This window comes from Carettochelys insculpta, chromosome 16 (genome assembly GCF_033958435.1).
Source record: "Carettochelys insculpta isolate YL-2023 chromosome 16, ASM3395843v1, whole genome shotgun sequence".
Classification (NCBI taxonomy): Eukaryota; Metazoa; Chordata; order Testudines; family Carettochelyidae; genus Carettochelys; species Carettochelys insculpta.
In genome coordinates this window covers 1604423-2099816 of record NC_134152.1, presented here as the reverse complement: position 1 = coordinate 2099816, position 495394 = coordinate 1604423, and the positions used below count along the sequence as shown (strand labels likewise).

The window sequence follows — 495394 nt, the reverse complement described above, 5'->3', positions numbered from 1 at the left end:
GCTCCCTGCGGCCGGGGCACGTGCTCCGGGAGGCCGAAACCTTTTTCACTCCGCGGGGATGGGGGCGGTGCCAGCCCGCAGGGGTCTCTCGCGCCTCCCCTCAGCCGGGCTTCGCCGAGCAGCCCCCCCAGCTCCGGGGTCCCCTGCGCCCCCTCGCTCCCTCAGCCCCGGACTCACCCGCCCGGCCCCCCTCGCCCCTCATGGGCCTCGGACCGCTGTCGCCTCTACCGCGGGGGTCCCAGCCTGGTCCGTGCCCCTCGGGGACCCCGCGGAGGTGCCGGGGGCGGGGCCCAGGTTAACTGCGGGCCACAGCGCAGCACAGTCAGTGGGCCCCTGTCCCCCCTCCCTCAGACAGCAGCGAACCCTGTGCTGCCCCCTCAGCCAGACCCCCCCCGTGCACCTCAACCCGCCCCCCGCCTGCCCCCCACCATCCCCATCAACCCTGCCAAGCTCAGCTCCGTCTCCCCACTGCCACCCCAGCAACTCCCTGCGCAGGTCTGTCCCCCAGCAACCTTGTGCCCAGCTCAGCCCCTTCCCCTCACTGCCCCCCAACCCGCCCAGCTCTGCCTGGCAGGGGGCCTGTGCCCAGTGTGGCCCCTTCCCCTCCTTTGCCTTTTGTGTGTAAAAAAACGCGTCACCAGTTGTATCTGACAAAGTGTTTTTTGCCTAAGGAAGTTTATAAATGGCCCGTACGGCCCCTCGTGGTCTCCAGAGATGGTTACCAGCGGCAGTAAGGCTCTCTGGGCAGTGTCTGGGTCTGCGGCTTTTCTCACGGCATACCTGCTCCACGTTGCATTTGTGTGGTCAACTGCACTAACCGCATGTCAGTCTATTTCTGACTTCTTGGCCATTTCTACACATGGTAATACATGGCTGGAAATATGCTAATGAGGCACGGATGCAAATTCCCCATGCCTCGTTAGCGTACGGTCACATGATTTGGAGTCCGGAAGACCATTCTTCCGGACTCCAAAATGCCGTGTAGAAGCGTGGCCCCCCGGGGGGGTCTTCCAGAAGGAAGTCCTTCTTCCGGAGGCCCCCTCTTCCCAAAAATTTTTGGGAAGAAGGGGTCTCCGGAAGGAGGACTTCCTTCCAGAAGCTCCCCTGGGGCCGCACTTCTACATGGCGCTTTGGAGTCTGGAAGAACGGTCTTCTGGACTCCAAATCACGTGACTGTATGCTAATGATGCATGGGAAATTTGCATCTGTGCCTCATTAGCATATTTTGGGCCCTGTGTTACCATGCCACTTTTGAAGAAAGTGGCCTGTGTAGAAACAGCCCTTGAGTCTGAGAGCTTTTCCTTCTAAGATGAAGTTCTTTTGCATGGCTTGCACATATACTATCAAAGGATGATGTGCCCTGCGTAGCAGAAAGTTTATGACCAAACTAAACTAAGAAAGTGTATGACTAAATAAATCTATATGTCTTTACGGTGCCACAGGTCATCTATATTAGAGACTTGTAAACTGACCAGGTTGCTAAAGAGCCATCAAATAATAACTGCTCAGCTCTTTTATATCACTCTTGTACAAATCTCTGATGGCCAGATCAATACCGCTCTACTCGACACAATTGCATCTGCTCTGATCCTACTAACAGAGATCAAAAGCTTCAAGATCTGTACGAAGCATCATAAAACTTAATTACCCACTGGGAGAAGTAAAAAAACATTGACAGGGCCAGATGAATACCCAGAAACAAACTACTTCAAGATATGCCCTAGAAGATCAATAACAGAATGCCACTTGTCATTACTACAGCCCCCCGCTCAAACCTGTTATCAAACATCGAAATCCCCTTATTCCTACCAGCTGATAGGAACAAGGGGATTTTGAAGTCTGTGGGGTCCTTTTGAAAAGGACGCCCATGTACACAAGCCGTGCGCATGAGCGAAATGCAGCACTTTTGAAGTGCCGCGGCTGGCAGCATGCTAATGAGGTGCCGAATATTCATTTCAGCACTTCATTAGTATCCAATTTGGCCATGAGGATGGTCATTTCGAAGTTTTGGCCAAGTGTAGCCACAGCTTAGGAGTTTGCGCACCCCTGATTTAGAGGCACCATCACTAGAAAAAGAAGGGAGGCAATTATGTACTGCAACTGGAGGTTCTTTGAGATGTGTGGTCCGTCTCTGGATTCCAGTCCTGCCCTCCTTCCCTTCTGTCCTGGGCTCCACTACTACCTTGTAATCAGGGACTGGTGCCGCGCTGATTTGCATAGTCTCCTAGTGCTTCGGACACGCCTCACGGCTGACCCACGGTGCCAACGGACACTCCTATAACAGTTCTGGCTCTGGTGTATGGTGAACATGCACACCCACGTTTGGAACCCAGACAGGGACCACACATCTTGAAGAACCTCCAGTTACAGGAAGTAACCTTCTCTTAGCAGTTAGATGACCTTACATAATTCCCAGGCACTGCCTCCCTAAGTTCAGTATAATACCAGACCACAGTGTTATTGGCTGTGATTTGCAGTGTCTGCTTAGATATATCCTTGCAGGTAATCAATATTTCAGGTGTGGACTGAGGTTTGTTAATGACACTATCAGAGAATGCTGTGTTACAGCTGATGGCAAGGCATGGCTGTATCTGCAGGAGTGAAATGTGCATGTGCCCTTCCGGGGGTTCTCCCAGGCGTTACTATGAAGCCAGTGCATGACATGACCACTTGGTGGCATCAGACCCACAGGCGATTGCAGGATTCTGTTTCCTCCCCCGGCATTTAGAAAGGATTTAGTGCCAATCGTGACCAGGAGCAAGGGGCACTCGTGTTTTCGGACAAAAGCCCCTGACTCACTGGTTTTAAGGCAAGTTGGGAGTACAAATGATTTGAGGAGCTAGGCCAAGGGGCCCGATTCTGCACTGTTGCTCCTGTTTCATATGGATGTAAGTGATCTCACTGACTTTAGTGAGAACATTTAATATGAATAGGTACTGTTTAGGGTGAGTAAGGGACACTGAATCAGGCTTTTATCACGAAGCAGATTACTGCAGAGCTTCCCAAAGCATGGAGTGTGCCCCCCTGTGGGGAGCACAAGCCTCGTGCCCAAGCTTTTTTACTATGACCCCTTTAGAAAGTATTTCAGGTTGCTACGATTCCCCCCCAGCCATACCAGGACACCCTTACTTCTGTGCTGCTGCCAATGACCATGCTACCTTCAGAGCATCGCTGTTCTTTGCGTTGGCTTCAGAGCTGGGTGGCCACAGAGTGCAAGCTGTTGGCCAGGCAATCACCTCTGAAGGCAGCAGAAGTAAGAGTGTCAGCATATGGAATATCCACCCTTCCTTCTGTGCTGCTGCTAGTTTGCACTGCCTTTGGAGCTGTGAGCCTGGCCAGCAGCTACTTAACTGCTCTCCAGCCACTCAGCTCGGAAGACAGCCCAGAACTAGTAGTACCAATACCATCCTCTGTCCCCGCAAAAGGCTTGCAATCCATTTCTGGGTTTGAGGAATATTGGACTATCCTACAAAGGGATGAACAGTGGGATGGGTTAACCTTTAACAACACCTGGCGTATGTGTGCGCTCGATGTAAGGAGCTCCTGGCCCTCAGAGACCGAGTGCGTGCTTTGGAGGCCAGGGTGGCTGAACTGGAGGAGCTAAGGAAGGCAGAGGTGTTTGTGGATGAGACTTTCCGGGACATAGTAGGGCTGTCCCACCTCCAATCTGACAGTCCTGATGCTGTTACGGAGGATGAAAGGCTCAGGGAAGGAGAGCAGTCAAGGGGAGCAGAGGGAAACCATCCCATAGTTGGGACCCTCCTTCCAGAGGGGGGTGATGTATCCTCTCGTGCCGAGGATAATTCTCCGGGGGAGGGAGCGCCAGCTGTTAGGAAGAAGCAGGTTTTAGTAGTGGGGGATTCGATCATTAGAAATATAGATAGTTGGGTTTGTGATGACCGGGAGAACCGTATGGTGACTTGCCTGCCTGGTGCGAAGGTTGCGGATCTCTCGAGGCATCTAGACAGACTTATGGGCAGTGCTGGGGAGGAGCCGGTCGTCGTGGTACATGTTGGTACCAATGACATAGGGAAGGGTAGAAGAGATGTTCTGGAGGCCAAATTTAGGTTACTAGGAAAGAGACTGAAATCCAGAACATCTTTGGTGGCATTCTCTGAAATGCTTCCAGTTCCACGCGCAGGGCCAGATAGACAGGCAGAACTTCAGAGTCTCAATGCGTGGATGAGACGATGGTGTAGGGAAGAGGGGTTTAGATTTATAAGGAACTGGGGACACTTTTGGGGTAGGGGGAGCCTATACAGGAATGATGGGCTCCACCTAAATCAAGGTGGATCCAGACTGCTGGCATTAAACATTAAAAAGGTCATAGAGCAGTTTTTAAATTAAGAGGTGGGGGAAAGCCGATTGGTGCGGGGGAGCACCTGGATCGGACGGAGACTTCTCTTACACGAGGCTCCATAGACAGGGATTCCCTAGAAGTTAGTCAGATAGGGAACGTGGGAAATAATATATGGGCAAGATCAGATGTGAAACAATCGTGCATAAAAAAATCCAACGCGTCTGTGAAAGGCGGACATATAAATAGTGGTAGTTTTCTAACATGCTTTTACACTAATGCTAGGAGTCTGTCTAATAAGATGGGTGAACTGGAGTACCTCATATCAAAGGAGGAAGTTGACATAATAGGCATCTCAGAAACATGGTGGAATGAGGAAAATCAGTGGGACACTATCATACCGGGATATAAATTATATCGGAAAGACAGAACAGGTCGTGCGGGTGGCGGAGTGGTACTATATGTGAAGGATAATATAGAATCAAATGAAGTAAAAATCCTAAAGGAATCAAAATGTTCCATAGAATCATTATGGATAACAATTCGTTCCTCTAATATGAATATGGCATTAGGAATATATTACCGACCACCTAACCAGGACAGTGATAGTGATGCTGAAATGATGAGGGAGATTAGAGAGGCTATCAAAATAAAAAACACAGTAATAATAGGAGATTTCAATTATCCCCATATTGACTGGGTGCATGTCACCTCAGGACGGGATTCAGAGATTAAATTTCTTGATGCCTTAAATGACTGCTTCTTGGAGCAGCTAGTACAGGAACCCACAAGGGGAGAGTCGATTCTCGATCTAGTCTTGACTGGAACGCAGGATCTGGTCCAAGAGGTAACTGTTACTGGACCGCTTGGAAATAGTGACCACAATATAATAACTTTTAATATTCCTGTGTTGGGAAGAACACCACAGCGGTCAAACACTCTGGCATTTAATTTCAAAAAGGGGAATTACACTAAAATGAGGAAGCTAGTTAAACAGAAACTAAAAGGTAGAGTAATTAAACTAAAATCCCTGGAAGCTGCATGGAAACTGTTTAGAGACACCATACTAGAGGCCCAACTTAAATGTATACCCCAAATAAAAAAACACAGTAAGAAACCTAACAAAGAACCACCATGGCTAAACAGCCATGTTAAAAAGGCAGTGAGAGAGAAAAGGGCAGCTTTTAAAAAGTGGAAGTCAAATCCTAGTGAGGAAAATAGAAAGGAACATAAACACTCCCAAATTAACTGTCATAATGTAGTAAGAAAAGCCAAAAAAGAGTTTGAGGAACAGCTAGCCAAAAATTCAAAAAACAATAGTAAAATGTTTTTTAAATACATTAGAAGCAGGAAGCCTGCTAAAAAAGCAGTGGGGCCCTTGGACGATAAAGATATAAAAGGAGCGATCAAGGAAGACAGTGCCATTGCGGAGCGATTAAATGATTTCTTTGCTTCAGTCTTCACGGCTGAAGATGTTACCGAGGTTCCTAAATCTGAGCCAGCCTTTTTAGGCAACAAATCTGAGGAACTCACTCAGATTGAAGTGACATTAGAGGAGGTTTTGGAATTAATTGATAAGCTGAATAGTAACAAGTTGCCAGGACCAGACGGCATTCACCCAAGGGTTGTGAAAGAACTCAAATGTGAAATTGCGGAGTTATTAACAGTGGTTTGTAACCTATCCTTTAAATCCACTTTGGTACCAAATGACTGGAAGACGGCCAATATAACACCAATATTTAAAAAAGGCTCTAGAGGAGATCCTGGCAATTATAGACCGATAAGTTTAACATCAGTACCAGGCAAATTAGTAGAAACACTAGTAAAGAGTAAAATTGCAAGGCACGTAGAAGAGCACGAATTGTTGGGCAAAAGTCAGCATGGTTTCTGCAGAGGGAAGTCGTGTCTGTCTAATCTATTAGAATTCTTTGAAGGGGTTAATAAACATGCGGACAAGGGGCACCCAGTGGACATAATATACCTAGATTTCCAGAAAGCCTTTGACACGGTCCCACACCAAAGGCTTTTATGTAAATTAGGTGGTCATGGGATAGGAGGAAAGGTCCTTTCATGGATCGGGAATTGGTTAAAAGACAGAAAACAAAGGGTGGGAATAAATGGTAAATTTTCACAATGGAGGGGGGTAACTAGTGGTGTTCCCCAGGGCTCAGTCCTGGGACCGATCCTGTTCAACTTGTTCATCAATGATCTAGAAAATGAGGTAAGCAGTGAGGTGGCAAAGTTTGCAGATGACACCAAGTTGTTCAGGACAGTCAAAAGCAAAAGGGATTGTGAAGAACTACAAAAAGATCTCAGCAAACTGAGTGATTGGGCAGCAAAATGGCAAATGAAATTTAATGTGGGTAAGTGTAAGGTAATGCATGTTGGAAAAAATAACCCAAATTACACGTACTACATGATGGGGTCAAATTTAGCTACGACAGATCAGGAAAGGGATCTTGGAGTTATAGTGGATAGTTCTCTGAAGACATCCACGCAGTGTGCAGCGGCAGTTAGTAAGGCAAATAGGATGTTAGGAATTATTAAAAAAGGGATCGATAATAAGACAAAAGAGATCATACTTCCCCTATATAAAACTATGGTACGCCCACATCTCGAGTACTGCGTGCAGATGTGGTCTCCTCACCTCAAAAAAGATATATTGGCATTAGAAAAGGTTCAGAAAAGGGCGACTAAGATGATTAGGGGCTTGGAAAGGGTCCCATATGGGGAGAGGCTAGAGAGACTGGGACTTTTCAGTTTGGAAAAAAGGCGATTGAGGGGCGATATGATAGAGGTATATAAAATCATAAATGGTGTGGAGAAAGTGAATATAGAAAAATTATTTACCTTTTCCCATAATACAAGAACTAGGGGACACCAAATGAAATTGATGGGTAGTAGGTTCAAAACTAATAAAAGGAAATTTTTCTTCACACAGCGCACAGTCAACCTGTGGAACTCCTTGCCCGAGGAGGCTGTGAAGGCCAGGACTCTATTAGGGTTTAAAAAAGAGCTTGATAAATTTTTGCAGGTTAGGTCCATAAATGGCTATTAGCCAGGGATAAAGTATGGTGCCCCAGCCTTCATAACAAGGGCAGGAGATGGATGGCAGGAGATAAATCACTTGATCATTGTCTTCTGTTCTCCTTCTCTGGGGCACCTGGCATTGGCCACCGTCGGCAGATGGGATGCTGGGCTTGATGGACCTTTGGTCTGACCCAGTATGGCCATTCTTATGTTCTTATGTTCTTATGTTCACCTGGGGTTAAAGGGCGCTGCAGGTGATTCGTTTTCCTGAAGTTGGAGGTGTGGGAGCGGGGACCTTCAGCTTTCAGAAACAATGGTAGGTTACTGATTTAAATCCATACTTGGTTGCTTAGAGTATCTAGTGACTTTTGGTGATCTGTGTAAAACCAGTTTGTAGTATCAGTCCTGTCTCTTTGTGGACATATAGCAATTGAACCATCATCCCACTCCATCCAAGGAGGTAATGAGTAAAAGAGATGGACTCCTCTGGACCCCCTTGAGAGGGTCCCTCCAGGTCAGAGTTAGCATGCTGAAAAAGCTGGCAATATCTGTGACGCTCATGTCCTGTGGGTGGATGCACCAGTCCACTAGCAAGGTACTTCCAATAGCATTAAATCCACTTGTAACAAAGGCCACCTAGGTTACCACCTGCTGAGGAAAACAGGAAATGTCATAATTCTCCTCCTTCACATCAAACTGCTGCTAAAATAAGCACAATGTAAATAAGCAATTAAAGAGCAGCAATCCATAACCAAAAAAAGAAAAGAAGTACACTTGCATGGGTGGAAAAAGCCTGGAATAGAACCAACCAAGTCCTAATTGGAGAAATAATTACGCAGTGCAGACAGAGCTGTCCATTATCTCTCAGAGAAGCAAGAGATGCCATAGTGGAGAGCCAAAGGTTCTTAGCAAAGCAAGGCTTTATGCATAACCGTGGAGTCACACACACTGGCAAAACCTTTCATTTATGTATCAGGACTAGACCTTTTCTAAAAAGTGTGTTCCAAGCTGCTTTGCTCAGTTAGGTGGCGTGTCCTTGAGGCACGTCTACTGGAAAAGGAGCATTGCAATGGGGTTGTATTAATAGGAAACTGACAGCCCTGCGTGGCCCAGTGATTCCCTGTGTCTGAACAAAGTGAACCATGAAGTTGTGCTTGCTCTTGTTAGCTGCCACTTGTCTATGGAACACCAATGATCAGTGCTCCCATCAGGACAGCGTGTCCTCACTCAAGTCATTTTTTTCTGACTTCCAAGCTATGAACTCCAGGGGGACATGGAAAGCCTTGCTGTCACTTGGATGCTTTCATCTCCTGAAGGGAGAACAGTGCTGGATAGAGAGTGATCCTTACCTGTGTGCAGCATGCCCTGTGGTGTCTGAAAGGCAGGGCCCCAGCTGTGGATGGATCCTTCACCAGAGGTGTCTCTTCTTCACTCCAGAGCAACACCCAGCGCCTTCATTTCCTCCCCTTGATCACAAGAGCAGTAGCTTCACTAATTTGTCCCTCCAAAGGGCTGTGGTAGTCCTCTTATTCTTCACTTTCCTAAGTTGCATAGCCAATGGCTCTGCCTGCTAGTGACGTGGGAAGAAATAGCCCACAGTGAAAGTACTTGTGCTCTGTCCACAGATCAGCACCCAGCAGCTCCAAGTCCTTTGAACTCAGAGTGGCCCTGGAGCCCCATGATGGTGGCTTATAGGAATAAAGGCATCAACAGTCCACTTGAGGTTAAAGCACAATTTGGAATGAGTAATTCATCACATTTACATTTATTCTCTCTTTTGCTCTTTACACAAAAAGATGAAGAAAAATAACCCATGTGATCCTAGTCATTTTTCCTAACTCTAAATCTGAGCACCATTAGAGGGTTCCCAACTATGTCAATGGATACATCTCTATTTCTAAATGCTCCAAGATTGATTAAATATACCCACTCAGTCATTTTACACTGCATGTAGGACTGTTTTCATGTCCTGCAATTGAGGCTCATGCTATGCTGTCTGAGGAGGGAGGGAAGACAGAATGACAAGTGTGTACACATTTCAAATTTCCAACATAATTCCACTATTATTTTTTCCTCCAAATAAGAGCAGTGCTGTTACTAATAGTTGCCTTGCCAAGCTGTGAATGGTGGATATTTTGATAGGAGATGCCCATCTAATTTAAGAGCTGTACTTAGGTGAGGGAGAAAAATGTGTTTTCAATAGAATGTGAATGGAGGGGGAGCTACTGATGGGGAAAGACAGAGCAAGGCACACCATGGAGGGCAGGAGCTGAGGAGAAGACACTTAACTAATCTTCCTCAACCTGTTCTAGAATGAAGAAGACACAGAGTCCCAGCTTAGTGCTGGGAGTTGAAAGCAGAAGCAGGAGAGAGAGAGAGGGTGATGAGAGCCAAGCCATGGGCTAAGCTCAGGTATGTACGGTGGGTAATTTTGACCTGGGTCTGGAAGCGAATGGGAGCCAGCTGACCTGTTTGACTCACGATGATGCTTCATGTGGGAGGAGATGGGCAATGGAATTCTGCACATGCTGCAGCATGGAAGGGAGCTAGTCCAGTCGAGGCAAGAGGCCAGTACAGAGAGACAGGAGGGTACAGGAGAGCTGAGGGACTGCCGTACACATACATTTATGCCTGACATTATTCATACTCTCTAAAGCAGTGGCCACCAACTGGCATTGCCCAGGAGCCTGTGACAGGTGATCGCAACTGATCTGGCTGGGAGGCTATCAGAGGCTGACACTTCAGCTGCTCCCCCTGCCGTGCCCTCTGCCTTGGAGGCACCCGCCCAGGGGGGCCTCTGCCTACTGTGCAGGGTGAGGGTGGCAAAGAATGGGGCTCTGATGTCCGGGTTTCCCCTCCCCTATCCTTGTACCCCATCTCCTCAGAGCATGGGGACATGACCAGGCTTGGGATGGAGGGAGCTTGGTGGCAGCTCTCCTCTGTCTAAACATGCTCAGTATATTTAAAAGGTCAGTGAGAATCTCTGTCATTCTCACACACTGGGTGTGTCTCTGTGACTCACGGGCACACACCATCTTTCACACTCACCTCTTGACCTAACACAAACTTGTGTTGTTACTACTTGTACTGCTTTCAAAGTTTTTTATTTTAGGGTTTGACTGGTCATTTTATTTCTCTCCTCTGCTTATATTTAATTGTAACAGAGATAGCCGTGCTAGTCTATATACTATCAAAACAAAAAAGCAGTCAAGTAGCACTTTAAAGACTAACAAATAATCTATTAGGTGATGAGCTTTCATGGGACAGCCCCACTTCTTCAGATCATAGCCACACCAGAACAGACTCAATATTTAAGGCACAGAGAACCAAAACCAGTAATCCAGGTCGACAAACCAGACAAAGATTATCAAAGTGCACAGAGAACCAAAAACAGTAATCAAGGTTTTTCTGATTTGACAACCTGGATTACTATTTTTGGCTCTCTGTGCCTTAAATAACAAGTCTGGTCTGGTACGGCTGTGGTCTGAAGAAGTGGGTCTGTCCCACGAAAGCTCAGCACCTAATAAATTATTTTGTTAGTCTTTAAAGTGCTACTGGACCGCTTTTTTGTTTTTACATTTAATTGTTTGGGTAGTGAGCTCTAGAGTACCTAATCTGTTGTGGCTGGAGTAAGGACCCCTATGGCAATTTAAGAAATGAAGCGATTAGGTTTTGGATTGTTCTGGTGTTGCACAGCTGCAGGTTATCCCAGTATTGGTATGCATAACAAAATTCATTCCCTCTCATTTTTCCATCCACGTTCTGAACGCTGGCTAGGAGTCTGCTGGATTTGAGCACGATGTCCTGAAGCCAGTTGGGAGATGAGAGGAGAGCAGTCTGGCAGGGCAGTAGGGCAAAGGCAAGACTCCCTCCTGCCCTGGCCCTGTGCTGCTCCGGGAAGCAGCTGGGGTATCTCTGTGGCCGCTGGGGGTGTTAGGGCAGGGGATCTCCACACACTGCCCTCACCTGCAAGCACTACACCCACAGCTCTCATTGTCTGGGAATGAGGAAATACGGCCAATGGGAGGGGTGAGGGTGTTGCTTGCGGATGGGGGTGGAGGGGTAGTGCACAGAGCCACCTGCCCCTTCCCCCAGGAGCTGTTGCTGAACATGCGGGCTGCTTTGGGAGAGAGGCAAGGCCAATGCGGAGGTGAGCTTACCTTAGGCCCACGGTGCCAGCACTCAGGGTGCAGGGGCTGCAGAAGGGGCTCATGGCTGGGGCGGTTGTCCAGGATGCAAGTGATGGCTGGGTTACATAGCCCACATGGTGAACCCCTGCCCCAGCCCTGAGCCCTTCCTGAAACAAGACTCCCTCCCAGAGCCTGTGCCCTGAACGCCTTGCAGCACCTCAGCCTCCTGCCCCAGTCACTCCATACTCTGAACCTCACAGCCCAAGACCAGAGCCTGCAATCCCTGTGCCATAACTCTCTGCCTCAGCCTGCTGACAGTGAGGACGCGGGAGGGAGGTGGATGAAGTGAGCAGGGTGGAGCCTTGCAGGAGGTCTGGGTCAGAAGCAGGGCCTCAGAGAAGGGGCGGGGAATGAGGTGGAACAAGGGTGTTTGGGTTTGAGGTAGGACCTGGATTGCCCTTAATTCAAAAAGTGATCTTGTGCTTCAAAGGGTTGGAGCCCACTGCTCTAAACAACGCTAACGTGTGCATGGCACAATTCCTGCCTGGTACAGTGGCAAACATCACTAATGGAGTCCCTAAAATGTGCAAGGTGCTTCAGCAGGCAAGGAAAAGACTAAAGGCCTTGGAGGAGGAGCATGCGCTCTAAATATCATAGGGACAAGAGGCACGAGTGGATTGTGCCAATTCTTGGCAGCTCTAGAGGAACACCGCTTCTCTGAGGAGCTCAGCAGCTCTTACAGAAGTTATTTTCCCATTTCAAGAACAAAAGGATGAAATCTCCGGCCTGTCTGATGGCACCAAGCTTCTGATCATAGTTCAGTACAGGGCTGTCTCACGGAGCCTGCAGCCAGATAGCCTGAAACGATGGCTCTCAAACAGAGATGTGAACTGCCTCTATTAATCTCTGCAGGTGTTCACTCTGAAGCCAAGTGACCATGCTCAACATGTAGACTTTCTTCAATATCGTCTTGCTGAACGTGTAAGCTGAATTGTCTCTGGGTGCAATACAAGGCACACACATCAAACAGCGCCATGTGAGGCCTCATTTGAGTATCGCTATTGCTGTTTGTATTGCTTTACAGCTTTTTTCTGGCCACTGGCCTGGTGGAGGCTGGGAATGGGAACAGCGACTTCATTAACCAGTTTAGCTTTACCAAGCAGCTCCTCCAATTGCAGCTGGTATATACCGTGTTCAGAAGAGTGTGTTAAAGCCATTAGCTGATGGCTGGCTTAGGAAATTATGCATTCCCCAGTGATTAACCAGCCATTTCCCATCCATCAAGGCTCTGTGCTGTACTCCATTCACCTTTATGAGCTGTGCAAGGTGTGTACACACAGAGAGCACAGTAATTGCTTTAATTTCACTTTGGATGATTAGTAATTTTCATTCACTAGTGTGTTGAGAACGCTGCTGCCCCTCTGCTCAGGAGAGTGCTGCTTGGTGCCTCCCTTGCCTCTCAGCATCCTTCCAAGGTGCTCATTTGGTGTGCAGCGTTAACCCACTGCTTCCCAGAGCCTGGTCACGTTGTCCTGAGGACTTTGATGTGATGGGAGTGGGCAGGGGTGTCAAAGATCTCTGTCATGTTCCACTTTCCAGTGACATGCCTGCAGCACTCTGTGTCTTCATACTGCTAATAGAGCCTGATTGTCTAGAGCAGCCAGGCATGTCTCTCCTTCCTCTGTCAGCCGTTCTCAGGCAAATTTATTCGTGTTGCTAGGTTTGCATTTCTGTGCTTTATTACTCAGTTCAGACTTGTCCCTGAGGACACCTGTTTGAACTGGAAGCAGTACTGTGCAGTCACAGATCGCCTTGGAAAGAAAGGGGCAACCAGTTCTGCAGCCTGAAGCAGAGCCAAGGACAAGACTGGGACCAGCAGTGCTGTAAGACAGAGCAATACCCAGGAGGAAGGATGGGCTAAGCCACAGACTGGAACTTGGGAGACCTGGATGCTGTTCCTGGGCTCTTTCCTACTGAGTGACTTTGGGCAAAAGAAGCAGAAGGTGCTAAAAGTAGAAGTGTGACTGGAGCAGCCCAAGCGCTTAGCTGCCCAGCGTATGCCCCCTCAGTTACACTCGTACGTTTAACGTGGGCACTCAATCAGAACTGGGGGCAGTTATGTCTTCCTGAACAGGAGTTTACACTTTCTCTAGGCAGGAGATGTAGCCTTAGCTTATTAAGGGGAATTGCCATGATGAATCAGAGCAGTCAGATGCCCTGTCTCAGGTGGTGGCCAGTGCTGGCTATTTATGAAAGTCAAAAAACCCAACTAGCAAAAAACAAACAAACTAGTGCCCTCCCCGCCCCTCTGCCACCCCCCAGACAACAATCAACCAAAACTGTTTAGTAGACGATCCTGGAATAACCTGCACAGAGGGGAATCTGCTTCTTAATCCCTGTTAGTCTGAAACAGGAGAGTTTACACTCCTTCCCTCATTGCTAACGTAACTGTAGATGTTCTCATCTGCACATATGTTTAGTCCTTTAAAAAGACCATCAATTTCTTGGACTTGCTATCTGGTGGCAGTGAGCTCCAGGATCGATTGTGTATCAGGTAAACAAAAGGGTTGTAGCACTGCGAGATCCTTGGATGGAAGATGTTAGAGGACTACAAAGTATGTAGATTATCTGCCTCTTCCAGTGACATCATGGCCGAGAGGAAGAAGTGCTTCTCATGCAGTCATTTTCTGCTCGCTCTGCGCCCCAGTGTCTGTATAGACAATGAAGAGAGCTGTGCATGTGTACAGAATGGGAACACTCTGTATGTGCACTTGTCCACAAGAAGAGAGTTTAGTTTGGGAATGCTTAATCACCACCCTCTGGTTCAACACCAATTCCTTCTCGCCATCTCTTCCACTGTGTAAGTGGGATATCTGTGCTCTCACCAGCCAGAGCTGTCTTCGTTGCAGAGCTAGCTTGAATTCTCTACCATTGAATTCTCTACTCTTGAGCGGGACAGGCACTAAATTTTGCCAAGGCACCATTCCACAAATTTGGGAAAGGTGTCAGGGGCTGCACATTTCTTATTAATGAAATTACTCACCATGTATTGCAAGGGGTGGTAACATTGAGCCCAGGGGCTGCTTCTGGCCCACATGCTATTGATATCCTGCTGCCAGGATAGTCGTTAGGGCAGGGAGCCTCAGGCTTTTTAAATAGCTGCAGGAACCCCATGTGGCAGCAAGGCAGTGCAGAAGCAGCAGGGGCATGTGGCATGGGGTGCTGGGAACCCTCTAAATTGCTGCTATTTGAAAGGCTCCAGGCTTGAGTTCCCAACCCCTGCTGCTAATGCACTGCCTGGTCACTGCCGGTGGCTCCTGTGGCTATTTCAAAAGCCTGCAGCTCTCAGCCTCTACCACTACCCCAGCAGCAGGACATAAGTAGTATGTGGGCCAGATGCAGCCTGTGGGTCAGATCCAAGTGTTAGGCAGGCCAGATCTGGCCTGTGGGCCATATCTTGTTCACCCCTGCTCTTGGGCTAGCCGCTCTCACGTGAGAGCAGCCAATTCCAAAATGACACTCGCTTGTGTGCCTCGCAGGGGTGACTTGGGGTCCCAGCCCATGGCTCCTAGAGCTGCTTGAAGTTGAGTCGCCCTGTCACCTCTTTCCAAGTAAATTGTGGGAGAACCTACCTGTTATTTTCGGACATTATTGGGGCAGGGGGCGGGAGGGGGAGTGAAACTGTGGCAAGGCTTCAGACAGAAGAGTAGTAGCACTTGTGTGGGGTGAGCCTGCTTCCACGTTACAGAGCTGTGCTGCTAGCTGGAGGTGCACCCACTTGGGGCAGCCAGTGTCACTGAGAAGCAACCCCCCCCCACTAGGTAAGGGAGCTGTGTATGGACAAGACTTGAGCGAGGGGAACACTTAAATTATCTTCGTGGTGAAGACAAGTGCTCAGAAGACGACCACAGGCTTCTCCCTGCCCAGGACCCTGACCACAGTTAATTCTGTCTGACCCTGTCTTGGAGTATGTCTCCACTTAGTGGGAGATCGACTCAGTCAGAGTCGATCTCCCAGAGTTTGATTTCATGTGTTGTAAAGACACGCAAAATCAATCTCTCTGGGACCACAGTTCAGCCCTGTTCTCTTGAACCCGCGAGGAGTAAGGGAGGTCAACGGGAGAAACGCTCCCATCAACCTCCCGTCAACCTCCCTCGGTGAGGACAGACCTTGCAATCAACTACAGATACATTGATTCTAGCTACACAGTTGCCATCACTAGAATTGCATATCAGCAGTCAACTGTAAGGTCTAGTGTAGATCAAGCCCTTAGAGACCACATAGCTTCAGTCTCAGCAAACTCCATCTACCATAATCAGTTGGTTGAAAGGTGAACTACAAGGCAAAAAACTCCGAGTTGGTGCCCTTAGGGTTCTATGTGTAGCAGAACTAAGGCCTGAAAATGTGTTCTGGTTTTTCTTTTTTTTACCAAAGGCTCTTTTTGGTTGATGTCTATTTTAGCATAGATCAGGGCTTAACCCAGGCGATTTCATGACATTCAGTGTGTACAGGAGGTCTTCCCCGGGGAGATGCTGGCTCATTAACAGAGTGAAAGAAGAAATCTAATTAGCACCACATCAGGAAAGCAACCCCACTTTGAATTATAATGGAGCACCAGCTATGCGAGTCAAGGTTGAGAATTCCTTTCTGCTCACACAGGGTGAAAGTAACTTAAATTTCTTACAGGTACTTTCGTACTCTCCCTCCACTCAGGAGGGGGGCTCAGAACAGGGGGTCTGTGGAGGTTATGATATGACGGTATCTGTAAGAAACGTAAGCGTGGGATGGAGTGGAGGGGGCTACGGGTAGGAGTGGAGGTTTGGGGGTGGGGATGCAGGGGTGCAGGAATCAGGGCTGATGATGTGAAGAGGGGCTATGGGCAGGGGCTTGGGGTGTGTGGAGGGGTGCAGGAATCAGGGCTAGAGGCTTGGGCAAGGCTCAGGGCGAATGGTAGGGATGTGGTGGGGTGCAATAATCAGGGTTGGGAGATGCGGGGTTCAGGGCAAGGTGTTTGATAGATGCTGCTTGTTCTTCCCCTTCCGTCACTGTCAGGGAGCGAGAGGAAAGCACTCAGTAGTGTGGTCCTGCACTGCTCTCCCCTGCCCTGCCCCAAACAAGAGGGAGAGGGATGCAGGGAGCCCATGTACTTTCACCACGCTCCCTAACAGTGACGGAAGGGGAAGAGCAAGCAACAAGCAGCATCAGGAGGAACTGGGGAGAGGGGTTCTCAGCACCTCTCTGCCCCTGCTAAAAAGTGCCCTGCGGGAAGCTTGGGGGTCCATCTGCTCTCAGTCGCGTGACATTTACCCAGCTAGTGCAGAACACCCACTGACACCTTGAGGGAGCTAAATTAACAATGGGTTTCAGAAAGGCGTTTGGCTTGCTAACGAGGTGCATTCTCACTGTGCACAGCCCCATGCTGGGTACAGCATTTGCACAACCAGAGCAGCCAAAGGAGTTTGGAACTGAGCAGTTTTCATATAACCGGATGGCTTTAGGAGCAGCATGAGCAAGAGCCAGTGGCCATGATCAACAGCCACCCAGGGCAAATAACTCAAAAAGTTTCAAAGACGCGCTGTAAAATACAGCTTTGGCACGGTTTGTCCCAGGGCGAGTGGGGGAATGTACAGCAATTTGAGCGCAGCCGATAATTTAGAAGATGCAAACTATTTCTGAAAATAAAATAAATTCCACATGTGGATGCTGGCTGGCAGGAGAGGGGGACTGCGAGCAGAGGAGGTGGGGAGAAGGGGAAGAGAGGGGAACAATGGGAGTAGGTAACAGGGGGTAGGGTGAAGACAGTTGGTGAGAGTAAGGGCAGAGGACCCTTCCACCTGTGTGCCAGGACCTGACAGAGGTTCAGAAGTTCATTAGTGACTATTACCTATTGTCAGTTTCTCAACCCCACCAGACAGCCAAGACTCCTCTCCCTTTAGCAAACATGGAGGGCAGGGTATTCAACCCCGACATCCGCTCCTGAACGCACATTTTATGCTAAACAGCATTTTACTTTGTTACACATCTACAGAGGGCAGCAGTGCCAGTAGATTATATCACCTGGAAGTCCTTAGATACCTCAAGTCTTGCATACATATCCATTAGTTGCCCTCATCTAGGTTCATTGACTCTGAACAATACCTTCAGTAAGACCTTATCAGCATGCAAACAGAAACATCTCTATGTGCAGCCTAGCTCTAGAGAATCCATCTTTAGTGCAAACAGACCACTCATTATCAAAGTCATCACTAGACACATTGCAGGTAAGGTTCCTGTTCATCAGATTAGGGCTGGAAGAGACCTCGGGTGGTTATCTAGTTGAACCCCAAATAACTCATTTCATCCAGGGTTATGTCAAGCCTTAAAAACATTTAAGGACAGTGACTACACCACCTCCTTAGGTAACTCATTCCAGCACCTCGCCAACCCTCCTAGTGAAACAGTTTTTCCTAATATCCAATCTAGACCTCCTCCACTGTAACATGAGACCATTGTCTCTCATTCTGTCATCTGTTATCAATGAGAACAACCCGGCTCCATCCTCTTTGGAATCCTCCTTCAGGTAGTTGAAGGCTGCTATTACATCCCTTCTCATTCTTCTCTTCTGTAGACTAAATAAGTCCAGGTCCCTCAATCTCTCCTCATAAATCACCTGCCCCAGCTTCCTAAGTGCCCCTGCCCTACCCCTGCCCCACCCCCACCCTTCCCTTCCCCCCCCCCACATCCCTCCTCTCCTGCCCTGGTGTCACATGACTGGACTTTTATATTGGATATGGAAGCCATTGAATGTGCCCAGTGTATCTATTGGCACCAAATATTGTGCCGGGGGGTGGGGGGTGGGGGGCACGCCCTGAATCTATGTATGCTACTTGTATGTCTGTACCATGTTAGTAGGTAAGGTATAGAATTTAGCTATGTAGCTATACTAGAAAATGTTTCCGTGCTAAGGTTCACAATGGGAGGTGGATCTCTGCCCCAGCCAGGATGAATGGACTGTAAACAAAGGCTCAGACAGTCAAATTCACATCTCAGAAAGATGGGATTTGTCAATGGAATGCAGGTGACCTGGGCTGAGCAAAGGAACTGAAATCAGATACCCCAACATGCATCACACTGCCATGTGAATGCCTGGGGTGCGCTAGCAAAACCAGTGACCAATCGCATTTTGCCACAGCGGCTCACCTGGGTCAAATGACATTGACCCTCAAGGGCCTGACGGGAAGGAAAAAGGGTTCTGTCCCTAGACAAGAGAACTATGGGTTGGACCTAGCAGCATCCACGTTGGACTTATCTTGCTTCTTTGTCTTGGTTCCTGTTTCAAAGAGACACGTTCCAGCATGCTGAATCCGACCCGCCAGATTTACAGTTCTCCAGCAACCAAAACTATGTAACCTGGACTTTTCCCTCGTATAGGATGGACTTTCAGAGACTTTTAAGAATCAGCATAAGATATCGCTGGCCTGCCTCAAGAGCTGTGATTGATGTATGTGATGTATCACTTGAACAGTTTTGCTGTCTAACCTTGTTCTTTCTTTTTATCAAAAAACATTTAAATGTTTAGATCTGAAGGATTGGTGAGTGTGGTGATTTGGGTAAGATCCAAGGAAATACTGTGGCTGGACCCCTTGGGGCATGAAAGAATCTGTGTGGATTGGGAGAAAAAGGTTTAATCACCTCTTACCTGAATTTGGGGTTGATGGTCTGGGCTGGTAGAGCAGTGGGAAGTCTGTGGGTTTGCTTGTGTGGCTTGTGGCTGGCCAGTGGAGCTGGTACTTTTGTGGCTGAATGGATCTGCCTTAGTGAAAAGAAAATCCCAGCCTGGGGCTGTAAGTGGCCCAGTTCGAAGCAAAGATACCCTGGGTTGATTTCTCTAGCTGTGCCTGGAAAACCCGTCATATTACACCCAGCTCTACCAGTACCCTACCCTCTCACTGCCCCTGCTCCGTCCCTTCCCACGTCTTCCTGTGGAAGCACCACACTGCTCCCAGTGGTGTGCTGGAGGATCTGAAAAAGCTGTGCAAAGTGTGGGCTGAGTTAATTCTCCCTGGGGTACGAATCACAGTCGACGTGTATCAGCGCACAGCACGACTACAGAGCAGAAAATCAGAAAGAATCCTGTGTTCCTCAGCTCAGCTGGTCCATGGACCACCAGCGATCCTCAGACAGCTGGCTGGCCCCATGGTACTGGCTCCCTTCCATGTTTCCAGCTGTGAGAAAGAAAGTAGAGGCTGAGGGGAGGGAGAGCGGGAGGGGACAGACAATGTGCTTAACTTTTATCTAAATAAAAAACAAAACAAAAAATCCCTGCCTCCAAAGATGCTAGAATCCATGGAATAACCGGAGTGCCACGTTACCCCATACATAATGGGCATAGTCATCGCTGGGGTGGTCTGAGCTTACAAAGGGTGTGGGAGCTGGTGTGCAAGGTCACAAATGAGAAGAGAGTTGTCCATGAGAAAGTCTCTCTGTTGAGAACGTGTGCACGCTATAACAATCCCTGAGAACCCCCGCTGCATCCAATTGAAACTGTTGGGACAATCTACGCAGGCAGAATGTAACCACGCAGATAGAAATCTATCCACATCCCTGGGATTAACAGCCAACTCTTGGAAAGTACTATGGGACCTTAACGTAACCCCAAGCAGTCAGGACATCAGATTTTTGTTTCCTCATCAGAAAGATGGTCTCTCCACAGCGCAATGCCCTCTAACAGCAAACTAGGGAGCTGACTTGGTTCTGATTCTGAGGGAAGAGCACCAGCTAATGAGCCATGAACGCAATGATTGCATGCAGTACCCATGTTTTCTGAGTCATCTCTTGTCAAAGGCCAGGCCAAGTTTGTTTCATTTTTTAAATTTGGCACAAAGACTCATGGGCCAAGCAAAAGTTCTGCCCAGGGGAGAACTAACTGGGAACCCCAGCTGCAAAACCAAAACAGTAGCATGTAGCCTTTTCTAAATCGGTGCTGCCAGGGCTAAGTCAGGGGGGAGCTTCAGTTACCATGAAAGCTCATGACCTATTAAATAAAGTTGTTAGTTTTTAAGGTGCTACAGGACTGCTTGTTATTTGTGAAGCTACAGACCAACACGACTACCCCTCTGAGCCTACTACACACAGGGCTAAGTGATATATAATGCGTTTAGCAGTTCAGCACATCTCAGAGCTCCTGTTCTTGATTCCCTGTTGCTGAATATGTCTATGTATAATTGCAGATGTAAAGTCCTAGAGACCTAGAGAGTTAATTTTTGTATTTAAATGTAAGTTTAGATTCTGCGGCACAAGGAAACAACCTCCGGTAAAAGAAAAGAAAGGAAAAAAATCACCGAGCGGCTGTGAACTGGCCCTGCAATGGCAATTTCCGTGCAGCCACAACAGCTCTACTGGAGACTGCCCTAAATCCTCTCCTTTGATGAGTCACACAGTGATTTGTCAAAGGAGTCCAGCTGACAGCAGCGCCCAGCAAAGGATCTAATTATGGGAGGAGGCCAACAATGCACATCTTTTACCTTTTGGTCCCCTCTCACCAAAGTTGTATGGGAAGTAGCATACAAAAGATTAAAAATGCTACCATGCAAAGGCCTTGGGATTGTGATAATATAAATTAATTTAATGCTAGCTTTTCCAGGAAGTGCAGTGAGACAAAATTGAAACAAAGAGAGGCACAGCTGATCTGCTCTCTTTTATTCCATCCCTGTAAGAGGCTGAGATGATTATGATCTAAGGAGTTATAGAAAGGGTTTTAGCCACTCTTCTTAGCTCCCTCTCTCCTGCTCTTATTTTTTTTCTTTCTGCAAAGCCTCATAAAATTGCAAGTAACTTTAATGACGCATCGGGCTTGCTCGACGTCACTCACCACCAATCAGACTCATTCTAATCGAGATGAGCCACCTCTCGTACAAGGGGAGAAGACGGTATGTTCTCCATGTCCCATCTGTGGTGGCTACCAACTAGTGCCAGTTACATGGATACTTGTCCAATAGGAATTGTCTGAGACCCCCAGATCATTTCACCCAGGAGAAATGACTTTCATCCCCCACTAACCCAGGCCCATGCGAGCAGTTATTAGTAATTGCTTGTGTGGTAGCGCCGAAGTCACATCTACACTATTGGGTAGACAGACACAACTAGTGTGGGGCTTCTGAGTGCGTATGGGGAGGGGGCACTGGCCACAGGGCTCAGCCCCACTCCTACCCTGCTCATGCTCCACTGCTCCCTGCATATGCCCCTTCCCCTCCACACCCCTCCTCCACTCCCGCCCACCTCTTCCTGTGAAAGTGGCACAGCACTAATGAAGAGAGCAGTGGGAGGGCAACACTGGGGGTTTGTGTGGTCTCCTGTGCATGCCCACACCAGAAATATTAAGATCCGGATCCTCAGTGGCATTTAGATGTCTAATACCCATTCAAATCAAAGGTAGCTAGGCACCTAACTGTCTCCAGGAGCTGGGTTGAAGGTTCTTATCACAGGGAGCCTAAGGCAGAGCTCGGAATTGAACACAGATGGGCTGAGTCTGAAGCCAGCACAGTTATCACAAGACCATGCTATCCCTCCTACTGGTAAGTGGAAGCTAGAAGGTTTATCCCATGGCCAGTCACTTATGTCATTGAGGAGATTTTCTCATTTGCACAATACTCAGCTGTTCAGGGGCTTGAGATCCAGAGAGGTTAGGTTGCTTTTAATCTACCCTTCCCAGAGCTCTGTCTGATAGTCCAGGGCAGCAAGGGGTGGAGGCGGTAGGAGGGTTCTCTTTTCCAGTTTGTGATGTAGAGTTCAGAAAAGGGGGTGTCCCAAGTACTCAAGCAGAAAACTGGGGGAGTCCTGTCTGTTGTGAGAAACTAAGTCACATATAAGAGGGGAGTACCCCCTACTCTTCAGAATGAAGGATAAATGCACACAATGCCCCATGGGTAAATCCATACATTGAAAGGAAACTAATAAAGCTTTCTCTTTTTTGGCCATATAGCCATCAAGGACAGATGTGTCCCAGATAAACAGAGAAGACACTTTATAATTAGGGATGTCAATTAATCGCTGTTAACTCATTCAATGAACTCAAAAAATAAGCAAGATTAAATCAATTAATTGTGACTAATTGTACTGTTCAGCAATAAAATACCAATTGAAATTTTATTAAATATTTTGGACAATTTTCTATATTTTCATATATTGATTTTTTTTTGCAACACAGCATACAAAGTTTACAGTGCTCACTTCATATTATTTTTGATTAAAATATTTGCACGTGAAATGACAAACAGAAGAAATAATATCTTTCATTTCACCTGGTACAGTACTGCAGTGCAATCTTTTTATCATCAAAGTGCAAGTTACAAATGTAGGGTTTTTTGTCTACACGATTGTACTAAAAACAACACAATGTAAAACTTTAGTGCCTACAAATCCACTCAGTCCTACTCCTAGTTCAGCCAATCCCTCGAGCAAACAAGTTGTGTTACATTTACGAGAGATGATGCAGCCTGCTTCTTATTTGCAATGCAATCTGAAAGTGAGAACAGGCTTTCACGTAACCAGTATTTGCATGGCACTTTTGTGGCAGGCATTGCAAGATACAGTAAACTTTTTCCTGTCCGGCATTCTGTCATCCAGAACTCTCAGATAAGCAGCATTTTAACCATAAGTAGATGTTAGTTATGTTTTCTATAAGTACAGTGTAGTGAAAGTAAATACAGATAAATACAGCAAATCTAGTACAGGATTTTTACCGTGTACAATACTGCTGTTGTAGGTAAGTAAAGCACTCTGCATACGTTTTTGCTTGTTTCTTAATATCTAATCTTGTTTTTCTTTAGTGTTATGCATTGCTAGGTACACCTCTCTATTACCCAGAATAGTTGAATATCCAGCAACCTCCTGGTCCTGTGGCTGCTGGATATGAAAGCGTTTACTGCGTTACATGCCAGATGTGCTAAATCAGGGGTTCTCTAACTTCACTGAACTGCAAGTCCCTTCTGACGACACAGATTAGTATCTAGCCCCAGGAAGGGTGCCTGATGCCTACATCTGCCTATGACATCCCAAAGCCAAAGGCTTCTACTCTGGGATGAGGCTTATAACCTTAGCACCATCGCCCAGGGCTGAAGACCTCGGGCTTCGTCTTCAGCCCTGGGCAGTGGAGCTTGGGTTTTGATTTCAGATCTGGGTCCCAGAAAGTCTCAGACTTGAAATGGGGTCTTGACCTAATTTGGTGTCGCAGCCCACAGTCTGAGAACCATGATGCTAAACATTCATAAGCCCCTTCAAGCTACAGCCACCATTCCAGAGGACGTGATTCCATGCTAATGATGCACATTAAAAACAATGCATCAATTAAATTTGTGACTGAACTCCTTGATTTGAGAATTGTATGTCCTCTGCTGCTTTACTCACATTTTGCCATATATTTCACCTTATAGCAGTCTCAGCTGATGACACAGCATATGGAAGGTACCAAAGTAAGATTTCTAAAAATCATTACAGCACATGACCCATGACTTAAAAATCTGAAATTACTTCCAAAATCTGAAAGCGGCAAAATGTGGTGCAATGCTTTCAGCTGTCTTAGAAAAGGGACACTCTGATGTGGAAATTGTAGAACCTGAACCAGCCTTTAAAAACAATAAGATAAAATCAACCCTCTGCTGGTGGCCTCGAATTCAGATGATGAAAATGAACATGCGTCAGTACACAGTGCATCAGATCATTATCAAGCAGAACGTGTCATTGGCATGGATGCACGTGGGGACTGCAGCATAAAGGGACATATGAAGAATCTTTTGTATATTCGGCAGATAAATGTGTGGCGATGCCAGCTACACCAGTGCTGTCTGAATGCCTGTTCTCTCTTTCAGGATGACGACGTAAACAAGAATGAGGCAACCAGAGGCTGTGGGTAATGTAGGCAAGGGAAGGCTGGGGCTGTAGTGCAGCAGCTTGGCTCCACAGACACTGGGAAGGGCTGGGGTCCAGCATGTCTGGGCTACGGCAGCAGAGAATGGGGAGGGAGGGAAGGCTGTAGAAAGGAAGGGGCCTTGGGCAAAAGGGGCAGAGCCTCAGGTGGAAGGGCGGGGCTGGGGCTGGGGCTGGGGCTTCCTCCCCGAGCTGTGCCCTCACCTGCCACCCATGCAGGCAGCATTGTCTCCTGCAAATTGTAAACCAACTTGATTGTCTGAACAAGAAGTAGGACTGTGACCTTGTAAGCTCTGAAGTTTTCCATTGTTTTGTTTTTGAATGAAGGTGCTTTTGTACAAAATTCTACATTTCAGTTCTACAAGTTCAACTTTCATGATAAAGAGATTATGGTATTTGCATGAGCGGAATCAAAAAATACAATTTATTTTCTTTTTACAGTGCAATTGTTTGTAATCAAATTAAAGTGAGCACTTTGTATTCTGCACTGAAATTGAAATCAATATATTTGAAAATGTAGCAAATATCCAAAATATTTAGAGAAATCGTATTCTGCTTTTGTTTAATGGCACAATTAATTGTGTGATTCATCATCATTAATTTTTAATCACTTGATGGACCTATTTACAATATAACCAAGGACAGCCACTGGACTCCATACACTTTTATCAAAAGTCATCTAAATAAGAGATTAGAATAGCTGGTGAAATAAGTTTATCCTATTAAAACTAGGATTGTTTTCTCCAACTTGAATTAGCCTTAATGTGGTACAGCCCAGCAACTAATAATATTAATTGCATGAGCACTTTTTCCTCAAAGGAGCTTAGAGCATTTTAAAAACCTATATACTTTACAGAAGGAATTCATCAATCAGTGAAATGCAACCACCTCTGGGCTGAAACACAGAAGCGGAGCTGTTTAACACTCAGCATGAGAACTGTTATGAATGATGCCTGTAAAGGGTTAACAGAGGGCTCTCAGCAGGGGGGTGGTCAGGTAAACCAATAGGAGGAAAAGAAATTCTTCTGAGCAGAGAACAATTGCAGTCTGAGGGGTCTTTCTCTGCCTGGCTGATGCAAAGGGCACATTCAGAAATGCTTGCTTCCAAGCAGTTGGAATGAATCCAGTAAATATCCTGGCCATCTCATAATCAGGCCAGGATAGGTAAGTAGAAGGGAAATGTTTAGTTAGAGCTGATCAGGTTATTTGTTATTTTGGGACTTGGGGTGGAGGTGCTCTGGTTAATTATTTCTTTCCCCAGTACTCTGTAACTTCTAAGCTGAATCCCAGGGAAGTAATTCTCTGTGCTGCAACTGAAATCTTTGAGTGTTTTCTCTCGTTTTGTGAATAAATTACTTTTTTAAGGCAATGATTTGAGCCCTGAGTCCTAGAGAAGACTCTGTGTATATTCAAGGCTTAGACTGAAAGGTCAGCGATCAGATTACAGCTCTTTGTCTCTAAGCTCTCTCCTGAGAGAGGGTTAAGAGCTTGGGGTACCCCACAGGGAGACATCCCAAGTGTGTCCTCCTGTGTTAAAGGGTTTTTTTTCCCACTTGGTTGGTGGAAATCTACCAACCCAGGGTCAGGGAATATATGACCTTGGGGAGCTTTTTAAACAGAGCCTTTACAGGCATGTTATTTTTAAGGTTTATACAGGACCCCATTTTCTGCACTCAGTGCCAGAGTGGCGAGACGTCTGACAACAACCATTTCAAACAGGCGTTAAAGAATACAATATTCCCAGTAGACACTTCAAAGGCCAGTGCTATCTATTCCCTCCTATTGTGCACTTCACATCTGCATAGTTCCTCTCTGTCTCCCCTTTCAAGCTCTCCTGTCACCTGCATTTCAGAGAGTGAAGTGGGGAACTGTGCCCTCAGCCCTGAGGAATGGGAGATCAGGCCAGCTATTTCCCTGAGCCCAGCTAGTAACATTCAAACCTTCCGGAAGAGTTCAGATGTCTGTCAGTAACAGTTATGCAAGTAACAGTTCTATGCTGGTTGGGGTTGGGAGAAGAGAGGCTGTTTAAAAGTTAAGGAATTATATTAGTCAGCAGAAATGCAAGATCCTGCTCTACTCATGTATGCTAAGGGAGGAGAGTTTCTGTACCAAGGGCAATAGGATTTCACAGAGCAGAATGTAATAGTCCGTACTGTCGTCAGCAAGTCTCTGGTTACAGCTTCTGACCAGTTCACAGGAACTGATCTTGCTTCCTAAGATAACTGCGACTGACGCATGTAACTGGAGGAAGAGCAGGGGTGCCATTTCAGAGATTGGCTGGAGAAGAGGGACAACTTCAACCATTACTCCAGGGGCTACTTAGGCACTTGAAAACTCTAGTTTTCTTCCAGATAATTCAGCAGTTAGCTGACAGGAGCACCGTATCTAAATCCTATAGAGAAGACAAATAATAATATGTTCTGACATCTTGTGGCAAGTCACTTGAGGGACACAGTTAAGTTTAAAACTTTAATATACAATCCTACTGTGTAACTAACTCTGCCCAGAGGGAGGGAGAGAGAGAGAGAGACCCCATCAGAACTTGTGGGCTCTGTCTCAGCTATGGGGGGATGTGGGGGGGCTAGTATGCTACAGCAGAGGCTGATACATCTGGGTTTTAAGTCAAAACATCAGAAGGGTGAGACCAAAGGTCCATTTTGCCCAGTGTCCTGTCTTCCAACTGTGGCCAATGCCAGGTGCTTCAGAGTGAGTGAACATAAGAGGCTGACAACCATTCCCAGCTTCTGGCAAACAGAGGCTAAGGACACCATCCCATCCCTTCCCAGCGAGTACTCATTGATGGACCTGTCCACCTTGAGCTTATTTTGTTCTTATTGGAACTGTATCCTGTGTTCCAATGGTAGCCAATGCCAGATGCATCAGAGGGAATGAACACAACAGGCAAACAGAGGCGAGGGACATGCAGAACATGGTGTTCGATCTGTGCCCATGCTGGCTACTAACCATTGCTGGACCTATCTTCCATGAATTTATCTAGTTCTGTTCTGAGCCTTGTTATAGTTTTGCCCTTCACAGCATCCTCTGACAAAGAGTTCCATGGGTTGACTGTGAAGAAATACTTTCTTTGGTTTGTTTTAACTCTGCTGCCCACCTCACTGAGGAACTCCCACTTCTTGTGTTACATGAGGGAGTAAATACAATTTCCCTATTCAGTTTTTCCACATCATTCCAGATTTTACAGACCTCTGTTGTATCTCCCCCTTACTCATCTCTCTTCCGAGCTGAGATGTCCCAGGCTTTTTAATCACTCCCAATATGAAATGTAGCTAGTACTTGTAATAAATTCTGTTGCCCTTCTCTGTACCTTTTCCAAATCCAACATATCTGTTTTGAGATGGGGTGACCAAATCATTATGCAGTATTCAATATGTGGGTGAACCACTGATTTATATAGAGACCATATGATATTTTCAGTCTTACCCTTGATCCCTGCCCTGATGAGGCCAATATTCGGTTAGTTTTTTGTGTTGTCACTGGACATGGAGCAGATATTTTCAGACAATTATCCACAGTGACTTCACAATCTCTTTATTGACGGTTTCAGCTAATTTGGGTGCCACCAGATTGTATGCATATTTGGGATTACACTTTGTCATGTGCATTACTCCGCATGTATCAGGGCTGTATTGCATCTGCCGTCGTGTTGCCCAGTCACCCAGTTTTGTGAAATTCCTTTGGAACTCTTTGCATTCTGCTTTGGACTTAATGCTCTTGAACAAATGTTGTATCATCGGCAAATTTTGCCAGCTAACTCTTTGCCAGGTGATTTACACATATATTGAACAGTATGGGTCCCCGTAAAGATCCCTAAGGGACACCACTATTTACTTCTCTCCACTCTCACCATGTAGCCCCACCCTCTGTTTCCTATATTTTGACTGAATTACCCGACAGTGCTTCCTGGACCATCTGATGACCCTTAGTTCAATGACAAGCCTTTCATTCTTGTAATCACCTCCCTCAGTTTGTAAAGAAGCTCCCTGACATAAAGGCTGGGCTGCTCCCAGGTTCTGAGTTCATCACAGGTCCCCACTAAGCTGCATTGCAGTTATTAGAGCTTTGTGAGGCTAGTGAGAGTAGACCCCTGGTACAGCCCCTCCAACCTCCTGGTTTTTCCTATATGGTGCCCCTGAGGGAGGACTTACCTTTCCTGTGAAGGAGCAGGTGGCTGGGGATTCACATACATGGCAATCAGCAAGTGGCTGTCCTCCAGCTGCTCTGGCTGTGAGAACCCTGCGGAGTGCCTCTGGAGATAGGAACACAGGGGCAAGTGTGACTGACTCTGCTTCATTGAGGCTGCTATCATCTCCCCTCTGAAGGCTGATCGGTGGTGCCTGGCTCCTGCTGGGGCAGACAGTCCCTTGCTCTGTGCTTGTGCTTGGTGGATGCTGGTTTACAGCAGGCTCAGGGTGCAGCAGTTTCATGTCTGGCTGGGAGACAGCTGAAGAAGACATTGCTTGTGGGGTGGAGGGAGAGGCAGGCGGTTCCAGTAGGCCTTGCTGGCAGTTAGCTGAAGCCCAGAGGTGCACAGCCTGCCAAGGGAGCTTCCCAACATGCTACCCTGGTGATGACGGTGCTGCTCACGAATAAGCTCCCGCAGTTATAGCCCCTTGTCAGAATGGTATTGCCCTGTACTCCAGTGCCCCGCTCCCTCTCCAATACTGCATCTGGTTGAAAGCCCTGCCTCCGTTAACGAGGCCTCATGAGTCTGGGTCCTGCTAACCTCAAGGATCGCCCCTGCTCTGTCATCTTTATCTACCATAGCGGCTCCTGTTGTCAACACTACTCGGGGAGGGGGAGATTCACAAGTGATGGGAATCCAGAATCCTTGACGCTGGAGGTGGGCTGTGGACCTCCGTTTCACCAGACCTCAGGCTGCCACAGAACCCCACTCCCTCCGAATGGGACGGAAGGCCTTTCGCTCTCCATCCACCTTCCCCAGCAACCCTCAGCATGGCAGAAAGACACTTCCTCCTACGTAGCACATGCTCCTGTCCTGGTGGAGAAAGACAGCATGGTCATGGGGAAGGTCTGCCAGAGCTCCAACACAGTGGGCTGGTGCGTTCAAGATGCCTGGCTGGGTCAGTAGGATTATAAACATTTACCAGATGTTCACTGGAGAGAAGACTAAATGCAGGAGGCAGAGTTCTGAAAGTGTGTGAAGGCAAGTTCTGAATGCTTTAATCAGTGTGTACTGAAGTTTTGCCAGGATACCAACTGAATCCAGCCTGAGGAAGGAGTTTAGGATTTTGCCCAAGGAGATAGATTATGAATGGACAGCCAGTCTAGTCACCTGCCTGGCATGCTATACCTGAGGGCTTCAGAGTTAAATGGCCAAGCGAAAACAGAATAGCAATAAAAGATTAGGAGATAGGAAAACAACACCTATCAAATGCTCGTAACAACCCCTCCCCCGCAGAAATTAAACATTTGTCATCCCTTTAGTTACTCTGCCAGTTTGTTGTAGTCCGTCACCATTCCCAAGTCTGCCTCACCTATTTAAAAAAAAACAGCAGTCATGTATTTCTTTAAAGACTAACAACATTATTTATTAAGTGATGAGCTTTCGTGGGATTGATCCACTTCTTCAGATCTATAGAGTTTCCAGTCCAGACCCAGTTATACAGCACAGAGGTCCCCCCCGCCAAAAAGAGGTCCTGTTTAGATTGTAAGTTCCTCGGCGCAAGGAATCTCACCCAGCACTTTCAGACAGCTGTGTGATTTTGAAGTTGGCGGTGTCCCTTTAATATCACAATGCTAAAAACATGCCATGTGCTGTGGGCAGGTTCACACCACATACAAAACCACCCAGAAGTGCATATTACATACCTAAGTAACTGAGCATTCTTCCTTCACAGTTTTTCTCCCCTGCTGTTCATTGCTTTCACCCACTTCATCACATGTGGTGGATTCAGAGCTCTCTCTCCAGAGAATGGTCTCTAGTGCTGAGCAGACTTTGAGCATTCTTTGAATAATAAATAAGAAAATCTTTTGAAAATAACCATATTTCACAAAAAATGTGCATTTCTAAAGGTAGACAACCATACCAGCAAATTTCCAGTGGTCTAACCCAAATCCACAGACCCCCTCACTTTACCAAAGTATACTGCACTGTCTCTACCTATTCAGCAGAATTCTTCCTTCTGCTCAAATCTAAATATTAGCATCAAACATGTCAAGGAACTGTAGAGAAAATGAAATGACTAAAGCTAAAACACAGCTACATCCTCTCACCTGGAGTTGAAAGATTGAAACACAGATGGGCTTTCTAATGACCTGGGGAACCCAGAACTCTCTTAAGCTTTAGTAACAGAGAGGTAGTCATGTTAGTCTGTACTCCAGCAAAACAAAACAGCAGAAATGTAGCACTTTAAAGACTAACAAAATGGTTTGTTCGGTGATGAACTTTTGTGGGACAGACCCACTTCATCAGATCAGTCTCAGTATTGGAAGTGAGAGAGATCTGGTGAAGTGGGTCTGTCCCACGAGAGCTCATCCCCGAACGAATCATTTTGTTAGTCTTTTTAAAGTGCTACATTTCTGCTGTTTTCTCTTAAGCTTTGTTTATCCAGCAAATGTACTTAAACATCCTACTGTAACTTGACCTTGTTATAAACAAGGCTTGCTCCTGCCTGGAGGCAGTGGCAGGCTATTTGGCAGTGATGAGTGCTATAAAGATATCAATGATCTGTGACCAGGCAGCAGGATCCGGCAGCCTTTGATTAGAACAATGCTTTTGCCCATGCTTTCACCTTGTTTACTTTGTGCACACTACAGCACTTTGCATCTGGTCAGTTTAATTGCTCCCTTGTTTGACTGGGGCTTCAAACAAAGATGAGGGAGGGAAAAAAAAAAAAAAAGAGGAGACCAGGACTGTAAAACCACAACCAGTTGTTGGGCCTGAAGTAGCTTTTACCATGATTTGATTCTGGCAGCATTTCAAGTTGCTCCAGTTCATCTGAGCTCCAAAGTTCTTAACCTTTGTGTGGAGGGAAATAGAGGCAGGAAAAGGGGTCTCTCTCTCCAGAGCACCTGGAGGAGGGGAGTGTCCCCAACCACAACCTGGTAATTATAGTTCACAACTCAGCAAGGAGCTGTCTGAGGACTCCCTGCCACCCATGGCTGGGAAATGGCCAATGTATTAGTGAGGAGCTGTCTGTCTGGACCAACCTGGCATTGCCAGGGTCTGGGGCTGGCTCCGCCAGGGAGCTCTGCAAGCGCAAAGCAGCTCTGGCCAGCTGCAGCAGGGGAAGTGGAAAACTACTGAACAATCTGTGGAGGTTGCCATGGCCCAAAAGAGGTTGAGGTGGTTAAAGAATCTTTAAAGTGAACTTCCACAGCTCTCCTGATCATAATTTACCAGCACACCTCCCTTTCAGCCACAAAACTGAAAATAGCCTCTTCTCTGCCAGGGACCATCCAGTGTTCCCTTTGCAGCCATTGGCCAGCAGGAAGCATCCACACCAGCCACCGACAAGTAAACCATGGGCGGGGGAAGGGAATGAAAAACAAGCGGTGAGTGCCACTTCACCCCTAGCACAGCCAGGCCAATATCACGCGGACAGGGAGAGTTCTCCGTGGGAGCCCAGCTCCTCCAGCGCAACGGCCAGCCTGGCTGCCTGCGCTCTTGGCAGGAATTGACGGTGTGTGTTGGAAAGGGCCTTCGGTCACTCCAGGGGGTTAGAGGCCTTGACCTGGGCCCTCGCTTACCTCTGATGGCTCCTCGAAGGCGCCAAGCGGCAAGTTGTGGGTTGATTGACTCTAGTAACAGTCTCCCAGCTATCTAGTCGTACTGCATACAGTGGCCCGCCCAGGCTGGCTGCCAGGCATGGTGGCTTTCTGACACAGCAGTGCCACCTCCCCCGGCTGCCCTCGAGTCCAGTCCATCCCCTCCCAAAGCACTGCGCCTCTTCTCCCCCCCAGGGAGATGGACCATCTAGGCCTCATGCCTGTGGGGTGGGGCCAGCGCACACCAGTTTACCAGGTGGTTTGTGAATGATGGTCAGGGTGCAAGTGCAGAAAGACCTGGCAAAAGAGTGGTGCATTTTCCCCACCCACCCGCTTTGCCATATGCTCTTCTGCTGGGAGGTTGAAGCAATCACCACATGGGGATTAAATCCCCCCCTCCCCCACAGCTACAACAGAAACCCATCAGGATGTTTTAACTGATGGCTTCTCCCACTAGGCGCCTGAAGCTGGTGCCCAGGCGCTGTCAGGGGCACTGGCAGCTGAGAGTGAAACCAGACTCCCAGGGGCTAACTCTTTCACTTTACAGCAGCTGTTTGCACCCATGTTGACTTTGACATCATGGTCTTGGCAATGGTCCATCCAGTCTAGTGTCCCTAGGTAGTGGCCAACCCCTAATAAAGTACCACCCCATAATGTATCTATGGGCAATGCAATTATGCTTTTAGCCTAGTTAACTGGGTTTGGTCCGACCTGCTGCAAAGACAAGACAGTATGTTTCCCAGCCCTCCTTGTTTGCCTCTCACCCTGGTGTTTTACAAACACACACGTTACCTCTGCCCTCGGCCCTTCCTCCTTGAGCAAGTGACTGCTTAGGAGTTCCAGCTGCTGGGGGGAGTCCAAAGTATTCCTCTCCAGAGAGTACGGCTCAGGCCCTATGGGGAGACAAATTTGCAGTAAACTGGCTTGGAACAGGATACCCCATTAGAGAAAGAGCAAAGGTAGAGACAGAGGGTGCAGCCTCTACGGAGCAGAGCAGCCCTAAGGCTATTGAAACAGCTAATACAATATCCCTGACTGGCCTGAATAGGGATTAAGAACAATTTCAGAGCATCGGTACCAAACGGTGCTGCAATAAAGAAAGAAGAGCTCTCTTCTTGCTGGTAAATAAAGCCACGCCATGATTAGATAAAACAGCTGAAACACAGTTGTTGCCAGTTCCATGATCTAACAGGCTGGCAGTGTTTGCCTGAAGCCCCCGCTATGTTGGCAGACAAGGATCCTGTTAGAAGTGTGTTGCATTGACTCAGTACTGCAGCTGGCTCATTGCCCATTTGGCCATTAGGGAGGTGGGAGAAACTTTCCAGAGAAACAGAGGGTGTAGGAAATGGGCTGAGCAGCCTTTTGGGAGGAACTCTGAGGGCAGCCAACCACGGGGAGAAGCCTAGGGCGGAGTTTTGAGTGGCTTTGACTCGTAAATGGCATCCCTGTCTCCCACCTTGCATCTCTCTTGTCTGTTTGGATTGTAAGCTCTCCAGGGCCAGAACAGTCTCTGACTCCATGTTTGCGTGGTGCCTAGCACAATGAGCCCCAGTCTGACTGCTACCTTTGGTTGCTACCACAATACGAATCATAACCACTAAGCTATTTCAGGTTCCTTTTGTGAATAAAGCCCAAGCAGCTTGATCCACTACAACATGCGAAATGTGTTTGGAACAGAACGGAGGCCACATATCATTCCAGTCCCAGCAGAGAAAGGCCCTAGGATAGACAGCAGAAGAAGATCTCTCCCAGAGAATCAAGTTGTGGGGAGATGTGGCAGGGCCTCCAGCCAGCGCCTCTTCTGAGGACTTTCCCACTGCCCTCAGGGCCCCCTGGACTAGTCCATATCTCAGCAGTCAGTCCCAGCACCCTCATCAGTGCTCACAGGCCTCAGCCACCTGGTTGACCTTGGCAGGTCAGTGGTCCCCCTGCCTTGCGGTCATGAGGCAGGGGTAGGGGATCTCAGGCCCTCCCTCTCCACCAAGCTCCAGCCTAGGATCCTGTCGGTGGTGGGTGTCTCCCCCAAGCCACCAGCTCAGCAGGGATTCGCACTGCACCACACTGAACTCCCAGGGTACCTCCTGGTTCCCTGCCCTGGGCTCCTTCCTGCCCCTTTCCAGAAGAGACGTGGCCATCCCGGCTCTGGCTGCTCCTCCTTGAGCTGCTGCTACAGTTGCTGCTGTTACTGCTGCCACTCCCCAGGCTGCTGCTCTTCCTCAGGTAGCTGCTGCTCCCAGGTTCTAGCAGGAGCTCCTTCCCCGTGCTGGCCAGCTCCACCTGAGTGGCCACCCCGGCCTTTAGGCTGGGGCTGTAATTGGAGCACGCCTAGCAGGGCCACAGGGGAGGGGCCTTTTCCACCCAGCAAGACTGGCTTCTACCCCTCTGGCTAGTGCAGGGTGGGTACACCCATCACAGGAGAGCTCAGAGAGCTTCCAGTATCCAGATCCAACACAGCCAACAGGAGAGAGCTCTCCACTCTCAGCATGAAGCTGGAGCTGTGCTGTCAAGAGAAGTTCCTCCACTGACATAGTAGTGTCCACACCAACACTTAGGTAGATGTAACTTATGACACTGAAAGGGTGAGTTATTCACATCCCCTATTCTGACATACAGGGTAATACAGCCATGGCCTTAGAAGATCAGTGATTTAGAAACAGCTTTAGTTGTGTAGGAAGCACAGGGACCCCAAGTTCGTACTACACTGAAGATATTCTGACCCCATGTGTCACCTTCCCCACTTTGCAGCTGTGCCATGGGATAATTGTTTTGTCTTAGCCTGTGCCCAGAATAATGTCATGTGAAGGGGAAAGAGCCACACATCTGTGGGTGGTGCTTCTGAAATCCTAGAGGGGAGACAGGCAAAAGAGATGCTCTGTCCAGACTGTTGTGTAAATTTCAGCAGAATCCCAGGGCTCAGAAAAAGTCATGGGTGTTAACATGACCTTATCACTGTTCAACATTAAGCAAGTCGAACTGGGTTCGTGCTTTCATGCATTAACCTTTCTGCCTGCTCAAGTCCCACGGCGAGCACACCTTTAAAATCCTTGTTCTCATTTTATTAAAATGCAAAGGGAAAAAGAGAAGGGGTTGAAACAATAGAAATGTAAAGTGTCATTTAAAAGCATCCTTTGTGTCCTTGCACTTTAGTTGGAGAGAGTTTTTAGAAGGAAAATCCCTTGTGTGACAGTCTGTGGCGGGTATTTAAGAGAGTATCAGCTGTCTTTTTGGGGGAAAATAGAAGAAGTTAGTCGAGACGGGCTGGAGCTGTGATTGTTGTGTTTCTTGTTAAAATCCAATTCCATTTCCCACGAAAGACAAGGCAAAAATGTGCAAACAGGAAAAGACAAGAACAGCAAAGACAGAAGATGCATCTTTGAGCACTGGTGTTTACTTTCTCTTGTAGCTTTGCTGCCAGAAAAACACACTCAGCACAAGCTCTCATCAGCCACTCTGGCTGTGTCGACATAACAGCCTAACCTTGAAACAAGGTATGCGATTTGCGCTCCACATGTGGTGTGTGGTGCTGTCTAAATGGCACCACGTGCCAAAATGAAGCACTATTTTGAGGTGTCCCTGTATTCCTCAGGCCAGGAAGAGCACAGGGATTCCAGAAGAGCATGCCCGTTATCTTGAAAACTGTTTCAAGACAATGGATACATTTCTGAGGCACGGCCAGCTATTTCAGGATACTGCCATATCCTGAGATAGCGTCTGCTGTGTAGACATAGCCCCTGAGCCCTGGTGAACTTGTACCAGTACTGGGCTGCTTAGGGCACTGGATTTAGCTGTCTTTCTGGTCACAGGCTTGCAACCGTGTTGCAAAATGTGCAGTCTTGGCCACCTGAGTTCGACTCTGATGGAATGGAAGCAAAAGGGGCTGGAAAGGATAAAAATATGTCCGGAAGGAAAAAGACATGTTATAGCACTCAGATAATCCAGAAATGGGGTCAGATAAGCACCACAGATAGCATTGGTATCTGGCCAGTGGCTGGGGGAGGTGTCGGGGGAGGGGATGGAGTGTCACATAGGCCTGGTCTACACTGGTTGGCAGAACTACTTCCCCCCGGGGTGAAATCCTGATCAGAACCAAATGAAACCCACCCACTGACTCAGCTACTGCCCTCTGGGGAGGTGGGTTAGTACGCCAATGGGAGAAGCCATCCTGTTGGCATAGGCAGTGTTGACACAGAACTACTATGGCTGTGGCGCTGCAGCGTTTTAAGAGTCAACAAGCCCTTAGTCACATATCCCAGCTGGCGTTTGGGATTCGGCTGGAACGAGAGCAGATGACAAAAGCCATCTGGCTCCCTCTCCCAACAGTCTGCTCACAGCATCTCTCGGGACTGGGACGAGAATGGTCTGGGGTCCCGCAGCTGGTGAGAGTGGCAGCTGTGAAGGTTAGCTTTCCACTGACCCCACCGGCAGTCAGCCAGCATTGTGCTCACCATATTTTCCCCCCAAGTCTCTTTCTGAGGACACTGAAAGGAGAGCAGTGTGCGGGTCAGCCCCTCCCCTCATTATTTTGTCCACCAATCAGGCCTAAATTCAGAACAACTTTGGTCCCTTTTTTCCTCACACCCCACTTTTCTGGTTTGCCTGGCATGATCTGAACACAGGAATGGAGTTCTGTCAGGAAACCTTTCTTTCTGGACTCCTCCAGTCTTTCAGTCTGTTTTGCATCTCTTCCCATCACCACGGGTTGTTCTGAAGAAATTGCTCACAGCTGAGATCTCAGCGAAAGTAAACTTGTAGTCCCTATTTCCACACTGGCAATCCCACAGAGGAGAATGGAGCAGTTCCCATGTCTCAGAGCTCCTGTGTTGGGCGCTGTTCTTCTGCACCAGGTGTTCCCTTTCAACTGACACATTCACAACAAGATGAATGGGCCATTTCACCCCTCCCAGAGTCTCCTATGCTGCAGAGAGATTTACGGAGCCCTTCCCGGTCACTAGACCAGGATGCAGGATAAGGACTCTACACCTCCGGCCAGTGGTATGTTCTCTATCCCCTGATGTCTTCCAGTGCAGACCATGTCTGTTCTCTGGACAGTAATGTGGTCCCTTCCCTGAGTTGTGACTACATTCTCACATTCATTCTTATGCCACCACCTCCTCGGTACCTGGGTGCCAGATTCTGTGAGTGGAAGGCACCTGGGACAGGTTCTCTGGAGGAGTGTGGCTGAGGATGACCATGGTTGGTGGACCAGCAGCATAACAAAACCCTGGTCTTGTCAGTGTGACTCCCCGAGGGCAGGACTGCAGGCAGATGCGTCATGAGAGAACACCTGGTGTTACTCTGGAGGGACCTGTCTGGGAATGCCCCGCCTGGGTGAGATGGACTCCATGGGAGCTGCATATAGGCCTCTGTCACTGAAAGGGCAAGTGCTGTGATGTGAAGGCAGGACCAGGGAAACGGGCACTAACAGGGACCAAGTAGCACCCAGCCAAGCTCCCTGGGAATGCAACTGACCTAATCCGGGTTGGTGCTGAGTGGAGAGGAGAGGCTGTTGGAGCAGCATTGGCACTGGAGGAGAAAGCACAAGATGTTACTGATGAGTGAGGTTAGCCTGGTGACTCACAGTCCCTGGCTGTACCTGCCAATGAGTGACTCAGCTCCTGCTTTTCTCTGACATGACAGATGCTGTAATAAAATCCCTGCCTATTTGCTGAGAGGTTTTTACCTGGCTTTCCACCTATGCTGCAGGGTAAAGGACATAATTCACTGGGCCTGCAACAGCCATCACCACCACCACAGGGGCATACACAGAATGAGATGTCTAGTGGGAGCTGCACTCTTGCCTGCTGATCGCTGCACAAGCAGAAAGGCCTGTGGTAGGGATGAATGCCCTTTGAGTGTTGTTAATTAAAAAAGGCTCAGAAACCATTCTGGCCTGGGGCTTTAGCCTATGTCCAGAAGGCAGTGGCTGAGGAGGCCCTATTCAGTCCCAGAGCCCCCTTTTCTCAGTCCCTGGCAAGGAAGGACCTGCAATTCTTTAGCTAAGGGAGGAACGGAGGCGGCCTTATTGCTGGTGGAAGACAAAAGGCTGGACTGCCTGGTCCTTGCGTGGGTAGAGAAGGCCAAGGAGCATGAGCCAAGCACCACAGCAGGTCCTTTGCTTGGGAAGTGCTTGGCCTGATTTTCTTTAGCAGACACAGGGGCAGAACCTGGTCCAAAGGGGACATGGAGGAGCTACGGCCCCAGCCCTGCCCCCACTTCTGACTGGCCAGCAAAGCTGCACCCCTGGGAACAACCTTGGACATCAGCAGGGCAGAGGCCCTCATGTCCCGGTGCAGGCTACTGGCTCGGCTGGGCGCTCAGATTTCGGCTCCCTCACGCCCTTTGGTCACAGTGTTCTTCATTCTTGGACCATCATTCAGCCTGTGACCAACTTGTTCAACTGGGTTTCTTAGGCTGATCTTTGACGGATGGCACTGTGTGTGTCCCCTGGCAGAGTCTGTCTCTCTTGTGGCCTGTTTCTCTCTCCCTGCCTACTTCCATTTACCTCATATCACATTTTTCCTTCTTGCCCCTTTCCCCATTTCTCCTTGCAAGAGGGCCAGGCTGTGATTATTGGATTTCTGCCTGGGCTCTCTGCCAGCTGTGGAAACTTGGTTCCCTCCTGAGCAAAAGCAAGAGATACTTTTGATATAAAACAGGGCACTGACATTGGGGGTATACCCTAAAGATATATATATATATATATATATATATATATCCAAAATAAACAATTCCGGAATAACTATGCTGTGTAGACATACCCTTTGTGAGTTGTAGGTCTTACCACAATAACTGTGTCTACACTAGCCCCCTTCTTCGAAGGGAGCATGGAAATTACATGGACAGGGGAATATCAATGAGGCGCTGCCATGCACATGTAACACCTCATTAGTATAATGGCGGCCATGCGAATTTCGAAGCTGCTGACTTCGAAGTGCTGACAGGCCGTCCAGATATGGGTGCTTCGAAATACGTGCCCAACTTCAAAATTCCCTTACTCCCAATTAATTTTAGGAGTAAGGGAATTTCAAAGTTGAGCACATATTTCAAAGTGCCTGCTTCTAGATTGCCTGTCAGCACTTCGAAGCTAGCAGCTGCGAAATTCGCGTGGTCACCATTATGCTAATGAGGCACTGCATATGCATGGAAGCACCTCATTGATATTCCCCAGTCTGTGTCATTTTCATGCCCCTGTCAAAGAAGGGGGCTATTGTAGACCTGGCCTCATTGTGTTTAATGTGTTCAGTAGTAATAATGTAGCTGGGGTCAGTTCATTCATTCATTCCAGAGAACATTGGTGGTGAATTACAAGTGAGTCAGAATTCTGTCTTTATGTACTTAGTCCTTTAAGTCTGTAATGATGTAAAGTCTAACTAAGGACCTGTCTACACCAGGAAACCCCACCAACATATCTATGCCAGCATAACCTCACAGCGTGACACAGTCTATACCACCACCAAGCGGGAGCTTTCCATCAGAATAGCACGACCATCTCCCCAAATGACAGTAGCTAGTTCAGTGAAAAAGGATTCTGCCGTTGACATAACTGTGTCCATATTGAAGCTTAGGTCATCGTATCTACATTAGTCACCTGTGTAAGTATTTCACACCCCTGGCCCCAGTAAGTGTAGCCCAGGCCTGTGATTGGGAATGTTGGAACAGCTGTACTTTTTTCTGATTAGGGAGGAACAGAAGTGCACGCTCCTTCGGTCCCATGGTCCAACAAAAACCTATTGCTGTGTCCAACAACAAGGACTGCATAATGCAGTCATTTGAAGTCTTTTGGAGAACTGGTGAATCTTCTATATAACTGTTGTCCCTGAACCAAGAGGTAGTAGAGAGACCCCCCTGGGTCAGCATTTAGCTGTGCCATCAAGTACTGAGAGAGTCCTCTCATGATCCCCAGTTACAAACCACTTTCCCATGCATCGTCACAACCTTTGTTCCTCCCTCTGCCTGGCACACTCGTGGGAAGCTGCAAGCCCCTCTCTTGTTAGTGCTTCTTGCTCTGTCTCTCTCCCCAGCCTCCAAAACCAAACTCAAAACTGTGGAGAAACAAACCACAAATGTCTGATGCGAGGATGCCCTGCCAGCTCCTGCCGTAACAGCTGCTGGTACCCATCTGTTCCTGCCTTGAAATGGTCTCTCTGCCAGCCCTCAGGAGACATCTTCCCCTGGCTCACTGCAGAATATTTCAGTGTGGGACAAGGACCTATTGGGAACGCACATCACCTGGGAGCATCTTCCATCATGCCAGCCAACTGTGGCTCCTCACCCCACATTTCAAAGGCACCCCTTCCCTGCCATCAGGAGCAATGCCTGTGGACGTGTGGACGCACCTAAACTAGATCTGATCTAGGAAAGTCACTGTTGTTGGTATTGGAGCCCGCAGTGAAGGCACAGCATGCTGGGCAGTGATGGGGTGCATGTTCCCAGTAGGGTCCTGGGCAGGAGAAGCTAGCCTGTGTTATAGTTACTCAAGTTAGCTTTGCTTTTTGGTTTACACGGGATGGAATCACAGCTCCACAGTTTAGAAATACCAGTTAAGAAAATGGAAGACAGGGAAGGGCTGCATCCAATACTGTGTTCCATAGTATTTAATGTTGTATTCAACAGGACAACTGATTCACCCTTACTACGAAGTTTTTGAAAATAGATCTCTGACAAACTTTAGGATATATAAAATAATCCCATGTGCCTGACATATTTTATTGCCAAATATAATATGTTTAATTGGGCGCCTTCAGCATGTTTAGTCTTCGCAAGCTGGCATTCAGTGGAAAACACGTTCATTTTCTTTAGAAGGAAATTTTAGAAGAGTGTGTGTGGCGAGGGGGAGAGGAGGATGGTAAATATTTGCTACGTTTGGGTTTTGGGTTCGTGGATTTGACTGGAAGGGGTGAGCAGAGAGCCGGAGGGAAGTTGGTTGTTGGAGCCTGGGCAGAGCAGGGTGAAGTATGGAGGGGTCCCACAGGCTGGGGAGCTTGCATCCCCAAGCAGCAATTTCACCCACCACCCAGGATGTAAACAAGTTTCTTAGCAACTAATGGAGCAAGTCCTGGTCTATGCTACAGTAGGGTTGACATCCACCTAACTCCCTAAGGGTCTACATTAAAATGTAGCTCCTGCTGATGTAGCAGAAATCTCCCAAGACTGCAGTTTGTGATATTTGCTGCTTGTGCTGGAAGACCACCCTCACTCATGGTGCTGTGGTATTTCCAGGCCCAGCATGCACCTGGAGGCGCAGAGATGCAGCAAAAATGTACATTTAAAACACAGAAAGGAGAGTTGTCAGCCCCAGTGCCCCTTCACTCCACAGCTAAGGACTAAGAGACTAAGCTGCTGATGGTGCTCCAGCCACTTCACAGGACTGCTAACTGCGGTTCATAAATCAGCTTCCATACCAAATGACTGGAGGACCACTCTTGACATCATTGTGGCTAGCTCTCTGAAACCATCTGCTCCCTGTGCAGCAGCCATCAACAAAGCCAACAGAGTTTTGGGAATTGTTAAGAAATGGATAGAGACTAAGACAGAAAATATCACATTGCTTCTGTATAAATCCCTGGTAGGTCCACATCTTGAATACTGTGTGCAGATGCAGTCACCTCATCTCAAAAAGACATATTGGAATTGCAAAGGTTCATAAATGCCGGGCAACAAAAATTATTAGCAGCTTGAATTGGCTACCCTATGAGGAGAGATTAAAAAGACTGGGACTCTTCAGCTTGCAAAAGAGACGGCTAAGGTGGGATATGATAGAGGTCTATAAAATCATGTCAGGTATAGAGAAAGTAAATAAGGAGGTGTTATTTACTCCTTATAACATAAGAACTTAGCGTCACCAAATTAAATTAATAGGCAGCAGGTTTAAAACAAATAAAAGGAAGTATTTCTTCATGCAGTGCACATCCAACCTGGACAACTCCTTGCCAGGGGATGTTGTGAAAGCCAAGATTGTAACAGGTTTCCGAAAAGAGCTAGATCAGTTCATGCAGAGTAGGTCCATCAATGGCTGTCAGCCAGGCTGGGCAGGAATGATGTCCCTAGCCTCTGTTTGCCGGAAGCTGGGAATGGACAATAAGAGAGAGATTGCTTGATGATTCCCTGTTCTGTTCATTCCCCCTGGGGCACTGGCCATTGTTGGAAGACAGAGTACTAGGCTCTATGGACCTTTGGTCTGACTCAGTATGGATGTGCGTATGTCCTTAAAATGTTACCATTTAAACAATGGCTGCTGGAAATTTAAAGGGAAAGAATAAGCAGTGCCTGTTCACAAACCAGCAAGTGGGCTCCAGGTGCAGTGGTACCTGTCAGTTCCCCTTCCATGTGGGTACCCACCCCACTACTGGTGGCTCTTTGTTTTTGAATGTCCTGACCAGCCCTGGACCATGAAGTTATAAAGGTGAATGTGCGTGAACGTATATACTTGCAGCATGCACATAAGGCATGTCCTGCACATTCCCCATTGAAAGGAGAAGGTGCTGCCCCCGCTTCCAGTTCCCTGACATGTCCTGGAGCTGAAAATATTTGTCAATCCCAAAAGAGACATGGCAGTGCAGCCAGCCCTCAGCAGGCAGGCATGAAATGAAACTGTTGGTCTCAAAGTGAGGGAGATGTTAAGAACTTTGCCAAATGCAGAGTGATTTCATAGGGCTTTTGGCTGCAGGTCTTGTAAAATATGCTAGGTTTAGACAAAAGGTGCTGGGGCATCTAAAATGGACCCTTAGGATTTGATAGGGCTCCATAATTGGGGAGAGGATAACCCCTTTCTAGAGCACTTCACCCTCATTATTACCGAATCAAGCATTGCAATCCTTGCTGCAAGGTAGGTTGATGTTATTTATCCCCCTCTTGCATCTAGGGAAACTGAAGCATATGGTATGTTGAAAAATGGTGATGTCCCCCTTTAAATTCCTGGGTGTTTTCTGTTCTGCTTGCAGACTAGGGGGCACTGAAAGGAAGCATAAGATCTCAGCTTCAAAGCACTCTGGTTGCGAACAGTCTAGGACAAGGATGGATGGGGTAATCCTTGCTGTTGTAGGAACAGCCTGTTCTCTCTCTCTCCGGTTTGGGGTTCTTGTATGCTTATCATCCTGATTCTAAGAAATAAATAAATATTACATAGCAGCCTTCCAACATGTTTCTGTTAGCTGGTGTCTGTGTGTGTATGCCACAAGCATAACAGCCCACAAGGAGTGTAAGTGGCTTGTGTGTGGCTGAACCTAGTATCCTGAGCCCCCTTCCTATGCTATAACCACTACACCATGGTTCTTCACCATGAGACCACACTTCACCTTCTGCTGTTTTCAACTGCCCTAGCTTCTTTGTCAGGTGGCACACGTAGCATTTCAGGGGAAGAACAGCGGCTGCCACTCCACAGCAGGGTAAGTTATGGGCGAGCAAGTCAGAGTAATCAGAAGCAAGCATGAAATAGTATATAAGTGCATCTCTGTTTAATGTGCATGTGCGTCTTTCTCTGAAAAACAAGTCAAGAGTGCTGGTATAGTCTCTAGGGATAGTTGCACAGAATACTAACCCACAGTTGCACGTGAACAGTGAATCCTTCCTCCGCCTCAGGAAAAACTTGACAAAGCACACAGCAAGCCTCCAATGTATAAATCGTATGCTGTTTTTATCCATTATGCTGTCAAGGAGGCAGTGTCATTACTCCATTAATCTGCTCCTTCCTGAGCTCACTAGAGATTGTATCAAATACTCAGATCTTGGTCTGAGCCTGAGAGGGAATTCCACTGCTAGACTGGCTTGTCTTGTAGTAGCACCCAAGCACCTTGTAGTCTTGGATGTATTTATCCTGAAGACACCCTGGGGAGGTAGGAAAGTTTTACCCCCCCTCCCATTGCACACAGGGCTGCCAGGGCAAAGAGTGCCTACATGACTTGGCCAAACTGTTGTAAGATATCTGTGATAAAGCAGGAGCGGGAACGCAGGTTTCCCAAGTCCTAGTTTTGCACGCTAACCCCTGGGCCCCCTCTTCCGGGAGGAATGAGGTCACTGGCTGCTGTGCATGCCAAACGAGAACACATGCCCACAAGGCGTGAGACTGGCACCTCTCTTCCCTGGCAGCAAATCTCCCGCTTCCATTCCTAGTCGCTGGCACAGGGAGGGTCAGACTAATCAAACAGAACTGCGTCACCAGGAACTTTATTCTTTTATTATTCAGCATGGTCTGTGTGGTCTGCCAGCCCTAGACGGGGCTCATCCTGCCTCTGATGCACCAGCCTCCAGCCGCACACCTGACAGTGTGCACTGTGTTCTATGGGGCATGTCCCTGGCTTGCACCAGGGGCCACAGCACACAGGCTTCTAGCCCAAGGCTTCCTGGTCCTTCAGTGTCCATATACCAGCACTCTCCCTACATCAGCAAATGTCCTCTGCTGACAGAACTAGACTGTTGGAGTGTTCCTGGGAGAGAGCATGGGCTCACTTGTGCAGCTGAGGCATGGGAGGATGAAGGGGGCTCAGGTGGACTGAGGCTGCATCAAAAGTTCCCAGGCAGGGTCCACCTTGTGCAAAGGTGGTGTGGCAGGCCCCATACAGAGTCCCCTGCACCCACCCACTCCACAAAGGGAAACAGTCTGTTGTGGACTCTGTGATGTGACTGGCAGTGGCTGCAGGTGGGGGAGGGCAGCACATATGTAATGGGGATGGAGTTCTAACTGGCTCCTTCCTTCCCCCATTCCCAGGGATGGGACCGCCTTGAGTTTCAACAGGCTGGGCAGCCCCTGCAAGCTCCTGGAGGGTGGGACACCCTTAGGGTGAGGCAAACATGTGCTATCACAAGTTGTCCATACCCAGGGCTGGCCACATGTCTCTTACATTTCCTGCTTCTCATTTCTTTGCCACACACTCCTAAGGCCTAAGTGCTTAACACAAACCTCCCCAGTCAGACATTATTGTGGCCAGGAAAACAACCTATCAATACACCAAAAGAGGAGAAAGTTTCTCAGTGCAGAAAGGAGAAATGTTTATCTTTGATACTGAAATTCTAGGATGGCTTTTTTCCACCCAGCTCACACCCTCTTTCCAAGAACTGTTCCAGTTCATGGGTAAATGAGCCCCTCCTTGCAGTCATCCAAGGACAGGGGGAGGAAATAGATTAAGATCAGAAAGGGTGAGAGGTACAGAAGACCAAAGACAGTAATTTGCCATTAACTGCCCAGAATACTAGAGAACTGAATCCATTTAGAAGCAGTTCTGCTCACAATGCCTCCATTCTCGTTTTCAAATTTCCAAGGATATTTCAGGAAACCGGATCTTTAGCTGCTTGTGAGTTAATCTGCTGCTACAGTGTCTAGTCTGCAAAAGGACCAGCTTGGTAAACGAATGCTGCCCAGGCTCCTCCCAAATCCCAAGAGCAGCTGCATATTTCTGCTGAAATGATCAGCAGCAAAAAAACTGACCAATGTTGCCATTTACACAGTTATTTTCAGGATTCAGAATTAATCTCAGTTGAGTCAGTGACAACCACGTTTCTCAGCTTCAGAGAGCACTGTGTTGGGTCATATTCAGAAGGTTTCCTCTGTAACTAGACAGGTCAGAGGCTGTTTTTCTTTTAAAGAAAGCTAAAATTCTTCACAATCTGCAATGCCAGCCAGAATGAACTCAGCCCGTAATTTCCCCTGCTCAGCAACAGAAAAACTTGAATGTCATCCTAATATAATGGCTTTGAGTGGGGGGCATATAGGGCAGATGAACTTGCAAGCAACATTAACCTGCTGTGCAGAAATATCCTTGCCACTAAAGAGCAGGTGAAGATAGGAGTAATAATAGTGATCATGTAACTAGAATTGCCCTTCACAGTGATTTGAGCATTGCAGTTTATTAGCGTTCAAGAAAAGGCATGATACAGAAGTAGAATCGCTTCTAAGCAACAAAGGTCAACTTCTGCCTCCACAAAAGTGACTGCGACTTCACTGACTTCCTGGGTTAATAATGCCAGTGGCTTCTCCAGAACATTTTCCCGGCCACACCTGAAGCCCTTTAAGGCAGGTGATTTCATCCTTTGTGCCCATGAATTAATGCGCAGGGTGTGGACCTGCGAGTATTCTCAGCAGTGCTCCTGGACCAGGTCACCAAGATCAACACACAGCATGACATACCCTAGCTGTTGCAGGACCTTGACTCTTGGGGTCCTGCCTGGGGTTCATTTGTGTCAGAGGAACCCCAGCCCAGGTGGTGGTACTCTTCTATGTGCATTTTAAAATAAAAACTCCCCGCCGGAGGGATGTTAATGCAGTCGTGGGACCTAGGATTTCCTTGAACTCTGCGTGTGGGGCTAGAGGAGAATGCACTAGGTATGCTCATGGAAGATAGGACCGTCAGTGGTTATGAGCCAGGATGAGAAGAGATGGTGTCCCTAGCGTCTGTTTGTCAAGGCTGGGAATGGACGAGGGGAGACAGATCACTTGATGAGTACCCTGTTCTGTTCACTCCCTCTGGGTTTCCTGGCATTGGCCACTGTTGGCAGACAGGACACAGGGCCAGACAGACCTTTGGTCTGACTCAGTCTGGCTCTTCTGTTCTTCTGACAAATGGGTTAGAAGCAAACGCCCCCGTGGAGTGTGGCTATGCTGGGCCGCTCAGAACACAGCATTCAAAGTGGGGCAAGAAGGGGGGCACAAGAGCTGCTCTGCCACCTAGCTCACAACTTACACTTTCTCGGGCTGATTCTGCCCAGACACTCAAGCCAGGTTTTGCTGCTCTGTGGCCAGCTGGTCCCCGGCCTCTCACTATGCTGGGAGCACTCCAGTTTGCAAGGGAGTGGTTCCAAACTCTTTTTGCAAGTTCCAGCAAGGGTTAGCATACACCATGCAGGGAGGCAGTAGGCACCAAGGCACAATTCTGGTCTAAGATGAGTAGACTGGTGCTGTTGGCACCAGCTCTCTGTTTGCTCCTACCAATGCTTGGAGCAGCTGGGGCAAGAACCGCACCTGGTGGGAATACCATGCTGCAGCTGGCCCACTGAGAAAGCCTGAACTGCCCTTTACTACTCTGTGGCCTCCCCTCTTATTTTGTATTAGTGAGGCCACCGTTAGATCCAGGTATGACGCTGAATCCACGCCTCCTTGAAACTCTGTGTACATTTGATGCCAAATTTTATAGGACTTATATAATGGGCCAGAACCGGAACCCCACATCCAAACACCCTGAAACTTTGGGAAAGAGACATGGATCTAAAAACCGCTGCTTGCTCCAGAGATATCAGCAGAGCAGAGGAGGGTCACACGCGCGACCCAGGAAATGCCGGGGATTTCATTTGGCTGTTGGGAGCTATTTGATTACAGCACACAGAAAGAGGGAACACAGACATGCCTTTAGGGGAGTAGGTATAGAAAGCTAGTTCGTTTCTCTATAGCTACTGAAGGAACTCGGCTAAGAAGGGGTTAACTCAGCAGGCTCGCATTCCTCCTGCTTTCCACCCACCACCAACTTCCCAAAAATCACCATCTCTTTCTCTGCTTCTGCAAAACAGATGTATGGGGCAGGGAGAAGGAGAACTGGGCGCTCTTCCCACTCCCCTCTCCTTCCGACTGGAACCTGCACTTCTGTCCAGTCTCAGCCTCTTGGGGTAGCTAACAAGGGAACATCACTTGGCTGAAGATTTGCGGGAAAGGGAGAGGACACAGGCAGATCCCCTGGGTTCCCCTTTACTCATCACTCCTTAGCTCCACCTGCCCCTTTTCTAGGCTCCTGCCATTAGTTTGATTTGTCTGATTTTCTTGCGTGTGGGGAAAGGCATCAGCTGCTGTGACCCCAGGGGAAGCGGCTGCTTTTTGTAGTTGCTGGCACAGGACTGTAGGGAAGGGGTCTGGCAGAGGGCAGTTTGCAGGAGTTTGCCCTCTGAGGCTGATGTAGGATGGGTGACCTGTCTGTAGATGGGAAGCAGAAGGGCAGCTGATTCTGTAGTCCTCCTTGTAAGGCTGGCCGGACCCTGCCCCAGGGCTCTCACTAGGCAAGGCTCAGGGTGAGGGTTGGAAGGTGATTCCCAGAAGGGTGATGGGAGGGAAGACCCACTCCCATCTTGCAAATGATCAGTTTAGACTAAAGGGTTTGCTTTGTAGCTCTGAGGCTACAGGCTGGAATTGGGTCCTTTTCTTCTGAAGTCAAACAAGGTTTGTAGAATACCGCCCCATCCCCCCACTTCGACTGCAGCTCCAGCCCCCAATCCACCCACTGGTCTGCACCACTGGAGTCTCAATGCCCTTTATACTCACTCTCCTGCCGCTGGGAAGATCTACTCTGAACACGAGAGCATGACACCCGCGGCTTTCTTGCTCCTGCCGACACTTGTAGCCTCCACTCCCTGCCTAACGGTGCCAGATCCAGTGCCTGCAGTATTCATTTCCCCATGCAGTGATCCGAGTGCTGGTTCGGGATGCTTGTGCTTCGGCCAGCTCAGCAGAGTGCCGGAGAATCTCCTGGTATGAAGCACAGACACACCTGCCCCTGGCAAGAAAAGATCTACTGCTTTTAAGGCTTCTCCTGGGTGTGCAAGCCTTGCTCTGCAGTGAAGGGCAGACCAACCTGGTACCTTCTCCTCCTGGGAGGGCCTGCCCTTCCCTGCCCTTCCCCTGCTACCTGTGATCAGGACAGCCAGGCAGCAGCCCCTCCTCTCCCTGCTAAGCCCTACTATGCTGAGGAGGCCATGTCACCACCCTGCTACCTCCTTTCAGCCTCACTTGCCACCCTCCATCCCGCAGCAGAGGTGCTCTCTTTCCTGCTAGCTCTCCAGCGTTCCCTGCCTCCTCCCCACTGCCCCCTGAGTGCATTGCTCTCCCGTGTCTCCTCTGAACACAGGGATGGCACCTGCTTGCCTTTAAAGCTTTCTAGGACCTCCCACATTGCACACATTCATTCTGGAAAGCCCAGGAATGGAGCAGGGGGGTGGCATACAGCTATGGCCATTCCACGCATTTCCTGTTTCTTTCTGTGCCCACTCCCCCAGCCCCTGCTGGGCCCTAGAGACACAGGCAGAGAGAGGTTACTAGTTCTGTAACAGCCCCAGCTCAGCAGCTTCTCAGGAAGTTTCAGCTGGAAGGAGCTGGGCTCCCTTGCAGATGTCACATCTCCATGCCGCTCCGCGTTCTCAGCTCGAGTGAAAACAAAGACAATCTGTAGAAGTGCCGTGTGCGGACGCAGAGATGGGCAGCTCCACTGTCGCTGGTGTCCTTTTAAAGTCTGCTTGTTCCAGCACCTCCACGCAGCAAGCGCTGCTCTTCCAAAGCAAGTTCTTTGGGGAGTCAAGTCTGCTGCATCGCTGGCCACACCTCCCTGCTAGTAATCCTTCCTGGGGAGTGGGGCTGCACTCAGACTGGCAGTGACCTGGCTCAGGTCAGGCAGCAAACAAGGGCAGGCTGGTGGGGCCCACCTTCGCCATTGGGCGTGGGAACGTGGCAGATGTCACCAGCCTTGGTCTCCTGGTGGGGGTACCACCTCCACACCTCACCAGGCCGCATCATAGGGCTCCCTGCTCTAAGGAGAGAGGCTCCTCTCGCTGCCGCTGCCGCTGCCGCTCCCGCTTGGCCCGCCAGCAGATGTAGGCGGCCACCAGCAGGCCCACACCAAACATCAGGGTGGCCACCGAGACCGCCTTGGCAATGTTCATCTGCGGCCCATTGATGATGAAGGTGATGCACGTGGCAGCCACGCCGATGACCAGCGAGACAATACCGAAGGGGAAGATGCAGCGGTACCAGGATTTCTCTGTGCCCCCCGTGGCCAGCGCCAGCTTATTGAGCGTGGCTGTGGAGTCCGTGGCCGTGCTCAGGGGCAGCACTGGCTTCCCTCCTTGCAGACAAGTGAGCGAGTTGGACTTGCAGCCCATCATACTGGCAGCAAAGCAAACAGCAGCCAAAGCCCGGCAGGGAGGCAGAGGGAGGGAGGAAGAGCCAGGCGTGGGAGGGCCCCACACCCCCACTGCTGGTCTGCTTGGTGAATGAAAGGAGAAGGCAGGTCCTACATCGTCTGCTTTTGTCTCTGCTCAAGACTAGCTCCCTCCTTCCAGGGCCAGGGCTAGCAGGCTCGCTGGCTGCCTCTGCTTTCTGCCGGGAGCTTTGGCTCTGGCTCTTTTGCTGTAACACTGCATGGGGATTGGCAGATGGAAGAGGTGAGCTCATGCCTGTGGGAGGGAGCCTGTGCCGCCTTCAAGCCCGTTAACTGTTTCAGGGGCTCTGGCCAGGCTTTGCCCAGAGCCCCACCTGGGATGACTCTGGGGGTTCTTCTCATTTGCTGGTGAAAAGCGAGTCCTTTGCTGGGCCCAGAGAAAAGGGCAAGGCCGCCAGGAGGGTGCCTCCAGCCCAGGAGGGTTCAATCACAGCCTATGGGATTCCTGTTGCTCAGAGCTGCCAGTAGGCAGGTTGAGGGAAGACCAGGCCCTCAGCCTTCCCTCTAGGGGCCTGGTGTGCCCCAGCTCCCTCCCCTACTCCTGCCATGCTCAGCAGCCCCATTCGCCCAACCTGGGCTAGCTGAAAACCTGGTGCAGTTCCAGGCAGGTAAGCACCTCTGTGGAGCCTAAATGGACCAGATGATGGAAGACAGAGGGAGAGCCCTGAGTGGAGATTTGTCCACCTCACCCACCACAACTGAGAGTCTGGTCAGGAGGCCCAGAGTTGCCACACCCTGGTCTGGGTATGTGCACCACCTCGCACACAGGGTTTCTGCGAGGGGAGCCAGGCCACAGAGCTGGGGGTAACAGTCCATACACAGGGAGCAGCTGGTTAGGATCCAGGTGCCCTGGCAGAGCTGTGTGGGAGGAGGTCATCCTGTATGTGGAGAGCGGCATGTCAGGATCCAAATGCCTTGACAGAGCTGGGGTGGGGTGGGGTGGGGTGGGGTGGGGGGCAGGTCAGCCCATACATGGGGACTGCAGGTCAGGATCTGGGTGCCTTGGCAGAGTTGGGGTGGGGGGTAGGTCAGGGTTCAGGAGTGCTGGCAGAGCTGAGTGTGGGGAACTCAGGACTGAAAGAGAAGGGGAGGCTGGTGGTAAGAGCTGAGGTGCCCCCACAGAGTGACTCATTGCAAACTTGCCACTGCAGCATGTCTGCAGCATCAGTGTTCCCTCATCTTTTCCCATCCGTGGGCAGAATAAATTTTGTTCTGTGCACTGAGGCATGTGTGGATGTGCACCACCAGCAGAATCACACGCTGATGGCTGTGGGTGGCTGTGGGCGCTCTGCTTATCAGCTGGGCAGCACCTGAATCTCTCCCAGGTGGCTGCCCAAGAGTTCATCTGGGGACCCTACTCAGGACCAATGTTTCCAGCCTCCATTTCTTAAGCACTCAAAGTCTTTAGTGAAATGCTGCTTCTGTCAGTTTAGAAAGTACACAAAGGATCTCAGCTGCCCTGCAGCACACAGGCACCACCCCAGGGCCTTCCAGCCACACTCACTGCATTTGGGACCTGTGAATGGGTGGCCAAGCAGCGCTGTGTGTCCCTCCCCTTTGACCTTGCCCCACATGAAGCAAGAGCCTCCTATGTTGGGAAAGGTCAGAACAAGCGCTGGAGAAGGGAGTGCCCAGGAGCAGGGCTATGGGGGGAGGGGGCAGGGGAGCAGAGCAGAGTGGGAGAAGGGTCACGGAAGGAGTTGGGAGGAGGGAGGCATGGGCAATGCAGAGCGATGCAGAGACATGGAGGAGTGGAGAGACTTTGTTCCCAGCGTGGCTTTGGGCAGGAGCACAGAGGAGAACCAAGTGCAGTGTTCCTTTCCCAAGCCTTATTTGCATCCCTGCTGCATTTTCAGTGCTTCTTGGCTCTCACTGGAGAATGTGAGGAGGGAATCACCTTTGAATGGAGGCCTTCTGCCCTTGCTCACCAACCTCCCGCCGTTTGGGGAGCAGCAGGCAGAGATGTCCTTTCTGGCGTGGTCTTTTCCTTCCCTTCTGACTACAAGTGGGACTAGGGCTCAGTGCGCTGAGACTGCTCCACTCATCACATCTCCCTCTGTTCCTCTTAAGCAGCTGATTGACCAACTCGTCCTCTGCAGGCAGAGAGCCAAATGAGAGGCAGGAGCGAGCTGAGAAACTTTGATCTGGGTAAGAACTTAAAGGGGATCAGCTCCAGCCAGAAACCCAGCACCAGAGGGGAGGAGGAGGGCAAACACCAGGAGAGAGCAAAGGGAAACCTTAGGGGGCTGAGCTGGAGGTCATGGAACTTGAGCTGGGCTGAGAAGGGGAGGCTAGCTGGCAGGGTGTGGGGAGCAGATGGTGAACTGGGATAAGGTGGAAAGCCAGGCCAGAAGAAGAAGGGTGTTAAAGGGGTTAGTGCCCTAGCCTAGGACTTGAGACCTTGGATCAGTTACCTTCTCAGTCCCAGACATAGCAGCCGTGTTAGTCTGTACCTTCACAAAACAAAAAAGCAGTCATGTAGCACATAAAAAACTAACAAAATAATTTATTAGGTGATGAGCTTTCATGGGGCAGACCCACTTCTTCAGATCCAGAATTAGTACTGACAATGAACTGGCATAACGAATATGTAACAGAGAGAGGGAAAACAAAAACAAAAACAAAAATAAATGAAAACTAACAAATCAGCTAGGGGAGGGGCAAAAGGTAGAGAGGAAATTACTGCAAATGTCTATTAAGTGACTTGCCTGAGATGGGAAAGCTGTTTTTGTAATGCGTAAGGTAATTGCTATCTCTATTAAGGCCAAGGAACAAAGTGTCAAATTTGAGAATAAATTCCCGTTCAGATGTCTCTCTTTGTAATCTGGTGTTAAAGTCTCTTTGTTGTAGGACGCAGATTTTCAGGTCATTATTACTATGGCCTACTCCGTTGAAATGCTCACTGACATTTTCAGTGTTTTCAGATTCCTAGTATCTGATTTGCGTCCACTCTCGTGGGCAGTTATCTTGCCTGTCCCTGCTCTAGGGGCTTGAGCCTTTGCTGACCTGCAACATCATCATGTCTATCTGCCTATAATGGGTAGAAAACCTTCTCTGATCTGAATGGTAACAACAAACCCTCTCTTCCCTGGCTGTAAATGACTCTGCAAGGCACTAGTTCGCAGAGAATCAGGCCTGTCGTTGTTATTCCATTGCTGAGCCTTTATGTTTTTGTTTAAGGCGCTCCCGGGATCTGAGCAGCATTCATGTTTAATTGCAAAGCAGATCTTTATGTCTGGGAAAACAATTGTTCAAAGCTCAGATTGGACCCATTCCCATATTCTTTGTACCTGCAATTCCACAACTGTGTAATGAGCAAGGGAAATAAAGTCTATATTCCATTTTCCTCTACAGAATTACACAGGGCTCGTTAGACGCCCACAAATCAAACAAGCTATTGGAAGAATTTACTCCTGGGTGAGTATCTGTGTGAGTCATCAGGAACGAGGTGGATGTTGAGATGGATCTGGATGAATATTACCAGTCACAAAAAGGAGCTCACCTCACAGTGACTTGCTGAAACTCAATAGTAAACTTCCCGGGGCTCTGTCTAACTCCAGCAGATTTGTACAACCTGAACAAACAGCACCCAGCTCTGTGAAGGCTGGAACCTGGCAGTTAGACTCTGCTATGACTCCAAAATGGAATCATATGGCAGCAATTACGACAGCAACAAAGATCAGATATACTGGGACCTATTCTCTCTGGAAACACAGAGTTTGGGGTTCATTCTCTTGGTTATCCAGTGGGGGGAAAAAAAAGACAGTGAAACAGGCGAGTCAATGCAGTTTTCTGACAGTTGGGCCTGGTAGCACTGCCAGCCATTAAAGCTGTCTGACATTTTCCATTATAATATCATTTGTAGTTGTTTATAAGTTTGTCAAACTTCAGCCATGTGAGCTGAAATTTTCCATGCCAGGCATCTGCCTCACACTGAAGTTTTCTGGGAAATTGTTGCAAAGCTGATTTTGCCATTTCTGAGACTGAGACTAGGGAAAAATACAGTGTCCAAGTTAACAAATTAGGGCAACCTCATCATTGAATGGCTCAGAGTCCACCCATGTGCTGGCAGGGCCCTTACATGGAAGGAGGGTACACTTTATCAGGGCCTGGAGGTCTGGAGGGGCCAGGACCAGGCTGCAAATTGTGATATAGGTGTGGGAGGGAGCCCACGTTACAAGTTTGTACTGAGTCTGAAAAAATTATGCTTGGGACCTGTGCACTGGAGCAGGAATTGGAAATTTGGCTGAGATGTGCCTTGCACCACCTCCATGAAAATCTGCCCATGCAACATGTCTATGCCATCTCCCCGGTTATGTTCCAGCCAACTGCTTCAGGGCAGGTTGCAGAGGTTAACTGGGCATCAACCATGAGACAGGAGGTCTGTGCAAAAACTAGTATGTGATCATGAAACTAATGAGTGTACCACAGTGCATATGCACCAAGTGGAGGGCAGGGGGCAGTGCAAATTAAGGTTGACAGATATGAGAAGTGAGATGCAGAGAGGGAACATGACTTATCCACATTCAAGGAGCAAATCAATGGTAGAGCCCAAACAAGAATCTGGAGGGTGAAGTCCCAGCCCCTATGTCATTGCTCGTTTTGTTATGGGCTCCAGCTGAGTCAGGATTTTGACTCAGCTTGGTTGAGTTCCAGTCCTAGGCTCCCTCCATTGGATTCTGCTGTCTTTCATGGAGGGCTGTTCCCTTTCATACCATAGGATGCTGGCTGCAACTCTCACCAGCTGCCTTCTTCCAAAAAGAGGTCATAGCCAGAAAACCTGTGTGTGTGATGGGTGTCTACTCCACCACGCACTGTAGTCCTAGCCTATGGGCACAATGTTCTGTGTTTGTCCCTGTATATCTACTTCAGCGAATCAGCAACTCACCTCAATATGAGAAAGTGGGAAATAAAAAGAGGCAAATGCTAGACATAGGGATGCCAATAATAAGAGATGAGGACCCATCTCCACTGATGTATCTGCGTGCGTGGTTATAACAGGCTGTGCCCCCGAGTAGGAAATGAACAGTTCCATTTGCTCACATGACACCAAGCCAAGACTTCTGTAGAGTTAGGTGCTGAGAATAAGATCCTGCCTACGCTGCAGAATAGAGCCAGCCTTTACCAGTGTGCAGGGAGACAATTCCCTCTTGGTGCAGCCCGCCTTCCAGTGGGTTGGACCTTCCATTTTTCCCTACTGTTAGTTTAATGTGCAGTGATCTCACCAATGTCCTGCCTTTGAAAGCAGGGAGATCTGCTCTTATCTCCCTGCAACCGCTCCCCTGCCCCCATATATGTAAAGGACTCTGCTGTTGAGGGAACTGTATTTTATATGGGCTGTTTTCTTTCGGTAGCATTTTATGTCAAGGTGCTGGAACCAGGGCTGGGGGGTTTCCATTCTATACAGGGCATACAATTTAGATCAATGGCTCTGAGCACTTGCATTATAAAAATTGTTGCAGACCCCATGATTTTATATGCTTTTTAAAAACATACTTGAGCTCTTGGGTTTTATACACAGACCATAGCTCTCTGCTCTGTTCTCAATCATTATTACACTGAGCTCCCCTCCCATCACTGCCCCCGAGCAAGAGCCTTCCCATTTATCATGGCTGTCCTCAGGGACAGCCTGCCCGTATCTCTCCCTGCCTGTCTCCACTCACCATCCTCTTTGAATTACTCGAGTTTAGAGACATTAGTCAGACTCAGTGACAGCACAGTGTGCAAGGAGTGAAGCAGAGATGTAATACAACAGGCATTGGAGACACACAATGGGTCAAATTCTGGTCTGTTCCTGGCTGTGCAGCTCCTCCAGTCAGTGGGTAGATATGGGCTGGGCCTGAGAGGAGAATTTGGCTACGTCTACACGTGCAGCCAACATCGAAATAGTCTATTTCGATGAATAACGTCTACACGTCCTCCAGGGCTGGCCAACGTCGATGTTCAACTTCGACGTTGCTCAGCCCAACATCGAAATAGGCGCAGCGAGGGAACGTCTACACGTCAAAGTAGCACACATCGAAACAGGGATGCCAGGCACAGCTGCAGACAGGGTCACAGGGCGGACTCAACAGCCAGCCGCTCCCTTAAAGGGCCCCTCCCAGACACAGTTGCACTAAACAACACAAGATACACAGAGCTGACAACTGGTTGCAGACCCTGTGCCTGCAGCATAGATCCCCAGCTGCCGCAGAAGCAGCCAGAAGCCCTGGGCTAAGGGCTGCTGCCCACGGTGACCATAGAGCCCCGCAGGGGCTGGAGAGAGAGCATCTCTCAACCCCCCAGCTGATGGCCGCCATGGAGGACCCGGCAATTTCGACGTTGCGGGACGCGGATCGTCTACACGGTCCCTACTTCGACGTTGAACGTCGAAGTAGGGCGCTATTCCTATCTCCTCATGAGGTTAGCGACTTCGACGTCTCGCCGCCTAACGTCGAAGTTAACTTCGAAATAGTGCCCGACGCATGTAGACGCGACGGGTGCTATTTCGAAGTTGGTGCCGCTACTTCGAAGTAGCGTGCACGTGTAGACGCAGCTTTTGGCCATTGCACAGTGGAGGGTTTCTCCTTTCCCATCCAACAAATCGGGGATCTTGCAACCTGGATTTCCTCTAATTTTTTCCATCCATGAGAGGAATAAGTTTTGTTATGTGCACCAAGGCACATAGGGTTGTGCACCACCAGTAGAAACACACGCTGCCAGCTCTGGGTGCCGTGGGCACTCTGTTAATCAGCTGGGCAGCACTTGACTGTCTCCTGGGCATTCTCCTAAGTGCTCAGCTTACAGCAGGTGCAGGCTGGATCAGGCCCTCCAAGCCTTTTAATTTGGGCCACAGCTGGCCCCCATGGCTGCAGAGAGGGGAGTGCTTTGGGTGTTGCCCTGCCCCGGCAAAATCTCTCAGCTATCATTGGCTGGTTTCATGCACTGACCTCACCACCCCAGCAAAATCTCTCTGCTCGTATTGGATGAAAAGTGGAGTGGGGACAGGGCACCACAATTTTTCAGCTTCAGTTGGACTGCTGCTGATTTTACTGGATATGGGGGCAGTGCAGCACAATTTCTGAAATCCCATTGTTTGGTTTCTAGCCAATGGCAGCTGAGAGATTTTGCTGGGGCTGGGGGCAGCTTCCCAGCCCAAAGGTCCACATGGAACAGGCAGTGGGTTAGGGCTGCTGGCAGGCACGGAAGCCTCTCCAATGGTGCTGCTGGCCAGGAGCTGCTTACGTAAGAGCCTCCCATCCAGACCCAGCCTCTGGTACCACACCCTAATTCCCTCTCAGATGCTGCGCCCTCTCCCACATCTCTCTCCCAGACCAGAGTCCTCTCCTGCACCCATAACCCCTCCCAGACTCTGCACCCCAATACCCTGCCCCAGATCACAACCTCCTCTTTCGCCCAAACTCCCTCTCTGACCCTCCACTCTCTCCTGCATCTGTCTCTTACACCCAGCTCCCTTCTGCACCCAACCTGCATCCCAGGCCCTGCACCCCCTCCACAGAAATGTGTGGCCCTTGATTACTCACCAAAATCTTGGAGTGGTCCACCATCAAATATTATTTCTCACCCCTGCCGTAGAGTCCTGCTTCTGAATGCCTGACACTCACTGCAAAACTTGGATGGATTCTCATGGGAGGCAGCTGCTACTTCCCAGAACCTATGCCCCCTCCATAGAAAAGTATGGCCTTTGACCACCTACCCAAGTCTTGGAGTGCCCCCCCGCATGAAAAATTATTGCCCACCCCAGCTTACAGGAAGTGCTGCTTGCAACCCCTCTAAATTAAGCCACCAGAGTTACTGACTGACGTGAAGTGTTGCCAACTCTTTCAACTTGCTCATGAGTCTCAGGACATGGGATGTTTAGTTTAAAACCACAGCTTGTCGATTTATGTAGTTTCTGAGAATAGCTTTCATAGTTTTCATTCTTTTTATACTAGGTTTCTAGACCTCAGAATCACAGAGAAAAGCTTAAAAAAGGGCTCCAAGTCCCTACTGGCTCAGGAACCAGGAGGCAAAAGGAGCACAATGTATTTTTTGTCCAACTTCCTGATTTTCTGAGGCCTTCATGCCTTTTGAACATTCTGGGTTGGCTGGACACATTGTAATCAGGTGATTTTATTGTAGCAACCTCATAAACATCCTGTTATGGCATAAGGTGCCACCAGCTACTTTGTTAACAGCTGTGAAAATTAGAGGAGAGTTTAAAAAATGTCTGGGGTGTCTAGCTCCTCCTCTGGCACTTTTTCAAGAGAGGACAGGGTAACCACAGTGGCCTGGGTTATATTTCCTTTCTCCTGGGGACTATGTCCCCCCACGAGGTTTGGCTGGTAATGGGATAGAGAGCTTTCTCCTCCAGGACTTCACCTCGGTTCTACCCAGGCTGGGGTGACCAGCAGATGCTAAGTGAGAACTGCTTGGTGGCCACAGTGAAAGGAGCTGATTGTTACCAATCCAGTTTCTAGAGGACAGGTATCAGCATTGCACAGGTGACTTACAGCCCATCTCTCCAGAGAGACAAAAGAGCGTCTGCAGCTGGAGCATGATGGCTCTCAAGAGACAGTTTCTCCAGTCAGGGCTGGGCCAGGACAGTGCCTTTGCTAAGCCTTGTTCCAGCTGTTCCAACTTTTCTGGCAAAACTGGACACCTGTCCCATTTGTTTTTGCCAATTGTTGCTCAGCAGGGCACCGGGAACCGTGTGCGGGAGGGAGAGGGAATAAACAGCAACACCAGCAGGGAGGGCTCAGGACAGGGGCTGGGCTGAACCAGCCCTATGTGGGTGGGCAGAAGGGGATTTGAGGCTAGCCCTGCAGCGGGGAGTGGGTGGAGATCTCAGCTGACCCTGAGCTGCTGATCAGCAGGGGAGACAATAGGTGGGTGGCAGTAGAACTTGGGCCAGCCCTGCGTGGATAGGAGGGGCTCAGGCCAGCTGGGGGGGCTTCAGCTTGTGCCACGTGGTGTAATTTTCCCTTTGGGAAAATAGGTCTCCTTAGCTGATGGGTCCAGGTGGAGGCGACAAGCCTGCACAACCATGCCCTGCCCATCTAACTGCTCTGTTACAAACACAGACCCTCTGCCTCCCAGGCTGCCTGTCTGGCACCTTCCAGCAGCGCTTACTTCATAACCCAAACCCAGTTTACTCCCTTTCTCTGTAACCTCCCTGGCTACCCCAGCACTGAGAGTCCTCTGGCTGAGGTTCTTGCTTATCCCTCCCAATTGCTCCTTGCTGTTCCACGTTGGGAATCCCTGGTGCTCTGATCAGGTCTCCACAGGGTCATGGATTCCAGTGCCATAATGCTCACTGGGTACATAAACCCTCCTGATGGTGATTTCTCCCTCTGACAATGAAACCCCTTCAGCCATGTCTGTAGAAGGATGCTGAGGCCAGGAACAGACCTGGTAAAACCATCAATATCCCTGAGGCCACAAAGGGAAAAAATCCCAGACTTAATTGGGTCTGTTCAGGCAGGAGGAAAGGAAATCATGAGAGTTATATTTCCCTGGACAGAATCCAAGCTGGGAAAGCATGGGGCGTGCCGCAGGCTTAGTGCACTGTTAGAGAGGCGGGGGCGGGGGTTCTCAACAAGTGCTCACGTTAAGCCATTTCAGCCCTTGCTCTGTAACAGCACAAGGGAAAAGCCTCTCAAATTATTAATACTTTGAAGAAAAGCTGGATTCTGTACTGATTCCTATCGACAGGGCCTGGGCCTGCACTGTGTGAGAACAAAACTAGGAGCGTTCGGAGGCCTGATCCCTTTCTCTCTCTGGGCCTGACCCAAACCCTGCTGAAATCACTGGGAGCCTTGGCTTTGGTGGCTTTGCATTGGGCCCTGTGATAACAGACACAATAGGAAGGCCATGAAAAACAGGGCAGCAGTTATCTGTTACTAAAATATCTGTTAGTCTATAAGGTGCCACAGGACTTCTTGTTGTTCTCGAAGATACAGACTAACACGGCTCCCTCTCTGATACTTGTCACCATGCAGGGCAGCAGTGCGGACTTACCTCCTGAACCCTCACTTTCTACCACAGAGATTCACCGCCATGACCCTGCCTCACTTGAACTTGTGCACTGAATTTTGGGGAACTGAAAAGAAGGAAACTCTGTGAGTTATGTTTCCTCAGCAGCAGCCAGCTGTGCGGCCCTCTCTCCACATGGCGTGCACCCCCTGCCTGTCTCCACACCTTCCAGTCCATTCTGCGGCTACAGCACCACAACCTGGGGAGAGCACCCCCTGTCGGCTCCAAGGAGACATTTCTTTTCTGCACTGTTCTCTTGTGCATAGCTGTTCACTCCTGCTACCGAGGTTTCTGCACTCCACATGCCCAGGGACTCCTGTGGTGCCAGGGCAGCTCTCCCCAAACAGGCAGCATGCCAGGTGCCTGCAGCAGGGAGAGGTTCTGCTCCTCATGCTCCATTCTGGAGATTGTGGCTGTGGTAGCTGAGTTTCTCAACATGCCGGAGCTAGAGGCACTTCTTCCAGGCACCACTGCGTGCTGACACTCGAACTAGTCAGGGAAACTCTTGCCTGGCTTTAGGGCTGTTAAGTGGCCTTTGGAACAGCCCCTGCAATTACAAAGAGAATTTTATGTGACCCAAACAATGGGGGTAGTGAGGCTGCTAGCACCACAGCTCAGCTAACTGGAAGGTAGAGCACCAACTGATGAGTCCCACGACTCGCCTCCAACCCACCGCACTTCTTTTCAGTTCCTGACTTCTCACAGCAAGAGGGTAATTGGAACCCGAGCTGAAGCTCTAATGGCTTGATATCGAGAGGATCCGGTCCCTATGTGCATAATCAGGGACCTGCCAGCACTCCTAGGTTTGTCTGAATACCCCAAAGAAGCCAACGATTTGACCTCTACCTGCCAGAGTGAAAGTCCTGGGGGTTGGAGACATTGTGAACACTTGAGCTAGCTGACATGATGCTGACAAATCATGTTTAAAACCAAGCCAGTGACCTGATTATACCCTAGTGTTAGCAGAAGCATGCTGTAGGTTTTTTCTATGGAATACCTTCCTATTTTAAATGGGGTGTCCCTTCCAAGTTGTCCCTGCTCCCTTGGGAGTATCAAAGGGAAAGAATTACTTTCTTTCCTCCTTTCAGTAATTCTAGACCTGCTCCTAGATTCAGCAGGGAATGAGACAAACACATATGTCTATTCAAATAACACCGAGGGCATTCTGCTCCAACAGATTACAAATTTTGCACACAATATCTTACAATTCTGCAAGTTTTGTCAAAAAATAAATGCAGAGGCTCTGGCCTGGGCAGTGGGGAGCACAGGTCACTGGCTGCGTGAAGGTGAGAGATCTGCTAGGGGGGTGGGACTTGGTAGGGCGGAAGTCTGGATTCAGTTACTTGTTGGTCAGTGCCATGGGGGTCTGGACTTGGGAACTCAGGGTAGCGCAGGGGTGGGGCTCATCAGGGCAGAGGTTTAACTAGAGGGAGCTCAGTGGGGTAGCATGTGTGCAAGGTTGGGGGTCCTGAGACAGGGGGTCTGGGTGAAAGGGGGCTCCAGATACAGGGGCTGAGGTTCCATGGGGTGGGGTTTGGGTATGGAGGACAAGGAAGGTTTTGGATATACCACATGAGGCTTGGCAGTGACGTCTCTGTGGGGGAGGTCCAGGTGCATGGGTGATGGGTGACTGGGGGTGCAGTTCCCTGTATAGTGACCCTGCTCCTCACAGCTGAGGTGTGATGGGGGCAGGAAGCAGGGGAAGATGCCGTGTTTCATGCAGCTGGGGAAGATTTCTGTGGGGTGGGTCTGACACAGCTTCAGCTACTCCTTGGAAGGAGGCTGTCCCCAGCCTGCAGTGATTTACCCCTCCACTGGCTGCTCCAGGTGCCTGAAACAATGTACCTGCACTGCTAGGGAATGGTGCATGACTATACTTGCGGCTTCCCTTTGCTTCCCTGTTAGAAGGTCATTTTTCTTTTGCAGAAAGCAAAGAAATTTGGGGAGATATGAATTCTGCCCACATGCAGTGGTGTAGGAATCAGGGCGGGGGGTTGGAAGGTGTGGGGGTGCTCAGGGCACCAGCTGGAGTTGGTGAGGGGCTGGGCAGCAGCAGGGCCTGCATTGTGCAGCCAGATGCTGCTCCCTGGGTCAGCCTGTGCTGTGCTGCCTGGCTGGTGGCTGGAGTCCAGGGCGGCTGTGTTGGCGGGGCCGATGCCGTCTGGCCCTTGATGGCAGCTCCTCCTGGGAGTGCTGGAGCTGCACTGCCCTGCCACCAGCTGCTCCCGAGGGGTGGTGGTCATGGTTGGTGACAGGGCCACTGGCTGGCAGGTCTCCATCCCTCTGGGTCCTCGGCTGGGGCTGAGGGCAAGGTAGGAGTGGTTTGGGCCAAGGCTTTGGTGCAGGGGGAGAGGCGCATTCCCTTGTCCAGCAGCCATCTCCTGCCTGGCTGCTTTCTTACTGGGGTGGCTGCTCCCCCTGTGGACACTATGAAGTAGAACTGTCCTCTGCACTTGCTGCTCACCAGGGGTCTTTGCAGAACATAACTGTCCCTGCTATCAGACCTGTCCCTTTCCATTTAATGAGAAACAATCACATGCTAGGCACATCCCATTGTCCTGCAACAGCCAAACCCTAATCTTGCTTTAAGTTGTGATAAGAGGAAGCTGCATACCAAATTTGGTGGTCCTAGCTCTTATTGCTTACAAGGAGCTCTTGAACAGACTCACGGATGGATAGAAAATCAGATATTTCTGAAATATATAGTCGAGATTAAGCCTCGTGACACACTGAGGAAGTAGCTGGAAATGAATAAACTGCATATTTTTAATTTTATAGGTCCAGAGAGGTTAAATAACTTAAGTTCAGATAATGGGTCAGTGGTGAAACTGGGTCTCCTGATTCTCAACGCTGTGTTCCAAGTTCACACACCAGGCTCCACAAGCAGCACCAATGCGGCACGAAACAGGTGCCACAAACCAAGCTTCTGCCTAACATAAAATAACTTTGGCAAGGGAGGGAGGAGAAGCTGGGGAGAAGGAGGCTCTGGGTGAGACTAACCTAAGATGGATGAAAATGTACACTGGATTGGCTGTCACTGAGCTCACCCCAATATTGTTGAATTGCGATCTACTGGAATAACTCCACAAGGCTTATGTGGACAAAAGGCACTGTGTGACACTTTGGAGGGCCACCAGGCTGCTGCACTGCAAAGCTGTGACTTTTGCAAACCAGTGTTTTCACGTTGCCTCTCATGCAGTGTCCTCACATTGTGATATGGAGTGAGGGCAGGAGACTGGGGAGTAGCAGGCAGCCCAGAGTAGGAGTCTGAGGAGAGAGAGACAGGCAGAGGATGACTGCCTTGCCCCTGGAGAGGAAAGTGGGAGAGGGGCTTCTGGGGTTGCCTTCATCCTTTCCAACAGTTGTGCAACTTGGTTGCATGTTTCCAGAAGTGACTGGCCAGTAGATAGTGCATTCTGGAATGCACCAGTGTGAGCATGTGCGCGTGAGCACATCTGTGTACCAGCTCTCAAATCTGGGTGTGGGAGAAGGGCCTGAACTGACAGGTCTTCATATGGGGCCAGGACAATGTTAGGGTACGAGCTAGCTGTCTGGAAAGTGCTGATCACAAAGGAAGGCACAGGCTACTGGATAAGGGGGAGGAGTAGAAAGATTGGCAGGACTGGAAATACACAGTAGCCGTGTCTACACGTGCATGCTACTTCAAAGTAGCGGCACTAACTTCGAAATAGCGCCTGTCACGGCTACACGCGTCGGGCGCTATTTCGAAGTTAACTTCGACGTTAGGCGGCGAGACGTTGAAGTCGCTATCCTCATCAGGAGATGGGGATAGCGCCCTACTTCGATGTTCAACGTCGAAGTAGGGACCGTGTAGTCACTGCGCATCCCACAACTTCGAAATAGCGGGGTCCGCCATGGTGGCCATCAGCTGAGGGGTTGAGAGACGCTGTCCCTCCAGCCCCTGCGGGGCTCTATGGTCACCGTGGGCAGCAGCCCTTAGCCCAGGGCTTCTGGCTGCTGCTGCTGCAGCTGGGGATCCATGCTGCAGGCACAGGGTCTGCAACCAGTTGTCGGCTCTGTGGATCTTGTGTTGTTTAGTGCAACTGTGTCTGGGAGGGGCCCTTTAAGGGAGCGGCTTGCTGTTGAGTCTGCCCTGTGACCCTGTGTGCAGCTGTGCCTGGCACCCTTATTTCGATGTGTGCTACTTTGGCGTGTAGACGTTCCCTCGCAGCGCCTATTTCGATGTGGTGCTGCGCAACGTCGAAGTTGAACATCGACGTTGCCAGCCCTGGAGGACGTGTAGACGTTATTCATCGAAATAGCCTATTTTGATGTTGCTACATCGAAATAAGCTACTTCGATGTAGGCTTCACGTGTAGACGTAGCCAGTGGGTGCAATCAGGGGAGCCGAACAGAAGTGCTGGGTCCTCACTCTGTGCTCTTGGAAGGGGTGGGGCCTAGAGCAGAAGAGGCAATGTGCTCTTGGGGCACAGTTTGGTTAGGATAACGAAATCTCATGGGGTCTGCCACCCCTCTGATTTGGCAGGTTTGTACGTTTTTCATCTTACTCCTATATCTCCTAAATCCAGAGATTCTTCCTCAGGCAAGTCTCCCACTGAAATGAAAACCACCTCCAGAACATCCCCAAGTTACTGACAGCCCCCCGGCTGGGTTGCGTGGGCTTGACCTGCCTGGGCCCTCCACCCACTTCCTCCAAGCCCCCTTCTTGCAACAATGATGGGCTGTAATTTTCACAGCACAAATAAACCGCTGTTCCCCTGTATCCCCCTCCCTCTTCCCACTGAGAGAGGAGCGCAGCTGGGCCTGTGTGAGTCATGGTGCTCTGCCCCTCCCCACCCCCTGACCCATCTGCCACTGTGATGGATGGACCCACAGGACTGCTCCTTCCACGCCCACACAGGGAGAATGCTGAAGGAGAACAGCAGGAAAAAGGAAACACAGTGGCAGCTGTGCTCTCCAGAAGAGGACGAAAACCTCTGGCATCCTTTTAATTTCCATATGTAACCAGTATTTTACTCATATTGTTCTATATTACTGCTGAGTCAGTAACAATGACCGTGATTCTCATCTCACTTACAAGGAGTGAGTCCATTTAAGCCAGTAGAATGATAATCGTGCAAAAAGAACATGCCTGAGATGAGAATCAGCCAGCCCTCTAGCTCCTGTTTTGATTTGGAGGGGCAAGGGCCAGGAGTCAGGCAAGAAGAAAGGGTCCAACATAGCAGGCAGCCAGGTAGGACCAAACTCTCCCGACGATGTCATGTTCCTCTTTTTGGAGTTAAATAGGAAGCTCTGACCAATCAGAGGTCCCGGCTTTCCTCTAAAGAGGGGCCATGGCAGGCCTCTTTGATGCAGCTTCAGATTTTGCAGTCTTTTTGTGCACTTAGGTAACAGTGAGCCACCGAGTGGGAGCAGGGCTGTGCCAGTTAACTAGGCTGCAGGCCCAGTCTTAGGACAAGGCAAGCAAGATGGCTACCTTGGGCTCTGTGCTCCTATTGACTATAGCATCCACTGCCCACGGGCTGGCCCCACTGTCAGCGTGCCACCTTGAGCCTGGGATGCCATTTCAGATATGGGGCAGAGGGGCGACCTGTACATGCCCTAATGGGGCACACTTCAGTCCCTCAGAGGCATCAGGGCTTCAGCCCCACAGGGACCAGTGGGGCTTGGGGCTATGGGCTTCAGGGTTGTGGGGCTGCTGGGATTTGGGGCTCCAGGCTTTGGCTCTGTGGAGGATGGCGGGGCTCAGGCCTCTAGTTTTAGCCTTATGGGAGGCACTGGGGTTCAGGCATTTAGCAGAAGAAATTATATCCCAAAAACTACGTTAATGCTAAAGTTACAAAGTCAAGCATTCATAACTTAGGAAGCATACAAATTAGCATGCCTCTGCAGCCTTCATCTGGCTCTCTTGATGCTATCTTTACTTACGTGAGGGCTTTATTTTTTTCTGTAGGACCCTGCCTCATTCAGTGTACAGGACAGGCCAGGCTGTGGCGTAAATCAGGCTTGCACAGCAAACCAGGGTGTTGTCTGGAGGACCCTTGTTGTATTTGTGGCAGAAGCTATATCGTATCCTAGAACTGGAAGGGACCTCAAGAGGTCATCAAGTCCCGTCCTCTGAACTCGGGTGGTATGTGGTGAGTAGGCAGGTGATCACAGGAAGGGAAAGAACGGTCACACGGTTAAAGCAGATGAATGAACTGGATGCCAGCCCCCTTGTGAGTTCTTATAGGATACGAGGCAGGCATTGTAAACCACGACCACCAGTAGTCATGGTGTGATTCTCTCTTTCTGGGTACCCAGCATGGAACTATGAGATCTGATCTGAAGAAGTGCTGAGCACTCAAAACTCCAATTGACTTCAATGGGAGCTGGGTCATGAATGTGTAAAATGCTATAAAATGCTAAGCAGTCTGAAAACCCCATGCCCTGGGATCTCATATTGTGCACTCCAAATTAAGGGAAACTTGAGGGGCCAATTTAGCCTCCATTCCCATGCGTAAAATGGGGATAAGAATATTATCTGGCCTCACAGGGTACTGTGAAGAAAAAATCATTTGTGTTTGGAAAGAACGAAGCTACAGGGATAGCAGTATTGTAGAAAAACCCATGAGGAAATAAAATCCTGCATCCAGGGCTGGTTTAATTGGTGGGCAGTAAATAATTCATGGGGCCACACACTGAATAAGGAAGATAAAAAATAACTCCCTCTTCAGGGAGCTCCAGCCAGCCTGTGCCCTGAATGAGCCACAGGTCCTGTGGGAAAAAATAATACACAATCATATAAATAACGGCCATAGCCTAATGCAGCCACACTCAGGCACCTAACAGATGTTGCACAGGCAACCTTAATTCTGATGTTCCTGAGCTTTTGCAGGTTTGACTTGCCCAAGGTAAAGCTCTTTTTGTGGAGCTGTTGGGAGGTGATGTATATAAGTTGACAAAATACATCAAAATGGTACAAAACAACTGCCTATAGTAGTTGAAGGTTGAAAACACCATGGGGACAGAGCAATTGTATAGGGAAGGTCCAAACAAGTGCATCACTACGGAGCAGTGGACGAAAAAGAGCAAAGGAAATTGTAGGGAGAATAGCAGGGAAAAGTCCTGACAGGGCGCTTGATTCAAGATAGTGGAACAGTCTCCTAAAAGGAGCAGAGGAGGCTATTTTTGATGACCAATTGTATTCTATTCAAATTATTATATTGTGCCCAACCCCTTGGTGTCTTCATACTTCTGCCATTTAAAACTGGATAAAGCACTGCAGAATATACAGTCCTTGACCTGCCTTTGGTGGGACGGAATTGGATGACCTAATAGGTCTTTTCCGTGTCTAATGCCTGTGATTTGGAAAAGGGAAAGAAAAGTCACACTATCAGACAGCTGCAGCAGGAAGTGGGGATCTGAAAATAGCAGCTGTGTCACCTTTATCCACTCCAACAAAGGCTTCTCAGACGGTGACAAGTTGCTAAGTGACATCTTTCTGCTATTTTCAGCTTGGTGTCATTACACTCCTAGGTTAGCTCTTTGGAGCACCTCAGTTACGGGTGTCAGTATCACTGACTGCACCCCACTGAAGGAGAAAATAATGAGAGTAACCCACTGCCAGATTTCCGAACGCTGCCTGACTCCAGACTTAGTGATAGCCTTTGAAGTAATGGATTCATGCATTATAGGGAAAGGACATATCCACTTTCATGCAATCATAGGAATTAGATGTGGGAAAGAATGATTAGGTCATCCAAGCTGTCTTCCTGAGGCTAAATTATACCCTTTTGTACATTTTCTAATGCCTTGTCCAGCCTACAGTAAAAGATGTCTGCTGTTTCCTTTAAGAAATTTTCTACTTTTTTTTTCTGATTGTCAGACTTCCCAATATTACAGACTCACACATACTGAATAAAAATCATTAAGAAAGGAAAGTAAATGTAAAAGAAAAGTAAAGTAAAAGGCAGCAAAGGGAAAATTGCTAATTTTATTTGCAATGTTACAAATGCAAAATTGAATGAAAATACAAATGTCAAAGCTAATCTACAGACAGCTATCTACATCTGAATCCATTGCAGAGCAAGGTTAGTGGCTTATACGCTATTATTGATTTTGAGTGTGCAAGTTGTGTGATATTGGTTTTTTTCAGTCTATAATACCAAATGACATGCAGCATGAATATGCAGGCCTGGTTCGGCATGACTCAGCCGAAGTGTATTATTTTTAAATGTTCACAGACAAAAAGTGATCTCAATACTTTAAAAAAGCAGCTTCTTTTCTTGGATTAGCGCTGTTTTATACATTTGTTCAATACAGCCACCAACAAAGCCAGCACTTCAAATTAGCCGTAAAATGAGAATAATGCCTCCCAGGGGCATGGGGCTAACTCCAGGCCTTGCCACACATCACTGAAGTGAGCAAAGGCTTCTTATGCAAGTCATCCCATTGCACTTTTTGCTTTTGTAAGGGCTGTATGATAGGGCTTATTATCAGAGCTTGTAAAGGGCGCTGTGGTCCTCAAATGGAGGACTATAGAAAACCTGGCATTATTAATCCCTTATCACTGTTTATTCCTAGACAAAAACAAGGTTAAAATGGAGTTCAGACTGAGAATGTGTGTCATTAATTTAAGATCAACTACATTACAGGGAGGTGAATGAGTTGTGGATTTATCCCAAATGTAATCATCCATAAGCTTTCCAAATCCAGAAAATTCAGAGGTGGGTTAAGTTTAAAAGAAACCCAAATCTGTTAACAGATGGATGTGCTCTCTATGAGCACCCCAGGTCACCACCACTCTGCTCTGCAGCAAGATCATGAAATAACCGTCTGTCCATAATTAAAACACTTTGGTATTTGTGGTCCCAGATTTGAAAAAATCAAATTACAGACAAAAACTAATTTTCTTTCCTCCCTGCATTGTCTCCCCAGGGCTGTAAATACTCATATCCTGGGAGGAGTTGAACATCCACAGTCTCCTCCAAAGCCAAAAGGAGAGGGAGGTATTCAGCATCAATCTGGATCAAGACCTTTATGGGCAACACTTTTCACTGTCAAGTTCTTAAGTCTCCCCAGACACCCAAAGAGAAGTGGACTGATTTCCAGGAATTCTGATCGCTGTCTGCAGTTACAAGCGGCCTGAGGGTAAGGTCACTTTCACTTAACCCCCAGCTATGGAGTTAGGAATGCAACTTTAGGCAGTACTTAAACATTACAATATACAGAAGTCCACCTGAGCCTCTTCAATGAGGCATCTGACTGGTAAATCCCATGTTTGGCTGCTTAGTAAATGCTACGAATGTAGGCAAACCAATGCAGTAGCAACCCTGGGTGAAATCGGCAAGCCCCTCTCCCTCGACACATACAATCATATCAACTGGGAGTGAATAGGGAGGAACTGCAAACATGGAAGGCAGTTTCCTGTCCTCTCACTTTGACAAACAATTTTGGGTAGGATTTGCTAACCTGCCTAAAGCAGTGGGGCACCTGCCTCCCTGAAATGCTTCTGAAAATCACACCCTGTGGGGGCAACCCTTCGCTTTTATACTTACAAAACTACATACCCTTTTATTGCATAATTCTATGACTGTAAGAAGCACCGGCTTTTAAGGGGGAGATGTTCAGGCTTTCGGGTGGTGAAGCTGATATCCACCTGTTGCAATCGATACAATTACCCTAATTGCGAGCTCTACTGTAAAAAGTACATGACAGTTCTTAAGATGTCACAACTGATGGTTATGGGAAAAGGTGCAAAAGGGATACCAAGACTGAATTAGTATGACCCAAAAGGCCTCCTGATACAGCTCAAGGACTGCGTTATGATCATGCCTGGCAAATGAGAAAAGAGTGAAACAAGAAATGAGTAACATGGGTGTGTGGAAACAAGGCCAAATTGGAGGACAAAATAATGAGGAGATGAGCTATCCCACACACATAGGTCCCTTTGCAGGTCTTTAATGAGAGGAAAATTGGCCACTGGAGCAAGCATTACCACGCTCACCACCCCCTGGGACCCCAGGACATCATCATTCTGAACCCATGAGCTAGTTTGAGCAGACTGGGGCAGGGAGGGGGACCTGTTAGAGAGGAGGCAGGGAGGCTAAGGAATTTGATGTATATGTTTGAGAGCGTGTTAATTCCCCCTGCCAAGATGAAGCCAATCCATTCCTCGGACTCAGGGCCTATCCTCTGTGCATTACCCCAAGTGATTATGTCCCTTCTCTCTCAATCCAGTACGAGGAGTCAGAAGTATGATTCAAAACAGAATGAGGCCTCTTAAGGATTAATTTATGATATGGGGAGAGGGGAAGAAAATTAGTAACCAATAGTCAATGCAATAAAACACACGACAGTGGAACAGGGACCTTCCACTAGGCAGGAATCCCAGACCTAGCCCAGTTCCCCTGGACAACTGATAAGGTTGAGATCTGGTATCAGTGACCGACATGTGGCTTCTGTTAGGGAGGCGGGTGCTCAAGATCTACAACTTAGACTCTGGGGAGTCCTCAGGGAGGATCCCTGAGGAGTCCCTCATCAGTAGAATCGCTGAAGGGGGACAGCTGATGGTAAGAGCTTGCAGGTATACAGATGGTGTGTGATGTGATAGATGGGATAACGATCTCCTCCTTCTCCTTCCTTGGCAGGCAGCAACGTGCTGCTGCGGTGGGTAGTGATGGACAGCACACCCTGTGTTGCAGATCACAGTCTTTTAAAGACTCTTGGGCAGGAAAGCCTGCCCCCCTCCAATCCCTTGGCGGGAAAACAGTTCTGAGGTAAACGGAATGCTCAGAGGAAAAGGGCGGGAAAAACTGGTTAGTTCTGGTTCCAACTGTCAGTGGCTGGCAGTTCTGGAAGGCTGAGCCCAAAACGGAATCTTATGCAAATGGAGGTACCACCGCTACAGACAACTACAGATCCCACTGCAGAGAACGATAACGACCGATAAAACATGTTTAAAACGACCTCTAACAGACCCAAATGGCATCAGCTCCCCTACTGGCTCCCTCAGAATCCCATCCGAAAGCTGAGGTGAAACGGGATTAGACCGTACACAGCAGCACCAGCCTCTCAGCTCATGCCTCTTTTCCTCAAAAAGACAATTAGCACCATTCGTAATACCAGCTAAGAGACTGGCTAACAAGCGGGGAAAGCAGGAGGGTTCCTTTTAAAATCTGTCCACATAACGGGAAAGGGGACTAAGAAAGTTGAAGTGAAAGTCTCACTTAATAATTAATGTTTCACACACACTGACTCATTTTTTTCTCTCATATTTTTAATAAAAGGTTAACTGACGTTGTGTGCCATGCTGCTTAGCAGCTTGAGGTCTCTGGATACCAAAGCTCAAGCCTTGCTCAGAGCTGGACACAGACTGGGTTAACTCAAGTGGCACCTCTTTAACCTCCATCTGTATTAAAACCACACCCTCCAGGCCCTCGAAGCTTCTGGAGCCACATTGCTTATTGAAAATATGATTCAACATCAGTTTCTATTTGATCAATTTTGTAAAACCTCTTACATGAAAGCAAAACCAAGAAAACATTTCACCCAAGTTAAGCTAGTATAAATATTAGACAACACCAAGACTCAAACACTATTAAATCAAATCAACAAACCAAACAACATAGTTGCAATATTAAATTAGAGTAGAACCATCAAATTAACACCAAACATAATGAGCCCTCCTACAGAGTTTAAAGAAACTGCTTGCCTGTTTGGATATAAATGCTAACTAAAGAATGTTACCAAAGTTAATCAAACTGTCATCTGAACCTGGTTAAGTATCTTAATATTGAAATCAAATTATGCTCTAAAATCTGAACCATAACCTCAAAATTAATTCTAAAGTTTCCTTCTTAGACATTAATGTTTATGTGGTAATTAACCCTTTCCTCCCCACCCTAACAGAGATATTATCGTACAGACTTTCACTGAACACATTTGACAAGCAGAAGTTTAACAAATGCCCATTGACCTGAAATTCTAGATGACAATCTCCAGTCTCTCAAGAGACTTTTAATGTGTGTCTTTATGAGATAGAATCTAGAGCAATTTAAACATGGTGCCCTCCTGGTGAGGACTTTATGGATCTGGTATGTTTCTCCTGCACCATGAGAACGGCAAACAACAGATGTGGAGTAAGGACTATTCGGTATTTATTATGCCTCAGGGTTTAAAGGAGACACATGCCCATTATCCCAGTGCATCATCTGATATCAGCTGCATCAGGAACACATTTTCTCTGGTCAGTAAAGAGAGGTGCACCCCAGTAGATGGCGGTGGCATTTGTAGACACATCCACAGCGCAGACATGCAGCCACAGAGCAGGGAGCTAAACTAATTGTTTCCAGAGCAGGTACTGAACAAGAAGGGTACGGGGTGTTGCACAGTTCAGAGGACCAATGAAGTTGCCATCTTTCCTGAAAATGGAAAATGGTAGTTCTGATTGTTCGATTCATCTGCTTTCTTCCCCTCTGCTAGATCTGAGGAGTAATAGCCCATCAGGCCCATGGGAAGAAGGGTAGCTGGCCCTGACAAGTGCAGTTGTTGCTAGGATGTCACTTTAAGCTGGGGTGGGCAATAATTTTTGGTGTGGGGGGGCACGCCAAGATTTTGGCAAGTGGTCAAGGGTCACACTTTTCTATGGGGAGCGTGTGGGGTCTGGGATCTACCCTGATTGGTCTGCAAGGCTTGAAAACTAGCCAAGGGGAGCTGAGAAATTGTGTTGGACTCCCCTGCCCCTAGCACAATCTTTCATGCCTCCCCCAACCCAACAAAATCTCTCAGTTCCTATTGGCTGGCCATTGGGAGATTTTGCTGGGGGAGGCACCTGAAGCCCTTTCCCCTCCCCAGCGCAGGAGCCAGCCATGGGCCAGATTAAAAGACTTGGTGGGCAACTTCTCCCTCTGCATAAGGCCCATTCACCTTTCCAGCTCCAGTGCATGACAAGGTGTGTCCTCACTTCAACAGAGAATGCACGGCACTTTCCATGCTAGGGGTGCGTTATCGGAGGCAGTGGGGGTCAGGAAGTCACATATGAACAGATACTGAATGAACCTGCCTCAAAATCCCACTGAGCAATGTGTGACTATGGAGCCAGATGATGGGACATCCCAGATTTAAAGCAGGGATCAGAGTGCACAGCCCTTTGTATTTTCCCCATTCTTTCCGGGCCTGATAACTAGGGCTCAGTGCTTCATTCTGGGAATCTGAATTTTCTCATTTGCTGAAAAACAACCTTCCCATCATATTCTTAATATTTTGGGGCAACATGTGACACCACCTCTTAATTTCCAGGATTTGGGGGTGCAAAAATAATCTCAGCCTCACTGCGTGTAAAATCAGGACACTTGTGTTCACAGAAACATTCAGCTAAGCTACAGTCCCACACCAGCTCCCACAACTCAGCAGGGACCAAACGCTCCAAGAAGCCCTTCTCAGCTACCTAAAGTTTTGTCTTTCCCCTCGGCCATGTCTCCAAGGCAATAGTGCATTTGCAAGTCCTCAGTCACATCATACTGAAAACTCTCCGTGCGAGCACAGAGTAAAAGGAACCAATCAATATAAATAACATGGGTGCAGCACTGGCTGCAATATTCATTCTCATATTTAATTCAGCAAAAAAACAGGCATTTTCTAATTGATCAGCAGCTGCTGCAGAGGTCTTGCTGTGTAATTGATGCCCCTGCTTGCTGCAGATGAAACAGACTAGTTATTGCCTCATAAGTCCTCCCTATTTGTCCCCGCTAACTTGTCACTCAGTGCGTGCCCTCCCCCGAACCTTTGGAATACCTAAGGGGTGCTCTCAGTCCAGATGCTGTTCGACCCCTGCTTGCCTATTTGGCTAGTTCTTTCCGGGTACCAATTCCAGCTGCTGTTGTCTCTTACACCCCTCACCAGCACACTGCACAGCACAAAAGCGCAAGGCATCAACAAGGCTCAGAAAATGCAAGAAACAGTGATAGCAGGACCCTTCTGGCTCCAATGGCAAACATATCCCACCCCCCCACACAAGACACAGTATGATTCCAGTATTATCCCTCATAGTGCATGCTTTTGAACTCAGCTTTTGTATTTTATGGCAGAAATTCCAGCAAAAATCAGCACCAGAGGAACATGGGTTACTCCACAGCCAGATGTAGTAAGACAATCTCTCATCACATGTGCATACAATGGGTTAGGGTAGGACAGTGCAAGGAACTGGTTCCTTCCAGCGAGGCTGAAGGGGTTTCTTCCTTTGCAACATTCCCATGTTTAAGTTAGACAGATTGCCCAAGCAGGTCAGTGCTTGTTAGCTCCTGTCAACATTCAGGGCCAAACGACACCAGCTAGAAGACTTTTCCATCTTTTGCCTCTGGGATTCTCAAAAGACTCCTTCCCTCCCCAGGTGTCCCTCAGGAGAATGCCAATGTTGTGAGTGGAAATGCCTCATTCATGCTCTTCATTAGCTCCCTGGTGCAGTACAAGGAACAAACATGCCACCCCACCACTCCTGCCTTGTTTCCTATTGTAACAGACTCAAACTGCTGCTTCTTTTTTTAGATGCTGAGCATCCAGGGAGCCCCGCCACCAAATATCCACAGAAAAGTAGCTGTGGCAGCCACCTACTGACAGTTCTGAGAAACCCTCTCCACTGCTGTGCCACATCATTCAAGGGCTCAACCACAAGAGCCTCTGGACCCAGGAGCTGGTGACCCCCATCCAACAGAGTTGATGAAACCCTAAAAGCATGGTAATGGTGACCACCAACCCTCCCGAGCCTAGACGTTACTCATATTTTGAAAATAAAACCACAGTGGATGGAGGCATCACAGTGAAGTGTATTTTTGCAGGGGGAAGAAGGGAGAAGCAAGAATTTGCCTGCAAACATTTACGTGAGCAAAGGTGAGTTCCGGGAGATGGATTAAGCAGAATCTATGAGAATGGAAAGGGGAAGTTTAGTCAGATAAGGTTATTTTCTTTAAATTTTTGGTTTGGTCCATGGGACTTCCATCTACCCTTTTCTTAGTTGCTCTGTAACACCTAGCAACTGGGTATACTTCCCAAGTTCGTCTTGGTTTTATTCTGTTTTGTTTATAGAATCACCTTTTTAAGACTACGATTTGATCCTTGTGTCCTAGAAGGCAGGATGTTCTGTGTGCGCATCCCTGTGACTGAAAGGTCAGCTATTAAGAAATTGCAATTTTATTTCCAAGTCTCTCCAGAGGGAGAGTTAAGAGCTTGGGCTTACCCCTACAGGGAGACAACCCAAGTGTGTCTTTCTGAGTTCTCAAAGGGTTTTTTGCACTTGGGCGGTGGCAGCATATCACCCAGGGTCAGGGAATCTGTGACCTCAGGGTTTAAGCAGAAGCTAGTAGTGGCAGTGTACTTAAAATTTCTCGCAGGTCCCCCCATTTTCTGCATCTGAAGTGCCAGAGGGGGGAACAGCCTTGACAATATCTTGATTGGCCCTTTAACTTGAATATTCCTTTTCATGATGTGCAGGCTTAACACTTTGTAGGTGTTACCACTTGAGCAAGCATTTGAAATACAGGTGCATGGTCAATATTCATAACCTCAGCTACAAAAATGACACACATGTACAAATAGCACAGTCCTATTCCATGAATCGTGACTTTTCTAGTCACACCTTACTTAACATACTTTGTATGAGATTTGATGCAATTATATCACAATAGGTCCCTTGTCTCTTTGGTTTGTTAAACACTGCACTCAGAGATTAAAGCCAGAAGGGACAATTATGGTAAACTAATCCGACCTCCTGCATATTGCAGCCCCAGAACCTCATCCACCCACTCCTGTAAAGGATTCCAAACCTACAACTGAGTCACCAAATCCCTCAAATCATGATTTAAAGACTCTCCATTTGCACTAGTTTAAACCTCCAAGTGACCCATATCCCACGCTGCAGAGACAGGTGAACGCCCCCCCGCCAGGTCTCTGCCAATCGGATCTAGGGGGAAAGTCCTTCCTGACCCCAAACATGGTGACCAGACAGACACTGAGCGCATGGACAAAAACCACCAGGCAGACATTTAGGAAAGAAGTCTGTGTATAACTCAGAGCTCACCCCCACCTTCCTCCATCTAATACACCACCATCAGCCATTGGAGACATCTGCTGCTTGCAGCCACAGAGCACCTATATGTCATTGTACCAGTTAGGTTTTTGCCCCTGCTGCTTCCCTTGGGAGGCTGTTCCAGAGCTTCATCTTTCTGATGGTTAGAAACTTTCCTCTTGAGGTCAGCCAGCTGTGTGTCCAGTCAAGGCTCCCTGCCTCTCATGTAATGCTACACTGGAGGCAGAAGTTTATTTGAGAGGTATCTGCTGGGCTGATTGCTCTCACCTATAGTGTCATCCCAGCAGCTCCCTGTTTTTCTCGCAGTGAGCTCTCCTAAGGATGTAGAAGGAATATGGTCTAGTAGTTACAGCCCATCAGTAGGACTCAGGCAACTGGGGCTATTTTCCTAGCTCATCCAGTGACTTGCTGCAACACTCTTTAATTGCTCCATATCTGTTTCCCCATCTGTGAAATACACGTATTACACATAGCCTAGCTGTAAGGTGAAGACAGTGCCTGGAACTCCTTGAAGGAAAGATGCTCCAGATGGGTCAAATATGAACATTAGGCTGCAGGAGGGGAAGCACACTGCACTGGCTGGAGCCTCTAAGCAAGGCAACTCGAACTATTACACAAATGTAGAAAAAGAAATATTGCGTGGTGGAGCTTTGCAAAGCTCCCACTTGCATTTTCTTACTACGTCTTCACTTCTATTAAAAGCAAAGTGCATGGAGTGGAGCACAGAACTACCAGCCCACCCTAATACAAAAATAAATAACGCCCCACCCCCAGCGTTAAAAAAATGTGGATGTTGTTAACTATAGAAGATAAGCTTCCCGGGGGCTTTTGTCTTTTCAGCTAAAAATCTGCACTGGCAAGTGTGAGTCATAATATTGCATCCATGTGCTCAGTGTTTTACGCAGTAACTGGGGTAGGCAACTTTGGCCCAGATCCTCAGTCTGATTTCAATGGAGTCAGGAGTCTAATGATGTCTGAGGATCTGGGCCTAAGTCTCTATACCAGCCAGTGATGTGGACAAGGCCTGGGCCTTCGGGGAAAACAAAACTTTTTTTCAAGCTACCTGGACATGAAAAGTCAAATGACCAAAACATCAGTCTGCTGATATCTGACCACCAGCACCAAAGAACTGAATTCTAGGTTTTTGATCACCTGATATCTCACTGTCCCCAGAGCCCTTTTTAAAACTGCTTTTTTCCCTACTCTTAACTGATGCACACAACACAGAGAGCTACCTTTTGGAGCCACAAGCACAGACAAACCATGCCTGGGGCAGGAATCCTTGGACATCCTCCATTTCAAAAAGTTTTGGGCCACACGAATGGTCAGATTGGCTAGCCTGGCTATGAGAACCCCCTAAACAAGATGATATAGCTACTCAGACAAGACCTCCATCACCACCAGCCTGATTTTCAGAGCCATGCCAATTGGGAAAGGCCAAGAAAGTAAAACAAACTGATACAAAGCATGACACTGACCCAGTAAGGGTCAAAGGACTCCAAATCAGCCGTTAGTAACACAGGAGGAAAAGAGTGGAGACAGTGTCGTTCCTTGTCAACAGTTAGCAATAAAGCCCTTGAAATGTAGGCCTGCATTGTTAGGGGATTAAGAATACACACTAATTGTATTTGTCTGGCTTTACTAGATCTTGTTATAGTTTAACAATGTGATCCCACGACTGTGAACAAGGCTTTAAATGACCCTCACCATATAGACTTGGCAGTCTGCATGGGAGCCAAAGGTTCTGCACTTGCCCTTGTGGAATTCCATCAGGTTTCTTTTGTCCCAGTCTTCCAATTTATTTAGATCACTCTGGACCCTATCCCTACCCTCCAACGTATCTATCTCTTCCCCTAGCTTAGTGTCATCTGCAAATTTGCTGTGTGCGCAACCCATCCCCTCATATAGGTCATTAATACAGATGCTGAACAATACTGGGCCCAGAACCGATCCTTGGTCAGGCATGACTTGCCCTTGGTGATCCATGTGAACTACTTTTGATCACTTTACCCTCGTCCAAGTTCTTCAAAATGGATTCCTAGAGGATCCCCTCCATAATTTTTCCAGGGACTGATGTAAGGCTGACTGGTCTGTAGTTCCCTGAATTGTCCTTCTCTCCCTTTTAAAGGCGGGCACTACATTTGCCTTTTGCCAATCATCTGGGACCTCTCCTGATCTCCACAAAGACAACAAAGATAAAGATGATAGCCAAGGGCTCTGAAATGGCATCTGCCAATTCCCTCAGTACCCTTGGATGCATTAAATCTGGACCCATGGACTTGTGTGCATCTAGCTTTCCTAAATAACTCTTAACCTTTTCTTTCCCCACCAAGGGCTGCCCACCTCCTTCTCATACTGCATTGCTTAGTGCCATAGTCTGGGAGCTGACCTTGTCCATGAAGACTGAGGCAAAAAAAGCATTGAGTACTCCAGCCTTTCCCACATCATCTGTCACCAGCTTACCTCCCTCATCCAGTAATGGCCCCACACCTTCCCCGATAACCCTTATTGTTAACATGTCTATAGAAACCCTTTTAATTTCTCACTAGCTGCAGTTCCTATTGTGCTTTTGCTTTCCTGATTACCCCCTGGCATTCTCCAGCCATATGTTTACACTTCTCTTCAGTCATCTGTCCAAGTTTCCACTTCCTATACACATTCTTTTTGAGTTTAAGATCACCAAGGACTTCCCTGGTAAGCCAAGCTGGCTGCCTACCGTATTTGCTTTTCTTACTGTGTATTGAGATGGTTTGTTCCTGTGCCTTCAATAAGTCTTCTTTAAAATACTGCCAGTTCTCCTTAACTCTTTTCCCCTTCATATTAGCTTCCCAGGGGATCCTGCCCATTTCTCAGGGAGTCAAAGTCTGCTCTTCTGAAATCAAGGGCCTGTATTTTACTGCTCCCCTTTCTTTCTTTCGTCAGAATTCTGACCTCTACCATCTCATGATCGCTGCAGCCCAGGATGCCACCCCCCTTCTATTTCTTCTGCTAGTTTGTCCCTGTTTGAGAGCAGCAGGTCAAGCTGCAGATGGCTCCTGGTCCGTTCCTCCAGCACTTGTACCAGGAAGTTATCCCCAGCATTCTCCAAAAACTGTCTGTGTGTTGCTGCATTGGTCCCCCAACAAATGTCAGGGTGATTAAAATCTCCCATGAGAACCAAGGCCTGTGATTTGGAAGCTGTTACATTTACAGGAGATAATGCTGCCCACTTCTTCTTTTGCTCACCTGAAAGTAAGAACAAGCCTTCTCATGGCACAGCTGTAACTTGTGTCACCAGATATTTATGCACTCGAGGGTCTTCAAATGTGCCTTTGTGCTTCAACCACCATTCCAGAGGACATGCTGATGATGGGTTCTGCTCAATAACAATCCAAAGCAGTGAAGATCAACACTTGCTCAATTTTATCATCTGAGTCAGATGCCAGCAGCAGATTATTTTTTTTTTTTTTGGGTGAGGAGGGTGGTTCAAGTTCTGTATTTTCTGCACTGGAAAGTTGCTCTTTTCAGACTTCTGAAAGCATGCTGTACACCTTGCCTTCCCGGATTCTGGAAAGCACTTTAGATTCAAACCTTGGGTTAAGTGCTGTAGCTATCTTTAGAAATCTCACATTGATACCTTCTTTATGTTTTGTGAAATAGTTCTTGGAACCAACAATATGTACTGAGTCACCGTCCAACACCATTTGAACACGAAATATGTGGCAGAATGTACGTAGAACAGGAGACATAGTTCTCCCCCGGTTCAGCCACACATTTAATTTACACTTTAATGAGTGCCATCAGCATGGAAGCACACCTTCTTGAATGGTGGCTGAAGGATTAAAAGGACATACGAATGTTTAGCATATCTGGCACATAAGTACACTGCAATGCCAACTATAAAAGTCTCATGTGGATGCCTGTTCTCACTTTCAGGTAACATTGTAAATAAGTGGGCTGCATTATCTCCTGTAACGGTAAACAAACTTGTCTGTGTTAGTGATTGGCTGAACAAGAAATAGTACTGAATGAACTTATAGGCTCTAAAGTTTTATATTGTCTTTCAGTGCAGTTATGAAATAATGAAAAAATCCAAATATTTAATAAATTTCAATGGGCATTCTATTGTTTAACAGTTTGATTAAAACTGTCACTAACTGCAATTAATTTTTAATGATTAACCCTGAGTTAATTGGCAGCCCTAATTTTTTGTGAATCTTGACTACCCTAGCAATGGGTTCAAAGGCACTAAGAAAGTGAACTCTAAATCAGCTTTTTTTTTTGGGGGGGGGGGGGGGGGGGGGGCTAAAGTTGCTTTCTACTGTAGAAGACATTACAGCCAGTCAGTCTTTTACCAGCACAAACACCTTCCAGCAAACAGATTACGTTCTGTTAACGCGTGTCACATATGCGCCCCAAACTGATAAGAGCCAATGCGGGGGCTTCTCTAACCCTGTTGGATCACAAAGCGTTTACAACCAGAGACGCTGCCCTTTCCTTAAGTATTGCAGTTAGTGCACACCACCACCCAGAGCTGAGAAGTGTAGGGGTACACGGTGGACCACATGCTCCCGCAGTGCCCCTCATGCTGCACACAGCACCAGCACTGCAGTGCTTCCCACGTGCTGGGGGGGCAGTCCTGGTGCTCGGAGCAGGGGGAACTGCCCCCATGCCCACTGGAAGCAGTAAGTGGGGCAGAACATGGGTGGGGAAAGGTGGGGTCTGGGTGGAGCATGGGCAGGAGCATGCGGCTGGAGCTTCCCCCACTCAATCCCCACACTAGTCACCTCTGGCACCATTCAGTTGAGGGACAGCAAAGGAAAATATCTCCAGCTCACATACCGGGGGAAGGAGGCCAGCCCTATGCAGTCGCCCATGTTGGAATCTGGCCAGGACAGCAGGGTCAAAAGTGCCACTCCTCAAGTGTCGTTGGTTGGACTGGTCTCTGAAAGGCAGCTCCTCTGGTGGCACACAGTATTGGTTCTGAGTGGAGAGGGAAGAGCATCACCTAGTGACCCATTCCCACAGCACCTGGCATTCCCATCTAAGCACCCCTTTAGCAGAACCCTTTTTAGCTCAGTGGCCCTGACATGATCACAGCCGCAGGCAGGCCCACCAAATGGGGGTGGGGTGCAGGGACAAATGGCCCTGGGTCCCTTTGAAACACCAGAGTGCTCTGCTACCGTTCTATGTGCAGCTCTGAGGGAGCGCGCACGTGTATGTGTGTGGGGGGTGGAGCAGGTGTCTGGTTCCAGGACTGACTGCCCTGAGCCCCGCCCCTTCTCCCTTTCGGGAGCCGGGCCCTCTCCTACCTCGCCCCTGGGCCTGTGCTGCCTGTTGGTGCGCCAGCTGCAGGTGACCAAGGTGAAAGGTTTCACTATTTAGTGACCCACTGGAGTGGCTTTGCCCAGATAGGGATACCTCAGAGCCCTTCTTCCACGCCATCAGCTACCAGCCAGTGAAGATGATAGGAGAACATAAGAGAGTTAGAAACCAGGGTGAAATTTAATTTTCTTTAACAAGTGGGCAAAGGAAAAACGTTACTAGCAAAAGTTTACTTCTTGGGTCTCTCTGGGCACAGGGGTGGCTGGCCAGGGCAGGGTCAATCTGGCAGCTCATCGTTCAGCAGCACAGGGAACCGCTCGCCTCCTTCGCAGAGCAGGGTGTAAATGGCACGGTACAGATGACAGGAAGATTCACCCTGAGGGAGCTGGGATTCCAGAAGTGGGAGAAGCTCAGCTCCCAAGACCTGGGTGGAAGCAAACAGTACATCAGCAAGCTGAAAGGTAGGGCACATTTCTGGGTCCACCAAGGGGCTGTGTGAGGAAGCAAAAGCTAGGCTGGACATTATGAGTCACAATAGCCAATTGCTGAAGTCCGAACTTTTGATCAGCGTTAACATGATCAAAGTTTCTGGTCTCTGCTCACTGGAGATGCAGCACACTGTAACCCCCTGTCACCCACCCTCTAACACACCTTGTAGGGCAGCACAGTACTGATAATGCTACCTGTCCACTGCCACATATGGCTCTACCATTCCCCTACAACAGCCCTGTCCCAGGTTCCAGCTCCAGAGCTGTCTGACCCTATGCAAGCCTGACCCTCCGTGTCTCAGCCTCCGCCCATTCCAGAGGGAACATCGGTGCCTTAGGAAAGTGCTTCCAAACCCACCCATGTACCACACTGCGAATGGCAGGTCTGATACACAAGTGAGCACTGAGCAACAGTGGCATTCCCATGCCTCCCGAGAGTGGGACAGAAGTCCCTTCCCACTCTGTATTCATTTAAAACCAGGCTAATTCACAGACCCACACAACAGGAAAACAGCCCTGCCTCAGCAGGGAGAAGGGCAATGTGACCCAAGGGGATTCTTAAATTCTCATAGCTCCTGGCATGCCTACCACCTAGGCCCCAGCAGCAAAGGAGTAGTCCTGAGCCACATGCATGTGGGCACTGGTAGGTTGGAAAGAGCCAGTTTATGCTGCACCCATTTGACTTACTTTGTACAGGGTATTTCACCTACTCTGGGCTGCTGGAATTCACCCTATCTAGCTATTGAGGGGGCAGTAACCCCCATAGCCTGGGAACGAGGGTTGGAGCAGCACCTGAAGGCTGCACTCAAAAGTTGGCTGTTGCTTTCAGAACAAAGCCAGCATCTTAGTGTGCCTCCAGAATCCTACAGCTGTGCTGCACCCAGGTGGTATCAGAGTGAATTGCACTTTTCACGCTGCTTGTGAACACACGTGATTTTTACAGTTTGGTTAGCTGGCTTTCCCAGCAGTGTAGGAAACCACCTCCACCAGCAGAGTAGCTAACAGAGCTGGGCACCTGTTTACCCTTGCACTTCAATCCTGTAACTTTCTGTGCCTGGGGGAAGATGTTTTCATACCCTGAACCAGAAGGTTCCAGTGCAGTACAGTGGCAGCGTAGACACTCAGCTCACAAGACAGAACAGTGTGTTTAGCACAAGCAGTTAATGACTGGAGAGGTGTTAACTGTATTTGAAAGGCCCATTCAAGGCAATAGTCTTAACTATTTATGCTAAGCACCCACCTTGTAACGGAGCTGTAAGTACAGCCCTGAGAAGCTTGCCTCGCTTACCAACAGTCTCCACTATCTCCAGATCTGAAGTGGGTCTGCCCCACGAAAGCTCATCACCTAATTAATTATTTTGTTAGTCTTTAAAGTGCTACATGACTGCTGGTTTGTTTTACCAACAGAAGTTGCACCAATAATTGCCTCTTAACCCAACCCAACCTCTCCCCCTACAGACCCCCACCTTCCTAATGCTTTCATTCCCCCAGAAGTTATGGCCTGGGTAAGGCAGCAGCTCTCTGGCTGACCACAGCAGTTCCTTCTGGCCTTAGCAATGTATTCCATGGGTGACAGGACACAGACATACCGAATAAACCCTGCTTTGGGAACCAGCTTCAGCTGGGACCGACCGCGTTGCTTGTCTCCCTGCCCATTTCTGCTGCACATTTACCTTCTGTAAGTTGATCTGCTGGTGCAGCATTGCCACCTGCAGTTTCAGGGCAGCCATATCCCTCAGCTCCTGGCCACTGGAGTAAAAAAGGAGAGGCACTGTTGCTAGAACACCCGTGTTCCCACATCGCCGTCCTCTGAGGGGAGCACAACTGGCAGGGGAGGACCCTGCATCGGGAGTGCAGTCTTCCAGGTGCAGCGCCATCTGGGACTCTGCAGCTGTTGGGCAGCAAAGGTACAAACATCAGCAACTTCCTTTAGCTCCTCCAGATTTCTGGACAAATTTAGTGTTCATAAAAATACCAACCGACGGACAAGGACTTCTACATAGAACCTGGCACCAGCCAAGCTTCCGCTACACTGTGTGCTTCCACAACTAGTCTAGTCCCAGGCCCTTGCTACACACAGAGGATTGTGACAAACTGTTGCAGTGGCTCCGTGTGCAACCAGAGATTTAAATTCCTGTCTCTGTGAACGACAGATAGGATAGGATTACAACACAAGTCATCCCCACAGTGGATTTTGTCATTTATTTCCACCTGACCATGAACACAGCCTGTATGCACACAGGAAACAGATGAATCCCTGAAGGATGGTGAAGGGGACAACAACATGTAAGCGAAATGCAAAAACTCAGCACTGAGCAACCAGCAGCAAAATGCTCCCCAACGTTTCATGAAGCGGAGGAAAGTCATTTGACACGGGTTGGTTGTACCAGACAGGCTCCTTCCGACAAGCATCTGGAAAGCGTGTCATGAGAGGCAGTAGCAGAGGGGACTGGGCTCCCCTGGTCTGGAGAAGAAGGAAACCCATGGCCAGCACTCCAGAAGCAGAGGGGCAGGACAGGAACAGCCAGTATAAAAGGCAGGCCCTGTAGCTCAGGTGTGGGGAGCCACAGAGGGACGCAGACACTTCTACCATGCTGCTGGAGCCTAAGCCTTCAATGGACCCATCCAACCTGCCTGAGCTTCTAGACACACCAGATGCTGAGGAGCAGCTGCAATCACTGCCTGCGGTGCCCCCCAGGGGAGAGGGAGCACCAGGAGATCCACAGGAGGGTAGGAGCTGGGCCAGGGACAGCCAACTATAGTCTGTCTGGGTTGCCACCTGAGTACGGTTCAGTGTGTTGATGCTGTATCTCTGCTGACCCAACGACACACCTCTCGGCCACTGAGAGGGCCCTGAGCTGGGATGCAGTGGAGGGAGGGTCTATGTCCCAGCCTGAGGTGAAGGCCACCTTTTTTCAGCCAGATGCCTGGGTAGGGACAAAACATAAAAAACTTCTTCCTGGTGGGGGTGGGAGGGTGCACCAGCTGGGGGTGGGGGGGCAGCACAGGACACCTCCCCACCCACAGACTGGGCCCCTCACACTCTTCCCATCCTGGGTTACTTGGGGCGGGGGGGGGGGGCGGTACAATAGCCAGAGGAGCTGCCAGCAAGGAAAGAAGCAGAAGCCCCAGCCTCGCTCTCTGCCCCTCCATGGAGCTGACTCTCCCCAGGGTCTATCTGTACAACAGCCATCTGCTGGGGGACTGGCCTGGGAACTTGGCTGGGGGTTCTGCACCTTTCCTCACTGCAAGGGGCAGCAGGGGAAGAAGCAGAATGCTGGCAGCTCCCCCGGCTGCTGTACTGCCCCCAGCTCCCGCCCTGTTCTCCTTGGGGGAGCAGGAAAAGAAGGCAGCCTCCAACCCCCTTTCCTGCATGGAAAAGAGAGGGAGTGGTGGTCACAGCTGGGCAAGCCCCTGAGCCTCTACTCTGGCTGGGGCAGCTGAAACAATTTTTAACTTTTTGTAATAGCATTTTTAGCACAGATTGGCTCTCCTCACTTCAGATGTGCTGACAGTGCTGGTGGCAACTGGAAGAAAAAACCCTTTCCAAATTAATTTTGCTTCTTCAAGCAAAGAAAGAACAAACATAGGGTGTCAAGTTTTTAATAAAAATTGGACAAAGGATTGCTTTTTTGTGGTGGTGAAATGCAAACCCATTTGCCTGATTTGTGGAAAAACAATTTCTGTCTTATAAAAAAAGCCAAACAAACCTAGAAACACTACATTACAAAGTATATCAAATATGAAGAACATCATGGACAGCTGTGCATGGAGAAAATTAAATAACTTAAAAAGAATTTGTGTATGCAGCAAAAGTTTTTTTTTTTTTTTTTTTTTTTTTTTTTACAAAAAATACAAAAGGAAATGGATGCTATCAGACAAGCAAGGAGTGCGTGGAGTGAACTTATTGTAAAATGAATTCAACCTCTTTCAGGAGAGCTTGTAAAGGAGTGCATCATTGCAATGGCAGCTTCTCTGACACCAGAGAAATTCAGATGATTTAAAACCGTGCGCTTATCTCGCAGGAGAGTACCAGGGCATTCAGGATATGGCTCCGGATATTGAAATGTCTCTCAAAAATTCTGCAGCTGCTTTGTAGCTGTACTTTCTAGCTGTTGGTGAGACAACACACATAAGAAATACAGCCCAGCTGGCTACTTTCCAGTGTGGAATCTCAGCATGTTTTCAGATTCAACAGGACTTGCTTGCTTTAGTATGAATGCATGACACTGTCAGAGGTGAAGACATTTTTGAGATGGTTACATTGGTAATGCACAGGCTTCAGTTATCGTTTAAAATTTGATCAGTTTTACTACTGATGGTTCTCCAGCTCTGCTTGTATTTCAGAAGAGACTAGTTGCCTTAATCAAGAAAGAAATGCAATGCGTAGGTCTTTATCCAAGTGAGCAGATTGTGTCACAGTCAGCCAGCAAGAAAATCTGTACACACAGCCCATGCGGCTGAATGTCAGGTGACCAATGAACACCATATGTCATATGACTTACTAAGCATTAACTATCAAAAGTAAAGGACTGAACACCTGCCAGCTTAAAGAGCGGTTGTAAAACCTCAAAGCAGAGCATGGTGATTTAGCATGCTCTCATTAAGTGTGAAGGCTGAGCTGAGGGAGGAGGCTGATGCAGTTTTCTCAATAGAGAAATTAAGCGAAAGTTTTCATGGAGATGAAGGGAAAACCTGTGGCTGAGCTGAATGGCTCCAAGTGGCCATGTGACCTGGAACTGATGGCTAACATTACTCAGCACTTGTCAAAGCTCAGTGTCAAATTGCAAGGGTCGGGCCAGCTTTTTACGTTCCTTGTTGCAAGTGTCAAATCGTTTGAAGCTAAATTAAAGAAACGTCAAATGCAACTGGAAGAAAGGCAACATACTGCAATTCCCAACCCTTCTGGGCCAAAAACCTGCATCAGCAGTTGATTACACCACAGAGTGCACAAATGTGGTGCAGAGATTGCATCTGATTTCAAGACCTCAGACCAAAGGAACTAGAATTAAATATTTTTTCCAGACCTTTCAATGTACCTGAAGCCTTTCAGCATGAACTTACTGAAATGCAAAGCAACATTGAACTTAAGGCTAAATACAACAACCTGCGTCTGCTGGAATTCTACGTAGGTGCTGACCAAATTCCAAACTGGAGGAGACACGCTGAAAATCACAGCACAATTTGGCACTACAGAGCACTCTGAACAGTTCTTTCCAAATACGTTTCTGGCAAAAAATAGCCTGCTTGCCAAGTTCACAGATATGAACTGGGACAGTCAGTTACAAACAGCTACAACTTCAGTCCCAGTGGACACAACAAGGCTCAGCAAGGAAAAGCGAGCTCAGTTATCATGCTAACACAAAGACAAACATTACCCTAAAGGCTCCCCATCTCTGAGTTAGGGGCTTTTAGCATGCTACCAGCTCTAGTGCAGACTAATTTTTCAAATTTTACTCCCCAAGGTTTTTGACTATCCCATTCAAAAATTAAAAGTCACAGGACTGGGGATGGGGGGGTGGAATCAGCCTTGTAGGAGAGGAAAATTCCCAATCCCATTTGATTGCAGCTGTGACAGACTATGCCATGCATAGACCCACTGACAGAAATTTCTGGCCCTAGGGCAGATGTCAGTGGGCCCCCATACACAGGTCACGCCTGTGCAGACATGATCTGCCTGACAGTTGGGCAGTACTAGCGTCAGAAGGGAGTTCGGGCATGGGCTCGGGGCTGGTGCAGAAGGTTGGGGTGTGAGGGCTAGGAGGGGAGTTGAGGTGTGTTTTGGGGGGGGTGAGAGGTCTGAGGAGGAGTTAGGGTGAGGGGTCTAGGCTGGGGCAGGAGTTTGGGGTGCAGGAGGGGATGAGGCAGGTGGTGCACAGTTTGAGCAGTGCCCAAAAGCAAGAGGCACATCCCTCTTACAGCACTCCTTGGAGAAGGCCCAAGAGGTCTCTGTGCACTGCTGATCACAGGCACGCCCCCCCCCCCCACCGCACAGCTCCCAGCCAATGGGAGCTGCAAAGTCAGCACTCTGGGTGGGGCCAGAATACAGACACCTCCCCTCCCCTAGGGGCTGCAGGGACTGTGCTCGTCACTCCTGGGAGCAGCATGGAGCAAGGGTGGACAGTAAGCCTGCCTAAGTTCCACTGCACTGCTGGTGGCCTACTGGCCTCTGAGCAATTTCTCCTTCGGCCCATCGGGGGGCCAGGCCATGTACATGGGGAAAGCTTGGGTCAAGACCTGAAATGTTTATTTTTAGTGCTGTACACCTGACACACATGGCACATTTGCTTAAACATTTGTCAAGCTGTGAAGTAAAAAATACTTGGAATGTGCCTGCTTGGCCTGCAAGGAAAGCATGCTTTGCGGTGTTTAATGCAGTACGTTAATAAATGAGTGTTTATGTTCACATTCTATTGTTACTACAATGTTGCAGTAATAGCATAAAATTATCTTTTTTACTGTGGTTGTGCTGTGAATTATGCACAATTTTACTGTGACAAAATCACGCCCATAATGTTAGATTCGTCTCTAACCCACAAGTAACACTAATCAGCCCTATGCATAAACACTGTCACACAGCCCCCTCCTTAGATGCATCTTTGCAATTTTATTTAATACCATGGGTCTCAGGCTAATTGCAAGCATCAAACTATTACCTAACCAGGGCAGTCTGCTAAGACACTTGACCATAACAGCAGATATTGGCCCCACCTGCGCGCAGCAGCTGCAGCTTGTGCAGACACTGGGATACCATGTCTTGCAGGCCTTCCAGGATTAGGAGATATTCGTACTCTCTTTCCCATGTTGGGTGGCCTGGAGGAAAAGCAGAAGGGAGAGCTAGCGGCCCCGGAGGCATGTGGTTGCCCAGAACCATCATGATTCAGTAACTCTGTTACTTCCCAACCCCACACCAGCCAGTACCAGTTCCCTTCCCTGCTCTGGAGTAGTCAGATACAGCACCTATTGCCTGTCCCCTCCATCAATCTAGTCTCCTTATGTCCCAGAGAGGTGTCTCCACTTGGCAAAATACAGGCAGGGAAATAATTTCAAGTGCCATTAGTGCATTTCTTACTGGTGGTCTCAGCTGCCGCAAAGTGGCTCAGGTGAGAGTGCGCCTCATGCAAGGCCAGCACCTCCTCTTCAATCTCTGCAGGACTCAAGGCTGGTGCAGAGGAACAAAACTTACAGCAGCTTAAGGAGCATTTCTTTGAAAGCCAGCCACTAGCTTGGAAACCCCTTTCTCTGGTCACCACCCTCCCATCCAGGACAGCTGTGACGAGCAAGCAGCACACAAGAGGACACTGCAGAGGATGGAGGTGATGGGGAAGACAAAAATCGGTTTAGTAACAGGCTCAGTAACTTCGTAACACCCAAGTCTCCCTGAAAAGTAAAGATCTGAGGCTGGAATGGACCCCTCTCCAGAGCTCTGCATGGCCCACTGACCCAGGCACAGTGCCTAGGAGACAAGGGCACCTCTCCAGCCGGTTGAAGAGGATGCCCATCAGGCTGAACCATGAGGGTACAGCCCATTAGCTAGAGGTGCACGAAAGGATACAGTTGCCTGCATTCTCTCTAGAAAGCAGTTCCTTGCAGCAGCCGCAGCTGAGCTGCTTTGGCAGAGATGACACTTCTTCCACAGTCTGAAAATTCAAGACAAGAGGGAAATAATTATACCCAAAAGCAACATATCTTCCTGCACGTCACAATATTCTGCAGAGCACCTGTGTGATATCCACCTGCTCCTCCTCAGATGGAAGATGTCCAAGCTACTAAGATGTTTCTTAGATTCAGTGCATTATGGCAAGACAGCATGCGTGGGGAGAGGTGCGACAGTGCCATCTCTGCACAAGAATGCTCTGGGAGCTCTATAAGGGATGTCAATTTACTGAGCAGCCAGATCCCAGACCCTCGCATTCAAGGGTCTCTTGGGAATACACAGCCTTGTACAAAGCACAGGGAAGGAGAGCGGACATTCGTTGACAGGCAGCTGACATGCTCGGCTTGCACAAAGTCCCCATTACTCTGTACTGACCCAGCCACCTACAAGGATACTAAGAATTTCAGCCACTCCAGAAACCTACTGCAGAAAACGAGGGATAGTGGCAGGACATTTAAAATAACCACCCAGTGTGTCACTGGCTGGCAGACTGACACATGGGCTAGTGGTGCCTGCTCCTAGATTAAATTTTAGCTCTGCCAGGATGGATCATCTCAAAGCTGCAGCTTTCAGAGGGAAGTTATCATGAGAAACAGCAGGATTAATGGAATAGAGCAGGGAAAAGAAAAAAAAAGATATTAGCCTGTCAGATGTAATTCCTCTGTAAAGGCACTCTGGAAATGCAGAGCTAAACTGGCGGGTTATTTTTGGTTTGCTGTGTAAGTTCAAAGAAGCAGTAAAGAGACTAAAACTGCACACAAAAATCCAAGAAGCAAATCTATGTACTTGGCTAAGCAATAACTAGCAGGTGACAAAGAATCTATAAGCACTGGGAAGATGGCAAGTTCCCAAGGGGAGAAATTATTTCCAAGTCTACACAGAACTCTTGCTACGTGCAGTGTTAGGAACAAAGATGTAATCTGGCCCTGAATTCAGACTGGAAATTGCAAGTTTTCCAGACATCGGAAGAGGAAGGTTCCGGAACACCCTAACCATTTTTTAAATGGAATGTAATAAATTCCTCAATAGGGTCACATGACAGGTGACCTGCAATAGCAGAGAACTGGACTCTGACTCTTCCAGTCCTATTGATGCTGAGCATCAGGACAGACCTCTTCACCATGCATTCTATTAACCAGTGGAATGATCTCCCAGAGGAAGTGGGTCAGAGACTCATTGTTTGGGATGCAGAAAATCAGACCAACCAAAGCACTGGGACTGGAAGGCCAGGTCCCTAACTTCTATGACAGAGCATTTGAAAATAGGTTTGCACCACTGCCAAGGTATACACAGGTTAAAGAGCAAGGCTCTCTTTGGCATTCTTCTTGTTTTTTAAATGCTGGGGTAAATTCCATAAGCTTTATTCCCTCGGAAGGGACAGTGGCTAGAGTGCCTCTGGCAGGCTCCACAAAGTGCCCATGCTCAGCTCTGTCATGGGCCCTTAGGTCTAATCTGCAGCAACTCCTGCTGTTCCAGTCTCAGGCTTTTCACACAGCTCTGCCAATACCCCTCAAATGCTGCAGCATCTTTTAGGCTGCAAAGCCCAGGCCCCTCCCCTCACACCTCTCTCACCACCAAGCAGGAGTTCTGGGAATAGCTTTACCTGGAGTTCCTAGAATAGGTTTTCCTGTAGGGAAGCGGTAGCTTCAGCAAAGACCTGCAGAGAAGACAGCCATCAGTGATAAGTACCGAACAGCAGTAGAGTAGCATCAGGATATCGTACCAAGTTCTCAACTTTTACTTGAGGACCAAGGAAAAAAGGCTTCCATCCATAACAGCCATTTACAACTAGGCAAAGTAAGAAAAATCCCGCTTCTGAGCTTATTAGGGCTGGACTTGAGGCTATTTCCTTTGTACAGTTTGGTATGTGATTTGACAATTTGTGTTAGAATGGTTACAAAGCCTGACCTTTTGGAATCTCAACAACATCTGTGTCATTAAAATGTTTGACCCCGCAATAATTTCCTTCAATTGTGAAAATGTAAATTGATAAATTTAAGAAGTTTGTGCAACTGTGAAAAGTTTAATAAAATTTTTAAAAAGCTAAAAAATAAATATTGGTATTATCCATCAAAATGACAGTAACAGAATTCTGCCAACACCAGGTATAGGCATCCAAAAAGTCAACCTGACCATTCTAAAGACACTTTTGGGGGCAGTATTAACACAAAAGCAGGCCCCAGGAAAGGCTGGGAAAGATCAGCTCCTGCAGGGATGAGCTAGGAGAACTGGAGTTTGAATACTAAACGGATCTCTGGTGCCTGCTGATGAAAACATACCCCTTTTCCCGGAGGGTAAACGTGTGAGCCATTGTGCTTCCCCCAGGGATATTTCCTGCCACGTGGCTCGGCGACACTGGAGCTTCTGCCACAGGACCAGGACAGTCATTCTCTGGACTGACTCCCTGCAGGATGGCAGCTCCCAAGTTTTCACTACCAGCAGAGCCTCCACAGGAAGAAGAGCTCTGCTGATGTTGCAGGGCAGATCTGGGCACGCCATCTGGTTCTGCAGTGCCACGGAACTCTTGCTGAGCCACGCTGGCAGCTGGCACCATCTTCCTCACTTGTCGGGGAGCAGCCCCTTTAGTGAAGCCCTTCCCAGCCACCTTTGGAGCCCTGGAGCTCTGCCTGGTTGGTACTTTCACAGGATCAGTCCGGTAGGGAGCTTTCAGCATATATGCTGAAGGCAGCTTTTTGGAAGAAGCAGCCTTTTTGTGCATGGATGTCACCTTGATGGTTGTAGGGACTCTCCCCTTAGACAACGGCACCTGTTGTGTTATTATAGCACTGGTCGCAGGTTTCTTCACTGCCACCTTCTCTCCTTCTACAGGTGCTAAGGCCGCTGCAGGACTCTTCAGGGTACTTCTCCGAACTCTTAACGCCTTTTCCAGGGCTCTGTTCAGCAGCTCCAGCTCCTCCATCTCCTTGGACGAAGGCTCAGGCTCTGCAAGAGAGGTGTATCAGGAAGCCAGCCCACTCATGTCCCTTCCTTCCCCTTTTCTCGCCAGGCTGGCTTGCTCCTCTAAATTTCTCAGAGGAGAGAGTCGTCTATAGCAAGGAAGCAGAGGGACTTTGCACTGCACTCCTACATTGTCTTCCAGGGCTACCTGCATCTTACAAGTAAACGCCACAAGAGTCAGCAAAGATGGGAGCCATGGAGGTCAGGCAAACCTGACTTTTCTCCAAGGCAACCAGCCCTTCCACCGACAGGTGATATTCTCAAGCATCCCTTTCAGGCTTGCAGCTGTGGTAGTAGCAGCTGAAGCTGCTCTCAGTTACCCAGACACAAGCCCAGATTAAATCTAGGGAAAACAGGGAGGCATAGAAAAGAATTAGGCCCCTTATTATCAGGCAACATGAGAGGGAATTCTCAGGAAGCAGGTTAGGTCAGCTGCAACCAGACTGCACAAGGACAGAGCACATAGATGGCGAGAAGGAATGGCTCACCTTGGTCACTTTTTACGCCTGCCTCTGGCATTGGGTTCTCAGGAGTTTGTACCTTCCTGGGCAGGGGGAAAACACACACAGAACACATGAAAGATGTCACTGTACTCTTGCAGTCACAGTTAAACTCCGGTGTCCCCTACCCTTCAAGCGAGGCCTGGCCAGCAGGAGAATTTCAGGGACACCAGCCAGCCCAGAATACACACAACCCATTTGTCAGTCCTTCCCTCTCTTCTGCATCTCCCCCACAAGTAAGAAAGCAGTGGTCATTGGATACTATTGGCACAGCTAAGAGCAGGAAGGACACAGGATACAAACAGCAGGAGGTGCTGCAGGTCAGGACTGGGGCAGGAGATATGTGCTTAATGCTTCTTTCAGGCTGGTAATACAGAGCAATCCCTTCACAAGCACAAAATGTGTATCCATGTGAACTGAAAAGCTCAGATGTAGGGGATTACCTAGGACTGAAGCAACTCAAAGGGTTGCATGGATGCATGAGGAGCACAAGGCTGGATCCCATTAACAGGAAGTCAACGCTAGGAAAGGAGCCCTGGAATACTAGGGACTTTTTTAAAAAAAAAACAAAAAACAAAAAAAACACGTTGTGAAAGAACATGCACAAAATCAGGCTTTTGACCACAAGTCCTACACATCCCTGCCAGTACCAAGGTGCCAAAGGGGATGCACAAAGGAAAAAAGGAAGTATGTTTGTGCCCTTTTTTCTCTAATTGATGATGGACTAGTACCACCAACCCTTTGCGGCCTTCTCTAAAGTTATTGTTCAGCTGACAGTCTTACATTAGACATCCAGGTCTACCCTGTTTTTCTAGAAGACTCTGGACAACCAGAGAGCCGCACCCCCATCAACCCCAGCCTCAGTCCTGCCTGATATTATGTCCCTTCCAGAAGCACAGAGCCACCCCACCACCCCTACCTTGCCAAGGGACCCAGCAAGTCTGCTGGTCTTCCTGCTGAGCAACAGAAGCTGTCCAGAACTGGGAAACGGTCAAGGCTCTCAAAGCACAGCTTGGGCTCTGGATCCAGCTGACACTCCAAGCCAGGTTTCAGTAGCGACTAAACTCTGTACACACTGGGGCAGGAGTTTGCAAGCTTATCTTCCTCCCAGGAAAGAGTGTGTCTGTCCATCCCTCTGTGTCAACAGCGTTCCCCTACTCCCAACTGGGAGCATTGTGTGTAGCAGCACAAACCCCAGCATTGCTCCTGCAGTCCTACCTCTACCTTGCCTGATTGGTTACTTCCAGTTTTGCCTGGTGACTGGATGAAGGTCAGTCTTTACTCTGGCCTTTGTAAATGGAGTTACCACACAGAGAGCCACAGGCAGAGCTGGGAATAAAACTTAACTCTCCAGCTCCTGAGTTTTGGCCACTAGGCTATGCTCCCTCCTTCCATCTGGGAGAAGCTGAGCCAGGCAGATATCTTTAGCAGCTTTCAGTCCTCTTTGCTATCCACTGAGCACTCACCAAACTCCAAGAAGGGCCCGACACAGGGTTAGGTTATCCTCTAGCTTCTTCTTTTGCTGAGCACAGTCTTCCAGGGCCTGAGTGAGAATGGAAACCAGCCTGGAAATGGAACAACAGTCTAGTTTTACTTACATCCTATTGCCTCACAAACTCCACTGCCCCCTGCTTTGCACGCTGCCATATCAATAGGGGTAGATTTTAATCCCTCTGCATCCATTCCAGATTAGGCCCCCGAGGAAACCACGGGCTGGAAGCCCCACTGGATAGCTTGAACACAAATACCAATTTTTTAAAACCATAACAAAGGGGCATTGCTCTTCTGCAAAGACCTTATAAATACCAACTCAGCCTCCCAGGCACTGGATGATTTGGGCACCTCACCAACTCTCTGAGGGCCACTGGAAGGATCAGGAATTAAGTGTAGAATTCCTGGCGTGCAAGCCCCCTGCAGCTGCTGTACCCTTTAGGCACACTGCCCCTAAGTCTTCAGTCGAGCAGCCCCTTGCTACCCCCGTTACTTAATTCATTGGGTACAAAGGACTATCCTGCAACACTAACTGCAAAATACAGCCCCCACCCCTTGCGGTGAAGCCCTAGAGTGGATGCACAGCTTTGCCTTTTAAGCAGTTTCTAATCTTCAAGTGTGGAGCAACATCTGACACTGCATCGCAAGTGCCACCTGCACGGTTGGAAAGCAGAGGGTGAAGAACCCTAATGGCATTGTTTCTAAGAGGTAGGAGTTCGAGGCCTGGCTCACAGCATTTAAGCCCTACTGAGCAGGAGAGCACGGCTTCTGCTATAAGCCTTTACACGGTGGGGAAGGGCTATGTATTGCCCCTGCAAGGGCCTCCCTGGGGACTAAAGCAAGGAGGAGTGCAGGTATGGGGAGCTGGGTGGGGGGCTCATTCCCTCTCCCCTAACCTCACGTGGGTACAAAGGTCCCCTCCTCGGCTTCTGCAGCAAGAACTCCCCAGCCTGACTCCAGGTACATTAGACCAGCCCTGGGACAAATCTCACAGAATCTCCCCCTTTGGGGATCCCAGCAAGTTCCTCCCTCTACCCCGATTGTACCACGCCAGGGGCCTCCAGCTCGCCACACCCCACCCCACTGTACCACTCCACGGGCCGCCAGCCCCACTGTCCGGGGAGCGGAGGCTGCTGGCCGCACGCAGAGCTCGGGCGGGGGCGGCACACAGCCCTACCTGCGGGCTCGGCCGGCGGGCAGCATGCTGCAGGGCAGGGCCAAGCCGAAGGCGGGACAGCTCCAGCTCCAGCTCCAGCTCCAGCTCCGCGCTGCCCGCGCCTTTCCGGCGAGCTGCCGCCGCCGCAGCGTCACGCCCCGGCTCCACCCCGCGCGCGTCTACACGGGACACGTAGGGGCGTGACTCCGGGCGGCGAAGCGGCGCGCTCCTTTCCCGTGCGCCTGCCCCCGCGCGCAGGGAGTCCGGGCGCGCCGCGCCGCGCCGGTCCCGCGTGCTCCTGGGGCGGGTGCACAGCGGGCCAGGCAGCCGGCCCGATGGGGAGTATGGCTCAATGTCTGGCTGGCGGTGGGGTGCCCCAGGGACTGGTCCTAGGGCTCGTATTAGTCGGTATGTGTATTAGCGGCCCGGGTGAGGGGATGGATCGCACCCTCAGCGAATTTGCAGGTGGTGCTAAGCTAGGGGGACAGGTAGATACCTTGGCGGGTAGGGATGCGGTCCCGAGTGACCTAGACCGCGCGGAGGACTGGGCCAAAAGAAGCCTGGTGAGGTTCAGCAAGGACACGGGCAGAGTCCTGCACCTGGGACGGAAGAATCCCAAGCGTTGTTACAGGCTGGGGGCTGACCGGCTAAGCAGCAGTGCAGCAGAAAAAAACACCTGGGGATTACAGAGGCTGGATATGAGTCAACAGTGCGCCCTTGTAGCCAAGAAGGCTGATGGCATATTGAGGAGCATTTCCAGCAGTTCCAGAGAAGTTATTATTCCCCACTATTCAGCACTGGTGAGGCCCCCTCTGGAGTATTACATCCAGTTCTGCCCCCTCCCCCCAGTACAGAAAAGATGTGGACGCATTGGAGCAGGTCCAGCGGATGGCAACAAAATCATTAGGGGTCTGGAGCACGTGACCTATGAGGAGAGGCTGAGAGACTTGGACTTATTTAGTTCTCAGAAGAAAATAGTGAGGAGTGATTTGATAGCAGCCTTCAACTTCCTGAAGGGGGCTCTAAAGAGGATGGGGAGAGGCTGGTCTCGGTAGTGGTGGATGGCAGAACAAGGAGCAATGGCCTCAAGTTGCAGAGGGAGAGATAAAGGTTGGATATTAGGAAAAACTTTTTCACCAGGCTGGCGGTGAAGCACTGGGATGCGTTACCTAGAGAGGGGGTGGAATCTCCATCACTAGTGGTTTTTAAGTCCCAGCTTGACAAAGCCCTGGCTCGGAAGATTTAGTTGGGGTTGATCCTGCTGTAGGCAGGGGGTGGGGTAGATGACCTCCTGAGGTCTCTTCCAGCCCTAGGATTCTATGATTCTATAGTGGGAACGTTGTCTCTGTGACAGGGCAATGCATGGGAGGTGCATAAGGGTCCCATGCACCCTCAGCATCTGTCCTCCCCTCCATTCGCTCACCATCAGCACCGTGCCACTTTTGGTGAGAGTGGGGGCAGGACTTCCCCTGCACTAATTGGAAACAACTTCTGGAGGATGAGGTGGGTGGTGGTGGAGCCAGGGGAAGGGTGAGGCATGGGCGGAAGAGGCGGAGGCGCCGCCTACATGCTGCAAAATTAGGTTGATTTTATTTACGTGGACTTTCAGCAACCCATTTAACCAGGGTGCTTTTGCATGTCCCCACTAGGTGGCTGTGGTTGAGAGAGCAGGCCAGGGGTTGCCTGGGCTCCCAGCGGCGTGTTGCACTGTGGGGGGCTGTCTTACGGTCCCTGCAGCAGACTAGAATTCTGGGCTAGGGTTCCAGTGTCTCGTGGGATGAAAACGTTGCGGGTGGCTGTGGCTACGGCTACAAGTCAGTCACCCATGTCCGTGGCTCAGTACCAGGCCGTATCCCGTTGCACTCTTGTCTAAGCACTTTTGTTTTCACATGACATTGTTCTGTGTCTCTGGTGTAGCCTATATTCACCATGCCCTGTGCAATTTTACCCCAGAAGCCGGCATTTCTTTGGCTGGTTCAGAGCTCTGCCTGCACAGATTCTTACCCCAACTCCAGCAAGCAGCTCCTCTGTCTCCTGAATGCTCTGTGCTCGAGGTGTGCGTGACCTGGGCCATGCAGTTTAAAAGCCCATTAGGGAAACGGGGGACTAGGTAGTTGGGCACACTTATTACAAAGGCTAAATATGTCATGTTTAGTGCAGAGTGTGGATTTCATCACCCCCTGAGAGGAGTAATGTGAATGTCGATGTAGTTAGGGGACGCTGTCAGTGCAGACCATTGGTCCCCAAATCTGGGGCTGAGGTGGAGCCCAGGCCAGCCACCACAGGAGACAGGGAGGCAGCACCCCCCTCCAGACTCATGTCCTGGCCATGTTCCACTCCTACCTTTGGTGCCAGCCATGGCCCCAGCTGTGGCCCACTCCCAGCCCAGCTCCTGATTGTGGGTTTGCTCCTGGGTGTGGCTTGCAGGGAGGGTGGCGTAGGCAGGCTCAGTAATGGGGAAGGTGTGTGTGTGGCGGGGCATGGCAAACAATTCACCAGTGTAGATAGTGCATTGCTTACATCAACTGTTAATGGCTTTCAGAGATATCCCCAGATGCGCCACACTGACAGTAAAATAGAAACAAGTGGTTCCTGGTGAGGACACACACCGCCAACATGAGGCATCATGTGTGCACACACAAGCGATTTAATACCTGCATGGCTGGGCGCCGGCGTAGGTTAGGTCAACATCATTCTGTAATGTAGATGTGGCCTAAGGTTGTAAACTGAATGTGGATTAGTTAAACCACTTTAAATACCCCTGTAGATGCTCTGATTCTGAATGAAAGAGATTTGAATTCACATATAGTTTAATTCACTATTGGATTTAATACTGTTTAACTAATCTACTTGAAATTACTTGTCCCAGTCCTGTTGGTGCAGAGCTGTACCATCCAGATACAGCCCAGCAGGGCAGCTTGGTTCCCTTAATAGGGCCATGTGTTTGCCATATGCTATGAGACCTCATGCAAAAGAGGCAATGCCCCCACATAGCCTGTGCTAGGACATGGCACTGAAGATTTCCAGTACCCAAATCACCAGCTGCTGTTCCCATTGTACTGGGGGAGCCCAGAAAGCCAGACTTTGCTTCATGCCTGCACTGGATCATGGAAATACCCCTGTAATTAGAAGAGCTGTCCTGTTGTATTTAGATTGCAATTTATTATTATTTTTCGAATTGCAGGAGTGCCTACAAGCTCCAGGTGTGACCCAGGATCCATGGCTCCAGGTGCTGCATGTACGCAGAACAAAGAGCTGGTCCCTGCCACAGCAAACTAACAACTGGAGTATGAGACCCAAGACAACAACCGATGGACGCAGGCAGGCGGCGGGCACAAGGAAAGTATTCATCGGGATTAGTCCCCAGGATGGATCATGGCCAAAGCACAACATGGCGTAGTCACTGACAAGGTAGGCTTGCGCGCAGCATGTCAAAGCCGAGCTCTAAGAGAGGATCGCTCATGATGTGGCCCCCACAGCTCATAAAGCCAATCAAGCTCGGCCAGGAGAGGGCAGGTATTTTTCCTGTCCGTACCACTATTTGCTCTGTTTCAGTGGCTGATAGGGCAGCTGTATCCACTGCATCGTAACATGCTGTGTGGACTAGAATCCTCTTCCTAGAGGTCCGGCCCAGAGCTGGGTCTGGTGTCAGGGGAATGCCATGAGGAAGGCATGCTGTGCTAGGCTGCGGAGCTGCTCTGCAACTGCTGCTCCCATCTAGTCGTCCCCAGGTGCACACCCCACTGCGGGTGGGGGCGAAAGATGCTGGGGTTAAAGAGAGGAGCGGGAGAAAGCCCAGTTCCCCACCTTTGCTAAAAATGGATGGTGAACCCCGCCTCCACTGCTGGCTTTGATAAGCAGTTCCCTCGCAGGCCTGCCTCCTCCTTGAGTGAGAATTTCCTGTCTTGTTCTAGTCTGTGTGAACATCCAGGGGGTCTAAACTGTGCCCTCACCAATTGTGGGAGCATTCTCTATCTGTCTGTCTGTAAATAGTTGAGAAAGTCTCAGGTGGTGGCCCAGAAGAACATGAAGTGTAGCTTCTGGGTTTTGTAGATCTGCTTTGTGGAGCATGTCTTTCTATCAGCTCTTAATATGGCACGAGATGTAAAAGAGTTAACTCCCACTGGTTTCTAAGGTTGTGAGGTGCCTACATACCTTTGAGGACCTGGGCCTGAGCCACTGCAGCAAAGGCTGGGAGCAGTGTGCCACTTCCCTTGCACTGCCCCTGATTCTAAGCTCCCTTGATCTCCATGCCTTAAGCTCGTGAAGTTGAGGCAGCTATCAATTAGCTACTTCTCTTCTTTAGAGCTTTGTTTCCTGGTCTACGGAAAGGGTTTAGAACAGAGGGGACCAGGCTTCACCTCACAGCACAGTTGCTCTGTATAGCAGTTTGCTGCTGGGTTTTTATTAGAAATGTGTTTATTATTATGGTGGGGCACGCAGCGATGTGCAGCGCTAATCCAAATAGTGACTAATGTTGGCTGTTCTGTCTGGCCCGCTGCAGGCATTCAAAACCCATGAATCAGGCCTAGCAAAAAAAAAAAAAGAAAAGAAAATCACAATAGGCTGAAAAACTCTGAGATTTTTAAACATAATAAATATTAGGTTCATTTTCTTTGACTTCTCATGTTTGAGCCTTCATAGTTCCTGGGTTCAAGGTTTCCTTAGGTCATGAATGCTAGAGATTTTTTGTGTGCATGTGTAGAGGGAAAGGTTAGATTCTGACATCGTGTGGCTCCAGGGGTTGGATCTTAGAGAGCCACAAAGTATCATGGGATCATAATGAACTACATGACGTAGCAGCACTGGTTGTGGGAGCTGCGTATAGAAAGCCCCTGTAAGTTTTCAAATCGTCTGCTCCAGTTACAAGTATAAAGATTAGTTTTGCTCCCTTCTGGCCGTGAAAGCTCACCCTGGTATCTGAGAGCCATGCTGGCTTCCTCTTGGTTTGTGCATCAGTAGCAATAAAGACAGGAGCAATGAGCTCTCTGTTAACCATTCTGCTGGGGAGGCATGTGGCTGAGAGAAGTTGTAGGTTGTGTCAGCCTTCCCTGCAGGTGGATAACATCTTTCATTGGCAAAGTTGTTGACATGGATTTCTGATGATAAGAGTTAAAAGGTAGTAAAAGGTAGTTTCAGTTAAAGTAAATATCCTTCATCCTGGGGGCTGGAGGGTAAGTAACCAGGGAGGGAAAGTTACAGATTATGGCCTATAGAAAAAGGCCACCATTGCTGTCTGGTTGAAATTTATCACAGGTTGGGATGTGGGATTATGGGTGGAGGGAGGGATAGCACAGTGATTAGAGCATTGGCCTTGTAACCCAAGGGTTGGGAGCTCAGTCCCTGAGGGAGCCCTTCAAGGATCTGAGGCAGCACAGATTAAAAAAAAAAAGAATTAGGGGGCTGGACTAGGTGACCTTCTAGGGTCCCTTCCAGCCCTATGATTCTTTAACAATCCACTAGAGGGCAAAACTTACTTACAACCAAGTTTCAGAGAGAGAGCCGTGTTCACCTTATATCTTCAAGAACAAGAAGTTCTGTGGCACCTTATAAACTAACAGATATTTTGGAGCATAAGCTTTCATGGGCAAAGACCCACTTCATCAGATGCATGAATGTATGTGGGGGGTGTTTCCAGAGGGGTATTTAAAAAGTGCGGTCCCAGTGAAAGGGTCAGAGCTGACAACGTCTATTCGGCAAGGTGGAAATGGGCCATTATCAGTAGTATGTATCAAAGAGGAAAAAAGAAGTCCGATCAGAGAGGCCCATTGTCAGAGTCTAATGTGGAGAACCTGCTTTTGTAAGGGGCGAGCTACTCCCAGTCTCTGTTTAATCCTTGGTTGATGGAGTCAAATTTGCAAATAAATTGCAGCTCGGAGATTTCTCTCTCCATTTGATTTTAGACATTTCTGTGTTTTAGGACTGCTACTTTTAAATCTGTTACTGAGCATCTAGGGAGATTGAAGTGCTCTCCCACAGGTTTCTGCACATCACTGTTCACAACCGAGTTGTGGTTTTGTATAGCAATTGTGTTCAACAGCATTCCATGGGAGATGAAGGGATTACAGAAGCCTCTTAAATACACCTGGAGACTGTTGACATTTATGATTTTTTTTTAAAAGACCAGATTGCTATAACCTAGGAAATGGACAGAGGGCCTGGTCCAAAGCCATTGCAGTCAAATGGTGCTTGACTTGCCATTGGCCACATTACTGACTTCTGCAGGTTTTAGATCAAGCCTTGGCTGTCCAAACACACACAACAAAGCCCTGTCTGCACAAGCTGGGGCAGGGGTGTGACTCCTTCAAAACTCCATACTGCAGGGACTGCCACACTGATCCAGAAAACACTCCCATTAGTTGTGAGGACATTTTCTGGAAGCCCCTTACGACAGCGCTCAGTTCCCAGCAGGGAAACTGAGTGAATAGACACTTCATGTTTCCAGTGCTGTGGCATAGCTGCCTGGACCAAGGTTAGACCACTCCTGGTATTACTAAGCTCATATCAGTCACTCATTCATCTTTACTTTATCAATCTACCACCTGCAGAATCATGCACCTGAGCGTCCTGCAAGCGTTAGTGAATGTATATCTTTGTAACAGCCCTGACAGGCTCTGAGGGTTTAGGAGGCTTGTTCACAGCAAGTCAGTTTTCAGAACCGGGAATGGAACCCAGGAGTGATGACTTAAGCCTTCCCTACACTAAACCACTAGACACCACTGCAGCTATACTGCGCTTACCCTGAGAATATGTATAAAAGGTGATGCCAGGAGCCTGGGCACACAGAGGCTAATCACTGCCTTTTGGCTTTCACCTTCACTGCTCTAGCCCTTGTGTAAATCAATGGGATTTGTTCCTAGGCAGGGACTGTTGCATGGGGCTTGGAGACAGGTAGAAGGATTCACTTGGAAAAAATGTGAATTTATTTGCACAAGGGCCCCAGGTGATAAAAAAAAAAAAAAAAGAGCTCTGGAAAAAAAATCCCTAATTTTCAGAGTCAGGTGCTTAAAATTAAGCTCCTTAATCAGGCATTGAAATAAATGGCATGTTTTTCAGACATACTGGGCACCCACAAGTCTGCAGGAATCTGCATGTGTATCTTGTGCTAGTGAATCTCCATGCACTCACTTTAAATATCTAAATGATAGTGTTCACATAACCCTTTGCTTGTTACAGACCTGGTCTTGCAGCCTTTGCTCACATGAATAGAAAGGGAAATCCTGATGTATCTACAGGCTGCAGGATGGGGCTCTAAAGCATCAAAACTTTAACGGTGATTACATTTCCTAACACCATGCACTGCAACAATGCAGGTTACTACAATATAGCACAAATCCAAAAAGGAACACCATGCAAAATATTAGCAAAAGGTTTGTTTAACAAAGGCAAGTATGTGAAAATATCTCTGCAACATAAAGCCTAATGGGACTTGTTTGCAGAAGGGGAGATTGCAATAGTCCTTGTCACCAGCTGTTATCAGTTCCTGTGATTATCTTTTAATTTCATGTGAGAAACCGTATCATCCAATGATAATACAGAGGTTGTTTGCAGTAAGTGGGCAGTTGTTGGATACTTTTCTGTGATTTGTACACTTCTTTTTACAAGGAGCTAAGTGCTTATGTGCATCTTTAGGTGTCTAAATACCTTTGAAAAACTGGCTTAAAGTCCACAGTGACTGGACTCGCTAGGATAAAAGTGCACATCAGATTTGGAGATAAACCAAGGGAAAAGAAAAGTAGGATGTAATTAAAACTCTGAACATAACTTGTTCTGATAAATGCAAGCAGACACATTCTTTGTTGCTGTACACAACCCTGGCTCCCACTCACAGTAGCTGCCCACAGTTTGGCTGCCTTTGAGGGGGAAAAGAACTCAGCCTGCCAAAGATGCAGTGTTAAATCAAGGATGGTTCTTATACATGCATCCTGTGGTTTGAACCTGACCCATCTCACTGGACTCTGGCTAGATGTAACCTCCCCATGTATCAGGGATTGCAGACCTGAGTCAAGGTCCGCCACATCCCAAGTGGGAATTATTAAACCCAATGGGAGAAGAAACACTGAATTATTCCCAGTGCAAGTCCGTGGGTGGTGCCCTGCTGCTGGCGAAATGCATGACAATCAGAGAACCTGCTAACAATTCTCAGTCAGTCCTCACCATTTCTTCAGTGACTTGTGAGTCCAGGAAGTGAACCCCTGGAAAAAGCAATCTGGAAGTGGAGCCCCGCAGCCTGCATCTCTGCACACCCACAACCCCTCCAGCAGAGCTCAGTGGGCTGCAGTACACACGTTTAGCTGGAAGTGGCCTTTTGAAATAGGGAGAGAAGGGTGATTACAGGGGAAAGGCCACACAGACTGGGTGTAAAGGGGCCTCTACATGCAGCTGTTCTGACAGGGAGCAGTTTTGGACATTACGAGCACGGTGGTTTAGTGGGCTGCAACTCCCAGGGCACAAACATGGTCACACGTGTCATTGGAGTGAGCCCTGCTCTGATGCCTCTCAGACTGCACTGCGGGAGGAGAGGATGAGGAGGTGTTGCCCAGGGATCTATTCCTTCAGTGTCTGAGCAACAAATTCGTGGTAGTCATTGCAGATCCAGTACGAATTTCAGTGTGTGCCTAACTGTGAGAGAAAGTGCGGAGCTCTGCTTTGTGGGGAGCGGCGGAGAGTGCTTTAGCCAGTTGAGGAGGCTGCAGAGAGAGAGGAAAGACTGGGGGCAATGAAAGTTGGAGAGCTTCAGACCTGGCCACGATGTTTATAACACATCAGTACACACCCTTCATGAAGCCCTTGCAAAAGGGATACTTTGGGTTCCCCTGAGCTTTGCTGGCTTTGGGCCATGCTGCAGAAGAGCTAGCGGATGTGCTAGAATAGCAGCATATTCTTGCCTGTGTAACAAAGACGAACAAATGCAATGCCCCTGTGAAACCAAGCAGCTGGGCTTTACATCGCTCGCCTTGGAGTGAAATGAGTCCCCTTCCTGGTGAATGGGGGTGCTATCAATGCTCTGGCCTCACGTCGTCCAGACCCTGGGACAAAGCCGAGGTCTCGTTACACACTAAAGGGAAGGCAGCTTCCGAAGAACCTCCCTATCCTAACAGATGGGGAGGAGGGTGTGTGCAGTCGGTCATGTATTCAGAGTCCCCAGAGGATTACTGTGGTTATGTGGCTGCTTTCCCAGTGGAGTCTCACTGATCATTGCTAATCCAGCCAGATGGAGACGTGAGAACCCCCTTCATTCAAACTGCCTCGTTAAAGGTCCTTCTTCCCAGAAGCGCCTGCTTCACGGCAGCATGGCAGTCCCGGAAGAGCCTGTGCACGGTGCTCGTTTGCGCAGAAGCTGAGCGACGGTGGGTGCTACTTGTACTGACCGTGCAGCTTGCAGAATTGGTCCAGGCAGCGTGCGTATTTCCTCCTACCCCAGCTGCCAAACTCCCATGAGAATACAGATGTACCTTGCTGGGTACTTGTCCCTTCCACAGGGGAGATTGTGGCTTGACCACTCCACAGCTGCCTCGACCTTGGTCATACACATTATCCAACTGCACTTTCCTTCTTCCTGTCTCCAGTCTGATTACTCAGGGGGAAAACAGCCTGGAGCAGAGGAAGGTGAGTTAGTACCCAGGTGGCACTGCTGCAAAGGGGAGAGGCATACGACAGGGATGGGCAGCACTGGCTCCTGGGGTCAGACTCTTGGAACAGGGCCCTGAGCGTCCCAGCCAGGAGCCCAGTACTGACTGCTGAGCAACAATGGAACAAGGCACATGCAAAAGTGTATTCACAGGCGCATGGCAGCTTCAGTACAGCATCATGCAGAGTGAGGGACCCCGACAAACCCCAGTCCCTGCGGGCCAGGAGTGACGCAGTATGAGCAAGGACTGGGAGGTGCTGCTGCACTCAGCATTCCCTTGAAACGCTGGGTGGCTCTTAACACCCTGGTGCAGAGTGTGGCCCAGTGGGAGCACTGGGTGGCAAGGGCGAGCCCCCATGCTATGGCACGAGCAGAGGCAGGGTTGGGGGCAAGTGGACCTGCGTGCTACGTCGGTGAGCCCCCGTCCACCCAAGCCCGTTCATGGCTGTGCCCCAATCCACAGCCCATTGAGATCAATAGAAAGACTCCACTGGGAAAGCCAGAAGGCTTTGGATGAGGCCCTTCCCCTCTGTTTCAGTTTCCCGTCTGAGACTCGGGGTAGTAACAGGGTTGCACTCGCCTCCCGTGAGCGCCCCCGGCCCAGGACACGCGCCTGCACTCTGTCTCTGTTTTCAGAGGCGCAGCCGGGACTCGCCCTCCAGCCAAGTCACACATAGCTCGTCAGAGAGGTAGAACAGCCCCCTTCCTGGGCACAAGTCCAACAGGGCCTCTCTCAGTGCCCTCTGACATCTCCCAGTCCGTTCCAAAGCAGAGCCCCCAGGGCTTCCTTCCTGGAGACAAAGTCTTCGCTCTCTCAGGCCACATCGGGTTCTGTAGGCCAGGTTTCCCCTCTGGGACGTCTCAGTGTTCAGACTCCTTCTTCCAATGGCAAATAGGGAGCTGGTGTGTGTGTGTGGGGCCCCTGTCCCACGCTCTGTTCCAGGCCCCAGCCCAGGGTCCCTGTAAATAGCTATCTGCTGTGTCTGTTCCAGTGCTGCGCTAATGCCCTGGGCCCCTTCCCCGTGCTGTCTTCACCCTTACCTCCAAGCTCTGTCCTTTTTGCCATGAGTTGTCTACGGAAGTGCTGCTACCGCTAGCCAGCCTTCACTCCTTGCACTCCACACAGCAAACAACTGCTGCTGTGGGCTGCAGCTCCTTTTATATGCCCCTCCTGACCCCGATAGCTGCTTCCCTTGCAGCCCCTCTAGCTTGCTTGGAGGGCCTCTCTAGTTCGTTTTTTCTGGTGTGGTTTTCAAGGTGCGGCAGGAACAGAAGGCCCTCGGGGAGCCTGAGGGCCCAGTCTAACCCATCACAGGTTAATAATAACCCGGCCATTCTGCTAGCTCTTGTCTATTCAGGCTTCTCTTGCTGTGGACACATACAGCGCCTAACACAAAGGGACCCTGATCTTGGTGGAGGTATCGAGGTCCTACTGGAACATAAATACCTGCTCTCTGACTCCTTGCTTGCTGGGGGTGGGGGCAAACGGGCGTGAGGGGGTGATCGAGCATCAGTATCTTTACCAAGGACAGTCAGGTTTCTCAGTCTAAGAACTATTTGGCTCTCCCCACCAGGTTAAAAAAAGCAAACTCGAACCTTTCCCACTGAGATCCAGGGGCTGTTTTTCCGATCTCAAGGTATTTTTAACTAGGCCCTTGGGAGTATTTCCCTCTGCCAGCTTGGGAAGTATGCACCCTCGGATCCAAGACCCCCATAACTATGGGAGGGGAAGGACGTGGCTGCAGCTGCTATTGGTGCAGCATGGCTGCAGCCTGGCCCAAATACCTCTGCCAGCCAGGACACTGCTGAGGCCAGCCACATGAAATCCTTCCTTTATGAAGATACATGCACAGAAAGAAATGCTTACTCATGGCTCCTGTTCCCAAATGCTGCCTGTCAGCTGAACGTGGCTTAGATCCTTACACACACTCCTTTGCCAGGAGCCTTAGTCGTGGCTTTTTACCCGTGACTGAAGATGCTGATGGTGGTGTTGCCCAGGCCTTTTACTGCTGAAGTCAACCAAAGAGAGAGGAGTCATCGTCCTGCAGCACTCAGGGTTGCTCTGAGTGAAATCCCCACATCAGGGACACTACAGCAGAATTGGCTCTGTCTAGTGCAACTGGCTAAGTAAAGACCAAGGACCACATTAGGATCTCACACTTGTCATAATGGCTCAATCACTTTTCCAATATTAATGCACTTCACTGATATTCTTCCCCCTTTTCCAGAGACTGAAGTGCCAGGAGGTTGAGCAGGGGGTCACACAGATGGTCCTTTCTTCCTGTGCATGCCAGCCAGTTGCTAAATGCATCCCCAATTTCTTTCGATCCTGATTTTAAGGCCACAGCTGAGCTGACCCATTCCACGCAAAATCGTTCAGGGGAATTCACTGCTGTTGAATCCACAGAGCTGGGAGGATGCTTAAACAAGGGGGCAGGAATTAGTGGAATTCCCAGGGAACTGTTGAGAAGGGTTGGACCATCTAGCATTTTGTGGCTGTAGAGGCTGTTCATTACCATCCGGAGAGCATAGTTCATCTTGTCCAACTTGCAGGAGGCAATATAAAGGCAGCAAAGGAGACTGCTGCAACCATTGCAGCATTACTTTTCTATCATCCCTGGAAAGTTTTTGGTTTTGTCTTGTTGGCCTGAGCTGCTGCTGTCTTAATGAGCCAGAGAACACTGCAACAAGCTGGCTTCTCTCCTGGGTCATCCACTGAGGAGCAAATCTTCACAGCGTGCTGAGAAGGCGTGAGAATGCAAGCACTGGTTCACGTTGCATTTGTCGGTATCAAGGCCACGTTTGACTTTGTTGAGTGGGAATCGCTTTGTCTGATTTTGAAATCCACAGGCCTTGCAGACAAGCTCTGCAGAAAGTGCCATCTTTTATGTGATGGCTCCTTGAGTTGAGTTCTTGTAAATGGGAGAAGAACCATCCTCTGAATTAGATGGAGCGTGCAGTGAGGAAGCATTGCCACCCCAGAACTCTCCAACACTGTCATAGACGAGATACTTGAACAGACACTGAGTGAATGCCTTTGAGCTATATGCCTTGATGCAAGAACCTCACCAACCTTGATTTTACTGATGACGCAGTGAATTGGGGAATCAATGGATGAGCTAGTTGCAGTAGTTAAAGCCCTGGAAAGGTTAGCAGCAAAAGTCAGCCTGAAAATTCCTTGGGGTAAACCCCCAAATTCTTCCAGTTGCTGATTTCACACACGCTTGCAGGTGCTAATGCTTTAGGAGTCCATCCAGTCTACACCCTTGGTGATTTCACCAACTGCAGGATATGCACACCTTGGTGACATGGACAGTGTGGTGGCGTGAGTGCCCCACTCCAGCAAGAAGGGACCAGCAGACCAGAGGGAGCCTGCACAGAGCCCTAGTCAATCAGGAAAGGGCTTATCATGAGCCAAGCAGAAGGCAGCTTGCTGGAGCAGCCTTGATATAAGAGGCAGCTCAGCGGAACAGAGCGGGCAGTCTCTCCTTGACTAGCAAGTGAGCAGGCTGGGTCCTGGTGGAGGGAGCAGCAACCTGGACAGAGTAGCTGGAGCTCTGGCTGACCACTGCGGCCTTGGACTTCATTGAGATGAAACATCTCTGAATGGTTGAAAATGGGATAAATTCAAGTTGAACTAAGAGACCTGTTTTCAAATGAAGCAGATCCCACTCTCTCAAAGTGTGGCCTAGCACTCCCCAACGTGGGGCAGTCATTGGTTCCAAATGCCTACTAACCTCCTGGTGAGAATCATCTTTTGCTTTGTCCCAGTAAAACAGGATGGAAAAGACACTCTACCCCCCAGAAGACTTTAAACACAGTGGCTGGTTGACATCAACTGACACCTGTCCCGGATTTGGCTCTGAAAAGAGCACCATGGAGGCACATGCGACCTCTGCAATGTCCAGCCAATGGCATTAGAACTACCCATGTCAGTGAATCAGCCAGATTCTCTGAGCAGTACATACCTCATTCCATGGATGACAAACCCTCTTCCAAGTTTCTTTCTCCTAGCCCTGGTCTCACTGGTATTTCTGCATGGGGAGGCATTGGAGCCTGAGGCAGAAGGTAGCTAGACCCAAACTTCCAAAAGTGGCCTCTGATTTTGAGTGCATTGGGTTTCGGTGTTCAACTTGCCACACCTTGGTTTCAGTTTTCAAAGGAACTGAGCATTCTCCACTCCCAAAAGAAAACAGCTTAAACAGTTACATTCAAAAGATAGTCCATAGTGTTTGCAGGCTTCCTACGATGACACATGCACACTGGGTATTCCAAAGTTGAGAGTGGGGAATGTAGAGTAAAACGACTGGACACATGCTCAGTCAGCGTTCTCTTGGAACTTCAGCTGGGACATGGAAATCTCCTACAGAACAAACATGAAGTGGAGCTAGACAAGGCGGGAAGGAACAATGGGATAAGGGCAGTGTGTGGAAAGTGACTGGCATCTGCCAAAGCAGCGCACAGGAATAAGAAGGATTTTAAAAGATTCATTTGGGGAAGAGAAATATCAGAGTGAAAACAAAGATAAATGAAACAAAAGGAATGAAGCCCACTGTAGGACTGATCTCGGGTCCTGAAATTGAATCCTCCCTCCGTAGTCCCTGAAGCACCACTGGAGTCAGTGGGACTCACAATAGCTGCAGGGTTCCTCCTGCCTAGATCTGGTTGCAGGAGCTGGGCCCTGCTTTTTAACTCAGTCTTTAACCAGAGCGATATAGGACAGGGAGAGGGGAATGCTTGGAAGATGTAAGGGTCTGCACACTGACAGGTTTGAGGAACTCCCATCCCAGGGTGTCAGGGAAGGAAAGCACTAACAAATGACTAAGCTACTCTGGAGGAACAGCTGATGTGTGAGGTTGGGTACAGATGCTCTGGGTTTTAATTCTGCCACGGACCTGCTGTGGGACCCTGGACAAGCTAGCTCCAGCACCTATGATATTGAATAATGCTGACAAAAATCAAGGGGAGCAGTGACAGGAAACAAATACGGTTTCAAATATCCTCAAAGTAAGAAGAGGGACAGGCTCTTGCTGCACCATTATGTAACTGTAATCCTCAGTGAAATGGAACAAGCGTGAAGTGGGAGAACATCTCTAAACAGCCACAGACCCAAACACAGGGGCACTACATGGGCTGGTGGAGCCTTGCTGGTTCTGATGACAAGCTGAGGACCCTGAAGATGATCAGAACTATGAGCCATGAGCCACCTAGGTGTATTTAGAACACCTTGTGCTAGGTGCTGAGATAGGGGATCGGTGAGTGGGATGGAGTTGGTCCATATAAATAGCTGATATAGTATATTTGGATTTTTGTAAAGCAGCCGATGCCTTGTCTCACCAAGCTTCATGCAAAATTAATTCAGCTGGCCTCTGGAGAAAAAGCAATGGGAACAGTGTCAGTTGCAGGACATTATCTAGTGTGTTGCTGCAAGAATTCTAATGAGTCTGGTGTGTTTTCCCATCTCCATCTTTGTTAGTGGGGTTTGGAGCCTTTCAATTCCAGGACACTAGTTCAAACCCACTAGTTCAAACTGATTTGATAGTGACAGCACCAACTGCATAGGTTGGTAAAATGAGTGCATGAGGTCCATCCATTTTCTTGTGGACAATGGTCAACATTACAAAAGCCATTACCACAACTGCCGCCCTTATTAGCAGTCTCAGCATAGAGTGTGGAAGTGAATGAACCTGGACAATTAACTATAGGACTAGCTTCCCGGCACCCTCTGGTGGTCTCTCCAAGCTGTTGCGTGGAACTCATGCTGAATCTGGTCTATGGCTAAACAGAAAGCTAATTCTCTAGGGCTGTCAGAGAATCTTTCAGGGGAACTAAGCTGACTCTTTACAAATTGTTAATTAAAAAATTTCAATTCAAAACAAAAGCACATCCTGAGGGTACAACGCGTCTGCTCCCTAATCTGCACTTTTCAAAAACAAATACTCTCAGATGATACACCATGTATGCCAGCTCATTAGAAGGTGTCCTCGTTAAGTACCACGTCAGTTGGCTAGCCCTGAAGAACTGGAGCTGGAAGCCTTGGTAAAGAGGGACATTTTTGCTGAGAGGCATCGAAGAATGTAACGCCATTTTATATCAGAGAGTTAAAACTCGCTTTATAATGGTGGAGCAGCCATTGAAAACTAACACGGATCACCCAGAGGCTGTGACTGGAAGCTGAGTGGATGTGTCTCCTGGGATGAGCTGTTGTCACCTCTTGGGCTACAATCTTCGATGGCAGCCAACAGAACCTGTGTTTAAGGTATGATAATTGTAATGCACAGCCACTAATTGTCTGAAAATAGGTCTCCTGTCTCTAAACTGATACACGTTTTGGGCTGGTCTGTGACAGGCTATCCCTTCATACCCAGCAAATGACTCTACCTTTGCCTGCCATTCAGTGCAAAATTCCCCTTCAGACTTCAGATAATGCCAGAGAAATGAGACCATCATTTAGAATCAAGGACAGCGTGTGCCAGAAAAAAGGGATCTTAGGAGTCAAGGCTGTAAATAGATCCAGCAAAAAGTGTGTTGGATGGCACTGAGAAGTGTAACCTTGCTGGGAGAGTCACTGCAGGTTCAGGACTGTTACATAGGAGGCCCATCCTTGCTGCACAGAAAGCGGGGAGCTCCCAGGTTGTGCCAGAAGAGCGCAGGGTTGCCGAGAGTTTCTGGTGAAGCAGCTGCTACTTGCTAACCCTGCCGAGAGCCAAATGTTGCTGTGCACCTTGTGCCAGAGGCAGTACGTTGATGCACTGGTCACTGCAGGCAAATGCCTTTGAGAAGGGAGCCCAGAATGAAATGTGCTTGTGCTTGGAACAAGCTAAAAGTTTTAAGGTTCAGGCTCCTTTGCTGGTTATCCAAGGGCAGGTTCACAAGGAGGTGTGATTCAGCTTTATAGTCAGGAACTAAAGGGATAAAGAGAGACAAATTCCATGCTAACAGCGATACTAATCATTGGGGCCGTTATCTTGTGATGAATATAATGGTGATGAAAGGTCAAGTAAAACTGTTCTGAAGACTGAAGTCCTGAATTTATCCCCAGCCCAGAGGACACTTGCCCTATGCAACTATAATGTGTCTTATCTGATCACTGAGGTGTTCCATCTCCACTCAGCTGTTGGATTGTCTGCTGAGATTCGCAGCAACGGGGATGCTTTGGGGCCAATTGTGAAAATGGCTGTTCGCAAAGAATCTGATGGAGACTGCTCAGCTCATTTCACTTGGATTACTGAGACGTGGGCAATACAAACAGCTTACTCTATACGCAGATCCGTTGTAATCCAGCCACCTGCTGGGGAGGGCGATAGACAGCCGCATGTAGCACGTCACACAGCTGACCTGGGGTAGTCGAGGGCAGACAGGCAGAACATTGATCTCATCCAGGAGCTCCTCAAGCAGCAATCAGCAATGGAATCAAATGATCTCTTTTGGCAGGCAGAGAAGCTGAATGACTTTGCAGAGATTTAAACTTGTGGCTTCTGGGCAAGGTTGAAAGTAACAAATTTATTCCAGGTACTGTCCTATCACAGCCCCTCCTCTTGGGTGGGGGGGGGCCTCAGGGCAGGACGTGCAGGGGTTGCAATACAACAGTACTTGCAAGAAATTTAAGTGTGGTGTGGAGTGCAGAGGGTTGGGGAGTGTGCAGAGGAGGTGGATGTCAGGGTTGGGGGGTTCTCAGAGCAGAGGGCTGGGGTGTGTGTGCAGGATGCAGGAGTCAGGGCTCGGAGCTGGGAGTGTGCAGGGAGGCTCAGGGCATGGAGCTCAGGGGTGTGGCTCAGGGCTACAGAAGTCCCAGTCACAGCCAGGTTACTTTACCTGGCTGGTGGACAGGCCCCTGCCCTGCTGCTCCTGTTCGCTGTGCTGCCACCATGGAACGGCGGGCTGGCTGTGTGGGGGCACTGCTGCAGGGAAACCGACGGCGGCGTGAGAGACTGCCTGGCCTGCTGCTCCCCTCCCCTGGCTTCTTTCCAGGGGCTGCTGCCAGCAATGCACTCCATGTGTGCCGCCTGGCATCCAGTGAGAGAGCCAGCAGGACAGGTCCGGCTGCACCACAAGCCCAGCTGGGAACCGTTACGCCCCCTCTACTGTGTGCCCCACACCCAGCCCCTTTCACACCTGGCTGCACGTACCAGGCTGCCTGCGCCAATCTGCAGCAGGAGCCCTGAGAGCTCAGCTAGGAGAGCGAACAGCAGCTGCCTGGCACACACCTACAGTGGAGTACCCAGCCGGAGCAGCACGCTGGGGAACCCCCCTCTTTACTTTCATCTCTGCTTTCGGGAGTTTACCAGAGAAAAACATGGCGTGGGGCACGGCTTCTCCCCTTGCAGGGCATGCTGGGAAGCTGTCTTGGGCTAATATGTCAATCAAGGGGAGTGGTCTGCAGGTTAGGGTGCATGGCCAGTCTTGCAACCCAGCTAACACGTGGATCAAGCCTGGTGGGCATGCATGCTTCTCCAGCTCAGCTAGCGGCAATGGCTGCTGCCCACAGGGTAGTGCTTTAGCCTGTGCTGGTAAGTTTCCTGTGGCAGTGAGCAGGCTGCCTTTCTGGTCTCCAGTGCCCTGCTGGGTAGGGGTAAGATTTGGCCTTCTGCTTGTACCAGTTCAGTGAATCAGTGGGCGTTGTTATTCTTTGTGCACCTGTGTCATGTGATGGCCTGGCCTGAAAAGGCACCCGACTCTGGAAACCTGTTATTGCTGCCACTGGCATCGCAGTGTAGAATCTTTGTCGTTTCTGAGCTCAGCGGGACCAGAGAGAAGAAGATTATGGGCATTAATCACTAATAATTTTTCTGCATCACCTATCATTTTACACCTGAGTTACAGTGAGGCAAAGGGCCCTTTCACACTGCTGTGTGGGGAGAGAGCTCACCAGGAGAATAGTGGTATGGTGGGAGTGGGTGCTGGCAAAATGCAAACCAGGCTGCCATGCTCGCTCTGGCAGCTTCTTGTCATTAATCAAGCTAGAGTGGTCAGCTCTGTGGAGCTCAAGATTTCTCGCTAGAAAGACAAGACTTGTGCGAGAGTGACTCCTCCTCCTAGTGTTTGGTTGGTGGCTACTGGCAGCAGGTAGGAACCAGCCTGAGCCACAAAGCAGATCCTGGTGTTCTTGGACTTCCTCCTATCGGGCACTGCACTCCCTAGTCACTTGGGCTTTTGGAAGAGCTGCCTGCATACCTTAAAGCTGAGCTGCAGCACCCCTTTGCTATTCCATTCCTAGGCTACTCCGTACAGATTTGCCAGTCTCTCTCAGCTAAACTACTCTGTGGCTGTTCTTGACCCTGACTGTGTAGCTTAGAAGAAATATTGGAGACACAATCTGCAGCTCCCTGCTATTCTGCTCTTATTTTCCCTCTGACCGTTCTGCCAATGTACTGCAAGCCTGATTTATAGAATCCCTATTCTTCCAGCTCTGAGGCTAAGACTGTCTGTTGTTTTGAGTAGTATTGTGGTGCGGGTGCATGTATACAAAGAACTAGATTGAGACCCACTCATTCAGCTGTATGCAGAAATATGATGACATTGACACACTAAATAACAGAACTCTTCAGCCTGGGGAAATACACCTAGTGGGGTGACTCTGTCTTCTCCAGTCTTCCCCTCTTGACAGCTATGTTTATGGGGCAAGGATGACTCCAAAATATCTACCAATCAGCACCTACAGATACATTTGTGATTTCCAATGGCTATTTTCAGAGGTACGAGATGAAAAATAATCTCAGGCTATGTCTACGCTTACTAAACACTTCGAAATGGCCATGCTAGTGGCCAAATCGAAGAATACTAATGAGGTGCTGAAATGCATATTCAGCACATCATTAGCATGCCGCCAGCCATGGCACTTCGGAAGTGCCATGGTTTGGTGCTTGCGGCTCATCTACATGGGGGTCCTTTTCAAAAGGACCCCGCCAACATCGAAATCAACTGATAGATTAAGGGGATTTTGATGTTGGCAGGGTCCTTTCGAAAAGGACCCCCGTGTAGACGAGCTGCGGGCAAGCGAACCATGGCACTTTCGAAGTGCTGCAGCCGGTAGCATGCTAATGAAGCGCTGAATATGCATTTCAGCACCTCATTAGTATTCTTTGATTTGGCCATTAGCATGGCCATTTCGAAGTATTTAGTACGCATAGACATGGCCTGGGTGTTTCTATCAAGTTAAGAATGTAAGCAAGAATCAAATATGCCTTTAGCCCAGGGGTTTGCAACCTGTAGCTCTGGAGCCACATGCAGCTCTTTAAGGACTTCTTGGTGGTTCCCGACATTTTAATTGCAAAGTTCAAAAAAAACAAAAAAACAAAACCTCCTGATTGTTTGTGGTAAATGGCGAACGTCTAAAAGCTCCACAATGAACAACTCACATCTAAATAGCAAACGATATGTGATCTCAAAACTTTGGCTAACTCCCCCTTTAATATGTGCAGTGCATTGTGGGATATGATACTCTGTCTGTGTTTTGATCATGTTGCTAATAAAGGCTTGATTTTGAAAAGGAAAAGGAAAAGGAAAAGGAAGCTTGTGGCATTCCTACTGTGAAGGGCAGCATGCGTTTTAAGAAGGAAAATGGAAATCAAACATGATGTAAGACTGACTTAATTAAAGTGGGTTTGGGAGTGAAAGTCAGGAAGACAGTGGTGCAGAGACACACACAAAGTGTGAGGAAATAGAATATGTAAAAAGTCTGTGAATGTCCTCCAGTAAACATGCATCACATTGCAAATTCTGGTGTGTAGGCGCTGTTCTTAAACTAGGGGTTACAAAAAGTATGGGTTGATGTTTTTTCTTAAGGACTGTCTCGTATTCACATGCATTGTGACTCTTGAATTACTAAGTTTTTACCAATTTTTTTTTAAAAGGCTGTTCTTGCTACTTTGGTTGCTGACCTGTCTTAGCCCTTATAACAAGAGGTGTCTGAACTTGCTTGATATGTCTTTTGAGAGGAAGTGTTGCCTAGTGGTCACAAAAGACGATTAGCAGTTAATACACTTGGATTCTAATTTTACGTCTACCACTGAATCCTGGGACCCGGGACACACCACTTCACTTTCATAGCTATATACCAGAGGGGTAGCTGAGTCAGTCTGCATCTTCAAAAACAACAAAAAGTCCTGGGGCATCGTATAGACTAACAGATATTTTGGAGACTTTCCTACAAATTTAGACCCACCCCTGGAACCCCCACTCATGCAACCGACAAAGCGGGTCTTTACCCACGAAAGCTGATGCTCCAAAATATCTGTTAGTCTATAAAGTGCCACAGGACGCCTTGTTTTTCATAGCTATATGCCTCCGTTTACCCCCTGGTAAAACAGGTAGTATGATATCCCCCAGCAGTGTTGTGGAATTTAACCAGTCAATGATTATAAAACACTTCAGAGCCTTGGCTTAGGAAAGTGTCCCTCTTCAGGAAAGAGCATACGCGTGTGCACAACCTGAATTTCCACGGAACTGAAGCACGTGCTTAAAGCAAAGCCTTTGCCAAATGCTTTTCTGAATCAGTAATAGGTGTTTGCAAAAGTGGGCCGCCCCTTCAGTCTCTCCCCGCTCAGTCAAAGGCAGGACATTTCCACCCAGCAAATCCTTCCCTGGGGCTGGTCCCTTAGTTCAACTGGTCATGAGGGAAAGGAGTTTGTTATTCAGAGTGTGCCTGGAGCGTTTTGGCTGTGGTGCCCCACACACGGCCCTGCTCCTCTGCCAGATGTAGGCCACTCCAGGATTCTTCTCTCTTTTTTTTTTCCATGCACAGCAGCCACTTTCTCTGCAGTATCATTACACAGAGATCTCTTTCCTAATCCTGGGGTAAGGCTTCCCTCTGGTGAATCGTGCCCTTTTCTGTGTGTGTGCATTGTGTGTGCACTGTCTCAAACCTGAAATGTGAAGGTGACAATGGCTTGGAGGCAGGTGAAAGTGAGGACTCCATGCCACCAAGTCCCAAAATTCCTGGTCAGTCCGGCAGGGTCCCAGCCTACTGGGGGCTCTGGCAAGATTTAGCAGGAGATCCCTGAGGCTGCGCATACTGTACACGTGTGCATTTACATCTCCAAATGGCTCTGGGTAACCATTGGTAGACCATGAGACTCAGTCTGAGTCATGGGTTTAAATCCGATGTTAGGCTCATTGCTTAGCTACGTTACTAGAGAGAGGCCGGCATATAACGCCTGTTTCCCCATGCAGCTTGTCATTGTTTCAGCTGTTACCATCCTTGGAGTAGAGCGTGAAGGGTGTTTGTGTGAAATGACCCTACAAAACAACAGGTTTCCCAGTTGTCTTACTGCCCTGAGCTCAGTGCCCTTCAGACTGCTGGGCATCTCATATCCCTTCGGGCTCCTCAGAATAATCTTGAAGTAGCTTCTGGAATTATACCCTCATCAGTCCCCGCCTCCCTTCTCCCCAGAGCCCGATGCGGCCCGGGGGAGCATGGGCAGCTAGCGTGGGAGGTAACTTGCCTTGGCCTGGTACGTGCTGGAGCAGGTCACCCCCTCAGCTGGGCTGACACAGGAAAGCTGGGTGGAGCAGCCTTCTGAACCGGAATGAGGCGGAGAGACAGCAGGGCCTGATGCTGCTGTCATTCCTGCCAGCGCCTGGCTGAAATAACTCCCCAGGCTCATCTGGCCAGAGGCGAAGTTGCACCGGAGAGGAAGCGCGCAGCCCTTTGAGCCTGCAGGTGCCTCGTTGAGCGGGGGGGTCAAGATTCCCAGATCTTTGAAAGCCCCACGGCTGTGGGGGACGCACGTCTGGTCAGCTGCGTGTGAGAGGGACCCGGGCGGTCCAGCGCCGCCGGTGGGTGTGTCTGTTGCGCCCACAAACACGCAACCAGCCCCGTGTCTGAGCAGGAGCAGGGCCCGGGCCAGGGCCAGCTCCCCCTTCCATTCCTCCCCCCGGCTGGGGACCCCGCCGCCCAGCGGCGCTCGCGGCTGTCAGCGCACCGAGGCTGGGCCATGCAGAGGGGCGCCCCGCCGGGGCGTGGTGCTCAACGCAGGCCGGGGGGGGGCGGCGGCGCCCCTCTGCAGCAGCCCCAGGCCTCGCCCCCCGCCGCTCCCGGTGCGCACCAATGAGCTGGCCCCGGCGGCTCCGGGGCACCCTCGGCTGCGCCGCTCGCAGCGGCGGGGCGGGACGGGACGGGGCGGTGCCACCCGGATCTCACGCCCCGCGCTGCCGGAGAGCCGGGCTGGAGGCAGCCGCCGGGTGCCCGACTTCTCCCTGCTCCGGTAAGGGGCGCGGGCCGGGCGCCTCCCCGGGGCGGCAGCTGCGGACGGGCCGGGCGCTGTCGGGTGCCCCGGGTGGGCTTGGGTCGCGCCGGCTTCCTGCGGCCCGGGGAGAGCAGCCGGGGAGGGGCCGTGGCCGTGGCCGGGGCCGGCTGGCGGTGCGGGGACTCCCGCGGCCGCTGCGCCGCCGGTCACTCTGCCCGTTCACACGGCCGACGTGGGGATCGACTTTCCCTCTCGCGCTGGGCCTCCCTGCCCGGAGAGCAGGCGCAGGGTGGATTACTTAATGCTCTTGTAATGCTGTTTGGCTGCCCCGCTCCAGCCCTTCTGCGTGAAAAGAATCTGCCTTGAAATAACTCCTCACCCCATCCTCCGCCGGCGGGGAGCGGAGGAGGGACGCCCCCTGCGGAAGTCACGGTGCAGTCGAGTAGTTTTATTCTTGCTTTAGGTCTTTGCTCCTAGGACAGGTCTCGCTGTGGGTCGAACTAAATGGGCTTCACAGCAGATTTGCTCATTGGACTGGTTTATTCCAGAAGCTCCTAATACTTTACAATCCAGTTTTTAGCAAACTGGAGGTTTTATTCATCAGACAGATTAATTCCATCACTGAGGCCCCATTTTTTTTTTTTTTTCCAGAAAAGGATGTCTGTAGAAAATGCAAGTTCTGGCCAGGAGCCAGCTGGCCAGTAGAGGTTTGCCCCCAGCAGGCTGCTTTTTCTCCCTTGTGATATTCTTTTTCAGAGTGTTTTGAGTGGAGGGGAGTTGTGGCTTCCAGGTGATGCAAAGTTTATCCTCCAGCCCAGTGTAAGGAAGTGTTTAGTTCTGGCTGGTTCCTGGGCTAACCTTTTGCTTTTTATTTTGAAGTTAGGTTGCTTTTCCACGGAGTCTATCTGAGAGAGGAAATTCTCAGACAGGTGGCCTTGAAACGTAGCCAGTTGTAATGACAGAAGTGGCTTTCCTACTAGTAGAATGTGCATAGAGGCTCTTTTAAGGAGGCTGGTTCTTGGATTTAGACAGGCTGATGTTTACACATCTTTCAGAAAGAGGGAGCAGGGAACTCTTTGACTTTTGTTCCTTTAGGCTCTGATTTAGTCAGGTGTTCCAGCACAGGGTTAAGTAATTTCAAGCACGTGAGAAATCCTATGGGCATCGCTGCTTGGCATGTGCTTAAGTATAATGCTGAATGCAGCCCTACAGGACAATCGGTTATTTTGAAACCTCTGCTCCTATTCATGCCAGTCCCATGCACTGGGTAGTTCAACATTGCTTTTCTCTTCTTGGCAGTATCTGCGCAAGACAGACTGCCCAAGTACTGTACAACCTTTATTGTGATCAGCAGGAAATTTCTCCTCCTTTCCCCCTCTCCTTTTCAAGCTGCCTTTGTTCTGGGGTGAGAATGACTTCATTTAGCTAAGGAGGAAATTCTGTCCCTCTCCTCCTCCTCTCTGTTGTAAATATGTACAGCTTTTGAACTCGTAACCCTAGAAATGATGGATGTGACTGAGGAACATTGCCTCGTGTGGTGTAATCTTCTTTCCCCTGGTAGTGTCACACTCACTTTTTCTGCTTGGAGAATATTTTGCTTGTGCTCTGCACCAGTGTTCCCTGTAAGCTGAGTGCTTGGGCGGCCGCTCAGGAGAGATTCAGGTGCTGACCAGCTGATTAGCAGAGCGCCCACAGTCAGCCGCAGCCAGCAGCCTGTGTTTCTATGGGAGGTGCACATATCAAAATTTGTCTCGTGGATGGAAAAAATTAGAGGGAAGCTGCTCGGCGCTTACCTAAAGTCATTACTACTAGATTCAAGAAACTTGGAACTTGCCTGATAGCCTCCCTGCTGTCTCCAACCTGCCCCACATGGTGGCTCTGTCACTGGGTCAACTCTTTCTCCCCATGGAGCCAGAGGCGGGTCTAGCTATTTCTTTTGCCCAGCCAGCAAAAGTACCAGGTAAAGAAGCTTGTGCCAAGAACATACGTGGTAATGTATTTGGGCATGTGTTTGTGCCTAGCTGGAGTTCCGGGTTCATGAGGATCTCCTGCTGCATCCGTAGAGAGCAAAACCCCCTCACTTTGTTTTCTTACAATCCTCAAGAGGCAGCCAAACATTCCCCAACAAGTAGGCAACCTGCAGCATTGGGTACGTCCAGTCAGTGCTGCAAGGGGTCTGCACTGGGGGAAGAGATACCACTCGCTCATCAGTAAAAGTCACTAGCATCCCATGAGGGCAGGGGACTTGGCTCGATGCCCTCTTGAGAGCCCTTCCGGCTCCCGTGTTCTGTGACTCTCTGAAGAAGTGAGTTTTGGGAGAAGGGCAATAGGGCTTAGGCGAGGATAAGAAATTCTGGGCGACAAATAGGAGCTTCTGTAGAAAATTGATATGGCCCCTGCACCTTGCCAGGAGTTTTCCCAGAGGGAGGAGTTACCCCATGTGTAAAGCACCAGTGCCGTACAAACAATAATCGTTTCCTTGCAGAAAAAGTGCCTGGGTGGGAAAAACTTCATTCATGTGAAGAGTCATGGGATGGATGTTTTCTGTGTCCCTCAGGGAGAATTAAATTAATAGCAAGAAGATATCCCTGATGTAACAGTTGTTGAGGCAGTCAGAATGTTTAATTAGAATTCTTTCTTTCCAGGGATTTATAATCTGGTGAATACATTTGCTGTGTTAACCTTAACGATCTGATTTTAAAGAGTTTAGCTGTTGTCAGTCACTTGTGAAAGCACTGCAATTGTTTGTTTCTTTTCTTTTTCAAGAGTCCGCTTTGTAGCATCATTCACAGAAGGGTTTGCTGTAGCATCTTGCATGGTATTGAATGGATGTCCAGGCTATAATATTCTGTATTTTTCACATGGAGAAGAGGAAATTCATCCACTGTTCTGCAGCACATCAGGAGGATCCATAACAGGGTTACAAATATAGACAGGAGGAGGGGACACATCACTTCCAATAGAAAACTAATGCAAACTGGAAGGAAGGCGCCCCATCCCTGTCTCACTGGCCTCTGGCTTTTCAGGGAGCTGGCTGAGAGAGCCAGCTGGGACAGGGGAAGGGGCAGCGCTGTTGCTGAAGGGTGGCCTGGCTGAGGAGCTGGGAGCCCAAGTGTGATGGCAGCCCCTGTTAGCTTTCCTTCGGGCAGGCGATTTAAACATGAATTCTGCAGGAGTGTGATCTCCTTTCATGTGTTACCCTTTGTCCATTGTCCCTTTTAACGACAATTGCACGTATATCATGGGCATTTGACCAATACCAAAATGTGTTTAGTTTGCTAAGGTGGGTAGATGCTAGGTGGGATTCAGAGTTTGTTGGTGGTATTTCCCCTGCTCCAGTCTTTGTTGGTATTCTCTCCTAACTTTGTCTCGTCCCTCCCCAGCCTCGGGTGCTCCCTCGCTGCACACCTTGTTGTATATTTTTTTCCTTTGCCTAGCAGTTGTCTGTGTAGGCAATATGAATTCGTGGGGCTAGGCAGTGCGGAAGTGCTGGGGAAGGAAAGTGAAAGGTGCATTTAGCTGTGCCCCCTCCACCGTATGCTTATAAACCACCTCTTGTATACAAGCCTCAGGGCACCAAGAATGCTCCACCTTCCAAACAGTGTTGAATGGGAGTTCCTTTTAGAGATGGCTTAATACTGCTTTTTGGGAGATGCTGAGACCATCTTGAAACTTCATGAGAGCCCTCATTTAACTGTCCTGCAAAGATGAAAGCCTTTGGATCTTAGAGAAAGAATCACAAGTCAGATGACTCCATAACACCGCAGGGCTTGAAACAATTAACGGGTGTCTTCTAGCTAGAGGCTGCTTTGATGCTGAGGACAAAGGTCCACAGCCATGTCCAAGTGTGCAGTTTTGAGCCTTGTTTTCTGCTGAGCTTACCCAAGCAGTAGTAGCAGCAAGAAACAGATGTGATTCTGAACCGTTTCGCCGCTGTTCTAGGGTCCTTAGTGCAGTCACACAGAGTTCTCTGGGAGCGGTGTCAGTCCAGAACAGCAAACCTGACACTAAGTCACTGTGAAGGAAATTCAGGGAGCTAGCTTGAAGGGTTATTGATCCTGCAGGAGAGCAAGTCTGGCCACCACTGATGAGCAAAGACTCGTGTGGCTGGAACTTGCTCCAGAAAGGCAGAGTATGTTTGTGGTGGTGTCCCAGAGCCCCAGTGTGCCAGACCATCCAGATAGAGAGGAAATTGTGGTCAGCTTGTAATTTGACAGAGTGAATGCCTTTGCTCCGAAAGAGATCTGTTCCCCAAAGGTTCCATTGGCCTCCCTTTTCTGCAAGTGCACCAGGGATGAGCTTGCCCAGTCTCCGGTGCTGTGCCAGGCCTGTCTGCAGTTCCACATACTGCCCCTAGAAAGGGTCTGGCCCAAAACCTCTTGCAGCCTGTGAAACTGAGCAGGAATGTTGCCTCACAAGGGAGCTGGGTTGATGTGCTTCTACTGTCTCTTTACAGTGGGTTGTAGTGATACACCTTCCCCCAAGCCAGCCTCCTGGGAATCTCAGCTGCCCTGACATGGCACATTCACTTGAGACCTGGGAAGGCGCCACCTTCGTTATCAGTGACAGACAGTCCATAGGAATTCTGCAAGGCTATGGCCGTTGTTTGCAATTACGGGCAGCGTTTGCATGTAACCGTGTTGTTGAGGCAAGACTGCCATTTTAATCAGGTTAATCCTCCCAAAGGGCCAGAGGAGAAATAGTATAATCTGGAGAGACCTCTCTTTATTTTAGTAATTAGAAAGGGATTGTTACCCTGGCACAAATCCTTTTCATGCTGGGGGATTTTGACTCCTGGGTATCTGATACTTTTATGTGGTGGCTGGTTTAGAAGGGGAGTGTGAGAAAATCATGGAATTATCAGCCTGGCTGGCTCTCTTCTTGAGGTTATTAGTGGTGATGTGAAAACCCGACAGATTCCTGCATGGAAACTATGCAATCCGATTGGCAGAGCTGGCACGATTTTGGAAAAACATTTTTTATGTCAAGAGTCACCTTGTTCATGCCCTGCAGAGCTCACAGTGAGGAGCCGGGGCAGTATGACCAGCCGCATTTTTTTCAGAGGGCATCTCTGGCTTCTGAACACGTAGTGTAGGTTGCTTTGGGGGCCATTCCCTTCTGCAAAGGGGCACTATGCATCCAGAGCAGTCTGGATGAGATAGGGATTTTTAAAGTCCCACACAGGAACGATGGAGGCCTTGACGCTTGTTAAAGGCACGCCTCCAAATAGTGAGTTGAAGGCAGTTCCTGGCTGCCCCTTTGCCTGTTTCTGTGGTTTTACGATCATGTGTTCATACCTAGAAGTTACCCTTGCTGCTTTTTCTCACTCTGTCTGTTGTGTAAGTCCCACACAAACAGGAAGGTGACTGCATAAGAGGGACAAGGAGTGTGATTAGATGCAAAGTGTGGGTGTGTCTACGTGAGCTGCACTCAGGTGTCACTTGTGGTGCAGGCATACTCCAAGGAGCAGCTGCATCAGTGGAACGACCCCCTTTACCAGGCCGTGCTAACTGGGACAGAACTAAGTGTGTGGAGCATTCGTTTTCCCTTAGGGCAGGGCACAGTGCTGATAGCTGCTACTACTGCGGTGGAAGAGTGCTGCAGTATGCCAAGGGCGTTGCATGGAATGGTCCTTGCTAGTGCTGTGGGTTTACCATTTGTGTCCTCTTCTGATTCTGCAGAGCGTGCAATGTGGATTCGAGGTCTGGACTTTAAAATGCCAGCTAGAATTCTGGTAACTGAGAATGCTGGCCCAGGGAAGGTTGGAAGCGTACGCAGGGTCACTGTCTGTCTCTTGGGTCCATATCTCAATGATCTTTTCTCAAGGGGAAAGAATTTTGCTGGAAGAATCTTTTCCCCTCTCCCAGCTCTGGGTTAAAAACTCCTGAGAATTTTTCTTCCAAGTGCGTGCTCCGGTGGAACACTTGTCTTGTTTGCCTGGCTGCCCGGCTACACCAGTAAACCTTCTCTGGCGAAGTTCAGCCCATTGCGTGTCAGACTGAGTTTGAGGAGCACAGCGTGTTACTGGCGCCTCTGAGCTGTCCCTGTAGCATAGCATGGGGTCAGTGTCTTGCCCATGGCTTTATACAGAAATCAAGACTGACGGTCCCTTTCGGTCGCAGGCTGGGCATGCTGGGCGGTCAGTTTGATCTTGTCTAGTAGGCAGTAAGTAGTGAAATATCCCTTATCGAGATGGAGTGCTGGCCAGTGGGTTTTTCCTAATCTGCTTTTCAGCTGCCCTCAGCAAGGCCGGCAGCCGCTGTGGGCTCTGGGGCAAGGGGCGTGTGAGGGTCTGGTTCAGCACCCAGAAAGGGGTAGGGCCTTGTACTTGTGCCAGGGGCAGCCAGCCCTTCGTGCCTGTCCTGGCCCTCAGAGCTGCATGGAGCGCCTGGCGCGGTGCTCTGGTGGCGATTCAGAGAGGCGGGGGGGCTCCAGCTGTTGCTGCAATGGCAGCAGCTCAGAGCCCTGGGCCCCTTTGGGAGCCCCTGTGACTTTGTCAGATGAGGAAGCAGGTTTTTGCCCTGGAAACTGATGCTTCAAAATATCTGTTAGTCTATAAGGTGCTACAGGACTTCTTGTTGTTCTGCTTGTTAAGAGATGCAAACCCAACCGGAGGGATTTTGCTGTCATGCAGACTTGCTGCTTTAGCAGGGTAGGTCTGTGTTTTGAACGCTCTCTGAGAAGAAGGGAGAGGAGTAAGGCTGGACGCTCTGAAGAGATGTATTGAACAGGTTGCTGTCAGTCAGGACCCTGGTGCTTTACTCAAAACTGTGTGTGGCCCATGGCGCTAAGGGAGATATCTGGTTGGTAACGTCGCCTGCCTTTGCTTCTGTGGCTCCTTGAGTAATCGCAGCTGTACATGAGGGAGGGAGAGAACCCTCTGTGAGCCATGAGGAGTCTAATTATAGTGAAGCCACGTGGCAGTTGCCAGTTGCTAATGCACATTTCAGTGGATCTGTGCTCCTCTTATAAGGACACTCCATTTCACTATAACAGAGTGCACTGGTCTAATCCCTGCTGAATGCATCGCTTAATGTCCACCGATAGGTGTGGACTGCTGCATTTCCGGGGTATTAGCGCACATCCTCAGTCCCCTGCCGGCCCCCCTCGGCCTCCCCCCGGCTCGTCCACAGACACACACTGTACTGTTGTAATTATCATTAATCCCACACCCAGAGCAGATGCAATTATACTGGCATAGAGGTGCTTCTGTGGCTTATGGGCCTTTCCACAGGGGATAAGGAAGAGTTTTGGTTAAAACAAACAAACAAAAACCCATCCCACCTCATCCTGTGTGGCCTAACTGGATACAAGGATCCTCAATGTGCCACTGGTCCAGGAATTAACCTGACTACGAAGGTCACGGAGCCTGACCCATAAGTACATATGTACTAGGTGCCATTGGCAAACTAGGATACCAGCTCTTGGAGAGCATTTGTGTGTAGTGTTGGCAAATGATGATATACTGGCCCTCAAACGTAAGCCTTTGTTGCATAGCAGCTGCCATATTGGACTGGATCCAAGGTCCATGTCGTTCAGTGTCCTGCCAGGTTGTGATCAGCCCCAGACACTTCTGAGGAAGATGTAACCGCTACATCATCAGCTGACTGCAGGGCTATCTGCTCAACTGAGTAATTTCCATCATTGTCTGTAATAGTTAGCAGTTGATACAGCACTTGAAGCATGTCGCTAATGATGACAAAGCTGGATATTCCTGATGGTTTTAGAAGGGCTTAGTCCCTTTATTAATCTTGAGTTCCGGGCACCAGTAACATTTAGTGGCAATAAATTCTACAGTCTAACCGCCCATCATGTGAACATGGATTTTCTTTTTGGTTTTAATTTCCCACCTTTTACTTGAAGTGAGTGTGTCCATATACTTGTGTTATGAGACAGGGAGAAGTATGCCCTGTAAAGTCCCTTTAGATCTGTATTTTAGCAGTTCCAAAAATAGGCTGTAATATTTCTGTCCCTCCAAAGGCTGTATGTGGTAACCAAGGCAACTTGGCCTAAAATGAAGCAGGAGTAAAAACAATTATGCCAATTAAAAATGTTAAATCCTAACAAACTTACAGAAACATAGCAGAAAGACTTCATTCAAGCTCTGGCCAGCACCCAGGTGTGCTGATTGAAAGTTGTGGTTTTTTAACTGACATAATGCATGAGTGCAACCTTATATGTGGGCACACAAATCAGTTGAAACTTGATTTTTAATCGGGTTAGGGCAGGTCTGCGCGACAGCGGAAAGTCGAATTGAGGTATGCGATTTTAGCTATGTTAACATGTATCTAGAGTTGCCATACCTTGGTCTGGGCTTCCACACCATCTCCAATACGGGTGCGGGGGGGGATGGAAGAGAGCAGGCACGTACCAGCACCGACACAGACCCACTGTGAGTTCGATTTTAGCGTGTCCTTTCTAGTCGTGTTAAATCGAACTTTGAAACATCGACCACAGCAGGGTCGAGCTCCCCTGTAGTGAAGGTGTACTCTTAGCTTGGATCTACAGTGATGTAATGATATTACATATTATTACAATATGTACCTTCATACTGGGGTTTTCATTGGTTAAACTAACTTGATTAATGACCCTGATTAAAGCTGTGCGCATATAAACTTACTGGAATGTGGAGACATAAAGGTTTTGTATCTCGTTGGAGATACCCGCATGTCTTTTTCTGCTGCTTGTGAATAATGTGGCCATTCCAACCAGCATGGACTGATTTTTAAGCCAAGGCATTTTAAATCATGATTTCTATCATCAAGTGAAAAGCCCTGATTTAAATAACCAGTTGTAATCAGTGTTTCCATGTGTATTTGAGTTATTTTCTAAAGAGAGATGCATTATCTTTGGTAGTTATAACCATTAAAACGTGTTTATTTACAATTAAATAGAGCCTTCACTCTATATACGGTACATTTTTTGCTACCTGAGGCTATACAAGAAGGATATAAATTTACTTAAGCAATTATATGGCTTAATATTTTCAGATTCTTATTGATTGTACAGTTTAGTATATTGGCAAATAGATAATGATGTATTGCTTTTTTTCTAGATAATTAAGTTTTGCTCATGAATTGTCAAGCTGTATTAGTGTGATAACTGGAATGTAATGAAACACACAGAACAGCGCATGCAATTTATTTTTATTCAATAAAACAACCCAAAGTGTTTTGGATTCATAAGCTTCTCATATCTAAATGTGTTTCAACTGAATTCTAAGAAGTTTAGACCTTACAATATTTTGTATTAAATTCAGATTTAATTTTAAATAGGTTAATTTAAAAAAAAAACTTTTTAATAATTTAAACTGGGGTTTATTATTTAAATAATACACCTAAATGAATTATTTTTTTCTCAAAAAAAAAAAAAAACCTTCAGTTTTTGTCTCCCATCGCCTCCCAGGCTGAAGTACAGCCCTCATCTTATCTAGCCGTATTGGTGGCAGCAGACATCTGTGTAAGGGTCATGGCCAAATCAGCAGCTTAACTGTGGGAGCCCAACAGTAGAGACCTAGGCAATGTCTGCACTATATCTTATGTCTGCTGCTGTAACTTGTGTTGCTCAGAGGTGTGAGCAGCCCACCCTCTGAGTGACGTAATTTACGCTGATCTTAGCACCTGTGTGGAAGGTATATCAGTGATGTAGCTAAATGGGGGGATGGTCTAATTAATGTCTTTCCCCCATTGGCTTATACTGGCTACATAGAGAGGGTGTCACGGCGGCATAGTTACATTGGTGCTGGAAGATCTCTAGTGTAGCCATAGCTTTAAATAGACCTGCCAACGGGGGGAGGGAGTAAGTAAGGAAGGAAGGAGCAGGGATGGGACGGGGGCAGTTGCCCCAGGGTGAATGTTCTATAGAGAGAAGGGCTGGTAGCTTTGGCTGTCCCTGCCCTCTTTACATTGCATGCCTGCCAGTGACAAGTCTGCAGCTGTGTTGGTTAAGAGATGGGTTGGGGTGGCGGTGGCGGCGGCGAGTTCATGGTTAAGAATCACACCAGCATTACAGATGCCGAGTGCAAACCAGAGGTCTGGGTGGAGGAAGGAAATGGAGGCAGTGCAGCTGTGCTTGAGGATGCTATGCCTGCCCACGGCAAGCGTTTGCGTCTCCTGAGACCTTGAGGTGAAGGAAGCAGGGGATGAAGTCACCAGTTTACTTGACTTGGTCAAGGCAGGGAGCGTCATTCACTGTGTCAGCACAAAAGGTCGGTTCAGATGAAAGGTGAAGATAAACAAATACTTTTATGCTGTATCTATAAAAGAATGGTTTGTTTCTGTATGTTGACAGAATGCTATTTAGCTTGCAGACCAGCTGCCATGCAAACGAGCTAGTAAATATTTAACTCGAGCAGCAGTTGAGCAGGAATTTAGCAATTGCTGAGACTTGGACTTTCTCTTATATTAAGCATAACCCTCAGGACTGGTCTGCACTGGTTTAACTAACCCAAGTTCAGTACCATAGACTTCCGTCAGGAAAGCTATGATGGCGATGGGGAACTTCAGCTACCCAGACATCTGTTGGGAAAATAACGCAGCAGGACACAGATATCCAACAAGCTCCTGGAACTGATGTGGTGGACATGAATTTATTATTTCAGAATGTGGAGACTGCAACCTGGGGAGAGGCTCATTGAGACTTGATTTTGACAAACAGGGAGGAACTGGCTGAGAATTTGAAAGTAGGTGGCTGGCTGGGCGAAAGTGATCCTGTAGCACTGGACTTGATGATTCTAAGGACAGCAGCACATTAAAGATAATGGATTTCAAGAAGGCAGATATTAGCAAACTCTGGGAGTTGGTGGGTAAGATACCATTGGAAGCAAATGTAAGGGGACAAACAGTTGGAGAGTGGGCAGTTTTTCAGAGAGACATTATGGGCACAAGAACAAGAACAAATTATCCCGTTACATAGGAAAGATCGGAAATACGGCCGGAGGTTACCCTGGCTTAACCAGGAGATCTTCAGTGATCTGAAACTCAGTACAGTCCTACGAAAAGCGGACACAAGGTCAAATTGTGAATTCTGAATATAAGCAAATAATGTGTGTATGAAGGGGCAGAATTAGAAAGGCCAAGGCACAAATTGAGATTAAACTAGGTAAAACATAAAGCATAGAAAGAAAACAGTCGGCACAAACGCTGGAAGCAAGAGGAAGACCAAGGATGGGCCTGTTACTCAATGAGAAGGGAAACAATAACAGAAAACATGGAAATGGTGGAAGTGCTAACAGAGCCCAAGCCCTGGTGTGCCTGAGGGCGGGGGGGGGGGAGGTGAGGGTGGGGCGTTTGATAGAACGGTGATCAAACCCGGCTGGGGACTCTTAAAGGAAGACGCCCCCCACCCCTGCCATGGGAAGCTGCCTGGGGAGGGCCAGGAAGGTGACACTGGAGAGAGGGAGGTGGACATTTTCCCCCTCGAGTTCAAGGCAGAGAAATGCCTGGGAAGCTGGAAGATGGCAGCTGGGACTGGGGGACTTTGGGGCAGGCAGTTGTTCAAGTCAGGTGGGGCGCCAAAGCAGTGAAGCCCAAGTGGTAGTGACAGCGAAGGCTGTGAGGTGTTTGTAGGATTGCCAGAGGTCTGGTTTTCGAGCAGAACCCCGGGCTGAAAAGGGAACCTGGTGGCTCTGGTAAGCACCACTGACTGGGCTCTTAAAAATCTGGCTGGTGCAGGGCTGCCAGTCTCCCTGCCATGCTGTTTGGCTTACAGGTAGTGACGCTATGTCTCTTGGCTCCTAGGCAGAGGGGCAGTCATGGGGGCTCTGCATGCCCCCACCCTGAGTTCCAGCTCCGCAGCTCCCATTGGTTAGGAACCGCGGCCAATGGGAGCTTCATGGGCAGTGCCTACAAATGGAGGCTGCACGCAGACTTTTCTGGCTGTGCTTCTGTCTATGAGCCGGAGGCACATGCTGGCTGCTTCCCAAGAACTGCTGCCTGGAGTCTGCACCCATTAGCCCTCCTGAACCCCAATCTTCTGCCCCAGCCCAAAACCCCTTCCCACACTCCGGCCCTCCTGCACCTCAAACCCCTCATGTCTGGCCCCACTTCAGAGTGGGAGCGCTCGTTCCTCCACACTGCAGCCCTCTGCCCGAGCCCAGAGCTCACTCCCACACATTGAGTCCCTCATATCTGACCCCAGTCCAGAGCCCGAGCCCTGGCTCACACCCCAACACCCTGCCTCAGCCCAGAGAGGAGACCTGCTAAATCTTCATCTGTGTTACAAGGAACACAGGGATCAGTTGTTTTCAGTGTCCACTGAAGGCAGGAGAGGAAGAAATGGGCTTAATCATCAGCAAGGCAGATTTAGGCTTGATGTTAGGCATAACTTTCCAACTCTAAGGAGCGCCAGTCTTAGGAGCAGGCTTCCAAATGAAGTTGTTCACCTCCATCATGAGGTGTTCTTAGGAACAGGTTGGACAAAAGGCTGAGAGGGATGATCTGGGGTTATCTGGTGCTGTCTCTGCACGGAGGTCCAGACCTGGTGACCTCTCAAAGTCCTGTCAGCCGCTAGCAGCAGGACCAGCAGCCCCCGAGGCAACTGCTCCTTTGCCCCCTTCACTCTCCGTGGGTGAGCCTGGCCCCTATAAGCAGTCCTGTGGCTTCTTAGAGACCAACAAATGGATTGGGTCGTGAGCTGATGTGTGAAGCTGCAGACTAACATGGCCATTCTGAGACTTTCTGCTGTCAGCCCCTGTGTTTCTGAGATTCTGTGTTCTCCTCCTGGGCTGTCTCTTTTTGACACGTGCCTGGCACAGTTTTAATCTTTTTCCTGCGGGAAGCCCATCAGCGTTATAAGGTGGCCACTACTCTTTTTGCAGTGGTCTTGTATGCATCCACCTGCTGCCCCCTCTGTTCCCTTTATTGGGAATGCTGCAGAAGTTTAAAATTAGTCTTGTGCACTTTTCCGGTTTCCATTCCTGCTGTCCCAGGGTCGTGTGATGTCATTTCATCTCTTCCAGAAGACATACTCTGTGGCAGATACTTCCTGCTCCAGCTGTGGGAGGGAGTAGGGGGGATGGGATGTGTATTCTGAACAGGGAAGAAGCAGCATAAAGAACTACTGTTTTCTTGTCCCTAAGTGAAGGCAAGAAGGAGCTGTATCATGCAATTTCCTTATTCCTGTGAAATTAATTCTAATTAAGAGAAAACTAACCTTTGTACCTTTTCCAAATGAATGGACCAAGCGAGTAGCTTATCTTTCAGCATTAGAGGTTCCTTAAAATTACTTGGAAATAAATGTAGCCATATATGTGGCTTGAATTTTTAATTTTGTGTTAATAGTTCAGTTTTTAATTCATTTTGAATGGACTTTTTCTCCCTTTTAAAAGGATGCTCCTCTTTGTGTAATGTAGAATGTATTTTTTCCTTTCTAGCAATATTGATTTGAACAATAACAAAAAGGCATAAAATACACTAAAAATATTTGAAGCAGGAATAACTTCCCATGCCCCTGTCCCTGTACCTACTCCAATGCCTCACTTGTAATCAGTTCCAGACACGCGCTCCTGGCTGGGATTTGGACCAGAATTCTAAAGACAAGGGGCTAGAGGATGTTAGATGGGCTTGGAGGAGCAAAGGCTATGTTGTGGGTCTCCACATGCTTTGCTTGGGTTGAGTGTATGTATGTAGACCTGTCGAGGGAGAGATGGAGAACATACAGGATGGCAAAAGCAACAAGGAGTCCTGTGGCACCTTGTAGACTAACAGAAATGTATGAGCATAAGCTTTCGTGGGCAAAGACCCACTTCGTCAGAGGCAGGTAGTGGAAATTTGCAGAGGCAGGTATAAATAGGCAGGCCAGAGCAAGGCTGGAGATAACAAGGTTAACTCAGTCAGGGAGGGTGGGGCCTACTACCAGCAGTTGATCTGGAGGTGTGAACACCAAGCAAAGAGAAGCTGCTTTTGTATTTAGCTAGCCGTTCACAGTCTTTGTTTAATCCTGAGCTGAGGGTGTCAAATTTGCAGATGAAATGCAGCTCAGCAGCTTCTCTTTGGAGTCTGGGTTTAAATTTTTTTTTGCTGTAGGATAGCTACGTTTAAATCTGTTACTGTGTGTCCTGGGAGATTGAAGTGCACTCCTACAGGCTTTTGTACATTGCCGTTTCTGATATCCAACTTGCGTGCATTTATTCAGGATGGCAGTTGTTCTTGAGTGTTGTGAAGGTGGCTTCCAGCTTTCTCAGTAGGTAACTTCCTGGGAGCTAACTTCATGGCTGCTCTCTCCTACTGTCCAGATGAGACTACATGATCTCCATTTTTTTGGTATGTTTAGTGGAGACGGATTCTAATAACTTGGAAAAAAACCAGTGGTGTTTTCTTGAATATTAATACAGATTTTTTACTTGTTTTTCAGAAACGTCTGTAATATATCCTTTTTAAATTGAGTTTAAATGATTGCCTCCTAGGGAACCAATGGACGCTGGGCCTGGAGGAGGTAAGAAGTGTGCATTTGAGGCCCAGCTGGGCTAAGGTTTTGCCTAGACAGTACTGAACTAATGGTGAACTACCCTTGCAATGTTTAACTTCAGAATGGTAGAAATCGCCCAATGAGCTGGCCTCTTGGGGGTTTCTCCCATGATGTTGCTTGTCTAAGGTTGTCTCCGTCTGAAGCCAAAGCTTCTGCAGAGTAGCTGTTCTTGGACTATTTTGGCTAGATGTGCAAGGAACCCTGAACGCCTCCCTTCCAGTTGTGGCTCAGGCTTTGAAACCCACCCCAGTGGGCCTGCTGAGATTTGGGAATGGATCCAGGCCTTTCCCTGCTGAAGTCCAAGGGGGCTGGTACTGAAGATTCTAGTTGAGACTCAGCTGTAGACAAGGAGGATGTTGGTGACGGGGGTTGAATATTCCGATTTCTGTGTGCTGTGCTGACGTTGAACCTGGGTAATGCAGGAATCTGCTGGGGCCTGGCAAGTTGCTGCGCCCTTGTAGCGCCATGCCACTTGCCTTTCGTCAAGGAGAGAAGAGGTTTTCTTTTGTAATCAAACCTCTTACAACTGCCCCTGTGGCGAATCTGAGCCCCAGAGCCAGTGCTCTTTTTACGCACACCTTTACTGCTCTTCCACAGAAATCTAGTGTCGTCTCTGTGTTTGGGGGGCAAATAGTTGAGGCTAAACTTTAAAACAAAAATTTTGTACAAAATTTATGGTGTACCGTAAAGAAACAAACCTTTCATCCTTTCATGTTTTCCTCCCTTGGTTGTGTTTTTGTTTTCCTTAGTTTTGGGTCTTTTAAAAACACGTAAGTGTCTGTTGACTTATTCCTCTGTGAGTTATAGTAACAGTAGTTCATCTTTGGTTGGACAGAACCAGTGGAAGGAGAAAAGTACGGGAAATCATGATTTGTTTAGCAGGAGGGTTGTACGCAAGGCATGAGAAGTAACTCTTCTGCTCTGCTCCATGCCTCAGCTGGAGCACTGGGTGCTACATTTCAGTAAAGATGTGGAGAAATTGGAGAAAGTCCAGAGAAGAGAAACCAAAAGTATTAAAGGTGTAGAAAACATGACCTCTGAGAAAAAAAATAGAAGAAGAAAAAAGGGTTTGTTTTTGTCTGAAGAGGAGGTGACTGAGTGAGGACATTAACAGTTTTCAAGTTCATAGGGGCTTATTACAAGGAGGAGGTTAAAATTGTCCTTATTAACCTCTGAAGATAAAGCAGAAAGCAATGGTCTTAAATTGCACCAAGAAAGGCTTAGATAAGACATTAGGGAAAAATTCCTAACAGCCTGGCTGGTTAAGCCCTGGAATAAATTGCCTAGGGAGGTGGTTGACCCTCTATCATGGAAAATTAAGAACACGTTAGATGAGCACCTTTCAGGGTTGAGCTAGTTATTATGTAGTCCTGCTGTCAGTGCAGGACCTCTTGAGGACCTTCCCGGTCCTATACATCTATGAGTCTGTGACGCCACCTGTGTTGGGAATAGAGTCGGGAATAGAATGCAACTCACTGGATAATCATGTTGTAACCTGGAGCCCTGACATGAATGTATTAGGGTTTTCAGAATGAGGTTGGCAAGTGACTGAGACCTCATGTCTCTGCACAGCTTTGCTCTCAGGTCTGAGGTGAAGGAATGGGAATTGCACGAGGGGGGGTATGTGCTATGGAAGATGACTGGAGGAGGATGGAGCTGTGGTAATCCTGAGAACAGTAAAGGTCAAACCCACTGAACTCAGTGTGTGTGCGTGTGCGCACGTGAGTGTGGGTGAGTGGGTTGATGGGGGGATGTGAGAGCCGTGATGGTGTGGCCAGTGCAGTTCTGTGGTTTTTAAATCATTCTTTTGTGCAGTAAATGTAGTTAGCCACTGCCAGAAGATAATGAATCCCCTACCTCCCTCTCAGAACCCACTCCTCCACTCGGCTCATCCCTCCCACCCCGGACTCCTGCTGTGTGGAGCTGGGGAGGGAAGAGGCGAAGGAGCTTGGAGCATGCCTATTTGTGGTAAAAGCCCTGTCGGAGGAAGACCCTGGTGATTTGTCAGAGCCAGGGAAAATTCTGTCCAACGTAACCTCCAGACAGAAAACACAGCTGCCCAGCTGTTTTTTCCCATGGTCCAGAGACTGGGTGGTAGATTGTCCTGTGATGAAGGGAGAGTAGTTATCAGCACGGGCAGTCTTCGGTCTTTCTCCAAGGCCTGCAGGTTGGTTTTTGTATTCTATTTCTCTTTAATTCTCTCTCCCTCCCTCCCTCCCTCCTCCTCAGCCTAACCCCATGACCACAATTCCTTGCTGTTGCTGCGCACTATGTGAGTTGTTCCTTTCTACTGCTCCTGGGTGCGTTCCGTAGGTCCGTCATCCTTTGCCAAGCTGTTGGGATGAAAAGGTGGCAGTGCAGCAGGAAGCCGATGGGAGGAGGGTGTTTTCAGGAGGAGAGAGAAGAATCGGAATTAGTTGGCAGCTTAGGAGTGGGACAACTGTGCTACCGAGAGAAGTGCCGGCGAGATGGAAGGGATGTGAATTGTTGAGTAGGTATGAGTAGCATTGGCTCTTTGGGCTATACACAATGAGCATTAAATACAAACCTGAGGTCTCTGTGGCTGCTGCCCAGAAGCAGCCTGAAAACAATTCTCCCTCCTCCTCCTCCTCCCATGGTGTGGTGCACCCTGTTACTCTGTTGCCCAGAGCCCCAACTGCGGTCTCTGCCCTGTGCATGGCGGTTTCAAACAAACAACAATAGCTACTGAATAAATAAAATAAAAGGAGGGCATTGTCAGCTGGAGATCCAAACGGCCTCGGCAGCACAGACTGCTGGCCTGTCAGGTGCTGCTGATTGCCCTGCTGCTTTACCTACCGTGGCAGCGACTGTGGAGGCGTGCTCTTGACTGAACGAACCAGGCTGTGGGAGGGGCAGAATCGCTGGAGATGGGTGACTATTTATTTTTTTCGTATTCACTTACATTTAAATGACATCTGTAGAAGAGCTCAAGGTGCCCTAACACTTAACTGTAGTAGGAAACTGATTTGCACACATTTTATACTTCATCTGACAAAATCCACATATACTTGTATTCATGGGGTTTTATGAGTTGAATAATCAACCAGGGGGCAGGCAGATGGAAAGGACATAGAGAATTTTGGATGGAAAGATTTGCAATTTATTAAAATTATTGGATACCTGATTTCACTAAACTTCATAGGATCACAGATGACAGCATCTGTTCCACATAATAAAATGTAGTATACCTGGCTCTCTTACCTAGGGATTTTCATCTGTAGATCTCAGTGTGCTTTACACAGGAGTCCAGACTCATCTCCACTTTACAGATGAGAAAAACTATGGCACAGAAGGGATGCTACGTAATGAAAGGCACCCATGAGACCATCTGCAAAGTCAGGAATAGAACTCAAGTCAGCTGAGTCTCAGCTCAGTGCTCTGCTGGCCCAGGCTTGGACATCTGGTTTTATCCTCACCACTGTGTCAGTGAATAACAACTGTGAGTGAACAGGGTTTTATTTTAAAATCCTCATAGCCTGGTGGGTGTTGAGAAAGTTCATTCGCAATAACGAGTCAACACAGTTGTGAAACTGGGCTGTTGGGTTTTCCCCCTTCTGGGGACTGTGAAGTGACCTGATCCACGTTCTGCTTTTTGTCATTTTTTCAGTAGATCCACGTTTATGTGCAGTCATGGAGCTGTAAGATTGTGTCACAGCTCATCCTACACTAGTCTGTGATAACAGCCCCTTCCTGGGCACAGGCAGATGCTGAAGTTCATAGGTTGCTATGCTCAAAATGAGGTGGAGTTAAAACATTACGGAGAATGAAGGTTTAACTCCACATCATGTTGCATGTGCTTTAGGATGTGCACACTAGTGTAGGATGCGCCATGAAACAATTTTACAGCTGGATGATTCAGTGGGACCCCTCCAGGCACCTGGGCACACCTGTAGTGTCACTCAAGACAGACTACAAGGAATAGGGCATGTGCTACCCAGAACTGGTGGTTTATTCTATAATTCAGTTCACCAGGACAGTAACCAAAAGAGCTTCTGGAATACCACGCTGGTTAACAAGACGCCAAACACAAGCTCCTTGGGTCCCGTCTAGGCAACCTAGTTGAATGCACTGAGAAGTTATTGAAAACCCTATTCACCAGACTTAAAATTCTGCCTGTCCCAAAGAATCAGAAGCTTACTCTCAGCTCAGTGTGGATCTCAGACCTTACCCAAATAGCACAGCCAGACAATCCGTAGTAAATTGGTTGAAATGTATTAATAAAATAAGCCTGTTGTTAATGGTTAAGGAGTCGTATACTTACAGTGTTGGTATGTTAGGCTCATAGCAGTGATTTTATATTTGCTGGATTGTAAAATTCTCTTTGGAATCATCCCAAAAGGTTTGACTCCAAATGCAGCTTAGATGTAGAATCCGATAGAATTTTTCCTTGCATTTTCCAGGGTATCCCAAGTAACTCCTTGGAGGCTCTCAATCCCACATCTTATGCTTTTCATGTTCAAAGTTCAACAGACTGGAGATGACTAGATCAAGTCCAAAACTTCTTTTTACAGCTCTCCAACAGCCGGACAAGTTCTGCACAGCACAGCAGCTGTCGCAGCGGGGCTTTCCTTGAGGGAGGATAGGCAATGCAGGTGGTTAGTGGACCTTTGCTTTGAAGTTAATCTTCTATTTCAAATGCATAGACAGGTAATCTAGTTACGCTAGGAGGAGACAGCCAGCAGTTCATTGTAACAGAGATAGTTAAGGTGAAGACAATGTAGGTATAATTATTTGTTCCCTGCCCTATCTCACACCTTTGACCTAAAGATTAACAGAACAAAGACACATACTGTAATATAAGGCAATTAAAATATGCCCAGGATTTACAAGCTCATTGGGTTATATTGATAAGTTTCTAGCAAGGTACAGGTAAACACAGACAAATACACTTAGCAACTATTCTTTGGGTCTTGTCAATACAGAGGAAATCAGCTGGAGATTGCTGGCTTGACTGACATTTCTTTGATACCCCTATACAAGTGGATTGTCTCAATTACAACCACAGAGCTGCCTGTTAACTTATCAGTCAGATGCAGGTTGCCTGGTCTGCCAGTGTCACAATATGAATGTGGAGCTACAAAAAACATGGAATATAATCAATCCCAGTGCTGTGAGGAGCAACCAAACCCCATAAAATCAATAGGAAAGCTCCTTTGTATGGACTTCAGTGGGCTCTGGATTTGGCCCTAGGTGAGCATGATACTGGAGCCATAGGAAAATAGGGGAAGCTTTCTGAGTCATTGTGTTGCTGCCTGAACCCCTCTTTTAAAAAGAGATGTCAAGAGTTAAGTAGTGTATTTAAGGAGGGAAAACCGTTAGATCTGTGTAATGGAAGGTGGGAGCATCTTCAGTGCAAAGGTTGTAATGAGATTGCATTTTAGAGCATTATTTTGGTCTTGTTATAACTTTTTTGATGTAAAAAATTGCCTTTAAGGTAAATCCAGTAATGTTCAGATCTAACCAAAATAGACTGTCTCCAGGAAGTTTGAAGAAACTCCCTCAAACTGTGATGGAGGTGAGGGGCTAGGAGCAAAGAGGGCAATTGTCCTGGGGCCTGGCGTATCAAAGGGGCCTGGAGCTCTAGCTGCCACCACTGCAACTTTGGCCATAGCAATGGTGGGCGCTCCAGGCCCCTTCTGAAGTGCACTGCTCTGTGTGGTGTGAGTTGCTGTAGCCAGACAGCCAGCCCCCTCTCAGACCAGCATTGCTGGGAACACAAGGGAGCCAAAACAACAGGGCACGTAACATAAATTCCAGCACAGCCTTTGAAGCTGTGAGAAGCACAGGTGTGCTGCTACAATGTGCCTCTGGGAACATATACAACGATTAGGCTCACAGCAGACAGAGAAGCTGTGACAGACATGGCTCTTAGCCCCTACTAAATAACGTGATGCACACACACCAACATCCTAGGTGGGAAAATATTTACCCTAATAAAAGGAATGTCCAGTAGTCAAAACTTATTGTTTCTCTCCCTTGCAAGTGTAAACTACTCTTGCGAGAGCTGGCGTCGCCCAGACAGACCAGCCCCAATTTGGCATAAGAAAGGAGAAAGAGAATAAAGGAGTACAGAGGTATAAGGATGGGACCTACAGCACCATGATTTTTGAGTGCTTTTCACTATCTATCTGTTGGTCAGATAAGTGACAGCCTCCCAAGGCTTCTGCAGCTAAAAGGGTCCCTAAGCCTTGTCCCTTATTCGTCTTTCCGCGGAATTGAGTGACCGATCCTGGCTTGGCACCGCTGGAATCGAGAGATGCAAGGAGGGTAAGAAGCACCCACACCTGATCTCCTATCTTTAGTGTGCACATATTTTGAAATAGAGCTCTATACTTTGTTTTCTTTCTTTGGGATCGTGGCTTCAGTTTTGTAACTTGTTTGTGTGTGTAACATCTATACATTTAAATAAGTAGGCACTAGCAATTATGTAACCACATGATTAGAATCTAGTTTAATAAATTTTGGTAACCGTTTGTGCATAAGCCTGACTTGTTTCTCTGGTTTACTGTAAAGCAGCCAACACAACTAAAGAACCTCAGCCGTTTTGGCTATAAAGCCTGGCCATTAGGTGAGAGTACTAAGAGCCTAGCGTTGAGTTGTGCCGCCTCCACGGGGCAAACTCTTGGGGCGCCTGTCAGTCAATCCTGACTGCCCACTGCGAAGGGGCTCTGAGCTCTAGCAGTTAAAGTCACGGGTGTTTAGGACCTTGGGGCATCCGTCAGCCTAGCCCGGGCTGCCCACCGCGAAGGGACAGTGCGTCCTAGCGGTTAAAGTCACGAATGGTATAAAACGGGCATAGCTGGCACCTCACCAAACATCCTTGGCCGTTGGCTAACAGTTGCCTGTCGATCCCACTGATAACCATTGTAAAGCCTTATTCAGTTCTAATTTGTTCGTGTTGAATTTGCAAGCGAATTGCAGCTCTGCTGTTTATCTTTGTAGTTCAGGGTTGAAGTTTTTTGGGAACGGATGGCTAACTTTAAATTCCTTCTCGAGTGTCTGGGGAGGTTAAAGTGTTCTAGAACTGGCTTTTGTGTATCCAAAATACTTAGAAATATTGTATAGGAAAATGTACAACAGAGAAGAGCTGCGTCAGCTGTTCCATAACATTTAATGCTTTATTCAGGAAGACAGCTAACTTGCCTTTCTGCAAAGTTTTTCCAATTTAATCTCTCCATTTAAACTTCAGGGTGTATTAGAAACCTGTGATTGACCTGCTTTTATGCTCAAAGTCACTGCTTTTAATTAGGTACATTTTGCATGTCCAGTCTTCACAATCTGGCACACGGTGGGAAACCTGGTCGTTTCCTTTAAGAAGAAATTGCAGTAGTGTGTTTAATCAGAAGTCAGTTGCTGGGTTTGAGTTTGGGCTTTGGCTGGGAAGGGGGTAAGTTGGGAGCGGGAGGGAAGAGAGTAGAAAGATGGAGAGGTAGCAGGGCTGGGGCAGAGTGGAGATATAGCCTGAGCAGGGCCACAGGCTGGGAAACTTGACTCCCCAAGCGGCAGCGTCACCCGCCACCCGTGCGTGCAACAATTCCATTCCATGGTACGTGCGATGTGCAGACTGATTTTTGGCTTGCCTGCATAACAGGCTGTTTTTGGGAACTGGGATGACAAAATGTTACAGCACGTCCCATTGTTTGAAAATTAGGTCCGATCTTCTCTCATTGGAACTGTTGGGGAAAAGAAAAAAGCAGGTGCGCAATATATTTAATGACGGCTATTGACGAAGTCTTTCATTGACCAGAGGGGGCGGGGAGAATGCAATGTGTTTAGGTGACATTCCCTCTTCCCCACCCCAAGAATTTCAAAACTAGAAGGAAATACAGAGGTTGATTTGCATCATCCATCATTGGCCTGGCCAGCTCCATTATTTTAATTTTATAACATGATATACTTAAATCCCCCTGATTTAAAATTAAATTAAAACAAAACAAAACAAAACATTTATTTAAACAGAACAGAGAGCAATAGGGAAACATGGGAAATATCAAAAAAAATTTTTTTTTGAGGGAAAAAAAAGAGTCTGTGAAGGTTCCTAAGTGATGAGAGAGAACCTGCTGCATTATTTACAAACCCCATGTGCTTAACAACGAGGAAATGAATACTTAAGGACATCATAAATTTTACAGCGGTCCCATAATGAACATGAAACACATTCATATCAAGTACAAAGGAAATCATACGTCTTGCGCAAAATAAATACTCTTCCTTCATCGGGTCTTGATACGGAACAATAAAAGCCCTCCTGACAAAGAAACTGTTACGGTCCTGATCTGGCAAACCCTTAAGCATCCATAACTTCAGTCGTGTGAGGAGAATGGGACAGCTTGAGGTCTCATCTGGTGTAACTGAAGTTGGTGAGAGTCTTTCCATTTGCTTTAATGGGCTTTAGATCAGGCCCTAGGTAAGTAAAGATGCGCGTGTTCTTAACTGTTCTCATAATGGGGCTCTGTGTGTCTAGATGCTCTGCTTTCATCCGCTGGCGACAAAGGGGCTTCGAGAACTGCGACATTTCTGCCCAGACAAAGCTACCTGTATACTGTTCCAACACTGCTGTGTGCATGTGAAACCTGGACAACATATAGGTGTCATTTGGGAGCCACAGGAAGTGATATAAGGATGTGCTGAAGGCACATATGAAAAAGTGCAGCATCGGTGTTGACACGTGGGAGAACCTTGCCCCAGACCATCCCCAGTGTAGGGCTGCAATCCGTGAGGGGGTGGCACAATTTGAGAAGTCCCACCGCAGTGCAGACGAGGAGAGGTGGAAAAGAAGAAAAGAGCATCAAAAACTGCCCCATACCCCATCCAACCCTAGCTACCAACACCTGTCCCTGCTCCAGAATCAGGCTGGTCAGCCATCAATGGACTCACTAATAGGAGGGTGCCATGAAGACATCCTACTCGTTATCGAGTGACTACCAGGAAGACATTGAGAGAGCCTGATAAACTTCAGATTCCGATCCCCATAACTTTAGCGTTCTTATTTTCCTATTAAGCCACATCATACAAATCTGTTCTCAGAATAATAAATTGCAGTCAGCATGCATTCTTCTGTAAACTGAAATAGATTTTAATTGACATTTCCCATGTAATTGTATCCCTTTAAAAGAGAAAATATGGTTAATAAAATCAAGCTGGGAATGTACTTTAAAATGAGCCTGGAGTGTGGTGGTTGCTTTGTGATGAAACATGCCTCTTTCCACTTACTGTGAATCACTTGTACGCTAATTGTGTGTTGCGGGTAAGATTTGTGGTCTTTCTAGCTGTTTGGGTCAGAATTTTCCAGTGTGAGTGCCTGGTGTTAGGCACGTAGGTCCATACATAGGCCATGGTTCAAGAAGCTCTCTGAAGTGAGGGTTATGTCAATGCTCAGTCAAGAATGCGCATATGCACATGCGAAAAGTTAAGCTTGTGCGTAAGTGCGTTCGCGAAGAGAGAAGCCTTTCCCCTCATCAGGCTTTAGTTACCTAACGTAAGAGGCCCTCTAAGTTCTCCCCACCCTGTCCCCCAAAGTCACCGAGCGTCTAGAACACTGCAATAGGTGTGCTTTGTGGTCCGCAGCTCACTCTTCTCTTGGTGCATGAAGCTGAATGTGGGCCTGGATCAAAGTTGTGTGTGCATAAAATTAAGCACACGTGTTAGTATTTGTGGCATCTCAAGGTTGGTTGGCACCCGCATGGGAAATTTTGCTCTCATTTTGTTGCTTTGGATTTCTTCTCATCGGAGTGCTTGTATTTTGTAAATATTGTGAGAGGCATAGTAATCTTAACTGGTGTTTAAATGGAGCTTTTTGGCTAATTGCCAAGATATTACTGCAAGGGAGAAATTTTAAACTCTCATTTTCTTCTTTCTTTTTGTGTGGTAATTTCTGCTTGTTTCACTGAAGTTAAGCCAGGCTGGCCATTTCCCTGGTTTTCCTAGCTGTTTGCGCTCTCTGATACTGGTTATGTTGCACCAGAAACATGCTGGGAGCTCTGCTGGAAAGGACAGCAAATGCTGTTCACAGAAAGAATTTGCAGCGTTGGCCCTGATCCTGCTGAAAGTCAGACATGTGAGGGAGATCAGCCTCTGAGCCGTCCCCTTGAACTCATGAGACCTCAGCCAGATGACTTGCATACGCAAAGTTTTCCAGTGAGTGGAGTAATGGAGCGGGGGCCGAATCCTGCAAAGACATGTACCTGAGCAGACGTTTATTGCGATTGGCAGTCCTGGTGAGGCTGATGCTGTTCCCCATCAGGGTTTGGGTCCATTTTAGGCCATAGGTGAGGTGCATTTTTGTGCTCAGAAAACGAGTTTTGGCCCAACATCAGGGCCTGTGCTTACTCCCTGCATGTTTGTATAGCGCATGACCAGGAAGACCATCCCTTAAAGGTTCTCCACAAGAAAGGCTGCCATTTTCTGTTGCAGTGTATCCAAAGTTATCAGTTTGACATGATACCAACAAAGGGTTCAATGGGACTTCATTAATATTTACCCTAGCAAGGCCAGGCTGGCTGAAAATGATGGAAATCTACGAAAGGCAAGATGGAATAGAGTGAGGAACTTAGAAGCCGTGTACAAGAGAAACTTATTGCAAATAGCCAGTTTGTGTGGAGGTTTTTGAAGTATTTGTAGACGGTAAAATGCTCTGAAGAGCTAAAAATCTTGCCCTGCTGGGGCATTTTATGCCTGAATACTTTAAAATCATCAGTCTAAACTACCATGCCTCTATTTGGGCAGTAAGTATCAGTCAAAGAATTATATTGTCCCTGGGAGATTGATTTTTTTTTTTTTCCTTGGCAATACTCACCCTTTCATTGTAGGCTGAGCAGTGTTACCATTTCTCCTCAAGAGAAGGGTTTGTACACCAGCCCATCTACGTAAACTGATAAATTAAAGAGATCTGATGCATTTTTTTATGTAAATGTCTAAAATATTACTATTTTCTTTGACAGCCAGCACATTGTCCTCAGGAACAGCACTGAAAAAAGTAAAACGTGAACATTTTGACTGTCGTTCTTTCACATATAGCATTTACGTCTCAAATATTTCTAAGTGAATTGGTCTGAATTTCAACATCATCATTGATAGAGATCAAAATTGTGTTTTATCAGTCAGTGTTGGTTTTGAATTATGAGTGCAGCTATTGACTCTACAGTGCCTACTCCAAATACAGTACATTTTTACTTCTCAGTCTGACGCTCACAACATCCTGGACATTGACATTGCTCTATTCTGATATGTTGTTTGTCAGCATTTTTGTCACTGTCCTGACACTTTTGGCACTTAAGGAGTCCTGGGCAGGAAAGCCCTGCAGCAAGACAGCTGCGTCTCCCTGTATGGCGTTTCACATGCTTGCAGTAACAATGCATGGCCTTGCAACATGCTCTCTGATCCTGGACTTCTTGTAATTCAGGCGATGGCAAGCTCCTAGTTCTTCACCTGCTGTCTTCAGGGAAGGAGCATTCATGCTGTTAACAAGGGAAAGCCTCATTCTAGTGACTTGTTGATTTGCATGTTTGCCGTGGAGCACCATAACAGTGGTGGTGTGGTCTGTGCAGGCAGCGAGGATGACTCGAGGCACTTCATTTCTGGATATTGTAGACGTTGGACAAGCAGTAAATGAGCCTCGTCTGCAGCAACAGAGATGTACGTTAGATATTAGAAAAGCTTTCTAGCCACGGGGTGGGTAAGCTGTGGAACGGGCTCCCAAGGGAGGCTGGATAAGCTCTGTCATGAGAAGTTCTGAAGAACAGGTTGGGCAAACTCCCAGCAAGAATGATCTAGGTTTACTGGATTCAGGGGCCTGGACTTTGGTGAACCTCTCAAGGTCCCTTCCAGCCCTACTGTTACCTGCACATTTGAAAACTCCGCTCCTCCCTCCCTTGTTGGGTGCTCAGGGCATAAGGGACCGAACTTTACCCTGTCATGGGTTCAGAGCTAGCCCCTTCTCCTGCTGGACTCAGGGCTCTATGGGTTTGTATGGCCTTTTCCTAGTGAAAGAGCTTTCACACAATGACTATCATTAAACATGTACAGGTATTATTAACAATTAGCAACAAATTAATGGAAGACACATGCCAAACATCTGATGCTCGGCACTCCCAAGAAGATGGACATTTCCCAATGGCTAGTCAGGGTCATCTTGTCTCAGTTCTGGCTTCTGCAGAGTCTGATTGTACAGGGGTTAAAAGTCCCATCAGCTTTGGTCATGAATTGTATTCTGGAGCTGAGTTTCAACAAGCTTGTTTTCTGACCCTCATAAATCATGCGGGTAACACGACATTAGTGATTTTCTCATTCTGTGACTGTGCTTGCAATTTCAACGCTAATGGTGATTTTTTTTTTCCTGTTTGAGAGGCAGGATGGCTGAGGAGATATAATTTACTAGGCCAACTTCTGTTGGTGTGCAAAACAAGCTTTCAAGCTACGCAGAGCTCTGCTTTAGGTCTGGGAAAGCCACTCAGAGTATCACAGTGACATACAAGGTGGAACTGATAGTTTTTGTATAAGGCATTAAATGGTATTTTTAGAGCCCATTCCAGGGGAAGCAGCCTGCTAACACCTGTGCAACCTATTGGATATCCTGGGACCAAGCACAGCGAAACACCACTTTCTGTCTGTGCTGGACTCTCTCTACAGCAGCAGGGCTTCAGTCTAGACTTTCTCTGCTGATGTGAGAGACCCTCCTATTGGTGTCAGTAACCCACCTCCCCGAGAAGCCGCAGCTGGGTCATTGGGAGAATTCTCTGATTGACTTAATGTTGTCTGCATGGGGGATGAGGTTGGTTTTAGTGCAGTGCTTAGAGGCTTGGATTTTTCACACCCTGAGTGCTGTCGTTATGAGGCCTGGTACACATGGGGAAATTAGGTCAAAGTGCCTTGCCCAAAGTCACCCCAGAAATATTTGACAGAGCAGCGATTTTATCCCTCTTTTAATAACAACCAAGAAAAACTTCAAGGCCCAGATCTTCAGCTGAAGAATAAGCATGAGCCCTGCCTCACCGAATGGACCCTCCTCTCCCGAGTGTGTTGTTTCTGGCTGCTGAGACATGCACGTGCGCTGGTAGGGCCACACCGTGTTGCAAGCCCCTTGTCGTGTGTTTGGAAGGAGCCTGAGCAGAGCATTGTAAATAAAGTATTCGCAAGTAACTGGGGGAGCAGGGGAAATGGGTCATGTTCTGTGTTCTGCAGGTGATGTTCCAGTCCTTGAGAAATGCTGCCATCTCCACTGTTTGTGTCGCAAGCCTGTGATTTGTTGCCAGTTTTAATGGTAGCATAGAGCATGTTTACACAGCTTGTTTGGACAGATAATTGCTGGATAAGAAACTGTCAGATGGGAGTCAATTAGCAGTTTCTGCTCCTCTGGGTCCCAGCTTGTATTTGACATCTGATACCCGCCTAGCAGAGGGAGGATAATGCTGCTATTTATTCAGCTCAACTCTGGTTCCTTGTATGCCTCCTGCTCATCTCTTTGGTGGAGGGCTTTTAGAGCTGACCCTCTTTGTTTCTAAACGGAGAGCTGTGATGTCATCGGCTTAAGCGTAACCTTTCTGAGCCCGACGTGTTGTAGTGAGCTGGGGAGTGTGGGCTGAGGAAGCAGGTGTGAAGGAGAGATGGCGAAGGAAGTCGAACTACCCCCCGCCCCTCCTTGCCACTTACAGGCAGTGAAATTTGTCCTTGTGATGCTGCATAGCAGGACTCCTGCTGATTTCTGCACACTGACGCTGGGGTGGGCAATCATTTTTTAAGGGGGAGCCTGGCCAATAATTTGGAAAGCGGTTAAGGGTTGCACTTTTCCACGGTATTAATGCAGGAGGTGCAGGCTCTGGGACAGAGGCTGGGTGCAGAAGGGAGCTTGGGGTAAAGGATGGGGGTGTGGGGAGGAGTCTGGGACTGGGAGCAGGGGTTTGGGCTGTGATGGAGGGCAGGAGGTGGCTGTGAGGTGGGGCAGGGGATTGGGTTGCAGGGTCTGGGAGGGGTTGCTGGTGCAGGTGGAGGGCCAAAGGGTTTGGGTTATGTGGGGTAGGGGTGCAGTGGGTTGGGGTGGGGGAGGGGCTGGGGTGCCAGGGGCAGGCTCTGGCCAGGAGCCTTACCTGGGCAGCCCAGCATGTTTCTTAGGCACACTGCCTGCCTAGCCATGTGCTCTGTGAGTAGCCATGAGGCTGAGGGGAGGGGAAGAAAGCTCCCATTGGCCAGAGACCAGCCTGGGGCAGGGCTTGGGGTGCAGGATGGGGTGTGGGCTCCAACAGGTATTTTGTGTGTGTGTGTGTGTGTGTGTGTGTGTGTGTGTGGGGAGGGGGTGACTCAGGGCTGGGGTGGGGGTGAGGGGATGGATGATGCAGGCTCCAGGTAGTGCTTACCTCAGGTGGCTCCCAGCAAGCATTCAGCAGGTCCCTCTGGCTCCTGGGAGGAGACACAGCCGGGTGGCTCAGGCAGCTCATAGCCAATGGGAACTGCAGAGCTGGTGCTTGGGATGGGAGGTCGCACACTGAACCCCCCCGGCCATCCCTCCACCTAGCAGCCAAGGGTCACGTTGCTACTTCTGGGGAGCCAGGAGGGAAGTCAGCTAGCCCCAGGCCAGTCAGACTTTCAGGGGCCCAGTCAGTGGTGCTGCTGTGGTCGCTTTTCCGCTGGGTGTTCTGGTTGTGAATGGGACACCAGTGACAGCCCAGCACGGTGTAGACAAGCCTGTAGCTACAAGCCAGGGGGCTGTGACACTGCCTGCGTAAACCCACTGCATGGGAAAGGGATGACTCCGGTGTGAGTTGAGTAACCATTTCTGGTATTCGTTGGAGAAACATCAGTGACTTATTTTTATGTGGATGTTTTATTGGTTAAAACCTAAAGTCAGAAGCTGTACTTACAGCTTAGGCCTTGTGTAGTTAACGTGCTGGGATTTCCCCCCTCACCCCAGCACCTGGCGCGTGCCCAGTGTGTAAAGGTGCATATACCAGACATTTGTACTAGTAAATTTAAGTAAGGCAGTGGCACTGTTCTGTCCCATGCGAGGGGTTGTTCTGCAGGTACTGGTCTGGTCAGCAGACCACCCTCCTAACTGAGTGGTTACGCCATTACAAAAGCTGCGTGTAAGGTAGGCTGAAGTCTGCTGTGTGGGGCAGATCTATCCACAGTGACTCCAGCTTCTCTTCTTGAGTGGTGAGAGCTCATTTGGTCCCCACCATTTTGTGTGTATACCTGGGCTTATGTTTCCCAGTGTGCGTTACTTTGCATTTGTCAACATTAAATTCCGTCTGCCATTTTGTTTCCCAGTCACCCAGTTTTGTGAGATCCCTTTGGCAGCTCTTCACCGTCTGCTGTGGACTTAACTATCTGGGGCACTTTAGTATATCTGCAAACATGGCACCCCCCCTTTGCCCCTTTTCTCCTTTATAAGAGTACCCTAGAAGGCTGTGGCTTGGCACATGGAGCAGACCTATGCTGTAAACCTAACATCGGCCTCTTCTCTAGCCACTGTCCAAGTTTTGCTAGTGCGCCTCAGTACTCACCGTCTGCCTGTCACCCCTTCTGTTGCACTGCTGGGCCCCTAGACAGCTCTTCCATTGCACCTGCTCTGCCTTTCCTCTGCATGCCGTCCTACCCACGGTACTAGTTGAGTGCTTGAATCAGAGGGCGGGGGGCCCCCTGGCCTTGAGGCCAGGCAGATGTAGAACTGGGTGCTGCTGCTGTGTTGCTTCCCTTTGGAAAGTCCCTGAACCCCACTCTGGTTGGCCTGGTGCCGGGAGGTGGATTCGGAGCTTGGCCTGATACATGGCTTGTTACGTCACATGTTTTAACTGGTCCATTCTTAATTGAAGTGTTGAGTATTTGGCAGATTCCCTGAATGCCAGTGTTAGCCAGGAGCCTTACCAGTGCGAGGGTCCCACCCACAGACCTGTCAGTGCCCTCTGTCCCGACGGGCAGCATTGCTTGCCACACTGGTTCGGAGCCTGTATACCGCTCTGCCAGCACCCTCAGTCCTGACCAGAAGCATCCCTGTTACTCCAGTGCTGCGTCCCGCTCACGTCCTCTGCCATTGCCCATCCGTGAAGAACTGCCCCGGCCTCCCACTCTGACTCGTGTGTCCTTACTGGAGAGGGCTAGCTGTGCCAAAACCGGCACAGTTTCCGAAGGGGGGCAAAAATATCTCCGGGGCTGAGCGGAGACCTTTGTACTCGTAGTGCTTGTTCCAGGCCTGGATGTAAGCACAATTTGTGCCTGCCTGTCTCCCCACATGCATCTAGGGAATTGTGTTCACTTCTTTTTTTTTTTGCATATTTACTAGTGGCTTGGGAGGGGACCTAGTGACCGCCTGGCTGTTTGTCTTGTTTGATTTGATCTGTGACTTTTAATGGCATTAAAGTAACAACAAGTCCCTGAATCCAGGAGGTGTTCATCCTGGAGCCTGAAGAAATTGACGAGTAAAGCAGCTGATCTCCCAGCACAAATGTAACATCTCTCCCTTAAAATCCACTGCCAGGGTGGAGGGTAGCCAGTACAAAGCTGTATTTGAGAAGAACGGGTGGAGGACCCTGGGAACTGCACATCCGCACCTCTTCTGAGTGGCAGATTGTTTGGCAGCGTAGGGCGTAGTGGTGATGCTTGAGCTATAACGAGGTCCAGTCAGGCCAAGTCAGCAGGACTTTGCCGAGCTTCGCCAGGCTGCGACGGAAAGCTCCGTGCAGTGGCTGTAAGCTTGCTTTTGAACGGGTGCTGCAGTGTTATTGGTTTACAGTGTCGAGTAAGTCAGCGTGTTTGGATCTTTCCCTGAGGCCTTAGCCTACTTACCTGTAAGTGTTTCAGTGCAGAGATCATCTTCGCTGCACGTGTACAGGAGGCAGCTCAATGAGCTCTTTGGCCCTTTGGGGCTTTCGGCACACAAATAAATAATCGATAACGAGATCATTGACTGCCGGGAGAGCTGTCTCAGTCCGTAGTGAGTGGGGCTGATCCCGGGACAGGGAGCTCCACGAGTAGCAGATGGGTCTTTCTCTCCAGCTGCCAGGCACAGGCAGCTCTGAGCTTCCCGGGGGAAGGGTTGCCAGCTTCGGCTCCCACTCTTGGGTGGCTTTTATTGTCCACAGACTAAAAAGAAATTTCACGTAACTTGGTAGCTAGGAAATTACGAGCTGAGGAGTTAATGGTGTTTTTATCAGCAGATTTGGCTGTGTGCATTTACGGAGCTGTTTATTGCATAAGGCTGCGTTGATTTACCTTTCCGAGTCCTGTTTATTCCACTTCGTTACTCCTGGGGTACAAGTGGGCCTCAGGGAGAAGGACTGCAGTGGCCTGCCCCCTTTTCCTTTTTGTTTGTCTTTCTGTTTTTTAATGGAGCTGGGGCTCATAAACCCATTATCCTTCAACATGTTAATCTCCACCTGACCTGAGTTTCCTGAACGTATCCACTCTGAGCTGATGTTCAGCTGAGCAAGCAGCCAGGCATGACCCACAGTTGGGGAAAGGAGGAGAGACAAAGATATTTCTTCTTGCTTTCTCTCCTGAGGACAGTGGGCAGGAGCAGTCCCTGTTCTGATGCTGTCAGTATCGAGGGTGAAACGTTCAGGATCTGGGAGCCAGGTTTCACGTGTAGTCCCTGCACCTGTCTTCCTTGGGGAACTAACATTCTTAGTAATCAATTAAACAAACGCACGCCAGCTATTCTCCTGTTGCCCGGGAGTGCCATATCGCAGTCGGGAGAAGTAAATGGTGGTTTTTAAGGGTAGATCTTGAAGTTGACCAGTGGAGCTCCAGATCTGTGGTTCTTGTTGGCACTATAGCAAGCAGGAAAGCGATAGCTTTGCACTGAGTGCAGACGCCCTGCCTTTACGGCGGGTTTATGATCAGGTAAGTGAGATGGAGAAATTGGCCTCCTGCCGGCTCATTTCTTTGTTGGCATGTTAAATCCATGTAGAATTTGCTCCCTGTGGAAGTCGAGACAAGATGAGTGTGTCTGTCCCCTGTGCTCTGCAATCTCTTATCAGACCACAGTGGTAAAGCAAGACACGGAGTGAGCACTTTGCAGAGCAATAAAGGTACTAAGGTGGTGGTGGCTGCTGGGTGAAGGCAGCGCATGACTTCCACAGCTGTGCTGATGAAGCGGGGCCAGCAGTGCCTAGCACTGGGTGCTCTCAGTGTGTGTAGCTCTGCACACCCGGTGACCTTTTACACCAGCCGCTGCTCTGGCCCTCCCTGCGCTTTGTGTAGGTAGCATGGGATGTGTGTGTGTGTGGGCAGATAGGGGCAGAGGTGTGGAATTCCTGTCGTGGTCTCTGGCCCTGCAGCCCTTTCTTCTCCATGTTGCAGCGAGCACAATGTTTGTGCCCCACCTGCAGGTAGTTCCATTGGTTTGGCCAAGATGCCTTGTCTTCTCCCCTCTGACGAAACACTTCTTCTCATTGTTGGTAGACTCAGAGATGGCGCCGTAGTCCTGTAGTCCTTTCTTTCTGTAGTCCTGTAGCACCTTAGAGGCTAACAAATTCATTAGGGAGTAAGACCTGCTCCAAAAGCCAAGGAAGTGGGTCTTCATGCAAGCTCATTACCGAATAAATAAATTTGTTAGTCTTTAAGGTGCTATGGGACTGCTTGTTAATTTTGCATTGTGAGTTTATTTCCTCTGCCTGTAGGGCGTCTCCCCCCACCCCGTCCCGTTGCAGCTCCCTTATGTTGTCAGTATACTCAGAGCTGGTCTGCGGAGAACCAGAGACAGCGTCAGGTGGGCAGAAGGGGCACCGTTAAGCAGCAAGAAGGGAAAGAGGAAATGCGGCTGTCTCTGAGACTGCCTAGGAGAAAAGCCATTTGACCCAGGCTGCTCTCTCACGCTCCAAAACTGATTGCTGCTTTGCAGTGCTCTCAAGGAGTTGGGCAGGACATTGTGATTGGCTCCTACCACAAAGGCTGCATCTACACGAGCCCCAAACTTCAAAATGGCCACGCAAATGACCATTTCGAAGTTTACTAATGAAGCGCTGAAATGCATATTCAGCGCTTCATTAGCATGCGGGTGGCCACGGCGCTTCGAAATTGACGCGTCTTGTCCAGACGGGGCTCCTTTTCGAAAGGACCCCGCCTACTTTGAAGTCCCCTTATTCCCATCAGCTGATGGGAATAAGGGGACTTCGAAGTAGGTGGGGTCCTTTCGAAAAGCAGCCCCGTCTGGACGAGCCGCGCGGCGGCAAGGAGCGTCAATTTTGAAGCTCCGCGGCCGCCCTCATGCTAATGAAGCGCTGAATATGCATTTCAGCGCTTCATTAGTAAACTTCAAAATGGCCATTTGCGTGGCCATTTCGAAGTTTGGGGCTCGTGTAGACACAGCCAAAGTGTCTCAGGCATAGCAGAAATAAAATGGAGCTCTTTCTTTCTTTCTTTCTTTCTTTCTTTCTTTCTTTCTTTCTTTTTAGACCGCAGTAATGGAGCGTGCCAGCCTGCAAGTGGAAATTGTACCTTTGAAGTGCAGGCCCCCAACTGCCTAGCCCGTTGGCTAATGCTTGCCTCCCGTACAGCCGACTCGCGTGCTCGTGGGCAAAGGGGGTCTTGCTCCTTTTTAAAATCCTGTTTGCCTGAGGGCAAGATGACTACTCGCTGACCTACAGGAGTCATGTCCGTAGAGCAGCTCTGCAGAGCAGGGCACTGCTGTCACCAGCTGCCTTTATTATCCAAATGGGAGCTGTTCTTCGGTTTTCTCCTCAAGTTCTTGAGTTAGACAACTGGGCAGGGACCTGGAGTAGGGGTGGGTCTTGGCTGCCTCCTCCCAGCCCCCCTTGCCACTGTGATTCCTGGGATTCATCCGCTCCTGAACAGGGTCCTGGGTTAGAGCCTGGATAATTACTCCTCCCTGTCCAGCAAGGCTCAGGTGCCTGAAGCTTCTTCCATTTGGCAGCTGGTAAATACAGCAAATCACAGCAAACTTCTCAAACGAAAGCAGCCTTCCTGGTAGGAATGACAGACAGCATTCAACTGCAAACTTACTCTGTGTGTGTGTGCGCGTACGCGCGCGCACACACACACACACACCAGCCTGTTCCCTTCTGACAGTGATATTGAACTATCTTCCTTTTGATCTCATTTCCAGAACAGACCAAACAAGCTGTTTACTGTTGCTGGAACCAAGGAGGTAGGTGCTTCCCTGTTAGGAGCTCAGGCATTGCTTCTTAATCCCCTCTGCCATGCCTTGTCTGGACTCATTGGGTGTTCCTTGTCCTTGGTTCTCCAGTGGCCTGCTATTAAACTTTGCACCAGCAGGAGCCTGTAGAGAGCATCTGAAAAACCAGGTCACCTGCAGAGTGGATCACACGCTCTTGACATACACCCTCCTCTAGCATCACCCTTTTCCGGACCATGAGCGCATGGCCCCACTTCCTCTCCCTCTGGCCATTGCCAGGCTCCACTTGCTCTGCCTTTTATCATTGTCCCTCCCATAGGCAGCTGTGTAGCATCCCCATGGCAACTGCAGCCCTGGCTTGCATAGATAAATGATCTAGTGGTGGAGAAGAATCAGCACCATGTAGTCAGCCAATTCTCCATGGGTCACATGTGGCCCTCTGCTCTACACAGATGACCATAGATGGTAGTTGAGATCTGTCTGTCTCAACTCTTGGGATGGAAACTTCTGCCCCTTGCCAATTTCTGCCAGATGTTCTGAGATGGGACCACTGCAATTGCCTGTACGACTCCTGCTGTGCGGCCTTGTTTGTGAGTTTGCAGTTGAATGATGTAACAGCAATGAGTATCTTTCTTCTCCTCCTGCTGATGATAGAGTTGATTGTGTGGCAGACTCTGTAGATAAGACTATAAAATGGCATGGGGGTTAAATGAAAGCTACAGAGAATTCTCCCCCAGGACTCAGTTTATCCATGTTTGGTCTCTGGCCCAAAGAGAATGTTTGTTTGTGTTTTTCCTTTGAGGAAAATTCCTGTGTTCATTTAGGAGTTCTTTGTCCTGCAGCAAGTTTTCTCCACTTTGTTTTTTAAAAGGCCTTATGTGTTCACACCCAAGAAATCAAATAGTTTAATCTTGGCTCTTGCAGGCGCATAATCCTCTCTGGCCTCAATTTAAAAAAAAAAAAGATTTGGTTGAAACCTGACAAGGTTCTGAGTGATTCAAAGCTGTGCCCAGGCCCCATCCAGTAGATCAAATCCCCTAGTTCGAGACTTTGTCGAACAGGCTGCAGCTGGGCCGCGTGTGGGTTTGAACTTCTGGCCCCTAGTTGTAAAAGCTTTGACAGTTTGAGGAATTGTTAACTCTCAGCTCCTCATGTGAAGTAGCCGCTGGGAGGAGATGGAGACACAGACTCTCCTGTACAATTGCACTTCTTCACGGAGTCATCGCCTTGGTGCACTTGTTTTCACCAGTTCATGGACTTCAGTCCAGGGAACAAGCTGCTGACTGGCTGTGCTGACCCAGATCTGCGTGCGCTCGGAGTGTCTCTTTTGGGCCACAGGAGCACTTCATCACATCTTGGTGCACGGAACCAGTGTGCCATTCATAGTTGTTGTTTTGAGGAAAGCGCTGAGGATGGCTTTCATTCTGGCTCTTGTCCCGTCAGGGTTTGTTGTCCTGGTGAGCAGGTTTGTGAAGTGACTGTGTATACAGGCAGGTACAGTTAGCTTCTTTCAAGGCTGCTTATGCTCTAATGACATGTTGCATCTCAACCTTCATTGAGAGAAACATCCCTCTGACTGCCGGTTGGGGGAGCAGCAGATAACATGAGGATTTCTCATTCTCAAGGTGGATCCCCAAATCTGTATCACAGGCCATGTGTCTGAGGTGTGAGGTAGGGGAGGTGAGTGGCCCAAAATCGTTCCCGACTCCAGCACCGGCCGAAGTGATAGCTCCCAGCACTTTGTCTGGAATATTTCACAACAGACCTGGCCCTGGCATTTCTCTGGAGGTGCTGAAATGTCTCACTGGTGTATTAATGAGGAAGAAGCATCTGCTCAGTTTATCCCTTCAGTGGGGTGTGCAGAATGCAAGGTGTAGCCCCTTCTCATCTCTGAGCAAGAAGTCAGTTTGCTGTCATTGTTCCCCACCCAGGATGGGGTAAAATCTGTCTTGTTTTGTGGGTTGGTTTGTGTTTCTCAGTCTGACCGGGAAAGGAGCTCGAGTGACAGAGCTGAGCAGGGACGGGCTCTCCCGAAGCTGGTCTGATAGTTCTAAATTGAGATCTGTGCACAGATGCCATGGGCATGGGCACGGAGAGCCGGGGGTGGTGGTTAGTATTATCAGGTGGATCTCACTGTATATAAAGTGGTTTGAGATCCTCTGCTGGAGGATGCTAGAAGAGTGCAAAGCAAGTCATTTGGTTTGTTTGTACCTACTCCAGATCTCTGGATAAGCACTGCCCCTACCAGGACCGGCAGCCAGGCCAGTTCCCTGGCACTGTGCTCAGCTGGCTGGTCGGACGGGTGGGTGGCTGGCAGGATTTAGAAGCTGGAGGGGAGTCTGGGGAAGGAGGTGGTTGTTGCCACTTTGTAAGCCACAGAGCTGAAGGCCAGGAGGGGTTCTCCAGTCTGACCTCCTGCATACTGCAGACTACCAACGCTCCCCAGCGCCACCACACTGAGTCCAACCACCAAATTGAGCCAAACCCTTACTGCCTCTTCCGAGTCACAGGCAGAGCATGGGAGGGACCGGTGTGCACCGGTATGCAAGGTCCCCGCAAGGGCAGCCAATTATTAAGCAAAATAAGACCAGGTAATCCCGGCACATGCTGACAAGGGAGGTGAAAACCCTCCCGGGTCGTTGCTGATCCTGTGCATGTGAGTGGGGAGCAGCCAGCCAAGCCCCTCCGTGCGAGAACACTCAGTGCCCCTCCAAACCCTGCCCACCCCACGTGATGCCCCGTTGGCACGCGTGGCCGTCCCCGGAGGAGGAAGGAGAACGAGCGCTGCTGGGATGTGTGTCGCTAGGGGCAGCTCTGGGTGAGGGAGGGAGCGAGACTGAGCTGTTAGATACAAGAGCAGGGGTTTGTGGGCAGTAGGAGGGAGCCCCATTTACTCCCATTCCTCAACCCCACCCTCCTCTCTGAGGCGCCCTCCTTCGACAGGTATCACCAGGAGCTCTTCAGAGCTCATCAGCTGCACACTCCTGCTGCAGGCGGAGGGGAGAGGGCCTGCCAGCCAGCTCCAAGGTGGAGGAGCTCAGACAAGCTGTAGCGGCAGGGAAGCAGCCCCAGGCTGATGTATCGCCTCCTAAGACACCTGTAGTGGGTAATCCATAGGACTTTTGAGCAGCATGGGAGGGGGGGCACTTTTTCCTCCTGGAAGGGAGGGTGAGTGCAGTGCTTACAGGGGACCTGGGGAAGGGCAGGGGAAGTTTGGGAACATTTAGTTTCTTTGCAGTGTTGCTAGTGCCCAGTTTTTCATTTACAGCATCTTTTAAAAATCCTAATCTTTCTAGAGCTCCTTCTCGCTGCTCCGGCATTATCCCTACAGAGAGCACTACCCCGGTTGCAGACGCCGCTTTGCTTCGTAAACAATTATTGGTTTTTAGGAATTTCAATCCAAGGCTCAGGGTTTCACGGTGTACGTTGTCTGATGTTTTTGCACAAGCTTTTGACTGGCCCCGTGTGCATTCTTTTTGGTTGGAGCGGCATAGGAGCGTGGCTGAGGAGATGGAGAGATGTTACTGTGAGCGCAGTGGGGGAGGAGTAGGGGGACTAAATCACTAGATTTCCCTCTCTCTCTTTTGTTCAAGAGGCAGTCCTGTTGCTTTTGAGATCCCGGGTTTCCCTTCGTTCCATGGCTGATGTGCTAGTATTCCAGCCACTTTACACATGCATACCTGGGCAATGAGCAGGCTGGGCAGGATTCAGTGTTTTTATTTTATTTTTTTTTTCCTGATAACATCAATGTTTATTTTTAAGTAGTTTTTCAGTTGTCATTGACTTAAATTTTCATAGCTGTGGGAAGTAAGGAGCTGGGACAGATAATTAATGAGAGCAGATGCAGAGATACAAAAAAGTTAAAGCTTTATAACCATTCAAATACAAATTGTCAACATCCTGTCAAAATGTGCCAAGTAAATCTCCTTAAATCAAAGATCTCAAGCAGCATTTTCCTTTGTTAGCCTCTCTGTACATTTCAGTTATGAAGGGAAATACGTTTCCCTCTCTGAGCGTACAGTGAAATCAACAGTTATTTACTGACAAAAGTCTAACCCTTAAAAGCCTGGCAGCGATAAAGGGCATGTGCGTTGTGACTGTGGTGCAACAAGTCACATAGATCTGTTACAGTCAGTTTGACGAAATGCTGAGGTCCACAAGAGGCAGGACAGCAAAGAGTCTGAAGTTTTCTTTCCAACTCTGCTGTCCTACACACCACGAATGTACTGTAGTTTGTTAGTGTATGTGGGAATTGGACACTCATCTATGAATGTTTTGTGCCCAGTCTGTCGCTGCATATGACCTCCCCGAGGGCCCTTCCAGTTCTATGAGATGTGTATCTCTGTATTTTCCTCTGGTACCAAGCAAACACCAAGCATGAAGAAGTGTGTGTATCTTTACAGTAGTGTGTGCAGGTATGCAGACTAGGAGCTGCTGGGCATCAGAGCACGGACTGCTCCTTGCTTTCGGTGGAAACGGGGAAGGGGAGCATGTATTGTGGGGTGGTAGGTTTTGGGTAAATTTTCCTAATTTTCCTGGTCCTATTTCTTCCTGTTTTGATGCCTGGGTTCTGTCTGCTCAGGTCCCAGGAGCCAAGGCTCGAGTGCTACAATCCTACTTCAAGGAAAGACACGCAAGGGTGTATCTGCTGGAGGTTTCTTGATGCTGCTTATATCTGAGCCACGTGCCGAAGACCTGCACATGATGACCTTTTCTTGCTAATGGGGGCGGTTTCCTTCTCTCTCCTTTGCAGCGGTGAAGCATTTTTAGCTATGATGAAGCTTGGACCTGCATCATGGCCCATGATATTTCTGTCTGCAAGGACATGGTTCTAGTTTCTGTGGAGCCTGTGAATCCAGACCTGGAGGAGAGGGGAAGTGAGGAGCTCGTGAAAGGGTAAGTCAGGGCTATACATTCCTTCAGTACTCTTTCTTGCCCCACTGATACACGAGCAGATCTCTGCCAGATTGCTGAGAGCAATAGCTAAGTGCTGTGCAGCTGCCCTCTGACATGGTATAAACAAGGTCCTTCCTTTCAGGTGAGTGTTGCATGGGGGAGAGAACAGAAGGAGGTCAATAGCCTACAGAGTCATGTCCTTGTGCTTCAGGGCAAACAAGAATACACGGGAATATGAGGTCTGTGTGCGCGGTTGGGAGCCTAGCTCAGAGCTGATGTTCTGCTTGCCGTTGGACGAATCAGTGGCTGTGAAGAATGAATTTCCAGGCACAGTCATTCACATTTAGACTGTTGGAGTTGGCTCTCTGCAGATAAAGTTGTTGTCTGTCCCAGTGGAGAGGTATGAAACGGCAGGGAAGGGAAAGTCTCTTGTGACCTGGGAGAAAGCCGGCTTTGCGGGTGAGCTAGAAATACTGTTTGCCATTGAGTTCGCTGTGCCCTGGATGGGATCTGGGGTCCAGGACCTGCTCTGTTCTGAAAGAACAGTTTTTTTGTTTTTGGTACTGTTCTTCCTCCACTGTCCAAGGTCCCCATGTCATTTGCTGGGAGACAATTGTCAGAGAAGCTGCTTGTGGCATTGGCTTGCAGGTGGGTTGTTTTCCTTTGCTCAAGTGTGCTTAGCAAGAAATGCCCTCTGCCTTTTCCCTCCTGAGAAGAGGCCTCTCTGGCTATTTAACTGGGGGCCTACTCACCAGGATACGGCGTTCAGATGTAAACAATAACCCGGGGTACGTGGTGACATGGTTGGAAGGATTTTATCGCTGTGAGCTGAACCAGGCTGACAAGGCTCGAGATTAGAGATGCCGCGAATGGGTGGCCCCCAGCACCGCTCAGACCTTTGTAGAAGGCTATGCCTCATACTGTATGCGCACCCCATGGCTGGGTTACAGAAAATCTGCTTTAGGGAGCTTAAATATATGAACCGGGAGTCTATCTTGTATTGCGCTGTGTAACCAGGCACATTCATTACCTTGAGCTGAACTGCACAGGGCTCAGAGGAAACCATCACAACCTCTGCAAATGACCTGCCAGCCTCATGACATAAAATACAAGAGTTTTTTCAAAGTGTTGCTAATGTAACGTCTCTTATCTCAGGCTTCTGGAAGCAAGTACGGGGTTCAGGGGGATGGAATGGGGTTGGGACTGGGAATCCTGGCAGACTCCTCCCTCTAATTGTGTGGCGTTCCTTTTGCGAGCTCAGTAGAAGCATGAAATACTGAATTTGAAAGTGTGGCCTTGCCTCTCAACAACATATGTCAGTAGCATGTGACTGAATCTTCCCCTTCCTGAAGTGTTATGCTGTGTCCCTGGAGCAATGGACTGGACTAGTTGAGGTAGTCAAAGGCATGTGATAAATGAACTCATCATACAAATGTCACTGCTACACGTCTGGCTTTGGGTGTGTAATAAACGTGTACTTCTGGACACACGCAGCATGCGTACGTAATTGAAATACGTGTGCTTTTTAAAACCACACAGGCTTTTGTAAGCATGGCACACGCTCTTGTTGGTTGGTGGCTTGTCGGGTAAGGTGTAAGATTAGCAAGCCCAAATGGAGAGGTGGTCACAGTCCATTTTTGTGCCTCTTTTCCCCAGCCTTCCCGCACAGCCTGTGGGAGGAAAAGGGTTGGTTTGGTAACTTAGCTCTGGAGAGTCACCTTCTTAGGCCAAGCACAGGGAGCAGAGAGGCTGCGTCTGCTCAAGGTGGAGTCGCTGGAGTGAAGCAGCATTGTGATGATTGGCGCTGACGATGGACAGATGGGGATGACTTCGGACAACCAAACGGATTTGGTTTGTTTCAGGCATCGGTGTTCTCTGCAGTGAACACCACAAGGGCAGCACCTCTGTCATCACAGAGTGTCTGAGAACGTATTTCGCTGTCCTTGTATGGTTACACAGAGCAATAAAACACCAAGGAAGAAGATAGTGCACTAGGGTGCTGTCTGATCACCAATGTGCAGAAGCAAATCCAAGTGATACTTCTTTGTGTTTATTTTTCGTAAAGGTGACCTGCGGAGGAAACAAAACTGGAATGTTTTGCTCTTTTTTTTTTCTTTCTTTGGGACTTTGGAGGAGGCCTGTAAGTTTTCTGACAAAACAGTTTCCAAGATGCATATTAGGAGCTTGGGTCTAGTTGCAAGTTGGTCACCCCAGCTCCCCAGCCAGGTGTCGACCCCCCGCCCCCAGCCCCCGCCAGATTACTCACTGGAGCTGTGAGCTGCCACGCTGGCCACCCGAGCCCATGAGCTGCCCCGGAGCTGCCACGCCAGCAGCACAAGGTGCACTGCACCACGCCAGCTGCACTGCACCGCGCCAGCTGCCCACACCCTGAGCCGTGCCAGCTACCCAGCCCCAGGCTGTCCCGTGGCCCAAGAGGGCCACAGGAGGAACTGCCTCCGCTGCTGCCACCGCCCTTGTGCCCTTTACAGTTTTGTGTCACCAAGAAGTGGGGGAAAGCTGCCTTGTCCTCAGGATCCTCTGGAAAGACTGTACTTCGGCCTCGAGGGCGCGGCAGGAGCAGGTAACCGGTACTCTAGGACAGGTATACCATTTCTGGCTCTGTGCCGAGCTCACTAGAGGTTGTGCTGTCGGTATGGGCGTGGAAGCAAACAGAGTGCTCCGTAAGCTGCTTCTCTACCAGGCTGTGTCTTCGAGAACAAGAAGAAGTCCCGGGGCACCTTATCAACTAACAGGTATTTTGGAGCATCAGCTTTGGTGGGCAAAGACCTGCTGCGTCAGATGCATGAGTGGTCACTCATGCATCTGACGCAGCAGGTCTTTGCCCACCAAAGCTGATGCTCCAGAATACCTGTTAGTCGATAAGGTGCCACGGGACTTCTTGCTGTTCTCGAAGTTTTGCAGAGGCGTCTGAGTAGGGGGAGTAATATGTGTGTACTTTACCGTGACAACCCCTTGTTTCCTGAGAGAGCGGCCAGCTGTTTTTGTTTAAAGGTGCAATTATGTCGTTTTTTGTGCTAATTCTGCCTTTGTCTCCTCCCTGGGGGACAGGGGAGCGGCAGATGGGCTGGTGTGGGGAGCCTTTCAATAGATGGATGGTTGAGCCTCATTCCTGCCTTGTTCACGTGAATTAGCACTGTGGGTAGCCAAGGGAGCTACTTCTGTAACCTCTCTGGATTTGCAGTCACGAGCTGCTCCTGACCTTCCCAGAGTCAGCCTCCAGTGCTCTTTGAGCCCCCAAAGAGCTGTCCTAGTTAGAGCAAAGTTTGGGCCCCTGATAAACCCATGCTGAAAGCCACCCTGGTGATTCACGGTGCCAGTATGTCTCTGTAGATTTCTTGTTTTCGTATTGATCCACGGCACTCAGCACAGTCACTTCAAGCAAGAGGTACTACAGCCCAGCACCCTGGTCTTCTTCAATTGTATGTGGCTCTGGCCATGTTCCCTCTCATTTTTCCCATCCATGTGCAGAATAAATTTTGTTACATGCATTAAGGCCTGTGCAGATGTGCACCACCATAGAAACACATGCTGCCGGCTGTGGGAGCTCTGCTAACCAGCTGGATGCCATTTGACTCTCTCCTGGTTGGCCACCCAAGTGCTCAAGTTACAGGGAACACAGGCAGCCCTGGGCCCCAGAAAAGCAGGCTTCTGCCAAGTGAATAAAGGTGGCAGAGAAGAGCAAATGTCTGTCTGCATGAGCAGATGAGCCAGGTTTTATCCAGCAAAGGGCAGTGGTAGAGTCATGCCTCCCATGTCTGACCATTCTGCTGTCTGGCTTCATTTCTGTCTGGGGGCGACACTTGGGTGCCATAGCTGTCAGATTTTAAAAGCTGCGTGGGTGGCTTCTCACAGGGACTCTGTCCCTTCATCACCTGCTTACCTGTGGAGCCCTGTTCTGCTTTGGGATGAGTAGCTCCCTGGAAGTCACTGGGAATGCCTTGCATCCTGGAATAGTGGAACCAGGCCCAGGCCAGGCAGATCCTTCTTATTTCCCTGGAGTCACTGCCTGGGAGGGTTGATTTCCAGGGTGGGTGCAAACCCTGTCCGGCCATCTTGTTGTCCTGTTCTCGAGGGAGTGGGGCTCACTTTGGTTTAGCCCAGAGGGAGAATGGAATGCAACTAGGAGTCTCTCTCCAGAGAACCCTGCCCAGAAGACACGTATCAAAGCACATTCACTGTGCTACAGGCTGTGTCCGTTACTACCAAGCGCGTGCTCCTACCTAAGGACACCCCCTCCAGCATGGTGCTAGGTATCCATGGCAATGGACCTCTTCAGAGTGGATGTAAGCCAGGCACTCCTTCCTGCACATGGCATCTAGCAAGCTGGGGAAGAAAGGGCAATGTGTGGGAACAAGGAATGAACCGCGGGACAGGGCCCTGGAGCAGACAGGAGCTCTGAGCTGGGCATTCACGTCTGTTCCCCTGGTTCTTACACTGGTGGAATGGATATTCTGTGGCCTTCCCATCGAAAGGTCCCACCATATCGCCAGGGCCCCGTAACCCTGGAGGTGTTGGCAATGTGGGTTTTCCAGCGAAAGGCTTTTATCCAGAGATGGCAAATTGCAGGTGCTCTTCGCCCTGCTGATGGCTTAATTCTCATGCTCAGTGGGAAGGGGGAGGCTGATGTATCCCCCTCACACGCTAATTTGCTTCCTCCTTGGCTGGAGGTGGGGTTGGTGGCCATGAGAGAGGGCAGAGCCTTGCAGTAGATGTTGGGGGACAGCTTTGCTCCGGGTGCCCAGGCAGCTGCACGCAAGTGGGATGTAGTCGGGAGATGGGGGCAGAGGGGTGGCCAGACACCGGGGAGGCGGGGACGGAGGTGTGTGCGTACCCTGGCTGTGGGCCTGGTCCCTGGCCCAGGTGCTGGTATGAAGGCACCACTGTGAACACAAGAGGGTGCTGTCGCCCTCTCGGTGCCTGCACAGCAGTGAGTGAAGAGAGCAGGTGCCTGAGAGCAATTCCTTGCAGCCGTGGAGGGACGAGCGCTCTGCTCTGCAGCAGGGCCTCTGCTCCTCACCTGGGCTGGCAGCAATGGGACCCGGCACTGCTCCGGCTGGGCTGTGGGCCTGGCTTGGGGAAAGCCTTGCTGGCCCTGGCGCGTCCTCCCCTACTCTCTTGCAGCCCCCCTTCCTTCAGGCGGGGGGACGGCTCTGCCTCCTCTTGCCCCAGCCTGGGGCCAGGCTCCCGACGTGGGCCAGCTCCTTTTCCAGGCACAGGCCCTCTCCCTTGACAAGCTCAATCACAGCTATAGTTACGCCCTGTCCTGTGAGCTGGGAGGATGGAATTCAGCTTTTGGCCGTGTGTGTGCGCGTGCCTGGCTGCAGCTTGCTGGCTAGCCCTTTGTCTGGGTGAGCACAGAGGCCTCCATCTCCTGCCCTTCCTCGCTTGGCTGAGACACTGGCTACCGCGTATTGGCCCATTTTTATTTTGACAGATGACTTGTGCTGCTGCACACGCCGGCTGGCCAGTCCCACTTGGTCGTGGCTTTTGTGGCCCAAGAACTCACTGCCAGGGCAGCGGCTCCTCTTATCTTGGCTCTGGGGTTTCCCCAGCAGTCAAGGGCCATTCTGTTTCTTGCTGGCTTTGCCGTGAAATGTGGGCTTAACCCACAGAGCTGACCAGGCAATACCAGGCTTCAGCCAGATGGCCAGGCACGCGCTTCTCGGCTTCCTTCCACTCGATTCTCGCCTCCTGAAGGTTTAGCTGCTTGAATATCATTCTCACCCTCTGGGGCCCCTACGCACTCTCATGGCTGATTGCTCCTGGGGAGTCATCTTTCTTCCCTGGTCTGTCTCTTTCATAGACTGATAAGGATGTGATTGATTGATGTGATTGATTGATGTCTATCAGGGATGGTGTAGATAGTGGTCGGTCCTGCCGTCGGGGCAGGGGACTGGACTCGATGGCCTCTTGAGTCCCCTTCCGGTCCTAGTGTTCTATGATTCTATGATTTTGTTTTTGGGAAAGGAGCATTCCATTGGGAGAAGGTGCGTGAGCTTATAAGCCATAGGTGAGATGGCTGGGGCATGGGGAGAGCCTATGTTGCAGGACCTGTGGGATGGGCCATTGTCCCTGAGACCTGCTGTCCCATACCAGAGTGTGTGCGCGATTTGGAAATCCCAGTCCCTCCTCTGGCGGGGGATGCTCAGTGGTGAGGCAGTGTGCTGGCACCTGGCTGGCTCTAGGGAGAGCGAGCAAGCTACATTTGCTTACCAGCTGTAATGTGTCATGATATTTTACCGCTTTCTGCATTGTCTGCTCCCCTGTGTTACAGAACTGGCTATAAAAGCAAATCAAAAGGCTGCAGTGAAGAAATCGAAGAGAGCAAACTGGGAGGCACACGATGAATGTAAATGCCGCCAGACTGTCTCTTCTCTGCATTGGTTTGTGGAATGCTTTGTTCAAGCAAACGTCAAATGAAAGCCACAGGGTGGGTGGGGGAGGTGGGAGCAGGTCTCCTTGCCAGGAGCCCGGGGGCGGCAGGGGTTTTTGAGGTATGGCAGCGCTCCAGCTGATGGCCTCCCCTCCCAGGATCCAGTTTGCCATTTCAGAGCTGCTGGGGTGAGTGCAGCCCACCAGGGCCTCTCACTTCCTGGTGGGCAGGACCTGACCCTGCTTTCCCCCGGACAGCAAACTCCTATTTTTTATGCCACACTTATGTGTGAAAGTGTTAGTTGATTGCTCCTAAGACAAAACCTTGAGGAGCTGCACTATTAACCACCCTGATGATAATTCTCCTTTCAGCACAACCCGTGTTGTCTCCTCTTCAGCCAGTCGCTTACCTGCGTTACAATGCTCATCTCTTCTCTGGCATAACCCATATCTTTCCCACGTTAAATGGTTTACCAAAGTCCAGCTAGGGTTGCAGAAATGTAATAGATCTAATATATCACAGAATGATACTGGGTTGGCCTGGCCTCACGTAACCTACCTTTGTTAAACCCATATTGCATTTTATCCCATTTTCTGATTACCACCAAGTCTTTAATTCTTTCTTTCTTTGGAATTATCTATCTGAGAGGTCTTCAGCTGCTTGGATCAGTTTTCCCCTGTCACCTATGTAAGTGCTTTGAAGACTTCAGTGGGGATTCCATCTAGTCCGGTGGCCCTTGTGGCACTTCATCGCTTTGATGGCAGCTTGGACCTCACTCAGGGCAGGAAGCATTGAAAGATCATCTCTAGATGGTTGCTGAGGGATTTGGGCAAGGGATTCTAGGACCAGGGTGGAGGGGCGGTTCCAGAGCTCATTATAGTGCTCCCGCCAGCAAGAAGCAATGCCTTCATTGTCTTTCAAGAGTTGGGTACCATTCTTTGGTCTCAGGGGACCGATTCTGTGGTTTCTCGGCCCATGAACAGCTTTGGTAGCAGTGAAGAAACCTCTTGTACCGCTGATGTCTGTGAGATGCTGGAGTTCTCGCACTTTCTTGGTCCACCACTGTTTTTTGTTTTTTTTTTTTTCTCCAGAATCCTTGTTTTTACGTTGCACTTCTGCCTTGGCCTTGGCGTGTGCTTCTCTCTTTGTCATGCAGTTGATGTCACTTTGCTAGGCCCTAAAAGGTTTTCCCTTTTGCCTCAGTCAAGCTTTCAATTTCCACATTGTTCTCATGAAACCAGTTCTGATGCTTCCTGGTCTTTTGGCCAATGGTTTCTCTGCAAGCTCCAATGATGGCATTTTTCAGTTGACACCAGTGTTCTTCCACACCTTCAGAGTCTGCCGTTGGCAGCTTTCTTTGGAGTGCTGTCTGGAAGCCACTTTCACTGATGGGATCCTTCAAGCCTTGTACGCTGATCTTTTGTCGGCTCTTTCCTCTGACTTCTCTGTTTGCTGACAATCCTAATTGCCATTGTGGATTGTGGGCCAGAGCTCCACAAACAGCCCCACCTCCTGATTCTCAAGATCTGGGATAGAGAGCAGATGCCACAAGATTTCAGAGACTCGGTGATTGTCAGCCTTTTCAAGAAGGGCGACAAGTTGGACTGTGGAAATTATTGTTGCATCTCCCTCCTGGCAACAGCAGGGAAAATCTTCTCTCAAATCCTTGCAGATCGACTCCTGCCACTCTCAGAAGAAATTCTCCCAGAATCCCAGTGTGGCTTCCGACCATTCCACGGAACAGCTGACATGATCTTCACTGCCCGGCAATTGTAAGGAAAATGTTGTGAACACAACCAAGCCTTATACATGAGTTTCATCGACCTGACCAAAGCATTTGACTCAGTCAGTTGTAGTGCCCTGTGGACCATCCTCTCAAAGATCAGCTGCCCCAAAAAATTCATGAGCATTTTAGGGCTGCTTCATGACAACAAGTAGGAGCACCAGTGGACCCCAAAGCGACCTCTTCTGAGGTCAAAATGGGAGTCAAGCAAGGCTACATCATGGCCCCATTACTGTTCTGTAGCTTCATCACCGTGACCCTTCACGTCATTGATGGACAGCTTCCAAGTGGTGTGAAGATTGTCTATAGAATGAATGGGGAGCTTTGCAGTCTCAGGAAACCGAAAACTAAAAGCCAGACCTCTACAACCTCGATCACGGAGTTCCAGCACACGGATGACAGTATGCTTGTTGCTCTTTCTCCCACAGCCCTTCAGATTATCTGAAGCGCCTTCACTGACACGTACAAGAATCTCGGCCTCACACTGAATATCAGAAAGACCAAGGTGCTCCACCAGCTTGACAATCTCATGCACCTTATGTTGAAGTCAGTGGAGACTGCTGGAAAATGTGGAGCACTTCCCATGCCTTGGAAGTCATCTTTCCGCTCTAGCAGACATTGATGTGGATATCCATCATTACCTGAGCTGTGCAAGCTCTGCTTTCACGCACCTGAGACAAAGGGTCTTCGAGAACCGGGACGTTATCCCAAGACAAAGCACCTTGTATACCATACAGTGGTTGTTCCAGCGCTTCTGTATACATGTGAAACCTGGACAACGTACAAGCGTCATTCGAAGGCACTTTAGCAATATCATCAATGCTGCCTCAGGGAATCCTAAATATCTCTTGGGAGGACAGGCACACGAACGCTAGCGTCCTGGAAGACTTGAACATGACCAGCACTGAAGCCATTATCATTCCTCATCTACTTCATTGGACTGGTCCCATGGTTCGGATGTCTGATCTGTGCCTCCCAGAACAGATTATGCTTTCTGAGTTGGAAGATGGACAGGGGAGCCTTGGGTGCCAGTGGAAGTGATAAAAGGACATGCTGAAGGCACAGACGAAAAAGTGCAGCATCGTTGTGAACCTTGTCCAAGACCGTCCCCAGTGGAGAGCATTAATCCGTGAGGGGGTGGTGCTCTTTGAGAGGTCCTACCTCAGGGCAGACAAGGACAGGAGGAGGAGAAGAGTGTCAAAAACTGCCTCGTGCCCCTCCAACAGCTACTAACACCTGCTTCTTCTGTGATAAGCTCTGCAGCTCCAGAACTGGGCTGATCAGCCATCAGCGGACTCACAAATAGGAGGGTGACGTGAAGACATTCTACCCGTTATCGAGTGACCCCCAAGAAAACAGCGTAAGTGCTCTATATTAGCGAGGTTTATTACAAGTCCTCGTGGCTTCACTTGCGCCCATTTTCCGAGGTTCCGGGATGGGGTCAGCTAAGTCTCCCTGACTTCAGTGACTGTTCTTAGCATCAACTCGGATTATTTTCATTGCTCTGTGCTCCTTCTCACGTGGCCATCCTTCTTTGGCCCGTGTTTCATGCAGTTATCCTTACAGAAGGCTCAAGCAAGCATTCATTAAGTTTATGGGCCATTACCTAGATCATCCTTCATCTTGACTGTGTCCTTGTTGCATTGCAGCCCCACTTCTGCTCGTTCTTATGTTACTAACATGGTTAAAAGAGTGGACCGTGTCCCTTGAACTCCATTGTCTTCGACTGTGTATCAATATTGATGCTCTATTTCCTCATTAGTGCTGTGCTAGTGGCAGATCGGCTTTTTCTTTCCCGCCCCCTCCTTCTTCCCTGAAGCTTTTGCGTTGGATACAATGTTGAAAAATCTGCAGCAGCAATTTTTAAATTAACTTGCTAAAGATTATGCAGATTGGTGCAGGTGGTACCTTAATTCTGTCACCACGTATCGCTCTGCTCTAGAGAGACGGATAATTGTTTTTATGTAGGGGTTACGAGACACTGACACTTCCTGTCCCTGGCCCATAGCAGATGAGAGTCTTGTTGGTGTAGGTCGCGATGGTGGCTTTTAGTGGGTTCCTGGATATAAAAGGTAAACAGACTTCCTGCTCTCCTGTGTGAATTATAAGAGCTGGCATCTCTGTGCCAAGACGCCTTAGCTGGGAGTTTGCAGGTGAACCTTTTCCCCTCTCTTTCAACTCTTCCCATCAGAAATCTCAAGACTACAGATCCTTGATCAAAGAGACATTGAGTTTTAGCTTTAATCTCCTTCCCTGGTATACGTCCACCGTAAGATGAGCCCCGTGGGGCTTCAGCACATGGTACTGAAACTTCACAGTCTTACGAAGTGGAAGAAGTAACAAATCAAAGGCTTGTGAAAGACGGGCGCTGCAGGATGGCTCTGAAACAGGCAGCTCAGAAATTCATGAGGGGTATATGTGGTTTGGATGGCCTCTGATAGGGAATATAGCTTTTCCACCCTCGCATCTTGTTGTGAAGGCGGCTTCAGACACTAATTCAAGGCACCCTGACTGACACAGAAGCCTGCTTTGGCAACTGGCTTGCATCCTGATTTGCATATCTATGTACCTATTTTTAATTCAAATAATAAATGCTCACAGCCATAATGCTTGGTTGGATTTGAAAGTTCCTTGGCAAATGAATGGAAATTGCTTGCTGTTTGAATTTGCAGACAACTTAAAGAACAGAACCAGAACAAAATCTGTGAACAGCTGTGCTGTCAGCCTGTAAGTGATGGCAAAAGCTCCAGAGTCCACCTCCTTAGCGCTCTGATCTGAGTGGAATGAGTTTACGGATCCCAGCTCTGACCCTCCGGGGTGTGGTGTGTCTGTCGCCATTTGCAGCTTTATGTAGCTGCTGGGACGATTCTGCCGTACAAAACCGCACAGTCTGCAAATGACAAAAGCTCTGCCACCTGCATTCGTTCAAGCGGTCTGCTTCCTTCCATCTGTGTCTTTTATTTTCCATCAGTACAGGGAAGGTGAGTGATCTCTGGAGGCGTGGTCCAAACAGGTAGTCATTTGGTCCACATTTTGTCTGTAGTTTATTCCCTTGCCGGCTGGATATAACAGGGCTACCCCAACAGGAATTTTTCTGGGTCGATGGGGGTGGGTCTTGTCTTCACCAGACTCCTGGTGTCGGGTCTCTAGTGAGTTCTGGCAGCTTTGCGCCTACCCCAAAGCACTTTGGGAAGGTGGTAGGATATGACCATCCTCGCGTCAGTCAGATGTCACTGCTGAGGCAGACGGTAGCAATTGGACCAAGGTCGTGCAGCGCGTCTCTGGCAGAGCTGGCGATTAGACGCAAGTCTTCTAACTCCCGGCTCCTCTGTTCACTTGAGGCAGGAGACTCCCCCTGCTGCTTGAAGACCAGACACAGTGTGTACGTGGCGTGTCCTTGTGTCCCTTCCTGCCTGCTGGGTGCTGTCCCTCCCCTCTCGAGCCCTCCTGTGTATTTATTTCAAGTCTTAGGGATCCCCTAACGGAGAAATGCTGCAGTGTTTTCATCTGCCGCGCCCAGTGGGGCTTCCGGTAGGCGCACATGTGATTTGCTGACAGGCCAGTCGGAAAGCGTGGTTCCTCTCTGGATAAAGAGTGATGCTTGGCTTCTCCTCGCTCCAGCCAGGGGCTAGCCAGCAGATCTGTTGGCTTGCATAGTGCAGAGTAAGTTCCAGCTGCTCCTGCTTGCAGGGAGCCCGGCTCTGGGCGAGGGGGCCCGCGTTCCTTCCTCCTTGTGCATCATTAGCAGTGGCTCATAATTTTGGGTGCCCAGCATAAGAGTCTCGCAGGGGCCTGGTTGTTCTGATTCTCAAGGCTTTTTAGATGTGTAAAGGTGTTTTGAGGTCCCCGCTCTCCTGCCGAATCCCTGGTCAGTCTGGTAGATGGGAGGCCTAGGTGCACTGGGAGTGCCCAAGTGTACCCGAGAGAGTGCAGTATTTCCTGCCGAGTGTGTGTTTGTAGCTTCTGACCGTGTCCACAAAGGGAAGAACCTGAGTTGACCTCAGAATCACTTCTCTGTTTCTTCTCTGTGTCCCACCCCCCTGCCCACGAAATGCCGAAAGCTTCCAGTTAGATGGACACGGTGTGCATGAGGTGTGTCCCTGTGCAGGTCGCAAACACCCGGTTCTGCAGCTTCCCCCAACTGAGCTATGAGCTGGGGCATCACTGTGTCTCCTGGGAGCCCAGGATTGTCCCCTGCTGCCTCTCTGGGTGCCAGTGGCACAGGTCCCTTTCTGATTCCCCCAACAGAGAGCAGTCGGTGTGATGACTGACCTGCAGCGGCACTGTAGCGGGACTGTGTCCTCGCATGCTTTGCCCCCTGGTTCCTGGAGTCACACAGTAACAGCAACTTTCCTCTCATCTGCAGAGTCTGCTGAGTGTGCCTATATTGCTGAAATGATTGCTAGATTTCATCAGACGAGAGCTGCATCTTTCCTAATAGCCTATGTAATTTCTTCCAGAGGGACCCATTGCATTAAATCTTTAATTCAGCAAGCTGCTGAGGGCACACGCTCCCATTTCCATGAGCTTGCTATTGGTCTTTTGGACAGCACTAATGCTACACTGGAGAATTTCCTCTTGTGGAGTAGCTGGAGCTATTCAAAAAGGAACGCTCTAGGAGGCCTGCTGTGGAAGTTAGAGGTTCACTTTGTTCTGATTCTGCACGATCAATCAAATCCTCTGCCCGGAGGGAGGGAGGAGGGAGGAAGAAGCTGTCCATGTCGTGCCCTTTTAGAACAATAATATTAGGGTTTTGTTAGTCGCAGGCAATGTGGCACGAAATAAGCTGTGTCGGAAATTGAAATGTGGTGTTCCGTGACCGTTTGGAACAGTGCTAATTCCAGCCGGCTCTCATGTGCCTCTCCCCTTGGCTTTCCAAACTACCTGCTGCTAGTGAGTTGTGGATCTTCTTGGAATGGCCTGTAGCTTGGAGAAGCCCTTTCAGCTCCCCGCTTGCTCTGGGGCTGAGTGTTCAGTAGGGCTCTTGGCACATCACGCCACTGGCTGTTTGGGAGAGTGAGCAGCTGAGAAAAGATGACACCCCCCCCCCCCGCCCCCGAGTCCAGAGCTCTGATCTCATTTGCACACGGAAATGAGCTTGGTTTCCTGACCAGCTCCTTAATGGGTTTTGTATGTATTACAAAAGCCACACTGCAGTTCGGTGTGACAGGCGGTCTCTGCTCCAGAGAGGCCTGGGACTGGAGTGACAAGGGTGAGATGGGTCCGACTTGAGGGTGCAGAGAAAGCTTGGGGGTGCGGGAACCGATTATTACGTCCGGGTAACGGGGGTTCTAGGCTGCAGTGAGGTGCTTGAGGGGGACCCAGGAGTAGACCAGCAGGGTTCCGAGGCAGTGGCAGAGCTGGTGTTGTGGAGGAAGGGGACAGACTGTATTAACCCATCATGTCAATCCTGGGTTGTGCCCTTGGCACTGGTGGGAATTTCACCTGCTCTTGTCTCTTTCCTGGCCTCTGGCCCCTCTCTGCAGGAGGCTAAGTGCAGTGGTGGGAAGGCCTCGGTCATTTGTCATTCTCAACCAGAAGGGCAGCTGTAAATTCACAGGGCCAGTGACCTTTAGCCAGGGAATTCGGAGTCACGAACCCCACGTGCGGCAGGGAAGTTCGTCATGGCCAGCATGCACCTGTGTGCGTGCTCGTTCATCTTCAGGTGGGGCGCTTGCCTTAGTGCTTTGCTGTGCTTTGTAACGTGTCACTTTTGGTGGGTTTGAAGGCCAGAAGGAGCCGCAGTGATCACCTAGCATGATGGCCGGTACCACAGGCCACAGAGTTCCCCCCACCCAGTGAGTCCTGTCGGTGGCCCAGCCACTTGTGGGTGAGCTGTGTGTGTTAGGAGGGCATCCAGGCTGTCTCTCCAGTCTCCAGGTGATGGCAAATCCACTGCCCCTGGGATAGGTTCTCCCAGAGGTTAATTGTCCTCCCTGTTTGCTGGCTGATGCGTCCAGTCATTGGCTCTTGCTGAGTCTTTCACTGTTCTATGGCAGAGCCCGCGTAGTGTCGGTATTCTCAGCGCTGTGGGGCATCCCAGAGATTTAGTGGGGTGCCTCGTGAGCAGGTGTCCAGTTTCCGGAGCAACACCGAAAGGGATCATAGGGCCCTCTGTGCTGCATCCCCAACCTGCTGGGTGGGTTGAAGGGGGAGCCTCGATAGAAGAGGGGCAGAGTCACCCCATGGAAAAGTGGAAGTTGGCACCTATGACACTTGGGATTATCGCTGAATTAAAAGATCTCAAGTGTTCGGTTTTGAACACCTCCCGTTGGCCTGCTCTTTGCATTGTTCTTCGTGTGGATAACAAAAGTGGACCAGTCTGCCAAACAGTGCAGAGGGCACCGGCTGCAGCAACCTGGTGCTAGCCTTGGGCCTCGTTCTCGGCTGTTACCGTGCATGAAAAGAAGCTGGTTAATCAGATCCACTTCAGTTGCTAACCATTTTCTGGTCAGTTTCATCTTTTGCCTAGGGATGTTGCCCAGGCTGCAAGGAAAGGCTTTAAAAACAGGAATTCCCATCTTCAGTGACTCCCGGATGTTACCAGTTCTCTGGCATTAAGCTGTATCTGGCTTGGGTGCCCTTTTCACTTGTAGCTCTGTGTGTCTTGGCTCTCACATGACTCTTTGCCCTCTTCGCTGGGAGTGGAAGGTGCTGTGGTTTTGTTGGGTGTGTCAGTAGATATTTCAGCCCTGTAGTAAAGGGTCGCAGCTGTCCTCGCGAGATGAGCAGACAGCTCTACTGCCTATGCCCCAGGGTTGAGTGTGGAGGCTTCCACGGGTGGCCAAGACCAGAAGTGGAGTAAGTTTGCGGGTCTTGGTAGAGCACAGAAGCTTGCAATAGAAACCACAGGGAATCCTCGGTCACCTTCAGCCCAGGGGCATCTGAGCCTGAGGTTTTCATAGGAAGGTAAATATTTGGAGATTGGATGCAAGCTAGATGGGATTTTGACATTTTCTGTTAATTAAAATCTGGCTTTGCCTTTATTCTGTCTTGTCTGAGCTAACTCTGTTCTGTTCTGTTCTGTTCTGGTGTTTGAGGGGTTGGTTACCATAGCGTGCAGGCATCATAATTAAAAGGCAAAAGAGATCTAAAAGCGAAGAGCTTGTACTCTGCTCTGCAGGCTGCTGCCAGTGTGAGCTTGTGTGTAACGAGCGAGGTGCCCCTTCTAGGGGACCAAGAGCTGGTCTGACCTGTCTAACTGCAGTGACGAGGCACCCCAAGAGAGGCATAGGGGGCCAGCTGTCTTTGAGCTGCTTACTGCGGGAGAAGCACTTTGCATTTTGCCCTGTTGTCTCTTGGGCATAGGCTTCCTTTGATAGCCCAGAGCACAGGGGTGTTCCCAGAGATCTCTCTGCTTCCAGTTCTCCCCTGTGTCATCTTGCATCTAGTCCCACTGTGGCAAGAGGTGGGAGCAACTTGGGAGGGGCTTTTTAGCTTTGTGCAGGAGCTACTAAGACTGCAGAGGCAAGCGGCAAGCTCACTGCTGTGCACTGATGGTCCCAGCCACGTCCTGATGCGATGCACCCTTATGGCGCTTTTAAAAAGAAAAAAAAAACAACCACAGCACTGATCTGCACACCAGGCATGTGGAGGCATCACTTCATGGCCCCGGGAAGTGATAGTCCCTCCACTGGGCTCTGGTGAGATTGTACTTGGCAGCCACCAGTGGGAAGGCATTCAGAAAAGCATTAAGGGCTGGAGTCTGGAGAGGCTGATTTGGGGGAAAAGATCAGAAGAACGATGTGACTGTATTCTGGCTGATGGGAAGCAAGAGGTCTGATCACTACAACCAAAGCCAGCTTGTAAAACCCAAGGGCGAGGAAATGTTTAGGGATGCAATGGATGTTACGAGAATCAGCGTGAGGAAATCGAGCAGAGCCAAACTGAAGAGAAATACCAGGAAGCTGTCTATGGAATAATTTCCCTATAGGATTGTTGGAAGCTCTGGTACTTGAGTCATTTGCAATCAGATGGGATGAGCACTTAACGTACTGTGGCGAACAGCCCTGCAGCGGTCAGGGGATGGAGAAGGAGACCCTCTTTTCTGATTTGCATTGTTCTTAGACCTGCATTAATACATCGATCGGTTTGTGAGCGATCTCCTGTGACCGGCAGTTAATGGTATCGATCGACTAGTTCGTACTGTAGCTTTTTAGTATTCTTCAGTCTCAATCCATAGAGTTAGAAACCGTCTGCTCTGTGTAGTGCAGCTGGCGTCGCTGGAGTATCTCTGTTGCCTAGATCTTTGCTCAATCAAAGGCAAGTATGTTCGCATCCCCCGCTGCAGGGGTAAAAGGGCTGAGAGTGGTGAGCGTGGGGTGGGGTAAGAAGACAAAGCTGGAAGGTGAGCCAGTCTGGAGAGACTAGTGAACAAACAGCCCAAACTATCCCCTACCTCCATGATGCATTTCAGGCACAGAGAACTATGACCTCCACCTCCAAGACACTCCTAAGACATGTGGTGGCACTGTTCTGCAGAGCCATCTCTTGGGTTGTGTCTGTACTCACCTGGAAGGTCGGCTGCCGATACTCGATATTAGGTGCGCCGGTTCCCTACCTAAAATTGCCTTTTCAGATGTCGACTTGTGTTCCTGTCTTCGTGGCAGGAGGTCGATGGGAGCACTCCTCATGCCACCTTCCTCAATTCTCAATTCCAGGCTCGGCGTGGACTCCGTAATGGGCTGTTTTGCACATGTGCAGTACAGTGCCCTGCAAGGTCACGGTCGGTCTTCCGTGGTCTGTGTAGATGTAGCCTTAGGGACATCAAGCCCTGCAAATCCTTGGAAATCTGCTTTGTAGCCATGCGCACCCACAGCCATGGATGCCAGTGCTGATATCAAGGGCTCATTACTGCAGATGCAGGTGTGGCTACAAATTTTGTATCTAGAAACCTGCAAATTTGCAGATACTTGCTTTCGATCCACAGCTGTGGATGTCACTGCGGATATCGGCGGCTCATTAGTGCACATTCAGGTGTGGATACAAATTTTGTATTTGCATGGGGTTCTCCTCCTGTCATAATCACAGTTTGGTGAAACTTCTCCAGCTAATCCTTCCACCATTCCAGATAGGGACACCAGATGCAGCACGGCCAGAGGGCACGCAGATAATTCCCCTGGTCCTGGTTCTTGGTTTTTGGAGGCTTGAGTCTTGCTGAAATTGACACTCTGGGAGGGGATGAGATATCACTGGGCAGAGGCCCTTCTTCAAAATACAGGCCAGAGAATCTCCCTCTATAACTTCTGCATCGATCTGGTAACACCTCCCTGAACTGGCGTAGGAGCTGACAAGGACCCTTTAAATAGAAGTATTCCAAGGTGTTTTAGGAGCAAATTTTTATTGCTCTTCAAACTATCACACAGGCTCTGTGTTCTACCATTTTTATTCCCAGGATGAAACTTGCAGATTTGGTAGCCTTTTCCCCTTCTTCACTAGGGTGGAGGAGGACTGATGTTCAGCGGCAGGAAGGAATTGGCAAGGTTTAAAAAAAAAAAAAAATGCAAGGAGATGGTGACTGGCCAGCTCCAGAGAATTAGATCGATAATAACACGTTTCCAAGACCCGTACAAAGAGAGCCAGGATGTCCTACATCACTTTGGGCTGGAAACTAGGTGCAGCCACAGCCTTCACCAGCCTCTTCCCACCTGCCTCCCCCAAACAGAAGGCTGTGAATCCTTACACCTGTCAGGGAGCTGGATAGAGCAGCCCTTCCCACCTTTCCTTCAGGGGATCTCTTGAAAAGAAGAGCGGTGAATTGCCGAGGATATTGGGCAATATAATCAATAGAATTTCCAAGTTGCAGGCTGTGGTGGTGTCTAACTCGTCGAGTCCTCATGTAATTGCGTGCTCGCAGGTTCAGTGCCTTGCTTCCCCAGCATATCCTCCTCCAACTTGAAACGGGAGGTACAGATGTCAGCCCAAACCCTTGGGACTGAGCCCAACCTCAAGAAGGGGCAAGTGAGCAAAACCAAATTGCGATGAAATCCGGTGAATCACATACGAGGTATGGAACCTGATGGGGCAATGACAGAAGCCACCTGCCGCAGGCCATCAGGACGGGAGTGAGGGAAGCGAGAATGAAAAATGGCATAAGAACGGCCATATTGGGTCAGAGTAAAGGCCCCTCTAGCCCAGTGTCAGGTCTTGCCACAGCGGCAAAAGACAGGGGCTTCAGAGGGAATGAACAGAGCAGGGAATTGTCAAGTCATCCCTCACTTTGTCTCCCATTCCCAGCTTCTGACAAACAGCATCCCTGCCCGGCCGGGCTAATAGCCACTGGGGGACCTTTCCTCCATGAAATTTATCTAGCTCTTTTTAGAATGCTATTCTGTCTTGGCCTTCACAACATCCTCTGGCAAGGAGTTCCACAGGTTGGCTGTGTGTTGTGTGAAGGAATACTTCCTGTTGTTTTAAACCTGCTGCCTGCCCATTTCACTGGGTGACTCCTAGTTCTTGTGTTACACGCAGGAATAAATAGCACTTCCTTCCTAACGTTCTCCTGACCAGTCATGATTTTATAGGTCTCAGTCAGACCACCCCTTCATTGTCTCTTTTCCAGGCTGAAAAGGCCCAATCTGATGAATCTCTCTGCATAGTCAATTCCTCCGCTGTATGCAAAAGCACAGAAAACAACCCCTGTGGGCAACATCAGTGACTCAGATACCTGCAGCCTGGGCTCCTAAACTGTACAGAAATCAACCTCCTGATCCAGGAAGAAGAGAACCTGACCAGGACAGCCACCTGGGATGGATCTTTGGCTGCCAGGGAGGAACTGATCAGGGACTCAGAATAGCAGGGAAGCCTATCAAAAATTAAGATGAGCGCACGTAACTTATTAAACCACCCTTCGTATTGCTTATGGCTCTGTTGCTCTCTAGGGCCACGTTTGCACGAGTGGCTCTTCCCAGCAAAACCGGGCCTTCGCTGGAAAAATCTGCAGAGCATCTACGTGGGAAATGCATCTTATTGACAGCTTGTTGACCAAACCTTGCATCTCCACTGGAAGCGTTAGACCGCTCCCTGTTCAGGTATAATGCCTCTCTTGACAGTTTCCTGTCGACAAAACAGCCACGTAGACACTCCGAGGCCCATTTGTCGACTGACAAGAGCTTCTGGTTCACCGGGCAGCCCTGTTTGCAGCGCTTGCAGTCAGCTGTTTGGTCGAGAGAGGGCTGTGCAGTCTGCCTGCTCTCTGGCAACAGAGTGGATTGCTCTTTTGATCTGCTTTTGTGTGTAGACACGATCTGTCAACAAAAGTTATGCCAGGAAATTCCATTAGACAGAAACTTCTGTCGACAGAGGCTTCTTGTGTAGACATGGCCTAGATGTTTAGCTTTCTGTCTCAATGCTGACACTGTGATTTTTCTAGGGATTGTAGATAGTCTGTACAAGAGTAATTGCTAGGATCGTGCTCTTTTCCTTTCTAAACTAATTTTTATGGCCTTGACTCCTGCTTCAGCGCAGAACATCTTCTGCTTGCTGGGATTTCTCAGAAAACATTGTTCATGGTTCAGAAAGTGGTGAACTGTTTTCTGTGATGCGTGATGCTGGTGTACAACTGGATCTGTGTCATTTGGGTCATGTCTTGGTTGCCTTGCTCCCATAAAGTAAATGAGCAGAGTTTAGCTCGGGTGTTAATTTTTTCTCTTCCCCTCATCTTCTCATTGCTGCTTTACAAAGTCTTCATTTGTTTCTAACTGTGCAAACTTCTTGTCTTGTAAAGTTGCTTAGTGTCTCAAAGATTGTGGAGTGATTAATTTCAACTTCCCCTCTCTTTTTAAACTAAAGGAACCCACTTTCTTTTCCCTTCTTTTCTTCTGTTTTAGTAACCAAACTTTGTCTGTCTTCTTTCTCCAGCCCTCCCTCGCCATATCACCACTTTGGCTGCTACTAACTCAGTTGGCTTTTGTGCTGACCTTCTACCTCCCTTGCAAGGCCGAACTAGCTGTGTGTGTTTTGCACACGGGGAAGGAAGAATGGAACGCGATCATCTCCAGAGTAATTTGATGATAACTGTACAGAGCTGCAGACCAGGAGAACCCTTGCAAGTAGAGAGGAGAAATCTTTATGGTGAGAGCTTCCTGGAGCAACAGTTCTTTCCTAGTGGGCGCTGGGGGTTGAGAAGGAATGCAGAGTCGCCTTTTGCGGCTTCCGTGCAGATTGGTTCCACTTACTCGTAGTTGCTGCTGAGCACACAAAATGCTGACACCCTCTCGTTCTCCTCGTCTCTGGTTTGTGCCAAATGAGTCCTTTGCACCCTCCCTGAATGCTGCTTCACAGAAATGATTTCTGAGCTGAACATGGCTGTAAATATTCATTTGTGCCAAAGGTGCCCCAAGTCCTCCTGGTCTCTTCGTACCACGCAGCCGTGGGTCAGGAGCTGCGCCTCTCAGGCAAGTATTTTGGAGGCGTGTGGTCAGGGGTGTACGGTTGACACCTCCACTGGAAACAAACGCGGAGAACAGCTTTCAGGAAGGAGCAGTATGGTGGTGTGGAAGGGTGTTGATGTGCTGGATGTCTTACTCACCTCACCATCAGGGCGTCAGGCTTGTGTTTCTTCTGCAGGAAAGCGGCTCAGATTACTAGGTAACTGTGTGGCTCTGACTGAAGCCTCCCCTGCACCTGCCCTTCAATGCTTTCTCTGTTAGAAGGAGCTGTTGTAACGCTAATGGGGACCTGCTACAGCAGGGTGTGTGGCTGTTTGCGGCTGAAGCTGTAGCGTACGGTACTAATTTTACTGCGTCGATTCTGTTGCAGTAACTTGTCAATGATATGCTAGGCAAATTAGTGAATTAATGTGACTGTTGTAGTACCATGAACCAGCTCTGAAATTCATACCTTGTGCGGTATGACTGATAGTTAAAGGGGAAATGCCTGGTGTACGCAAATTACGGTGCATGCAGGTCTCTCTACTTTTTAGGAGAACTCTTCATATTTATCACTTGCATAGAGCTTCCCCAGCCCCCACCCCCCACGCTTTTTAACTTTAGCTACTTTCATTTTCTTCTTTTGGAGGGAAGGTCTGGACGGCTCTGGCTGGAGGAGTGCAAAGTGCAGGCAAGCTTTTTGCCTGCTGCTGCCTGAGCTCTGCCACTGCACACGTGCCCTGGCACTGATTTCAGCACCGATCCTCCACTCAGCCGAGCCAAATAATGCATCTTCTCCCCAGGGGCCAGCAGGTAAGCATTTTCCACAGTGTTGCAGTCATACGCTGTTGGTTCGGCAGTGGGCTTGTGTTTCTGGCTCTCGCAAAAGAGATGGGTCTTTGAGTCATTGTCTGCTAAATGGTGTTGCCTGTAAGTTACCTGGTACGGTAACTAGGCCATGGTTTGTTGTTAGGCTGGAACGTAAACTCAGAGTTACTCCATTGAACTCAGTTCCTGGCTTCAGCTATACCCTACTGTGCGATCATAAAATTGACACAGCAGCCAGTATGTTTGTGTGAAATAGGCTCGTGCCTCTAGACGCCGGCAGCAGCCAGCCAGCCAGCCAGCCACTGCAGGCAGTAGGTAGGCTGGCTTTCGTTCTTTTCACGCCAGGCGATGTGCGTTTTTTCCAGAGGAGCGAGGGGATCTTTTCCACATCAAAATGCACAATATTCAGCGATCCAATTAAATACAGATTCCGACACAGGGTTATTGGCATATCCAGATGAGCAAAGTGAAGATCAGCACATAAAAGGGGCTCTGGGGCGTAATGAATAAATCTGTTTGACTGCTGGCTATCACACCTAATGACACAGGAGAAAGGTTCTTGCATGTTAAATCGTTCAGTCTCCTGCCACTGAGATCCGGGTTTGCAAGGCTAAGCACAGAATGTTGATTGGCTTGCGCGTTCTATTTTCCACAGCTTCTGTTTTACTTCATTTGTTCTCCCTGTTGGATTTGCTTCTTTAAGCCAAAGCTGAGCTGCTGAGGCCTGCCGACCTGCTTCCTCCATTGTGGAAGCTTAGGAGAACGTGCACAAATGTCTCCTTGCTGTCCTTATTGAGCTCCATGTGCATATGAGCTCTGTAAAGACGAGGCAGTTCCTGCAGCTGGGTTTCCTCTGCTGGGATGTGGTAAAGGCAGAAAGCTCAGTGCTCTGTCTCCTCCCCGGAGCTGGCTGCAGCGAGTTTCAGAGATGGTGCTGGCTTCAGAGCTCAGAGAGAAGGAGCCTCCTCAAACCCAACTTAATGTTGAGAAAGGGAGGACTTTATCCCCCGGCTGCCCGCTGATCTCTCGAGCTGCCAAATAGCATTTTGTTGGATGCTGCCTGCTCTTGGTGGAGGTGATGCAAATGGGGAAGGCCACGTGTGTGCCTGTGGTGCTTCAGTGTATGTCTAGGATGGGAAGAGATGCCAGCAGCACACTGTGCTCTTGTGTTAGCGCTCCAGAAAGCTGGGTTAAAAATACCAGCAATGACACTGGGACGATGAGCCAGGCTTGCTCTGCCCAGTCATGGGCCTGTTTATCCAAAAGTCTGTAGCTGGAGGCAGGTAACTGTACAGCCAAGTCTCAGTTTTAAACAAATCTAAATTTTATATGAATGCGGTTAAATCTTTTTTAAAAGTCCGATTAAGACAATGCTGAGTCACCGATACTCTGCCATGCTCTGATCTCAAATGTCCTCTGGGTATCCACCAACTTCTGTCCCAGGCGGAGAGGACTGTGGCAAACTCCAGTCTTCGATCCCCCGGCAGCATGGCCTCGTCCTCTGAAAGGTGCTTCCGCGCCTTTCCCAGGGGCTGAACGTGCTGCCTCCGCAATGCTCCCTGATTTCGCCTCTCTGGAGGTAGTGGGAAATCACACTCAAGTCGTCCCACGTGACAGCAGAGCACACAGGCAATAGCCACCAGGAAGGCCAGTTTAATCAGTTCCCATTGGTTTCATAAAGCCTTTGGGTGTAGAAATTTCGCATGAGTACGTGGTGCCGTCGGGCCAAAAGATTCCAGAGTGCTCTGCTTGATGACTCTTACCGACAATATTTTACGCTAACCCACTGCTCCCTCGGCATCTCGGCGCTCAGCTCAGAAAGACAGCCCACTCCGGTGCGAAGCTCAGCAGCGCTGCGCCGGTGTCCAACAGGACACACACAAGCTGTTGAAACTGTTAGGAGGCCGCAGGGAAATGAGCCTTTGGGTCGGGTGCCGGGAGACCCACGTGAGGAATGAAGTGTGGCTAAAACAGGAAAGTAAGTCATGAGAACTGGTGGTCAGTGAAGTGCCGGCCAGAGCGCTGCCCCCCCACCCCGACTGCCACAGGGTCACTGCCTCAGCTGCTCTTGCCTCCCGCTCAGGCACTGGTGCGAGTGACCTGTTGGTGCGGAAGCTACAGCAGATAACGCTGAAATGTTCCCCCTGTGACAAGAGCAGCGCTGAGTTACTAAGCAACGGGGTGTTGTGAGGAGGGGAAAGGTGTGTGAGAACATATCAGTACCTGCTTGTGCGAGGTAGGGCAAGGGTCCAGCTTGTCATCCCTCCCATTCAACCTAGATGCCAGGCCGCGAGTAGAGCTGACAGCATCTTCCCGCGTGATTCCTGGGTGACCCCCGGGGACCAGTGCCTGCCTAAGGAGGGCGGGCAGAAGGGCTGGCTGCTAGACCTAGTGGAGGCAGTGCTGAGGGGCAGCAGCCTGCAGCTGGATGCGCTGGCGAAGGTGATGCCCAGCCCCAGGAGGGAGCGGAGGAGCCATTTGTTAGGAAGAGTTACTTGCGTTGCTCTGCTGCCTGGGAGCAGCGCCTGGTTGTGGTAGGTGTGGTACATGCACACAGAACACACAGTCTCTGCCCCAAGGAAGTGTTCAGGGTGCTGTGGTGGCAGTCCCAGCCAGGAGTGCCTTGTTCTGCCAGGCGCGGGGAGACCTTTCTTCCCGCCGGCATGTGGCCCTTGTGACCCTTACCCATTCCCAGTGTGTGTCTGCTCCGAGGAGGGAGTGGCTTGTACAGCTGGTGCTGATGCTGCCCTCTGGATGCTCCTGCAGATAATCACCATTTCTGCTTTGGCACCCGGCACAGAGCTCGCCAGTGGGCTCTGTGTTAAGTTTCAGCTTGAAGCAACCTGAACATGCTGCTTGCTTATTAAGTGGGGCTCACGCAGAGCTCACGTGACAGGTAGGCTGGGGGCTGCACTGGGTGTAAATACGCTGTCAGTAGAGCTTATTGTCCCCCTGGGAAGTGGAAGGGACCCAAGTGGTAACGTAAGGAGGTAGTGGGTCAGGGTTCTGGGAAGCAGGAAGATGGGTCTGGGGGAATCTCTCTCGTGGGAGGGGAGGGTCAGAGGTCTTGACCAAGCTTGGGATTGTCCTGCTTCTGTCAAACAGATCATCAGCTGTATGGGTTTGTCGCAGAGCTGGGCCAGGCAATTCTCTCCCTCCATCCCTTCCTTCGTGTACTTTTGAGACTGTCCGGGCCATGCCAGCAATCCAGGCTGGTCTGAGAAAGGGGTGTGGTTAGTTTGAAACCCCTGTGGAGTAGTAGTTTGTGGAACAGGTGGGTTGGCACAGCCACTTTCTCCTGTTGTGATTTCAGTGGAAACATCCCCAGTTGACCCCTGCGATTTTGCCGGGGGGGACCAGGTCCTGAAGCTCCCTGCTGGAGGCTGGTGGCCTTTCCACAGCCTGTGCCAAAAGAGAAGCCAAACCGAGGTCCTCCAGGCAGGCTAGAGAGACTGCAGGAGAAACCAGCCAGTCAGGAACCAAGGAGGACTACAAAAGAAGCTGCAGGACCAGAGTTCGCTCAGTGCTGGTGGAGATCTCAAGGAGAGGAGACGGGGGTGACTGGCTGGCGGAGGGAGCGACAGCACCACGGAGAGCTCAGTGAGGCGGCCTTGTTGCAGACCAGGCAGATGCCCAGGCTCCGCGATTGAGGACTGGGGGTGGCTGGTAGGAAGAGTTGCAGAGCCCTGGATAGGTTCTGCAGGGACTTAGAGACAAGGCCCTCAGCTCAGGGCCAGCACACTGTGGGCCCGGGGGGAAGTGGCCCAGGCTGGGAGGCTAGCGGTGATGAAGCCGTAAGGATTGGTGCTCAACAGGCAACTGCTATCTCTAGGGCTCTGGGCTGGGACCTCCCCCACCCTCCAAACCCTCAGTAGCTACTGGAGGGGGAAGAAAGAAACCTAATCCTCAGTGGCCGACATGGAGGCGCATCAGGACCTCATCTGGTCCTTATCAGAAGAAGGAGGAGATAGAGCCTTAAGGTAAGGGCAACAGGTCTGTCTTCAGGAGCGGGAGCCCCAGAGGCACCACTCTTGAGCAGAATGAGAATCCCACGGGGGGAGCGAACTTGGAGACAATACACAGAGGGCTCTGGGATGGGCCCTTGTTAGACATGTGCCCCAGAGGGGTTTGTATTTCGCACAGGGGTGTGACTTAGCCAGAGGCGGAGTAGCCAAAGGGGCTGAACAGAGCGAGTGCAGGGGAAGGCCCTCGGCCCGGTGGGGGCGATCGCAGCCCTGTTACAACCCCTTTCCTCTAGGCAGGGCATTATATGTACCTGGAGAGCGTGGGGCACCTTTCTGCTTGCAGCCGTGCTGATAGGGAGTACAGCCAGTGGGCCTCTGTTGCACGTATGCCCTTCCGCCTGGTCGCTGGGAGGAGGTGCAGAGAGGGGTCTCGAAGCCTCAAATTCGCTCCCCTTGAGAGTGTCTCGTTCCTCAGCCAAGCCACCTAGGAAAGAGTGTGTGGTTGTAAACTCACCCCCCGGTGCCCTTTACAGAGCTCAACAGATGATCATTTCTTCCACACCAGGTAACAGTTCTCATAATCCTCCAAAGGTCTGCCTGCTTTCCGCCAGCCCTGTCTGCCTCGCGAGCCGGCGTAGCCCAGCTTTCATGTTCTGTGCTGAGGAAAAGGTCATCCTGGTCTTCCTGGTCTGTCTGTCTCTCCTCTCATTTTTGGTTTCTCTTTAAGCTGCTCCCCCACACTCTAGTGTTGCATTTCCCTGCGAGAGAGAGAGAGAGAGAGAGAGAGAGAGAGAGAGAACATGCTCTGTCTCAATCCATTTCTCAGCAAGTGAATTGACTTGGAAAAAATATTGCTGCACCACTGGAGCAGAGGTGGAGCTGGGTTTTGGCGGGTGCATGGGGGAGACTAGATTTCCCCAGCTGTGCCCCTGAGAGGTGACTAGATTCCCGAGCCTGCCCTCTGAGCTCATTCCATGTTAATGGGAGCGAGAAGGTGTGGGGAAGGCTTGTCTACCTGCTGTGAGGCAAGTCCCTGGGAGCCAGCGAGGAAGGGGCAGAGATTCATTCGGAGCCTGCAGAGGAGCTGGAGCCGCCGCTGCCGCCGCCGCCGCCACACCAGACCCTTCTAAAGGTGCTCAGCTGGAAGGAGCCAGCAGGTGCTTTGTGCACATCGGATTTGTTTGGGTTTATTTCTTTTTTTATTCACCTCCTCCTCCCCCTCTCCCCTTCCTGCTAGAATAATGTTCAGGCATCTCAGCCAGCCCAGCCTGTGGTGCATCAGGCAGGGGGATGGTGCTGGTGATTTCTGCTTTGTGCTTGGTTTAGGGGGAAAGCAGGCGCTGTCATTTATTGAATTTCTGCGGGGCTCATTTCCCTGCCTGGAGTCCAGGGGCAGGAAGCAGAGGTGTTAAAATACAGCCAGTCCCGTGAGCAGAGAGGACAGTTGCTTGTTAAGAATGGCAAGTCAGCTGGTTGTTGTGGAGGGGTGTGGCTGGGCAGGCAGAGCCCTTCTCAGGTAGGTCGGAAGTTGTCTCACCCTCCGTACCTGCACTGTGTTTTGGAGCGGCTGTTAGTTCCTCCTGGGGTGGTGACCCCCTGCGGTTTCGCCTGTTTGAGCCAGATAGCGAGTGAGGCGTGTGAGAGAGGAGGAGAGAGGAGAAGGACGAATTGGGAAGTGGAACACACAGGCAAGGCGGCAGTGCTGCATTCCCATTCTTCATTGCAGATGGGTTGTTTGCAGCCGATGGCTGTTTTAGTTTTAATTTGGCATCTGCAGCTGAGGGAGCCAAAGGATGTGAAGGCAGGTTGCTGATTTGCCTGCACTCAGCGTGTGGGTTTTCTTGAAGACCCTAAACGCATTATTGGCTTTTTTGTGTTCCGACAGATATTCATTTTCTTGGCCATATTTCCCAAGACTTAAAGCGTTGTTGCTCACTGAGGCTGAGTGAAGAGAGTTTTTCCCAGGTTTCACCATCTCCTTCTCCCCACCGCTGAGCAAACGCTGGGCACTCTGGGTGCCGACACTCGTGCTGGTGACTAGGGCAGACTTGGGAGTGGTATTTGCATGCTCATTTGCTGAGATGGCTGCTGCTGTGGGAGAATTGTAACGCAGAGGCCAGTTATTGTAGGCGACGTTTAAAGGGCTCCATCTTACTTGTTTGAGAAGTTTTCCCTGTTCCCTGTGCTAAGACGTTTGGTGACAGGATAGCAAATCTCCTTATTTCAAATACTTTCTTTGGGAGGGGGCAGGTTCTGCATTGAGAGGAGGCTTACACATCCTGAATAGGTATCTGCAAAATAAGCAGAGGTCCTGAGTCCAGTGGTTGAGTTTGTTTCGGTGCCCCGATAGGATGGTGATGGGCCTCTTGGAAATGCCTTTAGACACACTGGTTCTCTGGAATGTGTGCGTTATCATCTGCCAGATTCTGTGAGTTGGACAGTCTCTCCTCACTTGTTTTGTTCAAGGGAAAATGAAGCAGACCTCGGATGCCTCCTGCATGCCTCGTGGGCACCCTGAGAGGCCAAATCCCTCTGCTTCTGATGTGGCCGCCTGTCTCTGGCGAGCTGCTGCTCGCAGCAGGAGCAGTGAGATAGATGCTGTGACTACCGAGGGATTCTCTCCAGCAGGGATTATTTTTTTTCTTTCTCCTTAATCAGCTTGGTAGCAGCTGCTGTAACACAGAGCCGCTCTCCCTCTTCCTGGATTTTGCCTTTTGGCTAAATACACACTGGATTTTATTTCTTCTTTTCCAATGTGAAAAATGTCAGCACGCAGCAGATTGTGGACCTCTCTAAACTGCTCCTGTCTTGTCCTCTCTCTCTCTCTCTCTCTCTCTCTCTCTCTCTGACTCTCGCAGTGCTCCCTCTTTGTCCCTCCCCTCTCTGGTGAGATGCACGGGGTAGTGAAGCCATCCTTGCTCTAGCATGTGCAGCTGTGTGAGCAGACTAGGGCACACGGATGTACGCGTGCACACCCTCCGATGCTGCTGGTGCCATGTCTTCATTCGGGAAGCTCACAGAGTACTTCAGCCTGAGGAAGTCGAGGAACGATTTCCGCTCGGACCGCCGGAGCGGCCGCCGGAGCGGCAGCTATTGCTGTAGTGTCACCGAATGCAGGTACCGGGAGAAAAGAAGTCCTCTGCTCCTTCCCGATGCATCTGCCTGTGTTTGTGTGGGCAACTGCGAGGAGGGAAGGCTTTCATCTTTCATCTGTTTTGTCACCAGGGCTTGGGGGCGAGGGAGAAGCCTCTGTAAACACTGTGTGTGTCTGTGGTGTTTCATGGGCTCGCTGAGTACGAATGATTTAATCCATCGTCTGGGATGCCTTTGAAAGGTACAGAACGCTGGCGTCTGCTTCCGTGCTGAAAGCGTGTGGTGGGTCTATGTACAACCTGCCCCGTCCTTAATGCATGTGCACATATGTGGTCCTTTTGTCCTTGTCCTCTCTTTTGATAGTAAACTACGGCTCGTGTCCTCCTTCTGGCGCGATGGTGGAGCTACTGGTGCCAACAGGCCCTTTTTAGGGACTCCTAGCACTGGGGGCCACCACATGGTATTACACTAAGGACCAGGAGCTGCTAAACAGTCTTAAGTTCAAAGAGTGTCTGTGTGGGGGAGCTACCTTAATGGAGTTTCTTCTTTTCAGGCACAGGGGTGAGTGGCTGGTGAGAGTAGAAAAATCCCAGTGCTGTTAACCACATGGGATATTCCCTCATAGCCTCCGAGATTGCCGGGGTAGGGTATAAGAGTAGTTGTACACTTGCATGCTTATCTCTGGGGAAAGGAGGAGGGTGATGGCGCTTTTCCCCTACAGAGAGCGGTGGCATGCAATTCACTTCATCCCAGGGCAATTGCAATTGCAATATGCATATGGGCATCCATAGGGGAAACAAACGAGAGAGAGAGTGTTAGTAGGTGCCGTGACTCCGTCCAGCCTTGGGGTGCTTTAGACCCTGCTGCAAGATGCCGAAGCAGTGCAACTGTGTGCAATATCTCTTGTTTTGTGGCTTGCAGCGAGAGTGCTGGAAGAATGGGCATAGGGGAGTGCTGAGAGCCACTGAACTGCACTGCAAACCCTGCAGAGTATGGCAACCACTTCAAGCCAGAGGGTGCAGCTGCGCCTCCAGCACCATTAGTTCCAGCCCTGATGGTGGCACCTGAATGTAATTCTTCTCGTTGGAAGAAAGCTTTGCGTAGCTCATTTTTGCATTCATATGTGAGCAGTTGGCAGGCAAGTCCTAACAGGGTGTGTGGTGGCTCTTGCTAGGGATGCTTCTTCTCATGCTTCACTGAAAGGGTTGCTTATTGGAGGAGAGGAAATGTAGACACCAGTGATATTTACTCCAGTGTCTCTCCCCACAATCACCTTCTGCTCTGCAAGTGGTGCTTGCCTTTTAGAGAGGGTGCTTGTGATGGAGGGCAGATTTGTTTAGCAGAACATACCATCTGAGTGCTTCCAAACCCAGAGAGGAGCAGTTTGTGCAGGGCAGAGCACTCCTTTAGGGCTGTGCTCTTTCTCCATCCCTCTTGTATCGCTCTGTCATGGTGAGAGTGCTGGGCCGAGGACTGGTTTATAAAATTGAACATCACTGTAACATCTCTTAACGTTTCCTTTCCAGTCCAATGCTCAGACACTGTGCCGGCCGTTTCTGTCCCTGCACCGATACATTAGGTGAAATGAAAGTATTTCATTCACCTGATCATTGTGTGTCACTCTGTCTTTTCCTCTTATGCCTTCCTCCCTGCACTCCTCCTTCCCTGACTTCTCTCCTGCCTCAAATGGCAGAACAGAGACAGTGAGACCCCGCCTGGGGCTTCAGAGCCTGACCCCCAGCCTGTGCCTCGGTTTCAAAGCGCTGTTTCCTCAGCTATTTTTCGAGTGCTAACACCAGTCTGCTAGACCAGCAATCGGGATTTTGTGACATTTAGGAGACTGGCACGAATGATTCCAATCTGGAGAGGTAAATTCAGGCTACATCTGCTTTCAGCCTGCATTTCTTTGCAGTGTCTGCTCAGGCCTGGTTCTTGGAGAGCCCTGGTGTGAGGGAAAGAGTTTGCAAGTGCTGGGGGTTTTGCACAGGCTGCAGACCACATGGGTACGTTGATTGTCTGCTTCATGGAGAACAAACTTCTGCCCTGGAGAGAATGCCCTTTTCCCTCTGACACCTTGATCTCCCTGTCTTGACAAAAGCTTCCTTCCTGGTTCTGTGACATTGAATAGGCTAGAAAGAGTCGGCAGGGATACCTGCATACCAGTTGTCTGAATACCATAGGCTGTATTGTCGCAAGGGCTCCCTTGATATTGTAACTGCCTGGAGGCTGTGGCTTTTGCTGGTGGAGCGCACTGACCCACAGCGGTAGAGGTGTGATTTTTCCCCTCGTGCACATAGCACTTGGCAGACATAGCTGTGCTGGAAAAACTTGTGAGGGGAGCCCAGGCCTGTCCGCGTGAAGAAAGGGAGTCCAGCCCTCTTTGGTTTTGCACTGGATTCTTCTGTCTCCGTCATCATTTACAGCTGTGCATTTTGCGTGTGTGCACGTACTGTCCTTATGAGGGACCGGAGAGGCAGGCTTGGATAGCGGCTTACGTTTCCAATGCACAGGGTGTAATCAGCTCCACACACTTCAAGATGGGAGAATCAACCCATCTTTATGCACCTGGTGTTGATACATCTCTCACCCTTCCCATAATTACAGGTAATTGATTACAAAACCAAAAATAAAAATTTGACTGATTAAGCATGAAACACTTTAATGCCAAAGTGTCGTTTTCTACCCATGCTGCTTGGGTGTTAATTTGCCTGACTTCTCCAACACCCCTCCTTTTGGAAAGAAACATTTAAAAACCTGTCCAAAATACAGCTTGTGTCACTGTAGCCGGTTTGGCTTCGCAGAGGGGTTCCTCTGCCTCTGGGTCAGTGGGCAGCCACTCCGCCCCACTGCTGTGGGAGCGAACACAACTCCCCTAGTCAATAGTCTGCTAAGCCCAGCCCCGCTTCAGGCAGGCAAGAGGCAGCGGTTCGGAGGCCTGGCCTTGCCGCAGGTGTGCGGCGGGGGAAATAACCCCAGGGCCAGTGTCGTTGCCCTAGGTCATGGTTGGAAGCCAACAAACCCTGATAGTTCAGGTGCTTCACCCTCAGTCAGGCCAGGGCAACAAACAGCACGAGTAGCTCAGTTCTGAGCACCGAGGTGGGGCAACAACAAACCCAGCAAAGGCCCGGGGCCTGGTTCAGGGCAAGGCAGCAAACATATACTCCCAGGTGTAACTCAGTAGCCCATAGCAAACAGTCTGTCTCCTCCTTCTTCAGGAGAGGTGCAGGCAGTTTGCCTGTGTTGGCGGGGAAGTGAGGGGGCTGTCAGGCTGTCACCCGGTAGGTGGGTAGCAAAGGGGGGACACAGACCCACCCACTCCGCTGCATCCCAGTCCAGGGCCGCGTCAGCAGCAGAGTGGTCTGCCGCACGGGTCAGCTGGGAGCCACGCTGCAGCACGCTGCCCTGAGGACCTTTCGTAGTCCTCACTATTCCCTGGGCCACTTCTGTTCTCCTCTCTGGTGCATACATGGGCATCAGGTCTGTCTCTCAGGGTTTCCAGGGGTCCAGGACAGTCCTTGGCTGCTTGCAAATCCAGCAGTCCCAGCCAGTCCTCAGCCTTCCAGGCAGGGAGTGCTGGGCAGACCTCTGGTTCCTCTGGAGGCTGGAGACAGACTGAGCCCCGCTTCCTGGCTTCCAGTCAGGTGACTGGGAGGGGTTAAGGTTGGCCCAAAATGGTTCCTGGAGGGGTTCCTCTTCCTTTGGATCAGTGGGTGCCCACTCCATCCCGCCCCACTGTAGACACCAAGAGCCCCACCTCTGACTGCCGAGAGAGCATCAGAGATCTAAGATATGAGACAAAGGAAGCACAGTGCACTTGGAAACACCTGAATCCGACTGTCTTATACACTATGCAGCAGTGAGACAGTTTGGGTGAGAGCTTCTGTTGGTGAACTGGTCCAAAGACATATTGTGTCCCCCACCTTGTCTCAGAAATGGCCTGGGACCAACAAGGATGCAGCAACACCACAAACAACAGTGGACAATGTCTCTATATCGTGTTTTTCTAGCACTATTACGCTTCTTTCTGTGCTTATTCCATAGCAGGACGATAGCACTGGCAAAGTAGTGTAACAGAAGTGTAGTTGGGTGTCCAGGTCCCATCTTCGCACATTTAGGTTAGCTCAGGTTGCCTCTGTAGTGGAAATTTTTGTAGACTCGGTTAGAATCCTGCTGGCTACTTACTGTTGCCGTCTGTTCTGAAGGGGCTCGCGGATCTGTTGTGCTGTACTAAACCCACCTGGAGCCAGAGAATTATGAAAGCTGGGAGTCCACTGTGTGGAATTTGCTGATTTGAGCAGCCACGCGAGATGTACGTGGCAGTCTTAATTTTCAAGGGACTGTGGAGATGTTGCTTGGGTGAGAGAGAGCAAGTGCTTTGGAGAGTAGGACTAAGAGTCAAAATGATCCAGACAAACTGGAGGGGACAGAACAGGTCATCACGAAAGCGATCCCTCTCCTGTCATCTATTTCCTGCCCTCTGGCAAACAGAGACCGGGGACACCATTCCTACCCATCCTGGCTAAGAGCCATTGGTGGATCGAACCTCCATGGACTTGTCAAGTTCTTTTCTGAACCCTGTTAAAGTCCTGGTCTTTGCAGGAGACGCTCTGGAGAGGAGTTCCACTGGCCGACTGTGCGTCGTGTAAAGAAAATCTTTCGTTTGTTTGTTTGGTTTAAACCTGCTACTTGGTAATTTTGTTTGGTGACCCCTAGTTCTTACATTAGAGGAACAAGTAAATAAATTTTCCGTATTCGCCTTCTCAATATCTGTCATGATTTCCTAGAACCCTGTGATATCCCCTCCCCTTAGTCTCCTGTGTTCTAAGACGAAAAGTCTCCCAGTCTTTTTACTCTCTCTTCATACGGCACCTCTTCTGAACCCGTAATCGTTTTTGTGGCCCTTTCCTGACCTCTGAGAACAGGTTGAGAAGCAGTGGGCTTAAATTGTAGCAAGGGCAGTTCCTGTTGGACGTTGGGAGACGCTTCCTAACTGTCAGGGGGTTAAGCACTGGAACAAACTGCCGGGGCCCAGGAGCACGCGGGAATTTACGTTTCACTGCTGTTGTAGGGCTGCGTTGTGTAGCTCGGGCTGGAGGAGCCATCAGCTCCGGCTGGCGCTGGAGGGGCTCATGTCCCTGCCCTGGTCCGGGTGCTGAAGCTTCTGTGCCCCTGTTGATTATTAGGGTGGGGGCTGCCCCTGCTGCCGTCCCTTCTGCACATCTCTGCCTAGGGAGGTTGAGGAACCTCCATCATCAGGAGTTTTTAAGAGTGGATTAGACAAACATCTGTACTGATGTCCTGAGTGTAGGGGACTGGACTTGGTTCTCAGCCAGAGATCTGGGGCCATGGAGGGTCCGCAGGCCCTTTCAGAGGGGCCATGTGGCCCCCCCCAGCTGAAACCATGGCCTGAGCCTCAGAGTCCCCCATTGGGCTGAAGCTGGGACTGGCAGAATCCCAAGTCCTGACGCTCCTTGCCGGGCAGAGCCCTGAGCCCATGGGTGGAGTTGGGTGTGTGTGGAGGCAGTTACCCCTCCAAACTGCAAGGCTAGAGCAGGGCTGTCCTGGGGGCACCACCTCTCCCTGTTCTTCCTGAGGCCCCCCGGCAGGTGGGAGATGGGAAGCCGGAGCTGGGCAGCGTGGAGCAGCTGCTGGCTCTGGCTGATGCTACGAAACAGGTAGTGGCAGCAATCCTTCCCCTCCTGCTGCTGCTGTGCTCAGGGGTGAAGCTGCTCCCAGCTCCCTTTGCTCCTACAGCGAGAGAGAGCCTCTTGCGGTGGTACGGGGGCAGGGGGAAGACCTGTCTCTGGGGCTGGCAGAGCCCTTGGCGACCAGCGACCTCAGGGGAGACCTTCCAGCACATCATCCTTAACTACTCCTCTACCTATGCCCTGAGCTACCTTCCCCATCCACACACAGCTCTGCTGTTGAAGCGGAAACCAGTCTGGCCAGTCAGGGCACGTGTCATTTCGCTGGGATCAGCTGGGCAAACTGAAAGCTGTGCCTTCATCAGAACTGCGAGAGGAAGATAAGCGCAAGTTAGCAAAAGATTTCCAGCAGCAAGCAAGTGAAGCTGGCATCTAGGAGTGGCCGCCTAGGCCGTGTGATTCATGTGATTCACCACCCTGGAAACAGACGGTGCAAGTACTGGAGGCAGGAGCTTTATTTTCCCATCTTTTTATCTTCCTCTTGTTATGTATTTGTCTTAAAGAAACAGGATCAGACTTTAATAACTGAACTGTAGAGCTACCCCCGGGGGGCTGTTTTTCTGGGAAGGGATGTTTGATGTAAGAACCTTTCAAGACAGAGCGTTGCTTTCCCCTTAAAAGTTCCTTTCCAAAGAGAAAAGGAATAAGGAAGCTTGTAAATAATAGCAAAGAATGACTTGAATTTGAAATGCTTGACTGTTTTCCCTTCCTCCTTTGCATTAGCTATGAGCTTAAACATTTTAAAGCGTTTCTTGTGCTGTGGCGCACTGCGGTTCCAGTCAGAACCTTGAACCCGTTTTTATTCATGTTGTGACATTAACATAGTAACTGCAAATGTACAACATCCTCGAAACACTTTTCCACTCAATGACATTTAAGCTACACAAGGCAGCAACTGTATCCCCCTCTACTGAGTGTATTGGTAATATGCAGCAAATGACACACATGATGAGAGACAGCTGGTAATTACCTGAGTGGGAATTTGTCCAGGACTTTGGAGGTTTTGAAGGACAATAACAAAGAGGGTCAAGCCTTTGGCTTCCCATCACAGATGCACATTCTCTATATAAAGAAGTGACAGGCATAGACACACTAAACACCTAAGAAACAACCAGAAGTCCTGTGGCACCTTATAGACTAACAGATATTTTGGAGCATAAGCTTTCATGGGCAAAGACCCACTTTGTCAGATGCATGAGAAGAGGGGGTGGGATTTCAGAGGAGGGTTTAAAGAGGGAATCTCAGTCAAGGGGGGGGCCAGAGTTGACAAGGTCTGTTCAGTCATGGAGGATGTGGCCCATTATCAGTAGTTAATGTGGAGTTGTGAACATCAAGAGAGGAGACATCAAGTCAGTTCAGTCAGGGAAGATGTGGCCCATTGTCAGTAGCTAATGTGGAGGTGTGAACATCAAGAACAGAGAAACTGTGCTTGTAATGGGCCAACCACTCCCAGTCTCTGTTCAGTCCTTGGTTGATGGAGTCAAATTTGCAAATCAGTTGTAGCTCTGCAGTTTCTCTCTGGACACTACTGTTCCAATAAGTGATGGTCACATAAATACCACCCTACACTGGAAACCCACAAACCGCTGTGCTTATCTACACGCCTTCAGCTTCCATCCTGGGCACACAACACGATCCACTGTCTACAGCCAGGCACTAAGATAAAAACGCGTTTGCTCCAGTTCCTCAGACAGAAACAAATATCTACAAGACCTTTACCAGGCTTTCTGGAAACTTCAATACCCACCTAAGGAAGTGAAGAAACAGGCTGACAGAGCCAGATGTGTACCCAGAAGCCACCTTCTACAAGACAGGTCCAACAACGAAAACGAGAGAAGACCATTGGCCATCATATATAGCCCTCAGCTAAAGCCTCTCTAGCACATCATCAGTGATCTACAACCCATCCTGGACAACGATCCTTCACTCTCACAGACCTTGGGAGGCAGGCCTGACCTCACCTACAGACAGCCTGCCAACCTGAAACAAATCCTCACCAGCAACTATAAACCACGCCACAGTAACTCTAAACCTGGAACCAATCACTGCAACAAACCTTGCTGCCAACTCTGCTCACGTATCTACACCAGCGATATCATCACAGCACCCAACCACATCAACCACACTATCAGGGGCTCTTTCACCTGCACCTCTACTATTGTAATCTGTGACATCATGTGCCAGCAGTGCCTCTCTGCCATATACGTTGGCCAAACGAGACAGTCTCTATGTAGAAGAGTAAATGGACACAAATCAGATATCAGTGACCGGTAACATACAAAAACCTGTAGGAGAACACTTCAGTCTCCCTGGACACTCAGTAACAGATTTAAAAGTAGCCGTCCTGCAACTAAAACACTTCAAAAACAGACTCCAACGAGAAACTGCAGAGCTGCAATTCATTTGCAAATTTGACACCATCAACTGAGGATTGAACAGAGACTGGGAGCGGTTGGCCCATTACAAAAGCAGTTTCTCTGCTCTTGAAGATCACACCTCCACATTAGCTAGCGATAAAGGGCCACATCATCCATGGCTGAACTGACCTTGTCAGATCTGGCCCCCCCCCGATTGAGATTCCCTCTTCAAACCCTCCTCTGAAACCCCCCTGCTCATGCATCTGATGAAGCGGGTCTTTGCCCAGGAAAGCCGATGCTCCAAAATATTTGTTCGTCTATAAGGTGCCACAGGACTTCTGGTTGTTTTTGAAGGCACAGACTAACTTGTCAACCCCTGGGATACTAAATACCTAAGGACACTAGTCTCAAAGCATTGATGCATCTTTTGTTCAGGAGGTAGCACGTGGCAAGCATGCACCTAGTCACCTCACCTGGAGAGGTGCAGCAGCGGTTCTTACCATTCCTGAGCTGAGTGTAACACCTCAGGATCTCGCAGTCAGTAGCACTTGCCTCTTCTTGTACATGAATACACCAGGCTTATTCCTAGATTGGCCAAGCTTTTCAAGCCCAGAGGTCTTCAGTTACAAACGTGATGGTCTAGTTTTCAGAGTGCGGAGCACCCAGCAGTCCCATTGGCACTAATGAGGATGGCAGATGCCCATCATCTTTGGAAAGCAGGCTGTAATTTAGGAACCTACCTGCCTGAGATTAGGCTGCATATGTTTGCCATTAGGTCTATTTTTAGATTTACCATGGCGAAATGTGGAGATGGCTCAGCCCTTGGTTTGGCAGTTCTGATTGCTGCTGGGTGAGGGCTCACATATGCAAGAGGTTACTGTCATTTTCACTGCATGACTTACATGCTGCTGGCGGAGGGTAATTGCTTCAAAAGCAGGTGGATGGCTGCAGATGTGAGGTAACATGCTTCTGTGAGAGCCCTTCTCCTCTCCGCTCTTCTTCATGTTGGGGCTGGCCAATACCAACACTTCCAGAACACAACCTGGTTTTGGCCCAGGTAGAGGGACTGTCACCACAACAGTTTTTTGTTAACTAGATGTGTGCTGGCAACGAGGTGCCAGGTGAAAAGCCACTCAGCCTCTTTGTCATCCCTTATTCCATCTCTACAAGCGTTGACCTTCCAAGGCCTGGGGAATTTGAAAGGCCACTAGACGTAACTTTTGTCAGTTTCAGTAGCAGAGGGACAGTGCAAGGGAAGAAATAACATTTAGTTTTGGTTTCTCGATTGGGCTGCTTGAGCTTTGCATATTAAACCAGAAGAAGCGTTTAACTCCGCTCTGAGGGGTTCCCTGCTTCCTCATGTCGTTTTGCGTCACTTGGTCGGAAGAAATTTAGGGAAGGAAGGAGCCTGAGAATGCCACCTTCCAAAGCAACAGGTCCTTCCGCATTCCCTTTAGGCCTGTGCTTCAGCTACCTGTAGCTGACACATCTGATGGATGTTGATCTTAAAACTCCTGTTGTCAGACACAGACATATGGAACCCAGGACTCTAGTATAGCCTCCAAAGGAACACTAGGGTAGAACTATGGGTAATAATGTGGGTTTAATTTTGGGTTTAAGACCCCATTTGTGATGAGCGAAGTGATTTGAGTACTTTCTTTGGTAGTCTCCCGCTTTCACGCGCTTTGCTGTAGGGATGCATAAGATTGGCATGCTGCTGGCTAGAATGGGGGTGCATGGTGTAGGGAGCCGTGCAGAGCGTGTGCATGGCTGTTCCTAGGCGCAGCTTGGCAATTCTGTTAACAAATGCCAACTCTTAGAAAAGGAACTGAGTTGCTCACTTGGAAGACTGGGAGAGAACTGGGCGTGGGCAGTGAAGTTCTGTGCCAAATGCTTGGCTCCATGCCCGTGAAAGGTGATTCCAATGAAGGACTATGCTCTGCGGGTGTAATTAACGTACATGGGTATTTGTGTGTGAGCGTTGCACATACTGTAGGGCACAGTCCTCCTGCACCTGTCCCCAGGGATATGGCTATTATGATCCAACAGATCTTTCCCCTGCTGTACCTTGCGGCGGTTGTGTTGACCTACTAATGTGCTAGTGGAGGGCAGCGTTCCCTAGAAGCTGAGTGCTTGGCCGGCCACCCAGGAGAGATTCAGGTGCAGCCCAGCTGATTAGCAGCACACCCACAGCCGGTAGCATGTGTTCCTGCTGGTGGAGCCTTGGCGCCCATCACAGAATTTGTAGAGCAAATGGATGGAGACCATTCGAGGGAGTGTCGCTGGAGAGCGGTAGCAAGTGTCTCCAGTAGAGTGTGACCTCAGAGCCCACCATACTTCCAGGGCGGGAGGAACAACCTTCTAGAGAAGTGGGCACAAACGAGATCCAGGGCCATGTGGCCTTCAACATTGGGTGCCTAGGCTGGAACTTTGTGGCTAATTCCCAAATGCCACATTTGAATTCCTCGCTCCAGTGCTGGGGAGTTTTTAGCCTATTTGTAACTGTGGTGGTTAGCGGTAAGCGTCCTTCACTTATCTTAAATCATAGTAATAAATGAATGTAGGGATGGAAGGAACCTGGAGTCGTTTAGTTCAGTCCACTTTGCTGAGGCAGGACCAGATCCATCCCTGACAGGTGTTTGTCCTGTTCTTAAGAGCCTCCAAAGATGGGGATTCTACAACCTCCCGGAAGCCTAGTGCGGAGCGTAATTCCCCTTCTTGTTAGAAAGTTTTTGATAATAACTAACCTAAATCTCCCTTGCTGCAGGCTAAGCCCATTCCTTCTTGCTGTCCATTTTGTGGGCATAGAGAACAATTGATAACTATCCTCCTTATAATAGCGCTTAACAGATTTGAAGATGTTATAAAGTCCCCTTTGTTTCCTTCTCTCAAGGCCAAACGTGCCCAGGTTTTTAACTTTTCCTCGCCAGTCAGGTTTTCTAAGTCTTCTGTCAGTTTTCCTGCTCTCCTCTGTACTCTGCAATTTTTGCACATCTTTCCTAAAGTGTGACGCCCACAAGAGGATGCAGTGGAAGCCTCACCAGAGCTGCGTAGAGTGGGACGGGTGTCTCCTGTATCTCTCACACAGCACTCCTTTTAGTGTGCCCAGAACAATATTAGCCTTTTTTGCAACTGCATCGTTCTGTTGACTCATATTTAATCTGTCACACATTATCACTCCCAAACCCTTTTTGCGGTACTGCTGCCTTGCTAGTTATGCCCCATTTTGTACGTTTTCCCCTTCCTAAGGGAGGTGCTTTACACTTGTTTTCACTGAATTTCAGCTTGTGGATTTCAGACCAGTTCTCTCATGTGTCAGTGTTATTTTGAGTTCTCATTCTGGCCTCCAAAGCTCTTGCAACCCATCCCAGCATGGCATCAGCCACACGTTTTGTAAGCATATTCTCCACTCCGTCAGCCAAGTCCTTAATAAAAATAGTGAATCGTGTCAGAGCCAGCCAGACCCCTGGAACACCCACTAGTTATGCCCCCTGGTTGGACAATGAACCATTGATAGTGAGCGTCTTTCAGCTGGTTTTGCACCAATCTTACACTAATTTCATCTGAGCACGTACCCCTAGTTAGCTTATGAGAATGTCACGTGGCACTGTGTTGAAAGCCTAAGACAAGCAAGACTGATCACATCGTATCCACTGCTTCCACCCATCCACTAGGTTGTCAGAGGAAGAAGCGGGAGAGTTGTAGCATTGTTTTTCTTTTCAACTTGAGCGTGCAGAAAATGGATGAGAGGGTGGTAAAGGCTGCGGGAAGTAGGAGAGAGGAGACGCAAGTTATGTTGGCATTAAAGGAAATTTTGATGTGTAATGTGACTGGAGAAAATTTGCTTGTGTTTCAGCAGACAGTTGTTGCCCATGAATCTTTGTTGCTGGAAAGAATGTTAGAGTCTTAACTCATCCGCTGCTCCGTCACGGAGTCCCAGCTAAGAGGGTGGGGATGCCTGGAAACGCTATGCTCACACGCCGCTGGCGTTTTTGGCAAGAGGGAAGGAAGCAATTTCAGCATTGGGATGTCAATGGGAGCTGTGGGCAGTGGCGCAGGATGAGGGGTGTGCTGGCCACCGCTTTCTGCCTCTCTTGTTGGTCTGGATTGGTGAATTTCAGCCACTGTGAGGTGCAGGGCTCCTTGCCGGCAGATGTTCCAAATAAACGAAGTGTATTGGGATGCTAGGGGCTTACACTGGCGGGCTGGGAAAGGATGTTTGACAACCCCTGAAATACAGGGTCAGCTTATGAAAGAGTCCTAGTGTTTTGCCATTTTTGCCTATCCATGTTGGGAGGTTGGCTTAGAAACTAACGTGCTAATGAACGAGTATGTAAGGTACTTGTTGTTGTCTCCATCTGCAAAACTCCATGTTGTCCTTGTTTGTTTAAAAAATGCTTGGGTTCTGTCCCCTGCCACCTTTAACCATGCAGGAGTATAATTTAGGATCCGTAATCCATGCCAGGACGTATCCAGGCATGCCGGGGTGGGGTGGCTGGACCACGGTGGAGCTTAGCGGTGTCACTTGAAAGGAAGTAGCAGGAGCCATGTGGGACGTTATTACTTATTTCTAGTGCCTGGGGAGCCACAGAATCATGGAAATGGAGGCCTGGAAGGGAACTCGAGCTCAACTAGTCTAGACCCGTGTGCGGAGGCAGGGCCAAGTAACCTAGACCATTCCAGTGGAGGGCTCAGCATTGGACGCAATACTCCTTATGTGATTTCAGCAGTGCCGAGTAGAGAGGAATAATCAGTTCCCTCAGTCTGCCAGCAATGCTCCTGCTAATGCAGCCCAATATGTCGTTAGCTTTCTTGGCAACAAGGGTGCGCAGACGACTCATACCCAGCTTCTTGTCTACTGTAATTCCCTGGTTCTTTTCCGCAAAACTGCTGCTCAGCCAGTTGGCCTTCAGCCTGTAGCAGGGTCTGGGACTGTTCCATCCTAAGGACGTGACTCTGCGCTTGTCCTCGTTGAACCTCATGAGGTTTCTTTTCCCCAATCTTCCAATTTTTCTAGGTCACGCTGTACTCTCTCCCTACTCTCCAGTGTATCTACCTCACCCCCAGCTGAGTGGTATCCTCCAAGTTGCTGAGCGTGCAGTCCATCCCCTATCCAGATCGTTAATTAAGGTGTTGAACAGGGCCAGTTGCTGGGGCACTCTGATGCTAGCTGTCCACTAGACATCAGTGTGTTGATCACTACACTGAGCCTGAGGATCCATCCAGCTTTCTCTCCACCTTACAGTGCATTTATCCAGTCCATACTTCCTTAGCTTGCTGGCAAGAATACTGTGGGAGACCATATCAAAAGCTTTGCTAAAGTCAAGGTATGTCATGTCCACAACTTTCCCCGTATCTGCAGAGCCAGTTAGCTCATCGTAGAAGGCAGTTGGTTTGGCCAGGCATGACTGGCCCGTGGTGAAGCTGTGTTTACTTTTTCCCATCACCTGCCTCTCCTCCAAGTGCCTCAGGATGGACTGCTTGAAGACCTGCTCCATGGTTTTTCCAGGGGCTGAGCTGAGGCCGACCAGTCTCTATTTCCCCAGATTCTTCTTCGTCTTCAACTTCATCGTCACTTTCTTCCCTTTTGTGAGATGGGCGCTACATTTGCCTTTTACCAGTGAGGCAGACCCTGACCTGGAAGCTTCCGGAGCCTTCTAGAAGGACAGTAGACTGGGTGGTTGGCCAATGCGTTTCTGTTTCCTGTCTAGGCCCAGGCCCTCATTGGTCAGATGGGCCCTGCGCTCCCTATAAAAGGCTTCCCATCTGGTAGCAGGGGAGAAGGTTTTGGAAGGCGCACCGGAGGAGCAGAGCGACAGCAGAGCAGGGGGAGTGGGCGAGCGAGAAGCTACCACGGGGAAGCGGTGGATGAAGTGGCCCGGGGTGAGGTTGCTACTTTGGGGCAGGGGTGGAGGCCCTGCCAGTTGCCTCTTGTCCTCGTAGGGGCCCTGGGCCGGAGTCCAGGGTAGAGGGGTGGGTCTGGACTCCCCCCACCCTTCCCCCGAGGGATCACTCCACTGGAGCAGGCACAGGCCTGCAAGGGGACTGGCTTTCTCCTCCCCACTCTGGACTTGCCTGTGATGAGGATGGCTCGCTAAGCGGAGACTCCTGCCTTTGGAAAGGCCTGGGCAGATAAGGGGTCTCCGTGAGTCTCTGAGGCACGACAGAGAACAGCCAGGAAGCACAGGGACCCACAGGGGCTGACAAGGGACTTTGTCACACCAGTCATTTGGGATCACCCCCTATCACCAGGAGATAATGGCCAAGGACTCTGCAATCACATCAGCCAACTCTCTCAGCATCCTTAGATGCATTAGATCCGGTAGATGTCCAGCTTGTCTAAATAGTGCTTAGCCGGCGTCTCAGGTCTCAGTAGCAAACCTTACCAGTACAAGCCAGCCTGTGTGTGATGGAAGAAAGTTATTTTGGGGGCAGGGAAGCAAATTTATTTTTTTCTCCAGAGTATGAATGTTAATAGCCACAGCAAGGGAACACTGTATTAGCCTTTTAATGACACACAGTAAAATGATGTGCAAGCTGGTCCACCGACTCATCAGCCAGGAAAAGAAAAATAAAATCCCAGCTGCAGGTCTGTTTCATCTCTTCCCTCGGGGCTTGATCTCTTTCCAAATACGCAAACTTGAACCAGAGCACATCAGATCAGATGGCTACAGCCTTTCCAAATGCTGCCAGCTGGAAGGAGGGAAACGCCATCTTCCCTTGCAGTAGCTTCCCATTTCCCGTCCCTCCCACAGCACCTTTACACCTGGACACATGGTGCCAGTTGAACCCCCTGAGTGTGTCTACAAATTAATCTGCCTCTCTATGCAGAGCTGACTGGACACCGCCTCTCTCTAGCTCTCATTTCCATATCTAACAGCCTATAAGTGCTGATTTCTGCAGCCACAGCTGGGATCTCTTGCTTGTAGGGCCTCCATTTCTTCTGTTTTTCCCTGCCTCCATAGATGTCTCTCTTGTCCCTTGCACACCTGTCTGATCGTTCTGGAACGCTGCCTCCCTGAGAGGCAAGAGTCTATTGACCTGGCTGGTTCTTCTGCCTTTGGAAGATGTTCTGAACTAGTCATCCTCTTCTCCTTAAATTAAGGGAATTGTAATCATTGTAAACTATTCTCCTGTGCCTCTTGAGAAGAAGATCCCTTTGTGGGGTTTGGTTGCATAGGGCAGGGTATTTTCCTAGAGGGAGGCTGATGCTGCCATTAGTCTCCTTTCATTGCTCATCATTAAGCTGCACTGAAGAAAAGGAAGAAGAGAGAGTCCGTGTGCAGCATCTGTGAAAAGGGAGTGATAAATACGTGGAGAGAAGAGCTGCGAAACAAGGCTTTCACGTGAATACGTTTCTGTGGTTCTCGCTAGCGGAAGTCTGCAAAGTAAGCAAGCTTTGAAAAACGACAATCGTCTCTTTCCTTGAATGAAATTGATGTGGGGGTGGGTGCCTGCTCTTACTCTCTTACGGCAGGGGCCTGGCATGACTTCTCCTGGTGGAGTCTTGCTCATTTGGTTAATAGAATTCTACAGTGCTTCGGGATTGTCTCTTCCCTTACGAAATATCCAAGTGACGGCGACCGGGACTGGATTGTGGGCGTGGAGAGCTAGGGGTCCAATTCTCAGGCCCTCTGACTGTGCTTTCACTCACCTTTTATGCTTCACGTATTCCGGAACAGCTAGTGGCCTGCCTGGCCCACTATGTAAGTTTGAGCAGCCTCGAGGCTGCTGTAGTTTGCTGCGCTTTCCACGGGCCGCAGCATGCGTAAAAGAGTCGTAGTGCAGTGCATTGGCTGGGGCTGAAAACAGGGGCAGCTGAGTGCTCTCATGCTAGTTCTGTGCCAGCCAAGGAGAGCCTCTCAGCAGGAAGATGTCGAGAGAACCCCTGCTAGTTTAAAGATTGATTGGGAATTGGGGCCTGAGTTTGATACAGCAGAGACAGGAGTAGAGCAGACTTGCCCCAGGCTGTCCTGCCAATAAACCCTGACCCAGGGATGCCACCTCCAGCAGAAACCATCTTTGGCCCCCTCTGCCAAGGCTGCCCACAAGGTCCAGGGTAATGGTGGCTCTTGTGATGGGAGAATCTGCCCGAGGAGAGAAGGTGGACCCAGGCCACTACCTCACTACTCACAAACCTTCCTGTGTCTGCTGATGGAAATCTTCAGCTGCTGTTGACAGGAGGCAGGTCTGAACTGGTGTCAGGAGCTGGGCTCACATCATCAGGGTGTGAGTGGTGTTGAAAGCCTGTAACTGACGAGCCATGGAGCAGACAGACATGGTTCAAGGGCTGCTGTGTGCAGCTGATTAGGTTTAGCTGTGGGGAAGGTGAAGTCTGATGAGAGATGTAATCTGCGGCACATGCAGGGAGCATGGGCTGAGCTCAGCCTTTGCTGTGTCTGGGTTGTTGGTTCTGTTTTGGCTCTTTCTTTTTTGATTAGAAAACCAATAGGATGCATCAACCCCTGGCCGCCTGGGAGCCGAGACAGGGATTCCTGCTGGCACAGAAGGGCACCGTTTTCAACCTGTAGGTGTATCGATTTACTTTGCTAGAAGCAGTTCTCCTCTGAGGTCACTGCAGAACACAGGGAGCACAAAAATCTGTCACAACAGCTCAGGTCACCGTCCAGCCGTGGCCTCGTGTCTCCGGCCGGGACCAGGGTCTCATGCGTCAAAGCAGATGTCCCTATGTACACCCGGCCAGTTGTGCAGTGCTGTCTACGCAAGTTAAAGCACAAACCCTGCCTGAGCCCTGTGACAAAGAATCAGCTTTTGTCCCAAAGCCAGAGATCAGATTCCTTGCTACAATCTTAGCTTGGCACCTCTGAGACTGCTCTGGTATTGTTAATTTAAAGCATTCAAAAAACTTGATTTGGGGGCTGTTTGCTTTACAGGCTTTGAGCCTTTAGTGTTCTTGCTGTGAAGTTTTTATCCAGAGCTACGAGGAGTAGGAGTTTAGGCTTTGTTTGTTTTTAAAGGGAAGCAGCAGCTGAGGCTTTGCTGGGGCTGCCAAATGTCCCAAGACTCCTGTTAACAATGAGAACTGCCAACACCATTCACGCTCATAAATGGAGTTCTCTCCAAGCCAAACTGGGGCTGCAGCAAAAGGTGCTAATGAGGGCATTAGCATAGTCTTTCCTCTGGGTGGTTAGTGAGCCATGATGTGCCCTTGTGCGAAGGGGACATGCTTCTCTTGGGGGTGCTGTGAGTGTGGAATCGCTGCATGAGGTGGGAGTGCTTTAGCATCTGCAGATAAAAGGTGCTATGCAAACAGCATGCCTGACATTACTAATATACTTGTTTTAAATTAGCCAACCCTTTAAATTCCAGCTGCCACACTCCCCTTCAGATTTACGGGCGTTTCATTCCAGTTTGTCTTTGAAGCTTCCTGGTGCAAACAGAGCAGAGTGATTGGTAGAAATTTGGGAGCCGCCCACGGTCTCTCTGCTGCGAGAGGTTTCCAGTGGCTGAGACCACGTGCTTTGGGCTCAGGAGCAGGCCAGATACTCGCACCTGTAGTTCCTCCAGCGTGATGCTATTGTACATTACTAAGTATCTTTCCATTTAAGATTGGAGATGTTCACGTTTTCTTATTTTTGTCTTATGCTTTATTTGTCCTTGGGGCAGGTGTCTTGCCTTTTCACCTGGACATGTCTGCTGCAGCATGGGAGTCACTCTATATATGAAACAGTGTTCCCTGGTCTCCCTTAATACTGTAATGGGTTTTTAGTGGCTGGCGTGCTCTTGATGTTTCAGCTACCCCACTCCTAGTCCTGTAGCTAGCTCTGGCAGTTTGAGGTTAGGTAAGCATTTCCTGCAGATAAAGATACTTTATATAGACCTGCACACTGAAACCAGGCATCCCTGCTCCTCCGAACATTGCCAGGGCCTACTTCCTCTTTCAGACAGGCTGGTATCCATTCATGCTGCTTTCGTGACCAGCTAGCCTGGAGCAGCAACACAGACACTTCCTTCTCGCTTTCTGGAATGAGCCCATCCTATCTGGTCAAGGAATTGGGAAAGCCCAGAATGGCACTGCTGGCATTGCTCTCAGGACTTTTTAATTGGCTGCTCTTGGTTATTAGGGGAAGGGAGGATGAAAAGCCTGAATTCCCTGAATTAATAAGCACTGTTGATTCTCAGCCTCCGTTAGGGATCTGTACACCTCTGAGTAATGGATGCCCAAAGGTGTGGATGTAGGCAAAGAGGACTACAGGAGCAGACTCCAGCAGGACGAGAGTCCCCTGAAAGCCAGCAGGGCTCCAGGCAGGCACAGGAATCTGCCTGTATGGTTTTTCTTTTGCAGGATTGGGGCCTTCAGGAGGTTTTAAGACCTGGAATTGAGACATGTTCAGATTTCCAAACTGTTCTGCTGCCTTCCACCGGCAGATGCAATTACCTTCAAAGAGACTTAGCTGCAGAAGCCAGCTGTGTCTTTGCTGGGTCCAAGCTGGCCACCTGTGGGCCTCACACTTGTTTCTGGACCTGCCCTGTCAGAGTTGCTGTTTCTTCTTGGGTCCCACCAGAGGAGAAACCCCACTGAGTGGAACAAATTTTCCGCCTGGTCCAGGTTCGAATGCTCCATATTTTTGCTGCTCCAATGGCAGAGAAGTCTGGCAGGTGGGTTTTGGGGCATCAGAGCCCCCAGAGGGAGATGGGAGATGTCTGCATGTGACACCCAGAACACGCAGCGGTGGTATCGGGTGTGTGGCAAACGGGGTCTGTCTGGTTTTGCATTCACGTTATCAGCGTGGGTGTGTGCGCCTTACCAAGGCACGTTGTAGCCTTTAGCGAGATGGCCATGGACACCCACCAGAGGGCCCACACACTTGGCGGTTGGGTTTGGCAGCTCCCTGAGCTTTGGCTCCAGACTGAAGGAAGGTGGGGGCGACGCGGAGGGAAATGAGGATTGATGTCCCCTGTTTTCTTAAGTGGGAAACAAGATAGCAAAGCTGTGCGGGCTCTGACGGCCTGCAGGGCAAAGTGGGATTAAGAAATAGCCGACTGTTCCTGGCTCCGGCCTGCCCGGGCGTTAGAGGGATGGTGATTTCTTCTTGTCAGATGGATTGAGAATTAGCGCTTCCAGGCTTTGGTGCATGAGTCAGAGGACAAGAGTCAGAAGGCGAAGGTGCTTTTCCGTGAGTGTCAAGCCTCGTTGGTCAGATTTCCTGCTGTATCCCAGCCTGTTTCTCTGTGCCCCAGGGCTCCTGTCAATCGGGGGGCTGCGCCTGGCATGAGACCTTGCGGGGCGGGAAAGCTGGGTGCACAAAGATGAGAGGTGCGTGGACACAGCCGAACTCTTTGCTCTTCTGCTTGTCACTGTGACGTGTCGTTGGAAAGGGCTAGAATGCAAGAGGCCAGTCCCATACCCGAAGGGAAGGAGAGATTTTGCACATGAGCCCGGTGACAGTCTGCCCTCTTGAGGGGGGTGCGGCTTGGGGGTTAGGACTGGCACATGAGGCCAGGCTAGTGCACAGTGCACTGATAGCACAGTTCGTCCAAGAGTCTGAAAAGGCTTTTGTGACGTCTGCCACCTTGGCTGACGTGTCAGGAGCTGAACGCAAGACCTCCAGAGTGGAACGCGAGAGCGGCTACGGCTCGAGCTAAGGTACGAGGGCTGCCTAGCAGGTCGCATCCTCTGTACGTTGGTGTAGACAGGCACCTGCTGGGCGCATTGCCTTTGGGGTGATGCCTTCGCTGATAGCCCACCAGCACTCGATTTATGCCCCCGTTACAGCTGGAGAAACTCAGCCACAGAGGGATGAAGGGAGGTTACTTGGGGTCACATGCCGAGTCAGTGGCAGAGTGGTGCTAAGACTCAAGGCTTGGTTCTCAGTTCTGTGTGTTAACCCTTTCCTCAGTCACTTCCTCACATTGCTAGCTCTTTGTTGAACTGCCCTCCTGTCTAGGCCTGGGAGTTCCTCAGTCTGCGGGAGTGAGCCCCGTCTCTCACCCGATTTCGTTCTTCTCCCAGTGTGTCCGCCTGCTTCTGCATTACAGGCGGAAACAAGCCACTCTCACGGTGCTGCTGGCTGGGGCGCTGGCTGGTTGCATGGTGATAGAAGTCACAGCCTGAGGCGGACGCTGGCTGAGGTGTGCATCTAGCTGGCGGGTGTGAGGGTATCTGAGCAACAGCAGAGAATGAGCTGAGCCTAGAAGGCGTTTTTCTGTTCCTAGCTGAGGGTCCTGCAGAGCATGAGCGGTGCCGGCGTGTCTCTGAGTAGGGAGCAGGCAGGCTGCGGTACAGCTTGCACTGATGCCAGATGGCAGCTTTCCTGCCAAGGATCCCATTGGATTACCCAGGCTACACAAACCAGAGCCAGCCTTTCACAAGAGCTCAGCCCCTGCCAGCTCCCATTGTTCTTGTCACTGGGGGGCCTGAAGGAGCGCTGGTGCAAACCTGGCTCTGACAGGCACACGCCCTGCACCGCGTGCATTGTTTCCCTCTGCTACGGAAAGGCAGCCACGTTAGCAGGTGTTGAACAGAGCATGGCAATGCTGCTCTGCAGCTCACGTGGCACAACTGCGGTCGAAACTGCGCAATACTTACAGAGGCAGGGAAGCGGCTACCCTGGCTGGAATTTGGGCAGGACATTGGTGCTAATCCTCTACCTGTCTGAAAAGTACCGTGGGTTACAGAACAACCGGAAGTGATCAGGGCCAAAAGAACTGCAGTCCGTGGTGAGAGCTCATGTCTTGGGCGTGGAGTGAAGGATCCCGCCAGTGTAACTCCACCTCTGATGCTGATTCTGCGGCCTCGGACAAGTTACTTAACCTCCCGATCTGTGAATCGCTCATGGAGTGCAGGCCGCCCACCGGGAGTGCTGTGAGGCTGGGTAGCATTTGGTTATAAAGTGCTTTGAGGACTGAATTGCTCTACACGTGCAAAGGATTAACACTAGAACCTGCTTCTGTGTCTGACCTGGGTCTCCGCAAACCCCACAGTAGCACCTTTGCTTGGAGGGAGCAGTCCTGCTTCCTGGCTCCTCCCTGTTCCAATGCCGGCTGCAGCAGTTTGGTGACCTGGGGACGTTTTGCTCGTTTCAGCAAGGAGGATGAGCGCTCCAGGGTATGGGGCAGGCCCTGGCCCTTTCCAGGCTTCGCTTGACTTTTTACTTTTTGTTGAGTTCCCTTGAGAAGTTACAGCCACCGAGTTTGCTATGTGGTGGTCGGATGCGTGTTGTCCCCCAGCCTTGTGCTTGTTCCCAGAGATCAGTCCTGACTGCTGGGACGCTGTTGGTCCTTCCGTTTGTCCGTGAGCTGGCGTGGCTCAGGCACGGGATCACGGTCTCTTGCTGAAGTGAAAGCGTTTGATGTTGGCTGCCATTTGCTCAGTGGCAGAGAGGTGCTTTGGAACAGCGTTTGATGGGTGGGTCAGTGCAGGGTTGGAGGTTCCCTGGAGGTTTAGGGCACTAAAGCAGCAGCAGCCACCCCACCAGTGCGCTAAACGTTGTGCGTGTTCCTTTGCACATCACCAGGCCCGCAGACGGGGGCCGGGAAGGCGCAGGGAGCTGTTGTCCTGGGGCCCAGTGATGCGAAAGGGCCCACGGTTCCCAGCCACTGGCACCACTAGTGTGGCCGCCAGAGCCTTGGGCCCATTAAGCCTCCGCCAGAGCCCCCAGCCCAGCCTCTTCCTTCTGAGGTCCTGCCCATTCCAGGAGCTCAGAGCCACCCAGCTCCTTTCCCAGGGGTCTGGCAATTCTGTCAGCCACCCTGCACATCTCACAGCCTCCTTCCCGCCCACACCAACCACTGCTGTGCTGACTTACAAGCCCAGGCCCTTCCCCACAGACTGGCCTGGGGACAGCTCCCCAGCCCTTCTGCCCAGGGAGCACTTGGCCTTTGCATTGCACCTTTAGAAAGTCCACAGCAGGGCCTGGGTTCCCCGTAACCTGCAGCAATGAGGGCCCCCGCTAGGAGAACAGTCCTTGCCAGTGGCTATGTGAACAAACTGTGAGCAAAGGGGGTAGCAGGGAGAAGTCAGAAAGCTGTCACACCCCTCCCCAAATGTTCCTACTTGAAATAATAGTTTGCCAAGGTCCTCCTGTTGCCACCCCGCTTCCCTCCAGTCCACCTCGTGAGACTGCCCCTTCCTCCCACCCGTCACAGCCACTTTTCTAAACCTGCCCAGGTGAAATTCAGTTTTCTAGCAGATGCAATTTTTCCATTCAGAGTGGCCTTTTGTTTTCCCGTTGCCGTTCTGCAGTACAGAGATGGCCCCTGCTGGAGAAGTTCACTTCGATCAAGGGGAGATAGCAGGAAGCAAAACTTTTGAGGAACCATCTGGTGGAAATCGTGGTATTTACGTGTTCACAAGGATGCCTGGGGAAGGGATTTTTATAGTTGACATATTTTTAAAATCAAAGCTGAATGTTGTTGTTGGCTTTTCTCTTTCTTTCCTTTTTTTTTTTTTTTTTTTTTTTGTTTTAATTCCAGGCTTGTGTAGGCTAAGCTCATCTTCTCATCTACTTTTTTTAGCTCCTGAACCATATTTTAAAGGATGCTTGTAAAGACTTTTTAAGAGGCTTGGATTGAATTAATATATATAACTCCTTGCACCTGTGAGAGCCGTATTGTCTTCTGTTTCAAAACACCGGAAAGAGCTGCTGCAGCAGCATCCACAAAAGTGAATAGTGGCAGAGGTTTGGGGACAGCTGCACTGTTCTCGGCCATGATTCGAATCCCTCTCCAGACTGGATTGAATTAAGGACTGTAACCCCTCTGGAAAGAGCCTGGTCTCCGACCAGGGCAGGAACCCACAGCAACCAGGTGTAACACTGCTGCTGCCAGTAGCACTGTTGTAGTATTATAATTGTTGCCAATTATTTCTCTTTCTCTTGGGTCTAGAGGCCCCAACAGGATTGGGGCCCCCAGTGTGGTCAGCATTCTACGCACAGACCCTTTGTAGCGTGGTCCTGTTTATGAGGTGAGACTGCAGCTCAGTAGATAAAACCAAAGTCGCTAGTGCGGGCAGCTGCATGATAACACCGCCACAGTGCATGCTGCAATCTGGGCTGTCCTAACCTGCCTAGCAATCCAAGCTAACCTGTGCTGTAGCGTCACTGCTGCTAGTACCAGAGTTAGCTACCGTAAAGCCAGAGTGGGTCTGTCTCCTCGAGCTGCAAGCACTTGGATGTAAGGAGACGGTGTCCCAGCCCTCAGAAGTTTGCAGGCAGTTTTCTAAGGCAAGACTTGTAAAAGGTGGGTGGAGAAACAGGCACGGGTGAGCAAAATGACATGGCCGAGGTTATGCTGAAGGTTAGTGGCAGCACTGGGAGCAGTGCAGTGTGGGTGTCCTGCCTCCTAGTGCAGTGCCTCAGCCGCTGGCCCATATGGCCTCCAGCACGGCACACCACCGCAAATCTGGGCTCTCACGCGGGGTGGCTGGAGGCGACTGAACATGGGAAATTATTTGGCGTTTTGCAGACTCGCTGTCCGTTACTGCTAGGTTAGATCACTCTGCACATGTTTACTTCACCACCTCCCCCCGGCCCCAGGATTAAAATGCTGCCAACATTTGTTAGCGCATAAAAAATTGCTACATAATACCTCTGTCTAATAGACTGACATATAGTTAAATGGTGATTGATTCTCTAGCTTCCCCATCAAAGCCTCAGCATTACATTTGACACATAAAAATATCCCAGTTCCCTGTGTTAATAAGTGTCTGTGATACATTTCAGCAATCTGTCAGTGATTCTGTGTGGGCCATTGTACCTTGGGCATGCGACTTGTTATATTTTTACCATGCTTCCCAGCACTTATGCTTGTAATCAGAATCATGTGCTTTTAAGATCTGCTATGCTGGCTTGTCAGGATGATGAGAAATGGAGTCGTATCCCGCAGGAGTGGTAGAGGTCAGCTGTTCAGTACAGTGGAGCATTCATTTGTTGTCTGTCTGGGTGTTTTGAAAGATAGTGGACAGTCTTGCGTGTGAATAAAAATGCTTTGTAACGCTAGTCCTGCCCGTGGTGAGAGAAGGCTGGAATGAGTGTTCTGAGATCCTCCCCGGCCCCCACCGAGCTTGCAGCTGATACACCTAGAAGGACTATGCGGAGAAGAGTCTTAGCACCTCTGAGTATGTGCTCACAGTGTAAGCATAGGGCTGGAATTTCCAAAGGAGCTGGAGTCGGGTGTCCAAATCCCATCAACAAGAGGATTGGGCACCCAGCTCCCTTTGGCTCCTTTGCAAAGCCCCAGCCTGTGTTGTGAAGGGAGCAGGTCCCTGCTCGCTGAACCCCTCCTTAGGCGGCCCTCCCCTCGTGTCTCACTGGAACGTCTGTGCCCATCCTCGCGGCCCTGCACCCTTCCTTTGGCTTGTTTCAGATCTTGTTGTTAGTGTTTCCCGTCCCTGTGTGCTGCCGGTTTCACTGCCCCTTCAGTTCCTTCTGCTGCGGTTCTCTTCCTGCTTCCAGGCCTGTTGCCCTCTCTCCAGGCGCGTGCGCTAGGCCCAGGCTGTGACGGCACCCCTCGAGGACAGACCTGAACTCTGCGGATTTAGCTCGCTTGCCTGGTGCTGGGAGACGAGCTGTGTGTGTGTGTGTGAGAGAGAGAGAGAGAGAGACTCAGCATTTCTGGGATTCTGGCCTCCTCTCGTTTTTTGGTTCCATGGTGGTCTGCTGCTGCCTCTGTCACGTAGTTCTCTGGCCTGGCCAGATCTGGCCAGTACGGTAATAAAACCACAAGTCTGTCACGGAGACCCAAGGGCAGTGTTCTCACAGTCCTGTTTCCGCCCCCCTCCACCCCGACTGGGCCGGTTTCTTGGGTTAAAGCAGGAGGAGATCCTTCGTCTGTCTTGGTGTCACCCAGACCTGGCCTCTAGTAAAAGCATCCAACCGTTTATCTCTGGTCGTGGCCTTCTCTGGTGCTCCATCCTTCTAGCTGCTGGAGGACCAACTTTTGCTGCTCTCCCATCCATCAGGGGATTGTCTTAGGATCGGGTGTGCCAAAGTGGTGGGGCTTCTGGCAGTGGGCAGCCAATGCCTGATGCATCCAGCTGGCTCTCCCAATCTCCCTGGCCCTTAAGCGCCACAGGGCAGAGCATGTGGAGGTAATAGGTAGTAATGCTGTGCCCTTGTTAATCAGTGTCCGACATGAATGAAAGTCTTAGCTTAGCTCCAGAGAGGAACATGAATGATCCCCCTTGCTTGTGGTTGGTGCGGGTCCTGCAGGACGCTGGCCTGCTGCACTGGAAGCTGCACCAGTCTGGAGAGCGAGTCGGAAGGAACAACTTTTAAACCGATTAGTGTCATGAATGTTTGTTCAGCTGATCGGTTAGCTTTGAAAGAGGCTTTCCGGTCAGTGCGATGTGAAAGCCAAGAGCCCGCTGAGGAGCGGTCACGGCTGTGGCCCAGTGGAGAGGTTTGCCAGGCACTCCATGTTGTGAGCACTCTGAAGCTTGTCGCTTTGTCATAGCAGCTTTGCTGGAAGTGGAGTGTGACGTCATTGCCTCTGCTCAGGCAGCCTGCACAGGAAGGGTGCAGAGGAGCTGGAATTATTAATAAGGGGGTTTCAGCAAGACACAGCAGGATGTGGGCAGGGAGGGAAATGCAGCATCAAGGTCAGTTGTGTGGCCTGTTAATCTGGCGGCTCCTGGGTGGCTGGCTGTGCCAGTGTGGCCAACAGTTCCAAGGGCTCTGACTGGAGACTTGGGGGTGTTTCCAAGGGCATTGTGGTACATTTATGTGACTGTTAGGATGGGGTCAGCCCAGATGGGGTCGGGTGGTTGAGGGTTTCTGGGCATGGCTAAGGAAATCCATTCAGCGAAGAATTGCTTAAATCTGAGCCACTTACAGCCCTGGCTGGGATTTCCTTTTCACTCAGGCAAGTCAAGCCAGCCACAAAAGTACCTCTGCCAGCCCTACAGGCTGGCCAGAAGCCACACGAGCAAAGCCACAGATTTCCCAGGGGTGTTTCAAACTTGGTTAAAATAACCATGAAGACCCAGCAGCTCAGGGTTCCACCCGTTAGCTAACCTTTTGTGCACTTGGGGGCAGACATACCTATACAGGCAGCTGCTCCCCATTCACATCCCTCGAGGAAAGGCCTCGTTCTCCTCTCACACCCGTCTCATTGTGGTGCAACGCCATTCCTTCCCGATTCGTTCTGCTGGGAGTGAACTCAGACAGAGGCCAAAAGAAGGAGAGAAGATGGGAGCTGACAGCTTGCCTGTGAGTTTAATATGAGAAGCTGAGAACTGGCAGTGTGGCTAGCAGGTGGCTCCCTTCCCCTCTGTGAGCAAACTGGCATCTTTAACATTTCATCTCTTTTGACTGCTCGTGTTTGGGGGTCTTTGGGGCGGGAGGGGTGTGTGTGAAGATGATAAAGTACAAAGTGCTGTCTTGGGAAATCACCAAAATTGATGCAGAGCTTTTTGGGGTCTGTTGCACAGCTGCCCCCCCCCCCCTCTTTTTTTTTTTTTTGGCTGTCTGCTATATTTTTGCAAATGCTGAATGGATTTTTTTCCCTGGGTAACAGGGAGGTTTTGTTTTGTTTTTTTTCTTTCCCTCTCTGTTCGTCTTGGCACAGTGACTTTAGTGCAAGATGAGAGGAAAGTCAGAAGCCTGAGTTAGCAGGAAGGCCATTCCCATGGAGAGATGTGTGCGCACAAGGGATAGAGCCAATCCCGCAGATTGCTGACTGAGTTTAGCACTCACTCGCATCAAGAAAAGTGGAAGGCACTTAGCACCTTATAAGGAGGGGCTCACAATTTCTTTGGATCTGGCCCAACCTTCTGTTAGCTAAGAGTAACCTTCTATCCTATTTTACCCTCCCCTTCTCTTATTCCTGGTTGTGCAGTTGTGGGAGAAAGTCTTCCTCTCGAGAAGACCAGGTTCCGATGGTGCCTACAGAACGTGCGGTGAATAAGTAAATCCCCCAAACAAAGCTCAGGGTCCTCCTGCCTGGTTCCCAGAACCAATGGTGCGTTGTCTGCTCCCCTGAGATCCTGGGGGCTGCTGCCCAGATGCAGGGCTGGATGTGTGCAGATCCCCAGGGTGGCTGCCAGTTTTGGAAGCTGCGTTCTCTGTAACAGTGCTGTTCTGCACGTGGCAGCGTGCAGTGTTGTGATTGTTCTGTTTCACTTTCCAGCTTGGATCCCTTTCCAAGTGAAAGGGTTTTAGACCAGAGCCTCCACTTCTGTAAGACAAGAAGAGTTCTTTGGACCGAGCCTCTGGCCTTGTTTGCCTAACGTGCAGTGCGCGTCGCGAGGTGTGATTGCAGCACGTGTAGGTGTACTGAGCTAGCTTTGATCTACCTTACGCCTCCCGACTGCAGTGGTGGCAGCCATGAACCTGCAAACTCCCCTTGGAAGGTGGGGGGGCTCCACCTGTGTGTGTCCCTGCTGGCGTGCGTTCCTGGTGATACATGCTGCCTTTGCTGGAGTCGGCGCACCTCGTTGTCTGCTCGGCGCAGAGTTTGTTCCTCTTGATTAAATGCTGGCAGCCTTAGCCCACGGTCCGACTCGGATTTTGCCCTGACCCTGAGTATGTACGGGGAGCAGGTCTGGGGGCCGTTGTCGGAGGAGGACCATTGTTTAGCTTTTGAAGGGTGACCGGGTGGGACTGGGTAGTTTGCCTGTTTTGAATGTGGAGGTTACGCAGCCCTCCTGACAGCCCTCTAGCGGGGGTTCCAGAGAGCCTTTAGCCCCCAGCTGTATAGTTACAGTCGTGCGCTCCCCACCCCCAAAGAGGAGAGCCGTGGATTTTGGCTGTGTGTGGGGCTGATCAGGAACAAGCAGAGCAGCTGGAGAAACGTTGGTCTGCGAGAAGAAAAGGGAGGTGATGCTGTTGGGGAGAGAGGTGGCTCAGCCTTCCTTCCTCGTCTCCCTTTTTTCTGGGCTCTCACTGTGCGGCCAGTGGGCTCATAAGCTACTTCTGCTCCCTGTTGTAGCTTGTGATCTGTTCGTTTAGTGCTGCATTGGCTCCCCGGTTGCTGCATCTTGTGCTTGTTCAGTAGCTGACGTTGAAGCCGTTGCCACTGGGCTCCTGGCTAATTTCCCACCTTCAGGCTGAGGAATTTTTCTGCCTTTGTCAAGCCTTGATTGCGTGCTCTTCCTTCCGCCCAAGAGCCAAGAAGCAGCTACTTGTGGGCCACAGGAGAGTTGATTCTGGCTTCTCTACTTGTACTTTGCACCCTCGTTAGGGCTCTTCGTTAATGGGATGTGGCATGGCAGGTAGCCCACAGCAGCCTAGCTTGCACTGCATAGCGGTGATTCGCTAGTACCATGTTGCGTGAAGTGACTGTTACTGGTAAGGACGGCAGGTCTGTATGAAGATGGTGAGCCCACAAAACAGGGTGTTCCCTCAAATTTCACGTTGTTGTCCAGATTTGATACAAAAGTGAGTCTCTGGTTGCGGAATGTAACCTTTGTTCTTCCTTTCCTGCCACATAACTGATTGCCTGCAGCTGGGCACATGAAAACTGCTCCTCAAGGGTGGGAATTACCCCCCGCCCCATCCAAAGTGGTAATTCATCTTCTGGGGCGGTTCTGGGCACACCCATCTGTGAGCATCTGAAACGCTGACGTCTCTCTGTCTTGCAATCCTGACCCACAAACCGGTGCGTTTGAAAGCACCGACATGTAGATGCAAAACTATTGGAAGTTTCCAGATTGAGAGCAGCGGGGCAGAACTGTTCGTTTAGCACAGGAGCAAGTTGCTCTGCACCCCATTTGTAGCAGCAAAGTGTGCTACAGAGAGAGAGGGTTTCACAACAGAAAATGTGGAATAAACCCTCGGCCTTTCTGACCGCGTTACTTTTCGGTGTGCTGCTTAGATGGGGCAGGCTGCTGCTCTCCAGTCAGTGGCTTCATCTCTGCACCTCAGCTGTCCCCGAAAGCTGGCGGCATCTCTATTGCAGAGTCAGCAGTGGTAGTTTCGTGAGACAGACAAACAGGCACTGGGAGCTGCAGGCAGTTTGAGTTAATTTCACTTTTCTTCTCAGCCTCATTTGCACTCTGCCCTCTCCAGGAAAAGACTGGTGCAGTAGCACCTCAAAGCCCATGAAGTCAATGAAAAGACTTTCCTTGACTCCAGACCAGGCTCAGTGCTACCTGTGCCTGGTGCTGTACTCCCAGCGCCTGATAAATCAGTATCCCGCAGCTCTCTTCGTGGCGGTGTTTGCCCATACATTAAATTGAACGCCAGCACAAATCGGGGACTGCACTTCCATTTGCAAAAAGAAAAAAAAATGCGTAGAGGTGAGTGATGGGCAAACCTTGGTGGGTCGGCAGCTTTTGTCTGAGTAAGAATACGCACCCAAGGGGATGCCCATCTGAAATTTTTATGGGTATTTTGCGTGGTGGGGTGGTATCTAGAGTCTTTTGGTGAGTTTTTTGAGGAATTCTGGCGTTGATTAGGCTAGGAACTCTCTCCCATGAGACACTTGTTATTGATGAAACAAGGTGATTTAGCGATGTGGGGGAGATAGTTAAAGCAAGCCACGTGTTTCAGCCTCCAAAAATTGTTTGGGTGTGTCTGAGATTTCAGAGGCTGGCTTTGCGTGAGTCTTTCACCCCCAAGCAGTTCCCTCATCTCTAATCTCATTTTACGTTAATGTGTTTGGTCAGTTTTGATTATCCTGTAAATTGGTGTGGGGGTGGGAAGATGATATGTGCTAGAATACATAACCACTATTTCTCTTCATGTGAATTGGGACTGACCTCACAAGTTACAGCCTTTAATTAAAACCCTCTGGTGGGGAGTGGAAGCAGGATAGGTAGTTGGCTAAGATATCAATGACATCCCTGTGGAGCTGAACCAGGGCAGGGGAGGGTGGGGGACACACACACCTGGCGATTGTCAGCATCAGAGGCACTGACGTGTTGCGCTGGAGTATCCAGCTGAGAAGTGATGTGACTCTGCTCACCTGCTGAAACGTCGGTACACGTGGGTTTTATGTCCTCATTTGTTTTACAGATCGCTGGATAGAAAACTTCAGAGGCCTCTCCTGGGAAAGTCCCGGACCCTCCCCAGCATTCCTCAGTCCCCTGTGCTCAGCAGACTTCCTCTCTTGGGTGCAAAATTGTACCGGGAGGAGATGCCAGAGCAGAAGCAGTATAAGAACCACTCTGCCTCAGACTGTCGGAAAGGGTGCACAGTGCCCTCTGCCGGTGAGTTTCAATAAATGTCAGTGGGTCAGTATTTCCTGCGTGTCTTGTCATGGGTAGAGGGTTTTAGACGCCTAACAAACTTTCTGCCTGAACCCCGCCAGAGAAGCCTCTCTGAGAAGCCAGCCAGCCTGGGATTTATCCACACTGAAAATCACAGTCACCCTTATTGCGCTGTCTGGTCTTTTCGACCTCTGCAGACAACTTCCCCTCCCCTTGCCGTGGAGGTGGTAGAAACACCCTGAGGTCTGAAAACCAAACGAGGAGGCTCAGTGACTTGGTAATTAATGGGGTATATGGAGCCTTTTGCCACTCAGCTGCAGTGTGGGTCAGACGGGGCCAAAGCAGAAGCCATCATCTGACGAGTCCTTGGCCTTACAGTGTGACCTGGGTGCCAGTCCCATTCCTACGGGACTAATATCTGACAGCACAGCAGGCATCGCCGAGGCTGGAGCTAATCAGCAGCCCTGTCAGCAGGCTGGGCAGAGACACAAGCCTCTCCCATCCGTCCTAAACTGGGGCGGCACTAGAGAATTTGCTGTCGCAAGCGTCTGCCAGGTTTGAACTGCCCCTTGGCCTTTGTCTCCCCCGTGGGTTTTGCCCTGTTCTCTCACTGTGGAGCTTATCCTGAGGCAGTTCCATCCAGTGCTGGTGGCAATGGGAGCCCCAGCAGGTGGCGGCTGCTGCGGTGTTTAACCCCACGCAGATCCGGCGGCTCTCGTGGTACTTAGTGTACTTCAGCAGTTCCCCCCTTGCTAATGCTGGTGGAATTGCGCTGGGGCCACTATGGTGATGGGAGAGTTTGATAAAGTCTTCGCTGTAGACAAGGCCTTGCTCTTTCAGCATCCCAGTCCAGCGCTAGCGCAGGCGAGGGTAACCCAGCAGGCTTGTCAGTCTAGAGTAGCTAACCCCTGTTACCAGCTTTTTGCAAACTGCACAGTGCAATATTCCCTCAAGCCTTGGTTCAGTGTGTATGCTCTGAACTCTGTGGCTTTCTCGCTGGCATGGCCATTTCCCTAGATAGTTGTGTGCAAACATCAGAGAGGCAGCTGTGTTAGTCTGTGTCTTCAGAAACAACCAGAAGTCCTGCGGCACCTTATAGACTAACAGATATTTTGCAGCGTCAAAGACCCGCTTCGTGCATCTGAGGCAGCGGGTCTTTGCCCACGAAAGCTTCTGCTCCAAAATTTGTGTTAGTCTGTAAGGTGCCACTGGATGACTTCTCGTGTGTGCAAAAAAGAAGCTCACAAATAACATCATTCCTTTGCTCTGCCCAAGTATACAGAAACTCGGGCTCCTCATGCTATCCTCTCATACTGACTTCTGTCGTGAGCACTTGAGTCGTCTTCTCAGCCCCTCCCATCTGCAAGTTCACCCTGCGATGGCCATGCCTGTAGGAAGATACAGGCTACTATCTCCTCAGACAAGGGTTGATGCTGAGGAGTGACCCTCAAGAGGTCAGGGGGACCCCCAGGTGGGCAATACACTAGCTTATGAACTGACTGGAACTGTGAGTCGTTGACGGTGTGCTGCCAGGCCTTGGGCTTTCATCGGTCACCAACTGGTGTGTGTTCACACACACAGACTTGAGGCTTAGCTGGATTAATGGCCTTTGTTGAGCAGACTGCTGGGAGGCAACTGAAGCATCTGCTAGGAGTCATTTGTGCACAGATTTTATCTTTGAACGCCACAGTGCCTGCTCCCAGGATATGTGCAGAGCCTCTAAAACTCCAGGGTGTGGTCCTGGGTCGACACCTTCGTGTCAGCTCTAGTGGCACTACCACGAGGTAGAGCTGTCAGAGCCTTCTTGGCAGCCAGTCTGAGGCTATGGGACAACTCACAGGTACAAACCTCACCACCTTCCCTCAAACTGCCAGGTGCTCTTCTTCCACCTTCCGCTGCTGCCATCAACGCAGAGCAGCGTGGCGTAGCCCTGCAAACTTAAACCAAACCTCATCGAAGCAGCCACTGCACCACATGTGGAACTCCAGCCCCGAGGGAGGAATAAAAGGGAACAGATCATACAGGGCCGTGGTGAGTCAGGTCGCTCTGTGCACTGACGGGCAGTGCGTGGGCTTTCATACACAAATAGATCAGAGAGGCACCTCTCCAGCAAATCAGTGCGTTATTGAGTGCTGTAGTGTTCTGGTCAGGTCCCAGTGGGAAACGGCTAATTAGGCACCGACTGAACCCAGAAAGGTGCAAGAGCGATGAGGGGGAAAAAAAAAAGAGAGAGAGAGAGAAACTTCCCTTTGTGGTGACTGGATTCTCTGCTCGCTAATATGGAACCAGCTCCAGCCTGCACTGCAGTTTGGCAAGGTTAGCCGTTAATAAATGTGCCCTTAGGGCTCCTTTTATCCACCGTTATCAGAGCACTCTGTACACGCTAAGGCACGGAACTGAACCACACAGTATGGCACCCTGCAGGTAGGGCAGCGTCGCTGTTGCCTTTTTACAGCTTGCTTTTGGAGTCAGGGCCTGGACTGAAGGAAGGGACTGGCTCCATAGGAAGGTCTTGGCCCTGCAGGATGCCTCCCAGTGGGAAAATGGAGGGGGACGCCTGGTTCTGACCAGGTAAACCAAGAGTGAAGCCAGACAGATCTGCAGAGTTGTCTCAGTGCAGAGAACTGGCAGACGAGTCTCCCCATTGCTGAAAAGCAGCTTCCTGTTTTAGCGTCACATGTGAGGCAGACGACTTTCCGGCTGAGCTGGCTTTGGGCTTTTTATGGATGCAGCTTGGTTCACCTTCCTTTCCCTTAACTTGTAAAGCTTCAGCCCGGGAGGTGAGAGTGGGAGGGAGCCCTGCCAAGTGCTGGGCGCACTCTCCCCCACCGCCCCTGTTTATCCTGGGAAGCCTTGACAGAGCCGTGTTCTCTTCCCTGGCTGTTGCGCCAGCTGGGAAATTCCTCATGGCCGTGAAGACTGGCAGGTAACAGGATGCAGACCTGGGCAAACAGTTGCTGTTAGGACAGGGGGTTGTGGCAACTCCAGCCTCATCCAAAAGATTATCGCCCTGGCATCGCATTCTGCAGCCCTCTGTAAGATTTCACACCCCGGCAGCCTGCCTGCGTCTGGGGAGTGAGTCCCCTACCCCGGCTGCCTTGTTGTCTCTGCCTCTTGGCAGGAAACTGAGTCGGGTCTTGTCTTTCCTTGGTTCTGCCAGGGAGGGGGTGATCTCTAAACCCTGCCAGCCCTGCCCTGCCTCTGTGTTGTGTCTAACCCCGAACGCCCTCCGTGCCACATCTCCAGATGGACTTTTGCTTCCAGTCTCTATGGGCGCTCTGCCTTGCCATGGGAGGGGGCTGTCCCCATCCCTGGCGCTTCCCCTGCCTCCTCCCATTCCACGCTGGGCTCGCGTTGGGCTGAGCTCTGCCCACGTGCTTCGGCGCCTCAGGGTGGGTCTGTGGTGGAGCTGGGGAGGATGTTTCTGGATCGGTAGATGGACAAGCTGCAAATAACATTGCAGCTGTGGCGGGAGAGTCCAGCCACCCTAATATGTACCAAGAGTCTCAGAGGAGCTCCACGAGGCCCCCGCACCACGCTGCTCTGGTCAGTGTGCTAGCTTGATGACAGCTATCACGTTTACCTCTGCCAAGCTGGAAGTGGAGACGGCTGAAGTTGGAGCTAAGCTCATTTGAAGCTGTGGCCCATTGTGTCCAAAGGACAGCACCAGGGGAATTTGGTGGGGTAGATTTATAACTGTCTGGGCTGTGATTTGTGCAGGCCGCCAGCGTTACCTCCCCACTATTTGCAGGGATTGCACGGCCTTTAAGGACCTTTACATGGGCCTGAGTCTTGTGTTTTGTGCAAAATGGACTGAACATGATGTCTCCAACTTGAGCACTGCAGGTCTCATCCGTCCAACCAGCTTGTCAGGTCTGTCTCTCACGGCCTGATCTCCAGGGAAGGCCTCGCTCCCTGGTGTGGAAGAGCCCAGGGCAGCGGAGGAGTACGTGCCGTGGGCTGTCACCAGAGGCTGCGTGATGAGAGATGAGGCCCCTTTGCTCCAGCTCCTGTTACCCTTGGTGCCCGTGTGATGAAACTAAGTGGTGAGACGGGGTAGGACTTTGCCTGTACCAGCTGAGTGTCAACGCGCGGAATGGATAAATCATCTGAGAACCATTCCGTTGCTTTCTGTGTCCTCACTCTCCTCTTTCCCCACATACCTGCCCATGCCCCAACTTCGTGATGTTCGGAAGAAGCTGGAGCAAACATCAGTGACTGTGCACGTCTCCTGCTCCCACCCCCAGCCCTTTGAAAGTTCTGTCCGTTGTCAAACTGACGATGCTGGTGTTGGGGGGAAAAGTGCAGGTGTATGGCAGGGTTTTGACTGCTAGCCTCTTCTCCCCATTGAAGGGCTGCTTTTGCAGTGGGTGTTCGTGTCAAGTCCTGCTGGGAGCTTGCTCTTCTAGAGGTTCTAGTCCTGCAAGGCTCTTTGCGTGAATTGCCGCGGTGTGAAGAGAGGGAAGGTGGACGCACCTGTCCAGGTGTGGAGCCTGTGGGTTTGCCTCAGTAAACCCGTGAGCTTGTCTGTGCTGTGCCACGGGGCAGAGAACGGGGATGTGAATTGCAGAGGGCACCAAAAAGGGGTGTTCCACCTGCAGCGTGAGGACCCTGCTGGATGAACGAAAAGGGGCCTTGTTTGCACTCGTACGGTTCTTTTTAACTGGATGATGTTAATGTGAATGAAGCACCATTAGTTCCCATAGCAGTGTGCACACAGCGAGTGCAGCTAGAGCACGGCGTTCTGGTACGCTCTGCAGTCTTCCACTGACTCTCACCCCCATCAGCATCATGGCACAGTGTAGTCATGGGCTGTGGTTCTTACACCTGATGAGTTCACTGACCGTCTCTGTCCTGTTCCAGCTATCCAGGTCCTGATTCACTTACACTAGTGTAAACCAGGAGCAACGTGGCTGAGCTCAGGGGGATCGCAGAGTAAGGCCTTCCATTCCCATCTGCTGTGTGTCCGCATCTTGGCTGGAGGACTGGGGAGGAGGAGAGGCTGGAGGTCTGGTTTGTGTGCGTCTGAGTGGTGAACCCTTGGCTGGGTGGGGAAATCACCTTTACTCAGATGAAAAGGTGACACAGGCCTCTTCCCCCTGGAGGAAGAGGGGAACCGGGGAGCGGGGGAAGTTGCAGTTCCATCCCAAGGCTGCTCTGGGACAGGGCCTGCGGCAAAGGCCAAGTGGAGAAAAATCGATGTCAGAGTGGTGTAAATGAGCCCCTGATCAGGTCCCAGCAAACCCAAGCCATCAGATCCCATTCCCCTGCTCTTTGGAACTTGGGCACAGAAAAGCTGCCCTGGAATGGGGACAATTCTTGACACCTCCCTTTGGTCTTTACAGCACCGCTGTTGTCCCTGAACTCCCCCGCGGCTGTTGATAACCAGATTCATTGGCTCTACATTGGAGAAGCAGCCAGGGCAGAGCTGCCTGGGGGCAAAGGAATTGAACAGCAGGGTGTGCTGTGACCTCCTCCAGGGGCAAGGAGTGTGGCTCCCAGGGGCTGGGGCAGGTGATGCGGAGGGCAGGCAGATTGTGCCTGACAGCTCTGTGTCACCTGCCCTACCGTGCTCCTGGCCTCCCGGTCCCGCTTTGCAAAGGCCAGGGAGCAGTGCAGGGTGGCCCAGGCTACCTCTCCTCTTTGTGTGTGGCTCCCATGGTGAGCACTGTAAAAAAGGAGATTCCCCCACCCCTTTTGCATCCTCTGCTCAATTGTTCTGCTGTGCCACATCCCGCATCTCTCCTCAAACAATGTTATCATCCAGTTGCAGTCTGAATCTGAGCTTGGATTGATGTGTTTCTGCGCTGAATAATCACAGCTTTCAAACAGACGTTCCTGTGTAGTGTGAGTTGACATTTGGAACAGAGTAGCAGTAGCTTATTAAATTTAAAATGGGGGTAAAAATGGAGTGTGGCTTGTTTTGGTGTTAATATTTTACCTTCTCCTCCTCTTCACAAACATCCGTTCTTCTGGCTGTGTGCTCCGGTTCAGTGACGGAGCTCTGCACTGTCTTTCTGCTTAAAGCAAGACTCGGGGCGTAGGGCTCAGGCGTGCTTTTCACCAGGGGCGCCGCCCTGGGCAGCTGTGGATTTTAGGCAGTATAGATTGCCTCCCTCAAGCTGTGGTAGTTTCATATAAAACTCCCAGAGCCTGGTGAACATAGGGGCTCTGTATTGGTCTCTCTGCGTCTGGGTTTCCTCTCAGGGTCTCAACTTCTGTTAGACTTCCAAGCAGTTTGGCCCTTGCCCTGGCCTTTATAAGGGTAAGAGCACCATTGGGCTCAGGCTTTGCCGTCGCCAATAGGGGGAATATGAATTATCTTGAGAGCAGGAGGAGAGAATTTCTGATGGGGAAGAATTCTGCCAAGCTTCTGTTTGGAGTTAATGCCTAATGATCGATGACTTAATTTGTATTGGAATTGAGCAAACAGAGGGGATGGGAGGCAGAGAAACATCACTGTTTGCCAAGATTAAAAAATCAAAATTGGCAAGAAAATACTCGTGATAGCCAGGCTGCTTACAGCACTGCAGTGGTGATTCTTATGCAGGCATTGACCATTGTCTTTTGTTATATCTTTTCTTCCCTTTATGGCACGCTTTCTGTCTTTCGCTATCTCCCCTCTTGCACAGATGTTCCAGCCACACCGAGCCCGTCTTCAGGTCTGGGAAATGCACTCGCAGCATCATAGCACAGTGCAAGGTGGAATGGATTGTTTGGCATAAGTAGTTAAATTAATTACTCTGCTAGACTCTAAAAATCACGGGCTGAGCGGAGAGGGTAGATTGCTGGTTTATTACCACAATCTGTAACCCACTAACCTGGGGCCAGCAACCGCCCCGCCCAGGTGTCAAGAGTGGCACAGGAGCCAGTTTTCATCCGCACCTCTGCCTCTCCTTCCCATGCAGCCGGGAGCTCGCTCAACGCCAAAGCCGCCTGTGGATTAACAAATGACCAGCTAATGTGTCCAACCACCACTTAAATGGTAAAGCTCGGCCTCTGAATGTGTTTCTTAATGAAGCTGTTGTAAGTAAGATTATTAGCGACTTTAAAAAGTATCACCAGCGCTCTGACCGAACGCAGAGGTCAAAAGATCAAATTTCAGCGCTCTGCTTGAAAAAGCTGCAGGCTCCTGGATTAACGCCTTCTTTGTGGATGATGGCTGCAGGGCACCTTGCATGGCCTCTTAGAACAAGTGCTGACTACTTGTGCTCAGCGTTTGTACCACCTTGCATTGTGCTCTGATGGCCCGAGTGTCTTGTTCTGTGTGATCCAAAAGCTTCTCTCTCTCACCAAGAGAAGTTGGTCCACTAAAAGATTTCACATCCCCCACCTTGTCTCTCTGCTGTGGTCTGAGGCACAGGGAGGCTAAGTGACGTGCCAAGGTGTCACAGTCAGAGCCCGGTCTCCCGTCTCAGCGTAGTGTCTTAGCCACACGACCACATTTCTGCTCCTTGCTGTCAGCCAGGAGTACCATGCACAAAGCCCTTAGGAACTGGCTGCAGGGAACAGTCCTCCACTGCCTGTTGGTGGGTTAGAGAATGGCCTGTTTTTCCCATCTCTAATCAGGCAGTGGCTTGTTGTTGTTCTGGTCCCTCGGTGCCTCAGAGCAAGTGGTGTTCTGCAGAGCACCACCTGCAGATCCCGTCTGACTCCCGCAGAGCTGGTTACCTGGTGTACAGCAACAGATAAGGTAGAGGGAGAACCGAGGCAAGGCCCCTGCCCCCTGACTCCAAGTGAGATGTCAGGGAGCGCCTAGGTCCTGCATAGCCCCCTCTGCACTGTGCTGGGATCCCCCTGTGTCTGGGAGGTTGGGTGGGTGTAGAATTAATCCTGACGTTGTCTTCCTCCTACAGCTTCCCCCTGGAGCAGCTGTGGCTCCTGTGTCTCCCATCTGTGCTGCACCCTGGGGAGGGAGGGTCAGCTGTGGTGTGGAGCGCCAGGTCTTGCGGCTTCCTGCTCCCTTCTGAGGCGGGTTTCTGTCTCCTTCCCTGCAGGGGAGGCCTGGCAGCTGGAAGATGAGTGTGTGGAGCCTCCTGGGGATGTCGCTCCGCAGCCCCCACTCTGCACTGCCATGGACGAGGCCCCATTCAGCCACTTCCGGACGCGCTCCTTTTACATGAGGAAAAGCTTGTCTGTGGACAACCACCTGAGCTCGCTCAGCAGCTCTCTCCACCCCGCCGAGAGAAAGGCCGACCGCGTCAAAACCAAGCTCAGGAGACAGTTTGTGAGTACCCGCTGGGGGGGGAGAGGGGCGGGCTCGCACTCCCCTCAGTTCCCATCGCGTGACCTGAAAGCAGCGACTGGCTGCGTGCTTGGTTTTGTGCAAAGCATTTGAGAGCTAGTTTGGCTCCTCAGCCTGGTCTGACAGTGGGCAGCGGCGCCCTGCCTGGAACGCGCTGTCTCTCGTTTGTCAGGTTTCTGACTGCCCGCTGCGCAGAGCCGGTCTCACCACAGAGCGCTCCCGCCTGGGCTGGGAGTGCCGAGCGCCGACAGGCCATCTTGTCACCCGCCTCAGGAAGCTGCCTGTCAAGTCCTGGTTTTCTTTTGTCACACCTCAAGCGAAGACGGGCTTGTGGGCTCATCACCCCCACCCCCCATGCGCTTTGCCTTGTGGGAGTCTCTGCTGCAGAAAGGCTCCTGGCCTGGAGTCGCAGCAGGGCTGGCAAGTGAGAAAGGCCTGGAGGAGGCGATGCCAGGAAGACGGCAGCACCGCTGGGTGTGTGATCAGAGTGGTGCGTGGCCCTAGCACCGAGGAGCAGAGGGACTGGAAGAGCAGGGGTGGGGTGAGGTGTGAAAAGCCCTGACTGATGGGTGTAGGAGGCCGGACCAAGGGAGAAGGAGGCAGTGCTGCAGGCCAGGCCAGAGGCACCTTGGCAGACAGGTGCATGCCCAGGGCTGGTCTCGTGTTGGGCTGTGTGGCTCATCGGCAGAGCTACGTGGAGGTGGGATGGCCCAGAGAGGAGGGAGTTGCACTGGCCAGTTGCAGGCGTGGAGCTAGCATGTGACCCGTCTCTGGCCATCTTGTCAATGTTGCTACTGACTCCCGTCTAAAAGGGGGCTCTCGGGTGGGCAGCCGGGGTCTGCTTTTGTCGGTCAGCGACCAGGACCGACAGAGAGAAGGCAACTGGCTTCTGCCCCTCCCACCACCATCTAAACCAAACCCCAGCGCACTTGCGTTAGCTCTGCTGCTGGCTTTGCCTGGGGGCAGCTGCTCTGCAGCCATCCCCGTCAGGAGGGCAGGGGCAGAGCGTAGCGCTCTGCCTGGGAACGAGTCCTCTGAGCGTGTTTGAAAGAGGACACAGCCCCATCACCAGCCAGGATGCGAGATGGCCAGTGGAAGTTTCCTGTTTAAAGTTTAATGGGCTGGCTCCATTTCTTGCCGAGAGACACCCAATATGGACATCGATACAGCCTCCTGCCTGCCTCATTACTGGCTATGGGGTTGTAATGAGGGGCTCGGGTGACACTGCCATGAAACTTGATGCTGCGGAGGTGAGAGTTGGCTTGGGCCTGGGGACGAAGGTGGGGACGGGAGGGGGTTTGCTGTGTGTCTGGTGTGAGCCGAGTGCTGCTCTGCACCTGTGATCCTTGTGTGGCTTTTCTTGGCCCCACCCCAGGGGTTTCCAGAGTGGCTGGTTGCAGCAGGAGGGTTAGTAACTTTCCTTCTCCTCCAGCCGAGAGGGTAAGCGGCTCTGTCCAGTGACACCTGCTCTTGCTCCTGTTCTTCCAGAGGTGAACTTGGGAACTGCTTTTATAACCTTGTCTCCGGGGTGCTGCTCGTAATCACCCCTGGCTTGGAGGTGTTCCGGAAATCCCAGCAGAGGCTTTTCCCCTCCTGGCTGTGTGTCCTTGACCCTGCTGCGTTGTGTGGGCCCCTGTCTGGATGGGCAGTAAAAGGTGATTTTGTGTGAATCTCAGGGGTTGACGATTCTGCGTGAACTGTGGGTTGCTGCTGCTCTGCACGGTGATAGAAGCGGAAAGCCTGCCGTGACTTTGTGCAGGTGTGTGTGGAGTCCCCGGTGCTGTGAGCCAGAAGCAGTAAACCAAGTCGCTGGGGTGTGCTTTTTTAGAAGTAGGAACCAGCTCAAACCAGCTGCTGTGGGCACCAGCATTAACAGCCCAGGAGACCTGAGCAGGACTCGTAAAGGCCTGTTTAGAAGGAGACCATTCTGCTGAGGGGTGAGCAACAGAATCTCTCTTCCCCACTGACTCCTCTGTCCTTGAAATGTTCTCAGCCCTGGCTTTGTGCGCAGGGCAGGGGGAGTGGAGCGGTGACGAGGAAGAGACTGGTGTGGAAGCAAGGGAGGCTTTTCTGGGTCAGAGCAGTTTGTCCAGAACGGAGCAGTCGGTGCAGGAAGTGCAGGAGGGCTGCGTGACGGGCCTGGGTAGGGGCATGGGATGAGACGCAAACTGCTTCCAGTGTCCTTGGTGCTGAGACTCCTCTGTGCTGTGGGTCTTGCTGTTCCTGGCCTGGGACAAGTGGGTAGGGCTCTTGATTGTGAAAACGTTGGAGTGCTTCCCAACGAGGTGGCAGGTGCTCGCCCTCTTGGCCATCTGTCCCTTCCTGTGTCTCCCGGATGGCGCTGGCCCCATAGCACAGGAGGTGGTGGTGAACCAGAGGCAACACACCAGCCCAGCCGGGCCGAGCTCTAAGGCAGCGAGACACAGCACGAGTGCATTCATTCCTTTTATTACACCGTCTGGAGCCTGCTTTTTCCCCACTGAAAGAATTTTTTTCTCTTTAAAATGAGCTCAGATTGCTTGTTCTGGAAACAAAGCGTGTTCTTCTCATCCTGGGAGCGGTGTTAGTCCTCGTCCCGGGGAGCTTCCTTGAGAGTGGAGGTTGTGTGTGTGCCTCTTGTCTTAAGAAGACTGTCGAGAGAGACTTTACTATAAATCCATGCTCGGGCACCTGTAGAAGCAGGCTGGTTGCTCAAAAGTGCAGAGCATCCCTCACTCCCATTGAAATGTACATCGGATGTAGAGATTCGCTAGTCCAGGATGTGAGGCCTGGGATCAGTCCCTGGCTCTGCCACAACTGTGCTGTGAGACCTTGGGCACATTACTTAGCCTTTTTGTGCCTTGGTTCCCCCATCCGCACAGCAGGGAGAATAGTGCTCTCCTTGCCCCCAGAGGGATTGTGAGGGTAAATATGTGAAAGATTGTGAAGCTCATTGAGATCCCCTGCTGAGCTACCGTGATCATCTGCAGGAAGCCTGCTTGTGAAAGTCTTGCTCCCCTCCCCCGACTGATTCTTCTCCCTCAGGCAGTCTGTGTCAAGGTCGAGAAACGCTCCCCAGCACCAGGCAAACAGGAAGTGCTCTGAGCTGGTGCACGTGTCTGGTGGGACAGCGTGGGTGCCAGCGCCTCTAGCTCTCAGGGCCATTCTCCCCTCTGGCCCCTGCACTCTGATCTGGGCTTCAGTCCTGCCCACCGACGTCTGAGAGACTTTCCTTGGGCTTCAAAGGAAACAGGCCCCAGCCCTCAAAGCTGTGTGGCAAGCCAGCGGAGCTGATCGGTGCTGTCCAGCCAGGAGCATGGCAGAGTTTTGCCAGTTATTTTCTCATCACTTCATATCCAACAGGGCTGTTACCGTGGGCTGTGATCGCCGAGGCCTGAGGCGCACACCAGGCTCATTCTGCCCATCATTGAATGGGGCACTTCTGAGGAAATCCAGCCGTAGAAAACGGTGCTGGTGATTCACGAGGCAGGCCCTGCATCAGCCCGGAGCCAGCGTGGTGCTGGAGCACATACAGCTGCTGGGCCCCCTTTCGAAGTGGAAGCAGAGCCTGACAGCTGAGAGAGGCTGTGATGTTCTCAGGCATTCTGAAGAAATAACTACGTCTGGTTTGAGGCTCAAACTCCATCAAGGTTCAGCAATTGCCTCCCGTCCACCTGTCGTTGCCCCTCAGACTGCCCACGGTGCGGGCTGTGCTCTCTGTTCCCGGTTCTGTAGGGTTGCGGTTAGACGTTAGTAGCTCCTGCGTCCTGCCTCAGCAGTGGCTCATTTCGGGGGCAGGTGCAGTGATGTCTCTGCTCAGCTCCATCTGTTCTGCAGAACAATAAAAACTTGAGGTGCCAGGAGGTGCTTTTCCTGTTCCCAGGATGCCACGCTTGGGACTTCTCAGGGAAGTCTCCCCTCAACTCTTGGTTGCGTTCTCAGCGTGGCTACTGCGATCCAGGGGTTAGTGTTTAGTTGCTGAGACTTTCCTGCTTTTTGTGTTGAAAAAATCAGCCTTGGCCGCCTGATGCAGCTGCTCCTATTTCTGTCTCTGGGAAGTGACATAGAGCACGGCGTGGTGACTCAGGGTAGGGGCTACCTGTGCTGCTGGGGGATGAGCTGTGGAGTGGAGAAACGATTGGGGAGGTACCGTCAGTACAGAGGGAACAGTTGGTACCAAGCACTGGGGCTAATACAGTTTGCAGCCACTGTGTACAAGAGTAGCTGCGCTTATCCCAGGCACTGGGTGCATTGCAGCCACACCGACTGCTGGATTCCAAGGCCAGAAGGGGCAATGGTCTTCCTCTAGGCTGACCCCTGGCATGGCCTGGGACATCAGGCGTTCTGCAGGGGAGTGACAGTTGGAAGCTCTTTAACAAGAAGCGGCAACTACCCTGGGCTTGGTCTCGCTTTCCACAAAATGGGAGGAAAGTGCACGGCTGGAATCTGTGTTGCTGAATTGCAGTGTGAGCTGGTGGGTAGAGCCCTGGACTGGATCTGAGAGAGCCAGGTTCGGTTCCTGACCCTACCACTGGCCGATTGGGTGACACTGGGCAGCTCCCCGCCCTGCTCTGTGTCTCGGTTTCTGAATCTGTGTAGTGGGGATAATAACACTGACCTCCTTTATAAAGTACTTTGAGATCCACTGATGAAAAATTCCAGTGATTATCCTCATTTACATTCAGACCAACTTCTCCATCCCCAGGACAAATCAACTCACCCTTGCCCCTGTTCGGAAGAGCCCTGCTTTCCCCGAGGGTCAATACCATTTGTTTCTGCCTCTCACCCCCTTGAGGTGATTACATAGTGCCACCAAGGACGGGGCAAAGGCTCAGTTGATGGGTTCTTGCAAACGAGAGGCTATGATTCTGTCATGGAGCCAGCAAGGAGAACATGCAGCCAGCCCCACAGCTGCCAAATGAGGAATCTGCTTGTACAGATTATTTTAATTTGCATAACTTGAATTTTAAATTAATTCCCTTTCTTGCGATTGGCAGAATTGGTTCTCTTTATAAATAAGCTCTTCCACTTCACTCCGTCAAAGCCGGCGATGTTAGTTAAGTGTCAGCCTTCAAGGGTGATCAAGGCACCTTGGATTCTTTGCCAGCTGCCTTGCAGACTTGTAGAGACCTTCTTGAGTCTCTACCCCTTTTCCAAAGATGGGGCTCAGGGGACTCGAACAAACCAGAGCCCCACTTTGACCGGAGAGCTGTGAGTCCTGCTCCCCACCAGCTCCCGGGCTGTGTGTGGGATACTTCTGTGGCCGGGGGCTGCCCTCTTTGCTGGCTGGCTGCCCCAGCTGCATAGCGGGGGTTTGCCAGGTGATGGGTGGTGGGGGCTGGCTTTCATTTCCTGCCCAGTGGGTGTCAGTTTTGCTCACAGGTGCTTGTCCTCCTCTGTCTTTATGTGGAAGGAAAAGGCCTTTAGGCTGGTCCATGGAGGAGGAGGAGGAGGCAAGCTGGGAGCTGCGCTTGGAGGAGCATGTGAGCCTGCTGCCTCCTTCCCCTCCTGGTGTTTGTGGAGGTACAGGGTCAGTGATTTGAGTTCTGGTGCTGGGGTGACGTGCAGGTGTTTCCCATAAGGAGTCAGCAGGGCTCCCTGGCACAGCTAGTGCAGCTGGGGAAACGGGGTATTGCAGGGTGCTGGTAGAGCGCCAAGGGCTGTGCTTCCCATGGCCACCTCGGCAGCGGCCGATCTGCTCAGAAAGCTCGGCATGAATTGCTGTGTAGCCCGGTAGTTCCCTGCCAGCCCGTCTCTTGCTGGCATTCTCAGCAGAGAGTCCGAAAAGTGAGCGCAGCCTAGAAACCGAGCACCGATCCCACCTGGAGGAAGGGGGGTCCCAGTGACAGGAAACTTGCACGGCTGCAGCTTGTGCTGTAGTTGTAGGGTAGATGATGATTGCATGGATTATCCGAGGATTTGCAGGCCTTTGTAAGTGCGGTAAACAACTCAGCCTCTAGGCCAGCTGGGCACTTCTTGCTGGCACTAAATTATTGGTTTTGGATAGGAAGCAAGTGGGCTAGATTCTGCATATGTACTGCTAGGCCCAGGCTTCAAAGCCCCCCAAAAAATTCCGGATCAGAACTAAAATACCTTCTCTCACACGATCAGTCCTTTGGGATTATTTGTGGTCGGGCCACGATCCCCAGGAATTTTCTGTTCATGCCCATGGTCTGCAGGCACCCAAGCTTCCCCTCCCTAAGGACCCTACCTCCATGAGTGACAAGCCACTCCTGGCCAGCTTAGTGCTCGAGTGTGCAGTGCACCTGTGTGAGCTCGCTGGGTGGATGCTCAGGTGGTTTGAACTGGGTCTTCTTGAAGTGGGAGGGAACCTGGGCTGCAGTGACCATGAGATCATAGATTTCAGGATCCGGACGAAAGGAAGAAGGGTGAGCAGTAACATACAGACCCTTGATTTCAGAAGAGCAGACCTTGACTCTCTAAGAGACCAGATGAGCAGGATCCCTTGGGAAAGGAAGATGAAGGGCAAAAGAGTTGAAGAGAACTGGAAGTATTTTAAAGAAGTCTTACTGAAGGCACAGGAACAAACAATCCCGCTCCGCAGTAAGAAATGCAAACATGGTGGGCAACCAGCTTGGCTTAACAGGGAAATCCTTAGTCAGCTTAAATTCAAAAAGGATGCAGACAAGAAATGGAAACGGGGACAGTTGACTAAGGAGGAGTATAAACATACGGCTGGAGAATGCCGGGGAGTAATCAGGAAAGCGAAAGCACAGTTGGAACTGCAGCTGGCAAGGGATGTGAAGAGTAACAAGAAGGGTTTCTACAGGCATGTGAACAATAAACGGGTTATCAGAGAAGGAGTGGGGCCATTACTGGATGAGGGAGGTAACCTAGTGACAGATGATGCAGGAAAAGCTGAAGTACTCAGTGCTTCTTTTGCCTCAGTCTTCACGGACAAAGTCAACTTCCCCATGACGGTCCTAGATGATGCACTATGGGAAGGTGGATGGCAGCCATCTGTGGGGAAGGAACAAGTTCTGAGCTATCTAGAAAAACTAGATGTGCACAAGTCCATGGGTCTGGATTTAATGCACCCCAGGGTACTGAGGGAATTGGCAGAGGTCATTGCTGAACCTTTAGCCATTATCCTTGAAGACTCTTGGAGATCGGGGGAGATACCGGATGACTGGAAGAAGGCAAATGTAGTGCCCATCTTTTAAAAAAGGAAAGAGAGACAATCCAGGGAACCATAGACCCATCAGCCTTACCTCAATCCCTGGGAAAATAATGGAGGGAATCCTCAAGGAATCCATTTTGGAGCACTTGGAAGAGGGGAAAGTGATCAAAAGTAGCCAATGTGGATTCACCAGGCGCAAGTCTTGCCTGACCAATCTGATTAGCTTCTATGACGAGGTAACAAGCTCTGTGGACATGAGGAAGTCAGTGGATGTGATATACCTCGACTTCAGCAAGGCTTTCGTTACGGTCTCCCACAACATTCTTGTCCATAAGTTAAGGAAGTATGGATTGGATCCTTGGACTATAAGATGGACAGAAAGCTGGCTTGATGGTCGGGCCCAACGGCTAGTGGTCAGTGGCTCAATATCTGGATGGCAGTCTGTTTCAAGCGGAGTGCCGCTAGGCTTGGTTCTGGGGCCGGTGTTATTCAACATCTTTATTAATGACCTGGATGAGGGACTGGGTTGCACCCTCAGCAAGTTTGCGGATGACACAAAGCTAGGGGGAGAGGTAGATACGTTGGAGGGTAGAGAGAGAATCCAGAGGGACCTGGATAAATTGGAGGACTGGGCCAAAAGCAATCTGATGCAGTTTAATAAGGAGAAGTGTAGAGTCCCACACCTGGGGCGGAAGAATCCCAAACATTCTTACAGGCTGGGGACCGACTGGCTCAGCAGCAGTACAAAGGAAAGGGACCTAGGGGTTACTGGTGAATGAAAGGCTGGATATGAGTAAACAGTGTGCCCTTGTAGCCAAGAAAGCTAACAGCATACTGGGGTGCATTAGGAGGAGCATTTTGAGCAGATCTAGGGAAGTAATTATTCCTCTTTATTCGGCACTGGTGAGGCCACATCTGGAATATTGTGTCCAGTTTTGGGCCCCCCCAGTATAAAAAGGATGTGGATTTGCTGGAGCAGGTTCAATGAAGGGCAACAAAAATGATTAAGGGTCTGGAGCACAAGACCTATGAGGATAGGCTGAGGGATTTGGGCTTGTTTAGCTTGCAGAAGAGAAGACTTAGAGGTGATTTAATAGCAGCCTTCAACTTCCTGAAGGGGAGCTCTAAAAAGGAGGGTGGGAAACTGTTCTCAGTGGTGTCAGATGGCAGAAGAAGGAGTAATGGTCAGAAGTTGAAAGAGGGAAAGGTGTAGGTTAGATATTAGGAAAAACTTCTTCACCAGGCGGGTGGTGAAGCACTGGAATGCGTTGCCTAGAGAGGTGGTGGATTCTCCATCCCTTGAGGTTTTTAAGTCCCGTCTGGACAAGGTCCTGGCTGGGATGACTTAGTAGGGGTTGATCCTGCTTGAAGCAGGGGGCTGGACTAGATGACCTCCTGAGGTCCCTTCCAGCCCTGTGATTCTGTGACCTGCTGGGAGCCCCTTGCTTGTTTCCTGGCCCCTCTTCTGAAGGGACAGGTCCCAACTGGGAAGCAAGGCTGCGCTGAAGGCAGGTTAGCTAAAACGCTTCAGCAGCAGTCACGTTTTTCAGCTGGTGGGTCTGGAGAGGGTCAGTGCCCTATGCCACGCTCCATTCCTCCTGCAGGGGAGGGGAGATTGCTCTCGTGGGTAGTATGCAGGCCTGTGGGTGTGGGTGTTTTTCAGTTATGTCTTTGGTTTTCATTTTGTCCTCTCTGCGAGCCTGGAGGCGGAAGCAGCTGCTGACTCTAAACCGCTCCAAGAGTTACAAACCCCTCTCCTGTTTTTGCTGGGAGTGAGATTGGTCTCCCGTGCTGGAAGTGCTGTACAGCTGATGGCCCGCTTTTGCGCTGTGCCCGTGGGAGCACATTCCACGGTGGCACCTCGATTGGCCGGCCTCTTGTAGGTATGTAGCGTGTGCGCCCTGGTCCCTTGCTAGTACGTTTTGTCATCTTGCGGTAGCTACGTAGGAAGAGTGCTGCTTCCAGCTGTCACTGAAAATGCAGATGGCGGTGTTGATAGCAATGGTTTCTCTGCGAAGAGTTTGCCAAGAAGGGGTAAGCACAAAGTGTGGTTAGCTACCGTCTCCCACAAGGTGCAAAATACACAACAGGTGTATAGCAATCACGAGGGTCACAACACAGATTATCTTGCATTATCTTCCTAAGGTGCTAGTGAGCTGGCTTGCTTGGCTGGCAGGTGTCTACATGGTGTGAACCTAGCAAACCCTTAGGCTGACGTGCTTCGATGCCTCTCAGATGTCCACTTTTGACTGGCTTGTGGATAGAGAAAACGGCTTTGTCCCAGCAAATATGTTGGAAATGGGAGTAACCGAGTGGCAGCCGCTTGCAACGTGCGCTGTCCTTCAGGATCTGGCCAGAAAGGGCCGCCTGGAGGCCTCCAAGGCCCAGGAAGACTGGTGAGAGGTAAGGTGCTATGGACAAACTTGCCGCATTCTTAGCCATTTACTTTTTAACAATCTCCTTATTTCTATTGTGGCGGCAGTGGTGATGTGTTACTACGTATTTCAGTAGTAGCGCTTACCTGCCCCGGCCGGGCGTAGAGCCCTCTTGTGCTGAACAGAAAAGACACCTTCTACCTTTAAGAGTTTACAGTCTAGTATCCCTGACAAGGCACAGGAAGTGGCTGAACAGACCAGTGGGACTGGGGACAGCAGGAGAGATGGAAGTGTGCTGTGCAGGAGAACTGTGTTTGAGGAAAGAGGAAGGCAGGTCCTTGTATTCCATGGGTACTTAAGTAGTTTCCCCATTCCTACAGAGTACGGAACAATCAAAAGGTCCATCAGCTGTTGATGGACATGAGAACGGCATTAAGGAAATGAAACAGAGTCCCACATGGAAACCTTGCACCCTCCAGTAACACCGAGTCCTGTGATAGACACGAGGAGTTTCTGCCTTAGAATTTGAGTAACTAAGCAGCCATCTCATGGCCAGTACCCTCAGATGGGAACCCCAGTGTGGGATTGTCCCTTGTATTATTGCACCCATCACTGCGGTGGCTGAACGTTACACAGATACATTGATATTATTTCTGTTACAATTCGTGGATACCTAATAGGGGCTTGTAAGTTACAAATTCTGAAAATATTTTGTGCAGTGGGTTAGTAAAAGGGGTTCACGCTGGTGGGTTCGAAGGCACATGGCATATTGTGTGCAGTGGTAGGCTGGAGTGTATGCAGTTCAGTGTTGTATACAATGAGGTCTTGCAAGGTGTCGCATTGTACCCAGTGAAGGGCTGGAAGGTATGTTGCACTGTATTCTATACAGTGGGGTCGTTTTGGAAGGCAGGGCATATTGTTGCACTTTAAAAGCTAGAGGTATGAGCAATTGGTTGTCATTTCAGTGCCTCCAGTGAAATTGCACCAGGGATAAAAATTGGCCTGAGTGGTTTAATTCTTCTTCTGTACTGCTGCAAAAGTATCACACAGCTTACATTGTTCCAGAGACCCTCGGCAAGTGTACAGGGAGTTATTCTTTGTTCCCTGTACTTCAGTGCAACAAAAACTGAAATGAGAAGAGAAACGGGAAGGCATAAAGCCAGCAGGCCAAATGTGTAACTGAAGTGACTGAGCAAAGCAGTCGGTGTTTTACTGGAACTGAGCACATACTGTGCTAACTTTTACAAGGTACATTTCTGATGAGTCTCTTGAGAAGATAAAATACAAGGGTATATTTCTCTCTCTCTCTCTCTCTCTCTCTCTCTCTCTCTCTCTCTCACACACACACACACAGAGAGAGAGAGAGAGAGAGAGAGAGAGAGAGAGAGAGGTTATGTAACTACCCAGAACAGTACCCTGGCAGAGAGTCAGCAATTGAGCAAGGCACAGGAGGTGGCTAAACAGACTAGTGGTGCTGGGGACAGCAGGAAAGATGGGAATGTGTCACAATGCGTCATGTCATGAAAAAAAGTATAAAAACTCTCATACGTAATCCACATCAACAATAAAATGGCACATTAGCTCGATAGCAGCTTATTCATGGCAGTGCAGCACAGGCCTTGGTAACAGAGACAGTGAGAGAGATCACTGACTCACTCAGGTTAGCAAATTAGCAGGTAAGTGAACCAAGACAATAATCATAATAAACAAGCCTGAGTAGCACTGACAAAATATACTGTATGCATTTATTTGACAAGTATAATTTTAATTACAGTAACAGTCCCTAGTATAGGAGGAAGTATTTTGTAGTGTGCACAGCAAAGCCAATGAGATGAGAGCATGTGGCAGTGAAAGTCTGCTGACAGTGGGGTGAAGTTTGTGTGTTTGTTTTTATGGCAGCGATGTGGGTTGGCGAGGTTGTACTGTTCTTAACAAAAGCTGGCTGCTAAGGGAAACCCAGTGGCTGCTCCCAGAGTCAAACAGAAAGTAGCAGGCCATTGGTGGCAGATGTAGCTTGTCCCAAGATGATCACACCATTGTCCGTCCCTGGCATTACAGCCCTAACGAGATGGCTCCCAGTTTATGCAGCGGAGAGTGAAGTTGAAGCAGTACAATGCTGGCAGCGAGGGTTTTGCTGCCTTTGGCTGGGTGGGAGCACATCACATGGCATGGGGAAGGCAAAGGCGTCTCAAAGGTGGGGTGTGACAGAGCACATGAGGGAACTGGGGGGAGGTAGAACTCGGCTCTGAGATAGCCAGTTCTCAGCTGAGGAAAAGTCCTTGGGGGATCTTTTACTTGGACAGAGTGGAGAATCCAGCCCAGATCTCCTGAACTAGACCAGAGTAATGGGTCACTGATGTAAGTTTGTCTTGGGCGGGTATCCCCAGTCAGTGAGCTGTCAAGACACCCTTTTCCTGTAACAACCTTGTTAGCCCACGGGTGGTCTTGTTAAATAAGCAATAAGGAAGTACAGGTGGACCAGCCGTACCGCTGGTGCCATATGGGTATAGCAGCTCAACGGCATAAAATTCTTATTCACTTTAGCAGGGCTCAAAGCCAGCCAGCTATCAAATCAATGATACGTTTTGTGCACCATCTGAGCAAGCCCTTGCTAATCTGCGTCTACGTCCCCATTCTGTTGTCCAAACTGACAGGTGCTCTCCCAGGACAGACTCTGCCTGGCAGTGTATTTCGCTGACTACTTGGCAGCTGAGAGTGTCTCTTGGCAGCCACCGTCTAGTGAATTTCTCTAAACCACACACTGCAGGTAGAACGCCTGTATCTCTGAGCAGCAGCAGCAGCAGGAGGAGGAGGAGGGATTTTTCTGGGAAACATAAACTCGCTGGAGGGCTAAGCTGCTCCTCTTACTCAGAGCTTTCTCCCAAGCGGCTTTCCGCGCTGTTTAAGGGTCTGCTTGCCTCTTTGCCACAAGAATTGGGGAAATTCCTCAGCAACGCCCAGAAGTTTAACCTGCACCTTGCGTGTTGCGTGGTGAATGTGACCGAGGGATAGGACGGACGCGAGCCACGTTCGAAGTGGCAAGTAATTTACAGCTGTCCCGCACCCCCAGTATGCTAGTGCCCCTGAGGCCTGCTCTGCTGCGCTCCCTGCTGTTCCAGCTGGCAGCCCCTGTGCAGCTTTGGCAATGCACCACCGCTGCTGACTTGCTGTGAGACACCCATCTCTGCTCTGAGCAGGGGTAAGTCTCTCTCTCCTGTGAGGTAGAAGAGCCCAGCGTGAGAACGGGCCTGAGGCCTGACTGCTCTGCCTGAGTTCTCTCCATAGGCCCTCAGCCTCTGACATGCAGGGTTAAAATCTCTTGGGCTCTGGACTGAGGGGAGAAGAGAGGACGCTACGGATAGACAGGGGAGGCTTGGGAAGGAAAGAAGGGAGGGGGAAATACCCACTCTCCATGCCTGCGTGATGGACATGTCTTGCATCATCTGCCAGGACTGGAAAGTCAGTGACTCTGAGCAAAGGTGAGGGTTAGAAACAGCGTAATGAGAGCTGCTGAATGTGGCTGTAGTGACAAGCTTCGGGCCAGGGCAATGGCTGTCCACAGGTGTTAAAGTGAGATCAGTGAGCTGGTCTGCCCTCAGCGTTTCCTTTCTTAACGGTGATCGGCATGTTTTGGGGAGAGACAGCTCCCTCTTCTGAAGCCCAGGCAGAAGATAACACCTCTCCTCTACTGGAGCCCTGCTGCTGGAAGCTGTGGCAAGGAGATGGGGACAGACAAGTGCCACCCATGTGTTGGCCTCATTGCCACGCGAAAGCTGTGGTAGCCTTGTAAAGGTGTGAGCTCCTCCTCTCCTGCTGTGGCTTGCACTGCCAGGGCGCCTGCCCATGGAAAAACCAGCTGTACTCTGTGCTAATCTCAGCCTGGGGTATTTTCCCTTTGCCAAATCCCTCTGCACTGGGGCAATGGATCCTGGCACACTGGGGTGCTCGGTTACATTTTAAACTTCCCAGGAAAACAGGGTGTGCCTAGCTTTAAGTTATGGTGAGAGGAAGCTGTAGACCAAAGTTAGTGGTCCTAGCTCTTACTGTTTAGGAGGAGTTCTTGATCAAACTGGTTTTCTAATATATATAGTGGGTGTTTTTATTGAAGTCGTATCTACATCCCTTATATACACCAGGTTAGTTAGCAATACCCACTCCTATGGTACATTCAGCGTGTAGAGCCATTCAGTTATAACTTATTTAGAGTTGTAGGGTTCTGGTTTTTCTTTTGTCATAATACCCCAATTCTGGAGTTGTCAAATAAAACAGGAGTACAAAGTTTAGCCTATGAACTATAGGCAGAATCTAAGAAATGAAAGAGTAGGACAGACACAGCCAGCTCATAATGCCCAGCATTTCTATTGTGCACTGGTAAACAGCTCCACACCCAAAGATAAATTTGCTCCTTTATGCATTGATGTGATTGTTTTCACAAGTTCTTTGCTCTGTTCAAGATCTTGAACTAAAGTTCCCCTGGCTTTGAGTAGCCTGTCTGTCTGCTTCCCTTTTGATTGTGGGTGGTTTCAGAAGGAGGCAGAACATGCCTGGCCCCTGTCTCCCCGGCACTGCAGTGCATTTTGGACATTGTACCGCAGTTTAGATTGATCCAGTGCAGGCTGCGCATGCTGGCCCCAGAACCCAGGGATTTTCTCAAGTCAGTACTGAGCCATGCTGAAGTCTGTGTTCCCACGGCTTTGCTGCTAATGCTACCTAAGCTCCCCTCCCGATTAGGGCAGGTCTGCGCTGCAAGCACCTGGCATGCCCGTTTTGCCCAACCCCTGCTCAGCTAGCCATCCAGGATCCACCTTTCTGATTCTGCTAAGTGGCCCCTCCCTGGGCTCCTCCCTCCAGTCCACCTGGTTGATTCCCATTTCTGAGAGTGGAGTTTTGAGATGGGATTTTTAGATAGAACCTTCAAGCCCAACTCGATCCGGGGGACACGCCTTCAGCCCTCGTTAAAAATAACGAGCTGCAGGAGCATTGCTGAGGTCTCAGTGTGGCCAAAACCCTTGTCACTCACCAATCAATCAAAGGGAGGCTGTATTGTAGAACCAGCTTTTATTTCTCTGGGCTGGGTTTGTCTGTCACCTTGTCCTCTCAGAGCTCCGTCTCCAGTTGGTGGGAGAGGACAGTGGGAAGGCCCAGGGCCTTGGCAGGAGCTCCGGTGAGTAGAGCAAGAGGCTGTGTGAAAGAAGGAAGAAAGGAGTGGTGTGCAGCTGACAGGGAGGGAAATTTAGTGTGGGTGACAGGGATCTGAGGAGGGAAGAGGAGATGGCCTGGCTGAGACAGCCGCAGAGAGGAGATTACCAAGGTGATTGCGGTGGCCTCCGAAACTCCCCAGATCAAACTGGCGATGACAGCCCATGTAACGTATGCAGGTGTGACTGACGAAGATAAATACCAGGGCAATCTGTAACTCCCTGGGGAGCAAGGGGACATGCTGGCTGGAGCAGCTCTTCGAGCCACTGTGATATTTCACAGCAAGCTGAGAGCAGGCAAGAGGAGGAACTTATTTTCCGTTCAGAAAATACTACCCTGGCCTTCCGTTTTCCTCCCATCACCAAGGCTAAAGTGAGCAGCCGAAGAAGGGGCTGCTGTCACACCTGCCACGTGTAGGCTGCAGAGGCTTTGTCAGCCTGTCCAGCACTTGCTGCTGCTGTGTGCCTGTGTGGTGAGCCGCAGGCGGTTCTGATTTCCACCAGGGTGTCGCTGAGTGACTAACGCTGCCTGTCACGACATTGGGTCATCAGCATGGCAAGGTTCAGATAATCCAATCTGGTGACATTGCATTGACTCCAAAAGGGACGTAGGGATCAAGGAATGAACAGGAGGGGATGATCCTGCAGAAACAACAGGGGGTAGCAGCTCTATGGGTGGGCGAAACCAAACAGATGGTTTAATTATTTTGCCAAGGGAGGGTAGACCCATATTTTGCTGCCTTAATCTGCATCGGTTTGCAGACTCTATCAGTTTTCTATCAGTTTGCAAACTCTCCCTCCTACCATTCAGCCTCTGCATGTGCATGCTGAGGAAAGCGAGGGTGATCCCCTCTGCAGTGTTTTTTAAAAGAGGTGCTCCAGTTTGGAAAAGAATTACTCTGGGGCAGTTCTCTGGCCTGTTTTATCCAGGGCAGACGGGTGATTGTGTTGGTCCCTTCTGGCTTTGGGGTCTCGGGCTAGTGAACTGTAGGCAATCCTGGACTCTCACACCAGTGTCTGTAGCCTGGGATGCACAGTTATGACCGTTGGTGGTGGTGAGTGTGTGAGGGACGGGGGCAGTTGGGACCAATGGTCAGAGCCATGAGAGTGGCCAGGCCCAATGGTTACAGCCACGCCAGGCAGGAGTCAGGGTTCAGGGCCAGGGGTGTGGGGCGTAGTGACGAGCAGAACTGAGGCTCTGAGGAGGGTTCAGTAGCAGAACGCCAAAGGCTGTTGGGTGAGCTGGGGACGTGGATGGGAAGTGGAACCACGGGCCAGAGCCGGTGGTGTGAAGGGTGAAGAAGGTGGGACAGGAGCAAGCTGGGAAGGAGCAGGGGCAAGACTGAGTACTGCTGTGGGAGCAGAATGAGTTGGGCAGCCAGCGAGCTCAGGCTGCTCCAGGGTCAAGTCAGCTCTTCGCCCTGCCCACACTCCCATCAAGGAGTGCGAGCAACTGGGGGCCCCTTCCAGGGTCAGCTTGCCCAGCGTGTTGCTAGGAACTCGACTGTGCGGCTGCCGGCCCCCTGACTCTGGGAGCGGGTGTGTGGCAGGCGGGCTGCCTGGCTGGCTGATTGAGGCCTCTTTCATGTCAGCCAGCCCGAAAAGCGAAACAGCTGACCCCATGCTGCGGGTTTGGGTCGGGCCCACAACACTTTTGTGCAGCTTTTTTCACAAGTCATTTTGTTGCGTTGTGTGATGGCGGCCTCAGAGCATCCGCGTGATTGTACTGAGCCAAAACGCCACATCTTGGCCCCATGAGACCGTAAATGCCACGTCTGGCATATCAGACACACACAGACTCTGTCCCAGCATCACCTCCTTCCCAGATCGCACTCTGTGCAGCGCGGCTTAGCTTCTCCTTCTGAGACCTGCCCCATGGGACTGGATGTGCCCATTTTTGGTATCGGCGCCGCTGGGGGTCAGCCTTCCAGGTTGCAGCAGACCCCCGGAGACTCTGAAAATTAACAAGAAACTGCCAATGTCAGAAATTTGACAGGGAGCCCAGCCCAGTTCAGTTCAGGTTCTTACTGAGGAACAGCAGCCTAGCTTATATGCGCTGCTGGCTAGCTAGAGCCAAGAGGAGGGAGGGTAGAATATGTCCATTAATGTAGGAATGGCCTTGGTCTTTTCCCACTGCTGTAGGGAAGGGGCCATGCCAAGTGCTGCTGTCACTCTGCCATGACGTTCTCAGAGGGGTTACCAGCATGATTCATAGCAGGTCTGGAGAGCAAAGCAGCTCAAACTTTGGAGCTACATTTTAGAAAACAAATCCAGCTGACAGGGCAGAAGGGCACGGCCGTGATAGTTTACTTGGCTATAACAAATGGGAAAACCCTGCAATTTGAGACTAATTCATGTGCAGGATTTTTCAGTGACTTGACAGAATAATCCCTGACAGCACCATAAATAAATATTCAGTAGCCACAGGTCTCTGTGCTTGCAAATAGGAGGTATTTGTGGTCAAGAGGTATGTTTCACGTTAGTTTTGGTTTCAGTGTTGCCGTTTTGTAGGTTGGGCAGAAGTACAGACTTTTACTTGGGGCAAATCATTTTCCAGAGCTGTTACGAAGGGATGCAGCGCCTATGGGTTTGGTCCCCACATGGGCCTATCTAAACAAGCTATATACCTACCACTGGGGAACGTCCTCTCGATGCAGAACGGAACAAGAATAAAAAGCCACCATCATTTCCCTGCAAAACCGCGGTGTTTGTTGCTCCCTCTGCTGGTTCTGCATCTTTATTCACATGATCAATTTAACATTTAATGGGCCAGGTTTATGGCATTGGCAATGAGCGAGAGCCAGGGTTTGAGCATCTTAGGAAAAGTAGAGAAAGCCAGTGGAGTCTGGCAAACGACAGACAAGAACAAAATTAATAGAGAAGGTAATGTTCATTTCAAGCTTCTCAGAGCTTTGCATAAATAACAAAGAGCATGAAAATGCACAAACTACACAAATGCCGGGGTGGGGCTGAGAAGGTAAAAGGGGTGCTCTTCCAGGCTCCGCCCTTAAATCATGCTCTGCACATGTGACCGCAGAACAAAGACTTCTTAACAGCATTGTTCCTCTCCTTCCTTTCTGGGTTCAATGATTACTGAAATAGTGAACAATTTTGGTATTTCAGTTGTCACTGTTAGACTTCAGAGGTAACATTTCTAAGCAAATAAAAACAACTCAGAGATTTATTGTTTCAGGCTTTCAGCAGACTGTCAGACTTCAGGCCAACTGTTTACACTAAGGTCACATTTTTAAGATTACTTTCATAATTTATAATGGCTTTGAATTTAAACCTTTGTTATCAGAACGCAAGATGGCACGCCTCGTCTACTGGGGCACCCACTGCAAAGTCGGTCCAATTGGACCCTTGTAAGTAACTGATGGAGTTGGCGTTCTTATGAATATAAGTAACTGTGATGTCATTTTAGCTCAACATGTGTTTGAAAACACCCTTCCGGCCTTGTGTAGTCCCTACTAGGCTGACGTTGCTAATATTAAGTGTTGTGGGGAAGAGGTCAGGAAGGAGTTGCAATACTTTTGAAAAAAGTTGAACGCTTTTTCGTTAGGCACAAGATTACCTGTATGAAGGTGACCTTGACATGTTTGGCGTTTTATGCCCGAGGGTGCGTCTCTCATTGATACTTAATGCAGTCTAGGGTAGGCTCTGGGTCACCTACTCCTCTCTGCTGCGCCCGAGTCAGTCTGGGGTAAGCGCACTGGTTTCTCACTGTAAATGAAATAGAAGTTGGGCCTGTGATTTTATTACAGCTTTTCAAGTGGAATCCATGTTCTGGGATGAATTTGTGGGAGTGGAGCCTGTTTCTTGTGGTATCTGATAAGCTCTGCAACTACCATGCAACCCCTGCGCTGTGCAGCTCTCCTCTGCAGCAGAGCCAGACGAGCTTCGCATGGAGGCAGCCTGTGTGTGAAGAAGTTTAGCAAGGAAAAAGTCTGTTTTTATACCTTGTCCTTTTGTTGCTGTGTCTTCACACAAAGGCCACCTCTGTAGATGCCTTTAAACTGGAGTAATTGAGGGAAACCACCAACACAGCATATGCCAATGAGCCTGGCTGGTTGGTTTTGTCCATGAGAGGGCCAAAGCCGTCCCACTCTTATGCTTTCCAATGCCTTAGCTGGGGCTGCAGTGCCTTGAGGGACAGCTGTAGTTTGCCAGCAGGGATATATGAGTAGGTAGAAGATGGTCCCTCAGTTTTCTCGTTGTGAGCTGAGCTCTTCTTCAGGTAATTGGGGGCCTGGCCTTGACATCAGGGATGGCAGGAGAGTAGAGTCAGGTTGCTTGGGGGCACCAGCATTAGGGCAAGTAGGAGATCAGGGTCTGACTGTCTCCTGTTCCCCTCACAACCTGGTGTACAGGGTCTGATTCCCACTTTCTGCTGTCCCCGAACAAAGGGTCTCAAGCTTACAAGTGCTTTGAAGGTGAGAGGCCAGCAGAGCCCCTGTGGTCCCTGTCTTTCCACCAGCACCTCTGCTTCTTCTTCGAGTGTCCCCGTGGGTGCTCCACATTAGGTGTCGGGCTCGCCCGGCGCCGCAGATCGGATCTTCCAAGCAGTTTCTGCCGGACCGCGCATGCGCCGGTGTGCGCTGCTCCCTTGTGCGCTCCTGGCCACGTGCGCGATCCGGTCCCCACCAGTTCCTCTTAACCGCCGTCGGCTGCAGATGGAATCCGACTAGGCTACGGCCAAGTTAGCGTATTCAATGGTTTTAACTGTTTTTCTTTAAAGTTTTCAAGTTCTTAGGCTACTGTTAAGTAAGCCAGTTGTTATTTTCAAAAAAAAAAAAAAAAAAAAAGAAACAACAAGCGGGACGGCATTCAGTCCAGTCCTAGTAACAAGCGGAGCACCGGAGGCCAGGAGCCTAGGGCCATTAGCCCTCCTGCTGCGGCAGGCTATCCGAGAGGGGGAAACCAGCACAGAGAAGGTGCTAAGTACCCCCATTAACAACTGAAAGACTCACCAACAATGTCCTCTTCAGGATTCAAGAAATGTGAGTCTTGCCGAGAGGCAATGCCAGCGTCTGATGGGCACAGTCACTGCATAAGGTGCCTTGGGGAGTCCCATGTCACGCAGAAATGCTCCTTCTGTGCAAAATTAACAGCCAGAGCAAGGAAGGGCAGGGAGATGCGGCTTAAAATGCTGCTCTTCCACAAGGCCCTCCAGCCAGACGTGCCGGAGCGGCCGCAGCAGGAGGGACCCTCCGGGGCCCATAAAAGGAAAGCCGCCTCCCTCACCCCATCAGCGCAAAAACGGAGGAAAGTCTCCCCAGCCCGATCCCTGCCGGCAGCAACAGCGAGTGGGACGGGAGGAGCGCACAGCCCCCAGCCGCAGCAACAGCTGATCGGCGGCAGCACGGAGAGCCACGTGGAGGCGGCTCAGCCTCCGATAATCAAACAGCCGCCCTGCACTGCAGGGAGCTCAGAGCAGTGTTCAACGCCTGCAGACACTTTCGAGACCATATACAAGGCAAAGTAGTCGGGATCAGTACAGACAATACCTCCACCATGTTTTATATAAATTGGCAAGGAGGAGCTTGGTCCCGTGCCTTATGTGCGGAAGCAGTCCGGTTGTGGAACTGGTGCATCGCCAACAATATAACCTTGAAAACCTCGTACTTACCAGGTGCTCACAATGTGAAGGCAGACCAGCTGAGCGGGCATTTCGCACTCACGCACGAGTGGCAGATCCGTCCCGATCTGCTACGACCGATTTTTCACGCATGGGGCTTTCCCCAGATAGACCTGTTTGCCACTGAACACAACAAGAAGTGCCCACGATTCTGCTCCAGGGCAGGACTGGGACGGGGGTCCCTGGGGGACGCACTTGCGATCTCCTAGAGGGGCCCCCTGCTTTACGCTTTTCCTCCCACAGTGCTGATCCACAAAGTCTTGCAGAAAGCCAGGAGGGAAGGAGCCCGAATGATCCTGATAGTCCCAACGTGGGATCGACAGCAATGGTTCCCCCTACTCCTGCGCATGTCGGACCGTCCACCGATGCCCCTTCCGGTGGCGCCGGATCTGCTCACGCAAGCCCAGGGGTCCATAGTGCATCCGCACCCCCAAGGCCTGCGACTACAAGCGTGGTTAATCCATGGCTCAGCTCCCTAGAGAGCACATGTACGGAGGAAGTGCAACAAGTCCTAGAAAGTAGCAGGAGGACTTCCACCAGGAAGACCTACAAGCAGAAATGGACTCGCTTCACGGCATGGTGTTCTACCAAACAGCTGGCCCCGCTTTCGGTGCCTATACCTGTAATATTAGAGTATTTACTGGACCTCAAGAGTGGAGGACTCTCACTATCCTCGTTGAAGGTCCACCTTGCCACCATTTCGGCGTTCAGACACGAAGAGGAAGGGCACACGGTGTTCGCCCATCCCATGGTTACCAGGTTCCTCAAAGGGTTAGTAAACCTATACCCCCCTCGGAAACCGCTTCCACCTTCGTGGAACTTGGACCTGGTGCTTAATGTGCTAACGGGACCACCGTTCGAGCCTTTGGCCATGGTTTCCCTCCGCCTCCTTACGATAAAGACACCTTTCTTCTCGCAATCACGTCAGCTCGCAGGGTGAGCGAGCTTGCGGCAGTTATGGCAACGCCACCCTGCACTGTTTTTTCCAAGGAGGCGGTAACCATACGGCTGCATCCAGCCTTTGTTCCTAAAGTTTCTTCTGAGTTTCACGTTACCGAACCTATTGTTTTACCCTCGTTTTATCCAAAGCCTCATAACTCTAACGAAGAGGCACGCCTACACCTTCTGGATGTGAGGAGGGCACTAGCCTTCTATATAGACAGGACCAAGTCCTTCCGGAAAACGGATAGACTCCTAGTCTCTCTCGCTCCCAAATCGAAAGGAGAAGGTCTCTCTCCGCAGAGAATCTCGAAGCACATTGTATCCTGCATAAAAATGTGCTACGAACTCAAAAAGACTCCTTTACTGGCCACGCCCAGGGCTCATTCCGCTAGGGCGGTGGCGGCATCAACAGCCTTTTTCAAGGGCGTTGTGCTAAAAGACATTTGCAGAGCGGCGACCTGGTCATCCTATGACGCCTTCGCCAAGCACTACGCCCTTCACAGGGTATTCCAAGAGGATACCCGTCTCTCTGCAGCGGTCCTCTCGGGGACAAGCTGCACATAATCCGATTACCCACCTCCTATCGTGGGTTACTGCTGGGTAGTCACCTAATGTGGAGCACCCACGGGGACACTCGAAGAAGAAAGAAAGGTTACTCACCGTAGTAACGGTGGTTCTTCGAGATGTGTCCCCGTGGGTGCTCCACTACCCGCCCATCCTCCCCGCTTCGGATCTCTGTTAGTGTTTTGCAGGGGCATCCGAGGCGGTTGGTCAAGGAACTGGTGGGGACTGGATCGCGCACGGGGCCAGGAGCGCGCAAGGGAGCGGCGCGCGCCGGCGCATGCGCGGTCCGGCAGAAACTGCTTGGAAGATCCGATCTGCGGCGCCGGGCGAGCCCGACACCTAATGTGGAGCACCCACGGGGACACATCTCGAAGAACCACCGTTACTACGGTGAGTAACCTTTCTATCTCTCCCTCCCTGCCCACCAGGGACCCGGCTCTATTTCTCTTTCCTCTGTTGCTCCGTTCCCCGTGTCTCTTCTTGTGCTGTGTTGGCACGAGACAATTTCCTATTTATTTGGACCTGTAAAAAAAACAAGCTACACCAATCTTCAAGGAGCAAACAGTCCTGCTCTCACAGCCATCCTGTAACACCCCCCTGCTGTCCCCAGTACAGGTTAAGCTGATGCCACTATTGAAGGGCAGTGGGCCACCAGTACTGAGCCTTTTCCCAGCCCACCAGGTCCAGCCTGTGGCCACACAGGGTCTGGCAAGGTGCCCAGAGGTAGCCGTAGAGGTGCAGAGGTGTAGTCAGTCTGTGTGCTCTCCCTGCAAGTGGATTCCTGTGTGGAGGCGCTTGCTGCTGTGCAGAGCCCCCGTGCTGCCAGTGGGGCTCCCTGCAGACGCGGGGGCCCATCCCACGGCTCCAGTTGCCGGATTTGTAAGGGTAAACGGGTCTGTGGAGTGTGTTTCTGGGCATGCAGTGGCCTGGGTGGCTGTGCCTATACTACGCATGTCCACCTGCAAGGTCCAGCGTCTGTGTGTGGTTTGTGCTTGTAGGGAGCTGACGGAGGAGTCTATTGTCTGTGTTAACACTGGCTCCTAAAAGGGGGTTTGAGTGTTTGTTTTTGCTCAGCAGCATCATTTGTTCTGTTCTGTTGCGTTGAGCCCTCAGCTGGGCGGGTGCAGTAGCAGCTGTGCACTGCAAGAGGTCTCTCGAGCACTGTGCGTGCTGTGGGAAAGCAGCCTAAAGCAGCTTGTTTGGCTGCCTTTTCTCTTCCTGCCCTCTCCCCCTTGAAAGAGGGGCTTTGTTTCACCCACTCTGCCCCTCACTGGAGAGGCTCTGAGTGCTACCCAGGTTCCAAAGACTCTCACTCCTCACAATAGGTTGCTTGTGGAAAAAAATGGTAGAGCCCTCTGGAACATGAGCTTGTCTGATTGTCGTTGGACTCAGAGGAGAGCCACAGGCACGTCTGACCTTAAACTTTAATCAAGCATTGTCTGGCTTTCATTAGCCCTGTGCCATGCTGTGTCCTCCTTCAGTTGTTCCCTCTAATGGGAGCTTAGCCCGGTTGCTGCACTCCGCTTTCTGACACAAGCCACTTTCACGTCGCAGGGGACCAGCAGGTTCAGGGATAATTATCCCGACCTGTTTCCTCATCCAGTCTGCATGGTGCGCGGCCAGCAGTCAGGGCCTTGGGTTCTTCTTTCGGCTGACTGGCTGCGCTCTGCTTGGCTTTATGGAACCTCAGACAGTGGCAGGTGGGATCTTGCCCTAGATCCAATGCTGTGTTGTAGCCAAGTTTCTTCTGGGGGAAATCTTACGACCCTTCCTCCCTTCCTGGAACTGGGAGGTGGTACCTGTAGTCCTGCGTGGTGTCGATGGACAGAGCTCAGCCGTCTCTTAGGGTGCAGGTACACTTAACAGTCCATCTTCCGGAGTTGGGATTTAGTGCACCTAGTGGGGTCACCCTCGGTGCTCCTGGCAGTCACAAGGAATAGGGGAAGTTGATGGGTGAATTTCTCCCATTGACCTCCTGCTAGGGGGAGGGCACGAAAAATTGATTTTGGATACGTTGACGCCAGCTGTGCAATTCACATAGCTGGAGTTGTGTATCTTAAATCAGTTTTTCCCATAGTGTAGACCTGGCCTTAGCTGTCCTCCGTACACCAGCAGCCCTCCCCCAGTGCCACACAGCCTGCAGGGAGCACCAGGACTCTCTTATCTCAGTGAATGGTCTTGCCTTCAGAACATAAGGGGTCTGTGAATCAGATTTATGTCTCCTCGTACTTGCTCTGTCTCCTTTATCTGTTCATCATGCATGGGTGCATGCCTCTCTCTCACCCACCCACCCTGCCGAGGCCACTAAGAACAAGGGGCTTTTTGCTGGTGGACGAAAGGTGGATTTTGTCACCAAGTCAGCAGTGGCTCCCCTCCTGAAGCAGAGGACCATGGGGAGTGCCAGCCCACAAAAGAGCATAGCATCCACATGAACTGGAGAGATCCCCCAAGATGTCCTTGGCCCCATGGAAAGAAGCTTAGCTGCCTTTGCCAGGCTGCTCTGTGCAGGAGCCTGCACCTGCTGCGCTGCTGGCCGGGAGGTTCTCGCTCGCGTGCGGCGCCTCCCAGGAAAGGGGAGAGGCATGCTGCTTTGGAGAAGGAGCCAGCAGTGCCTTTGAAAGGGGCTTCTGGTGATTAAAGAGATTAAGCAGAACATGTGCAGTGGGAATCGGATGAAATCCCAGGTCAGGTGTCCCAGCCTGACAGCAACAACCGCCTCGTTCAGGTTTTGAAGGAGAAAAAAAGACTAGCCAGAGACTGAGCAGCCATTTTTACTTGGATCGTGTGGTTACTCCAGAAATAGAAACAAGAGAGCATCCCTCTCCCCAGGACCTACTTGGGGAGGCTGGGGAAAGCCCTGGGATCTCCTTAAACAGGCAAGGAGTGTGCTGCTGAGGAAGGGAATGCTGATGGCAGCAGAAGCAGGTGTGACCTGGGGGATCCTGTTAGCATTTCTTCCCTCATTTCCCTTGCTTTGAAGCCTACACTCTCCTCTGTCTGAGGCAGAGCCTGTCCCCTGGGTCGCTTGTCTGTACTAGTGGGATGGTCTGAGGCCATCACCACTTTCTCGACTTCAGTGGTTTTGCACATCTGAGAGGGGCCCTGGTCCCCAGCTGGAATTCTGAGGGACTAACTTCATGTAAACACATTCTAACGATGCCTTGAGGAGCGTTATGCATGGTCCCAGAAATGTCGGGTTCTTTTGCTTTCAGATTGCAGAATGGTTTGTCACTCTTTCTCCATGCGTGGTCTCTCTCTCCCCTGTCCAGGTATTAAAAATAACATGTAAATGTTTTACAGACTTAATCTGCCTTCAGTTCCTTGTTTTAATCCCATTGGTCACGTTCATTCTCCCTGAGGTGAGATTTTTCTGGTGCTCCTTAAATGGCATTGAAGATACTTGCTTTAAGAATCGGTGTCCGTGGACATGACTTTGCTGACTTCCTGCAGAAAGTAAGGGGAAAGCTCCAGCTCTTGCCCTATGATTGACATTTGCTAGGCAAGGAAGGGGGAGGGAGATGCAGATGGGCAGAGCTGGGCTTACATTTTGGAGGGCATTACCCCAACCATCACGACAGGCTGTTTGGACCATCCCGTTACTGTCTGGTGGCTGAAATGTCAAGTCTTGCAAAATAATCTCTATGTAATGTAGAAGACAAGGTTTTGAGGCTCTATTGGGACCGCTGGACTTGCCATTCTGGGAGTGACCATTTCTCCCAGCATTCAAGCTGTGGCTGGCATGATGCTTTGCTGAGGAGCAGTGAAATGCACCTGTTGTATCCCATGATGAGAACCGCGGTGCTCTGAGGGAAGGCATTGCCCTGGATGTGTTTCGGTTCACAGATCTCTCCTCTCTCGGAGGAGTTTCCTTTTGAGTGGTTGGCCGGCCTGGGCTGCAGGATGGCTGCTGACGGGTCTGAGGCCAGCTTGCCGCTCGCTCAGAATTGTTTGACTGCCCCTCCATCAGGCCAGCAGAGAAGAGCTCTGCCATTGCACTACCCAGCTCCAGTCAGAGGCCAATGGGCAGCCTGAGGGCTCCTGGTCCTCCTTGTTCCATCTCCATCAAATGTGGGGGTTGGCGGGGGGAGGGGGAGGACAATGGCCTTTGGCACCTCGTCTCTGGTGCCTCTGAGTTGGCCTCAGTGTTCACTCTCTGGCTTGCTCTCAGAGATGGCTTCTTCTCTTGGACCTGGAAGCCAGTGGCAAACCCAGCTCATGGTTCATTCTACCACAGAAAGAAAGTTTCCAAGCAGCTGTTTACAATTTCTGCTTCTGCTCGATTGATTAGTTAAGTGCTTCACTCACATTTTAAAAAGCTGGCTACCTCCAGTGTATTTCCGGAGTACCAGCCATGGAACAATGGCTCATTGGTGGAGGGCTGCCATGTACTGGGGTAGCCCTCCTGCACCCCAGGACAGACAGGAAATGACATCCTTGTGCCCGATGCTGGTTTGACAATGGATGAACCTGGGCGTGTATCTCCTTCTTGTAATAAGAAAAATTAATACCATGCACTGCTCTAGTCCCTCTCTGCTAAGCACTGCAAGGTGCTTTACAAATACCAGGCACAGCTAGACCACACCCTCTGAGATCCCTCTTACCAGCCTCATTCTTTATAGTTGGGAATACTGGGATATGTAGCAGTTATGGGACTTTCATGACGCTTCACAGCAGTCAGTAGCAGAGTCAGGAAGAGAGCCCAGACAGGTTTGAATGAACTTGGTGTTCTGGCTGGTGGAGGTAAGAGATCTCTCCTCAGTTACTTTTATGGAGCTGCCAACCTTCAGTATGTGTTACCGATGAATGAATTGAATTATATTCCCCTGGTTTGTTCCAAGTCACCTTTACTTCCAGTTAAAGTGTGTACAGGTAGAAGCTGTCTGCCGTTAGGCTCCGTGGAGAACTGATTTTGATGGGCATCTTCTGGTGCGCATGTTCTCTGATCCCTTTGGTGCATGGAGAGCTGGAAAGGTGGGACCAGCATTTTCTATTTACCGGGACAGCTCAGTTAACAAAGCTAGTGATGTACCCAGCAGGGACTTAATTGACGGGCTATTATTCCATGTTACTGCAGAGAACTAATGTGCTTTTTAAGGGACACGATATTGTCCTCTTTGGAGGAGGAGATAGCAATTTCTGAGACCTGTTGGATTAAAACGCCGCAAGTTAAGCGCATACAGACAGCTGAGTGCAGCAGTTACTCACTCCCAAGTGTACCTGCTACATGTAAATCAGGTATTGCTTCAGCCTGCAGCCAATGTAAAGCCTAACAAGCCACAGGTTAGATGCAGCCATCTCGCTTTAGTGCCTGCCTCTGCCACTTGTGTGCACAAGTCAGGCATGTGAAAATGTGTTTTGAATGGCTAGCTTTGACAGTCTGTCCCTTTGGCCCAGACTTTCACAGGAGACTCTCACACTGAAAGAGACATTTGCAACCATAAGAGCTCAGGTGCTCATGAACGCGGTGTCTATTGTAGATTTTCTTTAAGAGGGCAGCAGAGTCGTTCTCTGTTCAGTTCAGAGTTTTGGTATGCAGCGCACAGTTCCTAGCTGTTCGCAGATCAAACTGTCAAGTCAAACCTCTGCCTGTAGCCACTTCATCAGCCTCTGTCTCCCTCAGATAGCCAAAATGAAAAGCTGGGCTCTTAGCATGCTGGAAAGTTAACACATTCTGGGCTCAGGTGGATGAACTCATACTTCAGAGGGTCCCACCGAATTGGTTACTGCCCAGGGGTAACTGCTTGTGGTTGGGTGCTGTAAACAGTATAAATGTATTGGCCAGTGTTCTGCGGGGTAGGTACATCTCGGAAGCTGTGAGAAGAACTGTGGTTTTCAGAGGGGTTGTAAACGTTTGTACTGAGGTGCCAAGTGAATGAGAGAGGTAAGAGAAAAGGGTGTTCTCCCCTCACCCCCCGAGGAAATGAATGAATGACTTACTGTCACTGAGTGGCGGGTCGGCCTGAACAAGGGGCCAGGAATTTCCCAGGCTATGCACGGAGAGCACTGGGAGGACAGCCAGAAGTCTGTTTATCCCTGACGTAGAGATTGTCTAGAGAGCCTTAAACCACCCCACGGCTCCTTCCTGGCAAATTCCTCTCCCTTGTGAGCCACCCGCCTTGTCCTGTTGGGCGTGTCTCTTTGCAGGCACATTTCAGCGCCGGGCAGGCCCCCGGCAACGAATGAGGAGAGGTTCAGAAGCAAACGGAAGCCCTACAAAGTGGGAAGGAGAGAGGAAATAATTTTGTAGGTAGTCTTGTTTGGCTCAGAAGCCAACAGGAGCGCAGCCTCAGCTGATGTAAGTCAGCATGGCCGCATTGAGGGCAGGGCTGTTATGCCAGTTGATGCCAGCTGGGAACATAGCCAAAGTCACTTTGACCCCCTGCCTTGGAGGCCTTTGTAAACAAACTGGGAAAAGCCATCTCTCTCTCTCCCTCTGTAGCCAAGGTGTGCCCAGCAGATATGTACGTCTGCACCGAAGGCGGGCTAGCTTGGTGTAAGGGCAGGAGAGCTCGTATTTTGCGCAGTCTTTCTTTGCAGGCTAGATCTTTATTCTGAGTTTTGTTTAGTAGTTCCCGCAATACACCAGCTCTATCTCTGCTAGGACAGGGATGCCCCTGGGCCTTTTATGGGTCCGGCTCGGTCTCTACCACCCCCTCAAGCAACCCCCTTCCCAAAAGTTATTGTTCCTAGAAAGCCCAGCAATGCCAAAGGAATGTTAATTGGGGGGAAGTGAATAACAAAGTCCACCCTCCTGGTAACCTCCCCCAACCCCCTTCTTAATCAATTGTTTTAGGCATTGAAGGTCCCGCCCCCATCCCTCGAAAGCATGCCGAAAGTGGCCATTGTGCTGGGATTTGCTGCCGTTTTTAAGGATTTTTTTGTTTTTGTTTTAAAAAGCCATTGAAATATCTCTCCTCTCCTGTGCTGTTGTGTGAGGAGCTGAGCAGTACAGTGTAAAGGCAGCCCAGGAAGCGGGTTTCTCCATTTCTCCAGTGACTCTGGCCCTGTTTCCTCACGTGGGGAAGGACAGATACACACTTTGTGTTCTCCCTTTCCAAGCTCCTTGATAAGATAAGACAAAGTTGGTTCTGGGCAGTGTCTACATTAGTGAATCGAACCCCCCGAATAACCACTGGTCCCACCAGTTCAGCCACACAGGCATTTGTGCTGCTGCCCTGACTTTCAGTGCTTTGACCACCATGGCTGGGGAGCTTGTGGACCGGATTTAGCCTACCACAGGGTTGAATGGGAGTTCAGTGGCAGAGCTGCGTCTGTGCTAGGGCTTCTGATGGTGATCCCCCCTCTCGGTGTTCGTGCTGGGGACGGGGTCTTTGGGGGTGCGTGTTTCTGGATGCAGATTAGTCATCCCAGCGGTTCCACCGTGTGCCACGACTGAAGAGCCTGCTGTGCTGAGAACAGCCACTAGGACCTGTGCTCCTGGCACTGGAAAGTCACTCCCTGCACTAGGTTCTGCTGAGGCGGCCGCTGCTCTGACACTGTGCACCAGGTACAGCCTGCACTTCTAAGCAGGAGCACCTGATGTGGGGCTGGATGCAGGTGTGCCCACAAAGCAAGAGCCTCTCACATGCCTGGTGGGCTTGGGTTACATTCCAGGCTGTAGCTGTCTGTCTGTGTGCTGGGGTGCAAGATGTCCCTCCCTTTCAAATCAGAACATGCTATAATGGGAATCTTCACTCACCTCGCTTTCTTCCCGGCGGAGCCCTGCTGGCCCTGCAGTGGGGAGTCGGCTGGCGGGCAAGCCATCTCCTTCGCTTACATTTGCAGAGCCCTGCAGATCATTTTTTGTGGATGTGGACACCAGTGTTACATCAACACAGGGCTCTCTGTTGACAGGTGAGTTGCGGGAGGGGATAGTTAACGCACAGCTGGTGCAGTCATCCGTTCCGTGGGGCTGTTTCCACCGAGTCACGCGGCAGAAGTAGAAGGAGGGGCCTGGTGAACCCCCTGTGCCGTACATGTGTGCGATTGCATTCAGTTTCAGAACACCGGCCGGCGCTGAAGTCTCCAGCAGCAGCGGGTCAGGAGAGAGTCTGGCGTGGAAAATGCCTTGGTAATGAATAGGGTTGCCAATTTTCAGTTTGCCGAAAATAACCATCCCTGCCCCAGCCCCAGCCCCAGCCCTTTCCAAGGCCCCATCCCAGTCCTAGCCTTCCCCAAGGCCCTGCCCCCTCACTCCACTGCCCACACCCCCCTGCTTTTGCTCACTTGTGCATTTTCACGGGGCTGGGACAGGGAGTCAGGGCACAGGAGGGGGTATGGGCTTCTGTGGAGGGTGCAGACTCAGGGCTTGGGGTGCAGAAAGGGGGCTGAGAGCAGGGCGCAGGCTCCAGGAGGGAGTTCAGAAGGGTGCTCAGGGCTGGGTTGGGGCAGGGGATGGGTACGGGCTCCAGGTGGCTCTCCTTTCAGGCATCTCCTGGGGAGCAGTGGCACATTCCTGCAGCTCCTAAGTGCAGCTCCTTTAGTGTGCCATGGGTTCAGATTTGGAAACCTCCTACGGAGCTCTTTCTGCAGTGGCAGGAGAGTGTTCCCAGGATTGGCTGCCAGCACCTTGGCTTGCATTGCAGAGTTCCGCCCCCCCAGGCTGTGGGGTGACTCGTTAGCGCTCCCAGGAAGGCGAAGTGGCCTCAGTAACCAGAGGGTTTCTCAGAATGTGGCATGGCACCAGAGTGTGGCAGACAGTCATGTTGGAAACTTGCCTCCAGGAGGTGAGTCTGTGAGGTCAGAAGCCACTTCCCCCTCCATTGCTTTTAAAACAAGGTAGCAGATGTGGACGTAAGTGGCCCCATTTAGTTTTCAGTCACTGCTGCTGTCACAAGTGCAGGTCAGATAATATCAAAATAAATGTGTCGAGCTGGATTTTAAAACACGTATGTCAACTCACTGCGTTTTTGGGGTGCACACTGAAGCCATTTGACGGTTTGTTCAGAGACCCCTAACACATTTTTGGAAGGGGAGAGGAGGACGTTGATATCTTGATAGATCATTGGTGAATCGCGTGGCTGCTACAATAGAACCTCGTTAACCCAAGACAATGGCTCTCTGTTACTCTCCTAAGAAGTTGTTGTCACCATCAACAGCCATGGGCTCAGCACCTGTTGGTGTCTGATGCCTCCCCTGCTATTTCCTTCCATCTTTCCCTGTCCACTGCGGAGTGGCTTAGTTTCTGCAGATGAGCTCTGCCCCAAACTACTAGATCATCTGCCCGTTCTTTGTGAGGCCCGCCTCTCCGATTCAAACCGTCCATTATGCTACCTTGACTTTTCGCTCGTTGTTCATTCTGCGAATATGCCTGAATAGCTGTAATTTGGGTTGTACAACCTGCTGCAGTAGGTTCTCTTTCGGCTGTATCTTCCGATATAATTCCTCATTGGTGGCCTTCTGCAGCCATCCTGTTCTCAGGATCTTTCTATAACAACTCTTCTCAAATGCCAATATCCTTGTCTTCAAATCTTTGTTGTCAGCCACGTCTCACATCCATACAACGTGCTGCTGAATACCCACGTTTTCAAGACGCTCTGCTTTGTTCCTAAGCTGATTGCTTTGCTCTTCCAGATCTTATCCATCGCCTTCAAACTTGCTCTTGCTTTTGCTATTTTAGCCACTCTTTCCCTCTTACAGTCTAGATCATACGTCGTGGTGTTCCCGAGATAATGTGAACTTCTCTACGTTCTCTAGTTCGAGTCTGTCTACGCTCATCTTCTTGTCTCCAAATACCATCGGTTTTGTTTTATCTGTGTTTATAATCGGTCCGTACGGCTTCTTCCCTTCCTCATTTAGCACCTTCACCGTTTTTGCTAGCTTCTCCTCATCTTCCTCAATGATAACTACATCATCTGCAAACCTCACGTTGTTAATTCTCATCCCGTGCACAGGTATCCCTGCTGCCTCTTCCTTGATCTTGTCCATCTCTCTCTCTCTCCATGCGACATGAAGATACTCAGCCATGTCAGATTCCCTTGTCTTGTACCTCTACTCGTTCTAAACCAACTTCCCAACTCCCCGCACGTTCTCACCACTGCCTCTGCATTGAAGTGCTGTTTGGGTTCTCAGTACATGCACCTTGAGAATCCCTCCCCTTCTGCAGCAGTCAGTTTTACGGTCTGTTTGCAGCCCACACGGGCTCCTGTCAGACAGGGTGCCTCCCCGAAATTGTGAAGGCAAGAGAACTTGTGTCTGGGATGTGCTGCCTGCGTTTAGCTCAGGTCTGCATACAGCCAGTCTAGGCTCCAAACCTGGAGCCCAACGCTCCCAAGCTCTGCGACGTGCCTGCTTTGGGCTGGGACTGAATGCTGGTGAACATCTGGTGGCTCCTCTCCTCAGCATTGCCTCTGTGCTCCCTGGAGGAGAGTGGAGTGCGGGTAACTGTTATCACAATTTCACATGAGGATCAGGTGTGTGCTGGCAGCTCCTGTTTGGGGAAGGGGGAATGCAGGACTCTGCCAGGTGTCCTGACTGCTAGTACACGTGGATTTGAATAGTTCGTGCCCTCCTCCTCCCCTGCAGCCCCCGGGCAGCGCTGGTGTGGGGAGTGTGGTCTGCTCCGAAGGCTGACAGTCTGCACCGCTGCTGGAGCTGTCACAGGAGCGAAGGCCATGACACACTTGTTCACGCTGGCCCAGCAGCGGGAGAAGAGCACACCCCATCACGGGAAATGGAGGGTGTGCTCTCTGGGGCACACTGTGCCTCCTGCTCCTGTCGGAAATGTACCCGGGGCTTAAAGACACAGATCCCCGCCCTGGAGAAGCTTGTTCCCCAGTCCTTGCTGCTACCTTCAGGCAGCTCTCTGCTGCAGCGCCCGCCAGGCCCTGGGCAGTAGTTTGGAAGCAGTGAGGTCATGCATTTCCCCTTGTGTTGCTTGCTGCCCATCCAGAAGGGCTCGGCAATGCAGCGCTGGGGCAACGAGGGGCCCTCCCCAGCTGCGGGGCAGATGCTGTGTTGCGAAAGGAGCTCGCGTCTCTGATTCTCCTGGTCTCTTCTTAGGGATTAAAATGACTGTCCCTCTCCAGTCCCTTTAAAACCCAAGCTCCAGCCAGTCCCAGCAGGCTCTGACTAATGCCGGTTGCCTTTTCCCAGCTCTCTCTCTTCCCAGGTGGCATCCAGAGCTTTGCACAATTCTGCATTGAGTGCTGCCCTCCTTCAACCCTCCTCCCAGCACAAATCTTTCAGCATGTCGGTGGGGGAGTGAATGTCAGGGCAGAAAATAGCCGGGACCTGGGAGAGGTGGGTGCTGGATGTTTGGAAAGGGGCATTAGCTTCCCTGGCAGCCCAGTGGCTTTGCACAGGCTCCCCTTGTGAAGGATTTTATATTAATGATGAATGTAACGATGGGCTCCGGTGCATGGCTGGCTCCAGCGCTCTGCCTCTCTCTTTGGAGTGCGTTTCAGTTCCTGGGAACCCCAGGTAGCCCCCTGTAGAGCAGCCTGTCCTCCTGCTCTGTCCTGGCTCAGCCTCGGCACCAGCTGAACACGTCCGAGCAAATGCTTTCATCTTTCTGCACCGAGTCGGATGCGGAGTCCCTCCCTGCACTGGCTGTCTCAACTGATTCCACTCACCTTCTTTCTCTGCTGCCTCCTGTACTTGAGCAGAGTCTCCCACCTTTCCCTCACTGCTTCCCATTGCCATCTCTGTAGCTGCCAGTCCCCTCCACCCCCCCTCACCCCTTTCCGTACTCCGTGGCTTTTTGGCTTTCCCTGAGAAATGAGACGCATGCACGGGTATTTGATCCCATGTCTGGGAATAAATGGGACCGTCTCCTTTGCATCGCCTGAATTGCTTAGCTGCAGGAGGGCATTGCAGAGTGTGGCACTAAAGCTCATTCCCTTGCCCCCTCCCTTTCTGTGCAAAGGGAGAAAGGCAGGGGGGCAAAATTGATTTCTGAGGCTCAGGGGTTTGTCACTAATTCGTGTATTTATGATTAAACCTGTGGCTGTCCAGGGCTGGAGGCTTTGGAGTGAATTAAAGCTACAGGAGACGCAATCTTTAGAGGTAAAATGACCATTTTTCCTTCCATTAGCATTTGCTTCATTTCAAAGGTGCTCTGTGTGATGGGGATTTGCTTCACTTTCATGCCAGGACTGCAGGGAGTATGCCAGTCCTGCTGTTTCTTTGGAGGAGGTGGGGAGCGGACAGTGTTAAATGCTCTGCCTTGTGTTAATGGCAAAAAAATCCCCTGTTGAACAGGGACTTTGATGGTGGAGAAAAATTGAAGGAAAGAGAAGATGGGCATACAAATAATTTCCTGCCTCTCTGGTGTCCTGCATCAGCCCCTTTGCTGCTCTGGTCGACTTCGGACGGGGTGGGAGGTGTTAAATTCTATCTCCCTCCCACCACAGTCCTGCTTCCCCTCTACTTGATCTTGCGGCGAAGTCTTAATCCTCTGTTGCAGACATCAGTCCGTTGCCATGGAACTAGTTCTTCCTCAAACTGGGTGCTCCCCCTCTGCCTTGCACCAGTTTTGTCTACACATTACATTGGAACTGTGGGTAGCTCACCTGGTGGGACAGCCGTGGGGCAGCAAGTCCAGGCAGCTATGGTGCACTGTGAGCTGGGTGCTTGAAGTTTTGCCCTATGACCTCACTGTGCTGCCCTCTGCAATCACACAGCCCTGTGGACACCCATCCCGTGGTTCCTGGCGCAGATTCCAAAAGCTGTGGCTTCCGGAAAGTTTCCAAAGGCCTTCAAGGGAGGTGAGGGCCATGTGCAAGGAAAAGTCCAGTTTCTGTAATCCCATGAACCCTCTGGTGCTAGCCCCATTCCCTTTGTCCTCTCAAAATCACCTCTTGCTTCCTGCTCATCAGGAAACATGTGGGCTGCAGCTGAAGGAAAGGTGATCTCAGGCATTGGGGCGGCTATGGAGGGGAGGGGGCCACACGATCTGGTGGGATGTGTGCCGGGACCAGACACAGAAGGCAGCAGGCCGTGGTGTTGATACCCTGTCGTTGCCAAAGTTGGTTCCAGCTTGCTATACGTAGAGATGAGCTTCAGGGGCTGAAGCCCATGTCTGGGTCAGCGCAGTCAGATTTACAGGGGCCGAGCTTTTCTTAAAACTGCTGATAAGCAGCAATGGCTGCGTAACATGTGGACCAGGAAGCAGGCTGTTCCGGGAGTGGCGGGAAGATGGCAAGAGAAACCCTTAAAAACCCCGTTCTGCCAGCTACTGCTCTGGGATCAAACGTGTGGCAAGGCAGAGAGGGTGGGGTGGCTGAGTGAACAGGGCACTGGTGTGGGACTCAGGAGACCCAGGTTCAGCTTCTGGCACTGATGCTTTGTGGGGTGACTGGTGGGTCAGTCATGTCCCCCTTTGTTCCTCAGATCCCACCCCTGTAAAATGAGGGTAATGACACCAGCCTCCTTTGTAAAACCCCTTGAAATCTGTGGCGAAAAGGGCTGTAGAGGAGCTAGGTGGTATAATTATGAATGACACCTGCTGCACAACACTTTTTGTGATTAGGTTGTGGATCGCTTACTCTTGAGGTTGCATGTGCATTTGTTAGCTGGGATCTAGTCGGCTCCCCCACGCGTCAGTGAGCAGCACTTGGATGGAAAACCCCCAGGCAAAAAAAACAAACGGACACAAAACGTTGCTGGAAGTGGTGTTGGCGACTCAGTGTGGCGCCCTCCCGAGGGACCACTGCGGACTCGGTGGTGTTGTGTGTCCTTAGGGCGCACTCTGCTGTTGGAGGCAGCAGTCTTTCCGAGAACACTGGCTGCTGAAGTCTTGACCCTAGAGGGTTGTTAAAGACCTTGTGGCAATTGTTGGAAGGGTGGGTGGGAGCTAGTCAGACTGTTCCGTCTAACCGCTTACCTGGATGGTTCCCTTCATTCTGATGCCCAAAATACACCTGGCGAATTCAGCTGGATACAACATTCTGTACTCTCTGCCCTGGACTGCTGGGACCTGCGAGATACCAAGGTGCAGTCCAGGCCACATTCCGGGTCACGAGGCATAAAAGTCAGAAGCAGTTGCGAGAAGAATAACGATAAAATGCCCTCTGCTGCCTAACGCAGCACGCGCCATTAGATTCAAAGCAAAATTCGCTTACCACACGCTCTTCGCAGCCTGACTGGCCACAGGATCCCTACCTGGAATTCAGTGGCTGCTTCTCACAAACAAAGAACAAGTGGCTGCATGAGAACATGTGATCCTCAGCAAGCAGCACGCACACAGGAGTTCTCGTCAGAAGCTCTTTGCTCTTCAGGCACGTGACAGTTTTTTTTTAACACTCACTGATTTGCTTCCCCTTGTGTTTTATAACTTACTGGTGAGGTGGACTACAGGGAAGAATGTTTGGGTGCCCCACATGTTTATCAGACTGACTGCCGGTAACACAGAAATTGTTTGATTTTCCATTTCTTTCACAATCGTTCCTTGAGCCTACAGAAACATATACCGCCTTGTATTTATAAAGTGCCCTTCAGCATGAAGGATTTCAGAGCAATTCCTATGGTTGAGACATCACTTCACCCAGCAGTTAAAGGCAGCCACCCCTTAGGTGCAGAATGGTTTTCAGTCATCATGTGGCAATGCTCCTGGGACGAAACACTTGCCTCTCTTTTGCACCATGGTAATAATCAGTGTACAAAGTCTGCCTCGTAAGGTAATGTTTGAAAACTCAGGATTTGCTAAGCAGCGGTGTCCTGGAAGTGGTAGAGCTGGGAGGAACAGAATCTGAGTCTTAGTCCAATGCTGTATCCACTAGGCCACATTACCCCTTAAAGGTGTCACAAGGAGCTGATTGGAGTAAGTCAAAGGGTGTTCTGTTGATGCTGATGCTGACTGATTGTGAGGGTCTGTGGTTAAGGTTGAGCGGAATTTTGTGCTTCTTAGAAATATTCAGTCACTTCCATCTGAAGAATGCAGCATATTTGCCCCCAGTTTTCACCATTGGCCTGTTGGTTAAAATGTGTTTATCAGATGATTGTTTCAGTCCTGAATTATCTTAATACAGTAAACTCTTTCCTATCCGGCATTATACTATCCAGAATGTGCAAATACCTGGGATTTTAACCATAAGTCAATTTTAGTTGCCTTTTCCATAAATACAGTACAGTGAAAGTAACTACAAATAAAGACAATAGAAGTTTACAGTGTACGATACTACTGTTGTTGGTAAAGTACTCTGCATACGTGTTTTTTGTTTGTTTCTTAATATCTAATCTTGTTTTTCTTTAGTGTTAGGCATTGCTAGGGACACCTTTCCCTTATGCAGAATAGTTGAATATCTGGCAGCCTCGGGTTCTGGTCCTGCCGGTTATGAAAGAGTTGACTGTAATGGAATGTAATGATGTAGTCTTCAGGCATCTCACATTGTTAAAACTCACTGAAGTTTTGTGCAGTTGAAGAACCGGGGGGGAGACACTGATGGTCAGGTTCTTGCTGTTATTTTTCCATATGTGATAGTTTCTTCTTCAGCTGGGGCTGCCTGCCGACAAATGTTCTTCTGCCGAAAACTGCACAAAGAATTGCCCTCCTGTCATTCCAGGAGTGAAGCCAAGATGCAGGTGATACCACAGTGTTTTATTTACTGCTATCAGAGGGGTAGCCATGTTAGTCTGTAGCTTCGAGAACAACAAGAAGTCTTGTGGCATCTTATAGGCTAACAGATATTTTGGAGCATAAGCTTTCGTGGGTGAAGACCCACTTCATCAGATGCAGGAGTGTGGGGGGTGTGTTTCAGAGAGGTATTTAAAAAATGGGGTCCCAGTAAGAGGGAGGGCCAGAGCTGACAAGGTCTATTCAGCAAGCTGGAAATGGCCCGGTATCAACAGTACTTATCAAAAGAGGAAAAACAAGTCCGATCAGACAGGGGGATGTGAGCCTTTGTCAGAATCTAATGGGAAGATATTAACATCCAGGCAGAGAAACTGTTTTTGTAAATTGCGAGCCACTCCCAGTCTGTTTAATCCACGATTAATGGAGTCAAATTTGCAAATAAATTGCAGCTCAGAGACTTCTTCTCTCTCCATTTGATTTTTGAAATTTTTTTGTTTCAGGACTGTCCCCCTTAAGTCTGCCACTGAGCGTCCAGGGAGATTGCAGTGTTCCCCTGCGGGCTTCTGTACATTACCATTCCTGTTGTCTGATTTATGTCCATTTATTCTTTTACGGAGAGACTGTCCAGTTCGGCCAACATAAATTGCAGTGGGGCATTGCTGGCACATGATGGCATATATTATATTAGTAGATGTGCAGGTAAAGGAGCCCCTGATGGTATAGTTGGTGTTAGGTCCTGTGATGATGCCACTGGTGTAGATATGTGAGCAGAGTTGGCAGTGAGGACTGTTGCAGGGACTGGTTCCAGGCCTAGAGCCACAGGTTTGTGATTTGTAGTGGCTGGTGAGGATTTGTTTAAGGTTGGCTGGCTGGCTGGCTGTAGGCGAGGACTGGCCTGCCTCCCAAGGTCTGTGAGAGTGAAGGATCATTGTCCAGGATGGGTTGCAGATCACTGATCATGTGCTGGAGAGGCCTTAGGTGGGGGCTGTATGTGATGGTCAGTGACATTCTCTTGTTTTCCTCGCGAGGCCTGTCTTGTAGCAGGTGGCTTCTGGGTACCCGTCTGGCTCTGTCAATCTGTTTTCTCACCTCCTTAGGTGGGTATTGTAGTTTGAGGAAACCTTGGTAAAGGTCTTGTAGATGTTTGTCTCTGTCTGATGGTTGTACCTTAGTGCCTGGCTGTAAACAATGGATCATGTAGTGTGCCCTGGATAGAAGCTGGAGGCGTGTAGGTAAGTACAGCGGTCCGTGGGTTTTTGGTATAGGGTGGTATTTATGTGACTGTCGCTTAGCCGCACAGTAGCATCCAGGAAGTGAATCTCTTGTGTGGACTGGTCCAGGCTAAGGTTGATGGTGGTGTGGAAATCGCTGAAATCACGGTGAAACTCTTCAAGACCCTCCCTCCTATGGATCCAGATGATGAAGATGTGATCAGTGTAGCACAGGTAGAGGAGGGACACTAGGGGACGAGAACTGAGAAAGCGTTGTTCCAGGTCAGCCATAAAAATGTTGGCATACTGTGGGGCCATGCGGGTGCCCATAGCAGTGCCACTGCGTTGAAGGTACAGTTTGTCCTCGAATCTGAAACAGTTGTGGGTGAGGACAAAGTCACAAAGCTCCGCCACCATTTGTGCCTCAGTCTCATCAGGGATAATGTTCCTAACATCTTGGAATCCATCTTCGTGTGGGATATTGGTGTAAAGGGCCTTTACATCCATGGTGGCCAGGATGGTGTTTTCAGGAAGGGCACCAATGAATTGTACTTTCCTGAGGAAGTCAGTGGTATCTCGAAGAAAGCTGGGGGTGCTGGTAGCATAGGATCTAAGTAGAGAGTCCACATATCCAGACAATCCTGTGGCGTGGGTGCCAATGCCTGAGATGTTGGGGTGTCCGGGATTTCCAGGTTTATGGATCTTGGGTAGCAGGTAGAATAAACCTGGCTTGGGTTCAAGGGGTGTGTCTGTGTAAATCTGTTCCTGTGTTTTTATAGGGAGGGTCTTGAGCAGATGCTGTAGTTTCTTTGTGTATTCCTCAGTGGGATCCTCGGACAGAGGCCTGTAGAATGCGGTATTGGAGAGTTGCCTGGCAGCCTCCTCCTGGTATTCTGTCCTATTCATGATGAGAACAGCGCCTCCCTTGTTGGCCTATTGGATGACAACGTCAGAGTTGTTTCTGAGGCTGTTGATGGTGTTGCGTTCTGCACGGCTGAGGTTATGGGGTAAGCGATGCTGCTTTTCCACAATCTCTGCCTGTGCACGCCAGTGGAAGCATTCTATGTATAGGTCCAGTCTGTCGTTTCGACCATCGGGGGAGTCCACGAGGAATTCTTTTTCTTGTGCCGTAGGTGGGAGGGTACCTGTGGGTCAGTGCGCTGTTCAGTGTCATGTTGGAAGTATTCCTTGGGTCAGAGGCGGCGAAAGTCGGCTTCCAGATCACCACAGAACTGTGGGGGTGGTGGGGCAGAAAGAGAGTCCTCAAGAAGGGGCAGATTCTTCTGCCGGGCTGAGTGTGTAGTTGGATAGATCGACAATATTGCTGGGTGAGTTAGGTGTACTGCTATTGTAGCCCCGTGTGGAAAGTGGGAGTTTAGATAGTTTACAGTCCTTTTTCTTCTGTAGAGAAGAGAAATGTGTGTTGTAAATCTCCTGTCTGGTTCTAGTAAAGTCCAGCCATGTGAACGTTTGCGTGGAAGACTGTTCACTTTTGAGATTTGAGAGCTCTCTTTTGATGTTGCCCTGTTTGCTGTACAGGATGCCGATTAGGTGGTTCCTCAGTTTCTTGGAGAATGTGTGGCACAATCTCTCACTGTCATCTGTGTAGCATGTTGATTTCAGTGGGTTTTTCAACTTCAGTCCTTTATTTACTGCTGATATTGCAGACGTGCCCATTGGTCTTGTCAGGCACAGTTCCCAAGTGCCTTCCCCTGCTGCCACCTCTGGAAGGAGATCACAGTCCTAGGCCCAATTCGAGGACAGCTTCTGACACACGTTCACATTACGTTGCTTTCAGTGGGAGAGAAGCACAGGCTCGAATTTAAGTGCACACTTAGATGCTTTGCCATAGGCTGTAGGCCTTCTGGGACAGAGTCTGGGTTAGTCTGTGTCCTTTCCAGAGCAGGATGCCTCAGGGACACATCAGACATGATGTCCCCTTCAGACAGACTGACCGGTGACTCCAGCGATTCATCTGACATGAAAAATTCCGTCTACGTGAGCTGATGATCAAATGAAATGGGGCTTGAGCAGATGGACAGGCAGGGAGTTATTTAGAAGGCCCAGCAGCCCAGAGACTGGGCTTGTTCTGTGTTCGTAGTATGAAAAGCCAGACAAAGTAAGGCCGTGCAGTCATCCAAGTGATTTAAATGAAGCCATAACATGTGGATAAAAATTGTTGACAAAGCAGCAGCTAAGCGCTCAGAAGCAAAGATGTTCTCAGTATTAGTTGTGGGATATGCAGCTTGGCAAGTAAAAGTAGATGAGTCAGGCTCTAAGCTAGTGACTTTTAATACCTCATTTGGAAGCTAATAAATGTGAGGAGATGCTGCTTAGTCTCAGGTCTGCTCCTGAGGTGTTTGCAAGGAGTGATTGCGTAATACGCTGCAGGGCTGTAGATCCGTGTCTCGCTTCCAGCGGATGACGATTTAATTCCGGCTAAGGACTGCCAAGAGCACAGGGAAAGACTTAGGGGTTGACTTAGACTCAGCCGCTGGGAGGGGCTTCCCGGTTGGTCATACTGCCGTGCACCAGCTCTCCTCGAGTAGGGCACTCGAAGTAGCATGTGCCCACAGTGACTTGGGCAGCTGCCCTGAGTCGACCCCCGCCTGCACGGCAGAGCTGCTACTGTTAGCACATGCGCTTGAACAGAGCTAGCATCTGCCTACGCTGAGCAGCCTGTTCCCGCTGCAGCGGACGTACACTCTTAGGCACACTGGGTGGCGATCGCAAGGACCGCACCCACCGCTTAGGTTTTTGAAACAAAAGGAAATGAATGGTCCAACAGAAGCTGCCTCTATGAGCCATAAACAGAGCAAAGCTAGTGACATGGGTGATTCGGGTGGGAGACAATAAAAGTAAGAGCTGAAATGCAGCGTAAAGGGGATGTGGAGATGATTCACATTCTGGCAAAATTCATTCCAAGTCAACAAGCCCGGAAAATGAGAGAAACTCAAACCACCTCTGAAGGGGCCATCACCTGCCTCCATCACCATCCAGCAGTTCTAATACCTGGCAGTTTAACTAGGTCAGTTGCTTTGTTAGGCAGTGCATCTCGTGAAGAATGTAGCCTTCACCAGAAGGCAGCTGAGTGAACTTTCAAAGAGATCCCTCAATCAAGTAGGAAGAAACTGTGTCCAGGTGGGAAAAGAAATGCTAGCGATCTTGCCTGGCTTCAGTTTTATTAATGTAGATGAGGATGTAATAAGAGAGGCGAGGTAGGTGGGGTAATTTATTTTAGTGGTCCAAGATATTACCTCACCTACCTTGTGTGTTCCACCCTGGGACCAACATGGGTACAGCAATATGGCAGACAGCTAGGGAAGTCTGTGGAAGCCAATCAGAAACCACCTGCAGGTTTGTTCTGAAAATCCCCACTTTCCTTAGCAGCTCAGACAGTTCAACGTACCAGCCTGACGTTGCAAAGACAGTGAGGAATGTTCTCTACTGGTGCAAATGGGCTTGACTCTGGAAAGAGCTCAATTTGGGCAAGTTGTGGCTATTTGTGTTAACAAGGGTGCACACAGGTGGTGGTTCATCAGCCACTGAATCCCAAGTACAGATTCTCTTCCTGTTCTGGGGTGGACGTGGAGATTGCTAGTCTACCAGCCTGGCACGTCTCCTTCTGGAGAACAGATCCTTGTGGGAACAATATAATGGAATGGGAGTGTTGTGTCCAGTTCTGGGCCCCACAGTTCAAGAAAGATGTGGAGAAATTAGAGAGGGTCCAAAAATGAGCAACAAGAATGATCAAAGGTCTAGAGGATGTGACCTATAAAGAAAGGCTGAAAGAATTGGGCTTGTTTAGTTTGGAAAAGAGAAGATTGAGGGGAGACATGATAGCGGTTTTCAGGTAACTAAAAGGGTGTCATAAAGAGGAGGGAGAAAACTTGTTGTTTTTGGCCTCTGGGGATAGAAAAAGAAGCAATGGGCTTAAACTGCAGCAGGGGAGGTTTAGGTTGGACATTAGGAAAAAGTTCTTAACTGTCAGGGGGTGGTCAAACAGAGGAATAAATTGCCCGGGGAGGTTGTGGAATCTCCATCGCTGGAGATATTTAAGAACAGGTTAGACAGATGTCTACCAGGGATGGTTTAGACAATACTTGGTCCTGCCATGAGGGCAGGGGGCTGGACTCGATGGCCTCTCCAGGTCCCTTCCAGTCCTAGTACTCTATGATTCTATGATTATCAGCATCAGTGTAGTAGTCTCAGGAAAGGAGCGAGTTACAGCCTCTCAGCTTCATAGGGCAGTCTTCCAGGGGGTATCATATCGTGGTTCGGATCAGTCATTTGTCAGCCAATGCTCTACCTAACAAACTGGGAGTGTGAAGACTTGTTATCTTGTGTGGGTCAGTTATCTGGTGGGGTTTTAGGCCAGGTTGCAGACAGATTAACAGATTATTGATGACCGTATAAAAAGCCAAACCTGCGAAAAATCTGTGCGAATACCACCTGTAGCCCAGGAACTCAGGTTTTGATGGGCATTTTTTCCCCATTAGTGGGCTCCACACAGTTAAAGGTGAGAGCCTGCCTTCTTGGCAAGTAGTAGCGTGATATCTCTGGCTGCTGTTGTCAGAGGCCCTCGCGGATAACCAGCCTTCTGTGTAAGGAGCTGCGTGAATTGCAGGTTCTGCTGAAAATAAATTTTATTTTTCATGTCATTTAGTAGTGGGGTAGAGTGGTAATAACGTGCACTTGTATAACACCTGTTCTCAGTAGATCTCCAAGTGCATCCCAGTCTTGAGGGTGTTTATTTTAATAACACACTTGTTTAGGCAGGGCAGTGCTGTTGTCCCCATTGCACAGGTGTGGAACAGAGAGATGAAGTGAGTTGCCCAAAGTCATGTGGGAAGTCTGTGGCAGAGCATGGCATTGAACCAGAGTTCTCCAAGGATTCAACTGGTATCCTAAATCCAGTCGATGAGTGCATGACTGGTGTGTCCACTGCATTGGCATGTTTAAATTGCACTTCCCATTTTCTGCATGCAAATATCCTGTACAATATCTGCGCATTGCCACTTCAGAAAATTTGATTGGATTTCTCTATAAAATATAGGAATTCATAATCAGAACACAATTAATGCCCCATTGTGCCAAGTACCCTTGAAAATGCAGTTATATTTTTTCCAACCATAAAGAAGGCAGTCACCTGGAAAGTGTGTGGGGATGTTAGATGTGCGTCACCAGCTCATGCCTGCCAGGAATGTCACCGTCTGCGTCCGTGTGTCTTTATTTGGCATAGTAGACAGCAGACATGCCCGATGCTGAGTGCTAAGAGTGCTGGACAGGCAGTGCTGAGCATTCGGAGGTGGGTAGCTTGGGAGCTGTTGGAGAAACATTTCTGTGCAGAGACGTCAGTGTTAAGAATGAAGGAAAAACAACTCTCGCCCCCTAAACAATAACAGCTGGAGCCACAACTCATGGAAATAGAGCAAGTAAATAGGAGAGTGTGTCTATTCCCTTTAGCTAAATTTGTCTTTTTTGGCTCAGCTTCTGGCACAGAAATTTCAATCATCAGTAGGTTTTGAGTGATTGCTATGTTCAAAAACAACCAGGAGTCCCGTGGCACCTTACAGGCTAACAGATATTTGGGAGCATCAGCTTTTATGGGCACAGACCCGGTTTGCCAGGTGTAGTATGTAACAAGAGAGGTTGTATGGGTTGGGTTCTGGAGCATCATTCCCATTCCCTTCCTGCCTCTCTCTTGGGGGCAGCACAACAGGAAGAGGGGAAAAAGGGAGGCCACTATGAGTGGCAGTTTCTCATGTGCCAGGGAGTTAGAGAGACAAGGTTGGTGCATGGTAAGGGGTTGATTTCAAACCCAGGTCCCAGTTCTTGAGCCCAGATGCCTAGAGGAGTTGAGTCACTAACGATGCTTCTGTACGTAGGCTGCAGAGGTGACAGGCCTGCACCAGCTTCCATGGAGTGATTCAAGTGCAGCTGGGGCACAGTGGGACAGGCTAGGTGGCCCTGATATGTGCTTAGTCTCTCAGATGGGTGTGTACTGACTGCTGCAGCAGTGGTGCTAGCACTGGAGTGTCTCCTAGGCTTACGGGTGAAGGCAAGGGAGGCTCTGCATGCTGCCCCCTCCCCGAGAGCCAGTTCTGCAGCTCCCATTGGATGGGAACCACAACCAATGGAAGTTGTGGGGGTGGTGTCTGGAGGCACAGGGGGCACGTGGAGCCTCCCGCTCCCTGTGTGCCTAGGAGTTGCGGGGCTGCTGGCTGTTTTCTGGGAGCCAACTTAGATAAGTGCTGGCTGGGGGCAGCCCTGAGTCCCTCCTCAAACCCTCAGTCCCAGGCCAGAGCCCCTCCTGCACTCCAAGCCCCTCATTCCCAGCCCCACTCCAGAGCTGGGTCCCCCAGCCAGAGCCCTACTCCCTTCCGCACCCTAACCCCTCCCTCAGCCTAGTAAGAGGGAGGGGGACAGGGCCCTGGGGAAGGGGAGGAGCTGGGATGGGACAACCGGTGTTGGGTTTTGTGCTATTAGAAAGTTGGCAACTTTGCACTGAGTAGCCAGCACCGAGCATGCCCCCCGCCAGGAGAGCACTGATTGGATCCCAGCATCTGTTGATTTATGTATGGACTCCCGGGTACAGCTAACCTGGCTTCCCTGCGTTAGACCCCTGTTGTTCTCTGGTCTCCCCAGCGGAGACACTGCAGTCAGCTCCCTGGAGTGGAATGAGTGTCTCGGGTGCTTAATTTGTGTTTACGCCCCTACAGCAGCTTTGTTACTGGATCCTAATAAGGAGCCCTTGGTAGCACCAGTTTTCTAACTGCAGCTCCTCTTAGCTCTCTGGGTCCCTCCATTCAGCAGTGCACCTCCAGTCTGTGTTAAAACCCCTCTGTGGTGCGGAGAGCAGTACAAGTCCCAGGGTCACATGTTTAAGGCCAAAAGGGGCTACCCAGTCATTCACAATGACCATGGGTGTATCTTCACCGAACACCTCCTCCCTCCCGAATGCCCAGGCAACAACCACGAGTTCATGAAACTACTGCAGGCTTCAGGAGACGAAACTCCCCTGTGCCCTGGCAGAGAGTGGAGGGTCAAGGCCTGAGGCTCCTGCACTGGCAGGAAATTGGTGAGGCGAGAAGCAGCCAGATGATCCCAGCAGATGACTTGCATTCCCTGCTGCAGAGGAAGGTGACACCCCATCCCAGGCTTGTGCCAGTTTAAGCTGAAGGAAAATTCCTTCCTGACGCCGTCTCCGTCAATTGGACTCCAAGCAGGTGAGCAAGAACCAGTCAGGCAGGCGCCTGAGGAAGAATTCTCAGTACCACTCAGAGCCTGGACCCAGCCCATGCAGGGCCCTGTCTCCAGCTGAGGGCATCTCTGGGGCTTCAGGAGGAAACAAAAAACAAACTGACCATTTCAGCGACAGTACAGAACATATCGATACATGACACGGTAAGCAAGAGAATTTAGAAACCTCAGGTATGAACTTTAGGGAGCCTCCGGGCTGCCAAGGGCACCCCACATCACAACACACAACTCCATTGTACAATCTCGCTCTGAAATATGTAAAGCTGTGTCTTAAAAGGACTTAGGTTTTTTGCTTCCACAGCTCTATTGGATGCCTGTTCCAGAACCACACCCCGCTCATGATTAGAAGCCTTCTTCTAATTTCCAGCACAAATTGATTCATGATGAGTTTATCGTCATTTATTCCTGTGCCAGCATTGTCTGTCCTTTAGCTTAGGATGTGGATAGACTCAAATGGGAATTCAGTCCAGTCTAATCAGCAAGGCACTTAAGCACACAGTTAAGCATGTGGGTAACTGCTTTCCTGAGCAGGACTCTGTGGTGCTTGTACCCGATTTCCAAATGCTGGTCCAACAAGTGTTTGGGTTTAGGCTGCGATTTGTGCCTGTTTACTTACTGATTGACAGGCTTGCAAAATTGAGGTGCCCACTACATCAGGATGCAGAGTGCTTTTAATTTAGTTTTTTGTAAGGGCCTGTAAAATACCTTTAATTTGTTTATTGTCAAGTGAGTTGGTTGTCTCTAGGCCGGTAGATCTTTTCCTGTGGTGTTTTGAGTCAGAAAAATACTTTTTTGTTAAAGGCACAAGTGTGTCTAGCCCCAGAGCCACACACAGTGAGTGCAGGGCTGTGGTAGCTCTGCCTGGGGGAGCGTATCCTGCCTGCAGACTCCTCCGTTAGCTAAGGTCAGAGGCAGAGCCTTGTAGCATCTGAAATTTAGAAAACTGCAGAAAGATGCAGACGCTGAGGGTGGGTCCTTAGTCTGGTGTCAGAAGTGCTGTAACCAGGTGACCTGCTGGTGACTTTGCTTACCGGGCTTTTGCATCAGCATAACGCCACTCAGGGTCATGGAGGTATTCCTGATTTACGCCACCAGTGATGAGATCAGGATGGAGCGCAGCATAAGCACAGTAGCCGAGAAGCACTCCTCGCCACATAGGCCTGTGAGTTCCATGTGGTGTGCATGGCTTATGGCATGGCGTGCCCCACAGGCAGGTTGCACTATGTTTGCCAGAAGATAGGAGACAGATTATATAGTGTCTTAGTAGGTTGCGTAAAGCCTGAAGGAACTTGGCTTGTGAGGGAGTTTTCGGCCTTTGCTGCAAACGAGGATTGTGCAGCAGGCTTTTTGCTGTCGGCGGGTTCAGCGTGTGCCTCATAAGGAAACATTGCGGTGGTTTGCTCTCCTCATGTTGCCACGTCTTCCTTCAATTATGGGATAAATGTTAATACCACAGCCACCCACTAACCAGGCGCTGCCTGCCATGTCTTATCTTCCTGTCTCCACACCACTGGAACGGCTTTACAACATCCTTAGGTTTTAAACCAGCACCCACCCACCTACCCGCCCGCCCGCCCGCCCCGCTCCCTCTGGGTATATTAGAGCAGACCAGCAAATGTGCATTTCATTACCTAAAATATGTGGCTAGACCTAGAAAAGCAAGCAACCCAGAAGGAAATGGACCTGCAGAAGGGTTTGATACCAGATAAAATAGGAAAGTGTGTGTGTGTGACTCTCTCTCTCTCTCTCTGTTCTTCCAACTGTGAATTCCTGGGTAGAGACTCGCATAGCTGAGGGAAATCCAGGCGCCAAATCCAGGCGCCAAATCAAGAAACATGTTGCACAGTACAATGGAGCGGGAAAAGTGGGATGAAAATCAACTGATGATTAGATCTGAGTTACTGCCTGTGCTTTAGAGAGTTCCAAGGCTTTGGTGGGGTAGGGGTCAAAGTGAAGTTGTATCAAGGTCATTGTGTGGGCGAGGGATCCTTTTCCAGGGATAGGTTGGGATCTGTGGAACTTACTGCTTCAGGGGAGGGCCAGGCTTAAATCTCTTCAGGGCTCAGAATTGTTGTAACAATTAGCCAAAAATCTCTTTTGCACACGTGCTCAGTGCAAAGTCATCATCTGTTTGTCTATAGCAGGTGACTCAGCTGTAGACTGCAGCAGAGTTGGTTACAGCTGAAACCTGCAGTCGGGCAGAAGGGAAGAGCCAAGCACCGTTATGAATGTTCAAAACCACATTCCCTCTTGTTCTGTGCCCTGTGGAGGTTCTCCTTCGCGGCGAGGGGAGAGCGAGGCTTTAGTTTAGATGTTTCATCCACCTGCACAGGACAGAGGTGTAAAAAGACACTAAAACCCACCTTTGGAAATGGTAGAAGTGGAAGCGATACAGAGCCAGCTGGTGAAGTTCGGGAACATGGTACTGAGTAGAATCAGTGCTCCAGGGGCAATGTTATTCGATTCTGTCGCTGGAGTGTTAGGGGTCTGTAGATTTGCTGAGGTAGCCCTAATCCTGGGGAGGTCTCCTCCTCCTCTTCCGTCTGGTGCCCTCTTCTTCCTCCCTCCCCCAGCTGGTATTGGCCTTCAGACGTGAATGGGAGATTTGGTGCCAAGATGGGGATGGGGCTCCTCCCCCCCCGCCAGGGCTTAGGAAAGTGCCAGGATTTTGCAGGGGTCCTGCATAAGACAAGGCAAGAGTAAGTTCAGTGCACAGCTCAGGCCAAAGATCACCTTCTCCCAGGAGGGGTCTTGGAGGCTGCTGCCATGAAGAAAATGCCTGAGAAAGAAAGTAAGCAGGAGACCAACAGCGTTTGGAATTGACGAGGGTAGCGGCTGGTCCTGAAAGGAAGCTCAGTTGGTTATGAGCCTGAGTGGACAGAGCCCTGGGCTTTTGTGTAGCCTGTTCAGATGCCTCCGGAGTGCTGTGGAATCAGGGAACGCTGCCCAGTGTTTGATGCGTTTCTTCACTCCTCTGCATAAGATTTCACTTACTACTCAGGTGCTGGAGAGGGAAATAAACTCAACAGGCCAGTGGCCCATCTCCTACCCGTGCCAGTACCAGAAAGGTTAACGCTCCTGGCGCTGGAAGGAAGGGTCTCTTCAATCCATTGAAGATTCTTCCCAGTGTCATGTTCCTCCTCTGTCACTCACATTCATTCACTGCCCCGACCCCTCTGACCCCTTTTGGCCTTTCTTTTAGTGGGGAAGTGCGAGTTCGGAAGCGGCTGGCAGGCACCCAGCTTTTGGGGTGAATGGCACAAACCTTCATTCAGCGTCCAACTCTGGTGCTAAACACAACTTCCCAGAAGATCACGTGCCCCACAGCACCCAGCTGCAAGTGCTGGGAAAAGCTGTCTGCTGTCCCAACTGTGCATTCCCTCTGCTCCAGCTTCCAGCCTCTCCCACCCCACCTCCTTCCTGTGAACACCTCACCCTCTCGCTAGCCACTCTTGCCCTTCCAAACGCCACGTCAGGCCCACTCTTCTCTGCCAAACGCTCCGGCTTCAGAGGCGATGGGTAGGGCCGCAAGGGCTAAGTGTCAGGAGGGGCTTGCCAGTAGCCAGTGGAGGTACTAGAGGTGCTGGAGGAGAGTGAGGGCCTGCAGTGAAGAAGGTTGGGAGGAGAGCTCGTTGCCGGTGGCCCCCTAGGTTCCCACTCACCTCCGTCTGGCTTTATCAGCTGACATCAAGTTTCCAAAGGCACATCCTGGGTCACTATCTCCATTTTTCCCTCCCTCTTTTCTGGCAAGAACCTGCTCACTCTAGCTAAAGAGCCATGTGCTTTAAAATGCAAACTCCTCACGTTGTGAGATTGTTGCTGCCCTGGGCAGGCAAATGGGGGGTGTCAGGATGCCAGGCTGGAGAAAGCTGGCTTCAAGGAGACCAGCTGCAGCCTGTCCAGCAGCCTGGGCTCACAGCCCTCTGTGCTTGGAAGTTGCAGGTACAGGCCAGTATGGACAGAACCCAGGCCTGAGGTCCCAGCCCGTGGGGCGTAGTTGTTCCTGGCCTGGAAGGCTGTGAGACTCCATGCCACTAAGGAATCTGCAGGGTGGCTGTGGGGGCTGTTGGAGACGGAGTGGATACGCACAGGCACTGGGGCAGTGTGGGGAAAGCTGTGCTCACTCTGACTGAGGTGATGAACTGCAGTCTCTTACCGGTCGCTTTCTAACGACACCACCCTCTCTGAAGAGTCACAGACTCATGAGGATGTTGTCTCATTTGTGGCTGAGCCATTTAGCTTGGTCCTGTCATGTCCACATACCCCGGGTCCTTGTGATGACAAGGCTCCTCCAGACAGCCGGGTGGTTTGTCCTGGGCCAGCACTGTGGTGTGGACAGGCTATAGGGTGGGGAGTTGGGAAACCAGGCGGCTTTTCCCTTCTCCTCCAGTCGCTCCCTGGGCGGCATTGGGAAAGTCACTTCACATCGTAGTGCCTCTGCATTGTCCACCTGTACAGTGAGGATCCATGGGGCCAATAGCCTGGCTGGGCCCCTGAACAAGGCCAGGGAAGAGTTGTCCTGGAAGGAGCAGGGCCTTGGGTGGAAAGGACAGGGCTGGGGCTAGCTCCAAGCAGCCTCAGTGCCACCTGGAGCGCACAACACCTACCTCTGGGAGCCCTCAGGGCTGCCTGGAGCATGCAGCGATTTTAAGGGCCCAGGGCTTCCGGTCACCACTTCTGCTCAGTAGCAGCAGCGGTGGTGGATAGCACAGGGCCTGTTTGAATTGCTGGCCCCCAGGGGAGTTGCTGCCTTTGCCCCTCACCTGCTCCTCCATCGGCAGGCCTGGCGCGACTAAACGTTGTCTCCAGCCCATGTAAAAGCCCTTGAGATGTATGGATGAAGAACAAAGGGCTGTTATGTAACTTCTGCCTTAGGGCCACTTGGTGCCTTTGTAAAAAGCAATTTGAATTCAGAAGTGACACAATGAAAGAGTTTTTCACACCTTGTGCAGTTCACCTGTGGAACTCACTGCCTCAAGGTCCGAGGGGGGCCCAGAACTTGGCAGGTTTCGGAAGAGGCTGAGACAGTTACATGGATAGAAGGAACATTCAGAGAGACAATAGCAAAGGTTAACAAAATGTTTGTGGAGGGCTGCAAACCTCATTTGTTGGGATACGAGGTGACCCCAGTTCGTGGGTCTCAGAAGGGAATGTCCCCTGGGAATGAACTATCTCATAAATGCTACTTCAGGGTTCCTCCCCACTCCCACCCATAGGACAGCTGGGGCAACCTCTGTGGGGGCCCCAAAAGCACGGGGCCTGGGGCGGCCGCCCCACCTGATCCTAGGTTTGTATGTGTATGCTGGGTCTTGATGGCCTATACCCCATTAGTACATGTGCAGGTGGATGAGCCGCTGACGGGTTTAGGTGGTTAGGACCTGTGATGGTGGTGTTCCCATGGATATGTGGACAGAGTTGGCTGTGGCGTTTATTGCAGGAATGGTTCCTGGGTTTGTGTTTGTGGTTTGGTGTGTAGCTGCTGGTGAGTATTTGCTTCGGGTTCTGGGGCTGTCTGGAGGCACAGCCTGGCTTGTCTCCCAAGGTCTGTGAGAGTGGGGGAGCGTTCTCCAGGCCAGGCTACAGCTACTAGGGGTATTAGCAAGGGCTGTAAGATGATGGCCATTGGGGTTCTGTTATGTTCCTGGTTGGGCCTGTCTTGAAGTAGCTGACTTCTGGGTATCTGTGCTCTTTTTCCTGTCCTGGGAACGTATCTTCATTTGCTGTGCATCACCACAGCAACACCTATGAGTCCTTGTGTTAAGCTGATCTCCTGGCAAACCGTTCCCTCTTGCTGAATTGACAGTGGTAGCGCTGTTCTGGACTTGAGCCCAAGTACGGCCAAAGTGGAAGTCAGACCCAGGCTTGACTCTTCTTTCTGCTCCCTCCTCTTCGGAGCCTGTCACTCCTTGCTGCTTATTAACAAGGCATGGCAAGCAGCTCAGCTCCTGGGACTGGACTGTTGGTGCCAGGACTAGGATCAGTGTCGGCAGAAGGAGAGGACGGAGCAGGCAGGAAGCATTAATTTGGCTGAGCCTTCCTCCTGCCAGGCTTGATAAGAGCTTGCTTAAGCAGGCTCCAGGCTGGCTGAGTGGAACGGCACTGCGCAGGGAATTGGGCAGGCAGCTTTTGGGAGGTTGAGCAGCTAGCCCTCTGCGTCGGGTGTCAGGGTTAGGACCTGGATGCTGGGAGAGACGGCTGGAAATAGATGGTAAAACAGGTGGTCAGATCTGCCTCCGTGCAGGGAGGGCAGGAGGGGTAGCAGGGCAGTGCTGTGGCCAGCAGGGAGGGGGCAGAAGAAATGCTGCTATGAGTTGGTGGTGGCTGTCACTGGTCAGTGTTTGTCATTTGACTGAAGCGGGGCGGGGGAGACTTTGGAATTTGCTACCGGAAGAGTCAGTTGATCTCTGTGCTTTAGAAGGAGGTGACCTTTCGGAGGTGTCTGGGGGGGCACTGTCTCTGTGTCTGCCTGAGAGCCGCGCAAGCAGATGGGACTCTGGTAGATTTTAAGGCTGGATCTGGTTAAAGGTCACCCTCCGAGGCTGATGCCCCTGGACTCGGGTGGTATTTACTCTGAAGCCAGGGTGTAATGGCCAGGTCCGATCACACTAGCATGCTGCACCTGAAGGGTGGCCATTGTGGTGGGAGCTGCCAGCCGCCCAAGCCGGAACGCCATCTGAGAGGGCAGGCGTGCGCATGCAGGCATCTGGCCCCTCTGCTGCAGCTCCTGCGTATCCACCTGCGGCATGTGAGCTCAGTCAGACAGCCACACCTCCGTCTCCAGGGTATTTGCAGCCGGTGCAAGTGCCGTGCTGTGACTGCGCAGCCATGAGCTTCAGGCACGAGCCCCCCACCCATCCCAGAGCCCAAGGCAAAGCCGTTCCGAAAGTCAGAGTGTTTTTGGCCTTCCCCTCCACAGGCTGTGGGCAGAGGGGATTTCCGAAGCATTCGCAGACTTCCTCATCTTGCTCACAGGAGGCAGCAGCCGAGGCACGTCACCTGCTCCAGCAGCAGAGGTTCTGGAGAGAGGGTCTTGGCCATGAGTTAAGGAGCCACGTTCCTTGGGTAGGAAGCTGGGCAGGACAGGGGAGTAGGGAGCAGAGAAGAGCACATCCGCCCCTGACCTGCTGCACCTTCGAGAGCAGAGGAGGAGGGCACGGGAGCTAGCGGAGTTCTCATGTGACCGGCAGAGCAACGGGGGGCAGGGTGGAGAGAGAGCCTCACTTGATGGATTAGGGTTGGGGCTCGGAAGCAGTTATAAAAGTCCTGGGCAGCCTGGAATGATCAGGTCAGATCCCAGCAGGGAGGAGTCCCTCTTGCTGCCTTCCAGCAGTCACAAAGCAAGGCCCAGGCTGTTACTCTGTGGGGGTCTTCTGGAGGAGACCTGAGCAAGCGGGGCGCTTAGCTCTGCAACGACTCTTCTTACGAAGCAGGGGCTGGCTGATATGCATTGAGCCGCTCCCATGGCTGTGTGCCCAAAGCGGGTCTCTGTCCGCACGCCTTCCGGTAACGCCACCGCCCAGCTAACGGGGAGGAGGATGCCGACCGAACGGCAGACACGGTAGCAGGCATACTTCTGCCATTGACGCCTCTCCCCAGCAGCCGCAGCGGCAGGAAAGAGCCGCCCTCGAGGGCAGGACTTCCTGGGAGTGCTGTCACAGCGGCTGCCAGTTAGTGCCACCTTCAGCCTCCGGTCCTTTCGTGTCCTGCCATACGCAGAATACGGGCGGTGGGTGTGCAATGGAGAACAAGCTTTCTCCCTCCTGTCCCTTCCCCAGACGAGCAGCCTGGGGTGCAGCACACCGTCATCTCCCAGGGCACTGGGCCGATTTGTGACACTGAAAAGTCAGTGCCTGGATTGGAACCGCATAGTTTTATTTTGTCTCTCTGCAGCTGCTTGTGTGATTAGTTCAAGTAACCGCGAGTCAGTATAAATAGACTGGGCTAACAGGAAAGTTGGGTTTTAATTTGGCTACCAGAACCAATGTCCCAAAAATACATCTCTTGCTTTTTACTGGAAAATTATTTATAAAGCAAGGACACCGTGATCCCTGCAGCCCCCCCCAGTACTGACCATCCAGGCGGGGTGAAACAGGGGTCACAGCGAGTGATTTGACCCTGATTTGTGTGGTTCGTGTCAGCGCTTGCAGGAATGCTGCTGCTGCTGCCGCTCCTGGGTGCGGGTGGGCAGATGGGGCGTGTGGGGCCTAGTGGTGTGGCCTTCCCTGGCTCCTGTCAATGGCAACAAAACTAGAGGCGTCTGGAGCTGTCTTGCCGTGTAATCAGGTTCCTTGGACACTGGACTCAGAAGTGGTTTGGGAGACTCCTCTGGCAGAAAGGCGCCTCCCCAGCCAGCGTGGGGTGTGGCTCTGCCACACTGCCTGGACTCCCCTCTTGCTGGGGGGCTCACACACCACCCTTTGCTCCCAGTGCTGGTGGGAGCAGAGTGCTTGCCAGTCGCTCCTTCCCAGGATACCTCACTGCCAAGCCTGCCGTTCCCATGTGGCCCTGAATTACCCACCTCCCCAGCTCTTGGACGGGCCAGAGGTGAGCCCAGCTGGATGGAGCCTAAGCAGTGGTGCTTCCCCATGAGCCAGGTCCCTTCTTAATCTCTCAGGCTCCTCTGCTTGCTCCCAGGCTCCCCAGGAGGCCTCTCTTTCCTTGCTGCTGGGCTTCGCATGCTGGAAGGCTGCTGCGGTGGCTACATCATGCGGTGCCAGGAGAGGGAGCCTGTGATGTGCCTTTGCCGCACAGCCGGGGCAAGCAGCGTTACGGAAGCACCTCAGGTTCTGTTGGGTGCGAGCAGTCTGACACGGTGCAGGGCTGTTACCCTGGGAGCCTGGGCCACCCGGAGCACAGCAGAGGGGCCTCCACTGGAAAGGCTCCTGTGGCTGTATCTCGAGACTCGCGTGGGGAGTAGTTGGTGGAGGTCGTCCTTCTTCTGGCTTCCCTTTGCAAAGGGAGCCTGTGCTTTGCTTGTGTGCTAGGGAATGGGGCGGCATGGGCGTGCTTTGCCCGGGGGGAGCACACAGCACCTCTGACAGCCGGGGTAAGCGGAAGGAGTCTGCCCAGACCACCTTTCTCCCCAGGTGTGTCTGAGAGAAGAGCCCGAGGGCTTGTAGCCTTGCTATGTTGCTAGGCACTGGTAGCCAGGGCTCCCACGCAGTATTTTGGTAGCCCCACCTGAGCCCGCCTGCATCAGAGTGGGGGCGGTTCTGGTTGTGGCACTGTGTTGCCCGAGAGCCAGAGTTTGTTTTGGAAAGAACAGCGAAGCTGGCTGTGGCCAGAGGGGTGAGAGAGCTGAGTAGCTGTTGTGATGCTGAGTGACAGCACAGCCCACTGAGGCCTCACAAAGGCGTGAAGGAGCTAAAGCAGGGAGAGGACAGTAGAGTTTGGCTCTGGAGCAGAACTTGCCCTATTGGCAAAGGGGTGTGGGCTTGGGCTCAGCCCTTCTTGGAAGGGAAGTGTTAGAATTCAGATAGGAGCTAAATCCGAGATAACGTGATGAGGAGAACACCTCGTGCTGAAGCCAGCACAGCGCTCCCTGGAGAGCAGCTCGTCCTCAGGCACTCAAGTTCCTGCAGGGGATTTCTGACGAGCGGTAAAAACGATTCGACTGGGAGGAAGGAAGAAGAAGTGCTCGGTCTAGCAGGTGGAACACTCACCTGGGGGCCTAGGGAGCTGGGGCCTGGCCTGGCCTGGCCTGGCCTTCCACTGACCTGCCTACAGGATGATCTGGGCTAAATCACTCCCCCTTCCCGTGCCTGTTTCCCCCGCTGTGAAATGGAGATGAGAATAACCCTGTCCTGCCTTTGACACTCGCCATGCAATTGCAATCCCTCGGGCTTTGGCTCAATTGGCGGGAGCACTCGGCACCTGAGTTCTGAGTCATTCTCTCCATTGCACAGCTAGAGAAACTGAGGCACAGGGTACCTACAGCTACCTCTCTGCTCCTGTCGAGGCACAGAGTAGCGAAGTGACAGGCCTAAGGACACCTGCCCAGTAGCAGGAACTGAAACCTGCTTTCCTGAATCCCAGTCCCATGCCTCATCCACTCGACCCCATTACCGTCACTAAACAAGTGCTGTCTCCCAGCTGGGGAGGCTTCCCTTCTCTGTTTCCGTGGTCTGACTCCACAGTAAATAGAGACAGAAGTAGGGCTCAAGCGGAGGACCCCAGACTCCCGGAATCCACGGAACCACAGCGCCTCTCGGCAGATCCCTCTGTTGGGGTACGGATTGGTTTGAGTTCTGCTCCTCCCTGAGAAGCTCTGGGTCTAGCTGCCTCTGTCAGCTGGGGGAGCTGCATCTCAGTGGGAGTTCATCCTGCACGAATATCTGTCTATAAATAGATAAAAGGGTTGTTGCTACAGGATGTCCCTGCAAATGAGTTCTCAGTATCTCTGCAAACCCTCTTGTATAAATAGCTTCATTCAACAAATAACGGGATAAGTCGACTGCCTGGGGCTTAGCAGGTCGTGCCTTTGAACGTGGAGCTGAGAAGGAATGGGAGGGAGGGAGGGGAGGGAGTGGTCAGTTTCCACTGGAAGGACTGAGAGTTGAATCCCCAGTTTATCCACCAGGCCAGGTGTGTGGTGGGGTGGTGGAGAGTAAACCTTCCAGAGGGTATCTGGCTGCTGGTCCCAGTCCTGGCCTCGGAGGGACTGGCTGGCTGGATGCAGGGCCATGGTTTGGTCAGGTAACAGCCCGTTTGCGATAGAGCCCTAGATGGTGAATGGACTTTTCAGGTTTGCCTTTCTAGATAAGCAAATATTTAGTTGCCTGCTGTTAGCATTTCCCTGCCTAACCACCAGTGCTGGTCCCAGGACAGTAAGCAGTCCTGGGAAGGGGCAAATGACCAGTCGGGGTTTCTTTGTCATCCCCCCACCAACGGGAGCTTAGCAAGAGCCCCACTCCTAAGGTGGGGCAGCCTGACGCTGAGCAGCTAGGAGGGGATATAGTTACAGAAGGAGACCCCAGACGGGCCCTTGCAGAGGCCACAAATGGAATTTTGGCCCCAAAGTTTGGATTTAGTCCAGGGGCAACTGATGAGCCCATAGCTGAGTCCCAGTGTGAGCAGGAACTTCTGTGCACCCCACCTTGGGACTGTTTCTATCCGTCAGTGTCTCTTCTACGGCTGCTTGGAGAGAACCCTTCTCTCCCTTTTCTCTTCCCACACCCTGCTGGGACGGCAGTCAGATAGTAGCCAGCTCTTATTGCTGGGTCCTGCGTGCTCTTAGCAGCAGAGTTATGGAGAACGTAAGATTTGCCTTTAAAGATCAGGTTACTGGCCTGTTATGTTTGTGATGTGTCTTTGGCAGTGTTCGCTGCAGACTGCACTGGAGGAAGGCTAGTCACAAAAAAAAAAAAAAAATCCTCAGTCCAGCAGTCACAACAAACAGTCCTGTGGCACCTTCCAGACTAACAGATATTTTGGAGCATCAGCTTTCGTGGGCAAAGACCCGCTTCGTCAGATGCGCAGTCCAGCAGTTATTTGTTGAAGTGCAATTCTGTTTTGAACACAGATTTTAAAAATGGTACAGTGGGCTCCATGTTTGACTGCCAGCCTTGGAAACTCACCAAGAAATTTGAGAAACAAACAAGGTTCCTGCCTTCCTGTGCTAAGCATCATTGGTAAGCAAAGGATCTGTAGGCTAATTGTGTTATCTGATTTCCCCGTGGTTTGCTCAGGTAGAAACAACTGTCTGTTCTTATTTATTGATTAGTCAGGGTGGCTTTGGTGGTGCCGAGTGACAAACTGGGAAGGAGACCCTCTTGCTCTAGGTGCAGTACAAACACAGGGGTAGCTAGTTGCTGCCTTGAAGAGTGCACAGTTGAAATACAGCCAGGCAAAGGGCGCAGGGAAGGCTGTAATATACAAGCAGAAGGAACAGGGTGATGGTGGCGAATTAGCCACCAGTTCTGCGGTTACCCCAGAAGAAATACGCTCCAGCTGTCTGTCCCCAGGCTGAGATGTATTTGCCCACAAGGGCATGCACCTCGTGCTTCCTCTCCAGGAGCGGTGCTGTTCTGTGAGGCTAAGAGCAGTGGAAAGTGAAGACGACTTAGCTGAATCTCTGTCAGCAGCTGAAAGGAGAGCAGCCGTGTAATGGCTCTGGGGAGTCGGAAGATGCTCTTCCAAACAGAGCTGCCCTTTGACTGTACCTAGATAATTGTGCCAAGCTGCCCTCAGGCAGAAAATTGCCCAGGTCTTAAAACTGTGGGCTTCGTTCTCTGTTGCCTTGCACAGTACTCCAGCCTGGCATAGGTGCAGACCTCTCCCGAGATGACAGGTGGAAGGGCCTGTGGAGGCAGAATGGGGATGGCAATTTCCAGGATCCCAACTCTGGGTCTTCAGAACAGCTGTGAAGTCCAGTTGGTCCAGGAGAAGTTGGTCATCTGAGAGATCCCACCTCAGGACAGAGAGGACCCTGCCTCAGCACAGTGGAAACCATGTAGCTGATGAAAATGCAGCTGCTCTAAAGGAGAGCTGGCAGACGGCGCTCTCGGCTTGAGCTGCCCTTTGGGAGCTGAGGGGATGCAGCAGCCGCTGGGCGTGGCACTGTTCTTGTGACAGCGGCGCTCAGGGAGAAGGAGGAGAGGGCTGGGCCATGAGCGGGGTGAGGGGTGGACGTGAGCGGCATTGGGGATGGGGAAAGCGTGAGGAGAATGGGAAGCGCAGACAGAGGGTCCTGGCAGGTGTGGCCCTGCTGAGTCCATCTGTACAGCAAGAGCCCTCTAACTTTTCCTTTGTTCTGTGCACTAGTGTGGAGGCCCTGTGTGGCAGCAGTGGGACTGAGGGGTGTGGAGCGTGGGAGGAGGCTCAGGGCTGGTGCAGAGGTTTGTGATAGCAGGGGGTGGGTGACAGCTTTGCCTGGGGGTGCAGGCTCTGAGGCTGGGCCAGGAATGAGGGGTTTGAGTGCAGGCTTTCCTGGGGCTGCAGTGGGGAGTGAGAGCTACTTCTGGCCCTCTCCCCCCACTGTGGCAGCTGCAGGGCCAGAAGAGAGGTGCAGCCCTGAGGGCCCTTGCAGTCCTTGACCACCTGCTGCAAGGCGATGCAGCTTAGAGGAAACTTGGCTACTGAGCCCCACAGTGAGTGCCAGAGGCCAGGGTAACTGGAGGGCTCATAGTCTAAAACTGTGTGCACGCTCCCTCCCGGCTGGTCCTCCAGCTTGTGCTGGAACCTGGGCTCTGAGCACCTGCACAGCTGTTTTTACCCCCAGAGTGCAGTTCCCTTGCCTGAATCAGCCTTCCCGGATGCGGAGACTTGCTCTTCCGTTTGCCGTGCGGGTGTGCCTCCCCAGAGCGGGGCAGCTGCTGGGGTGGCCGTGACCGTAGTGTCTGGCACTGGATCAAGTAGTTGAACCCCCAACGCTCCTGCTGACGGGCCAACGCGCGTTACGCCCCTGCCTCTGCAAGTGAGCTGCCCCCGCTGCTGGAGGAGGGAGGCAGGGAGGGTGTGCTCCATGGCAACGTGGGGGCAGGAGTTGGCCCCGGGTTAAGCTGGGCCAGTTGAGCTCATTTCGGGCAATACAGGCGTGGCTGTTTTAATGTTGCTAAGCAACAGTATTTCTGGTAAAGGGACGGATTGCTGGTAGAATTGGGCTGCGTTAGTGGGAGCATGGCCAGCAGATCAGGGCAGTGGTGGTTCCGCTCTCTTTGGCACGGGTGAGGCCACATCTCAGTACTCAGCTCAGTTTTGCCCCATACCCCTTACCTACACCCTTCTAGCTTCCATCCTGCACACATGACTAGATCCGTTGTTTACAGTCAAGCTCTTAGATACAATCACATTTGCTCTGATCCAACTGACAGAGACCGAAAACTACAAGATCTTTACAAAATATTCATAAACCTGAATTACCCACCAGGAGAAGTAAAAAAACAAATCGACAGGGCCAGACGAATACCCAGAAACCAGCTACTCCAAGATAGGCCCAAAAAAGCCAAGAACAGAACACCACTGGTCATCACCTACAGCCCCCAACTCAGACCACTGCAATGCATTATTAAAGACCTACAACCTGTCCTTAATCAGGATGCCACACTCCAGAAGGCCCTGGGTGAGATGCCTGTTCTCTCCTACAGACAACTTCCCAACCTTATGAGGATCCTTACTAACAGCTGCAGTCTGTACCCCAGGAACACCAGTCCTGGAACCTTTCCCTGCAACAAAGCCCGCTGCCAGCTTTGTCCACATATCTTCTCTGGAAATACCATCACTGAACCTAACCAGGTTACTCACAGAATCACGGGCACTTTCTCATGCTCCTCTACTAACATCATGTGTGCCATCATGTGCCAACAATGCCCAGATGCTTTGTATATTGGACAGACTTCTAACTCCCTTAGACAAAGGGTCAATGGGCACAAAACAGACATCAAAACACTCCAGATCCACAAACCAGTTAGTCAACATTTTAATGGAATGGGGCATCCTATTAATGACTATGTGTGTTACTGAAAAAGAACTTTCCCGCCCTTCTGGAAAGGGAAACAGCCGAGCTGGCTTTTATATTCAAATTCGGCACATTAACACATGGTTTAAACTGGGATGGGAACTTTCTGAGTCACTATAGGAGCTCGTCTGAATACTTGGCCTAAACTAATTCGTGACCTTCCCCCCCCACCCCTCCACTCTCTGATTTGCTCACCTTGATCATTTTTTTTCTGATTTGTCCGCCTTGCTTACTGTTTTTGGTTCTCTGTGCCTTAAATATTGAGTCTGTTCTGGTCTGGCTATGGTCTGAAGAAGTGGGTCTGTCCCACGAAAGCTCACCTAATGAACTATTTTGCTAGTCTTTAAAGTGCTACCTGACTGCTTTTTGTTTTGTTAGTGTATAGACTAGCACGGCTTCCTCTCTGTTACTATTCTACAGAAAGGATGTGAGCAAATTGGAGAGAGTCCAGCAAGGGGCAACCACAGTGATTGGAGGGCTGGAGCACATGACTTACTGAGGAGAGGCTGTGAGATTTGGGCTTATTTCACTTGCAGAAGAGAAGAGCGAGGGGGATTTGACAGCAGCCTTCAACTTCCTAAAGGGGGGTTCCAAAAGAGATGGAGAGAGGCTGTTCTCAGTGGCCGCAGATAACGGAATGAGGAGCGCTGGTCACGACGTGCAGTGGGGGAGGTGTGGGTTGGATATTAGGAGAAGCTGGTTCGGTAGGTGGGTGGTGAAGCACTGGAATGCGTTACCAAGAGAGGTGGTAGAATCTCCATCCTTAGAGGTTTTGCAGGTTGGGCTTGACAAAGCCCTGGCTGGGATGACTTAGTTGGGGTGATCCTGCTTGGGGCAGGGGGCTGGACTAGGTGACCTCCTGAGATCTTTCCTAGCCTCGTCTTCTATGATTCTATGAAATGATTGTGCTTAAAATTCAAGTTTTAGAATATAATCCCGAATCTGTTAATGCTCCTGCATGCCTGAGTTATCTGATGAAATAATTCTCAGTTTAATGTGATTTTTTTTTCTTTTTTCATTCCTGGGGTGAGTGGAGGGAGGGGGGAAAAAGCAGAAGTAAAGGTAATATGATAACTGAGAACTTTAAATACTGCTTGGAAAACTCAGAGCTCGGTTTCCTGGCTTTTGCTTGTTTTTAGTTCTCTGCAAAAAGACTTCTGCTGCATTTCCGTGGGGTTTTTAGTGTGTTTGTAAGAGGGAGTGAGTGGGAACTGGCCGAACGTTCAGATAAAAATACAGAGCAAAGGGTGTGCCGTGAGTCCCATCACTCCAGAGCTTGAGTTCTTCAACTCTTTCTCTCCTGTCATGGAGTTCAGCACATACCTCTGCTGCCCTGGTGAGTCAGAGGCGGGGTCTGATGTCTACTTTGGCAGAGTGATGCTCATGTCCGTGGCGTGATTTCTGTAGGCTTCAGCCAGGCCCACGAACAGGAGATCAAAGGGGCAATTGCTCAGGGGTTTAGCGTTTTGAAGAGGTCTAGAGCTCCTGGCCACCACTGCTGCTACTGCAGCAACGGTGGCAGCAGCCAGAGCCCCCAGCCCCCTTGAAACACCACAGAGGCATCACTCCCCTTGCTCCACACAGAGCTGACTGCCCTCAGCCCTTCCCATTCCGCCTCAGGCTCTGCCCCTTCTGGGGGCACAGAGTGGCACGCCCACACCTTGCCCCCCGGGCTGACAATGGCTGCTGACCCCTCTGGCTCCAGCCCTCCTCCCAGAGCATGGTCTGCACCGCTAGCTTTCCTCAAAGAGGAGGTGTCCTCGCTGGCTCGTAAAGGAAAACACAGTCCCTACCAGAACAACAACAAGTCCTGTGGCGCCTTATAGATTAACAGCTACTTCTGAGCATGAGCGTTTGTGGGCGAAGACCCAGACTAACACGGCTACCTCTGATACAGTCCCTACCAGTAGCTGGAGCTCTGAGCGCTACCAGAGAAAACTCTCCCTAACTCAGTTGCTGCTCCCTTTTTGCTGCTCCCGTTAAGCTGGCAGGGCCCATCATCCCCTTCTCTTTCTAAATGTACCGTAAAGGGCCCGAACCTCAGCTGGGGTGTTCTGGAAGGAGTCTGTTGACTCAGTGGAGTGAGGCAGCTGACATTACATGAGGATCTAAATGAGTGGATGTGGGGAGGTGATGATTTTGAGCTACTCTAGTTCCTTGGGGGAAAAAGCTGTAGTTTATTTTCAAACACTATTAAATGGATGGGTTTTCCCAATGACTCAGCAATGTCTATGTGTTTACACTGGGCAAAGATGCTCTGCACTGAGGCCCTGTCCGGTAAAGTACTAAAGCACGTGTAACTTTAGTCACCCACGTAACTGCGCAGATGTCAAATAGGTCAATGGGTTCCTCTCCTTGTGCCGTAGGACCCAGGAAGTTCTGGAGAAGCAACAAAAGCTCCTGCTTTCAGGTAGCTCCAGGGAGTGGAGCTTTGTTACTCCTGGAAACCCATTTGGCAGGAGGTGAGAGAGAGCTTTATTTTTAGCTGACGACTGTGATCCCATCTAGCAATGGTTGCCAAAGGCATCTGCTTTGATTAGTTTTAGATCCTCCCCCAAAATTGTTTTGCAGAAATATAATAAAAAAATTATCCCCATTTATGTAATAAAAATACATCAATGAAAGCATGTAGTGAATGTTTTAATATAACGCTCCCAGTGATTGTAAACACATGGAGACATAAGCCAGTTGGAAAATGACAGCTTCCCCGATAGACTGGCTGGTCTATAAATGCGGCTGAGGTTGGCTACTGTCAGAGAAAAGATACTGGATTGGCAGGATCCCAGCTCTGATCCCATCTGGCTATTCTCGTGTTTCTAATGTTGTGACACTAGGCAATAGCATTAGCTCTTGAAAACCAGAAAGTGAAAGTCCTACCTTCCGCTGGTGTAAACTGGTGTAGCTCCATTGATTTCAGTGGAGATAGGTGGATTGCTACACCAAATGAGCACCTAGCCCAGAAATGGAGAATGACCAGTCTTCTCAATGGAAGACTACATGGTAAACAAAAAAGCATCAATGGAAAAAGAAATGTAGGTGAACAATCTTTCATTGTTAATACTTTTAAGATACTATTGGTGATACTAGCATGGGGTAGGGTTTTAAATACCCTTTTCAGGTAAACTAGGCCCCTTTAAATGAAAGAGAATGCGATATGAGATGAGTCAAAGCAAGAGCCAATGGCGAAAAGCGTGTGCACGCAGGGGTGTATCTTGTGTAATGTGTGTAACTTTTTATTGCATGTGTTCTCTTTTGCTTTACAGTAGACTTTGCAAGGGTGGGCCCAACTGAGGAGAAATTCAGGGCAGAGTCTTATTTCTAGCTGCTGCATTTTCCTTGGTGGAACACACCAGGTTTAATAGGTTGGGGTGTGAGAGAGCAGAGGAAGCCTTTGCAAAGAAGGAGCAGGGAGATTGCTAAATGGCTATTTAACCATCTGCCGCCTTCCCTTAGATAGAGCCATGAGGGGAAAAATCATCAGCATGTAGGGTGAAGTAGAGCCAAATGGGTTGTACCCCCCTTTTTCACCTCCCTCCTTTGGCTTCTAACACTGGTTTAAAAGGAGAATAAACAAAATAACAAGGGCACAGACAAAGGGCTTTTTAAACCTCTACAGTTGAAGAGATAAATATGACATTAATTACGTGACATGGCTTTGAAAATGATTATGTATCTTTTTATTTTCTTTTTTAAAGGGGGCTTCAGATTTATGTCTGGGATTAATAAAGAGGAGCAATTTAAAAACCCCAAACTGTAAAGATGATCTGCGGGTACAGACTTTGCGGCCTTAATCTTTTCCCCGTAGATGAAACTCAGCCATCTCTCCTGCCTCTTACATAAAATAAAATGGCGGGTGCGTGCCTTTGGAAATGAGCAATACAGAATGATCCAAGCTGCCTTGTGAAGTTTAATATAAGAACACTGGATTTCTGAGTGGGGGCACATGTGAGGTACACTTGGAGAGGAAGCCCTAAATTTCATACCCTCATATTCTAAGGAGAGAGGAAATTAAGACAATTAGCGTTCATTGCTGAGTAAGCACTTGCTGTGGTTTTTTCCCCTGATGTCATCAGGCTTCTGCCTTTTGCTGTACCATGAGCAAACTATCCAGAACCATGAGGCTCATAAAGCTATTTTCAATGGGGCTCTGTGTGTTAGTCATCAGCCATACCCTGCGTGAAGCCAAAGGCTGGAACAGATTTTCTGAGGGGTACTCCAGTACCTTTGGCTGGTGGTGGCAATCTTCTACCCTGGGCTGAGAAGCAGAGTTGAGTCGTCTTGGAAAATGTGGTGGGAGTAGCTGCTCTTTCCAAGGGGAATGCATTGGAGCAGGACACACCAAAGAAACAGGCTCATTAGAAGTGGGCTACCTCAAATTCAGCACCTGTTTGGGTGGAGGGGAGAGATGCTGGGGTCTTGCCAGCTGTTCTCCCTAATAGAAACTTGTTGGATGCCCTTGATGAGCCTTCCCTGGGAAGAAGCCTGAGTGTTCCAGCATGGGTCACTGTTTTCCTGGGATGGACTGGCTAATGTACAGTAATGGCAGACTTGAATCAGGAGCCTATTGTTGCAAGGGGACGTTGGTAGACTAGAGCTTTTGTCACTTTGCAACATGTTTGATTGCCCCTGTATTAATGTATGGCCCTCTAGCGGAAGACAGCCTGCTAGAGCAGTGTGCTCAGAGAAGAGCTAGGCAGATAGGGTGAGGCTCAAATGAAACGTGTGGTACGAGCCACAGTTCTGATACCATATTGTGACTGACTTCAATGGCTTGTTACCAAGGCACCGGATAAGTTCAAGTGAAAAGCTGGATCTGAATGTGAACAGTTGTCTGGCCGGACCCGCTCCTGTGCACAAACCAGGAGCTGGACTTTCAGCACCAGAAGGCCTCTCTGTGAGGCCTGCGTTTGGGATATGAAGACTTCTTTTGCTGAAGCTCATACTAGTGACGTCTGGGGGTGGGTGGATTTGCCCTGGGGGCAGAATCGGAGCTCACAGGAAGGAAAATCAGTAAAGCTGAGTAAGTTCTGCAGTGCATGTAACACGGGGTATGTTTACACAGCCAAAGCGTGGCGTGTTACACTTCTAGGCGAGAGCCACTTGAACAGAAGTGCACGCTCAAGTTATCCGGACGCCAGTTAGCGTGGGTGACAGTAAAACAAGGTTCAGAGCAGGCTCGCAAGCTCAGTACATACATAGGGCCCATAATGTGCTGTCTTTACTGATATTGTTAGTGGCCTGCAGCTTTTGCTGTGTAGACCTGTCCACAATGGTAGTAGGAAAATTAGAGTAGACTCAGCCTTGGGTCATGCTAGGTGGGAACATCTCAAATACCCAGTTGAGCAACAGGTGTGTGCCTAAATCAGAAAGGCAGCACCCCTGCATCCAGTGAGGGTCAGTTTAGGACAAAAGTAAAAGCTGGAAAAGACCTGTTAGCAGGCATTGTGCCAGTCCCTATGCTGCGGCAGAATATCCTTCTAGAACGGTAGAATCCTGTATAGCGGTTGCTCTAGATGGTGATTCTACCAGGGGGCAGAGTTCTCCACAAGAGAGGACCAAGCCAGAATATTTTCAGCTGAGGCGTATGCTCCATCTGGATCCTTGGGACAAAGCGATGTTTCAAACTGCCTGAAGGTCAATATGGCCGTCCATCCCCGAAGGACTTCTCTAGGGTTACTCTTTGTGTTCTTATGAGCTGCTAATTTCTGTGAGTTTCATCTGAATAGGAACAACTTTTCCATGTGTGTTTGTTCTCAGGGGGTCATTGAATCCAGCCTCATGCTCAAAGCCGGATCAGCCCCAACTAAATCATCCTAGCCAGGACTTTGTCAAGCCAGGGCTTAAACCTCTAAGGATGAAGATTCCACCACCTCTCTAGGACTGTGTCTACACTTAGTTTAAAAAAAAAAAGACTTTGAAATGGCCATGCTAATGGCCAGATCGAAGAATGCTAATGAGGTGCTGAAATGTGTATTCAGCACCTCATTAGCATGCCAGCAGCCACGGCACTTCGAAACTGCTGCCTTTCGCTGCCGCGCAGCTCGTCTACACCAGGGTCCTTTTCGAAAGGATCCCACCAACTTTGAAATCCCCTTATTCCTGTCAGCTCATAGGAATAAGGGGATTTCAAAGCTGGTGGGGTCTTTTTGAAAAGGACCGTGGTGTAGATGAGCCATAGGCAACACATTCCAGTGCCTCACCACTCTTCCTGGTGAAAAAGTTTTTCCTAATATCCAACCTACACCTCTCCATCTCTATCTTCAGACCATTGCTCCTTGTTCTGCCATCTGCCACTACTGAGAACAGCCTCTCTCTGTCTCCTTTAGAGCCCCCTTCAGGAAGTTGAAGGCTGCTGTCAAATCACCTCTCTCTCTTCTCTTCTGCAACCTAAGAAAGCCCAAGTACCTCAGCCTCTCCTCATAGGTCATGTGCTCCAGCCCCCTAATCATTTTGTTGCCCTCCACTGGACCTGCTCCAATGCATCCACATCCATTCTGTACTGGGGAGCCCAGAACTGGATGTAATACTCCAGATGTGGCCTCACCAGTGCTGAATAGTGGGGTATAATAACTTCTCTAGATCTGCTGGAAATGCTCCTCCTAATACACCCCAATATGCCGTTAGCCTTCTTGGCTACATTGGCACACTGACTCTCATCCAGTTTGTCATCCACCATAATCCTTAGGTCCCTTTCCTCTGCACTGCTGCTTAGCCAGTCGGTCCTCAGCCTATAACAATGCTTGGGATTCTTCCGTCCCACGTGCAGGATGCTGCACTTGTCCTTGCTGAACCACATCAGATTTCTTTTGGCTCAATCCTCCAATTTATCTAGGCCACTGTGGACCCTATCCCTGCCCTCCAACACATCTACCCGTCCCCCTAGCTTAATGTCATCTGCAAATTTGCTGAGTATACAATCCATCCCCTCACCCAGATCATTGATAAAGATGCTGAACAACACCGGCCCTAGACCCAGTCCTTGGGACCCTCCGCTTGAAACTGACCACCAACCAGACATTGAGCAATTGATTGCTACCCATTGGGCCCGACAGTCTAGCCGGCTTTCTATCCATCTTAGTAGGCATCCTTCAGTCTGCGTAGACTATGGATCGCTCCCTTTAAAGTTTCAGTTGAGGACTTCATTTACAGCGTCTGTTGTGACTATGAAGACCCACACGAGAGTGACAGTCCTTGCTGCATCTCTTGCAGATGTAGTGGGTGTCTGGCAAGTCCTTACTGTGCTTTCTGTGCGCTCGCTTCTCCTCTGCTAGCTGTCTGATCTTCAACTTGCCCTTCTGAAGGCCCTTGTGTAACCCCTGCCTCCATCTGCTGCGGTCGTCTGCTAGTTCTTCCCAGTTGTCCAGCTCGATGTCTACCTCTCTGAGGTCTCTCTTGCAGACATCTTTGTAACGCAACTGGGGGCGTCTGGGAGGTCTTTTGCCAGAGGCTAGCTCAGCATACAGGATGTCTTTTGGAATCCTTCCATCGTTCATCCTGTGGACGTGGCCAAGCCAGCGGAGCCGACGCTGCCTGAGGAGGGTGTGCATGGTTGGGATTCCAGCTTGCTCGAGGACGGCAGTGTTGGTCACTCTGTCCTTCCATGATATTCCAAGGATGCGCCTGAGACAGCGCAAGTGGAAGACGTTCAGCCTCTTTTCCTGGCGGGCATACAGGGTCCAAGTCTCGCTGCCATAAAGGAGGGTGCTGAGGATGCAGGCTCTGTAGACTTGCATTTTGGTGTGAGTGTACAGCTTGTTGTTATTCCACACTCTCTTGCTGAGTCTGGACAGAGTTGTGGCCGCTTTTCCGATCCTCCTATTTAGCTCAGTGTCCAACGACAGGGTGTCAGTGATGGTGGACCTGAGGTAAACGAACTCGTGGACAACCTCTAACGTATAGTTGTCAATGCTGATTGATGGGGATTCAGCAACATCCTGACCGAGTACGTTTGTCTTCTTTAGGCTGATGGTAAGCCCAAAGTCCTTGCACGCTTTGGAGAACCGATCCAGCAGTTTTTGAAGCTGGTCTTCTGTGTGAGACACTACAGCAGCATCGTCTGCGAACAGCATGTCTCTGATGAGGACTTCTCGCACCTTAGACTTAGCTTTCAGCCTTGCAAGGTTAAACAGTTTCCCATCGGATCTTGTGTGCAGCAAGATGCCCTCTGTTGAAGATCCAAAGGCATGCTTCAGGAGGAGTGTGAAGAAGATCCCGAACAATGTCGGAGCAAGCACGCATCCTTGTTTGATGCCGCTCCTGATTCTGAAAGCATCCGATAATGCGCCGTCATATTGGATGGCTCCTCTCATGTCTTCGTGGAACGACTGGATCATCTTGAGTAACCGTGGAGGACAGCCTATCTTGTGGAGCAGTTTGAACAGACCATCCCTGCTGACCAAGTCAAAGGCCTTGGTCAGGTCGATGAAGGCTATGTAGAGTGGCTTTCTCTGCTCCCTGCACTTCTCCTGCAGCTGCCTTAGAGAGAAGACCATGTCAACGGTAGACCTCTCTGCATGGAATCTGCACTGCGATTCGGGGTACACCCTCTCAGCAACCTTCTGGAGTCTGCCAAGGATGACGCGAGCGAACAGTTTACCAGTGATGCTTAGGAGGGAGATTCCACGGTAGTTGTTGCAGTCGCTTCTGTCTCCTTTGTTCTTATACAACGTTACAATGTTAGCGTCGCGCATATCCTGTGGAACCTCACCCTCTTTCCAGCACAGGCACAGTAGCTCATGTAGGGGTTCCAGGAGTGTGTCCATCCATACTTCCTTAACTTATGGGCAAGAATGTTGTCGGAGACTGTAACAAAAACTTTGCTTAATTCAACGTATGTGGCACCCACTGACTTCCCCATGTCCACAGAGCCAGTTACCTCCTCATAGAAGCTAATCAGATTGGTCAGGCACAACTTACCTTTGGTGAATCCGTGTTGACTACTCTGATCACTTCTGCTTTTCAAGTGCTTCAAAATGGATTCCTTGAGGATCCCCACCATGATCTTTCCAGGGACTGAGGTAAGGCTGACTGGTCTGTAGTTCCCTGAATTGCCCTCCTTTCCCTTTTTAAAGGTGGGCACTGCGTTTGCCTTTCTCAGTCACCTGAGACACCTCCCAGTCTCCATGAATTTTCAAAGATAATGGCCAAGGGCTCTGCAATGACATCTGCCTGTTCCCTCAGTGCCCTTGGATGCATTAAATCCAGACCCATGGATTTGTGTGCATCTAGCTTTTCTAAATAGCCTTTAGCCTGTTCTTTCCCCACCGAGGGCTTCCTACTTCCTTCCCATACTGCCTTGCCTAGTACCGTGTCTGGAAGATGACTTTGTCCCTGAACACTGAGTCAAAAAAAGCATTGACTACTTCAGCCTTTCCCATGTCGTCTGTCACCAGGTTACCTCCCTCATCCAGTAACAGCCCTCCGGCCTAACTGATAACACTCTTATTGTTAACATGCTAGTAGAAACCCTTCTTGTGGCCCTTCACATTCCTTCCTCACTGCTGTTCCAGTTGTGCTTTTGCTTTCCTGATACCCCCCAGCATTCTCCAGCCATATAATTATACTCCTCCTTAGTCATCTGTCCAAGATTCCACTTCCTATACGCATCCCTTTTGAGTTTAAGCTCACCAAGGATTTCTCTTGTAAGCCAAGCTGGTTGCCTGCCATATTTGTTTTTCTTACTGCGCATTGGGATTGTTTGTTCCTGTGCCTTCAGTAAGACTTCTTTAAAATACTGCCAGTTCTCCTGAACTCTTTTCCCCTTCATATTAGCTTCCCAGGGGATCCTGCCCATTAGCTCTCTTAGGGAGGCAATGTCTGCTCTTCTGAAATCAAGGGCCTGTATTTTACTGCTCCCCTTTCTTCCTTTTGTCAGAATCCTGCAATCTATCATCTCATCTCCATCTATCATCTCATCTCCATCACTGGAGATATTTAAGAAGAGGTTAGATAGATGGCTTTCAGGGATGGTCTAGAAAGTGCTTGGTCCTGCCATGAGGGCAGGGGGCTGGACTCGATGGCCTCTCGAGGTCCCTTCCAGTCCTTCTCTTCTATGATTCTGTGATTCTATGATTCATGGTCCCTGCAGCCCAGGTTGCTACCCACTTCTATTGTTCCTAGTAGTTCTTCCCTGTTTGTGAGCAGCAGGTCAAAGTGCTCACGACCCCTGGTCGGTTCTTTCAGCACTGGTACCAGGAAGTTATCTCCAACGTTCTCCAAAAACTTCCTGGATTGTGTTCTGCTGTATTGGTCTCCCAACAAATGTCTGGGCGATTCAAGTCTCCATGAGAACCAGGGCCTGTGATTTGGAAACTTCTTTTAGTTTTCTGAAGAAATGTTCATCTACCTGACCTGGTGGTCTGTAGCAGACACCAACTACAACATCACCTCTGTTGCTTCCCCTGCTAAGCTGCCTACTACTGAGCCTTCTGGACAGGAATCAGTGCTGTAAAATGTGTCCCTGGAAAGCGGGAAACGGAAAGAGATGCCAGCATCTCTCTGAATCATCTGAGCAACAGTAATAAAACTCGGTTTGTGACATGGCAGACTGGAGCAGCAAGAAGTGATATGTCATTATTCAGAATGGAACCTTCTGGCTAGCTAAAACTCTCGCTGACTGTGCCCTGCAGATAACTTGGGCAAACAACTGAGGCAACGCAACTTGCCATTGAGCTTGTGGGCCGAAGAACGTAGGAGCTATTTCAGATGGATGTTAAGTTTGGGGAAACAGCTGCCCCTAATATGTCCATTTATACTCTGTGGGTGTGTCAGAAAGGGCTCCAGTCCTGCAATCAGATGGGCTAACGCAGCTCCCCAGCACAGGGCTGCAGGCTAGCAGAGCCAATTGCAGGCATGAGGCCTGTGTTTGGGAATTATGTATGTCCCAGGCTTCAAAGCTATCCCCCGAGCTTCTTTTAAAATTACCTCGTTACCTAGTCCATCACAAACACGTAGCTGATGGGGACGGTTGTCTCTTTGCAGGCTACACCAGGCAGGGAATGGTGATTCGCCGGGGGCCATCGCTCTTTCTGGCTTTGCTGCTGCTTCCCCGCCCCCCCGACCCCAGGGTTTGTGAATAGTGATTTTGAGGCTAGTTCTCCCACTACAGTGGGACCAGCTGAGCACCTAGGAGTTTGTGGCCTCATGTCTGTGAAATCCCCTGCCTGGGCAAAAGCTAAAGTGGCTCTCTGGTTCCAGAGAAGCTGCATCATCTCAGGCCTTTCTCCGGTTTGTGTCTGTTAGCGGCCAGTAGATTTTTCCCTCCACGTTTTTGAAACTGTCCTAGTTCTCCCCACCTGAGGGTATTTCCTGCCCAGTGCGGGAGAGGTCTCCGCCTGCCCACAGCTTACAGACGGCACGGCATGCATCGAAACGAAACGTTGGCACTTGCCAAAGCATTATTCCAGGAAGTGCATTGAACTTTCCAGTTGCTGTATGGCACGTGCACAAAGATGCAGCGGGTGGGAGGAGGGGAATAGCAACAAAAACGACAACATGGCATCTACAGCTGCCACCCAAGAAACCAGAGAGGAAATTGCCTTCTGAAAAAATATATTCCCCATTCATATTTTTGTCATCCAAAATGAATTTGGGAAGTGTGTCCTAGAAAAGCATGCTGCAGAGGTTGTGTGTGCGGGGGAGTGTGGGGAGAGACATGGGGGCTGCCTTATTTTATGGCATCCATCTGCGTACATGATGAAAGGCTTAATATCTCCCTTATGGCTTAGCTGCTGTGAGACAGTGTCTTGCTATCAGAGACGGGCCGGGCAGGAGCAATTCGAGCGTTTTCAAGCCTGGTCTCCAGTGGGAACCCCTCCCACCCCCTTTGCTGCTGCCAGACTAGCTGCCTTTACTGCAGATGAAAGCCATTGGTCTGTGTTCATTACATGGTCCTAAGCAAGTCAGGAGCTGAGCCTGGTGGAGGCTCTGACACTGGCAGGTTAGCTCCAGCACATGCTTGCTGGCATGTTCCCAGGAAAGCACAGTCAATCCCTGTGGAACCCCAGCTTCCTGGCTGGAGCCACGCCATGCTCGGTCCCTACCTGCCAGCCAGCCTGCCCAGAGGCTGTGTCACGCCCTGTCCCTGAGGGGAGCCCAGGTGCTGGCAGTGGCTGAGGCTGGGCAGGCCCCAATGAGGAGCCCACCTGCAGATGCTGGCTCCCCCCACCCGGTGCACTGGTGTTTCCCCCACGTCTCACCCAGGTTTGGCCCTGGTGGCCCACTGATGTGATGGGGGAGGGAGCCGAAAAAGAAGCAAGAGGCATCGCGTCGTGGGGCATGGAGGTTACAGCGCTGCTCAGGTTCGGCCCCGATGAGAGGACAGGGCTCAGGGCGGACACAGAGGGAGTGGCAGGGGATTCTCTGGCACTGTGATGGGCCAAGGGCCCTCAGCGGGGATCCCCTTCGAGATTGGTAGCCCTGGCTGCCCATTGCCTATGGGAGGGTGTAGCACCCTCCTTTTCCCCCACTGTGGGCTCATGGTGCGCGGACACCCATGGGAGTACCTGCTCGGACCTCTGTCCCGTCCCTGGTTGAGATGCCCTGGGCTTAACACCTCCTGGCCGGGAAGCTGCCAGGCACCCGCTGTGCAGCATGATTAGGTCAACCGACAGGTTGGCTACCAGGTTGTGGCTGCTGCACTTGGCAGCCAGCTCCTCCGGCGAGAGCACCACCTTGGGGCGCTTTTGTGTTTGTTTTATGGCAGATCTTTGATACTGCGGTGTGCGACCAGCGAGGCCTGTAACTCACCACTGACATTTCAGCCAGTATAATTTTAGACCAACAATAACACAAATAAATCACTCCACACTTTCTGTAAAGTATATATTTAGACTTACTGTACACGAGCCACCGAGAGAAAACGATGCATTTATTCTGGGGCAGCCTTGCCTCTCCAAACATGCACGTGCAAGCTGGTAACCTGCCCCCCCACGCCCCAATCTGCGTGACCCAGCAGTGGCTGGAGCCCCCCCACCACACCCCAAGTCCTGCCAGAGTTCCAATAAATCACAGCCGGCCATCCCCTTACCCTCACCCAGCATGGGTTTGAACTGTGCCTGAAACACAGGGGCTCAGTTGAATCCAGCAGCCCACCCAGAAGTGTTCAGGAGAAAGGGGGGAGCAGGAGAAAGGGGGAGGATCCAACAAAGGCACTTTTTTTAAATTTTATTTTGCGTCCAGCCTCGGTGTCCTGCTCCCCCACTGGCAGCCCAGCTCTGAGGAACACAGGCGTTCATTTACACTTAAGAGCAGCGTCCTTTCTCTCCTGCATGCTCTCCCCCCAGCCTCCTCCAAGCTGTTATTTTAAACACGCCAGCCTTTGAGACCACCTTTCAACTCCAGAGTTTTCTGAGAAAATAAAAACGTGCGAGCCATGGGGTCATTTTTCCACGCTGCTTTCAGGGAGGCTGCACTCCCAACTGCATGCTCTACTTCAGGCCTGTTTTTCCAGGCAGCCTGGCTGCGATCTCTGGTTATTAGCTTAAAGATGAAAAAGCACACACAGCCCTCTTTGACAGGCCAGCTTCTTTAGAAAAAGAGGATGTGCTAAAGAGAGAGCCCCTTTCTTTGTGAGGGGAGATGCTATTTTTCAAACAAAAATTGATACAAGCTTTTTTCACGCCTCCCTGCCTTCCTCACTTGAAATATTTTTTTAATTTTATAGAGCAGAACACTGCAGTTATGTGGCAGCTGTCACTCAGGCTGGTGTCTCTCCACAAGCCCCACCTTGGGCTACTTGATTCTCTTCACGGTGCAGGGGGAAAGGAATGCCAAAAGGCCTTATGCCTGGGGCAGCATCAGCTGCAGAAAATACTCCCTTCTGAATCATGTACCAGGTGATAGAGAGATTTCATCAGGCATACAGAACCAGAGCCGCCTTGTGGAGCCACTCAAGCTCAGGATCTGACCCACAGATTGCAAGCTCTTTGGGGCAGAGAACTTTAATTTTGTATTTGCACTGTGCCCGGCATAATCAGGCCTAGATTCTGATCTGGGGCTGCTGCCATACAAAGAATAACCGCAGAGCTGGCCAGACAGGATGGGCTTGCGCTAGCTGTGTGGGTATCTGGTTTTGTGTACAAGTCTTTGCACATGCAGCTGGCACTTGTATATGCAGATACTGATTAATAGCATTCCTGACCACTCTGTTACATTCTGGTGCATGATTTGCAAACACAGGGTTCTACGTGTGGAAACAGCTCCCGCCTGTGTATCCTGCATGCACGCTCTCCAGTGAGTTCGGTGGCCCAGTTTCTGGGTGCTGAACTTGAGATGCTTTGACTCTGGCTTTTCGCTTGACGCTTTCAAAACATTATTTTAAAACTGGAAATGCCAGTATTGTTTCTCCACAGTTAAGAATTGCTTGAGGCCGAAGCCAGGGCTTCATAAAGTTGTCCTACTGGCTCTCTCTCTGTCACCTACTGAAGCCAATCCTGCTACAGACACCACTTCTCCCAGCAAACCAGCTTCCGCTTCTCTTCTCGCCTGTTTTCCTGTTGGACAGCATTATCCATGAAAGTAAGTGACCAGGCTGGATCCTAAGACAGTATTACCTGGTGGGTAGGGCATTGCTTAGCAGTTAGAAGACTTGGATTCTGTTCCTGGTTCCCTCACTGGTGAGGAAATCCTGTCAGGGCACTGTGCCTCAGTTTCCCTAGCTGTAAGAGTGATCATTTTAATTATATATTTAGATTTAAGCTGCTTAAAAGGAGGCTTTATGTGCCCTCACATATCACTAACAACAGAATAAAATCCTCAAAGCATTAAAGTACTTATTTCAACTGCCAGCCAGCCAGCCACTTGCATAATATCCTTTCCACTCTTGTATCATTGTGGGAGGCAGGCCTTGTGCTCTCTCCAGAAACCCTAGCAAACAGATGACCATCCGGCGTTGCACGGTATGCCAAGCGCAGGGAGCTAATTCCTGAGTCCTGGAATCCTCAGAGGAAACACCCCGCTGCTGCCCCCTTTCTTTTACAGGGAGGCAGTATGGGGGGAGAGCGGCCCCCTCACTCCCTTTTGTTGGCCTCTCCAATGCCATTTAGGGATTTATAAGTCATCACCAAGACCTGAAGCTCCACCAGGACGCTGTACTGCTCTCCTCAGCTGTGGCCTGCTGTCTGTGTCTATAGTTCTGTCAGGGCATTTTGGTAAGGCCCTTCCCTCCTCTCCTGTGCCTGCCGTAAAGCTAGCGGGAGGAGTCCCTCAGGCCTGGTCCAAACCATGCGGTGGCTTTGCAAGGTGGACAAAGATCCCTGATCCGTTTATTTTCTTTTGTGAGCTCAGTCGAGTTTTTGTCCCTGTCTGCAAGGGAGTCTGCATCACGCTTGTGTGTGGGCTTCCTGAGACACTCACAGAGTGCGTCTCTCAGCCATTAGCTAGTTATGAGATCCTCCTTGTAAGAAAAGGCAGAAGATGACCTGTACTCTGCCCTAATGGAGCGTCTGTCCTAGCCCTGCTCTAATGTAAGTCACTTGTAATCGCTTTCGTAGCTAGTCACAGAAGATGTCACTGAGACACAGAAAACATATTAGCATTGGTTTTAGATGCCGCTCTTGTTATCCTGCACAGAGTTACACATGTGCTTAACTCCAGGCCTTGTGCCTAACTCTGGTGACCTCAAAATTAAGCGAGCGCGTGGCCAAGGCTTTGCACGACTGCGTGCCATGGCTTATGGCCGTGCCTCTAAAAATCTGCTCTTCTTTCTCCTGCCTCTACCTGCTCTCCCCTTTCATCCTCCGTCTGCAGCGTCAGTTATTTGGTGCAGCCCTCTGTGAAAGGGTTAGTTTTGCACTGGATCAGACCACAGTTCTGGCTGCAGGGAGTTCCATAGCCTAAGACTCTGCGCCAACGATTGCTGTGATGAAACTGTGCCCCAGTGACATGAGTGGGAGTTTTGGCAATGATTTCAGAGGGGCTAGGATTTCACCCCTTGCTGCCAGTGCCTGAAGATTTCTGAGCTCGTCATTTGAATCCTAGCAGAGTACAGTGCTGTTGTTGGAGGTCAGGGTCTTAGTTTCAGATCACGGAGAGCCGTAACGGTTCTGGCAGGAACCTTTAGCTGGATCCTGAGGCAAACCAGGAGTCAGTGGAGCATATGGAGCCCTGCTGTGGTGTGCTTCTGGAGGGCGCTCTGGTTTAAGAGACCAGTTGCTTTGTGTTGTAGAACATGGGAGCTACTGATCAGGTTTGACTTACTAGGCTTAGACAGAGGGAATTGCAGTCTTCTGGAGGTGGCAGACACATGGATGACAGTTGCTGGGTCCTTGCGTGTCTCTTAGCACCATGGCCCATTCTCTGTTGAGATCTGACCACAACAAGGATGCAGCCTGAGCAGCACTGGGGGCTGACAGCCTTGTGGCAGTGGGCAGAGGTCACGCACCAGTGAGTGTCCTCGTGGATCTCAGTGGACACACGATAATTTTAACAAGAGGGCATTAAACCTGGAGGAAATAATCACCTGCACTTACAGACATAGTTTCACCCACAGCTCTTCAGAGGGCAGTGCAAATCCATACCTCTTTCTCGGGCTGGGATGCATTATGATGCCACACCAGGGTGGGGGAACCTTCATTATGTCAGAGGGTCATCTCGTGCATTCTGCAGGGAGTTTGGGGAATCCTTGTCTATTGGCAAAGTGTTTATATGGCTTCAAGTGTTTATATTCCTTTTCCTTGAAAACAAAGTAGGTAAACATGCCCATGTGCAATTATTCTCTCGCCAGATCAATGGCTTCTGTATCCTGTCGAGTCACCAGTACCAGCTGCTCCAGGGGAAGGTGTGAACCCCCGTGCTGGGGGAAGTTCAGGGAGTTACTGATTGGCTTTCATCCTGAAGCACAGGCTTGGCACTGCTGATCTCTCTCCCCTCCTGCACACGGAGGAACCGGAGGAACCGCAGAACTTGCTGACCTCAGGGAAGAGGTGCCATAAAAGGGGGTGGCTGGTAATGAGTTAATTCATGCCCTTCCCCGTGCTGTGGGTTATGGCTGGGAGCACTCACGGAAGCCTGCTGCTGGTGTGTTTACCACCCCATCTTCCAGGCTTCCAAGTGCAGGATTACATGACATTGTGGCTAAAGGCGCTGGTGGCTGGCTTACACGAGCGCTCCCACCAATGCCAGACTGATGGGACGAATGTCAGCATGTCCCCAGAGCAGACTCTGTGCGTAAGCATTCTGTTGCTTTTTATAACATGTCTCAGCTTCATGTTCTCAGCGATCCACCTCAGGCCTGGACAGTTGTATGCGGTGTGGTAAGATGGTGCGTGCTTCCATAAGAAGGGCCGTATGTCCATGTTTTTGCCTATCCGCACGTGTATTTTTGTACACCTGAGTGTGGAGGGTGGTGCAAAATACAAAAGGCAGAGAGAGACACACAGATTTAGATGGCATCAAAAAGCGAAGGATGAGAAATCAGATAATATGTAAAGGTGCAGAGCGCAAGGTCGTACATGGGGACTGGCAGGAAATGTTGTACTGTCAGACGGGGCTGGATCAGTTGGAAGTGACGGAGAGGAGGAGGAGGAGGAGGAGAAAGACCTGGAATTATTGGCCCAAAGGGTGGGTGAGGGTGAGGCCCTGTAGCCTGCAGTGGGTGGGAGCTCAGCGTAGAGGATCATGGTGGTCACCTCTGGTGTAAAGGCAATGAGTCTGAGAGGGCCTAATGCGCACAGGAGGAGGAGGAGGAGGGTGGAGTGAGGCGGGACGAGTGGATGAGAAGGAGCAATAAGAGCTAGCCGGCTGAGAGGAGGGAAGAAGTGGAAATGGAAGAGGGAGTGTGTTCTGGGTGATTCAGCCTGGCTGACTTTTCACTGGTTAATTTGCGTCTCCGGATCCCTGGGGTTCATCCCATCTGGGTGTCCTGCTTGGGTTGGATGCCAGACTCCCCCTTGCTCCTGAGGTTTCAGGAAGTGGATGTGGCCCCCAAATCCTGCCAAACATCTGGTAGCCCCACTCGGGACGGGAGTAAACCAGGGGCAGCATGCTCCCAGGCCCAATGCCGGGGCTCCGGGCACCTCTCAGTCTCTGGCACTTGGTCTCTGTATCGCTCAGATGGACGCGTCCCCTGACACGTCTGTGGTGCCAGTGAACATGCAGTTCCAGGCATGTGAAAGATCTGCCCTGAGCAGGAGGGAGGCAGCTCCTGGGTCAGGGACTGATCATCCACTTCGGCAAGTGGAGCATTCCAGCCTAACACTGCATCTCTAACCTCCCCCTCCAGCCCTGCAGGGGAGGGGCCTGGCTTCCAGCAGCGGAGGCGGCTCAGGTAGGGCTGTGCAGATGCTCCGGCTCTCTCATAGACGTCACTGGGGCTGCCGGTGTGAGTCACAGCCATGGGAAGGATCCAGCCCTTTCTCATCAGCAGTGCCATGAGGCACTCTGGGGCGTCTCATGCTGGTACTCCGTCCTGCTGCCTGCTTGGCCCTGGGGGTGGTCTCCTGCCTGCCCTCTGCCCGGAGCAGCACGCCCGTCCAGAGAGGGGGAAGCGGATCCCGGTCTGTTCTTCACCTGAGAAGAAGCGCACTTGAACCCCAGCCCCCCACCGCTGGGGAGGAGATTGCAGACATGCGCCCTAGGCAGCCGCTTGGAAAGGCAGCATTTGCTGAGCTGTGGCCTTCGGCAGTGACTTGGTTAAAGAAGGGGCAGGGCCCCAGCCTGCCTCCCCCACACCCGGGCTGCATCCCTGCTTGGTTCTTTTCGCAGCTCCTCTGGTTATGGCTGCTTGTGGTGAGAGAGAGAGGGCGGTGCTGCTTGGGTTTCTCTGCACTACAGTCTGTTGAGAAGCTGGGTCGAGGGTTTGCACCCAGCTGACCCAGCCAGAACCCTGCAAAAGACCAGCAGGAGAGGAGGAGACGCTGAAAATTGAAACCCTGGGGTAGAGATAATCCTTGTGGTTTACTCAGCAGACCGCAGGCTCAGAATCCAAACCAACAAGACAAGCCTCATGCTATAAGAGACACACACTCCCCCCTACCCTGCTCCCCGGCTCACCCAGTCCCCTTTGAACACAAGTTCTCTGGTGGTGAGAGTCCGCATGGTCTGTGGGCAGGAGAGCTGGGCTGGTGTCTAATAACCAGAGATCAAATGAGCCGCCCTTGATAATATCCCTGCTTTTCACGGGACTCTGGTGGCTTGTGACCTCCTGGGTTGAACTGGGCGTGTGTTGATCCTGTAGATTTTCACCTGCCCGGCGAGGTGTGTATGATCCAAGGTTTGATTCCTCGTTGCACCTGTGACTTTTCAGCATGACATTCTATCCACGTGAAATCCCACCCTCACGCTGTTCCCACATGCACGTATGCTCAGCACATAGGGATGCCCAGGAGCAAGGGGAGAGCTGCCCCAGAGCCCGGCTGCCTCTCTCCGTCTCCACGCTCACCAGCCAACATGGATGCAGTTTGTAGCATGCTGGTTAACCTGCCTGGACTCCCAGTCCCTCAGCGCTGGCCCAGTGATCGTCCAGATCCCCATGGACTAGAACTTTTCCCGGAGTCCTCACAGGCTAAGCTCATTCCTTTTGAGACACTGTGTTACAGGGGGCAGCGGACTACAGTGTCCAGGAGACGTGGGTTCTAGTCCCAGCTCTGGGTCTGACCTGCTGCGTGACCTGAGGCAAGTCACTTCCCTCCCTGCGTCTCAGCTCCCCCAGCTCCCCTTGCCATGTGCATGTACATGGTGGGCTCTGTGAGGTAGGGGCCACGGGACGGACAGGCTGTGTGTGTACAGTGGCGCTGCCATCGTTGTTGGGGCCTCTCCGCGCTACCTCACGCGAACGGTTTTTTTGTTGGTTCAAAGTATGAGCTTTTCTGCCTTGGATGGGGCCTCTCCTGGGTAACTCAACGCCCTGCTCTCGAGGGCCTTGCTCACTCTGACTCTTTCCCACTAGGGCAGCAGGGAGGGGACGTTATGTAGGGAAGGCATGAGCAGCTGCCACCCTTTTGAGGGCTCCGTTGGGCATATCTGCGCTGAACCGGGTGAGACGTCGCAGTGCCCATAATACAGGTGCCCACCTGGCTTGCTGCTTGGCCTCTTCGGTGGCTGGGCTCATTGCTTTAGTTTCCTGCCCTACAATTCTCCCTTCTCTGGACTAAGAGCTGGAACTGGGGAGGCGGGTTCTGTGCCCCACCCCCTGGTCTCCCTAAGGTGCTGCCTCGCTGGAGGCAGGGGCTGTCCGAGCTATCTCGCTTGCCCAGCTGGCTGAGGAGCCCCCTGGCAGCGCCATCCTACCCCTGCAGGCGGTATGTCACCGTAGCAGGAGAGGAGGGGGAAAGGGCAGAGGAAGGCTTACGCCTTTGCAGTGGGCAGCCGTCTTGTGTCAGCCCGCTCAATGCCTCAGGCACAGCAGAGCAGGTTGCACCTCTCCTACCGGGGCCCAGGGCAGCCAGAAGGGAGCGAGCCCTGGCCTGGCCACACAGGTTGTGGTGTGCCGACCCCTCACTCAGCTATCTCAAGGCAATCCGGTTCTTCTTCCCTAGGGCTACTGATGCAGGGTCACAGACTGTGCCTGCACTGAGAAACTCTAGCCCTGTGGCTTGGTTCCCAACACAAGAAGGAAAACGCGTACATCATGATATCAAGCAGGGGAGCTGTCTGCTGCTTTTCTCAAGGATCTGTGCTTAGATCCTCCCACCAGCTGGTGTGCCTGGAAGAAGCTGGGAGTTCCGGGGCACAGCGGAGAAAGTGGAGCGTGTGCAGGTAGCTACCTTAGGCAGTGCTTTAGATTTTTCCCAAGAGGGATGATTCAAGTGCTGTCTGAATCACACAGCCTGGGTCTAACATCAGGCAAGCGGCTGCTGCTCCATTCTGCCCCCCTGGAGTGTGATCTTAGTTCTGTACGTCTCTTCCAAGTCTTTCACCATCTCCTTACAGCTCTTGATCCCGCTGCGTTCTCTGATGGTAGCGAAGGTGTGGTCAGAAGAGTGGGTGAACTGCCAGTCCTCTCCTTTGATCTCTCCATGGTGTTTTGCTAGGTTCAGCTGGCACGTAGACGCTCTGTAAGGCCAAGGTGGTCTTATTATTTTATTAGTGGCTCCTGCCCTTTTCTGGTAGGTCCTCTTGTCCTTTGCAATTAATCAGGCATTGCACTGTCTAGTTTCAGTCCACAACTAATGTCTCCCCAGTGCAGCATCTGCTTGATGGCCACAGAGCTCTGATATATCACCCAGATGTTGGATTAGATTGTGTGTCCCTGGTTCAGATCCTAGATGCAGGACTTCTGCAGATCTAAGCACAATTTTTACTCTTGTGGAAGGTTACCAAGGCATCAAGGACCATTACAGCCAGGTGGATACAAGATTCTTACGCAAGAGCTCTACAGGTAGAAGAGTTAGCTGCAGCACATGTCTTTCACCTTGGCCTGAAGGAAGTGGTACCTCAGATGGGGCATAATTCTAGTGCAGTCAGGCAGTTCTCTGTTCGTGTGGTTTCAGCGTGTTAGAGAAGTGATACAGTTAGCCCCAGGGGGGCAGCAGCTTTGTGGGAGAATTGTGCCGTCTAATCCTCAGTCCCTTCCCTCCTGGACTGATTTCCAGGTCTTACTTTTGGGGTTTGGCGTGTGACTTAGAGCCTGTCTCTTCTGAGCTGGGGTAAAACACAGAGGCAGAGAGTCCCTTTCTGCAGATGCCTTCGCTTCTCTGCCTGCGTCCTTCCCTGTGCTGTTTGAGTGCCCTCAGGTAGGGAGTCCTGTCGGCAAGTCACCTGGGCGATATGGTCTCTCAGCCCCAGGTGTGCAGACCCATTCTGAATATCTCCGCATGGCAACAGCCTGGGATGCAAATCCTGTCCTCATATGGAGAGCTGCTCTTGACACCAACCGGGCCAGGATTTCACCCTGGCTGTTTCAGGTCTTGATCCAGAGCCTGATGAAATCAGCGCGAGTCCTCCCATTGGCTCCAGAGAACACGGGCTGCTGGCAGAAGTTACACTATGTATTTTCTTGCTGTCTGAATCTGAACCCGTGCTGCTTAGACCTAAAATTGTCCACTGTGATGGAGTGCCTTTCCATCACATGCACTGCAGGGCTGTGCCCAAGGCAGTGACAGTGAACATTGCGAAGACAGCCACAAGATAAGGCTTTTGGTTGATAACATTTGGGAAAAGTGTCTCATCTGGGCCCCACTGTGCACCTCTTACCTACTCTCACCTGCGTAAATGCTCACCTAGGGAGCTCCATTGAGGCAGAGGCCTACCGAGGTTAATAGGTGCTCACCAGTGTCAGACAGGTGCACAAATGGGCCCGTTCTGGAGGTGAGCGTGGGTTATTTGGACATGGCTCTGGGCGTGTGATTGGGCAGCAAAATGTCTGGGGTGAAAGGAAAAGCGGAGGGCGCCATAAACACCTGGTGGTCATCAGTATCGGCCACTGCTCCTGGCGAGGGCAGGAAGTGCAGGCCACCTGCTTGGAAGCGTGTCCGGCTCCAGGCTGCCCAGGGCCCACTGAAGTGCCTGTGAAGCAGGGTGCTCTCCTGCCGTGCCAATGCAGGAGTCAGCTGCTATCAGCCGCCTGAGATGGAGGAGTCTTGTGTGGAGTGTCAGAAACTGTTGCACAGGGTTGACCCCAGCATCTGGCACAGTGTGAGAGCTGCGAAAGCCGCAGAGCTTTAAAGGGATCCTCTTCAAAACACTTCCAGATGTTCTGGCGGGTGTTTCAGGAGCAGTTGGTCCCAAACTGAGCTACCGTGAGGTTTGTCTTGAGCCAAAGAACAAAATCTCCGACCTCCTGGTGACCAGAGAGAGGAGCTCTGAGTGCTGCTAGTTCCCCCGTCCTCTGGCTCTGCAGGATGTTCCCACTGCAGCGTGAGCCCCGATTCAGCGAAGCACTTATGTGCATGCTCTGCCGCATAGTCCCGCTAAAGTCTCTGGGACTCCGCAACTGTAAGCATGTGCTTCGCAGAATCAGGGCCCTTCCCATGGAGAGACTTGTTCTCCCACACAGGCAAAGCAAGAGCTGCACCTGGATCTGCACTGCCTGCAAGGTGTCAGGCCTCGTTTGCTTGGCCCTCTTGCCTGCCTTACAAGGAGTGTGCAGAACAGGAAAGGGCTTCGTAGGCAGCAGGCGAGCAGCCGGAATCAAATCTCTTTGCGGTTGAAAGGTAGAGGCTCACGCCCAGCGCCGGGGGCCTGCTAATCTCTGGGAAGGATTTAAAAAGTGCTCTGAGTGTAGGACTTGGCTGTCTGGACTTTTGTAGACTCACTCCAGCCCTGCCACTGACTTGTATGTTACCAAAGGCATGTCATTTTGCCTCTCAGTGCCTCAGTCCTCTTCTCTTTAAAGGGGGGCTTATGCTACCGTATTCAGGGGTACATCCAGGGTCTCCAAGACCAATTTCCAGTGATCAAAGGGGAAGTCCATCCCAGTGTTCTGTACTCCTCTCAGAAACCCGCAGAAGTGGAGCCGTGGTTCCCATTAACCTCTGCCATGGAGGTGAACCTGTGTCTGAAGTATCTAAGGGTGCTTGAAGAGCAGGTCTGGCCAAGCGTGGCCCTTGGAGACGATGGACTGGAACTGCTCGCTGTGTTCTTGTGGTAGATGTTCAATAGAAAAAAAGCTGTGAAACAGTTATAATTTGTAGACTTATGTGTGTCCGTGGTCACCTGATAGTTCTCAACTCCTGAATTGCAGCATTGCTGAAAAATAAGCCTTTCGCCCAATGAGATCCAGCCTTTTCTGATCTTTATCGTCTAGGGTTGACTTAGAGAAGTGCTGTCTACTCTGTTCATTTACCATGTGAACCAAACCATCGGAAGGGGGCCATAAGAATTCTTCTCATACACTCGTTCACAAGTGGGCACAATAATGGCAGATGGCTGCCGCACTTTGTTGATGGCTAAAGACACCCTGGAGGTCGTTGTTTACTGCAGGATACCCAGGGTGTGCAGTGAATGCTTGACTTCTGTGTGTACCTGGGCCAAAGGAATTGCCAGACTGGATCAGACCCATAATCCATCTAGTCCAGTGCCCTGTCTCTGACATTGGCCAGTACCGGATGTTTCAGGGGACGGAGCGAGCACCTTGCTGCAGGAAGTTGGCAGTGGGCTCTGCAGAAATCTGGAACTGCAAACTGTGTACGTGTGGCTTCCAGAGCCAGGGAGGAGTCTGACCTTCCTGGGGTTGCTCAGGTTTGCTTCGGTATAAAGCACCAAATCTGTAGCTGGCGGTCGCTGATTTCTTGAGGATTTGACCCCAGCCTGGTGCATGTTCCTTGCCGTCGTTAGCAGCCAGATCATGCTCTGTCCCAAAGCCCTCTGCACACAAGTATTACACTTGTGTTTCTTAGATATTGAGCAGGCCTGGAGGGTGTAGGTGGATGGCTGCCTGACCTGCGGAGAAGAAGGAAGATGTGATCAGTGTGACGCTGTTTCAAAAAAAAGGCAAACCTGATTCTGGGATGTGTTAACAGGTGTGTTGTGAACAAGACAGGAGAAGTCATTCCTCTCTACTACTCAGTGCTCATTAGGCCTCAGCTGGAGTATGGTGTGCAGTTCTGGGCACCACATTTCAAGAAAGAGGTGGAGAAATTGGAGAAGGTCCAGAGAAGAGCAACAAGAATGATGTAAGGTCTAAAGAACATGAGCTATGTGGGAAGACAGAAAGAACTGGGCTTGTTTAGTTTGGAAAAGAGAAGACTGAGAGGATTACAAGGAGGAGGGAGAAAAAATGTTCTTCTCAGCCTCTGAGGAGAGGACAAGGAGCAATGGGCTTAAACTGCAGCAAGGGAGGTTTAGGTTGGACATTAGGAAAAAGTTCCCAACTGTCAGGGTGGTCAAACACCGGAATAAATTGCCTGGGGAGGTTGTGGAATCCCCATCCCTGGAGATATTTAAGAGCAGGTCAGACAGACACCTATCGGGTTGGTTTAGATGGTGTTTGGTCCTGCCATGAGGGCAGGGGACTGGACTTGATGACCTCTGGAGGTCCCTTCCAGTTCCAGTGTTCTATGATTCTATCTGTAGGGGCTTCTCGTTCCACTCAGAGACCTTTCAGATTGTTGCTTCGTGAAGAAGGCAGAGCTCTCCTAGCTTTCATCCAAGCGGGATGGGACCAGGAACACTGTCACGGGGATGCCAGGAGCAGAGAGATCTTTTTCTGTGAATTGCCTGGAGCAGTGGGGAGTTGAGGAGTTGGTCTGGGATGTTTCATTTTCCAGCAGTATTGTGCTGCACTCTCTCCGGTATCCCCTTCCTTGCCTCGTGCTGCAGAGGTGGTTTTGTGAGAGCCTGCCACCACCACAGCCCTGTTGGCGTGTTTGCCGAGACGTGCTGGCCTGAGCACCTTTGGCACCGTCAGGCTGAGCAGGACGGGCTGTTGCTCCCCCTGTCTGCCTGTGGTGTCTGCAATCATGTGCTAACTCTGTGCTAATTCTGTGGGCAGGCGTCTTAAACCTGCAGGGTTTAGATCTGTATTTATGTCTTCAGCAGCTGCTCAGACCCATTTTTATTCTGACATTTTCACATTGGGCTTCCTGGCCTTTCCGTGCTCTGCTGGAGGAAATTCACATTATCTCTCTCTGCTAAGCCTCTCCCTCCCCATTAAAGGCTCCTCCACCTTTAGATCCAGCAGGGCTCCCCGCCCTGCCCCCAGTATTTTACATTTTTCTTTCCTCCCCAAAAGCGTGTTGATAACAGGGGGGTGGGGGCCTTGCAAGGGGTTTCTTGGCTTTGTTGTGTTGTAAGTAGGGGGGTTTATGAGCTTCAGTGTGATGAAAAAACAAACCAGCAAGGCTGTCTCAGCTCCCACCGGACACACAGTGCGCTGGGCTGTTCTGGAGCCTGGTGCTGAGAACTGGGTGCTCCTATCAGTGAACAAACTGGGGTCTCCTGCTGAGTATGGCAGGTTCTGCTGCACCCCTTTGGGAGCATGCTCCTTTAAATCATGGTACTGCAGTGGTGCCTGGGAGCTCTGCCACAGGCCAGGACCCATGGGAGTAGGCGCTGAACAACCACCGGCCAAAAAGGCAGCCCCTGAGTGTGGGGCTGGAGACTGCAGCTGACTACACGCAGGTGGGGAGCCCAGGAAAGAGCGAGCCGAGTCATGTTCCTTCCCAACTCAGGGGCAGTGTCGAGGGTACATCCACATTGTAAAAGCTCAAAGCAGCCTGCGGCAGTAAGTCTCAAAGCTGGGAGCAAGTGACACTGGCTTGCACTGTGGGGCTAAAAGTGAGGCGGACGTGCCCTGCGTGGCTGCAGAGCCTTGCAGGAGGAGGATGCTGTGATGAAGAGGGTATAAGGGCTGTATGGTGCTGCAGCAGGCCGGTGGAGGGGAGGCAGTTTTATTGCGGAGAGGCCGGGTGAGTTGTGAAATGCTGATGCCCTGCGGTGTGGAAAGGCATCTTCCCTGTTGGAGTGTCCTGTGGACAGAGGGATGAGCTGAGGGGGCCCTCTGGCAAACCAGCGGGAGGGTCTGCTCTGCACCAGCTTGCCACACCGTCTGTCCCGGGTGGACCCAGCTGCAGAGCCAGGCCAGGCACCAGCACTTCCCCTGCAGCACAGTACTGACCATGGGCAATGCTACTCTGAGGCAAACCAGTGTCCCGCAGAGTCACTCCCTGGCTAGCTGTGCAGTAGCCTGTCCCGTGGGCCAACCCCAAGCGCACAGCGTGGGCCCACCCCAGCCTGGCTGGTTGCATTCCAGCTACCTCCCTGCCCGTGGGAAATCTCTGCCCTAGGGCCTCCTCCGTAACCGGGATGAGACGTCTTTCCCCTGCCCGTTTTCTGCCTTCTCTCGAGTGTGCGCTCTTCTGGGCAGGGCCGGTCGCCTCTGCTGGCTGGTACCCATCACCCTGTGGCTGCCGAGCGCTCCTGCGGCGCGTGTGCTGGGTGATGACAAGGATCCATCGGCAGCCTGCAGTCAGAACTCAGGTGTCCTCATTTGTTGAACGGGGAAGTGTGAAAGCACCAGTAGCCCTGGCTCTGAGCCGGTTTCTGTTTCACTTAGCCGGTCAAGAGAGGCTCTGTCTCTCCGTCGGTAGCACCTCAGACCCTTCAGACTTTGCTGCACCTCGGCTGCCTGACAGGAGCTCTGGAGAGACATGGGCCCGTCCCCAGTGACCTATTTCCTGCGTGGCGGAGATTGCAAATGCGTAGCACTGGCTGCGGAAAGGAAGCACGTGTCTGTTTGGCCAGCAGGAGCCCGGGAGCATGCAGGTGGCTAGGAGTGGTGGTCCCATGCACCCTGCTGGCTGACACGTGTGGTCTGTAATGGTTGAACGTTTGGAGTCTGACTGACTGGCTGATGGGATTGATCTGACCTGATGTGACCTTAGATGATTGGTCCTGTGGGGGGGGGAGCCCAGTGGGAGCACCCCATTTAGCAATTAACGTTTTGGCGGGGCGTGGGGGGGAGCACCAGGGTGCCACCAGGTCCCGCAGGGGTCTCGGCTGCAGGATTGCTTTGTGATGCCAAGGAGAGGCAGCTTGCGATACCTGGTGCGGCCAAGCAGAGGATTTCCTTCTGCAGGCTTTAGGGCTTGTGCATCCTCACGAGCACCGCAGTCCCCTGGCGCGGCTGTAGTGAGCACGTCCTGTCCTTATGCATCCGGCACGCGCTCCATCTCTGTCCGTGAAAAATGGACTAGTCTGGAAACCGGGGCGGGGGGGTGGGGGAGGTTAGAATGTACCAGATCCCTCCTTTGTGCATCTCCCCAGCTCTCGGCCTCTGCCTCTCCCACATCTGGTGTGGGCTTAGTGCCAGGAGTGTTACCTGACTGGCTGACAAGAAGGGTCAGACTTCTGGAACTGGGGAGCTGAGGGCCTGCTTTGCCTGGCAACGTTTTGCTCAGATGTCCATTGGAGCCCAGGCAAGACCATCTACCCAATGTGCTCAGGTTTCCAGTGCAGATACGATTACCAAGAAAAGACTCCCCCAGAGAGGCACTTCAGCCAGTCCTGAACGAGACAGATTGGCCGCAAGCCCCTGTCTGGTGAAGGACCCTAGAACTTGAACTGGCCAATTGTGGTTTGCCATCTCCAGCTACCCCTCCTAATCGTCCCGTTCCAGGCCTTCTCTCCAGGAGTCTGGTGCGGTCGCTCAGCCTAGCCTCCAGCCGGCGTGTCATGAGGCAGACTGAGAGAGAGGCCGTCCCTCCCCAGGGATGGGAAACAAACCGTTCTTTTTCCATGTCCCCTTTTTTTGATTAGTAGCTATTATCTCCCTTGCTTTGTAGGGTGCTCGAAATAAACACTCTTTTGTGATTGATGGAAGGCCTCAGCTTTGCTTCTGCATTTCATCAATCTCAGCAGCTGTTTATTGTTTCACAGACTACAAAGCAGCAGAGATTATCCCTTCATTAGAAAGTATCAGACTTGTAAGTAACTCTCCCTCCATCCCCTCTGCCTCAGCGCCGATGGCTTGCGGTGGGAGGCGGGAGAGTTCTTACGGCTTGCGTGAGGACCAGGCCACTTGAGGCTGAAGGTGGACGTGAGTAGCACATCAGGCACTGGAGGGGGAAGGGAGGTGTCTAGTTCTTCTCTCCCATTTACATTGTCATCTGTCTGTCATGAGTGTAACTGAGTCGTCAAGAGATGGACCCGTGCTGCAGAGCAGTGGGCCTCATTTTTCTGCCCATTACACCAGTGCATGCCAGGAGTAGCTTCTCTAAAGTCAGTGGAATTACAGTAGCAGAGACTTAAGAGAAATAGCTGCTTAGGGCTTTTCCTATCACAGTTCTTTATGGGCTTTGAATGTCTGTGCCAAGCATATTATGGGCTGTGTTAATATATGTGAAAAAGAGACCAGGCAGGAGGCGCTCCTGCTAACCAGGAGCAGGGGTTGTAAATTACACCATTTATTATTATATTTCTTTATTGACAAAGAGCGACGAAAAGACAAACCGATTTCTTTGTGGGGCTCAGGGTGAAGTGTGTGGAATTGGAATCAGTCTGGTAGGAGCTTGCAGAATTACAGGGGTATTACTAGTGTGGCCAGGGCCTCTCTTTTCCTGGCCAGCGTTTGGGCCGGCAGCTTTCCCCTGGTGCCAGGGTCTTGGGCTTGCAGCTGGGTTTCGGAGTAGGGAGCCCAGCAGCTCCTCTTGGGGCTCCCTCCCCTGGTCTCTAGCTCTGGAAGTAGTGGGACTGTTTAGAGCTCTAGCTCTTGCATTCTCGCTTGCTCTCTCCGTTTCTTCCTCCTCCTTCTCCTAGGTGGGGAGGCCTTTAAAGGCTCCCGGGAGGCCTGAAGTGGAGTTGGCTGGCCCCTCTCTGCCTGGGCCAGCTCCCTGCCAGCTGGTCTTGTTTGTCCTGCAGCCCTTGGCCCCTCATGAGCAGGCCTTTGCCCTTTTCCGGCCTGCCTTTTCCCTACTCCATAGCAGCCCTCTGGCCTGACATTGTTGCATCTGTCCCTGAGGAGCTCCAAGCACTTTCCAAACAACAGTGCCTGTACACCCTTCCATCACCGCCTTCAGGTAGGCAAATGCCGATTTCCCCCTTCTCCAGGCGGGCAGGAAGAAGTTGCCCGAGATAACTCATTGAGCCAATTGCAGCGTCTGGAATACAGGCCAGGAGTCCAGGCTCCCGGCCCGTCTCGGCCGAGGCTGCACGGCTTTGCTCAGGTTTGGAATGTGGCTCTCCAGACTTGCTAGTGACGGTAAAAGGGTGGGAGATGAACATACAATGTCTGGAAACCTCTCTCTGTTGACGGAGGCGGTTGTTGTAAGGCCCACCCACAGTAGTCATAGCTGTCCTCTCTCTGCTGCCTGAGAGTCAGGTGATGTGTGCTGGGAGGAGACAGAGCGTGGCTGCTGGAAGCTCCCTGAGGAAGCGGGGTTTGGAGGTGGGATTGGGGTGGCAAGAACGGAGGACTGCTGCCATGCGGAGATACAGCCCTGTGATGTACTAACGCTGAGCTTCAAAACTGCCCATGAGGTCCGAGTTTCTGAACGGCTGCTATTTCCAGACGTGGATTTGTAGATTTGGTAGGTGTGTGATTGATGCTATTACCCAGAAGGTTCACTCTTTTCATCAGGTCGTTTGTATTTATAACCCAGAGCGACTGGAATGTGTCTTCTGGCAAGAGCCTCAGCAGAGGCCCCTGGAGTTCCACGGCATGAGTCCTGCCAGATGGGCACAGGTCCCTCCGCAGAGCATCTCACCCCCCAAACCCAGCCGCTTGGGAGCGTGCCACTCCCAGCCTCCGAGAACTTGTGGGCCTTGCCCCAGCCTCTGGGGCTAGCGGCACGGTGCACTGGCGGGGAGGGCTGCAGACAGCTAGCCCCGTCTCCACCCCTCGCAGCGGAGGCGAGTGGGCTGTGGGGAGAGCACATCTGCAGCAGCCCTAGCAGGCGAAGCTCTGGACCGTGTGCTGGTTGCAGGGGAGCTTGGAGCTCCTTTGCTTCCCACAGGAGTCACGATGGAGGAAGGTGTTCATCCATCCCCGGCTCTGTCTGTTGCAGAGACGCGAACGTACACTGCACCTGCCTTAGTATGGGCAGCTGGAGGGAGGTGTCTGAAAAGGGCTCCCCTGCTATCTGCGGCAGCCCCCCGTGTTTGTCAGTTTAAAAATAACTACTTTGGCTTTTCTGTTCTTCTTCGCCAAGTGGAGACATTGCAGCCAAGGGGAGCGGTGGCCAAGGAAGCTGCCTTAGCATGGAGACAATGGAATTAAATAGCACAGTTTAAAACACAACCCCCGCCCCGCCATCCCCGGCCTTCAGGCAGCTATCTCTTTAATGGTGTCTGCCTCATGCCTTGGCCGGCTAATTAAAGAGCCCATGCCAGTAAGCCGCGGCACCAGGTTGACGGTGGGGAGCTTTTCTGAGCAGGATGTGAAGGGAAGGAGGGATCACGCTGGCAGCAGCTGCTTGGCTTGGGGCCTCGCGAGTTCACTTCACCCCCACGGAGTGGCTGGAAGTGGAATATCGGGTTTTAAAGCCAGTTATAAATACCAGCCCGGGAGCTGATGCAACCGCGGCCAAGGAAAGAGAGGGGTTCAGAAATGGGGCAGTGCAAGTTGAGGTTCCCTCTCTTCCTCCCCTTTCGACATCGCCCCTACGTGCTGGCTCTTTGCTGCCCCAACGTGCGCTGCACTTGGGATCGCATGTGCTTTTTTGTGCCTTCCCTGTGGTGCACATGAACTATGCAGTGCTTTCTCTGCTTGTCCCACTCAGACTGCATATGCAGGGTGCCTGGGCAAACTTAGACTGCCAGAGAAAGGGACAGTCCCTGCAGGCTGGGCTTTCTGGTCACCTTCCCTGGTGTAGCTCACATACAGCATTATTCATGTGTGCTTTATGCATGCAGAGGGAGAGTGTGAGCATTTTATAAAGCTGCTGCTTACTGTGTGTCAGGGCATTTTATATATACCCATCTATACCGCGCTTGCATGTGAGTTTATTGATCTGTTTGCTGCATGGAACTCATTCTAATTCTAGAAGTGTATGTGCAAGGGTCAGGTCTTCTTTGAGTGACCCTGACACGTGGGTCTGCATGCACGCTACGCTCCTCCGTCTGGAAATTCTTCCAAGCAGTGTCCATTGGCTTGCACATGCAAGTAAGGGGGCACATCCTCCTTCCACTCTCAGGCACACCGGGACCCAGGCTGGGGGAAAGAAAGATCAGCATTAGAAGCACAATAGTTTGCCAGGCCTGGCATCTTCTTCTCCCCCATTAGGAAGACGATCGTGGGACATACTGATGATATTTGACTTGCCTGTCTCCCAAAAATCCCTTGCTCTCTGCGAGTAGAGTTTTGCAAGGCTACACTGCAGCTCTGCCCACAGACGAGTGACTTGATCGTGTATATTATTGGCACCCTTTTATTGCATCTAAACCTAGGTTGCATCCTCCCATTCATTCTGAGACCTCCTCACCTCCCCAGCCAATCACCTGAGCCACCCCCACCACCACTTACCAGTGATTGTCTCAGCTTCTTTCCCGGCTACTATCAGTGCCTTTGGACATTTGGGTCAGCAAAGGGATTCCCCAGGAATCACGTGGCTTCCACATCCGTCATTGCATCTGGGACGTTTGCGCTATGTGGTGGTGATCCCTGGGAAAGCCAAGGAGTGCCTGCGGTGGGACTGCATGTCATCCAAACGCCCACATGCTCCAGTATCCCGCCCCTCACCCCCAACCCCCGGGGATCAGATGCGAGTGCAGCCAAAGCAGGGATTTACGGTAGGGAGCATGTTTTGTGGTTGGCCTTGTGGCATCCTGTAAGAACCAGTCCCTGGGTGGAGGCAGGCCAAGGGCAAGATGGATGGAGAGTGGCCTGCAGCTAGCTGTACTGATGTGCGCGCCCCTAATAGTTAGATATTAACCGTCACCTGCTGCGAAGAGCTTGGATCTTTTCTGTGGAAGATGTTGCTTGGGATAAGATCTGAATCTGTAAGGCCCCTTTTATTAATTAGCATGTACTTAGTACAAGCTGAATTTCATTGTAAAGCTATGGACAGTAGAGAAAAGCTCTGCAGTATTTAAAAGGAAATGGTCTTTTCATGCTCTTAGCTGGAGTAAATCAGTGCAGCTCAGTGGCTTTTCACCAGCTGGGGATTTGGCCCTGTAGGTTTTCTAACAATTATTTCAAACCATTCTTTGGAACTGAATAAAGAAATACACCCATGTGGTGGAATTTGGTAAGACAGTTGAACAACCTGTGGGAAAGAATTTCTAATCAAATACCATAGGTTACTAACATTAATTCAACCCTACTGGTTTCACCCCTGTTAAAGTTGTTATGGTAGAGTCCTGTAGAACTTAGCAGCATTAAAAAAATTGTGTTTAGCAACACCTTTAACAAGGGGACCTGTGCACCGTTTGGGATTTACTTGCTGTGGTAGGTTTGGTTTCAGGTCCAGCAGTAGTAAGTGGGCCTTTATACAATGTCTCTCAGACGTCAGTAGAGCTTTACACAGAAGCACAGGGCCTGGCTTTGTGGGTCCATCTGCTTGCAGGATCAAGCCAGTTCTCATTGTGCAAGAAGCATTCATGGGTTTTTTCTGTCTTCGAGGTAACATCTGCAGGAATGTGGTGCTGACAGAATAGTTATTGTAAAATAAACTATTAAAAAACCCACTCGATCTAGCCCACCGTGTTCCCCCAGAACCTTCACACTCTTTCTTGAGGGTTCAAAGTTTTGCATAACGTGCTACCTCTGTCTTTTTATTTCGTTGTTTTTGCTAACTGTTGGCATTACAGTAGCATGCAGAGGCTCCAGCTGAGACCAGGACCCCTGTATGTTGGGTGCTGTGCATAGTTGTAGCAAGAGGCAGGCCATGTCTTGAAAAGCCTGCAACCTAACTAGACAAGGCAGACAGACAAACAAGAACTATTGTGGTTCCCATTTTACTGATGGGAGCCTAAGAGAGGGCACAGAAAGATACAGGGGCTTGCCCAAGGTCACACAGCCAGTCTGTAGCAGAGTGAAAAATAGAATCCCATTTTCCTGATTCCCGAGCCAGTGCCTTTGCCAGGAGGCCTTGCCCACCTCTCTCTAACCTTCAGCCATCTCTCTTCCCAGGGTTTGGCCAGTGTAGAATTGCCAAAAGCCTATGAGAAGCTGTTCTCACAAGATTTCCTGCCTGCTCGAAGGGTCCCCCAGGGCTCCAATGAACAAGTGGGTGGTTTAGGCTGGACCCCAAGCGATGAACTTTTTGAGAGTAATATCTCACTTTGTCACAGGGCAGTAGGGTTTCAACAGCCGGCTGCAGTGTTCAGCTTATTTTGTCTGCTAATACTTGACACTTAATCGCATGTTCAGAGCATTTTAACGAGGGCAATTGTTGTTGTTCCTATTTAAAGCCAGGGAACCTAAAGCACCGAGAGGTTAGTTGTGGTTAGATTTTTTTTTTTTTCAGAAGGGCTCAGCTCCCATTGATTTCAGTGGGATTTGTGGATACTCAAGTACCCCTGAAAATCGGGTGGTAAGTAGCTTGCCCAGGTTACACTCCTGATCAGCGGCACAGCCAGGAATGTGGAACCTCCAGGACCCATGAGCTGCAGACAGCACAGGATAGACCCTATCTTCTCATTCAGTTTTCCCGTAAAATATTAGGGAGTTCGTGTGTCGGTGTGTGCTCGCCAGCTCCGCACACATGCCTTCATGTGAAATGCCCGTGGGTGCCTAGTCTAACAAGGTGCTGTTCTCTCCTGCACCCCATCTCTCACTGCATCAGGAGAGGCTAAAGTCAGCCCCAGCCCTGACTCTGTCCTGGCTTCCCCCGGTGAGGGTGAGACTGAGACTCTGGGGGGCGGCGCTTGTGCCTGTACATGCAGGGTCACTGCACGCTGCTCAGCCTCTTTGGATCTCGCGCCCTGTCTGTGCCGTCTCTGCGCCTCCGGTTTTGCCAGCCGGTTCAGCGCTGTTGAGTGCTAATGTGGGTGCGGCATGTGTAGCTGCTTCGTGCCCAGAGCTGGATAGCACAATGCCTAACACATCTGTGCCCACAGAAAGACCTGGCCATGCTAGTACCCTCACTGTCCCTGTGGCTGAGGGGGCACAGCTGGGGGGTGGGAAACATGACCGATGATCTGTACAGCCACAGGCGTGCGCGGAGTCCTTTAGGTGTCGCACTGCAGCAACAAGTCCTTCTGTATTCAGACTGTGTCGCCCCCCGGCCGCCCCCCCTCCTCTCCATCCGTCTGGCCTCCTGGAGACTTTGGTAACTCTGTCTCCTTGCGTCTGGCTCTGGGAGAGTCATGAAAAGCGGGACTGCAGCATCCCCTGGCATGCGGCTGGAATCTGAGCAATGGCATGTTAAGACGAAGCTGGCAGGGGCTTGCTAAGGGGCGTGCGTTGGGCTGCAAACAGCTCTGAGGACCTGGCGCACTTACCTGCTGCTCTTCCCAGAGGTGCTGCTCTGTGTGCTTCCCCCAGCTCTCTGGGGCAGGATCCCCGCCTGTCCCCCCAGATCCAGAAATCCCTGGCTTGGTGTCAGTTTACCCTCGTGTGCTGGAACATCTTTGATCTGCTCTATCCCTTGCCTCGGTCACATTACCATGTGCCATGGGATCCTGGCTGGCTTGGCTTGCTCAGGGTGGCATTTTCCTCGTAACTCTGGGGCCTGGGACTCACCTCTCAGGCTGGGAATCCTGCATCTCTTAGGGATCCCGAGCTGGACGACTGGCAGTGGTAAAATGTTGGTATGTAGCCCCACTGGCTGGGACTGAGGTGCCGACCTGGCGTTCCAGTCCCAGTGTGCACCTTGGCTGCAGGGGTTGCCTTACAAAGTAGTTCACGTCTGACTTTGGGCTGGCTGTCTCATTTGTTCCTGCCCTGGCATTTCCAGGCGCTCCATGAGTGTCATCGGCGGCTCCAAAGCTTAGCCCCGGCAGCAGGGGGATTCCGCTCTGGATTGCCTTGCAGAAAGGCCGGATCATTTAGTTCAAAGGTAAGAGATGTCTCATTCTTTTGGATGCCGTTCAACAAAGCTCAGAATTACGTCCAAAAATCAGAAATATCTGACCTTTGGAATACATGATCTGCCCCCTGCCTGCCAGCTGAGCTGCCCTTCCCCATCAGCTGTTCTGTCCCATAGGGTGGTCATCCGCCTCACAGACTTGCCAAGCAGGCTGGCGCGATTTGGTGGGATTCTTTGTATCCGCCGAGGAAGCGCCTTGGGCTGGCATGGCGGGAGTGGTGAGGTGTGGTTCTTGTGTCTCCTAACGTGGTGCCGTGGTTTCCATATGGCTGGCTCAGAGCTGGGCACAGGTTCGTGCACGGGGCCTGGGATCGCTTCAAGTCATGGCGGCGAAGACCAGTGTGAAGAGTGATGGGGGGTGAGCAGTGTGGACAGCGGGCCGCCTGCAATGAGCGTTCTAGGAGGGGAGAATGACCCCACACCTCCCCTGGGGCATGAACCCCAGACCCAGGGCCTTAGGGGTTCCAGTGCCCCTGCCCTGGCCGGGGACTAGGTGCGTGGCAGGAGGGGAATGCTCAGCAGGCCCGGCTCTTCTGTCAAACAAACGCACTCTGAAAGCTGAGGGGCACCTGCCTCTCTGGCTGTGAGTGGGGTGTCCCCTGCAGCTGTGAGGGTAGAGTCCCGGCTGCCCCATGTTGCCCCAGGGCTGGATTCCCTCAAATGCTGTCTTGTTGTTGCCACCCACTTCTTCCGGCTTCCCGATCCCGCCTCTGCCCTGCTGCTGCCTGCAGTGAGTTCGGGCTTCACCATGGAATGAAAGGGCCAGATTGCATCAGACCAAAGGTCCGTCTGGCCCAGGAGCCTCTCTTCCGGCAGTGCCAGTGCCCCGAAGGAATGAGCAGGGGATCATCAGGCAATCTCTCCCCTTCGCCCCTTCCCAGCTCCTGACAAACAGAGGCCAGGGACACCCTCCCTACCCAGCCACAGGCAAACATGAGCTCACTCAGGTGCAGGACCCAGAGCTGCTCATCTGCACCCCCCTCATGCTGTATCTGTTCTCTTCATCCCCATCCCCCTGGCTGCGGGGCGCGACTTGTGCTGGGGCTCATTGCTAGCAGTGCCCAGCACGCTGGTCTCTGCAGGTCCCTTTGCAGCTTGGATCTGGCCTTCTAGGAATTGACTTCTTCAGGTTTGGTGGCCTCGTTCTCCTCAATGCATGCAGGGGACAGCCCCTCGGGGGCAGGTGTGTTTGGTTTGGGGTTTCCTAGGCTACAACCAGCATAGAGCATCATGGCCTGGAGGCTGACCAGCACTTCATCGCTGTGACAGGCCTGTCTCCCTGGTCCTCTGCCAACCCTGGGCCCACCGCTTAAGTCTTGCTCTGTTCTGTGGGATTTTCACCATCAGTTCCAGCAGACCTGGGGCCCCCGTGCTCCCTCTCCAGTTGTGCAGTACGCCAGTGGGATTTTGTGCTGTCTTTTGAGCACACCAGAACCCCAGCTGTCCCGCGGAGTTCAAATGGAAGCGCCCATTGTGCCGGGTGGAGAGTGTCCCTGTCCCAGCCAGGGGAGCTGGACGGGGAACTGGGCCAGAGAGGAGAGCTAGGCTGGTGTGTAACACTGCGTTGTGCAGGCATAGAGGAGTTGCTAAGACTCTCTAATAACAGCCACTCCGCTGACTAATTAGAAACGGTGTCCTTGTGCCCTCGCTGTGTGCCGGCGGCCTGGTTTTGTTGCAAATATAAGGAGCTGAGAGAGAGTTTCTCCTGTGGGAGTTGGACAACCCCCTCGCCATTCCTAGTGGCTTTGTCCCCCAAAGGCATCATCTTCCTGTCTCAGGGCTATCTCCTCACCCCACTCTGCACTTCCTGCTTCCTTACGGCGAGAGGTTCTAGGTGTCCCTGTCTATCTATCTGTCTATCTAGGGTGGGAGCACGTGGGATTTTGTCCTGGGTTTGCTGTGTTGCTGGAGCCTGTTGTGAGTGTGGCAGGCACATAATTGCCACGGTATGGGGGGCTTGCGGAGGGAGGGAGGGGCAGGAGCCGGGGAAGGGAAGGTTTTTCCTCGAGTCCACTGAGCGTTGAGCGAATTCCTGCAGGGGGGGATCGTGTGAGGGTATTAGCCCGCGGGTGAGCTCATGCACCAAACATTCCGATGATCTGTGCAATTCCGGGTGATTGCTGAGCACCGGGTGTAGATTCCCCAGCAGCTATGCACAGTTGTTATTTCCACGCATTCCAGGGTTAACAGCCGATTGGGTTTCTCCTTTCACAACCCCATTGAGCAGGCAGGGTGATTGCTCCCAAGACTGGCCAAGTGACGTGAAATCACTTGGCTGTTTGTCATCTGCTTTCCCAGACCTTTTTTCCCACCTTTTTCAGTTCCCCTCTCTGTTCTTGCCCTCCTCCCCCGCCCCGTAGTCTGGCCCTGCTAAACGGATGTGCTGGTCAACGCTCTTTCTTCCTTTTCTCTAAAGAGCACTTTCTGGACGTGTGAAATACACCACGAGAGCCACGAAGAAACCCGGCCCTTCCCCACCCTCGAAATCTCACCTGCCGCTGACGGGCGTCCGCTCCTGCCTAGAGAGGCAGATCCTCAGGCTACAGGCAATCAAGACCACTCTGGGCTTGCCAGCACTTATGCCAGGAGAGACCTGTTGGCAGGAAGGTCTCAGCTGGAGTCAGCCAGGGAGCATGCTCCTGCTTTCAGAGAAAGAGGTCAGCTGAGCCTTTGCACCCTTGCATCCCCGCTGCTGCCCCACGTGGAGCACACCTTACGTCCCTGAATGGGAAGGAATCCCAGTGTGCAGGAGCAGAAGCCCACTGGTGGAGTGACTGAGGAGCAGTGGAGCACTTGCTGCCAGGTGGAAGGCCAGGCTTTGGGGAGCGATCTGGGGGACTGAGCTCCCGCAAGCAGATGTGCTCTGGAGCTGGTGGCCTTGTCTTGGTGTTGGTTTTACAGTCACTTCCCCAAGGGCAAAACGCAGTGTCTTATTTCCCCAAACAGAGAGCTCGCCCAGGCGCAAACTGCATGGTGCGCTGGGGATGAGCAGTTACTGCTCTTGCTCGGGGCTGAGAGGGAATTAGCTTGTGTTGCTACCAAACAAGCTTCCGTCTTGCACTGCATGGCAATATTACATTGCATGCGGGATCCGTTGGCAAAGAAGACTAGAGCAGTCTCTGTATCATCCTTCTGGCCTGAAAGGGCTCAGAGGGGGACAAGGACGGTAAGTCTGCCCAGTGCTGCCCTGATACAGAACCTGAAAGGAATTATGGCCAAAGGCGGAAGCTTAGGGACCGGGCAGTAATCAGCTGCCGGCTGGCTCAAGAAGGCCTGGACCATTGACTTAGAAGGGCACATTCGCAGCCAGTTGAGCTGAAAACCTACTTTCTTTAAAACGAACACGCTTAAACTATTCAGGAACTTATGGGAAAATCCACAGAGAAATTCTAAATCAGTGCAAATTTCATCTCTCCCTGCTCATTGCCAGTTCTCGGGGGGACATGTAACGACGACGTGTGGAGAAGTTTAAGTAGTGTGCACAGTGGATGTGAATTTCCATTGTGAAGGAAGTCTAATTACAGCACTGACACAGTTACTGAGGGAGTAATCTAGTGCCGGCATGGCTGCTGTTCAAACAGAGCGGTGTGGCTTGGCTTGGGTTGCATGCATGGTGCTTACACGAACCGGTAAGCTGTTACCAACACGAGTGCCGTGGCTTGTGCAAAGGCTCACCAATGTGAACCAGGCTTGCAGGAATCAAGCCCGTTATATGGAGGCTGTCGGGCCCATTTGTGACCTGTGTGCCGAGATGCAGTGATGTGCTCTTGCTTTCTGCCAATGGATAGACACAAACGCAAGGTCACGGTACGAAAAGGAAGCAATCATTGGTTAAAGTGTGTTCTGCCAGAATGGTTTAAGAACAACTGGTTTAGAAACAATAAAACGTTGTGCAGTTCACTCTTAAAGCTTTGCTCTCCTGTCAGCGCGTGTTGTGACATGGACAATTCTTAAGCTTCTTAACATTTCTGAATTCTGAAATGTCTGGCAAATTCCATCAGAAGTTATATCAGGCGGGGCACAAAATGGCTCCAGGTGTGTTTGTTATGCTGTTTTTTTTCTGCTTCCCCCAGTGGAAGAACAAAGCAGTTCTTGAAGTTCTAACTAAGCATAAACTAATGGGGGTTAGAAGGGACCACAGGGTTATCTAGTCCAACCCCCAAATGACACACACCAGTGACGTGTTTTTAAAAAGAGATAGGAAATGAATAGTTGAAGGAGCAGAGCCACACCTGATTTAAACGTAGGTCCGTCTGTTTATACCTGGTAAGGACCTTGCCCTAACTCCCTAGAACAAGGTAAACTTGGTCACATTGTGCATTTGTTGTCATTTTGTCTTATTTTAAATGGGTGCGTGGATACGTTACTGTAAACCAGCGGGATCTCTGCCCTGGCTGCATTAATGTCACTGCAGGAACCTTTTGTCTTTTCCTGACGCTTCATTTTTCTTGTGCACCATACTAGCCTGCTGTTAGTAAGGTTTCTTGTATTTAGAGGCAGATGTCATTGGAACCACATTGATAAAGTTTTGCATTCTAAAGCTGTCTGAGTGTCTTTGCCGTCTCAGTGCATTCTAGTAACCAGCTAAAGGAGCAAAAACAGAACATGTGCTACTGTGTGGGCAAAGTGTACTTTGCCTTGTTTAAGTGTGTTGACATGTTAAGTGGCCATAATTGGGCCTGGAAATTAACACCTTATGAAGCTGAACCGGGTAGTTCGCACCTCTTTGCATTATTGTTTGTCTGCAGATCCAAGACAGCAGCGCTAAGGCACTTCAGTCCCAGCTAGTGGGGCTATACACCAACATAGGAAAAGACAACATAATCCACTGGGAGACCCCACGGGTGTGTGTTCCTGGCCCCACGCCCCAAGTCTGCACCTTCAGAGCCGAGGTTGAGCCTGCCCTGGAGTTCTGGTTTGCTTATGGCCCTCGGTGGTACTTTCAACAGCTTGGGCCAAGGTCTTTGCCTCTTCAAGTGCTGATCACAGCTCATTGTCCTTCGCCAGAGCCCATCCGTGTTTTGAAATCAAGGGCTCAACCCTTGGTGCAATCATCAGCGAGCCTCCCAGTGGCTCAGGGCACATCTGCACTAACTGCCCGGATACAGCTATAATGTGGCTGCTTTGCGCAGTGAGAGGGGGGGCAGTTCCCCAAGGCCCTGTGAGGTTGGGGGACAGGTTCTTCCATCCACCAAGCTGCAGCTGGAGTGTGGGTAGGTTAACCGAACCACATCACACAGGGAGTGACATTTGTCACAGCTGGGGTGCTGTAACTAGGTTAACCCGAGCTTCAGGTGTAGACCAGACCTCTGGCTTGGGCTGCACTGGAAAGTCACGTTGGCAGAGCTACGTTGGCCAGGGATGTGGAAAAACTGGACATAAACCAGCCGACGTAACGTCCTACCTAGGTGTTGCAGTGTGGATGGAAGAGTGCTTCTGCGAACGTCCTTTGGGGAGGTGGTTTTCCATCACCGGGGAGATTTTTAAGAGCAGGTTGGATAAATATCGAACAGGGATGACCTAGACAGTGCTTGGTCCTGCTGTGAGGTCCCGGGCCAGGGCCAGGGCCAGGGCCAGGACTTGACTTCTGGAGGCCCCTTCCAGTGCTAGTGTTCTGTGATTCTGTGATAAGCTGCGAGACCTGTGCAGCCTCACCTCTGCCGTGCGGACAAACCTTCATGATGCAGACTCTACCCATGCCCCTGGGATCCCTTCCTCCCAGGACCCGAATCCAATGCCCTTGAGGTTCATGGGGCTTCATTCCAAAGTCTCTGGCTTCGGGCTTTTTCCTGCTTCTCTCCTGAAATGCCTCATTCCTGTTTGCAGTAATGGCAGCCTCGCAGGGTGGCTGAGATCAGGACTGCCCTATCCAGTCTTCAGCAAGGATAATGTCCAGCTGTGAGCCTAGCTGGCATGTCAGCCGAAGGTCGTTTCCCTGTGTCAGGCAGAACAGAACAGGGCTCATGCCCTCACCTGGAGCAGAAGGGGGATGAGCGACACATCGCGGAGGACAGTTGCAAAAAGGTGGATAACCATTTTTTATTGGTTTGTCACTGGCGTGTGGGAGCGCTCGCTCCCCAGGCCGAGGGTAGCCCTGCGCCACGGTTGGGAGCACTCACTCCCCAGGCCGAGGGCAGCCCTGCGCCGCGGCCGGGAGCGCTCACTCCCCAGGCCGAGGGCAGCCCTGCGCCGCGGCCGGGAGCACTCACTCCCCAGGCCGAGGGCAGCCCTGCGCCGCGGCCGGGAGCACTCACTCCCCAGGCCAAGGGCAGCCCTGCTCCGCGGCTGGGAGCGCTCGCTCCCTAGGCCGAGGGTAGCCCTGCGCCGCGGCTGGGAGCGCTCGCTCCCCAGGCCGAGGGTAGCCCTGCACCGCGGCCAGGAATACAGCATGCAGACACACCTGGGCTGTCTAGCGCCTGCATCTCTTGCAGGAATTGCACTTCTCTGCTGCCTGGCTGCCCAAGTGACTCCCCAGGCATTCTGCACCAAACCCCGCGCTGCTTCTGCCTCACCGCCGCTTGGACTCACGAGTTCTGCGAGCTCTTCCCATGCGCTGCAGTTCCCCCAATTGCAGCGTAGACCCAGCCAGAGCGCTCATGTGTAACCCTAAGAGGCGATAGCCCAGCTCGTGTTCCCTGCAGCCTAACGTTGAGGTTCATTTTGCTTCAGCACTTAGGATGAACCCTGACTCGCTGCCCAGAGCCTGAGAAAACAAGGTGTGTTTGAAAACAGCCCCTGGCCCTGGTGGTGAGGAACGCAGAGCAAGAGACCCCTGCCCAACAAAACGCCTCCTGTTCGGAGTTAGTCGTACAGGGCAAAGGCTTGTACAGCTGCATGCTCGGCAGTGTGGGGGAACACACTGCAGCCTTTCTGCGTGGCTCTGTGTGCTTGGTAGGAGAGAATGCAGGGGGCTGGGAAAAGAATGTGTAGCCTAGTTGAGTGGCTGTCCCGCTGCCCACACCCGCCAGGCCTGGAGCTTGTCAGATTGTCCGGCCGGCAGCTCTTGGTGGATACCCAGACCCCGGCACATGTGGATAATTTCCCCGGTTCCCTGACATCTCCCTGTGCTGTGATGCTGAGAGGGAGAGGAGAGAGTCCTACAGCTGTGAGATGTCTCGGTCCCTTTGTCAGCTGGAACAGGTGGGTTTGCCACTGGCCGGACTCAGCCTAAGCCCATGTCAGAAGGGGCCAGCGCTTGGCTGGGAATGGAGAGGGATGGAACATTCACGCTAGTTAGCGCCGTGATGGTTGGCAGGTGAGTCAAACCCGGACAAACAGGCATTTCATTGGCTGGAGTGGAGGCCAGTGTGCGTCAGCCTCTGCCATCGTCTCGGCAGTGCGTGTAGCCCCAGGGTGGTGGCAGCACTCAGCTTGCAGGTGGCTCTGTGCATCGGCAGCTTGCACAGCTCTTCACCAGGGAGGTGTTGTGCTCCCATTTTATAAGTGCACAGAGCTCCAGGCCACTGTGCTCGGCTTGTTGGGCCCCCTGTGTGATCTGCCCCAGACCCTTTGGAAACAGGTTGGGTAGAAAACTGTCTTTACTCAAAACTTGCCAGTGGTGGGGAATCTGCCGCGGGCTTTGGCAAACTGTGCCTGTGACTAGTTTACTCTCGTTGTTAAGTTCTTGCGCCCTATTTCCCATCTGCATTTGGCCAGCATCCACTTCCACCCATTGAGACTGAGATGCAGACAGAGGAAACAAGTTGCCCAAGGTCATCCAGCAGACCAGTGGCAGAGCTGGGACTAGACCCAGATCCCAGCCTGGCACCTTAACCATGTCATTAGGCCACCTAACAATTCCCCAGACAGGAGCAGCCGATCCTGGCTGCTGCCCTCGGTAGAGGGGCTGACAGATTCCAGGGACCCCTGGGCAAGGTGTCCTGGCCCCTTTCAAATTGCCAAGCAACAGGGAAGCTATCCCCTGTGCCCTCCCCTCCCATCAGTGGGCCTGGCCCTGACGGCTGCCAAAGCTTCACCCAGGGAGCTCCCCACAGCTTTGCTGGTCTGCTTGGGTGCTGCAAATCACCGAAGGCTGCCCCTGTCTCCCTGGCCTTTCACCGGCTGTTTGTGCTGGTTTGCCGTTGATCCTGGCAGCATTGAGTGTAATGTGCTCGTTTCTTTTCCGATTCCCTGTGACCGAGGCAGCATGTCACAGAAGAACGTCAGCGAAGCTACGACCGCCATCAGAGCGTTGACCCCCAGAATTCTGGCATCTGCAGCGCTGGCAGATGGGTGCATTGGAGGGTACGAACTGCACCCCCAGCACAGAGCGACACAGTGGATGGGAGAATGCCAGGGGCTCTCCCACAGCAAAGAGGGAAGGCCTTCCTTTAACGTCTCCTGCAGAAGACAGACCCTCCATCGGCACAGTGGCTCGGCCCGGCCCGGCCCGGTGATGGAAGCTCAGGACTGGCGCTGATGGGAAGATGTGGCTCTGACTTTTCCTGGGGGTCTCCCATCCTGGTGCAGCTCTGCTCCTCGGCTAATGAGATTGCCCGTAAGAGGATCACTCCGGCGCGTCTGCCAGATCCCATCAGCAGCATCCTCCCCACTGAGGCCCAGTGCCTGGGAGGTGTTGGGGTTGCCAGCCTAGCTGCACGTTCTGTTGTGACCTCCCAGCTGTTGGCGCAGCAGCGGAGCGTGGCAATGTCACTGCTCTGGCAGCTCTGCGTGGAGCGGCTTGCCAGGAGAGTGTTCGGCCAGAGGAACAGCACCACGGGCTTCAGTGGGAAACTGTGTGACTGAGTCACCCTGGAGCATCGCTTCGATGGCAAAAGGGAAGTGGCAGTCAGCGGAGTGGGGCTGGAGGGGGCTTTGATGTCTCAGCTGCGGGTGAAAGCTGGCTGCTCTCCCGACAGGCAGAGGAGTCCGTCTGTGGAGCGTCTGGTACTCGCGCAGCGCCCTGGGCCCTTCCGAGCGGGGGTGCAGTGCGGTGAAGACGCAGTTCTGGGGCGCAGGTAGCGGAAGGGTGACCCCGATGTCAGCGTGCAGCGTGTGGAATGTGTGCGTCGGAGTGGCCGTGTGTGCACCGCTTTCCCCTGCGTCTGCGCTGGGAACGGGCTGGGTCACCCTTTGCACTCTGTGGGCTGCTGTCTGGGAGTGCCTGCTTCTCGCCTGTGCCGAGGGGCCATGTTCTGCAGTGGACACGCTTGCGGGACGCCGGCGAGCTGGCTGCAGCCATGGGACAGCGAGGGTCCCGAAAATGCCTTGGCCACCGGGCGCTGGGTGCCTCTCTCCTCGGGTAGAGGTGCAACAGCCCCTCCAGCGTCCCTTTGCCTGGCTGTTACAAGGCAACGTTTGCTGCTCCAGCCAGAGGCCTCCTAAAGGCAACCCTGCCCTGCGAGCAAGCCCGTGGTGTAAGCTACCGTGAAGGGCGAGATTAGAACCAGATGAAGCCCCCTCCTTCCCAAAGGCTCAATGAGCCGGAACAGCCCTCTGGGGGCTGATTGTCTGGGGATGCCTGGGGTAGGATTCCCAGGCCTGCCTGCTCTGCCCCAGCATATCCAAATGAATGAGGACACCCCTGGGGGGTGGGGCCATGTGGAAGACACCAGGGTGTGGGGCAGGGAGTGGGAGAGGTGGAGCATGCAGCTGGGAGAAGTGGCTGCACGTGGAGCTCCCATAGAAACCCCTGCCCCCCCCGACCCCCTTAACTCGGAAGGACGTTGTAAATTGGAAAAGGCAGCTCATAGCATGTGTGGCGCCTGCCCTGCAAGGGCTCTGGGTGTGAGAATCCAGCTCGCCTGCTGTCTTTCCTAACAAATTGAGGACACATTTCCCCTGTCAATGAACGACGGCTGTGGGACTGGCTCTCCCAGCCAGCTCCTTTGCGGGGTATGCCTGGGTCCTCCTCTGCTTGCCCAGGGGAATGCACCCCCCGGGGCTTTGCAGGTGGCACTGTCTACCTCCCCACTGCATCTTCCTCCTGAGATGCTTCTGTGTCCTGCCTCTCTCGCTTTTCTGGCCACTCATGAGTCCCTCCGTCAGCCTCAGTCACATGACTCCGGACTCGGGGTCACCCGAGAGGAGAGTCAGGCCCCGACAGTCCCTCTGGTTGCCCTCTCCTTCTGGGACCCTGCTCCTGGGGCTGGTTCCCCCTCACTGCAGCCCCACTGAAGTCAGTGGGACTCACACTGAGGTCAACCTGACATAAGCCAGGATGGCCTCAGGCTTCCTCTGCTCCCTGGCATGTAAGTGCTCCCTCTGCCTCTAGAAAACAATCCTATCCTGCTCTCCAGATCTGCCTGGCCTTCCCCCCGGGCCTGTCAGCATGCTCAGCCTCCCCCACTCAGCTGCCCCTGCGCCCTGCGCCCTGCGCCAGCCAGCTGGGTAACCTCCGCGGCACGTTTGTGTTCGCAGGGTGGGCTCATGCTGTAGGACTCCTGTACCCAAGATGCAATGCTGCAGTAAAGCGTGTGACCCTGGCAGGGAAGTGTCTGAGGCACGGGGTGGGCAGGCAGGCGTGAGCTTGGAGGAGCGGTAGGGTTCCCCCTCCGGAGCTGTACTCTAAGGAACGTTGCCTGTACATGGTGACACAAAAGCCGTGGGGAATAGGCCACAGCTTGCAAAAGCCCATAGTGCAGCGGAAGGGAAACCAGTGCTGCACTGTGCTGGGGATTCCTGCACCAGACAGTGTCGCAGGGGATTAGGCTGGTGCTTGGGAGCAACTTGTAGTTTTCTCTGCCTTGGGGTTCAGATTCCCCAGAGGTGCCATTTGCTGCCTGGAAGCTAAGCCGTGGCTGGGAGCCTGCGTGTGGGGAAACAGGTGTCTGGTAGCTGGCGGCTAAACTTGCTCTTGCTGCTGCTGCTGCTGCGGAGTCACGCCGACTGCTGCCGAGCACGAACCGGGAAATCCAGGCTGGTGAAGATCTGTGAGGTCACTGATGCCATCGTCTGCCCATGCGGGATTGCTCCTGGCAGCAGGTTTATGGATCAGAGACTGCTGTGCCCTGGGCTTGGCCAGAGGATGCTGAAGGAGTAGTGAACAACCCGGCTAGTGTCTCTCTGAAGGCCAGAAGGCCGAGGCAATTAAAATCATTCCAAGCCGCCCCTTGGCTGCAGCCCTTTAGATCAGGGTGGGTGTGGGGGGGCAGGCGTGTACTCCTCTGGGGATGCTGGGCAGGGAGCAGAAGCAGGGGACTGAATGAGTAACCCATCTCTGTGTCCTCGTGTGTCAGTTTTACCTGAAACCAGCCCCTGTACAACCCGGCGCTTTGGAGCACTCATTGCCACCACAGCTTGGCTTGCCAGATGCTAGCCATTGTACTGGAAGTGGAGGGATGGAAACCAACGGTCACAGTGTAAAGCAAAATCATAACATGCAAACTGGAGCTGACGCGTGTTAATAGAGCCGGGTCCTCCACCCAAGCGATCCGCTCGGAGCAGAGCTGGCCGCCTCCACCCGAATCCAGAACCCCCCTTTTGTGGCATTCCCCATACTCGGCAGGAGGTCTCCTCAGTGAAGGGATGTAGTGTTTTCCCCACCCTGCTCAGACGTCTGTCTCTCTTGGCAGAAGAGGTGACTCCCCGGACACGGTCTGTTGTAAGGCAAGTGGTTGCAGTTGTTTGCTGTTGTCTTTCGTGATGTTACGTGTTTCATACCTGGCGGGGTAGGGGCAGAGCCTTGCATTACATCACCAATTACCCAAGGAGAGGTGACAACTCACGCCGGGTAGAAAGGACCATCGCCGAGATAGATAATTCATACAATCTGAGGGTTGGAAGAGATCTCAGGAGGTCAAATCCGGCCCCCTGCTTAAAGCAGGACCAATTGCAACTGGATCATCCTAGCCAGGGCTTTGTCAAGCTGGGACTTAAAACCTCTAGGGACAGAGATTCTGCACACCTGCCCTCCAGAAAACCCATTTCAGTGGCTTACCACCTGCCTAGTGAAATTCCTTGGTGACTAACTTTTCTTCCAAATCCCCAAGGTATGATTTTCCTTATCATTACATTATTGTTTCAGTATTACCTTTGTATTCATCTTGCCAAGCAGCTGAGTATTTATAAATAACAAGCTTTCAGCAGGGGCCTCATGCTGCCCTGTCTGCCAAAATGCAATAAACATGGTGCATTGGGTGTAGTGAGTTTGCCAAGTCTGGCACAGGAGTTGCAGGGAACTCTTTTACCCAGGGACCTCCACGTCACACTCCTCATTGTGGAGGGAAAGGTGGGGGATGCCACGTGTTTAGCTTTCTCTCCTGTAGGGGATGATGCAGGGCAGGAGGCCAAGGGTTAGTCCCGAGGCTGAAGTGAGCAGGCGGTGATGCTTGCAATAAAGGAAGGGAGAAGCAGCGGGGCAGGGCTGGCAGAGCTGGGGGTGGGATAAGGCCAGAGTACTAAGCATTGTGAACTCTTTCCAGGGAGCGGGTGGCTGGGCACCGCTGTGAGGAGAGCTCAGGCTGCAGCAGATTGGGCTGGTGTGGGCAGGGCGCTGCTGCGCACGAAGCCCACACTGCAGGCATCCTGGCTGGCGTGAAGTGGGCATTGCTGGGAGGAAAGCTCTCGCGGTGGGAGTCCTGACTAGCCCCAGCGGGAAAGGCATTGCAGAAAGCAGTCTGCAGCATCCTCCAGCAGCTGCATGCCCTCGTGTGCGCTGGTCTAGTTAATTTGCCGGTGGGCATCAGGGTCACTGAAACCTGAGAAAAATTGTGGAAGAAATAATTCCCCCTCCCTCTTTGGTCATCCGCCCTTGAGTGGAAGTTAGGGATCCACTGTAGCACTGGTCTGAACAAGGGAGTTTGGCACCATATGGGAGAGCTGGGTCGGGACACTGACTGGGAGAGAGAGGTTTCTGTGCAGTAAAGTAATTGTAGCAGAGACATCCTGCTCTCTCTCTCTCTCTCTCTCTCTCTCTCTCTCTCTGTGTGTGTGTGTGTGTGTGTGTGTGTGCGCGCGCGCTCACCTCTGTTTTCCTCTCAGTGCGTGTACAGGGCGGGATTGTAATATGATGACTTTTCAGAGTCCAGAATGTACTGAATGGCAGGGCAAGAACTAGGGAAAACATTAACTCTTTCAGCACTGGACAACTTGCTAAGATCAGCACCTCGGGGACCAGATGGCTGGACTATTTTCCCCTTTGTTTTCTGTCTCAGCTTCATGGTCTGGGCTTCAGAAGTTGTAACAGCAATCACTACATCTAATGTGGTAACAAAATGAATCTTTACTCAATAGGACGCATGTACATGAACTTGGACATCCATTTTTATAATTGTGCCCCCCTTAAAATGCCACTTGTGCCTGCAGGAAATCACGTGGATGATCAGCTGAACAGGAGCTCCCAGTGTTCAGCTTTGGCCAAAAGGGTTCATGTGGCCCTTGGATGCAGACACAGGGGAAGCTCATGGAGGGGCAGAGCGGTTAGTTTAACTCTGTATTTAGCAGAGGTATGACGGCTGCTGGAATCCTGGGTCTAGTTCTGGTGTCCATGATTCAAGAAGGGTGTGGTTAAGTTGGGGAGGGTTTAAAGAGGCAGCGCAATAATGATTAAAATATTGAAAGCCTGCAAAGTAGGGATGGATTAAACTCCTTGAGTCTAGTTAGTTTATCAAAGCAATGGCTAAGAGGTGACTTGATGAGTTTTTGAGTACTTGGATTGGGAACAAATATTAGATAATGAGCTTTTCTGTCTGGCAGACAAAGCAAGAATACAAGCTGAGGGTTAGAAGTTGAAACTAGACACGTTTGGAGGATGACTTAACTTATCACTGGAAAACTTTCCCAAGGGTCATAGTGGGTACCCCATCCCTACCAATGTTTACATCAAAGTTTGAATGCTTTAATTTAATGGTGCTGTGCTAGGAATTGCATCGGGGATATTCCCAGGGATTTACTGCACAGGAGTAGATTATGCATGGGATCATACATGTCACCATCGTATCAGCTAGGAAATCATATTTTCCAAATGACACTAAGGTCAGGTTTGTTTCAGAATGCCTAATTTGCTAGTAATTTTCCTAGAGTCCAAATAATCAAATTTAAAACCAAAATCAAACTTAACCTGAAATGTTTTTGCAGATCCCAGAACTCCCACCTATTGAGATGGCAGGAAGTATTTCCTGTGTCTCACCTAATGGCTCCTCCGGGCTGACGCTTCTCAATTTGACTGTTAATTTTTGTTTTTAATTGCATTCAAGATGGGTTTCATCACGACGCAGAATTCTTTGTTCATTTTTCTAATGAGCTATGAAGATGAAAATCTCTTTGGCACATACTTGGACGGCTTCATAGCTGAGGGGCTCTGGCTCGCTAAATAATTAGATGTTTTCAGAGAAGACATTCTAAATAAGGTGGGTATCCTGTAGGAATTGCAGGGTAGTTCCTGTTGCCACAGGACACACTAGAGTAGGGGAGAAGGAAGAGTCACTCCTGCTCCTTCAAGAACTTGCGCAGGGGAAGGAGTCCCGCTTGCCCGGTATGTCACAGTCACACACGTTGTGGGCAGGCTCGCATTTTCAGGTGCTTCCAGCTTTGCAACGCCACAAGCCTCTTTTGCTGAAATGTTTGACAGTAAGTGTGTGCGTCCGGCTGAACATTTATGGAAAATTTCAGGTAAATCAGGTCGGCCATTTCCAGCAATGTCGTTTGGGAAAAACACCTTGTTTTGCCATGCTAAAAAAATTCTTAAGGACCATTGTGTTGAGAAGCTCTACTAAGCACGTGCTGCGGAGTCTTGGTTTCCCGGGCAATGCAGAGGCTGTCTAAGTGCTGTGGGCAGTAAATGTCCAGGCTTTAATGGTGCCCCCTGCACCTCAAGGAAAGAGGAGAAAGAATATAAAATTGCCTGTCACTCGAATGTCCTGAAAAGTCATGAAATGGAATTATACAGATTAAAACTCCCAAATCCAGCCTTCTCTCCTCTGGCAACATCCATCCCCCGGCAGGACAACATATCTGGGAGCACCAGAGAGTCCTGGGGCTGTGGAGAGGAGGGGGCAGCCAGACCAGTGACAGAAACCCAGGGCAGGGCAGCCACAGCTGGTCTGGTCACAAGAGAGGGCCAGCAGCAGCCTGGGAGCCTTGTCTGGTGAGCTGGCAGCCCAAGCTCATGGCAGTTCATCCACAGGGCTGGGCAGGAAGCTGTGGATGGGGCTGCCTGCAAAGCCCCTGGCCAGGGAGCATTGGCTCATGGCGGCTCATCCCTGGGGCCGGGCAGGAAGCTGTGGCCCTAGAAAGCTGCAGATGGGGGATGGTGGCTGGGGAACTTGCAGGTGTGGGGGAGTTGGGAAGCCGTGAGACACAGGAGGGAGGGGAGCCCAGGAGCAGGGGCTGGAGCCCACAGGGGAAGCAGAATTGACCACTGCAAAATCCCTGGTCCAGGACTGCTCAGGCCTGGAGGGTGCTGGACCAGGGAGGCTGAACTGCACAGGCAAACACTGGTTACAGGAGCTGTCGTGGTTACTTAGGCTGATCTGTCATGCAGCACAAGGTAGGCCTTTCACCCAGCTGGTCCTACAGCGAGTTCATCATCTGACTGCAAAGCAGCACAGAGGATGAATGGAGAACCCCCCATGCCTCTCGTTTTGGTGTTTGCTTGAGAGCAAGGGAAGCAGGTGACAAATCATGAGATCCTGGTTCTGGTCTGGTTTGTAAAGGCCAAAGCTAAGAGTTTAGGTAACTTCTGTTCTGCTTCGGTGAAAAGTGCCAGGATTCAAAGCAGTTTTGGCCAGCGCTTCCGAACAGCTGTAACTACCAGCATCTTTGCGCTGCTGATGATTGCCGGAGACTTTTGTGGTCTGTGTGTGGATAGCAGGACATCTCTCCTTGTGCTCCAGCCGTCAGCTCTCCTCTCTTGGAAATCCCTCCAGTGCATTATCTGTTGTCTACACGTTCATGCACCTGCTTTGTGTGAGGGCTGGCTCCCCAGAGGTGTGCTGCTTTGAGGGTTCCCTACAGGGATTGCCTCCCGACATCTTGACCAGGTGGTTGTGAACTTCCAGGGAGGGAGGTCACTGGGGCTTTGCCAGCTGGGTTTGGGTGTGGAGGCCGGAATACTGGGTTAATTTGGGGCAGAAAGCAACCTGCTCTCTCCTATCCTGTGACGGGTGCTGGTCCCACCTCCTCCAGTCCTACAGCCCTTTAACTCGTCGTGGGCCTGAGGTGTGAGGCGCGCTCTTGGAACTTTCCCTCTCTTGTGGCCCTGCTGCGTGCCCTCGGCCAAGGCCGTCGCTTTCAGAAAGTACTTCAGAACCTACCACGCTGCTCCTCCCCCTCACGGACGGGGAACCTCTCTCCAAGATCTTTGACAGCTTTCCTTTGTTCAGGGTTTGAGAGTTTTGGCCGGCAGGCCGAGCCCTGGCAGCCCCCACGGTCAGATTCTCCGCATTCTGCCCCTTTCTGCGCTCCTCCTTGTGTGCGTTGTTCAGTGCTCCCCGCTGCTGACCGGCTCAGCTGCTTTACCTCTGCACGGCCGGGCTTTCCATCACTCCTGCCTGGATTGGGGCTCTCGGTAAGTCACCAGCCCTCTGACTCCTCGGGTGGAGCCCTCGTCTGAACCCCTGCCGCAGTTGTGGGCAGCAGGAGCCTGGCACGTCTAGTGCTAACTCGGGGGGAAGGGGAGGGTTCTGAGAACAGGTTAAAGGAATCCCAACCCGTGTGGTTATATTGGTTCCTGCCAGCCTGGGCACTGCCAGCCAGTCAGCGGGATCTTGCTGCAGAACTGCTTTTGTAAACAAGGTAAAGATGTCGGAAGATAACAGACCAGCATTCATGGCCAGACGGGGCTGTCCGGTAAGTCCCTGGGCCTGGTAACGCAGACCGCCAGAGCCAAGCTCTCCCCCAGCCTCAAGGTGGAATTTCCTTTTCCTGTACTGTGGCCCTTTTGTTGAGTTTGCAAATATGGTGTAGGGTTTGCCGGAGAGAGTCTGCAGCGTACAGTTCGCCGCGCTAAGCCAGCCACAAGCCCACTGATGTGTCCGCAGAGTCGTGTTCGTGGGGCTGATGTTTGCGGAGCAGTGGCATCGCTTCTCCTGGTGCTTGGTGCTCCGTGGGAACTTTCGGAGCCCTGTGGACTGTGAAGGGGAGCTCCCCTGCTGGCATAAATCAGGAGTGCTCCTTTGACATCACCGGGCCAGATCCCCAGCTGGTGTAAACCAGCTACTCATTATTGAAGACAATGAAGTCAGATCCTAATTTGTAAACCACTCCTGGTTCCAGAAAGTTTACACCAGTGGAGGATTACACCGCTATAAGAGTGAGAATCAGACCTATGTTGACAGGTCCGCGTGTATAGGGTAGACAGCCTGAACGCAGCCCGCCAGCTCCCAGCTTGCAGAGGGCAGTAGCATCTGCTTCTGTTCAAGGCACAATTGGCTGTAGCTGACCTGAGGTTTGGGTCATGTTCTCTCTGCAGCACGCCGTTCAGCATAGACCCTGTTTGCGTGGGGGGTGTTTGCACTGGAGTGACAGCCTGCTAGCACTGACTGCCTGTAGTGGACACAGCTGGAATCCAGTGTCAGGAGCCAGATTAATTTAGCTGATTCTCCTCCAGCTTGATTTCTGCTAAGTACTGTAGCGTTCTCTCTCTGCATCTCTCTCTCTTGCCTCCGGGGGGAAAAAGAAAATATTGGTTTTGTTTTGGCTGGGGAGCTGGAGCCGCGAGGAATGAAGGGTGAACCGCAGCTTGGGTTACAAGACGTGATACTCGGCTCTGGTCAGCGGAGGGGGCTGCTCTCTCTTCTCCCAACCATCCCAACCCACAGGAGCGCTGTGGAGGAAGGAATTTCCTTGAGAAGTGGCAACCCACCGCAAAGCTCTGTCTGGCTTTGGGGGATTAAGCTATTGATGCGATTGGCTTTGGGTAGTAGACGGGTAAGGTGCCAGCTGATAATGGAGACTGGCAAGAGTAGGGTTGGTGTGTGGGGCTGTCCGTGCTTTCTTCACGCCCTACCAGCCGCCGTTGCCTGCTGGGTGAATCCCAGTGAGTCCAGTGTGTGTGCAACCTGTGGCTGAAATAAAAGCAACAAGGGTGCTGGAGAGTTGGAAGAGGCTGAGGATGAGACCCGGAGCCATCCATCATTGAGGCAATGGTTTTGTAGCTGCTCCCCAGCCGGTGCTGAAAGAAGACCTTGTAACCTTCCCAGCATGGGAAGAGTTACTTGGCCTCAGGTCAGACTCCAGCAGCCAAGGGCCCAGGCTGCATGGTGCCACCCTCAGAACGGACACTTGAAAGGCCGAGTAGAACTCCAGGGTGTGAATGGGCAGCAGGCCTGTATCTGTCTTTAAATGGCTGAGGCTGAGATCCTGCATGTTGATTGGGGGCGTGGGGAAAACTTGGGCTTCTGCTGTCGTGGACTTGCACTGCATAGAGGGCGCCGGTCTCCAGGGCTGGCAATGAGACACGCAGCGTTAGTACTTGAAGAGGTGCGCTTAGCGTGCTCTAGCCGAAAGGCTCGCCTTCACAGGCTCTACCTCTGGTCCTGCAGCGCAGCTCCTTGTGGCGGGAGGCGTGGATCTGTTCCGTCTGTTGGGTGGGAGTTGCCATGGAAGAGAGAGGAGCTTGGGGGAGAGGAGCTGCAGGGAACTTCATTGCCACTGACATTACGTGACTACTGTCCAGTCCTCTGCTGGAGAGGAGCAAAGAGCGGTGCTTGTGTGACAGCTGCAGTGTTACCAGCACCACGCTTGGAAAACGGCTAAGCCAGACCCCAGTGTCACCAGATTGGCTTAAAATCCAGGTGCTTTTAAAAGGATAATCAAAGCTAGTTTCTTCTGCACCATCTCTTTTCTGAGGTCACAGTCTGGTCTCCTTTTTTTAGGCTTATCGCTGCAAAAATAAGAATAGGACACAGAGTAATGGGCCCTCTCTGCAGCCAGACAGACGTTGGCTAGGTGAGAGGAAAAACTTCCTAGAGATATAAGGGTGGGTAAGCTGTGGCATCCCTGTCACTGAGAGTTTTTAAGAACAAGACAAATGCCTGTCAGAGTGGCTCTAGGTTTACCTGGCGCTGCCTCCATGCAGGGGCTTGGCTAGATGGACGCTCATGAGCATGGTGTCCCTAGTCACTGTCAGGTGTGGGAGTGGGTGACAAGGAAGGGATCACTGGCTGGGTCCCATCCAGCCCTATTTGTCTCTGATCCTGTGATACAGGTGTGCGGTAAATGCCGGAATATACCCTCTGCTCAAGGCATAGGTCTACCTGCAGGGAAGGGTATGAGAGCTGTGTGCGCTCCCCCAGGGCAGACTAGGCAGCCCAGCAGTTCTGATCGTAGGTTATGTACAAAGCAATAGACTTGAACTGTTTGTGTGGGGGTTGGGATCGTGTGCCAGGGTGCTGCACAAAGGTAGACACAAGCAGTGGCCTGTGCCATTACCCAGGAAGTTCTGCCAGTGGGAATTGATCAGAGATGAGCAGATTCTTCCTGTGTCCATTGGCCTTGGTGTCTTTCCCCCATACTAAAGATGCTACGTTCATCTGTCCCATTTCAGTGCTCCCTCCACGGGTTAGACAGCAGCGCAGAGCAGAGCAGAGCAGAGCAGAGCAGAGCAGAGCTTTTTATGTATAACTCTAAAATTACATGGTGCTTAACAAACCTAGAGCAGAAGGCACATTCCCAGCCCCAAAGAGTTTTGTTTGACACTTGGTCTGTGCTTGAAAGCTAGAACAACATAGCTGCAAGGGTCAGGGAGTGCGATATGCACAGCCCCATCCCCCTTGGCTCTGCCAGCCAGACCCCGAGCGACACAAGAATGCCTCTGTCTGCATTCAGGCGTTGGTGTTCCTACACCAGCGAGGGGCTAGTGAGTGGGCTGCCTGCGTGGTCCTCCTTCAACTCAGTGGACTGCAAGATTATTGTGACCAAGACAGTCCCCCAGGCTAAGGTGGTTTTGCTCACTGCACATGCGGGGTGCATGGGGGTGGGTTTGCTGGCTGACCCGCAGCAGCGCTGGCACTGGCTGCAGAGGGAGCGCGTGGCTCTCGCAGTGTGGTGTCCTGACCTGTCTCACTTCATGTGCTCTGGCTGTGCCTGTGTCACTTTTGTAACGCTGATGGGGGAAAAATGACCCAGCCGAGAACCAGCAGCGCCTGGCAACCTGTGTGTGTGGGCACCAGTATACCTAATCTCTGGTGGGCCACACTCAGCACTCCAGGTTGCCATGCTGATGGCAAATGCTGGCTGTTCCCAGGGGGTTATTCCAGCATAGCCCGGGGCCGGAGCTGGGCCAGGATTGCAGGCTCATCCTGAGATAGCCAGATCCCACCGCTTCAGGGAGGAGAGGGTTTGGAGAGAGGATGCACAGGGACGAGGGGATGGGAAGGATCCCTGGAACAAGTGGGTCTGAGAGGAAGAGTTCGTTTAGTGGCCGAGTCCCAGAGGAAGGTGGCAGCAGGAATAATGGCGCGTATATAAGGGACGGTGCTAGCACTTCTGTCATGTTAGTGTGTCTTCTCCTCCTGCCCCTTCCTCGGGAGCTATCTGTTCTCAGCTGGGCCTGGGGACGGGAGGAGCTCTAGGGAGACGTCCAAGATTCAGGTCTCTTGGAGCTGGCTTTTCAGCACAGGGGGATTTCGGAGTCTTTGGGGGCAGGTGGGTGAGGTTGGTCGGGATTGTGGCAACTTTCCAGGAAGCAGGACAGTGTCTGCCTGTAACTGGCAGGTGCCTCGCACAGCCCTTTCTCTTCTGGAGAACAGTGGCTAAAACCTGAGACCACCTAGTCACTGGCAGTGATGATGAGGCAAATTGCTTTGCTCCTTGGCTTCCGGAAAGACTGACGATACAGGGAGACAGCAAGGAAGGAAGGAAGACTGGACTTGAAACCAGAGCAGGAAGCTCCTGAAACCTGACCAGCCCTCGTTCTGCTCCGGCTGACCCTGCCAGCTCTTAAGCCACAGCAGAAGGGAAGGTGGTACACAGCTGTGTTAAACCTGAGAGCTGGACGTTGTAAGGCTAGCTGCTTCTTACGCAACTCAGCAATGCCTGTAATAGCTTCTAGAGCCAGTCTCCTTGTGGCTGGGATATTGCATGAATGGCTTTGTCATGACCCAGCGGCATTTTGAGTGTGCTAGCAACAGCTTTGTTTTGTTTGGGTTGTTCTGCCTCCTTGTCACTCCCATGCTTGTTGCTGAGTGGCATTGCTACACGCTGGATGCTCACGGGCGCTAGTCCCACCCGCTCAGTGCAACTCTGGAGCAAGGTGCAGACGTGCTTTAACAGATCTGGAGCCATCAGGGCCCAGGTCCCTTAGCAGACGTGAAAGCCGCTGAACGTGGAAGGTGTTGGGATGAGGATTTTACTGGGATCTGTTAGAAGAAAAATTAGCAGGGTGATGGGCAGCAAAAAGCTCTTTCCTGCCAGGGGCCTCTGAAACTGTTGTGCCTGGACTCACAGTCCAGTAACAGGCAGAGAGTGCGTGACTTTTCATGGCTTTGTGCTCCTCTGGGGTACTCAGAGCGACAGTCACTTTGGCCTGAGCTGAAATGCCTCCTCTCCAGTCTGCGAACTGGGGATCTTCCACCTTGCCCAAGAAGAGGAATGTGAACTGAAATGAGCAGAGCAGTTAGATCCCTCCTCTTCTCCAACAACCTTCCTCTCCTGCATATTTGCCCTGTGAGACTCCATGTACTGCAGTCACTCTGCGGTCTCCAGAATGTATCAGCCCCTGTGGCAGGGTTGGGAGCTTTGTGTTGACCTCGGGGCTATTCATGTACAGATTCATTCCTTTGGTGCAGACACGTGAGGGATCCAACCTGAAGTTTTCATAGATGTAACGTAGTTTCTGACGGCAGGACTCGTTGGACGTGCTCTCTCTGTATATTCCAGAGGTTCCCAGGGCTGATGTGAAGGTTGAATGATTGTGGCATTAAAGTATCGTTTGCAATTTTCTACATTCCAGAGCAGTATCAAGTTTGCATTGAGGGCTGACTGCAGGCGTGCATGTGGGTTTACTTTCCCTGCAAATATGGCCAGAGTTGTATGCCTATTATCTTCCCAGGGAGTGCCTGTTAAATAAATGGCAGGGGAGGCTGTGGATGCCAACTCCAAGGTAGGTCATAAAAGCAGTACCGGCTCCTTTCCGTTCAATTGTCTGGTTTTACAACCAAGTGTCACACAGACTGGAGTTTGACTTTGACCAAAAACTCCATCCCAGTAACGTATCTTCATCTTCCCAGAATTTTGAATGATTGAAAGATTGGAATCCAAATAAACAAAATCACCAGTGGTTTTATACATTTCATACTCAACCAACATCAAAGCTGTTGTCGTCTCCAGAAGGGCTGGCCACAAACGTAACAAGAATCCCAGACTAAACCCCAGTTAACTTGGAGAAAAAAAATGTAAGAAAAAAGGAAGTTGTTGTTTCTAAGCCATTGACACATCTGCTACCCCTTGTGGGGACAGGCTAGGCTCTGATCAGCCTACTCAGCAGTGACTTTGATTGTCAGTCTCCATTTGGTTGGCAGCCTGTAAATAATGACATTTAGATTTAGAAAGCACCTTCCATTGGAGGAGCTCAGAGTGACTGACGGACATTAATGAATAAGCCTTGCTATACCCCTCTGAGTTTGGCTAGCATTGTACGCGTCTTGCTGTGTTTTCAGCTGGGGAAACTGAGGCATGCAGCCATGAAGTGACCTGCCCAGTGTTGCAGAGCTGGGCTTAGAACTCTGATTTTCCAGCTCTCAGGCCTATGCCTCAACCACCTGCTTCTCCTGCCTCAGTGGCAACCATTCTGTCCCATCTTAATCTGGACCTCCTCAGGCTTCTGACGTCTGTTTCCATGAGCACATTCACGAAGCTGTCCCTTCCGGGCACACGGTACTCCCTGTCCCTGGCCTCAGTGCCGGGTCCTGGTCCCGGGGTTGTCTGAAACACTCAGGATGCTCTGAGACAGCGGTGTGCAAGGAGAGGGGCTATGAGAAGTCATGCACAGGTCGTACTCTGGGCAGGAGGGTACTTCTGTGTCGTCAGGTATGGGCAAGGCCAGGTAAACAGAGGTGAACTGAACAATGTTTACACCCAGTGGGGCAGATCCGGAAAACTGTGACTCTCCCATGAGAGTCAGTGAGAGCTACGGATGCTCTGCACCACGCAGGGCTCAGGCGTGGGCTGCAGTGGCGTTCTGGCTTGCAGAAGGCTGGCAATGCTGATTTATTATTATTTATTGAGCCTGCAGAGAAAGAGAAACCACCGCGTAATTATGCTGAAAGTTTATGGAGTTCAGCTCCCTTGTTTCCGGAGACCTGCCCCCGCTTTCTCGCCTTCGGTACGCACTGAGGGAAAGTGCTCTAGCCCCCCGTTTCCCCTGCCCCCTCCAATAGGGAAGGGAGGAGCCACAGGCAGAAGCAGAAGGCAACTAAGAATTCAGACATGAGCATCAGAAGTTGACTGTCAGCAGAGGAGATCAGCCATTGGCCTGTCAGCATCATTGCCACCATCATTTTATTAGCTGGTCACACGTTTTGGTAGTTCAGACAGGTGAGACTGCTGGACCCTAGAAATGTTGCCTTCTCCTGCAGTGGGTTTTGAAAGGGAAGGGAAGGGTTTGGGAGACGTTCTGTTTGGCTCCAATCGAGATGGATGTCCAGCTCCACGGGGCTGGGGGAACCCTTCAGAAACTCCACCCTAATACACCCTGGGTTGAGCATGATCCCATGGCTGGCTTTTTACCGTCAGGGACTTGTCAGGACGATGCCATCAACCCTACTGTGAAATGAACACCCGCCACCTGAGGGGCAGAGACATGCAGAGCCAGGCCCACCGTGCTCTGCCCTGGTCGTTCGCTTTGCTAGTAGTGCCAACGGCTGCTATGTGTCAGCGCTGCTGTCCGAGGATTGAATGTGGACTACTCTCGGGGTAAAGAAGATCATTCAAACTGGAAGGAAATCTAATCTGAGATTCTTTTGTTGTCTCTGGCCTCGATTTTAAAGTCGAAGCGGTGGTGACTGACTCAGCCAGCACAGCCCCTTGGAGAGCTTTGGGGTTAATGGGGAAGGAAAAAGAACTATGCACTGTCTTCTTCAGCACCCGTCCAAACAGGGCTTGAAGGTAACACCATCAGCTCTGCCATCGCTCTTCCTTCTAGCCTCCCACACAGGACAGCCACTGCCCTGGTGTTCAGGTAGGCGCTGGAAGGGTTAGTGATCTCTGAGTCATAGCCGAGGGAACACTGTCCACCCAGAGAAGAAAAGTGTCCGCCCTCCCTGGACCAGAATCCAGTCTCCTCTCTGCATGGTCACAGTGCTGCCTGCTTGGTTCATAGACTCTGGTGGGTCCTTCCAAAAGTCTGAGGTCTCCTGGCGTGGCTTGCATCATTGCTGTGCACCCAGAGCTCCCACTGACGTCAGCGGGGTGCAAGGTTGAACATCAGGCCACTGGTGCATGGCAGCTCAGGTTCACCCAAGGCCTTCCCTTTGCTCTCAAGGTGTGCTTGTGTAAGGCAGCAGTGTTTGCCTGAAACCTACCAGTACCATCTAGAGTCACTGAAGCAGGAGCCTTCCTACCTCGCTGAGAACTGAGGGAGGTGGGAGAGGTTCTGTGAGCAGAAGGGATCTAGGATTTGGGCTGAGCATGCCCGGGGGAGGAGTCAGCGAAGCAGCCATGCCTGGGGAGAAGGTTTAAGATGAAATTTTGCTTTTGTTATTGTTAATTACTGTGTTAATAAAGCCAAACCCTGGAGGGGTGGGGGTGGAGTAATTTGGGACTTCAGGTCATGTTTGGGAAACTCGCTTGTTTCCAGTTTGAGGGGTTTATTCTCTCTCTCCTCCTCCTCCTCCTCCAACAAGGAGATGCCCCTCACTCCCCTCCTGCCCTGGGATCATGTGTGGAAAGAAGCTGGGAAGTAGCTTGTCCACAACCTGAAAAGGCATCCGGCCAAGCTTTCCATGTAACATTTTCCTGTGATTACAATTATGTGACTCCAAGGATCCCTTTGTTTTCAGTAATGTTGAGTAACACAGAGGTTTTCCTCCAAAGATGTGTGTTCAAGAGGCATATTTAGAAACCCCACACACATTGCAAGGCTTTGTCAGAGGGTGGGGATGCTTTCTTACTGCTCTGGTATGCCATTCATGTCAGGAGAATGATTCACTCTCCGTTCATGTCCTGGGACATCACTATGGGTAAACCTCTGGTTTCGGCGAGTTGTATCCAGCTCAGAACCAGTGAGAGGATCACTTTCTGATTTACGAAGCTGCCTGTGTGCTCTCCATTACGCCCCTGCAAACCCAGTGACTGACTCTTTGAAGTTCCTTGGAACGAGATAGACAAACTTGTAATGCAGTCGCCAGTGGGTTTGCCTGTTGCTGAACTCAGGTTCCAGACCCTTGACTCACCATCCAGGATCTGAGTGTGCAGCTCCTGATCTAAACCCCGTTACACGGACATTACACTGACTGGAGGAAGACATGCTGTGGACTTCCTGTCTGGGTCATTTTCTCTGAACCCATTCTCTCACCGTTTTGTTTTTAAGCAGGTTTCTTGCGCCGTCTGCCTGGGCACAGGCATAGGTATTTATAATATTTGCAAGCAGCAGGGTTTGCCTCAGGGTTATTTTCATAAAAAGCACCTGGAGGGGCACTGAGGTAGGAGGATTGTTGGCAGGTGCCAACAAACCACGCCCTCCTAGCTTTCCCCCTAGGACTCATGCACTTGGGGGCAGAGATGGTGAGAAATGACCCTGGAAAGATCTGCTCTCCTGTGGTGAGGCTTTCAAAGGGCACCCAGCCTGAGTTACAGCTCTGTGCCCCTCGCCATGGGTCGCTGGGCCTGTGGTTTGGAGGTTTCAGCCCCGTGTTACAGCTATGTGGTCTGGACTGATGCTACGGCAGGGTGAGGCCCATGTAGCAGGCTCCTGCGCCACCTCCTGAGCTTCTGCTCTTGGGCCCATGGATCTGGGTAGCTCAGAGACAACCTGGCCATGCCCCTGGCTTGCCATTACGCTCCCGTTTGTGCCTCCCTGCTTCACAACACACCAGGGCCTCAGAACTCAGTGACACGTTCTGGTAGAATCCACCACAGTCTTCTACTGGCTTATGTTGGTTTGAGTTGCAGCCACCAATAGATGGGGACCAGCACAGGGCTACAGCGCTGACTTGCCAAGAGCAACCAGTAAGAAGCCCTTAACATTTTTCAGCTTGAGTTGCTACATGTGGGGTCTCTGTGCATGGCCCGTCAGTACTTGTGCCTCACTGCCACCTCAGATGCAAAGGCAAACATCTGAATGTTCTGCGCCTCCAGGAATCCACCCGGAGTGCCTAGATGCTTAACCACATGAGGGCAGCCTTCCAGATCCCTCCTCACTTCCTGCGCAAGCCTGTCAGTGGCTGTTCCAGCGCCCAGCGGGCACTGGAGAAGTGGGTGCATTGTACGCTGGAGTCAGGTTACACAGGAGCGAGCCTCCCGGGGCCTTCGTTTATTTTTATTGGTCAGACTATCTCGACAATGAAATCGTTTGCAGAAGCAACAAGCTTTCGTCTCTGGAAACACTGAGCTGCAAACATACAAGGATGATTGTACGTTAAATAAATACCAATTAAATATTAAGAAGATATTTGAGGTTTAGCAGCTGTGTAGTAACATATAGTTCTTACTAGTTTCAACCTCAGTTCAATATGTTTTTGATAATCTAGGGGTATTTAATTAGCATACAATAACTGTCTTATTAAATCTAGAGAGACATCTCATTGCGATGGTTATTGAATGTTAAATAAATACCAGTTGGTCATTAAGCACATATTTAATATGGCTTCACAGCTATGTAATACGTGCATATCTTATTACATGCCCACCAAGCCTCAATAAATATGTTCTTAATAATCAATTGGTGTTTATTTAACATACTGTTACTATGCTATTAGAGCTAAATTAAAGCCTTATTTGAGAGAACTTGGGTGACCTAATTTTTTAGATTCAACAGTTCAGTGGGATTACTGTGCTAGCTGCAGTGCTGGAGACCAGAGCAAAATTCCTGGTTTGGGTAGCACATGGTGATCAATTCAGTAGTTGCTTTCCCTATGGAAGGTTTCTCAACAGGACAGAACCACCACGGTCTGGCACCACTGTCAGTCTGTTCAGAAGGGCTTGAGGAATGAAATGTCAGAGGAGGATCCAGGTCACAATGCACGTCTTTTGGGAGAGCTGGCACTGGAGCAGCAGGAAGTGTTGCAGGGCATTTGTAGAGCTGTGCACGGGGTCTGATCACTTCAGTGGCTGGAGATGCCAGGCCAGGGCTGCAGGGCATCTGGGTGCTCCTTATTTACCTTTTCTCTTAACACAAATGCACAGAGACATCCAGCGAAGTGGCCAGTGTGGAACTGACCCCGGGACCCCTTTTTTACACACAGTAACTAATGGACCTGTGAAAGATCAGCCCAGAGTGTAGCTGGTGTTAGGAAAGGGTGGGGATCTCAGACGGCGCAGGAGATGACACACAGCTGTACATGGTAGGAAGCAAACATGCTGAAGGGGTACAAACCCTCCAGCTCCACCAGTAGGCCAGATGTTCGTTGCCAGGGCTAGAAATATTTTACCACTGTTCTGTTGCTGCTGCTCACTGAGGTACAAATCCCAATCTCTCCAGTCTCTCTTCCTCGGAGACATTCTGGGCCCCTAATCATTCTCCGAACCCTGTCTAGTTCTGCAGGGGCCTTCGGAGAGGTGCTGGCCTGCATAGGGTGCAGCATTGTGGATGAGGACATGCCTGCTGTTCAGCTGGGCCCTGGATCAAGCAGTGGAGAGCTCAGGTCATTTCCCACCCACCACCAGACGAGCTGAGCCACCACCAAACCTTGGGAAGGGGCAAAAGGTGATTGTGGGGATGTATTAAAGTTAGGGTGCAGGTGCCCCAGGAACCTTTCAAAATGGTGAGTGTACACACACTGGCAGGGAGGAGTTGTAAGGAGGCAGTTGGCCTGTGAAAGTGCGTTCCCTGCGAGGCGTGCCGCACCCGGCCCCAGCCTCACCAGGCAGCACCTTACTGGCTCCGTGACGGTGTTTTGTGGCCCGCTGGTGGGGTCCAGCTGGAGTGGGAATGTGGCGCAAACCAGCTGGCCAGTACTCGTTTCTCACCCGTGATTCTGCTGGAAGCCTTGGTGGTCTTTCCCGGGGTCCTTGGTGCACCTAAGGCCCACTGGAAGAAGCTCCCTGCCCTGCTTTTTATTTCTTAGCACTGCTGCATTTTGTAGGCCCCGTCTTTTAATTTGCCCCCATGTTTTCGTCAACGTGTGCAGCCACGCTGACTCAGTGCCCTAACAATGCATTGTGCAGGCAGGAAAGCTGCTGATGCTGCTGACTGATAGATGGGGTGAGCCCATCTCCCGTGCTCAGTTATTAGAGAATGACTCAGGCCCTCCTCACCCCCAGGCAGGAACACAAACACGGCCCCTTCTCCATCCAGATCTGAGAATGGGGTCCCTCTGCGGCTGACAGGTGCAGGCCAGAGCCCAAAGCACGCCTGGCCTAGTGAGCCGCAGGCTAGGCTAGCTGTGCACCAAGTCCTTTGCTGGCTCACTCTGGTGCACACAGAAGGGAATTCTGCCACAGACTGCAGCTCCTGCAGGGTGCTCTGTGCCAGGGGCCCCAGTGGTCACAGAGCTGACAGGCTCGGGTCTGCAGCCTGTTCACGGCCTGGCTTTTCCCTCTCCCCATAATTACAGTAACAAAGTCTGCAAAACAGCGAGATGGGCAAACCTGCCAGCCCACCTTGCCCGCAGCCTCTGGCCCCAGGGCCTGGTGGCTCTGATTTAGGGGTGTGGGCTGAGGGTTTGGCCAGCTGGAGTGGCCACAGAGCAAGCATCCTGCCCAGGCCCGTTTTTGCTAAGAACACCTTGTAGTTAGTCCAGGGCAAGTGTGACATTCAGGCAAATGGCCTCCGTGGCCTGATAGCACCTTCGTCCCGCAGCACCAAGGACTCGGAGGGATGCTTTGCCCATTGGGCTAGAGGAAGAACACAGTGCTCTGTCTGGCACATACAGCTCTGCTGGGTACAGAAGTCCTCCCGTTTTGTGCCAGCGGAAAGGTGAATTGGCCCATCCAGGGCTACAGGAAGTGCTCAACTATCAGGCCATCCCCACTGTCACACAACTTGCATTTCAAACAGTCCAGCTGGCGGCGCATGGCTTCCCTCTTCGGGCGTGTCCACAGGAGGCCTGACTTTGCCGCCTGCTTGCAGTAGTGGGCTTGAGGCAGTGCTCTCTGTAAGCTGGGTGCTCGTCCCGCTGCTCAGTAGAGTCAGATGCTGCCCAGCTGATGCGTCGAGCACCCACCACTGTATTTTATTTCTGCTGGTGGTGCACATTTTCATATGCCCTGGCGCGCACAAAAAATGTATCCCACACATGGATGGAAAAGATTAGTGGGAACATTGGCTTGGTGACGTGCGCTAATAGGCAGGAGGTGTCGGGTCCTTTGCCAGGGAAGATCAGGCTAACTCAGCTTTGTTCACAGAGGGCCTAATCCTGCCAGATGATGAATTCATCTATGAGTGCCTGGAGTGAAGGATGCTCCGTGCCCTGCAGGCTAGGGCCCTCATTCCTTCCCTCTTTCCACTTTGCTTTCCTGGGCAACACCAAACGAACTTAATTTCACCCTTGAGAAGCATCTCCATGCACCCTGGCTTCCCCGCCCCTGAAACCCCAGCTGCAAACCCACTAATGTGAAGAGGCTGGGACAGAAGCATGACAAGTATCAGAACTATTCTGCCTGCGAGGTTTCTCTCTATTGAGTATTTACTTGCTCTGTGGGTCTGGCTTGGCGGCTGCTCGTTGTTTTGCTGAGGCTGTTGGTTCTGGGGGGCCTTGACGGAGGGGCTTTTGGGGATTGTAATTTTATTGCACATACTGATTGGGAAAACGCCATAAAGAATTTCCTGTCCGATGTTGCCTAACTAGGCAGTAACCTTTGTCTCCCTGTCTATCCACTTCCCAACGCATGCTCTGCCAATTAAAAGCAAACAGGACAGCGGGAGTGGGTTTAGTTGGCTCTGTGAACTTGTAAGACTCCAGTTCCATACTGCTCATCTCATTTTTGTTTCTCGTGCCTTTTCGCGCTCTTCTGCAGCATGGAACTGTTTTGGAAACCACTCTGACTCCCGCCTGACGTCACGGTGATTTGGTAGTATCTCTGTCTCCATTCTAGTTAGGCTTTTCCTGCTTTCTGTCTCGCTCTGGCTTGTCTGAGCTCTTTCTGCTTCTCCACAACTCTCCTGGGGTTTCTTTTCAACTATTTCCCCCCCGTGCCTGTCATGTTGCAACACTCTCATTCCTGTTCCCTACTACTTCTTTCTTGAGTTCCTTCCCTCACCCCACCGATATACGAAAAGTAACCCAAGAAGTGTGTATGTGTGTGTGTGTGGGGAGGGTTAGAATCCAGGTTTACTGTAGGCATCTGGGCCCAATTTTCTGCTGATTGCTGTCAAGAAGATTAGCAGGAATTGACTATAGTATGTTGGTTTGATTTCTCAGGGAAGTGGATAGGGTGGGAAGAAAGGAGGGAGATGGTATGCCAGTTTCTCTCTCTCTCTCTCTCACTCGCACGCACGCGCGCGTGCACACACACACACACACATACATAGAGCTACACGAGAAGAATATTATGAAGGCTGCAAAACTACGCACACCAGAGTTAGGAAGTGCCAGAATCCACGTGGCTGTAGTTGGGTCCCTCGTGCATTGCCCTATGGTGGGTTTTAATTACGTGGGCACACACTGATTTTCTCCCGGGACTCTGGCCTCATTCAGTGCGCAGGTGGGACAGTGGGCACAGAGAGAGCAACTGTTTCACATGTTATTTTCTCCGGCTTGCTCAGTGCACGGCCCAAAGGGTTACTTCCTGCGCGCGAGTCCAACCTTGCTGGGAGTACAGAATTATGCACAGCTGTGAGCTTTGCTAGGGCGCTCAGCTCTAAGACATCAGAGCTGTTCGCGTACATGTAGGGTTTCCTCACTCCCCAGCAGGGCAAGGGGCGCTGTTCTCCAGAGAGAGGTGAGAAGTGTCCCAGGGTTTTGCGTAACTGAAGGCACCTGAAGTGGGGCGGTCAGACACCGCAGCATTACAGAGCACTTTGTGTGTTGAAAACAAAGCTCCATCCCCCGATTTCAAGTCCTTGGTCCGAACGGGAGTGCTACAGCGCTCACAGAAATAGTCCAGCATATCATCAACATGGGCAAACCAACGTTTTTCTCCAGTCTTATTCCTGGAAACAGTGGAACATTCCAGCTGAATCTTAACAACACAACGGAGTCAGAGGCAGACGCCCGGTATGGAAACTTGGGGCCCCAACCATTCAAGTTTGGCAAAGTTGCAGGCACTTGCAAGCAGGGTCTTTGGAACGGGAGGCATCAGGCGGTTTTAGCGCGGGGGTGCTGCCAGCGCTGCTTACACCCCGAAGGTACATTTCAATGACTCTCTTGGTGGGGATGCTCTCCAGTGTGGAGGGAGCTTGCAGACATTAACTAGCCTCGCAGCACCCCTGTCAGGTGGGTAGTATTATGCGCTCATGTAACAGATGGGTAAACTGAAGCAGCCACCTGTTAGTGAGTTGAGTGTAAGGATGGTCGTGTGGCTGAGGCTCTAGATTGGAGCAAAGGGCATTTCTTCATGGCAAAGCAAATCAAACATCTCAACAGCCAACCCCAGAGACAGGTTTACAGAGTGCAGCTGGCGGCACATGTACTAGGGCGCTAAAGCTAGTCATGTTGGGGTTTGGACTCTAAAGCCTGGGCACGTGGTGGTGGGTTTCATAGCTCAGGCTCCTGCCTACGCCCCAACACCTACCCAGCTATTTTCAGTGCCCTATCACAAGCCAGAGTCTGTAGATCCAGGCTCGGAGATTCATTGCCGTAAAGGTATGCTGTAAGGCTAGACCAGATGGCTTGCGGTCGCTTCCTGGCTTTGGTACTGATGTTCTGGGTGATCTTGCCATGTACCCCCAAGGCTTGGAGGTTGGCAGCCAGCAGTCCCATGAAAAAACACATGTAGGGGTGGTGGGAGACTCTTCTGAGTGGGATGGAGGCATCCATCAGTTGCCCTAACATGGCATCCTGGGAGTTCAACTGCCTGTCAAGGACCCGTATCTGAGAGGATTATGGGGGATCATCTGGCCCTCTGCTGACAGCTACCCCACACTACTCATCCATGTGGGCATTAATGATACTGTGAGATGTAACCCTCAGCAGATCAGAAGTGGCTACAGGGCTGTGGGAGTATCGGTGAGGCGGTTTGGAGTGCAGTTGGTGTTCTCTTCGATCCCTCTGGTCAAAGGTGGGGCCCAGGCAAAGACTGGTGCATCCGGGAGGTGAATGCCTGCTGTGGAGATGGTGTCACCAGGAGGCTTCCTTGATGTCAGGATGCTGCTCCAAGAAGGAGGACTGCTAGGCAGAGCTGAGTTCCACTTATTGAGGAAGCAGAAGTGGGTATTTGGACACTGACTGGCTAACCTAGTGAGGACGGCTTTAAACTAGCTTCAACAGGGCAGGTGGCCAAAGCCCACAGGTAAGTGAAACACGTGGAGACCCAGGGGTTGGGTCAGAAATTGTGAGGGAGGGGAGAATGGGCTGTAATAAAAGAGGTAAAGGAGAGACAAGACAGAACCAAGGTGAGGGTAAAATCAAACCAGTATCTTAGTTGTCTGTGTGCTAATGCAAGAAACATGGGGAATGATGAGAAAGAACTCATCATGCCAGCAAATAAACAGAGCTGTGACATAGCTGGCCTTGCAGAAGGTGGGATGATACATGATTGGAGTATTGGGATAGGAGGGTGCAGCTTGCTCAGGAAGGACAGGCAGGGAGAAATGGGAGCAGGTGTTGCCTTCTGTATTAAAATTGTGTACACTTGGACTGAGGTTGAGATGGATATAGGAGACAGAACATAGGATCGACTTGCTGAGAGTTTCTGGGTAAGGGTAAGAAGGGTAAAAACCAAGAGTGATGTGATGGTAGGGATCTACTACATACCATCTAACCAGGAAGAAGAGATGGATGAGGTTTTTTTTCTTTAAACAACTCAGTCATCCAAAGCGTAGGACTTGATGGTGAGGGAGGACTTCAACTATCTAGACATCTGTTGGGAAAATAACACAGTAGGGCACAGATTATCCAACAAGTACTTGTAATCTACTGGAGCCATTTTTTATTTTCGAGGTGGGGAAGGCTGTGAATGGGGCAAGGGGTTTCTAGATTTGATTTTAACAAATAGGGAGGAACTGACTGAGAATTTGAAAGTGGAAGACAGCCTGGGTGAAAGTGGTCATGAAATGATAGACTTCATGATTCTAAGGGAGTGAGGAGAGCAAAATAAAGACAGTGGATTTCAAGAAGGCAGACTTTAGCAAACTCGGTAGGTAGGTAAGATCCCATAGGACACAAACTAAGAGGAAAAATAATTGAAGACAGTTGCCATTTTTCAAAGAGCTATTATTAAGAGTGCAACAAGAGCACACTGTTCCATTGTGTAGGGAAGATAGGAAGTATATCAAGAGACCACCCTAGTTTAACCAAGAGAGCTTGGATGATCTAAAAATAAAAAAGGAGCCCTATATAACGGAAAGTAGGTTAAGTTACAAAGAATGAATATAGAAAACCAACACAAGTATGTAGGGGCAAAATTAGAAAGACCAAGGCACAAAATGAGCTCAATCTAGCTAGTGTCATAAAGGGTAACAAAGAAACATTCTACAGGTCTATTAGAAGCAAGAAGATGACTAAGGACCAGATAGGCCCGTTATTAAATGACAAGAGGAAAACAATAATGAGAAAAGGGCTGTAGCGACCATGAGATGGTAGATTTTTATAATCAAATACAGAACCTTGATTCCAAAAGGGCAGACTTTGACTCCCTGAGAGAACTGATGGGCAGGATCCCTTGGAAAATGAAGATGAAGGGGAAAAGAGTGCAGGAGAACTGGCAGTATTTTAAAGACGTCTTACTGAAGGGCACAGGAACAAACCATTCCTCTGCATAGTAAGAAAAGCAAATATGGTAGGCAACCCACTTGGCTTAACAGGGAAATCCTTGGTCAGCTTAAACTCTGAAAGGACGCATGTAAGAAGTGGAAAGGTGGACAGTTGACTAAGGAGGAACATAAACATGTGACTGGAGAATGCCGGGCAGTAATCAGGAAAGTGAAAGCATGACTGGAACTGCAGCTGGCAAGGGATGTGAAGGGTAACAGGAAGGGTTTCTACGAGCATGTTAACAATAAGAGGATTATCAGGGAAGGTGTGGGGCCATTACTGGATGAGGGAGGTAACCCTAGTGACAGATGAAAACAAAAAGCAGTCAAGTAGCACTTTAAAGACTAGCAAAATGGTTTATTAGGTGAGCTTTCGTGGGACAGACCCACTGCTGAAGAAGTGTGTCTGTGCCACGAAAGCTCACCTAATAAACCATTTTGCTAGTCTTTAAAGTGCTACTTGACTGCTTTTGTTTTGATAGTGTATAGACTAGCACAGCTTCCTCTTTGTTACTAGTGACAGATGATGTGAGAAAAGCTGAAGTACTCAATGCTTTTTTGCCTCAGTCTTCATGGATGAGGACAGCTCCCACACTACGGTAGTATGGGAATGTGGAAGGCACGAGTTAAGAACTACCTAGAAAAATCAGATGTATACAAATCTATGGGTCTGGATTTCATGCACCCAAGGGTACTGAGGGAATTGGCAGACGTCATTGCCGAGCCTTTGTCCAATATCTCTGAAAACTCTTGGAGATTGGGAGAGATCCTGGATATTTGGAAAAAGGCAAATGTAGTGCCCATCTTTAAAAAAGGAAAGGACAATCCAGGGAACTATGGACCGGTCAGCCTTACCTCAATCCCTGGGAAAGTAATGAAGGGAATTCTCAAGGAATCCATTTTGGAGCACTTGGAAGAGGGGAAAGTGATCAAAAGTAGCCAACATGGATTCACCAGGGGCAAGTCCTGCCTGACCAGGCAGAGTAGCTTCTATCATGAAGTAACAGGCTCTGTGGACATGGAAAGTCAGTGGATGTGATATACCTTGACTTCAGTAAAACTTTTGATACAGCCTCCCCCAACATTCGTCCCTATAAATTAAAGAAGTGTGGATTGGATACATGGACTATAAGATGGATAGAAAGCTGGCTTGACGATTGGGCCCAGTGGGTAGTGGTCAATAGCTCAATACCTGGATGGCAGTCAGTTTCAAGGGGAGTGCCCCAGGGCTTGGTTCTGGGGCCGGTGTTGTTCAGTGTCTTTAGTAATGACCTGGATGAGCGGCTGAATTGCACCCTCAGTATGTTTGTGGATGACACTAACCTAGGTGGAGAGGTAGATACGTTGGAGGGTAGAGACAGGATCCAGAGTGATCTGGATAAATTGGAGGATTGGGCCTAAAGAAATCTTATGTGGTTCAACAAGGAGAAGTGTAGAGTCCTGCACTTGGGACAGAAGAATCCCAAGCATTGTTATAGGCTGGGAGCCAACTGGCTAAGCACCAGTAGAGTGGAAAGGGACCTAGAAATTATGGCGGATGAGAGGCTGGATATGAGTAAACAATGTGCCCTTGTAGCCAAGAAGACTAATGGCATATCGGGGTGCATTAGGAGCAGCATTTCAAGCAGATCTAGAGAAGTTGTTTTTCCTCTCTATTCGACACTGGTGAGGCCACATCTGGAATATTGTGTCCAGTTTTGCCCCCCCCTTCCCCAATATAGAAAGGATATGGTTGTACTGGAGCAGGTTCAGCAGAGGGCAACGAAAATTATTAAAGGGCTGGAGCACATGAGCTCTGAGGAGAGTCTGGGGGATTTGGGCTTATTTAGTTTGCAGAAGAGAAGATTGAAGGGGAGCTGTAAAGAGGATGGAGAGAAACTGTTCTCAGTGGTGACAGATAGCAGAACAAGGAGCAATGGTCTAAAGTTACAGAAGGAGAGGAGGAGGTTGGATATTAGGAAAAACTACTTCACCCAGAGGGTGGTGAGGCACTGGAATGTGCTGCCGAGAGGTTTTTTAAGTCCCGGCTTGACAAAGTCCTGGTGGGGATGATTTTGTTAGTGTTGATCCTGCTTTAGGCAGAAGGCCGGACTAGATGAGCTCCTGAGGTCCCTTCCAGCCCTAGGATTCAATTAAATCAAATCAACCAATTAAAATATGCATATGGCAGAAGTGTATAATGACTTCTTTGTTTTGGTTTTCACCAACAAGGTTGGTGGTGATTGGATACCTAACATAGTGAATGTCAGGAAAAATGGCAAATGAAATTTAATGTGGGTAAGTGTACGGTAATGCACATTGGGAAAAATAACCCCAATTATACATAGAATATGATGGGGGCAAATTTAGCTACAACAGATCAGGAAAGGGATCTTGGAATTATAGTGGATAGTTCTCTGAAAACATCCATGCAGTGTGCAGCGGCAGTCAGTAAAGCAAATAGGATGTTAGGAGTAATTAAAAAAGGGACAGAAAATAAGATGAAGAATATCATACTTCCCCTGTGTAAAACTATGGTACGCTCACATCTTGAGTACTGCGTGCAGATGTGGTCTCCACACCTCAAAAAAGATATATTGGCATTAGAAAAGGTTCAGAAAAGGGCAACTAAATGATTAAGGGTTTGGAATGGGTCGCATATGAGGAGAGGCTAGAGAGACTGGGACTTTTCAGTCCAGAAAAGAGGAGACTGAGGGGCGATATGATAGAGGTACATAAAATCATGAATGGTGTGGAGAAAGTGAATACAGAAAAGTTATTTACTTGTTCCCATAATATAAGAACTAGGGGACACCAAATGAAATTAATGGGTAGCAGGTTCAAAACTAATAAAAGAAAGTTTTTCTTCACACAGCGCACAGTCAACCTGTGGAACTCCTGACTAGAGGACGCTGTGAAGGCCAGGACTCTAACAGAGTTTAAAAAAGAGCTCAATAAATGTTTGGAGGTTAGTTCCATAGATGGCTATTAGCAAGGGGTAAGGTATGATGCCTAGCCTTTTGTCAAAGGCTGGAGATGGATGGCAGGAGACAAATCACTTGATCATTGTCTTCAGTTCACCTCCTCTGGGGCACCTGGCATTGGCCACTGTCGGCAGACAGGATACTGGGCTAGATGGACCTTTGGTCTGACCCAGTATGGCTGTTTTTATGTTCTTGTGGAGCAGGTCCAGAAGCTAAAACAGAAAAAAGTACAAGTTAGATATCTTCAAGTTACCAGGATCTGATGAAGTGCATCCTAGAATACTAAAGGAGCTGACTGAGGAGATACCTGTGCCTCTATCTATTATTTTTGGAAAGTCATAGACTACAGGAGAAATTCCAGAAGACTGGAAAAGGGCACATATAGTGCTCATCTATAAAGAGGGAAGTAAGGACAACCCAGGAAATTGAAGACTAGTCAACTTAATTTCTGTATCAGGAAAGGTAATAGAGAAAACAACTGAGGAATCCATTTGCACACATAGAAGACAAAAAGTGACAGTCAGCATGGATTTGTGAAGTAGTAGTCATGTCTAACAGGCCTGGGGATAAGGGGGAAGTAGCGGATGTGGTATATCCAGACCTTATTAAAGCATTTGATACAGTCTTGCCTGACCTTCTCATTAATAAACTATGGAAATACAATGCAGATGAGGCTACTATAAGGTGGGCATGTAACTGGTTGGATAACCATTCCCAAAGAGTAGTTGTCAATGGTACACGGTCATGCTTGAAAACTTGACCTCTAAAGGCTTCACCAAACACCAAATCCACAAGGCAAATAGAGTTATGCACAAGTTTATTATTTTCCCATCTTAATTTTTAAGATCATCTTATGGTTTTCCTGGGGCCTGGCCTGGAACCCTGTGGGTCGGCCATGTGGTGTTTGGCATGACTCAGGCTGACGGCTTCGCAGTGGAGACTGTTTCTTGAAGGCATAACGGCACACAGGAGGTCTGTAAGGCTGTACTACCCAGGTGAAACCAAAGTGCTGGAGAGACAGATACATTTGGCATCTCTCATACAAGTAAATTTCACATAAGCATGTGCATGGCAGTCAAAGCCTGGCATTCCATCTTTATTACAGTCCCAGTCCTTGTGAGCTTCAAAGAAACACTTAAGAATACCTCCAGATTTGCCCTTTTCATCGGTATAGTGTCTTTTGTTGAGCCATGTAATGTCCTTAATCCAAAAGTAGACGGAAGGTGGAAACAGCTCATGCAAACCCATTTACCTTTTATGCTGGCGGCAGCGGCTGAATCTGTTACAATAACACCATGTGTGGCTTAGGTAACACTTCAGAGCTTGCAGATGCTGTAGAAACACGAACCATCTACTGCTGTGACCAGCACAAGAAGCTGGATTTGTTGTTGGTCATTTTACATGAGAGAATTTCAATCTTGTTCTCCCTGAAATTATGAAGTTTGGGGCACTTGCCGCAAGGGTGGAAAAAATGTACTCAGCAGGAGCTTTGAATGTGGACCAATATCTTGTGTTTTTTCAATGTTGAAAAGCTTAGTGTCATTTGAGTAACATAAATGGTCTGTTAAAAGGGATGTGTAGTGGATTAGTCAGTGTCTAGCTTGAATGGAAACCGTTAGTCACTTGATCGCGTTTAGCCTGTGAATTGGTTCTGATTGTGTGAGCTGGCCTGTATTCCTGCTGTTTGCTGACTGGTTGAAGAGCCCATCCATCAAACTAAGTTGTTGTTTATTAGTGCCAGGTGCGTTCCAGGCATATGAGCAGGGCGTGTGTGTCTGCCCTTTGGAGCTCACATCGGAAGGATGGGTAGTAAGGGGGAGAGGTCGAGAAGGAAAACAGCTCAAGAGATTTTTCTATATAAACAAACAAGATTTGCTATCAGCCAGAGAGGTTCCCAAACTTTGGCCCACAGCCCGGCCCGCTCAACACAAACCTTTCCACGGACCACCAGCCAACCACCCATGATGACAAAATGCATTGGCTTATCTCCAAATACCTTAAATACAAAATCATTCATTTTAGTCTATTGGAGCATAAGACCAAAGATAAGTAGCTATAACATAAGCGGGGGCGTTGCAGGTCTGGAGCCCCAGGGTGGGCTTCCTGCTGCAGGACAGGCAGGGAAGTCCCAAGCCCGTGGCACACCTACAAGATGGTCACGGACCACTGGTGTTCCATGGACCACACTTTCAGCACCACTGCTAGAGGCAACATGCACGTGGCCGAAGTGAGTCTTAAACACAGGTGTGATAGAGACCTTGCAGCTCTGCTTCAGGAAGCCATGCCGTGCCTGTGGGGCTGTGTGGAGGAAGGCATAGAGATGATTGCCAGAGAGACAGGCTGCAGGGACTGGGAGTGTTGGTGGAGCTGAGATGTACCTGACACTGGTAAGAGGCTATACAGCTGTACTTGTTCGCAATTTCTAAATTGCAGGGAACAGTTGGAAGAGCCCCAGTGAATCTGCGTTTTTATTGATTTACTGTGTTTGGGAGGCCAGATTGTCAGAGAATGTCAGAACCAGCTTCGTGTTCAGGAGCACTTCCGTGCAAGCAATGCCACCACCAGGCCTAGGAGTTGGGTATTTCTCCTTCTCCACATATCATCTGCTGCTCACCACAGTTGCGGTGGCTGATTCTGTGCCAGTCCCACTTACGTTCTGTGCAGCAACAAGGCTGTGATGGGCCTGGAAGCAGTTTAAGAGGGTCTCATTGTTTGTATGATGTGCCGTGTCTGCTGACATATGTATAACTGGATGTTATCCTTCTCCTACCTCATGGGTAGTAAGGGAGGAATCATGTGCTTGTATAATGCAGGAGGTTTGACACTTCGCTATTCAAGTATTTCTATCACCCCCTCGACAAACTTCTTGCTGGGGTCAGTTTCAGCCCATAAGGTCATTTCTGGATAAAAATGCACCTTCCGGTCAATTTGCCCTAAGGTGTAAATTCTCCACTGGGTTTTTGTAATACACAACATTTAATCAATAGTAAAATTTAAGTCTGTGACTGTTGCACTCGCTCATGAGAACCTGAATGTGAAAATGAGTAGCTGGCTGACTGCAAACCAAAGTGAAAGGGAGTAAAAAGCTCTTTTTGCCCCTTCCAGCTGAGAAGTGTGTAACTTAATGATATAAAGAATTAAGGGGGTAAGAGTTTCTTTTAAGAAATTCTTTCTGTTTTCATAACCTAGGGATGTGTGTTTGTGGAAACCTTTCTAAATCTGATCTTTGTCGTGACAGTGTCCCTTTAAATAGAGATTCCTCTGTGCTTTCTGTAACGCTTTTTGTCCTGTAGTTAATGAGTTGCGAGCATTGTAAGTACATTCTTGACTCATTTTGTATCCCTATACGTTAAATTGATAGTTTGGGGGATTGTTACTTGTTCCAAGATTAATGGGTGGAGTCCTTTTTATATGGCCGTTTTGGTATGTAGTGAATTTGAATTGGCGCAGTAGGAAACTTGAAAATTTGGAACAGATAGCTGTGTCCTATCTTTATATGGGAACATCACAGTTTCTAGCTGTATTCTGGGGTTCTTGCCATTCCAAATACAATTTATTCTTTTTGTGTAACTGTTTTCATATGACCTGCTCAGAAGAATGGATGAGGATGTGGGGAGGAGTATTTGTTTCAAGGCCATCCTCCCAATTAATGAAATGGGGAACACGTTCCAAAATCTGTTTTCTCCTCCAAACTTTTTAAAGCGTGCTCCAGTTATTTTCCTGAATGTCCTGCGCTCCTTTTGTACGGTTTGATGCCCAAATATTCAATGGTGACCGGAGCCTGTGCAAATGCCTGTCCAATAAGGCACCCTCGGTCTCCTTGTTCAGTGGCTGACTGCATGAGTTTGACCCGTTTGCTTTCAGTCCAGAGAGGTGTCCCTGATGCCTTAACAAAAATGAAAATTGGCCTTTGCGCTGGGCTTGGTTGGAATGACAGAATGGAACATCTCTGGGGGTCGGTGCTCTGGCAAAGGGGAGAGGCATGGTAGTGAGTTCACGCTCAGCTCGATTGACACTGCTCTATCCCACGTAGTGAGAGATGCTCAGACCCACTTGGGGAGGCGTAGTGTACATCATAGTTAATAAGATTTGTTTCCCACGTGTCGGTTCCCTGTACACTTTAAACATCCAGAATCTGGAATAATTCAGAATGCCGTAACTCCCAGGACAGTGAGATGGGAATCTGCTGGCAAAGAAGGAGAAGCTTAATTGAGAACTTCCTGATGTTACACTGAAAATCTCACCCCTAACATAAGTCCATAGTTTTTTTCCTGTGCGACTTTTCTTGTTAGCTTTAAATGCTTACACTTGTTGCTATTGTGTTACCCTAAGCAGGTAAGAACAGCCTGCTACTGAGCACTCTTCGAAGGCAGTGAGGAAACAGTGATGGGTACAGTTTCAACTTTTCCTCCCCAGACTTACCGATGCGCACAGGGCAAAATTCAGTTCTATTGAAGTCAGTGGCATTTGTACCATTGACTTCAATGAGAGCAGGATTTTACCTGTGGCCTCCCCCCCACCCTCTGGGTGCTACTGCTGTTAAGGTATCCCCATCTGTCACTTGACAATGGCATTTGAATACCTTTTTTAGCTTGAGGCAATGTTTTCTCTTCTGGACTGGTTTGTGGGTTATTTCTCAAGTACAGCACCTAGCACAGTGAGAGCCAGGTCTACAGGGAGACTTGTAGACACTGCAGAAATACAAGTAAATAATTATAATGAAGGTTGAAATGCGTGGGAAGTGCATAAAAGTCTTGTGGCTTTCTGAGTGAATGAAATATGTTAGCATCTACTCCTCAAAGTCTGCAATATATTAATTTTTGAGAGCCCTATAACAACACCAAAATGCTTTGGCTGATTTACTTCAGACCCTGTTTTAAAGAGACTCGCTTTTGGCCTGAGACTAAACACAAGAAATTTGACGCCTAAAAGAGCTATTTTTCCAAAGCGACGGCACGTGAAAAGGCACTTAGAGTGGAATGTTGAGGTGCAGCTTTAACTTTGGGGTTGTGAGCAGGTCTCTTCGTTGAAAGTGCTGGTCCATAAAGTGACTGTATCAATAGCACCTTCTTCCCCACTGTTTCTGCTGCCCCAAGTCGGGGTCAGATATGCTCCCTTTACTGGCCAAAACTAGTGGTTGCTCCTGTTAGCAGACTACAGAACTGATGCAGAGGTTGGGTTCTCTGTTGCTTCTCGTGTTGTTGGCAAGTCAGTTGAATTGAAATCTCATAAGCTTTCTCGCTGGCCAGGCTGAAAGTGGCAGGAAGAGCTCAGATTAGCTTTCTGATCCCGAGCTGAGCTGAAAGCAGTCAGAAACATTATCTCCTGCCTTACTCCTAATGGAGTAAATTCGATTTGGAAAACAGGGAGTTTGTGGCCTATCTGCAGTCACTTTTCTGAGCCAGCCCTTTAAGATAGTGCTAAGACATACGTTTCCGAGTGCATTGCGTTCTCTAAAGCCCCGTCTCACAGGAGCCTTCTAGCAGAGGTTCTTTTCTTTTAGGGATTTGAGCACGGCATTCATCTACCTGCGGTGGAGGATGAGGGTTGGTTGTCTTGCAGCAGTTTCGCAGTCAATGAAGAGCGGAGATTTTGGGTTCCAAAGGAGAGCGATTGTTTGTATTTACATTGCACACGAGCTTTGGTTAACTTCAGGGAGCCCCGGGGAGAGCCGTAACATGAGAGGTGCTTGTGGGACTTCGGGTTGTTGAATGGGCTGTAAGAAGAGCAGATTCAGGGGGCCAATAAATGGCTCCATGCTCCGGGGGAGCCTGGCGCTAGAGCTCTGCCCATCTGTGTGAGTGGCCCCTCACAAGTGCAGCCAGAGCACTGGTCAAAGGGCAGCTGACACCCTCTTTCCTCTACACTTGTGTTATAGGAGTCAGTGAGCCACATGCTGGCCCGGAGCCCACAATAGTTCTGCCGTGCTGCTGTGCTCCACAACCTCAGAGGGGAGCCGAGCTCTGGGTGGGGGGGCAGAGTCTTTGTCCCATCCCACCCCCACAAGGAAACGGGCTGGCAGTCGCGTGCTGGGGATGACGACTGTGTCTCCTGTATGTCCCAGAGAAGGCTGCGTTCTTCTATAGGCTGGGGCCAGGCCACAGCTTATTTACAGAGTCCTTCGCAGATCATTCTGAGATGCCGTGGCCAGAGGTGTGTCCTGCTGCGCATGGAACCTCATGCTCTAATCTCCTAGCGCGGCGCGAGCTCTGCAGACGTGGGAGGATTGTGACCTGCAGTGGCGCAGGGGATGTGCCCGCATGCGCTCGCTCGCTCACGCGCACACTCGCTCTCTCTCTCTCTCTCTCTCTCTCTCTCTCGCTCACTCTCTGAGTGAACTGGGGAATTGGCATTGTGTTACCTTTGCGAATTTTCTCATTTAGAAGGGGCACACGCTGCAGCACGAGGCCTGGCATTTGCCAGTGCAGAGCCGGGCAGTGGAGATACTCTGTTGGGGTGGCTGTAGACAGGCATCAGCCCCACACTGTGGCAGGAGCTAAGGATCACACCAAATCTCACCACCTTGTGCTCCAAGTGCAAGGGGCGTTTGACGGCCTGCTCTAAGAGAGATGAGGAGAAACTGGAGAAGGCTCGGAGAAGAGCGACAAAAACAGCTAGAGGTCCAGAGAACGTGCGCTATGAGGGACGATGAAAGAACTGGGCTTGCTTAGGTTGGAAAAGAGAAGACTGGGAGAGCGCAACAGCTTTCAAGTACTTCAAAAGGCATTGCAAGGAGGAGGGAGAAAAACCGTTCTCCTTACCTTCTGAGGGTAGGACAAGGAGCAACGGGCTTAAACTGCAGCCAGGGAGGTTTAGGTTGGACATTAGGAAAAGCTCCCTAACTGTCAGGGTGGTGAAGAATGGGAAGAAATTGCCCAGGGACTTTGTGAACTCTCCATCACTGGGGTATAGAAGAGTGAGTGGGTTAGATAGCATCTGACAGGGATGATCTAGATGGTGCTTTGTCCTGCCATGAGCACAGGGGACTGGACTTGCTGACCTCTTGCAGCCCGTGCAGTTCTAGTGGTCTCTGATTCTGTGAATATACAGCAGTGGGTCTGTCTGTGGGTACAACACGTGTATGTATAGAGCACACTGAAAAAAGCCTCCAGAAGACTGCCCCAGGTGGGAGAACAGGCCCATTACACACGAGTAGTCCTGTTGTGGCTGTGCTGCTTAGCAGTGATGAGCGCAGTATGAAAATGTGAGCAGAACATTACAGTCATTCCCCCAGCGTGGCTGCCCAGCACCAAACTGCCTCTCGGGTGCAGTCTCTGGCCTGGGGTGGGGGTGCCCGGCTCTGTGTGACAGTGGCAGTTATAGGCTCTACTGTCTATGCAATCGGAGCCGGGCCAGACAGCCTCTTTGGCGCAGTCCCTTTGTCTGGACGCCCAGCTCTCTGGGCGAGGTGCTCGAGACTGGGAAGCTGCGGGAGAGAGCAGGGACGGGACGAGAGCCTACTTTGTTCAGAAAGGCAGCGTGGTCTGGGGAGAGAGGCTTGCCCTGGGCCGCCTGATTGCTTGTGGAGCCTGGGCAGCATGCGCTCCTCAGCATGCACAGATAGCCTACTTCTGAATATCCCTCTATAGGGGTGGTCTCAAAACCAGTCTGCTCCTGGGGCTGCACTTTCAGGTTCGATGCTGAAAGAGGGAGGGGAAATCTGGTTCCTTAGGAGGACGGTTCAAGCTGCCTGGTCTTTGGATCTGCGATAACTTCATGGAGGCTGCTTCCCTGGCGGTCTCTTCCACCTCCCCAAAGACGGAGCTCCCCCCCGTGGATCCCCAAGGGATAGTAGCTGAAGCTGGTACCCTGGATCACACGCCACTCAGGAACAGGAAGCCGACTGAGAGGAACTTGCAGGATCCCAGTAATTTGCCACCCTGCACTGTAATTAGCTAGGCTGGCAGGCAGACTTGTTGGCAGGATGAATGACACGCGCCGAGGGGACAGGGATTGCAATGTGCTGTTTAAAGTATACACCCTAGAACGGGGCGTAGTTAACAACAGGCCTTGGAGGTGAAAGCTGACTGCACGGCTGCAAGCTTTACTCTTTCTTTTTCTTCGCTTCACTCCCCCACCACCTTCCTTCAGTGTTGGAATGTGAATCTTCACCTTCAAACCAAGAAAAAGGCGAATGGGGCAGCATGCCCACAGAAGATAAAATGCGTGTGTGATGTTCCAAGCAGTGTCTCAATGCAACATTCCTGTCACACAGCTGAAATATGGAGAGCCCGGGAAAACAAAACTTCGGGGTCCAACAGCCATGCTACCTCGGTCACATTACGCATCCCGTATGCTTTTATGATGCCCATGTTAGACACACAGAGTAACAGGCTGAAGTATGCATGTAGGCCTGACTCTGAAAACACCTAAGCATAAGCTTAACTTTCCCAAAGCGTATAAAATTACACTGGCAGATTGTAGGATTAATGTAGAAAATGTAACTTGTGTAATACGACCTTTGTCAACGTTACCGAATCTCCATTCGTGCCGTTTCCTTGCTGATTATATTTCAAGTGGCATTAGTAGTTTTGTGCATTTAATTTCCTAGATTTAAAAAAAAACATTCAAATGGGAAGAAGGTACACGTGGGCCATAGTGCTTGCAGTTGAGCCCACAGAGCTTGCAAGCTCCATTGGGGTGCCAGCAGAGTTTTACAAGCCTCTTGACGTAGTGAGCTGCTTTCTTGATCCAAAGTCTGAGTGATTCCCAAGTTGCGTGTGTATGCCAGGCAAGTCCCTTGGAAAGTGCAGATGGAAAATTAATTCCTTTCTTGTAGTAAAGATTTATTTATTTTTCATAAACCAGTAATAATACACAGATGGCCAGTAAGGGCCTGTTGGACAAGTTGTATACAAAGAAGCTTAACCCTGCCTTTTTAGGTCCTTCCGTAGGCCGCATAGTGGCAGCATGGTGTCTCTGTGTCGCCCACCCCTGTCACCAAAGGCCTGTGAAAACCCAGTACATGGAAGAATCAGAGATGCAAAGATGGTGAGGTGTAGAAAAGAGGCAGAAGGGTGGAGTGGGGAACCCCCAGGTGAAGGCCCACGACCCTGTAGATCACAAACCTTTGATGTAACATGACAGTAAAGGGATTTCTTTGGTAGGAAAGTGTTCTGCAGTCTCTCCCAGGCCTAGCAGTACAAATCAGGCCGATGCTTCTAGCAAGAGGGTTTTTTTCTTATTTCAAAAACAAAGTTACCCTGAGCCCATCAGGTCAATGCAGTTCAGAACCTCTGGTTCACTTCCACCAGGGTACCAGGAAGCAGTGAGGCCAACTTGACTGTGTGTGTGTGTGTCAGGTACCCTCTTTGCAGCTGGGTGACTGTTCAGTGTGAAGTCATGTGAGACTCAATCCCAGGACCTTCAGAACTGTGGTTGAGAAGAAGAAGGGCACGTCACACTGTGCAGGTTCACTTCCAAGCTCTACCCCCAAGAGAGACCAAGTTCTAAGACTGCTCTGGATCCTGGCCAAGGGGAGGATGAGTGAGCGATTGGTAGCAGAGCCAGCAAGGTGTGGATGTCCCCCTGCTTTAGGGGTACAGTCCTCCTCCTGTGAGACAGTGGGGTCAAGAAGGCAGCTGAGCATGGCTTTAATGGCAGGCTCTAGTTCGATGGAGGAGAGTGAAAAGCTGGATTTCTTCTCGGGTACATTTGAACTGCATCTGATGTAACATCAGATTTTTTCTTCGGCTTCTCAGGTATAGATAGTTCCATAAAGGGAATTTTGGACAAGCTGGTCAGGTTAGATTTGGTATCCTCATCCCTTCATGTAAGGTGGCCTGCAAGGAACCGAGAGGGGTAATGGGAAGGTTGAGCCAGGGACAGCTTGAACATCCGGTAAGGGCAAAGCTACGTTCCCATCAGTCACAAGCTGGGCAGATGAGTTTTATAGCCCAGTCTTTTATGAGATCCTCTCAGAGCATGGAACAATTCCCCCCTTTCCTCTGGGTCTCCTCTGTTTATAAAGAGACCAGTTTTTATGGGAATGACTTAGAAAACCATCTTCTGCAGCCACCGTTTGCCTGTTGGGGATTATTTTGGAGCATTTTTTAAATTGTACAAAGCATCCTGAGGCTCATTACTATAGGTGGAACCTCTCTAGTCTGGCACCCTCAGGACCTGACCGGTGTCAAACCAGAGAATTTGCCAAACCACAGGAGATCAATATTTTCTAGCAGCATTACCCACACTTCCGCTGCTGACTGCGCTCTTAGAAGACATTTGGGGTAAATTACAGCTAAATAACAGCACAGAACACTGAGATCCAGGACTGGTGGCTGTAAAAAATCTTTATGGGACTACGGGAAACTTGGCCATTCCCATGAGAAGTGGTCATCTGGGTAACTAAAATCATGCCAGACCAGAGAGGTTCAACCTATTGTTTATTCTCCTACTTCGGCCAGTGGCCAGAAGAGATAGTAGCGACTACTATGCACAATGGTAGCCTTTTGTAGAGCGAGAAGCACAACAGATTGGCTGTCTGCAATATCTGCGGTTTGCCTTGAAGCAGGGCTTCCAAAAACAAAAATAAAAACAACGCCAACTACCTCTCTGCTTCAGCCTGTGGATGTGCAATCTGTTTTGAAACCCTTGTAGAGCTTCTTCCCAGCTGTGCGTAGCTTTGGAATTCAGAGGCTTGAGGGCGTGGGAGTTGCTGGTGCTCAGCAGTTTGCCAGCTCTGAATGTGACTGTGTTACATGGCTGGTTTGGACGGCATCAGCCCTGCAGTGACATTAAAGCGATTTTCAAAAGCGCAGTTAGTGCCCTGGCTATTGCTCTTTGATGGAGAACAAAAAGCAACAAGGGTTTTTAGCTGCAGTTGTTTTAGCTTAGAAATATCCGGAATGGTGAGCCTGGTTTTCTTTTGTTCCTCAGGAAGATCTCGGGGGTGGAACTAGGCATTCAATGTGCAACAAAGATGTCCTTTGTCCAAAACATTATGGCTGATGTGGGGCAGAAGGAAAACAATGCTCTTACCTCCCACAATCACATCAGGACAGGAGCCCCCAGCTGTCTGTGCTGCCATCAGTCACGTTTGGAACCAGCTTCCCCTGCTGTCACGTTACGTCTCACCTGCACTAGAAGGGTGTACCTCTTTATCTATGCCGGTGTATCAAAAGCCGTTGGGTCCCCTAATGAGGATTCAGTTGTGTTGGCGTAAAGGTCCCTTTGCCGACACAGCTATTCCTGTGTGGGAAGGAGAATAAGGCGTTTCTGTAGCATTTTAACAATTACACCCTTAAGCTACATTGTTATACTGGTGCAAAAAAACTGTGGGTAGACCAGGCCTTCCTCTCCTCCTTTGCTGCTCTGTAGATGTTAGGTAATTTATGCACCATGGTGATCTGCAAAGCTGAGGCGGAGGCGGCGGCGGCAGCGGCGGCGGCGCGGCTGTGTAGGATTGGAAGACAGGATAGATAGGGTGAGCTTTCCCACAGCACAGTGTTCCTCACACCTTATTGGAGAGCTGGGAGATGGACTGTGGCCAGCTTCTGGAAAGCACCAATAACAGCACAGCATCACCACCTGCATCGTCCTGCTGGGGCACCAGGAGATAGCGCATGTGCAGAGTCTCCAGCTGCGGCACGTCCACATCTCACATTTGGTCTCCTGCTCCATGCTGGAGGGATTGATGGATGGGCTAGGCGGCTGCTCCTCGGTCCCCAGCGGCCCTTTCCACTGGGCTGAAACGCTGCTGTGTAGTGAGGAACCCTCTTCTCTATCTCTGGAGGCAGATGAGCTTTAGAGACAGATTTGAGCATCATCCAAAAATATATATATTTTAAAAACACACGCAGAACAATAGAACCGACTCCTCTCTGTTATTTCATATGGGGATTTAGCGTGTGCTTCCTAAGCCCTGAGTCATCAATGGAGTGAGCAAGCCGGGAGACAAGTGCCAGGCTTTGGTCCAGGGTGACTCATCCCAAGTGGTGAGGCACCAGGAGGTGGCGCTTGGATTGGGGAGGTGTTAATTTGACTCACTGTCGCCCCCCTCCATTGCTTCTCGCTTCCTCGCCTGGTCTCCAGTCTGCTTTGCAGGACTGGCAGGTCCCCAGAACCTCCGTGGCTTTGGGAGAGGCAGTCTGCTTCCTCCAGCATCACTCCTGTGCTGCACTTGGCTATGCCTTTGCACCCATCCTCACAGAAGGAAGGAAATCCAAAGGGTGGCAGATGGCCCAGTAATTATATATCTAAAATCTTCCCTAACTCCAAAGTTGTTTCACGCCCACCTGGGGGGTAGGAATCTTTCCCACCACGGGCAGCGAAGTGTCAAACCTGGGAAGCTTTGTTCCCCAGAGCTTCCTTGTCTTTTTCAGTCACTGGGCACAGGTTGAGTGTCGTAGAACTTAGAGGTAAACCAAGGAGGCCATCCCCCTACTGAGGGGAGGAATGGACCCTTCTGCATGTCGCTTAGGGCTTTGTCTAGCCAGCATTTACAAGTCCACTCCGCTCTGAATACAGTTCCAAACTTTCATAAATCTCACCATCAGGACTTTCTTCCTGACTAAATTTTCCCCATTTTTCTTTTCTTTGCCTTTTCCCCTGACACAGTGCAAGGCCACTGCAGTCTGTGTGGTGAGCTCCATCCCACTTGGCAGCATCCGGAGTCAAACGCATCTAAATTAAGTGTGCTGGTAAAAGTCCATGAGACAACCTTTTTAATACTTCCCATCAGTCCAAGCATTTGACCGGTCTGTCTCCTGGGCCGCCGTCTTCCATTACTGTTGTTCTGTGAGAAAATGGTGAGATGGATTCTTCGTAAGCCTGTCTGTTTATTGCTCCTGGTTCCATTGTGCACTTGGTAAATAGTAACAGTAGTGTTACCTTAGTCCTACGAAGCTCTTTCATCTATAGATTTCTAAGAGCTTTGCTAAGGAAACTTAGCATTAGCCCTATTTTAACCATGGGGAAACTGGGGAACAGAGAGAGGAAGTGATTTCTTTAGTGTTACACATCAGGCCAGTAGCAGAGCTGGGAATCCTGGTTCCTTGTCCAGGTGCAAGTCACTGGATCGCACGTCTAAAATCTGTTTCTTATTACGTGTGCTGTTATGTCACTAGGGATTGCAGATAGATCCTCTGGATCATAATTAGGAGGGCCCTGCATCTCTCGTTAGTTATGTTTTCTGTCAGATTCATCCCTCCCATCCAGTATGGCCATACGGCCACCGCTCTCCGTGTCTCTTCAGGAACAGCTGTTTGATCAGCTCATATTAACTCATTCCCTGAATGCTCTGAGGTGTAAATCATCTGGACTCATTGATCTCTACATATTCCTGCTTTGGTAAATATTCTGTTACCCACTTTTTAATCAGTTACTAAATGTACAAGGTGAACCTTTCCCCTTGATTTTCAAAAATTCTTATCCCTTATTTTTCTTATTGAAGATGGATTTTAAACGGGACAGACATGGGGCCCATGAACCTTCATTTTAGAAAAGTCGTCTCCCTTCAAAGGAGAGCTTAGCCACACTCAAAGGCACCAGGAGAGCTTAGCCACACTCAAAGGCACCAGGAACTCCAGGGTTTCTGCAACTGGCTGAAGTAGCTCTTTCAGCTGTGGCTTCTTTTACAAGAAGTGTTACTACCCTGGCAAGAGTGAGAAAGTGGACGTGCTGAATCGGCGATAGTACGGTTCTGTTGGTGTTGCAGCTGATGAATATAGTAGGAAGAAATGATGTTCCAAAAGACTGGTGGAGTCTCTGTTACCGCAGGACAGCAGTTCTGGTAAGGTCCTGTCCTATCCCAGTACCGTCAGTAAGACCCTCCCCATTGACTTCACAGGGGATTGGACTGGGCCCCTGACTGTGGCCTACGCATTCCCAGAAGTGTTGGAGTTCCCTGTGACATGGTCATTGGAAAGAGTCGTGGGAGCTGTGGACAGGTGAAGATGTGCTATGTCTGTCTTTGGCGGCCTGGGGCTGCGATCCAGGGCTGGAGCCCACGTGGCTGTGGCTGACATTGGGTAAGATAGTGTTAGTCTATATGCTATCAAAACAAAAAAGCACTCCGGTAGCACTTTAATGACTAGCAAAATAATTTATCAGGTGATGAGCTTTTGCGGGACAGACCCACTTCTTCAGACCGTAGCCGTACCAGACCAGACTCAATATTTAAGGCACAGAGAACCAAAACAGTAATCAAAGTTGACAAATCAGAAAAAAAATTATCAGGGTCAGCAAATCAGAGAGCAGAGGGGTGGGGCGGAGGAGTCAAGAATTAGATTAAGCCAGGTATGCCAAAGAGCCCCGATAATGTCCCAGAACATTTGCATCCCAGTTCAAACCACATGTTAATGTGTCGAATTTGAATATGAAAGAGAGTTCAGCAGCTTCTCTTTGTAAGGCAGACTGAAAATTCTTCTTCAATAAAACGCAGACTCTTAAGTCATTAACAGAATGGCCCACTCCATTAAAATGCTGACTAACTGGTTTGTGGATCAGGAATGTTTTGATGTCTGTTTTGTGCCCATTAACTCTTTGTCTGAGAGAGTTTGAAGTCTGTCCAATATACAAAGCATCTGGGCATTGTTGGCACAGGATGGCATATATGATGTTAGTTGAGGAGCATGAGACTGTGCCCATGATTCTGTGAATAACCTGGTTAGGTCCAGTGATGGTATCGCCAGAATAGATATGTGGACATTATCGGGGCTCTTTGGCATACTTGGCTTAATCTAATTCTTGACACCCCCCGCCACCTCTCTGCTCTCTGATTTGCTCACCTTGATAATTTTTTTTTTCTGACTTGTCAACTTTGATTACTGTTTTGGTTCTCTGTGCCTTAAATATTGAGTCTGTTCTGGAATGGCTATGGTCTGAAGAAGTGGGTCTGTCCCACGAAAGCTCATCTCCTAATAAATTATTTTGTTAGTCTTTAAAGTGCTACTTGACTGCTTTTTTGTCTTGGGTAAGATAGGTGTGCTTGTGCGAGCAGCTGTCTCTCCCTGGGAAGGTGATGCAGGCTGGCCAGCCTTTCTGAGGGAAGAAGAGGGTTTACAAGTACGAGCTGGTGGGGAAGGCTGGCAAGAAGGTGAAGGAGTTCTGCAGGTGTGGTTGGTAATGCGGTTACGAGTGAAGACTGGTGAAAGCCAGCTTCCCATTAGAAGGCCAGAATGGACAGTGGGATGCGCTCCCAGCTCTGAGGACTGGTCGTACCCGTACAGAGCACAGATTCCTGGACTTCGGACTGCTGCTTCTGTGGCTGCCAGGCCGCAGTGGTATTGTGATGTGTGCTGAGTTCTCACACTTCCCTCACCACGCTCGGTGTTGAGCACTTACATCTGCACGCTAAGCAGCGTGACTAACCTTTGTCCCGTGTAGCTCGTCCTTCGTCACGGAGTTAGATGGGACATTTGCCTAGGGGTGACCACTCCTCTGCCAGAGACCTGCGACGGGCTCTGTCAGGCCTGCCCTGTCTCCACTGGAGGCATCGGCCCTGTGAAATTCCCCATCCCAGGAAAATCCACTCTGACTGTGCCCTGACAGCCCAGGGGAGAACCAGCCAGCCTGTTTCCGAGGCTCGCCTGTCTTTGCTTCGGGGCAGAGCTGGGTGAGACTGGGACAGAGGAGGGGTGCCGCAGGGCTTACCTGAAGCCACGCCCTGGCCCCATGCACTGCAGCTAAGCCGTTACCTTTGAAGGTTGTTTTATTTCCTCTTTGTTCCAAGGTGCAGCTGTTTAGTTACTTGATTGTTCAGAGGCTGACACCATGTTCATGGCACAGACTTCCCTGCCCCAAGCTGGCAGCCAGAGATTGCCAAGTCAGGCAGGGAGTGGCCACAGCACCATGCTCAGCCCTATGGGCACCCTGTGGAGCGGCCCTACCGCCTGCGCTGTCCCGGAATGGGGACTGGTTGTGCCCCCTGGGAAGGAGCCTGCAGAAGGTGTGACAGTTGTGCGGCTCCAAGGCCCGTCCTGGGACCTGGCCTCCTTTGACTGTCTCGGACGTTCTCTCTGAGGTTGCTGCTGCACAGGAATGATTTATTGCTCAGCGTCTCTGGGGTGCACACCTCTGTAACAGTGGGCTTGGAAGCAGGAGTTTCACAAAGCAGGCCACGAGGAAGAGGCTGTCCAGGCAGCACAGTCATGCTGTCTGAGGGGGGTTTTGAACCCATTTTTGCGGGGCTCTGTCCAGACAAGCTTCGAACGACAGCTTGCTTGAAGCAGGGCAGGAACATGTCCCAGCTATAGGGGCCGGGTGCTGGGACAGGCACGGAGAGGCTCGGAAATCCTCCATGAAGGGCTAGTGTAGCCACTTGCCTTTCCTGAGGACAGCGCACCTGGGTGGTTGAGGCGAGGTGGCTGGGGGGCGATTAAGGCTCCAGTGATTAGTATTCTGCCTGGTTGCTTCTCACTGTTTTGGAGCTGGCCTTAGCTATTGCCTGGCAACCACAGTGTAAAAGTACAACACCAGCTCCGGAGTTCAAGCTGCTCCTTACACACACATGTCCTCTCCGGCTCTGCAGCCAGTCCGGAGCAGGTGGGCATACCCTCCCCACCAAGCCGTCCTCAGCTGCAGCCCTGCAAGGAGAGGAAGGAGAGCTGGGCAGTAAGAAAACAAGCAGCAGGAGCAGAGGTCAGGCAGTACAAGGAGGCGGAGGAGAGGATCTTAGCACGGGGACAACGGGCAGCCTTGCTGAAGCTCAGGTTTGGTCGGTCTGTCTGTCTGTCTGGCCCCCGTGACCTAGCACTGCACAAAAGGAATAGAGGCAGCCTCTGAAAGTCTGCTAGTTAGGCATGGCTCCGCTGGGTCTGCTCCCTCCTTTCCATCCATGTTCCTTTGCTGCTGGCCGCATCCCGTCTGGCCTCGCAAGTGCTGGAGGTCTGGCGTTTGCTGCAGCCTGGAGCGAGGTGTGCCCTGCTCTCCTGTCAGATCTCACGCAGGGCAGGTGCTCGTCCCCAGATGCTTCCCAGGCCTGAGGTTTTGCTCTGTTGTCAGGAATGGGCCCCAGAGCAGAGGAAGCGTGGGGCTGTCCTCACCTAGCTGGGGCTCTGGTGACATCTCCCTGGCTCCTTTCTCAGGAGTGAGAATGATGTGTCTGAACATACCTCTCCCCTCAGCCTTCAACCCCTGGAGTAGCCAGGAAAGGTTGGCTGAGCTGTGAAGGTGAACAGTGTATACATACTCACCGTAATCACACGCTCACTCACTGGCACAGCCACGTATGCGTCCACTCCTCTGGTGCGCACGCTCTCTCTCTGTCTCACATGCACTCTCATACCCTCTCTGGCACACACAAGCAGGGATTCGCAGGAGCTAGCTGAATGCACACCAAAACACACGGCCCTGCTAGCTGTGCAAATCCAAGCCCCTTTGGTTCTTCTGCTGAAGCTGAGTCTGGGTGGGACTTGCGTAAACTGCCTTAGAGCAGGTGGTTTGGGATTTTGTCGAACTTTTAATCACTGGTGGTGTTGGTGAAACCACATGAAACCATTGGATTACACTAGCACGTGGGAATGTCTCTGTGCACCAGACCACCTCTGCTCCTGGCGCTGGTGGAAGCATGCTGGGAGTTCGATACACTTCATCTGGTGCCAAGTACTGAGGGGTTGAGGCTGCAGTTTCAGGGCCCTGAGCTGAGCTCACACATGCTGTGTGACCTTGGCCAAGTCAATCACGTAACCGGAGCCATACTTACCACTGTGCAGCCTGGCACAGGAGTGCTGCCCCACCTCCTAGGCTAACAGCCATGAACCGTGTTGCGAGGTGTGCAGGGGGTGACCAGATAGGTGCTGAGGGAGGTCTGAATGCACTGTGGCCAAGCTGTATCCACCAACCATGGGCCAGGCGGCATTTCTGCTCATCTGAACACAGGGCTGGAGAACGCCCCACCTGCCTTCTGCGCAACCTGCTCATAGAGCATGCTGACAACAGTCGGCTCGACGCGCTAGCTTGGGGCATCACAGCCGCCTGTTCGTCCCCAGGGTTGGTGCTACTGAGGCAGTGGCAGTGCAGGCTACCCCCACCCAACCCCTGAGTGCTTGTAACCTGGCCTGGTGGGCTCACCTGTAGGCCTGGGAGGGTCTGTGTAGCCTGTTCACTCCTTGGCCTCCTCTGAGATTCCCTGCAGGTCAGGCAGCCAGCACAGCGGCTGAGGGCGACTGCTGCCACCTATTTGTGTCACACAGCCCATGGAGCCGCCGTCAGAGAGCCGTGATTTTTAGGGGCTCAAGGAGGAGCCTGGATTTGAACCCAGGGCATGGGAGTGAAGGGCCCCATGCTCCAGTCCCGTTCCTACATGCACTCATGAATGCCTTCTCTTGCTCTCTCTGCATGGCTTAGCTGTGCTTGGCAGACAGGTGAATGAAAGGTCCTGAAAGAAACACGTGTTTTTTGTTTTGTTTTCCAGAGCCTTGGGTCAGCAGACAAGAAGGACTTTAACCAGCCAAAGTAAGTGCCTGTGTGTTTGAGAGGGAGTCTGTGGACCTGAGTGGAACTTCTTCACTCTTGCAGCCCATTCTGGAACATTATGCTGTGTCTCCCTAAAATTAGCCCTGCTGCTGAATACGAACAGCTGCTGCAGTTACTTGTGCTCGGACAGCACTGCCAGTCACTTTGCTTCAGGGCATGTGCAAATCCAGGACGAGGTCAGAAATAATCAAGACTGCTCTGCCTGGCATCGGGGGCCGGGCTGGTGGTCTGTGGCCTCGGGAAGAGAGGGGTGCACAGCCGGTGTGTCCCACCTGTGGCTCCCCTGTCTCTGGAATTGCATTGAGCAGAATGTGGGTAGCCTGGGGCGTGACCGCATGTTGTAACTACCCGCTCTCCTAGCAGAGCTCTCCTTGCCAGTGTTTTGACACAAATGCTGACCCCTCGTTCCATCTGCTACAAGCCCTCACTGGCGAGGGTGACATCAGGGGATGAGGGCTCTCTGGAGCAAATATGTCAGTAGTCACAGACACAGGCGCTCCTAATGTTCCATCAGACCAGTGTAGGCAGTTGGCAGAGCAGTGTCTACATGGAGCACTGCTCTCACCCGGCATGCCCATGCCTGTCAGTCAGAGTGAATAAAGCCCGTACACCAATTTCAGCCTCCGGGCCTCTGAACGCAGTACAACCAAAGCCCTCGCCTGTGCGGAATCTGGCTGCTTATGCTAGACACGCAAGGACCCTCGATCTTGAAAGGTGCCCACAGAGCTGTGGGACATGAAGGGTTCCTGTTTCACACACAGCCCTGCCAATGTAATCCTTCCATAGGAGCAGCGTCTTAAGAACTGGAGAGCAGGCCTGGCGCATGGGCTTCCAGCACCCCTAGTGAGCTAAGACGTTGGCACGCGCCCCTTCCCCATTCAATGTAGAGAGAAATGAGAAGTCTGGAATGAAATTTTGCCTATGACATCACAGTCCCAGAAATCTGGTACATTTACTGTCTCGTTTCAATGCTCACTGCAAGCCATTTTAACAATTAACCCGAAAGGCAGCATTTTGGTCCTGATTGAACATTATTGCAGTTCAGGCGGAAAGGAGTGTGTGTGTTTGGTGCTGTTTGTTAACATTAGCAGTGAGGCGTCCAGCAATTAGGGCTTCGCTATTACTTTAACAGTAACAGTCTACAGTAAATACAGAATCTTACAAGTAGTTGTGATTCTTCTTTTACAATCCTGTTAAAACGTCTCACCAAAGTTTTGAAGTCTAACACCACACAAATTCTTTGTGGGCCCAGCGTCTTCAGGGTCAAGGCTCATAGCACGGCTGTACAGCTGTTGCAGGTTGCTGTCTGGCCTTCACAAAGTGGTGAGTAGCCCTGACTCAGCCGTGTGACTGGCCAAAACTGGGCTATTGAGAGTGACTGAACAGCCAGACCCCACGCTCAGGCAGCAAACCTTTTGAAGCTCTGCTGTGACACAGTTTAACTGTATTTACGTCCCCAGTGTGAAATGGATAATGTAACTCCACTTCTGATGTGACAGCGAGGCACTGTTTTACAAGTGGAATATTCAATACTTTTGTTTATAAGAGATTTTTTTTAAAAGTGTCTGTTTAATTTGGTGCCCTCGTGTGCAATTACGGTCTGGCCAGTCCTGCCGGAGAGGCACTTTACAGCATCCAGTCCTGAGTGAGCGGGAACCATTGCTGTGGCCCTGCGGCACTGTGGTGTTGAATGTTCATCATGTGTGTGTGCGTGGATAGTCTGTCATCACTGCTCTGACCTTTTTTTAACCTTCTGAACTTTTTCAACCTGCTAAAGCTGTGTGGTGCAGTATGTCTGGTGACAAAAAGGGTGGAAGCGAGCTGTACCTGTAGGGAACGGTAGCAGAATTTTCCTCTTCCAGGGGATGCAGTCTGGGAGAAATGTCTTCAAAAATAGAGTTGTTTTGCTATTTATTTCTCCTGGTTGCTTTCCAAAGAGCATCTCCAGAAGGTTCCTATTCAGCACTGTGTAGTGAGCACGAAACAACAGACTTTGCCACTGCCTTGTCTGCTTACTCTACGCACCAGAATACATGGGTTGGAAGTGCCAGTAGGATTCCACTCTTCATCCTGGCATGCCCAGCAGCAAGCATTGTTTGCAATTCCTGATGTGTGTTTGGTATATGTATGTGTACATTTCTTCCACCCATCCACCTACATGCCCTTCACTTGTCTATTGCCAAGACTGACAAAAACAGATGCTGATCATTAGGCTCCTAATTCCATAAAAATTGAACCTCTCTAATTCAGAACCCTCTCATCTCGCAACATCCATAATCCAGCATGACTTTAGTTAGCCAGACAACTACCTATCATGGGTGTGGCCAACTTTCCCATGGTCCTGTAAAGTTTGTTTACAGGCACCAGTCGTGGCTCACAGTGTTCTGTGCTGTTGTTTAGCTGTAATTTATCCCAAATGCCTTCTAAGAACCCAGTAAACAGTGAAAGTGTTGGTAACGTGCTAGAAAATATTGCCCTCCCATCGCCTGGCAAATTCTCTCATCTGGGGGTGCTGGAGGAGAGAGGTTCAACCTGTATTGAGAAACCTAAAGTACAGGAGCTCTCCATTCTCTGGCTTTGATGTGGGCATATGCTGATCATCTGTTTTTAAAAGTCAAAAATCAGAGAACTTACTTAGGTGCCAAAATCTCTCACAAGTTTCCAGAAGCTTTGAGGATCCATAGCCACGTTCTCTCCCTGCCCTAGGTGTAGTGGAGAAAATGAGCAACTGTAGCTCAGGACTTTGAATTGCATTTGTGGCATTGTAACAGAGAGGTACCCATGTTAATCTGTACTCTAGCCGTATAAAGCAGCAGAAGTGTAGCACTTCAGAGACTAACAAAATGATTTATTCAGTGATGAGCTTTCATGAGAAAAACCCACTTCATCAGATCAATTTCATTTCCAACAGAGACTGACATTTATTAAGTACAGAGGACCAAAAAAATTGCTATAAAAACTGAAAAATCAAACAGGATTGAAGGAAGGGAGTGAGGGGTGGGAGTGGGGGATGGTTTTTGTCCTGTCTGAGATAATTACAAGCCTCAAAGGACGGGAAGCAGTCCTTGTAATGTGTGAGGCAATTGATGTCTCTGTTCATACCACGTTAACGTGTCGAATTTGAATGTGTACTCTAACTCACAAATCTCTCGCTCCAATCTGTTGTTAAAATCTGTGTGTTCCAGGACACACATTCTCAGGAGTTGAACACAATGGCCCACTCCATTGAAGTGTTCACTGACTGGCTTATGTGTGTTGAGTTTCTTGATGTCTGCTCTGTGTCCATGTATTCTTTGGTGAAGGTTTTGCCCAGTCTGTCCAATGCACATAGTGTCAGGGCATTGTTGGCGCACAGTAGCGCATATAATGTTGCTGGAAGTGCGAGAGAATGTGCCTTTGATCTTGTAACTAACGTGGTTAGGCCCAGTGATGGAATCCACAGAATAAATATGTGGACAAGGTTGGCAGTGGGCTTTGTTGGAAGGAAAAGTCCCAGGAGTCGTATTACTGTGGTGTAGCCTGTGACTGCTGGTGAGACTCTTTCTCAGGTTAGGAGGTCGTCTATAGGTTGTAGCAGTATTAACAAAGCCTGTGGTGCTTGTCTCTTGCGTGTTGCATGGAGTGCATGGTGTCTGAGACAAGACAAGCCGGATTGTTTTATGCCCTGGGGAGACAGATTTTCAGAATGTGGGAAGTCAACACTGGAGATCGGTCTTAAACCTAGAGAGCACATCACGGACCCCTCCGAACTCCACATGGCAGGAAAATTCAATAGAGAGGCGAATAGTCTCCTAAGGCTTCCCATGGCTCATCCCATCTGGGGAGTGGGCGGTGTTTGGCTGCTGGAGAGGGTGTGCCTCCCCCCACCCACTGAAGTCATAGAATCAATGGAGTAATCCAGTGAGCCCCATGGAGCTGCACTGCAGAGAGGGGAGGGCATTTGCCCAGAGGCTGGTATTCGGGTCGCTCTCTCTGTACCCCTTCATTTCCCTCGGTAACACGGTGTGTGGTTTTGGAGCTCCCCATTGTTTCCAGGGAACGATTCTGTGCAGAGCAGCCCTTCTCTGGCCACAGCTCCTGGGATGCAGAGGTCATGGGTGGGCCTTTCATGGAGGAGTGGGGAGGATGCCACTCAGTTGTCTCCCCAACAAAATAAGAGGCGTTCCTGCAGATTTGCCAGTGTTTCTCCTGCCCCACAGACTTGTGAACCACGTCTCAGAGGTGTGAACGCTTAGCTTCTCCTTCTCGCAGCTCTGCAAACCCCAGCGTTGTCGGGGGGTGTGGAGGGGGGAGAAGTGTTACACACAGAAACAAAGCTGCATTTCACAAGTACAGCTCCATGGCTGTGACATGCAGCTGGCATCACCACTCTCCAGTGTGACTCCCCCCCAGGGTTGCTCTTTCACAGACAGTCTCTAGGACAATGTGCTGTCTGGCTTGGCAAAGCTGTACAATACTCACCGAATTCTGCAGGGCAGTCTTTGAAGTTGGGGCAGGGACCAGTGCTGGTCTTGCCCAGTCTGTCCAATGCACATGGTGTCAGGGCATTGTTGGCGCACAGTAGCGCATATAATGTTGCTGGAAGTGCGAGAGAATGTGCCTTTGATCTTGTAGCTAACATGGTTAGGTCCAGTGATGGGATCCCCAGAATTTCTCAGGGTGTATATTCAGCACGTGGCATGACTGGGTTCTCCCTCTTGGAATAGAACATGCCCTTCCCAGTACATCAGGAGTCATGTGCACATGCTCTCTCTAATGCTCACCCTGCACTGGTTCTGTCTGTGATAGGTCCATTGACGGCTGCAGAAATCCAGCCAGTGGAACGAGTGCGGAGGAGTAATAACGCATTTCTCTGGCACCTTTTGTCTGAGGAGTTCTGCTTGCTTTGCGGTCATTGTGCACATTCCTGATGGCTTAGGCAAAGCTCTGTGGGTTGGACTGGAGAGGGGAATTCTGCCAGAACTTTGCATGCCAAGGAGTGAAACCTTGACGATGTCCCTCCCTCAACTTTTCCTCTTTCTGGTTCCTCTTGTGAGAGTGTCTAACTCATAACCTCGATGCACTTGAGTTCGGAGCCCTGTCGGTACATAGTGCCAGCTCACCGCCAGAGGCATTTTTCAGCTGGGACCATCTTTCTGCGCTACAAACACAGAGCTATAAAAGCCAGTGTCTGGTCAGGTTACTTCCTTCCCTGTAAAGAATTGCCCCCACTGCACACCTCTCGTATCCAATTTACTGTCTTCATTTGTAGTTATTTGCACTGCAGCCCCGTGTGTTATACGTAGCACCCATTGTGTTACATGCTGCAGCGCCTCTGTGTTATGCTCTGCACCCATTATATTATGCTCTGCAGCCATTGTGTTACGTGCTGCAGCTGCACTTACACACTGCACCCCTTGTGTTACACACTGCAGCCCCATTGTGTTATGCACTGCATGCCTGCTGTGTTACGTGCTGCACCCATTGTGTTATGCACTGCATCCCCGCTGTGTTACGTGCTGCACCCATTGTGTTATGCACTGCATGCCTGCTGTGTTACGTGCTGCACTCGTTGTGTTATGCACTGCATCCCCGCTGTGTTACGTGCTGCACCCGTTGTGTTATGCACTGCATGCCTGCTGTGTTACGTGCTGCACCCATTGTGTTATGCACTGCATGCCCGCTGTGTTACGTGCTGCACCCGTTGTGTTATGCACTGCATGCCTGCTGTGTTACGTGCTGCACCCGTTGTGTTATGCACTGCATCCCCGCTGTGTTACGTGCTGCACCCATTCTTCTCTTCCATAAATTCATCCCAACACAACTAGCTCCTTCCTTGGTACCCCCCTTCACAATTCCTGCTCTTCCTTGCTGGTGGCCCCAGGGCTGGTAAGTTATTGTTCCTGGTCCTTCTTCCTTACCTGTCATCTGGCCAAGGTACCAATCACATTATTTTTGTACTCTCGTCCAGTGTGCACTGAAGACAATGGAAAGACTCCGATTGATTTCCATTGACTTTACATAGGGTACCAGGTCGTCATTAGCTGGCTCCTTAAGCTGTTGTAAAGACTTTTCTCAGCAGACTTTTCTCATCATAACTGGAGACAATGTATCTGAAATCAATTTCTTCTGCCATCCCCACAGCAGGAGGTTGACGGGAGAAACTCTCCTGTGGACGTCCCTTACTTACAGCAGTGAGGAGTACCGGGGCGATGGTGGAGCCCTGAGGGTTTAAGTTAGTGCAGCCCCACTAGATGTGCTAAATCAAACCCCAACTGGTCAACCACCACCATGTCAATCTTGCGGTCACTGTAGATGTGCCCTCTAATAGCCTGATACACTGCATTGCCCAGAGCTGGTAGCCGCTAGGCACAAACTAGGGCTATATCCTGGGGCCCTCACCTTTAAATCAAGAGCTCATCATGAGATCTCTCCTGACTCTGAAATAATATCAGCCCCATTATGGGGCGCATCACTTTCTGAGCTGCTCTGGGTCACTTTAACATTTATGTTGATGTAAGATTTTTATTACTCTTAGCCCTTATTTCAGCCACGCTTCCTTACTTTGCGGTATCCCCTCAGAGCACATGCCAATGCCTTCCAAGAGACCACAGATTATCTGGAGCCAGACTCACGAAGGCACCTCAAGAAGCAGATAGGCACTTCCTAAGATTACAAAATGGCATATAGAGCAGGGCCTAATGGTCATTGACTTTCAAGGGGAACGAGTTGCCTCACTTAAATAGGGGCTTTTGGAAACTCTTAGCACCTGTCTGCCTCTTTCTCTCTCTGAATACTTGTATAGATCAAGCCCTTGGTCCCTGCCCTCAGCTTTCACTTCTTCTTCTTCCCGATCCTGCGTCCTCATCTTCTCCATCCTGCAGTCCGCCCCACACGCTGGGATTCTCGGGCTCCCTGCTCTGAGCAGGCACTCACCTGCGTTCTGTTCTGTACCCTGTCGGGTGGTGCCTGCGCCCTTTGCAGAGACTGATTGAACACTGTCACATGCGTCTGTCGAATGTGGTTCTCTCTTCCTTTTTCTTTCTCCAAGTGCAAGATCTGGGTCCTGGATTGCAAGCTTTGTGATGGGGGAAATCTCTCTCACCCTGGTTTGTACGATGAATGTGCTTCGATACGCTCGCTAGGTAATTCAGAATATTTGAGAGGGCGGGCATGCTAAGATATCATCATAGGCTAAGTAAATATAGCCTGGTGCCAAAGCAGCTTCCGTAGCCGGTAAGATCTAGGCAGACCGGGCTTTGCTCCTAGGAATTTGGATAGTAGGGGCAGTTGGCTATTTCTGAGCACATTTTAATTACCTAGCTCTTATATCTGGTGTGAGTCTGATGTCGTTTAGTGGCTGTATTCTCATCTGTTCTCAAAGCTATGTAATTCTTGGGTGAGGTTCTTTACTGAAGCCTTGTGCTCTTATAGAGTTCTTGCTTTTAGCTGCAGCTCAGAACAAAACATTTGCAAGCACTTTTTACAAACTCCTCTTTCCGTTTGTTTTGCCTTGCAGTCGTCATCATGTCAGTACTGGTCTCCATAGCTTTTGTCTCTCTTTTAAAGACTGAACATTTGTTGCTATAGGCTAAGAACGTTCTGTCCCATGGTTTCAGCTGCATTTCTGTGAGGAGCATTCATTTGCGTTTCTTCTGTAATTCAGACAGTGTAATCATGACACTGGCAATACCAGCACACACCTAAAATGTTTGACGTTTTCCGCAGTGGATGAGAGTCACCCAGCAGGGACATTCATCCCCTGGCTGCTGAAACAAGACTGCAGCCTGTAATTTCTTTCCTTCCACCTCTCTCATTGGTGTAGCTCTGGATGCTGGGGAAGAGGGAGGGAAGGCAGTAATGTCAGGGTAAGGCATTAGGTGGGAAGGGAAAGACAAGAGGAGGGGAAGGGAGGTCCTGCGACTGAGACTTGGAAGAGCCTGGGGCAGTTTCAGCCTCTGTCACAGACTCCCTGGGTGATGGTGGTCAAGTCACTGCGGGTGTGTCCATTCTGTAAGCAGGGGGGCAGTCTCAGCTCATGTTGAAATCCCTCAGCCAGCTTTAGTCAGGCTAGTTCCTGTCCCGGAGCAGCAAAGATGCAGCCACCAGTAATGGCACAGGGCTCCACGTGGGCTTGCACAGCTCACACTGTCACCTCTGTCACCCCGGGCAGCTCAATTAAAGGTAAGCTGTCATCACACCCTGTCACTGTAACATACATGTGCCTAAATCCCCTGTTCCCTAGCTGTAAAACAGAGCCAGTAGCATTTCCTTTCTCCTGACTTCGGTCTGTTTCCACTGTATGCCCTCACCATGCATGTGTGGAGCGCTGAGTATAATGAATCCTCAGTCTTGGTTCAGCCTTGTTGTAATTACAAAAGGCTACATTATTAAGATTGCCAAATCAAGTACTGCAAGGTTAAGAAATGCCCCAATTAAGGTTTCTTGCCTAATCTTAATTTGACCCCTTGGACATGTGCATTATAATACTGTCCATAATTGCACAATCACAGGCTGGCCTCCCCTCTTTCCGGGCACAAGAGAGATCCGCTCTGGAGATGAACTGGGTTTGTGTGGCAAAGGAGGCGCTGCTGGTAGGCTCCCTGCTTTGTTTATTTCAGAAGTGAAGGGGGGGGGGGTTGAAGGAAGAGAGAGGGTGGCCTTATGGTGAAGACAAACTAGGACGCTGTGCTTGTCTCCGACAAAGAGTTCCCATGTCATGCTGGGCAAGTCACTTACACCAAACTTTTCACAGACCGTCACTAACTGTGTGTTTCTTATTTTGGGAGGGCCCAGCCTGAGGCCCTGAGATCTGCTTTGCAGCAGTGCCGATCACTCATGGCTTTGAGCATGGAGAGTGCTAGAGATAGCCAAGTACTCTGAAAATCAGGAATACATCTGCCCCTAATCACAATCTGCCTCTGTAGCTCGAATGTAAAATGGGGCAAATCCAATATCCATGCTTCCCGGGGGGGTAAGGTATGTTTGTGAAACCCTCCGATACTACAGGTATGTGTAGCATAGGAGAGTCCATCAGGAAATCATAGAATCCTAGCGCTGGACGGGACCTCAGGAGGTCATCTAGTCTAGCCCCCTGCCTAAAGCAGGATCAACCCCAACTAAATCGTCCCAGCCAGGATTTTGTCAAGCCAGGACTTAAAAGCCTCTAGAGATGGTGATTCCACCACCCCTCCTGGTTAAGCATTCCAGTGCTTCACCACCCACCTGCTGAAATAGCTTTTCCTAACATCCAGCCTAGACCTCCCCCACTTAGCTTGAGGCCATTGCTCCTTGTTCTGCCATCCACCACTACTGAGAACAGCCTCTCCCCATCCTCCTTAGAGCCCCCCTTCAGGAAGCTGAAGGCTGCTGTCAAATCGCCCCTCACTCTTCCCTTCTGCAAACTAAATAAGCCCGGATCCCTCAGCCTCTCCTTGTAGGCCATGTGCTCCAGCCCCCTGATCATCTTCGTTGCCCTCTGCTGGACCTGCTCCAATAAGTCCACACCCTTTCTGTACTGTGGAGCCCAGAAATGGATGCAGCACTCCAGATGTGGGCTCACCAGTGCTGAGTACAGGGGAATAGTGAACTACTTAGACTGTCAGCTCCTGGGGCCAGGTACCTTCTCTGGGTTCTGTGTTTGAACCATGGCTTGGCGTGCTGGGTCCCAGTCCATGGCTGGGGCTTAGGGGTGGTATCAGAATTCCAGTAATAAACAATCATTCTCTCCACTTAGATCAATGTCAAAGTTCCCATTGGCTTTGATGGGGCCAGGATTTCACTTACGGTCTCTTCAGTGTTAGGTCACAGTGATTTGAAGACTGGGGAGGTCATCAAATGATCAGGCCTCTTGACCAGCATCTGCGGATTGCGCAATTCCAGCCAAGTTTGGTAAAATGAAGTTTGTGTTTCACTCATTTCCTTACAGCTTTTAATGTGTTAAGCACAGTTGCAATGTGAGGCTTTTACTGGAGTGGTTGCCATGGGAACACTGGAGGTTTTCTTCATTTAACCAGTGCAGCTTTTTCTGTAATCTCAGTTTCAGTGCAGTTTTAAAACCCTGCTTGGCCCAGATTCGGACTATCCAGCAATTGCCACAAATGGACTAAATGTCTTAGGTTAAAAAACTCTGTGTGTGGGGCGGGGGGAGGGGGACTGAGTTTTCCTTCAGAAAGTTGTAGCCAGGGCACTTTGTTTTCTTTTCCACTTCCTACCAGTATCCCTTGCCCCAGTCCTGGGAGGGCCTCTACATAGTACAAACAAGACATTCTCTCTCCATGGGCTGCTTCATCCTTAGTGTCTCTTCTAAATGAGGAGCTATTTGTGGTGCTCCCTTCTCCACAGGACTTTGATTCACAAGTCATGGCACATACTGCAGATCTCATTAGAGGGCAATCGCTGGTCAAGACCATCTTCGGCTGAGTTTGACGGGAGACAGGCTCCATGTCTCGTTACAGATCCTCTGAGCTGTGAAGACACTGGTCCCTTCAGAATTATTGCCACAGTAGAGCTGTGTGGGAGAAGCAGAGTTGAATGAAATTAGAAAATGAATTGCTGTTTCGCTCCCGGCATGGGTGTGGGGATTCTTTAGAGACAAATTGTGCTTCATTGTTTGGGTCAAGGTGCAGGACCTGCATAGCTGAATGAACATGTCCTGCCCTGCAGAAGAGAGTTGAAATCCATGAGAGCACCATAAGAGATAGTCCCCCACTGATATAAACAGGAGACAAAATTTCCATCTTGCTCCAAGGCGGGGGGACTTGCCAGCTCAGAGCTGAGAACAACAAAGAAGCCACCTATGCACCAGCTGCAGTCCTTTCACATTTCTAAACTCGGCGTTAATCATCAAAAGGGAATCGCGCGTAGGAAGATGGGCATTTTTTGAACAAAATCACCGACGCTGCCTTCCCCTTAAGCGAGAGAGCCGAGTGTTTAAAACGATGGATGAGGGGATGGATCACACTCTCAGCAAATTTGTGGATGATACTAAGCTAGGGGACAGGTAGGTATGTTGGAGGTAGGGATACGGTCCAGTGACCCAGATAAATTGGAGGACTGGGCCAAAAGAAATCTGATGCAGTTCAACAAGGACAAGTGCAGAGTCCTGCCCTTGGGACGGAAGAATCCCAAGCCCAGTTGCAGGCTGGGGGCTGACTGGCTAAGTAACAGTGCAGCAGAAAAGGACGTGGGGATTATGGTGGATGACAGGCTGGATATCAATCAACACTGAGCCTTTGTAGCCAAGAAGGCTAACAGCATATTGGGGAGCATTAGGAGGAGCGTTTCAAGCAGCTCTAGAGAAGTTATTAGTCCCCTCTACTCGGCTCTGGTGAGGCCCCATCTGGAGCACTGCATCCAGTTCTGGGGCCCCTAATGTAGAAAGGATGTGGATGCATCGGAGCGGGTTCAGTAGAGGGCAACAAAAATGATTAGGGGCCTGGAGCACATGACCTATGAAGAGGGATTTGGGGTTATTTAGTTTGCAGAAGAGAAGAGCGAGGGGCGATTTGATGGCAGCCTTCAACTTCCTGAAGGAAGGAGCTAAAGAGGATGGAGAGAGGCTGTTCTCAGTAGGGGTGGATGGCAGAACAAGGAGCAATGGTCTGAAGTTACAGTGGGGGAGGTGTAGGTTGGATATCAGGAAAATCTATTTCCCCAGGAGGGTGGTGAAGCACTGGAATGTGTTACCTGGAGAGGTGGTGAAATCTCCATCCCTAGAGGTTTTTAATCCCAGCTTGACAAAGTCCTGGCTGGGATGATTTAGTTGGGGTTGATCCTGCTTTGGGCAAGGGGCTGAACTCGATGACCTCCTGAGGTCCCTTCCAGCCCTGGGATTCTATGACCCTGTGATGAGATGCGTCGGGCAGGGGAGAGAACACGCTCCCTCACACCTTACCCGCAGTCATTTCCCACGGAGCCCCGCCATTTACAGGGAGGAAATATGGTCATCCGGTTTCAGAGCGGGGCTGTCGACACAGAAGAATATCATTTAGAAGGGCGCCTGTCTCCACAGCCCTCCATCTCCTAGAGGTCCTCTCTGGGGGTGCTGTGCTGGCAATCAGCAGCCAGGCATGTGTCCTGGATCAGTTACTCATCCATACTGAGTATCTCATTGGAACCCTTCACTTGGCCCATGGTAGATTGTCCCTGCCCAATTCTTCACTGCCCCGCGCCCTGGGAGTGAGCCCCCACCCCCCTTGTGTTCTTTGTTGTAGTTGTGGACCTCTGACAATTGGTAGGTTCCAATTTTGCACTCTTGCTGGGTGCCTTTAGGGCTTTGTTTCTTCTAGCTAAATTGCTAGGGATGAGCTCGGTGCTTTGTGGGTACGTCTGTGGCCGTGATTCCTGATTACACTTCTCAAAACTCCATTGGAGCCACCTGATAACAGTGAGTTTGAGTTTCTGTGGTCTTGCTTGTGCCAGGTTCACTGAAGTAGTGCAAGCCCTCGAGCAGACGCTCTCCAGGAATGGGAATCCACTGACAGGTGGATTTCGGGAGACAAGAGAATTTCCTACTCCCCAGCTCTAGTTCTCTGAACAGTGACTGTAGATTTGAAGTGAGGGGACCAGGGGGCCTCCCTAGCCATGCTGTCGCTGTCACCTCAAGCCTCTGCTTCCTCTCTCATGTGCCACTCCCCATCAGCCTGAATCCCCTGGCCTATAAGTCCCTGCACCCAACAGTCCCAAGAGCCTCGGCCTTTGAGGAAGTCCCTCTGCCATGCCCACCGAAGAGCTACCACCTCCCCGCCCCTGGCTTCTTAGTGCACCCCTTTATGCTGGCTTACCTTGTCCTAGAGTGGCAGCTCCATCCCATGCTCCAGCCAGCCCCTGGCATTGACAAGAGCCACCGTAGTTCTGACCAGAGGCAATCTCTTGCATCATCCAATTCAAGCCCCAGCTATTGCAGGCAACCCCATCATTTAATCCCATTAATACTTTACCAAGCTCCATCTTAATTAGGAGCCCAGATCTCACTGAGGACCAATGGGATTTGGGTTAACTTTGGAAATCCCAACTGCACGAGTCCATGGAAGCATCTTACAAAGCCGAGTGTTCTGTAGTTTCTGCTTTTTTAATTGCCTATTATTCTGCTGATCTTTTGCCATCTGTGCTGTGAAAAAGGAAAAAAAAAAGGATCAGAGAGGTGGGGAGCCTTTGCACAGAGTACCCAGAGCGCAAGGAGTCCCGGGTTGCCCCTGAAACATGGCTGCATGAGCTCAGAACTTCGCAACTAATGGAGTTGTCTCCTGGAGTGTTTCCAGATGCATGCGCCCAGTAGTCGGCTGCTACATCCGTCCCCCGAGAATGAGGGACCGGGGGGTAATGTGTTTTTTAATGTCCAAAGTGTGAAAGAAAAGGATATCCTCCCAGATCTCTCATGGGCACATGCTGGGATGGGTTCTTGGTCCTCTTCTGTTTAACTTTTTTTATCGATGACTTTGGAAAGAACAAAACGTTTTCACTGATCAAAGTGTGCAGGTGGCACAAACTGGGGAAGCGGTCAATAATAATGAGGACAAGTCAAAGGTAAAGAGCAATCTGGGTCACTTGGTAAGTTGGTGCCAGTGTGTGTTTACCAGTAGAACTAAGTTAAGTGTGTACACATGGGAACAAGGAATGCACAGTGTGGGGGACTTTCTTCTTGGAAGCAGTGACTGAAAAAGCTTTGGGACTCGTGGCACCTGAGCTCCCGGAATGATTTTTGCAGCCAAAGGGGCTAATGTGGTCAACCCTTGGGTGCATAAAGAGGAGAGTCTTGAGAAGGAATCGAGAGATTATTTTGCCTCTGTCTCTTGCAATGGTGCAGCTGCTGCTGGAGTGCTGTGTCCAGTTCTGGTGGCCACAGATCAGGAAGGGAGTTGATAAATTGAAACGAGTTTAGAAAGGAGCCAGGAGAATGGGTCAAGGATTTGCAAATATGCTTCCAAAGAGAAAGTCGGAGAGCCCAGTTTAGTTAGCTTAACAAAGAGAAGGTAGAGGGGAGACTTTCTCACAGTCTGTAAGTACCAGCATGGGGAACAAATGCTTGTCAGCTCCTCAGTTTAGCAGAAGGAAGTACAGTAAACTCTTTCGTATACAGCAGCCCCGGGTCCGGGAGGTTACCAGGGACTCAACTATTCTGGCTAACAGAGAGGTGTACCTAGCAATGCATAACACTAAAGAAAGACAAGATTAGATATTAAGAAACAAACAAAAATGTATGCAGAGTATTTTATTTACCAACAACAGTGATATTGTATGCTGTAAACTTCTGCTGTATTCATTGTATTTATTTTTTCTCACTTTCACTATACTTTACTTATGGAAAATGCAACTAAAATTGACTTAAAATTGGTTAAAATGGCGGTTATTTGAGAGCTCCAGATGATAGAATGCCAGATAGGAAGGAGTTCACTGTATAAAAAGAACCAGTGGCTGGAAGTTGAAGTTCGACTCGTTCAGACTGGAAAGCAAATGTCCATTTCTAGCAGTGAGGGTAATTCATGGCTGGAACAATTTACACAGGGTAGTGGTGGGTTCCCAGCACTGGCAAGTTCTACATCCAGAGGTGCTCTTGTTCTAACAGGAATTATGTGGGGAAGTTTTGGGCCTTGTATCAGACAAGAGTAGATGATCACAGGTCTCCCTTGGAATCAATGAATCTCAGCCTCTTCTCATTCAAGTGTGCCAGAGTCTCATATTCTCTCCCCCATTCTGTGAGGTGCAGTGTTGCGTGGAGAGTTGGATGCCCTAAGGCGGAGAGGGTTAGTGATAACAATTTGTGCACTGCTCTAATTCTGCTCAGCTGATCTTTCAATAAGAGATTTCATTACCAGCCAGCTAGCGGCGGAACAGCGTGTTGGCATAAGAAGAGGTTTTCTTGTCTGCGTGCCTACAGGAAGCTAGCTTTTAAAGTAGCATTTTATTATCCCTATGCCTTTTCTCTGGCAGGGCCTCCAGCAAAGTCTGGCCTATCGCTAGCTCGCCTGGAGGTTCCGTCCATGGCTTGCTAACAAGGCTTGCCTTCTCCCCTCTTTCCTCTGACACTGAGCTAATCTGGAGGGTGGTAGCTGTGTGCTGCTCGACAGCAGTGGGCAGTCAAGCAGATTGCTCTGACCAACCTAAGCAATGGTGAGTAGACTGTAGGGAGCTATGCAGGAGGTACCAAGTAGCTCAAGGAGCATTTCAGCGAGAAGAAAGTGAATTGTCTTCACAGTGTCACCACCCGTGGGAGTTTACACAACAGAGATCTGGAACTGGGAGCGCTCTGGCAGAGTTGTGCCACTCAGAGCTCAAGGCTCCGGAAGATTGTTTGAAGAGCAAGGGCCTTCCTGCGATGGGCGGGCGAAATAGGGGAAAAGGGAGATGAGAGGTTTGTCTGTCAACTTCTGGGCCAGCCATTCAGATTGCCCAGAAATGTGGTGTTCCCTTTCGACCCTTCCAGCAGATGGAGTTGGGGATGAGAAGAGCAGAACTACTAGATGTTTGTCAATTTTTTTTTAAATAATCAATCACCATCATAGGAAGTTCACAACAAATATTGCTGGAATTAGTCTGTGGACACCTCTGCAGTGATGTCCTTTCTCCCCTGCTCCTGCAAAATGATGAGAACAAAACTCAGCGAGGGCAGAACTACCATTAACTTGGTATATTACTGGTTAACCAAGGTCAGAGAGAGAGTGATCTTTAAATGAATGGTGGTGCAGTGGAGGGAGGTCTCAAGTGGGGTTCCCTGAGGGTCTGTTCTGTTTCTGATGTTGTTTAACGTCTTTATTAATGACCTCTGTGTTGGACTGGACAGCAGGTTGATCAAGTCTGCAGAGTACACAAGGCTGTGGGGATTGCCGATACTTTGAAGAATAGATCTAAAAATCAGAGGGAGCCTGGTGAATTGAGGAACTGGGCTACAGACAACACAATGAAATTCAACAGAGGCAAATGTAAGGTGCTCTGCCTAGGGAAGAGAAGCCATGTGCCCAAATACAGAATGAGGGAAAGCTGGTTTGACAGCAGCCATGGAGGAAAAGATCTGGGAGTTGTGGTGGGTCACAGCCTCCGCGCGAGTCAGCAATATAAGGCTGCTGTGTGAACAAAGACAGTGCAGTTTGGGGTTTCGTGAGCAGGAATTGCGTGCAGGTCATGGGGTGTAATAGCACTGATCTGCTGGCGCTGGTTAGGTCTCATCTGCATTCGGTTTAGGTCCCCAGTGCAGAGCTCACTCTTGCTTGCCAGGAGTGTGGAGACAGAGTGAGGGCAGCTGTCTTCAGCGGTGTAACTGGACATGCTCAGGACACATCTGGTGGGAGTTGATGGCCTGCAGCCATCTGAGCAAAGAGCGCAGGAGCTGGGTATGTTCAGCTGGGGATAGTGGAGATTTGGGGTGGGGGGGGCGGCAGGGGACATGATGGCCATCTTCAGATCCTGGAAATGTCGCCTCCTTCATCTCAGTGGTGTTATAACCAAGACGGTCGCCTGGAATAGGGCAGATTTGCTAACCGCGCTTGTGCGCCTGGAGCTTGCAGGGTGTGCTGGCTGAGCTGCTGCAGCGCTGTGGTTGTTGGCAGAGAGAGCACCCAGCTCTCGCAGTCAGCGGTGTCTGCAATCAGCACGTGCCTCGCTTCACGTGCCCTGGCTTTACGTGTGTGGCTGTAGCAACACCGGCAGGAAAAAAAACAATGTGGATGGAGACCAGTGGAGTCTGGCAGCCCTGCAGATTGCACAATGTCTAGGCAGCCACACATACAGCCCCGATGGGCCACAGACTGCCCACCACTGATCCAGGCAGTACCCCCGCGTGAAGGCGTGTGCTAGGGAATGTGCCTGGACAGGACAGGACAGAGACCCATTGGGACAGGCAGTATCTTCTCTTGTCCTTTGCTGCGACGCTCTCCAGTCTTCTCCAAACTTGCTCCTGTTTGGGCTGCAGCAGTGTGAGGCCCAGGGCCCCTCAGGGCAGTTTCAATGGCCCAGCTCTTGTCGCTTTTCTCCTCATCTTGCCTTGCTGTTCACTCTGCTTCCCGGGCCCAATCTCCCCATTCCCCAGGAGACCGGGGCCGACCAGGGCGGACGGGGGATGTGAGGAAGACACTCCTGGAGTTTGATCAGGGGACAGCTGCATTATTGGCCGGTTGCCAGGAGGCAGAAGGGCACTTGAGCAGAGAAGCAAGAAGACCTGGGGCACCTTACAGACTAGTAGATATCTGTTAGTCTAAAAGGTGCCACCACAGGCGGCGTGGTTGCTTTTGAAGACACAGACTAACTTGGAGACCCTTCTGATACGAGAATAAAGGAGTGGCCTGGAGAGCCCCACATCCCAGCATCCATTGCTCCACCTTGAGCTAGCCAATCCTCTGCAGCAATCAGGCAGGGATACGGGTCCCTGTCGCCTTGCGGGCTTGTCTCTCCTTGTTACCGGCTGCACTCGGGCCGCCCGTGGCGTATGAGACTCAGCCGTGGGGAGTGAGCAGTCAGCCTAGCCCTGCTCTAGGCAGCAGAGTGGCACAGGCTGGTGCACGGAGGCTGGTTGCGGAGGAGCTGCGTGCTGCTTCAGAGCCCACCTTCTCCCAGCGGGAGACACCCTAGGAACTGGGGCGAGGCAGCTGCTGGTGGGACAAGCACCCGGCTCTAGCCTGTCCCAGCAGGGATGAGGGTGTGGCTCATTATGCAGAGGGGAGCTCGCGGCCGCTGCTGGTGTCAGCTCTGTTGCCTGGAGGTTGAATTGTACCAAATAAATCCAAGCAGGCAGGAGAGTAAATAAAACCCCTGAGTGCTTGTACCCAACGTTCCAGCCCAGCCCAGGCAGGAGAGGTGTCATTTTCAATCAGTCCAGCACAGAGAGAGCTGCTTTCAGTGCTCGCCTGCCCAGACACCACCGCCGTAATGCCCAAGCACCCGGCGTGTTTCCACTCTCCTCGAGCGCATCAATCAGGCCTCGGTGAGGCTCTGAAAGGGCCAGTTTGTTAAACAAACACACTTAGTGTAAAAAGTTTATTCCAGTTAATTAGGACTTCATTGCAATGGAAACAACTTATCCAGCTGCCATTTGCCAAGCCAAACAGTGAGTGGGGAGCGGGGGTCCCGGCCAGCAGAGAGACAACCGACCATCTCAGGCGGCTTTTAGTGATGTCACTTTATGCATGTTTTCGGGCAAGTCCTGGCTGGGAGAACTGGGGTCGTGTGGAGCCAGACGCTCCTGCGCTTGCAGTGTTGTGGACCAGCAGCAGCAGGTTTCAGCCCAGGGAATCTCAGCAGGGCTTGAGAGCTTGGCATGGCCAATCCCATCCTGGGGACGGCCAGGTTCATTCCCACCCCATTTCTCAGGGTGCTTCAGCCTCCTTGCAAGCCTCTGTGTCTCTCTGCGCCTGCCTTCCCCACCAGCACCTGGCTGGGGCTGGTGTCAGATGTGCCCCTCCCAGCTGCTGGGGAGGGACTCTCCTCCCACCTCCTGGCTGCCCACTTGCCTCTTGGTGGCTGGATTGTTCCTGGCCTCCCTGTGCTCCTGTTGGTTGGACCTCCTGCCCCTTGTGGCACTGGCAGGGGGATTCTCTCTCCTTTTCCATCCCCCTGATAACAGGATCCCCCCCTTTCCTCTCTCACTTGTGGCCCCGGTCATGGGATTTCCCTTCTGTCCCCTGCACTCTGCCCCTTGCCCTGTTATTGGGGTCTCCTCCCTTCCCCTTGCAGGGCCTTTCAGCCTCCCAGTTTGTCCCTCTGACCCAGAGAGGAAGGCAGATGGGGAGGCTCCCAGTGGGGATATCTGAGCTGTGGTGACCTGTCCGCCCTGCTCAAGCACACGCGCTGGAGCAGTGCTCCTACTGAGGAGCGTTTGTGATGCGCTCGGGGCAGAAGACTTTGGGTGCTGCCCCGAGCCCTTCACGGAGCACTGAGCTGCCCTCTGGGCCTCCAAACGGCCTCACGCTGCTTCAACCAGCCTGGCCAGGCTGCACCACTCAGCTGGCACTGGACGCGTCTCAGAGTCCTGCCTCCAGACAAGGTCAGAGTTACTCAGGCCCCAGCCTGGCCCTGCAGGATGCACGTGGGACAGCCGGGCTGCACTGCAGTGGGTGGAGGAACATGGGGCAGGGTCTCCAGCTGGGGGGCTCAGCTGGCCGAGTCCCTGGAGGGGCTGCTGTGGCGAATGGGGCAGGAGGTGTGGGGAGCTCACTGGACATGTCAGAGAGGGAGGAGCAAGAGATGCTGTGGCAGAAAGATTCGAAACACACAGTGAGTCTCTATCATTTCCTCAGACTGAAGTGACAGAGAGACTTCTCTGGAGACGATTAATTACCACCCAGGCTGCATATCTCTTGCTTCCCAACAATACCGAGCTGACGATAAATGAGCTCTCAGCATTCGTCACTGTCTCTCCCTGGCACTTGCTGAACATAATGGGCAGAGCCGATTAACGTTGGGCAGGAGCCGTGTCAGCACTCCCTGCACTGCGATAAGGCGCCCATGCGCTCCAGTCATTCCCACCCCTTTGGTTGAAGCCAGCAGCCCCTCCAAAGCTCATTAGCGCTGGGGGTGGGGGGTGGAATGGTGTGTGCCTGGAGCTGTGCCATGCGTAAGTGGAGAAAGTGAGAGGAAGTGGAATTCTTGAGCGCAGGCGGATCAGCTGGATGAGGCTCCCAGAAGCGCGGTTTGACCAGACTGGCTCTCTGGAGCCAGGCCGCGGAAGTGAGAGAAGAAGTGGGAGGATTAGCCGTCTGTATCATTGCAGGAGGGCAGCCGCCCCTCCCTGGCCTGCCAGGCACTCTCCTAACCCCAGGGGAGCGCCTTTGCGGTAAATGGCAGCGGATTACCCCCTTCCCGCTGCTCCGCCAGGCCCGTACGTACGGCTGGCCCAGGAGAAGGGCAGAGCATGCTAGGTGCTGACCTGTGCCGTGGGCTATGAGGGGATGCGCTGCCCCAGCTGCAGGGCGTGGGGTGGAGTCACAGTCCCTGCCCTTGTTTCTCAGCAAGCGGCTGGAGCTGCACCTGGCAGATGGGAGGGGAGTCAGATGGGGCCAGGGGATGAGACGTTCCCTGAGCTTCCCGCCCCCCATGGGATGAAGGCCACTCCTGGGGGTGTAAGAAGAGGAGCAGTTGCTGCACTGGAAGGAGGGGGCTTGGGACAGCTACTGTGCCTGGTCTTTGCATGGGGAGGGGGCAGGAGGCTTGGATGAGGAACCTGGGAAGACCTTGTGCTCTCCTTCCCCTCTAAGGCCCAGAGACTGGGTCTGATGCGGTGCTGAGGGAAATGCAAAGGAAGGTAGATAAGTAAATGGGACTTGGCAGCTACTGGCCTCCAGGAAGGCTCTGCAGAAGATCCTGCTTCAGGATATCTGAAGCAATGACTGTGGTCACCCTCTTCGCATGAGCACAAAGGTAAATGCATTTGAAAAGCGGTTTGATCTGATGGCGTGTTCCTCATACTCGCTTAGCACTCTCTCACCAAGCGCCGTGTGCCAGCACTGCACTGCGACTCCAGAGCTCTCTAAATTCTGTACAGGTACAGTCTTGCAAGCCACCTTCTGAACTGGGCTAGATCCCTTAGCAAGTGCCATGTGCAGGGGACAAGTGGCAGTGTTGACAGGGCCAAGTGATTAGTTTTGAACCTTTCTCTAAAAAACCACCAAATTGCCTACCCCAGTTGCTGTAAGAACTTGTCCCCTACCTTCCCGTGTATCTTCTGGATGCAGAACTAAAATCTGAGCAGAAGCAGAACAATCTAGTGTGTGCGGTTTTGGAGAACCTGCTGGTATTAGTCCTGGGGGAATTCTGCAAGTGTTGCATTTGGGGTCATAGTAAAATTGCAGAATCCCCTCAGGACTGGATATGTAGAAAGAGAATAAACTGCATTTTGCCTCTTTGCTGGTGGGGGGGTGGGGGGGCGTTGCTTCGCAGTGTGGCAGAGAGCACAGAAGCCGGAAGAGGGGTGTCCCATGGGCAGCAAATCCCTGTGAGGAGGAAATTCTCAAAGACCCCGGGGGAATGTTAGAGATGGAAAATTAGCTCCCTGAGGTCTGTCACTGTATACTCCACAGACAGAGGTCCTGCAGAGAGTACCCCCCAGAGGTATGTCTTGAGCAGAATCCATCCTGTGCCCAGCTCTGCGAGGCGCCGGAGTCTTCACGGGTGAAAGCTGGAGAAAGTCTCTGAAAGAGCTGACGGTTGGAGGTGCACACAGCAGATTGCCGTCTGCCATGATTCTTGTGACTCCTGCGGCTCATGGCAGTGAAGGTCGAAATGCACAGGCTAACTCCTGGCATAGCACGGGGTGAAATCCTCCTCCTGCCATGGCGCCCCTCGGTCCTGACTGGCAGCACCCACTGCTCTGCCTGCCCTGGTCCTCACTTGGACGAGTGGCACATGATTGACTGGAGATGTGACCCAGAGACGGGATGGAAACCCAGGTGGAGGTGAAGTTATATTTTGGGAGAGGCTATTAATTCTTGACACCCCTGCATCTCTTCCCTGGGAGGGGGCTCACAGGCAGTTAACAAAAGCATGTCTGCGATTGGAAAAGGGGGAATAATGGGCTCCCCTTAGTACTGAGCTCCCCTAACAATGTAGTATTCCACTTGCAATTTAGTGCATGCCCCCGGAGCCTTTTGGCGCCTCCCGTCCTCACAGGACACCAGCGCCAGGCTTAAGATCAGCTTTTTCCATTCTTGCTGAGTTCTGATTTATGCACTGACATCCCCGTCACAAGTCTTCTGACTTTGAAGGCTGCCTTCAGAGCCTATTCCCCTGGCCGGGTGGTTTACGAGCTCAGTGGTGATTTAGCACTTGTGTTTCTACTTGTCAGACCACACGTAGGGCAGGATGAAAGCCCCACGTTAGAGCTCAGTTGTGCCAGGGTGAGTGTGAAGGGGAGAAGTGCTAAAATAAGCCTTGGTGGCCACTGGGGAAAGTAGTAAATGATGGTTGTTTTGTGAGCATGAGGAGAGAAATCCAGCTGTGCAGGAGTCAGGCGCTCCAGTTCCACCCAGTGCACCTGCCCCATTCCTTACAGCCACACCTGGTGGGGGACGAGAGAGATGGGGCTTGAAGTAACTGCAGATAAGCTCTCAGCCTGTGCTTCGGCCCCAGTTCCAGTAGCTGCCGGTTGCAGGTGCTGACTCAGATTTGAGCAGCTCTGAGCATCAGCAGCCAGTCCCTATCAATTTCTCTGGAGTAGCCAGTTCTGGCAAAGGCTGAGGCTGCGGTACCTGTGATCTTTCTTCCAGTTCACGCTCCCTTCCATTCTCCCAGACAGCAATCTCCTCCGGCTGAGACTTAGGTAGGAGCACAGACAATACGATTACCTCTCCCCATTCCCTGCCTTCTGCTGGCATGGCAGCGTGAGTACAGAACTTGGTTTCTAGCGTCGACATGGAGTCACTTTCAGGGTTTCCGTCTGGGCAGGTGCATTCCCTGCTGCTTCGTACAGGAATCGTTGCCTTAGGGGTTCGTTTACTTTGTGGCTGCAGGAACCCGAGCCAGTGTTGGCTTACGTTATGGACATTGATATCCGCGTGAGATTGTTCTAGAGCAAGTTGTTTCCTTTAAAAGTCAGATTGCGTGCGTCCTAACACTCCAAGTGGCTCCCATCCTTGAAAGCCACTGGTGCCCTAGGGCCTGTCGCATAGAGGATCAGGAGGTGAGTTGGGGCTGCAACTCACAGCAAGATCAGGACATGAGTGCTACCTGCCAATCCCTTCAAAAGAGCCTCAACCCCCTCCCCGGTATTTATTTCTGTAAACCGATCCATAAAAATGCTTTGTATCGGCTGGTTTTGCTTTACACTGAAGAAAATGGAATCTCTTGCTGCTCTGCAGCCTGGGCCGATGGAAATTTTTAAGCATTTTAAAGCTGTATGCGAAGTAATTCAAGACAAGTTTCAAGTGTATTTTGGACTCTTGAAGAGCTGTCGTCTTCTTGCTTAGACCACTGGCTGTCCTAGACAAGGCCTCACTTTGAATTTATAGTTCTGCTGAGTAGGGTGGAATGTTTTGATTCCTAATTTAGAGTATCCGTCCTGACAGGTTCCAACTTTCCCGGCTCCTGCTGAGGCAGGCGGGGAGAGACTGGAGGGTGCTCAGAGGTTCCCTGCAGCAAATTTACCTGTCACCAAGAGCTCCAGGCTGCACGAACATTTTCATTTTGAAACTTGACTCTCTTTGGACTTAGCCTCCTCTCTCCCCTCCCCTTCTCTCTTGCTCTCTGTGGGAAAGAAGAGGGTCCTTGTGTGTTCTGAGTTTTTCCACGATTTTTCTTGTTGGTAGAATGGGGTGTTTGGGGTTTTTTTTTTTTTGTGCTCCTAAAATATAGGCCACCAGAAAATATGAGTTTGCAATTCCCCATGCGGGGAGATCCTAGCAGGGAGATTACTGTCTGGGAACCTGTGGGTTTGGGATGGTTAGCTTCCTCAGCTTGGACCTGATCCAACAAAACGTGTAGGCATTGAAACATTGACCTCAGTGGGACTACTCTTGTGGTTAAAGTTAAGCATGTGCTCAAGTGCTTTTCTGGATCAGGCCCCATAAAAGCAATGGCCCTTCAGAAGGTGTTGAAATTGGATGCAGTGTACCGGAGTCTTGCCTGCAAATCCCCCTTGCGCTGCAAGGTGCAAGGGGCAGAGTGCTATCCCTCCCCCTAACGCTTAGCAATTTGCCAGCCATGAGACCACAGCGAACATGCCCACGATGGTCTAGATCAAAAATGGGCAACCTAGCCTAGTGAGTGGGTCACGTGTATGGTCATCACTCATCTCAGTGGGCCACAAGCTTGTTGTAACCAAGACGGTCTTCCAGGATAGGGTGGAATGGCCAACTGTGCTTGCACACCTACAGTTTGTGGGGTGTGCGGGTGAACTGTGATCGGCTGCAGAGGGAGCACACGACTCATGCAGGCAGCGCATGCCTCTCTTCCCGGGCCCTTGCTTTATGTGCATGTTGCCTTAGTAATACGGGTAGGAGCAAAGGCAGGCAGATGGAAGCCAGCAGAATCTGGCAGTGATTGGGCATGAACAAAATGTCTCAAGGGCCAGGCACAGAACCCTGATGGGCCACAGGTTGCCCCCCACTGGTATGTGTGTTTGTGGGGGTGCCAGGGGCAGAAGGGTGGGGAGGCATGTGGTGTGTCCTAGCCAGAACCAAGCTATGGGTGTGGGGAGGAGGGATTCCCTGTGTGCTCCATTTCTCAGTAGTCACCAAGAAACTGCTAGGACTACATGCTAGGTGAGACATCAGGCTGGTATTTCAGCCCCCCTCCATGGGTCGGGGTCCCTGTGGGCTGGAGCCCTCCATGGCAGATTTGGCAGCATTGTTTCAAGAAGCCCTGGAGAAAGAAACCTGAGCGTTGTCCTGAAGTGGTTGCATCTGTTTAAAATTAAAGAAATCCAAAAAACGTTAACTTACGATATTCCTTCAGGTGTCTGTCCAGTTGCCTGTCTTCAGGTTTCAACCTGCTGTCCATCACCATTGTGTCGGGGCACCTTTCCATAGCAACAGTGGATGACCAGGAGACTGGTTAGAAGGATAGTAATGTCCGTCTGTGGTGAGTCTTGGGGTTAGGGCGGGGGAGCCTGTAGATACACACAGACAGCCAAGAGATAGGCCATTTCCAGAGAGTCCTGCGAAACACCTGCTTCCCCAGCACACAGCCTTCCTATGGGTTTCAGCAGAGGGTTTAGAGAGGTGTGTGAACAACATGGTGTGCAGAGATTTGTGTGGGTCGGCACGCTGAGACATGATGGGGCCCCGGCCCGGGAGTCGTCTGGTGTCAGGGTGACTTTGTAGGAGGGTGCCCAGGTGAAAGGGCTGCATGTAGGTGTCAGGGTTCAGTTACACAGGGGTGTCGGTTGCTGCAAGGAGGCAGCTTTGTGAGGGTTGGGGCACAGACAAGCAATGCATGGGTGTGGCTCTCCTTTCAGAACAGCCACATTATTTTTATCATTCCCTATATATCCTAGGCTGGAGTTCCAGCTCTAATGCAGGGGCACACTTATTGCAGTGGTGAATAGTAACAGAGAGGGAGCCGTGCTAGTCTATATACTATCAAAACAAAACAGCACTCCAGTAGCATTTAAAGACTAACAAAATAATTTATTAGGTGGTGAGCTTTCGTGGGACAAACCCACTTCTTCAGACCGTAGCTGTACCAGACCAGACTCAATATTTAAGGCACAGAGAACCAAAAACAGTAATCAAAGCTGGCAAATCAGAAAAAAATTATCAAGGTGAGCAAATCAGAGAGCAGAGGAGCGGGGGGTGGGGGGAGGAGTCAAGAATTAGATTAAGCCAAGTATGCCAAAGAGCCCCTATAATGTCCCAGAAAATTGCATCCTGGTTCAAACCACATGTTAATGTGTCACATTTGAATATGAAAGAGAGTTCAGCAGCTTCTCTTTCTAAAGCAGACTGAAAATTCTTCTTCAATAAAACGCAAACTCTTAAGTCGTTAACAGAATGGCCCACTCCATTAAAATGTAGACTAGCTGGTTTGTGAATACCCAAAGACCAGCTACTCCAAGATAGACCCAAAAAAGCCAAGAACAGAACACCACTGGTCATCACCTACAGCCCCCAACTCAAACCACTGCAACGCATTATTAAAGCCCTACAACCTATCCTTAATCAGGATGCCACATGCCAGAAGGCCCTAGGTGACAGGCCTGTTCTCTCCTACAGACAACCTCCCAGTCTTATGAGGATTCTCACCAACAGCCACAGTCTATACCACAAGAAGACCAGTCCTGGGACTTTTCCTTGCAACAAAGCCCTCTGCCGGCTTTGTCCACATATCTATTCTGGAGATACCATCACTGGACCTAACCAGGTTATTCACAGAATCACGGGCACTTTCTCATGTTCCTCAACTAACATCATATATGCCATCACGTGCCAACAATGCCCAGATGCTTTGTGTATTGGACAGACTTCAAACTCTCTCAGACAAAGAGTTAATGGGCACAAAACAGACATCAAAACATTCCTGATCCACAAACCAGTTAGTCTACATTTTAATGGAGTGGGCCATTCTGTTAATGACTTAAGAGTTTGCGTTTTATTGAAGAAGAATTTTCAGTCTGCCTTACAAAGAGAAGCTGCTGAACTCTCTTTCATATTCAAATTCGACACATTAACACGTGGTTTGAACTGAGATGCACATTTTCTGGGACATTATCAGGGCTCCTTTGCATACTTGGCTTAATCTAATTCTTAACTCCCCCCGGCCCCTCTGCTCTCTGATTTGCTCATCTTGATAATTTTTTTCTGATTTGTCAACTTTGATTACTGTTTGTGGTTCTCTGGGCCTTAAATAATGAGTCTGTTCTGGTCTGGCTCTGGTCTGAAGACGTGGGTCTGTCCCACGAAAGCTCACCTAATAAATTATTTTGTTAGTCTTTAAAGTGCTGCTTTACTGCTTTTTTGTTTTTATTGCAGTGATGATCTTTGTGTTAGAACCTGCATCCCAGAAGCAGACCTAGGGCTCAAGATATCAAAATTCCATCGTCATTCCTAATGCCCCAAGGCATCCAGTCCCCATTTGATTCCATTTCTCTGTTTTGTTTTCTGTGGTCTGAGCTCTGGTCGCAGCTTGTAAAGGGGTTTGATATCGGAACTGAAATTCTTTTCCACATTCATTAGTGCAGCTCTCAAAAGAGAACATCACAATTCCCATTATTAGCCCTGTTTCTTCCTCAGTTAATAACGTTCTGCAACGCTCGACGTGCCAGCCACGTTCTCAGAGAGAGAGCCTGTAGCTCTGGGAGCACCTTTTGGTACAATAGGCGGATGTCAGGTTTTTCAGTCTGATCTTAAAAGAAGCGTTAATTCAAAGGGAGCACGCAGTCACAGTGCTGAGTTTTGGACGTCAGAAGGCACAGTGATCTGTCTGAGGAGCAGCAAGCTGGTCTGCATTCAAACTGGTGTCGTACATCTGGCTCTCTGAGACCCTGAAAGAGGCGCTGCCTTCCCAGGGTTGCTTTTTCTTTTAGCAATTAGGTCTAACGGCAATCTCTCTCTTCCCTCCTTCCTTTCCTCCCCCCACCCCCGAGGAGGTTTCTCCAGAGACGTCCATTCCATGCGCCATGCGGAGGCCCAGCTCTAATGAGATGGTTGATAACAGGGTTCTGCAATGTGGCTGAAGGGATGAGGTGCCAGTGAGCCCTGCGGGAAAGGAGATTTAGGAATGAGCAAATGACGCAGCACAGACATAACGAGCAGTAAAGACTGGGTTTCAGTCTGGTTGGAGTTGGGCTCTGGATGGTTACTGCTTCCCTGTTCCACTCCACCTACTCTGTCAAATCAGATGTGGTTTTGGAACAAGGCCATTGTCCAATTTGGGGATAGAACTGGGAGCAGGCTGGCCATGGAGGCTGAGACTGGGCTTTCTGAGAGACCTAGGGAAGTTCAGAGACAACATTTTTTGAAGGCACCTGAGTGAGCTAGGAGCCTAAGTGCCATTTTCAGACATGACTTGGAGCACTAGGAACCAGAGTCTCTGGGCTGGAGGCCCTGAGGTGCCTGCATCATGTCTGGAAATGGGACTCGGGCACTTTTGAAAATTTTACCCTGGGGCAGCTGGTTAGTCAGTCTGGGCAGCTGCAGGATCCTGACCAGGAATGAAAGGCTGGCAGTCAGAGTTAGCCAGCCCTTGGCAGGACACACGGCAGAAGGGTACCCATGGCAGTGGGGTTCTCCGGGGAAATTGCTCTAGAACTGCCATCGGTGGCTGGCATTAGTCCTTTCAGGAAGGTACAGCAGTTGCAAGTAGGACTGAAGTGCTTGAAATGAAAACAGGCAGGTCCAAGTAAGTTACTAAGTTTAAAAAAAAAAAAAAAAAGAACGAAAGATACCAGCTAATTCTAATATGCTAATGGGCTTGTTTCTTGTAAATTTGTACCCTAGCAGTCTCCCTATCCCTAGGGGAAAGTACCAGATTCAAGTTGGATTCCACTGCCAAGTGGCCTGGTCACATGTCTTTCTAGGACCACCAATAGTGTGGGCTTACAGGGAGAATAAAACCATTCATGGGCTGTTGAGTTGAATACACAGCTGTTAAGTTCCTGAAGTATCACTAATGGCCCTCATTAACACATTTAGATTTACCTAACTTCACATACAAGAATTATATATGCACAAAAGTTAGATATACTGATTCAGCAGATGGCGACTTCAAAAGTGGTACATTACATGACCTGTTCCTCATAAAGTATCTTTCAGTTATGCATATTCATATTCATAAGCCGATTTTAATAAAGCACGGTAGGGGCTATGACACATATCCTGAAAATGCAGCATCCAAGAGATTAGTAAGTGTTGACTCATTACTACGAGGGCCAGCTAGTATCTTTTGCTAACTTTTGAAAACATTTGCTCTCAGAAGTCGTCCATGAGGTGTGAACCGTGTTATTTCACAAGGGTGCTGCTTTCAGTTCCGTGCCTGCTATAGGGTCTGTAACTTTTGAAAGCAGGTCTAATGTGTATTCTGTTTTGTGCAGGTTTTATACCACACTCGTCACTGCAGTAGGCAAGTGCCCCCAGCAGTGTATCTCGTGCCGGGGGACAGTTGCTGAGAGTAGAACCCAGTCTGTCACCTAAACTCACATTGTTAACTTCTGAACCGCCCCTGCCCCCGCCCCTCACGCATGCATCTGACGAAGCGGGTCTTTGCCCACGAAAGCTTATGCGCCAAAATATCTGTTAGTCTATAAGGTCCATGCTAACTTCTTGACTATTTTGCTTCCCTGCATCGACAGGCAAGATTTCTGCAGCGGCACGTCCTTTCCCTGCTTAGTGTTTTGTGGAGATAGCAAGTAAGGCGCCTGAAGAGGTGGTGACATCGCTAGTTCAGACAATCAGTCCTTTTTTGTTTCTTTGTAACTACTAGTTTTCTCTGGGGAACTCTCCACTTTACACTTCAGCGCTGAATGGTTGGTTTCTAAGGTGCAACCACTCCGAAGGCTTCAGGATGTTGGCAGCCAGCACTTCAGAACAGACCCCAGACGAGGGTTTTGACTTGATCGATGCAGAGTCGTAGATTTCTTATCACGTTTCCACCTTGTGCTTTGTTAGGTGGACGTGTATTCTCCAGTGGTAGAGCCGTCTTGTACAGCCTTAGTGCAGGCTCTCGGCCTGAGGAAAGGAGTCTGGCTAGAAGGTCACCCAGCATGGGCTGACTCGTCCAGAGCTGCTGTGCCAAACCGTGGTGGTTTATGCTGTGGAAGTCTTTGGCTGGAGAGGGCAGTGTACTTCCTTGTTTATTCCGGTCCATTTTGAAGTCACTTCAGTACTGCAATGTTCATGTTCTGTGTGGTTTTCCCACTGAGCTGTGTTTAGAAGAACTCTCAATGGCTTTTTTTTTTGTGTGTGTGTGTGTGTGATATTGCTCTTTGCTGCCATTAAATTCCTTTCCAGCTAGCACTTCTTCCTTCTCTCACATTTCTCTCACAGCCAGGGCTAGTTCAGGGTGAAATTCCATCCTCTCACTGTGCAGCCCTTTGCTGCCACTGTTGAAATGGGCTAGCTGAAGTAATAGCTTTTCTGGAACCAATGTCTGGCCCAGATATTACCTTACGCCCCTTGTCTCTCTCCTGTCCCCGGACCAGCAGGGTTAGGACTATGCTGAGCACCGTCAGTAAGTTCTGTGAAGGCACTTCGGGCGGGGAGACTCCATTCACAACAGCTGGTAGTGGGACTTGAGCTTCGGGGAGACCGAAAGGAGCCGGGTTCTGTCTGCTGTGGGGAAAGGGAGAGATGGTTGGACTTGTGACAAAGGAGGTGACTGAGTTGTCTCCTATGATATGAGGGGGGGAGACTTGTAAGAAAGAACATGTTAAGTGCCAGGTTTGTTCTTTTATTGTGAAATGACTCTTGTCCATGCACCCACACCTTCCATTGGCTTGGCCTGTGCTTCGTTCCTTTGCCCAGGTCGCGCAGAATCCTAGGCAACAGGTCTGGTAACAATTGAACGACCGTAGACATGTGCTGTCTGCATAGCTTTTTGTCTGTCAGCGTGCCTTCCAGATGCCTTGGTAGCCAAGCCTCCCAACAGCCCTTTCAGGTCAGTATGTTTGACTAACGGGAAGCACAGAGTGTTTGGAAGTGACTTGCCCAAGATGTCAGAGCGAGTGTGTAACATGGGCCAGCACTGAGCCTGAATCCCTGGCTCTTTCTCTAACCCCTCAGCAGCCTGCCCTACGAGAACACGGCTTAATTCCCAAGCCTTTGCTCCTGCCACTAAACCTGATGGGGCACAGACATTCCAGCTCAGGCAAGGTGATTGTAAGTTAGCGAACAGCCTCCCTGCTACGCTGCGCCTGTGCCTGATGAAGGGAAAGGTCACCCACCCAGCGGCCTAGGTGTGACCTTTGGCTGCCCATTTGGTAAATCATTCCACCAAACAGTTGCTTCTGTACTTCTCCCTTGATTGACGTGTGTCCGAGGTTGTTTGGGTCCCTTGTCTTACCCTGTTTTTCAGGCCACAAATACCTCTCTCTTTTCTTGGACTCCCTCATGGCCTAGACGCCAAGGAGCTCTCCTCTCAGCTGGCTCCAGAAGTGCGCTTGGAATCCCAGAATTTCAGGCTTTAATGTGCAAGCCAATAGTCACACAGCCTTCATCCAGAGACTATCATTATTGCCTCCCCGCTCCCATTTCTTTTATTTTCCCTTGCTTGGTCTCTTTGAACTACAGCTCCCAGGATGCCCGAAGATATGCAGACGTCCGAAGACAGTGGTTTCCTATAAACTTTTGGGGTTTCATGCTTTGCAGGCAGGAATGTTTTTATTGCTTCACAAGTCCCGTCAAGTCCCTCAAACCTCCATGGTGTTTACCAGTCAGGGAGGGGAAAAAATGGTGCTTGGAGGTTCACGGCATGGGCAGAGGGTGGAGTGAGACAGCTGAGAGGGTGAATGAATTCTGCCCAGAAGCTGCTCTTGGGGAAGGTGGCCCTGACATTGCTAGTGTTCTCAAAGAGAGAGGTGCATGCTGGGGACAGTATTGGATTAGCTGATGTTTCCACAGGGGTCCCTTTACTTTTTGCTTGCCTGCAGCATTTCTGGAGCTGGTCACATTTGGACAGGGCTTTGGACCCTCCCAGTTCCAGAGCTACTCTCACCAGCCGCTGCTGGGAATGTCAGAAGGCTGCAATAGGGACTTGGCAAATCTCTACCTGACCAAAGCCTGATGTGAGGTCAGCAATCTCGCCGATGACCTCACTCCTGGGCACAGCCATGAGAGAGGCTGGGCAACAGGCCTGCGGAGCAGCAAGCTGTGTGTAGTACAATTAGAGGTTGTTTTCAGCAGTGGGGGAGGGCATAGAACGCAGCTCAAGAGGGAAGGGCGAGGCTGGTTGTGTACTGGACTAATCACCAGCTGACAGTACCCCCCCGGTTGATATGGAAGCTAGGGATCATTGGGACATACTGGAGTGCCTTGGCCCTCTAGCCACACTGCCTAGAGTGCCAGCAGGTTGGTCTCTTGTGTGTAGCTGTGCGTCTGGGGCAAGGAGATGGCTCATGCGTCCTTCTCCTGACGTGTTCAGCGCAGAGGCCAGACAGGGCTTTGGTTTTGAGCTTCCAGCCATGCAAACACCACCTGTGGCTCGTCCCTCCCGCCTCATCTTCCGACCCACAACAAAGGGTTTGGAAGTAGAACTTGGCCATTGAGCTGCCGCATGAAGCACAGTAGAATCCTGCTCCCTGTCCCAGAGCCAAGCGGGCTCTGCTGGGCTCTGACAGGTGTAACGACTCGTTTTTGCCAGTAATGTGACTTGCGGGACACCCAAGGAAGAGAGATGTCGAGTAACATGGTGCCATTTTTCGAGTCATTTTTCTCTCTATAACTGCACTTAGATGAGCTTTTTCTCCTTGTGTGTGTGTGCACACGCATGCATTAAAAGTCCTGGAATTAACAGAGTGATATCACACAGACTGTGCAAACAGACCATAGAGGAAGACAGGTAACATTCTGAGCCCACCAACACAGCTGAAATTGCCTCATTCTCAAGAGCCAGATATAAATCCTGGTGCAGAGCGACTGGACGGCCACAGGGCAGACCCCGCAATGTCAGGGGCTCTGAAACACATGGTACGTTAACCGTCTTGTGCCTGGCAAAGAGGTTACACCAGTTTCTCGGGCAGGGTTAGACTAGTGTGCCTGACTGTGCTCATGGCTGGTGGGGCAGAGTACAGGGCTGCAAGAGGCAGTGCTGGGAGTCCTTCCCAGAGTGAGAAGGTGGGTTTATGGCCCTTCCCTGCAGCGTGCCCGCAAAAAAGGGCGTCCCCACAGTGAACGTGGGCGTGCCAGAAGTCAAGGTGCCTGAGGGCGGAGACAATTTTCCTACGTTCTGTTCATGGTGGCTATCCTCTGCTTGCTTCTCTCTTCTCTTGGCAGGGTCGATTCACCCTTCTTTGCCTTTGTTCCTTCCTTCTTCTCAGCTCTTCTTCCAAGCCACCTGCATTTCTTTCGAACCTGCTCCTTTCTGCTTTGCCTCCCCCACCTTTTCAGTGGTGTTGGCCGGCACCGCCTCCTCCCAGGTCACTACCTTCTGCTCTTTTCTTGGCATGTATCTTCCCATACGCTTATACGTCCACCCATTCTCCCCGCCCCAGTCCAGTTACACAGAGAGAGAGAGAGAGAGTGTTCCTGGGCCCCTCCCTGAGTCCCAGATAGCAGCTGATTAGACCAGGCAGTGTGGTCCACTAAAGGAGACTGCTGTCAGCCCAGAAAGGAAAACCATTGCGGCTCTGTGGCCAGCTCACTTTAACCACATCACTCCTTTCCCAAGCTTGGAAATGCTGGCTGACCGGAGTCCCAGAATAACAAGGTTTTCCATTCCGGAGAGGAGCGCTCCGCCACTTAAAACAAGAAGAGGCTCCATTGCAAGTGCTAGGTTCAGACTAAACAATAGCAAGACACCACCAAAGGGTTTTCCTGTTGAGGCAGAGCCTGGAGATGTTTTAAGATGCGTACACTGCCGCAGGATTTAGATGTGTCAGTAGAGCTGGCTTAAAGTGTGACCAGCACTAGGGTGCACGAGGGGAGCTGATTTGGGGCTCTGCAGTGAACAGCAGGAGTGTACATGTCAGGGCAGAAGTCAATCCACAGAGCTGTCAGTGACCTGGATGGGAATAGGAGGCGTATGGGACAGGAGCTTAGAGGTGCACTGACAGATCAGTTATGTGACGGCCAGTTCTGCGGCAGCTTTACATTGCCGTGTGCCTCTGCCATCGCCAGAGAGCCTTTACTTTGTCTTGCTGGCTTTCCTGTCTGATCCTTCGCACACACTGACTGCTGTGTAGGAGAAAATGTGGTCGCTATGTTCAGAGGCATGGACTGGCACATGGACAATATGCTGAGGTTGGCAAAGAGTTTTAGCATGCTAGGTCAACCATGGTTGCTCTCTAGTGAGCAGCTTTTGGAGGGTCAAAGCAGCCACAGGAATTTTGAGCCCTCTGAGCGCTCAAACCCACCAGTCACCCATTAAATGATACAGGAGACAGAAGTTTGTGTTCTCCCAGGTCACTGGGACCTTTCAATGATGATAAAAGTTTAATTACTCCAGGGCACACTTTCAAAATTCGCCTTCCCGACAGCTCGTGAAAAAGCTCACATTTCCTGGCAAGAAGGGACTTGGGACCAACTACCCCTTCCAGATCGTTTGCATCCACAGAAAGATGTATGAATTGCAAGCACAGTTAGGTGGCCAATTGGCAAAATTCAGCCCAGAAGCGCAGCTCTGATGCCATCTACTTGATCTTATCGTTTTAAAATAACAAGAAAGGGAAACGTTAAGTAGACTTTCTAAAAATCAGAAAATAGCAAAGATTTCACCATTGTATTTTATAGGTTTCTCTCTCTCTCTCTCTCTCTGTATGGCATTGCTGATCAGAAGCACAGAAGACTGTTAGGTCTGATGTCTCAGAGCTGTGTGGTAGTAGGAGTCATTGTAACTCTCAAATCACTATGATCCACATCAGTAATAAATCACAGGACAAATCCTCAGGAGCAGAGTTTCATTTGCACCCTCCTTAAGAGCATTTTACACCACCAGAGAGGGTAAAGGGCTCTCGGTGAAATTGAGAATTCAAGCTTCTCTGTTGAATGATGGTCCTTACGTGTGTTCTGTACTTGGGGGGCGTGGAAGTGTTTCTTAGTGATTGACCCACATGGGCACTGTGCATCCCCTCATGATCAGATGTGAGGCTATAACAGACAGTGTTTGAGCTCCCTCTGGGCACCAGGTGTCCTGCATCACTAGGACTCCCTGCCATGGCAGTCGGTGATCTCCAGGAGGGAGATATTCCTGGTAGCCATTACCTCAGGTAGGCCAGTCGGTGAACCGGCAGCCGTGACAGGCCTCCTTACTCCTACACCTTAAATTCCTCCCAGAAGTAGTTTCAGAGTTCCACCTGCATCAGAGCCTCCTCCACAAGCAGTTTTCCATCCCAAGCCACAAGCCTGTCACACAGGCAGGGTCTTACACTCAGCCACCGTGCACTGGCAAATTCCACCTTCACGGAGCTTCCTCCTTTCCCACGCCACCTAAACTTTTGGTGTTCCTTGCTGACCAATCCAAGGGCCAAGCCCCCTCCTCCCAATGAATCGCCGAGTGGGTCCCCAGGTCCACCTATGAAAATCAGTGCTGGAACTAGAGGGGCAGGAGGTTTTGCCGCCCCCTCTGGCTTGAAAGAGTTTCCGTTATAGGCAGCGCTTGCAGTTTGGTGCAATGGCTCTCAGCTCCCCGGGCTGCTTATGTTATCTACAGTCCAGGCTCCCCGGCCTCATACAGTCACAGCACGCTCCACACAAGGCGCCTACGTCGTGACCATCTTGTGGCCAGCCCTCTGTCATGCTGCAGCCTGCTGCTCTGTCCGCACAGTCACGTCCCACTCCACTGACACCTAAACAGCGACTGCTGCAGACTGTGCTGTACTACCGCCTGCACACGCCGTTGCAGCCTTGCATTCGCCTCTGCACTGCTCATTAATTACCCACACATGTGCATGCACCCAGGTGTGGGACCCCACGGGGGCCTGTGCACCTCGAAGAACCTCCAGGTCCAGGAGAGTAACCACCTCTTTGGAGCTCCATCCTGAATCAGTGACACTGCTCACAGCAGGAAGCCCCACAGCATCCTGCCAGTCACAGGCATTCAAAAAGGAGGCCCCAAACAATCCTGAGAGTGGCTGAAAGATCATGAGATTTTTTTAACCATGTAGACACTTTTTTTCGGCATCTAGTTTCTGAGCTTTCGGTCACGCTCAGGTCTTAACTTCAGTCCTTCCCCTGCAACCACAAGGATGGAAGCTTATTTTTTGTTTCCAGTGACAGCTGCGATTGTCCCCTAGCCCTAGGACTAGAGACCTGGGGCTCTATGGAAAACGGTCATGATCAAATCCCAGGAGCTGGCAATACTGAGCAGCTCGCCGAGGCCTGATTCTCACGTGCACTAGTGCCCTTGCTCGGACAATGTAATGAGCCCTTAAGTGGGTATCACAATAACAGCTCCCACTGAAGCCAGTGAAAGCTTCGCTTGCGCATTCCACCAGGCATAGAGTCTCTGGTTTGGGAACAATGAGTCGTCTTGCTGCTTGGCAAGCCAGTTCATTTCCTTCTTGCTGGCCTCTCTTTTCTGAGGGAAAAGGTTGTTGACAACAACAACAAAGAGAGGAATCTCCACAAGGCCTCTGATGCCTCGCAAGGCAAGAAGCCTGAGCTGTAATCACTGTCTTTCTAAGCTTCGATCCGTGACTACCCGCCCAGCCATTCCTGGCTAACATCTACATGAACTCCAGCGTGCCCCATGGAAGCAGCACACAACACGCATTCCGGAGGAGTGGGGAAAGAAGCTAAATCATTCGAACTCATTCCGGGAGCTGCCAAACTACTCGAGTTCCAGCTTTCTTGCTGCTGTAGCTCACAGGCTTGGTTTCTTCACCGTTCCTTCGGCCGTCCCCAGGGGCTTTTGCTTGCTTTTGTCCGCTGATCCTGAGTGCCTTCCCTTGACAAAATTACGGTTCAGCGTTTGAAGAGTCCATCCCAGCCTGTCTGGACCCACAGGGGCTCCTTTTGGTGCCCCCAAACCCTTCTCACAGCCTGTGCAATGCCTTTTTTGCCTGGGAGGAAAAATGTTCTGCATGTGGGTTTGATGACTTCTTGCCCTTTGCAGAATGCCATCATGTTTCCACCAATCAGCCCCAGGGTTTGTTGCAAATCTTCCTTCTCTTTAGCTTGTGGAGCCTTGCCAGCCAGAGTATCCCACTGTGAAGGCCTCAAATACTGCAGAAGGTTCATTGGCCTCCTCTGCTTGTGGCAGGCCCCTGTGAGTCTGTCTTGATCTGTTATCCCAGGCATGAGCTCAACATGCAGACCTGTGGTATTGCAAACGCTGGTGAAGTTAAAAGCTCTGATCTGGAGTTCTTGTTCCTAGCCCATGCGCCAGCCCCCTGCTCCAGCCTGGTTCCCTTTGGCTTGCACTGCCCTATGGGCCAGCTGGTACCTGGCCAGCTTCTCATCCACTAAATGTCTCCAGTATTTTTTTCAGAGCAGCCAGCCTGGCTGGTGAGCCTGGTTTTTCTGGGACAGAGGCTGCGTGGGAAGATGCTGTCCCTGGCAAAAAGGCTGTACTTTGGAGGTGAGACAGGAGGAGTAGGGGAAGTAGCCTCTTGATTTTAAGTGTGATGCAAGGGGAGATGGGACGAGATGACTCCCTTTCATTTTAAGTGCAGGGAGGTGGGCAACTGAGGCTGCGAGTGGGATAAAATGAGACAGAACTCATAGCTTCAGATATTGGCCACCTCCAGCCATCAAGGACTGAGCCTCTTAAAAGCTTTCCTGGTGCACACTCCCTGGGGGGGACATGCACTGGGCATCTTTGCAGGAGCCTGGTACTTGCAGCACTTGGCATGACATTGTTTCATGCACCTCGCTGGGGGGGCCCGTGTGCCTTTCCCGTGTTCTAAGCACGTTTGGCTCACATGTACGAGCGTCTCTTGAGCAGAATAGCAGGCGACGGTGAGATGATGGGCTGGCTTGGACTGGAGCTGGGATTCCCGGCCAAACTGACACGAAGGGATGTTTTTTCATGTAACGCACCATTGGCCTGAAGTACTCGCTGCCACAAGGTGTCTTTAAGATCAGGAGCTTACTATGATTCCATTCAGGTCCTGACATTTACATGGGACCTGAGACCATCTGGAGCTACGACAATGGAGACTGAAAATAAGCCGGAAGAGCTAGAAACCCTCGTCTCATGGCACAAGTCAACTTCTGCCTACGAGCGGTCGGGAGGAAACGTTCCCCAGTTATCCCAGGACTGTCGGGCTTCATGCAGCTTCCTCTGAAGCAGCTGGCATTGGCTTCTGTGAGACGTGGAAGGCTGGACTGGGTGGATTAGGTAGCTGCCCCTACCGATCAAGAAGTTTGGCACTCAGCAGCTGTCCAGCTCAGGCACAGACACAGCCTCTCCTCTGCCCTCGTCTCCCTGCTGGCCCCCATCTTTTCTGTTCCTCCAGCTTGCGCCTCGTTTGTGCTCCTCTCTGCAGTTATTTTTTTCACTGAGCAAATTTTAAAGGGACGAACACAAAAATGCATGTGTGGTTTTGAACTGAAAATTTCTGTTTGTCTTTTGAACACCAAAATGAAAGGAAAATTTCTATTTGAAATAAAACGAGGACATTTTTGTTCAATTTTTCACCTCAAAAACTGAAAACTGTATGGAAATCAGTTTGGTTTTGCCAAAAATTTCAATTTTGATGAACATTGGTGAATGTTTTTGTTCTAAAAAAATTCATCCAGCTCTGTTGTCATTGTGTGCCATGTCCTGGGCTGAATCGATCCTGAATCATCGTCTGTTGGCGGACTGGGCACTTTTGTTTGTGACCGCTGCTAGAGCCAGTCATGAGGGGTGCCATTGATGAAACTGAACTGGGAATGCAGGCTTGGGTTAGGTCCCTAGACATAGCCTGAGGGAGACAACACCAGGGCTTCACTGGCAGGAACCAATACAGGCATTAACAAAGCGATGTGCCTTCCTGCAGGTGCTTGGAATTCAACCCAGGAGCAGCTGAGGCCCAAGCCAGAGAGAAGGAAGAGGCCAGGCCTAGAGGCCTTGGTCTGTATTGTCCTTCAGCATAAACCTTTTCAAGTCCGGGTCTGGAGGGGTGTGAAATTAGCAACACTAGGGGTGGAGACCGGGGCAGCATGGAAATTTTGCAATGAGTTTATTTTCCAGTCCTTGTTATAAATACCCTCATTCTAAAACCCACTCGGCTGTAATGCTCAAGCACAGCTGCGCTACATTTTTAGACCTTCATGTAAGGTATCTCCGTCCCTCCCTCCCCCTCGGGTGCACCTAAGGGCCCGGTGTCTGTGGGCAGAAATAGATCGTATCCACTGACGTGCTAATTGTAACGCATCCTGATAATGCTCGCTAGAATTAGCTGTGTGTACCAGAGCTGGCTTGTTGGCGGAAGTTTTCCTGACCCCATTATCCTCCTTTAAATAGAGGACTTTGCAGAGGGCCTGGAGTGCCTCAGAAAGCCCAGCATTCCGGAGCCAGCTCATGCAAAGTCTGACTTTGAGGCCAGCATGGACTCAGTTTAACCAGTTGTGTCCCGTCTGTCCGTGTGCAGAGGCAAGGGCGTATGAAATGCCACTCAGATCACAGGGTGCGCGGTGTGTAGGTGCAAGGGCAGGCAGATTCACTGCTGGCGGCATCTGCTCTCTCCTCGGAGGCGCCCGGCGGCGCGCTCTGCCAACGGCACCGGAATGCACTTGGGCACTCTGCCTGGGAGAGATTTAGCCCTTCTGGGATCGGAGGGTGGTAGGGAGAGGAGCACTGCAGGTTTCCCACACTCACGCTGCATCTGTAGGCTGAGCTGCAGCACTCTGCTACTCCAGCCACGAGCCTGTTCCAGCTCAGCTGCGCACCTACTACTGGCCTTGTGGCTCCTCCCTTCACTCCAGTCCCACCCTCTCCTTCCCAGCAGCTCCCCAATGCACCCCATGCCCAGCTTACAGCTCTCCCAGGCCTCGCCTGCGGCCCAAGCCCTGTTCCCCCGGCACGGCCTCGCACCAGAAGTGGACAGCTGCGCTTAGCTGTGCCAGATTAACTACGGAGTAATGTGAGCCAGCTTCTCTGGGGCATTCGCTGAGACCCTTAAGCTTATTAGATCTTGGCGCTAAATGTCGGAGGCTGATTAGAGAATACGACCCTACGCTGTCCCGCCCAGCCTCCTCAACTGTGTCACACGTTCTCCATAAGCATGGAGGTGCAAAAGCCCTCAGCTTCCTTTTCTCCTAGTTATGTTACAACACCAACCCCAGCGACCAGCTCTCCAGAGAGCCTGGTACCAGCTGAGTGCTCTGACAGGAGCCAGCCACTGTTCTGTCTGTCCAGTCTATCTCCAGCATGTCTCTGCGGCTTAGGCGCACCCATTGTGGCAGGTGTGCAGTTGGATGACGTAATGCACGAGGAGAGAGCAATTTATGTAACAGCCTGCAACCAGCCCTCGGGCTCCGATCTCATCAGCCCTTGCAAGCTAGTCAAGGAAGAGTCAGGCCAGCAAATGGGTGGGAAATCAGGTATCTGAGGAAGCAGTGCTGGTGAGTTCTTCAAGGCCAGCCCAGTGCCTTCTGGTGGAGTTGGGGGCATTGCTCCGCTAGAGGCACCTGTCTTTCGTAAAGATGAAGTGCTGATTCCTTCTTGTAGTTAAATATCTCACATCACCCTTTGCGAGGGTGTGTGTGCAACCCCATTGTTCTCGCCATGTCCCAGCGGTACCCGCATTTCCCCTTCCGACGCCGTTTCAGCTGGAGGCAGCGTTCTTCTCCCGTTCTGTCCGAACCCACCAGAGAGTGTTAAACTGCTGGGGTGTTGTAGCTCACATCAGCCAAGGACTCCCACTGCCATCTCTCCCAGCCTCACTCGGAGACGCGGGGTTTGGAGTTCAGCAAAGAATCATCAGTTCCTTGAGCTCCTGTGGAATAAATGGGCTGGCGGGGGGAGACATTGCTTGGCCCAAAGCTGGTTTGAGTTGACACTTGCAGGATATACATAACCTGCTCTTCTGTGCATGTGGTGCCAGCAGCTGGCTTTTGGTGGGCACTGGAGCTGGGCCAGTGTGTGTAGGGAGGAGGGCACGAAGCGGAGCAAGAAAGAAAGGGCAAATAGGATGGGTTTTTGTCACCTGAAGTTTTTAGTGCCTAAAGCCGCCGGGGAATGGCCGTTGTGCGTGCTTTGTCCCAGAGGGACGGGTAACAGGATGCAGGGGGGGTGGGTCAGTCTGCTACCTAGGAAAGGAACCCAAAGATTACCCAGGACTGTGAGATCCCACACCAGCACAAGTGCTGACGAGTTCGGTCGTCCTGGGCAGCGAATTACCAGCTGCTCAATGAGCAGCACCTGGTGCTGAACAGAGCAGTGGTGAAGAGCTGCACGCGGGGCGTCTCGGGCTCAGGGCATCGTGGGCTTTAGTCGATCGTGTACTGGAGGCCTCAAGCTCACAAGGTGCTGAGCACCGTCAGCTGCCCTTGACTGCAGTGGAAGTTGAGTGTGCTCAGCCTCTGTACGTGATCGGACTCCCCCGTCTTCCACCTGCCCTGCGGCAGGATCTGGTGCCCGCCACCCATCTGCAGGCCAGGCCTCACTTCGCCATGGCTGTGCCCGTGGAGGGGCACTTGGTGTACAATGGCTCAGGATGACCTCTGCTGCCTACGGAATGAGCAGGACCTCTCAGTTAGCCTGCTGGCACCGTGTCACTTTCCAGATTCGAAACAAGAGCCAGATACGTCCTTGGGGGATAGAGCCACCAACGGCTGGCAGCCAGGCTGGGCCAGGAGGGTGTCCCTAGCCTCGGCCAGTCCCAGCTTCTGGCAAACCAACAGAGGGATGGAGCACTGGCTGGTCACCCATTTTGTTCACTCCCTCTAGGGCCCCTGGCATTGGCCACTGTCGCAAGACGGGACACTGGGCTGGAGGGACCTTTGGCCTGACCCTGCATGGCTGCTCTTAAGTTCTCATCGTGCGCGTGTTTTAGGTGGGCAGTCAGGTTTCCAGGTGGAATGGGGTTGTCAGACCAGGTTTCTGTAGGAAGCTGATGGTTCCACAGCTCAAAGGACATTAGAGCCAAGTGGTTTTGTCTCTGGAGGTGACCCAGCGATGGAAGTGGTCAAAGGCTGAGGGGAGGGGGGTGCTTTTGAACTTCCTGTGGGTTGTGCTGTGAAAACCAGGGAGCTGGCAGCTGCTCCTCCACAGGCCCTGCTGCTGAGCTGAGGGTCCCCTTTGCTTTCAACTCTCTCACTCTTTGCTTTTATTTTTTCTGAGTCCGCACAATGACTTGTTGTTATGTAAAACACCATCAAGAGTGAGCCAGACAGAGAGAGGGAGAGAGATTCTTTAGTGTCGGAATCTGAGTCACATGGGGCTGTTTTATTTCCCCCTCCGCTAATCTCGTTTCTATAGAAACAAGATTGAAAAAAAGTGGAGCTGAGAGGAGAGAACGGAGGTGATGGGCGAGGGAGATCTAGGTGGCGAATGAGGAGGAAGGGCCGGCGTGTGTGGGGGCCGGGTGCGCAGGGTAGCTGGCAGTTGCAGTGTGGGCCCAGGGACAGGCGGATGTGATTCCCACTGAGTGATGAACGGTGACCGGGCGCTCATGCACGCGCGTGCCTCGAGGGGCTGTTTGCGGGCTGGTGTGTATGTTTCAAACATTTTGTGAGATGAACTGATCCTTCCAAGAAGGGGACGCGGGAGAGGCGGAGAGGAAAGGAAGGGGCCGGAGCTTTGGCAGGTGAGTGAGCAAACGGGGACCCACCTGGAGGGCTCCGGCACCAGCAGCGTGTACCTGGTTTCGGCGTTTTTTCCCAAGTGGGGGTTCCCTGGGGGTGCAGCCTCCTGGCGCAGGGTGCCATTCCCCAGGTCGTGGAGCCAGAGACTTGTTGCAGCAAAGGCGGATAGTGGGAAGTGGGACCCAGGGCACACCACCGCTTCAGGACGCCTGCCTGGCTGACAGCCTGCCGTTCTAGGGCGTCCGGGTGAGAGGGATTTGCAGCCAGAGCCCCACGCTAGACTGACTGAGTGAGGGCTCTTTGACGGGGGCTCCTTTCGGAAGTCTGGGGAATGTTAAGCCCTTGTTCCCTGAAGGACGGTTGTGCATGTGGAAAGCTGCACCCGACGTTAATGGTCAGGTCTGGGTTTCACTCCAGTTGCATCCCTTTGGATGAGTAACCCTGGTGAGCTGAACCACTCTGGAACATAACATAACTTGTGCAGTGAGCAATGCCCTCTCCCTTCCTCCATGGCCCTGGCAGCCTGTCTCTGCGTTCCTGCCCGTGTGCACTGAGTCCTCCCAAGTCCCTGCAAAAAGCACGTGTGCCGGGGCGAGCCATTGAGAAAGCTGGCTCCCGAGGTGGTAGTCACGGCTGGAGAGCTTGGGGCAGAGGGAGGCACAGAATCATTCAGCTCTTCTGTTTCTGGAGAGTCTGGGCTGCCCAGGACCATTGCACCAGTGGTGAGCTGCCTCTCAGCACTTGGCCTGCCCCTAGGCACATGTGCCGCTTCTTGGGGGACGGTGTCGTGGGTAACTAAAGCATGAGCATACCCGCTGTCTCCTGAACCGTAACCAGTGCATGGGCACAGGGCTTGTCTCTGGCTTCTCCCTGCGCAGGGCTCAGGCGTGAGGGTTTGCTCTCTGCAATATGGGTTCTCGCTGAGTTTGGATTGCACAAATGCACGTAGTGTCTTCAGCCTGCCTACTGCCGCTGCATAGGGCTGCCTCGTGTCTGTAGTCCTTGTACAGGGTGGGTGCTGCCTACCCCAAGTCTGGTCTGGCCGTAACTGTTGGTCCAAAGCAACTGCCGCCTCTTGGCAACCTGGGCTTTGTGTAACCACAGAACAGAGGGGAGTTCTGCCTCCCTGGACCGTTGTCTATAGGCTCCCATTGCAACGAACCAGACTGCTGCTCGCGCAGGCTCCAGTGTGCCCTGTAACACTGGACATGAAACTCTGAGCTGGGTGTAAGCGCCCCACAGACCCACCTGAGACTCTCTGAAGTGACTGTGTAATCAAGCACACGACCTTCTGTCACCCGTCTACGAGTGCCTCTGCGAGCAGAGGTTAGCAGGTGTGCAGTCTGGCAGGTGGGGTGCAGCGGGGAGCTGGTGAGATGTGGTTTGGCTTTAGGCTGGAGGAAGAACAGCCGGGCAGAGCGATCGGGATCTGGTGCACACTTGCCCTTCTCGTGCGGTTTTTGGGATTTCACTCCTAACCCCTTATTTCTCGCTCTGTTGCTGGGGCAATACATGCTGGAACGCACACTGTGGCATTCGCAAAACCCTGGGCCCAGTTCACTTCTGACGGAAACGCAGTTAAGCCATGAGGGATGAATTTGGCTCACAGTGTTTTTGGTTCCAACCTAGCTTTGCCTGATGTCACTCAGCTGCCATTGCCATGGGCGAGCCAGCCGGTCAAAGGCAATTTGGAAACGTTTCACTATCGGCTTTTGAAAGGGTGAGCTGACTTTGTGCCTGGGCTTTGTGACACCTCAGCAAGATGCTGCTAGCTGAGACGCATGGCAGAACCAATGCATCCCACCCTCCCTGGGCTTCCTCTTTCACAGCCTGAGGCTCCTGCTGCCTGGAAGTGGTCCTGGGCCACTCTGTGACTGCAGAAGTGTCATCTGCTATGGTTGTAGACGAGAGATCCCGGGCTGGGGCAGAGAGGCGTTTCCTGGCTGAAGTGGTGACTCTGAAGCAGTATCATTAATGTCTTCCCTGCCTGTGCTGCACAGGAGAGGAGGCAGAGAAGGGAGCAGGGAGCTCCCAATGGCAGCCAGATCCTGGCTTTAAGCCTGAGCAGGTACTGCTCTGGGGAGCCATGCCAGGAAACCACACCAGTGAGCAAGTGTAGGAAGAATAGAAAAAAATAATCCAAGTAGGCTGGGTTGTGAGACTGTTGCTAAAGCAATAGCAGCACCAGGATCCAACCTGCAGCGTTCGTGTCTCGCCTCGGCCAGGTGGCTCCTTCTCATGTCCAGGAGCAGGCGCTGAGGCCGCTGGCATTGCTGCTGTGCCCTGATGCGCACGGAGCTGTTTTTATCTCAGAGTGTACGGGATGCCATTGAATTCCCACCCCCCACACACACAACACACCCCCACACATCGGCGTGCCTCAAGGTGATAATTCCCAGGTGCCTGTTTTCTACTGGGTTTAGATTGTTGCTGGGTTAAACTACAGGCTTTGTGAAGGGAGCGGGATCAGGGCCCGTGGTTAGGAGGGAGCAGCGGCTGCGCAGCTGATAACTCTTTCTGTGGACAGGATGAAATGTTCTGGTGTAAATGCTGAAGCAGGGCAGCGAGCGTATGTAATCTGGCTGCCAGATGGTGAGTCCTGGAAGTGCAATTGACTACGCAACACACTAGCTGCACAGCCTTCTCCCATGGACGGGAGAGGATTCGTTCCACCACTGCGGCTGATGCTTTTCCTGGTGGGTTTCTGCATGTGCTCCATTGGGCTCTCTGAGGCTAAGAGAAAATGAAGGAAGAAACTCTAGAAATTCTGGGTTCTCCTGCTGGATGGCACCTTAGGCGTCCGCTGGCGTTGGGGAGCAATCACCGGGGAAGGCGCCATTCAGCCAAGGGCTGGGTTTCTCCACTGTAGTGGGTGGGTAATGGGTGTGGCTCACTTCAGTCCCCTTTTGTTGGGCTGGGGTTGAATTCAGCTAGGACCCACCGGGCTTGCTGTGTGCGCTTCAGGCCTGCATCCAGCAGGGAGCTGCCAAGTTGTCACTCATTGCGTGGGATGTGTCGCAGGGTTGTGTTTCCAACTGGCTGTTTGAGAGGCGTTCTCAAAGGCTGGAGCAGGAACCGACTGCAGGGGCTAAGGCAGCTGGGCTGGATCACAGCAACAGCCATGTGATTTGTTCGACGTTATCTCCTGTTGTTCGATAAGTTACACTAAAGCCCGTCTCAGTTGTCCTTTAAGTATATCACACCTGCGATAGCTCTGCTGCGACCTGGCAGCCAGAGAGAGGGGGCCGGTGACTCTCAAACTGTGTTCTGTGCAGCACCGGAGCGCCTCGGCACTCTTCCCGGCGATTCCTAGAGGGCCATGGCTTGAGAAGCAAGGAACAGGCAGAGTGCCTAAGTGTGCCATGCACTGGTGGAGCTGAAGGAGGCTCCTGGTCCCCATGCCCACCCCGCTCCCAGTCGTGCTATCTCATTGGCATGTAGTGTGTGTGTGTGTGTGTGTGTGTGTGAGAGAGAGAGAGAGAGAGAGAGGGAGAGCGAGCGCACAGGCTGGAGAAAGTCCGTTTGAAGCTCCTGAATGAAGTGCGCCGCTCTGCCAGTAGGAGTTGGCTGAACTGGCACAGGCATAGGTGCTGTGCAGCATCCTGGAGAAGCTTAAGGTTAACCGTGATGCTGTGTAGAACCCCGTGGTCCATGCTGATGAGAGCAATAGGGTGGCATCGGTTTCTCCAGAGGCAGACGCTAAGTCCATTGAACAAAAAGCAGCTGTCCCTTTTGATGCCATTCCCGCACATCTAGATCTACTGTTGTTAAGCTGCTGGCAGAACGGTCGCACTGATTCCTTGTGAGATGTGTCATGCCTCAGTGTTCCTATCTGTGCATTGGGGTCATGCCACCAGCACACCTCCCAAGTGCTTGTCGGGGCTAATTCGGACCATTTGTGAAGCACCGTGGGATGAAAGTATCGGTGGTGGTGGTGGTGGTTGTGACTGTGGTGTTCTCTTCTGCTAGGGCAGGGGCCAGTCTGTTGCACTGCTGGGCAGGTTGGTTACTAGTCACCAAACAGCTGTAACAGCAACGAAGGCTGTGTCTACACATGCCCCAAACTTCGAAATGGCCATGCAAATGGCCCGTGAGCTCATGGGAATAAGGGGACTTCGAAGAAGGTGGCGTCCTTTCGAAAAGGAGCCCCGTCTGGATGTGCCACGCGGCTGCAAGGCTCATCAATTTCGAAGCGCCGCTGCCGCCCGCATGCTAATGAAGCGCTGAATATGCATTTCAGCGCTTCATTAGTAAACTTCGAAATGGCCATTTGCATGGCCATTTCGAAGTTTGGGGCACGTGTAGACGTAGCCGAAGGGTCCTGTGGCACCTTATAGACTAACAGAAGAGTTTTGAGCATGAGCTTTCGTGAGCACAGACTCACTTCATCAGATGCGCATCAGGGCATCTGATGAAGTGAGTCTGTGCTCACGAAAGCTCATGCTCAGAACTCTTCTGTTAGTCTATAAGGTGCCACAGGACCCTTCGTTGCTGTTACAGATCCAGACTAACACGGCTACCCCTCCGATACTTGACAAACAGCTGTAGTGCAAGACATTTACCACGTAGCATCTAAGCCAAGAATATCAAGGCACTTACAGACGCTGCAGTGAAGGAAGACAGTTTCTCAGTCAGTGTATTGGAGCACTTGGGGTAAAGGTTGCCAGGAAATTGGTTTTTGACTTTGATGCCCGGTCGAAGAGAGACCTGGGCAGATTTGGCTGGCACTGGTGACCAGGCTGCTATACGCCTGGTTGGTGGTGCTGTAGGAGACAGGGGTTAAGGGAGGCTGCCTAACTGACCTGGCTCTGCGGGGCTTTCAGAAGCAGCCACATGTCCCTGCACCCCCAATGGACTCAGACACCACTGGCCCTGCCCCGAATGCTGGCTCTGCAGATCCCATAGGCCAGAAACCGTGACCAATGGGAACTGCTGGGAGCGGGACCTGTGAGCGCAAGGGCAGCGTAGTCCTTGGTTGACCCAGTGCTTAAGGGCCACCGGTTCCTGGCAAGCGTTTCTGGGAGCCCTGGTAAGCACCAGCTGGGACCCCACCCTCTCAAACCCGTCCCACACCCCAACCTCCTGCCCCAGCCTGGAGTCCCATCCCGCATCCCAAGCCTCCCAGTCCTGGCCAGTCGTCCTCCTCTTTTGCATCCACGTGCCAAATACATTTTGTTACGTGGACGTGGGCCTGCGTGGAGGAGCACCACCAATACGACCACAGAACAAGGTGGCTGGGGGCACTCTGCTCGCTGGCGGGGCAGCGTTTGAATGTCTCCCGAGCGGCCCCACAAGCGCACAGCTGACAGGCAGCGCTGACTCTGGCCCCGCTCAGAGCCTGTACCATCTCCTGCACACCGCACCTCTTGCCCCCCAGCCTGGACCCCCCTCTAGCATTCTGACCCCTTCATTTCTGGCCCCTCCTAGATCCACACCCCCACTCGGAGCCCCTCACTCCAATACCCTGCACCAGCCTGGTGAAAGTAGGGAGGATGGGGGAGGCATGAGGGGTAGGGCCTCAGAGAAGGGGCGGGCGTGGGCAGGGCTGTGGAGTTCGGTTTTGCATGAGTAGGAAGTTGGTAACCTTGCTTCGGGGCTTCCTTTCAGAGCAATGAAAGAGCAACCTGCTGTCACCCCGCACATTCTAGTCCACAGGTCCCAAGGCCAGGCAGGACCGTCGGGAGGGAGGGAGGGAGGCGGCCGGCCAGCGCCTCGGGGCCGCCTGAGAGCCCTCGCCCCGCTGCAGTCAGAGTGTGGTGACTGGACTGAGGGGGTAGCCCCGTCTTGGACGCAGCCGATGCTTGTTGCATTCACTTGCCTTGGGTTGTGCATTTCCAGGGATGGGATACAGCAACCGCCTGATTTATCTGCATACAGTCACAGTGTAGCAGGTATGATTCATCCCCTCACTGCAGTACAGTTTATATAAACCAGTACGGTATAAATAGCCAGATAATATTGTAACAGGCTCCTTGGTTTCTAATTGAAAAAATCCATCAGAACTCTCAGCCTCATGCAGGAGGCCGGCATTTGGGTTAGTGAGTTGTGGAAGAGACATCTCTGTAGGACGGCAATAGCCCACGGAGAGAAGGGAGTGGTGGCACGTCTGGGTCAGGAGAGACAGGCCCACCCAGGAGCTCAGCTGAGCCTCATTCTGCCTTCCCATAGGCCCTGGAAATGGCTGTGCTGATGAACATTTCAGGTGATGCTGAACGGGGCAGGATGATCAGCATTAGTGAGGAAGCAGGCCTGGCACAGGAAAGGTGGACACCTGGACAGGGCCCTGAACTGAATCTCAAGAGACCTCCATTCACGTTCTGGCTCAGGCACAGGTTTCCTGGGTGACTGAGAGCCAGTCGTTTAGTAGGTTGACGTGTTTTAAGGCCTCCTAAGCTGGGCCGTAGAATTCCGCCTCATTCCCCCTGTATTGAGCCCAATAACTTGCATTTAGCTAAAGGCAGCTGGTCACAATTCAAAGGCTTCAAGAGTTGGAAAACTGACTCTTTCCCTTGGTAGTTTGTTCCGATGGCTAATCATCCTCACTATTAATAATTTGTGCCTTCTTGCCAGCACAAATTCCGTGTCTGGCTTTCACTTCCAGTCGCTTGGCTCTGCTCGGGCCTCAGTTCTTCTTCGTCTGAAAAGTGGGTGCAAGGGCCCGCTTCTGACATTCTGAGGCCCTGAGCTATGGGCTGTCCCATACAAAGCTATTTTGTTATTTTCACAGAAAGGACGCTGGCTAGCTAAACACGAAAGCTTTATGTTGTCACAGGAAAATAAGAGCGCGTGTGCAATTTTTTAATACCATGAATAAGGAAAATTATTACTTCTTTGCATATAAATAAGTGAAAATAATGTTTCATTAAATTGGTCAGGACAATACAAAGTTTATCCAAACTCTCTATAAAATATATTTGCAAATGTTTATTCTGATTTAATCTTTGCTACCAAACAGTGACTTGTTGGGATTTGGCTTTTGCCACCATGAAAGTAGAATGAATTTTCCTGAACTTGACCGAAGGAAGACACAGATTTACGCCCCTCAAGCGCCACTTGACTCAAGTCCATCCCCTGCAGAGTCAGTTGTGTGAAGCAGACGAGTGTGCGCATGAGCAGACACACCTGTACGAATGCTCAGATCAGAAGAGAAGAGTGAAAGCAGCACTAGAGAAAGCGAAAACACCTAGTCCCAGTCAAGGTTTTACAGGTAGCAGCTGGCCAGCAAAGCTCTGCCTTAGGAGGCTGATCGCACGCTCACTTGTAGAACTACTAATGTTACGGGTGCAATAATTGTTTGTTTGCTTTTGTTTGTTTTCTCAGCCTTGGCACAATGGGTGAAGGCCACGGGTAGGGTAAGGGTGTTTGTCCAGCCGGATGTGTACACTTCTGTCAGATTTGAAGAAAAACATCTGTCGTTAGAGAGAATCTTCTTTTTCCCACATCTCCCTTATTTATCAACCAATTTTCATTAAAGTTTGAAATGGAGTCAGTTTTTTAGTGGCCCCTCATATGGGAAGGCCCTAAATTGGACCTGAGTTAGCTTGTGTCTTAATCTGGCACTGGTGGGTTCAGAAGAGCCCTAGCTGTCAGGGGGTTGTCATGGGTGGCCGGGAGGGGAGGCTGTGGGTCCCTCCAGGCAGCTGTGGCCCTACTCACACGCTGCCCCGACCGCTGCTTTGGCTGTGCTGCTGGGCTCCGGGTGTAAGGGGGCCACAAGGCCTGCCTTCCCAGGGTTGCCTGCATGTGCTCTGGGACTGGCGGGGGGTGACTGTGAGCACCAGGCAGCCTGGGGCAGGGGGGCCAGTGTCTGCGACGGGGGCTCTGGGTTCTTGGGGGCATGGAAGGGGCAGACCCTCAGGTGAAAGGGTGGGGCTGGGAGCTGGCTCACACACTGCCCGTGGGTGTTGTGAGCATACAGTTCCTTATCGGTTGTGTGAGTTCATAGGCTCCATAAATATCTAGCTAGGTCGATCGCCCAAAGGGATCTTATGAAGCGCAAACAGGCTCCAACAAACGGCTGGCCAGGGGGCTGGCCAGGGACACAGAGCTCTGCTGTGAGGGTGAAAGTGACCTGGGGCCAGGAGTGACCGTGAGTTACGGTGTGTTTGCAAAGCCGCCCGGCAGCTGAAGAGGCTTGTGCCAGTTGGGGCCACGGAGGTAGAGGCCTCAGGCCGCCTTCCAGCCCCATGGCTGTGGCCAGTGCCGAGGGGGTGGCAGTCACTGCTGGGCACTAGCAGTGCCCTAACTGGGGAAGTCCTCGGTCGGCCCGGAGTGGGGAGTGACTGGAGAGAGGAGATTTTAGGAGCTGTGCATGTTGCAGCCCAGGCCAGTGCGGTGATGTCGGGGACAGCGAGCACCGAAGTGTGCAAGCAGCAGGAAGGAGTGTACTTCCGGGCAGGGTCCCGGGTGCAATTCCTAGGCGGAATGAGATGAAATTAAAAACGCAATGCAGGCTTATCATCAGGCCCTTCCAGGCAGTGCCACGTGTTGGACTGTACAGTAAATCCTCTCTGGTGGGGAATGGCGCAAGACCCATTGCTTGAGATCGCTTAAAAGCAGACAGCAAAAGGCACTGGGAAGTACTGTGTAAGGCAGGCCTGGGGAACCTACCGGATCCGGCCTGCAGCCTGCCTCGATCCAGCATGCGAGGCTCAGGCCTTCTCCCCGTCCTGCTGCGGCGGAGCCCTGAGCCTCACGGGCTGGATCGGGGCAGGCCAGGGCAGGAGTGCGCATCCAGGCTCTGCATGGTGAGGACAGGAGTCAGCTATGGGAACTGCCACTGCCCCCGCCAGTGCAAGGAACTGCTCACCCGGAGGCTTTTCCCCCACTGCTCCCATCGGCGGGAATCAGAGCCAATGGGAGCTGCGAGGGGCTGGTGCCTGTGAGGGGCTGGTGCAGGGAGCGGAGCCACTTGTGTCCCTTGGGGTACTGGACAAGTAGGCACCCATCCCACTCACGCCCAGACCCTGCATCCCCATCCTGCTCCTGCACCCCACCTCCCACCCCATCCAGGTGCTGCATCCCCACCCCAGCCTGGTCCTGCACCCCACCTCCCACCCCAGCCTGGTCCTGCATCCCCACCCCAGCCTGGTCCTGCACCCAAGATGCTGCACCCCCATCTTGCTCCCTGACAGCCCCCTCCTGCACACTGAACCTCTCATTTTTGGTCCACACAAACTGCTAGCCCTGGGCCTCCAGAAGAATTAATCCAGCCTGGAGAATGCCCGAACCTCTGCCCGCCCCCGCTCCCCAGAGGGTCCTGAGTGTGAGGGCAGTGAGGTGTCTCAGGGAGGGCTTTTTCTTCTCACTTGTGTGTGGCCCCAACCCATTGTTCTCAACCCAGGAACACGCTCCCTCTCCCCCCCGCCAGTGTAAGGGTCCCTCCTGGGCTGGCAGACATGGGCTAGAAGGTGATCTCCAGGGGCTTTCCTGAGCGGTGCTTGTTTGGGCCCAGTCCCCGCAGCTGATGATGTTTCCGGGTAGGTGCTTAAAGTCTTCAACCCCTGTTGACTGCAGGAGGGGCTGCGGCTGCTCAGTACCACGCCGCCTCTCAGAGGATCGAGTGCTCTGTCAGCAGAGGATGCTGAGGACAGCTGGGAGAGGAGGCGAGGGCGGGTGCTACAGGATAGCAGCTCCTCATGGGACTCCGGGGCGGCAGGCAGCAGAACAGAACAGGGTGCGATGCAGCACAGTTACCAGGCAGATGCATCAGCTTTACCCCAGGTGTGAGTGTGACACAAACCTTCCAGTTCTGACGGTCATCACAACTTCTACGTCCACGTTCCCTCTTTCCCTGCCCGAGCCCTGAACACGGAAATCGCCTGAGAGATGAGAGGTCACTTCACCAAGCCGCAGCTGATTGAAATGTTACTCATTACAATGTGAGCTTTGACACGGGATCAAAGGAGCGGGTTGAATGATAGCGCGGGTGGTTGTGCGCTGCGTTCTGTTAGACAGGCTTAATGAGATGCTTCGCTAATTCCTAATGCGACGCCTTCTCCCCAGCATCTCCTTCTGCTCTGAGACCAAGCTTTATTTTTAAAAGACAAACTCCCCCTCCTTACATCAAAGCAAATGATTTTTTGAAAAGGTAAAGAGTGACCCCAGAAGGTCTGACTGTCTCTTTCCCAGTGGTGATATTTACAGAGGTGTTTTTCCCATCCAAAAAAAAACAAAACCATCTCCTCCCTGTCCCAAGCAACAGCAATTTGTAAGCTAAAAATAAATCAATAACCCGAGTTAATGCATTGAAGGTGTCTGTGGTTGAGACATATCTTGAAAAAACACTTGCCATTCACAATCTGCTGCGTTATTGTACAAGAGAGAGTGAGGCAGGGAGCTCCCATTTCAGAGAAGTACCTTTTGTTGAGAAATATGTTGAGTTAAAACAAATGTAGGTGCACCAACTTGTGAGCAGGTTAGAGAGGTGAGGTGTGCGTGTGGGGCTGAGATCTTCTATTGGAGCAACTTCTGGGAGCGAGGGAAAAGCTTCCAAGCCACAGCGAGCTCTGCGTCAGGGCTGGGAAAGACACGCAGAGGGTCACAGCAAAAGGCCGGGTGCCATGGCACTGGGAGTCCCTTTCTGAGACCTGCTGCAGGGCTCAGGGTGGCCTGACAGCTTCTCTCTTCCACCCACTCGTGCTGGCCCAATAAAAGCTATTAGCACCCGCTGTGCCTCTCCTGTACCCTGGGCTGAGAGCTCCAGCTGCAGCACACACACACGTGAACAGGTCGGAGTCTGTTCCTTTGCTGGGTGAATCTGTGCGGCTGGTTGTCATTTGGACGTGGCAGATAGCCAGGACCTCTGTCCCAAGCAGGTCACACTCTGCACCCAGACTTCCCACCCGCCCTGGGTCTTCTGCATGAGCTGTGTGTCCTCAGTTCCTTCTTGTCCCCTTCCCTGCTCTCCCCGCACACAGTGCAGAGGAAGAGGGAAGTGGGGAAGAACCTGTGAACAGCAAGGCTGGGACAGGACGTTGCATCTCTTTGCTGCAGCCTTGTTGTTAGAGGGGGAGACGCCGCCTTGGAGAAGTAGGGTGGCTCAGCAGATTGGCTGCTGGCCTGGGAGTCAGGCAGCATGTGCTCTGCTTTCAGCTCTCCCACTAAGCTTGGGCTGGTCTCCTGACTGCTGCACCCCACGTGTCCTGTCTTTGCTGTGTCTGGTTAGACTGCAGGTTCACTAGGGCAGGGACCGACTTGTGCAACGTGAGTCTTTAAGTGCTAACGATGAAGCAGTACATGTCAGGGGTTGAAATGCCCAGCACTGGTGCTTAGTGCTCCGTTTACAAGCAGGAGGGTGGAGGCTTCAGCTGTGATGCTGGGACTTGGCCATGCAGGCTTAACCTGGGGTGCGACAGCCCACCTGGGTCTCTTCTGCCTCACGCTTCGTCAGTGCTCAGCAGCATGTAACTAACAAAAGTTCCCCAGGACAGACTCAGCGCTGAGCTGCACCTCTGCAGCCCCATGCTCCGCACGTTTGGCCCCCATCTGTACTGATGCGGCTCCGGGGAAGGCAGTGGAGGGGCACTTGGGGAACCAGGCTGAAGTTTGAGAAAGCTGTTACTGTTGTGCAAGCAGAACTAGACAGCAGAGCCCTTTTTCCGGGGGGGGGCTGGCAGGTGGGGAAAGCAGCAAATCCCCAAGCCTGAGTCACAGCAGCAGAGGCTGTGTGCGGGCAGAGCCAGTGGGTTTGGTGCTGCCATCTGGGGATAGTCAAGGATTTAAAACGAAGCAGAGAGGGAAAAGCTCAGACTGGCAGTGGGACCCCTCTGGGAACCCTGCTGAGGCCGCTCCTGACGTGCCCTGTGACCCCGTGAGCGTGGAGATTGCGTGGTGCGAAGTTGGCCATTCTGCGTCAGTGCCCCAGGCTGGGTTTCTGGTTCTCTCTGCCTAGGCGTGTTTAGGGAGCTGAGCCTTGGAGCCAGGTGGAGTTCCCAGAGCCTGCATTGTAGCTCAGGAGACACAGTAGTGTCACGGAGTCAGGACATCCCGGGGGCTGAGGAACAGACTGGAGAGGATGCAGGGGGTCCTGGCGCTGGGGGATCCCGGGGGCTGTCAGGTAGCAGAGGGGACATGGGGGTCCTGGCACTGGGGGATCCGGGGGGCTGTAGCAGAGTGGAGGGGATGCAGGGGGTCCTGGCGCTGGGGGATCCCAGGGGCTGTCAGGTAGCAGAGGGGATGCAGGGGGTCCTGGTGCTGGGGGATCCCGGGGGCTGTCAGGTAGCAGAGGGGACATGGGGGTCCTGGCACTGGGGGATCCGGGGGGCTGTAGCAGAGTGGAGGGGATGCAGGGGGTCCTGGCGCTGGGGGATCCCAGGGGCTGTCAGGTAGCAGAGGGGATGCAGGGGGTCCTGGCGCTGGGGGATCCCGGGGGCTGTCAGGTAGCAGAGGGGACATGGGGGTCCTGGCGCTGGGGGATCCGGGGGCCTGTAGCAGAGTGGAGGGGACGCAGGGGGTCCTGGCGCTGGGGGATCCCAGGGGCTGTCAGGTAGCAGAGGGGACGCAGGGGGTCCTGGTGCTGGGGGATCCCAGGGGCTGTCAGCTAGCAGAGGGGACGCAGGGGGTCCTGGCGCTGGGGGATCCCAGGGGCTGTCAGGTAGCAGCGGGGACATGGGGGTCCTGGTGCTGGGGGATCCCGGGGGCTGTCAGGTAGCAGAGGGGATGCAGGGGGTCCTGGTGCTGGGGGATCCCGGGGGCTGTCAGGTAGCAGAGGGGACGCAGGGGGTCCTGGTGCTGGGGGATCCCAGGGGCTGTCAGCTAGCAGAGGGGACGCAGGGGGTCCTGGCGCTGGGGGATCCCAGGGGCTGTCAGGTAGCAGCGGGGACATGGTCGTCCTGGTGCTGGGGGATCCCGGGGGCTGTCAGGTAGCAGAGGGGATGCAGGGGGTCCTGGTGCTGGGGGATCCCGGGGGCTGTCAGGTAGCAGAGGGGACGCAGGGGGTCCTGGTGCTGGGGGATCCGGGGGGGCTGTAGCAGAGTGGAGGGGATGCAGGGGGTCCTGGCGCTGGGGGATCCGGGGGGCTGTCAGGTAGCAGAGGGGACGCAGGGGGTCCTGGCGCCGAGGGATCCCGGGGGCTGTCAGGTAGCAGAGGGGAGGCAGGGGTCCTGGCGCTGGGGGATCCGGGGGGCTGTAGCAGAGTGGAGGGGATGCAGGGGGTCCTGGCGCCGAGGGATCCCGGGGGCTGTCAGGTAGCAGAGGGGAGGCAGGGGTCCTGGCGCTGGGGGATCCGGGGGGCTGTAGCAGAGTGGAGGGGATGCAGGGGGTCCTGGTGCTGAGGGATCCCGGGGGCTGTCAGGTAGCAGAGGGGAGGCAGGGGTCCTGGCGCTGGGGGATCCGGGGGGCTGTAGCAGAGTGGAGGGGATGCAGGGGGTCCTGGTGCTGAGGGATCCTGAGGGCTGTCAGGTAGCAGAGGGGACGCAGGGGTCCTGGCGCTGGGGGATCCGGGGGACTGTAGCAGAGTGGAGGGGACGCAGGGGGTCCTGGTGCTGGGGGATCCCAGGGGCTGTCAGGTAGCAGAGGGGACGCAGGGGGTCCTGGCACTGGGGGATCCCAGGGGCTGTCAGGTAGCAGAGGGGACGCAGGGGGTCCTGGCACTGGGGGATCCCAGGGGCTGTCAGGTAGCAGCGGGGACATGGGGGTCCTGGTGCTGGGGGATCCTGGGGGCTGTAGCAGAGTGGAGGGGATGCAGGGGGTCCTGGCGCTGGGGGATCCGGGGGGCTGTAGCAGAGTGGAGGGGATGCAGGGGGTCCTGGTGCTGGGGGATCCGGGGGGCTGTAGCAGAGTGGAGGGGATGCAGGGGGTCCTGGTGCTGGGGGATCCGGGGGGCTGTAGCAGAGTGGAGGGGATGCAGGGGGTCCTGGTGCTGGGGGATCCCGGGGGCTGTAGCAGAGTGGAGGGGATGCAGGGGGTCCTGGTGCTGGGGGATCCGGGGGGCTGTAGCAGAGTGGAGGGGATGCAGGGGGTCCTGGCGCTGGGGGATCCCAGGGGCTGTCAGGTAGCAGCGGGGACATGGGGGTCCTGGTGCTGGGGGATCCCGGGGGCTGTAGCAGAGTGGAGGGGATGCAGGGGGTCCTGGTGCTGGGGGATCCCAGGGGCTGTCAGGTAGCAGAGGGGACGCAGGGGGTCCTGGCACTGGGGGATCCCAGGGGCTGTCAGGTAGCAGCGGGGACATGGGGGTCCTGGTGCTGGGGGATCCGGGGGGCTGTAGCAGAGTGGAGGGGACGCAGGGGGTCCTGGCGCTGAGGGATCCCGGGGGCTGTCAGGTAGCAGAGGGGACGCAGGGGTCCTGGCGCTGGGGGATCCCAGGGGCTGTCAGGTAGCAGCGGGGACATGGGGGTCCTGGTGCTGGGGGATCCGGGGGGCTGTAGCAGAGTGGAGGGGATGCAGGGGGTCCTGGCGCTGGGGGATCCGGGGGGCTGTAGCAGAGTGGAGGGGATGCAGGGGGTCCTGGCGCTGGGGGATCCGGGGGGCTGTAGCAGAGTGGAGGGGATGCAGGGGGTCCTGGCGCTGGGGGATCCGGGGGGCTGTAGCAGAGTGGAGGGGATGCAGGGGGTCCTGGCGCTGGGGGATCCGGGGGGCTGTAGCAGAGTGGAGGGGATGCAGGGGGTCCTGGCGCTGGGGGATCCGGGGGCTGTAGCAGAGTGGAGGGGATGCAGGGGTTCCTGGCGCTGGGGGATCCGGGGGGCTGTAGCAGAGTGGAGGGGATGCAGGGGGTCCTGGCGCTGGTGGCAGAGGGATGCGGGGTGTCTGGGAGCTGGGAATTCCCAGGGGCTGTGCTGTAGCAGGCACATCTCAGAGGAGCTGGTCTCTAAAATGGCTGGGCGGCGACAGCCCCAGCTTGCACTTTCCATCCACGTGGAGGAGGGACGTGGCTGGTGTTGACAGGTTCAGCCCTTGACCCTACAGGCTGACACACGTACTATTCGCTATTCGGGAACGTCTCCCCCACGGACTTACTTCCAGATCAGCACCCCCGCCCCCGGTGAACACTGCATGGCTGTTTCCAGTCCCAGGCTGGGATGTGCCCGGCTCTGGGCTCTCTGTAGGTGGGAGGGCGGTTGTGGCAGAGGTGGCATATGTGCCTTTCCTGTCTGCTGGTGTGGCTCTCTGCAGGCGCTGCTGAGCACTGAGCATCTAGCAGCAGTGAGACAGGCAGCACTGGGGGAGAGCAGCCAGTGCTCAGTCATCCCTTTGCCACCCTGGGACCTGCTCAGCCCAGAGCAGCCAGTGCTCAGTCATCCCTTTGCCACCCTGGGACCTGCTCAGCCCAGAGCAGCCAGCTTCCTTCCCTTTGCCACCCTGGGACCTGCTCAGCCCAGAGCAGCCAGCTTCCTTCCCTTTGCCACCCTGGGACCTGCTCAGCCCAGAGCAGCCAGCTGCCATCCCTTTGCCACCCTGGGACCTGCTCAGCCCAGAGCAGCCAGCTGCCATCCCTTTGCCACCCTGGGACCTGCTCAGCCCAGAGCAGCCAGCTTCCTTCCCTTTGCCACCCTTAGACCTGCTCAGCCCAGAGCAGCCAGCTTCCTTCCCTTTGCCACCCTGGGACCTGCTCAGCCCAGAGCAGCCAGCTTCCTTCCCTTTGCCACCCTGGGACCTGCTCAGCCCAGAGCAGCCAGCTTCCTTCCCTTTGCCACCCTGGGACCTGCTCAGCCCAGAGCAGCCAGCTTCCTTCCCTTTGCCACCCTGGGACCTGCTCAGCCCAGAGCAGCCAGCTGCCATCCCTTTGCCACCCTGGGACCTGCTCAGCCCAGAGCAGCCAGCTTCCTTCCCTTTGCCACCCTTAGACCTGCTCAGCCCAGAGCAGCCAGCTGCCATCCCTTTGCCATCCTGGGACCTGCTCAGCCCAGAGCAGCCAGCTGCCATCCCTTTGCCATCCTGGGACCTGCTCAGCCCAGAGCAGCCAGCTTCCATCCCTTTGCCACCCTTAGACCTGCTCAGCCCAGAGCAGCCAGCTGCCATCCCTTTGCCACCCTTAGACCTGCTCAGCCCAGAGCAGCCAGCTGCCTTCCCTTTGCCATCCTGGGACCTGCTCAGCTCAGAGCAGCCAGCTTCCTTCCCTTTGCCACCCTTAGACCTGCTCAGCCCAGAGCAGCCAGCTTCCTTCCCTTTGCCACCCTTAGACCTGCTCAGCCCAGAGCAGCCAGCTTCCTTCCCTTTGCCACCCTGGGACCTGCTCAGCCCAGAGCAGCCAGCTGCCATCCCTTTGCCACCCTGGGACCTGCTCAGCCCAGAGCAGCCAGCTGCCATCCCTTTGCCACCCTGGGACCTGCTCAGCCCAGAGCAGCCAGCTTCCATCCCTTTGCCACCCTGGGACCTGCTCAGCCCAGAGCAGCCAGCTTCCTTCCCTTTGCCACCCTGGGACCTGCTCAGCCCAGAGCAGCCAGCTTCCTTCCCTTTGCCACCCTTAGACCTGCTCAGCCCAGAGCAGCCAGCTTCCTTCCCTTTGCCACCCTTAGACCTGCTCAGCCCAGAGCAGCCAGCTTCCTTCCCTTTGCCACCCTTAGACCTGCTCAGCCCAGAGCAGCCAGCTTCCTTCCCTTTGCCGCCCTGGGACCTGCTCAGCCCAGAGCAGCCAGCTTCCTTCCCTTTGCCACCCTGGGACCTGCTCAGCCCAGAGCAGCCAGCTTCCTTCCCTTTGCCACCCTGGGACCTGCTCAGCCCAGAGCAGCCAGCTTCCTTCCCTTTGCCACCCTTAGACCTGCTCAGCCCAGAGCAGCCAGCTGCCATCCCTTTGCCACCCTGGGACCTGCTCAGCCCAGAGCAGCCAGCTTCCTTCCCTTTGCCACCCTGGGACCTGCTCAGCCCAGAGCAGCCAGCTTCCATCCCTTTGCCACCCTGGGACCTGCTCAGCCCAGAGCAGCCAGCTTCCTTCCCTTTGCCACCCTGGGACCTGCTCAGCCCAGAGCAGCCAGCTGCCATCCCTTTGCCGCCCTGGGACCTGCTCAGCCCAGAGCAGCCAGCTTCCTTCCCTTTGCCACCCTGGGACCTGCTCAGCCCAGAGCAGCCAGCTGCCATCCCTTTGCCACCCCTGGGACCTGCTCAGCCCAGAGCAGCCAGCTGCCATCCCTTTGCCGCCCTGGGACCTGCTCAGCCCAGAGCAGCCAGCTTCCATCCCTTTGCCACCCTGGGACCTGCTCAGCCCAGAGCAGCCAGCTTCCTTCCCTTTGCCACCCTTAGACCTGCTCAGCCCAGAGCAGCCAGCTTCCTTCCCTTTGCCACCCTGGGACCTGCTCAGCCCAGAGCAGCCAGCTTCCATCCCTTTGCCACCCTGGGACCTGCTCAGCCCAGAGCAGCCAGCTTCCTTCCCTTTGCCACCCTGGGACCTGCTCAGCCCAGAGCAGCCAGCTTCCTTCCCTTTGCCATCCTGGGACCTGCTCAGCCCAGAGCAGCCAGCTTCCTTCCCTTTGCCACCCTGGGACCTGCTCAGCCCAGAGCAGCCAGCTTCCTTCCCTTTGCCACCCTGGGACCTGCTCAGCCCAGAGCAGCCAGCTTCCTTCCCTTTGCCACCCTGGGACCTGCTCAGCCCAGAGCAGCCAGCTTCCATCCCTTTGCCACCCTTAGACCTGCTCAGCCCAGAGCAGCCAGCTTCCATCCCTTTGCCACCCTTAGACCTGCTCAGCCCAGAGCAGCCAGCTTCCATCCCTTTGCCATCCTGGGACCTGCTCAGCCCAGAGCAGCCAGCTGCCATCCCTTTGCCACCCTGGGACCTGCTCAGCCCAGAGCAGCCAGCTTCCTTCCCTTTGCCATCCTGGGACCTGCTCAGCCCAGAGCAGCCAGCTTCCTTCCCTTTGCCACCCTGGGACCTGCTCAGCCCAGAGCAGCCAGCTTCCTTCCCTTTGCCACCCTGGGACCTGCTCAGCCCAGAGCAGCCAGCTTCCATCCCTTTGCCACCCTTAGACCTGCTCAGCCCAGAGCAGCCAGCTTCCTTCCCTTTGCCACCCTTAGACCTGCTCAGCCCAGAGCAGCCAGCTTCCTTCCCTTTGCCACCCTTAGACCTGCTCAGCCCAGAGCAGCCAGCTTCCATCCCTTTGCCACCCTTAGACCTGCTCAGCCCAGAGCAGCCAGCTTCCTTCCCTTTGCCACCCTGGGACCTGCTCAGCCCAGAGCAGCCAGCTTCCTTCCCTTTGCCACCCTGGGACCTGCTCAGCCCAGAGCAGCCAGCTGCCATCCCTTTGCCACCCTGGGACCTGCTCAGCCCAGAGCAGCCAGCTTCCATCCCTTTGCCACCCTGGGACCTGCTCAGCCCAGAGCAGCCAGCTTCCTTCCCTTTGCCACCCTGGGACCTGCTCAGCCCAGAGCAGCCAGCTGCCATCCCTTTGCCACCCTGGGACCTGCTCAGCCCAGAGCAGCCAGCTTCCATCCCTTTGCCACCCTGGGACCTGCTCAGCCCAGAGCAGCCAGCTTCCTTCCCTTTGCCACCCTGGGACCTGCTCAGCCCAGAGCAGCCAGCTTCCTTCCCTTTGCCACCCTGGGACCTGCTCAGCCCAGAGCAGCCAGCTTCCTTCCCTTTGCCACCCTGGGACCTGCTCAGCCCAGAGCAGCCAGCTTCCTTCCCTTTGCCACCCTGGGACCTGCTCAGCCCAGAGCAGCCAGCTTCCTTCCCTTTGCCACCCTGGGACCTGCTCAGCCCAGAGCAGCCAGCTTCCTTCCCTTTGCCACCCTGGGACCTGCTCAGCCCAGAGCAGCCAGCTTCCTTCCCTTTGCCACCCTGGGACCTGCTCAGCCCAGAGCAGCCAGCTTCCATCCCTTTGCCATCCTGGGACCTCTCCAGACGGACACTGGAGCAAAACATTGGCTCTGCGCAGAGTCCTTTCTGCCTGAGCAGGAAGCTGCAGGGGGTGCTGCACTGGGACCTCCTGCTGTCAGGGCTGCAGCCTGTCAGTGGTGAGAAGGATTTCTCTGCTGCTGAGCTGCAGTCACTCTCCAGCTAAGGGTGCATCTTGCTCACCGTGCTCTTGCACTCTGATTTAGCTACGCTCCTGCTGCTGCAGACGGGGCTCAGTAACACATCCTCTTACTTTGCTGTTGTATTGCAAACTCTGCCTGCTCTCCCCTCTTGGGTAGGGACTGGAGGAACAGCTCTTACTCTCGGCAGGTGTCCAGGTAGGTAGTGCCATGCCTGATGCTGTGGATCCAAGACCTGCTCCTCCATGATCCCTGGGCACTGCTGTTGGCATTGGTAGGGCTGGGTGGGTGCCAGCGAGAGGATTTGTCCTGCTAAATCAATTCTAGAGCTCTTGCTGCTCCATACCACTGCTCTGAGCCTCCTGCTTCTTCACCCCTGCCTCCTGTGAGCATCTCTCTTCACCCTGGCCCCTGAGGTGCGCAGGGAAGTTAATGCCTGTCCTTTCCCCCTCCCAGGTCGGAGAACAGCCTCTCTAAGTTTGCCCACCGCTTGTCAGTTAAGCAGAAGCAGGAGAAGAGGAGGAGAGCTGAGCATGCCTCAGCCGAGCTGCCTGCCTTCCGTCCCTGGGCTCTGAGCATTGAATGGTAAGAGCTGCTGGGCTGGGCGGAGAGGACAGCAGCTTTGCGCCCCATCCCTCAGCTTCCTGCTGGGATCACCGCAAAGCTGGGAGCTCGTTGGGCTTGTCTGGCCGCCCCGCAGACGCTGTTGTCTGTTAGCACTGAGCCATCTTGGGGCGTTCGGGGGGGTGCGCTACCCATTCACACCCTGCCCGTCACTGGACGAGACGCCTCCCCATCCACCCCCCACAGAGAGGCACTGGCAGCTCTGGTCTGGGGTGCCTCTGCTCTCCCAGCAGTGCCGGGCCGCTCCCTGGGATCTCAGGCTCCTCCCCAGTGATGCGAGGCCGAGGGGCGCCCTGGCTGGCCGTTCCAGAGCGTGAGGTGGGCTGACGTGCCCCCCTGCCGAGACCCTGTCCAGTGTCAGGCAGAGGGGATTCACCCATCATAGGTCTGCTCAGTCCTAGCACGGGAGCCAGAGTGACCCCCCGGCTCCTCCCACTGCCAGGCATACCCCACCCCAGCGGGCCCCTGTAGCGTGTCAGGCAGAGACAACCCCCTGCAGGCCTTTGTAGCGTGTCAGGTACGCACACACACACACACACACACACACACCCACCCCTTGCAGCATATCAGGCAGACACTTACCCCCGCCCCTAAGGATGCTCCCACAAACCTATCTAGCATGTCAGGCAGAGACGACCCCAAGCCCACAGGCCCCTGTAGCGTGTCGGGCAGAGACTAGCCCAGTAGCATGGGAGGCAAAGGTTGACCACAGGGGTTAAGGGCCGTAGCACAGAGAACTGCTGGTCCTTCCCAGGATGGGCCACAGAGCAGGACAGGGTCGATTAAAGGTGCCGGAGGAAGCTGGTTCCCTGCCCATGTGGGGAGAGGGAGCTTGCGGGGCTAGAACGAGTTTGGGGAAGCCTGGCAAGGTCAGGAGCCAGCCCTGCGTCCCGGCCTGTCTACGAGTCTCTCTCCTGTGCGGGGGGAGGCCGCCGGTGAGTGCCAGCTACGTGGGGCGGGTACAGCTTCAGCAAGAACTTTTCGTTAACGGTGAGTGAATAAACCACCTCCGCAGTGTTATTGCAAACCAAGGGATCCAGGCTGCAGCACCGAGTCCTCCAGCGGGAGCGAAAGAGAAGCCAAGACACCAGGCCAGGCAGTGCTCCCCTCGTGTGCACAGCCTCTCGACCCCTGTGCATTCAGACACCCTCTGCGGGTGGAACAGGAAGCTGAAGGCACATGCCCATGGCTTCCACGCCTCGGTTCTGCATGCGGGGTCGGTCCAGCCTCCTTCCCCAGCTGTCAGGGGATCAGTACATCTGGCACCTTGTCAGCCAGCCCACGTACCTCAGGCCTATAAACTGGAGCGGGCTGCGCTTGTGGGAGGCAGGGTTGTCTGATGGTTAGAGCACGGTACGGGGTGTCTGGAGTCCTGGGATCTATTCCTAGCTCTGTCACGGGCTTGCTCTGGGTAAGTGACTTCACGGTGCCTCGTTTCCCCCTCTGCAAAAGGAGGCTCAGGATCCTTGCCTCCCTCTGCAAAGTGCTTTGGGATCTTTGGGTGAGACATGTTCGGTCTGTTCAAAGTGGTGGTATTGTGGGGGTCTCTAGGTGTGATGCCCCTGACCCTGAGACTCGTGTGCAGTGCTTGAGCTAAGCTGTCAGTTTTATTCCCAGACTGCAGCCCCAGCCTGAGATTGAAATAACTTGTCCCCGGTTTGTGTGTCTTGATGAGAGAGTCTTGGGGCCAGTCATTGCTCAGTGCTCTCAGCGTGCAGGAAAGGTTTTCTCTAGAGGGGAATTGGGCCTTTTTTGAAAAAAAAGAAATCCTGGGCTGGATACAGACAATCAGAACTTTAAAAAAAATCCTTCAAAATGTCAGGGAGGTCAAGTCTCTTCTCCCCTGCTTTTGCCGGCACTCTCTGGGCCATTTATTCTAAGCCCTAAGTCCTTACCAGAAGAAGAGAGGGAGCTGAACAATTAGGCATCAACATTAAATATTAACAAAACTCAAAGAGTTTTCAACAACCTAACTAACAATACCTGCTCCTCCCAGTGGCTCCTCCTTCTCTCTCTCAGCTCTTCGGATGTCATCATTCCAGCAGTCCTGCAACCACTGTGCAATCTTCCAAACTAGAACAGCCCTGAACTTCTTATGAATAAACCAAAAAAACAACCCCCCAAAGCAGCCCAGCCATTCTTTTTCCATCGCAGAGAAGCAAACAAGGGAGAAGCCCAATTCCCACCACCACCTTTGCTGGTCACTTTAACCGTTTAATTCTTACCAAGTTTCTGTTTTAGCTCTGGAGCGTATTTCGGTTTCAGCTGTCAGTGCTGGGGTGGAGAGGGAAGCCAGCTGTCTCATGTTTGTTTGCAAAGCACTTTCTGCAAAGATATCCCGGTAGCAATAATACATGATAATATTTCACGGGGTTTTGTGAGGGAGCCTGGAAATAAACCCTTAATGAGGACTTCAGGAAGAACTGGGCAAAGGCAGCCACTTTGGAGACCATGGATAGATGCTCTGTGGCTCAGCATGAGAATGTTTCTAATGTCATTCCACCTGTCAGGGGTGAGAGTAGCTGCTTGGAACCTCACTTGAGTGTACCCATCATCCTCCAGTCACCTTTGCATCCAAGAGTTTGTGACACCTGCGGCTCTCGTACACCTTCCTCCCTGCAGAGGTGTGCCGAGACCACTTCTTCTCCACCCACCGTGTCAGACCCCAGAGATCAGGCATGGCCTCACTCCCAGCCTTGCCAGAGCAAAGCGGTGGCAGCAGTCGGTAGCACCCGGCAAGCCGTTTCTCAGTAGGGGAGGCCACGCCAGGGAGGCTGTGGGAGAGCACTAACTCCATGTGTACAGGTGTAGCTAGTGGTTCCCCTTCTTGTTCTTCCAGGCCTCTAGGCTGAGGTCCTTTGTCTTCCTGCGGCACCCGTCCTCAGGCATCACAACCAGGCACTTTCCTTCTTCCTCTTCTTTTTGCAAGGCTCACGTTCACAAGTGTTCCATCGAGCAGTGTGACCAATGGGACCTGCCTGTCATTGGGGCGGGGGAAGGATTGTGTTGGGGCAGCTCCCAAATGAAAATACATGGAAAGTCCAAACACCAGCAAATTGTTTGGGGTGAAACAAAACATCTAAACAGAGTGGGTCGTGGTTTGAATCAAACTAAAGGAGGTTTCAAAACAAAGTCATTTTGAACCAAAAATTTAAAATATTTCATTTAGAAAAATGCCAAAAGAACATTTGGATTTTTCTTTCAAAGTCCTGGAGTGCTTGGGGGTATCACCTGGAACAATTCAGCAACATTGGCCTGAATCCCATGAAGCGTTTCAGTGTTGCCGAAGCTCGAATTTTTTTTTTTTCTGAAAAAATATTTTGTCCAAAGAAATTTACCAATCTCTAGTGTTCAGTCGTTAAGGGTACACAGAAAGAGGGCTAAGAGAGCACAGCATTCCAACTTCCTTCCTTCCTGAGCATGGTCTGACCTCTCTCATCAGTAACTCATGACAGCTCTCAAAGATGATAGACGTTACCTTATGCAGAAGCTTAGACGGATTAGATTAGACCAATGCCCATGCTATTGGTAAGTGTCAGCAAACACTGGCTTCACCACACGCACAAAGTGACAAAAATAATCCCATCCGTAATTGAAATTTACAGTAAGAAAAATCCTGCTTGAGAACTGTGATGTAAGGACATGTACTTAGTATGCTTTGACGTGCTGTTGGCAATTTATATTGTAATGGTTATAGAGCTTTAACTTTTTGAATCTCAACATCTGTTGTCATTAAATAGTTGTGTGGATACCTCCTCCAATTATTTCCCACAGCTGTGGAAATTTAAATAATTAAAAATAGAAGAAAAGGCTCAAACCCTGTAATTTTGCATAATTGTAAAAATTTAAATTAAAATAAGTGTCGCTGTTATTGGTCAAAATTATAACTAAAAAAATCTCAAATTATGCCAAGCTTGTGGATGCACATAAGAATACTATCATGCGGTAACACCTCCTCCTGGGGAGAAATCTATTGCATAGAGCCATAATTGAGACCCTCCCAGTCGTAAAGACTTTGTAGGTTATTTCAGTCTTCCGCTAAACCGCTTCCACTGTTGTTCTGGCTCAATAGGAAGTCTGGAAGCTGTAGTAAGCATATTATTTCAGTACAAGAATTTAATTTGCTTTCAGCTATATGTAACCCTGCTGCCAGGTGAAGCCAGCAGCAACCAGAGCCGGATTCACTATCTAGGGATTCCTTTCCACTGATGCAACACAGTACCAGTTTGAGCCCCCCACCCAGTAACCTGGGAAATTCACACCCCAGCCTGGGTACCTGTGCGAGGCCGTGCTTCCCCACTCACAAGCACAGAGCATGGGCCTACAAAAGAAACTTTTTAATAACAGAAGGGAAGTAACTTGTCATTAACTAGGAAAACGCCACAAACTGGGACCCTAAGCCACAAGTAAAAGACTCATCCCCAAGTAGGTTGTGCTGGGTCTTTTCCCCCTCGGGTTCTTAAGTACAGAAACCCACAAATCCTCTTCCAGTGCCTGACCCTTCCCAGCACCCCACTCGCCATGGCTTTGTTCAAGACAGCCCCGGAGCTCAGGGGGCATCTGCAGAGTTCACCTCCCACCCTGGGTGGAAGGTTGGGTACAGAGGCACTGTACTCGCACTCCTGCTTGTGCACTTGCTCTCCTCCCCTCTCTGCCAGCCACCCTGCTGGCCACTCCCCAGCTGCTCCCACCGGCTGCCTGCTCACCGCTCCTGCCACCCCATCCATCAGCCGCCCTGCTGGTTGCTCGTCACACCTCTCCGCTGCCACCCTGTGGGCCACCTGTTCACTGCTCTTGCTGTATCTTGCACCCCACTGCCCTGCCCTCTCACCAAGCACTCATTCACCAGCTTACCGTCAGTCACCTGTTTCCCCCGCCTCTCTGCTGTGACCTCTGCGCGTGTGTCTTAGGCATTGTCTACACTACAGCCATGTTGCTAAAAGACCGTCAGCGCAGTCACTGTTTGTCAGCTCCTTTTCTGACAAAATACTTCCGCCCCCGAGGAGCGGTGTTGGGTTTGTCAGCAGCAGAGCGTTCCTCTTGACACAGCACTGTTCACGCTCGAACTTCTGTCTTTTGTTGGGGGCGTCGTTTTAATACCGCTGAATGACAAAAGTTTTGCCATGCGGTTGCCAGTTAGACAAAGCTGTAGTCGTTTTCAGTTCTTTGCATGCTGGGCAGATCTCCTGCCCCACCTCAAGGGATTCCAGCAATCAGTGGTGTTTCGCTCTCAGGAGGCAGAGCAGAAACACAGTCCCACCACAGGGGAGCTTAGCTCTGATCCAGCATTTAACTTAACAAAGAGGTGCCTAAGGAACCCTGTTCGCCTCATTCTTTGAACTACGGGTGTGTGGGGGGCGAGGGTTTAAACTAGTCCCGGGAAGACCCTAGGGAAGGGCTGGAACGCCTGTCCTCACCCTCCTTGCTCTCCCAGGGCTCTGACCTTCGAGACCCTGACTTAAGAAGGGGTTTTCAGCTGAGGGTGGCCCCCTCGTTTGGGACAGGTTGGGCACAGTTCTGCTTCCCTCTGCTCCCCCGGTAATTTCAACATTGGTAATGGTATTTCCCTGCCCCGGCGTTCAGCCTGAACGTGATTTGTACCCAACACCAGCCAAAGCTGGTCACTTTGACGCCAGTCCACTGCTGCATGGCCAACCAGAACGGGAGCAAAGTGTGTGTCCATAAACACCCTCAAAGTCCCACTCCCAGCCAGGCAGCTGTCAGGAAAGCGTTTGTCGCTGTCCTGCGTACACAGACAGACCCAGGTTCCAAAGAGCAGCTTCGGTGCGCCTGTGCAGACACCCCGCGTGCCCCCTGTTCCGCACTAGAGCTGACGTGCACTGGTGAGAGATCCTCAGATAGGCCCGTGGAGATCAGAGCATTTTAAACCCTTCACCTGCGCACTGAGGTCAGTGATGGAAAAGTGGGTGCACAGGGGTGTGGACACACACTGCTGCCAGTGGAGACGGAAATGTGGGTGGCCCTTTGACAACGTGGCCCATACGTGGGGGTAACGTCCTCGTCTGTCGCCCGCATTGGACACTAAAGCCAGGCCCAGCAAAGGGGATAGTTGCCTGTTTGGTTTTTGTGATGTCATCATTCCATTAGTTCCCCCATTTTTTCTTGGGGTCTGCAGTTGTCTTTGCAGGACTGGAACCCACCTTGTTAGCACTTAGGAATGTCCATTCACATTCCTTGGTTTTTGCACAAAGCCCTCGTGTGCACTTGTAAATCCACGTGGTGGGCTCTTTTTGGTGTGGGTAGGTACCGCCCCAGGCAGCGGGGGTCCATGAGCAAGCGTCTTATACTGCATCTCGCGGCACTTGTGCAAACCACTGGTTATAGCTCACAGTTCTCCGTCTTGTCATCCTTGGCTTCTGTGTCTGGAAAATGAGGCTGCGAGAGGCTGAAGCCAAAACTTTCCAATCTTGAAGGCCGCTAATTTGAAAAACTCATTTGGGGCCTGATTTCCGGAGTTACTCAACACCCCCAGTGGGGGCAGCAAACATTTAGCGCCTTTGAAAATCAGTCAGAAACTGAGCCTGCAAGAGAGGGATGGTGCTCAAGGGACTTTACCTTTCTAAACCTCAGTGATTTCAACTGGAGCTCAGCACCCAGATGCTTTGGAAAATCCCACTGGGCACCTAAGCATCTTTCAATGCCTGCCCCTCAGCCATGAGCCCCCAGGGTCACACAGGCAGTCGCTGTCTGAGAAGGGTCCAGAACCTACCTCACTCTCCCCTCCCCCGAGTCCTGCCCTGCGTCCTGGAGATGTAAAACACCAGCAGTCCGAGCTGGCCCTGGGGCACCGTACCCCCTTCGTTTAGGCAGCACATATCTATGTACTCTCACAAGCAAGGAAGCAAGGCTTCTGCTCCTGATGTAGCTGTAGCTACGCGACGCCTGCTATGTTCCACTTGTTAAAAAAAAAAGTGGGGCGGGCAAGGGGGAGTGAAGTATAGAGAAAACACTCATTTCATTCATACGTTATTTACTAAAATAAGTCCTTCATTATTAGACTTCTTAGGCTATTTTTTTAAGCTGGTCCCACAAAGTCCCTTCTGTTCAGGGCCATACTGCCTCAGACCATCGGTCCTTCTCGTCTGCGAGCTTGCCCCTGGCTGAGCCCAATGCTTCGTGCCTCAGAGGGCAGACTGGGTATGGGGCTAGCTGATGTACGGAGGGGAGGGGTGATGCAGGGAGTGGAATAGCCATGTCTCGGCTTTTGTAAGATAGATACAGGAGGCCAGACAGTGTTATGGTGTTAAAAACAATTCTTTCCCTGCTTCTTTCTGATGTTAGAAGTGGGGAATCTGGTGTGCTGGAAGACGGTGTGGGCAGCTGGAGAAATGGTAAGATCAGGGCCTCACAGGCTGCAAGAGAGGGAAAGCAGGGCACTGGAGTGACACAGGCATTTTCAGTGAGAGTGTGTGGAGCTCCTTGATTTCTCTTGGTTTGAAACACCTGTTTAACTCTAGTGAGCAAACAACATGGTGGAGAAAAGATCTCTTTGTTAAAGACTAGTAAGGGCCTATGAAAATTTTCTTTAAAAGAACTGTCGTCAGACCAAAACAAAAAACATCTACGACAAAAAGCACCAACATAGACAGCAAAACCAAACTGCAGTAATGTAGCGGGGTATCATAGCAATGAACGGGTGCTCTGTGAATCGGAGTTTAAGAAACACTGGTGTAGACAAACCCAGCAGTGACAACATTTGAGATTTCTGAGATTTGAACACTTCCACGAACACCAGTTTTCTGCCTTGGCCACAGATCACCCTTAACTCTTTGCAGGGTTATTTCCTCTATTTTGCATCATCTCGTAACCAGCTTTCAACTCGTAACCATGTCTGTGTTCAACGTGTCCCTTTAACGGCCTCTTGCCGGGGACTTGCTCAGATATTCTAGAGCCTTTGTCCCAGCTTCCACTCCTTCAATTCTCCTTTGGATGTGCTCCCAGCTTGCATCTCTCAGATCCATTTGCTTTGGTTCGTCTTTCACTAAGTCATGCTCATCTCTTCCACTCTGTTACGTGGCTCTTTCTTCAAACTCAGCGTCTTCCTGCTTGTCTTCCCTCTCAGCTTTTCCTTTCCTGCCCTTACCTCTGGCTCTGTGGCATATCTCTCTTCTCAGTTTCTTTCCCTTTAGGTACTTTTTTCTAACCACTTTCCTCCCTCCTCTCGCCACTTCTTCTCAAATTGGGAGAACGGCTTATTCTCAGCCACGTCAGTGAAAATCCTCTACATGCCGTACTTTCCCACTTCCCTCTGCTCTGCCTTCGGGCAACCCCTGCAAGCCGTTAAAGGGCCTCGTCTCGTGGCTGGAAGCACAGGAGATTGGGCTCAGGTCCTGACTGTGCATTGATAAGTCCCTTAATCTCTGTTCCTCAGTTGCCCCCGTTTGTCCAGCGAGGCTAATAAAGAAACTTAGATGTCAAAGCTTAGTTAGAGCTGGAAGAATCCAGCCCTGGCATGACAAGGAAGAGCCCTGTGGACTGGCTGATTGTGCACTCCCTGAGCACGAGGGCTGTGCAGAGCTAGCACCCCCAAAGCACTAGTCTCTGGCTGACAGAGCTGAGCCTGAAGCTGTGGTGTGGACTGGGCCTAAATGAGGCAGCTGTGTTCCCTCTGCACTCTGGTGCCCTTCGTGGTACTGTGTCTGCTTTTGCCCAGGGCATCCCAGAGCCTCCTGGTTGGGGCTGCATGCCTCTGCGGTACCAGCTCCTTTCCAGGCACCTCAGAGGAATCAGGTGCGATTGCTTTATGATTAGCAAGTAGCCGAGGTAGCTCAGGCCCAATCCGGAAGGGCTGATTCGAAAGCAATAAGCTTTGAATCGTTATGTTTTTATGGCACAGTTTCAAATTGGGTGATGCGGTGACTTTCTCTTTGGGTTTGAGCATTCCCTTGCAGGGCGTTGACCCCCCCCCCACACAAGTAACTCACCCTCACCATGCAAGTGAGTATGTTTTCAGTGTCATATAGTGCGGCAAAAACTACCACCTCTGTCCAGCTAGCAGCGCCCCCTCCCACAGCCAGACTGTCCAGTCTGCGACAGCTGCAGAAGCTTGGACAGCGCGGCAAGTGGGAGGAGGAATCATTTGTCTGTTTCTGAACTGATAAGATTGAGACTCACTCCTATAAACAGTAAATTAGCTGCTTGGATTTATTTCCATTTCTATTTGACTTTAATTTCATTTGACTAACCTAAGGTCCAGTGGGATATTAAGAAATGACTCCTGACCTGATAGCAATCCCTTCACCAACCAACTCGGCAAGAGCTAAACAATTAAAGAACCCTGTTAATTACTAGCTGTTCCTTTTGAAGCCAGCGATAAAAGAGGCCTAGCTGCAAACAGAGAAGGACAACACTGACAACGAGAGTCTGATTCCCCTCTCTCTTACACCAGCGTCTCTCTCTTGTTTTCGGCAGATTTTCTCCTGGCTTTCATGAGGTTTAGTGAGCCAAGACTTAGGCCAGTTTCATTTTCAAGCTCCCAAGAAGGCCTCAGCTATGGAGAGGAAAAGAAATAATGAGAGAGAGAGAGTGTGTGTGTGTGTGTGTGTGTGTGTGTGTGTGTGTAGGGATGGTACAACAGCCCTGGATAAGTGGAGAGGGGATCAGGCTGGACATGTGGGTCTGGGGCATGTGCAGGTACCTTGGTTAACCCTGGGACTGGTGAGGTGGTTCCTGTCACCTGAGATTTCTCAAAGCAGGCTGGGAGGTGAGGTGCCTGAAGGCCAGGAGATGAATGGGAATGGGGTGGCCAGCTCCTGCAGGCAGAAGCGGCCTGGGCCTCGGATCACACTGAGCAGCGCAGGCCCCGCCGGAATGGGGCAGGCACCGCGCTGGGAGAAGCCTGGAGGCACTTTGTCTCGACTGGGAGCGCGTTAAGCCGTGGCTCAGGAACAATGGCCAAGCTATGGGGTCATCTGTTCTGGTATTTCAGCAGCTTCTCATGATTTATGGGCTGTTTTGTTCTGTTGCTTGTCTGTGCTCCCTCCTCTCCCCCTCCCTGACTCTCTCCTTCTCCATTTCAGCTTCTCCTCTCCCTCCCCATTCCCCTAATAGCTTTGGAGCCGCTCGGCCTTATGAAGTCAGCTCTCTGGGGCTCGCTGCATTAGCTCAGTGGAGCTGGGCTTGGACACTGCGCTCGCGCCCTGCTCCGGCACGCAACGCCACGTGGTATGGCGCAAGGTTGCCAAACGCTCATGCGTGGTAGGGCCAGAGCCGCTGGCTGGCTGGGTTCCCGCCGGCTTTTCCAAGAGCTTTGTTTTAACAAGGGATTCGGGATCAGGCCCCTAGAAAGGAGCTTTGTGTGGAATGAATGTGGGAGCGAGGAAGTGCAGTCCAGACACCAGACAGGTGCCAGCGTTTGTACTGAGCTCCCATCCCCGCCGCGCAGCGCTCACTGAAAGGGGCTTCGTGGCAAAGCCGGGGTTAGCTGTTTCCCTCCGTACCGGGGCACTGGGAATCCCCTCTCCTCTCACTGCGCTTCCCCTCCACTTTGCTGCCAGCCCCATGGCCCCTGCTCCCAGCCCCCGGGCTGTGAACCTCTCAGGCTAAGGTAGGGAAGGCGACGCCTGGTGATTTGGTTTCAGCTCCAGCTCTGCCCCAGGCTGCCTCTGTAACCTGGGCAAATCACTTGTCTTAAACCTAGACTGGCGAAGGAATTGAGGCTCCTAATTCCCACTGGTTCCAGTCGAGGTTAGGAGCGGAAATGCCTTTGGTGAGCTGGGCCATAGCAGCGAGCCGCAGTTCCCCTCTGTAAAGCTGGGACCTCACTTCCCGGGGCGTTTTGAGAAGTACGGTGTGTCAGGTGCTCGCGGGGTACCCAGAGGAAAGCAAGCTCTGACGTTAGGAAATAATTGGCAGTGAATTTTGCGCAGATCGCCTTGGCTCCTTCTGTTTGCCGAGCTGTCTGCAGGCAGCGGGAGGGCCCTGCCAGTAATACGTCGCTGTTTGAAATAAGCCACACACCTCTGCAGCTGCTCCTCGGCTCACAAATTGCCAACCCGCCGGGGGCTCTGTCAGTTCCCCTCACCAGCAGAGATTTGCACATCCGAGCTGCAACACCCTCCCCCCTTTTTTCCCAGCCTAGAACTTGTATCCTCAGGGAGGCCGGGTCACGCATGCCATCGACTCAGAATGCGCTCGGGGAGTCATGCCGGCATTGGGGGCCATTTCTCCCCCTCTCTTTGTGCCAGGCATTAGCATGGGGGGCGGTGGAGACAGAGCAGGAGCATCCTGCGGAGAGGTGTGAGATGCTTTTGTAAACTCGGCCTCCAGTTTAAGGCCCCCCAGTGAAACTGGGCCCTGTGCTGTGGACAAGCACCCCAGGCCAGCACCCTGCACATCCTGCTTGAGGACTAGGGACGGCCCAGGCCTAGCGTGCGGTCCCATTGTGCGTGCGTGCGTGGCAGGGAGTAAGGCCGCAGTGCGTGGCACGAGGGACAAGCGGGTGCTGACAGCTCGGGAGAAAGCGGACAAGCAGGGAGGCGCGGCGCCCATTTCTGCGGTGCACTAGGAAGCCTGATGCACCGGCGCACGGCGCCGGTGGGGGCTACGAAGGAGGCACCGGAAGAATGGCCTTTGTGCTGCCAGGAGCTCACGCGCTGAGGTTCGAATCCAGGAGCGCCTCCGCATGGCTCACCTGGGGAACTGGCTCGCCGCTCTCTGCACCCCGCCCTGCGGTCACACCACCCGGGGCCTCACTCACTGGCTGCGTGGGCCCTCTCTCACCAGATGGGAACGCCAGCAGCACCTCTCCTTTGTGGCTTAGCCTCCGGCCAAATCACAGCCCTGCTCCCCTGCCAGGGTCCCATCAGCGTCTCCGCTGGTCTGGCTGCGACCTCCCACAGTGGCTGGGGGGAGCCAGCCCACCACCTCCCCTCACCAGCAGCTGAGGTCTCTGTTCTCTTGAGCTGCGCTGCTTCTTCCCTGGACAGCTCCCTGCACTGTCTGTCAGGTGCCTGCTCTCCCGCTTGGGTCAAGGCTGCAGCCCGGTTCCACCCCAGGCTGTGTTCCTGACCAGCAGACACAGCCTGCTACAGCCAACAGGCTTCTCTTTTCACCTTAGCCCCTTCTTTGCTGGTGTGGAGCCAGCGCCCCATCAACCCTGGGCAGAGACCAAAGTGCTCTGAAAGTTTCACGTCCAGGTTCCAGGACCAGCCTGGCTGCCCAGCTCAGGGGAAGGCTTGGGAACGCTTGGGCTCGGTTCAAAGCATGCCCGAGTTAGCGCAGGGTGGAAGCAGGTGGACTGCGCACCTGCCTCCATCCCTTGTTCAGCTGGCCAGCCTGGGAGCACTCGTGAAGCCAGCTGGTCCCCAAGGCCAGCTGCCCTCGCCAGTGGTCACTGTGTGCAGCCGTCAGGCAGTGCTAGCTGGAGAAGGCGCACGTGGGAGATATTGTTAGCGTAAAGTTCTATTTGTACCGTCTAGAAGATCGTGTAACATCAGTGCTGTGTTTCAAGCAACTTTTCTCGAGTTCTTCTTCTTCTTCAGCATTCAGTAAAACTGTGTCCATCTGTCAAACTCCATCACTGCCTAGTGAAGGTGGCAGCGTCTCCAGTTTCTCATAGGCCCTCACCCTTCTACCAAGGGCCTACGACTGTGCGAGATGGACCCACTCCCAGTCCGCGCTGGGAAACCTGTCTCCTGATTCCCCCGGGCCCTTCCGGCTCCATTTGTTACAGAGAATCTGAGCCTCTTGACCTTCCAAATAGCGTGGATGCAGCGTTGCAGGAATTGCTGATCTCTTGGGAGCTGGGAGCCACCTGTGAGCAAACCCCCTCACTTGGCACTGCTGTTCAGGTACAGGCTGGTCCTGAGTTCGCATCAGTCACACCAGACTGTTGCAGGTCCTGCGTCTTTTGGCTACAATTCGTTCTGAGACCTTGTAAGTCTGGGATCGGACACCAGAGCCATTAGTAATCATTGCTATGCATTACACAAAAAGCACCAGAGTCAGGGTTTCTGCTGGCTCCGTGTGTGCTGTGCCCTGTACTTACACTTTTGGAACTGCCTCTGCCCGGACACCACAATGTCTCCTCTTCTGCCAAACTGTTGTTCTGCCCACTGGCATCTTTCCCACAGCAGAAGCCTCTATGCACTGGGAAGCAGGGGCAGATAGAGATGCCTGCCTGTAGCCAGAGACAGGAAGAGAAGAGGCAGCTGAAACTGAATTCCCAAGTGCGTCTGTTGTTTGCTCTCTGTCTGTTTTAAAACAAATTGTGAGCTTATATGAGATCTCTGTGTCACAGTAGCAGCAGACACTGGAGCCAGAGGCGTCCAGCACCTGCCTTGTGACCAGGGGAATTAACCATTCATAAAGTCCGGGCCACATTAGGTGACTGGAGCCAAGAAACATTGACCTGATCTCCTGTGCATTCCACCTCTATCCTGGGGGGCCGGAAGAAGACCGACTCTTGGGCAGAACAGGAGCAGAGGAAGCCAGCTGGAGCGCTCAGTCTGGAAAGGCCGAGAAGGGCCGAGCTCCCAAATGGTCCTGGAAGTTGGTAGAAATGAAGAGAAGTCAGAGGATGAAATGTCCCACAGTGCACCCAGACAGGGAGGTCAAGGTTGGGTCCTAGTCTGAGCATGACAGAGCCTGCAAACAGCTGGAGTCCCTGCCGGACGTCACTTGTGAAAGGCACATTTCTCTAGAAGTCGTCTCTGGCTACTTGAGCCCATTGCTGCTGCCTATTAAAGCCCAGTACTGTGCCTCCGAACAGTTAACAGCTGGGCTGGTGTGGGGCTGAGTGATTTGTGGTATAGCTGGTAACCAGGCCAAAGGAAAGCCATCGTTTCCTGCCTTCCGGGGCTAGCCAGGCAGTGTGGTTGCATGGGCCCTCATGAGAGGCCGCTTGTAGGTTGCACAATCAGACTCGATGGGGACACTGTGGAACTGGATCCTGAAGTGACAAGCGGGCAGTGGTGTGTATGAATAGGCATGTTGTGACCACGTTTGCCTGCGGTAACTTTTGGCCATTTGCTAACAGTTCCCTTCTCCTTGCCTGCATCCGCTGTCGGCCCAGCAGAGAGCTTGGTTGAAAATGTGTAGCTGGGATCTCCTTGAGAAGGAAAAGGTGAATCACCTGGAGCCGTTGCCTCCCTTCCTGTAAGCTGCCCCATGCTGATAGATGTTACCAAGAGATCCTGTCCTCGCGGTGTTTTTCTGGCCTTTGCTCTCCACTAGCTGCAAAGTGCACATCGCAAACAGAAGTAGCACTTCTTTCCTGCAGATGTGACATTTCTTATGGGCCTTATCTTGGGCTGTTTCCCTCCCAACCTGTGATCTGGACACATGCACAAACAAGAACTTGAAGGTTCTCTGGAACTCCAGCCAGCCCTCCTTGAGCCTGGCCACAGCACCCCTCAGCCTCCAGCTCCAGCACAGCCTGGCTGCAGGTGCAACACATCAGCATGAATAAACTGGCTGCAGCTTTCCACCATCTGGATGAGAAACAGGTGTGAAACACAGGTTCCTTTGGGGTAAGTGAGGCTCTTCAGGGGACCTCAAACAGACGGATGTGTTGGGGCTTTGGCTGCACTTTTCAGAACGCCGATGCAGGTACTGACAGTCCAGAACAAGGAAGTGCACACTCTGTCCTCTGCAGCACAGTGCAACCATGCAAGCTTCAACCCTGCCACGCACTTGTGGCCCCCTCCGGAGTTCATTCCTCACAACGCTATCAGTCTCTGGTCTCTGCTGACACTGCTGCAAGGTGAACTTGCTGCCAGCATTTCTTCTTCCCCTAAGGGCTAGAAAGAGGTAAACAGTTCTCTATGCGTAGGCCATTGATCAGCCAATAGGTGTCTTTTGCCTAATTCAGGCCAATCAGCTAATTTCAAAAGGTGCCAGTCCCCTGAGTTTTACCCAGGGACCCCTCTGGAGGACGGGCTTTGGGTCCCAGTCTACATACAGGAGTGTGGGTTAAGCAGGAACTCCTGGGTTCTGTTCATGGCTCTGCCACTGCCTTGCTGTGTGACCTTGGGCAAGTCACTTTGCCTTTGCGTGCTTTGGTTTCCTCCTCTGTGAGAAGGAATCAGTGAGCCTCCCTCCTGGTCCTTGTGAGAATGGGTTGATGTTTGTGAAGTGTTGTGCCAGGGCCAGGTGTCGTCATTACCTGGGAGCACCATCCAGACATGCGCGCCTCAGCACTCAGAACACCTCCCGAGGCGTTTCTGGCATTTTAAGTCATTGGCGCAGTCCTGGGAGCATTGCCGAACGCCTGTCTGACAGCGTGCGTCTTCCGCACCACACGGATGGACACGTGCACATCTCAGGGTGAGCCCCAAGACATAAAAGAAGCAGGGTCAAGTTCCAGGGTGCAGTGTGAGGAGCTGTAGGTCACACTGTACATCAGTCACGGGGTGCCTGGGCATGCCTGTTGTGCATGTTGTTACGTGCTAAGGGACCAGCAGCGAAAGGCATAGCAGGAAAAGCAACTCCGGAGTGGACGCAGTTGTCCAAACTTGGAGTCCCCCGCACTCTCTCCGGGCGGTCACTCGGTGAGGAGCGGGACGGCTTCATGTCACCCGCCTGTTTGCAAGTCCGTTGATGGCTGATCGGCCCCGTTCTGGAGCCGCAGATCTCATGAAGGAAGGGGCAGGGGTTAGGAGCTGCTGGAGGGGCGCAGGGCGGTTTTTGACTTTCTCTTCCTCTTCTCTGCCTCTTGTCTGCACTGTGGTGGGACCTCTCAAACTGCTCCACCCCCTCGTGGGTTACAGCCCTGCGCTGGGGACGGTTCTGGACAACGTTCTCCCAAATGTGGACACCGACGCGGCACTTTTCCTGTGTGCCTTCAGCACATCCTAATACCGCGTTTGCTGGCTGGCTGATCCCACCGCCCGGAGCAGCTTCACCTTGAGATCAGGCGTCCGTGCGTCACAGCTAGGGTTTATCAGCAGGTGCTTGAGGAGAGGAGCTGGGGACTGAGGAGGGAGAAGACCTCTCCTGCAGCACCCCCCGCCAGATCCTCAGCGAAACACCTCCCGATTTGGGAGCGTGCCTTGGCATTCGGGTGCTCAGCTGACTTTCCACACCTGCATGCGCACGTGTGCGTGCCCTGGCTGCCTGCACCTCCAAACGGGCAGCTGAGAGGAGGCCCAGCTGACCATAGTGAGCCCCTCCGAAGAGAGTGTGAGCATTTTGCTGCTCTCCCAGCCCTTAGCCGTGCGCGGGACAGGCCGGAGGCCGGGAGGAGAGCAGCAGGCAGGCTAGCAGTACGTACCCCCGGGGCAGAAGCAGCGGTGGGTGCGACTTCCCAGAGTGGTGTAGATCCCCGCCCAGGTCAATTAGGTGCTTCTGAAACTCCCCACCAGTGCCCGTGTGCAAGTGTTTGGGCTCCTGAGGTCTGTGGGAGAACCCCAGAGGACAGCCGAGCACTTCTGATCCCTGCACCATCTCTGGGCTCACAAGAGCCCTGCTGGGGCAGCACTTAGATTGCTCTGTGGGACAGGGACGGTCTTTTTGTTCAGGGTTCGTACGGCGCCTGGCACGATGGGGGCCGGCTCCATGACTGGGCTCCAAAATGCTGCTGCCATGCGCATAATAATCAACAACGAGAGACGACAGCCTCTTTTGCTGCATCTCCGACTGAGAAGGCTTTTCACTGCAGCGCTTACGCAGGAGCTATTCTGCAGGCTGGTGCACCCCACCTCTCTCCAGGGCAGGAGTAGGCTGGCAGTTCCCTGTCCTGGTGGAGGGAAACCTGCTGCTGAGGTTGAATAGGGTGAGAAGATGCTTTAAAGCTGGCCAAGTGTGAGGCCTGGCCCTGGGCTGGGTGCTCCATGGGTAGCTAAGCACATGTGTTTATTCCCTTGCCTAGTGGGACTACAGCAGCTGACAGTGCTGACAGCACCTCACTAGCTGCACTGAACCTAGATCAGGCAGGGCTACCAGTGGGGAGCTCCGCAGTCACGCCACCCCTGCCCCCAGCCTGTCGTGCTCCTGTTGCTGGTCTCCGACTGATAGCTCCTGCCCCCAAGTCACTGTCCTTTTCTCCAGCTGAGTGGCGAGCCCTCCTCCGGGCTGGTATCCCACGCCCTGGGCTGGCGGGGAAGGGGGCCCTACAGGGGAGGGAGAGCAGGGTTGCTCTCTCTCCACACGCACATTTACAGTAGACTGAATTGGTAGGCACCTGTTGTCAAGGCTTTCTGCTGTTAGTCCGTGCATCCAGGGGCTCCTACCTTTGGCAGCTTCGAACGAACGGCCTGGGCTGATATTTCCCAGGCCTGAGGATGCTCATGGACCGGCTCAGCAGGAGCTGGGGGGATAGATCACTTTGCTGGTTTTAAAATGTTTGTTTCAGTCTCGCTGTGAAGCCCTCGGGTGGCGAGCAGGACCCAGGAGCCCTGTTTTCCAGCTGTCTGCTGCTGGCTAGAAAATACCTGGCTTGGAATGAAAACAGGTCATTCCACGGGGCTCTCAACCTGCGTGCCCTGTTAAGAGAGTAGAACAGCCCTCCCTGAAATGGACTCGCCTTGCCAAAGTGCCTGAGGGGATGCGCCAGGCCTGCCAACGGGGATGGGGAGCAAAGGGGCCCAGGGCTCCCAACGAACACTGCTGCTGGCGCGGCGACAGCTGGAGCCCTCAGCCCTTTCAGTGGCCACTGGAGCACCATTCCACATGCTCCGAGCAGTTCTGAGGTACCAGGGAGACACAGCAGGAGTCTCGCATCCCATTTTGGGCCTCCCGCTACAGGAGGATGAGAACAAATCGGAACCAGTCCAGAGGAGGGCAACGAAAATGATGAGGGGGCTGGGGCATGTGACCTACCAGGAGAGGCTGAGGGATTTGGGCTGATTTAGTCTGCAGAAGGGAAGAGTGAGGGTGATTTGATGGCAGCCTTCAGCTGCCTGCAGGGGGGTAATAGAGAGGCTGGAGAAAGGCTGTTCTGGGTCGTGGCAAATGACAGAACAGGAGCAATGGGCTCAAGCTGCAGTGGGGGAGGTGTGGGTTGGACATTAGGAAGAACTCTTTCCCCGGGAGGGTAGGAAGCCACGGGACTGGATTACCTAGGGAGGTGGTGGAATCTCCATCCCTCGAGGCTTTTAAGTCCCAGCTTGACAGCATCCTGGGTGGGATGATTTAGTTGGGGTTGATCCTGCCTGGGGCAGGGGGTTGGACTCGATGGCCTCTTGAGGTCTCTTCCATTCCTAATGTTTTATGATGCTGTCTCCTGTGGTCCTATGAAAGGGAGGGAGTGTGGACTGTATTTGGAAAAGGGACCTGCTTGCAGAGGCAAACTGTCTGTTCTTTTATGTGTGTCTTTGTATGACATTTTACGAGATTAACGACTCTCCCCACCGCCCACAGAAAAATCCTCTCCCCCCCCCACCATCTTCCCAGCCAAATGCAGCATGTTGTACGAAACCCGTCATTCACCTCCCAAAACCATGCAAATCCCAAGCCCTGGGATGCAGTTGGAGAGCCGGGCCGCGGCCATACCCGTCAAACGTGGAAGCCATTTACGCCCAACTTGAATTTCATACTTGGTCTGTTTGTGCGATTGGCCAAACTGCAGCCTTTTGCCCAAAGCACACCCCTTCTGTGGCAGAACCCAGGCCGGCATCTGAATTTTGCGACTTGGGCCTACCTTGAGTGCAAACAGACCTTTTAATCTGTAGGATAAACCGCACCAAATGTCAGCCAATCTCTCCAGCACCTGCAGTGTGTAAAGAGCACAATAATAAGAGCCACAGCAGTTAAAGGAATTCTGCAACCCTGACTGTCTAATCTAAAATCAGAACCATCAGCTGAGTGCCGCTCAGCTGCCGTTAAGACCTTTATTTCTGATAATGGTTTCATAAATAATCATTATCACTTTCCCAGCTTTCTGTCTCTCCGTCTCCAGAATATTATCTCAGCATCGCCCGCTAGACACGTCACACGCGATATAACATTCACCCCAGTGGAGTCTGAAACACTAACGTGACCTGCACAGCAGCTCGTTTAAGATTCAGCTTCAACATTTCTCCGTTCCTATTCCAGACTATGAGGACAAGAATGAAATACATTCTGTCCAGTGCAGTGAAACTAAATATGCCACTGCTTCAGCTCTGCTTTAGGTGAAATCAAGAGGAGTTTGGGTATTGATTGCAAAGGAATAGGATCAGACCCTTTCTCTGAGCTTGATCCGACAGTACAAATACTTGTTAAAATAATAGATGACTGACCTGTGACGGACTCAGTTCTAAAGGATCTGCTCTGGGAAGACACGCATTGAAGTCAAAGATGGGCTTTGCTGAATAAAACACGAGTAAAGATACAGGATCTGGCCCCGAAAGAGAGCTGTCCCCAAACGCCAGTGGTAGCCCATAGTCTAAGATGAAAAGGATCTGAAAAATCCCAGGCACTTTATCCATTGATGATGACGTGTTAGAGGGGAGGAAAGATGTTCTCATCCTGCTAAGATGGCCTTTAGGTAGCGACTCGTAGAGGTGCCTACAATGTGCCAGTTTGCAAAGGAGTAAAGGAGGCCAAGAAAGACAGAAATGATTAATCTGCGTGTAATTAATCTTTTTGTCTCCCTGTCAGTAAAAGTTGGGGTTTGTCTGTGTTGCCTTCATGATGCACACAAAGACATTTGAAAAATAAACACTCTTGCTGGGAGGCTGCAAATCACTCACTTTGCATTGGGCAACTCTAGGGAGTTACGTGGATTGCCGATGCGCAGTTCTAGCTACAGTAATTGCATAGCTAGAATCGACTTATCTGCAATCAGCTTACACAGCTGTCCAAACAGAGGGAGGTTGACGGGAGAGTTTCTCTCGTCGGCCATCCTTGCGATATTGAGGAGTACGGGGGTCGGAGGCCGACCCCAGAGAGTTCGATTTCATGCATGTCCACTCGGCACGTGAAATCAAACTCTAGAAGATGGATCCTGACTGGGTCAGTCTTCCCGGTAGTGTAGCCACACCTGTTGCTGCCAAGTCCAAAACTCAGTTGTGCTTGTTTCGCCAGCAGATCAGTGCTGAAACTTCCCTCCAGTAGGCCAGCCAGGTACATCACGTGAAGAAGGTGTGTTTCCAGGAGCTGGCAGGGAGCACTCACTATTTCCAATGTTTGCGTTGTTATTGCAAGTCTTGCAATATGTGGTGTTTTCTTAAACTCCTGGAATCATACTGTTATGTGAAGCCCTCAGCTTTGATTTAAATCGAAGTCAGTTTCTAGACCTTGTAATTGGAGAGAGAGGCTTGCAAAAGTTAATCCAAAATGCTCAGAAAACAAGACAGAAAACACCCTTCATTGTTCATTATTTTCTAGTAATCACTTGATTTTAAGAGCCTCTTGATTTTGGGGACTGACTCGTGAATTTTTGAAAGCGTAGGATTGGTAATACTGGAACACACAAAATCCAGAGCTCAGGACCTAACGATACATGAATAAAAATAGCATAATCATATTCAGCAACTCCAGTCCTTTCCAGAGGCACCTTCCTTGACATACTTCATATCATATTAGTTGCAATAAGAAATCTTATAACAGAAGTAGCAACAATGGTCTACCGGTCACGTTTTAATCAGGTAACGTCACAACATGTATTTCTAAACATCTTAGGCCACTGGTGATTTCGGTAGGACTTTGCAGACAGAGCTGCTCCTCGGGTTGGCTGAAAGTGCTTGCTGCGTGTCTAGCTGCAAAGTCTAAGGTCAATGGATTTTCCTTGGATAGTTTTAGTCCTTTGCAGTCCCTTAAGTGGTACAAGAACTTTCACCTTGACTGAGGGAGAGCGGGAGGGTACCTGGGCACAAATGCCTTGTGTCAAGCTTTTCAGCATAGCACCCCTGTTTCACATGCAGCTGTATGCACATGCAGTTCCCAACTTTCGGATGTCAGATTGCCCCAGTGAAACTACCCCAGTGTATTCGCCCATGTGCTTGCACCTAAGTACGTGCGTGGGCCTGCCCTCCCTCCAGGTCCGTACTCAGATGATCAGCCAAGCCAATGCCCAGGCAACATCCATTCTGCTGTTTGCAGTGCTCTGTCTTGAGATGAGCTAACACAGGTCTTTCACACAGGCTGGGAGGCTCCCTCCCAGCTACCGGGGGAGACAGAGCCTGCCACACCTCGGACCACTTCAGCTTCGGTTGCATTGCGGTTCTAACTTCTACCACAGTTAGAGGAACCCTCATCACCAGCAGTAGATTCGAGTTTAGACATTGCAGCCACTTGGAGTTAAAGGGAGGTCTGGGCAGAACAAGAGTGTACCCAAACTTCCTCTCCATTGTAACTTTTCCTTTTTAAAAAAAAAAAGGATTCATCTTTACTTTTCTCAGCCTCCCTGATTTCTGCCCACAAAGGTAGATCGTGGAAATCTGACACCAAGTCTCATCCGATTTTCAGCCTGGATTAGCACTCTAGCTGTTCTGCCGTCAGTCTGAACTTCGGGCCATTTATTTGCCTAGAGTCTTGGAGCATTTGTTCCCACCCCTCCCCAGAGCAATTGTTAAAGCGTTTGCAGTTTTCTTGGACTTGTCGTGACAATAAAATTGACAGTGTTCTGTCCCATTCAGGTTCTTCCATGTGAGTGGAAACCAACCAGTCAGGAAAAAATGTGCCTTTTTCGATGTGGTGACTTTAATTTGAAATTCTTTATTGCTACATTTTCAAGCACTGAGCGATGCCATGCAAATTACATTGTCAAAGCGCAAATTAATCTACTAAAAAGTAGCTTGCTGTGACTCGTTTGTCTGTCTTGGGCCAGAGTCTTCTGTCTCTCAGTGGCGTCGATCAGGAGCGACTCCAAGTAAGTCAGTGGTGCTACACGAGTGTAAACGGAGAAGGGAGATCAGGCTGTGTGCTCTCAAACTTGACCCAATTTGACAGCAAAGTTTATAGAGCTGAATAAGTGATTGTACCGAGAGGGGTTCTCAGTGGATGTGTTGTCGGAAGGGCCCAGCATTGGGTAACCTCTTCTCTCTGAAGGTGAGCATGGCTGTGGGGAGAGAGCTTGGCCAACGCTCAGTGCTTTGGAAAATTCCCACACCCCCATACTAAAGGGTGGACCTGAGATTTCAGGTGTTGGGCGAGGACCCAGGAGAGCAAGGTTCAGTTCTGGGCTCTGCCAGAGCAGTCCCATGTGTCTGTGTCCCATCTGTGTGGGAGGAGGCTGATATCGCCCCAGGGTGTGCTTGAGGGTAGGTTCCCAGGCACAGCTGAGGCTCCCAGGAGCTGTGATGATGAGGCCAATGTAGATCCCACCAACAGTCCTAGTAGCATTTACAAGACGGATCTCGGCCAGCTCCTCCTCCCTTTTGCGTCATTACCTCCCTCGCTCGCTCTCGTTCCTCAGGTCTTCCTCGCCTAAGATGACGCAGCAGATGCGGGACCTTCAGCTGGCCCAGGCCAGGAAGCCGCCGGGACCCTCCTCCCCGAACGCTGCCAAGAGGCTTTACCGTAACCTCTCAGGGAAGTTCCGCGTTAACTACACTTCGTTCGACGAGGGCAGCTTGCCAGGGAGGAGTGAGAAGGAGAAGCTGCGCAAGGCCTACCTGGTGAGGGCTCTGGCTGGTGGGGGAGCGCGATGACCCCCATGATGGCTGGAAGGGACCTCAGGAGGCCATCTAGCCCAGCCCCCTCGGTGCAGCCCTGGGCAATGCTGGGCCCACCCTGATGTGACGGTTGGTGAGGGGTGAGGTGGATCCCTCCCCCTAGCCTGATTGTGGTGCACACAGCCCAGCCAAGGAGCTGGCTGGGGGTGAGCTGCAGTGAAGTCCATCCCTTTGGTGCCGGCATAACTCAGCTGAATGGCTCCTCAGCAGAGGGACATTTCCTAACCCTTTGTTTTCCAAAAGCGCCTCATCAGCTCCGCAGCAGGACCCGTCGCTCGAGACTGCCTGGCGCAGCCGGGTCCCAGTCCGCGGCCGGGGCTCCCGGAGGCGGCGGTAACAGGCCTGGTGCCCAATGAACCCACCAGCATTCAGCGCGCTGTCCTAGGCCTGGTGCGGCCCCCAGTAATGAGCCCCTTCCCCTGGGGCCTTGTGAAGTCAGGGCTCAGCTTTCCTGGTGGAACCTGGCAACGCACCCAGCCCACAGCTGCTGCCTGTTACTGGCCCTGCTCCGCTCCCCACCCGCCCGCAGTGAGTGCGAGAGTTGGAGTGGAGCCTGGCCGAGGCTCTGCAAGGGAAGCCAGGTGGGGCAGCGCCCCGGGCTCAGGGTGCCCGCGGCTTGTGTCGTTGCAGTTCCAGAGCAACGCGGTGCTCTTTGAGGCTGTCGAGCTGCAGGATCTGGACAGGGTGCAGGAGCTGCTCAAGCAGTACAGTCCCGAGGAGCTGGACCTCAACACTCCCAACAGCGAGGGGCTGCTGCCCCTGGATATCGCCATCATGACCAACAACGCTCCCATTGCCAGGGTGCTGCTGCAGGCCGGCGCCAAGGAGAGTCCCCACTGTAAGTCACCGTTACGGGGTGTATGTCTCATGTCCTCCCTCTCTGCCGCGTGCCGTCAGTGCCAATGCAGCGCTGAGCGCCCCCAGCTCTGCCGGCCCAGGGGAGGAGGGCTGAGGAAGAGGAGGCTGTGGCGTGGAGACCCTCGGGCTAGCGAGGAGGTGGGCGCGTGGGGGTGACGCTGGTCCCCTACTCTGTGGCGTGATGGAACAGTAGGAGGGGCTCCGGAGCAACCTCAGGAAGGCCTGCCCGGGCCTGGGCAGCCAGGGCTGTGGGACGCCGCACCCGGGAGCATGCGCCTTTCCAAAGCAGGACTCAAACCTGGGCGGGCGAGGCCCTGCGGGCAGCCGCAGGGGAGACCTGTGAGCCCCTTCTGTCCAGGGCTCGCCCTCCGTGCCTGGCCCCAGGTGGCCCTGAGGGGGAGGCAGGTGGGTGCGTCTGCAGCACCAACCCGGAGCCTGCCACTTACTCCCCTTTGCTGCCTCGGGGCACAGGGTGAGGAGCCAGGGGCCGGCTCTGGAAGTGAGGCGACCGCTCCAGCCTCTGCTGGGCCGCTTGTGCCCTCCCAGGCCCGGCTGGAGAAAGGGGCTGGGCGCAGAGGTGTGGGGACTGTGTCCTGTCACAGTGCCCTGGGGGAATGAGGGTCCCCTGTTTAAATCTGTCCAGCGGGTGCCCTGTTAGCATTACTGCCTCCCCGCAAGGAGGCTGCCCTGGGCACTAGGCTGGGAGCGGGCCCGTGCAGACAGCCTGCGGTGGGGTGGGGCCAGCTGGCAGAGGAGCAGAGACCAGTTCAGAGAGTGGGTTGAGCCCCTCTGCCTTTGCAGCAGAGTCAGGAAGGCCCACAGGCTCCCCCGGCTTAACGCAGCTCTGAACACCAGACCCTGACCCCGGTTCCCCAAGCAGTGGGGTGTATGTACCAGGGCCGGGGCAGCTGGAGGGAACAGGCTGTCTCAACAGGGGAACAGGCTCCCCTGCCGCTCGCCCTGGGCCTAGGAACAGATGCTCCAGACAGCTTTCAATGGCACCGTGGGCCAGCTCCAGCCAGACGCCGTGAGAGCTAGGCTGGGGCAGTGCACCGAAGGGTGGGGCTGGGGCTGGGGCTGGGACTGCAGCCCAGCCAGTAGCTCCGAGACTACCTGGCTCGCCTGGCCGGCGGGCAGCCCTAGAGATGGGCTCTGCGCCGTTCCACCACTGGAGGACGTGACTCAGGGTGAGCCACTGGTGGCAATGTCACAGAGGTGGCAAGGGGGAAGCCCACGGCACAGCAGAGAGTCAGAGCCCAGGTGCGGGGCTGCAGCTAACTGCCCTCTTTCTCTCCGCCCGGCAGTCCTGAGCCTGGAGAGTCGCGCCGTGCACCTGGCCACGCTGGTGCGGGAGGCAGAGCAACGTGTCAACGAGCTCACAGCCCAGGTGGTGAACGAGGCTCCTGGCGCTGACTGCTCTGAGAAGGAGAAGCAGATGAAGGCGTGGGAGTGGCGCTACCGGCTTTATAAGCGCATGAAAGCCGGGTTCGAGCACGCCCGTGAGTGCCCAGGGACTGGCCCGTGGCCTGGAGCGGGGAGGGCCCGGAGGGATGCAGTGCCTGGCTGGGACGTGGGATGCGGGGAATTGCCCTGGGGGCTGCAGATTGCTCCCCAGTGGTCACAGCAGTGTGTGCCCAGGTGTGTACCTACCCCCGTCCTCTGTTCCCAGGTGTGCCGGACCCACCCGCTAGCGTGCACCTGTCCGTGGCCAGCAGCAGCTCTGTGCAGGTGATCTTCGGGGAGCCCCTGAGCGTCAACTCAGCCGTTGTCACCAAATACAAAGGTGAGGCCGTGGCAGAGCCTCACACCCCTGGCCCGGTAGGAGCTGCCGAAGGAGGCAGGCCCGACGCACGTGTGCTCGGGGGAGAAGGCAGCAAGGTCGAGTAGTTAGGGCGCCAGGCTAGGAGTCAGCAGAGCTGGCTTTATTCCCGGTGGCTTTCAGCGCTCTGGGCTGAGTCGTTTGCTGGTCTGTGCAGCGACGTGGGAGAGCTGCCGCTGGCAAGCGTGCCTGTGAGCACAGAAGCAGTGGGATCTCTGCTCTGGCCTGAGGCCGGGGCGCTTTGCCTCTCCCCCTTCTTCTACGAACCTTTCAAAGAGGGGTAAGATCCCGCCAGGCAGTCCTGCTGGCGGCCGGCTTGTTGCAGAACGACCCCCTTCTGGTCACTGCCTAGAACCCGAGAGGCTGCCAGGACCGAAGGGCACTCGATGATATTGGCAAGGGTGTTACAAAGCCCGGTTCCAGCTCAGGATGGGCCCCTGCTGCAAACACCCTGGAGAGGTCGGAAAGTCTGGCCCGGGTCTGCTCCGCCAGAGGAGATGTGTGGGCCAGGCACTGAACTCTGAGCCTGGCTCTTCCCGGTCCGGGTCGCCGGATCCCCTTTGGCGTTAGCGCCTGCTGCCGCCGAGGGGTTTCCTTCCCCCCTGTCCAGCTGCTGTGTCCTCTAATGTCTGGCGCTTCCAGCTGAGTCCTCAAAATCAGGCGCCACCAAATCCTGATGCTGAATGTACCGGGCCCTCCCTCTGTGCCTCTTCCACGCCGGTGTCTGCTCTTTTCATCTCCAGGCTCATCCGTCTGTCCATCAGGCCTGTCCGCCTGCCTGTCCGCCCCTCCCCCCCGGTTCGGCACTCGGTCTCTGCCGTGCCCAGACACGCAGCCGGGCCTGTGGGGGTGTTGGCGTTGTGGTGAAAGCCTGGGGCAGACGCTTTCTGCTCCATTTCACACCTCCTCCTCTTGGCCCCTCTGTGCCTTGTCTTGGACGTCTCTCCAGCCTGCCCAGCTGGCTCGGCCACCTCCAGCTCTGGTTCCATAGCCCGGCCCCTGCAGCAGCCGTAGCGCCCGTGGCAGGCTGGTGCTGTGCGCTCGCCCAGGCCGGCTGACCAGCTTGGGGCCTCTCTTTGTCTGCAGTTGAGTGGAGCTGTTCCCCGACCTTCTCCCCGCCACTGGGAGAGGTGGTGATCAACCAGCTTCGGGACCTTCACTACACCATCCGGGGGCTCGTGTCGGTGAGTGAGCTCTGTGCCTCAGCCCTCCCTCGGAGCCGTGCACGGGGGCTTGGCACGGCTGCCCTGCCCCTGGAGTCATCGCAGGGCCGCTGAGCACCACGGCAGCCGCCCGCGTAACTCCCACCAGGCCTGGCTCTGCTCCGAGCGAAACCACGGCAGCCACCAGCCTCCCTGGGCCATGGCCCCCTTTGCACACACGCGCCCATCACAGGGCCTGGCCCCGGACTTCGTTCGTTCAGCCTGCGAGAGGGTTGGAGGGCGTCCTCCTCTGGCCCCAGCCCCAGCGCGGCCTGCCTGCACCCCAAACTCCGCCCCTCGGCCCCACCCCTGCACCTCCGCCCTCAGCCGGAGCCTCACACCCTGCACCTCAACCCTCTCCCCACCCCTGAACCACCTCTTCCGCAGCAAACCCCCTCCTGCCTGCACCCCAAACTCCGCCCCTCGGCCCCACCCCTGCACCTCCGCCCTCAGCCGGAGCCTCACACCCTGCACGTCAACCCTCTCCCCACCCCTGAACCACCTCTTCCGCAGCAAACCCCCTCCTGCCTGCACCCCAAACTCCGCCCCTCGGCCCCACCCCTGCACCTCCGCCCTCAGCCGGAGCCTCACACCCTGCACCTCAACCCTCTCCCCACCCCTGAACCACCTCTTCCGCAGCAAACCCCCTCCTGCCTGCACCCCAAACTCCGCCCCTCGGCCCCACCCCTGCACCTCCGCCCTCAGCCGGAGCCTCACACCCTGCACCTCAACCCTCTCCCCACCCCTGAACCACCTCTTCCGCAGCAAACCCCCTCCTGCCTGCACCCCAAACTCCGCCCCTCGGCCCCACCCCTGCACCTCCGCCCTCAGCCGGAGCCTCACACCCTGCACCTCAACCCTCTCCCCACCCCTGAACCACCTCTTCCGCAGCAAACCCCCTCCTGCCTGCACCCCAAACTCCGCCCCTCGGCCCCACCCCTGCACCTCCGCCCTCAGCCGGAGCCTCACACCCTGCACCTCAACGCTCTCCCCACCCCTGAACCACCTCTTCTGCAGCAAACCCCCTCCTGCCTGCACCCCAAACTCCGCCCCTAGGCCCCACCCCTGCACCTCCGCCCTCAGCCGGAGCCTCACACCCTGCACCTCAACCCTCTCCCCACCCCTGAACCACCTCTTCCGCAGCAAACCCCCTCCTGCCTCCACCCCAAACTCCGCCCCTCGGCCCCACCCCTGCACCTCCGCCCTCAGCCGGAGCCTCACACCCTGCACCTCAACCCTCTCCCCACCCCTGAACCACCTCTTCCGCAGCAAACCCCCTCCTGCCTGCACCCCAAACTCCGCCCCCTGGCCCCACCCCTGCACCTCCGCCCTCAGCCGGAGCCTCACACCCTGCACCTCAACCCTCTCCCCAACCCTGAACCACCTCTTCCGCAGCAAACCCCCTCCTGCCTGCACCCCAAACTCCGCCCCTCGGCCCCACCCCTGCACCTCCGCCCTCAGCCGGAGCCTCACACCCTGCACCTCAACCCTCTCCCCACCCCTGAACCACCTCTTCCGCAGCAAACCCCCTCCTGCCTGCACCCCAAACTCCGCCCCTCGGCCCCACCCCTGCACCTCCGCCCTCAGCCGGAGCCTCACACCCTGCACCTCAACCCTCTCCCCACCCCTGAACCACCTCTTCCGCAGCAAACCCCCTCCTGCCTGCACCCCAAACTCCGCCCCTCGGCCCCACCCCTGCACCTCCGCCCTCAGCCGGAGCCTCACACCCTGCACCTCAACCCTCTCCCCACCCCTGAACCACCTCTTCCGCAGCAAACCCCCTCCTGCCTGCACCCCAAACTCCGCCCCCCGGCCCCACCCCTGCACCTCCGCCCTCAGCCGGAGCCTCACACCCTGCACCTCAACCCTCTCCCCACCCCTGAACCACCTCTTCCGCAGCAAACCCCCTCCTGCCTGCACCCCAAACTCCGCCCCCCGGCCCCACCCCTGCACCTCCGCTCTCAGCCGGAGCCTCACACCCTGCACCTCAACCCTCTCCCCACCCCTGAACCACCTCTTCCGCAGCAAACCCCCTCCTGCCTGCACCCCAAACTCCGCCCCTCGGCCCCACCCCTGCACCTCCGCCCTCAGCCGGAGCCTCACACCCTGCACCTCAACCCTCTCCCCACCCCTGAACCACCTCTTCCGCAGCAAACCCCCTCCTGCCTGCACCCCAAACTCCGCCCCTCGGCCCCACCCCTGCACCTCCGCCCTCAGCCGGAGCCTCACACCCTGCACCTCAACCCTCTCCCCAACCCTGAACCACCTCTTCCGCAGCAAACCCCCTCCTGCCTGCACCCCAAACTCCGCCCCTCGGCCCCACCCCTGCACCTCCGCCCTCAGCCGGAGCCTCACACCCTGCACCTCAACCCTCTCCCCACCCCTGAACCACCTCTTCCGCAGCAAACCCCCTCCTGCCTGCACCCCAAACTCCGCCCCCCGGCCCCACCCCTGCACCTCCGCCCTCAGCCGGAGCCTCACACCCTGCACCTCAACCCTCTCCCCACCCCTGAACCACCTCTTCCGCAGCAAACCCCCTCCTGCCTGCACCCCAAACTCCGCCCCCCGGCCCCACCCCTGCACCTCCGCCCTCAGCCGGAGCCTCACACCCTGCACCTCAACCCTCTCCCCACCCCGAACCACCTCTTCCGCAGCAAACCCCTTCCTGCCTGCACCCCAAACTCCGCCCCCCGGCCCCACCCCTGCACCTCCGCCCTCAGCCGGAGCCTCACACCCTGCACCTCAACCCTCTCCCCACCCCTGAACCACCTCTTCCGCAGCAAACCCCCTCCTGCCTGCACCCCAAACTCCGCCCCCCGGCCCCACCCCTGCACCTCAGCCGGAGCCTCACACCCTGCACCTCAACCCTCTCCCCACCCCTGAACCACCTCTTCCGCAGCAAACCCCCTCCTGCCTGCACCCCAAACTCCGCCCCTCAGCCCCACCCCTGCACCTCCGCCCTCAGCCGGAGCCTCACACCCTGCACCTCAACGCTCTCCCCACCCCTGAACCACCTCTTCCGCAGCAAACCCCCTCCTGCCTGCACCCCAAACTCCGCCCCCCGGCCCCACCCCTGCACCTCCGCCCTCAGCCAGAGCCTCACACCCTGCACATCAACCCTCTCCCCACCCCTGAACCACCTCTTCCGCAGCAAACCCCCTCCTGCCTGCACCCCAAACTCCGCCCCCCGGCCCCACCCCTGCACCTCCGCCCTCAGCCGGAGCCTCACACCCTGCACCTCAACCCTCTCCCCACCCCTGAACCACCTCTTCCACAGCAAACCCCCTCCTGCCTGCACCCCAAACTCCGCCCCTCGGCCCCACCCCTGCACCTCCGCCCTCAGCCGGAGCCTCACACCCTGCACCTCAACCCTCTCCCCACCCCTGAACCACCTCTTCCGCAGCAAACCCCCTCCTGCCTGCACCCCAAACTCCGCCCCTCGGCCCCACCCCTGCACCTCCGCCCTCAGCCGGAGCCTCACACCCTGCACCTCAACGCTCTCCCCACCCCTGAACCACCTCTTCCGCAGCAAACCCCCTCCTGCCTGCACCCCAAACTCTGCCCCTCGGCCCCACCCCTGCACCTCCGCCCTCAGCCGGAGCCTCACACCCTGCACGTCAACCCTCTCCCCACCCCTGAACCACCTCTTCCGCAGCAAACCCCCTCCTGCCTGCACCCCAAACTCCGCCCCCTGGCCCCACCCCTGCACCTCCGCCCTCAGCCGGAGCCTCACACCCTGCACCTCAACCCTCTCCCCACCCCTGAACCACCTCTTCCGCAGCAAACCCCCTCCTGCCTGCACCCCAAACTCCGCCCCCCGGCCCCACCCCTGCACCTCCGCCCTCAGCCGGAGCCTCACACCCTGCACCTCAACCCTCTCCCCACCCCTGAACCACCTCTTCCGCAGCAAACCCCCTCCTGCCTGCACCCCAAACTCCGCCCCTCAGCCCCACCCCTGCACCTCCGCCCTCAGCCGGAGCCTCACACCCTGCACCTCAACCCTCTCCCCACCCCTGAACCACCTCTTCCGCAGCAAACCCCCTCCTGCCTGCACCCCAAACTCCGCCCCTCGGCCCCACCCCTGCACCTCCGCCCTCAGCCGGAGCCTCACACCCTGCACCTCAACCCTCTCCCCACCCCTGAACCACCTCTTCCGCAGCAAACCCCCTCCTGCCTGCACCCCAAACTCTGCCCCTCGGCCCCAACCCTGCACCTCCGCCCTCAGCCGGAGCCTCACACCCTGCACCTCAACCCTCTCCCCAACCCTGAACCACCTCTTCCGCAGCAAACCCCCTCCTGCCTCCACCCCAAACTCCGCCCCTCGGCCCCACCCCTGCACCTCCGCCCTCAGCCGGAGCCTCACACCCTGCACCTCAACCCTCTCCCCAACCCTGAACCACCTCTTCCGCAGCAAACCCCCTCCTGCCTGCACCCCAAACTCCGCCCCTCGGCCCCACCCCTGCACCTCCGCCCTCAGCCGGAGCCTCACACCCTGCACCTCAACGCTCTCCCCACCCCTGAACCACCTCTGCCGCAGCAAACCCCCTCCTGCCTGCACCCCAAACTCCGCCCCTCGGCCCCACCCCTGCACCTCCGCCCTCAGCCAGAGCCTCACACCCTGCACCTCAACGCTCTCCCCACCCCTGAACCACCTCTTCCGCAGCAAACCCCTTCCTGCCTGCACCCCAAACTCCACTCCCGGCCCCACCCCTGCACCTCCGCCCTCAGCCGGAGCCTCACACCCTGCACCTCAACGCTCTCCCCACCCCTGAACCACCTCTTCCGCAGCAAACCCCCTCCTGCCTGCACCCCAAACTCTGCCCCTCGGCCCCACCCCTGCACCTCCGCCCTCAGCCGGAGCCTCACACCCTGCACCTCAACCCTCTCCCCACCCCTGAACCACCTCTTCCGCAGCAAACCCCCTCCTGCCTGCACCCCAAACTCCGCCCCCCGGCCCCACCCCTGCACCTCCGCCCTCAGCCGGAGCCTCACACCCTGCACCTCAACCCTCTCCCCACCCCTGAACCACCTCTTCCGCAGCAAACCCCCTCCTGCCTGCACCCCAAACTCCGCCCCTCGGCCCCACCCCTGCACCTCAGCCGGAGCCTCACACCCTGCACCTCAACCCTCTCCCCACCCCTGAACCACCTCTTCCGCAGCAAACCCCCTCCTGCCTGCACCCCAAACTCCGCCCCCCGGCCCCACCCCTGCACCTCCGCCCTCAGCCGGAGCCTCACACCCTGCACCTCAACCCTCTCCCCACCCCTGAACCACCTCTTCCACAGCAAACCCCCTCCTGCCTGCACCCCAAACTCCGCCCCCCGGCCCCACCCCTGCACCTCCGCCCTCAGCCGGAGCCTCACACCCTGCACCTCAACCCTCTCCCCACCCCTGAACCACCTCTTCTGCAGCAAACCCCCTCCTGCCTGCACCCCAAACTCCGCCCCCCGGCCCCACCCCTGCACCTCCGCCCTCAGCCGGAGCCTCACACCCTGCACCTCAACCCTCTCCCCACCCCTGAACCACCTCTTCCACAGCAAACCCCCTCCTGCCTGCACCCCAAACTCCGCCCCCCGGCCCCACCCCTGCACCTCCGCCCTCAGCCGGAGCCTCACACCCTGCACCTCAACCCTCTCCCCACCCCTGAACCACCTCTTCCGCAGCAAACCCCCTCCTGCCTGGTCCCACCCGGAGCCTGCACTCTGCCTGAGCCCAGCCCCACCCGGGAGCCCTCACTGCTGCATCAGCAGCTGTCGGGGGCCGGGACGGACCCGTGCTGGGCACCACCAGACCTGACCTGACGCGAACCTGTTGCCCCTGCACGCAGCAGGAGCCCGGCTGCTTCTGTGAGAGCTGGGCTGCCTGCGGGCTGTGCCATTCATTTCGCCCCTCACCCCAGCCCTCCCTGCCCCACCTGTAGCAGGAGCAGGGGGCAGGCACCACAGGGCGACTGCCAGCGGAAGGGAGGCTGCAAGGAGCCTTCTCCCCAGCAGCGTCAGGAGCAGTGGTGTGGTCTGAGGCTCTGGGCGTGGCCAGTCGGAGTTACAGCCTCACACCTCCTTGTCCCCTGCAGGGTACGGCCTACTACGTCCAGGTGTCGGCCTACAACATGAAGGGCTGGGGACCTCCGCAGGCCTCGGTGCCGCCCTTTGCCATCCCCTCCAGTAAGTGGGCGCACACGGGGCCTATTGGCAGGCTGGGGCTTTGGAGGGGGCACCGATGGTACAGGCCTGGGGCCCGTTAGTCGCCAGGCCACTGGGCACTGCTCTGCTAGGCAAGAAGGGGCTGGAAGGGCAGCAGATGACTTGTGGCCACCATGAGGCCCCTGCGCCCCTTCCACCCAGGGAGAAGCATCCTGACGGCCAAGGAAAAGGAGAGTCCAGGCATGTCTCTGGATCTGTGCCGGTGTGCCGGGGAGTGCCGTGGAGAGCCAGATCTGGGCATAGGAGAGTGCCTCCAGATTTACCCAGCCTCGCTGCGGCCTTCAGGGCAGGGGCTGGAGATGTGGGGGGCTCAGGGCAGCGGGGGGCTGCTCCCCATAGCCAGTCCAAGGTCGGCGGGCCATGCTGCATGGACAGAGCCTGTGCCGGGGCGGCTGTGGACATGCTGGCTGGTTGGAGTATGGCTGTCCCTGCTACCAGACCACCCCCCACCCGCCTTCTGCGCATACGATGAGAAGCAGTCCCATTCCGGGCACATCCCATTGCCCTGCCGCAGCCAGGCCCTCGCCTTGCTGGCCGTTATGAGAGAGGAATCTGGCGGTCCTAGCACTTAGCGGTTGTGAAGAGATCTTGGCCAGACTCGCAGACAGCCACACGGGCACACAGACGAGCTGTCTCGGCTGTATGGGAGAGGGCTTTGAGTGTGGCGTGTAACGTGTGTATAAGTACACGTTAGTCCATCCATAAACCCAGACACCTCTCTGCCTCCGGAGCCTGTGCAGGAGCAATGACTGGAGCTCTACTCCGCTCTGTGTGTATGATAACGGGGGCAGCCGTGGCCAGGAAATCGTAGAGAGAGTGCCGGCGAGGACAGTCGCCGTGATCTGGCAATGAGGAGACGTTTCCTCGAGGCTCACTTTCAAGCCTCTTCCCAGTGCAGGGGCAGCGGACTCTGCTTAGCGCAGTGAGAATCAGGCTCTGTGTGCGTGTATCGATACAGGCTGAATAGACTGATTATTCTTCTCTCCTTTGATGTACTCCCTTGCGCATGAATCTTTCACTTCCTTGGTGCGACCCCAGCAGAGCCTCCCTGGATGTTTTTAAAGCCCCTAAATGTAGTACCAGGTGCCGGCCAAAGTTGAGAGAGCTGGACTTCCGGTGGAAAACAGCAGCAAGGGAGGCCAAGTAGCGTACAGCTAATGTAGAGCCGTGGGACCAATGGCTGCCCCTCGCTCAGCCTTTCCGTCCCCTGGCAGCAGCCGCTGCTGGGCAGGGAGATTCTCTGTGTCGTGGGGGCGCCTCTTGCCCTCAGCACTGGCTGGTGGGAGGCAGTTTTAGCTCCGGGGAAGTCCCGGCGGAAGACACTGGAAAGATCTGTAAGTGGACAGTGAAGAGCAGCACGAGCTGTGACCTTGTTCTGTACCTTGGCGTGTCCTTGCCTCCTGCTGGCCACGGCTGTTCCAAGTCCACCCGCAGGGGGTCCCAGCCGGGTAGGTGAGTGGCGTGGGCGTGCTGGGGCTGGCCAGCGTCCCTCTGGAACTGGGACCCACCCAGAGAGATGGACTGGCTCTGCAGCACGGCCCAAGGCCAGTCTCCCAAGCCACTTGCTGCTGTGGGCCAGTGCAGGTGTCTCACGGGCCCCCCCAGAGTGGGCTCTGTGCTCCCGCACCGGCCTGTCCCGTCTGTTCGGAAGTGAAAGGGAGATCGAGGTGGTTGCTCTGTGAATCTGGTTCCCCTCTTCTGTACTCTGTCGCTTTACAACCGTCCCAGCCCTGGGCCTGGCCCCTGAGCAGGGCTCCAGCGAAGGTAGCAGAGCTGTGTCCGTTTGCACCCTCGTGGTTCTGGCCCATGTCCCCGGTGAGGCACGTGGTTGTTCCTGCCCCAGGGACAGACAGCAGCGGTGCCTCTCCGCTGGCCTCACTAGCCAGGATCCCAGGGCTGCTCCCTTCACCGCGTCCCTCCCAGGCCAGCGCAGCCAGGAGAGGCCGGGGGCAAGAGACGAGGCTCCGTCGCCCCCAGCCCAGGCCTGGCTGCTGTAGGGTGTTGGGACTTCCTGGAGATCTGGGGGCATGGAGCGGGTCGGGAAGGGAAGAGCTGTTCCTGTTAGCTGGGAGGGGCCACCTGAGACTGGCTCCGCCTGAGGTGGCATCAGCACCCTCCTGCCCCACAGACTGGCGGGAATACGACGGCAGAGCGCCCAGGCGACGGGGACAAGCCGAAGCCTTAGACCAGCTGCTCAGCCAGGTGAAGACTGTGCACCAGCACTGCGTGTGCCATGGTGAGTCCAGGTGTGCAGGCCGATGCTGCCGGCAGCGCGTGAGCCCGACTGCAGCCGGGGCTCCTCCTCGGGGCGCGATCCGAGTCGACAGGAGCGACAGTCTCAGCGCTAGAGTCAGTACAGCTTGTGCTGTCCCTCTGCCGATGACAGGCTGCCCTTGGCAGGAGGGTGCCCCTCTGGAAGGCCTTAGATGGCTTTGGGTGGGCCTGCCCCCTTCCCCATGCACTGCTGCCTGGCAGAAGCAGCTGCTGGGGACCACGGAGCATCAGAGCCACAACTCTGCGAGTGCGTTGCATGTCCCCCCCCAGAGGAGCCGGGGGGAGAAGCCGTTGCGGGCTCCGGGCTGAAGGCGTGAAGGAGCCGCCAACGAAAGCAGGAGGGAGGAGGTTACACGCGTCTGCTCCTCGAAGACGGGAACAGCCAGAGGCTCTGGGGCGCTGAAGTTTGCCCCTGGGCCCGCAGTGCCGCCGAGGCTCCTATACGCTCACTTGTGCTTCTGGCTCCAGGTCCAGAAGTGCAGAAATCTCCCCACCCCACGTAGCAAGTTAGCAGCAAAGTGGCTCTGGTGTCTGCACTCCCTGGTCCAGCACAGCCCCGGGGCAGAGTGGGGAGGGAAGCCCTGCCTGGCACGCAGCTGTCACCCCGCACTAGTCGCTGGCACTCAGCCTGCCGCAGCGGTGGGCACTGGGCCGCCGGTGCGCCCACATCCCGACGTTCTGCACGCTGCCTTCTCCTCCAGAGTCCTGCAAGAGCCAGCCCCAGAGCAGGAAGCACTCCGTCTCCAAGAGCCTGAAGCACCTTTTCCACCCCGGCAGCAAGTTCTTAAAGACCCTGAAAAGGTGAGAGCAGGCGGGAGAGCGGGCGCACCCGGGCGGATCACTCGGTAAGTGCCCCGTTCTGCTCCCCTCCGCCGCGGCAGCTGGCATGGGCCGCTGTCGGCCAGCCGGGGCCTGGGCTAGATGCCCCGCTGGTCTGAGCCGGTCTGGGGACGTGTCTCCCATCCCAGACTCACACCGCGCTGGCGTGGCACCAGGCGTCTGGACGTGGCGTGTGAGGAAAACAGCAGCAAAGCGTGATGAAAAACTTGAGCTTCAGTAGAAACTGGCTGGTCACTCCCGGGGCGAGCCAGTCAGCGGGGGGAGCTGGGCTGGCCGGTTAGCTGCCCAGCCGTGGAGGGGCAGGGGGCTAGTTACCTGCTACCCTCGGGCCCAGGGCTCCCAGGTGCCACTACCGTAGTAGCCAGCGTCCCAGGCCCTTTAAACCACCGCCACAGCCTCATGCTCTGGGTGGTGCTGAGGGCTGCCCAGGAAGGCGCTGTGTGCTCAGGTGGTGCTGAGAGCTGCCCAGGTAGGCGCTGTGTGCTCGGGTGGTGCTGGGGGATGCCTGTGGAAGGCGCTGTGTGCTCTGGTGGTGCTGAGAGCTGCCCGGGGAGGCGCTGTGTGCTCCGGGTGGTGCTGGGGGATGCCTGTGGGAGGCGCTGTGTGCTCTGGGTGGAGCTGAGAGCTGCCTGGGAGGCGCTGTGTGCTCTGGGTGGTGCTGGGGGATGCCTGTGGGAGGTGCTGTGTGCTCCGGGTGGCGCTGGGGGATGCCTGTGGGAGGCTCTGTGTGCTCTGGGTGGCGCTGAGGGCTGGCCAGGGAGGCGCTGTGTGCTCCGGGTGGTGCTGAGAGCTGCCGGGGTAGGCGCTGTGTGCTCCAGGTGGTGCTGGGGGATGCCTGTGGAAGGCGCTGTGTGCTCCGGGTGGCGCTGGGGGATGCCTGTGGGAGGCGCTGTGTGCTCCGGGTGGCGCTGAGGGCTGCCCAGGGAGGCGCTGTGTGCTCCGGGTGGCGCTGGGGGATGCCCAGGGAGGCGCTGTGTGCTCCAGGTGGCGCTGGGGGATGCCTGTGGGAGGTGCTGTGTGCTCCGGGGTGGCGCTGAGGGCTGCCCAGGGAGGCGCTGTGTGCTCCGGGTGGTGCTGAGAGCTGCCCGGGGAGGCGCTGTGTGCTCGGGTGGTGCTGAGAGCTGCCCGGGGAGGCGCTGTGTGCTCTGGGTGGCGCTGAGGGCTGCCCAGGGAGGCGCTGTGTGCTCCGGGTGGCGCTGAGGGCTGCCCAGGGAGGCGCTGTGTGCTCCGGGTGGCACTGGGGGATGCCTGTGGGAGGCGCTGTGTGCTCCGGGGTGGCGCTGAGGGCTGCCCAGGGAGGCGCTGTGTGCTCCGGGTGGCGCTGGGGGATGCCTGTGGGAGGCGCTGTGTGCTCCGGGGTGGCGCTGAGGGCTGCCCAGGGAGGCGCTGTGTGCTCCGGGTGGCACTGAGGGCTGCCTGGGGAGGCGCTGTGTGCTCCGGGTGGAGCTGAGGGCTGCCTGGGGAGGCGCTGTGTGCTCCGGGTGGAGCTGAGGGCTGCCCGGGGAGGCGCTGTGTGCTCCGGGTTGCGCTGGGGGATGCCTGGGGAGGCGCTGTGTGCTCTGGGTGGCGCTGAGGGCTGCCTGTGGGAGGCGCTGTGTGCTCGGGTGGTGCTGGGGGATGCCTGTGGGAGGCGCTGTGTGCTCCGGGTGGCGCTGAGGGCTGCCCGGGGAGGCGCTGTGTGCTCCGGGTTGCGCTGGGGGATGCCCGGGGAGGCGCTGTGTGCTCCGGGTTGCGCTGGGGGATGCCTGTGGGAGGCGCTGTGTGCTCCGGGTGGTGCTGAGGGCTGCCCGGGGAGGCGCTGCGTGCTCCGGGTGGCGCTGAGGGCTGCCCTGGGAGGCGCTGTGTGCTCCGGGTGGCGCTGGGGGATGCCCGGGGAGGCGCTGTGTGCTCTGGGTGGCGCTGAGGGCTGCCCTGGGAGGCGCTGTGTGCTCCGGGTGGTGCTGAGGGCTGCCCGGGGAGGCGCTGTGTGCTCCGGGTGGCGCTGAGGGCTGCCTGGGGAGGCACTGTGTGCTCTGGGTTGCGCTGGGGGATGCCTGGGGAGGCGCTGTGTGCTCCGGGTGGCGCTGGGGGATGCCCGGGGAGGCGCTGTGTGCTCTGGGTGGCGCTGGGGGCTGCCCGGGGAGGCGCTGTGTGCTCCGGGTGGCGCTGGGGGATGCCTGTGGGAGGCGCTGTGTGCTCCGGGTGGCACTGAGGGCTGCCCGGGGAGGCGCTGTGTGCTCCGGGTGGCGCTGAGGGCTGCCCGGGGAGGCGCTGTGTGCTCTGGGTGGCGCTGAGGGCTGCCCGGGGAGGCGCTGTGTGCTCCGGGTGGCGCTGAGGGCTGCCCGGGGAGGCGCTGTGTGCTCTGGGTGGCGCTGAGGGCTGCCCGGGGAGGCGCTGTGTGCTCCGGGTGGCGCTGGGGGATGCCTGGGGAGGCGCTGTGTGCTCCGGGTGGCGCTGGGGGATGCCCGGGGAGGCGCTGTGTGCTCTGGGTGGCGCTGAGGGCTGCCCGGGGAGGCGCTGTGTGCTCCGGGTGGCGCTGGGGGATGCCCGGGGAGGCGCTGTGTGCTCTGGGTGGCGCTGGGGGCTGCCCGGGGAGGCGCTGTGTGCTCCGGGTGGTGCTGGGGGATGCCCGGGGAGGCGCTGTGTGCTCCGGGTGGCACTGAGGGCTGCCCGGGGAGGCGCTGTGTGCTCCGGGTGGCGCTGAGGGCTGCCCGGGGAGGCGCTGTGTGCTCTGGGTGGCGCTGAGGGCTGCCCGGGGAGGCGCTGTGTGCTCCGGGTGGCGCTGGGGGATGCCCGGGGAGGCGCTGTGTGCTCCGGGTGGCGCTGGGGGATGCCTGTGGGAGGCGCTGTGTGCTCCGGGTGGTGCTGAGGGCTGCCCGGGGAGGCGCTGTGTGCTCCGGGTGGAGCTGGGGGATGCCTGTGGGAGGCGCTGTGTGCTCCGGGTGGCACTGAGGGCTGCCTGGGGAGGCGCTGTGTGCTCCGGGTGGCACTGAGGGCTGCCTGGGGAGGCGCTGTGTGCTCCGGGTGGCGCTGGGGGATGCCTGTGGGAGGCGCTGTGTGCTCCGGGTGGAGCTGGGGGATGCCCGGGGAGGCGCTGTGTGCTCCGGGTGGCGCTGGGGGATGCCTGTGGGAGGCGCTGTGTGCTCCGGGTGGTGCTGAGGGCTGCCCGGGGAGGCGCTGTGTGCTCCGGGTGGCGCTGGGGGATGCCTGTGGGAGGCGCTGTGTGCTCTGGGTGGCGCTGGGGGATGCCCGGGGAGGCGCTGTGTGCTCCGGGTGGCGCTGAGGGCTGCCCGGGGAGGCGCTGTGTGCTCCGGGTGGCGCTGGGGGATGCCTGTGGGAGGCGCTGTGTGCTCCGGGTGGAGCTGGGGGATGCCCGGGGAGGCGCTGTGTGCTCCGGGTGGCGCTGGGGGATGCCTGTGGGAGGCGCTGTGTGCTCTGGGTGGCACTGAGGGCTGCCTGGGGAGGCGCTGTGTGCTCCGGGTGGCGCTGGGGGATGCCCGGGGAGGCGCTGTGTGCTCCGGGTGGCGCTGGGGGATGCCTGTGGGAGGCGCTGTGTGCTCCGGGTGGCGCTGAGGGCTGCCCGGGGAGGCGCTGTGTGCTCCGGGTGGCGCTGAGGGGATGCCTGTGGGAGGCGCTGGGGGATGCCTGGGGAGGCGCTGGGGGATGCCTGTGGGAGGCGCTGTGTGCTCCGGGTGGCGCTGAGGGGATGCCTGTGGGAGGCGCTGGGGGATGCCTGGGGAGGCGCTGGGGGATGCCTGTGGGAGGCGCTGTGTGCTCCGGGTGGTGCTGAGGGCTGCCCGGGGAGGCGCTGTGTGCTCCGGGTGGCGCTGGGGGATGCCCGGGGAGGCGCTGTGTGCTCCGGGTGGTGCTGAGGGCTGCCCGGGGAGGCGCTGTGTGCTCCGGGTGGCGCTGAGGGCTGCCCGGGGAGGCGCTGTGTGCTCCGGGTGGCGCTGGGGGATGCCTGTGGGAGGCGCTGTGTGCTCCGGGTGGCGCTGGGGGATGCCCGGGGAGGCGCTGTGTGCTCCGGGTGGCGCTGGGGGATGCCTGTGGGAGACGCTGAGGGCTGCCTGGGGAGGCGCTGTGTGCTCCGGGTGGCGCTGGGGGCTGCCCTGGGGTGGCGCTGTGTGCTCCGGGTGGCGCTGGGGGATGCCTGTGGGAGGCGTGACACATTTCGTATGGTGCTGAGAGCTGCCTGTAGAAGCCGTAGCAGGCTTTGGATGGTGCTGAGAGCTGCCCGGGGAGGCGCTGTGTGCTCCGGGTGGCGCTGGGGGCTGCCCGGGGAGGCGCTGGGGGCTGCCCGGGGAGGTGTGACACATTTCGTATGGTGCTGAGAGCTGCCTGTAGAAGCCGCAGCAGGCTTTGGATGGTGCTGAGAGCTGCCTGGGGAGGCGCTGTGTGCTCTGGGTGGCGCTGAGGGCTGCCCGGGGAGGCGCTGTGTGCTCCGGGTGGCGCTGCGTGCTCCGGGTGGCGCTGAGGGCTGCCCGGGGAGGCGCTGTGTGCTCCGGGTTGCGCTGGGGGATGCCCGGGGAGGCGCTGGGGGATGCCTGTGGGAGGCGCTGCGTGCTCCGGGTGGCGCTGGGGGCTGCCCGGGGAGGCGCTGTGTGCTCTGGTGGTGCTGAGGGCTGCCCGGGGAGGCGCTGTGTGCTCCGGGTGGCGCTGGGGGCTGCCCGGGGAGGCGCTGGGGGCTGCCCGGGGAGGTGTGACACATTTCGTATGGTGCTGAGAGCTGCCTGTAGAAGCCGCAGCAGGCTTTGGATGGTGCTGAGAGCTGCCTGGGGAGGCGCTGTGTGCTCTGGGTGGCGCTGAGGGCTGCCCGGGGAGGCGCTGTGTGCTCCGGGTGGCGCTGCGTGCTCCGGGTGGTGCTGAGGGCTGCCCGGGGAGGCGCTGTGTGCTCCGGGTGGCGCTGAGGGCTGCCCGGGGAGGCGCTGTGTGCTCCGGGTGGCGCTGAGGGCTGCCCGGGAAGGCGCTGTGTGCTCCGGGTGGCGCTGGGGGCTGCCCGGGGAGGCGCTGGGGGCTGCCCGGGGAGGTGTGACACATTTCGTATGGTGCTGAGAGCTGCCTGTAGAAGCCGCAGCAGGCTTTGGATGGTGCTGAGAGCTGCCTGGGGAGGCGCTGTGTGCTCCGGGAGGCGCTGTGTGCTCCGGGTGGCGCTGGGGGCTGCCCGGGGAGGCGCTGTGTGCTCCGGGTGGAGCTGGGGGCTGCCTGGGGAGGCGCTGTGTGCTCCGGGTGGTGCTGAGGGCTGCCCGGGGAGGCGCTGGGGGCTGCCCGGGGAGGTGTGACACATTTCGTATGGTGCTGAGAGCTGCCTGGGGAGACTAGCCCCTGCCTCACCCCTTCCGTCTGTGGCCGGGCCTTGGCCAGAGGCCTGGTGACTCCGTTGGCCCCAGTGCCGCTGGTGGTTCCCTGTGGCAGGGGGACGTGGCGCTCTCAGGGCTGCTGAGAAGGGCCGTCTGGGCACTCTCCTAGCCCAGAGCGCTCAGGGGCTGTCTCCCAGAACCCACCTCCTCTCTCCCCCAGGGGCCTGTATCTCACCTCCCTCTTCTACAAGGATGACAACATCCTGGTGACGCACGAGGACCAGATCCCTGTGGTGGAGATCGATGACACCTACTCCTGCCTCCTCATGCAGGACTTCCTCTGGTTCACCAAGGTAGCGCGTGCAGCCGCCGTGCCCTGTGGGCCACAGCCATGGTGCCGCGAGGGCTCCAGGCAGGGCAACGTCGAGCCACGGGCTTTGCTGCAGGGTCCTTGTAACCAGCTCAAGGACAGACTCAGATTCCCCCTGTGCAGTGCCTGTAGCAGCCTTGTTCCCTTCCTGCTGCTCTCTCGCCCGGCGCTGACCGGATCTGCCTTTGTCCTGGGCTGAGCACGCACGCCAGGCCGGGGGCGCCATCAGTGGGTGAGACTGGTGGCTGCTGCTGCTGCTTCTGTACACTGAGCATCCAGCCCACAGCACGTCTGGCAACTTCCTCATGTGGCCTGTGGGCGTTTCTCTGGGGCACTGCCTACAGGGGCTCTGCACAGCCTGGCTATGGGCCACGCCGTGTGCTCACGGCAGCAACTCAGGGCACAGCTCCCGCTAGTGCCGAGCTCCATGGGCAGCCAGCAGCCCCAGCTAGGGCACACGCCATTTCCAGGGCTGCCGCTAGTTCCGCTTCCTGTACTGCTGGAGAATCTGCCTGGGTGATGCTTCTCCCCTGCCTGAGTGCGGGCACCCCGCCTGCAGCCTGGCCTTTAAGGGAGACGAAATAGCACATCCACGTGCCGTGGGCCGCGTACCCTTCTCCGCAGGGCTAGGCTGCCTCTCTAATAACATGTGGACTTACATCTGTCTCACAGGGCTGGAAGGGACCTGGAGAGGCCATGGAATGCAGTCCCCTGCTCATGGCAGAGCCACGCACCAGCCCTGACAGATTCCCTTTTAATCTGTTTGCCCCAGACCTGTAAACAGCCCCCGCAGGGACTGAACTCAGAGCCCCGGGTTTAGCAAGCCAGTGCTCAAGCCACTGAGCTGTCCCTGCCCCGTGCAGGGGTCTGCTGGGCGAGGGGGTGGGGGCGTGCTGGTGATGGCTTTGCTCCTCTCCGGAAGGTCTCCTGCATGTGGGATGAGATCCTGTGGCTGCGTCAGTGCCTCACTGTCTCCCAGTCGTCCTGCTCCTGCGTCCTGCAGACACGCTTCCAGATGCTGCTAGCCATCTCCCAGATGCAGGTGAGCGGAGGGGCGGGGATGACAGCCCAGCTGCAGGGGGTCTCAGTGAGCCGGGCTCTCTGCACCCTGCAGCCCTGGCCGGTCAGCGGCGGGTGTGAAGAGGTGCCATCCTCAGCTCGCCTCTGGCCCAGGGCGGCCTGTCGACTCCAGCCCCCTCCCCAGACACAGAAAAGGCTCCTCTCAGGGTGGGGAGTGGCTGGCTTCCAGCAGAGCCAGATCCATCCCTGCTGCCCTGTGACAAGCCTTCTGACTGTCTGTCCGTCTGTCTGTGAAGGGACTGCTAGGAATCCAGGACCTGGGACAGGTCTTCTTTGAGCCCATCAAAGACAAGCAGGGCAACATCTTGTTGGTGACGCTGAAGGAGGTGAAAACCAGCCAGACCTTTGAGAGTGTCCGGTGGGTCCCCATCTCCAAGCTGCAGTCCAGCCGCAAGTCCGTCTCCTCTCCAGAAGAGCCCACCTCTCTGGACATGCTGCTGATGACGCTGCAGGTGCCTGTTCTCAAGCCCACGGAGGGCTTGGGCGGGGGTGAGGGCGAAAAAGGCCAGGAGCCAGTCTGGGCCCTGCTTCCCCTGAGCAGTCAGTGGCAAGGCCCTCAGGTGCTCTCATTGGCAAATGAAGTGTGATGTGGATAAATGTAAAGTCATGCACATTGGAAAAAATAACCTGCGCTGTCCACACAGTGCAGTGGGGGCTAATTTAGCTACAACTCATCAGGAGAGAGATCTTGGAGTCGTCATGGATAGTTCTCTGAACACATCCACGCAGCGTGCAGCAGCAGTCTGAAAAGCCAACAGGGTGTTAGAAAAAATGGGATAGGGAATAAGTCGGAGAATATGTTATTGCCCTTACATAAATGCACAGCTGACCACATCTTAAATACTGCGTACACATGTGGTCTCCTCACCTCAAAACAGACATCTCACCATTAGAAAAGGTTCAGAAAAGGGCAACTAAAATGACTAGGGGTTTGGAACGGGTCCCCTAGGAAGAGAGATTAAAGAGACTAGGACACTTCAGCGTAGAAAAGGGGAGACTGAAGGGGGATGTGAAAGAGGAATATAGAATTATGAGTGGTGTGGAGAAAGTGAACAAGGAAAAATTATTTACTGGTTCCCATCACATCAGAACTAGAACAGCAACGAAGGGTCCTGTGGCACCTTATAGACTAACAGGAAAGTTCTGAGCATGAGCTTTCGTGAGCACAGACTCACTTCATCAGATGCTTCATCAGTGAGTCTGTGCTCACGAAAGCTCATGCTCAAAACTTTCCTGTTAGTCTATAAGGTGCCACAGGACCCTTCATTGCTGTTACAGATCCAGACTAACACGGCTACCCCTCCGATATCAGAACTAGAGGACAGCAAATGAAATGAATGGGCAGCAGGTTTAACACACATAAAAGAAAGTTCTTCTTCACACAGCGCACAGTCAAGCTGTGGAACTCCTCGCCAGAGAGGCTGTGACGGCCAGGGCTAGAACAGGATAAATTCGTGGAGGTTAGGTCCCTTAGTGGCTGTTAACCAGGATGGCTAAGGAACAGTGTCCCTGCCCTCTGTTCGTCAGGAGCTGGAGAGGAATGACAGGAGAGAGCTCGCCTGACCGATAACTGTTCGGTCCACTCCCTCTGGGGCACCTGGCATTGGCCACTGTCGCCAGACTGGACACTGGAACAGCTCTTCCCTTCCCGACCCGCTCCATGCCCCCAGATCTCCAGGACCTTTGGTCTGACCCAGTGTGGCCATTCTTATGTGCTTATCTAGGTCTCCCGGTACTCAGTTAGCTCGTTTGCATCCTGTTGCGCCTTTTGCTGCTTCCCTGTGCCATTTCTTTCCCCAGCCTGTCAGCAAACCCCGACAAAGACGCTCCCCATCCCTGAGGGCCTGGCCTTCCCTCTGGCTCCTTCCCTGTGGTCGCGCTCCTTCCCGTTCCCTTCAGCCCTGTGTCTGTCGGCACAAGCTCTCCAGGGGCCCTAGAAGTGGGGTGCTTGCAGCAGCTCCCCCAAAGCCTCGGTAAATGCCAGCGAGGTTTGGTTCCACGGCTCTCAAGTCGGGGGATTGCAGCGGGGGCCAGCAGTCAGGCAGCAGTTCTCTCGTGTGGGGCCAGTCCTTCCGGCTCAGCTGTTGTTAGTGGGGGGCTGCCCTGGCCGCAGGCAGGACGTGCCGATGAAACGACCAAGGAGCTCAGTGGGAGGTCCAGGCTGCGTCGGGTCAGACGACTCCTCTGGGGCAGGGAGCCCAAGGGGAGACTTCCTCAGAGCAGCCCCCGATGGCCCCACCCCTGCCATTGTCCCTCTGGCACTGGTGTGGAGAGCCAGAGAGGGCGAGGCTGCCACAGGCAATGCTTTACCTTGGCCTCTTCTCCCCGCTCAGGACAAGCTGGCTTACCACCAGCGAAGCAGCCAAGCGCTCGCCCCTGGCCTCTACCTGGGCTACCTGAAGCTCTGCAGTGCAGTGGATCAGATCCGCGTGCTGGTGCCTGAACGCTTACCCAACATCCTTTGCCATGTGAAAGTACGGCCCAATCCCAACGTCTCCAGGTGGGCAGGCAGTGCACCCGAGTGACAGCCAGGATCAGACCCTGCAAGCCCAGCTCTGCTGCTGGCCTCGTCCCCACAATCATCCCAGCCATCCTGAGCTTCTCGCTCTGCTCCAACCCAACCAGCAGCCACTCCGCAAGCTGTCACTGGCCCACGGCCCAGCGCTAGTTCCTGTAGCCGAGGGTCAAAGCAGGGCCCAGGGCTCTCACCCGTTGCTTTTCCACCAGCAGGGCAGCTGTTACGAGAGCTGCTGCATCCCCACGCAGCAGGGCAAAGCCCAGCCTGCCTCTCAGGGATGAACGCCAGGGCCCCTCATATGTGCCACGGGCTGATGGCAGCGGATGGTGAGTCTGTGGTTGTTTCTCCTTCTCCAGGGAGGAGTGGGAGTGGCTGCAGAACCTGGCCAACTTGGAGGAGCCGAGTCCCACTGAGCCTGAGCCTGAGACGTCCCAGGCTCCCTTGTATCAGGAGCTACGAGGGGCCATTAAGGAGCTGGTGAACCTGGTGAACATCCCCCTGCACGAGGTAGGGGTGGTGCCGCAGGGCTGGGAGGAGCGGCTGGAGTTGCAGGCTGGGCTGCCACCTCAGCCTCTGGTGGTGGGACCGGCCCCTTGGCTGGTTCAAGTGTCGATTCTGTTCCTTCAGCCCCGGTGGGGCTCCCTGCCTCTGACACTGCCCCGCCTCCGAAAGGCCCTAGTGGCTAACACAGACTCACGTGTTCGGCTTGGCCAAAGCACCCAGCTCTGCCTGAGGTGCCTCGCTGCAGTGACAGGAGCCAACGTCTGGCGGGAGCCCACCTCACTGGGCCCCTGAGAACCAGTCCCTGCCTCCCACTTAGTCTCCACCTCGGCCCCTGACTCGGCAGCGTTCATAGGCTGCTGAGCACCTTCACGCTCAGCACTGGGTGCACATGCAAATACCTGGCTGGGCCGGGCTGGGTCAAGGGAGGGAGGGAAGTCGGGGAGTCGTGCTGCGGAGGGAAGTCGGGGAGTCGTGCACTCTCTCCATCTCCGGCGTTGCCCTAGGGAAGCTGACTTGTGTCAGCAGCAGGGCAGTGGGTCTAAGCCATGCCAGAACAAAGGGGGCTTGGGGTGGAAATAGGCAGAACACCACAGTGGCGCCCAGCATGCATGAGGGATGTTACTGATCTCCCCATCCCTGGGGAGCTTTGTCACGTGGGAAGCAGTGACGCTTGGCACCAGAACCCAACATCAGCCAGACCTCGGGGCTTCCTGCCTTGGATGCCGAGGGCCAGCAACTGCTGCGCTGATGGGACGTCGTCTCTGCTTGAACTCCGCAGGCTAAGGACTTCCGCCTGTACAGTCAGGAGGTGCTGGACTTCGGGGGGCAGGTTTCCTTTCTCCTGCTGCTTCCTCCATCCGACGACGTCTGCACTGCCCCCGGGCAGAATACTCCCTACACCCCATGCTCTGGCTTCCTCACCCTGCCGCTCCAGATATTTGAGCTAGGTGAGAAGGGCAGCGAAGGCAGCCTGCCCGGCCCTGCCTCGGACTGTGCTTTGCATGGTACAGCCCTGGAGCACTGCCCCTTGCACTTTTCCTGCCTTCCCTCTCCACCAGACCCCTCCCAAGCTTTGGGTCCTGTGTGCTTCCTGCGCACTAGTGCCCTAGCGGAGCCAGGGGAGAGAGAGCAGCTAGCAGTGCAGGTGCCCTTGGTGAGAGGAGTGTGACCCAGTCCCCAGGGAGAGATGGGTCTCTTCTTCCAGGCGCTGGTGGTCTGCCTTGTGCTCTCCTGTGTGGTGGAAGGGGAAGGTCTTCTGCTGGCCCCGACTGGGCTGTGGTCTCTTCGGGAACCAGGAGCTCCAGGGAGGCGAGGACCTGGGCCGGCTGCTGTAGATATGAGGCCCACTTTTGCGCCCCGGCTTGCGGAGGAGGCAGCTGAAGTGGCTCTGTTTGTGGGGTCGGCACAGGGCTCACGAGACGGGCTGCTGGGGTGTTATTGCGCGAGCTGCCAGGGCTGCCAGCCACACGCGCTTGCTGGCCCCCCGCACTCCAGAGAGCATCCCACTCCCCCGGCGCACAGGTGCTGTGTGGAGGGCCGGCCGCGGTGTCACTTCTCTGAGCAAGCCTGAGATCCAGGCTTGGCCCTGGGGCTGGCTCTGCGGCTCGAGGGCTGGTGCAGAGCCAGTTGGGATAGCAAAAGCTGACCCTTTGTCCATACTCCTTGGGCGCTGCTGTTCCCCCGGGCGAACAGCCGTGGTGTGTGTGCAGCCCTGCCCTGGGGATCCTGGCTGCACCTCTGCTGGGGCCGCTCTGTTCATGCGGCGTCCACGGTGCCCCTCCCTCACCAGAGCCTCTCCCCTCCCTTTCTCCAGTTCACTTCTTCACCTACGACCGCGAGTTCATCAGCCAGTACTGCCAGGTGTCTGCGCTGCTGGAGCTGGAGTCTCTGCTCTCCCAGCAGAGCCTCCGGGAGGCCTTCTCCGACGCTGAGCTCGCCACGGCTAAGCAGAGGCACCAGCAGGTGCAGGACTACATCCAGGTGGGTGGCAGTGAGGGGGCTGACTCAGGGCTGGGCTGCCCGGCCACCACTCTGTGCAGGCTGTCCAGCGGCTCCCCGTCTGGCGTCAGAGTGCCCGCTGTGGTAGGTCTGATCCACGGCTCACAGGCTCGGAGACTCCAAGGCCTTCAGGCCTCCAACCCCCTTTGGAATCAGTGGGTGTTAGGGATCCCGCAGGCCATGGCCATCTCCACGGTGGTTATTAGCTCTGCTGTCCTGTGTTAAGTAGGAGGAGCATATTTCTCAAAGGGGAAATGGGACACTGTGTGGAGCTGGCCCCAGTTCCCAACACCCCCAGGGCTGGCCCCAGCCACTTGCCCAAGGTGACTTCCCACACTGTCACAGGTCACTGGAACCCGACCGGCCCCCCACTGCACACTGTCCTGGTCACTGGAACCCAGCCAGCCCCCCACTGCACACTGTCCTGGTCACTGGAACCCAACCGGCTCCCCCACTGCACACTGTCCTGGTCACTGGAACCCAGCCAGCCCCCCACTCCACACTGTCCTGGTCACTGGAACCCGGCTGGCCCCCCACCGCACACTGTCCTGGTCAGTGGAACCCGACCGGCCCCCCCACTCCACACTGTCCTGGTAACTGGAACCCAGCCAACCCCCCACTCCACACTGTCCTGGTCACTGGAACCCGACCAGCCCCCAACTCCACACTGTCACAGGTCACTGGAACCCGGCTGACCCCCCACTGCACACTGTCCTGGTCACTGGAACCCAACCGGCCCCCCCACTCCACACTGTCCTGGTCACTGGAACCTGGCCAACCCCCCACTGCACACTGTCCTGGTCAGTGGAACCCAACCAGCCCCCCAACTCCACACTGTCACAGGTCACTGGAACCCGGCTGACCCCCCAGTGCACACTGTCCTGGTCACTGGAACCCAACCGGCCCCCCCACTGCACACTGTCCTGGTCACTGGAACCTGGCCAGCCCCCTACTCCACACTGTCCTGGTCACTGGAACCCGACCAGCCTCCCAACTCCACACTGTCACAGGTCACTGGAACCTGACCGGCCCCCCACTGCACACTGTCACAGGTCACTGGAACCCAGCTGGCCCCCCACTGCACACTGTCCTGGTCACTGGAACCTGGCCAGCCCCCTACGCCATGCTGTCCTGGTCACTGGAACCTGACCGGCCCCCACTGCACATTGTCACAGGTCACTGGAACCCGGCCGGCCCCTCACTGCACACTGTCCTGGTTACTGGAACCCGACTGGCCCCCCCACTCCACACTGTCCTGGTCACTGGAACCCAATCAGCCCCCCGACTCTACACTGTCAGAGGTCACTGGAACCCGGCCGGCCTCCCAACTCCACATTGTCACAGGTCACTTTAACCTGACCGGCCCCCCACTGCACACTGTCACAGGTCACTGGAACCCGGCCGGCCCCTCACTGCACACTGTCCTGGTCACTGGAACCTGACCGGCCCCCCACTGCACACTGTCGCAGGTCACTGGAACGCAGCTGGCCCCGACTAGAGGCTGTCCCTTTTGCTGGCTTGAATTCTGCCAGCCCCCCAGCCCCTTTACATCCCACTGGACCCCTTCCAGCCCAACCTCCTCCTGCCAAGGGCAGGCCACTCGCTTGCCCCCGTGAGTGCCACTGCACCAGGGCCCCTTCTTAACAAGCAGGTGTTGGCTGCGGCCAGCGTGATGGGCCAGTGGCACCAGTGGGAGGAAGGAACACGTGCCCATTTTTGCAAAAAGTAAGAAACAAATCTGGAAGCAAGGACAGGGCTTGACCAGGGGCTTTTCTGACCAAACTGGACGTACCATCTCCCTGGCCTGGAGGACCCTTTACAGTACATCTCACAGCCTGCAGTGATGGCCACAGGCGAGAGGCAGCAGTAGGTTCTCTGCCAAGCCACCCCTGCTCTGCTGCCGCGCTCCCCTTACCATGCTCACGGTAAGCCCAGCTCCCCTCCTGCTCTCCGAGCGTAAGCACCTGCGCTCTGGGACCGGCTCTTTATGTGCCCACTATGTATCCAAGGGGGCGCCGTGTCAGTCGGTATCCTCGAAAACCACCGGCAGTCCTGTGGCACCTTACTGACGAACAGATTGACTGGAGCAGAAGTTCGTAGGCTGTGTGCACCTGGCGAATCAGATTGTTCCCCACAAACGCTGGTGCTCCAGCAAATCTGGTGGTCTCTAAGGTGCCACAGGACTTCTCGTTGCATGTGCATCCTGCTTACAGCCTTTGCCTCCAGAGTTCCTGTCCCCAGAGCGAGGCGTTCTTGCGCAGGGCGTGGGCTCTTTAAGGCACTAGGCAATCATGACAGTGCATTGCAGGGCTTAGGGCTCCATGCTGGGAGCTAAGAGAGCTGCTGGTTGCAGGGCACCAGCTCTACACGGTGCTGCAGTTTCTCCACTAGCCAGGGGAGAGGAAGTATGGCCCAGTGATCAGGGTGTTACGGGAGCTCTGGGTTCAGTTCTCTGCTCTGCCACATGTCCTGTGTGACCACAGAGATGGGCCGTACCTCTGGTCTGTGCCTCAGATCCACTCCCTCCACTGGGGAGGACAGCCCTGTCCTACGCTGCGAGGATGGGTACGCTAAGGGTTCCCCGGTGCTCAGTGTCTGAGATGCGTTGCTAGCGTCTCGCTTTCTGACCCGCCGAGGAAAAGCTGTGCAGATTACTAGGTGCTGTTACGCCCTCGGCGCTGTGATCGCTCTCCCAGCCCCTGGATGCCCTGGCCAGGGGTGTGCTGGGAGGGCAGGACCTGTGGCTTAGTAAAGGTTCTTCATCTCTCACCCTGGCAGCAAATGGATGAGATCTGGCGTGAGATGCGGTGGATGATGGACGCCTTGCAGCACGCCCGGTACAAGCAGCCAGCCTGTGGCATTTCTCTCACCTGGTTCCTCAGTGACTCCAGCAGTGCGACGAAGGAGAAAACCCAGTCCACATCCTCCCATCTGGACTACCTCCCCTCGCCCACCCCCTCCCCAGAAACCAGCCGCAAGCTCAACTCCGGTAAGGGCCTGGTGCCTCCTGCAGCCCCCGCTCAAGCCGTGTATGACACACCAGGGGCGTGTTGCAGCTGCGTCATGGCTGCTGGGCATGACGTCTGCCTGGGGGTGCTCAGGGGCCAAGGGGCTGGCGGTCTCGGACTCAGCTGAGGGCAGGAGGGTTTGGTACCCAGCCCCCTCTGATGCTTGTCTGAGGTTACGAATAGAAGACAGACTTGCGGCAAAGGCCACATGCTGCATTACCCTGTAGCAGCCATGGTGGGCTTCCCACAAGGCTCACTCGTGGCTCAGTGCTCCCTTGGGCTAGGCGCACACACACAAAAGACAGGCTTGGCCCCACGCAGTGGAATGCCTGAGTGCCGGTTCGGGAGCTTTGGTACCCGGTTGGCTCAGCACACAGGTGCCTCTAAGTCGCAGCCCTGCAGATGCCCCCTGGGATCTGGAAAATTAATCTAGGTGCACTCCGCCTCCAGTACCACAGCTGTGGAAAAGCTGCAGGGAGTGGCCTGGAGATTTTCATCGCAGTGGCTGCCTGGAATCAGCACAGCCAGCAGCTGTGTTACTGAGCCAAGGGGCAGACGGGAATGCGGCTGCCCTGCTGGCTTGGTGTGTTTCTCAGGCTCAGCGTAGCAGGCTCCGGAAAGCAGAAGGTGGCAGACCAGGGCGAAGCCAGGGTGACAGTTCCCTTGTGCCAGGTGCCCCAGGTCACATAGGCCCTGCTCGTCTGTGGCACAGGGAAGGAGTCAGGGTCGGGCTGAGAGCTCAGGCATGGCGGGTTCGTGGCCTGGGGGTCTGTAGCTAAAGTCAAGGAGGATGGGGAGAGAGGTGTTCGATCAGGCAGCAGCGTTTCCTGCAGCTCTCGCACTGGGTGAAAAGCCCCATGGCAAATGTCACAGTCTGGTTTTCAGACCCCTCTTTAGTGGCTCAGCTTTTAATTCTGGCCACAGGCTTGTGGCAGTAAGTGCTGGAAATTGGAAGCCCAGAGGCTTCTGACTTGGCGATGTGCTCACTTGTGACCCTGGGAGCGAGGCGCCAGCCAGCTCCCCCGAGGTGGATGTAGACGTGCAGCTGTCCCAGCCCGCAGCAGGGGGTGATGGGGTGTGATGTCTCCCCGGCCTGGGGCACTGCCCAAGAGAAGTGGTGACTTTCCTCTGCCGTTTTGCTCCCAGCAGATTCCCACGGGGTCTCGGATGAGGAGGGCTCCTCGGAGGTATTCCTGGCTACGGACAGTGACTATGACTCCAGCAGGGCCCAGAGCCCCCGTGAGCTGGACCTGGTTTACTCCTCAGGGCCTGAGTGCTGTGGCAAGAAAATGGCCCGAGGCCTGAGGGACAGTGCCCCTGACGTCCTGCAGAGCCACGAACTCAAAGCCCCTCCATTGCTCCCAGAGGAGCCCCGGCTGCTCCCCGAGCTGTATGACAGTGACTTCGTCCTCCCCAGCCGGCAGATCGAGCTGCTCCGCATCACAGAGAAGCGTCAGGCCTACTGTGTCCGCACCAGCAGCTTGGAGTTCCCCAAACCCCTCTGCCAGGGGGCCAGGAAGTCCTGTCCTGGCTCTGTCGACAGCTCCCCCACAGAGAGCCGGCTGGCAGGTCCGTGCAGCTTGCTCCGGCTGGGGACTGGCTCAGCCACCAGCCCTGAGCACAGCCAGGCTCTGGGGAGCACAGAGCCTGTCTTCCGGACACGCTCAGCCGAGTGGACTCGCACTTTCCAGGAGCCACCGGAGCCAGGATGCTTAGCGAGCTGGGGGAAGAAGTCCAGCTCAGTCACCTTACGGGTCTGTCCTCAGTACGAAACCGGACTGTCCAAAGAGACCAGCGTCAAGGTATCACTGTGCCCGGGGCAGCTGGAGAGTCTGCGCCTCAGCAGCAGCCAAGCCCAGCTGTGGCAATGCGCGTCGGGCATGGGGTGCCTTGCCCCACGGCCTGAGCGTACTGGCTTCGCTCCTTCCAATTCCGGGCTGTTGCTGCCACTCCACAGTGCAGCCAGACCACCCGCATCCCAGCAGGCCTAGGCGCCAGGAGCGAGCAGCCCTGTGTCAGCAGCAGCTCCCCCTTGCTGCGCTGGGGGCTGAAAAGATGCGAGGGACGGTGGGGGCGTTGGAGAGGAAGGGCCTGGGGGATGGGCCTGGCTGTGCCCCACGGGGGCAGCCTCGCCAGAGCTGGGCTTGAGGGAGGTGCTGGTGGGTGCAGAAGCCCTGAGCACTTGGAGCTCATGTTCTCGAGGCACGCGCCTTGCCGCCCTCCCCAACACCTCACCCGCTGGAGTCCACATCCCCTTGGGAGTCATTGCTCTCCAGTGTTGGTACCATGCAGCACGTTGTCCTGGATCTCCATCCCTCCCAGTGCATCCTGAGCCCCCATCCCTCACCGGGATCCCATGGCCCTCCCCTGCTGCCGCCTTCCTGCTCCTCATCCCGGGTCACTGCCACAGAGTCCTCAAGTCCAGCTGCCTGCCCCAAGCAGGTGCAGTCCCAGCTGTCGCTCTAGCAGGGGTGTTACAAGCAGAGAATGCGCCTCTCTGGGTTCATTTTCCCTTTTGAAAGTTCCCGTCGCTTCCTGCGCAAGCCGAGCCTGCCCCTGGGGCCGGGCCAGCAGCCTGGGGCGGCTTGTGGGGTGCAGAGGCAGGACATACCTGCTCCAAAGCGTGTGCTGCTGCCCCAAAGAGGCCAGGGCAAAACACAGGGCTGGGCCCTCACTGGCTGGGTGGCAGCACTGTAAATGCCGCTGGCTGAGACGGCTGTGCCTTGGTGGTGCTGTGCGTCGCTCCCAGGAGTGTGCCGAGGGAACGGGGGGGTGGCAGTAGCTGCCTGCCTTCTCCCCCCGCCGCTGCTCTTGCCTCCATGCCTGCAGGCTGCATCAGAGCTAGCACAGGCCCATCAGCTCGAGGGCCTGGCACCGCCGGCTCCCAGTGCAGCCCCAGGCCCAGGTCGCGAGGAGGTGGGTCGCTTGTCAGTGGTTCGCACTTCGGAGGGCAGTGCCCATCAGACTGGCCCAAGCAGGGGGAGGGACGGGACATGTGCAGGGTTGGCACTCGGCCTTACGGCCTTCCCCTTGCAAGGGATCGATCTGCCCAGGCGGCGTTGGTTGATGCCTACAGGCCTGGGCCACCTCTGTTCTCTCCCTCCCCGCTGACCCCCGTCTTTCTGCAGCTGGTCGTCACCCCCCAGACGTCGGCAGCAGAGGTGGTGAAGCTGGCGGTGCTGGAGATGAGTGAGCTTTCCCGGAGCACGCCGGGCAAGGCCGGCGCCTTCTGCTACGGCGAGGACCAGCTGCATCACTTTGGACTAGTGTTCGTGTCTGACGACAGCGAGCAGTGGCTGCCCAACGACTTCCTGCCCCTCTCCCTGCACAGCGCCTGGCCCCAGGGCCAGTTCTACATCCGAATCAAAGAGACATCCCCGCTCTTGTTCCACTACGGGCCAGCCACCACGGTATGAGAGCAGGGGAGCGGACAGGCTACGCCAGAGGAACCTCAGCTTCCATTGAGCAAACAGCTCGTCTCCAATGCTTCCTTCCCACTCCGACGCCCCCTCGTCTTGTCCGACCGCCCAGGCCGGGATCCGGTCCCGCTGGCTGGGCACTGCTTGGGGTGGGGCTTTTAACCAGCGACACGGGAGACTAGGTGTGTCCGACTGCAAGCGAAGGGGGTGGAGCACAGGAGCCCTCACAGCCTTGGGCGGAGCAGGAGCTGGAATGAATCGTTTCAAAGTCAGTGTTTGGGGGGTGGGGGAGAGAGCAACTGGGGAAGAAAGCACAAGGCGGCAGCAGCAGCAGCCAAGCGTGCGCCGGGGGTTTCTTGGCGGCGTGGGGAGCACGTGTGGGGGGAAGGGGTGGCCGTGAGGGTCGTTTTGTCAACTGTCCTCGTTTCTGTATCTGGCGAAACACGTTATTACGGAGCCTCGTCCTTGGAGCAAAAGGAATTTTCCCCTCTAAAAAGAACAGTGCAAGAAACACTGGAGCTGCGGGAGAGCCGGACGTCCTTTGACTTGTTTTAAAGGCAAAAGGAGCCCCCTCCCCAGCACACGCTCCGCGCAGACGCACACTCGCACTGTCGTCACTCCAGCATTTCCCACCGCGCATCCGGCACGGCTGTTGGGTTGTCGTTCTTGCGGTTGCCGTTTTGTGCTGGTGACTGTGATTGGCCTCTTGTGTGTCCAGTAGCATGGTGTTCTGTTCGCGACTGGGTGTCTGTTAGCTGAGGCTGTTTTTCTGAACTCCCGTGGTCCTTAGTAAAGATGGCTGTGTTGCTGAGAGTCTATCCCGTTCTTCCTTCTCGTGGCCTGATGCACAGCGCACGTGTCTGTGGCCTGTGTCGCGGGCACAGGCTTCCAAACTGAAACGCGGGGCTTCCCTCTGCATGCTGACTGTTTAAAGAGACGTGGTCAGCTTAGGCGAGGCCTGCAGCATGAAAACCGTGGAAGGGGAGCTCCCTGTCTCTCGCTCTCTGAAGGAACAAACCATGAATAGAAAAGTTTCTCTGGGGTTTCTTGTGTTGTCATTCGGTGGCAGGGGGTTTGGCCTGGGAACGAAACCACCGTCTGAACCACTGGCAGCGCGCACTCTAGAGCACTGTGGTAGGGCTGGAGGATCAGGGAAAGAAAACAGCTGTAAACTCACAGTGAATCTAGTGCCCTGGCCCAAGCTGAGTGGCAGCAAGCAGAGAACAGGACGTAAGGGGTGGGGAGGGAGTAACTATTTGCTTGCAGTGATTGAAGGTGTGGTTAGTAATGGGGCAAGGATCACCTGATGGCTGCAGTGGCAATGCCCTCTCTGGCTCTGTGGTTTCCTCTAGGTTAGGCTCAATCTGCACCGTGCACACACAGCTTCTCACCCCCCCACGCACTCACGTTGAAGGAGTGACCACACAGCACCCTCCCGACCCCCACGTTGTAGGAGTGACGCCTGAGTGGTTACACGTGCAGCTCGCTGCTGCCGTGGCCGCTTCAATGTTCTTTTGAACAGCTTGGCTGGGTAAAGCCAAGAGCGGGTCCTACAGGAAGAGGAGCCGTGCCTCGCGGTGCGAGCCCTTCACCACCGGCCATCACGGCCCCTTTCCGGGGGGGAAGGCTTGGCCCAGCTGGAGTGAGCCAAGGAGCTGGCCTGGAGACACTGGTGGTGTTTGAGAGACAGTTTGCAAAGGAAAGTGGAAAAGGTACCTGCCCCTTCTCTTTTCCTTTGCAGGCCACTCGGCAGGTTACGGCCGCTCCGGTTTTCCAGCCTGCGCAGGGAGTAGGATTATTGAGCTGAGAGATCTTCTCTCAGTGGAGTCCTTTAGGCAGGTTCCACTTCAGGGGACGTCTGTCCCTTTGGTCACTGATTTTGGTAGCTGTGCCCACTGGGCCCTCGCATGCCCATCTGCCTGCCCCTTACGGAGACACCTGTGGTTCCTTCTCATTGGCAGAGTCCCACAGAGAAACCCACAAGCTGGAGGGAGAGGAAGGCAGGTTGTGGAGCCACCCCAGGGACAAATGTCTCCAAGAACTCCGGGTACTGTTCACGATGGGTTCCCAGACCTAAGGATCTGCTGAACGCGTCCTCTGAATTTTTCATCCGCCACGTCAGCCATCTTCCGTTGTTTCTCCTGAATCTGTCAGCCAAGGGAGGATGCTGCCGTGCGTAGCCTCGGCACAGGGAGGGCACTCGCCTTCTCTTCGGACAGAACCAAGTCTTCCCCCACGCTCCCAGGCTTAGAAGTGGGTCTTGCCCAAGGAAGCTCCTGACCTAACGCATTTGTTAGTCTCTACGATGCTACAGGGCTGCCTGTGATTTGTGAAGCTACAGACTAACCCGCCCCCCCATGAGCCTGTCTCCCAGGCTAGTCCTCTCAATTGCTGGCAGGTCCAAAACCTTCACCCTGAGACTCTCCAAGGGGATTTCTGGATGTGTCATTGCTTGTGATGAATCCGCCTAATCGCCCCGTGGTCCTGAGGCACCAGTCCGCAGCGAGCTTGGGCAAGCTGTCTCCAGGGCGTTACTTGGCCATGGCCGCAGCATCAATATGTACCTTCTCTGAGCTGCAGCAGCTGCAGCCCGTGGGACCTGGGGTGTGTGTTCAGCATGGGACTGCCACCTGCCAGTGCCCCCTCCTCCCGATGAGGGGAAAAGCCTGCGGCAAAGCCCCCCAGGGGCGCTGCTCGGAGGAGGAGGAGTTACTCACACAGTGCAGTAGCTGGAGTCCTGGAGCTGCAGGGGCTCTGCTACCTGCCCTCTGCTTCAGCGCGTGCTCGGTCGGACTGGGCAGGTGAGCAGCCCCGCATGCCCTTGCTGCAGACCATGCAGCTGTGTAGGGTATGAGGCCGCCAGGCACAACTGGCAGAGCTCTGATTAACACCACCGGGGGGGGAAGTCCCCCAGGGACGTGGCCCCCAAAGGGACGTCAGGTGACTAGCGGCTCGCCCTGGCCAACCACGCTGTGCCTCCGTCTCAGGAAGCAGAGGCCAGTGGTCATTGTGGCACGTGGATCTCGGGGAACGTTCGTTCCCCTGTCCCAAGCCCTTCACACGCCCGCTGCGGTGGCTGCTCCGAGGCGGGCGCAGCAGAGAGACGTGGAAAGGGAGGGGCTGTGCTATTAAGTGCCTTTCCCTCGGCCCCAGAGGACATCAGTGTCAGAGGAAGGGTTTCAGCTTGGTGCCTTCCTGAATGCCAGGTCTGTGCTCTGACCTTTAGCGCCTGCAGCTACGGGAGTAAAAACCCTCCCGCTCTGCTGGGACACTGGAAGCGGGCCCAGGTGGTACCTGCCTCCTGGGGGGCTGCAGGGAGCATGAGGGTGGGCACGTTCACAGGCCGCTGCTGCAGCAGGGAAAATGGGGAGGCAGTTCTCGTGCGTGGCTTAAACTGCTTGTCTCTGCCAGCGAATCTTTCGCATGCCTTTTCCTCCTGCCGCCACACCCAGAGGCCCTGGGAACGGGCTGCACCAAGCCATGCGGATACAGAAACACCCGTGAATCCTCTCTCCAGCCAGCCAAACACTTCTGCTCGGGCGGCGCCTGCCTGACAGCCAGGCCGGCATGAGCCCCACGTTCTCCCACTGCCTCAGAGCCTGGCCAGTGCTGTCGTTACTGCAGGCGCCGGGCGAAGTGCTGCTATGGGCAGAAGAAGGGGGCGGGTGCTGGATTCACAGCACTGGCCCCAGTAGGTTCCTGATGCTCGATGCTAATGAAGCTGGTGACAGCTTTGGCAAAGGGGGTGTCTCCCTAGGCCCCAGCCTGGCACTTACTGCTGTCTTGCTCGGTGCCAGCTTGAGCTCTTTCAGCAAGGAGGCGCTGGCAGGTGTCTGGACGCTCTGCTCTGACACGGCGGCAGGCGGAGGGGGGTTGCTGGTTTTGCTTTTCCTAGCTGCTTTTCCCCTCAGATGTTCACTCAGCCAAGAGCAAGAGCCTCTCCGGCTTTCTCCCCAACCCCTCTCCCCGCTCCTCCCTGCCCACCCTCTCTAGCAGCTCTCAGGCTGGGCTAGCTGAGGGCCACTCTGTAAGGAGACCACCCAACAGGCGAGCTAAAACGGGTGGCACATGCATGCCCGGCCCCCCCGGAGCAGGCCACGCACTGGCCGGCCTGCCTCTGGCTCTCAGCTGCCCTCTCTGTGCCTTCGCTGTCATACCCGCCAAGAAGCCAGGGCCTAGGTTAGGGCACGTCAGCAGGACCTGAGCTCATGGCGCCCGCTGCCAGTGAAAGCCGGCAGCAAAGAGGGAGGAATGCCCGTGGCACAGGCCAGGGGCCCAGGTGCCATCTCCACGCTGTGGAAGGTGGAGCAGCTCTGAGCCGCGTGTCTGGGTAGGGAACTGCAGTGCTAGGACTCAATACAAGACCCTGAACTCCAGGGGAAGCAGCCTGTGCCGTGCCGGCTGGTGTTAACCCAGTGGCACAGCCCCGGGAACGGGCTTGGTCCTCTCCAGGGTCCCCAGCGGAGGGCGTCTGGGTGCCCACTGGGACAGCACTGCCAGCTGGCATTCATGGCAACTCCGCTTTGGCCCTCGGATGGATGCTGCTGGCGCGCCGCATGAGGGA

General features: G+C 52.1%; 3 protein-coding genes across 10 annotated transcripts; 1 reads left to right on the top strand and 2 right to left on the bottom strand.

Moving 5' to 3' along the window:
* Positions 1–30002: 30002 nt before the first annotated feature.
* LOC142021777 (transmembrane protein 100-like) lies at positions 30003–50144 on the bottom strand. 3 transcript variants are annotated; one of them, XM_075010957.1, is made up of 4 exons: positions 49115–50144; positions 48344–48575; positions 32902–33002; positions 30003–30346 (listed from the first exon to the last, which is right to left on the bottom strand). In XM_075010957.1, the coding sequence occupies exon 1, from the start codon at positions 49954–49956 to the stop codon at positions 49585–49587; it is 372 nt and encodes a 123-aa protein (XP_074867058.1). In that variant the 5' UTR covers positions 49957–50144; the 3' UTR covers positions 30003–30346; positions 32902–33002; positions 48344–48575; positions 49115–49584. The 3 variants fall into 3 exon arrangements, with proteins under 3 accessions (XP_074867058.1, XP_074867057.1, XP_074867059.1); XM_075010956.1 differs by having other exon boundaries at positions 48344–50144; XM_075010958.1 differs by lacking the exons at positions 30003–30346; positions 32902–33002 and adding an exon at positions 37533–37632 and having other exon boundaries at positions 48344–50144.
* A 2419-nt stretch (positions 50145–52563) lies between these two features.
* On the bottom strand, positions 52564–95748 carry TEDC2 (tubulin epsilon and delta complex 2). 3 transcript variants are annotated; one of them, XR_012647778.1, is made up of 13 exons: positions 95647–95748; positions 94445–94543; positions 92967–93022; positions 91800–92463; positions 91124–91177; positions 89419–89503; positions 88936–89044; positions 88575–88676; positions 83537–83754; positions 81609–81799; positions 81363–81498; positions 80893–81033; positions 52564–52586 (listed from the first exon to the last, which is right to left on the bottom strand). XR_012647778.1 is itself a non-coding variant. In XM_075010955.1 (10 exons), the coding sequence occupies exons 1-10, from the start codon at positions 95670–95672 to the stop codon at positions 81653–81655; spliced, it is 1560 nt and encodes a 519-aa protein (XP_074867056.1). In that variant the 5' UTR covers positions 95673–95748; the 3' UTR covers positions 81519–81652. The 3 variants fall into 3 exon arrangements, 1 of the variants encoding a protein (XP_074867056.1); XR_012647777.1 differs by lacking the exon at positions 52564–52586 and adding an exon at positions 72276–72412; XM_075010955.1 differs by lacking the exons at positions 52564–52586; positions 80893–81033; positions 81363–81498 and having other exon boundaries at positions 81519–81799.
* A 148-nt stretch (positions 95749–95896) lies between these two features.
* On the top strand, positions 95897–491168 carry LOC142021595 (ankyrin repeat and fibronectin type-III domain-containing protein 1-like). 4 transcript variants are annotated; one of them, XM_075010621.1, is made up of 25 exons: positions 95897–96033; positions 98810–99036; positions 157767–157909; positions 216320–216513; positions 224511–224740; positions 375591–375631; positions 436735–436863; positions 459203–459404; positions 460092–460299; positions 461624–461818; positions 461989–462102; positions 463225–463322; positions 469414–469504; positions 471672–471779; positions 472519–472618; positions 478154–478286; positions 479226–479345; positions 479620–479835; positions 481717–481883; positions 482258–482408; positions 483184–483352; positions 484219–484385; positions 487182–487392; positions 488561–489213; positions 490540–491168. In XM_075010621.1, exons 3-25 carry the CDS (start codon positions 157809–157811, stop codon positions 490825–490827), a joined length of 4086 nt encoding a protein of 1361 aa, XP_074866722.1. In that variant the 5' UTR covers positions 95897–96033; positions 98810–99036; positions 157767–157808; the 3' UTR covers positions 490828–491168. The 4 variants fall into 4 exon arrangements, with proteins under 4 accessions (XP_074866722.1, XP_074866723.1, XP_074866725.1 ...); XM_075010622.1 differs by lacking the exons at positions 95897–96033; positions 98810–99036 and adding an exon at positions 118411–118461; XM_075010624.1 differs by lacking the exons at positions 95897–96033; positions 98810–99036; positions 157767–157909; ... (1 more) ...; positions 224511–224740; positions 375591–375631 and adding an exon at positions 405533–405643.
* Positions 491169–495394: the final 4226 nt, after the last annotated feature.

What these genes read in the sequence shown, in the direction of transcription:
- LOC142021777 (XM_075010956.1), bottom strand. Translation starts at nt 49,956, where the DNA reads ATGATGGGCTGCAAGTCCAACTCGCTCACTTGTCTGCAAGGAGGGAAG.
- LOC142021595 (XM_075010621.1), top strand. Translation starts at nt 157,809, where the DNA reads ATGGCCCATGATATTTCTGTCTGCAAGGACATGGTTCTAGTTTCTGTG. An exon ending in TGCTGCTGATGACGCTGCAG is followed by an intron (nt 479,836 to 481,716) that starts GTGCCTGTTCTC and finishes CTCCCCGCTCAG; the next exon opens with GACAAGCTGGCTTACCACCA. An exon ending in AGGTGCAGGACTACATCCAG is followed by an intron (nt 484,386 to 487,181) that starts GTGGGTGGCAGT and finishes TCACCCTGGCAG; the next exon opens with CAAATGGATGAGATCTGGCG.
- TEDC2 (XM_075010955.1), bottom strand. Translation starts at nt 95,672, where the DNA reads ATGCTGCCCGCCGGCCGAGCCCGCAG. An exon ending in CCCGCCGGCCGAGCCCGCAG is followed by an intron (nt 94,544 to 95,646) that starts GTAGGGCTGTGT and finishes TTCCATTTCCAG; the next exon opens with GCTGGTTTCCATTCTCACTC. An exon ending in GCTGCAGCTGCTGCGCGCAG is followed by an intron (nt 83,755 to 88,574) that starts GTGGGGCCAATA and finishes GCTGCCCAACAG; the next exon opens with CTGCAGAGTCCCAGATGGCG.